Genomic DNA, 576,716 nt, shown 5'->3' on the forward strand with positions numbered 1-576,716 from the left:
GCTGTTGCTATGTACAGCAGCCAAACAACACCAGCTGCCATTTCTTGGGGGCTTGTATGTGGCTCCTGATAAACATTACCTTTTAAAATCCTTCAATCAGCCCTAAGTATTATTGTCCCCATTTTACAGATGAGGAAACGAAGGTTTACACAATGTTAACGGAGGCCCAGGGAGGCTACATCAGAGCTAATAAACGAGAAGGGAAGGATTCAAACCCCGGTCTCCCTGACTCCCTAGGCACGTGCAGATAAGCACAAAATAAGCTTCCCTGGGTGGAGACTTTGTGGTCCCTGGACATCAGGAGACCACGTGTGTGTCAGAGGACAGCATGTGAACACAGGTTTCTGGAATTCCATCAGCAAATGTAACCCCAGCTAAGTTCTGGGCACACCCTGAGCAACACGGTCAAAGATAGAAATTTTTTTTTTTTTTTTTTGCGGTACGCGGGCCTCTCACTGTTGTGGCCTCTCCCGTTGTGGAGCACAGGCTCCGGACGCGCAGGCTCGGCGGCCATGGCTCACGGGCCCAGCCGCTCCGCGGCATGTGGGATCCTCCCGGACCGGGGCACGAACCCACGTCCCCTGCATCGGCAGGCGGACTCGCGACCACCGCGCCACCAGGGAAGCCCCAAAGATAGAAATTTTGAGAGAGGAATTGGAAGGCAGGTCAGGATCCCTTCTTTAATAGCACGTAAAAATTATTGAGATCTTTCTAACTCCTTTACATGTATTCTCATTCCATTCCACATAAAACCATATGTGGTGGGTACTATGATTATCATTATCCCCATTCTGCCGATGCGAAACTGAGCTACGTGTGAATTTCTTAGTGAATAGCTATCTTTGGGCTGACCTGATAGTACACAGTGTGCCAGACACATTTGGTGGGCTGTGTAACACAATTATGTCTTGGAACCAGCCTTGCCATGACTTGCAATTCCATTGAATTGTGCCATATTCATAAGTCCAATTTCTTTCCTTAGACTCTTAGCCCTTTGAGCAGGGGCCCTGTCTTCTGGGGCTCATGCTCGTCCCTTGGCTGGCCCAGGGCTGAACCACAGTCCATCCTAAAATCTTTACTGTGTGTCAAGAGCATAAGAGTGGGTCTAGTTGTGGGTACACAGGCACAGAGCTCTGTGTGTTAAGCATGGAAATCTGGCTCACTTTTGAACCCAGGGCTCCCCTTTTCTCCCTTCCTGGAAGCATGAGAGTGTGATAACAAAATCAGAGTCGCTTTCTTAAGGGAAACGTTAGTAGGTAACTTCAGCCACAGATGAATCTCTTCTGTTTCTCCAAGGACTGGGCCTTGCCAGCCCTGCTGTAGCTGGTTGAAGGGGACCAAACCTCTCAGGAAGACGGACTTGGTTCCGTTTGACCAGCCAGAGCAGGGGGCAGCTTCTGTAGGAGTTGACTGCAGCCTCTAGGGTGAGGATTCTTGGTATGTCCTGAGCACCACTGGTCCAAGCCTGTGACAAAGACAGAGCTGGCATTAGCATGAATCAGATCCCAAGAGCTTGCCTTTCCTATGATATTCTCTCTTAGGGTTTGTGAAAACCATATATAATTTGTATTTTGCATTGCATGACTTTTTTTTTTCTTTGATCCTTATTCTTTTTTCAGATATGAACATTGTGGAGAACTAACATGATATAGAATTGTAGAATATGGAAAATAAAAGTTTCCCACAATTTTCCCTCCTCCCATCTTCCAAAATAAATTTAACATTTTGATGTATATTTTTTGAATATCTTACATTATAATTTTAAAAGTAAATTAAATTTTATAATTTTTAATTCAAATACTGTATATTTATAAAAGAATGAATGTAATACATGTGTAAGTTACGATATATAATGATGAAATTGATACCTACAAACAACTGTTTACCTTAGAAAAAGAATTGGTGAAACCAACACTGTTGAAGCTTTATGAATGCTTTTCCCAAGTTATCTCTTTAATTTCCCCTCAGAGGTAACTATTATTCTGAGCTCTTTTTTTCTTACAATTTAACTGTTCTTCTTTATGGTTTTTGCCATTTATGCATATATTCCTTAATAATATATTGTTTGTTTTTTAACATAATAGTATCATACCATACGTATTCTTCTGTGATGGTATTTTCACATAAAATGATATCTGTAAGATTTATCCAGATTTCATGGCAGCCATCATTTATTAACTTTCATTATTTTTCTCCTGCATGAGTGTACTTCAGTTTTGTTAGTCATTCTCCAGGTGATAGACATTGAGGTTGTTTGCTTTTGACAAATGGCCAGAATTGACTATACGGTTGCCCCAGGGATGTGGGGAAATCTTTGAATCTTGTAGATGTTAAAGGAGGAGTCTGGGTGCAGTGCGTAAGAACCTGTATGTTGACTTTGGAAAGGGAAAGCAACATTTACCAGTCCCAAACATATGGGAGATGTTTGAGATCTGGTAAAAGCTGCTCTTCAGGTGAGTCTGATGCAGCTAAAGTTTGAGGGCCACTGGATGAGCAGATGCACCCACTGGTTCCTCTGTGTTTCTGGGAAAGTGCGGCCAAGGGGGCAGGGAGCTGATTAAGGAGGAGACGTTACCCAGCAAGGTGGCTTGGCTATTGTCACCATACATTTGAACAGGTCGGGGAAGAAAGGATATTCTTAGTGATGCCGGGAATTTGTTCTTGGGAGTGGGCTTTGCCTGCCCTTTTATTTCCTCTCCCTCATCTGGAGAGACTGTAATGGAATGCCAGGAGGGTGGCCTTGGAGTCACACTTACCTGGGTTCAGATCCCACTGATGTTCCCTGGCTCTCTTGCTTTTTGGAAGTTAAACCTCAGTTTCTGCCTCTGTACAGTGGGGGAGTGTACCTACTGCACCTACCTGTTGTAAGGCTTAGTGAAAACAAAGGAAAGGGGCCCAGGGGACACTTTCAGGGGTCGTGGGAAAGTCCTAGGGACAATTCCCACTGCTTCTGAGGCCCAGAGTTTCTCTCTCAACTCCAGCCTCTCCTTCACATTCTTGCCTTCCTTTGGCTGCAAGTATTTTCATTTGGTCTCTGAAATTGTGGAAACCACTGATCGGGAAAAGCAGAACTGGTTTACCCAGCCTAGCAGACCTCTGCCAGGTAGACCCCAGCTTGGGAGCACTGCCTGGAATAAATAAGACACCCCAGAAACCAAAGGGCTCAACAAGGCACCAGAGAAGTGGCAGGTGTGAGGGTGGTGGCGGGGAAGCAGGGGCCCCCGCCTACTGTGGCTGGGTTCTAGAATGGTTTGTGCACAGTGATACTGAAGCATCTTTCTTGCTCTGAGTCCCCTCCTCCTTGGCTGGCATCCTATAACTCTGCAGTCAAGTAGCTCATCTTCACCCTCCACCTCCTACCTGTGACACAGGTGTCTTGTGGCTGCCGCTCAGGGCTCACCAGCTCTTCCTCTGGCTACCCTGGTCCTAGCCCAATCATCCTCCAGCTCCTCCTGGGGAGCGAAGGAGAAGGCAGCTGTGGGGGCAGAGGTCATCCAGGAGGAAAAAGTACTTGTGTCCAGCTCATCATTCAAGCCCCTGGTGTTGCAATGTCTTTAACTCAGGACACTGGTCTTCATCATCTCTCCCCTCTTCTTCACTCATGTCCTGCCCCTCCCACACATCACGCCCCCAGTTCCTGAGCAGGTGACATGAAATCAATCTCAGGGAAGGAAAAGGAAAACTATTATGGAGCAGGCGTGATTCAGAAAAGGGAAGGGCTGTCACTGGAGAGAAGCACAACTTTGAGGCATCTGCCCATTTTACAGGCTCAAAGACAAAGCAACATTTGTAAAAGAAGGGCAGTACTTTTCTTTGGGAGACAATATACCATAATATGCCCGTGTCAGAGACGTTATTCGTTCATAGCACTACTATCTAAAGCAAGGGTTTCTCAACCTCGGCATATTGACACGCGGATAAGTCTCTGTTGTGGGCGCTTTCCTGTGCATTGTAGGGCGTTTGGCAGCATCTCTGATCTGTGCCCACTTGATGCCAATAGAACCCCAGAGTTGTGACAACCAGGAATGTCCCTAGACATTGCCAAATGTGCCCTGAGGGGCCAAATCACCTCCAGTTGAGAACTGCTGATCTAAGGCTGTAGGTTTCTGTAGCTGCCCCATCTTTATAATTCTCCCACATTCTTCTAAGTTTTCCCCAGTTTTCAAGGAGTCCAGTTTGGCTGCCCTTGAAGGGTGTTAGTCAACGGCCTGGTGTCTGGAAGAGGTAGGTGGGTGATGACACCTGTGCTGCTGCAGCCCGGAGAGAGGTCCAGCCTCTTGTGCTCTGGGTGCTGTCCCCCAGTGGGGATGGCATTCTTCATTGCCGGCCACTCAGCCTTCACCTGCTGTCTGCTGTGTAAACATGGCGGACCTTCCCTTCCTTCTTCCCTTTTCTTCTCATCCCAGGTCCTCGTTCTGCTGCTTCTCAGTTCCATTTTACAGCCCCTTCCTGTGCATCTCAGCACATATCCATCAAATCCTGTGCTGTTTCCTCTTGTGGTTCTGCTTGAGAACTCGTAGTATAAATTTAGTGTGGTCCCAGCCATCACGTCACACACACTCACTTAACAAGAAGGAAGCAGAGCTGTGGGATGCAGGAAGCCCTCCTGGGGCTGGGCGTCAGTGAGGGAGGGAGACCCTTCTCAGAGCTGGGGTAGCTGATGGCCTGAGCCTTGGGGGACCGCAGCCTCCCCTCATGCTCGGAGTTTCCCTCCATACGTCCAACTCCTTCCTGGTGTGGACTCAGGCCCTTTATGTCAGGGCTGGGAACACAGGGCTTCAGGGAAGAGGAGAGAAAGGAACTGAGCTAACTGGATGAGTAAATCACTATTTTAGCGCCTCAGACCTTTTCCGCAAACAGGCTCACCCAGCACCGCTTGGCGATGGGGTTGTGACGTGAAGAGGAAAAGACAGCAGAGCAGGGTCAGGGGACTGGCTGCGTGACTAGGCTGCAGTCTTCTGAGCCTCACAGCACCTGCGAAGAGAGCCCTTGGAGATGCACGAACTGCCCTAGACGCCGATGATTATGAAAGAAAGTGACGCAGCCGGGTATGAAGACACTACGGCTCAGTTTGGTTGGTAGAAACATCTCATTTCAGGAGCAAACGGACAGAAGGAAGGAACTTGGAGGGCGAGGGCTGATCCTGTGACAAACCTTCAGGGGACGTGGCCTCTGCCTGCATGAGAAGCTAGGTCTGGGAGGCTGGCCACAGAGGGGTCTCGACGACAGCAATCAGTGTTCCTGACCCTTGGGCAGAGGGTGAAACCTCAGAAGGGAGAGAAGGGGGCGGGGGGCAGGGGGACCCCAGGCGGGATTCGGAGCCCTCGGTGAGGGATGCCCACGGGCGCAAGGCCGGGATAAGGAAGAGGGGGACCAGGTGCTCTGGGTGGGACCATGGGGCCGCGGAGAGGCGCTCGCCGAAACCACACACTTCCTTACATTCCATAGCAAAGTAATCCGTATGGGGATATAAAGAAGCATGTGGCCTCGGGAAGCAGTCTTGGCCCCCGCCTGGCTTCCTCCATCGTCCAGATGCAGCCCCGCATCTCAGATGTGGGCCCCTCGCACTCTCCTCCTCCTCTAGGTGGGAAAGCTCCCGGGACCTCATGCCATCCGTCCCATCATTCCCCGCCAAACCATCCTGTTGTGAGGCATGGCGGTGCTTTGGGGAGCGGGGTGGTCCCGTCCTCCCCCTACTGTTTGTTCAGAAATAAATGGCACCCAAGTTTCTCTGGCTTATTTTGGTGCACTTACAATGCATCCAAACTTTTATTATTATTAATTGCCTTGGCTTTGTATGAAATATGATTTCATATTTCAAAGCTCAATATGATTCTTTTTTAACGTTTGGAATCCCATGAAGGAAAATTAAAAAAAAAAAAAGAAAAAGAAAAAAGGAGAGAGAGAACATTCGACAGAGAATTACTCTGCACGTGCACAGTGAACTACCCTGGCTTAGAGCACGCCAGGCTCTCCTGTGCGTCCTGCTGTATGTCTGTCCTGGGCGCAGTTGATGGGCAGCAGCTGCCACACAGCATTCCAAGCACCATTGTTCATTGTGGGAAGGATCTCTTTGTTCGGCTTCTGCTCCCCCTTCCCCATCACCAGCCCTACGATCTGTGAGGCCCGAGCCTCAGAGAAGTGAGGGATGCTGGCAGTTGGGGAGCCACCCGGGGTCTGGACAGGCCACCCCTGGCTGGAGGGAGATGGGGTTTTCAGCTTCAGAGGATCTGATACTCTGCCAGGAAGCAGGGAGGAAGCCAAGGGAAGAACTGTACCCCAAAGAAGGTGTGGGACTTACAGCACTGACAGGGGCAGTCAATGACATACAATAAAAGTAATAAAAATAAGAACAAAATTTCTTTCAAGCATGACAGGGATGATTTTTGGTGCTTTGACAAATTCCTTGAATCTTCTCTGCTCTATGAAATAGCCATTACTTTTATCTGGTTTTACAGATTAGTGTCGTAGAAATGAATTGGTTTACATATACGTAAATGGTAATTCTTTAAAAAAAAACTAATCAGGTTGGAGGAACAGTCTTGGATCAGCCCATGGAGATAGGCTTGGAAGGTGAGAGTTCAGAGGGAAGCAAGGGAAGAAAATGTCTATGGGTTTTATACTCTGTGAACATTTATTCTTCTGCAGCTCTGCCTCTGAGGTGTTGGTGATAGTCGTGGCTTATGAATCACACTTTTTCTCAGGAAAATAGGAAAATGTCCTAGGCACCCAAGTCAGAATCTTTCTGGCTGACCTCAGGAATCATCCAGTAACTCATTTAATCCAATCCAAGGGCTATGTATCAGCTTCTGCTGTGAAAACACATTTGTCCCCCATAGTCAAGTGCAGGCTTAGTATGAGTGAGAATGTGGGGTCGATCTTCCGCCCCCAAGTTTGGGGGCGGCGGTCCATCAAAAACAGGGGCTGGTGGCGAGGAGAAGCAGAGGGGCCAAGGAGACGATGTAGCTGTGCCTTTGAGAAGATTAAAATGTCTCACCTCTTCCAGTGAACCAGAGAACTTAGAGCTGAGTACAGGTTCATTTTAACCCATTAAATCTGTCACATCGAGATCTCCCAAGTGTGAGTTTCAGGTTTGCACAGATGAGAGAGACTAAGTTTTTTGGTCCCAAGAACTAGAAAGAGCCAGCTTTAAGGGACCCACCATTCATAAGCCAGCTGAGGTCCAGAAGGTGATTAATTCACGTAAGGTTACAAAAGAAATCGATTTCCCAAGAAATTATGTGAGATAACCAAGACCGTGCTAACCCTCCCTTGAGACTGTCCCCAGCATTTGGGTGTGAATTATTTTGTCCTTGTGTCAAGCCCAACCTCATGTGGTCAAAAGATTACATAAAAGTTCATTTCAAATTTTGCATAAAAAAACCAACAGTAAACTTTTAGTAACTAATTACTTGATTGTTTTGAGTCTCATCTTACTTTCCCACGTCATCTAACTTAAGATGCTAGGAAGGAAATTCATGAAACAGATGAGGAAACAAAGTGAAAGGAAGGCTGGAAAAATAAAACGAAACAAACAGCTGCAGTAAAATCAAAACATTTCAGACCAGGCATAAATGAGAGGAAAAAATCTAGGATGGGAATAGAAAGACAACTTTCTCTGAGTTTTGCACAGGGCAAGGGACATTGATACAGCAGTGTCCTGTGACTTTGGCTGGTGGTGTTAGTAGGAAGGATGGGGACGTATGGTGTGTTAAGTGGCCATGGGTGTGCTCTGTGATGTTGGTGAAATCACTACCCTTCTCTCCCTCATTCCTGTAGTGGTTGTGTAACCCCATCTGCCCATCACAGGGTGGGTTAAAGATTAATGAGATAACACATGTGGAGAGTCTTGAGTTTCTTAGGAGAACAGGTTGATGGCCATATAAAATGTCACTCAACATGTTATTGAAAACAAGATTTATTTTTCCCTGCTTCTGTCCTGTAGTCAGACAGTTGATTAGAAGCCTTAAATTTCCCTTGTTCTTGAGAATTAAGTTCCATTTAAAAACACTCAGAACTTAAGTAACGGTTAAGGTAGCATCAAAAGCATAAGCAGAAATTATAGTTCTTTCCTATTTCTTTCACCAAGCAGTATTTGAACATAAATGTCTCAGATACAGTGTGACAGGGAAGTGAGGATGGTGATTTCCCATGAATGGTCCTCAGAAAGACTCCTGGGTTTGGGAAAAATCAAGGACGGGTTAAGACAGCGAGAGGTCTGAATGATAGACAATGTAATCGTCAAGATTATTGGTGGCAGAGGGGTATGGAGAGGAAGAGCATGGCTTGGCCATCTGTGCGTTCTGGCTCTGTGACCCTGAGCAAGCTCCTTAACCTCTCTGAGCCTGTTTCCTCACCTGTAAAGTGACTATAATAATACTTATTCAACAGGAGGCTTCAATGATATAGATTCATGTAAAGTGCCATGAACACAGTATTAAAAGTCTAATAAATGGTCTCTGTCACTCTTGTTACTATTATTTAATATATACTTAATATTAATTATTATTAATTAATATGGCAACTGAAACTACCCACACCATGGAGGTCCTTATATTCGACCTACTTTAAAGAATTTCATTCACGTGACAGTTGTACAAGGGGTGATTCTAAGATATTTGGGAAAGCTTAAATATTTTCAAAAATATTTCACAATTTTGGTTTCCCTTTTTTAAAAAACCCAATTTTTAATAATTTCATATGTTTGAAAAAGATTTGTTAAGGAAAGGAATTCGTCAGTATCATTTCTGACAAGAATTGATAGAGGTTCTGAATATCCAGGGCTCCAGTCTCATTGTCAGGACCTTTAGGAAAAGATATAAATGGTGAGATGCTCAGACTGTCCCCTTATTGACCGCAAGGCCTTGCCCTCTGATGACAGAGCTGACCTTAGTTAGTCAGCCCTTTGCTGGATGAGGACAGGAAAGCAAGACTGAAGGATAATCGCCCCATCTCACTCTCTGAATTTCGAATATAGACATCTTAGTTTTCCCTATCCCTTCTCTGCCCCATAGAAAGGCCTAATAGTTTCTTAAAATGTAACCAAAATTTCATGCTTTTATGGAGATTAGGAGCCTTCTAGTATCTGCAGGAGGAGTGGTCCCCACAGATGCACCCACCCGGGAATATGACTGCTGATGTTCTTGGTGGCTGTCCATGAAACAGAATCTGTTCTGGAGTTCACCGAGGCACAAGCCAAATTATTTGGGGCTTACCATCATCTGGCTGAGGAGGTAGAAAATAAAGCAGTGGCCCCTCCTTTTAAGGCAAGCCTGGGTAACGTGTTGGGATAGAACCTTATTTTTCCAAAGACTCAGCCAGACATCTTGCTATTTTTAGAGGACTGCCCAGTTCTGAATGTTGATTCCAGCACGGGCATGAGTCGCATTTTAACTTCCCAGGGGCAGCTAAGAGCAAGGCCAGCTCCAAAAGCCCATCTTCTCTCCCTGTGGGCACCCTGACACCTTTCTCGGAAGAGGTGAGTTTTGGTGGCATTCTTGCCCTGTTTCTCATCAGAGCTGGAGAGCTGAGCCCTGACTTGGGAGGCTGGGGCAAGGGGATGAGAGAGAGCCAACATTATACTAAGCCATTTACTTATTTATGCTTCCAGCCATTCTGTGAAGTACCTTTCATTACACAGGATGAAACGGACTCCAGCAGATTAGATAATTTGGAGGCGTAGAGCGGTTAAGAAACTCAGCTAAATCACACAGCTGATAAATGTCTAACCTAGGATTTGAAGGACCTCTCCAACCCCAAACACACATTCATTTAACACGCTGTATATCCCAACCTAACCTGATCCTAGTGCCACAGAGGAGCTTATTTAAACCCCTGTTCTCTACATCCCAGAGCCACAGAATTGGAATCTCCATGGGAATGGCCAGATGTCCACATTTTTAACAAACACTCGTAGGTGATTTCTATGCTCAGCAAATTTGGGAAAGAACAGATCTGGGAGAGCTACTTTCAAACTTGAGTGAACGTTAGAATCTCAAGGGAGTTTGTCAAAATGCAGATTCTTCCGACTTGCCCTCAAAGCTGCTGAGAGAAGCCACGTGGGCCGGGACTCAGAAATCTGCATTTTTGCAGCTATTCCCAATTTATCCCATTGCAAGCGGGCAGAAGAATTTGAAAAACATTGACCTAATAATAAGAAAGAGAGATGTGGATACTAAAGTAATGAAGTCATTAATACAGGAAAGGACTCATTTCACAGCAGTCCGAGGAAAATTATTTAGTTTGGATTAAAGGAAGAATTTCTGCAAATATGATGACAAATAGGTGATCCCTTTCCATCACATGAACAGTTAACATATTAGTAACAGAAAGGGGAGCAGGCCCTGTGGTCCACACCTGGCCACTGATGTCTTATCTTTTCCATGTTCCCTATTCTCAGCTTCCACCTGGAATGTTCCTTTCCCTTTGCCCATCTTCACTAGTTAAAAGTTCTCTTTTAAGTCTCAGTTCAAAAGACACTTTCTCTACAAAGTTTTCTCCCAGTTGCCCCTCTTCCTCTCCTTTGTTTCTATTGTTTTTACCTATCCTTGGGCACATGTCACATCTTACCCTGCTGTTGGAATCCTTGGGTACCTGTAATGCACACATTTCCTCAAAAAGAGGGCTGGGACCTGACTGCTTTGTTTTTGATTTCCCACATCACTCGGTGAAGGCCTTTTGCCCAGTAAGGGTACAGCAGATAAAACCACCACCACTGCTATACTTACTGTGCACAGGCATTGTTCTCAGTGCTGTAACAAGCAACTTTTATTAAATATTCCTATTTTGCAGCTGAAGGACACAAGACACTGACCCAGAGGTGGTTGTTTGTGGAAGGGTCTCTTTTAGAAGTGACAGCCCTGTAGGCAACCAGACTCCCACCTGTAAGGAGATCTGAGCTCTGTGTTAAAGGAAACAGCACTTTTAAAAAACCTTAACCTTCGAATTTGGTGTATCAGAGTTCCCTGGAGGGCAGGCTAAAGCACAGAATGCCAGCCCCACCTCTGGAGTGTCTGGTTCCGTAGGTCTGGGGTGGGATCAAGACTTGGCATTTCTAGCAAGGTGATTTTGATGCTGCTGGTCTGGGGACCACACTTGGAGAACCATTGCTGTGGTTCAAGGTTTCTGACGCTGAACTATTCAAGGGCAAGGAATCAGCCCTTACATTCTGAGCTTCCTTAAAATGAGAAGGTGAGGAGAAGAAGTAAGGCCACCCAGAAGCCAGGAAGCTGTGAGCTCTGTTCAGGGGTGCAGTTGTAGGAGCTTTCACCAACAAGGGTGCAGACAGACAGGCAACACTGCAAAGAGAGGAGCCCGGCCTGTGAAGTTACTAAGTTACTAAGAGTTTTCAGCTTGAGGGGTTGTACACAACTGGAGACCATCCCTTTGGCTTCCAGTCTTACCAGTAAACTTCAAATGGGGTTTGAGGAAGAATGGATATCAAATGATGTGAATGTTTTTCTTGAGAAGGTAGCTCAGTAGTGGGTCCACTGACTCACATGACCTCAAATTGTATTTGCAGAGGGATCATAATGATAATATAACAGTACAGAATATTGATAAAACTCTTTAGCTCCAAAATCTTTTACTTTTTTTTTTTAAGTGCACCTATTAGATTGAGTGAGGATTAAGAAATGCTTAAGATCCAGGGAACACATTAGAGAATCTGGTTCTTGTCCTAGTTTTCCAAAGAAATACATTGCGCAGGGACTTCGTTTCTTAGTTTTTAAAAAAGATGTAACATTTCACATTGTCTTAGTGGGGACGTCTGTGGGGGTCATCAGAAGAAACTACTGCCATTCAACAATTATTTGAGATAAATGACGGATTAGAAATAAATTCCTTTGTTTTGCTTTGAAGAAAATTTCAACATACGTTCAAAATATTTAACCAAGGCACTGAAAAGGCAAGCTGAAAGTTCAAGGTCAAGTGCTGCCCAAGTCTCATCCCTCACTCCCCAAACCCTAGCTCTTCTTTAGGTCATGGACCAGCCCCTAGGCGACTGTGAAATCTCTCCCCTCTTCATCGTCCCTCTGTCTTTTACACCCACCCTCCCCCTTCCCCTTTGCTTTTGCTTCAAGCCCCAGCACACAGAATCAAGTTCACTGTCAGGACCAGCCGACAAGTCATTCCCACACACCAGTCATGCGGGCTGGGGTGATTTCTCTCATCCACTTCCCCTTGCCTAGCTCTGCCTGATGGAGCTGGATCCCAGCGACGCTCCCCTGCCCATGTGGGATGCAGACGGGAAGCTTCACCTGCTTCTGTAGACACTGCGGAGCTGGCTTCAGATGACAGAAGCAGGCTGCCCGCAGGGCTTCCCCAAAATGCACAAAGAGAGAAAGACAGATGGGCAAGGCAGGAACGGCCAGAGGACAGTTAGAGGAGAAAGCCCCACGTGGGAGCAGCTCAGTACCTACCTGGGGAAAAGTCGCCGGCGGGTCCCTCCTCTGTGTGCCTTTTTCCCTGGCAGCCTTCAGCCCCGTGGAGGTGTTTAGAGCATGGATTTTTTTTTTCCTCCAGAGCTAGCAGTGTTGGCTTGCATTTCTATGCCTTGCTGTCAGAATTCTCTCAAGGAAACAGCAGCTGGTGAGAAATGTCAGTCAGAATCTTGGCCTAGTTTGGGGCCTTGAAGATTTTACAGAAAGTTAAAAAGGTTTCTGGGCCAGTGTCTCCTCTGGGTTTTCCCTCTCCTGCTTCTCACCTTTTCCATCTTGTTTTTTTTTTTTTTTTTCATTTTTACCTCAGGAGCCAGCTGCTTAAATTGCCTGCCTCCGTCTTTCTGATGGAGACCTTTTGGGTCTGGCTATGGTGCTTCTCCCAGTCAGCCTAACCGCCTGGTGACTTTCTAACCACTTAGCCAGTCCTATGCACTTTATTCCTTATTTTGTCTCCTTACTACTTCTTTTCCGTTCCCTTCCTTTCTTTTCACTCGTATCTTTTTCATCACTATCCGTGTAATCACACACAGAGAAATCCTCTTTGTCTTTCCTTTGGGTGATTTCCCTATCCTGGCCGTCCATCTTTTCTCCCTATTTGTGTCCAGTCCACTCATTTGTCCTTCATCCCTTTAGTTCTGTCCTTTTTTCTAGCTTCACCTCTCATTGTGTCCTGCCTAGAGGGGACCTCCTCTGCTGCCCCCTCTCCTCTTGTTCCCGGGGCAGCCTCGCCCTCTGCCTTCTCTGCCTCTGCTCTCGAAAGGCCAGCCTCCTCCTTTTGTACCCTCCAGCCCTCCGCCCACCCCCAGCACGCTCTCCCACCTGTTTGTGTCTTTTAAGGGCCTTGGTCATGTCCATGCCTTCTGTCCACCTCAATCACTGAAGTGACGGGCCTCTGAAAGCTGTTAAATGACACCTCTTCAGCTGTCCCTTCGCAAGGAGAAATGCCCATTGCTAAATCCTTTCTCAGATAGACCAATCTATAGTCATGCTTCCGTTTATGGAATACACTGAAATGATGCATCTATTATTTTAAAGACTAAGGACAGAAAGTTTTTTCAAGCGAATGAATCCCCATCTCCCGACACTAGGTTTCTTTTAGGTGATGTCAATATTTGCCACCTCAGATACAGTCCTTTTAGCTTGTCTCTAACTGATTTTGGCCACTTTTCAAATGGGTGGGTGTTAGTAGTGGACTTAGGGAAAAGGTGGCTAGCTGGGGACTTGACGAGACGCTCATTCATCTATACTCAGTAGTAGTGCTTGCCGAATATATTCAGCAGAAAGCACTGGTATTACAAACAAGCGTCTATGTTTCCTGACTTGAGAGACCTAAGGTTCTTTTGGGGATAGGACCTGTATCTGGAAAAATATACACACACAGAAAAGAATATGATAACCGCAAACTGACGGTACAGAAAATAAGTGCTATCGGCATTCAGAAACAGGGATTGATGAATGAGGGACCAGGTTGTGAACGCTTCCTGGAGGATGTTGGGTTTCACCTGGGTCCTGAAGGTGGGGAGGGCTGACATACCTGGAGAGGTGAGGGAAGGGCTTTCCCAGAGGGGCAAGCGCTCGAGCAAAGGCATGGAAGCAGGAATGTACAGAGTATGCTCAGAAAGTCCTAATTAACCAGTGGCCAGATCCAGTGCTTTGTAAGTGGTCAGCCTGGGGGCAGCCTTGGACACAGAACAAATATACTCATAGTAGGAGATCTCAATTTTTAAAAAAGTTCCTTTGGCCCACACCTTATAGGTACCTTTATTTAATTTAATTTAATTAATTTATTTATTTATTTTCCTTTGCGGTACGCGGGCCTCTCACTGTTGTGGCCTCTCCCGTTGCGGAGCACAGGCTCTGGACGCGCAGGCTCAGAGGCCATGGCTCACGGGCCCAGCCACTCCGCGGCATGTGGGATCTTCCCAGACCGGGGCACGAACCCGTGTCCCCTGCATTGGCAGGTGGACTCCCAACCACTGCGCCACTAGGGAAGACCTAGGTACCTTAATTTTAAAAGGAGAAAAGAATAATTGCTATAGTGTTATGATTTCTACAACTTAAATATATATGGATTCTTTGAGAATTAACATCTGAAAAACCATGGTCTGAAATCTGTTACTATTGAATATAGAGAGAAATAAACATTTCTCTCCAAACCGTAAATATTAAAATTCTGTTTCTTATTTAATTCTGGCATTTGGTATTGAAGGTCTACTGTTATAAATATAGAAAACTGCTCTCTCACTCATTTCCAGTCTGTCTCCAGTTCTGTCTCCTTCACAAGCCTGCCCCAAACTCTGGTTAACACCAATCTTTCCCCTTGCTGAAGGCTCAGATCCCAATTTGGCTGGACGATGCATTTGTTATAGGCCTATATACAGTTTAATGTGTCATTATACTGTTTTAAAATTTGTTTCACAATTTTTTTTTTTTGGTATGTGTGCAAGTCTTGAATTTACAAGGCTGTAAACTCCTCCAGGTCAAATTTATTCTTATTTTGATTTCTTCTCATCTCCAGCACAATGTAAAGCATACAGTGGGCTCCTAAGAATGCTTGTAAATCAGACTGGATAAAGAGGTTTGCTAAAACTCTACAACAAAATATAAACCCACCAGCCGCCCTACCGATGGGAGCTAAGCATCTTTTTAACATTGCATCAGTCTTTTAGCTCTTCTGAGATTTATCTAGGGTCAAAGGAGGGAAGTGACCTTCATTTCATGACTTATCTGCATAGAGGGTTATACTTCACATTTTCTTTTTTTTTTTTTTTTTTAAAGCTTCAAGTGAGCTTTATTAGGGAGCGCTCCCGGGCGAGGTTCACTGGTCCGAGAGAAAGGGGCCAGAGAAGTCGCGCCCGGGCGAGGGTTCGGCAAGATTTTATAGGGGAAGAAGGGAAAGGGGTGTGGTGAATCTGGGAGGGTGCAGGGTATTCCTTATTTGGTGGTCTTTTCAGGTATCCTGGGGGACCGTTAGTACCGCGCCTCGAAAGGCGGGAAGGCTGGGCCGGGCGCAAAGTCCCCAGGTCAGTTCCTGGAACTGGGTGGTCCGGAAAGTCTCCAGGTCAGTTTCTGGAACTGGGTGGTCCGGAGAGCTTCGTCTGATGCAACCTGTGAATCTGATTGTGTTCCCCTGCCTCGGGCCAGTTGGCCTCAAACTTTTCACTTTACTTGACTCTATTGCCCCTTTGAGCAACTTCTTTTTAAGGCCAAACTTCCTAGTCAACTACAAACGCTGCCATCTCTAGCTCATTGTCAGGTCTTCCTTTTCCTGAACTGTCTGTTTTGCCCCCTCCTATTCATTGGTTTTGTTCTCAGAAATCGTGGGGTATCAGTAAATTCAATGGTCTCTTTCAAGGCACATTTTTCATAACCTCATAGCATCATTAGCTGTCATAGGTAAATGCTGTCTCCTTGACATAATCTTCTTTGGCTTCCAAGACATCTTGCCAGATAACCAGGAGAACTGATAATTAAAGTGTAACAAACTCTTTTAAAACACTTGGACTTCTTAAAAAGAAGACTTTATAAGAGTACTTCAAAATATCATTTTTTTTAAATCTCATTAATTCAGGCAATACCAATGTGGACTTTGCTGTTTCCTGCTAAGCCAAGATTAGCATCTTCAATTCTCCTCCACCCAACACACGAACTCCACTCCCATTATGGAGCCAGGTAGCGGCTCCGCAGCCGGGACGGGTCCTCCAGCCCGAGGGACCTTTTCCTCACGTCCCACAACAGGTGTGGGCAACAGCCACCTCGAGACATGGCTCCGCCGGGCCGGGGGAGGAGAGGAGACCACCGCGTGGGGGAGGGGAAAGGGGGGAGGGGACACGCGGATCAACACCCGAGCCGCACCAGCAGCATCCGCGCGCCGGGCCTCGCGGTAGCAGCGAGTTAGATGGCGGTGGCAGCGGCAGCGCCTTCGCCCCCGAAGCCCGGCCGCACCCGGGCCTGAGCTCGCCTCATACTCTCCTGCTCAAGACTACCCAGAACATCCAGAGATCAGCAACTGTTCCCTCCCTCAGCACCCCCTCCTACAGGAGGAGGTGGAGGAGGCGGAGGCGGCCTCGACTCCTCCTATACTTCACATTTTCAAGTTACATTTTCTTGTGGGCCTCAAAGACTATTTGCAGTAGGTAAGTCAGAGAAGTATAGCTATTTGAACTGGGAGGATGAGCCATCGGAGGTACAGAGCAAAGAGGGGCCTTGCTGAGGGCTACCTGGCTAGTTACTGAAAAAGCTGGCCTGAAATCCAAACCTTTGGACTCCTGATAAATTTATTTATTTATTTATTTGTTTGTTTATATTTATTTATTTATTTAACCTTAGTACATTTTAGGTGAGGAATTCTGATTTCCCTGGTAAAGAGCTACTTTTGTTTTCCCTAAAGTCTCGTTTAAACCAGGTTGGTTTTTAAATTTTATTTATTTATTTTTCTTGGAGTCTAGTTGATATACAGTGTTGTGTTAGTTTCTGGTGTACAGCCAGTGATTCAGTCACATAAACCAGGTTGGTTTTTAACGGGAGTGAGGAGTGGGGAGGCTCTTTTCCTGAGATCTCTGCCGGTGAGGTGCTCTTCCTTGTGGAAATCTCCAGAATCCAGGAAAAGGGTAAAACTAGAGCTGTCTGAGCAAAATTATCCTCAAGATTAATCTTCAAAATAATCTCACTTGGTTACCTCATTTAATATATGAGGAATCCTACAGCACAGGGGACTGTACTCAATATCTTGTGATAACCTATATTGCAAAAGAATCTGAAAAAGAATATATATATGTATGTATATGTGTGTATATATATCCGAATCACTTTGCTGTATACTTGAAAGTAACAAAACATTGTAAATTAACTATACTTCAATTTATAAAAAAGAAAAAAAAAAAAGAAAATATGAGAAATCCAAGGCCCAGGTTGGCAAAGAGACTTGCCCTCATTCACAAAACTGGCATCCCCGGATCAGCTCTGTGCTCTTTGTATCACATTGTAAATTGGCTTCAGTTGGTAAAGAGCCCCTTGAAAGGTCTTTTCCCCACCAAGGTGACCCTGGGACAGAGCGGTGGTGGTGGAGGGACTCCTCGGGCTGACTTCTTCATGGCTGCAGGCCACTTCTTAGAGCCCTCCAAAAGTGAGCAGAAACTGGGGGGAAATCCCTCACTGCTGGGGGGCGTGCAGAGAACAGACTGTTCCACGTTAAACATGGGCTTCACGCTTTGTAGTGGGCTCAGCTATGGCATTTCATAAGGGCGATAATAATAATAATGAAATCATGAGATGATAAGAATAAATCCTTTGAGATGCTGCCAGAACTATGAATCGGAGGCTTTAGACGCCAATGGGCAGCTGCTTGGCTAAATGTGGACCCCAGTTGTCAAGCAGAGACCCACCCTGATACGGGAGAAACAAGTCAACAAGGATGTGCAGGGCACACACAGGGAAGAGCCACTTGGAGGTGAAGGTTTCAATTTAGACACCATTTCTGCCCTTGAGGAATTAGTCACTTGAAAATGTGCTCAAACTGTCAGATTTCACTTAGAGGCGTTTATGGCCCCATGTGCTGGCTTGCATGAACCAGAGATCACATATCACGTGCTCTGGTTTGTTACCATGGTTTCAACCACACGGTTGACAGTTACCAGCGCGGTGGAGCTGGACACACCTTACGGTAGCATGAGCAAAATGTTTCGCTAACTTTCTCATTTCCAAGATGGTTTGGTTTCTTCAGAACTGGAAGGTAGGACTTTGCTACCTTCTGTGTGATTGCCAGAAATCACTGATTCTCACCTCAGCTTCCTCATCTGCAAACTAGTGGTAATAAGTGAACTACCTCCCTTACTGGGAGGATTAAATGAGGTAGCTTATTTGCTGTAAGATAGCCCGAAGGGGATCTGAGTTTGTTTTAGTCGTATTTGAGTGGGTAAACAGTAAGCAGTGCAATGAAAGGAGGGACCAGTTTGAATTTCATTCAGCAGTGGATGGAGTTGACTGGGGGAAGTTTGCTTTGAGGCATCTGCCCATAGATGTTAATTTTGAGGGGAGATCATCTAGTCCAGACTTCTCATTTCGTAGTAAGGAAATGGAGTCCTAAGAGTTTAAATTGGTTTCCGGCCCCTCCCCCTCCCCCGCCAATGTCATTCATGGAATAATTGTCAGAGCTGGGGTCAGAACCCAGGCCCAGATTCCTAACGTTACAGAGTCAGCCAGGCTTGTGCTGAAGGCCAGGGGAGGCCAAATGAGATCGTGATTGTGAGAGTTATCTGTCAACTGAATAATATGACATAAATGTGCAGTGTTATTTTAATGAAATGTGTCCCCAGAATACCGTTATTGCAGAAAATGACACTTCATCCTGGGTGATGGCAGCAGTGTGAGGTCTTGGACACCAGCTGCTCCCTAGAAGTTTTCCCAGCTGCTGCTCAGGCCAGCTCTGTGGAGGGGAGCCCCGCGGCGGGTATTCCAAGAGTGTAGATTCCTTACAGGATCAGGCCAAAGCAGGTCAAAGGCAGAACAGTTGAAGCTATTCAGGAAACAGGTGGGAACAATGAAAAATTCATTTGGTTAAATGTGTGCTTAAATCAACACAGAAGTTTATCCCAGTTGCTTGGTTTGGGAAGACAGTCCATGCAGTGTTTAAAAGCTTTCCTTCCTTTCTTCCTCCCATGTTCCCTCCCTCGTTTCTTTTCTTTTGTTTCCTTTTCTTCTCTCCTCTTATTTTTTTTCGTCCCTTCCCTTCCCCCTCCTTCTCCCTCCGTCCCTCCCTCCATCCCTCCCCGTCCCTCCCCCTCCTCCCCCGTCCCTCCCCCTCCCTCCCCCTCCCTCCCCCCTCCCCTCCCTCCACCTCCCTCCCTCCCTCCCTCCCTCCCTCCCCTCCTCCCTCCCTCCCCCTCCCCCTCCCCCTCCTCCCTCCCTCCATCCCCCTCCCTCCACCTCCCTCCCCCCTCCCCTCCCTCCACCTCCCTCCCTCCCTCCACCTCCCTCCCTCCCTCCCTCCCCCTCCCTCCCTCCCGCCTCCCTCCCTCCCCCTCCCCTCCTCCCTCCCTCCCTCCCCCTCCCTCCCCCTCCTCCCTCCCTCCTCCCTCCCTCCTCCCTCCCTCCTCCCTCCTTCCTCCCTCCCTCCCTCCCTCCCTACCTCCCTCCTTCCCTCCCTCCCTCCTTCTCCTTCTTCTTCTCTTCCTCCTTCTTCTTTCTCTCTTTTTGTTGTGGCCTCTCCCGTTGCGGAGCACAGGCTCCGGACATGCAGGCTCAGCGGCCATGGCTCACGGGCCCAGCCGCTCCATGGCATGTGGGATCTTCCCGGACCGGGGCACGAACCAGGGAAGCCCTTCTTTCTCTCTTTCTCCCTCCGTCCCTCCTTCCTTGTGCTTTGTTCTTTTTTAAATTTACATTTGAGGCTTGGTCAGAATTTAAAAGAAACTAGAAATGTGATTTAACTCTCTTTCTGAAGAAATATTAAATGAAAGTTGATTCCCAGTCATGTGATTTTTTTTTTCCTGTTCTGTAACAAGAGGACTTGATTTCAATGCAGGGAAAAAAAAAGATTAGTTAAATGTAAGGGAAACTAAGTTTTATCAGGCCCCTGGCCTGGGACAGCTCCATGCTTTCACACATGTTTTTTAATTTAATCCTCACAAAACTACCTTTACCCCCCAATAGATGCTAAACTCTTCAATGGCAGGGGTTGTCTTGTCTTTTGTATCCTGTCACGGCTTTCTGCATTCAGATATTATTTTTAAAAAGGTAGCTTATGTCTTTTTTTGTCTGTGCTCCACTTAATTTTGAAAATGGACATATTCTCTAACACATTAAAAATTACATTTAGGGTTTAAAATTATAGTTATTTAAAGACAATTTCTGGTATGTTATGAATATTGACATTTTAAGCTCGAATATTACATCATTCTTTTGTATCCTGTGAAACCTAAACCATAGCGGTTTAACATTTGTCATCTTTCTTTAAAGGAATATGAAAGCAAGCTTTTCTAAACAGTTGGAATTTTGTAATGTTCCTTTTTTTTTTTTCTAGAACTTGTATTACTCTGTTTTAAAATGTTGTCCTAATGAGGGCATTATGTTTGAAAGTACCCTATCAGATTTTACTACAACGAATGAATATACAAAGATTGAAATTAAATTTAAGAACTTTCTAATTAAAAATTAAAATAGTTTTAATTTCCTGTGACTTACACAGCTAAGATTAAGTGTTTTCTTTTGGACTGAATTATCATTACAATTTTTACTAGTACAGAGTTACTCAAAGTACCATAAATATATTGCAAATAATAATTACTAAATGTAAAAATTAATATTTATTGGAAATATATCTCTCATGAAATTGATAGGGCTTTTAAATTTTTTCCTTCGTTTCATACATCCATAGATAGATATTACTAATCGTTAGGGTAGAGGTTTAGCATCAGCTCTTTTTCTTCCATTTATAGATATGGACACTGAGAGCATTTGTTCACATAAATGAGAAGATGGGAATGGAAGGAATTTTATGGTGGCGATTTCTCAAAATTCTTTGATACACATCTGAGTTTTATGCCAGAAACTGTATAGTATCCCATTGTCAAAATTATTATTAATGATCCATCACTCACAGCTTGTTGAGGTTTTCTTTCAATTTTGTTGCAAGCTATGAAATGGGAACTTCATGACTTGCAGGAGAGCTTGTTACTCGGTTATGAGAGTATTTTGTTGGGAGAGGCCATGAGTGTCTCTGCACATTCTTGCCTCGTGTGCCAAGAATGTGAGGCCCTGGCTGCTTTTTATCCAGACCGTTTCTCAGGGTAGTGAGCCACCTTGAGATGAGCTAAGATCTCCACCCAAAGAGCGGGCTTGCTTCTGTTTGCTGTAAAAGTGTCAAATCCCCCAGCTCAGGGTGATACAGACCCACAGTGTACACACATCCAAGACCATCCATCTACTTGCATTGCCCCCACGGGACTTGGAGCACATAGGAAACCAATGCAACCCAACATTATGCTTATGCTTCTTGCTGTGCCTAAAGCAATGAAGGTCACAGCCTCTGACCCATGAATTTCATGTCTTTTGCCAGCATCCATGGGACCTTAACAGACTAGTTCATTAGCTTTTCAGTAGAGTAAAATCCCAGACCCTGACATATTATGTTTTTAATCTCTGGGAAGAATACCAAGAAGGCATTACCATGGCTCATTGAATTGTTAATTGTAGCAGTCACTCTTTCACATGAAGGCACCCCGTTTACTATAATCCAAAGTGTTAGAAAAATCTAAATATTTTTAACTTCGATGCACCCTTGTCAATATATTTTTGAAAAACTCTTTGAAAAATCTTACTATGCACTTTAAATATATAGTCATCAAAAATGTGGAGCCATAGATTTAGCTTATTCAGTTTGCAGGGGTGTCTTCCATTATAACTTGATTGGCAAAACCAGTCTTTATAGTCAAACCAATCAGCCAAAGTAGACTCATTTGGTGTCATTAATCTGTCTGTTTTTGTGTCTAAGGGCACAGAAGCATGCAAACAGACATCTAGAGGGAGAGTCCAGGTGACTGCCTTTTACACTTTTCAATCACAGTGGAAACTCTTACTTTGTTCAAAACATCAGATTGGATTTCACTGTTTTGAATTAGACTTTTTCTTTAAGTAATGGAGTGAGCGTTTCACATATCCATCATTCCATCTGGGAGACATCACATGGGTACAAATAAGCTACATTTCTATCTATGTCCGTTAGTATTTTATTAATAATTAATGTGTGTAAGATGGATAAAAATTAAATTTGGAGAATGGTGCAGTCAGAGGGCACGTTTAATTATACTCTATACAAAGCAGAATGGCATCCATATTCTGGTCTCTAGTACCCAAGGAAATGTCAGCAGTACTAGCAGAGGCCTTAGGTAGGTTGTGCACTCATTTGTAATAAATGAAACCCTCCCTGAGGAGTCTCAGAAATTTTGTTGTAATTGGGGAGAGTTGTAGGAAGTTAAAGTTCTGCTGAGCACGTGGGTAAGGGCAAGTTCCACAACATGTGGATTAATGACATCCCATTTGTCACCACATTCCAATGTATGAGGGGGTCCAGTGGAAACTTAGGTTACATGTAAAAACCTTAGTTCTTTTGAGCAGCAACTGGTGAAACCCCTTCCTTCTTCCCTGTGAGCTGCCTCTTGAATTACCTCCCCCAGAGCCCTCCTTCGTTCCATAAAAGGCTAGGGCTGGAAAGTATCATTTTTGCAATGATTCAGGGTGAAGCAAGCCTTTTTCTTTTTGTTTTTTTCCAAAGCAAACACTGGAATGTTCCCTTTAAGCCCTTTGATGGACTAATTGAGGCAGATCTCCAGGCCTCCTGGAATGTGAAGGAGGAATGAGATGGTCCTCACAATGGCAATGGGAAAATGATGGTTTCTCTCCATGGACAGAAAACAGCAATCCCACCTGTTCCTCAGCTTGGTCCTGTCTTCAGAGCCCAAGGCTGGCAGGTTGCTTAGTTAATGTTTAAAACAAAAACCTGTTGAACAGAAAGAAATTCCTCCAAAGTACAGAGGGCTTCACACTGACACCCCCCTCCTAAACCTCTCCTGGGCAGGGAACACTAGACACATTATCTCCAGTAATGCTTGGTGAGAAGGCATTCAGTTTCTCAGGGAAGGGTATTATTGGCATTTAGGTCAGGAAAGATAAAGTTCTGAGGGAGAGCCTAGAATTTTAGGGCAAGGGAGGGGGCACTGAGAAGATTAATGGGCCCCAAACACTGGTGTGTCCAAAGAGGGTCTTTGGTCCTTTGAACACAAACCAGCTATAAGGATGGCCATGAGTTGGGTCCATAGAACAGCTGGTGTCAGAGTGGCTTCTGAGAAAGGCCGTCCTATCAGCCCTTTGGTGATGAGACAATCATTAACCCACCCTAACGACACTGGAAGAATGTTTTGGAATTCTGGGTAAAAGTGGTTAATGTGGGCAATGAGAGAGAAGAACTGGGTAAATATTTGACATTTAGCCTGTGAGCTGGAAAAGTGGAGGGAATGGAGGATTCTTCTGAAATAAAGGGTATTTTATTTAGAATTGTTTGATAATAATGAAAGAACACGTAATGAGAGTGTCTGTACCCTTCATCCTCAGCGTGGGGCGCACTAGCAGACCCCTCAGGGGCCACCCTCCCTTCCCTACTCGGCTAAGAGGTAGAGGTAGCCCCTTTAGGGATTATAAATGTCTGGGGCATAACAAGGGTTGACCTCATGGGTGGACAAATAAATAGTTATTGAAGGAATTTTACCTGTAGGGTCATGTTCCCACAGAGGCAGTATCTGGAGAGTGGATGGGTGAGGTTTCTGTGCACAGAAAGGATGATGGCTAAAATATAAATTCAGCGTTTTGTTCATGGATGTATCCTAAATGATCAGACCAGTGTTTGTTGCATGAATGCCTCTGCTCACATGATGGAATGGACAGCCTGCTAAGGCCAGCACAGCCTCTGGACACATGGGTGCTTCTCGCAGTCTTGGCTCTCCCGGTGCCCTGCTCCTGCATCCTCCGGGCCGTGTCTCTCTTTCCCCTCTTCTTAGCCTTCTCACCCTAAAAATCATCTGAAAGTTGATTCTATCCCTTTTTCCAACTGATAGCATTTCTGCTTCCTGTCTTAGGGTAGCTGCCCTAATCCCCCTCCAAAGGGGAGCTACCTTTATAGTTTTCAGGTGAATAAAAGGAGACAAAAAGCACAATTTTATAGTCTATCGGGATATTTGCTACAGGGCAAATAACTGATCTGCATGTGAAGTCGGACTATTTCCTCTGTGTGCTCCCAACCGGCATTGCATTTCTAAATTCTTAGGGAATATAGCTGTTATTTACAGGATATTTTATGGGATAGAAGAAGAGATAAAGCTTCATTCCATAAGAGGAAAATACTTGGCCCAGCAACAGCCAGGTTGATGTGTCATGATATCCCATGATGGCACAGAATTGAGGAATAGGAAAGCAGAGAGGAAATACAATTCTTTCTCCTTTGTCATTCATTCATTTATTCCACACATATTTATTGCGCACTGACTCCCTGCTAGGCACTGTTGCCAGAAGCCAAGATGCAGTGGTGAAACAGAGATAAGAGCCCTGTCTTTCTGGAGCTTAAAGTCTTTCTGGGAAGTTAGGTCCTTCCTTCCTAGGCCAGTGGACAACTAGAGAGAGGAGTAATAGACAGCTAGGAGGCCTATGGAAATCTACGAATTCTTCCAGAGGAATCTAAAATTGAAGGCTGGGAGCACTTTGATGCTAAATTAGCCTGACGTAATCAAGGCTATATTAACTCTAGGAGAGCTCTAACTGGACCCCAGGAAAAGCATTAAGAACGATATATAAAGAAATTTTCTAAGAAAATCTGGGAGTACGTCCAGGGTACGTTTTTAGCTCAGTTTTTAATGTTGCAACTATTAATATACGACTCCTTCCTAGCTTATTCCTGACCATGCCTGCAGAAAGCCAGAGGTGATACTCCGTGCTGTTTGGACGGCAAGAGTGGAGAGGGAGAAACCCACTCATCTCACCCCTCCCCACACGCAGAATGTCTGCTGCCCTTATAACGGGGGGTGGGGTGACAGGTGGGATGGCTGCGAGCACACCTCCTGAGCACCCACGGATACAGGAGGGCTGCATGGGGCTGAGCTGGTGGCTGAAACCAAAGAAGCCCCAAACCTGTCGTCAGAGCAGCTGCATGAGCCATGACGTGTTTGTAGAAGCAGCCCCGGTGGCTGTCTAAGGGGAGGGGACGATGGGAGCAGCTACAGTCAGGATCAACTTCCCTTTGGTTTCTCCATCCAGCTCGGAGCTTGGGATTCCAGGTTCTTTTCTGGAGGCAGAAATACATCAGCTGTATTTTCCTTCGGATTCCCTTAGGGTAGGGCAGGCAAGCTCAACCACCCTGTGTGTGGTTCTACTATTGGGCTGATTCCCATTCCCAAGAGAGCATTGAAGGCCTTCCCCCTTGTGAGGCTGAGAGAAAGGCATCCCTTCTCTAGGTCTTCTAGGGCTTCTTCTCATGTTGGTCTTTATGGCATCATATGTGTCTTTTTACAGAAGAGAGAAAGCAATTCTGAGTTTGTCTCCACTCTATGTTCTTCCCTTGAAGATTACAGATAAAGACTTTGGGAATCAAGTGAGGTCCCGTGCCTGTCTCCAAGAGAGGGCCATACACCACACAGAAGTTGTGTGTTTTTATGTGTGTGCGAGGAGTGGCTTATGATTAAATTTGAATTTTAACAAGCATGTTAGTTTACTTCCTGTTACTGAAGAGTTTTTTTTTTAATCTTTTTTTTTTTTTTTTTTTTAGAGGAGCTGCGCTGCATGGCTCGTGGGATCTTAGCTCCCCGACCAGGGATTGAACCCTCACCCTCAGCAGTGACAGTGCAGAGTCCTAACCACTGGACCGCCAGGGCATTCCCCTACTGAAGAGTTTTAAAGAAAGGAGATAGAGTTTGCGATTAGCAGGTGCAAACTCTAATATACAGGATGGATAAACAACAAGGTCCTACTGTATAGCACAGGGAACTATATTCAATATCCTGTGATAAACCATAATGGAAAAGAATATGAAAAAGAATATATATATATATATATGTATAACTGAATCACTTTGCTGTACAGCAGAAATTAACACAAAATTGTAAATCAACTGTACTTCAATAAAATTTTTTAAAAAAGAAAGGAAGTATAGAAAAACTACTCACACTGGGCATTAGAACTACTATAAGGGCAGTGATTTTACATCGTATATAACTCCCTGCCCTTCCTTCTCTTCCTCCCTCCTTCCTTCCTTCCTTCCTCCATCCAGCAAACCTTTATTGAGTACCTCCTATGTGCCCATTATTATACTAGGTGCTGTGGATATTAAAATGAATTAGAGGCACCCCTGACACTGAGGAATCATCTACACTTGCTGTGTATCGAGAGCATTCCCCAAATCCAGAAGCAGGTTCGTTCTGTGTGCCAGTCAGCAATTACCAGGTGCGCATTACTTTGGTGTTACTGCTGATCTAACCTCTTGATGGCCTGTACTTGGAGTTCTTTCTGTCATAGCAAAACTTCTTGAAAAAGTCATCTATTGGGCTTCCCTGGTGGCACAGTGGTTAAGAATCAGCCTGCCAATGCAGGGGACACGGGTTCGAGCCCTGGTCTGGGAAGATCCCACATGGCGCGGAGCAACTAAGCCCGTGGGTCACAACTACTGAGCCTGCGCTCTACAGCCCGTGAGCCACAACTACTGAAGCCCGCGCACCTAGAGCCTGTGCTCCGCAACAAGAGAAGCCACTGCAATGTGAAGCCCGCGCACCGCAAAGAAGAGTAGCCCCCGCTCGCTGCAACTAGAGAAAGCCCGCGCGCAGCAACGAAGACCCAACACAGCCAAAAATAATAAATAAATAAAAAAAATAAATTTATTATAAAAAAGTCATCTATTGTCTCTGACTCCACGTTTTCACCTTTTATTCTCTCCTCTCCTTCACAGTTGGACCTCTGTTCTTCTCTGCAGTGAAAGTATCAATACTCTTGCAAGGTCACCAATCGCTTTCACATCATCAAGTTCATCTATGATTTTTCTAGTCCCCTTTTGGCATCTCAGCAGCATTCAACTCACTTGCTGCATCTTCCCAGTTACTTTCTTTGGCGCTTTCTCTTTTGCTTGGCCTGTAGATACAGTCAGAGGACCTGGTTTCGAAAAATAGGATGTTCAAGTAGAATCTGCAAACATTTAGTGATTGTTTCTGGTATTGCATTTTTCATCATGAGTGGGCTGATGGCCATTCATGGAAGCTGCTGGGAGTCTAAGGACATCACCATCACCCAACTAGAAGATTATCAAGTGTATAAGTAACCAGGATCCGATGGAGGCTTTAGCAATGGAGGAACCAATAGAAGCATAACACTTCTCTAATTATAATCTCTCCCAAGGTGATCCTACACAGTCCCATGGCTTCACATAGTATCCTTATGCACATGACTCCAGATTTACTTCTCCCCAACCTTTACCTTCATACACCCAACCTCCCACTTGACTCCTCCATTTGGAAGTCCAAGCACCCGGCCAAATTGTGACTTTTACCTCTCACCTCTACTTTACATTCTTCCCTTCATTCTTCTCCATCTCAGAAGAGACAGTTGGGGCTCAGACCCCAAATCCAGGTTGGCATCCTCTTTTCCTTCACTCTCCTTATCTCTCTTTCAGCAAGTTCTTCCAAACAGGTTTCATATCTGTCTCCTCCAGTCCCTCACCACCTTATTCCAAGCCAACATTTCTCATCTGGGCCATGACCAGTCTTGATTTCATTCGGTCAGTTTGTACCTAGTTAGTGCTAAGATTCTTAAAAACACAAATCAGATTATTTTATTTTATGGCTTAAAACCCTCTAAGAGAGTTCCATTTTATTTCAAATAAAGTCTAAAATATAGACTTCCTCTGTGAATTATATGAACCCTGTCAGCTTCTCTTGTGTCAGTCCTTCCATCCATACCCTAAGCTCTGGCCACGCTGACCTCCTTCCCATTCCTTTGACACTCCAGCTCATGCCCACTTTAGGTCCTCTGCCCTTGTCCCTTTGCGTGGAATCTTCTGCTCCACACATTCATGTGGCCGTCTCCTTCTGGGCATTTTGGTCTCAGCTGATACATCATTGGCTGAGAATGGTTTTCCCTGAACATCTAGAGACACTACCTTCTCCCTCCCACCACTTCATCTTCTCTTACTTTTTATTATTGATGTTTCTCACTATCTGAAATTGTCTTGTTCATTTATTCTTTACTTGTATGTTGCCTGTCTTCTCCAATAGAATGGAATCTTTATGGGATCAGAGACTTTGTCTGATTTGATCTCAATCCCCAGTGCCTACAAAGGTGCTTGTCACATAGCGGGTGCTCACCAGTCCCCTCTCTCCTCACAACCCTTTACTTCTTCCCATCTTAGAGGTGGTTAAGGTCTTGTACTTTGATGACCTACAAGGTCCTCCAAAATCTGCAAAACTTCCTTGCCTCTCAAGCACCAACTCTGTAAGCTCACCTTCTTTCTTACTCCACTGTGGTCAGACTAGCCTGCTCACTAAATGTCGGATGTGCCAAGCAGATGCCTTTCTGAAGGTCTTTGCCCTTGCTGTTCCCCTGCCTGGAACTCTCTCACCTGACACATCCATGGGCTTGTTCCTTCATTGTTTCATGTCTTTATCTGATGTCTTCCCTCACTCCTGATCACAGCTTTTCGTCCCACCGTGACATTTCCTCTCTTCCTTCCTTGATTTTCCTCCTTGGCACTTAACACCATCTAACCTGTTCTATAGTTTACTTGCTTTTCTTATTTATTTTCCCTCTCTCCCACTAGACTGTAGTTCTCTGAGGGTAGGGGTTTTTGTTTGTTTCGTTCACTGTCATATTTCAGTGCTTGAGCAGTGCCCGGCACAGAGTAGTTCTCATCTCAGTAAACATTTATTGAGTGAACGAAAAATTAGGGAGAACCTCGTATTCCTCGTCATAAGTTCTGGACTTATTGGAAGCCACTGAATGATGTGAAACAGAAAAGTGTCAGTTTTCCATTGAAAAAAGATTGCTTTGGACACTTGGGACAAATAGATTGGGAGAGTAAGTGTGTATATGGAATGACAAATTAGGAGGATTAGCAGGAGTTTGGAGGAGAGAGTGTGGTAGCCTGGACTAGGGCTGGGGGAGTGGGGATGGAAAAAGTGGGTGTGTTTGAGACTGTTAAGAGTCTGAATCTGGGACTTCCCTGGTGGCACAGTGGTTAGGAATCTGCCTGCCAATGCAGGGGATGTGGGTTTGAGCCCTGGTCTGGGAAGATCCCGCATGCTGTGAAGCAAAGAAGCCTGTGCTCCACAACTACTGAGCCTGCACTGTAGAGCCCATGAGCCACAACTACTGAAGCCTGCATGCCTAGAGCCCACGCTCTGCAACAACAGAAACCATTGCAATGAGAAGCCCGCGCACCACAACAAAGAGTAGCCCCTGCTTGCTGCAACTAGAGAAAGCCTGCACGCAGCAACGAAGACCCAACGCCCCCATAAATAAATACATTTATTTAAAAAAAAAACAGTTAAAAAAATAGAGTCTGAATCTGTAAGACCTGGGGATCGATTAGAAATGGGAAGCTATGGTTGGAGACAAGATGGCGGAGTAGAAGGACTTGAGCTCACTTCCTCTCATGAAAACATCAAAATCACAACTAATTGCTGAACAACCATGGACAAAAAAAGAAATGGGAAGCTGCATCAAGAATGAATCTAAGGTTTTCCCGTGTGAATGGTTGGTTCTATTCCTGGAGACAGAAAACACTGGAGGAGGAAGAGATTTCAGGCAGAAGATCAAGGGCTTAAAGTCTCTGGACTTGCTGAGCTTCGAGCATCTGAGAGGTAGCGGAGTGGAAATACTGTGTTGGCAGTTGGATATTCAGGTTAGGAGCTCAGAAGATTCGAGTCATCAGCACATAGATAGTACACGAAGCCATGGAAATAGACGATAAACAAAAACCGGCATTGGGTTGCATCTGTGAGGTCAAAATTCATCAGACAGTTTAATGGTTCTAGCATGGCTTTATCAACTGAAAAAAATGCGCAGCCTAAAAGCTGAGAATTGTATTTTATTCAGCGAACTTTCTGAGGGCTCCAGCTCGGGAGGCAGCCTCTCAGATAGCTCTGAGGGACTGCTCCAAAGTGGGAAGGGAGGAGCCCGAATATACAGGGGTTTTTGCAACAAAAACCAGGTAGTCAGAACATCAAAAGATTATTGTTAATTAAAGAATTTTAATGAATTTAGCACTTTTCTGTGTCTGGGAAGATGCAAGAGTCCACGCTCATTGAAACCACTCCTTTATGCACCTTAGCTGTCTAGGGCTAGTATCCTGCTTTCCTCCATCCTGAATCCCCTCAGGGTGCACCGCTGGGGAGCAGCTGCAGTGGCGGCGGGCTTCGTGGCCGCAACATCCTTTGTTTACTGAAATGGCAGGTGACATTTTTTCTCCCACAGCTGTTTCTCTCTGGGAAGGCTTGTTTGCTTGGTCACTCCTCTACAGTGTCAGAGTACTCAGAGTCTCCAACTGGAGCCAGAGCTTTCTGTTGGTCTGGCCTGCGACCCTCGCACCAGGGTTACTCTGGACAAGACTGGACCTCTCTCTTTAGACCTAGTTCTGTTTTGAAGTTTCCCTTCTGCATCAGGTCTGAGCCTTCCTCAACAACCGAGCTGGCAAGGGGATGGTGACAGTCACCTAACCCAGATGTGCCCGGGGACAATATTTTCCTGAAGCTTTTGGACCTGTGTTCAGACCACCATCATTCAGTGTTATACGCGGGCAGCGGGACAGACAGCTCAAGAAAAGAGGAGCTCAGGACAAACAGAAGGGCTTTACATTGAACGAAGATCTTGGTGTAGTTTTGAGAGCATTTTGATATCTTTGTATCTGAAATGGTACTTGTAGGAATCCATGCATTTATTTTAGGCTTGTTTTTTTTTTTCTCTTTCTTATTTAAAATATTTAAAAATTAAAAAAATATTTTAAAAAATTGTGGGCCATACCCAGCAGCTTGCAGGATCTTCCCTGACCAGGGATTAAACCTGGGCCACCGCAGTGAAAGCCTGGCAATACTAACCACTGGGCCACCAAGGAAGTCCTAAAACACTTCTTTTTTTTTTAACATCTTTACTGGAGTATAATTGCTTTACAATATTGTGTTAGTTCCTGCTGTATAACAAAATGAATCAGCTATATGTATACATATATACCCATATCCCCCTCCCTCTTGAGTCTCCCTCCCACCCTCCCTGTCCCACCCCTCTAGGAGGTCACAAAGCACTGAGCTGATCTCCCTGTGCAATGCAGCTGCTTCCCACTAGCTATCTATTTTACATTTGGTAGTGTATATATGTCAAGGCTACTCTCTCATTTCGTCCCAGCTTACCCTTCCCCCTTCCTTTGTCCTCAAGTCCATTCTCTACGTCTGCATCTTTATTCCTGCCCTGCCCCTAGGTTCATCAGAACCATTTTTTTTTTTAAGATTCCATATATATGTGTTAGCATACGGTATTTGTTTTTCTCTTTCTGACTTACTTCACTCTGTATGACAGACTCTAGGTCCATCCACCTCACTACAAATAACTCAATTTCATTTCTATTTATGGCTGAGTAATATTCCATTGTATATATGTGCCACATCTTCTTTATCCATTCATCTGTTGATGGACACTTAGGTTGCTTCCATGTCCTGGCTATTGTAAATAGGGCTGCAATGAACACTAAAATATTTTTAAACATCACATATTTATGGTAAAAAGTTCAGTGTAGAAGAGTATAAGTGAAAAATACAAGTTCTTTTTCCTCCTCTCCACTTAAAAAGAAAGAAACCAGTTCCATTGCTTATCCTGTTACATTTTGTTTTAAATTCAAATTTGATTGGGTTCAGCAACAGCGTGATTCACTCTCCGGTTTCTTTGTGGCAGCTGTTTGCCATGAATGAATATCTTGCTTGGGCTGGGGTCTTCTATGTGGCTTCTCCAGGCAGCCTGTGACTGCAAGGCACCTGGGAGAACAGTCAGATCTTTTTATTCTTGGGCAGGAGATGGCGTGCTCTGAGGACAGGCAGCTGCCTCCCTGCGGGAGCAGAAGGAGCAGGTGGGGCAAGAGGGCCGCATGCCACCAAATCCCTTGCAAAGTTCCATCCTTCCTAAGCAGAGGCTGCCAAACAGGCTGAATACCACAGGGAGATTTTTTCCACTGTGAACAACTGTCCCAGGATAGCAAGCTGGGATCACATTTCAGGAATCTCGTGTTGCCCTTGAGAAGCCATGTGGATGGCTGTCAAATATGTATAGGGGATAAGAAAGCTCCAAAGAGAGGTGATGAGTCACGAGGCACTGGGGTGAAAGGGGTGCCTTCTGGCGGGGTGGGAGTGGAGGGTGGCCAGATACCTCCAGCGTTCCCTTCAGCTTTTCATGGAAGTGAATCATCAAACGAATAACTCACACTTTAAGGATTTATCAATACTTTTTTGTTTTATTTAATCTTTTCCTTTCCTTTGAATTTTTTTCATTTTAATTCAGTTTCCAATCCAATTTGAAATATAGTACTGTGAGATTGATTTCTCTTCAATAATTTATTAAAGTTCACTGAACACATAATCATGTTGTTGCACTTATTTTCTTTCCTAATGTCATTTGACTCTGAAACATATCATTAGTACCTTCATTCCCAGCACCAACCACCTGGGATTTTTAAAAAAATCACACAAGTTATGTATGAATACATCTTACTAAAATGTTCAAATAACACCCATCCTTCACATTTGAAGGGACTTTACAGTTTACAAAGTGTATTCACAGTTATTCTCTCATCTGATCTTCACTAGCAGGTGTTCTCAGCTAATGGTCCATATCTGCGTATCTTTTGAAAGACTCTGGGAGAACAGCCCTGGCCAGTAGACTTTTCTAGAGCAAGTGTGGGCAAGAGAGATGGAGGAAGAGGGAGAAGGTAGCTGCCTGGAGGTGGGAGGTCAGAAAGCAAATCTGGTCTAGTTCCTAATTTAGTTCAATGACCTTAAATCACTGCCCAGGAGGCTCTGAGTGGCTCCTGACCTTGGTCCCACCCTTTGTTACACTCACCCCCTCAAATCAGGTGACTTCTAGATCCCATACTTGTGGAAGGAGGGTACCCCGATTTGGTGACCAAGGGTATGGACAGGGGTTCAAGGAGGCAGCCACCTAGAGTTAAATAACGAAATACAAACCACAGACCCTGGGGATTGGTGTGAATATCCCATGCCCACAGGTCTCCCTCCCTCCCTCCCCTCTCCCCAACCTTCCCCCTCCCTCCATGCAGCCCATCATAATTAGGGCTAAATAACCAGGTGAGATGCTCCTCTCCATTTCCCCCTATCCCGTCGAGTGCTATTTTATGTGCCTTTGAGTTACTGAAGTCAGTACTTGGAACTCATTTTATCCATATTTCATCTGCATAAATGTGTTGACGTGCCCTTAAACTTGTGGGGTCTCCCCGGCTCAGAGTTCCACGAGAAGAGTCCTATTTGCAGGAAACAATGATGTCATTTCCTGCTTCCCAGAATGTCTCTAAGCTTCTTCCACTGGTCCTACATGCCAGAACTTTTAAGATGAAATCTCTCTGCTCCTAGCCCATCTCATAAATTCTTTGGCAAATAGAGGAGACATTAGCAGTCAAACAGGTAAACAGGATGGACCAGGTAGCTAGTACTTCTGGAAATGGTTGAACTCTACCAAATTACAGAAAAATCAATTTCTGAAATCCCATCTGGCATTTGTGGAATATGTTGTTTCTCTCGGGTAATATATTGGGGGCTTTTTGCATCCAACGGTCTAAATCAGGTGTGACCAGAAAACACTCTCCTGGGTGTCACCTCTACTCTCAACACTTCACTACAACACCACTTCACTTTTTTAAAATTAAAAAAAAATTATTAGGAATTCCCTGGTGGCTCAGTGGTAAAGAATCTGCCTGTCAATGTAGGGAACATAGGTTTGAGCCCTGGTCTGGGAAGATCCCACATGCCGTGGAGCAACTAAGCCCCTGCGCCACAACTACTGAGCCTGCACTCTAGAGCCCACGTGCCACAACTACTGAGCTTGCACGACTAGAGCCCGTGCTCCATAACAAGAGAAGCCACTGCAATGAGAACTCGTGCACTGCAAGAAAGAGTAGCCCCTGCTCACCGCAGCTAGAGAAAGCCCGCACACAGCAATGAAGACCTAACACAACCATAAATAAATAAATAAATTATTTATTTTTGTTGAAGTACAGTTAACTTACAATGTTGTGTTAGTTTCAGCAAAGTGATTCAGTTATACATACATATATATCTCTATTCTTTTTCATATTCTTTTCCATTATAGGTTATTACAAAATATTGAATATAGTTTCTTGTGCTACAGTCCTTGTTGTTTGTCTATTTTATACATACTAGTTGTATTCCTTAATCCCAAACTCCTAATTTATCCCTCCCTACCTTTCCCCTTTGGTAACCATAGGTTTGTCTTCTATGTCTGTGAGTCTATTTCTGTTTTGTAAATAAGTGCATTTGTGTCATTTTTTTTAGATTCCACGTATAAGTGATATCATATGATATTTGTACACTTTTGACATCAGATGTATGGGTTTTCCACACATTAAGCAATTCTTGCTGAGTGCCCTACTATTTTACTCAATTCTGATGCTTATCTACCTAGAGGCAGTGTCAGATCCCTCAGGTTTAGGGCTCAGTCCCAGAAGACTGTCCCCACATCAGATGCCAATGGCAAGGACAGGTTACCTGTGTTTCTGAACCAACTGCCTATAAATTGGAGGTTGCCATGAACTTCTCCTCAGGATTGGTTAATTTCTGTGAGCTAGAGCAGCTCACAGAATTCAGGAAAGCATTTTACTTGCTAGATGACTGGTTTATTATAAAAGGATAAAACTCAGGAACAGCCAGATGGAAGAGATACATAAAGCAAGATAGTATGTGGGAAGAGGCACGGGGCTTCCACGCCCTCTCTGGGCACGTCACTCTCCCCACATCTCCATGTGTCCACCAACGTGGAAGCTCTCTGAACCCAGTTCTTTGGGGTTTTATAGAGACTTCATCACATTACCTGAGCACGATTGATTAGATCATTGGCCATTGGTGATTGAACTCAATCTCTAGCCCCTCTCCTCTCCCTAAAGGTTCCAAGGCTGGGGCTGAAAGTTCCAACCCCCTAATCGCAGGTTAGTCCCCTGGTAACCATCCTCCATCCTTACTTTTCAGAAGTCATCTTATTAACATAAACACAAGGTAGTTGAAAGAGGTTTGTGATGAATATCAAAAGTCACCTTTACTCCCCTTATCACTTAGGAAATTCCAAGGGTCTTAGGAGCTCTGTGCCAGGTCTACATTTCTTATTACAAATATATATTTCTTATTACAAATCACATAATCACAGCAGAATTTTCCAAAGAATGTTCAGAAACCCTAGTTCCAATGAAAATGATGGATCTGTGATGAAGTAAGTATTTGGGAAATACTTCAATGAACCTAAATAAGATTCATTTCGGCAGGACATCTCAGAGGCTTTAATAAGCCAATAAATATCCTTTGTGAGTCTTTAAAGAAGTTTATAGCTCATAGCCTTTTCCACCCTATTTGACCACAGAACTTGTTTTCTCATGACTTGTCTTTCTAAATTATTGAGTTGCACAGAATATACTTTTTAAGGGTCCTTCAAATGAAAGAAGTTGCTCTAATGTCACACTGTGAAGTTGATTGACGGGAAGATATTCTGGGCCAGATTGGGTGCTAAGGTGCCTGAAATTTTACATTTTGGATGGCTGTCTTTTCCGAATTTTTTTTTTCGGCTTAAATAACAGAAATTTATTTCTCACAGTCCGAATTAATATTTATTTGCTCACAGCAGTCTGCTTCTGTGTTCGTCTTCAAGGGTTCAATATTGCCCCCTAGTGGGTCCAGTCAGATCCTAAAATTTTCTGTGCAATTGTCCTAAACTTGGGAAATGACCTTGGTAGTTTCTACCAAAAAAAAAAAAATCTTTTAAAGTCACAGAAAAGATACTACTTTTATCATACCTGATATCACTTGAAAAAATTTATGACACAATAATATGTGTTTGTTTTAGAAGGAGAAAATAAAGGTAAGCAAAATGAGGAAAACAAAAATAACCCATAATCTTACCTCAGTGGTTAACCATTACCATTCTAACGTGTATATCCTTTCAGTCTTTTTTATCTACATGCACATAAAAATTCAGACTTTCCCTGCTCCTAAACTAAAAAAAATATTTTTTTCCAGCCTTTCTCTTGCATGCCCATTTTATTTGAACTTCAATTATTAAGAACCTGCTCCTTGAGTATTTTTGGTCCTTTTGAAGGAGCCAGGAGGAGAGAGAGTGAAACATTAAAGGGGTAATTCAGGGGCTAAGTAACCCACTATGTTTCATGGGTAATTGCACCAGTGTCTTCCAAGAGGGACATATACACTTTAGTGGCACCAAATGACAACCCTTCCTGGCTGTGTTAGTTTCCTATGGCTGCTGTGACAAGGTACCGCAAACCTAGTGGCTTAAACAATGTGGGTTTGTTATCTCACAGTCTGAGGGTCAGAAGTCAAAATCAGTCTCAAAAGGCTAAGGTCAAAATGTTGACAGGGCTGGTTCCTTCTGGAGGTTCTGTGGGAAAAATCTGTTTCCTTGCTTTTTTTTTTTCAGCTTCTAAAGGCCCCCTACATTCCTTGGCTTATGGCCCCTTTCTCCTATCACATCAAACTCTGGCTTCTATCATCACATCTCCTACTACTGACTCTGATCCTCCTGCTTTCGTCCTCTAAGGACCTTTGTGATTATGTTGGGGCCACATGGATAATCCAGGATAATCTCCCCATCTCAGGACCTGTCACTTAATCACACCTGCAAAGTCCCTTTTACCATGTAAGGTCACGTATTCACAGGTTCTGGGGATTCGGATGTGAATAACTTTGGGAGGGCCGCTATTCAGTCCCCCATACATACTGGCTTCTCCCCCTCCTTCTCCTTTTTCTTCTTTTTTTGTTTCGTTTTAAGGATTTAAGGTGAGAGTTAGGTGTTCATTTTCTGGAAATCATGGTCTCTAAAGGCCATGGATTAATCTGATAAATGTGAGAGTTGGTCAGATCTTACCAGAAAGGCAAAGAAAGCCCACTTGGATCACCTGCCTTGGCCGAAAGCTGCACTTCTGGGATTGACATAAATGGCTTTGGCCATTTACTGCATGGGGGGGTACAATCAGGCATTTCTGGCAGGGCTCAGAGCTGGCTCCCAGAAGCTGTTGTGTCCCATCCTTTCCTCTGAGTGTTCCCTCCACCTCTCTGGCTTGGCTGTGTGCCCCCTTTGAAGTTCTGCAGCAGTTGTTGTCTATAAATAAGGCATGCCCAGCACCATCAAAGTTCTGAGATGAAGGGCACGGCTCACTTACAAGATTGTTGAAAGTGCAGGACAGTGTTAGGTAGAGATCCTGCTTTCATACTTCTTCCCCCACCTCTCCTCAATTCTCCCACTTCCGACTTCATGTAAAAAATACATGAAGGCCCCAGAGAGAATAATCAAAGCTCCGTCACACTTGGCAGACTCTCTCTTGCTTCCTTTTGACAAGAAGAAGAAGGAAATGAGCATTTGGATAAGAGCCCAGGAGCCCATATCAGTTCAGACTTTCCCCCAGCAGCAGAGCCTCCTGGAGTCTTCTGGTGGTAACACAAAGGGTGACTGCATTATTTGACTCTAAGATGCTAGGTTATCTCACCTCATCCTCACGACTTCCCCCCCGGAGTGGGAGTATAAGAATTTCCATCTCACAGAAGGGGAGCTTTCCCCGATTTTTCACTTCTAGGCACACATAGAAAACGGTGATATTTGAACTCGTGGGGGCAGAAGGAGAGGCTTCTTCCTAAGTGCCTCTCCCGTCTCTCTGCCAGAGTCCTGAGCATCCCTTATGGCATCGGTGCCTATTCAGTCCATACGGCAGAAGGCGTATACTAGTTACAGCCGAGAAAGCACGTTTGGGTCTGTGATCCAGGCATTTGGTTTCTAGGCCCGACTCCACATGAGTTAGCTGTGACTTTAGAAGAGCTGCTCGATACTTCCAAGTATCATGAAACATGGGTGCAATAGCCCCTATGATTGTAAGCCTTACCGGAGCCTTCCTCCTGGCACGGTGGCCCCAGGTAGTCGGAATTCTCAGGGATTGGCTCAGAGTCCCAAGAGTTAATGTTCCAACCCACATGGCAAAATTGCATTGTTTTTTCTGACTTAGCCTCGGGAGTCAGGCGGCATCATCTCGGATGATTTCTGTTGGTTTTAAGTGAGTCACAAGTCCTCCAGGGTTCAAGAGGGGGCAGACATATGCCTCCTTCCAATGAGATAATTGACAAATTGTTACCTTTTGTAAAAAACACTGCCACACTATCTATCTTCACAAATAAGCATCTGAATGGTTTTCCTTAGATAGAGTAATAGCTTTAAGTCTTACTGAGCAATTTGATCCACTACTGGTTGTTTTCATTGTTTAACTCTGAAGGCAATCTTACTTCTAGACTTTTGGAGTTCCCCTCATTTTCACCACCCATGTTGTCCCTCATATCAGGTATTGGACTCTCTGCTATTTCATCAGCTGGGCAACATTTGCCAGAGAAGGGGAAAACATTTCTTCCATTTTAAAAACAATTTTTTCTTTTTCTCTAAGATATAGAATTTGACAGTATCATAACATTCTGCTGCTAAAGCAAGCATTCTACTGGGCTGCAGAAATGTATGACTTCCACGTCCCTCATCATTTTAAAACAAGGAGTGAGGTACGCTTGGGCATCTCAGTTGGGCTCCTGACTCAGAGAGCAGCATGGTATCAAACTAGAAAAAAATTAATTGCTTTTGTGTTGTTGCTCCCTGCTGACATGATTTATTTTAAATTCTGCTGAACCCAGGAGAAGACGCTGTACTGTATGTAATTCAGAAACTGACATATGCTGTTTTGCCCACATTTCTCACAAATGCTCCAAATTCAAAGAGAAAGAAGTTTCTGTGGTCTGGAAAACATTGGATATTCCAACACCTATTTTATCTGACATGGCAGGAATTGAGTTACTCGACATATAAGTGAATTTTATAAGGAACTGAATGAAATCTATCCTCTTTGAGTGCCAAAGCATTTTAGAAAATGTTGACTATGTCTGGGCTAGGAGCTGTCTAAAGTGTAGGGTGATGAGCCATCCTGTTTTTCCCGGGACTTTCCCTGTTTTACACTGAAAGACCCATGACCTCGGAAACCTCCTAGTTATAGGCAAACTGAGACAGTTGGTCATCCTATAAGTTAGATATGAACTCGATTTCACCGCTTTCCGATTACCCTACGTCATTGGTATGAACCTAGCTATGTTGAGCGTTGTGAGACAGTGATGCCCTCGGGATGATTGAGCATGTGGCCCCATAGGCTCCCAGACTATATGATGCTGGAGTAGCCAGTAAGCTCTGCTCATCCAAATGAGGAACCTACCCGCAGTTCAATGTTACTCCCAAGTTCATGGACTTCATTAAGTTATTTTCACCTGTGTCACCCAGGGCACCATTGATGGTTTTCAGGACCCTCATCAGGATGATGCAGGGCACCACAGTTTGGATTCCAGATAAGTGGGGGTCATTGTTATCAAAATAAGTTAATAAGCAAAACTGACTCCGGTCAGAGGCAATAATGATAGATTACTTTTAAGTAATTTTACTCTAGTGGGAAAGAAAATTTGTCTAAAGAAACTATGAAGCAAATATTTTATCCATAGCTTTGACCCTCTAGTGGAACAGATTCATTTCTTCTACAAATCTGAGTGCATATACTCATTATCCTTTGGATCCAAAGTTAATCAGGGGTATGATATTGAACCAGAGAGAACATAATTCCTTTAGCTTTGTTTCTTTATGAAAAAGGGAGGCTAGGAATACTTGAGGAAAAGGAAGGAGGAGGAATTGGGTCAATCCTAGACAGGTGAAAGGGGAATTCACCTGTCTCACCTCACCGAGGAGGACTCTGACCACACAGAAAATGTGAGGGCTGTGACTGAGGCATAGCTCCAGGGCTAGTCACACAAATGGTGTATCAGGAGAGTAAGAACACAGCTTACTCCAGAGCCCCACTTACCCAGTGAAGTTCTTACTTAGATGGAAGGACCATGTTACTGTCCTGTTCCAGGTTCACTTCCTATCAGAAATATGCCTGTACAACATGGATAAGTGCGTGTCACCCTCAGGAATGTATCCACAGTGGCCTTCCCTGCTTGTGGGCGGTGTATCCTGACAACAGGTATGTGCGTACTTAAGGGTCTGCAACGTAAAGCCTTAAAGAGAAACACACACACAAGAGAAAACTGGCAAACGCTGAATGTTGTTATTTATATTTTTTAAAATGAAAAAGAGGGGCTTCCCTGGTGGCACAGTGGTTGGGAATCCGCCTGCCAATGCAGGGGACACGGGTTCGAGCCCTGGTCTGGGAGGATCCTACATGCCGCGGAGCAACTGAGCCCGTGCGCCATGACTACTGGAGCTTGTGCGCCTAGAGCCCGTGCTCCGCAACGGGAGAGGCCACCGCAATGAGAAGCCCACGCACTGCAATGAGGCGTAGCCCCAGCTCACTGCAACTAGAGAAAGCCCGTGCACAGCAAGGAAGACCCAAGGCAGCCAAAAACAAAAAAACAAAACAAAACAAAACAAAACCAATAAATCAATAAATTAAAAATAAATAAAATAAAATACAGATTCTGATAAAAAAATGAAAAAGATCATTGTTTGTGTGCTAACCAATTACTTGATTCTGTTTTGTGGTGGACGTAGACAGTTACGTTTGAGCTTTGTATTTTGTGAGAACCGTAATGAAACAATGAATTCCAAAGACAAAAAAAAAAAAAGAAATATGCCTGTAAGTTGAAGAGGGTATGATAAAACAATTTTGATAAAGAGAAAGCAAAAAAAGAAAAAAATGCATTGAGCATTTTTGGTTTCCATTTAAAACCTGCTTTTGACTTTGGTGGCCCTCATCCATTCCAGAATGTTTTTCCTCAAATGGATTCCCAGGCATTCCTTTCCATTTGGGTACCTACTCTATGTAAGGCACTGTGCAAAATGTTTTGAGGGTACAGAGGGAACATATCATTTTTTTCTTTAAGAAAGGCAGCATCTAGTGTGGGAATGACACGTATAACCTAAAAGTTGCCAGGCATCACCACATTCATGAGGTCACATTTACAGTGGCACCCACATTTTGATGACTTGTAACTCTGTATTTGCCCATGTGGGAACTTAGTTATCTCTCAGGGCCTGTATATCAGTTAGAGTCTGAAGAAGTGTGGCCTTAGTGCAAATGTGGAGATGAATCTGAAAGGACAGCAGCTAGGCCTTTGGTCATTATGCTTCCTATAGTTGGAGATCGGTGAGATGCATTTTCCTACCACCCCTCCCCAATTCCCAAAGCTGTTAGTCCCCAGGAATTCAGAGTGGTGTTGAAATCCAAGGGAAAGGGGTCAGAAAATGACCTGCTCCCTTGACCTCTTTGAGTTTGCTTTATAGGCACTTTTTTTGTGTGTTGAGAATTTCACAAGGTCTTGTAAAAATAGCTTCCTATGGAAGAGTGTCAATGTCTAGGGGTGAGCATGGCTGCCTGCCTTGGGGTGGTAGGGGAACCATGCTCTGGTTGCCTTCAGAGACCCAAGCTCAAGATTTTCTTTAGAATTTCTGTACGACAGGGACTTTGGAGTGTGATTAGATGGAAGAGTTGGTGGAGGGGACTTGTCTGGAGGTTGTGTTTGCATGACAAAACTTAGGTATGTGTGTATATTTGAGGGTCTTGAGGTGGATGGAGCTCACAGAGAGGAGTATTTAAGGCTCCCCCAACTTCCATGTGGCAAAGCCACTGCCTGTGGAGTTCTGCAGCTTCTCCTTTTAGGCCTTGGAGCATGAAATGGCTCATTCTACTTCATTTCTTTAACCGTAGAGCCTGATTGCCCACCAGGAAGTTCCTAGAGCACAGAAACCAAAGTCCTGCGTATCATTAGGTTTCTTTTAGTCAAGAGTAAAGAGACACATCTACCCATAAGAAAATTAGGGTGTTTTAGTCTTGATAGCGAGGCTGCCAAAAAGAATTATAAATATCCATTATAGGCTCTTTACTCAAGGATAGATGGGGTTAATCTCTGGAATCTCTTGTTAAAGTAGCAAGAAATAAAACACGAGTTAAGTCTTAATCATGATACTTGACTACAATATAGTAAATGAATCGGATCATGATGTCTCCCCTGTCAGACAGCAAGCACTTTGAGGGCAGAAACTGTGTTATATTCTTTAAAAAAAATAATTTTGGATCATCTAAGTGGTTCATGAATATAATTTTCTTTACAAAAATAAAAATTACCAATAATTTTGAAATCTCCTTTATCTCCCTGGAACCTGGTCTGTCACCTCTTCCTTATTTCCCACATGCCAAGCACACAAGTGTGGCTCAGATGATGCCTGTGGACCTGAACTGGAAGATCTAGAATGGAACCTGAGATTCAGTAGGCAGGAGGGTGGCCCGATGACTGACACCCTAGCTGGCTAACCTGGCCAGGCATCCTCTCTCTACACTACTGGCAGCAGTGCTAGGAAAATCATTCTGCTTGTCGCTCGTTGCCAAGTTGAGATGAACATCAGATTTGGTATAAACTCCCATACTTTCTAGAGGATAGTTCCAGCACTCTTATGAGAGTTGTGCTCTATTTCCATGGATTAAATCTGGTCTTGCTGGGGATGCTTCCCAGGTCCTTTGAGGCAGAGACTCAGGGCTATCAAATTATGCTGGAAAGGCTTCTGTCTCAAAGGAAAGAAAATGAGAGTTTCTTCTGGTCAGGAAACACTGGGCATGGACTGACTCAATCAGGAAGCTGGTGATGTGAGTTGGAGTGTATGGTGGGACAGAGACCAGGAAGTCAGATGTGGACCAGGTAAGGAGGTGGTGCTGACTTCCTAGGTCAGCTGCTTGTCTCATCAAGAGAGTCAAGCCAGTGACTGAGACCCATGGTCTGGGTCCTCATAGAAGGTGATGGGTACAAGTCAAGGACTTCCTCTTGGCCAAGAAAGCAAGGTCAGGAGGGAGGGAGGAAAGTAAAAAACAGGGAGGGCTAGTTGGCCCTTTCTCAGCAAGACTTTGAGTCGATCATCCTCTCTCTGCTTCTTTAGACTGCCCCCTGATAGTGAGAATGCCAGCCCGTGGCAGGCACTTAGAAGCCATTTCTCTTGATGAAAAGTCAGAGACTGCCCATGAATGGGGACCAGCCCTCTGGTGGCCCTTTCTCCTGGGCCTTTCGGTCACTGACTTACTGGCAAATTCTTTCAATCATTGAATGTCTGTTTGTGTCACTGGGTGGACTTTCACTTAAAATTCTTGTCTAGGGCACATGCAGTAAGTGGAGAAAAATGTAGGACACACTTTTTTTGGTCATTAAAAAAAGACCCTGGGGAAAAAGCCTAAATAGCTTGTGTTAATCATTAAACTTGCCCCATGGTCAGCCTGAACTTTCACTTTGGCATAGGTTTGGTCGGGACACAAACGAGTTAGGTGAGTTACAGTCCAACATGAGTGAGTTACCTGCGTGGTAGCTGCAGGCTGGGCTCTAACCAGGTAACAGGGCCATCGGTTCTTGACAGAGAGAAACAAGGTCATTTGGAAAGGAAAGATAATTTCTCGCTTGAGTCACAACGAGAGAGAAACAGAAAAAGGTACTGTTGGGTTCAGAAATGTCTCTGCTCTGTGTTTTCTAGGTGTTGCCTTTCTTGCCAATGTCGTGGTGAACAAAGGAAATGGGGGATCTGTAGTAGCAACCTTGCAGCTCTGTCTGTCAAAGTCCCAAAGTGGGGGGAGGCTGGGAGGGGAGGGAGGAAAGGAGAAAGAGGAAGAATGAGGGCAGAGGAGAGAGAGAGACAAGGGGAGAGAGAAGACTTGACCCAATGCACACAGCTCTCCTCTGGTTGAAAATATTCTGGTTAAAAGAATTAAATGGAGGCTGAGTTTGTTCTTAGGAAGAATTAGTGGAAAATCATATAAAGAAAAATACATGTATTATTGATCTGATTGTTTTGTTTTAAAGGAAAGATGTAGCTCTGAACATAGGGCTTGAAGAAAACCAATGTGTGACTATTTACTTCCATTGTTTTAAGCTTGAAAAAAAATGTTAAAATCACAGTCAGATTGGAAATAGACTCTCCTGTGCTGAGTGTACTCTGTTGGACGTAACAAGCAAATCAGATCCTGTGCTTTTGGACTAAGTAGAAAATAGTCCTGGGTACCTTTCTCTAGGCAGTAGATGTATTTCTGAAAATTGAATGTTTTAAAAACGAATTCTATTCCAAATAGGTGTAAAAATGTAGGGAATTTTGCAATTTAAAGGAACACCTGCTGAATCTACTTGAAAACTTTAGAACTCCTCTTGTAAATGCAAGTAGCCTCCACTCTTACCCCATCCACTGGGGACTTGTTGGCAGGTACAGAGATTATTTGCCTCTGTTTTCCCAGCTCCTAGCACAGTGCCCAGCATATATTAGGTGTATGATAAGTGTTTGTGGAGTTGAATTAACTAGAGATGATTTTATCCATCGCACCAACTTAATCAGGACATACCCATAAGATATGCTTCTTAAAAAAAAATAAATTTATTTATTTTATTTTATTTTTGGCTGCATTGGGTCTTCTTCGCTGCACGTGGGCTTTTCTCTGGTTGCAGTGAGCGGGGGCTACTCTGCACGGGCTTCTCATTGCAGTGGCTTCTTTTGTTGTGGAGCACGGGCTCTAGGTGCGCGGGCTTCAGTAGTTGTGGCATGTGGGCTCAGTAGTTGTGGCTCATGGGCTCTAGAGCGCAGGCTCAGTAGTTGTGGCGGCATGTGGGTTCTTCCCGGACCAGGGATCGAACCTGTGTCCCCTGCATTGGCAGGCGGATTCTTAACCACTGTGCCACCAGGGAAGCTCATACACATAAGATACGTTTATTCTAAGTTTTTTGTAGATATTCCTTTTCTGGGCATTTATCTTGGCTTTTACTTTTTTGAAATGGTATAATTATTTTTTCTGGTCTCAGTGTTTTCTTAATCCCCCTGTATCAGTGAAAGGGATCCATTACATCGATGATAGAAAGTTAACACGTGAAGCCTTGCCTCTGCTGCAGGACACTCTGCAGACTTTGCTGGAACATCTGCAAGGAAGAGGATGGGCAGTGAATCCACAGAACAGTCAAGGCCCAGGCATCACTGTAAAGTTGTTGGGAGTTGTGTAGTTGGCTAAGACTCAAGTTGTTCCAGAAGCTATAACTAGGATGTAAGCCTATCCAAGCCCTAAGAGTATGAAATAGATGCAAGTCTTTGTAGGCATTTTGGGGATTTGGAGGACTTTTATTGCCCACCTGGCACAATGCCTCTGTCCCTTATACAACCTGGCAAAAAAAGGGCACATGTGGAACTGCGAGTCAAAACTACAAGCTACCTCTGAGCAGGCAAGAATACTAGTGAAGCAGGTTAAAGCCCTGGGCGTCTCACAAGCAGGGCTACCATGAGTTATATGTGTCTGTGACTCCAGAAAGTGTCAGTTAGGCCCTGTGGCAGAGACACACAGAAGGAAAGAGTGTCCCTAGGGTTTTGGTCCCAGCTCTAGAAGGTGGCAAAACTCTGATATGCCCCCAGAGAGCAACAGCTCTAGCAGTGTACACAGCATATCATGGTAAGAACTTCCCTTCCTTTCAAGGGGTGGATTGAGAATATGTTCCATCAACCCACATTTGCCATGACTCAAAGGCCCAGTTTGACTAAGTGGCATGCCTCTGTGTAGCAGGGGAACACCCTGTCCACCAGGCCCCTGCCTCTAGAAATGTGAGTGCTACTAGGTCCTGCAGAATATGTAGATCCTTCAAATGCCCCCTCTGGCAATCAGGAAGCTGATTGAAGCAACTGACCCTTCAGTAGCCACAGCAGATTGGGTACATAGGAAGAGCAGCCACTGTAACACCTGGGTAAGATGGCATATTGCCAAGGATGCTGGATTGCCCTTGAAATGCAGTGACTTGGTTCATGTAAGTAATGGCATGTCCTATATGTTCTAAACAACACCCAAAGCAACTTCCAAAGTGGTCTGGTACCATCTACTGGAGTTTCCAACTGGTGAAGGATTGGTAAATTGATTATATTGGACCCCTCCCTCTGAGGGAGGGTTCGAAATATGCCTTGGGTTCTATGAACACTGCATCTGGCCTAACCCAAGCTTTCCTCTGTCTCTGCACAAACCAGGCTGCCACCATTAGGGGATTAGAGAACCGAGCACTATGTTTGGGTACCCTCATCCAAAAAACAGTGATTGATGGGTCACATTTCAAAGGTCATGATATGCAAGACTGGGCAAAAGAACATGACATGAATGGAGGTTCCATCTCCTCTACAACCTGTAAGGAGTAGGGTTAGTAACAAGGAAAAGTGCAGTATTAAAGCGGCAGATTAAATTAATAACAGGTAAAGCCACCTTGGCTGCGTGCACTAAAGTCCTATCCTAGGCTTTAATATAGTTGATCAACCAGTAAAACCTGTTGCCCCGTGTATGAGACTGAGTACCCTTACCAGGACACCCAACATTGTAAAGGTACAAAAGTCATGGGAGAAGGCCATTGCCCTGACTCTCACCATGCTTCAACGCGCTATGCTGCTGATAACAGCAAGCCCTATCACACCTTCCCAGGTATCCTAAGACTTTATCTACTGGAATTTACTATGGGACATCCCACCAGGACAGGTCAATTACTTCAGTCTCCACAGGATCCCATTGTCCTGTTGCCAGCCAGACCTATGGAAATGTACTACATCTGGAATGGAGCCGGCACCATGGGAAAGAGGGGAGAAGGTGCGGTCCTGGTATGGCATATCCCCCAGTCCATTTCCTCATGCCTGACAGTGCTGCCTTCCCTGGCCTTGTATGGTATACACAGCCAGGTCAAGTTTCCAAACTTTCCAACCTCCCCTTCCTCAAGACCAGATGGGCTGATCTGCTTTCCACTGGTGCCATCGTTTGACTGCTGCCCTTGTTCCCTCCATTGGCCTGGAGCACATAGAAGCTGTTACTAAATTCACCCAACCGTCCTTAAATGATAGCCAACAAAGCCTGTCCTGATGGAACACTGAAATGTCCCTAATGAGAAGAGCTGTCCTCCAGCATAGGATGGCCTCAGATACTATCCCTGCCTTGCAAGGAGGCACCTGAGCCATTATCCAAGCAGAATGTTGCGTGTTTGCACCTGATGAATCTGCTGTTGCATCGTGTTTATTAAATCGCAGGAGGACACAAGTGAACTTCCTGAGTGATCTGACCACCAACCCAGGGAACTTGAAAAATCAGTGGTTCAGATCATGGAGCTCTTGGTGGAAAAAAAATGTTACTTATGTTGGGAATGTTAATCTGTGTTTTCTCTCACATGTGCCTAGACCGTTGCTGTGGCCTCTATCTCCTATGCAGCCAGATAGCTGCCAAAGGAGCCCTCTCCAGGCTGGTGAAACCCTTTGCTGACCTCTCAGGGCACATCTCGGAAGAGGGGGCAAGTGACATTGTTAGAGCTAGTCATGAGGGGCAGACTGCTGGAGGAGGTCATGCACAGGGCGTGACCACCAGTTGACCGCAAGCAGACCCCGGGCAATTGGAGGCTCCTCACTCCCTCCCTGTCATTGAAATGTACATTCTGCCCACAGGTCCCACAGCCGGAGCTGTTTTCAAGGATGCAGGTTTCAGAGTCAGGTGGTGTTGAGACCACTGGGATTGAATACAGTGACTGAATTCCACTGAAGACTCTGTAAACTTTTAAGATTGTGGCGGGTATGGAGATCTACTCATCTCGCTGACGCCCACGACAAGCCTCCTCGTTTGTAAGTTTTCTTGAAACCTGACACCTGCCAATCTGGAGTGTTTCCCTCTTTCTAAGGTCTCTCCTTGCCCTCTGTGTTTGGGGGCCAGTTAATTTATGAACCAACACAGGGACAGATTACGTGGAGAGGTGGCTCCCAAGCTGGGCCCTGATGCAGGCCAGGAGTTCACTGGGGCACAAGAAAGTTTGGGGAATCCAGAAAGCATCCAGCAGGATCCAAGGTAGAGGCTGCCGTGTGGGAAGCTTGGCCGGGAGACGGTGGGGAGAACAGCTTCGCCGCGGTGCAGGGGTCACCTTGGAGAGCAATGCGAGGGGAAGTTGGAAAGGTGGGGGGCAGATCATGGTGGGACTGCAAAGTCAGAGAGAGGGATTTCCTTTGGAAGCAGAGAACCCTCAAAAAGAAAACTAACGTTCATGGGCATCTCCTTTGTGCCAGGCCCTGTGTTAATTTCTTTATGTATCTATCGTCTCAGTTAATCGTGATAAAAATCCTACCAAGTGTTCTTATCATTTTTGAAGTGATAGAGGTTTTGCTTTGAATTGAAAGCTTTAAGCAGGAGAAGGGCACAGTGAAGGCAGAGTTTAAAGAGGTTGATCTGGGCATTGTGGATTGAGGTAGAGGGACCTGGGGTCATAGGGTCCAGTTTGGAGGGTCCAGCTTTTTCTTCCTGTTTCTTTCCTTCCTGTTTCCTCTGCTGTGAGGATAAGATAATTTCCCCCAAATTTCCATTAACACCATTTTTTTTTCAACTTGTTACCATGTTTAACATTTGCTTTAACTCTTTACTCTTTTTGTGTTGATTGGTTCCTAGAGGACTGAGACTTCCAGAAAACAGAACAAAACAACCCGCACCCCCTCTCCGTAATTGCCATTAACTAGTATTTTGAATCTGGAATTCATTTATTTTAAAAATTTAAGTGTTTATTTAATAATGAATTAAGGAAAGAGGTTATTATTACTTACCCAGCTTAAACATGCATAAAATAAGTCAGTGGGACAAGGGGGTAGAATAATGATAATTTTATGTAAGATTCTTAGATTATCCTTTTCTTCCAAGCTTGGGAAGATGGTGGGTCCCTCTGAAGACTCTAGGGTCATATTGGTATAATTTCCTTAATTTCCCAAGTTTTAATGAAGCAAAGCAGTTGTATGTAAGCAAAAGTGATAGTAATTTTTCATTTTGTTTTTATAAATCTCTGCTGCTCCAATCATAATTGAAAATGTGTTTAATGTCTGAACAGTTTTGAAAGGATTGATTTAAGTGAACAAGATGACTGGCTGGCTGGTCTCTCTGACAAGTATCAAAATACTACTTTTAGCAGGTGAGTTGGATGTGTTTTGAAGGGATTTTGGATAGAATGCAGCAGGTTACCTTGAGAACTAATTTACTGATACTTAAATATTACTTTGGGAGGAAGTGTTACAGTATCTCCCCTAGGTTTAAATTTTCTCTGCTTAATAATTTTTTTCTGTTTAGTAGTTGAGGTTATATATTAAATAGTTATATACTTTAATTTTTAACAGCCAGTGGAAGTTGCTGTTAAGTCTAGAGCTTTTAATAATAACTTATAACCTTCCTTTTATAATTTCTTTTTGAGCCATACAGTGCAATTCTTTTTAGATTTTATTACTTTATCTTCCCAAGGGGAGTAGCTTATCTTGTCTTAGTGATTAATGACCAATAAAAATTTCCTTTTCTCGAACCGGGTCTCTCGTTTTCTCAGTGACCTTGGTTATCCTCTGTATCTTTTTATGACATTTGTTTTTGATCTTCGTGAGGTAGAAGTATCTAATACACCTTTGAGGGGTAAGCATGAGCCCATCTGGCCGGGGCTGACACGAATGGTTGTGTCGATGTGAATGATTCTTACCACTCTTGGTTGTGCAGAGCGCCACCTGCATAAATGTACATGGAAGCCCTGGGCTAGCCAGAGTTAGCGTGGCTTGGGTGATCCTTTAACTTTTCTGATATAGAAACCGAAAAGTGTTCTGTAGACCTCACTGAGGAGCTAACTGATTTTTGCTGGCTTTACCTCGGACGAGGCATGTCCATCCAGGATCATCTTCAAAAATAAGGCATTGATAAGGTCACGCTCAGCCCATAGTCTCTATGCGAGAAGCCAGTCTAGCCTAGTGTGTAAGTCTATAGTGGGCTTTTAAAAAATTCCAGCACTGATTCATGCTTCAGCCCCTCTCTGAGCAGGCAAAGCAAAACTCTAGAGAATGCTGTGTCTCTCTGGGGAGTCATTCTGATCATGTATTCAAAAGGGAGAAACTAGAGGATGGTGTTATAAGCAGGAGGACTGAAGTAGGGATAACTTCCAGAACTTTCTCCTCTTCTCTGGGAAGTGGAAATATAAGAAATAAGTGGTAACAGTTAAATATGACCCCCTAATTAAAGAGTGGGAAAGAGAGAAGACATTTTATGGATTCAGTTAGGAACCAAATGTATCCTGGAGCCTTTTCCAAAGGAAGTGGAAATTCAGGATTGTCCTCGTGAACACATGGTTTTTGGATGTCTAAGATAAGAAGATCAGTCAAAACTTTCCTTAAAATGGGAGGAAGGTGTGGTCCCCAGACCAGTAACACCAGCAGCACCTGGTTAGAACTGTAAATTCTTGGGATCCACCACAGACCTACTGGATGGGAAGCTCTGGGGGTGGGTGCCGCGATCTGTGCTGTATGAAGCCCTTGTGGTGATTCTGAGGAATGCTCAAAGGAAGCCGGTGGATTGAATTTGCACACTGAAGCCAGGGTTTCTCCTACTCACTTATAGTGCCTTGTCTGAGTGTCCACATTGAACCTGAAGAAGGCAGCCTCGCAGGAGGAACGTGGATCACTGTCATTTTTGACGGTAGGTTTGGGCCTTACCGAATGCACGTTTCTTATTTGTTGATCTAAAGAATCCTAAAGAATGAGTCCTGTTTAAGGACAGATGTAAAAGAGATCTGGAAGGGAGATGGACCAACTGACCAACTTCTGTGTTACCAGATGCCCACATGCTAATGTTACATCACACCATTATATGTCTTTGTCCACTTCCTTATCCCAAGCTGTGGGGTGGAACTCTAGGAACCCTAATGAGATGATACCCATGTAGCACAGAACTTGGCAATGTGACCCTCAGAACCTTGGTTATCTTCCTTGTCGAGAATCCTACATATGGGAGCTTCTAAGCCATGGCTCAGTGTATCCATCTATACCACTGGAAAAGAGTAACTTTGAGGGTTGGAAAATGCTTTCCTGGATTTCAGTGGATGGACCTGAAGAGAGAATTAAGAAAAAAAAAAAAGTCATAAAGAAGCACACTCATTCATACAGGCTTTGGAAATGAGAAATATTACTTTTAACCCTTCGGTAAACTCAGGGCCTGCCATTGCCCACGTGTGGCAGGTTTTTGTGTTACCCTGTGTGGATTACTGCTCTGTTCAGCCTGAGACTCCACTCTCCCTTGCGTTTAGGTTTGGAGCCAGGTGTCCTTTATCCTGCCAACGGCTCTCAGCTGGAGATCCACCTGGTGAATGTGGCTGTACCCATGCTGCCCATCATACCCTGTGACATCTCTCCTGTCCTCCTGGATTTGCCGGTAGTGATGTGTAGGACCAGGTACACCTGCCCCGGGAATGAGAAGGCCAGACAGGATGAGTGCTTTGCTCATCTCAGTAGCTTTCAGTGGCAAATTAGAGCAACTCCTGCCATGATTGCAATTACCAGTAGAGTTCCCTATCAGAGCTCTAGGGCTTAAGGGAGGATGAGAATATGGGAAAGATTTTTGAGAATTCCGAGACATTTATAAGGAGGGGTTGGGGGCTGGATGATGTTTCCAGTTTTGTGTGTGTGTGTGTGTGTGTGTGTGTGTGTGTGAAGGTCTCTATTGCTATTCAGATTTCAATAAATGGGGCCATTTTGCCAACTATTTTTTTGGAATAGGCATAATTGTAATGATTGTACATAAACTAAAAATCAGTTAGAAAGGAAATTCACCTTAGTCCTCAATTTGTTTGCTGAGTCTGATATGATTTTTACAGGATTCCAGATTATCTGTTGTCCTACTTAAGTTTTTGTTGACCTCTAAAGCTTACACTAGTTTGTTCTTTCTTTAATATCTAAGAGATGTTGCCTGAAAGTGGATCATTGGTTAAGAGAAAAAGAGATTGTCATTTCCTTTTGTTTTCTGTTCCCTCTTTCAGGAAAGTTCCCTCTCTTCCATCTCTGCCTATTGAACCAACCATATTGCAAATGCTACCTCTTCCCTGAACAGCCAACTGAGTGTCATCTTTCCCTTCTTTGATAGGGGACAAGTAGGAACTGAAATCCAGCTTTTGAGGAAGGAGCACATTTTAGTCATTCATCCATGGGGCATGGATGGATTGTGTATTCAACACATGAGACATGTGTTTGTGTATTCACACACACAAACACACTTTTTGGGCAATTCATCTTCCTGAAGGGAGGACCTTTCTGTAATTTACACAAAGGCATAGGATGCACAGCCTTAGTGGCCCTGTTTCTTCAGCCCTATGTTTCTCATGACACTTTGTCAATTGCCCACTTTTCAGATTCATCCTCACAGAATTAAGTGCTTTGGGGACAGAGGATGTGATTCACCCACCTTGTAGTCCTCATGATGCTGAGCACAATATCTTGCTAGTAGAAGATGCTCAAAAGATGTCTGTTGAACTAAAGTTCCTTATAGCACTGCTGTTGGTAGAGATGATTTCCATAGGTTTTATGGTATATTGGGGCATAGAGTTCCTGCAAGAACTTGCTATGAAATAAGTCAAAGCTCTAACGATTTGTATGTTCTATCTCCTCAATCCCCAAATGCTAATGACTTTAAGATGGGGCTTCCCTGGTGGTGCGGTGGTTAAGAATCCGCTTGCCAAGGCAGGACACACGGGTTCGAGCCCTGGTCCAGGAAGATCCCACATGCCGCGGAGCAGCTAAGCCCGTGTGCCACAACTGCTGAGCTTGCGCTCTAGAGCCCGCGAGCCACAACTACTGAAGCCCGTGCGCCTACAGCCCATGCTCTGCAACAAGAGAAGCCACAGCAATAAGCCCGCGCACCGCAACAAAGAGTAGCCCCTGCTCACCGCAACTAGAGAAAAAGCCCGTGTGCAGCAACGAAGACCCAGTGCAGCCAAAAAACAAAACAAAACAAAAAAAAACCATGCACCAGTGACTTTATAACATCATTTTAGAAAAAAAGAAATAGCACCCTCTTAAATGTACTCATTGATTGGAAGATGAATATCAAATTAAATTAACACTCAAATGTGGGAAAATGTGCATGTTATCATCAATGAAATACTGTCATACTCATTATTATAAAAAGACAAGTCTGCGTTCGCAAAAACAGGCACTGTTGCATCTAAATCAGCAGTGCCCAACCAAAATATAATTCGAGCCACAAATATAACTTAAAATTTTTTAGTAGTCACATTAAAAAGTCAAAAGAAAGAGGTGAAATTAATTTTAATAATACATTTTATTTAACTCAACATATCCAAAATATTGCCACTTCACATGTAATATAGATTATTAACGAGATACTTTATATCTTTCTTTGAATACAAAGTCTTCAAAATCCAGTGTGTATTTTATACTAATAGCATATCTTAATTGGGACTAGCCACATTTCAAGTGCTCAATAACCACATATGGCTAATGGTTAAACACATTGGACAGTGAAGATGTAAAGATTTAAGGAGAAGTTTTGGAGGGGAGGCACATCTAAAATCTAACTCCTTATTCATCATATTCCCCTTCTCAGAATTCAGATTGAATGGCAGCCTCGAAGAGGCAAAGAAATCACTGTGATCCTCTTGAAAAGAGGAGAGAAGGTCTAGGGCTCTCTTTATGGATATGTGAGGTGTTTATGGGCTGCTGGGGTAATTATTAAGTCAAGAATTTTTGGCAACATATAAAATCAGTGCCTTTTATTAGGAAGAGCCTAGGATTCAGATCCTCCTTTGCCCTTAAACTGTGGTGTTTGCATACCCAGGTCTCTTAATCTATATGGAACTTGTTATTTTTTAAATGGAAACTGGTATAGATTATCTATCAGTGTCTCCTCCAACTCGTAAAGTCCTGAGAAACTATGAGGCTGAGAAACAGGACAAAATTTAAAAAAATTTTTTGGTACTTTCAATGAAAACTTCATAACTTCTTTTGCTGAAGGATCTGATGTTTAAGGTCTATTGGATGAGTGGACAGAGGAGGTGAAAGGTGAAATACAGGACTCCTGGGTTAGCTCTGTTTCACAGGTGCAGGGGGGAAATTTGAAGTGGTCAAGTGGGGCTGCCGGCTTTGGCAATTTGATTGATTCACAAGGATTGACACGTTCTGCCCTCAGATCTCTGCTGTCCGAAGCACATGAAGGTCTCTATTACCTGGAAGTGCAGGCTGGGGGACAGGTCGTAGGCAGCCCAAGTTCAGGACCACGAGACAGCTGCACTTTCAAGGTGGGTACCAAGCACGGAGGAATGTGTGTTTGCCTGGTCTGAGAGTGTGCTTGCGCTATCGACAAGAAAGTTATAAATCAGCTGGGGAGTCTTTCTTTTTTGCCAGGATGAGAGAACAGGTGGATGATAGTTAGGGAGTTTCTGAGACTATCTTAAGAAGGTAAGTATTGAGCACGTGTATGTCAGGCTCTCACTAAGTGCTTTATGCACATTCATTTAATGCTTACAGCAATTTTATGGGGTAGCTTTTTTTTTTTTTTTTTTTTTTGCGTTACGTGGGCCTCTCACTGTCGTGGCCTCTCCCGTTGCGGAGCACAGGCTCCAGACGCGAAAGCTCAGCGGCCATGGCTCACGGGCCCAGCCGCTCCGCGGCATGTGGGATCTTCCCGGACCAGGGCACGAACCCATGTCCCCTGCATCGGCAGGCGGACTCTCAACCACTGCGCCATCAGGGAAGCCCTATGGGGTAGCTTTTTATTATCCTGCTTTTACGGATGAGCAACTTGGGGCTCAGGGAGATTAAATAATTTGTCCATGTCATCTAGTTTGTAAATTGCAGAACCAGGATTGGAACCTGCATCTAAATCCTCACTTATACTGAAGCCCATAGAGGAGATAGATTACCATTGTGCATCAGTGTTTCATTATACAGCTGAGATCATCTGGAGTGTAAGAATGGTGAAGGGACTCAGGGACACAAGTTCCGCCTTCCTCTCTGCTTAACGGTTGATTTCTGCTGCTTCTTTCAACCCTAGACCGAAAGGGCATGTGCTGTTGGAATTCTCCTTCAAGCTCAGAGAGAGCAAAAAGCAAGCAGAGAGAGTTTATGAGTCGATGCCTGATTATTTTAGAGCTTCTAGATGCATTAATTTTATGTTGGGGCTTTGTTTTATCTTGTTGAGTCTACTGTCCATTTCAGATTGGTTTTACACTAAAATCTCTCTGAAAGCATAGGTTCTAGACTTTCCATAAAATGCAGCAGTTTGGCAGGGTTGTACTTGCCCCAGGGAGCCTCTGTTTAAGAGCAGTTCCTAATAACACAATTTAGTTATTAATCAATGCTCCTTTACAACAAGACTTCATCTTCTAAATTCATCTCTCATACGATCCACATTTTACATAGGCAATTCATCTTTAGAATTTGGAATTTGCCATCAATTCACATTTAACAACTTGTTTCTTACTCCAAGAGAATCTTGTTTTCCAGAATTTTGCTTTTGCACGTATGCGGCAGAAAGAAAAAAAAAATTCTTTTTTGTTAAGACCCACACCAGCACCCCTACATTGTATCAGTGAATAAAACAGAAGAGAGACGGCTGAGCATGGTCCTTAATCACTGTGCTGTTTTTGGTTTTGATGTCCTTTCACCCCAGATAATAGTTTTCCTACTTATTAAAAGACCGGTAAGGAGAGAGAGGGGAAAGAAGAGAAACACTTCCTAAAATTGCACATAAAAGAAAGCAAGTCCTCCGGTGGTTCCACTAGCTTGGTGAATTGATGAAAAATCACCAGGGGATGCAGTTAATGAGAGGCATTCTGAGCTGAAGGAAACCCAGTGTCTCTCTTTGTTTGGGGACTGGGGCTGGGGGAACCACATGTATTAAAAATTAATTCCACCTCTCCAGTCCACTCCAAAGAGCCTGCTGCAGGCACTGACAAGTTTGAACAACTCACAGAAGGTTTATCAAGCAGCTGGTAGCTGCGGCTTTATCATTCTCATCCTCTGCTTTTCTGCTCCCCCCACCTTGCTGCTGCCGACCCCATTCGGGCTCAGGGATCAGCATGCAGGAAGCTGGATTTGGAAGCTCGTTAATTTTTCACTTTGTCATGTCTCTAGCTTCGTGGGTGACCAGAGACCTGTTTCTCTTAGAAAAGTGCCATTTTATATTGTGTCAGCTCAGAGAGATTCACAAGTGAAGCCTTTTTTGAGGTTTCACTCTGAGCCTGCCCTGCCACTCTCTGAGGACCTGGGAGGGAGTGATGCAGGAGTCGCCTTATTTCCCCTGCACTTCTGGTGGAAGGCTCTCAGCCTGAAGGATAGACCTGGAATTTTTTTTTTTTAACATCTTTATTGGAGTATAATTACTTTATAATGGTGGGTTAGTTTCTGCTGTATAACAGAGTGAATCAGCTATACATGTACATATATCCCCATATCTCCTCCCTCTTGCATCTCCCTCCCACCCTCCCTATCCCACCCCTCTAGGTGGTCACAAAACACCGAGCTGATCTCCCTGTGCTACGTGGCTGCTTCCCACTAGCTATCTATTTTACGTTTGGTAGTGTATAAATGTCCATTCCACTCTCTCACTTCGTCCCAGCTTACCCTTCCCCCTCCCCGTGTCCTCAAGTCCATTCTCTACATCTGCGTCTTTATTCCTGTCCTGCCCCTAGGTTCTTCAAATCCATTTTTTTTTAGATTCCAAATGTACATGTGTTAGCATATGGTATTTTAGACCTTGTATTTTAAATTGGAAATCGAGAGGTGTGTTTCCTTATGTGGTTTGGATTCAGTTGTTCTGTCTGCCTCAGTTTCTAACATCTGGAAGGTGGGCAGTAACCACTGCTCTGTATCATGAAGCTCCTATGATAAAGTTCCAGTGGGAATGACAATGGTATGAAGGGCGTCCCAGTGGGAGTTGAAGGTCTGGGTGCAGGAGGAGGCTGGGAGGGGTGTAGTGTACGTTTGGCAGGTGTGTGTGGAGTTGCATTAATCTTTATCCTTCAGTGAGATCAGAGCCAGCTCCCAAACTGTGAGGTCACAGCATTCTTATTTTGACCTCCTAACTGTACATATTTTCTGTGAACTCTTTTCTAACCCTTTCTGTTAGGAAGGGAGGAAACAAGCCTTGATGACAGACTGTACAGCCATGTGAATCGATACATAAAACCTGCACTTGCCCAGCCAGCATCAGCTTTGTGAAAATGTCTGTTGATTGTCCATGTCTGATGAAGGTTGTTGATTAACACCAGAGTTATTCTTTATTGCTTTTCTCCCTGGGAAGGTGGACTCCTGGGGTGCTGGAAGCAGACCAAGCAAAACAATTTGCTGTCTTTGTTTTGCAAATGGGAGGTACAGTAGGTTAGGGGAGTGAAGGTGGTCTAGGCGTCTAGAGTAGGATGGGGGTGAAGGTAGCAGGAAGGGGAGACCAGGTCTCTTCCTGGGTGAGTCATTAGGCCATGGCTCAAACCTTGGCCAGGTCAGTCCATCCTTACGATTCTCTTTTTTCATGCCGGCCCTGACTGTGAAATGCTCTAATCTGGAACTAACCCAGAGGCCTATAGGTGAGATGGAGTTCCCGGAATTGTCTCCTTCTCTCCTCTGCTTCCAGGCAGTGTATCAGTCATCTCAGATGGGGCCACTCCATTCATTCACAAAAATGTGAATGTCTTTTACATACCAGGCTGTGCCCAGGGATACAACCGATGACTCAGCCAGGCGTTGCCCCTGCCTTTCTGGAGCTTATAGTTAGCAGTTGATGTGCTTCAGGGGGTGAGGGCATCATAGGATGACTTGAGTGCCAGGACCAGGCTTCTCCAGGCTCCTGCCTCTCCAATCAATGCTGGTTTTCTCCTTGGAGAGTCATGTTGCCTCTCATTCCTTGCATCCTTTGAATCATTTTCCTCCCAACAGGCACCTTCCATTTTCCCAAACAAACTTCCCTTGTGTATCTCTCCAACTTCCAATTTTTTGTAGCTTGCTAATCCCTACCAAGGTGCTGGCTGATAATAATTTAATTTGCAATCCTTTTTATCTAAATAAGCAAACTATTGTCTAGAAAAATTAAAAAAAAACCTTCAAGACCCCAAGATATCAAGTTGCAATAATGGAATTAAAAGGTTGGTATTTTAAAGCATGGCCTGCCTACCGTTCCTTTGGTAAAACATGTTCCTGGTATGGCAGGTGAGCAAGTAGAAACAGACTTGCCCAGGTGTGAGGGATATGGTGCAGGGAAGACATATGACCTTGATCAGATTCCCTTGACCTCATCTATGGAAGAACTATAACAATGTCTGTTATCTCTGCTTCACAGAAATATCTTGAAGATGAAAGGAGATAGATGTAAGGTGATTTGAGGAGGTGCAGACACTTGCTGCCTTAGATGAACGCTCTGTGCGGAATGACTTAGGCTTCCTGTGTATGTGGCTGTGATGTTCTAATGAAATGCTCACTGTGATAACATTTTCTAAACAGTTTTCCAGGGCACAGACACCCATCGTTTACCAAGTTAATCCACCAAGTGGAGTGCCAGGTAAGGAATCTCCTATTAAGATAGCAATAAATAGAAATCCCTTTGCAGAAGCTTATTGCAAACTCTTCTACCCAGGTGGATGGTTTCTATAAATAGGAAATTTTAACCGCTTCTCTGATGCTGTTTTGAGAATAAGTGTCAACCTCTGGTTTATTTTTCACCTGGTTTGGTTTCACCTCTGGGCACTTTTGCTCTATTACTTCACTGATAACCAAAGGAATCTTAACATGAAAAGAAAAAGAGGCCAGCAAAATCAAACCAGATGTTGCTGGAGAATATAGACACCATCATCACTCCTAACTTTATAATCATCCACATAATAAAAAACCTTTATTGACCCTTCCTGGGAGTCAGGTTCTGTTCTAAGCTTTATTATTATATTATCTCATTAGATTTTCACAACACCTGATGATATAGGAACTATTATTATTTCCATTTTGGAGGTGAGGAAATGAGGTACCGAAAGGTTAAGTTATTTGCCTAAAGTCGTAATGAGTGGTACAGCTGAGATTTGAACACAGACAGTCAGAATCCAGAGTGGGCCCATATACCTTACATTTTATTTTGTGTTGAGCCAAGTTGGGTACCACTTGGAAGGCCATTAACCCTGGTCCTGATCCTGGGGGTTTATGAGTTAGAGAGCACACTTACATGCAGAGACTAGGAGGCTAGAAAAGAAGAGAGAGAACGCTGGGAGGGTGGTTGTAAAAAAAGGAGTTGCAACTAAGAAACAGGTTCAGGACCTGCCAAGCCCGCCTTAAAACTAAGTAGTAAACAGAGCTGGGATCACATATAATTTGCTGTCTGATTCTTGACAAATTCCTACATCACTTTCAGGTTTTATTTGTTCAGGGTTTCCAGATGGTATAAGTATGGGAATACAAGTTGCTCAATTTTTCCATGTGGTTGCATCTCAATGCATAAACTGATCTAGTTGTTTCGAACGGTTCAAGAATGTCAAAATGAATCTCTGAGTCACTGAAAAGTGTCTGTACTTTTGGTGTGTGTGTGTGTATAGACACAGATGATGTATGTGTGTATTTAAATTACATCCTGAAGAATATGAATTCGGCCTTGTCTTATTAAGGCCTGTTATTCCCAGATCTGTTCCTTTCCATTCATCTGAATAATCAAGACGTGATCATGTTTTATTAAAAAGAGCTGTGGTCTGTGAAAGTCACACGCCGTCATTTTGTCCCCGCCACTGCTCTGGTGTTGTTAGAAAACTCCCGTTCGGATGGCAGAAACCTTGTGAGGGTGAGGGTTGAGGAGGAAAGCCCGCCGTGAGAGGTGTGACGTGGGGCATCAGCTGGCGCCCAGATCTGTCAAGCCCCTTTCTCCCGCCCAGTTTGAGTTCTGCACACTGTCTCCTCCACCTTCGGGGAGAACGATTGGTGGCTGCGCTGGTTGGAGTGAGCCCTCGGGCAGGATCCAAACGGCTGCATCTTTGAAATCTCTTGCCAGACGATTAGTCTCACCTCCTTTGGGAAGCCTGCCCAGAGTAGCAGGCAGGGAAATGGGGGAGGTGGCAGAGACAGGAGAGCTGTTTTGTGAGCCGCTGAATTCCCATATGCGGTTAACAGGCCTCCACTGTGACGCGGGGTCCCCCCTCCCCGACCAGCACACGGTCTGGCTTAGCCATTTGTCAGCTGCTGTTTGTTGGGCTTCTTTGTTGAGAAACAAAACAAAAACTCCCAGGAATTCGTAGTTTCTATAACCCGTTATTTGTTTGTAAAATTGTGCCCATCAGTTGTAGAAATCATGCCTGCCAAAGCCAGGAAGTCCATCGGTTAGCCCTAGTAAAATGAAGAATTACTTTGCTGGCTGGCAACAGTAGCCGAGACCTTCAGACTCTGGGCTTCTGCCAGTTCCACAACCTTTGTCTAAGTCACTGAATTTCCTCTCTTTCTACCCGCTCTCTGGTCAAGGGTCCGCCATACTTCCTGGAAGGTTTCCACTGTCTTAGGGCCAGTCATCCAATGACTGCAGATCAAAGTCACTTCCTATTAATAAAACACATGCACAGTATGTAGGGAAGCATTACTTCTTGCTCATGTTCTTTCGTGGCCTGAAGTGTAGCCGTGAAGAGACCCAAAGTCCTCTGAATTCAGGGACCTCATGAGCCCCAAAGATGCCCTCTTCTCTTCTGTTTGTGAGGTTTTGCCTCATTAACCAACACCTCTCTTACCTCTCAGTGTTGTGATGCTGGAAGAGTACAGCCTTGATGGTTAAATTCCATCATTATCTGGAAGGCACCCACTTCCACGTTGTGGGGTTGAGTGGTGAACTTTAACTTGCTCTGGTGTGTTTGCTTAAAACCTTGCTTTGTGCATTTCCGTGGAACTGAATTTAGGTGTTTTTCCACTCTGGAGGAAAGCAACTCATGTAGCATCAGGTATGGGCCCCAAACTCTTTCTGAGAAGGGGCTACTCTAGATTTCTTTCCCAGATCCTCTGAGCAGAGAAGGTGGGGGTAATGCTGAGAGTTCCCCTTGACGAAAGGGCGTTGTTGATGCCTGCACCCCCATTTTTATGAACTCAAAAGAGGTGAGTATCAAGGAAAAACTTGCTACCCAATGGGAATCCCTACATATTGCATAGAGGAGACCCAGCAGTGGAAGTCATCCATTTATCAGTGGACAAGGCAGACGCCAACCGTCTTTGGATCCCCATTTTGCCTGATCTTTGAACACGAGCATATTTGTTGAATTAATTGCACGTGCAGTAGCCCATCCTTTAAGCCATAACTCTGCTGCTCTCTCGTGCCCTTCTTTCTGACTTCCTGTCCGTTTGATTCATCCATGACATTCATCTTTTGTACTCTGAGATACAGAAAGAAGTTTAGTATCTTTGAATATCTATCCAGATTGTGTGATACGAGCTTCCTCTTATCGTATGTGTCCAGAGGAAAGTCTCATGAAGCATGGAGCACCCCCAAAGAAGATTATTTTTAAATCCCATGTGGGTGGATGGTCTACACACGGCCAAGAGAGTGGAACAAGGCAGTGTGTTTAAATGGGCCCCTCCCTGCCTCCCTTCCTGGGACTGTGAAGAAGCCCTGATATTCCTTCAGTGCTCCATACATACATGAATAAGTCCACAGTGGCAACGATTCATTATTTTTGCCTCTTTGATATTTAATATCGATGAATGGATTATACTTGGTGATCCTTTCCTGTTGTACAGTTTATAAAAATGTATTAATATTCTGAGTCATGACTGGCTTGGCCATTTTGAGTAGAGGTAACAAAAGAGAAATACAGTTTACGGTATATATTTAGAGTGTGAGCTAAGTAGATTAATTGAAAAAAATCTTTTTCAAACAGGAAACCTTATACACGTGTATGGCTGGATTATCACCGGAAGGTCGGAAACCTTTGATTTTGATGCCGAGTACATTCATAGGTAAGTGTGTGCTTGTTTCTGTGTTCAACTAGTTACAGATATGCTGGATTGAGTCCTGAGACCAGCTTCCCCGATAACGATAAATTGTAAGCAGCTGGCATGGAATTCCTCTTTTCCTCTTTGCAGTTTACAGTCCCTCGTGAGCTGGGCTTCAACAAACTTGGTTAATGTAATTGCGACTGGTCGATTAAGTTGGTCCATTTATTTACTGAAAACTAGTCACTCTGGGCGCAGTGTGAGTTGTACTGTAATTGCATCTGTGGATTTTCTTTCTTGATTCTTCCCCTTCTCCCTCTTGTTTCTCAGGCTGAAATAAATTCTTTATAACAATGTGTGAACTCAAAAGACCACTATAACATCCTTGTTTGTTATACATTTGTGTATATAGAATTTCTGTTGGTGTGATCAGAGGAAAATGTGGAAGAGGTACTGAAAGCCATTGAGTTATTTTTAAGATTTATTTTATTGAAGTATAGTTGATTTACAATATTGTGTTAATTTCTGCTGTTCAGCAAAGTGATTCTGCTAATCCCAAACTCCCAATCCTTCCCTCTCCTACCTCTCCTCCCCTTTGGCAACCACAAGTCTGTTCTTTATGTCTGTGAGTCTGTTTCTGTTTCGTAGATAAGTTCACTTGTGTCATATTTTAGATTCCACATATGAGTGACATCATATGTTATTTGTGAAAGCCATTGAGTTTTTAATGTTTTCTGGGAATGATTAGGATGCCAACATGACTTTTTTCATTGGAGACTTTTAAAGTGCAAAGTGGTACTAGTAAATCATCCTTGCCAGGGAAAGTGGGGGACAGGATGGAAAGTGTTGAAGCTGAGGTGTTTGTGGGAAGGAATTGTGGTTACTCAATGTATGAAGCAATTATAATGAGGATTTATAGGGTAGAAGGACCACAACTTCATTAGATGCTCTGTTGAGAGATGCTATATTCTGTGTCTAATATTTCCTCCACCCCTTGGACAGAATGGGGGGATCCTCATGTTCTGCTCCAAACCTTTGATTCTGTTCTGGTTGAAAAGAACGTGATTTGGCAAACTTTCAGGATATACATTTCTGGCATAAAATAATGGCCAGGGTATTCCCCGGTGGTCCAGTTGTTAGGACTTAGCACTTTCACTGCGGTGGCCCCGGTTGGATCCCTGGATGGGGAACTAAGATCCTGTAAGCCACATGGTGAAGTCAAAAATAAAAAAAAAAATACAGTAAATCCCCTACATATGAACCTTCAAGTTGTGAACTTTCAAAGATGTGAACGTGCATCTGGTTCTAGCAAGGAACCAGAACCTGTGCCATCAGCGTCAGGCATGAGTGAAATTGCAGCTTGCCCTCCATCTCCTGTTGCTGATGACCCTTCAGCTCTACCATCTCCCACCTCCTCTCCCTCCTCCAGTCCATAACTCTTCTTGCCTGTTCACTCGATGCCAGCCCCTGTATGCCAGCTGTTGTACTAGACTACTGTACTTTTCAAGGTACTGTATTGTAAGATTAAAAACATTTTCTTTATTTTTTGTGTTTGTTTTTATGTATTATTTGTGTGAAAAGTATTATAAACCTATTATAGTACAGTACTATACAGCTGATTGTGTTAGTTGGGTACCTAGGCTAACTTTGTTGGATTTAAGAACAAATTGGACTTACGGATGCGCCCTTGGAAAGGAACTCATTCGTATGTAAGGGACTTACTGTAATGGTCAACTTGTCTTGAACGGAAATTACTCTTCCTGTGGAGGACTGAAGCCCTCCCGGGACTTGGTCCCGTCACAGCCTTGGTCTGGGATACAGCCTTTGCAAGGGGGAACAAAGACACAAACTCCTCCGTGGCTCTGTGTGAACCCAGTATAGCCAAGGAGATGATGAAGATTTTTCAGGAAAGGGGAAGTGCTCCCTCTGTGGTGTGAAAGTGTGGGCCACAGACCAATGCTATGCACCCTGCTCTTGGGCTGAGGGTCTGATTTAGCATCTCCTTGGGAGACAGTCCCCAGTCACCTGCATTAATGCCTCATAAGTTCAGAGATGAATGTCCATAACAGTGTTTCCTCTGGGTTTTTCCAAGAATGTTTGTTGAGAGCATTCACTCTTGACTTGTGTCTGTTGTTTCTATTTTGTATCCAGCCCATTGATGTTGGAAGCTCAGGGAGACAAATGGGTCACTCCTTGTTCTCTTGTAAACAGACAGACAGGATGCCGGTGAGTGCCTTTCTTGCCAGCATGTATGCTTTTAGGTTCTCCCACATGGGCATAGCGCGCGCGCGCGCACACACACACACACACACACACACACACATCTATTTTTAATATAAATCACCCATAACTGTTGACTGCCTCATCTTTAGACTCCCTAGAAAAGACACAGTAATTGATTCACAATGCAACTTGAAGTGGGTTCTGAAAGCTTTCTTGAAAACAAATAGCTGATACTTACTAAGTGCTTACTGCACCAACGGTTTCACATTTAAGGCAGATAATAACCTTGTGAGTACATACGGTTATTAGTCTCACTTTACGGATGAGGAAACCAAGGCACAGAGAGGTTAAGTAACTTGTCCAATGTCTCACAAGGAGCAAGTGGCAGAGCTCGGGTTTCAACCTGGGCCCACTAACTAGCCTCCAAAGTTCATCCTCTTAACCACTATACTGTAACGACTAGCCAGAGAGAAAACAACTAACTTTTCAATATTCAGTTATTTATTTATTACAAGGAAAATTTAGAAAATGAGTGTCTATGTGCTTGTAGTTCAGATAACCAACATTTTGCTGGATTTTCACTTCCCTCCGGACTGAGTGGATTAACCTTCTATACCCTATGGCTTAGCTTTCAGGACTAGCGTTTAGTAGAGCCAAATTCTATAATGTGGTTTCTTAACATTTGCTCAGAATTGTCCTGTTTCAGTTCACATTTGCTAATATACTTTTGGGGGGGGATAAGGATCTTGCTGTCCTTGTATAAAATAGATTTTGGAAAGAAAGGACCCAGTGGAGATTAGGAGTAGACAAGATTTTGTGTGTTTGACTGGTATTGATGATAACTCTAGTTACAGTTGTGTTTTATTTTACTTTATTTTGTTTTATTTTATTTTACATTTTATTTTATTTATTTATTTTCTTTCCTGGCTAAAGAGCCAGAGCTTCTGAACTGAATTGTCTGGTGATTCTTACCTCTTACCTTTTTTGGTTCTTTCCCTAGCTATCCTATTCAGGAAGACCATGGTCTTGGGACTCTGCAGTGCCGTGTGGAAGGCAACTACATTGGTCTGTGTGAGAAGTAACAGAATTTTAAAGTTTTTCTCTGTGTTGGAAAAAAACGATTTCAAGAATTGGTTCTCCTAAAAGGGAACCCTTCTGCACTGTTGGTGGGAATGTAAATTGATACAGCCACTATGTAGAACAGTATGGAGGTTCCTTAAAAAACTAAAAATAGAACTACCATATGACCCAGCAATCCCACTACTGGGCATATACCCTGAGAAAACCGTAATTCAAGAAGAGTCATGTACCACAATGTTCATTGCAGCTCTGTTTACAATAGCCAGGACATGGAAGCAACCTAAATGCCCATCAACAGACGAATGGATAAAGAAGATGTGGCACATATATACAACGGAATATTACTCAGCCATAAAAATGAATGAAATTGAGTTATTTGTAGTGAGGTGAATGGACCTAGAGTCTATCATACAGAGTGAAGTAAGTTAAGAAAGAGAAAAACAAATGCCGTATGCTAACGCATGTATATGTAATCTAAAAAAGACGGTACTGGTGAACCTAGTGGCAGGGCAGGAATAAAGACACAGATGTAGAGAACGGACTTGAGGACACAGGGGTGAAGCGGAAGCTGGGACAAAGTGAGAGAGTAGCATGGACATATATACACTACCAAATGTAAAATAAATAGCTAGTGGGAAGCTGCTGCATAGCACAGGGAGATCAGCTTGATGCTTTGTGATGACCTAGAGGTGTGGGATACGGAGGGTGGGAGGGAGGCTCAAGTGGGAGGGGATATGGGGATATATGTATACATATAGCTGATTCACCTTGTTATACAGCAGAAGCTAACACAACATTGTAAAGCAATTATACTCCAATAAAGATGAAAAAAAAAAGAATTGGTTCTCCTGAGGATGATAATGATAACTGCCATTTGCTGAGAACTCCCTGAGAGACACTATATGAAGCAACTTAAATATAAACTAAAGTAATCCTCATGTATAAGCCTGGAGGCTGGTGGAATTGTTTTTGCTTTACAGGTGAGAAAGTTGAACCTAGTAACCGGTGGGGCAGGATTTGTCATGCTTGGTGTAACTCCAAGCCTGCTCTTCCCTGCTCTGTGCTTCTACATTTATCCTTTTGTGGTTAGAAGTCACCATCGCTGATGGTGTGAGTCTCGAACGTGTTTATTTTGGGCACTGTTAAAGAGATTAAGGTGTGGGTGGTACCTTGGTGATCGCCAGAGTCCTTGGGTTTATGGTAGCAGTGACCTGGTCCAGGCAGTTCGTGCAGATTCCTGTATTAATGTCTGTTTCTTTTCGTTACAGGCTCCCAGAATGTTAGTTTCTCAGTATTTAACAAAGGAAAGTAAGTAATTGGGAGGAAGCAGATTTATCTTTATCTTACACTATCTACTCTTTTGTCTTGCTTAGCTTCTTTAACCTTTTATAATGGAAAATTTTAAACGTACCCAAATAGAGTAGTGTCATAAAACCCCACGTACCCACTTGATTTTTTGTTTTTACCTGGGTGAATATAATTGTGTCCTATGCACTCGTCCTGAAGCAATGTAAATGTTTCAGTGTGATAATGGTACAGAATTTGGGGAATTACTTCTTAAATAATTTCATAATACTGGAAATTTAAAAGAGTACAGTTCCATAAAATGCTTTGTATCATTCCAGGAAATGCCTTCTTCAAGATGGGAAGTGTCCAAATTTCATAGCGCTTTGGAGAGATCTATTAGGATTCTGGATTTCTGCTTGCCTCACGTTCTGACACTATGTACTTTGTCAGTGTTTTCCTGAAAAGGGCATTGTCTAGCAGATATTAATTTCATTGTGAAGATAGTGACACAGCCCAAAGTAGAGAGATTTGCTCTTTGTCTCTCTCTGTCGCTGTCTCTCTTTTAGGAAGGACTAAAACAGTATCTATTGAGTATCTTCCACAGGCCAGCTCCATACCAGGTCCTTTCACGTTCATTTTTCCATTTAATGCTAGTCACACTCTGTAAAGTAAGTATTATTATTCCCATATAATTTTCTAGATCAGAAAACAAACTTTGCCCCATTGATATTCTCTAGTCATCAAAGGGAGCTGGTATCAGAACAGCTTTAAAGATCACTAAAGTTAGTGATTTTCCTTTCAGGCAATCAATTTAAAAAATGTAATCCCCCCCCGCCAAAAAAAAATGTAATCCCAGATGCAGTTTTCATCCAAAACACAATTTTGTCTTTTTGAAGGTCAATGGTACACAAGGATGCATGGCTGATCAGTGCTAAGCAGGACCTTTTCTTGTACCAGACGTATTCAGGTACCATTTCCCTTCATCGTGTATTTCTCACCCCTCCCCTCACTCGGCCCTGCACCTTGGACCCTCCGTCCCTTCTTTCTGGCCATTTCTCTATGACCATTAACACCTGAAGCCGTCCCTGAAGTCATGGATGGCCCTTTGGTTTTGTATGAGAATAGGTTGCTTGTGTGAGTGTCCACTTTAGTTGCTATATTAAAAGAGGCTTGATCATAGATTTTTATACAAAGTCTAGGGATATAGACAATAAAAGAAAGGGGAGTCATCCTTGTTTTTTGTTCTAAACAAGTAACAGAAAAGAGATGGCACTGAAAAATCTAAAGCACATCTTTGCAGTTATTTTAAACATCTCATCTCTGAGCATTCATTCAACAATTTATGACTTGCTGATACAGATGCTAAGTTTGCGTATTCCTATCTGATGAGTAAATCTTCATACCAAAAGAATCTGAAAACTGGAAACTTGCATGAAATCGTGAACTCAGTCCAGTAGTAGAAAGCTGGCTACTAAATGTGAGTGCTAGATTCTCAGCTTGAATACAGTCCCCAAACCACTTAAAAAATGTCTGCAAGGTTAGTGCAGATGCCAGAGGCAGCAGAGTCTGCCTTTGCCAAAAGTGCAAGAAATTTCCTAAGTCATGGGGCCAATGCCATTCACTCTCTAGGTAGCCTACCTCTGTCAAAGCTGAATTTTGACCCTTGGTTTTATTTTGAAGCGGTAACCATGCATAATTAGCCTCTTTGTACCTTCAGTTTATCAGAGAACACGACTACTTATTCCCCTTGCGGAGATGAAACTTAGAACTCTCAGAGTTTGATCATAGGAGGGGGAAGGATCAGAAAAAGTTAAATTCTTGGGGATTTGTGGCATATGACAGTGTAACTCATTCTTTTGCTTAGAGCGAATTGCAGACTCATATGGGTAAATTGAGACCTTGCCTGGTGCATCCAGAGTTGATTCTTCCATAAAGCGTAACCGACTGTTCTGTGATGCGTAAACAGAGTCCTTGAGGTCAGGAGACAGAGTTCCTAGGAAAGCATCAGGGTATGCAGGGACTTTTGCTGATAGCATGAGTGTCTGCATTTCCCATTCCTTTCACATATTGATCCTGTATAATATATATTATTATTCATATTGTTATATGTGAATCCTTTTCTTATAATATGCACTTTTAAATGACTATTACTAGAAAAAAATTACAACTGTTGCTGGTCTTAGAAAGTTAAAGTAAGAAATAAATTATGGATCACTTCTATGATTATATTATTATCTGGCTCACATCCTGGTTTATATTTGGAAGCTTACTTTTTTTTCCCCTCTTGCAGAAATACTATCTGTGTTTCCAGAAACTGGGAGTCTTGGGGGAAGAACAGACATCACAATTACAGGGGACTTCTTTGACAATCCTGCCCAGGTTACCGTTGCAGGTAACTAAGTTGAAATGGCTGAAAAGAGTTCATAGATTTAAATGCCATAGGAGATGATGTATCTCTTAAGGCCTGGAAAGAATGGGGGGAAGCAATATTTGCCTCTTCCGACTCATCATGGGATCCTGTTCTGAGGTCTTTGACCTGTGTTTGAGGCTGCAGGGGTTGGGGGGTGTTTTGGTCCTGCAGCTTGGCAAACATGTAACAGAAATAGGGTGTCCTGCTGCAGACACACTCACAACTCAGGGGCAAGTCCCTCAGGTGTCCCCATCTTGGGAGGGAAGAGAAGGAAAAGCACAGCTGCGTCTTCACAAAGGTCTACTTCTAAAAGGCGACCCCTCTCCCTCCCCTTAGCTCTGTCTGAATAAGTAAGAGTGGGCAGGCTTTTGCTATGCAGATTCTTCTGGAATGCCCCCTTAGCAAACCCTTTTGTGGAGAACATGTCTAGAACCTTTTGTTCTGCCTAGTGGGATGCTCCTCTAGTTGGTGACACCAAGGATGCAGGAAAACGTCCTCACACTCTCCTGTCAATTCCTCTCCCCAGCTCAGTTCATCTCCAGTGAACGACATGGCAAGGCACTTTCTTCCTGATTATTCTGAGCAGCCCTGTGTTCCACTGCTCTGCCACTCTCCCTTTCTTGCCTCCTTCCATTGAGGTGACAACTTTCTCTCTACTCTCCACTTCTGGCCCTTTGCCTGTCTACCTCAGTGTGGTCCTCTGTCCCGCCACATCTGTATCTCCACTGATATTAACATCTGCATCTAATTTAAATGTTCCCCTCAGGCATTCTGTGTGATATTAGACACGTGTCTCCCAGGAGGATTGAGTGCACCACCAGAGCTCCAGGTAAAGGTGCAAGACTCTCCGCTCCTCAGGCAGGTAAGGAAGTCTCCACGGCTGGTCTATGATATGTGGTCGGTCTCAGCTGTCTGACTGGCTGCTCAGTGAGCCCTGGGTCCTGAGTCAGAGCTTTCATTTCAGAGAGGCTCTTAGCTTTACTCAGATGCTTGGCAACGCCCTGCACTCCTAGCCCCAGCCAGCTGAATGACCAATGCGGTTCAGTGGAAACCATGATCCAGGAAGCCTAACTGCCATCGAGACGTTGCTATAGTGACCGGTGGAAACCCCTGAGCGGCCTCCTCCGTCCTCTGGGTCACTTGCCCTCTTGCCTACTATTTAAGAAGACAGAGCTTCAGACCATGTCTTCTATGTTCATAGGACAGCTTTAGACGAAGCGGAGGGTGGGGTGCAATGGGGTGCATATTTAAATGTTGTTTCTTCTCCCCTGTGGGCACTGTCTGCTACTCTGAAAAGTAGAGATGTATCGTGATGGGGCCACCAGGTTACCCCTGAAGTGGGCAGAAATGGAGGGGGCGAGGGGACAGGTTCCATCTGTCCTTCTGTGTTTGTTTAAACCTTCTACTCCACGGCTGCAGATTGCAAGTGCACCGCGGGAGCACTTTTCTGGAAAGCGTTAGAACAGGAGCTCAGGCTTAGTTAGGGACGAAGGGCAGTTGGCGTGCTGGGCAGCCTGAATCACAGGCCACCAGTTGGGAGCCCTATGTGCCCCGCAAGGGCTGTCTTCACCGTTAATCCACAGGCAGGGAGCTCGTCTCCTGAATCTCATCAGGGGAAAACTTTCTAAAGAAAGGCCATTCGGGTGTGAAAACACATGCAAAGCTTTAGCCGGGAATTCTCCAGGTCCCCGATCTGCGGTTTTGACTCAGGGAAGGCTCCCATGCAAGGAAACAAAACTACCGGGTGAAGCAAGTGATGGAGAGAATGCGTTTCCAGAGGCAGGAAGGAGGGCACCTGCTCTAGCTACTGGTGTTGCGGTAGAGGAATTTCCTGAACACAGCTTTTCTTGATAGTTGATAACGTCCTTTCTGAAGCGCTTTTGAAATTTCTTCCATGGAAGTGTGATGGGGCGGGGCGGGCGCGCAGCTGTTAGCAGGAGACCATTATCGCGAGACCCTTAGTGCGAGACCTTGAGTGCGTGCGAGGCAGTGGGAGGCCTAGCCCCGCCAGCGGCGGAACTCGTGGTGGTCCGTGGGGCAGAGTGCGGTGAGAGGCGGATCTCGGCCTTCTCTCTGGGGCCCGTGGGTGAGCTGGGGGGGCCCCGGGACAGGCTTAGGGCTGTGTCCTGCAGGGCTCCAGAGCCCTCGCCTCGGCCGCGCGCTGGCCGAGCCCAGGCCTTGAGGCGGTGACGAACCTCTCCCCTCTCCCCACCTCTGTGACCTACTGACAGTGGCAGTCTCCAGGGGTCCCAGTCTGAGGGACCTCAGCCCCCGTTTGGGAAGCCTTAGGAGCCTGAGGGCCGGCCGGGTCCTGGGCGTCTGGCTCCCTCAGTGGTGATGGCTGGGTGGGGTCTGGGGATCTGGCCCTGAGGGTGCCACCAGCTGAGACCTGCCTCGTCAGCCGGGCTGCGGCACTGGTGGGAGGACCCACACTGGGTGCTGGACGAACCCTTCCGGGCAGGGTAACCAGCCCGCCAAGGGACCCCCTCCTCCTAGCCTGGGCTTGGACCTCGGAGGGAGAAGGTTGAGCCTTGGGACCTTGCCCTTTCTTGTCAGAACAGAGAATAACATTTGTTTGGTAGAGATGTACGGGAACATCGTTACTTGACCATGACCTGACTTCAAGAACAAAGGATCTGACACCAAGTAGTGTGCAACAGATAACCGCGCCCCTCCCTCACCTCTCCTATAAAAGGGCTTTGCTGAAGGCTTTCGGGGAGTTTGGGTTTTTTTTTTTTTAAGGCATGAGCCACCCCTCTCCTTGCATGGCCCTGCAATAAACCTTCCTCTGCTCCAGACTCCGAGGTTTTGGTATTGTTTGGCCTCACTGTGTTGGGCACACGGACTTGCGTTCCGTAACAGAAGGACAAAGGATCCTGTACTGCAGTGGTTCTCAATGGCCTGCAGGGGGCACTTGGCAATGTTTGGTCCTTACACCTGGGATGGTGGTGCTACTGCCCTCTAGTGGGTAGAGGGTGGAAGTGCTGCTAAACATCCTTGAATGCACCGGACGGCCCTTACAACGGAGTTATCCAGCCCCAAATATCAATACTGCTGAGGTTAAGAAACCTCAAATAGTATGTTAAAATATGCTTTTATTTTTATGCTTATTCCTTATCTGTTTTCCCTTCTTAGGATTTAACAAGGAATAACAATAGTAGTTTAAAATAATAATTACTCTAGCTATCCTTTATTGAGTACTTACTATATTTCAGGCTCTTTGTGTATATATATTAAACTCCCTTAGTCTTTTTCCTCTCAGAATTGTCAAACTGACTTTATTTCTCTCCCCAGATTTACTGTGATATAATTGACATATAACTCAGCTCCCTTAGTCTTTAGTGCAGTATCTCTGTTTACTATTGGCCCCATTTTGATGAAGGAGAAAACGAAGGCATGAAGCAATTTGCTCAAAGCTACACATCGACTAAGTGGCAGAGCTGGACTCTGAACTCACCCATGTGTGATTCCAGAGCTCTTACCCTCACCCCAATTAGTAGCCAATATTGATCGCACATATGCCTTCGCTCTGAGGGTTTGTTTAATATAAAACACACATGAATAAGTACGACATTATGTAGAATGTTATGTAATAGCAGCCTGTCACGTGATTTGCTCCATGGCTACAAATTGAGGCCGTGACCTGTGAAAAATTTAAGGATTGCCAAATTTCTGGGACTCAGGGTTTTAGGGAATAGAATTCCCAAGCTGAACTGAATATTGAAAGAGACTGAAGTCCAGTCCTGGCTTCACGAGGCTTCATTTGCTCTTTTACATTTTCTCATATCCAGACACTCGCATTAAAAAGAGCTCCTTCGTCTTTTCTGAGAATATTTCCCCTTACCGCTCCTTGTCAAGTCTCTCTTTCCAAGAACTTAAATCCTACATCAAGCAGTAGTTTCCACTTTCTAGAACATTTGTATTATCTGTAGAAAATCTCACATGGCTACTCCATCTGTGTCTCAGTTAACTCACCTTCTAGATAGTTCCTGGATCATCTTCACTCTGTAATCTGTAGTAAAGCAGTTCCCCTGCTTGGGGGAGAAGTGCCCTCTGATGTTCATGAGGCTTACGTGTCTTAACAGGCAATCGAGGGCTTCTCTTTGAAGTTGGAGACACGGCTGAGGGCTTGGACCTGACAGAAGCCACCCCTGGGTACAGATGGCAGATTGTCCCTAATGCCAGCTCTCCGTTTGGATTTTGGTCAAAGGAAGGGCAACCTTTCAGGTATGTTGTTGGCAAAGTGCGGGTCCATATCACAGGTGTCTCTACTGGCCTAGGTGAGGCTAGGAGACAGGTAAGTAAGCAATGAGATTTCCATGGGGAAGTTTAAAATATCTACTAATTCAACAGCAACGAAGTTTGACCGCTGTTCTCAGCTGGTGTTGGTTATGCTCGTGGACCACAGGCCCTTTATGGGTACACAGTAAATTTTGATCAATAGGTAAAATTTGTATTTTCTACAGCTTAGTTTGAAATCTGTTTTGGGGAGGACTATTCCTGAGAACATTGAGCCGGATAGTCTAGGAAGCTTGGTAGAGAGCGGGGCAAAACTTGCCGCAGGAACGTGGTTAAGAGGTGAAACTAGTATCTGGATGATACTAAAGAAAGACTTGAGAATTTGCCCTTTGGGCACATGAGGGAGCAGAGGCTGGGCAGCCAACAGTTCTGTGGGAACAATTATCCAGTGCCAAATGTCAACCAGATGGCTGGTATAATAGCAGGGGAAACTCCAGTGGGCTCTGGAGACATTGTTTTCTATAGTGGTGACTGCAGTGTGATAAAGTTTTTCCTGCTTAGTTTAGTTTTGTCTTTTTAATCCCTTCAAGGATGTGGCCAAAATTTCTCATATTTTAATGTGGGCTTAAAAATATAGAAAGTTAGAGAATTGTGGAGACACAGCGTACTCTAAAGATGTGGATTCAGGTGACTGACTCCTTCAGGTGTGATGGATCTCTCCTCCTTTTGAAACTCTTCTCAAAGAGGTTGGTCATGACTCCTGAGTGAGAATTCCAGCCAACCTGTGACCTCTTTCAAGGATTTGGCCATTTTATTGAACTTTATTCTTTTTGGCCATGTGACACGGCATGAGGGATCTTAGTTCCCCAGTCAGGGACTGAACCCATGCCCCCCTGCAGTGGGAGCACGGAGTCTTAACCACTGGACTGCCAGAGAAGTCCCTTGGCTATTTAAAACTTCAATTCAGTTGTGAAATGGAAGGTTTTGTTCTCTGTTCAGGGAATTTCAGACATTGAAAAGCCAAGTAGGGAAGGAAATCTGAACAGAGTAGAGTTTCTATTGTCTTGGAAGCCATACTAATTAGATATCTAACCACCAGTATACATGGTTTTAAAGTGGCTATATATATATATATATATATATATATATATATATATATAATTTGTGGCACCTAGTACTGTGTCTTTGTCATAGTTTTTGAGGCTCATCAGTAGTGTTCAAAGGAAAACCTTTCAGCTATATTCAGTGTGTGCAGGAGTGTCAAGGAGAGTCAGGCCACCTCAAAAGACAAAAGAACATTTGGACTGTCTGGTATGACCTGTAGGGTATGTCTGTCTAATTGCCATTTTGAGGAGGCACAAACCAGACAGTAGCTCTTTCCATTCTTTCTGCCATTCGTTTCTATAAAATTCAAAATTTTTAAATGAAGAAGCTGAAATATTTATTGATTGAAAAATTATGATAATGATGGACCTTTACATAGTTACTTTCAAAACTATTATCAGAAAAGATTCTTGGTATTCTTGGTATCTAGACCAAATCAGCACAAACTCTGATTGGTGATCTCTCTTTATTTGTAATAATGAGAATAATATTTAGTATTGATTGAGTTCCTACCGTGCACCAGGCTCTGCACTGGCTGTGTTAGGTGGGTGATCTCAGCTAAGCCTCCAGGCAAACCTACGCTGCGACTACGACTTTCCCAAAGACGACAGGATTGCTCAGGGAGTTGTGCCAGTGCAAAGAGATGGGCTGAGATACTGAGCCAGGCAAGCACCGCAGGAAAAGCTGCATCCAGAGGGCTTTGGCCAAATACATGGCACAAGAGTCAGGTGTTTCCTCCTTATTGCCATAAAGACAAACAAGGTCCAAGGGCACCATTTTTTGGGTCAGTGATTCCGGACTTGGTTGCCCTCACTTCTTTGTCTGTGTTCCTCTGCTTTCCAGAGCGCGGCTCAGTGGGTTCTTTGTGGCCCCAGAGACAAATAATTACACTTTCTGGATCCAGGCTGACAACCAGGCTTCCCTGTATTTCAGTCAGTCGGAGGACCCGAGGACCAAGGTATACACCTCCCTCTCGTTTTCCTTCTTCTGGTCCCCAGTCCTTAATTCCTGAAAAAAAAAAACAAAAACTTACAATGAAAGCTCTCATATTCTACTGACAGTTGTAACATGCCATTAAGCAACCAGAGATTTTTTTTAAAAAAAATTGAGATATAATTGACATGATTTTAATTGTTGAAAAAGAGCTTGGCTGAATGTGTTGGCATGTTTATTGAGGTCTTACTGTAAGCTGGGCATTATGCTACAGCTGTTATACACCTTGTTTCTAACCTTCACAGCATCTTGTGAGCTATGTCCCTTTATCTCTGTTTTCCAGATAAGGGCAATGAGGCTTAGAAGGATTGTATGGCCAATCCGGGGCCACTGGGATAATAAGAGGCATATTAAGAATTCAAACCAAGATTTGTCTGACTCCAAAACTTGCATCTTTACCACTAATTCTGGGTAGGGATGTAGTTAGTTTTATGCAGGAAATTTCTGATCAGCTTTGAAGGATAAGAAAAAGTGTTTTAACAAACAGCCAAAATTAACTAGTGCCATTGACAAAGAAACACAGTATTTCCTCTCAAATGATGAATATAATTCTATGAAATTGCTTTGGTAGTTGGCTAGAGAAACATCATAGATTATGATGCAGTCAAGTAACATTTAGGTTTCTCAGAGGACTTCATACAACTTTACCCACAGCATCATGTAAAGCTAGGGTTTCAGGTTGTCTGTTTCAGCTCTGAACATGGACCATCCAGCCTCATCTGAATACTATGTAATTGAGAAAGAGAGAGAGAAGAACGGCTGGAGAAACATACACAGGCACAGGTCCTAACTTGTTGGAAAAGGCCACCAGCCCTCAAATTCCTGTTAAGTAGCTGTCTAGACACTTGCTGTTTGAAAAAGAGACCCAGAAGCTTCATAGTGCTGGTCCTGATGTGTTGATTGGGGTGCAGGTGAAAGTGGCCTCCATCGCAGTGGGCACTGCTGACTGGTTTGACTCCTGGGAGCAGAATGGGAGTGAAGAGACCTGGCAACAGAAGGCCCCCAAGCTGGAGCTGCTCGGGGGAGCCAGGTACTACCTGGAAGCAGAGCATCGAGGGAGAGCCCCCAGCCGCGGGGTGAGGATTGGTGTCCAGATCCATAACACCTGGCTGAATCCCGAGGTGGTCAGCACGTACCTCCGGGAGAAGCATCAGATCCAAGCCCGGGCCCAGAGACTTCCGGAAATCCAGGTCTCCGTGTCTTCCTTGTCCCATGGGGTTAGGTTCAGGGGGTGAACTCTGCGAGGAATATAGTCCCGCCTAGTGGAAGGATCGCTGGCTGGGAGCCAGGAGACTTGAGCCGTGATGGTAACTCTGCTGCCAAAGAGATAGGGTATCCATCCAATAGGGTTGAGAGGACTTTTAAAAAAAATGCAAAGTCTTATTGTTGATATGCCCTGATTTATGGATTTAGTTCCAGGAATTTAAGTTCCTGGTAAATCTTCCTTTGGAAACATATTCCCCAGAGAGGAGATAAGGTCATCTTAACACCCACACCCATGTATGCATGCCTGTGAGCGTACACATACGAGATTTCATAGCTTTTTGACCCATTCAGGTCCTATTTCCCCGTATATTACGTTTTCTAAGTCTGCTTTGTAAGGGTCAGGGTCTTTGGGTCTCTTGGTTGCGCCCCATATTTTGGTTGAACAAGTTTGGTGTGCTTTCTTTTTTTAAATTGAAATATAGTTGATTTACAATGTTGTGTTTGTTGTACTTTTTGTTGTCCGCTTTTCGGTGTACAAGGTTGACTCAGTATGGACTGTGCCTCTTAAAGCTTACGGTATAATAGTAAAACATGCAGATAAAGAACCACAGAGCAAAGGAGAAAACAAGTAATATAAGATGTTAGGTCTCACCCCATTACAAAAGTGGGATGTGCCCAGCAGGGAATGCAGTAGAAGCAAAGCAGAGGCTGAATCAGCCTCTGAGAGGGTGTGACACGCATGGGGCTGCTTCTCCCTCCCAGGCCACCCCTGGGAGGGAGCTCGGTGAGAAGAGCTGAGAGTGAGCCCTTCAGTGGTGACATTTAGGTGTCACATTCTAAAGAGAAGGAGGGAGGCAGGCATTAATGGGGAGATAGACATGTATATTCTTCCAAGAAAAGTTTTCATTACGTGATGACACTTGTGTTCTCCAGATAGTTCTAGAGGATAGTGAGTTTAAAAATTGAAATTGTAATACAAAGGAAATAACAAACCAGGGAGGTATGTCCTGTGTTTCTAGGTTGTCTCCCTGGTTCAATGAGCACATGTTCTTTAACCCCGTCACTCTTGACTTTTCAGATGCTGATGATGTCTGGCACAGGGAACTTCTCCCTTACCTGGGACAATGTCTCTAGCCAGCCAATCCCTGCAAATGCCACGGCCCATCAGGTGGGAACCTTCTTCACTTAAGCAGAGGTGGGGGAAGTAAAGGTGGTCTTTCTGCCCATGGTAGGAACTCCTGGTTGTTTTTCTTTCTTTCTTCTTTTGGCCACACTGTGTCGCTTGTGGGATCTTAGTTCCCCCATCAGGGATCGAACCTGGGCCCTCGGCTGTGAGAGTGCCGGGTCCTAACCACTAGACATCCAGGGAATTCCCTGTTTTTCTTTTTAACAGATTCAAACAGCCCTTGAGGAGTTACTTGCAGTTAAATGTAAACTGGAACCCCTTTCAGCGAACATCCTACTCCGGCTGGGATTCGAGCAAGGTATGATCTCTGGTTTGACAAATTCCTACCCTCTTTTTCCTCCTTGTCTTCTTTCTTTCTTTCTCTTCTTTTTTTTTTTTTGTCAAAGGGGAACAATCTTCATTTCCTCTCCCAGGTGACTCTGTTAAGAGTCAAATGAAAATATGGAAACTGGATTCGGACCCTGAGTGCTTGGGAGGGAGCTGTTTGGTGTGGGAATCAGAGAAAGAAAAGGCATCCCTCCCGAGCTGTCAGGTGGAGCAGAGTTAGAAACCTGGATGCCGGGGAGCTGGAATAAGGAACTGTGTCTCATGCCGTACAGTGGGAAACGGGCAACAGACATAGCAGGGAAACAGCAAAACAGTGCAAATCTTGCTTAATTCAAATTGCATCTCAAGTAAAGGAATTACATATAAAACAGTAATCTAACAAATTCTAAAAATGTGAGGGTATGTTTTAAAAATACTAAGGTGGACTAAGTTACAGTCAACACTCTTTACCTCCTTGCTTCTCAGTAGTTTTTCTGTGTCATGGTATACATAGAAAAAGGTAATAGATTTTCGATGCTGTAGGGCAGACACGATGGGTTTCTCATGTCTAGAGCCTTCAGGCTGGGGGGTGGGCCGACCACTTCGATCCCTGCCCAGCTCACTCAAGGGCTGAGGGGTCAATGTCATGGCGAACCCATAACCCATTCCCTGCAGACATGTTGGGAAAGCCTATATAACATTTACACCCATCGTCCTATTTTGTTCGAAATGCATCCAGACCTAGAAGGTTCCAGCTCTGATGGGCACCTCACCAGTGGGACAGAGCCCTTCTGTGGGAGATTCAGCTTCCATCAGCCTCGACACCTTGTCCTGATACCCGCGGCTGCCCAGAAGGGCAACCGGCTAGATCAGTACACACATGTAAGTAGCAGCCTTCGTGCTTGCAGGCGAGGTGGGTAGGGAGGGATTGGAATTATTCTCTGGGGTTGAGCCTGGGGAAGCACAGGAGAGTGATTGCTGTGCCTTGTAGGGCTTTTCGGGCTGAGATGCTAGGTTTCAGGGGTGAACAGACACCTCTGGTCCTCCCATTAGCTAGTTGCTGCATGGAAATGCCTTTCTATTAGCTGAGACCTACAGAAGTTTTTCTACACTGTAGTATTTTCTTTGCTCTCCAGGTATGAGCGCCGATTCTACAGTCAGACTCTGGTTTTGAATTCTGACTCTATACCCTGCATGCCCTCCATGTCTTACTTTAGTTTACTCATCTGTGAAATGGGTAATAATGAGGTTTGGCTTTCAGGATTTAGGTGAAGAGTATATGAGATAATCCAGTAAAGTGCTTGGGCAGTGATTAGGACTCATTTAAGGATAGTTTGTATTATTTATCATAGTATTGTTATTGATGGATAGACTGACACATTCCTTCAATACCCCTTATATCTTTGTGTCACTAGCTCTGCTGTCCTTCATAAAAAATTGCAGCTTACTTGCCCTTTGGGAACCAGAGTGAACCTTCTTGGGGTGGCTAAACTCATGGTAGTGGTTTTAAGTCCTTTCCTAGTTGAATGGCAGTGGGAGCCAGGACTATACGGTTCAGGACAGGGCACTGCCCGACTTCCAGCCTTTCCTCTACAGCACAGGCTCCCAACGCTGGGTAGTGGGGATTTTGCCCCATGGGGAGAATTGGCAGTGCATGGAGACATTTTTGGTCACCAAAACTGGGGAAGTGTTTGTAGAATCCAGCGGGTAGGTTCTAGGAATGTTGCTAAACGTCCTACAATGCACTGGGCAGTCCCCCTCACAGAAAAGCATTATCTAGTCCCAAATGTCAATAGCACTGCAGTTGAAAAATCCTGCCATATAATTTTACTTAACTCAGAGTTAGAAGCCAAGGATGCTGGTGAATTAGGGTTAAGGAGTGAGGTTCAGAGAGGTACAGTGACTTGCTCAAGGTGGAACAGGTATCTGGGTCACAACAGGGGGTTTCTATTGATAATTGAGATGCTCTAAAATCCTCGTGGCCACGCACAGTGTTAGGCATTGAATAACTCTCTGTTGGATGAATAACAATTTGCTCTAAACTATTTGTCTCTCCAGCTAGACCGGTAAGCTCCAGGAGGGCAGGAGCAGGCTGGCTGTCTCTCTGAGCACAAGGCAGGTTCTAGGGAGTGGATTGTCCTTGATAAACATTGCTTGAATTGCTGCTTCTTAGTGACAGAGCTGAAGGACTTCTTGTTTGGTGTCTCTAGCTGTGCCTTGCATACAAAGGCCACATGAATACGATCCTGACAGTGACAGTGTCCTTCACAATTGGCTTTCAAAACACCGTTATGAAGAACGTCACCTGTGACTGGAGTCTCGTGGGGGCCAGCCCTAACAGGTAGCTCATCTGTGGACAGGTGTGTGGGAATTCTGCCAGCTGGGATGATTAGCTTTCCTGGGGACAGTGGCCTATGGGAGGTACTAACTGTCTCTGATATTGGGGACTTGGATACTAACTTCAGCTCTGAACACATTTTATTTGGCAAAGAAATTTGATTTAAGAGCAGTTAGTTGTTACGAATCTAATACTCCCCAGAAGGAGTCTGACATTTCTCATAGGGATAGAATCATAGACCACCATATTTGGAAGAGATTTTAGGGAACATTCCTTGACGTTACAGATGAGAAAAATTGGGGCCCTGAGAATTTGTGATTCACCAAAATTCATTCAGCGAGTGAACAAAGATGCTGGAATATAATTCAGCATCCTGATCTCTTGATTCAGCTCTCTTTCCACATCTCTTAAGGGTTTTGTAAGTGTTTTTAAACTTAAATTAGTCTGGAAATGTCCAGAGTATTAATCTTCCCTGATAGTAGAGCCCAACAGGTGATCTGCTTAAGACACATAATCATATTGTAATTTGAAAGTACTGCTGACATTGTTATGAATGGATGGTGGCCTTAAACGTGATTCACTCGTGTTGCATCCCAGCCAAGCTGAGCCCATCTTGGATGGATGCTTGTACTGTGGCAGCCATGATGGATTGGGTCTCCTGACTGCATGGTCCTCAGGCCCAGGTTAGAGAACTGGGGCTCTCAGGAGAGAGAACTGCGGTGCTCACAGGAGGCCTGTTTCTGCTCTGCGCTTGTTTTCAGCTGGCAGTTCGCCTGCACCGACCTCTGGAAGACGTGTGTGCATCGCTCCGCGCAGCTCCAGCCACCTCCCGCAAACTCCCCAGTGCTGGTTCATCAGATTGACCTCCTCCCTTTGTCTCCGGAGATGGACGTGTTCTATGTGGATGAGATTATTATTGCAGACACAAACCTAACAGGTGATTATCAAATCCACTCTCCTCCACGGACCTGTCCATCAAATGCTGTCTTTGAACTTTTCTGGAGGGGCTGCTTTTCTGTTAATGGTGAGAGAACATATGATTCTCCATCTTTCTTGCCTCGATCCTGGAGAGAAGATGGAGTTGGAATTCTGTGTCCTTGGCCCCCATATCTCTCTAACTAGTTCCTTTTCCCCCTCCTATTTATTCCAATGCTTGTTCTTGCTTTGGGTGTCTGTGATCTTACCCCAATTTTACCACTTTCTTGCTGAGGGCCCTTGGTTTTCTCATGCATAAAATGGGCTTAATGAGGGCCCTACCCCATTGGATTACTATGAAGAATAACCGAAGTATAGTGTAAAGCGCTCATCATGGGTCCTGACTAGTAAGTGTTCAATAAGTGTAATCAGTTATTAGTACTATTATCATTACTGTTGTTAGGCCAGCAGGATTTCTCCATCTCTCCATCTGTTAATATCTGTCATACAAAGTGCTATAAGGAACACAGCAATATCTGGCCCTGTAAATGGGCCACAAGTCTGATTTACAATCCTTAGGACAGACTCGGTGGGAGTTGGAGGGTCACCGCATCCGCATGAGAACAGCCTCGTCTTTCCTTCTCCCTATCTGGTTCCTCTCACACATCACTCAGAGCTGAGGCCTGGCCCCTCTCTGCACAAAGTCCCTTGACCTCTCTTGGGTGCAGTGCTCTCACCTGGCTTTGCTTGTCTTAAGGGCAAGGTGCTCATCAGGGGTTCTCCTGAGGCCACGTGTGACGCACACCCTGGGGACAGACGCACACCCTGGGAACAGAAGCCCAGACAGATGGTGTGGTTTGCTCGCAGGGCCTCCAGGCTTCCAACTTTGTTCCCTCTCTCTTTTCTGTCAAATCCCTTGTGACTCTGGGGCTCGGCTTTCCTGCTTCTCATAGCTTCTCTGTTTTTCTCTCTCCAAGGAGAAAAGTATGGAACAGGCATTTGCATTCTGATTTTCAAGTGTGCAGCTTTTTAATCTTTTGTCTGGAAGTTGTAGAGCTGGGGGCAGGGGAGCGTGGAGCGTGGAGGTGGGGGGTGGGGTAGGAGAACTCTCTTTCAGCCCTGAAAATACATCATCTTTGATACTCTTCAGAATTCCTTCTCTTATCTGTTTCAGTGATGTGAGTGTTTTGGGGGTATCTGGGTCAGAATGTATCATTGCTTGTTTCAAACTCTGTGTTCTGACACACAGAAAATAATATTCAAATGGTGTGCTGGGGTAACCATCTGAGTTTCTTGGTGCCCAAGACAACTGGCTGGGGCCTTTGGTGACCCCAAGTGCTACCCAGATTCCCAGAGCACTGAGGGGATCATTACAGCGTGCACTCGAACCCACTGACTGGACTGGGAAACTCAGGACTGGATAATAGGTGTCATTTCCCTTTATCCTTCCCAAACCCTCAAGGCCCAGGATCCAGAATCCTTTCTCACTGCCATCACCGCTTTGCCACCAAATGCTCCAGTATCTGGAGCCATGTAAGGGTGAGGTGGGAGGGGAGCAGGGAGGCAGAGACAAGAAAGATGGGAGATGGCTTGGGTAAAACCGTCTGATTCCCACTGTCCAGTCGTCCTGATGGCCACAAGTTTCCTGTGAGTATTATTTAATGGTAACATAAACTCTACACAGTAGGGCTCCATAGTCATGGTTAATTGTCTGACATTTATCTGATCAGCTTAACACTTGGTTATATTCTCCCACCGAATGTCCTCTATGAAAGTTCTTTTCATCTAGTGGTAGCTCCCAAATATTTCTCACTTAATTCTCAGAACCCCATGAGATGGTCCTGTGATCCCCACTCTATAGATGAGGAAACCAAAGCTGACAGGATACTAAGTGTCTTGCCTCAAATCAGCTGGTATGTGGGGGATATTGGAACCCAGAGATGGTTGACACCAGAGCCAAACCTTCAATGACTCCATACTCAGCTGAGCAAATAAACATTTATTGAGCCCTTACTCTGTGCCTGGCATTGTGCTCAGCATTGGGCCTGCAAAGACTGCCTCGATAGTACAGACTTAGAAAAGAAGCTGCCTTTACATGGTGCCTGGTAGGAGGAAAAGAGAATATTAAACTATATTTGCTGGTCATTTAAACCTGCCATCTCACTAAACTCTCCCTGCCATGCAGACTGATACCTGTCATGAGTCCCACTTTATCAATGAGAAAACAGAGTCGTACAGAGGTTATAGTGATTAGCCAAATAGTAACCCAATAAAAGCGGAAAATAAGGATTTGAACACTGGTCCATCTTAAAGCTTGCACTCTCTCTGCACACATGTTGACGCCATGCTGTGGATAAAACTCAAGTACCTCTAGTATGTGCTTTGTGTGTTCAGTGTTCCCAAGGGGGATCAGCTTGTATTCCTGGAGCTACCAGGCTTTGGGAAGAAAAGGAGGAAAGGGAGCAGTCCACACTGCCGTAGATGAGCTGTGTGTATGTGTGGCGGTGTCGTGGTGGGAACCGCCAATGATACAGGCAGTGATGCTTGGCTGACTTGGGGCTTATTGAACTCTGCTGTGCAATTAGGCATCGTCTCCGTATACCATGACCTTGCAGTTTCCTTTTGCAACTAAATTCCTACTTCCTCTTCCTTTTCTCTTCCTGGCAGCAGGTAGGTAGGAATCTCTGCTTTAAGTGTATGCTGGGATGTGAGTAACTCAGCCTCTCGAACGGGGACCTTCCACACAGCAGGTCTTCCATCTTGATTTACTTGATAATGATTGGATCATTGGTCTCTAGTTTCTCAGGCTGACTCTGGAACAGCTCGCCCTGGCGGGAATCTGCTGGAATTGCTCTCTGTGGTGGGATCCCCTCCTGTCTACAATGTGACCTCCTGGTTGGCAGGGTGTGGCTTGGAGCTCCCGCTCATCACTGCAAGGTAGGGAACCATCTTTGCTCACCTATCCTTGCTTAAAATTGTTAACTGCCCTTAGAAGACACAGAGGTGAGACTTTTTATCAGGAAAAGCTACCTGCCGTGTTGCTCAAAGCAATAGTTCTGAGTCTTAAGAATGCCGTATCAGACTTACCTGGAGGTTGTGTTAAAACACAAATTGCTGGCCCCTAACCACACCATCATAGTTCAGTACGTTTGAGGCAGGACCTGATAGTTTGCATTTCTAATGAGTTCCCAGGCAATGCTGATTCTGTTGATCTGGGGACTACATTTTGAGAACTAGTTCCTAGTGAATTTGTTTACAGGTAGTTGTGTTTTTATGCTTTTCAGAGGTTCACATTACCACTGTTTGAGAGGAAAACCTTGTTCCTCTCCTTCCATTCCCCATATATTAATCTTACTGGAATCATTTGAGGCCAAAGGAAATAGCCAAAGGAACAAAACCAGCCAGTTCTAAGAGCTCACCACCAGATGGCACTAGAGCGCCATAAGCATTGGTTCTTCAATAATCAAACCTCTCTGGCCACAGTTTACAAAGCAGTAACTAAGAATCAAGTCTCCTCCAAGCTCTTGGAACACATGTATGCTGTAATTTGTTCTTTTAAATTTTCACTAAAATCCAAGTAGGATGGGAAGAATTGAGATGTCCTGTCTTTAAAATTTCTTTTTTCCTCCCATCTCTTTCTAACATGTTTCGAAATGAGTTCTCCTACTTATACTATGCTTTGGACAGTGTGTGAAAAGTAGGCAAAGAAACCTTGAATCTGTGCTCCATTTTCCTTGACTTAGTGTTTCATGGGCCTCTGGGCAGGACAGACATGGAAATCATCAATAGAATGAAGGAGGGAAAGAGCTTCAATGGTGGAGAGGGAGCTGTCAGATTACCCAGCCCGTGGTCCTGTGCTCCAAACCTACTGAATTATGTAGTTATTAACTCTGAAATGATGGAGTGTAATTTAGGTCCACACTTAGAGGGGTCCTCACAACCTCCTTTTTTTTTTGGCCGCGTGGCATTTGGGATCTTAGTTCCCTGACCAGGGATCAAACCCGTGCCCCCTACTGTGGAAGCGCAGAGTCCTAACCACTGGACCGCCAGGGAATTCCCACAACCTCCCTTTCTGAGTTTTCCTCAAGTCCCTTAGTTCCTTCTGGAAGCCTCCAGCTTGAGCAAGTCAGGACAACCTTCAGAGTGGCCCCCAAAACAGATAGTATCTTCTGTATGGTTTAAGTATGCACATCAATATGTAGCACTTAGGTGATATTATTGATTGAAATCACACGTTTGTTGTTGAAAATTAGGAAAATACAGAAAAACACTTAGAAAAAGTTACAAAGCACTCAGAATCCCTCTGCTCAGAGATAGCTTCTGTTAATGCATTGGATCCATATTCTAACAGCTTTTTTCCCCAGGCAGTTTTTATATGCATATATACATGTATATGTTTACTTTTTAAATCTCAGATTGGGACCACACATAAGACACTATATTTGTAACATGCCCTTTTCACCTACTGGTATAAATGGAATATTTCCCCATTTCATTAAGCCTGCTTCTAGATATGGTTTTTAATGGCTGAATAGTATTCCATCTCATGGTGTGTCATGATTTATTTGACTTATTTATTGTATTAAAAGCAGGATTAGTCAGGCAGTGTGTTTGCATACAGGTGCTGGATAAGGACTCCACTAGATGGAATGGCCTGTTTCTGCTGGGGATACTGAGTGCAGAGGATCTGTGGACTAGGGCCCAAGTTTTCATCTGACTGTGCAAATGGGTTCTCCTTCCACTCTGCATCAGGACCAGAGCTGTGAGGACCAGAGTCATCACTCTTTGCTCTGCATCCCTGTGCTTCCAGGATCAATAGAGGGGAACTGTGGAATGCCCTAAAGAACCCTCATATTTACCTTACATTTCCTCTGCTGTGATGGGAGAGGGGTGCCCAGTACTTGGGAGCTTGAGCTCATGGTCTGGAAACATGGGAGACCGCTGGTCTTTGAGATGGAGCTATGTTCTGTCTGGAGCAGCTGCTGGAGGGTCCCCATGGCTAATGCTTTGCTTCTGGTATGTCACAGCTCTGTGCCCACTGAAGGAGCAGAAGAAGGATCCGGGTTGGTCCAGGTGACAACACAGAGACTACAGAGGGCAAGTCCACCTTTAGGAGGACACTTTCGCATCCAGCTTTCTCACACAGTGATTCCTGGTAAAGGGGCCATTGGGAGTGCAGTGTTTCTCATTTGACAACACCCTGCCAGGCAGGGTGACAGTCTTAAAGTTATTTTGTTTTCCAGTGTCTGAGAATGACCTTCTTAAAGTTAAAGATCTGGACAATAACAACAGCATATCATTGTTAATATGATCCCAGTCTTTCAGTTTTATAGATGTGGAAACTGAGTGGATTAGCTTCCTGGGGCTGTCATAGCAAATTATACAACCTTGGTGGCTTAAAACGACAGAAATTTATTCTCTTCCAGTTCTGGAGGTCAGAGTCCACAGTCAAGTTGTTGTCAGGGCCACTCTCCCTCCTCAAGCTCTAGGGGAGGATCTGTTCCCTGCCTCTCGCAGCATCTGGTGGCTGCCAGCATCCCTTGGCTGCGGGCGCATCACTCCAACCCCTGCCTCCCTGGTCACACTGTCTCTTCCTCGTCTGTGTATGAGTGCGTTTAGGGCCCATCAGGATAATCCAGGATGAACTCCTCTTCTCAAGATCCTTAATCACATCTTTTGCTTTATAAAGTAATGTTCATAGTTTCCTGGGATCAGGGCAGTGACATATCTTTTTGAGGGCCACCATTCAGCCCACTATACTCAGGCTTGCCCAAAGCTCATAAAAATAGTTGATGGCAGGGTCCAGGTATGAACTTGAGTCTTTGCTTCTCAGTTCGGTCCTCTTCTCTCTGGAGTTTCCTAGGCCAAAATCCATGGTAGCCACGGCCCTTCCAAATTAAACTCCACAGTGACACCACATGATATTGAGGATTTTAGGAATCATAACACATGTAGAAAGAGCTTTCAGCTGCGATGAGGGTAGAACAGTTTCTAAATCTTCAAGTACATACACATCTCACAAAGGACAGGATTAGACGTGATTATAATATGTTATTTATTTGGTAAAAACATAGGGGAGTCAGAAAGGAGGCTCAGGAGAACTCAAGAATGGCTGTATAAAAATTGGCACATGGGCTTCCCTGGTGGCGCAGTGGTTGAGAGTCCGCCTGCCAATGCAGGGGACACGGGTTCATGCCCCGGTCCGGGAAGATCCCACATGCCGCAGAGCGGCTGGGCCCATGAGCCATGGCCGCTGAGCCTGCGCGTCTGGAGCCTGTGCTCCGCAACGGGAGAGGCCACAGCAGTGAGAGGCCCGTGTACCGCAAAAAAAAAAAAAAAAAAATGGGCAAATGGTCCAGGAGTCTTCTGTCCTCAAGCAGAAAGATGGTGGACTTGCAAAGAATCTTCTTGGCTGGAGGAATGGAGTGGAGTTTTTACTCTAGTGGGGCAAATTAGGAAAAGTTGATGGCCCCTGGACTATTGGAGTCTGATAAGTGGGTGAATAAGTTCATCAGAGCCCTGCCTCTATGAAGCCCACTACTGTGCTGTTTCCCTTCTCACTAATGAGAAAGCTGCAGCCTGTCTGTAGAGAGACTTTTCCTGCTGTCATATCCTGTTGCTGATATTCCTTACATCACTGCCTGTAGAACAACTGGTGGGAAAGCCAGCCTTCACCTGGCCATTTGAAATGGCCCTCAAATGACATATAAAATCTTTTCAAAAAAGATGAGAATTTTGTTTGCATTTTGGAAATACAGTGGTATTTCACCAACACTTCAGGGCAGTGTGGGATTCAAAAGGAAAGCTCTTGAGTAGGTAGAAGGCAACCTGGGTTTTAATCTAAACCCCTCTCACTTGGTTGACAAGCTTCTGAATCACACTGGGTTTCATTTTCTTCATCTCCCAAGGAGGTATTAGGATATTTAGATGACCTGCCTCACAGAGATGTTGGGATACCTAAGGAAATGGAAACTTTTGGTAAAGCATGAAACAGCGTTCAAACACAGCAAGGCTTAAGCCCAAAGTGCTGTTATTTCTCTGCGGGGATGTGAGATGGGGAAGCAGGTGGTTGGGCTTAAAGGAAATTGTAATGGAGAAACCGAAGTTCAATGCCAACATTCCTCAGCTTGGTTGGCTAAGTTTTTATGGGTGTCAGCTGCTTTGTGCCTTCCCTACTCCTTGTGAAAGGTGGCCGGCCAACTTTTCCCTGTTCACAGGGCCAGCTAAATTTTTCCGGGGAAAACCCAACATTTAATTAGACTTTCAGGGATTACCAGGGTGTCTGGAATTTACATTTTGAGTTGACATTTGAGATAAGTTTGTCTGATGCGATTGTGTTCTCTGCTTGAGAGATGTGATGCTGATTAAAGGGACCATGATATAAAAAGTGAGCACCTACTTATATTTGCCCTAAAAATGGCTTAACTGGACTGAGGATTTTCTTGAACTTGATGGTCTCTGCATGTGTTAGTAGGCATTCTGATGTGTATTCTCTGCTGTCTTGATGATGAGATGCTGCAAGGTGGACTAATTAGTGTCCTGTACGTTTTATATCATGACCTTCTCCCACAGTTGTCCCTGTGCACATCTCAGCTAGTCACCTCCAAAAGCTCTTACAAACCAACGCTGATGACTTCACATCTAGGTACCTTAATGTCAGTGACTTCACTGTGACGGAGGATCTAAAGTCTTGCTATGAACATGTGTGGACTCTCTCCTGGTCCAACCAGTTTGGGGACTTGCCCAGCTTTATAAGGGTATGTATGGTATCCCTTTTGGTTTTGTGGATTTAGTGCTCTGGAGCAATTTTGTGAAAAAAAATCAGAATTATATGAATGAAAACTGTCACGATTTGTGAATTTTGTTGGAATATTCAAGTAAAGGGGTTCAATGATCTTTCTGAAAGTTTTCAAGACGTATTTTATATCTCATATTCCTGATAAAGCAGTTTAAACCCAACATCACCTTTTCTAACTTGATGTAGGTAGAGAAGTTGTTGGTCAGTGTCCAGCATACAATAATTCCACATCTGTTATTGCATAATTTAAGCAGATGTGATTGACTTAGATTATCATGGAGGCAGATGGCACAGCAGAAGGAAGTTTAGGAAAGGATTTGCTGTCTTTGGATAATGACAAAACCAGATGCTCTTGCATATTTAGGGTTTTAAAAAATAATCTAATGATCATCTAGCGTTTGGTTTTATGAAGTGAAACCCGAGATGAAATTTTATTCTTGTTATTTGGTATTGCAGGTCATCTGGTTTTCAAACAAAATCCTTGGGTAGAGATGGAGGAAGGATAGGAGTCATCTCATGGCACTTGTTTCCAGACATTTTATTTTAATATTTTGGATTGAAAACTTGTAAAATAGAAAAGCACATGGAAACAAAATATCTCAAGACTTAGAAGATCAGTATAGTGTGCATTTTTTTGGGTAACTCTACTTGCATATAAATATTCTTCTAGTCTACTGGGGCTTTCATTAGCCATTACTTACTATTAGGTTACTAGATTTCAAGCCCCTGTCTCTCCATTTTCACTTTGTAGCTATCTGATTATCTTAAACAGAATGTGAAAACACCCTTTGTTATTTGTTTTAAGCAAGATTAGACTTGATTCCATGGCAGAATTCACCAGAACTGTAACCATCTTAGGTATCTGATGAAAACCTAACGGGAGTTAACCCTGCTGTAACCACTCGTGTGGTATATGATGGTGGAGTCTTCCTTGGACCCATATTTGGAGACATGTTGGTCACTGCCAACCAGTACACTCAGGTGAGAGCGGATGGGCCACCCAAAGTGAAATACTAGTTTCAGGTCTACTGCAGCCCCTCCTGATTTGTAATGTGGACCAATCCTAAAGGTCAGCTTTCTAATTCACAAAACAGAGAGAGCTGTGGCTGTGCTTTTCTACCTCCACAGGGTATGGAGAGTACACTGAAAATATAAGTGCTTTGTAAATACAGCATCCTGTTATTATAATTATTGATGCTACTATGGTACCAAAAATAGAGAACCTCTCTAGCTACATATGACTTATACCTCCACACAGTGGCCTTGGAAAGTAAATGAGCTAAGTCAACCCCTTTTCTCTTTAAAATGTCCTTTGCTATTTCCCATCTGCCCATACTCTTGTTATAAGTCATCTGCTTTTAATTAGAGACAATTTTGAAACGCAAAACTATAAAGAATAATATAACCAACACCTGGGTACCCAAACGAGGATTAACAATTGCCAACATTTGATGTATTTATTTTATTTTATTTTTGGTCTTTATGAATAACGTGAAACACTACAGATGAAGAATTTCTTATCACCTGTGCCTTCATGCCATCCCAGTACCCCTTCCCTTATAAGCAAACACTATCATAAATATAGTGTGTGTGCTTTTAATCCTTATTTTATATGTAGAGATTCAGAGTTCAATCTTTTTCGCCTTTCTTATCTCCAAGTATTGTAGAGTTCTATTAGATTAACCTTAGTCCCAGTGAGAGGAAAAGACATATAATTTATTCTTGGGGACTTCCCATTTTAGGATAAAAAAGACCCCAAGCCAAATGTCCAAATACACTCTGATCTTCAGTTACACATCCATGTAGCAATGGTAGAACAGAGGTGCCTACTTCACTGGCATTTACCAGCAAAGACAGGGCTTTTCACAGGAAGTATGTACTCAGTTGAAAATATAAAGTGATAAAAAGTTCTCACTCAGTTTGAATTTACTTCTATGTGACAGAGAGGGAATTTACTCCAGATTGAACATATTTAATTGCAAAAATGTTAGGTTTCCGCTTATTTACCATCGTTTTAAAAAAGCCTAACATGTTTGGAGTCATACTTTACACTTTAGGGTCTATTACTGGAAAATAGAAGGAAAAAAAGAGAATAAGTGAATCATTAACACATTTTAATTTGGGCAAACTTCACAAGTACTTTATTAATACGCTGGAGCATATGAAACATGTACGTTTGCTTTTAATGCTTTTGTCTTTTCCAGGTGGTTGTGCGAGTGAACGACATACCAGCTTATTGTTCAGGTTCCTGTTCCTTCCAATACCTTGAAGGGTCAACTCCCCGGGTCCACTCTGTGTGGTATGCCCTCGGTATGATGTGCACTTGGCATTGAGATGGGCGTGAACTTTATTTTTTATTTTTTTTTGAAGTATAATTGATTTACCATGTCATGTTAGTTTCAGTACAGGGATTCAGTTATATATATGTATATATATACATACATATATATATACATGTATATATATATGCTTTTTCAGATTTTTTTCCCTTATAGGTTATTACAAATATTGAGTATAGCTCCCTGTGCTATACGTTAGGTCCTGATCTGTTTTATATATAGTAGTGTGTGTATGTTAATCCCAACCTCCTAATTTATCCCTCCCCCACCTCTTTCCCCTCTGATAACCATAAGTTTGTCTTCTATGTCTGTGGGTCTATTTCTGTGCATGAACTTTAGACTGAGAGTGACTTGTTGGAGGCCGTGTACCTGGTGATGTGTGGGTAGAAGGTGTGTCCGTTCATGGGGTGGATGTTGAGTGATGCAGCAGAAGGTGAATTTTTTAGCCAATCTAAATGAAATGGTTATGATTTGAAATTGTGGATTTTTTTTTTTTTTTTAATTTCTTGGCTGCGTCGTGTGGCATGTGGGATCTTAGTTCCCTGACCAGGGTTCGAACCCGTGCCTCCTGCAGTGGAAGTGCAGAATCTTAACCACTGGACTGCCAGGGAAGTCCCGAAATGGTGGATTTTTTATGACTTAAAATGTTGGGCTTCCCTGGTGGCGCAGTGGTTGAGAGTCTGCCTGCCGATGCAGGGGACACGGGTTCGTGCCCCGGTCCGGGAAGATCCCACATGCCATGGAGCGGCTGGGCCTGTGAGCCATGGCCGCTGAGCCTGCGTGTCCGGAGCCTGTGCTCCGCAACGGGAGAGGCCACAACAGTGAGAGGCCCGCGTACCACACACACACAAAAAAATGTTGTATTCTCTTTGTCCCTTGTTTTGAAATTTTCTTTATTTTTATTTTTTTCCCCATTTTTTGTTGACTAGTGATTTCTCATCACTAGTTTGAGAAAGTTTAAGATGAGGGCTCTACGCTATTAAAATCAATATAGATTCCAATGCATGAGTCAGCATTTAATTCCTTGAATTTTGGGAGAGGAAGGTGAGAGGGAATGAATATTTGATAGAGTTCTTGTAAATGGAGTGATATCACTGAGAAATGATTTCTTTCTTTTAAATTCTTTCTTCTTTTAAGATGACATTGACCTACTGGTCTATATTACTGGAAATGGTTTCTCTGGTGACTCCGAGGCCTTGCAGGTTACAGTGAACAAAACAAGTTGCAAAGTTATTTTCTCAAACCAAACGAATGTGGTGTGTCAGACAGGCCTGCTGCCCGTTGGAGTGCATCAGATTTCAATGTTGGTGAGACCCTCTGGTCTTGCCGTCAGTGCCAGTGGAGGAGGCCTCTTCCTAAACGTGGAGCCCAGACTGGATGCTGTGGAGCCTTCCAGAGCTGCAGACATTGGTAATCCGGGGGCACCTGCCTTGCATCTGACCCTCTGAAGCTAGCATTCTTGCCCATCTGCAGGAATCTAGTCCTGCTGTGGAATAAATTCTGTAGCCACTGTGATTCACAGCTTTCTGTTTTCTGCCATCAGCATTTCTTCCAATGAGTAATAGACATTTGAGCCCTTAAATGAACTCACTTGCCACCTAAAGGACCATAGTTTGGCTGATGGCGTCAGGCATCACTGGGTCAATCATTGAGTCATTGGGACAATCTGATCAAATGGAAATGACACTAGGAGGGGGAGTTAGGACATGTGCCTGGGTTTTCAGCCTGCCAAAATCAGAAGTGTGACCTTAGAAGTTTCAGATACTTCTGTGGGACTTAGTTTCCTAACAGTGATGAGGATGGGCACAGGATCGTTTACTGAGTACCTGTTCTAGGTAGTCGCACACCCTAAATGCTTACAGCCGCTGGAAAGGTGGAATTATTATCCACATTTTTTCAGATGAGATAATAGTATTTCTAAGAGAAGAGTGACTTCCCCAAGGCTTCCTGATGGAAAGAGGTGGAGCTAGGATGCAAACCAGGATTGTGGGACGCCAAGGCTCCTGCTGCTTCTACCTCACCATGCTGTCTTACCCATGCAATGGGCTGAACAATGCTTAGACCTCTTAGTTTTGAGTGAGATTAAAGTGAGCCAACAGGTGGGAAAGTCCCTTGAAAATTAAAAGCATTTGCAAATGTGAAGTACAGGCCTGGCCCACTAGGAACTTAATGGGTGTTTCACAAATGTTTGTAAAATGACGTACACTCGGATACTTGGCTAGCAGTCAAAGCCAACTACCATTTGAGTAGTGGGGTATGGAGAGGTCAGCAGGGCTTGCCAGCATCAGCCCCGTGCACTGGGTCTTAGTGCCATGGCAACCAAGGCTCTCCCCAGGCTTTCTGAGGGACACAACCTGTTTAAAACAACCCAGCCAGACTGCAAGAATCTCAGGAACACTCATGCCTTTATATGTTAATATATGATTTTTAGAGCATAAAAATTTTTCCTTAATGCCTTGGATTTTTGTCATTGTTTATTCTGTTGGCCAAAGATTCGTGGCTTAGAACACTTATTAAAGTAGTGTTTCCTGGCTACAAATTCATTGTTCAAAGGAACAGTTGATTTCTGAATTTACTTGGCCTTATAGAGTAAATCAAGAGGCCTGCTTTTTTCTTCTCTGCACATAAAACCGAACAAGCTTGCCCTTATTTCTCAGTGATTTAAGGAGGGAGCCAGATGGTCTGTGGTGCTCAGAGTGAAAGATCACACTCTATATTAACCCAATAATTATTGGTTTGAGTCTTCCCACCAGATGTATAAGTGGCTTTGATCTTCCCATAAAGTTATCTTTGCAGTTCAGGCCACACCTTCCTTCCCCACTCGACTCCCCCACTGGACTGCAGGTACCTCCAGGGCAGACAGGTGACTCAATCAGCTTTGTCCTCTACACAGAGTGACTCACACAGGCAGACTGGCCAACTGTCCCAGTTTCCTGGGACTGAGGGGTTTCCCAGGATGCAAGACTTTCAGTGTTAAAATTGGGACATGGAACTCTTAAGTGCTAAAACTTGGAAAATCCCAGACAAACTGAGTTGAGTTGGTTACCCTGTCAGGGTATGCTATACCAACAATACATGGTGAAGGGTTTGTCTAGGAGGACTGTACACCACCCCTCTGTATTTTAGTGAAAGATGGAAAACTCAGAGAAGGGATAATGTTGGGTGGGTCCAAATTAACCTCTGGTATGACTGAGGGGAAATGGAAGGAGAGAGAGATTCTAGCTGCTACTTTATTACTGGATTTAAACTTTCCCTCTGAACCCTTCCTCCACCCTGCCACCTACCTAGTACCAACCAGTATCAGTCAGTCCATCCATCCATCCATCCATCCATCCATCCATCCATCCATCAATCCATCACTCAACACTGACTAAGCCACCCTGCGGAAAGCCCTGTGCCAGGTGCTGAAGACCTTGGTTCTCAAAGTGTGGTTCTGGACCAGCAGTATCTCCATCATCTGGGAGCTTGTTAGAAATGCAGTATCAGGCCCCATCTCTCACCTCCTAATCAATCTGCATGTTCACAGGATCCTCAGGCAATTTCTATGAATAGGGCAGTTTGAGCAACACCGCTATTGGGGATTTAAAGAGAACCAGGCTGAGTCCTACCGACAAGGAATTTACAGAACAGTTGAGTATGTAATGAATACGTGTAATAATGTGATCAGTAATATTCCAAATCACCACTTGCCCATATGCCAAGTGCCCTTAAAAGGATTAAAAAAAAATATTGGTTCATTTCTGTGTGTTAGGTCCTAAGGTGTGGACGCTTGTGAGGCACTTCAGCTTTCAAATGGGAATGGCATTGTCACTGCCTCTCCAACTTTTATTATCAACAATAATAATGACAACAATTTATTTAGCTCTTACTATGTGCCAGTCACTATGAATGTTGAGCATACAATAAATTGAAACAAAGTCCCTGCTCTCCTGGAGGTAAGTGTGTAAGAGAAAAATAAAGCAGGGGAGTAGCGACAGAGGGAGTGGTGGTTGTGATAGGATGGTCACTGGCACTGGAGAAATGACAAGGATGTCACTGGAGGGTGGAGACAGGGAGGAAGTGAAGGAATGAGTCCTGGGGAAATCTTGGAGGAGATTCTAGGCAGAGGGAACACCAAATGATAAAATCTTAAGTCAGAATGAGCTCAGCTTGTTCCAACCAAGGAGGTTTCTGTGGCTGGAATAAATTGAGTGAGGGGGGTGGTAGGAGATGACTGGGAGCAGATCATATGGCTTTAGAGGCTATGAAAGGATATTGGGTTTTTGTTGTTGTTGTTGTTTTTTGGCCATGCTGTGTGGCATGTGGGATCTTAGCTCCCTGACTAGGGATTCAACCTGCACCCCCTGCAGTGGAAGCTCAGAGCCCTAACCACTGGACTGCCAGGGAAGTCTGAAAGGATGTTGGCTTTAATTCTGAGTGAGACAGGTGCCATTGGAAAAGTTTAAGTGCAAAAGCAACATGATCTGACTTAGGCTGCTGTGTGAGGAGATACTGTAGGGAGGCAAGGATGGAGGCTACTGAAGCCATCCAGGGGAGAGAGAATGTTGGGTTGGACTAGGGCAATATCTCTTAGAAATATATATTTATCATTTTATTGTTGTTGCTTGTTCCTTGGTGTCCTATCTAAGAAACGATTGCCTAATCCAATGTCACAAGATTTATGCCTATATTTTCTTATAAGAGTTTTATAGCTTTAGCTCTTGCATTTAGATGTATAATTCATTTTTAGTTAATTTTCGTACATAGTGTGGGTTAGGGGTCTGTATTAGTTTCTAGGGCTGCTTAACGAGGTACTGCAAACTAGATGGCTTAAATAACAGAAGTTTATTGTCTCACAGTTCTGGAGGCTATAAGTCTGGTATCAAGATGTCAGTGGAGGTGATTCCTTCTGCAACAACCTGTGAGAAAGAATTTGTTTCATGCCTCTCCCCAAGATTCTGGTAGTCTGCTGGCAATCTTTGGCATTCCTTGGGTTGTAAAAGCATCACCCTGATCTCTGCCATTGTCTTCACATGGTGTTCTCCCTGTGTCTTTTATGTGCCCAAATTTTCCCTTATTATAAGAACACTAGTCATATTGAATTAAGGACCCACCCTACTCCAATATGACCTTGTCTTAGCTAAGTACATCTGTAATGACCCTATTCCCAAATAAGGTCACATTCTGAGGTACAAGTGGCCAGGACTACAACATATGAATTTTGAGGGGGACACAATTCAGGACTCATCTTCCTGGTGTTGAGCCCTAGGGTTGGGGTGCCCAATATGTGGCTCAAACCCCTCACTCCCCAGGGAGGGTCCCCTGCTGATATCCCCCTTTTCTTCTGTGTCCCCTGCTAGGGGTGTGGGTCCTGAGCTGATTGCTTCTCCTCCCTTCCCACCCAACTCTGTGAGGATTTCCTTACAGCCTTGGTTGTAGAAGAACCTTTATGCCAGCATCGAGGTTGTTTGCAGTGAGAGTTGCTCCACATGTAGATGTATTTTGATATGTTTGTTGGGGGAGGTGAGCTCTGCATCATCCTACTCTGCCACCTGATCTCCCCAATTATAACTGATTTGTAAGGTATTTTAATGTCTGGCAGAAGACCCCTTCACTCTTATTTTTGAAATTTTGTTTTCCGGCTATTGTTTTTCATTGAATTTTAAAATCAGCATGTCTAATTTAAATTAAAAATTTTTTTGTATTTTTATCATGATTGTATTGATGCTTTAGTTTAACTTAGAAAGGTATGCCACAGGCATCTTAGGTAGCCTCATCCACAAGAGGGCAGACAGCAGAAGCAAGAAGAACTACAATTCTGCAGCCTGTGGAAGGAAAAACCACATTCACAGAAAGATAGACAAAATGAAAAGGCAGAGGACTTTGTACCAGATGAAGGAACAAGATAAAACCCTGGAAAAATAACTAAATGAAGTGGAGATAGGCAACCTTCCAGAAAAAGAATTCAGAATAATGATAGTGAAGATGATCCAGGACTTCGGAAAAAGAATGGAGGCAAAGATAGAGAAGATGCAAGAAATGTTTAACAAGACCTAGAAGAATTAAAGAACAAACACCTAGAAGAATTAAAGAACAAACAAACAGAGATGAAAATACAATAACTGAAATGAAAAATACACTAGAAGGAATCAGTAGCAGAGTAACTGAGGCAGAAGAACGGATAAGTTACCTGGAAGACAGAATGGTGGAATTCACTGCCATGGAACAGAATAAAGAAAAAAGCATGAAAAGAAATGAAGACAGCCTAAGAGACCTCTGGGACAGCATTAAACACAACAACATTCGCATTATAGGGGTCTCGGAAGGAGAAGAGAGAGACAAAGGACCCGAGAAAATATTTGAAGAGATTATAGTCGAAAACTTCCCTAACATGGGAAGGGAAATAGCCACCTAAGTCCAGGAAGCACAGAGAATCCCAGGCAGGATAAACCCAAGGAGAAACATGCCGAGACACATAGTAATCAAATTGGCAAAAATAAAAGACAAAGAAAAATTACTGAAAGCAGCAAGGGAAAAATGACAAATAAAATACAAGGGAACTCCCATAAGGTTAACAGGTGATTTCTCAGCAGAAACTCTACAAGTCAGAAGGGAGTGGCACGATATATGTAAACTGATGAAAGGGAAGAAACTACAACCAAGATTACTCTACGTGGCAAGGATCTCATTCAGATTTGACAGAGAAATCAAAAGCTTTACAGACAAGCAACAGCTAAGAGAATTCAGCACCACCAAACCAGCTCTACAACAAATGCTAAAGGAACTTCTCTAAGTGGGAAACACAAGAGAAGAAAAGGACCTATAAAAACAAACCCATAACAATTAAGAAAATGGTAATAGGAACATACATATCGATAATTACCTTAAATATGAATGCATTAAAGGCTTCAAGCAAAAGACACAGGCTTGCTGAATGGATACAAAAACAAGACCCATATATATGCTGTCTACAAGAGAACCCACTTCAGACCTAGAGACACAGACAGACTGAAAGTAAGGGGATAGAAAAAATATTCCGTGCAAATGGAAATCAGAAGAAAGCTGGAGCAGCAATACTCATATCAGATAAAATAGACTTAAAGAATGTTACAAGAGACAAGGAAGGACACTATGTAATGATCAAGGGATCAATCCAAGAAGAAGATATAACAAATATATATGCACCCAACATAGGAGTATCTCAATACATAAGGCAACTGCTAACAGCTGTAGAAGAGGAAATCGACAGTAACACAATAATAGTGGGGGACTTTAACACCTCACTTCCACCAGTGGACAGATCATCCAGACAGAAAATTAATAAGGAAACACAAGCTTTGAATGACACAACAGACCAGATAGATTTAATTGATATTTATAGGACATTCCATCCAAAAACAGCAGATTACACTTTCTTCTCAAGTGCACACAGAACATTCTCCAGGATAGATCACATCTTGGGTCACAAATCAAGCCTCGGTAAATTTAAGAAGATTGAAATCATAAGCATCTTTTCCGACCACAACGCTATGGGATTAGAAGTGAATTACAGGGAAAAAAACGTAAAAAACACGAACAGATGGAGGCTAAACAATACGTTACTAAATAACCAAGAGATCACTGAAGAAATCAAAGAGGAAATCAAAAAATACCTAGAGACAGATGACAACGAAAACACGACGATCCAAAAACCTATGGGAGGCAGCAAAAGCAGTTCTAAGAGGGAAGTTTATAGCAATGCAAGCCTACCTCAAGAAACAAGAAAAATCTCAAATAAACAATCTAACCTGACACCCAAAGGAACTAGAGAAAAAAGAACAAACAAAACCCAAAGTTAGTAGAAGGAAAGAAATCATAAAGATCAGAGCAGAAATAAGTAGAATAGAAACAAAGAAAACAATAGCAAAGATCAATAAAACCAAAAGCTGGTTCTTTGAGAAGATAAACAAAATTGACAAACCTTTAGCCAGACTTATCAAGAAAAAGAAGGAGAGGACTCAAATCAATAAAATTAGAAATGAAAAAGAAGTTACAGCAGACATCGCAGAAATACAAAGTTTTGTAAGAGACTACTATGAGCAACTCTATGCCAATAAAATAGACAACCTGGAAGAAATGGACAAATTCTTAGAAAGGTATAACCTTCCAAGACTGAACCAGGAAGGAATAGAAAATATGAACAGACCAATCACAAGTAATGAAATTGAAATTGTGATTAAAAACCTTCCAACAAACAGAAGTCCAGGACCAGATGGCTTCACAGGTGAATTCTATCAAATATTTAGAGAAGAGCTAACACCCATCCTTCTCAAACCCTTCCAAAAAATCGCAGAGGAAGGAACACTCCCAAACTCATTCTAACTCATCATCCTGATACCAAAACTAGACAAAGATTCTACAAAAAAAGAAAATTACGGACCAATATCACTGATGAGTATAGATGCAAAAATTCTCAACAAAATACTAGCAAACAGAATCCAACAACATATGAAAAGGATCGTACACCATGATCAAGTGGGATTTATCCCAGGGATGCAAGGATTCTTCAATATACGCAAATCAATTAATGTGATACACCATATTAACAAACTGAAGAATAAAAACCATATGATCATCACAATAGATGCAGAAAAAGCTTTTGACAAAATTCAACACCAATTTATGATAAAACTCTCCAGAAAGTGGGCATAGCAGGAACCTACCTCAACATAATAAAGGCCATATATGACAAACCCACAGCAAACATCATTCTCAATGGTGAAAAACTGAAAGCATTTCCTCTAAGATCAGGAACAAGACAAGGTTGTCCACTCTTAAGACTACCATTCAACATAGTTTGGGAAGCCCTAGCCATGGCAATCAGAGAAGAAAAAGAAGTAAAAGGAATACAAATTGGAAAAGAAGAAGTAAAACTGTCACTGTTTGCAGATGACATGATACTATACATAGAGAATCCTAAAGATGCCACCAGAAAACTACTAGAGCTAATCAATGAATTTGGTAAAGTTGCAGGATACAAAATTAATGCACAGAAATCTCTTGCATTCCGATACACTAACAACAAAAGATCAGAAAGAGAAATTAAGGAAGCAACCCCATTTACCATTACAACAAAAAGAATAAAATACCTAGGAATAAACCTACCTAAGGAGACAAAAGACCTGTATGCAGAAAACTATAAGACACTGATGAAAGAAATCAAAGATGACACAAACAGATGGAGAGATATACCATGTTCTTGGATTGGAAGAATCAATATTGTGAAAATGACAGTACTACCCAAAGGATTCTACAGATTCAGTGCAATCCTTATCAAATTACCAGTGGCATTTTTTACAGAACTAGAACAAAATAATCTTAAAATTTGTGTGGAGACACAAAAGACCCCAAATAGCCAAAGCAGTCTTGAGGGAAAAAAACGGAGCTGGAGGAATCAGACTCCCTGACTTCAGACTATACTACAAAGCTACAGTAATCAAGACAGTATGGTACTGGCACAAAAACAGAAATATAGATCAATGGAACAGGATAGAAAGCCCAGAGATAAACCCACGCACCTATGGTCAACTAATCTATGGCAGAGGAGGCAAGGATATACAGTGCAGAAAAGGCAGCCTCTTCAATAAGTTGTGCTGGGAAAACTGGATAGCTACATGTAAAAGAATGAAATTAGAACACTTCCTAACACCATACACAAAAATAAACTCAAAATGGATTAGAGACCTAAATGCAAGACTGGACACTATAAAACTCTTAGAGGAAAACATAGGAAGAACACTCTTTGACATAAATCACAGCAAGATCTTTTTTTGATCTACTTCCTAGAGTAATGGAAATAAAAACAAAAATAAAAAGACAACCCTCAGAATGGGAGAAAATATTTGCAAACAAATCAACGGACAAAGGATTAATCTCCAAAATATGTAAACAGCTTATGCAGCTCAATAGTAAAAAAACAAACAACCTAATCAAAAAATGAGCAGAAGACCTAAGTAGACATTTCTGCAAAGAAGACATACAGTGGCCAAGAAGCACACGACAGGTTGCTCAACATCACTAATTATTAGAGAAATGCAAATCAAAAGTACAATGAAGTATCACCTCACACCAGTTAGAAAGGGCATCGTCAGAAAATCTACAAACAAGAAATGCTGGAGAGGGTGTGGAGAAAAGGGAACCCTGTTGCACTGTTGGTGGGAATGTAAATTGATAAGCCACTATGGAGAACAGCATGGAGGTTCCTTAAAAAACTAAAAATAGAACTACCATATGACCCAGGAACCCCACTACTGGGCATATACCCAGAGAAAGCGGTAATTCAGAAAGACACATGCACCCCAGTGTTAATTGCAACACTATTTACAATAGCCAGGTCATGGAAGCAACCTAAATGCCCATTGACAGATGAATGGATAAAGAAGTTGTGGTACATATATACAATGGAATATTACTCAGTCATAAAACGGAACGAAATTGGGTCATTTATAGAGACGTGGATGGATCTAGAGAGTGTCATACAGAGTGAAGTAAGTCAGAAAGAGGAAAACAAACATAGTATATTAACGCATATATGTGGAATCTAAAAAAATGGTACAGATGAACCGGTTTGCAGGGCAGAAATAGAGACACAGATGTAGAGAACAAACGTATGGACACCAAGAGGGAAAGTGGCAGGTGGGGGGGTGGTGGTGGTGGTGGTATGAATTGGGCGATTGGGATTGACATGTATACACTAATATGTATAAAATAGATAACTAATAACCTGCTGTATAAAAAATAAAATAAAATTCAAAAAGAAAAAAAAGAAAGATATGCCACCTTACAATGTTCACTCTTTCCGTACATTTACTTCAGTTTTCTTATTTAAGTTTTAACTCATCTGTTACGTTTGTCAGCAGCATTTCAAAGCTTTCTTCACATTTCTTCATACTCTTGAATTGTTCTTGTCAAGATTGCTTCCAGATATTGTATCTTTTATGTTGCTAATGTATGTTGGCTCTTCCTCAGTGTTATTCTTTAACTTAGAAGTTTATTGTAGTCTTGTCCTGAATCTTAAGGGCATGTTTATATATTTAACTTCAGGGTAATATTCCACTTAGTCACATGCTCCTGCAAGAGTTTCATCAGGTTGTATAAATTTCTCACCCTGACACATTGGGGAATGACAACCTTGCTTCTGTGGCCTCTCCCCACTGGCATGGGATATGTGTCTCTATTTGGTGGCTTCACTGCCTCTTTTATATTCCTTTCTGGAAAGATGGCAGACCAGAATCGTTGCTGATCAACAATAAGTGGGCTTCCTGTCCATCAGCTGGATCAAGGGCTGGTCCTCCAAATGGTATTGTGTGCTGTGATATCAGTGCGATTGGTGCCATTCCTTCTCTTACTGACGTTTGTGGTGAGGAGATGGGGGTTTCTGTGGTTGCTCCTCCTCAGTGGTCAGTACAGAAATCCTGGCGGCACTTGGTGACAATGACAGTCCCTTCTATATCATTATGGAGACCAGAACATAGTCTGTGTGGTATCGAATCACAAAGCTGGAAGGGTTAAGGCTGTCATTTAAAGATGAGGGAGTGGGAATTCCCTGGTGGTCCGGTGGTTAGGACTCTGAGCTTTCACTGCTGAGGGCCGGGTTCAATCCCTGGTCGGGGAGCTAAGATCCTGCAAGCCGAGTGGCATGGCCAAAAAAAAAAAAAAAGTTGAGGGAGATGAGGACCAGTGAACTCAGGGACAATAATGCAAATGACCTGCTCTAAGTGGTAGAGCAGTCTATAGCCCTGACTCTGGGCCCCCTGCTCTATCTACTGTCTTATACTTGCTCTCTTATACTGGTTTCTTGGGAAGAGAGTATGTTTTATAGAATTGGCAGGGATGATGTTCAGAAATCTGGAGCAGAAGCAGTTTCCAGAGACCATCTATTGATACTCTACTTCTCTGTTCCATGTCTGTGTTTTATCTCTATGTTTTATTCTTAAATATCTCCTTCTCTCTGCCCTTCAGTCACTGTATCTTCCATCTCATTTAGTAGTTGATATTTTTAACTTTAGTCTTTTTCTTCAGTTTGAACATGCCTTGTGTTTTGACTAAGGAGTTTCATATTTTGATTTCATTTATTTCTCTTGTGGATAATTAATTGTTGTCTGTCTGTACGGCTGTGTGTCCTATCTGAAAATGCTGCTTTTGTACAGGAGGGCTCTGGGCCACCATCCGAGGCTCTAGTTTGGAAGATGTTAGCCTGGTTTTATTTGGATCCCAGTTTTGTGCCATTAATGTCACCACAAGCAATTCACGAAGAATTCAATGCAAAGTTCCACCCAAGGTAAGTGGAATCTTTTGGCATTTCCTCTCTGAGTGAGTGACCATTGTTAACATGTAGTGTAAGGTTGTCAGTGAATCGTTCCTTAGAACTAAGTTAACTGACATGACGTTTTCATCATGAGAGCATGCTTATGTTGCTTACATGGAAGCACTTCTGTTATGAACTGGGAAGCTGACCCCGCCAATGGGGCTTGTAATTAGCATCAGTTAATTTCTTTTAAAAGAAGACAACCAGGCAGTCCCAGTCCATACTCTTAATGAGTATTAGTGCCACAGAATAAATATATTTACCTAGTGCACATTCTGAGTGTTGGTTTGCAAGACATATATCTTAGAATCACGCTTCTTTCTCAAGTAAACAAATAACTTAGTTTTCATTAGCAATTTTGTTTTCTGGCATGGATGTGACTGGTGGAACTTGGAATCCTCTAGAATGTCTGGTTACTATGAAATAGCTTCCTAGTTAGTCCCTACTGCTTCCCTTGTTTCTTAAAAACAAGTCCCTTAGCTTTCCCATCCCTCTTCAGCTGGTGCTATCCCATAGATGGCATAAGAGTTTTTGGTCCAGACCCTTCCCTGGTGCTGTGGGTGAGAGTCATGCTCACAGCTGAAATTGAACTTCCTATTCAGAGTTCACTTCAGTGCCATCAAGATTCCTAGCACATCCATGACCCCCAAAGAAGGCTGTCTGCTGAACAATAAAGATCTCTGGAAGAAGAGAGGGTTCAGAGTAATCTTTGATTTCTGGTCCCATATTTTTATCTCATCCAGTTATTCAAATATTATTAAATGTTAGCTTTTATATATAAACTGCATGCAATTCTAATATGTTTGTGTTATAATTTGTATATTTCCCATTATTGGACATTTAGATAATTTCCAAAATTTCCTGTGTACTTACTGTGTGCCAACAACAACAGCACAGAGGTATAAAGCTTTTGACATGGATATCCAGTTGTCTGAAACTCTTTTTAAATAATACTCTCACCATCGCTGTGTGGGTGTCTGATTTCTGGTGCCTTGGCCAACATTGAGTATCAGCACTTTAGCTATATTTACTATTTTAATGGGTAAAATTTGTACTGTTTGAATTTCTTTTACTAGAGAGAATAAAAATTAGGAAAGCCAACTTTTAATTGAACAAAGCGATACAAGCAAAGTTCAAAAGAAAATAGTAAGACAATCATACTCTCTCGTACCCACTTCCCCATTCTTCAGTCCCCCTTTCTGAAACAACCACTTTAAATTCCTTTGAATATAGTTACAGTGTCATTTGTTGGTTAAATCAATAAACCATATTTACATTATTAAACTATTTGAATGATACTGACAGAATCAGGCAATATATATTTTTTATAGTTTGTCTTTTTCTTAGAGTTTTTTACTTTATAAATTTATTTATTTGTTTTTTTGGGGGCTGTGTTGGGTCTTCGTTGCTGTGCGTGGGCTTTCTTTAGTTGCGGTGAGTGGGGGCTATTCTTCGTTGTGGTGTATGGGCTTCTCATTGTGGTGGCTTCTCTTGTTGCGGAGCACGGGCTCTAGGCGTGTGGGCCTTAGTAGTTGTGGCACGCGGGCTCAGTAGCTGTGGCGTATGGGCTTAGTTGTTCCGCGGCATGTGGGATTTTCCTGGACCAGGGCTCAAACCTGTGTCCCCTGCATTGGCAGGCGGATTCTTAACCACTGTGCCACCAGGGAAGTCCCTAGAGTTTTTTTTTTTACATGTCTTCCTTATTATAAAAATCCTCTCTCTTAAAAAATATTTCATTATATCAGTTGCTTTTTTTTGTTGAAGCTCCCTCTTCTTCTGCTTCAATCTAACTTGGTGTTTTCTAGATTTATTCTATAGGTTTCATCCTAGTATTTCCCTTGACTGCTCTCCTGAGTAGCTTCACTGTTTCTTGGAGTTTTTTTTCTCTTTTTTTGGTTATTGCTTATTTTGTAAGATAATAGCCTTAAGAAATATCCCAAGAAAGAAAATGTGGGAGGGAAGTTTTCTTAGTACTTAAATATCTCAAAGTACTCTCACACTTGATGGGTAGTTTAGCTAGATATAGATGTTTATTTGAAATTGCGTTTTTTTTGCAGAACCAATTGGTGTGTTAATTGCAAATCATTCTTCTTTACTCTTTAATCTGTTGGATGCTGCACTTGCCTATTCTAAGCACTTGTCACTGTGAGTGTGTGTGCATGTGAGAGAGACAGAGACAGAGAGACACAGAGAGACACAGAGAGAGACTTCAAAGTAGCAAATATAGTCTTTAAAAACAATTTTCTTGAAATTAACCCTTTAAACTAATTCTGTATGGACTTTGCTCAACTCAGTCTTATTTACAGAGTTTTTATTTTATTTTTTAAAAACTATTTATTTATTTTCCTTAATTTTTTGGCTGTGTCGGGTCTTAGTTGTGGCACACGGGATCTTCGTTGAGGCATGTGGGACCTTTTGTTATGGTGTGTGGTCTCTTCGTTGCGGCACCCGGGCTTCTCTCTAGTTGTGGCATGTGGGTTTTCTCTCTTTAGTTGTGGCGCAAGGGCTCCAGGGTGAGTGGGCTCTGTAGTTTGCAGCACATGGGCTCTCTCGTTGAGATGCAAGAGCTCAATAGTTGTGGCGCGTGGGCTTAGTTGTGCCGCGGCATGTGGGATCTTAGTTCTCCGACCAGGGATTGAACCCGCGTCCCCTGCATTGGAAGGTGGATTCTTTACCACTGGACCACCAGGGGAGTCCCCAGAGTTTTGATTTTAAAAATTAATTTTTCAGGGGGAAGATGGACCTACAGTGAATGTGACTGTGATCAGAGGGGACCATTCTGTGGTTCTTCCCAAGGCATTTACTTACGTCTCCTCTTTAAATCCAGTAATTGTGTCTCTCAGCAGAAACAGAAGCAGCATAGCAGGTAAACTACCTGATCCTGCAGGATCTTTTCAGCTTAGAGCACTGATTGTATAAAAAGGCAAAACAATGGCCTATTAATTTTATTGAAGATAGTATTATATTTTGGATGGAAGTTATTTTTCTGAAAACCTGGAGACTGATTTTGTCCTCTTAGCCATCATTGAATAAATTTCCTTATATCTATTTTTCTCTCTGTAAAATTGGGACCATTTCTATCCTGAAAATGACATGGGAATTCGAAGTTAAAAATTCAGTAAATATGTATTGTGTACCTACTATGTGCCAATAGTAATAGCACAGACATATAGTAGACATTAATCTTTGTCATTAATTTATAGAGTTATTAGCCTCAGTTTACAGATTAGGAAACTAAAGAACAGAGAGAATAAGTTACTTGTTTAAGATGTTACTTGGTAGTAACAACCTGGTAGTAAGTACCAGAGTGGGGATTTGAACTCAGGCAGTCTGGTTGCAGATTCCAGGCACGCAGCCACTTACAGTTTATTGTAAAATAGCATTTGGGGCAGCAGGTTGTTTTATAGCGGTTATTTGATATGATTAGAAAATAGTATACTCTGATTAACTTGTTCCTTGAGAGACATATATATAAAGAGTGTATTATTTAGCATCCAACTACATGAAATGATTTAATCTTTTTTTGATGATTCAGATGATATGACTGGATGGAATTATGACAATTTATTATCATGTCATAACATATAGATTTGGAAAAGTAGCAGGTAGCACTGTGTTCTGGTTAATTGGGTGCCAGTTGACAGAGTTTATGGCAGACATGTCTAAGGGTTTATTATACAAGACCATCAAATTTCCTAAAGAAACAGCCTGGACTCAATTTTTCTGGTACTATTTTCATTTTCCATTGCTCAAGAGTACATAAAGGGAGGTGTCCTTTAGCTTCTCAATATTATTCAGCTCAGATAGTGCAGAAGAAGAATTTGCTGCCTGAGGCGACCAAAGTGTGTAAAATTCCTTAGTGGTATAGATTCTTCCCAACGAAGTAGAAAAGGGAGGAGGGAGCTCCGTGTTCTATTCAGATTTCAGTGATTTTGGCTCTTAATAAAATTTCCCACCTATAATGAAAAGAATAAATACATTGCATCAGTGCCTTAAAGGCATCTCAGATTAGCTTGACAATTGACCAAGAGCCCAAGGAGATCATGTTATTGATACATACAACATGATGCATTATTTGCAGGATTTACACTTGCAATGAGATCTTTCTACAGGCAGAATAAAGAAGAACTTGTTATAAAACCCACAGTGAGTGGTGCCCTGTTGGGAAAGTTTCTTTTGAAAGTTGGAGGGCTACGTATCTCCATCCAGGAGATGCTGATGCTGATGATGACAGTAGAGCCAAGATGAAATCAAAGAGAAAAGAAGAGGGGCAGGGAAGGAGGAGGAAGGATTTGATGTGAGAGACCATTAGTGTGATTTTTGCTGTCAGCGCCCGATCTGAATGAATTCCAGCTCAACCACTCCTTGGGCACAATACTTAACTTCCTTTATCTTTAGCTTCTCCAACTGTTAGGTAGGAGTAAGTCTTTCAACGTTATTGGGAAAAATGGAGATAAAGTATCAATAGGTAAAAGTACCTAGCCCAGGAACTAACACAGAGTAGCACTCAATAAATGCTTTATTGAAGTGAGCACCATTATTCTGCCAGATACTGGGTGTTGTATAAATGGGCCAAAGATGGGCTCTCTACATTGGCCCCATGTGGTTTCCTTCTTCACAGCAGGCTGGGATCTATTAGCTGAAAAGTCCGCCAGTGCCAAATTCAAATTCTTACACACCTAATTGTTTTAAATATAGCCCCAATAGGCAGATTTTCTATAACCTTTTAGAGCCTATCTGCTTTACATACCCTGCGAAACTTCATTTAACATCTGATAGCCATATCTGTTCCTCTTGATACTCAATACATATATGAGATAAAATGAAGTGTCCGTAGTATACATGGCATTTTAGTAGAGTTGCTAATAAACTAAAAAGGCATTGAGATACAAGACTGGACTCAGGCCCTCACATTTCCATTAATCAGCTCTGAGACCTGGGCTACTGAGCCTTAGTTTCCTCAAAAGCAAAATGCCAATCCTGCTAACTGCCCTGCATATGTTATCAGGACAGTGTGAGGGTCAAATGGGATAATGTGGGTGAAAGGGCTCTGTAACTGCGAATGACTGCGCTCATATATAGCATTGCTACAGGGCTCGGCGCATAATCAAGACAGAGCTCTAGACTTTTATCTTCAGAAAAGTAGAGGCTACAAAAAGGATATGGGGTGTTATTTTCTGGTTATGAAGACCATCATAGCTACTTGATTTGCCTTTGTATGGATATGAATTAATGCCTCTTGTGTACAATTGTCCTGACAATTTTTCTTTCTATGCCCTTGAAGTTATAGGCTGTAGCTCTATTAAATGAGTTGTAAGTTTCATGATAAAAATTAGGTTGACATTAAAAGCTTTTTCAAATTATTTTTATTTTATTTGTTTTGGCCACGCTGCACAGCTTGCAGGATCTTAGTTCCCTGACCAACGATCAAACCTGGTTCCAGCAGTGAAAGCGCCAAGTCCTAACCACTGGACCGCCAGGGAATTCCCGGCATTAAAACTCTTAATCAGAGTATTATGCACAGGGCTAACCACGTGTTTAATCTCAAAAGCTAATCTTAGAATTGAATAAACGGTTGAGAACACAAATCCACTTCACAGGGGCTAATGGATTCTTTTCAACACAGGAGGTGAGACCCTTTCCATTGGAATGGTGCTGCCAATGAACCACACGGATTTGGATGCCCAAGTCCACATTGGGGACACCAGAGCTCGGGTCCGAGCGCAGGAAGCTCAGGGCCTGGAGGTGGTGCTGCCCCCGCTGCCTGCTGGGCTCCACGGAATCTCAGTCTCCATCAATGGGGCCCACATTCACGCACAAGGGTGAGGTGGACCCTTGCCGTTCATTTTAAGTCTGTTGATGGTCTAGCGATTCAGTTGAGGAATTATAGTTTTGAGTTAGGTCTTTATTTTTTCTTCTTCTTCTGAAGTTAAGGGATAAACATATGAGAACCCTAAAATTTGAACAAATATTGGAGACCCTACAGGACAGTTCACTCTCAAGACAAGTTTTTGGCTTACTAGTTGGGGAAAGGAGAACTTTCTGGAACTAAGATGTCATGTCTCTCAGTTGGGTTGGGGTGAGATGGGATGGGCATCTCTATGTGAGGAGGAAGAGTCTGCGCTTAATAAGAGACTGTGATTTCACTAAGACCTTTAATAATAACAGTGTCTTGGGCTTTGAATAAATGGCTTCAATTACTGCACAAGCCGTGCTCAGTCCTCTTTACCCTGAAGTCCCCCTGCCCAGTATTTCTCCAGAAGTTCCCTTGCTTCATTCCAGAAAGTAGCTAAACTCTATGAGGCTGATGTGCCCACTTGATACTGAAGCAGGAAAATATCCCACTTAGCTTCTCTTCTTCACGTTTCCTTCCTTCTCTGGTGGACTGTGCCCCTCACCTGTGCTCTCCATCACAGCCCCCTTTCTTTCTTCTTCTCCCCCCAATACATACATCTCGGCTGTCTCGTGCCTTCTTTTCTCTTTTTTTTCTGACTCTCAGTTATTTCATGACCATCTCCCCATTTTCTATAGTGTGGATCTTCACATCCAGTACATCACAGAAGTCTTCAGCGTCCAGCCTTGCTGTGGGTCCGTTCTGGGTGAGTGGCTTTGACCTGACTGGTATTATTTGTTCAGCAAGTCTACTCCCTGGATATTCAGAGTTTGTTCCTGGTGAGACCAGAGAAGGGGCTGCAGGGAGAGGTGCTTTCCCCTGCACTGGGAACTGAGTGATGTACTTTGGAAGGTGTGAAAACTCAGGATCCCTTAGCCCAGTGAGTTCAGGAAATTAAAGAATTTTTAATTCTTTAAAGGAGATGTGCCTGGTTTTCTTTTTTCCTAATAGAAGGAGGCTGAAACATCTAAAAAGTGGCGCATCTCGAGTACATATCACCGAATCACTTTGCTGTACATCAGAAATGAACACAATATTGTAGATAAACTATATTTCGATTAAAAAAACAACAGTAGTAAATGAGAGAAGAGCTTCCTGAGTTAGCCATAGTTTTGATACTGCATGTGCAAGGGCAAGAGGCATGAGTCTTTGATGTCTTCGCTTGCTCTAGGGATGTAGATGAAGGACGAGACAGAGTCAGAAACACAAATGTCAACATGGGAGATGTCAGGACAGGACAAATAGAGAAATCTAGAAAACTACTCATTTTCAGAAAAAACTGAAAGCTATGTATGTATTTGCCTGTGATAATCATTGTGATAGTGGATGAAATAACACATTATCCTTAAAAAAATTTTTTTTGATTGGGGTATAGTTGATTTACAATGTTGTGTTAGTTTCAGGTATATATCAAAGTGAATTAGTTATACACATACATATATCCACTCTTTTTAAGATTCTTTTCCCATATAGGCCATTGCAGAGTATTGAGTAGTTCCCTGTGCTATACAGTAGGTACATTCTCCTTCTTGAACATAGTATAATCCTTTTTAAAGCTGCTTGGCTATACCACTGATTTGGTAATGATAAGGGGTACATTGCCCCCATCCCTGTCCTGAAGATGGGATTTGATTGTGCCTCAACTAGAAAGTGAGACGATGTCTATGAATACAGCAGCAAAATTACAAGCATGCTTCAGTGTTTCAGTTCTTCTTGATATGTCATATACACACACACACGACTACATAATACATGGAATACTGGAATATTACATAGAATAATATAGAAGATAAGTAGAAGACTTCAACAAATTAGATTTTTCATTAGTAAGTTTAATATATATAGAACAATATACATATATACTACATAATAACATAGAGAATAATACGGAATATTAGGGCAGATAATACAACAGATGACAAGAAGACTAAAGAATTTGATTTTTCATTATGTATATGTTGTATACATGTGTATATGAAATATACATATCCTCTTTCTACATAATAATTTGTAGAATCATATAGACTGACATGTTAAGATAATATAGCAGATGACAAGAGCCCTTCAAGAAATTTGATTTTTCATTAGTGTCCAAGTTGATAGAGGTTTCTAAGGATCTATAAACATACTTGGAAATTTTGTCTTAAATAGTATAAACATTCCTCTTATAGGACAATTTATATTGTTTTACTATCATGTGAAATTTAGCGCATCTGACTCCTGCCAAAATGATCATACATCAACATTGATGGGTGAGGTGAGATACTTTCACTAACACTTACCCCATCTTTTACTTGGTCCTGCTGGGGCTCACATAGGGGCTGTGAGTTCCTAGTTCTGAAATATCAGCTTTTCAGTTTTATTCTCAATATTTGTGCTTTAGGTGGAACCATCCTCAGCATCTCAGGAAGAGGGTTCAGCAGGGACCCAGGTTTGGTTTGGGTGCTCGTGGGCAATCGGTCCTGTGACATTGTGAACTCAACGGAGACGAACGTCTGGTGTGAGACCCCGCCAGCCCCCCTGCCGCCTGGTGCCCCAGCCCCTGTGGAGGTCTGGGCTGGCAGCCAGCCCTTCCCCCACCAACCTTTGCCAAGCCTGGTGGGGAAGGGCTTCATCTTCACATATGAAATGGCAGCAACCCCGGTGGTCACAGCCACGCGAGGAGAAATCACAAATCACAGCCTGAGGCTCTACGTGGAAGGGCAGAATCTCTCCAACTCAGAGGTCCTTCTGGGGAACTTGAGCTGTGATGTTGAGACCCAGTCTCCCAGTAGGAACACAAGCCTGTCTGGGTGCGCTTTTCCTCTTCACAGTTTGGAGGCGGGCATCTATCCTCTCCAAGTACGTCAGAGGCAGATGGGGTTTGCTGACATGTCTGCAGTGCCTCAGCAATTTGTGGTGTTGCCTCAGATAACAGCCATTTCCCCAACACTTGGGTCCACTTGTGGAGGGACAGTACTCACGGTGAGGGGCTTGGCTCTCAATTCCAGCAGGAGGTCAGTTCAGGTTGACATTTCAGGTCCTTTCACTTGTGTGATTTTGAGTTTGGGGGACCAGGCGGTCCTCTGTCGGATTACCCCGGCGGGTAACCCCTTGCCTGGCGCTTCCTTCACCCTGAATGTTACTGTCCTGGTTAATGGGCTGCCCAGCGCCTGTCAGGGGAATTGCACTCTTTTCTTGTGTGAAGAGACAACTCCTGTCATGGACGCCTGGACCACAAGCATCAGTGGGTCTCTGACCACAGTGCTGATTAGGGGTCAGAGGTTAGGTACCGCGGCTGATGAGCCAATGGTGTTTGTGGATGATCGCCTTCCTTGCACTGTGACTTCCTTTAATACAACCCACGTGGCGTGTTGTATCAGTGGCTTGGCCCCAGGACCCCACTACCTGTCGGTTCTTCATACGAGATATGGGTATGCTTGCTCTGGTCACGTTTACAGACACTTCCACATTTTGCCTCAAGTGTTTCATTATTTCCCCAAGAATTTCAGCCTCCATGGTGGAAGCCTCTTGACCTTGGAGGGTACAGCCCTGAGGGGACGGAACTCCACTTTAGTCTACATTGGCCAGCAGGCCTGCCTGACTGTGAACCTCAGCGCTGAGCTCATCCAGTGCGCTGTTCCTGCAGGGAATGGCTCCGTTGCCCTGGTCATAGAGGTAGATGGACTTTCTTACCAGGTGGGCGTCATTGGTTACAGCGACGCCTTCACCCCCGAATTGCTCTCAGTTTCTCAGACTGATGACGTCTTAACGTTTTCAGTGGTCGGGATCTCAGGAGCTGCGAAAGTTGACATTTTTATTGGGATGTTCCCCTGTGTGGGTGTCTCTGGCAACCGTACCCTTCTCCAGTGTGTGGTCCCATCCCTTCCTGTCGGGGAGTACCAAGTCAGAGGTTATGACCACCTGAGAGGGTGGGCCTCATCTATCCTGGTGTTCACATCCAGAGTGACCATTACAGCAGTGACCGAGAACTTTGGTAAGTCAGGCAGATGAGGCAGAAGATCTTTCTGTATATAAGTGGATCAGTAGCTCCTGTCCCTACTCTGTGAGGTAGGAAATCAACGTCAGTCTGAATGACAGAAGGAGAGAGAAGCCGGTTTTCCTCTTAACAGCCCCAGCTTCCTCCTAAAACTTTGTCATGCTCCATTTATGAGGCTTTGTTTTTTATCGAGGAGATTGTGCATATTCTCTAAGTGTTTGATTGTATTTTAATTTGATACATTAACCCGCTTTAATTTGTGCTTTAAGTAATACCATTTGTAAGAGCTCATAATTTGATCATTTAAGTAGAACATAAATGCCTTCATTTACTTTTAAACCTATCTGCCAATTTGAATTGTTTTAAACTTATTAAATATGATTAATTTTTATCATTTTGTACTATTTCACAGATGAATTCATACTCCACCAATAATAAGCCAATTGCACAGTATGATTTCATTGGTTGAACTTTTTCTTCTTTTAGATGTATTGATATTTGCCTTGCCTTTTCTTCCAGTGATGGTTTGGGTTTCTGTCCCCTTAATGTCTTACTACACTTCAGATAGCTCAAATGTGATTGTGATGCAGAAAGGTTAGAAGTAATTATGGGAGCAGGATCCTAGACTGATGAAGTACGAACCAAGCCATTTCTTGGAACAAATATGTCTGGCCTCAGCTGGGCGGGATGCTACGGGGATTGGGGTTTGGTCCTGAGTCTGTCACTATTTTAGCTGGGTAACTTTTTTAAGCCTCAGATTTCTTATTTGATAAAGGGTTTGGGGCTGGATGCTCCCTTGTTCCCCTTTCAACTCTCTAGGAATCCATGACTTTTATGGTGAGAGAGGAGGGGTAAGAATGCACCCAAGCAAAAAGTTTGTCAGGTAGCTGTGTAAATACCACCTAGATTTGACATTGAAGGCAGGAGAAACTAGACCTCTATCTCAATGTAGACTAGAGGTCTCTGCACATCTGACATTTTCAGGTGTCAGCTGACATTTTCCTTTATTGATTTTCAGACTGAAGCAAAACATGTTGTCTGTTAAGAACTGACATGATTTTACCCATCAGACAGGCACTCTTCTTACACAGCAGGTAGGAGTATAAACTGGGGCAACATTATTTTGGAGAGAAATTTGGCAGTATTCGTCAAAATTAAAAATTTACTTTTCCTTTGACCTAGCAATTCCACTTCTAAGAAGTTGCACCAGTTTTACTCATATAAGTGTATATAGTTCATTGCACCATCCTTAATTGCAGAAAAAGAGGAGAAATTATGGAACTATCAATCAATAGGAAGATTGCTCAATAAATTATGGAATAATCATATGATGGAATTCTAAGTGGCTATTAAAATGATGAGCTAGGGGGCTTCCCTGGTGGCACAGTGGTTGAGAGTCCGCCTGTCGATGCAGGGGACACGGGTTTGTGCCCCGGTCCGGGAAGATCCCACATGCCGCGGAGGGGCTGGGCCCGTGAGCCATGGCCGCTGAGCCTGTGCGTCCGGAGCCTGTGCTCCGCAGCGGGAGAGGCCACAACAGTAAGAGGCCCGCATACTGCAAAAAAAATAAATAAAAAATAAAAATGATGAGCTAGATCTGTATATATAGACTTGGAAAAATGTTTATGCTACACTTCTAATTTTTAAAAAAAGTTGTAGAATATTATGTATAGAATGACCCCTTTGTATAAAAAAACCTATATGCTTAGAAAATTCAAGAAGAATTCACAAGAAATTCTATACATGGCTACTTCTGGGGAGTGAGATAAGTAGTTAGGGGAAGTTTTTCTTTCACTTTATACTCTTCTGTATAAAAAGTTTAAGAACGATAAATAAGCATTATTTTTCTACATAGGAATTTTTACACGTTTTATAGGTTGTTGAATTATTGGGGTTTGACAGAATAAGGGCTCCAGGCTTTGGAGGCCAGAGCTTAGTGAGAAGAAACTGAGAAAACAGGGAATCTAAGGCCAGTGTGTGGACTCAGGAGGGCATAGAAAGAATGAAGGGGAGCAGGAAAGCATAGGTTTGAATTCTGAGTAAAGAAAGATTTGCCTCTATGATGGTGAACTCATCATTTTGTCTTTAAAGGCTGCCTGGGTGGAAGGCTCGTGCATGTGTTTGGAGCAGGATTTTCTCCTGAGAACATCTCAGCTGCCGTGTGTGGTGCTCCCTGCCAAGTCTTGGCTAACGCGACAGTGTCTGCCTTCAGCTGCCTGGTTCTGCCCCTGGATGGTCAGGAAAAATGCCATATTCGTTTTTTAAAGAGTGTATATGGAAATGACATACTTTGGTTAACTCCATTTTTTTGATAATTAATGCTGTATTGACTTTAAATTTTTCTATGTGTTCCTGGGGGGGAAAAATACACTGATCCCATCTAAAATGGTAGTTAGAATTGGGGACCACCTGTTAAGATGAGTCATAACAGCTTTTGTCATGTTAATGACAACAAAACATTTATCACCTATGTTCTTTTTTTCTAAACATCTTTATTGGAGTATAATGGCTTTACAGTGGTGTGTTAGTTTCTGCTTTATAACAAAGTGAATCAGTTATACATAAACATATGTTCCCATATCTCTTCCCTCTTGCGTCTCCCTCCCTCCCACCCTCCCTATCCCACCCCCTAGGTGGTCACAGAGCACCGAGCTGATCTCCCTGTGCTATGCGGCTGCTTCCCACTAGCTATCTACCTTATGTTTGGTAGTGTATATATGACCATGCCACTCTCTCACTTTGTCACTTTGTTACCCTTCCCCCTCCCCATATCCTCAAGTCCATTCTCTAGTAGGTCTGTGTTCTTGACGGCAGTCATATGAAGATGGAGAAAGTAGTTCTGAGTGGTGAATACTAGTTTCAGTGACAGCCTAGGCATCGTGGAGAAAACAATTTTGTCTTGTTCTGAGGTGGGGCTGCTGAAAATGTCTGCCTTCTGGAGGTCCTAGTGAAGGGATTAGATCATTCTGCTGGAGAGCTCTTGCATATTAGTGTGCTCAGGTCTTGAATCTTATTATAGGAAAAAAAGGCCAACATTAACATTATCCTTCTATTCTGTAAAGTCCAGATAATTACCTGAGCCCTTACTCAGTAAAACACCACGATCTCTCACTGTTGTAAGCTTTGTAGCCATCATATAAATTGTGGCACGGGAAGCCATGTCTTTGTGGGGTGGAGGGTTTAGAATGGAATGTGCAAAGCTTTGATATTTCTATGATGGGGCTCACAACACATGCTTATAACCTACTGAGCTTCAGAAAAAAAAGTCTCAGGGATGAAATTACTATTATCACTACAGGGTCAGCTAAGCCAGGTGGTTATTTGGTTTGCATAATCATAGATCTTATACCTGTGCACTTAAAAATAATTTGTACTCATGTTTTCTGTAAAATGCTTTAAGTTATATTCCTAATTTCTGTGTCTGCAACTTGAATGTTGGTGAAAGATTTACAGTGATAAAAGCATCACTTCTGAGCTTGGACAAAAATTCCATGATGGCTAATACTGTTGTGATGGCAGTTACATTGGATGGTCTTAGACCAGAAGGAGGAGTGGTGGTGGTGGCCGTGGGGATTGGGAGGAAGGAGAGGAGGAGGAAAGGAGGGAAGAGGAGAAAGAATCCTTGCTTACGATAGTGGAAATCGAGTGTCCTATGACCTCATGTATATGAGCAGAACATCACAGATGAGAGATCTGTTCTACTTAAGATTCCACAATAGGAAATTTAGGATATGGTAGAAAGTTGAAGTTAATATGTCTGTTTCTTCCTCTGTTCTAACTCCTGTGCCTAGAACTGTCCTGGCTTAGGGGACGTGCAAAATTAATGTTCGATGAAAGAATAAATACGGGAATTGGGAAATGGTGGAAACGTAAAACCGACTCCCCATTTCTAGGTCCTAATATTTAACAAATACTGCTACAGTTTTTTTGGAGGGGGCGGGGGGCTTTCACGTATACACTATTTAAATTAATCAACTCTTTGCTATTATTTCAAGACATCTAGTTTCAACCAGAAGTACAAACTAAAAACCAATGAAGTTTCAGGGTCAGGTAAATTGTGTTATTGGGAGTTTTATAACTCATAGGAGAGGAATAAAATAAATTATTATATTTTAAAAGATTTGATTAAATTTAGAAAAAGAATTCTCAAAATTCCTTGATTTTTAGAAGAGGAAAACATGAGTGAGGCGCTGTAACTTTTACCATTGTCACTAGGTGTCAGCAAACACTCATTGATTGTACAAGGGCCGCTCATTTACTCTGGGGAAATGGATAATTTATTTTCCTCTTTCATTAAAAAAGAATTGGGAGATTGGGATTGACATAAATACACTAATATGTATAAAATAGTTAATCAGAGCCTTCTGTATAAAAAAATAAATGAAATAAAATTCAAAATAAAAAAAGTCTTTTAAAAGACTTTTAAGTAGTGTCTATAAAGATGGAGAGGAACTGGCGGAATCCAACTCCACTGGTTTCTTTTTTTTTTAACATCTTTATTGGAGTATAATTGCTTTACAACGTTGTGTTAGCTTCTGCTGCACAACAAAGTGAATCAGCCATATGTATACACATACCCCATATCCCCTCCCTCTTGCATCTCCCTCCCACCCTCCCTATCCTACCCCTCTAGGTGGTCACAAAGCACGGAGCTGATCTCCCTGTGCTATGGGGCTGCTTCCCACTAGCTATCTGTTTTACATTTGGTAGTGTATATATGTCCATGTCACTCTCTCACTTTGTCCCAGCTTATACTTCCCCCTCCCCGTGTCCACAAGTCCATTCTCTATGTCTGCATCTTTATTCCTGTCCTGCCTCTAGGTTTGTCAGAACCGTTTTTTTTTTTTAAGATTCCATATATATGTGTTAGCATACGGTATTTGTTTTTCTCTTTCTGACTTACTTCACTCTGTATGACAGACTCTAGATCCATCCACCTCACTACAAATAACTCAATTTTGTTTCTTTTTATGGCTGAGTAATATTCCATTGTATACATGTGCCACATCTTCTTTATCCATTCATCTATCAGTGGGCATTTAGGTTGTGTCCATGTCCTAGCTATTGTAAATAGTGCTGCAATGAACATTGTGGTACATGACTCTTTTTGAATTATGGTTTTTTCAGGGTATATGTCCAGTAGTGGGATTGCTGGGTCATTTGGTAGTTCTATTTGTAGTTTTTTAAGGAACCTCCATGCTGTTCTCCATAGTGGATGTATCAATTACATTCCCACCAGCAGTGCAAGAGCGTTCCCTTTTCTCCACACCCTCTCCAGCATTTACTGTTTCTAGACTTTTTGATGATGACCATTCTGACTGGTGTGAGGTGATACCTCATTTGTAGTTTTGATTTGCATTTCTCTAATGATTAGTGATGTTGAGCATTCTTTCATGTGTTTGTTGGCAGTCTGTATATCTTCTTTGGAGAAATGTCTGTCTAGGTCTTCTGCCCATTTTTGGATTGGGTTGTTTGTTTTTTTTGATATTGAGCTGCATGAGCTGCTTGTGTATTTTGGTGATTAATCCTTTGTCACTCTACTGGTTTCTTACTTAAGATCCAGGATGGGAGTTGGGGATTCTGTGTATCCCTGAAATTGGATAAGACATTTTGAGAATATGATTGTGTATTTTTTTTTGTAGGAAGTAGGTCTACAGTGTACATCAAATTGTCAAAGGAGTGTGTCTCATAAATTATTAAAAACTACTAAATAATTCCCCTACTTTCAGATAGGATTGCACAGAACCAATTTAGTTAAGAATCTGTTATATTTTAAAAGACTTTTTAGTGGGCACTTTCACAGCAGCGACCCATACAAGTGTTTCACAGTTGTCTTTCTCAGGGAAATCTATCCTTTTACCTACTAATGTTCCCCACTCTACTTTTTTCAACCTTAATCAGCTGACAGCCCTTGGGAAAGCTGAATAATTTCAGTCCTTCTAACACAGTGCTTCTCAATGATATTATTATTGAGAATTACTGAAAAAATATTATTACCGGAGCAGCAACAGTAGCAGCACCTGGGATTTTGTTAACAGTGCGAATCCTTGGGACCTACTGTATCAGAAACTTTATAGCAAGTAAACATTTTAGTATTTCTCTTCTGAGCTTCTTGAGTATAATCTGTAAAAATATGCAGTCACTATGCTGTACACCTGAAACTAACATAATATTGTAAATCAACTATACTTCAATAAAAGTTAAGAAATGTAGAGCTCTAAAAATGTCCTGTTAAAAAAAAAATGTCCTGTTGCTGCTTTTGGGGTCATCATCTTTACTTTTCCCCCAAATTGTATTTCTAACAAAAGAAGAATTTTCTTTCTTCATATGATAGGTTGCTAAAGCATCTTGTCAGTCTAATACTCTGTATTTGTTTAAAATCAGCAAGATCTTTGATCTTTTGGGTTCTTGCATTTATATCTTGAGTTATACCACATGACTTCTTCATGGAAACTTTGACTTTTCCATGAGGCATGAAAAGCTAAAGTGATTAAGGTCGCACAGCTATTTTGTGGCAGAACCTTGAGTAAAATCCATGGATTCTGATCCCCAACGCTGGGCACTTTTCATAATTCACCTTGTCAATTTGCATCCACCTAATCACCCATAATGAGTTCATTATTTTATAGGTGTTAAGCCTGTTTTTATTTGCCCCAGGGCTTACTAACTGGAAAGTTCTCATGTTTCCTCTATCCATACAAGACTCTTACTTTCCAGACATTTTAATTGCTGTAATTCTTTGGGAACACAGTCACAGAACCTACTATGTGTTAGGTGCTTTGGAATATACCAGCAATAATAATACTATTTGTGTGTGATTGAATAACGGCAAACCCTCTCATGTACTTGTCTTATCCCTTGCTGCATGCAGCCCTGTGATGTAGGCAGGCCTCTTAGCTTCAAGCTCATAGCCCTTGATAACATGTGTTACGTACCTGCATGAACAAGCTAGCTGCAGAGGTAGAAGGCTAGAGGAAATTTTTCTTTTCTATTTTATTAAGGTTTTCAGGCAGAGATGCTCCCAAACCATCTCATGTAGAGATTTGTTCATCCTCCTGTTAAAGGTTTTTGCCAGTCTGGCTTGGTGATGCTTTTTACATCGTGTCTCATGACCTGGAAAGAAATGGGCTCAGGGTCAGAGGGCTTCAAATCATTGCTATTCTTCTTTATGAAATGTTAATAGTCATAACTCTATGAGAATCAAGAACTTCTGTTAATCAAGAGATCCCATAAAGAGAATGAAAAGTCTAGCCACAAATCTGGAGAAGGTATTAGTAAGCATATAACCTCTGTAGGATTAGTACCCAGAATATAAAACTCACAAATCAATAAGGAAAAGACAAGCATTCCAATAGAAAAAAAGGCAAATGACAGAAATGGGAATTTCATAGAAGGGAAAATACGTTGTTACTAAACATATAAAAACTTGCTCAACCTAAAAATTAATGATGAAAATTCAAAATAAGGCCACAATGAGATGCTGTTGTATACTCACTGGACTGGGCAAAATTAAGAGTCTGATAATCCCAAGTGCTGACAATTATGTGGGTTACTGGGAAGTCATAAATATAGGTGGTAGGAACGTGAAATGACACAACCACTTTGGAAACAACATGGCACTGTCTTGTAAGGTTGAACTTGCACCTACCCTGTGAGTAGACAATTTTCTTAGAGGTATATACCCTAGAGAAAATTCCATACATGTTTGTAGTAGCAAAACCTGGGAATTACCCAAAAGTCCATTGGTGACAGAATAGGTAAATATATTGTAGTACTTTCACAGAATGCAGTGTTGAACAGCAGTGAAAATGTTTGAACAACAGTTACATGCAATAATAGGGCTAAATCTTGGAAACATAATATCGAGTGCAGAAAGCAGGTCTAAGGATATTATGCCATGTAGTCTATTTTCTAAAGTTCAAAAAGAAGTAAAATTCAACAATCTCCTGTTTAGGATACAAACCCATGTGAGAAAGCTATTTAAAAAATGCAAGTGTTTGTTTCTGAGAATGAGGAGGAAGTGGGTAGACCTGGCCAGGAGCACGGTATTGGCTTATGTTGGCTGAATTTATGGTACATTCACCTGAGTTTTCTGACTAGGTGATTCATATTTTACAAAAACATGATTTGTATCTTCTGTATGAATTATGTACACATAGTACACTTTTAAGAAGAGTAAATGAATAAGTTTATTTTCCTATTGGTCAAGGAAAAACACTTGGGCTTGGTTGATGTAAGAAATTAAGGCCTTTAGTTTTTTCTGTGGTTATTACCTAACCCAACGTTGACCGTTTCATGCAGTGTCCTTGGCTTTCCTGTGTGGCCTGAGGCCTGAGGAGGAGAACTGTGAGACCTCTGGCTGCAGCTACGTGCAGTGTGATTTGACTGTCGCTGTGGGGACAGAGCGCCTGCCCGAATCATGGCCTTATTTCTACACCTGTGAAGAGAGTTCCCGATGCATCTGTGCACAAGATCGTTGGACAGCGTCCGTCTTTCCATCTTTCTCAGGCCTCTTCATCAGGTAACCCAGTCCTCTCCCTCCCTGACCTTCCCCACGAATGCACAGCCAGTGGATTAATGGAATTCTCAGGAACGGCAGGCTGCGTGGACACAGCCCTAGGGCCAACCCTCTTGTTGGAGGGACTGTTCCATTGTGGATTCCAGCCAGTCTGCATATCAAAGAGTCTCCTGTCTTTTCAAGTGTTCAAGAGAACATCTGAAAAATCTGCCCAGTAAACAGCCTGCTTTGTTCTTGCTTAGATTTTAATATTTATCTTCCGATCCAGAGCAACATCTGGTGAATGCCAATGGGGGAAAAAGATTAGACATTATGAAAAACAGAAGGCTCTTTTCCCGTTTCCCTTTTCTTTTCTTTCCAAACAGATTCACAAGTATGAGAAAAAGTCATAGAGAAATCCAGCAGATTGTGCAATGTTTATTCAGAAGAAAGGGGGATGCATGGGCCGAAGGACTGTAGATCTAGGATTTAAAAGCCATAGGCTTATAAGTTTTTGAACTTAAAAAGTAAACAAATAAATACCACAACTTTCCAGGTAAAAATCCCCTTTTCTAAACACATTTAAAAAAAAGTGTGGTCCTGTCGGTTGCTCTAGATGACCTTCATTTCTGCAAGCAGCTTCCTTACTGTGAAGTGTGATATTTCAGTGCTGAATGTGGCCCTGTGTCCTTCTTTATTTCTTATCTAGATAGAGTGGTTACATCCTATTATTTAATGAAGGCCTCTTTCCCCATTAAAAAATAAAACTAAACAAGACCAACTACCCAGAGGAAAAGTGAGAACCAGCCCTTTCCATGGCAGTCAGAATTTCTGATGTCCTAAGACAGCCCGTGTTTTACTTTTTAACATCTTTATTGGAGCATAATTGCTTTACAGTGGTATGTTAGTTTCTGCTTTATAACAAAGTGAATCAGCTATACATATACATATATCCCCATATCTCCTCCCTCTTGCATCTCCTCCCACCCTCCCTATCCCACCCCTCTAGGTGGTCACAAAGCACCGAGCTGATCTCCCTGTGCTATGCAGCTGCTTCCCACTAGCTATCTATTTTACGTTTGGTAGTGTATATATGTCCATGCCACTCTCTCACTTCGTCTCAGCTTACCCTCCCCCCTCCCTGTGTCCTCAAGTCCATTCTCCACATCTGCGTCTTTATTCCTGTCCTGCCACTAGGTTCTTCGGAATCTTTTTTTTTTTTTTTTTTTTTTTAGATTCCATATATATGTGTAAGCATATGGTATTTGGTTTCTCTTTCTGACTTACTTTGCTCTGTATGACAGACGCTAGGTCCATCCACCTCACTACAAATAACTCAATTTTGTTTCTTTCTATGGCTGAGTAATATTCCATTGTATATATGTGCCACATCTTCTTTATCCATTCATCTGTCACTGGACACTTAGGTTGCTTCCATGTCCTAGCTATTGTAAATAGTGCTGCAATGAACATTGTGGTACATGACTCTTTTTGAATTATGGTTTTCTCAGGATGTGTGCCCAGTAATGGGATTGCTGGGTCATTTGGTAGTTCTGTTTTTAGTTTTTTAAGGATCCTCCATACTGTTCTCCATAGTGGCTGTATCAATTTACATTCCCACCGACAGTGCAAGAAGATTCTTTTCTCCACACCCTCTCCAGCATTTCTTGTTTGTGGATTTTTTGATGATGGCCATTCTGACTGGTGTGAGATGATATCTCATTGTAGTTTTGATTTGCATTTCTCTAATGATTAGTGATGTTGAGCATCCTTTCATGTGTTTGTTGTCAATCTTTTCATCTTCTTTGGAGAAATGTCTATTTAGGTCTCCTGCCCATTTTTTGTTGCGGTTGTGTGTTTTTTTGATATTGAGCTGCATGAGCTGCTTGTAAATTTTGGAGATTAATCCTTTGTCAGTTGCTTCATTTGCGAATATTTTCTCCCATTCTGAGGGTTGTCTTTTCGTCTTGTTTGTGGTTTTCTTTGCTGTGCAAAAGCTTTTAAATTTCATTAGGTCCTATTTGTTTATTTTGTTTTTATTTCCATTTCTCTAGGAGGTGGGTTGAAAAGGATCTTGCTGTGATTTATGTCATAGAGTGTTCTGCCTATGTTTTCCTCTAAGAGTTTGATAGTGTCTGGCCTTAACATTTAGGTCTTTAATCCATTTTGAGTTTATTTTAGTGTAGAGTGTTAGGGAGTATTCTAATTTCATTCTTTTACATGTAGCTGTCCAGTTTTCCCAGCACCACTTACTGAAGGGGCTGTCTTTTCTGTGTTGTATATTCTTGCCCCCTTTATCAAAGGTAAGATGACCATAGGTGCATGGGTTTATCTCTGGGCTTTCTATCCTGTTCCATTGATATTTATGTTTTTGTGCCAGTACCTTACTGTCTTGATTACTGTAGCTTTGTAGTATGGTCTGAAGTCAGGGAGCCTGATTCCTCCAGCTCTGTTTTTCTTTCTCAAGATTGCTTTGGCTATTCCATACAAATTGTGAAAGTTTTTGTTCTAGTTCTGTGAAAAATGCCGTTGGTAGTTTGATAGGGATTACATTGAATCTCTAGATTGCTTTGCGAAGTATTGTCATTTTCACAATGTTGATTCTTCCAATCCAACAACATGGTATATCTCTCCATCTGTTTTATCATCTTTAATTTCTTTCATCAGTGTCTTATAGTTTTCTGCATACAGGTCTTTTGTCTCCTTAAGTAGGTTTATTCCTAGGTATTTTATTCTTTTTGTTGCAATGGTAAATGGGAGTGTTTCCTTAATTTCTCTTTCAGATTTTTCATCATTATTATATAGGAATGCAAGAGATTTTTGTGCATTAATTTTGTGTCCTGCTACTTTACCAAAATCATTGATTAGCTCTAGCAGTTTTCTGGTGGGATCTTTAGGATTCTTTATGTATAGCATCATGTCATCTGCAAACAGTGACAGTTTTATTTCTTCTTTTCTGATTTGGATTCCTTCTATTTCCTTTTCGTCTCTGATTGCTGTGGCTAAAACTTGCAAAACTAAGTTGAATAATAGTGGTGAGAGTGGACAACCTTGTCTTGTTCCTGATCTTAGTAGAAATGGTTTCAGTTTTTCACCATTGAGATTGATGTTGGCTGTGTGTTTGGCATATATGGTCTTTATTATGTTGAGGTAAGTTCCCTCTATGCCTACTTTCTAGAGGGTTTTTATCATAAATGGGTGTTGAATTTTGTCGAAAGTTTTTCTGCGTCTATTGAGATGGTTATATAGTTTTTCTCCTTCAATTTGTTAACATGGTTTATCACGTTGATTGATTTGCATATATTGAAGAATCCTTGCATCCCTGGGATACACGCCACTTGATCATGGTGTATGATCCTTTTAATGTGCTGTTGGATTCTGTTTGCTAGTATTTTGTTGAGGATTTTTGCATCTATGTTCATCAGTGATACTGGCCTGTAGTTTTCTTTCTTTGTGACATCTTTGTCTGGTTTTGGTATCAGGGTGATGGTGGCCTTGTAGAATGAGTTTGGGAGTTTTCCTCCCTCTGCTATATTTGGAAGATTTTGAGAAGGATTGGTGTTAGCTCTTCTCTAAATGTTTGATAGAATTCACCTGTGAAGCCATCTGGTCCTGGGCTTTTGTTTGTTGGAAGATTTTTAATCAGAGTCTCAATTTCAGTGCTTGTGATTGCTCTGTTTTTATTTTCTGTTTCTTCCTGGTTCAGTCTCTGAAGGTTGTGCCTTTCTAAGAATTTGTCCATTTCTTCCAGGTTGTCCATTTTATTGGCATAGAGTTGCTTGTAGTAATCTCTCATGATCCTTTGTATTTCTGCAGTGTTGTTACTTCTCCATTTTCATTTCTAATTCTATTGATTTGAGTCTTCTTTTTTTTCTTGATGAGTCTGGCTAATGGTTTATCAATTTTGTTTATCTTCTCAAAGAACCAGCTTTTAGTTTTATTGATCTTCGCTATTGTTTTCTTCATTTCTTTTTCATTTATTAATTCTTCATACTTTGATCCAGCGATTTTACTTCCAGGATTTTAAGAAAGCAGTTGGAAATATGTAACATTTATGAAGAACTATAGTCTTCAATGCTTTAGGTATATTAACAAAAACAGTTGAAATGAAGTAAGCGTTTAGTAATAAAGAATGAATCCAAGTGATAATATACTAAGAACCTTGAAAAACCATGGTGTAGAACATTTAACCAAAGAACGAAATGCTTACAGTATACTGAGGAGTGAAAGGTACAGGTCACAAAATAGTGCCTCAATGAAGTCCTGATGGTGTTTATAGTACATGTACATGTGTCACACAACAGGTGATTGGGAAAAAGACCGGAAGGATGTATTCTAAAATGCTGATAGTGCCTATCCCTAGGGGGCTGGAGGACTGATCATATTTGTTTTCTTCATTGTGTTTTTATGTAATTTTTTCAGTGAACATGTACTAATTTAATAACCAGAAAACACAATATAAATTTTACATGGGGTGCTAGGAATATCATGTGCTAAATAGCTTACCTTGGTTCCTCTTAAGATTGTGCTTGTGAACGCAGAGAACTACTTTCCAGGGTCTTTGCAAAGAACCCATTTCCATTAAATGGTTTAACCCCCTGCCAGCCACTACCACTATGGATTTGATGTCATTTGGCAAAGACAGACATTTGTATCTGTGGCACATATGTGCCCAGTTTGTCCATCCATCCAGTAGTTATCAAGTGTTTATTATGTTCCAGGTACTGTGCCAGGAGCTGGTGACTCAGTGGTGAATGAGATGCAAAGTCCCTGTCCTTAAGAGTAGTGGAGGAGGCCAAACAATAAACAAGATGATCACATGTTCTGATAAGGGCTATAAAGTGATAAAAAACAATGGAGGCTGCTTTTAAAAATTTTTTTATTTCATTTTTTGTTATTATTGTTTTTTAAATTGCAGTATAGTTGATTTACAATGTATCAGTTTCAGGTGTACAGCAAAGTGATTCAGTTATACAAATATATTATATTTATATATATATATATATATATGTTCTTTTTCAGATTCTTTTCCCTTTTAGATTATTACAAGATACTGAATATAGTTCCCTGCACTACACAGTAGGTAGTGATATCAAACGATATTTGTCTTTCTCTGTCGGGCTTACTTCACTTAGTATGATAATCTCTAGGTCCATCTATGTTGCTACAAATGGCATTATTTCATTCTTTTTTATGGCTGAGTAATATTCCACTGTATGTGTCTGTGTGTGTGTGTGTGTGTGTGTGTGTGTGTGTGTGTGTGTATCTCACATCTTCTTTATTCATTCATCTGTCAGTGGACATTTAGGTTACTTCCATATCTTGGCTATTGTAAATAGTGCTGCAGTGAACATTGGAGTGCATGTATCTTTTTTTTTCCCCAAGGGAAAGATACTCATTTATTTTTATATTTTTTTACATTTTTTTAAAATTTTATTTTATTTATTTATTTATACAGCAGGTTCTTATTAGTTATCCATTTTATACATATTAGTGTATATATGTCAATCCCAATCTACCAATTCAACCCACCCCCACCCCCACCCCTCCCCTGGAGTGCATGTATCTTTTTGAATTATAGTTTTCTCTAGATATATGCCCAGGTGTGGGATCACTGGATCAGCTCAGAGGAGGTTTCTCTGAAGAAGTGCCTTTTAAGCTGAGCTAAGGACAAGTGTCATTATGGAGAGTCAGGCAGTGGGGGCAGCAAGTGCAAAGGACCCATTAAGTTTCATGAACTGTCAGAGGTCAGAAGGGCAGGAGTAGGGTTAGAAGGAGGAAAAGTGGCTCGAGAAGAGCTCGGGGATGTATTATGGCCTCAAAGGCCATAGTAAGGAGTTTGGATTCTATTCTAAGAACAGACTAAGTATCTTTCTAAAGTCACAGTCAAGCCCCGGCAGTATCAGGACTGGAACCCAAGGCTTCTGACTCACAGTGTACTCAGCATGATGCTGTATTGTTGGCATCAGTAACAGAGCCTTGGCTGGGCTGTGCGGGTCCAGGAGATTTGAGACATGGGAAGCAATTTCAGGCTAAGTGAGGGAGGCAGAATGATGGCATGTGTTTTTACTGCCTACCATAGAGAGTGCATCCAAGGAGAATATCTGCTTACTTTTGGATCTGGTTGGACCGACTGAAAGAGCAATAGATTGGGACTCAGGAAACTTAGGTTCTAGAACTCTCTCTCCCACCGTTTGGGCCAAATATTCTTACCACATTCCCTCAAAATAAATATTTGTGTGCATGCGTGTGTGCATGCACATCCATATCATCTATATCTATGTATTTCTCTGTGTACACATATGTCTATAGTTAAAACTGGCCAACTGTGCTCCTTAATTTGTAGGATGGTTGTGGAAGAAAACATGACATAGTAATATTAAGAAACTTTGAAATTTTGCAAATGTTAGTCCATTTTTGACATCTTGGTGTCTCTGCTCATCTTGATGATGGCTTTTTAATGAAAAAAATTTCTAGTCATATAATCAGGGCCAAAAAAGAAAAGAAATATGAGCTAAAGGTTGTGAAAAAGTCTAAGCCAGCAGAAAAGCGTTTTAACTCTTTCAGAGCAAAAAGAACATGATTTGTTTTCACTTTCTTCTTGTATCGGGAAGCAGGGCACACAGGGTGGGAAGCAGCCTGGAAACACAGGACAATGCAAGGCTGAGTCAGGGATGCCGTGGTGCCCAGGCCTATGCCTGACATCACAGAGGTGGGAAGGACCTTCTGTACCATGGTCACTAGTCTTTCCTGGGAAGATCAGTGGCCCCACTGTGACATCTGCTTCTTCTGTCTTGTGCCTACGACTGCGGGGAACAGACTGTCTCCTCCGGGAACGGCCTGGAAAGCCACAGCGACCCTTGTTACAGCATCGACAGATATCAGCAGAGTCTTCTACTGGGGGACCAGCTGTTAGAGCACTTGCTGAAGAAACAGGCTTTGTTTAATTTGTTCAGGACTTGGTCAGCTGGAGTGACCTTCCAATGGCAGGTGATATATATTGTTTCTGGAGTCACTAGCAAAATGGAACAATCCACTGTGAGCTGGTGGGCATTGCTACAGGCAGATGAAAAGAGGGCAGGGTGACTTACCTCATTTTACTCTAACCTTTGCTGACGAAGAACCTAGAAGGGGCAGAAGAAGTCTTGTTAGGAGGTGGAAGGCCATGATCAAGAAAGGTTGTAAAGGTCACTCCTTCCCTTGAGTTCAAGTCAGTATCCCAGATCATCATATAGTGAGTATAAAAAACCTGCTCATATGAGTGAAGATCCACAGTTGGAAATGAACATGAGAGGGGAGCACAGAACAGAGAGGTGACAGGCAAATATTCTTTCCCTTGCCTAAGAAGCAAAAAAAGGGAATTCTGGAAAGGTAGACAACTAAGTTTACATTATCCCTGACAAAATTCCAGAATGAATTATTAATCAGATGGCTTGTGAGCCTTCAGAAATGGGAGTAGCAATCTGGGAACCGATTCACAAGGAACGAGATGGTGTGGAAAACCAACTTCATTTCCTTTCTGATGGCTTTATAAGAGATTTATGATGGCAATGGTGATGGAGAGCTTCTTAAACTATTCTAGCAACCCTCCTACCCCCCGCCCCCCAGTAGCAAAAGAAAGGTTCTAGCTGCAAAGCCCAAGGTACCCTGTCACAGAATCAAGTTGCTTTGAAGTCAGGTGTTTTATTTGAAAAGTCCATGTGAATTTTGCATTCTACTTCATCATATTTCCATAGGTATCTAAATATTACATTTTAATTTGAAAGTTAAATTACTTTGCTTTGCTTTTCTGAATCTTTGCATGCAAGTGACACTCCAGGAGCAAATGCTGTGTTTATCCTGTGGCTTTGTCTACCCCTGGATGATGGCTCAGCTAAATGGATGTGTAGCTACATTACAGGCTCAGATTCAAAATGTATTTGAGCAATGGGTCCACATCAGTGAGACGACCCGTAACAACAATGAATGTAAATTCCCACATTGACATTTCAACAATAATACCACCTATGTCAGTACCCCCTAAAACTATAACAAGAACTGACTTTATCGGACACTTCCTTACTCCAGATTCTGGGCAGGTCCTTTTGTAGGCTTCATTTTGCTCCATCCCCCAAACACCTCTTTAAAAGAGTATCTTTATGATTAGTAACTTCATTTTATAAACGTGGAAAAAAAAGCTTAGAGAGTCATGTCTTCAGCAATGTCAGATGGATGGTAAATATCTGCTCGGGGATTCAAATCTAGCTGGCTGGCTTTCAAGCCTCACTTTTGCATTATAATGCTTCTCAGAAAATCGGCTGAACACATGCAGCACGGTGAAATCCTCAGGTAATTGTGGCTCTGAGACTTTGAGTTCACCACCATCTTAATTTAAGCTTAGGGGCTACAAAATGAACACAGTATTAGGTGCCATGGTGGGGAGGGCTTCGATAAAGGGAGACCACAGCCTCAATGGTCAGCCAAACTGGGCTGCACAATATTAACATATTGCCAATCTACAGTAGGTGTAGAAGACAGTGAGTATGGAAGTCATGTCCTGGGTGGATATGGAGCTGGGAATGTTTTAGCATGAAGACGAGGAGATGACGTAGATGTGATAGTTATCCTGCTCATTATTTCTAGCAAAGTGTGGGAGAAACCATTTCGACATTGATTTGAAAAAAGATGTTCTAGTTGGACGTGAGTTACAGTTTCTCAAGCAGTGATCTTTTGCCCTTTTCATCACCAGTCCTGGTCTTCCCGTGGGATATGCCAACTTCGTGGTGAAGTCCCATCAGCATCTCAAAACTTGGGAGTATTGCTCTAGGAGACGGGACCCCTTGGATTCTCGTCTCGGAGCTGCCTTATTTTTGTGTTTGACTTTATGCAAATCACCAATCTCTTTGAGTTACATTTTTTATGCCTCTACCTAATTTACCGGCTGAAATGAGATCATATGTATGAAACTGTTAAAAAGTGTAAAGCGTCATGCATTATTATAACTAATAATCTTGGAGCTAGGTGCAACAATGCCTAAAGCCAGGATTATTCTTGAGTAAATATCACACCTGTTCGGGGCCATGCCCTGCAAACTCCATGCTCTCCTCTCCTCTGGACCACATATTTGTAGACTTTCTGTAATGCTACACTGCAGTTTTTCATTTTAAATCCAGTCTGGTTTCTCTCCTTAAAGCAAGAGGACTTTTAAAGCAAGTGGCTGGTAGTGTAACTGGCACATATATCGAATCTCCTTAGTCTGGGCGGTTAAGTAAGTTTAATTAATTTACTAAGTTAATGTTCCACTGCTAGCAACAGAGCCTCATTGCCATCAGCTGGGGAGAGGGAATTGAAAGCCTAAATGAGCTCATTTTTTCACAGTTGGAATTAGGGACCAGTTAGCCAGTTGTGTGGGTTTTCCAATTTCTCCATCTGCCCTGGGGGGATTCAGGCAATTCACTCCCCCATCACTGAATGTAAGAACAGGAAGAGGGAAGGGGAAAAGAAAAAAAAATTTTTTTCCTAACATTTGCTTCCATTTTTGGAACTGGAAGTATTATCTGTGCATTGCTTCTTTGGTTGGGTTTGGAGAAGCTTTTGCTAATGTTCCTGATAGAGCTGGAAAAGAGAAAGGCCTCAGTGAAAGATATTTACCATGTGCATTTTCATTGCAGGGTGTGCAGATAAAGGGAAAACAAATAAACAATAAAAGAATGGAAACAAAATTACAGAAATTTGCAAAATTTGACAAATGGTGGCCTGTGGTTGCCACAAGCTAATGGCTTGCAATGATTAATAAGAGTAAAAATAATTGCATTTCATTAAGATTGATGACACCCCATTTAACCTCCCCTCTCGTTTCAGCCCTAAAGTGGAAAGAGATGAAGTTCTCATCTATAATAGCTCCTGTACCATTACCATGGAAACTGAGGCAAAGATGGAGTGTGAGACGCCTAATCAGCCAATTACCGCCAAGATTACTGAGATACAGAAAAGCTGGGGCCAGAACACTCAGGTATAATCAAATCTTTTTTACAGACTGATTCAAACAGCTCAAATTAAATTTGTAATATTGTGTACATTAAAAAAACAATTTAGCCCAAATGGCAGCGATATATAATATTAAATGCTCTCAAACTTTGAGGAGCTGGTCTAATGCACAGCATCTGAATTCATAGTTAACTATGGTTAATCATATATTTTCTCAAAAATAAATGAGTGCTGCCTGGGCTCTTTTAAAGCACATTCTGAACAGATAATCTCAGCATTTTGTCCTGCTTTCCGCGAGCATGTTTGAAGGAAGCTCTCAGTGGTTTATTTCTCCATGAAATAAATGGCCTACAATTTAACCAGGCCCTTCTGGAAGGTTTCCAAATCACTCAGCCATCCTCAGTTGGTGGGATGGCAGTGTCTCCTGGTCCATCCCGAAAAGTCTGCGGGGTCATCTGGACCAGCCTCCCTACCTCACCCATCCATTTTTAAAGCATCTTAGCCACCCCTCCAAGTGGGTTTTATAAGAATGTGTCCTTAAAAGTCCCTTGTGGGAGATTCCACAGCCTCCCAGGAAATTTTCGAAAATTGAAATCAGAGACAAAGGGCTGTTTGGAAATGTATCAGATAATCTTTTACAACTCTCCAGGCTTCTCATGGTACACAGCTAAAAAATAATATTTATTGAGCACCTACTCCCTTAGGTGTCTTTCTCTTTATGAAAGCGATCCTCAGATCTCCTTCTTTTGTCTCTTTTATTGGAACAAACATTTATTGAGCGCCTATTAAGTAACACACGCTATCGGAGATCCTCTCATGAATGCTGCTCCGATGAAACCTTTGCAATCCCAAACTGTACCTCCTGGGTTCGTGAGGCCTGTTTTTTTATAACTTTTGGGCTGGTGCTGAAAAAACGTGCAGTTACAAATAATGTGATTTTTCTGTCCTTTCTAAGCTGTTCCCTGTCTGCCTTTCCACCCCCCGTCCCCCGGGGTCTCCCTGTCCATCCTGTTACCTCCTAGGCTTTTCACACCCCTTTCCCAAACCTTCAGGTTGTTGCACAGGGCTGTTGCTTCTTCCTTCATTGTGTCCCCCCCTGCCAAATTCACCTCTTCCTTTCAGTGTATTGATAGCTTTAATTCTTTATCTGCAGCACTATGGTCCCCTAATCACAGCCTCCTCTTCATGCCCGTGCCCCTTCTCAGCAGTTGGCTGGCAGTGATGTTTACTGTAGTGAGTGAGGCTGCTGAATCAGCATTGAATTGTAGAAAGAGAGCTGTGGGCTGAAGGCCAGCTGCGGGACACTGAGCATTCTTTAAGGCTTTCCAGGCTTCAGTTTCCACCTGGGGAATAATAAGCTGGGTTGTTAGGGTGCACCTCTGAGCAAATGCCGGTGACAGGAAGGAAGAGGCAGGTAGCAGAGGGGTTAGGGGCTTTGAGCTGGACTGCTGGGAATGGAATACATCAGTTGCCCCCTGGGGGACTTCAGGCAACTTAGCCCCTCTGTGCATCAGTTTTCTCATCTGTAAAGTGGGGAGAAAAATGGTACCCCACCCCCGCAAATAGGGTTGGTATGAGGATTCTAGCATGTGAGCCGCTGTGAACTGCACGTCACACACAGTAAATGTCCAGTGTTCGTTGTTCTTGTCCATGCTCATTTGCTAGTCTCAGTGCTAGAAAATGATACAGGATCCTTTCTCCATAGTGCTTGCTGCTTTGACCAGATCATTTCACTTCTTAGATTTCATTGAATTTCCCATCATCTCAAAGACTAATTTTGAGTTTTTTGAGGGCCTTAAAAGTCTGTCATCTTTAAATGTTTATACAGCATGTATTTATTGAGTTCCAATCATGTTCAAGGTCCTCTACTATGAAAGAGAAAAAAAAATGTGGAAAGAGACCCCTCTTTAGGGGGCAATAGGGAAGACAGGTCATGTATGGAGGTAGGTGAGGTTCAAAGAAGGACATGAAGAGTCAGTTCATCACAGTTGGATGTAATGTTGGACACCATCCAATCAGTGACTCAGCAAGGGATGAGTTAACTGAGGTCCATAAAGAGAGGTGATCTGATAAATCACACAGCTGTAATTTGGCATCATAACCCATGCAGCCATAAGTCATTGTGGAGGAAATAAGCCAATTAATCTTTAGGAACCAGAGGGGCATGTGTCTAAACCTACTAGACTAATGTCAGTGCCTAGGAAACTCCAGTCCTGGGATATATGGTTGTCCCATAGATGTTGGGAAGTCTGGGGACCTTAGGTACACAATTGCCTTTTCTGGGCCTGGGAAGAACCAACACTGCCAGATGCTTTATCAGGGCTAGAGTTCTGGTCTCTAGGTCCAAGTACTATGTGAGAACCTTGGAACACTAGTTCCATGGAATGTTAAGTATTCTGGGATAAAAGGGTTCCAAACTCAAATACATTTATGAAAGTTGGATTAAATATATATATATTTATATATAAAACATATATATATATATATATATATGTTTATTGAGAGCATTCAGTATGTGAATATATAATGTAAAATTCTAGGAGAGGGCTGTAGTGTGGAGTATTACCTGAACCTGTTTGTCCACAGAGCCCTTTATTCCCAGAATTTCTTTGGGGGCTGGTATCTGTCCTGCTGCCCTCACTTTGGGAACTGTTGCCCATGCCATGCTCTTCCCCTTACCCTAGAGTGGAGGGTCAGAGTGGGGAAGGTTACCTTCAGATGGGGCAGTCAACTGAAGGTAAGTAGGCAGCATTTGTATTATGCCAGGAATGATGGGCAGGGTTCAGGCAGACGGGGATGCAGAGGAAAGGTATTTTCGGTGGCGAAACGAGGATACACAAGGCACTGAGGCAAGAACCCACAGGAATAGTGTGAAGAGCATGGTGTATATGAAGGGGACTAGTGAGTCGTAGGTTTGTAAAGATGGGCTAGGATGAGATTGTGATGGCAGGTTCAGCGTTTTGTCCTTTAATTCATCAGGTGACAAGTAGTCCTCAAGGAGTTACTGCAAGATCCCAGGCGTGCTTTAGTCACATTGGTCTGGTAGCTGGGTGTGGGACGCCCTGGGAAACGGAGGGGAGATGGGTGAGAGGTAATCGAAGGAGGGAAGTGGCAGAGGGAGTGGAGGGGAGGGGACACATGCAATAGTCAGCACTCGATAACTTGTGTTCGGCAAAGTGTTCAGAGAGATTGAAAATTCAATGTGGGAGGTGGGAAAATTATCGGTCAATTTTCCCAATGGTCTTTTCAGATGTTTGAAGTATATCTATATATCTATATCTATATATCCATGCCCTTGATTCCAGAATTGTAATCTCCAGCCCAGAACTCTTTCCTGAACTTTCGATTCCCAAACTTCATTGCCTCCTGGCATCTTCACTTGGATACCGAAATGGCATCTCAAGTCTAACAGGTTCTGAGTTGAACTCCTGATCTCCACTGCTGCTCTCCCCTAGCGCCTCTTCCCCCCACCATAGTCCTGAACTGAGTTGATGGCAGCTTTTCAGTTGCTCAGGCTGTGGAGGCATCCTTGATCTTCCGAATCCCATGTCAGACCCATCAGGAAATTGTGTTGTCTGTACCTTTCATCCGACTGCTTTGTAGCAAGTCTACGGCTGTCCCCTCTGCCATCATCTACTGATGATTACAGAGCTGGTCTCCCTGCCTCTCCCTCTGCCTCCCCTTTCAGTCTATTCTAATGGAGCCCCAGTGACCCTTTCCAAATATGTCAGGTAATTACACTCCTCTCAAAACCTTTCCGTGGCTCCCAAATTCTCTCTCAATAAAAGCAAGTCCTTACACTTATCTAAAGGGCCATTCTCTGCACCAGCTTCCCACCTCCAACTCCTCTTTGGCTTCACCTCTTGTTTCTGTCACCTGTACCTGGTCTGTCCAGGCCCAGCAGCTCCCTGCTGTTCCTGGAACACGCCAGGCTCACTTCCACACTGAAACTTTTGCATCTGTTCTCCCTCCTGCTTAAAATACTGTCTCCTCCTTAAAATACTGTCTTCTGCTTAAAATACTGTCTCTTTTTCTGTTTTGAATTGAAGTAGAGTTGATTTACAATATTGTGTTAGTTTCAGGTGTACAGCAAAATGATTTGATTATACACACACACACACACACACACACAGACACACACACACACACATATATATGTATATATATATTCTTTTTCAGATTCTTTTCCATTATAGGTTATTACAAGATAATATAGTTCCCTGTAAATCCTTGTTATTTATCTATTTTATACATAGTAGTGTGTATCTGTGAATCCCAAGCTCCTAATTTATCCTTCTCTCTCCCCCCTTCCCCTTTGGTAACCGTAAGTTTGTTTTCTATGTCTGTGAGTCTGTTTCTGTTTTGTAAACAAGTTCATTTGTGTTAGGTTTTAGATTCCACATATAAGTGGTATTTGTCGATGGACATTTAGGTTGCTTCCATGTTTTGGCTATTGTGAATAGTGCTGCTGTGAACATTGAGGTGCATGTGTCTTTTCAAATTCGAGTTTCATCTTTTCCAGATATATGCCTAGGAGTGGGGTCACTGGATCATATGACAACTCTACTATTTTTAGTTCTTAAGGAGCCTCCATACTGTTCTCCATAGTGGCTGCACCAATTTTCATTCCCACCAACAGTGTAGAAGTGTTCCTCCATTCTCCATACCCTCTTCAGCATGTATTATTTGTAGACTTTTTGATGATGGCCATTCTGACTGGTGTGAGGTGGTACCTCATTGTAGTTTTGATTTGTGTTTCTCTAATAATTAGCAATGTTGAGCATCTTTCTCCATCCCTTTTCAAGTACAGCCCTCTGTTTTAGCTTTTTGCTGAAATGTTACTTCCTCAATGAAGCCTACTTTTACCACAAAGTTACAACCCAGTGCTGCTCACTCCATATATCATACCTACAGTTTTCCTTAGTCTGCTTTATTTTTTCCATAGTCCTTATCACCTGCTAATATATTATGTAAGATACTAATTTATTTATTTATTTATTTATTTGCCGTACGTGGACCTCTCACTGTTGTGGCCTCTCCCGCTGCGGAGCACAGGCTCCAGACGCACAGGCTCAGCGGCCATGGCTCACGGGCCCAGCCGCTCCGCAGCATGTGGGATCCTCCTGGACCGGGGCACGAACCCGTCTCCCCTGTATCGGCAGGCGGACTCCCAACCACTGCACCACCAGGGAAGCCCCAGATACTAATTTATTATTTTTATTGTTTTGCATCTGACTTTTCTTGCTAGAACATGATCTCCAGGAAGGCAGAAATGCTTACCTGCTTTGTTTGATGGTGTATCCCAACTGCCTAGAACAGAGCCTGAATCAGTTGTACAAATGAACAATATAGAAATACAAATAAAGGCAGTTAAAAGAAGCCTTCTCATATGTTGCTTCTCCTATTTCATCCCCTGAAGAGTATATCTGAAAGGAGACACACACACACATTCACACACCCTGGTGTACGTACACTCATTTGCACACAAAGATGTTATTGTGTCATTAATACTGTTCAACTTGTATTTTTAAAAAACCTATTGATACTCTAGGGTATCAGCTCCTTGAAAAGAAGAATTTTGTTTTGTCACTGCTGTTTCCCAAAGCTTAGAACTATGCCTAATGCACAGCAGATCCTGTTAAAAATTATTGAATGGACGAATGGATTTATGAATGAGTGAATGCATCATGGTCATCTTTCCATTTTAGCACAGGTACATTTGTCTGTTCTTCAGAAGACATTGATTATACCTACTGTGTATCGCCATGGTACATGAAACAAGAGAAAACATATTAGAAAAAGCAAAAATCTAAGAGTGCTAGAGAACACAATAAGGTGCCATAAGACAGCCAGAGGTTTTGAGGGATTTCTGAAGGATAAAGAGTGGATTGGGTTGGATGGGTAGAGAAATCACAGCAGAATAAACACAAGGCAAAGCCAGTTTAGAGAAAATGGATAGAAAGAGTCAGCTATACTTTTCAGTGGAGCTCCAGGAGAAATTCCAAACTTGAGAGCCATATAGGGCAGGTATCAGGGTAACTGAAGAAAGGATTGCTTGGGAGAACTACAAGGGCCATTTCCCTTCCTTTTCCCTCTCCCTTTCTTTTTCTCTGTCCCTGTGTACTCAGAGTGGTGGCTCTGTGGCTCTCAAGACAAAGTCTTAAGAGCAGCTCACAAAACAAAAAGGGGATTATTTGCTTGGGGACAGGAGATGGGTATGGTCCTTTGTGAGTATTAGGGTCTTTGTTAAACTTGGCCAAACCCAAGGCAACTCTGAAACTCCAGGACAGACTCAGGGAAAGAAGGAAGAAAAGGGCAGGGAAAACAGCATTCTCCTCATTTCTGCCTCGAAGGAATCCCTTTACTTTCCCTCCACTCATCCAGATGTTTCACCTAGCAATTTCAGTTGTGATAACTTGAAGAGGTTTCTCTGAACATCTGATCTGCCATATCAGTGGAAAAAGAAGTTGGAAACAGTGCTATTAAAGTTATCTGGGAGATGATTTTAAACCTGGAATCCTATACCCCATCAAATACTATCTGGAACAGAAACAAAATAAAGACATGTACGCTATACAAAATTCAGAACGTTTATCACCCCTGTGCACTCTCTGAAAAATCATGTGCTCTGGCAAACCATAAAATGAATCCAAGGGTGAAGATGATATGAGAAACAAGAAACAGTAATGAACAAAGAACCTGAAAATAGTAAAAATGGGTGAAAATATGGCTGTGAAGCTTAACGTAGTTAACAATGAACTCTTAACCAAACTGAGGCAGGAACCTCCTGTTTCAAGTAGATATAATAAAAGGAGGACAAGAAACAGAGGCATAAACCTCCCTTTTTGATAAAATGAGATTTTTGTAGCACATGCACAGCATTATGTGAAGATGGAAAGTATATGGGAGAATGCGGAGGACTTCATGGGGAGGAGGAAAGCCAAAATTAAGTTCCTGCGAAGGGACATTTAGATAAAAAGCAAGACAGTTTGCTCTACTGGGCCCTAGAAGAGCTTTGGATTTAGAGAAATTTAGGTACCAGGAAACGGTCATGAGGCAGGAAGGGGTTGCTTGAAATCCTCGATAAAGAGTGTCTGGAGCCCAGGACCTTGCTACTGGTGGACCCAAGCAGACATCTCTTTCCTACTCCTTCCTCCAGGAAGCAGGGGCATAATTTATGGACAGATTGATTAATTAGGTGCCTGATATCAAGCACGGGGGAGGAGGGGATGGAGAATCTCGAAGATGATTGGAAGATCTGGTTACTCTTTGAAAAGAGGTCAGCCTTCCCCGACCCCGCATGAAATTCTGTCCTTTGCCCCCAGCTCCAGCATCCTGGCAATTCATGTTCTATTCTTTCCAGAAAGGACACTAAAAGATACTTTTCTGGAGCAATTAAACCTGAGTAAAGACCCACAGATTTGGACATTTGGAAGCCTCATGACATCCCGCTTATACAGATCGTCCACTTAGATGTTTACTGCGTTGCTCTTAAATGTGAATGGACAGACTTCTGGTTTTGGCCACGAGAGAGTGATGATTTTAGACTTACCCTCCTGCTGTACACAACTGTGAAACCAGTTGGAATATATTTCAGGCTTTGGATAATAGACGTTACAAGGCTGTGATCCTTGAGAGAAGGGAAACACACAAGGAGAGCAGCTTTCTGTCTGAGAACAGTATTCCAGGGAAAGAGACCTCAGGCAGAGAGAAGCAGTCTCCCTATGGGAGCCATCGGAGGCTGGGGCTCAGGGTTGCTTATGTAGGTAGGTATGGAAATGGAAGAGGAGGTAGGGGGGATAAGAAAATATTTAATGAGATAATGGCCAACATTTTTTCAGATTTGATGAAAAATACAATCCCATAGATCCAAAAAGCTTAATGAATCCAAATCAGAGGAAACATTAAGAGATCCATTATTGGAGTTTTCAATACTGTTGAGATGTCAGTCCTAAGTAATATTTAGAGACAATGCAATTCCAATAAAACAACCCAACTTTATTTTTTGGTAGCAGTTTCCAGGCTGATTAAAAATTTCTATGGAAATGTAATGAATAGCAAAATCTACCTTTAAAAAGAACAAACTTTGATGACTTACTCTGCCCGATTTCAAGTCTACTATAAAGCTATGGTAGTCAGTAGGAGTTCCAAGCAAGATCTCATTTGAAAGGAGGTTTCTGTTGATGAAAGTATCTTTGAAAACTCTTGCTGCAGTGTCGTGGAAGCCAGGGGAGGGGAGAGATTGAAGGAAGGGGTGATGAGGCACATCAAAAGGTAATGTGATCAGGAGGTCCTTAGTGATGCTTGAGGCTGCAGGACAGTATTGTTGGGGAGGAAAACCAGATTTTGAGGGGTTAAGGAATGAGTGAGTGGTGAGTAAATGTAGGCAGCTGATACAGATCACAAGTAGGAAGGGAAAGGAGGGATGCAGGTAAGTATTGTGGTGGGCAGCCAGCCCCTTCCTTGTGCCCATACTCACTACCTTACTATCATTGGCGCTAGGGATGGTTTCTTAATGTTAAAGGTGCTTTGATTCAAGCTGGAGTCTTCAAGAATGTTACTTGATTTGACAAGACCAAGTCTCTGCAGGTCTGTCACTCTATTCATTCTTCTACTGACTACAAACTAGCTTTCACGCCCCTGATATTTGGCTTTTAAAAGAGCAAAACCCTACTGCTTAACTTAATCCCTACTTTCTGTTTAAGGAGCTTCTCCTAGAAAATTGGTGCAATACAGTGATGCAACAAATTTTAACATTTTCTTTATAATGTGTATAGCTAGTTAGAGGCTAATTTGAAACTGCTTTCTATTCCCTAATTGATTTTTTTTCTTGTATTACTGAAATCCCCAAACACTTTTTCTCTTTTGTTTTCTCTCCTTTCCTTTCTTCTCCTTTTGGTTTTTCTTCTTTCCTTTTCTTTTTCTTTCTTTTCTCCCTTCTCCTTCCTTTTCCCTTCCCTTCCCCTCCCCTCCCATCACTTTCTTCCCCTCTCCTCTTTTCCTTTTTCTTCTTTTCTCTCTCTTCTTCCTTTTCTTCCCTTTAAACCACCTCTTTTATTCAGTGTTTGTCTTCAGGGGTGTGTGCCTTTGGAGGGAGATGCTTTTGGAAGCAGAGTTGAGCTGGTCGTTAAGCCTAAGTGCCTAACAATTAAGTGCTAGTCACCTCCCAAGATGAATGGATATTTAACTGATTTTCCAGAACTGTATCTTTTAACTAAGAACGTACAGCAGCTCTGCAGTTAGTTCCCTGTGTGGTAGTCTCCTCCACTATCCAGTTCTCATCTGTTTTGAGCCCTAGGAAGCTTGGCACACTCCCACCCCTTTTTGAAGTGTGATGGGCCATGTCACTTGCTTAGCGTGTGGATAGAGACACTTCATGTCTCGGGCTCGACTCTCCAGCCCTCTCTTTTCCTTTGCCGTGATGACTAAATGGTCCAGAGTGTGGTGTCAACTTATAGAGGACAGCTATTCCATCCTGGAGACTTGCCAACATTTGTAGTGGACTTTGTGTTGTGCCCATGAGGATTTGGGGTTGTTCGTTACTGCACGTCATCTAGCCAGTCCTAGCTATAGACTAATGACCCCATCTAACCTTTAGCCTGGTGGCTGATTCACTGCATTCCACATGATGCCTTTAATTCTTCTCTGTGATTCCACATGGAATGATGTCCTGGTTTATGTTCTTGGTGGCAGGGACGACAGGCTGGACTATGAGATGGGGCCATTAGGCAGAACTTACGGCCTGATGGGAGTTAGCGGGGTAAAGCCAGTCTCCTTACCAGACTCTGAATTCCCACTTTCCTCCCCCTTCTTTGGTGGTGTGCTTCCATTCTCACCCTGATGCCCGGAAGATCCTCTGTGGAATTTTCTAGTGCTGAGAAATTAATCATCTTCTTTTGCAGTGTTGTTGCAAACTGTGGGAGTTTGGGGGATCGATGTGGCTATTTCTGGTATCTCTACCTGTGCTGAATCTCTGTTTATTTCCTCCTAAGAATCACTCTGGAACATTATGTACGAAGAAAGTTTGTTCCAACAGAGCATATATTTATACTGTAATCTCTATCCATATCCATAGCCCTGTAGAATCTATGTATAGATTACACTTATGCTCTTTCGTTTCTTTCCATTACACTTAAGCTCTTTCGTTTCTTTCTTTAAATTTTATTAAAAAAATCTTATTACGAAGATTTCAATCACAGGAAAAAGAACACGACTCAAGTAGACTTAATAAAGTGACTCACAGAATGGCTCATGGGACAGAAAAGCTCAGTCAGGAGTCATAGGCATGGCCTGACTCAATAGTTCCATGCTCACTCATGAGATAGCTCTTCCCATGTCTCTGCCCTGCCTTCTGTGGGGTCAGATTCAACCTAAGGCTGCCTCCTCTGTGGGCAAAAGATGGTTGCCAGTAGCGCCCAGGGCTACATTGCGTGTGAATAAAGGGGTCTTTTATGGGCGTGGTTTCAGAAGGAGGAAGTTTCTTTTCCAAAAACCCTCAACAAATGTCTCTTCATGACTCATTGGTCCAAACTGAGTCATTGTACATGACCATACTGCCTTGTGCTCAGGGTGATAGGATCTGCTGGCTGCTTTTGGCCAATTATTGCGGACCTTGGAACAGAGTCAATCCCAGCCCCCAGCGCCTGGGTGAGAATATGACAGCAGTGATGCCTGGAAGGAAAATCTTAGGGCTACTGATGAAGGGGAATAGACATTGGAAGGTCAGCCAACACTTGACCATAATGGCTTCACTTTTGTCTTTATGGCTCTAAACTAAGGCCTCTTCCTCTGATTCTCCTCACTGGTCCTTTGTGATAATCTAAGGCATTGCTGTTGCATGGAATTTTGATGGGGGTGAGAACAAGGCACCAATAAGGGATCTGGCCAAGTGAAAAGGAAACAAAGAGTTTGGTAAACCTCCCTTAGAATTCCGTAGAGTGTTTGCTTTAAGAAACAAACAAACAAGCAAATGAGAAAGCATAACGACTACATAAAACACACATACCTTCAGTAGCCTGCAGGACCTCAAAACCAGTTATGTGTTTCTTTTGTGATGTGCATCTTCCTGATTCAAAATGACAGTAGTCGTTTTTATGATGTACCAGCTCCCAAAGGGGATGGCTCATCATTCAGTTCTAACCTTCTTCTAACAACAAAGAAAAGAGCAATCTAGGGAAAGAAATGGTCTGTTATAGTGTTTGTTTCTCATAATGGGTCTTCCTAAATGCTGGCAAATATTAATTAATCCTCCCAGTGTCCCTTTGTAATGAATACCTATATATACACGGGGTGGAGTAGACAGAGTCAACTGACCAAGGCCCCTCCATGAATTAATGTCAAAAGCAAGGGCCTGGACTGTTGGGCTCATGGCTCCAGTACCAGTCGCTTGAAGGCACTGCCATTTAATTTCTTTACTTCCCAGAGGGGAAAAGTATGCATGGCCAAGCAGAAGCAAATATATTTTGTTCTGTTTCTGCTTGACACCAATGAGTATGCATTGGACACCACATGATGACTTTACTAAGACAGCGAGCAAATACAGCAATATGGCCAGCAGAGAGGGCAAGGTACTCTTACACTGGGAAAATAAGATTATTGTCCTCAACCCTTCTCAAATATCATTTACAGATCACTCTCAGGGTGCCAGCATTTTTTTTTTTTTTGGCCATGCCGCGCAGCGTGCGGGATCTTAGTTCCCTTTTCAAAGAAGACTTTGCAACTATGAAGGGCTTGGATAAAGTAATTCGGTAAACTTTGAAAGGGTTGGGTTAATTCTACAGATGAATAACCCCTACTGTGTGGAATGTTCTCTTCAGTAGGGGAGATATAAAAACCCCAATAACTGTAGTATAAACAAAATGTAATAAATGGGATAATAAAGGTATTCATATTTTACTGTGGAAATCAGTGAAGGCCAAGAAATCTTCTGGATGGAAAAATCATTACCTACAAATTCCCTGGAAGGTGTGTCATTTTATCTGGGCCTAAATTTATGAGGATTTGAAGGATAAGGGGAGATAAGGAGAAAATGTATACTAGTGAAGAGACGAGTGTTACAGAATCCCAGAAGTGGGAAAACATGGTTTTTATATAAGTAATTGTATTTGGCTGGAGTGTAAAGTTTGAAAGGAATTAATGGGGAAGGGAGTCACTGGAAACAAAGGTTGGGAAACATAAACTGTCTTGAGTGTGAAACTAAGGAGTGTGGATTTAATCCAGGAGAAAATGTAGGGCTGTTTGAGGCTTTGTAAATTTCCTAGCTGCCACTTTGTCTCATGAGATATCCCTTAGGGCTGGTATCAGAGTCAGAACCGCTGGCTGAAGTGTGGCCCGACGCCAGGTTAGTACTGACAGCTCAGATGCAAGTGGATGCAGGGCAGTGCTGAGGCAGGAGCCCAGGAAAGGAGGCATCAGAAAGCTGCAGCTGAGAGAGGGTTGAGGATGGGTGTGCTGAAGGTAATATGGAGAGACACGCCATGTCTCGTTGAAGGACAGGAAAGCACAGGTGATTCTGTGCTGTGAGTGACAGAGAGGCAGTGTGGGACAGTGGTCGGTCTGAGAGTGGGTGACCTGGGTCCTACCTCCCAGCTTGGGTATCACCTACCTGTGTGATTCTGGGCAAGTCCTTGGGAGAACCTCAGTTTCTTCATCTGTAATGAGCAATGGGACCAATGCAGCATCTTCCAAGGTGGGTTCTGTGGACAATTAGTAACAAAGAATGGCCCGTTAGAAAAAACGGTCTGGGGTTAAATAAGTTTGGGAAACGCTGCAGACTCACTCACGAAGTCCACATTAAGGGGAAGGTAGTTTCATTCTGTTGAACTCAGCTTTTCCCAGACCTCTGTGCTCACAAGAATCTTACTTATTTCCTGCTTCCATGCAATACCCATTGGCTGCCTGGGGAACATTTTGGGAAATTTTGGACTAGATCATTTTCAGGAAAGGTCCCATCCTCACATTCTCTGATCCTGTGTCACCTCTGAAGGTTTCTTCTCAGTATAGGATTTTACAAATCCAAAGGAAGTTTTCTCCTCCAGTCTGATTGAGGGAATTTTCCTACCTATAATATAGGATTGACTATCATCCCCCCAGTCAACTTTCTCTCAGAGTTGAGGCAAGGAGTTCTTTAAAAGTGTTTTTGAAAGTGCTTTGAGATCCTTAAGGAAGGAGATCCCTGGTGGATTCATCATATGACTTCATTAGAAACGTTGTATGCTAAGGAGCCTTCGACTTCACCTTCTAGTTTGGAATCATCATATTTCTAACGTACTCTATTAACCAGGAAAGAGTTGAGGGATTATTTTTTCTTCTCTTTTTTGCATCTGTATATAATGTAATTTAACCTAGCAAAAAAGACACTGATTGTCCCACAGGACTTAATTAACTCCCAGCTTCATGGTGAGCTGCAGAAATAATAAGAAAAGGAAAAGTTCGGGTGTTCCATACCTGTCCACTTCCACCTCTGGTGCATAATGAGATGTCAGGAGTGGTGACACTGATGAGATGTGTAAAACATGCTGATTGCAGGAGGCGGCGAGCTGCCGGCTTGGCTCCTGGGAACGCTGGCCGGGCTGGAGGAGCCGCAGACCCAGGGAGCAGTAGTTTTCTTCAGATGACAATTTCCAGCGTCCTCCCCACCCTGCCACCTGAATGGTGGTTTTGCTAACCTTTAGCTCTGTCTTCTGCACCCTGGTCGGAGGTTATGACAATTGTCACAGGACAGATGCCATGTTTATTAAGCTGCCTGTAGCAAATCTGGACAGGTAGTGCAGGATTCTACCAGCCAGCCCTCGGGGGAGCCCATTAAGAAATTGCAGGGCTAATAAAAATCATGCTGGATAAAATTGCAGTCCTCTAGTGCCACTCTATAATGGGTTGAATCTGGTTTTAAATTTTAATGGGGGCAGAGACTGAAGGTTTGAATTGGGACCCTTGTCCCAGCAGCCCTGAAAGTTGTACCTTCTTAATCCAGAGCTAGAAGAGTGCAGGGAGAGGACAGGCTTGCTTCTCTCTTTGTGCGAGGCTTCTGCACATTTGAGATAGGAATTCATTAATGTTTCTTACACGTTAACAATGGAAAAGACTCCTGGAAGAAAGCCTCACTCTGCTATGTGGCATGAAATCTGGGCTACAGCTCACATCCTCTAGCCTCACATTGATTGAAGCCTTCAGCACCCAGGCCTTGAGGGGGCCTAGAAAACGCATGGGGAACAATTCCCAGTTCCTCGGCTTGGTAAAATTGTTATAAAACTGTCCTGTACTGGTAGCTTCTTGAAAAGGAGATTGTGTGGTTCTCTTGCAGAGCCATTCCAGCATTTAAATTCATCTTCACATTGTTCCCCCTCCAATCCAGGGGCCACAGCCTCAGAAGGTGATTCTTCATTCCTTTGCTGAATCCCTTCTGCTCACAGAATTCATCACTTCATCTGAATAAATCTATGGTTTTCAAACATTAAAATGGAACAACCAAGTGTATACTTGCTGTTTGGGGAAGACTGAGGAAAATGGAAGGAAAAACATAATAGGGTATTTCAGTAGTAGATATGATACCATCTAGGGAAGTATATTCTGTATTTTCCCGGAAAGAAACACTGCTATTACTAAGGGAAGGACGTAACGTTGGCTGAATAGTGACTTCTTCTTCTTGGGTACTGAGTGAAGCCCTTTACTTGAACTTTGCATTCAACCCTCAGAATAGAGCTCTGTCGTGATTACTATTATCATTTCCTTTTTTTTTGGCTGCGCCGTGCAGCATGCGACATCTTAGTTCCCCAACCAGGGATCGAACCCATTCCCCTTGCATTGAGAGTGCAGAGTCTTAACCATTGGACCACCAGGGAAGTCCCTATCATCTCCAATTTACGGATCCATAAAGGCTCAGAGAGGTTCAGTAGCTTGTTTCAGGACCCACAGCAGGTAAGTGGCAGAGCAGGGACTCAAAGACAGAAGAATTCCAGAGCCTGTATTGTTATTAAAATAGTAATTTTAATAACAATAGAATAGTCATTTAGCAATATTACTAAATTAATAATGTTCTTTGGAAAAAAGCTTTCAAAGAAGAAGAAAGGAAACCTGTTCTCTTTTATGAACAATTCCAAAATAAGTATGTGAAGTTACAATATAAATTTGTGGAAGTGGATCTCTGGGTAGTGGAGAAAGTTCAAGTATATGAAAATGTACTTCCCGAGCTTCAACCTCTGCTAGCGGCATGGGTCTAGCTGTGCTCCCTTACCCACCACAGCCCCTTCAGCCCCTGCCTTCTTGTGGGCACTGTCCTACCACTTGTGTTCTAGGTCCTTCCAGCGAGATTTTCTGCTTCTTCTACCCTTCTGCTCTGCCAGTGATTTCAGTGGACGTGCCCGTGTGTGGATGTGTGCTCGTTTATGCCGGTGGGATAGCAATTTGCAGTCTGAGGCTTGATATTCATAACTGTAGGAACTCTAGGAACTCTATAGGAATAAAGTTTTGTTGGATGAATACATGAGTGAACATCATTAAAGCTGATGGTCACCAGATGGAAATCACGTCTGAAAACTTTCATTGTGAAGCTTTTAGAAACTGTTATTGAGACTGGAGACATTGGGAAAGACAGAAGTGTCATACTCTTACCAAAGAAATAAGTTGTACAAAGGGTGATTTACTCAGAAAGGCCTTCCATTTACAGAGGAAGGCATCTGGCCTCCACAAACATAATAGTTTGGCCATTTGCCAGCTGGGTTTTTCTGAGGGTTGCAGAACTAGAGATCTGCTTGACAGGTGATTTTCACAATATCTTTCTGAACTGTTTCATTAAGTCTTGATAATGTGAGCAATATTTTGTAGAAATTACTAATCTTTGCAGTACAGAGAGAACCTCGTAAGTTCCTTTGCTGTATTATATTAGTGAAGTAATTGGAGACTAGGTCCGTAGTTCCAGAATATTCAGCTTAATTTTCCTTTTTAAAATTTTCTGGGAAATGAGGCAATGTGTCTTGTAAGGTTAGGGATGGGGGTGCTGTTGTAGGAGACACACAAGTGTCATAATTTTTAGGCACCTGCCAGTATCATATTGCCCGTTAATTCCAGCTTCTCTCTTCCTACTGTTTTGAACTCTCCATTTAAGTGCTTTAGTATACAAAACAAAACAAGACAAAACACCTTTTTATCTTCTGCAAAAACGATACCTGCTTTTATCTCTTATAAAAGAGATAATAAAAAGAGACCAAAAAAGATTCTCTACAATTTCAGCATCCAGTTGCTTTGATCCTGGCCAAGGGAATATTGGCCAGGGATGTCATGAGCCGTTAATGCTTCCCCGGCTCCTCTACCTCATAACCTTCAAGCTGGAGAGTTTAGAGACGGCCACTCCTGAGTTCAGTGTCTACAGGCACTGAGTGTAGACGTATGGTAGTTTGGTGAAGTAATTAAAAAACATGTTCTGTATGTTGGATGAATAAACTTGGAAGGGTCATAGGTTCAATGTCGGCAATGCGTGAGGGTGATATATTCACGTCTATGACTATACACCTATCCATAAATTTTATGACTTTTTAAAGACAATTTTTAAGACTTCTTTGTTCCATCCTAAGAAACCATTCCTTTCAGTATCAGCACCGCGGAAAACTGACCGTATTATTTACTGTGTATCACACACTTCAATCGTACAATTGGGAAGAGCAGTGCAGTTGGCCTATATAAGGTAATATATTTATTGGGGCCCATTTTTTTCTTTAACTTTTTATTTATTTAAAAAATTTATTTAATTTATTTAAAAAATTTTTGGCTGCGTTGGGTCTTCGTTACTGCACGCGGGCTTTTCTCTGGTTGCAGCTAGCGGGGGCTACTCTTCGTTGTGGTGCATAGGCTTCTCATTGCGGTGGCTTCTTTTGTTGTGGAGCATGGGCTCTAGGTGCGCGGCTTCAGTAGTTGTGGCGCATGGGCTTAGTTGCTCCGTGGCATGTGGGATCTTCCCGGACCAGGGCTTGAACCTGTGTCTCCTGCATCGGCAGGCGGACTCTCAACCACTGTGCCACCAGGGAAGCCCCCTCTTTAACTTTTTAAATAGACAGTTTCAAATAAACTAAAGTGGAGAGAATAACGTAATAAACTCCATGTACCCGTCTCCCACCTTCAACAGCTATCAACTTACTTTTGTTTTTTAAGTTTGAATGGAAGACTATTTTATATGGGTTAATTTTGAAAGGGGAATCTGCTAGTGGGAATTTTGAGGATGAAGGTAAGTTTTAACCTGGGAATCTCTCATAGTTTAGTATTTCTCACAGAGTACAAAATGCTGTGAAAAGGATGACTACGTTTCACATTTATTCAATTTTATAGGAACATAAGGGTGTTTAGATTAAAAATTATATCTATATATAAAGTTTCCCTTTGAGCGTCTCTTCTTTTTTCTTTTTTAAAAAAATTTCTGACTTCCATTCTTAATAAACTTCAACTCCTATTTAAGGTTTAAGTTCATAAAATCCAAAACTCTCCAGGTATGTTTGCATTTTATAACAATTCTTAGAGACTCAAATAAATGGTTATAATCATAGAAAAATAGGTGGTGATGATGATTTTCGTGTATGGGCTGAGCCATGCTTGGTACCCACCAAATTCCATTGCCTGAGCAGCTAAGTGACTATTTATTAACTTTAAGGAAATAAATAGTAGCTCATGTATATTGAGCTTTTATATGTGACGGGCACAAGGCATATGACTATTTTGTGTACATTATTTTCACAGCACTATGAGTAGATATTATTAGCTCCATTTTATAGATCAGGAAGTGGATGCTTCTGAAGGTTGAGAGACTTGTCCAAGGCCCCATGGCTAAAATGTTGGAGCTGGGATTTAGAAGTGCAGTCTGCCTCATGTGAAACTTCTTTTCACTATGATGCTGCCTGCTGAATAAGTTACCAAAATGATAGCAAATGGTATGGGTCCGGGGCGGTGAGGAGAAGACAAGATGAGAAAAGGATGGAGTAGCATGGAAAATAAATTTGAGTTGAAAGAAATCTTTTACTAAAATTTCATGTCTAGTGGAATTAGAGCAACACTCTGTGAGTTTAGTTTAACTTCAAGGGCATGGCTGAATTTCCTAAGGAACAAAAGTGTTTCAGTTTTATTTTGAAAAATTTGGCCCGGAAAGCCAGATTCTTTTCCCAGCCCATAACTGTTTCCCTGGCTCTGGAATTTGAAAAGGCTCTGAAAAAAGGGAGGGGCTTCACTCATTCCTACCTAGATTTTGTATGAAAAGATGTCCAGTGGAATAAAACAAAGAAACAGGCCAAACAAGGGAAGTAAACGACTCAGAAGCAGATGTTATCAGGCTGGGGAGGTGACATCTGCAAGTCAAGATGGCTGCCCGGTAACCACAGGCTACGCGCAGAGATAAATGGTTGACCCCGACGCGTGTCAGCCCACGATTGATGCCACTAACAGCCCTAGTGCCTGCCCAATGAGTTTTAAAAAAATCTTTGATAGAGTATGTTATCTAGTTACTGGCACGAGGGCAATAACCCTGAGGGGTGAAGGAAAAGGAAAGAATAAAAGGTCAATCCAGGAGGACAGTCTCTGTCGGAGTAAATGAGAAAAAAGGATCTGGCTCCAAAGGGGAAGAAATAAATAAATAACAATAAAAGCGGCTGTGAGATGCGTGGATGGATAAGTGAGATGGCTTGTTCCCTTTGCTTTTCCTTCCTTTTCTCTCCTTTCTTTCCCTCTCTCCCTCCTTCCCTCCCTCCCTCCCTCTCTCTTTCTTTCCTTTCTTCCTCCCTCTTTTTCTTGCTCTCTTTCTCTTTATTTTCTTTCTTCTGCACTCTCTCTCTCTCCCTTCCTTCTCCCATTTTTTTTTAAATTAACACAGGCCTTGAGCTATTCGGGAGAATTTAACGGATGTAGCCATAGATCCTTCGTTTTTCTCTTGAACTTTTCTAATGGTCTGATTAGGATTGTTAAGCCTTTTAAAAAAATGTCTTGGAGAGGTGAAATTAAAGGCCTTAATTAGCCCCCCACTTTGTGAAATAATAATTCAAGTGTAAAAGGTACAAAACAAATAAAATGAAATTCCTCTAGATAATGGAAAATATGTCATTATAATATGGTATTATTAATTGATTTGTTGTAGATATGTGAATTCAATTCTGTAATAACTCTCTTGCCTTCCTACACACACACACACACACACACACACCTGTAGGCGTAGGTTTTATACATTTTTGGAAAGGCAGGAATATAATTGCTTTTGCTCAGTATTGCTGCATCCACAGAATTCTACTTCATGATAATAGAATTTTTAATTGGCTCTTTTAGTCTTGAAATACATTTTGCAGGGAGAAAAGAAAAGAAGGGAGAACTGAGTTTTTTGGTCTAAAAGACCATGGCTTTAATTATGAATTTTTTCTTTTTATTTGACCTGGCAAAATTTAGTTTTTTTCTTCCCTCATAGAGTGTTTGTAGAAGGTAAGATGGTTCCAGGGCAAAAGGCCTGAAGGCTGGGCTGGATCCGTGGCATTAATGCTCTCCTTTGAGAAGAATCATGTTGGTTATAAAAATATTGGTCCCCAAAAGCAACTCTGGAAAGAGTGGAGAAATAGGCTTTAGGCAGAATCCATCCTTTTCTAAGGCCAGAGGAGTTTAAGGATGTGACTTCCTGGCTTTACGATATTGGTTCTCAGTAGCCAGTACTGGGAGGGGTCATCTTTAGTTGGCACAGGTTGGAAGACTTGTTTTGCCATCCTTTCCTCAGAGTAATGGAAAGAGATGAGTCTTGACGCTGGAAGATGTAGGTTCTAGTCTCTGCCAAGACCACCTTACTAAGAGGTCCCGGATTCATGGCTCGATTTCTCAGAGCCATCACTGTCCTTGTGTACATGATGGCACTAGTGCTTCACAGCATCTTCCTGCAAAGATTTTGAAATTTAGATGAGTCTACAGATGTGAAAACCCTCTGAAAGTACTAAAGCGCTACTCACCTCTTACAGGTCCTGTATCAGTGTGGATTCCGTTGGTGTATGGAGGTGGTGGTTGGAAATAACGTGGCGCTTGCAGAATAGAGCAATGAATTGGTAGTTCCTGTAAATTTCCACAAGATTGATTAAAGTAGGGGCAAGGCGGAGGAATAAAATTTTAGGGCTAGCTGAAAAATATGTAGTGTGTATTTTTTTGGCTTTTAACAGGTTCTAGCTTGGCACCATAGAATGTATGCTGTATAATTTGGCTTGCTCATAGAATTAATATACTTGAAATACTAAATTTAAAATTAAAGTTTATTTGTCAAGAGTTTGTCTTTTATTGACAAATAAATTACATAGAACAAAAATGCACAGGTCTTAAGTGTATGGTTCATTGACATATGTATATACTATGAATCCCACACTCAAAATCAAGGTATAGAACATTTTCATCATCCAAGAAAGTTGATTCTACTTTTTTTTTTTGCCATAAATGGTGATGCAACAACTGAACTTAAGAAATATATATCTTCTCTTTGTTTTTGTTTAAGGAAAAGTGTGAGAAAAGCAAGAAGTAAGCACCTGTTATGTGTCAGGCACTGAGTTGGTCTTCATGTATGTTTGTTAACAATATATTATTATATATAACTATAATGGCCCTTGAAGAATCTCCATTTTATGGTTGAGGGACTGAACTTCAAGGAAATTATATGACTGCCAAGGTAACTCAGTGAGTAAGTGGTGAAGTTGGAATTTGAATACGTGTTGCTACCTCAAAACCCTTTTTTTTTTCTTCAACTGATAAGATAAAACGATCGCTGAGGTTTGGGGACCCGAGGGTGTTCTGCAGAGTCAGAAATACTGAAAGTCCACACGTTCAGGAAAAAAGGGCTAAAGAAAAAGAACTTCTCCTCCATGAGGGGAGAAAAGTGATTGGTTACAACTTTTGATTGGTGGAACTCTTTCTGTTCCCGGGGTTATATTTTTCCCATAATTTCAGATTTCTGAAAACTTTACTATTATTGAGACAGTTTTTATATTGCCCTAGATTGTTCTTTAGGGCACAGGTGTCTGTGTCTGGAAACAGAGCAGTGAGCCCTGGCCCAGTCACTTCCCAGTGTTTTGTCCTTGGGCATCCTTCTTAGCCTCTGCAAGTGTCAGTTTTCCCATCTGTAAATGGGACTGATAAGATAGATGCCTCAGATGGTGGTTGTGAGGTTCAAATAGGGTTATGACAGCGCAGGTCTTAGTGCAGTGCCCCGTGTCTGATGAATGTTCAATCAGTGTTTACCATCATCGTTGTTGTAATTGTCATTCCACCAAACCTCATGCCTTCAGCCCTGAAGTTTTAGTTGGTTTGGTTTTTATTTTGATATTTTCCAAATTCAGGTCAATTGAAAGTCCTCCCCAAATGGGGGGGGGATCTGAGTGAGTGAGGAAGCCACTGAGTCTGGGACTGTGCTGTGCACATGCATTGCCCCATCCCTGGAGGGCTTTCTGGTCCTGTGGCTGGTGCTTTCTTGTGGTGCCCTGACATCCCCTGTACCCACTGCTGTACCTGATACCTGCTGTGATACCCATCTTCTGTTAGATGACATGTCCTGGGGAGCAGGCAGTTCAAGCACCCAGCACTGTGCCTGGCATTAGTAGGTGCTGCCCCACTATTTGTTGAATAAATGACACTGCCAGATTTCATCCTGGACCAGAATCCTCTTTTTAGAGGAATGAGGGATAATGTAGGAGTCAATTTTCCAGGCAACCAAATCATTGCCCTTAAAATACCGAGCCTTGTTTATTTTGGATGTTATCTTCTGGAACAGAGCAAAGGCTTTCCTGCCTTTCTGACTGACTCTAGGCAGCAGAATCAAATGTTCTCTGGATGCTTCTGGATCATTAGCATAAAGCTCAGTGATTTTGCTTTTTGGAAATAACACTTCCGCCAGAGGTAGTATTGAAGTAGCAGGAAGGTGTGTGCTCCTCGCCAAATGGCCACGACCGTACTGACCCATCCTGCCCTTCCTTTGCTGTTCAGACTGCAGGTGTCTGTCAGGCGGGCTGCTGTCAGCAGCCTCCACTTCCTTCTAATCTGTCCTTCTGCTCTCTTCTTCACCGACTGACAGGATAACACAATTTTGGTAGATAGATGTGCAAAATCAAAGTAAAACAATTCTGAGTGCAGCTTTGAAAGATACTTCTTGAAGAAGTGCATGAGGTTCAGTGTGTGAATCTTGTGAAATTACTCCTGCCCTCCCACCCCCCTGAGCTGTGTCTCATTAGTCTTCATGACTGAGATTGTGAGAGGTCTGGGATGTACCTTCCACCATGAAGACCTAATCTCATGATCCTAGAGGACCAGGTGCTCTATGTCACTTACACTTCTGCTGCTGCTTCTTTTTTTTTTTAATACTTAAGACACAAAGTAATTAGTTATACAGATTCCCCCCAAACAGAATTATTCCTGTTTATCATTAAGTTTTTACTTCACCCTCTCACGTTTATAACTGGAAATATGCTAAGATGAACAATGAATTGGTAATGCAACCATGTGCCATTTGTTAAGTAATAACTGTCAAAAGTACATTCTGATGCATTAATAATTGATATATATTATTAAAAAATTCTGCCTATTGTATAACTTTTAGAAATAATTTAGAAGTCACGTATAATGTATGAGAATAAGGGAACATATAAAGATTCTATAATTGGTATTTTAAAAGAAATTAAAGTCTGATAATATTTGGTTTTTCTATGAAAATAAAATCTAGTAATGAGAAAATATCTTTGGACAAAGAGCCCACCTTTCCCACTTCCTCCTCCGCCTCTGGTTATAACCTCTGAATTACCTTAAAGATTTGGTGTCATCCTCAAGCCTTTCCCTTTTTGGTGTTGTAGGTGTGGCCCAGCTTGGTTTGGTAAATGAAACCTTACACTGTATGTGATTTCTAGGTCACAGATTCTGAACTTCCTTTTCTTTGTAGCTGAGATTCTGTCTGCGTTCCTCAGAGGCATTCCAGATTGGGTTAGAAATTTTGCTTTCACTTTGCTGGGTCAGGGAATGCCTCAAGGAAAGGATACCCCTAAATTCTCCAGCATAACAGTGGCTTCAGGGAAAGGGTGGAGGTTCTGAACTTCATACTGATATTGACATCCTGGTATGCTTGAGGTCAAGAATATGTACAGGATCACTGAACACGGGACAGTGCTCTTAGGACTTTGGCAGGAGATCCAGAAGGATGCTTCCATTTTGTTTGAATACAGCATGAAGGTGGAGACTGAATGCACAGACTCTGTGCAGGATCGGGGTGTGTGTGAGCATCTTTGAGGTCAAGTTCATTCCCTCTTTGTCCCTATCCTCCCTTCTTCAACAAGTCAGTGCGCCCAAAGCCTTCTCTGGTGAGGAGTAAAGGGAATAGCTTCCTTCTAGGCCTTTCTCTTGGGGAAATGACTGACTGGTTAATGATGGATTCACTTCCATTCAATGAACCAAGATTTTAGCTAAGAAGAACACAGGCCATCTTTCCAGCCTCATTGGTCTACTCACTGTGCTGTCTTTGGAAAAGGATCATTTTAATGGCATTGCCAATAACACAAGTATTGTCATCTTGCCTTTCCAAAGGGCTGACTTCTTTTTCTTTGTGGCCTGCTCCTTTGTCATAACTCCTTGTTCTCAGATCCGTCCTTATTATCCAGGTTGCTGTAGAGCAAAGAGCTTCGTTAATGTTTTCCTGCTAGACTTGAAAACAATTAGAGCTGTGAGGAGGATGAGTTCAAGAGGGACCCCCAAACCCTGAAACCAAACAGACATCACAGGGCAGGGATAGCAGGTAAAGTGGCTGCTATAAACACTTTCTCTTGGAAGCTGTGTCTTTTCAATAAACACACCGTTAGGCCCTGGCAAAATATTTCCAGTTGGCTTCATGGGTGGTGCAGTGCTGGAAGCTGTTAGCTCATGCTCAGTTGAATTTCAAATGTCAAAGCTCATTAATAGTGATTGTAGCCAAAGACAGCTTGTAAGGAGCTGTGCACGCTTAACTTCCTCAAATAAAAGGAGAAGAAAGATGACCATTGAACATTGCTTTTCCTCCCCCTGCTTTTTTCACCTCTGCTTCGAGTTTGTTTTTGGGTTTTATTGACAGTAGGTTTCAAGTTTATATTTTGCATTTCCCTTAATTTGCCTTGTCCTTTTATCCCCCCCTTGGGAAATAGGCCTATTACAAAGGTGTCGCGATGTTTCTTTGAGTTTTAGGAGTGTTTTGTCTGTTTGAAGCGGGCCTGGAGGAGTCTGTGAAAGTGTTAAGGCAGGCGGTTCAGCTTTTGAGTGAGAGAAACACACTGGGATATGATTATCCCAGTTCAGATGCTGTTTCTAGCCTTGTCTGAATACAAATGTCAAAGGAGATTCCGTTTATGCAATAACGATGTTTCGAATTAAAATATGAATACGAGCTACACCCCCATTATTTGTGGTCTGGCCAGTTCTCACCACTGTGGTGAACTGGAAAACTAAATGAAAAACAAAAAAGACTTTTTAACCTGGTCTCAGTTTACTTGTGCAGCTGTAATTGTGGGCTGGCCTGCTGTGTTAAAGTCTGTGAAAAACGAATTCATCATAGAGTTGCCGATTACAAATTTGACATCAACTTGGCCTCCCTTTTGATTCTGGGTTTTGTTAGCAGCAGGCTTTACTGTGTTCCCTTCCTGAATCTTGCAGAGGCTTCCTGGGCACCATGTAAGCAACGCCTGAATTTCAGCTTTGGTGCAGGAGGCCTAAGGACCCAGGGCAAATGCCTCAGAGATGGTCTAGGTGTGGATATCTCGAAGGTTCCCTTATTGGACTCAGTGACCACAATTGTCTTGAGGAATTTGAGCTTGGGTTGCACTGAGGTTTTTGTGTGACTCCGATTAGAGCAGATGTGGAGTGTAGGTGGACGAGTGGACGAGTATGTAGGGGGAGTGTGTGTCTGGGGATGGTGTTGAATCAGGGGTTTCTTCTGAAGATTTGTGGCAGTTGCCTCTTGGGGGCAAGCATGGGTCCCAATCAGAGGTTTATGAGCCCTGTGGCCTTCTCCCATTTTCCAAAAGATAAGGGAATTTTTTCCCCCATAATTTTATTTAGGTTTTTAAAGCAGCTGACTGATTTGGACAAATGTTGCTATGCTGAACAAAGGTTATTAATAGTGAACAGTCCACCCTCTTGAAATGAAAAAAAAGTAGTTACAGTCTCTAAAATGATGTGTGTCCAGTTATTGTTTATAGATTTTGATAATATTTGACTCCCAGGTAAAGGCTTTAATAACATGAGATCACGTTGAGTAGGTTTTCTTGTTCAGAGTATCAAAAGTTTGCATGATTTCTTTTTAAAAGCCAAGTAATTATATTTTCTGCAAGCAGGATCATAATCTGAGAAATATTTTTAAGTATACTTTTTTAGCTTTTATCTTTTCTATCTTCTCTTGTAAACATCCAGATTTTGCCCTTGTGAGAAAAGAAACAAGCATGTGTGATATTATAAGGATTGGCTTTTATGTTGGTTTCTTCTAGACTGTGAGCTTCCTGAGAGCAGGGAATTATGTTATGTATCATTTTATCCTCGGGACCTACCGCAGTACCTGGCTCAATAGATGTTTATTGGTTGAATATAGTAAAACTTCATTAATTGATACCCTAACAAGATTGTAGGTGGAATATTCAACTTAAGAGAAAAATCAATTTTATGGACTCCAGCGCATTAATTATTTGCATGCAAATGGGGGCTGCAAATTACAAATAAGTGCTATCAATTTATCGAAGCAGGTCTGGAGGCACTCTTCTGGCAGACACAGCACCAGTAGTTTGGATTACGCCTTGATGAATGTATTCTGCAATCTTTTAAAAAACATTAAATTATTTTAACAGAGGACAAAGAAATTGTAAAATTTCAGGCAAGAGAAGGGTTTTCGGTGGCGCTGTAATCTGCTGTTTGCTGCTGCCTGTTTCACATAGCCAGTCTAATTCACGAATTTGATCTAATTGACTCGGTAGCTGCCCACTGTGTGCCAGGTACCGTGCTGGTGACTTGTGATATGCAGATGATTACAATGCAGCCCCTGCCCTGTGGAACTCACATTCTAGCAACGTAAATGTCAAGGTAAATTGGACCGCAGAAGTAGTAGGAGCAGGATGCAGGGCAGGCACCGAGGAAAGAATAGTTTCTCAAAGAGGAACTGAGAAAGTCATCGAGGGAAATTTGAAGTGGAGCCAGACCTTGAGAGATGATGGTATTGCCCAGGAGAGAAGGGACTTACGCATCAGCACGATCATGACGTGTTTAGGAGGTGGTGTGGCTCTTGGTATAGCCTGAGGATGGTGCACATCCCAGGGGAGGAGTCGGAAGGAGTGGGAGATGAGGCTGCGGAGACCAATTCTTGGGTGGAGGATTATATACTTATTTGAATTTGTACTTTATTTTCTAGGCACTGGGAATCAGTTTCACACCTCTGTATTCTAAGGGGGTGTGTGGCCAGGTGTGTGACTGTGAGTGTGTGTGTGTGTGTGTGTGAGCGAGGGAGAGAGAGAGGGAGAGAATATGAATTAATGAGGTTAGCTTTTCTAGCAAAAGAATATCGAATATGGGCAGTGCCTGTGGGCGGGGGGGGAGGGCTGCGAGCAGAGTGGAAGCAGAGAGGCCAGCTCCGCCATCGCCATGGTGGTCCTTCACGCAGCCTGCCTTCATTCGATGAACAAGGATTCATTACAAACCTGCTGTGGACCAAGTACTGTGCTAAACTCTAGGCGCACACACAGACCTGCTCTCTGCCCTCACGGAGCCTTTATTCCAGAAGATCCAGGCAAGCGACGAGCACCTCCTGTTGCCCTACACACGGCAAAGAAAAGCCTGAACTAAGAGGCATTTCTGGGGTGAATGGACACCGTTTGGTGACTTGTTGGCCATGGGACATAAAGGTTAGGAGGAATTGCAGGTGACTATATTTCTGGAGTTGGGGGACACTGTCACCTTGGTGGATACTGCATCACTAAGTGTTGATGGCAGAGTGAGTGAGTTTGTAGGAAGGGGAGGCTAAGAAATGCAGTTTTACCCTTGTTACGGCTGATGTTCCATGTAACATACATGTGGAGCTGTCCGGCTATTCAGAGCTTAGGAGAGAGTTCAGGGTCTGAGATACAAATTTGAAAGCTGTCATAAGGTAGGTTATAACAGAGGCTAAGGGAGGTGGTGACAGTATCCAGGAAGCATGTGCAGATGAGAAAGAAGGGGATGGATGCTTGGGGACTGCCAGTGCTTGTGGGATGAGCAGAGAAGGGGCTGATCCCCGCCTAAGTGTTGTATGTAAATCACCCCGTCTCCCATCTCGGCACCATTCGAGGTCATCATTGATCCCCTTTCTTTTCTCTTGTTCCATTAGCTCAATTTCCTCAGTATAGAAACTGTTTAATCTTAACCAGAGAACTTCAACCTTTCCCTAATCTTCCTTCGAAGCTATGGCTCCTTTTACAAAGGGGTTGAGTTCTCTCCTTCCCTTGATAACTGTGTTGTTTTAAAGGATAATACCATTGGCTGTTTCTAATTTCCCACACTCTCAGGTGCATCCTTACTCTCAAGCTTCTTGGCTTTGAAACGCCCAGACCAGGGTCCCCTGTAACCTCATCCTTATCTTATGACCTGCTTTTGAATGCAGTAGTCTTGATAGGCTCTAATAATCATCTAACTCCAATTCAGTTCAATGTAATTTCAAAGCCGCAAATTTTATCAGTTTAAAAATTGACTTCCCCATCCCCAGATGGCTTGAAGCTTGTGGTGGGGGAGTGGTTATTTCTCTCTTCCCTCCATCCCCTTCCCCACTTCTTGTAGGAGTTGGCCTGGGGGAGGGAGGATTGGGGTAAAATTATACATCAGATGTGGCAGGTACAGCAACAGGGTAACAAATGCACTGCTGGTGGCAGAGGTACCATCTTTAGCTTCCTCGTGGGCTTTTTTGTGGGTTCACCAGAAATCCTCCAGCTAAGGTCCTTGGCCTACAATTCTTTCTGACCCATTCTGGCCCATTTCTGGCCCATTGAGTGTTTTAGGGGTGGGGAACTTCGCTCTCCCCAATAGTTCAGGCTGCCTCTTGGGAAAAATCCTTTTTATCACCCCCAATCCGTTCCCTTTAATGGGATCCACAGTCACCTTTGTTCCTCCTGTAGTGGCAGGCAGCTTGCTCCCAGACCAGCTCCATCTTTTCCCTCTGCTGCTGGGCCGGGGCAGCTCCAGCCACAGTCTCTTGTTTAGACTTTCCAGGTCTGAAGCAAATGCTGGTGCCTTTTCCGTTAAGCTCTCCCATTGGTTCCCTTGAATCTGTCTCATTTGACTTAGATGAGGTGGGCGTGGAGATAGAAAATACCACAAGATACCAAACACTATGAAGATAAATACTATAGCAATAAGTCCAAAGCCCAGTGCAAGCAGAAAAAAGAGACAGCTCTGTTTCAGGGTGAGGGGACACTAGCTAAAGCTTCACAGAGAAAGGGAGATGATCTGGCTTTTGAAGACTGAGCAAGGGTTTCCCTAGTGGAATAGGGTAGAAAGGTCTTCTGGGCACAGGTAATAGAGGTCACCTCTGGGACTGGAGGCTGGAGATGGGAAATACCAGAGTGTGTCTGGGGAGCTGCAGGTGATTTCTGTATGCTATCGAGTGGAGTGGAGAGGTGACCAGGGACTAGAGCACAGAGGACTTCTGGACACACTCATGCACATGCACTCACAAAAACAAGGGGACAAACCCACTCTCCACAGAGCAGCAAGGCAAGCTTATATGCCGAGCCTTGTCTTCATTTTTGGTTTTGCATTCCTTCGTCAGGTTTTAGAACCTTGAAAAAGTCATTTAACCTCTCTGAGATCCAGCATCCTCATCTGAAAAAGAGAAGACAGGAGGCTCTAAAATTCCTTATTAGAAGTGAAGAAATATCTTTTTCTCCCCAGTTTTTAAATTGTGGTAAAATATGCATAATGTAAAATTCACCATTTTAAGTATATTTAATTGTGCAGTTCAGTGGCATTGTTGTGTAGCCATCACCGCTGTCTATCTCTGGAACATTTTCATCTTCCCAAACTGAAACTCCATAACCATTAAGCACTAACTCCCCATTCTCCCTGCCCCTAGACCCTGGCAACCACTATTCCACTTTCTGTCTCTGTGAATTTGGCAACATAGGTACTTCATCTAAGTGGAAGCATACAATATTTATCCTTTTGTAGCTGGCTTATTTCTCTTAGCATAATGTCTTCAGGGTTCATCCATGGTGTAATGTGTCAGAATTTCCTTCCTTTTTAAGGTTGAATAATCTTCCATTGCATGGATATACCATGCTTTGTCCATTCATCTGTGATAAACGCTTGGGCTACTTCCAACTTTTGGCCTGTAAATAATGCTGCTATGAACATGGATATACAAATATCTGTTCGAGTCCCTGCTTTCAGTTCTTTTGGGTATAAACCCAATATTGGAATGGTCAGAATTATATGGTACGCCAATGTTTAATGTTGTGAGGAACTGCCATACCATTTCCAAAGTGGCTGCACCATTTGACATTCCTACCAGCAATGCACAAGGGTTCTAATTCTCCACATTCTCATCAATACTTGTTATTTTGTTTGTGTTTTTTTTTTAAACTAATAGCCATCCTAATGGCTGTCAAGTGACAGCTCATGGTTTTGATTTGCATTTTCCTAATGATTAGTGATGTTGAACATCTTTTCCTATGTTTATTAGCTGTTTATATAGATCTTTGGAGAAATGTTTGTTCAGGTCCATTGACCATTTTTAATAGAGTTTTTTTTGTTGTTGTTGCAATTCAGAATTTCTTTATATGGTCTGGATATTAATCCTTTATCAGATATATGATTTGAAAATACTTTCTTCTATTACACAGGTTGCGTTTTCACTCCGTTGATAGCATCCTTTGATACACAAAGGTTTTAAATTTGATCAAGTCCAATTTATCTATTTTTTTGTTGTTGTTGTGCTTTTGATATCATAGTGAAGAAATCATTGCCAAACCCAAATGTCATGAAGATTTCCCCTACATAAAAACAAAGAAGTATTTTTTATATAAATCATGTTGGCTTAAGTTCTATCTTTAAAAATCCAAATCTCTAGCTCAGTCTGCAGAAAGTAATTAAACTTCATTTATTTTCTGCTTTTGCCTCCTATTCTCAAAATATCCTTTGGGTACCTTCTTATCTTCTCAGTTTCTTGGGGATTTAGGCAAGGTGTCAATTATCTATGTCCATTACATTGTCTATGAGTGTTCGCAATATGTTCAGAAGGTTTAAAAAATGTTTTAAACTAACAATGGTTTAGGTTTGCTTTGGGCTGCCCCATATGAAAAACGTAAAGACTTGCAGATTAAAAGCTACCTTTCCCACCCCACTTAGTTGAGTATAATGGGAAAGAGGAGGGAGTAACAAGGAAAGGTTATTTCTTTCTGCTTCATGTGATTGATTAGGAGGTGAAGTGATTTTTTTTCTCAACTTTCTAAAACAACAAAAACACCTTTGGGTAGATCCTGGGCAAAGGAGACTTCATCTGGAGGAGCTGTCCAGAAGTAGGAAATGGGGACTAATGGGAAGCTGTGCCATATGCTTACCAGCTTTTCCATGGGATCCATTCATGTGGCTCATAGCTGCCAGAATGCATGTTGACGGGTCCATCAAGAAAATTTTAGAAGAGCTCCTTACACTATGTTAACTTAAAAATAAAGGCCATGTCTTTTGGTGGAAAGAACAAATCACTTCATCTGGCTTTTGTCCTGACTCTACCCCTGCTCAGTTCATTGAGTAAGTAGTCTTGTAGCAGTCCCTTAATTTCACCTTTTTGAAATGAGATGTTAGAATAAATATCTAAGCTTTCATTAACCCTAAGTAATAGAGGGGCTTATTGGGAGCTATATTTCTTCCCATTGGGAAAATGGGGAAAGAAGAAGCTCCTATTTCCTTAAGGCAAAACAGAGCTATGTGAATAATTAACCCTCAGCAAGTTGAGATCCTGATTTTCAGCAAGAGGGTAATTTCCCAAAGTTGGGAGAATTCCATGGAAAGGCATTTTGCATGTGTTATGTCAGATGTTGTGGCCTCTGATCGCTCTCCCATGTTGCTTATTGAATTAGTCTAGCCTTGGATCCCTAGAGAGTGAGTACTGCTGCTTTAAGGCTCATTTCATGGGGGTCTTTGTGGCTTTTAAACTTCCAAGCTTCTTGGGTGATAACTATGCCTGTGGATTGTTTAGTATTCATTAAGGGTTCTGAGTTTTCTGCCTTTAAAGACACAATAAGGAAAGTTTTTCAAGTGTTTGTATAAACATGGGTATATGTTATACCCATGTTTATACATGATGTGCATTGTACACAGTGAATGCCAGGTGGCTGTAAAGCAAATGATTAAAGTACATTTTGCTATCTGGAAAGTATAGTGAGCTTTATGAATTTTTGGAAAGGCTTTGGAAAATTTTTGCTTTATGGGGTTTTCTCTGAAGAAGAGTTTGTTGGAAGAAATGCATATATTTCATTAATTTTATTTATCAGCAGTCAAAGCAATAACTTACACACATATATTTAAAAAACGGTTTAAAGCACACTACTTTGAGATACTAAATAGATGGCAGTTCAGTTGATTTTTAGATGTTTTATTTTCAGTCATGGGGACATTGAAATTATGTCACTGCCTGCTTGCCACACCTACCCATACTGATAACTGGCATATGAAAATTTGGAAAAATAAAACAGAGATTTTTTTTCCATCATGTTAAAATAGCATGTGGTTTTGATCCTGAGAGTGGAGGTTTTCCATCAGACTGCCCTATCTGAGATCTCCGGGTCTATTTCCTCCTTTGCCTGGACTGCTGTTACTGGTAGTTGGTATTATTCAATTATCTCTACATTTTAACCTTGGTGTTTACCTCTAATGTCGCTCAAGTCAGTAGATGATTCATTGCATCTGGAGCCAATAAACAGGGTTTGGCCGAAAAGGGACAGTGTGTGGCAGATGCGTTTAGAGGAAAGGGAACAATGCACTTGAAACTGGGCTCTAAGAGCTTACAAATTCAGCTATGCATTTGTGGGTCCTGGGCAGGGTCCTGTAACACCTGGCCCGTAGAGAATGTCCAGTGAAGGTTCACAGAGGGGATGGTGATGATTTAATAAACACAACCTGTGTATACAAGAAAGGCATCTGCACTGCAGTGGACAGGCAATTTCCCCAAATTCTAGATTCTTGGGATTGCGTCCCAGCTCCGAAACCCATCATTTAACCTTTCTGGGCTTCCTCATTCCCAAGTAGGACTGATAATTTTGTGGTATTAGCCTTAAAACAAATCATCTTTTGCATCATCAGACAATACCACGTAATACATGCATGAATGTTTAATGATAAAACATGACACTACTTTGATATCAGGGGATCTAAAAACCTAAATTAACATTTCCTTTGTTCCTAAAAAGTACCTTAATCTCTCCCCTTAAAGAATGAGAGAAAATTTATTTAGTCAAGGCCAATGAAGATACCAGATACAGGTACAGGCTGGATTTCTCTGGTTTCTGAGGTTGGTTTTCCCCTGCAGAGCATAGCTTTTTTTTTTTTTTCTTTTTTTTAAGTGAGAGAATAAAAAAGTCAGATTCATGTCTCTCCTTGGAAGAAATGCAAGCGAAAGAGTAGTGCTATTAATACCAATTATATTCAAATACTATTCTCAGAAGTCAAGCTGGAATCTGGGCTTTCAAAAATTCTTAGTATCTCCCAAAGGACACACATCATGGTTGTGTTCAGGGTCAGGAAGGTTTTGCATTTCTTCAGCCTAAACAGAGAAAGGTTGTGAAGACATAGCAGTTGTATGGTATTTGCTGTTTTTCTTTAGCAGTCTTAACTCTTCCTGAGCAAATGAGTTCTCTACCAGGTCTTAATTTAAACTTCTTGGCATCATAAATGAAAAAAATTCTGTATTGCCTCTCCTGTGTGCTGGGAGTCACTTATGCAGTGGGAGAACCATCTGGCCTTCTGTCCGGCACCACCATCCTAGCAACTTAGGACAGTGCCCATTTATTATCTCCAAGGTTCTGCAGGAGACGTCTGGGCACAGAGTAGCTGGGGTCTCTGTTCAACATCTCAGAAGGCTGAAGTTAAAGTGTCAGCCTCGCTACATCCTCATCGGAGCTCAGGGTCTTCCTCCAGTCTCATTCAAGTTGTTGGCCGAAGTCAATTTCTGTCAGCTGTAGGATGAAGACCTCATTTTCTTGTTGGCTGTTGGCCAGGGACCATTTTGGGTCCTAGAGGCTGCTCTTGGGTCCTCTCCATAACATGGCAGTTTGCTCCTTCAAGGTCAGTGGAGGAATCTCTCTTTTAAGAGCTCACCTAAACAAGAGATGTCTATCCCCCTTTTGATTAACCCAAAGTCAACTGATTTCTGAACTTAATTATAGCTGAAAAATTCCTTCACCATAGCCATGTGATGTAACCTAATTATGGGAGTGAGATCCCATCATATTCAGTAGCTCTGTTTGTACTACAGGGGAGGGGAGTATCCAGGGCATGTACACCAGGGGGCAGGAATCCTGGGGGGCATCTCAGAATTCTTAATACAGGTAGTATGCTTGAATTTGGGGATTTGAGAAGATCCCTAGACAGTCTTTGTGAAAGTCAGCGTTCTGCTGGCATTGCAGTCATCTGTTCCATGTTTTTCTGAACTCCACATATTTTGCTGAGTCCTGAGTTCTCCTGGAGTGCCAAGGAAGGGACCCATTCTGGATCATTTCCATTCCTGAAGGCTTTAATGAGGCTGTTTTAGTTCTAGCTTCCAATGAGGGGTTCAGGTCTGTGGTGGGCTCTGAGGAACTTACCCCAGAAGAGAGGATTTGTACTCTTGGTAGAATACCTATCTCTATATTCAGTGTTTCTTGAAACTGGACATGTCTAATGCCAGCACAAAGATGGGGAGAAGACTTGGCTTTGGTTCTGATCCAAATGTAAGGAATTGGTGTGGTGTAGCCTCAGACCTAGAAATGTGGCTGGGCATCTCCTTGACCTCTGTGAGCTGTGGGCATGATTCCTCCAAAGAGGTGGGAAAAGGAGGAAGGGGGATGGAACCATGAAGAAGACCCAATTTGTTTGTGTTCATTGGAGACCTATCCACTTTCCTAATTGATTGTTCACTACAAAGTAGCTTGATGCTTCTTTAGCCTGGGAGCTAAATGCAATCAACTTTTGTTTGTTTCTGTAAAAAAAATTTTTTTTTTTTGCCCTTGAGGAGATCATTATTTCTACTGTATGAAGATGGTAGCCCAAACATTAAAAGTAATTAGAGCAGATGGCAGTGAATACGGCTTTTGTAAAGTACACTGATGCTTACAAACCAGTTTTCATTCTCTAGGCTTCCTCTTTTTCTCTCTGCCACCACATATTCATTTTGCTTCCCTTCAGGTATAAAGGGGAGGGAAAAAGAAAAGGAGGAAAAAAAAAAGGTTCCCCTGGTACATGAAACTGAGAAGCTGTCAAAGGTTCATAGCAGGGAAAGTGAGCTCCCGTGTATTCAATCACTGAAATTAAGTGTTTTCTAAGGCGGTGCAGTCACGGGTCCATTGCATGGGGAAATAACACGCTGTAGTCCATCACTTAAAATGTTAACCTTGTCTCTTACTAGTGACTGGGAACAGAAAAACGTGCTCTGTGCTTGCTGGTTAAACGGCAGTGTGTCAGCTCTGCAGAAAAGGCTAGCGTGTATATGTCAGTTTTCCGATTTGACTGTATATGTGTATGTGTGCACGCCTGGGTCACACACACACACACACACACACACACACGCACCATCACTTCCACCTGCCTTTGTGTAGCCTTCAGAGACCTGGCTTATTGCTCACTGGAAAATGAGGAGAATTGAACCAGTTTTCAGTATTTCAATATATAACCTTTTGCTTGCCAGTCTGCAGACTCTTAGGTAGTTGTATTATAATTATTTATTTTTAATCGTAGGAAGTTCTATTTTGAATATATTTCAGTATTGATGGAATGTAGATGTAGTGTACTAAGCATATTATAGGTACTTGGACAATATCAATTCTTACTCTTATACTGATTGTATAAATTATAATATACCAGGAGTAAGCAAATTTTTTCTGTAAAGAGCCAGGTAGGATATTTTAGCTTTGGTGGGCCATAGAGTCCCTGTCACAAATGGAAAGCAGCCTTCAGCAATATGTAAGTGAATGGTTGAACCGATGTTCCAATAAAACTTTATTTATCAATACAATGGGTGGGTCAGATTTCGGCTGTAGTTTGCTGACCCTGTTATAGACTACTGAATGTTTTACTTGATCCTTTTCTCTATGACATGTGGAGAACTTGAAGTCTTCAGGCAGTGAGAAACGTCAATGAATGTCCTGCTGCTTCAGCAGGAAGACTGAAGAGCTGTGCAGCCTTCCTGCCTCTGGGCCCGGCTGCCCTCTCTGGGCTCCTTGCTGAGCCTGCAGCATTTCACACATCTCATTTCTCAGAGTACCTCTGGCTCACACTCCATCCACCTCTGCTCCGATCCTTTATCGGAGGGGCTGGTCCCTGATCACTCCATATGAAATAGCTCCTCCCACTCTGACACTTCTGCTGCACTTCCCCCTGCTTTTTCTTTTCAGAGCACATTATTTGTTTTATTTATTTAACTTTATCTCCCTAAGATATAAGCTCCCTGAGATCAGGGATTTGTTTTATTTTGTGCTCAATAAATATTTGTTGAATCCAGAGATCCATCTGCTCCATAGTTCCAGGCAAGGAGGCTGAAAAGTGCCTGTGATGACTAAGAAAATACCTGTTTTTTGAAAATTTTATTGAAGTATAGTTGATTTACAATGTGGTGTTAATTTATGCTGTACAGCAAAGTGATTCAGTTATGCATATACAGATAATGTATATATGTATGTACATATGTATTACATAAGTACAATGTATATATGTATTATACTGTTAAGTGCACTCAAAAATGTTAGTCATTATGAGTAAATTTTAAAATTTCACATTAAAAAAATTTCAAGTAGAGAGGGTAATGCATAAGTTTTTCACTTGTGAGGATTAGTGATACCAGAAGTCAAATGTCTAGCACTGTGCCTGGGACATTGGAGGCGCTGGGTCGTGGAATGATCTTCAGGCTTATAATTCAGAAGAGACATTATCCGAGGAGATTTGAAGCTTTGAATGGAAGAGAAGATGAGGAAAGTTTCTGTAAATTTGTTCTGTTTGCAGACTGTACTAGTTCCTGAAGCTCAGGAGTGCTAAAATAACTTACATGGATAAAGCACTGAGCTAACATCAATATTCTTAGAGAAATCATGGCGTATAGGATGTGCACAGAAGGGAGAGAGAAGCTAGTGAACTGCCAGGTTTTCTAACAGGGACAAAGCATAAATGTGAATTGGGCCCATGTGGCTGGCAGCAGGCGTTACTGACATTTCCTTGAGTAGTCAATGTGCCGGGCAACAGAGGGGGACTTTCTCATGTTATCTCATCATCGTGAAGGGTTTATAGTCACCGAGAAAAGAAAGTGATCACTTAGAGCCAGCATGAGCCCGGTAAGAACAAATTATGCCAAACTAATTTAATTTCCTTTTTGTTCCCTAAGGAGTTATTGGATTAGAGGTCAGGGGCTCTATTCGTAATCCTGGATTTGTAGATGGTTGACTTTTCCTACAATGAGCATTTTTGGGTTTTATAATCAGCTGCAGTAATCTCAGCCTGTGTTGATTCATGTGTAGTGTCCAGATTGAAAAAAAGAAAAGTAATTAATGCACAGGCTTTCATCTGTAAGGTGGTCTCTACCAGAGTTAGCCATCTAATTTTCTGAACTCACATAGTACCTTGCTTATGCCTTCAATTATTGAATTAATCACACTTTATATTAATTACCTGGCTATTTGTCTTTTTTTCAGGGATAACATGAGCACCTTAAGAACAAGGATGAAGTTACATGTATCTAAAAGAAATACCTTTGCACTAGCTCATACAGGAAGGGTTTAGGATTTTAACTGGCCAACATGCTAAATATCACCCAACATTATAATACAATTATGAAAATAGCCAAGACTCTATTGTTTAATAAATGGTATGAAGACATTTCATTATATTTGGGGTGGGGGGAACAAAGCAAAGATAAAAAATAAGGAAAAATGGAAAACTTCCCACCAACGTAAACTCTAAATTAGTTGAGCATTAACATGCGAATATAAAACCCTACAAATCAAGAAGAACATATAAGTGCTATTTGTGTCAGAATGAAAGAAGGGAGTCTTATGTGTAAAAGAATGGAGAATGTTACAAAAAAAAGATCAATACATTTGGTTTCATAAGAATTAAAAACATTTCTATGTAAAAGAGCACTGAAAAAAGTAAAAAAAATTGCAGTGTCATATCAAATTCTTTTAGTTATTAAAACAACACTTTGAATTATGGCATAGTGATTATGAGCCCACAAGTGTTGACTATTCATTCAAACACATTTTTGGGGGTACCGACCATGTGGCCAGGCATTGTTGTAGGTACTGGGATACAGCAGAAAACCAAGAAACTCTCATGAAGCTTACATTCCACTGGGACTTGACTGACTATAAACAATACACAATGTTTCGGTGATGATAAGTTCTTTGGAGAAAACAGAGCAGTGTAAAGGGTGGAGAGAGCGTTGGTGACAGGGACCCGGCTTTTCCTATTTCCAGGGCTTGTTTGCTGAAGCAGGCATTCTGGGGAGGTGTCAAAATAGTTCCTCCTTATCTTTGTCATCTAGGAGGCACTGTGACTAGAAAGACCCCCACACTCTACCTTCTCCACAGCCCTGACTTAACACAGATGCTTGCAAATAGGTCTTTGCTTTGCCTGGTGTTCCACCTTGCTGATCAGTGCTTTCTTTCAAGATAACTCTGGTGGTACTGCAAGTACATTTAAGGTGACATGTAAGATTTGCAGACACTGCACATTCCTGAAGTTCAGAGAAGTGCTGACAAGCTGTAAGAAGAAAACAAATTGCATAAGCTTCTCGCTGAGCCAGAAAAGTTTTTGCTTGTGTTTTGTTTTGTTTTTTGGTTTCTCTTTTGGTTTATTTGGGGCTGTATGTTCTAAGGTAAAAATGAGGGTGTGTTCTGGATAGTTCCCAAGTCTATTTTTACTCCACCCCCATATGCCCATAGGGAGATGATTTTCTTCATCTGCAGAATGGGAATGAGTGATTTGTTTATCTGGAAGAAGAAAACTAGAGCTAAAAGCTGAACACCTTGGGGACTGTGGTGGAAAGACCTGTTATTTGGTGAAAGTGAAACTTGCGTTGACCTGGGAGCTGAGTTGGTGATGCAGAGCATGGCTTGCACCAAAACATTACATTGGTATCAATTGAGAGGCTTTTGAATATATGGACAAGAAGTCTTTTTAGTGATGCTGTCAGCATTCTTGTTTGCTTGATTGGATCAAATTGAAGGAACTGAAGGATAAAGATGTTGGAAAGTGGGCCACCTCCTCTGTCTCATGGGGTTATTGCTCTGGGAGGCCTGTGGAATAGAATTATACTACCATTGTGTCAACTATGAAAATGTAGAGCTACAATTCTTATGGCGGCACACGTGTAACCATGAATTCCCTGATAACTTGAAATCATGGAGATATTTGACTCTTCTACTTCCCTAGGTGCTGTTGGACAGTTGAGGATGCATTAATTTTTTAGGAAAAAATTTTGCTAAAAGTTTAGGAATTTTTTACTTTTAGCATTTAGTCACTGTTTTGTAATAGGCATGAATCATTGATACATTTAATATAATTTCAGGATACCTTTATTATGATAAGGAAAAGCTTTGGGCAGAGGGAAGCTTAGATCTTTTGAAATTTAATGCTTACCATTGATAACCATTTGAAAAGTACCACATTCAATAAAGAGACTTAAGGTGAAAGAAAAAATCAGTGGAAGATTTCATAGGGAGATTGAATCTGAGTCTCTGGTTTTAATTTTGATACATTTACCCTTGTTTGGTTTTAAGTTTACATAGAGTTTGAAAACACAGAAAGGAGTGGGAAAGGATGTGGGCCAAACTCAATGGATCAAGAGACCTAGGGAACATAACATTTTTAAGTAATTTTAGACCTTATCACTTATTTGCTCACCTATGTATAAAGAAGGCACGTATGCTTATGTGTATGTGCGATATCTATAAATGCGTGTGGAATTTGCAGGTGGATGATTCACTTAAATCATTTCATCAATTTTTATTTTCCACTTAACTATGTGTCGGACACTTTTTAGGGGGTTGGGGATATAGCAATGACCAAAACAAAGTCCCTGTTTTTCATTTGAGTAATAAGCTCAATGGATGATAAATACACAAGGAATGATATGGTCTAATACAAGGATGAAGCAGTATTAGGGTGAAGGAGTGATGGGACATAGCATTTTAATAAGGAGACAGAGAAGGAAGTGTTGTTTGAGCAGAGACCTGAATGAAGTAAGGGAGTGTGCCTTGCAGATATTTTGGCTGAGAGCGTCCCAAGAGAGGCCATGTGAGCGGGAAGACCCGAGGTAGGAACTTGCTTGGCTGGGCCCAGGCTGTCTTCACCTCCACGGCCTTTAGCACAACCTTTAAACTCTTTGAGCCTTTGTTTCCTCAGCTGTAAAGAGGACACTGTTTCCTCAGCTGTAAAGAGGATATAACAATATTTGACCTTCCCACCTGCTGGGTTGGGGCTAAGTATAGTTCTTTTTTTTACATCTTTATTGGAGTATAACTGCTTTACATTGGTGTGTTAGTTGATGCTGTATAACAAAGTGAATCAGCTTTATGTATACATATATCCCCCATTACCCTCCCTCTTGCGTCTCCCTCCCACCCTCCCTGTCCCACCACTCTAGATGGTCAAAAAGCAATGAGCTGATCTCCCTGTGCTATGCTGCTGCTTCCCACTAGCTATCTATTTTACATTTGGTAGTGTATATATATCCATGCTACTCTCTCACTTCGTCTAAGCTTACCCTTCCCCCTCCCCATGTCCTCAAGTCCATTCTCTATGTCTGCGTCTTTATTCCTGTCCTGCCACTAGGTTCATCAGAACCATTTTTTTTTTTTAGATTCCATATATATGTGTTAGCATATGGTATTTGTTTTTCTCTTTCTGACTTACTTCACTCTGTATGACAGACTCTCGGTCCATCCACCTGACTACAGATAACTCCAATTTCATTCCTGAGTAATATTCCATTGTATATATGTGCCACATCTTCTTTATCCATTCATCTGTCAGTGGACACTTAAGTTGCTTCCATGTCCTGGCTATTGTAAATAGTGCTTCAATGAACATTGCGGTACATGACTCTTTTTGAATTATGTTTTTTTCAGTGTATATGCCCAGTAGTGGGATTGCTGGGTCATATGGTAGTTCTATTTGTAGTTTTTTAAGGAACCTCCATACTGTTCTCCGTAGTGGCTGTATCAATTTACATTCCCACCAACTGCTGCACCAACAGTGCAAGAGGGTTCCCTTTTCTGCACACCCTCTCCAGCGTTTCTTGTTTGTAGATTTTTTGATGATGGCCATTCTGACTGGTGTGAGGTGATACCTCATTGTAGTTTTGATTTGCATTTCCCTAATGACTAGTGATGTTGAGCATCCTTTCATGTGTTCGTTGGCAATCTGTTTATCTTCTTTGGAGAAATGTCTATTTAGGTCTTCTGCCCATTTTTGGATTGGGTTGTTTGTTTTTTTGGTATTGAGCTGCATGAGCTGCTTGTATAGTTTGGAGATTAATCCTTTGTCAGTTGCTTCGTTTGCAAATATTTTCTCCCATTCTGAGGGTTGTCTTTTGGTCTTGTTTATGGTTTCCTTTGCTGTGCAAAAGCTTTGAAGTTTCATTAGGTCCCATTTGTTTATTTTTGTTTTTATTTCCATTTCTCTAGGAGGTGGGTGAAAAAGGATCTTGCTGTGATTTATGTCGTAGAGTGTTCTGCCTATGTTTTCCTCTAAGAGTTTGATACTGTCTGGCCTTACATTTAGGTGTTTAATCCATTTTGAGTTTATTTTTGTGTATGGTGTTAGGGAGTGTTTTAATTTCTTTCTTTTACATGTTGCTGTCCAGTTTTCCCAGCACCATTTATTGAAGAGGCTGTCTTTTCTCCCTTGTATATTCTTGCCTCCTTTATCAAAGATAAGGTGACCATATGTGTGTGGGTTTATCTCTGGGCTTTCTATCCTGTTCCATTGATCTATATTTCTGTTTTTGTGCCAGTACCATACTATCTTGATTACTGTAGCTTTGTAGTATGGTCTGAAGTCAGGGAGCCTGATTCCTCCAGCTCCATTTTTCTTTCTCACGATTGCTTTGACTATTTGGGGTCCTTTGTGTTTCCATATAAATTGTGAAATTTTTTGTTCTAGTTCTGTGAAAAATGACATTGGTAGTTTGATAGGGATTGCAATGGATCTGTAGATTGCTTTGGGTAGTATAGTCATTTTCACAATGTTGATTCTTCCGATCCAAGAACATGGTATATCTCTTCATCTGTTTGTATCATTTTAATTTCTTTCATCAGTGTCTTATAGTTTTCTGCATACAGGTCTTTTGTCTCCTTAGGTAGGTTTATTCCTAGGTATTTTATTCTTTTTGTTGCCGTGGTTAATGGGAGGGTTTTCTTAATTTCTCTTTCAGATTTTTCATCATAAGTATATGGGAATGCAAGAGATTTCTGTGCATTTATGTTGTATCCTGCTACTTTACAAAGTTCATTGATTAGCTCTAGCAGTTTTCTGGTGGGATCTTTAGGATTCTTTATGTATAGTATCATGTCATCTGCAAACAGTGACAGCTTTACTTCTTCTTTTCAGATTTGGATTCCTTCTATTTCTTTTTCTTCTCTGATTGCTGTGGTTAAAACTTCCAAAACTATGTTGAATAATAGTGATGAGAGTTGGGAAACCTTGTTTTGTTCTGATTTTAGTGGAAATGGTTTCAGTTTTTCCCCATTGAGAATGATGTTAGCGTGTTTTTGTCATACATGGCCTTTATTATGTTGAGGTCAGTTCCCTCTATGCCTACTTTCTGGAGAGTTTTTTTTTTTTTAAAGAAGATGTTGGGGGTAGGAGTTTATTATTTATTTATTTATTTATGTTTGCTGTGTTGCGTCTTCGTTTCTGTGCAAGGGCTATCTCTAGTTGTGGCTTGCAGGGGCCACTCTTCATCACGGTGCGCGGGCCTCTTACTATCGCGGCCTCTCTTGTGGAGCACAGGCTCCAGGCACGCAGGCTCAGTAGTTGTGGCTCATGGGCCCAGTTGCTCCGTGGCATGTGGGATCCTCCCAGACCAGGGCTCGAACCCGTGTCCCCTGCATTAGCAGGCAGATTCTCAACCACTGCGCCACCAGGGAAGCCCGGAGAGTTTTTTTTAACACAATTGGGTGTTGAATTTTGTTGAAAGCTTTTTCTGCATCTATTGAGATTATCATATGATATTTCTCCTTCAATTTGTTAAAATGGTGTATCACATTGATTGATTTGCATGTATTGAAGAATCCTTGCATTCCTGGGATAAACCCCACTTGATCATGGTGTATGATCCTTTGAATGTTCTGCTGGATTTTGTTTGTTAGTATTTTGTTGAGGATTTTTACATCTATGTTCATCAGTGATACTGGCCTGTCGTTTTCTCTTTTGTGTGTGACATCTTTGTCTGGTTTTGGTATCAGGGTGATGGTGGCCTTGTAGAATGAGTTTGGGAGTGTTCCTTCCTGTGCTACATTTTGGAAGGTTTTGAGAAGGATGGGTGTTAGCTCTTCTCTAAATGTTTGATAGAATTCACCTGTGAAGCCATCTGGTCCTGGGCTTTTGTTTGTTGGAAGATTTTTAATCACAGTTTCAATTTTAGTGCTTGTGATTGGTCTGCTTATATTTTCTATTTCTTCCTGGTTCAGTCTCAGAAGGTTGTGCTTTTCTAAGAATTTGTCCATTTCTTCCAGGTTGTCCATTTTATTGGCATAGAGTTGCTTGTAGTAATCTCTCATGGTCCTTTGTATTTCTGCAGTGTCAGTTGTTACTTCTCCTTTTTCATTTCTGATTCTACTGATTTGAATCTTCTCTCTTTTTTTTTTGATGAGTCTGGCTAATGGTTTATGAATTTTGTTTATGTTCTCAAAGAAGCAACTTTTAGTTTTATTGATCTTTGCTATCGTTTCCTTCATTTCTTTTTCATTTATTTCTGATCTGATCCTTATGATTTCTTTCCTTCTGCTAACTTTGGGTATTTTTTGTTCTTCTTTCTCTAATTGCTTTAGGTGTAAGGTTAGGTTGCTTGGGATTTTTCTTGTTTCTTGAGGTAACATTATATTGCTATAAACTTCCCTCTTAGAACTTCTTTTGCTGCATCCCATAGGTTTTGGGCCATCTTGTTTTCATTGTCATTTATTTCTAGGTACTTTTTGATTTCCCTTTGATTTCCTCAGTGATCTCTTAGTTATTTAGTAGAGTATTGTTTAGCCTCCATGGGTTTGTATTTTTTACAGTTTTTTTCCTGTAATTGATATCTAGTCTCATAGCACTGTAGTCAGAAAAGATACTTGATACGATTTCAATTTTCTTAAATTACCAAGGCTTGATTTGTGACCCAAGGTATGATCTATCCTGGAGAATGTTCCATGAGCACTTGAGAAGGAAGTGTATCTGTTGTTTTTGGATGGACTGTCCTATAAATATCAATTAAGTCCATCTTGTTTAATGTATCATTTAAAGCTTGTGTTTCCTTATTTATTTTCATTTTGGTGGTCCATTGGTGAAAGTGGGGTGTTAAAGTCCCCTACTATGAATGTGTTACTGTTGATATCCCCCTTTATGGCTGTTAGTATTTGCCTTATGTATTGAGGTGCTCCTATTTGGGTGCATAAATATTTATAATTGTTATATCTTCTTCTTGGATCGATCCCTTGATCATTATGTAGTGTCCTTCTTTGTCTCTTATAATAGTCTTCATTTTAAAGTCTGTTTTGTCTGATATGAGAATTGCTCCTCCAGGTTTCTCATGATTTCCATTTGCATGGAATCTCTTTTTCCATCCCCTCACTTTCAGTCTATATGTGTCGCTAGGACTGAACTGGGTCTTGTAGACAGCATTTATACGGGTCTTGTTTTTGTATCCATTCAACCAGTCTGTGTCTTTTGGTTGGAGCATTTAATCCATTTACATTTAAGGTAATTATTGAGATGTATCTTCCTCTTCCCATTTTCTTAATTGTTTTGGGTTTGTTATTGTGGGTGTTTTCCTTCTCTTGTTTTCTCTGCCTAGAGAAGTTCCTTTAGCAGTTGTTGTAAAGCTGGTTTGGTGGTGCTGAATTCTCTTAGCTTTTGCTTGTCTGTAAAGGTTTTAATTTCTCCGTTGAATGTGAACGAGATCCTTGCTGGGTAGAGTAATCTTGGTTGTAGGTTTTTCCCTTCATCACTGTAAATATGTCCTGCCACTCTCTTCTGGCTTTCAGTTTCTGCTGAAAAATCAGCTGTTAACCTTATGGGGATTCCCTTGTATGTTATTTGTTGTTTCTCCCTTGCTGCTTTTAATATTTTTTCTTTGTATTTAATTTTTGATAGTTTGATTAGTATGTGTTTTGGCATATTTCTCCCTGGATTTATCCTGTATGGGACTCTCTGCACTTCCTGGACTTGATTGAATATTTCCTTTCCCATATTAGGGAAGTTTTCAACTATAATCTCTTCAAATATTTTCTCAGTCCCTTTCTTTTTCTCTTCTTCTTCTGGGACCCCTATAATTCGAATGTTGGTGCAATTAATGTTGTCCCAGAGGTCTCTGAGACTGTCCTCGATTCTTTTCATTCCTTTTCTTTATTCTGCTTTGTGGTAGTTATTTCCACTATTTTGTCTTCCAGGTCACTTATCTGTTCTTCTGCCTCAGTTATTCTGCTATTGATTCCTTCTAGAGAATTTTTAATTTCATTTATTGTGTTGTTCATCATTGTTTGTTTGCTCTTTAGTTCTTCTCGGTCCCTGTTAAATGTTTCTTGTATTTTCTCCATTCTCTTTCCAAGATTTTGGATCATCTTTACTATCATTGCTCTGAATTCTTTTTCAGGTAGACTGCCTGTTTCCTCTTCATCTGTTAGGTCTGGTGGGTTTCTACCTTGCTCCTTCATCTGCTGCATATTTCTCTGTCTTCTCATTTTGCTTAACTTACTGTGTTTGGGGTCTCCTTTTCGCAGGCTGCAGGTTCATAGTTCCCATTGTTTTTGGTGTCTGCCCCCAGTGGCTAAGGTTGGTTCAGTGGATTATGTAGGTGTCCTGGTAGAGGGGACTGATCCCTGTGTTCTGGTGGATGAGCCTGAATCTTGTCTTTCTGGTGGGAAGGACTGCTTCTGGTGGTGTGTTTTGGGGTGTCTGTGAACTTAGTATGATTTTAGGCAGCCTCTGTGCTAATGGGTAGCATTGTGTTGTTGTCTTGCTAGTTGTTTGGCATGGGATGTCCAGCACTGGAGCTTGCTGGTTGTTGAGTTGAGCAGGGCCTTAGTGTTGAGTTGGAGATCTCTGGGAGAGCTCTCGCTGACTGATATTACGTGGGGCCGGGAGGTCTCTGGTGGACCAATGTCCTGAACTCAGCTCTCCCTCCTCAGAGTCCCAGGCCTGACACCTGACTAGAGCACCAAGACCCTGTTAGCCACACAGCTCAGAAGAAAAGGGAGACAAAAAAGAAAGAAAGAAAAATAAAATAAAAGAAATAAAGTTATTAAAATAAAAAATTAAAAAATATATGTTAAAATAAAAAAGTAATAAAAAATAAAAATAAAAAAAGAGAGCAACCAAACCAATAAACAAATCCACCAATGATAACAAGCACTAAAAACTAAACTAAGATAAACATATAAATCAGAATCTAGTCAGTTGCATACAGCAAACCCCACATCTACAGTTGCTCTCCAAGTCCACTGCCTCAAGTTTGGGATGATTCGTTGTCTATTCATGTATTCCACAGATGCAGGGTACATCAAGTTGATTGTGGAGCTTTAATCCGCTGCTCCTGAGGCTGCTGGGAGAGATTTCCCTTTCTCTTCTTTGTTCTCACAGCTCCCGGGGCTCAGCTTTGGATTTGGCTGCGCCTCTGTGTGTAGATCACCCTCTGGCATCTGTTCTTCACCCAGACAGGAGGGGGTTAAAGGAGCGGGTGATTAGGGGGCTCTGCCTCACTCAGGCCGGGGGCAGGGAGGGGTACGGAATACGGGGTGAGCCTGTGGTGGCAGAGGCCAGCATGATGTTGCAACAGCCTGAGGCGCACCGTGTGTTCTCCCGGGGAAGTTGTCCCTGGATCATGGGACCCTGGCAGTGGCGGGCTGCATAGGCTCCCGGGAGGGGAGGTGTGGATAGTGACCTGTGCTCGCACACAGGCTTCTTGGTGGCGGCAGCAGCAGCATTAGTGTCTCATGCCCGTCTCTGGTGTCCACGCTGATAGCCATGGCTCCTGCCCATCTCTGGAGCCCATTTAGCTGGTGCTCTGAATCTCCTCTCCTCACGCACCCAGAAACAATGGTCTCTTGCCTCTTAGGCAGTTCCAGTCTTTTTCCTGGAATCCTTCTCATTTAGCCCCCTTCAGGCTGTGTTCATGCAGCCAACCCCAGTCCTCTCCCTAGGATCTGACCTCTGAAGCTTGAGCCTCAGCTCCCAGCCCCCACCTGCCCCCGAGGGTGAGCAGACAAGCCTCTGCTCTCTGCACCCCTGTTGCTGCGCTCTCCTCCTTGGCTCCGAAGCTCCCCACCTCCACCCCGTTTCCACCAGTGAAGGGGCTCCCTAGTATGTGGAAACCTTTCCTCCTTCACAGCTCCCTCCCAGAGGTGCAGGTCCCATCCTTTTTTTTTTTTTTTGCGGTACGCGGGCCTCTCACTGTTGTGGCCTCTCCCGCTATGGTGCACGGGCTCCGGACATGCAGGCTGAGTGGCCATGGCTCACGGGCCTAGCCGCTCTGCAGCATGTGGGATCTTCCCGGACCGGTGCACAAACCCGTTTCCCCTGCATCGGCAGGAGGACTCCCAACCACTGCGCCACCAGGGAAGCCCCCCATCCATACTCCTTTGTGTCTGTTTTTTCTTTTGCCCTACCCAGGTGCATGGGGAGTTTCTTGCCTTTTGGGAAGTCTGAGGTCTTCTGCCAGCATTCTATAGGTGTTCTGTAGGAGTTGTTCCACACGTAGATGTATTTTTGATGTATTTGTGGGAAGGAAGGTGATCTGCATGTCTTACTCCTCCGCCATCTTGAAGGTCCTGAGTATAGCAATTTTCAAAGGCCTTTTGGCCAGGCCAAGATGATAGAACACAGGGAAGGAAGCCAATGATACACACAGCTGCTTCTGAGCCAGAGAGAAAGTCTTTAAAGTTCCCTCAGAGCTAAGATGACAGGTATCAGTGCTAACCTTGAGGTTTGAAAGGTTCTCAAGTTAATTACAGGAAGACATCATCGAATAGTCCTCCTCTGACTTCCTTTTACCTGATCGTCTAGTTGTTCCACATCTTCCCATTGTGAGGGTCATGAACCCAGGTTTTTTGTGTAGTTCTGTAGCTGGGCTTGGATCTGAACACGAGGCTCACGTCTCAGAAAAAGTCAAGCTGCTGAAGCTGCTGAATTCTTCACTCCTCCTCATGGCTCATCCACACACCCTTGCTGGCCTTCCCTGAGCTTCAGGGCCTGGTGTGAAGGGAGCCTCCCAGTTCCTTTTTTGGATCTATCTCCCTCTTCTCTAGCCCTTGCCTTGAATTGGTCCTCAAAATTTGATGCAGAAGTGCCACTGAGGAGATGATTAAAATGACAGATCCCTGGTCCCACCTACTGAGAGTTTTTTTAAAAAAATTGAAGTATAGTTGATTTACTATGTTGTATTAGTTTCAAGTGTACAGCAAAGTAATTTGGGTATATATATATATATTCTTTTTCAGATTCTTTTCCATTACAGGTTTTTACAAGATACTGAATATAGTTCCCTGTGCTATATAGTAGGTCCTTGTTGTTTATTTGTTTTATATATAGTAGTGTGTATTTGTTAATTCCAGTCTCCTAACTGATCCCTCCTCCTGAGCTTTTGGTTCCATCCTGGTGGCATTGAGAGAATCTGCACCTTAGACAGCTCTAGGCTGAGAAACCCTGTCTGAAACATCATCTTTAAAATAAAGGGATAGGAGTTCTTTCCATCTCTGACCTTCTAGAAATCCAGGCTTTTTCACATGTCTTAGTGACTCAGGGCTGACTTACAGATAATCTGGTTCACCTTCTCTGGAGTTGTTTTCACCATCTTTTGGTCTTTTCCATCTTCTCACCACTTTATTCCACTCCAGTTTCCTCCTATTGGCCCCCCTTTTTCTTTGTGGATTCTGCGGGAGTGAATTAAAGGATTATAGGAAGGTAGAATGTCTAGTCGTATGAGGAGCCCCTTCTGTAATTTTACCTCCCCATGCCTAGCTTCAGTGTGAAATAGGTGGAGAGGTAAACTTCTCTCCCACTTTTTGAGTGTTTGGATGGTCATCCTGTGGTCACGGTTCATACAGCTCACAATGATGCTTGGTTACCACACGTTCTTTTTTTCCTGTGGTGCTGGAACTGCTTATCACTGTGCCTGATGCCTTTCCATCTCTTAAACTGGGATGAGTCACTGAGTTATTTCTCCTTTGTAGATGCAGAAAATGAAAAGATCCTGCTTTTCCTTATCCCCAAGTCTTGTTGGTGATCGGGTTCAGTATATAACTCAGGACTAGTGAGCTGGGGGTCAGTACACCTGGAAAATCTACTGACTTCTGGCAACACATTTGTCCATTTTCTCTCTCAGAAATACTCCAGGGCATTGTTCTCTGTGGAGGTGCAGTTATTGGTATTATAAACATGCCTCCCCTTCTTCACGATCTTCTCCCATCTGCCTCAGATATCTCACAAGAGGACTTTCTAGGCAGTTGTTTTATAGGAACTGGGGCTTCGCATTAGGTTGGAATCTGTGTGGGAAGAAGAACTGTTGGGAGAGAGGCATACCCATGTCATCTGTATGACCTTGAGCTAATCACCTTGTCCAAGAGGATTTCATTACATTTATCAGAATTACAGTTCCATAGCTGCACAGGACATTTAAACCTGTTCTCTGCCTCTTGCATGAGCCAGATACTGCTTTCTGTGATTTTCACATCCTTGGTTTGAAAACCACGTGAGTTCAGTGTGACTGTAAATTAACAGGAAGCCAAAAGCTCTGAGAGGGAGACTGCGGGAAGTCAAGGGTGCTTCCTCCTCTAGGCGCCTCACAGTCCCACTCCCGGCACCTCCCTCAGAGGTTCTGGGTTGTCATCGGAAGTCAGCTGGCATTTTTCCTGTGCACAAACTTTGCCAGCATGGATGCACCAAACACAGAGGGAAAGGCATCAGTAATATCAAAAGAGGCAGGGTGGGAGGATGGATCTGAACACGTGGAGAGAGGAATGTTCCTGTAAGACAGGGACACTTGGCAGTAGGGCCAGTGACAAGTGGTACCAGTTATGTAAAGCAAAATGCCACCCATCAAGCAGAATGTGTTAATTCTCTCTATTCCTGGCTATTTATGACTTTTTGTCCAAGACTCAATACACGTCTGTAAAAATAAAAAATGGAATCGACCCCATCTGTTAGGTAGAAGGTGGCCTGTTCTTGGGCAAAAAGGTAAGAAAGTGTTACCAGCATATCGCTGGAGAATTCCAGAGGCTGAACACAGAAGAACTTTGAGTACGACTTTGCCCCTTCCGTATTTTCCCTTTTTTGAGTTAGTTGTACGAGGGTGACTAATTTTATGGAGATGTTTAAAATTATATTTAAATTAATTTGAGTTTAAGGAGTTTCTGTTCTGATGGATCACCCAGACTATCCTGCTTGAAAACAAAACAAAACAAAATAACAAAACCTGTTTTCCAGGGCAACTTTCCCTTTCAGTTGTGCCGGAGGTGGTCCAGGGCTCACAGCTGGTTTCCCGGGCAACTGCCACAAGAGGGCGACAACGTCACGGTAGAGAAAGGCCAGCTGCTCCTGTTGGACACCAACACCAGCATCCTCAACTTCCTGCACGTGAAAGGTTTGCGGAGTTTGGAGATGGGGGTGGCATTATTATATATGATTTTATCATTTTAGAGGCAGAAGGAAGGGGAAATTTTTGGATAAGTTCCAGCCCTTGGTTGACAATTTATTCTCGGACCAAATTGAGATTTCCCTATGAAAGGAAGAAGTGGTCAGAAGGTTCAAAATGAAAGCCCTTTCTTTTGACTCTTAAAAGCACAGAGCTTGATTATTTTAATTTTTCAAATGCAAGAGGGTGATCAGTGTTCTCCAAGAGTATGGTTCTTTATTCAAGTCCTTTGTATTCATGCTTGTCCCTGGCAGCACTCACGATATAGCAGAAGGCTCTGAAATCAGTTAATGCTGCTGCCTTTGAAATTCTCTGCCAAGAAAGCAATGCCTTCCTGCTTTTACCCTGTTGTGGTTTTGACTTCCTTGTCCCGTGGAAAGTCATATAAATAGGCTTCCTTATTGCAAAACCGGCCACATAGCTCTAGGGTCTGGGAATTCGGGAGAGACTGAGAATTCAAAGTTTAACTCCTCCCCCTCATTACCAAGTGACTAAGTCAGTTGCTTCTACCTCCTCATGAGTTTGTTTCCTTATCTGTTAAATGAGAATAAAAATCATTGCCTCCTTCAGTGGCAGATAATAACAAAGGGACTCTTGTTCACTGGCAAGTGTGATTAGTTACGGAGATCTATAAAACTGCACTAAAACACAATTCTGTACTATAAATATATTTAACATTTACAGGAGCATTTGTTCTTGTTAAAGTAAGCTTGTGGCTATATGAGGGAGAATAAAATATTTTGCAGAGGATAAACTGATGGAGTGTTACTACCTGTCTCTTACAGGTGGACTTATTAGGAATTTTACATTCTTTATTCTGCAAGCTTATTTTTTTCCCCTCTGGTAGCAAGGAGAAGATTTCAGGCAAATCAATTAATTACTACCCTTTAGGAAAAAGGCCTGTGAGCTTGAGCTCCTGACCTGTCTTTTTGGTGGTGGTTGTGTGTGTGTGTAGCCAGTGGCTATGGGGAGTACTGACTTATTGACAGCTAGCAGCTACCTAAGGACTGGCAATGACAAAAGAAAATTACAGACTTCAAGTCTCAGCTCAGAGAAAAGATGCTCTTTACAGGCCTTTAACCAGGATTCTCGCCACAGGAGTCAAATCCTGTTGGAGGATGGGATGCCCTTCAGGAGCTCAAGGGTCTTTGCCTGATATTGATACAATTTGGGAGAAGTTTTGCAGCTAAAAGTCCTCAAACTCAGCCCATCTGAGTCTCTGGATATCCTAGTAGTTCCAGGTAAATGTTCCAGCAAGGAATGGTGTTTGTTGATAGGGCCAGAGACTGAAGATGGAGAAGAGGCATCAGAGGAGAAGAGAGGGCAAGGGAAAGGCAGAGGTATGTGGATACCTGTCTTCCACTCTTGGAGATTTCAAGATCCTAGTAACCCAGATACTTGCCCCAAGCTGTCACCTTTCAGTGGTGGTTATTCCTAAATGTTCCTGTTCAGGCAATACTTCACTCTCATTATTTAGAATAAGTGACTAGGTTTAGAAGGGCTAACCCTCATCCCATGGAGAGGGAAAGTCTGTTATGTGAAGCATCCCCCCCATTGGTAGGATCGTGAGGATAAGTGGTGGACACCCGTTTCTGTACAAACAGGAGTTGTTGGTAGGGAGCAGGGTTGCCTAGAGTGAAAGTAAGATTTTAATCACAGAGATATGGGTCATAGGTTCTAGAAAGCATGAGAACTGGGAAAGGACACAGATGAGATTTGGTTCAACAGATGACTTGTGAATGCTTATTAAGTGGCCCAGGAGCTCTGTGTGAGACACAAGAAGTGAGGAATAATGCTTAACATGAATAATGTGCATTACTACTAAAGAAAAAGTAATTAGGGAGCAAATATAAAAGAGTAAAATGTCTAGTTCTAAAACACGTGATGTAGGAGGTAAGGCAGAATGTAGACAGAAGTAATCCGAGTGTCCAGGATGTAAGATTAGAGTTGGATAGTGGAGAGGAGGTGAAGAGCATGTACTTTGTACCTGAGACAAGTTTTGATCGTGTAGACATCAATATACACACAGATTCAACGTGGGAGGAATTTCCCCGTCTCACTTAATAGCCAGTGGCTCAGGCCAAAAATCTTGGTGGCACCCTAGATATCTTTCTTCTTCTTATATTCCATGACCAATCCATCAGTGAATCTTCCTGGCTGAATCTTCAACATGTGTCCCATTAGTACCAACCTAGTCCTATTCAACCTAACTTTTGGCTGGGACCATTTCAAACAACTTCTTAACTGGTTCCCATGTTTCTGATTTTTTTGTCTTCTTTAGTAGCAGAACCCCAGTTTTGTTTTGTTTTGTTTTGTTTTTTGTGGTACGTGAGCCTCTCACTGTTGTGGCCTCTCCCGTTGTGGAGCACAGGCTCTGGACGCACAGGCTCAGTGGCCATGGCTCACGGGCCTAGCCGCTCTGCGGCATGTGGGATCTTCCCGGACTGGGGCACGAACCCGTGTCCCCTGCATCGGCAGGCGGACTCTCAACCACTGTGCCACCAGGGAAGCCCAAGAACCCCAGTTTTTATTTGGGGCAGCAGTGTATCCAGCTAAAATGCTATATTTCCTCATCTCCTTTGTAGGTAGACATAGCCTGTGGCTAAGAGCTGGCCAGTGATATGTAAGGGGAAGAGTGGTGCAGGACATCTAAGACATTTCTTAAAGTAGAGCTGGCTTAGTAGGAGCCATGCCCTATTTGTCCCTCTTTCTTTCTCCTCCCTGCTTCCTGGAATGTAAATGTGATAGCTGCATTTTCAACTGCCATCTTGGACCATGAGTTGACTTGCTAAGAATGGGAAAATAGGGAATTCCCTGGAGGTGCAGTGGTTAAGAATCTATGATTCCACTGCAAGGGCACGGGAACTAAGAGCCCACATGCCCCTTGGTGTGGCCAAAAAACAGAATGAGGAAACAGAAGAATGGAAGAAACCCGGGACTCTCCGAGTTGTCATACTAGCATGGCACCTGGGGCTGCCCACCTCTGAAGTACTTTTTGTGATAGAAAAATATGCCTTCATGTGTTTAAGTCATTGGTATTTGACTTTTGTGCTATATGCTAAAATAAGCCCCAATAGTTTATTGTCCACGCCCTTTAAAATATGTCAGATCTTATTACTTCTTTCCTCAACCACCCCTACCCCAATGGCTTCTCATCTCACTAGGAATAAGGTTCACACCATTATTAAACTTCTGATCCCTTCATTGACCTTGCCTTCCTCATTCACTCTGCTCCAGCTCTTCTGTGAATATACCAGTGACACACTTGCCTCACGGCCTTTGCACATAATGCCCTTTGCCTGGAATATTCTTCCTCCAGATATTCATGTGTCTAGCTCACTTATTTCATTCTCTTTTTGAGAAAATGTCAACTTATTAGAGAGGACTTGCCATCTTTTCTAAAATTATAGCAATCCTATGACTCCATTTATTTTGCTTTACTTTTCTTCATATCGTTTATCACTACATGAGATACTATAATTTACTTGTTTATTTACAGTTCATTTCCTCTGCTAGGATAAGCTCAAAAAGGCAAAGAACTTCCATCAATTATTTACTGCTGTCTCTTCAGTGTCTAGGACCGTGCCTGACTCATGATGTGGGCTCAAAGTACATGTGTTGATTTTTGAATGGGTGGACAAGTAAAATGGTGCAGAATTCAGATCCCAGATGAAATTTAAGAAGTATAATTTTGAAGTTCTTCCTCTCTTAAATATCACTTTTCTCAACTAATTTGCTTTTACTGTCCTTAGTTGTGCTCACTGATATCTATCTATATACGTATGTACACACATAAATACATAAATTTACATATATTCACATACATACACATGTATACACATCTACACATCTACATAAAAAAGTATATCTTTATGAGTTAGAAATATAAAATCCATTGCTAAGTTATTTTTTGTTTGTTTGTTTCTAAAAGACATATGAAGAAGGCTTTCACTGGGGAAGAACCCCAGCTCTCAACTATCTGGTTGATATGGTGTAGCTCTCAACCCCTAATGTCTTCTCTTGGTGTATAATAGGTGTGAAGATACTTGAAGGACAATAAAAATCTATTCAAGTATAAGATTGAATTGTTATCATCATCATCAATAACAGCAATTCACTCTCTGAGTATCTGTTACTGTCTGTCTTTTTCATACCCATTCATGGTATCAGAAAAATAGCTGTGTGAAATTTTCTTTATTTTTTGATACCATCTATGGGATGAAACAAGTCATGAAAAATTTCAAGCCAAAAAATAATTTATTCAAAAGATTTTAACGGGGCTTCCCTGGTGGCGCAGTAGTTGAGAGTCCGCCTCGCCTGCGGGGGACGCAGGTTCGTGCCCCGGTCCGGGAGGATCCTGCATGCCGTGGAGCGGCTGGGCCTGTGAGCCATGGCCACCGGGCCTACGCGTCCGGAGCCTGTGCTCCGCAACGGGAGAGGGCACAGTGGCGAGAGGCCTGTGTACCGCAAAAAAAAAAAAAAAGATAAAAAGATTTTAACGAACAAGATATAAAGTATTATAGTGGAAGTACTTTCTCAGCCATTTCCACAGTATTATGAAGAAAACATTCCACATGAAGTATGTACACACTTTGAAAGGATTAGTGCTAAATAGAAGTGAAACTAGATCACCTAGGAACTACATTTGGAACTACTTTATGAAGATATTGCATCCTCCATAGTTTTTCCATTCATGGAAACCAGAATCCCAATATATACAGGGACCAGGCTCCTCCATCAGGAAAACCAACAGTTCTACATATGGCCCTTGAGAGTTCTGAACTCTCTGGGCCTTCCTTATGTTTATAAAATAGAACACACTTTTTTTTCTTACAAGTAAAACTTATAGTAGAAAGGAGGATTATAAATTTCTTTGAGGCAATTGAGAAATGGCACCCAAAGACTAAGTTTTCACCGTTATTTATGCTGCTGTATGTACTGATTCCTGAACTTTCTGGAAAAAATGGCACATTATTTTGTGACGCTGATAAGAGCTTCAGCTATATCTCTTATGATTTCATCTTAATTAGCAAAAGGCCTAGAACTCTTGTCTACTTACCATTTCGATTTCTTCCCTCCATTCCTTCTTCTCTCCTTTTTTTTTTTTTAATTATTTTTTAGGAGGTACTGTTAAACACAAAAGAGAATTAACCCCATCAATTAATACTAATGAGCTGGCATGGAAATAGGCATATTGACTTGATTTAGTTAATTATATTTTTCATTCTTTTATGTTAAGATGCCCAACGGCCATAGGCATCGCTGAATTTATTATTTTATTCCAGGTAATTATGATGAGCCATAATAACAGAGACGGAACGTTACCCTCTTGTGTACACTATTATGGATTCTGGGCAAGGATCTTGGGCTTGTGGTCTGTAGCTGGGGAAGCATCCATATTTTCTGAATGAAGCAGTGACTCTCTGTCCTGGTGGTCAAGCAGCTTGACGTGAAGTGGTCTAGGGCTGATGACTAATAAAGGGTCAATTAGGGGAGGATGAACTCTAGAAAACCCTCTTCCCTTGGCATTGGGCTTTCAAGAGGAAGACATTTTGTAGTTTCTTATTACTCACAGTGCCTTCATTTTACAAGGCTGGAGCAGAAACTTGTGCTGTTTAATCGTGCACTGGCTTCCTTTCATGTGATTTTCTATTTCTTGGTCTACTGGTGTATACCAAAGCAGTTAAATGCTTGGCAGGCTTTTGAGCCAGAAAGAACTGAGTCTGAATCTGGGCTCTGCTACTTACCGGCTTGTGACCTTGGGCAAGTTGCACAGCCTTTGTAAGCCTCAAGTTTCTCCTCTTTAGAGTAAGGCCTGTTTTAGTAATAGCAGCAGGGACAGCAATTGCTAACGTTTACTGTTTGCTATTGTGTAGCCATACTGCAATGTATCACCCAACGCTTATGGATGTTCTGGGTACTAAATGAAAGAATGTTTCTAAAGCCCTTAGTACAGGGTCTGGCCCAGCACAAGCACTCAGTTCATGTTAGTTGTTGTTTCTTTTGGATTGAAGGGAATAACAGAAGAGATGGCTGCATGTCAGGCCTAAGTTGCAATTTTATTTACAGCTAGTGGCTGTTTCTATATACAAAGCAAACTGGATTACTCTAAGAATTAGCTGGGCAATAAAGACCTCAGATGGCTTCTGCCTCTGTTATCTTCAGAATGCATATTGAAGTGTTTTTCTACAGCAAGAGAGGGAAGGATACAGAGGTAGAAGTAGCAGAGTTATCCATGAGGTTGCCTTCATTCTCCTTGGTATTTTGACTCTGTGGAAGTGTGTTTTTCTGCAGCAGTTGGGAATGTGGTCTCGTTTTCTTCAAACTCTTTCTTTTATTTCACAGTTCTGAGGACACTCAGATCTTTTTAGTCTATTATACTGGTGATTTCTATAGTCTAGCAATGCATATTCTTGGTTTATTGAGATGAGCCATCTTTTCTTGACCAACTACTGGGTTCATTGTAGAGTTTCTTTTTTAAAAATTAAAAAAAAATTTATTGTGGTATAAATGGCATATTATATAAATTTCAGGTGTACAACATACTGTTTTGGAATTTGTATATATTGCAAAATAATCACCACAATAGTCACCATAGATAGGTACAAAATTTTTTTTCTTTGTGTTGGGAACTTGCAAGATCCACTCTCTTAGCTACTTTCAAATATACAATACAGTATTATTAACTGTAGTCACCATGCTGTACATCACATCTCCAGGACATGTTCATTTTATAACTAGAAGTATGTACCTTTTGACCCCCTTCACCCATTTCGCCTACCCCTCATCCACCCATGTCAGTCAACCACCAATCTGGTCTCAATATCTGTGAGCTAGATTTGTTTGTTTTTTATTTGTTTCTTTGTTTTGTTCTTTTCTTTATCTTCCACATATAAATGAGATCAAATGGCATTTATCTTTTTCTGACTTATTTCACTTAGCCTTATGCCCTCAAGTTTCATCCCTGTTGTTGCAATGGAAAGATTTCATTCTATTTTATCACCAAACAATATTCCAGTGTGTGTGTGTGTGTGTGTGTGTGTGTGTGTATACACATACACACGTATGTATACACCACATTTTAATTATCCATTCATTAGGTTGTTTCCATGCCTTGGCTATTGTAAGTAATACTACAATAAACATAGGGGTGCATATATCTTTTTGAAGTAGTGTTTTTGTTTTCTTCAGATAAATACCCAGAAATGGAATTGCTGGATCATATGGTAGTTCTATTTTTAGTTTTTTGAGGAACTTCTATACTCTTTTCCACAGTGGCTGCACCAACTTAGATTCCCACCAACAGTGTAGGAGAGTTCCCGTTTTTCCCACATCCTCGCCAGCTCTTGTTATTTGTTGTCTTTTTGATTATAGCCTCTCTAACAGGTGTGATGTGATATCTCATTGTGGTTTTGATTCACATTTCCCTGATTATTAGTGATGCTGAATATTTTTTCATGTGCCTGTTGGCCATCTGTGTGTCTCCTACGGTTTCTTCATCTTAGTCAAGGGTTTGAGGATTTCGGAGTGAGGTATTAAGTGCTGTATCCAGCACAGCCTTTTTATCCCAGGGTTTGTACACTTGGTTCCTTCTAATTAGAACCAAACTGACCTCAGTTTCAGTAGGTGCATGCTTCAGATAATGCTTTACAATGCAGTGATCTGGGAATGCTGTGAAACAGGGCTTCCTGGGACATCCTGTGTGGTCTCTCTGTGCATCAGGACCCTGGGAGTTACGGGGCAGGTTACCCCGTGTCTGCAGTTTTAAGACTTCACTGAGAGCAGCTTGGATTTAAAGGAAATCCATCTGAAGGCATTGGATACAAATGCAATACTCTGTTAATATTTTTTTTTCTTCCTCTCCTAACTATAGAATGTCTTGGTCAACATGGGAGGGTTTTGTGAACTGACAAAACTTGTTTCAAATGGGTAAGTTTAAAACAACTTATGTGCAAGTTGGCTGCAAAAGGAGATTGAGTGAATTGACTCTTCTTCCAGCTAAAAGCTACCCTTCAAGGCAGGAAATGGGATGATTATGTACAGACAAGGTGACAAGGTTGTCTGATTGGGGCTGGGTCAGCAAACAGGGGGCCTGAGTTCAAATATGAGGCACCCATGGACTTTCCTGTGGCTTTGGGTAAGGATCTGGGCCTCAAATCAGTGCACAAAATGGAAATGGTGGTGACTTCCTCCCTTTACAGGAGGAGAGTGGCTTGTGTAAATGTCTACTGGCTGTTAATGTTGTTCATCTGTAGCCCTGAGAGGGAAGTGTGGTAAAGGAATTGGTAAACTTCCTTCCCATAGTTTCAAGCATGGTGCTGAGAAGGGCCTGGGCTGTGCAGTGATCTTAAGTGGAAGCCAGATGGAGAAGTCAGCACCAGAAAACATTTACCTGAGTTTTGTGAAATCTACCCTTAACTCCCTTAATTTTGTGCATCTCTAGGTGTCAGTCTTTTCTTGGTGACAAATTGGTGTTACTTATTTTATGAGTGGGGACCTTGCTTATATCCAAAGCTAAGTAGATCATTGATAGAATTTTTCATAGGCTAAGAACTTTAATATCATTCATATACAAATCATATAACTTTTATATGAATTGCTTTTATGTTAATTCTTTACAAATTTAATATTAGGGTGTGTTTTTTCTGCCCTTTACCTTTTAGCAATGTGCAATCTAGGCAAGTAAGCTGAAGAAAGCAGGAGCCAGGTCTGTTTTTGCTCACCTTTGTATTGCCAGGATCATTATATTTCCAGGCACATAGTAGGTACTCAAATAATTGTTGAATGACTGAATTTCTGACCGGAAGAGGCAGATTAATGTTGGTTGTGAATTTCTCTTTAATCAGAGTCCTTCCTGGTATCCTCAAATGTTAGTGGATTAGTCCAGACAGTGACCAATTTCATTTACTATTTGTGTATCAGGAGATCAGAGACAAAGGCTTTTTAATGTGGGGGACACTTGGCTCTGAAACCCCTTATTTTTCCCAGTCAGACAATGACTTACAATATTTACCTCCAGAGAACAGTCCCAGACATACTTGATTAGCCTTAAATGAAAGATAAGCCACTGCTATGAGAAAGGACTTGCTTTCAGTAGATGGGCAGACAGACAGATAGATAGATATTAAACAATTTACAGTTTATGTCTTGACAACTTGGATGTTGTAACATGAAAAATGCTATTGAAAGGGACCAGTCCTTCCCTACCACAGAAGCTACAATATTTTCAGTAACAAAAGATAAATATTTCAAACATCCTTCCTTAAAACCCTTCTGGGACTTTCTGTTAGCCTTTAACATCAAGTCTAAACACCATGATATGGCTTACAATGTCCTTCAGGACTTGGTCTCTCCTTACCTCTCTACCTCATTTGTTGATTAATGATTCTCACATCCTGTTTATCCAGACTGGGAGTGAAGTTAGAAATCTGGGATGCTTATGTATCTGGGCTTCTTGTGCAGACTGAAATATACTGAAGACAGCTTTTCATTATTATCATTTCCCATGTACTGTAATATTCCTGGGGGTCAAGTAAAGGTAGGATGTACGCTCATTTTTTAAATAAGTACTATGAACGACTATTATTGTTCATTTCTAAAATTATTATGTTGTAGCTGAATCATGGTTACAATACTCAGAGAATAATTATATTTGGAACCTTTTAAATAACAGATTGCTCAGAGAAACGTATCAGGTTGCAGGGCTGGTAAAAAAGTGTGATTGGATCAATGCTAACTGACCTTTGATACAGAGAAAGAAGGAGATTATTTGAATCAGTGGGTAACTTGGTAGTTACGGAGATTTTTACCTGCCTGCAGAAGACAGTTTCTTCCCCCCTGTTTTCTCCTTTCTTTCTGAGGCCTTAAGTGACTTTCTAAGAATCCATGGAACAGCTGAGGGGCTTCAGAACTTAAATATCACAAACTTTGTTGGTAAAAGGAAGTTTTGATTTTCTCGAGGTAGAAAGGAAATCAAGGTTTAATTAAGTAGTAACTGACAACAGTAGCTATAATAAAAGGCATTTATTTACATCTCAGTGTTTTGAATTCCTTTAAGTGTTTCTCTTCCACAAATATGTTTATACTTTGTAATTAGCATAGAGTTAATTCATTGATAAGGTTAACTTCATGAGTTTTATGTTTTATAGAAAAAGTAAAAGGCTGAGTCATCACCATTATCTTCTTTCTTGGTTATCTGTAAAGTTGGCCAGTTCACTAAAACCAGGGTATTTCTATTCACCTGGAGCAACTAAACTTCACTGTGACCTTCTGAAAGTGTATTTTTAACATTTTTATTATGGTACCTAGCAGAAGGGCTTGGAAATAACAGCAAATGTTAGTTGAATGACAAAGTGAATTAATCTGCAATTCCAGCTTTGTATTTTTCAACCTGTTTTAGACTATGGACTATGGACATCTAGAACAAGCTTCATTTACCTAGAGCAGTGGTTCTTAAAGTGTGCTCCCTGATCAGTAGCAAGAGCATCGTCTGGGAGCTTGCTAGAAATGCACATTTTTGGGCCCCATAGCAAATGTACTATGAGGGGGCAAGGTCCACCAATCTGTGTTTTAAGACCTCTGGGTGATTCTGATGGACTCAAGTTTGAGAACTACTGGCCTAAAACAATAGAGGGAACCATATAGGATTGTCAGGACTGGAAACCAATTAAGCTGGCCCAGCTACTCTCTTTTTTTTTTTTTTTAAACATCTTTATTGGAGTATAATGGCTTTACAATGGTGTGTTAGTTTCTGCCTTATAACAAAGTGAATCAGTTATACATATACATATGTTCCCATATCTCTTCCCTCTTGCGTCTCCCTCCCTCCCACTCTCCCTATCGCACCCCTCTAGGTGGTCACAAAGCACTGAGCTGATCTCCCTGTGCTATGCGGCTGCTTCCCACTAGCTATCTGTTTTACGTTTGGTAATGTATATATGTCCATGCCACTCTCTCACTTTGTCACAACTTACCCTTCCCCCTCCCCATATCCTCAAGTCCATTCTCTAGTAGGTCTGTGTCTTTGTTCCCAACTTACCCCTAGGTTCTTCATGACCCTTTTTTTTTTTTTCTTAAATTCCATATATTTGTGTTAGCATACAGTATTTGTTTTTCTCTTTCTGACTTACTTCACTGTGCATGACAGACTCTAGGTCCATCCACCTCACTACAAATAACTCAATTTCGTTTCTTTTTATGGCTGAGTAATATTCCATTGTATATATGTGCCACATCTTCTTTATCCATTCATCTGTTGATGGACACTTAGGTTGCTTCCATGTCCTGGCTATTGTAAATAGTGCTTCAATGAACATTGCGGTACATGACTCTTTTTGAATTATGTTTTTTTCAGTGTATATGCCCAGTAGTGGGATTGCTGGGTCATATGGTAGTTCTATTTGTAGTTTTTTAAGGAACCTCCATACTGTTCTCTGTAGTGGCTGTATCAATTTACATTCCCACCAACTGCTGCACCAACAGTGCAAGAGGGTTCCCTTTTCTGCACACCCTCTCCAGCATTTCTTGTTTGTAGATTTTTTGATGATGGCCATTCTGACTGGTGTGAGGTGATACCTCATTGTAGTTTTGATTTGCATTTCTCTAATGATTAGTGATGTTGAGCATCCTTTCATGTGTTCGTTGGCAATCTGTTTATCTTCTTTGGAGAAATGTCTATTTAGGTCTTCTGCCCATTTTTGGATTGGGTTGTTTGTTTTTTTGGTATTGAGCTGCATGAGCTGCTTGTATATTTTGGAGATTAATCCTTTGTCAGTTGCTTCGTTTGCAAATATTTTCTCCCATTCTGAGGGTTGTCTTTTCGTCTTGTTTATGGTTTCCTTTGCTGTGCAAAAACTTTGAAGTTTCATTAGGTCCCATTTGTTTATTTTTGTTTTTATTTCCATTTCTCTAGGAGGTGGGTGAAAAAGGATCTTGCTGTGATTTATGTCGTAGAGTGTTTTGCCTATGTTTTCCTCTAAGAGTTTGATACTGTCTGGCCTTACATTTAGGTGTTTAATCCATTTTGAGTTTATTTTTGTGTATGGTGTTAGGGAGTGTTTTAATTTCTTTCTTTTACATGTTGCTGTCCAGTTTTCCCAGCACCATTTATTGAAGAGGCTGTCTTTTCTCCCTTGTATATTCTTGCCTCCTTTATCAAAGATAAGGTGACCATATATGTGTGGGTTTATCTCTGGGCTTTCTATCCTGTTCCATTGATCTATATTTCTGTTTTTCTGCCAGTACCATACTATCTTGATTACTGTAGCTTTGTAGTATGGTCTGAAGTCAGGGAGCCTGATTCCTCCAGCTCCATTTTTCATTCTCAAGATTGCTTTGGCTATTTGGGGTTTTTTGTGTTTCCATACAAATTGTGAAATTTTTTGTTCTAGTTCTGTGAAAAATGCCATTGGTAGTTTGATAGGGATTGCATTGAATCTGTAGATTGCTTTGGGTAGTAGAGTCATTTTCACAGTGTTGATTCTTCCAATTCAAGAACATGGTATATCTCTCCATCTATTTGTGTCATCTTTAATTTCTTTCAACAGTGTCTTATAATTTTCTGCATACAGGTCTTTTGTCTCCTTAGGTAGGTTTATTCCTAGATATTTTATTCTTTTTGTTGCAGTGGTAAATGGGAGTGTTTTCTTAATTTCACTTTCAGATTTTTCATCATTAGTGTATAAGAATGCCAGAGATTTCTGTGCATTAATTTTGTATCCGGCTACTTTACCAAATTCTTTGATTAGCTCTAGTAGTTTTCTGGTAGCATCTTTAGGATTCTCTATGTATAGTATCATGTCATCTGCAAACAGTGACAGCTTTACTTCCTCTTTTCCAATTTGGATTCCTTTTATTTCTATTTCTTCTCTGATTGCTGTGGTTAAAACTTCCAAAACTATGTTGAATAAGAGTGGTGAGAGTGGGCAACCTTGTCTTGTTCCTGATCTTAGTGGAAATGGTTTCAGTTTTTCACCATTGAGGACAATGTTGGCTGTGGGTTTGTCATATATGGCCTTTATTATGTTGAGGAAAGTTCCCTCTATGTCTAATTTCTGCAGGGTTTTTATCATAAATGGGTGTTGAATTTTGTCGCAAGCTTTCTCTGCATCTATTGAGATGATCATATGGTTTTTCTCCTTCATTTTCATAATATGGCGTATCACATTGATTGATTTGCGTATATTGAAGAATCCTTGCATTCCTGGAATAAGCCCCACTTGATCATGGTGTATGATCCGTTTAATGTGCTGTTGGATTCTGTTTGCTAGTATTTTGTTGAGGGTTTTTGCATCTAGGTTCATCAGTGATATTGGCCTATAGTTTTCTTTCTTTGTGACATCTTTGTCTGATTTTGGTATCAGGGTGATGGTGGCCTTGTAGAATGAATTTGGGAGTGTTCCTCCCTCTGCTATATTTTGGAAGAGTTTGAGAAGGATAGGTGTTAGCTCTTCTCTAAATGTTTGTTAGAATTCGCCTGTGAAGCCATCTGCTCCTGGGATTTTGTTTGTTGGAAGATTTTTAATCACAGTTTCAATTTCAGTGCTTGTGACTGGTCTGTTCATATTTTCTATTTCTTCCTGGTTCAGTCTCGGCAGGTTGTGCATTTCTAAGAATTTGTCCATTTCTTCCAGGTCGTCCATTTTATTGGCATAGAGTTGCTTGTAGTAATCTCTCATGATCCTTTGTATTTTTGCAGTGTCAGTTGTTACTTCTCCTTTTTCATTTCTGATTCTGCTGATTTGAGTCTTCTCCCTTTTTTTCTTGATGAGTCTGGCTAATGGTTTATCAATTTTGTTTATCTTCTCAAAGAACCAGCTTTTAGTTTTATTGATCTTTGCTATCGTTTCCTTCATTTCTTTTTCATTTATTTCTGATCTGATCTTTATGATTTCTTTCCTTCTACTAACTTTGGGGTTTTTTTGTTCTGCTTTCTCTAATTGCTTTAGGTGCAAGGTGAGGTTGTTTATTTGAGATGTTTCCTGTTTGTTAAGGTAGGATTGTATTGCTATAAACTTCCCTCTTAGAACTGCTTTTGCTGCATGCTATAGATTTTGGGTCATCGTGTCTCCATTGTCATTTGTTTCTAGGTATTTTTTGATTTCCTCTTTGATTTCTTCAGTGATCACTTCATTATTAAGTAGTGTAGTGTTTAACTTCCATGTGTTTGTGTTTTTTACAGATGTTTTCCTGTAATTGGTAGCTAGTTTCATAGCGTTGTGGTCGGAAAAGATACTTGATACGATTTCAATTTTCTTAAATTTACCAAGGCTAGATTTATGACCCAAGATATGATCTATCCTGGAGAATGTTCCATGAGCACTTGAGAAAGATGTGTATTCTGTTGTTTTTGGATGGAATGTCCTATAAATATCAATTAAGTCCATCTTGTTTAATGTATCATTTAAAGCTTGTGTTTCCTTATTTATTTTCATTTTGGATGATCTGTCCATTGGTGAAAGTGGGGTGTTAAAGTCCCCTATTGTGATTTTGTTACCGTTGATTTCCTCTTTTATGGCTGTTAGTATTTGCCTTAATGTAGTGAGGTGCTCCTATGTTGGGTGCATAAATATTTACAATTGTTATATCTTCTTCTTCGATTGATCCCTTGATCATTATGTAGTGTCCTTCTTTGTCTCTTGTAGTAGTCTTTATTTTAAAGTCTATTTTGTCTGATATGAGAATTGCTACTCCAGCTTTCTTCTGATTTACATTTGCATGGAATCTCTTTTTCCTTCCTCTCACTTTCAGTCTGTATGTGTCCCTAGGTCTGAAGTGGGTCTCTTGTAGACAGCATATATGTGCGTCTTGTTTTTGTATACATTCAGCCAGTCTGTGTCTTTTGCTGGGAGCATTTAATCCATTTACATTTAAGGTAATTATCGATATATATGTTCCTATTCCCATTTTCTTAATTGTTTTGGGTTCGTTATTGTAGGTCTTTTCCTTCTCTTGTGTTTCTTGCCTAGAGAAGTTCCTTTAGTATTTGTTGTAAAGCTGGTTTGGTGGTGCTGAACTCTCTCAGCTTTTGCTTGTCTGTAAAGGTTTTAATTTCTCCATCAAATCTGAATGAGATCCTTGCTGGGTAGAGTAATCTTGGTTGTGGGTTTTTCTCCTTCATCACTTTAAATATGTCCTGCCACTCTGTTCTGGCTTGTAGAGTTTCTGCTGAAAGATCAGCTGTTAACTTTATGGGGATTCCCTTGTGTGTTATTTTTCCCTTGCTGCTTTTAATATGTTTTCTTTGTATTTAATTTTTGATAGTTTGATTAGTATGTGTCTTTGGCCCAGCTACTCTTTTCCCAAAGAACAGTGGAAAAAAATCTGTCTGGCCACATTGACTGGGCCTGTCCTGAGTATGGTATTTTTAGTTAGATGCAGTTGTCTCTCCTACAAGGGAAATACGAGCTGATGAAAACGATTCCTCCCTATTGTTCATGGCTCTGAGTCAATGATTTTATTTCCGATATGTTTTCTCCTCCACGTTGCCCACTTGACTAGCAGTGCCAGGCTAATTAAGGAATTAGTATGTGGCATCCATTCGGGGCGGTGTGTGATTCTTTTCTTGCATCCTGAGAACAGTTTTGCAAACACTTTGTGCTTCATATTTTCTTTTTTTAATCAGGCAGAGACCTTACAATTAAAATACCATTAAAGTGATTCTGGCAAGTATTGCAATAAGCATGTTTTTTAATTAAAGGAAGAACAGGGGGATGCATAAGCAGCATCGGCTAAAGGGGAGAATTGCATTTGGTATCTGTTTTAATTGCAATGAAAATAGAGTTGAGTAAAGCGGCAGTAGCCTGTGCGTGTGCGGCTCACTCCTAGGTTGCTAGGCTGAGGTGTTCTGTGCTGGATTAATTAGTAGCCAGCCAGAAAGTCCATTGCCTCTGCCCCAATCCTTAAAGCCTGATTTATGCCTCACCTCCCCCATGAATATGTGAGGGCCCAGGCATTTATTTCCGGAGCTGCTAGTGGATAAGATTATGGAGTGTGCACTGAGCTCTTGGGGGATCTCATTTGCCAGCCAAATTGATTTTCCGCCTCTCTGGCCGGGGACAAGCCCACCTCAAAGCTTCCAGGCTCTGCTCCAGTGGATCAGGCAAAAGCCTAATCCGGATCTGACCAACAAAGGAAGCTCTGTGCATCGCCATCAGAACGCAGGCTCCGGGCTGTGGCTGCCTTCCCTGAATGCTAGCCTTCTCTTCCTCACCTTCTCCTGACACCCACCTCCACAGCAACATGGTGCTGTAGGTACAGTAGGGTGTAGCACAGCGCCCCAACTCCGTGTAGTCACTGAGTCTGCCCTTCTCAATCCAGGCAGAGCAGGACCCGTGCGTCCTGAATGGACGATCATCTCTAATTCTCCAGGGAAAGGGAATTCCACAGGCTCCCCCTGGGGAATTGCTGGAAAGGTAACAAAATACAGGATGCTAAACTTTTTAAGGAATTATTCAGAGTTGACACAAAAAGCTGAATGGAGGCTCAGCCGCATAGATAAGTAAATTGGATAACTTACATCTGAGAATTTAGGTTCAAGCTTTGAATAAAGGAAGGATGTAGTTTGGTGATGCAGATTGATCTAATGAATTGGGGGTCATCAGATCTCTCCCTGCATCTTGCCTTCGTTCATCTCTGGCTTTCCGTCTGCTTAAAATGGAAGTCACTACCCCCGAGTTCATTTCATCACCTGGCATGTACGTCCTAACCAAGTACACTCTTGCTCTGCACCCTTTTCCCCCAGATCCTCCTCAAAATGACACTAAGTATTTGCCATCATCATCTACCAGTTTCCCCAGTTCTTAAAGCTCTTCCAGGAACCCACCCCAACCTTCTGATTCTTCTCCTAATTCACCTGTTTCTTTGACTCACATGCAAAAATCTTTCTACTTCCTCTCCTGAGTCTAGTCTTTAAATACTATTTGACAGTCTTGTCTCTCTTGTGTTCTCACTCTACGTGTCCGTCTAGGGAGACCTCATTCACTTCTGTAACTTCAACTTCTATTTATTCCACACGTATTTAATGACCACTTTCCCAGCTCCCTGTATGCCTGGCACTGTTCTAAGCACAGGGGCTGCAGCTGTGAATGAAATAGACCACAGTTCTTGCTCTTATGGAGTTTATTTCCATAAGGAAAACAATCAAGTCAGCAAGTTGTATTTTTTGTTAGATTTTCTGAGCAGCATGGAGAAAAATGCAGCAGGGAAGGTGGACAGGGAGCTGGGTTGTGGTTTGGTGGTGGTTGGGGGGACTTGCACACAGTGAGGGCAAAGACTGTGAGTCAGGGGACTAAGAGGGTCACGGAGGCAGAGGATTGTGAGCCGGGGAGAGCAGAGGGAGAGGGGGCCATGAAGGGCCAGCGCTGCAGGGTTTGGTGGGCTTTGACTCTGTGTGTGTTGGGAACCGGTGGAGAATTTCCGGCAGAGAGGTGATGTGATAAAGTTTACATTAAACAAATCACAGTGACTGTTGTTTTAAGAGTAGACCCTGGGGTGGGGACAGGGGCAGAAGAAAAGAGCTGAGTTAAGAGGCTTTTAGAGTTACCTGGGGATGAGATGAGGGTGACTTAGACCCCAGTGATAGGAGTGGAGGTGGTGAGAAGGGGTTGGATCACAGGGATATTTTGAAGGAAGAATGCACAAAATTCCCTGGAGCTTTGGTTGTGGTGTGAGAGAGAGTGAACGCTGACTCTTTCAAACAAAGCAAAGGACTTTCAAACTTTCAAACTGAGCAAAGAGGGGATGGAGTCGCCATTTATGGAAAAGGGAAGGACTGTGGGGCAAGACGAGGAGCTCACTTTTTGGACGTGCTAAGCTGGGAAACCTTTGAGACGTCCAGGTGGAGATGTCAAGTAGCAGTTGGGGCGATGAGCCTTGAGCTGAGGGCGGAGGTGGGCCTTAGGGATTTAAATCTGGGAGTTATCAGCGATGAGCATATGATGGGGTTTAAAACTTTAAGACAAGGTGAGAAAAAAAGTGATCAAGGGACTGAGTCTTGTGACATTCCAAGTGTCAGTGGTTGGGACAAGCAGGAGGAATCAGGCAGAGGAGGTCAGGAGGGAAGGCTCAGGAGGTGGGAGGCCATCCAGGAGGGCACAGTGCTCGGTGGGCGAGGGGAAGGAGTATCAAGAAAGGAGTGAACAAGTATGTTAGATGCTGCTGGCTGCTCCGGAAAGGTGAGCACTGAGCATCCCGCCTTGGATTCAGCAATGTGGTTGTCATTTGTGACCTCAACAGGACCAGTTTTGGTGGAGTGGCCAGGAAAAGGCACAGCTGGGGAGGGTTCCAAAGAGACTAGAGGGAAAAAACTGGGATAGAAGGTATACCCAGTTCTTTTGAGGAGTATTCTTGTAAGGTAAAATACTTATACTCTAAATGTTTTCTGTAAGGGGGAAAATAGCTAGAACCGTGTATTTGTTTTTCTTTAAAACACACACACACATACAACAGAATCATTTTGCGGTTATTACAGAGGATGGCTGATTGTACGGTTGGCCCAAAGCAGGTTTTGATGTACTTTGCAAACATTAGCTAGCTGCTAAAAGTCTCTTTTACTTCCCTTTAAAAGAAATAAAAGAGATGTTTAATGGGAAGAAGTGATTACATGTAAAAAGTTGTGTTCATTTATTTATTTTGAAGGGGAAGTAACAATAATGATGGTTGATTGATTTTTATAAAATTACCCAAGGTCACTCGTGGGACATACTCAGCTTTCATGAACAATCATAACAAGCAATGTAAGGGTCACAGCCAAAGGCTGATTTCAGCCCTGCTCTTTATTTCAGCTTTCAGAAATGGGGTTGAGCTCTATAAAGTGCAGAAATAAAGTCCTCCCACTGCCCTCCCATACTCAAATAACTATCCTTTAAAGCAGCCTGCTGTATATAAACTTTCTGTTCTTCCACACCAAGGAACTTTCGCCTTGGTTATCACGTATCAACCAAAATTAGCTGAATTCCGCATCAAACTCTCTTCCTTTCCCTAGATTTCTTACACGTACCTGCCACTGATAAAGTAAGGAGGAAAGGCTTTTTAGCAGGGAAGAGCGATTACTGCATTAACTAATTAGTCCTATTTATAGTACTCTTGACAACACAGGTCATTCATGTTTTGGGGCTGAGCTTTTCTCCCTTCATTAGCGTCATAATTAGTTCCTGTCAGTAAATGACATTTTCAGATTTCTACCAGTTTGCTTCAGTGTATTTAATATTTTGCTTGATGGTATAAGGGACAAAACCCAGGTTATAAATGTACCCACTAATCCTTGTAGTCTGCCTCAAATCCTTTTCGGAATGAGGCGAGGTATATCTACATTAACAAAATTAAAATAAACCACATATAAACAAGCCATAGGCAAAGCTACTTAAGTTAACACGTGTTTTTCCTTAAAAGTAACTATGATAAATAATGAAATTAATGAAATACTTAATGGAAATTAATTTCCTAATTAATGAAAAAGCTACTTGGGAGGGTTTGCAAAGTGGAGAGAGCGTGAGTGCCTCTGTCAGGTGGTCTGGTTCTAATGCTCGCTCTGCCTCCCCCAGCTCACTGTCTGCTCTGAAATATGGAGCGTGACATCGACCTCCTGGGCTTGTTTGGAAGGTCATTTCAAACAACATAGCTAAAGGTACTGGCATATGGTAGGTGCTTAATACATGTCAGCTCCCTTGCTTTCCCATAATCTCGTTTGAATTCCTGACTGTGCAGGTAATCCCTTCCTCAAGTGGTATTCAAAGTTCCCTGCAGGGTAGGTGGTGATATTCAAAGTTCTCTGCAGGGTAGGTGGTGGCGAGAGAACGTGAGGTCCCTGTCTCCATCAGTGTCAAATGCACACTTGACTGCATCTTTGCAGATGCAGATGCCAAATGTTCTAGAGCTGGAAGGAGCCTCAGCGAACGAACGAACAATTCTGTTCTGCACATCGCCAAGGGGCAAACAGACCATCCCTCAGCAGTGAGTGGGACAGATTTGGAAACTGAGTAGTCCGAGGCCCAGCAATTTTGTGAGACTTACTGAGGGTCATTCAGAGGTCAGTAGCAGAGGGGATAGGAACCTGATCCAATATCCTGTCTCCATCACTGGTTCATCTCGGTTCAGATTCAGATTTCCTGACTGTTCATAATGGTGGGATCCATTGCCCAGCCCATGGTCCACCAGTTGAAGATAATTAGTTGAGACATTAATGACACATGGCTGTGAGTGAAAAAGTTCTAGTGAACTCAAGAAGGTGGCCTGTACCACAGGTCACATTTCTTCCCTCTTGTTCACAGCAGGATGCGTGATATGATTGCATTTCTAATGATTATTCTTGTCATCGTGATGACAATGGAAGGGAAAATTAAGGTCAGAATTGCCAGCAGGCCCTTTGGAAGTCTGGTGAGCAGACAGGTGCCACTCAAGCATCAAGCCTCTAGGTCACTAAAGGAGAGTTGCTTCTTGGGTTGATTACCTTAGACGGTGATCTCTACGCCATATTTGAAAAGGGACGTCAGGACAATGGAGAGTGAGGTGTTGGAAGGAGGTGGTCTAGTAGGGCTCTTACACCACTGCATTCAGTGTCTACTAGGTCAGACCCAGGACCAGGGATCTATAAGCATCATTTCAAGAAATCTCACCACAAATCTCTGAGGGAAGAGTTCTAGCCATGGACAATTTGTAGATGGTGAAACTGGATACCCACGGGGACGTGTTATTCTAAAATGTGGCTGAAAGGAAAGAGCACTTCAAGAGGTTGAATCTAAGTAAACACTCTGTGACTATTATTGATGGTGTGTGGCTCGGGCTTTAGGATCAAAGATAAAGGAGCCAAGGAAAGCTGAAGAGAATGTTAGAACAGAAGGTCAGGGGAGGAGTGGCCTCCATCTGTATTGGTCACTATCTCTGTACTAAGATGGAGATAACAGAAACGACTCGTCTTGGCCTTTTTCTTCGCTCCCTCTCATTCCTCCAGCACGTGTTTAAGTACAAAACAACAATCCAACTCAAGGATTTGGTACCTTGGATTCAGGACTCCATTTAGCAGATGGAGTCTCTGCTCTTCACTGGCCCTCACCATGACCCTCCTTTTTCCTGTGGAATCTACCTTTTGAGCCACTTCTGCCACTTGCCTCCCCCGCATTCCGGGCTTACCTTTAGCTCATTGAGACAATGTGTGGACTTACTGATTCAATGTCATAACAGTATCCTTTCTGAGAAAATGGGAGTGAGTATGTGTGTGTTTGTGTGTGTGTGTGTGTGTGTGTGTGTGTGTGTGTGTGTGTGTGTCTATAAGGAAATTCAGGTACTTAAAACAGATACTCTAAAAGGATATAACCATTTATTCATTTACTCAGCAATTATATATTGAGTGCCAACCTTCTGCCAGTCACTGTTCTAGACACTGGGAATGTAGAAGTGGACAAGGCAGATAAGTGCCCTCATGAAGCATGCATTCCTGGGGGGCGGACAGTAAACATGTAAATATATGGTATGTCTGATGCTAAGCGTTATGAAGGAAAATATACGTGGGTAAGGGGCCAAGGCATGCTATTTTCTCCAGCCTGGGGAGGGAGATTTGCTTGCTCCAGGTTTCCTTTTGAAGCCTGGGTACATGACTCAGTTGATGGTAGGATAAGACACCATGTTTGACAGTCCCACTCAACTCTATTCAATGGAGCAGAACAGTTCCTTGTGGAAATCAGTGTCTGTTGTCCAAAGAAAAGGATAATAGATGTTGGTCAGCTAAAGTGCTAAAAATTTCATAGTGCCTCCTAATTACACTTCCTTTTACTGTAATTCTTATAATTTTGGCATATTTTCTTCTATTCCTATTTCCTATTTACTGTTTCCCAGTTTTTTTAACCTTAATTTTCTAAGCTGCTGTTACATGGTAAAAACGGTGACCTTCTCGTTTCTTATTTAACCAGTCCTAAATTTCTAGGCATTTAGGTTATTGTCTTTAAAAATATTACAAATAAATCTGCTGTGAATTGTGATAGCTATCCTAAGCTAGATTAGTAATATAGTGCTTCTGCTTCTGGGTGTCTGATCCACTCAACTGTGCTTCTAGAAGAGAAGGCAAGATAAAATGAGTCTAAATTTCAGCAGAAGCACATAAACGAAGGGGATTTCATCAGACATTGGAACTGTCAAAAGGAAGTGAGCCTCATTCTCCCAGAGACTGACTGTCTTCTCTTTGGCTATTAGGAGGAAAGCTGATTTTCCTGGACCCAGGACCCATCGAGCTCAGAGCACACTCCATCCTTGTTTCTGATGGTGGAGAGCTCAGGATTGGATCCGAGGACAAGCCCTTCCAAGGCAAAGCTCAGATCAAACTCTACGGGAGTTCCCACTCTACCCCCTTCTTTCCGTATGGAGTCAAGTTCCTGGCTGTGAGGAATGGAACTCTTTCCCTGCATGGTGAGTGAGGCAGTTGACCAGAGGAACTGAGGTAGAGCTGTGTGTGTCTAGCCAAGGTGCAGACAATGGGGAAAATGATAAAACTACTTCTGTCTCTTTGGCTGTTAGTCGCAGAGGCAACAAAGTCAATTACGGCATGAGCACTGTTTCCTTAAATAAGGCATATTGACTGTGATGATGCTCACGGCAGAGTGTACTGTGGTTCTCAGTTATTTGCCCCCCTTTCTGTCACCTCTGCCCACTGTCAGGTGACTTTCAGTGCCTCCCCGTGGGTGGACCATACTTCCCTGTCCCGCTGAGAGTGGGCTTAGCCTTGGACTTGCTTTGGTCAATGGAATGTGAGCAGAAATTGATGTACTGCATGGCCAAGCAGAAGTTTTGAGAGCCATTGTGATACTTTGGTCATTTTTCTCTTTTCCTTCTGCTTGAGAATAGCCCATCCCCCATAGGGATAGGGGCAGCTCCTTAAGCTTGGGCAGAGCTGCATACTGCTCCTATGTATGTGTGTGAGGAATAAACCTTTGTTGTCATGAACCACTGAGACTTGTGTTTGCAGCTGCAGTTTAACCTAGTGAAAACCAACCAATATGGTTACTTACTGTTACTTAGCCTACACCCATGGCTGTGTACACTGGTGGCAGCCCAAAGCAGAGACAACTTCACTTTGTTGTTGTTGCTGTTTTCACCCCCCTGGGAACAGGGTTCAGTTAGAGTTCTACCTAGAATTTTGTTACAGGTGGGTTGGTGTTTATGGATTCCTGGGAAAAAATAGGAATTAGACTATAATGTGTTTCTGCTACAATTTCGTTTGCCTTTTTATAACTTCATCCCACTTTGCAAAATGGACATTTTTATTTTCCTTGAGATTCAGGAAATTACTAAACGTGCGAGAATAATCCTTAGTATCAACTAGAAAATGTAAGTATAACATGATGAGCTTGGAGTGTCTCTCAGTGGATGCTTATATACATTTGATTACATAGCACGAGCCAAAGTCAGATCAAAAATGTGGGCACCAGATAGTAGCCCGATCTCCAGAAAATGTGACATTCTCTACATTGGAATTTCTGTGCTGACGTAGCAAAATAAGACCCTGCCGCCTATCACAGAGTAGTTATTCTAGGCATGGCATGTGGCTATGCTGAGGAATCACCCTTCTTGCTCCATTAAGGCTCTGTCCATCACAAATTGTGGCCCTCAATCATTGTCTACTAAAAGCCCTCTTTTGCCTTTTTTGGCTTACTATGAGAGGAAGTGAGATCTTATCATCAAGCATTTATTTATTTTTTTTATTTTTGCGGTACGCGGGCCTCTCACTGTCGCGGCCTCTCCCGTTGCGGAGCACAGGCTCCGGACACGCAGGCTCAGCGGCCATGGCTCACGGGCCCAGCCGCTCCGCGGCATGTGGGATCTTCCCGGACCGGGTCATGAACCCATGTCCCCTGCCTCAGCAGGCGGACTCTCAACCACTGCGCCACCAGGGAAGCCCCATCAAGCATTTATTAAGTGTTGACCATGGACCAGCCAGAGTGATACACACTGGGGATAAATTTTGTAAGGATTAAAAAACCCACAATTATCTAGACTGAAATTCAAAATACCTAAAATATTGATTCTTGTATTCTACTTCTAAGGAGGACCTTTTTCTTCCTGTATCCCTCATCAAGCACTTACATCGATCTTGTAACCCAGGATCCATGAGGGGCTTCTGTCTATTCACAGGTCAGCGATGGTCTTCAAGTGTTTGCTATAGTCTAACAGCCAGTTAGGTCACCAACCCAATGTGCTGCTGTTTACCATTGAGAAAACACAGCTGGAGAACAAGAGGGCACAGATCAGTGTTTCAACCAGCCCATAGGCCGTCTGAAGAATCCTGCAGCTCAACAGGGATCCTCTGGTTTGAGAGCCACTGTCCTCTAAGATGCAGATGGCACAGCTCTTGCTCGAAATGGAAATTCACCTGAAGAAGAATGAAACTCTCCTCATTCTTTTACTCGGCTTCTTTCATTCCAGCCCCTTTTTCTCCTCACATTCTATTATGAAGGATTAGCAAAAGAGTTTACAAATATACCTTTATGTGCTTGTATTGTAAATGTACCCTGTGCTCCTAACCTTTGTGTTTTAACAGATGTCACGTTAAGAAAATCCCTGGGACCACTGCTTATAATTAAGATGGGGCAATTAAAGCAAAGTAGATAACTTCTAATGTGTTCTGAGAATTCTGGAAGTTACAAGTGTTGCTACTTTATCCTGGTGATGTTACTGGATACTGAGAGCGCAGATACCTCCTCTCCCCTGCTTCCCTCGTTTCTGTCTTCTCCCCTCCACCTCCTCTCCCAACACTCTTCCTCTCCCTCCACCTCTCCTTTCCTGTATTCCCAGGACTAGGGTGTCATCAATGGCTGTTTTACCCATTTCCCCACAGCCCTGTCAATATAGGCCTGAGTAGAATCTCTCATGAACCACAGAGCTTGCACATTGAACACAGGCGAAATCAAGCTGTTTTCCTCATTGAGGTGATGCTGCCGCATCTCATCCATTTGAAAGCAATAGTATGTAGGAAAGAGCTTAGCCATTGGGTGAGAGGGATTCTCTTCTGCCTTCTCTAGCAGGGAACCCCAGTCACAGCCTGAGGTCCATCAATCCTCTCCCTTCTCTCTCCCTCACCACCTGAGGTCTCAAACAGTCTTCCCCTCTGGCGGCGTGGTGGTATATCACGGTTGAAATTGTTACATAATTTCACTGGCCTTTTCCCAGGGCCAGAGGTGGGTCTAGTGACACTGGGGCTTTAGGGAAAAACTAATTTTCTCTTGCTGTCAAGTATGCAAAACAGTGAGCAACTTGATTCACTGCTTTGCCCCCAGAAGGTCCCTAAAGACCCAACATTCACTCAGCTTCCCAGGATGCTGTAGGGAGGAGATTCACCGACTTTAGTGCATGGAAGCCTCTTCTCAGGAAGATTTTAAAAATAGAGTTTTCTGGACCTCACTTCCAGAGTCTGACTCGGTGGGTTTGGCGTGGGCCCAGGAATGTGCATTTCAGTGGAACCCTCAGGTGATTTGATTCAGGGGGCCCACTGACTACACGTGGAGAAACGCTATTTTTAGTGGTTTATATAAGTTTTGGAGTCAGAAATCAGTCTAGTTCTGCTATTCATCAACTAAGACCTTGGGCAAATCAATCTCTATAAAACCAGGAAAACATAGTTCCTACCTCATAGATTTACCGCTTGTGAACTGCTCCAAAGCATCTGGCACACGGTTAACACTCCAGCACTATTAGTTATGGCTATTCTCGTGATATTTTCCCCCAAAGCAGTGAGTCCCCTGTGCCTATGATCTCATAGTTTCTTTCAGGGGTGAGGGATGGAGGGACTTCTGTTTGGCACGGGTCCATCTCTGTCTGGAGATTTTTCTCCTTATTCATGTTCTTGTCTACCTCTTCATCACAGCAAGAGAGAGGTTTTAGCTTTGGAGGTCGTGAAGGAATGACATTCCTCTTTTTCTGGGTTTGGGAGTGGATGGGGCAGGCTGGGTTCTGAATCTGTGGTGGAGATTAGATGGCTTAGTAAGTTGTCAGCTGCACACTTTGCTATGTTAATATGACTAAAGGGTCGCAGATTCTTCATCAGTGTGGGGTTTGGGGGGCTGTTTTCAATGAGGAAATTTCACTCTTGCTTTTTGCTCCCTACCCTCTGTCTGCCAATACAGGTTCACCACCCCAGACCGAGTGCCAATCACATGTCACTTTCGAGGGGGTCGCTGTCAGCTTGGGCAAGTTGAATTTTTGACAATCTAATTACGGCCCTTGCTTCCACAGTGGGAGTCTGAACAGGATGGTGGGGCTTTTATTGATTGTTCAGAAGGGAAATTTATCAATGTCTCTCACTTCATTTCCAGTTCCTCCCTGAGAAATTTGGCTGACAGTTTCTTAGGAGAAAAAGCCGTCTTCTGGCCTTGAATGGACTTCTGTCTTTGTCCTTTTCAAGAAATTACAAGATCAGGCATTAAATATAAATGGAAGTTTCTGGGAAAAGCGAGAATGTGGGAACGTGGTTGAGGAAAACACTAGTATAATGTTATGAACAGGAGACTTTTGTAGGAATAAATAGGAAAAAAGGAGTTAAAATAAGCAGGTTTAAATACAGTTTGCTTCTCTTCTCAAAGTACCAAATATCTGTATGTAAACTCCATGCTTTTTATGAGTACTGTCTATGGACACTCATATTCTGTTGCTAAAGGGTATCAGGCTGTCTGGAAGCACAATATTGTGTGCATGGAGTTGATACGTGTGTCCTGGGCAGTGGTTTTCCTACCGGGCTCCACAAAATCTGAATGTTTCCTGGGGGAACTTCAGGGGTTCTGCCAACAATGAAGTATTTGAGGATCAAGCTATAAAGGTTTAAATTGCTCAAGTAATTGCTTCATTGCTTTTATCTCTAGCTTAAATTTGTGTTAAAGTAATATTTCATTGGAAGAAAGAGTTCTTTTGCTAAAATAGTGACTAAAAATTACTCAAGTAGCTCATCTTTTTCCTTTTTTTAATTGAAATATAGTTGATTTACAATGCTGTGTTAATTTCTGCTGTACAGTGATTCACCATATATATGTGTGTGTGTATGTGTGTGTGTATATATGTATATATATGTATATGCACACACATTCTTTTTGTATATTCTTTTCTTATGGTTTATGGTTTATCATAGGATATTGAATATAGTTCCCTGTGCTATACAGTAGGACCTTGTTGTTTATCCATCCTATATATAATAGCTTACATCCCTCCTACACTGCTGGTGGGAATGTAAGTTGGTGCAGCCACTATGGAGGTTCCTCAGAAAACTAAAAATAGAATTACCATATGATCCATCCTTCTTATTTTGTGGTCTCTTGGTGCTGGTGCTGGGGCAGGTAGAAGAGGTGAGGCGTGTGCTCGGCAAGTGGAAGATGTGAGACGGGTGATGGGCAGGTAGAAAGATGAGGCAAGAAGGTTGGCCAGCCTTTTACTGAACCATGCAGTTGGATCCTCTGCTGGGCATTGCTGCCTCTCTGGATAATACTGGCTGACTGCTGATTCTCTCTCCTCGACCACTGGAGTCCTGTAGGAAATCTTCCCACTGTTTTCCAGTGTGGAAGCCCCACCTGGGTTTGCAGTCCCCTTAGCTTCCACCAGAAATTTGGCTCAAGTCAAGCTACCTTCCCCAGAATCCACTTGATCCAGAGGAAACTTATAAATCTTTAGACACCAGAGATGTTCCTCTCAGCACCCTTTCCTCTGTTCTCTCTCTGAGTCTCCTCTCCCCTGCTCAGATAAGCATGGGTAGCCCACACATTTGCTGCATATGCAGACATCCAACCTGGGAAAAAGAAGCCAGTCTCCTTTTCTTGCGGGCAACTGTATGACTGGTACATTTGAAGCCCTTTTTCTTTGCTTAAATGGAGAGAAGTAGCCTCAGATCTCCCTGTATGGGAAGGAGAGGAAAAGGCCATGGCTGTTCACTGAGGCTAATGACTCACCCCCATCTCTGAGAACTTCTTTGAATTTCCTCTCTTGGTTGATCATGTAGCTGGGGGCTGGGGTCTGTCCAGGCATGGCTCAGATGGCGGAGTTAGTTAGCCTCCTTTACATAAGCCCCAAGGGGGCTTCCCTGGTGGTGCAGTGGTTGAGAGTCCGCCTGCCGGTGCAGGGGACATGGGTTCGTGCCCCAGTCTGGGAAGATCCCACATGCCGCGGAGCGGCTGGGCCCGTGAGCCATGGCCGCTGAGCCTGCGTGTCCGGAGCCTGTGCTCCGCAACGGGAGAGGCCACAGCAGTGAGAGGCCCGTGTACCGAAAAAAAAAAAAAAAAAAAAGCCCCAAGGAAATGTCTACCCCCTGTCTGTTTATGGCTCACATACAATGTGGGTGCTTATCATCTTTTGTCCCTGGCCTGGGTCCTCTTGGTGGGTTTGGGGGACTAGAAGTCTATGCTCAACAGTTTGCTACATATGTGAAAGGGTGCTGCAAAAGGATGTTAGGTTGAAAGGGAAAGCAGCTATTGTGTGTGTGTGTGTGGTTTTATTTGATTTAGGGGTGGGAAGAAAGTAAGATCAAAGTGAAAGGAGAAATAGAAGAAGAAGGATAAGAAAAATTAAAAACCTATTCGTTGCTTTCTGTAATCTTAAATTCAAACACACTTCAGTCCAGCACGGCGGTTCTGGTCAGCTGGTATGTTGGGGCAGATGGTAATTACTCAGTCAAGTTAATGCTGGTGAGCGTGGTTCTGGTGGACTTGGAACCCTCAGCATGTAGGATGGCCAGTGACTAATGACTGGTTCTCTATTCAGAGCACCTGAGGATTGGTCCTTAACTATGTGTCTCTGAAAATATAACCAACACCACCAACAAAAGTGAGGCAGAAATTTTCTCTGTTGCCTAACAAGGCTTCAAAAAAAAAATCCAAAATACTATTCTATATGTGCAATAGAAGAAACATATCTGGTAAAATCTCATTGATTCTTAACTGAGATAACTTAGAATTTGTAATTGCTTGATCTGGACAAGAGTGACCTTGGAACAATGGATTAGAAAGGGTTCCTTCCATTCAGAGTATAAAGCACACCTTAAGGAGCTCATTTAAACGCTTTAAAGTGAACATGCTGTTTTTAAGGTCCTTAGCATTTTAGGTGTTTACATGTAAATGTATAATGCTAATTAGAAATGAGTTCTAGCTATCCGATAATACAAGTACAGCAGGAATCCCACTTAGAAACACATTATAAGATACTTTAAGTTTCTATATATACCTGAACATCTTGGCATTCGTCAGGTCTTTTTTGGTGGCAAGTGACAGAAAACCCAATTCGAACAAAAAATAAGGGCACTTATTGCCTCATAAAACTAAAACAACTGGAGGCACAGCTGAGTCCAGGTGCTTCGATGAAGTCATTAGGCCTTTGTTTCTCTGCAGCTCTAGGTTCTGCTTTCTCCTGAACTGGCTTCCTTTACCAATCTGACTCCTAGAGGTAGAAATAGGCCCCTGTGGCTACAGATGAAATAAGGGCTCTTTTCCAATGACTATTTCTGAGCAAATTCCAACATTTCCCCTCATCAAAATTTCACACCCCCTTTGTTTTTCTCGTTTGGCTTTTAACACTGTTTAACATATTATATACAGTTTATTTGTGATATTTATTGTACTTATTCTAGTGTTTTCCTTAGTAGAATGTATGTACCATGAGGGCAGGGATTTTCATGTTTTGTTTTGTTTTTTTTTTAATTGACAATATCCTAATCCCTACAACAGTGGCTGGACTCACAGTAGGCTTTCAAGAAGTATATGTTGTGTGAATAACTGAATGAAAAGCTTAAGCAGAAGACTCAGGATTAACTTTGACCCTGTTTGGGTCATAAGCCCATCACTAAAGCTGCTACCGTGGCTGGGGAAGTGGTGCTCTTACTGGCTGGGATGGAGCAAGTGTATGATAGACCCCCCCAGAACTACATGGTCTGAGACTGAGAGAGGATGATTCCTTAAAATTAGAGGTGTGTTATCTAACCAGAATAAGAGAATGAGCAAGTAAAAACAATAGCTTGTCTACTTTTAAAATATTTGACAACCTGACTTTTACTAATTTGGAGAAAATTAATAAAATTTTACTGGATATTTCAAACCTGTTTAGTTTGGCTAGGAAAATAAGAAAAATTCCAATCAATTACTTCACTAAGCAAAACCAAATTCACTATTGATAGAAACACAATTAATAGAAAATTTAGAATTAAAAAATGTCTTAACAATATTGTGATATTTTCTAGATTCAATTATATTTAGAAAGTGTTATTGAAAGTATGAGGTTGCTTTGTAAGATAGTTTTTAGTTAGGGGATTCAGGACCACATGGATCTTGATCTGGACTGGCCACTCTTGTGTAAATATGTATCAGTACATCCCAGGGAATGGCCAGCTAAGGCATCACTATTGCATATTATGGTTTGGCCCAAGCCAAAGAGAACCTCTCGTGAGCAATGCTGTATCATGTGACTAATTCTTGACTAAGCTATGAAGGGGATGGACAACAGCTTGCATTCCTTCCTTATCCCTAAGGCCACACAAGACACTGGGGACTTTGCCCTTGATGGAAGACAAGTCCAGCATAGCCAGTCAGTCCAAGAAGAGAGGAGAACACACTTGCCCCAGTGCTCAGGGGAGAGCTGGTCTTGCCCACCTATTCCAGGCCTTTCTTGAATAGGAGGCAGAAACCAGGGAGCTGCCTCCTGGACCCTTTTCCCTATCCTTGTAATGGGAGGAGAGTAAAAATAGAGACCTCCCCTTTGTTTGGCCTAGTGAATTTTCCATCTCCTGGGACTTAAAAGCAGAGTCATTGGCATGTTATAAATATTGGTAGTATAGTAGAGTCTTTAGACCATATGAAAGATAAATTAGGAAGGTATTTCTCAAATTAGAAAGATGGATTTGTTTTAAAACCGTGAACTACTTCCTTCTAAAATTCTAACCGTTGATAGAATGAAGTAATGAAAATAGTACATAAGGGCTTAAATTTCCTACTTAAGCCCTTATGGTTCCAAAGGTTTTTCTGTACTTCCTTTTGGCGGTGTTAGTCATGAGTGAACAAGTCTCTGTATTAGTCAGGGTTCTCCAAATAAATAGACCCAATGTGATATCATATATATACGTACAGATAGATAGGTATATAGATAGATGTAGATACAGATATATAGATATCACATTGGTTCTGTTTATCCAGAGCACCCTGCCTACAGTGACTAGTGACTTATTCATTCACTAATTCACCTATTTATATATACATTCATATAGATATATATACATATGAAGAAACTTCTTATAAGGAAATGGCTCATGTGATTATAGAGGCTGAGACCTAGGAGAGCTGATGTGTATGTAGCTGTAGTCTGAGTCCAAAGGCCTGAGAACCAGTGGAGTCCATGGTGTTAGTTGCATTTCAAAAGCCAGCAGGCTTGAAACCAAAGAGCCAGAGTTTCAGTCCAAATCTGAAGCCTGGAAGAGACCAGTGTCTCAACTCAGCAATTAGGCAGGAGTTCCAGCTCACTCAGGCTTTTTGTACTATTCAGGTCTTGAATGGATTACTGGATGAAGCCCACCCACCTCAGAGAGGACAGTCTGCTTTACTGAAGTCTATGGATTCACATGTTAATCTCATCCAGACACACCTTCCAGACATGCTAGAATAATGTTTGGCTAATTCTCTGGGTACCCCAAAGCCCAGTCAAGTTGACGCATCACCTTTACTAAAGTGGATCCCATTTTCTATAACTGACCCTGTATCACATCTTAGACACATAATCCAGGAAGGTAGCAAGCCTCTTGTCTTGACACAAAGCTTTCCAAGGGAGATCCATGTCTTCCTTTGAAGGTTTCTGTAGTTTACTTTCTCCTTCTAGGTCATGAGGATCTTGGCTGACATTCTGCATCTTCTCCAGATGAACTTGGCCTTGCTCAGTCACAGAGCACTCACTCATCTTCCTCTGGATGAGCGTTAGGTGCGAGGACTCTGGAAGTAGGCTGCTTGGCTCCAAACGCCATCTCTACCACTAACTGTCGGGTGGTCTTTGAAAAAGTCAACTCTTCAGTGTTTCAGTTTCCATATACAAGTTGGAGAGATGATTCTAAAACATTTCTCATGGTGCTGTTAGGTGGTTTAAATGAAACAAAACATGTAAAGCACTTAGCACAAGGACAGGCATTGAGTAGTTACTCAGTGAGTATTATTATTATTATTATTAATTATATGCCTACAGTTTTGATTTGATGAAGCTGCCTCGCTATTCTAAGAAGGCTGGGATGGTGTTTATTGCTTTTCAGTAATCTGTCATCTGGAAACATGGTTGTCATTCTTGATACCCCCATCTCTATCATTCCCCGTATTGTGTCCATCACTAGGTCTTGATTTTAATTCTTGGGTAACATTTACTTCTCTCCACTTTCATGACTATTACCTTAGTTCATGATGCCATGAACTTGTGCCTGGACTATTGTTTAAGCTCTGTAGTTTATCTTTTAGTTGCTATTTTCTTCCCTCTCCAATTCATTGTTTACCCTGGAGCCAGGGTGATCTTTTCACAGATCTGTTCACATCACGCTTCTGCTCAAAACCTTTAGTGGCTTCCTGTTGTCCCTGGGAAAGTCCAAAATTTCTAACATGGTTATAGCACCCTCTCTAATGTAGGTTTCTGCCTGCATCGCCTGCTGTGTTCTCCAACCCTCACTCCTCCCTCACTGCGGTGCTTTTCAGTCTTAGTAACCTTCTTTTTTTTTTTTTTTTTTTTTTTTGTGGTATGCGGGCCTCTCACGGTTGTGGCCTCTCTTGTTGCTGAGCACAGGCTCCGGACGCGCAGGCTCAGCGGCCATGGCTCACAGGCCCAGCCGCTCCGCGGCACGTGGGATCTTCCCAGACCGGGGCACGAACCCGTGTCCCCTGCATCGGCAGGCGGACTCTTAACCACTGCGCCACCAGGGAAGCCCTTAGTAACCTTCTTTTAGCTTATTAAATGGTTAATGTAGTCTAGATTTTACAATTTTTACATTTTTGAGTACCAAAAGAAATTCAGCTTTGTTAAGTAAATGGAATGCTCCAAAGGCAGGAGCATGTGATTTTTCCTTCAAAGAGAATTCTTCCACATGTATCATCAAAGCAATATTATTAATGGTATTGCTTTCAGCCTGGTCCTGAAGAAGGAGTATCACTGGATTGGGCATTATATTCAGTATTTGTGAAAATTGGAGTTTTACCAAGATCCTGGCACTTTATAATTTTCAAAGCTGCTTCCCATTCTTTCCTCTCATTTAACTTTCACAACTCTGTGAAGTAGGAACGACTGGGATTGTTACTTTCATCTCAGAGATGATGAAACTGGAGCCTGGAAGGGGAGTTAACTAGTATTCACTCCATCCTCTTCATAGGCTTATGATGCACATGGGCTTTCTGTTATTTTGCATACACATAGCTGGTGTTTACCTGTGGCAGAAAGATAAACAGAAGATACTCCTTCCAGGTTTCTGGAGCATTCTTCCTAATTTTAATTCTTTCAGGTTATTTTGGGATTCTAAGTAGGGCTTTGTTCCTTTTGGCTCCCTTTGTAGTATTCTTGATAGGGGTACAAAGAACCTGCTTCTTCCCCAGTTTGTTCCTTATGTTCAGTATTTTTTATGGCATTTTCTGATTTCTATAATGGCACATCTACAAATATCTTCTTTTATGGTTTCTTCCTTTGATTTCATGTTTAGAAAATTCTCACCTGTACAAAGACTATATAAAAATTTATCTATTGTTTCCTGGTACTGTTATTGTTTTGTTTTGTTTTTTCACATTAGTGTCTTTAATATAGGGTCAGCAAACGATGGCCCATGGGACAAATCTGGCCCATTGCCTATTTTTGCAAACAAAATTTTACTGAAGCACAGCCATGCCCATGTGTTTAGGTATCATCTATGGCTGCTTCATGCTGCCATGGCAGAGCTGAGTTGCAACAGAGACAACCTGGCCTGCAGACCAAAATCTGTTCATTGTTTGGCCCTTTATAGAAAATGTTTGCCAACCCCTTCTTTAGTCCATCTAGAATTTATTTTGATATAGTGTATAAGTTAGTTATTTAATTTTTTTTCCCAAATGGTTGGTCAATTTTCTCAACACTATTGATGCAACAGTGCAATTATGGTATGCTGAAAAATGGCCTCCAAATGTGTTCACACCCCAATTCCTGGAACCCATGAAGGTTTGGCAAAAGACACTTTGCAGGTGTGATTAAATTAAAGATTTCAGATGGGCCCGATGTAATCACATTGGTCCTCATCAGAGGGACACAGGAGGAGTCAGGGGAGAAGGAGATGCAATGGTGGAAGCAGAGAGAGGAGTGATGTGTTTGAAGATGAAGGAGGGGCCACAAGCCACAAGCTTCAAGCCAAGGGATACAGGTGGCCACTAGAAGCTGAAAAAGACGAGGAAACATTTTCTTCTCAGAGCCTCCAGAAGGATGCAGCCCTGTCGACACCTTGATTTTAGCTCAGTGAATCCAATGTTAGAATTCTAACATCTGGAACCATGAGACAGTACATTTGCATTGTTTTTTTGAGACACTAATTTTGTGGTAATTTGTTATAGCGGCAATAGGAAGCTAATACATTTCCCTGGGAATTTTAAATGTTACCTTTATCAGACACTAAATTCTTATTTGATACAGGTACAGATTAATGTCTTTTATAAATAAAGAGCTTTTTAGAACAAATTTAAAATCTGGCGATGGGTGTGAATAGACATATCAGTATAATTAATGCAAATGACCAACATGACTGCATGTAGAGAGGGCTTGGGTTATCCTGTGCTCACAAGGAGGGAGAGATTCTTTTTTAGTCTAATGAGTTTTCTCCTATCTTCGCGTCATTAGTAATTACAGAAATGCAAATTAAAACAAAAGTGATTTTTTTTCCCTTAACCATCAACTTCACCAATATTAAAAAGAGTAGTAGAAAGTCTGAGGAATGGGTGTTCACATATACTGCTAATGTGTATAGAGTATGTGCAGTCTTTCTGTAAGGCAATTTGGTAATAATATCAACAGGTTAAACCTAGGCATATGCCTTGATATGGCAGTGTCACTTTTAGGAATTTATACTAGTGAGATGATCATGAGTATGCATAAAAATTACGCTCAAGAATGTTTACATCTTCACTGTTTATGAAAGAAAAATATTGAGAAAAAGCTGAATATGAAGAAATAATGGATTAGTATATAAAATACAGATTTTTAAAGTGGGATACTATGATGTTATAATGATATTAAATAGTATATAATACAATTGAAAAATGTTCCTTCTCCATTAAGTAAAGAAAATTTCACAAAATGGTATGTACAGAATTATAGCATTTTTGTTTATATGTATATGAAATCTTGTCAACATATGAATACAGGAAAAGGAGGACAGAAAAGACATATATTAACCTGTTGTAATAAGATCATGGATGCCTTTATTGTCTTCTTTTGCTTGTCTCTATTTTTATTTTAAACATTATACATTTATTGCCTTTCTAAAAGAAATTATGTTATTAAAAAATAGCTCTTTCTTCACTGTCACCTCCACTCCACAGCATAATCCATAGCAATGATTCTCAGAACAGTTGTCTGTCTGGTCAGAAATATGTCTGAGTTTTTATATATTTTTTTGACAATGAATAGAAGTGGATGTTAAAGATACTCTACAGAAGTCTTTATCTCTGACCAAGTCAGAAGTCTTTATCTTGCCCCTCTAACTAACGAAGTTTCCGCACAGTTCTATAGGGCCTAAGAATGGCATTTGTTGAACTGGCCTGAAATTCACACAGGAGCTAGGAACAGCATTCCAGATGTTTCCACTTATCTCACAATGTACGATTTCCTTGGTATTTTGAACTTTATCCTTTGATTCTTCTCAGTCACTTGTAAATCATAGTAGCAACAGTAAAGCTCAGACTGGTCAAAATAAAAAGTTAGCCTTTCTTTCATACCTCTAGAAAAGGCCTTCAGTTATAGTAGGGCTCACGGCACCATCCAAATAACCTTGGTTAGCCTTGGTCTAACCCTCTGTGCACTGGGGGCAGATGCGGTGCCCAGGTCTTTCACTGCAGGGCATAGATGTTTGCTGAGCCGCTGTGTGTGGAGCCAGCTGATCGGCACATTTAGAGACCGGCTCCATCAGGACCGCTGGAGATTGGCCAGTAAGGATGCGGGAGGCTCGCAGTGCACACACACAGCCAATCTCATACGGGATTCCCCCGCCAGCGTTTGTCTTCATCCAAGGGAGAAATCACAGCGAGTGATTCTCAAGGGCAGAGGGAAATGGTGCACGCAAAATGCCTCCATTCCATCTCTTTGGTTTGCCAGATAGTCTTGTGTTAACGCTAATGTCACAGTCTTCTCTTCTGAAGTAAAGTAAATTGGATCACCTCCGATTCACAAATGGTTTGGGTGCAAAGAATTCCCTTCTAAGTTGGTTGTTTGTAACTTGGAATACATTTGTTTAAAGATGGTTGGGATTAACATATACACACTACTATATATAAAATAGGTAAACAACAAGGACCTACTGTATAGCATAGGGAACTATACTCAATATTTTGTAATAACCTATAAGGGTAAAGAATCTGAAATAGAAATATATGTATAACTGAATCACTGTGCTGCACACCTGAAACTAAAACAATATTGTAAATCAACTATACTTCAGTTAAAAAAAAGAAATGCTGATAAACCTATGGTTAAGGGCCTATGTGAGCCCTCAAGAGTGTGTTTTACTTTTCTGTCTAATGTTAAGGGGAGTGTAGCAGCTGACCTCTGTGTATATGAATAATTGTGTGGGGAAGCAGGTCCATTTTCAACATGAGATGTCAGGGGCACATCTCTCTGGGCTGTCATCCCATTTGGACTCTACTATATCAGTCTTTTCCTGTTGAGTACTAGTGACAGAGGGTGCTAAGTCCCTCTGCCCTGAGAGTGGCTTCTATGGCCCAGAGGTGACACGATGGCCTGGCACAGTGTGGGTTCTGGGAGCAGAGAGAGCCGGCTTAGATGCAAGGTGGAGTAATCAGCAGAAGTCAGCCCTTTCCTAATTCCTCTGGTTACTTATAACCTTTTGCTGTTGTTAGGGGTAGTATATGATCAGAGAATCTGGGCCAGCTGCTGGCAGGGGGAGGGGAACTGAGAAACAGTAGAAAGCCAGGGTTTTCTCTCCACCCCTTTCCTCTCAAAGCTCATATCCTGCTACTCTACCTTCTATTGGCAGATGGATGAAATGAACAGTGGGAAACAGGGCTCAAGTACAAGAAATGCTGGGCAGATGCCCAGAGCTTAAAAATTACGAAAAAGAGCAAGGAGATGGGGGAGGAATGGGTCCTCAAGCAGGTGTATGGAGAGCTAAAACTTTCCTTCCACTGCATTATTTTCTGTAATTATGGGTAAATGCATACCTTCAATTTTTTGGTTTTCTTCCTTCTTCTGATCCCCTTACATTCCTCTTCAGCTGCCCAATCTTTGAATGATGATGTTCCTGTGGGCTTGGTCTTGAATATTCTTCATTTATAATATGTACTTTCTCTCAAGAAACCCCACTTATTCCCAGCGTTAACCTTTATGCACATATTTCTTTATATATAGAGTCTCAGACCTCTCTTCTGAGCTTCAGACTCAACTTTTTACTTGGATATTCTCTTTAGTATCTAACATGTAACCTGTCTAAAATGGTCATCTAAAACCGAGTATGTCTAAAACTGAATACTACTAGAATATAAAGTACATGAGGGCAGGGATTTTTGACTGTTTTTCTCACTACTGTATTCCCAATACCTAGAACAGCACATGGCACATAGCACACAGTAGGTGCTCAATAAATATTTATTGAATGGATTTGTTATCTTTTTCCCAAGATGTCCCTGTTGTCTACCGACTTGCATCAGCTCTGGATCTGTGAGGCATTATTAACCTCTTTCCCCTTACCTTTAGAGCCAATCACCCAGTCCTCTTGATTCCCCAAAAGGTACCTCAAATTTTCATACTCCTCTCCAGATCCCCTGCCTTACTCTTATTCAGACCTCCAAAACTTCTTGTCTGATCTACTACATTAGCCTTCTACAAACTGCAGAAGGCTTCTACATACACCTCTTAACTTTTATGCACTTTCTTGCAATCTACTCTTCATGCCACATCCAGTGTGACGCTTAAAACCGTAAATTTGATCAAGTAACTATTCTGAGTAAGGTTCAGTTCCTTTAAAGCAGGCCAAGAGGGTCCGGCATGATTTGTCCCAGCCACACCATGGCTTCTTACTCATCTGCTCCAGAAACCCCCATCTCCATTCAGTCCCTGGAGCACATCAAGCTCCCTCCTTCCCCCCTGGCTGGCTCCTACCCAGCTCAGGACATGACTCAGACTTTTCTCGTTCTCCCCAGTGTGCAGGATATACAGTTTCTCTCTAAGGATTCTCTCCCCTCAGTTTGATATGTGAGCTTACGAACTTAAAATACGGCTGGTCTCACAACAGTATGATTCCTTAGTTGTCATGTGAAATATTTCTTTGGTGGTTTCCAAACCACTTTTGGAGTAAACTCTAAGCTCTTTGGGAGGGCCTGCGGGGTCCTTCCAGGGCAGGGCCTTCTCACCTTTCCAGGTGCATTCCCACTGACCCTCCTCAGGTCCCCATCCCTGCCATACACCTGCATTCTGGCCGTGCCACCTCTATGGCAGTTATTTGAGTGTGTCATGTTGGCCAACACCATTGTACACAGTGTTGCCTTTGCCTGGAGGGCTCTGCCCATTTTGTCCTCTGCTCCACCGTGGCTTATCCTTCAAGACCCAGCTCAGTTGTCACGTCTTCTGGGAAGCATTCCCAGAAACAACCCCTGCCTCTGTGTGAGGTGTTCCATGTCTCTTCACTGGCAGACCTTGGGTGTCCCTCTGCCTTAACACTTAACAGAGTGCATTTGTGATTTTTTTGTTTATTTCCTGTACTGTTCATGGACCCTGGAGGACAGTGACTCTGTTCCCTTTACGTCTGTCTTGCCAGTGCTTGACAGATGTTCATCTACACGAAAGGAAAGATAGCATTCATTGTTTTGCTATGGATAATGGTGATGCTGCATACAGAAATAAGGGGAAATGATTTACATGTATTTGAGAAAAATAGTTCAAGTTCTTTTGTGAATTTCTTTATATTTCTGTTCTGATGTGAACATGATTTTGATGAAATAATTCTTTCCTCCCTCTTTCCCTCCCTCCCCTCTCTGCCTTCCTTCCTCTCCCTCTCTCCCTCTCCCCCACCCCCCTTTTCCCCTCCCCCTGCCCTTTACTGATTTGGAAATGTCTTGGCAGTTATTCACTTGGAATAAATTGAACGATTGAAGTCCTACAAAACAAACAGAGGATAATTAGTGATTTTAAAGTGTGTTAACCCACAAAGATGATTTTCTTTCTCTCCATGACCATTTGGCAAGATGATTCTCTGGGCCTGTGTAATTATGGATGAATGGCACTGAAATGCTTGAACAATAATTTGTAGGAAGTGCAATTATGAGTAGAAATCATTAGTGGGAGTAAATGAGTAGTTTGTTGGTTGGCAGGTCAAAGTTGAAAGCCCAAAGAGGTTAAACATTGTATTAAATTACGAGTCAAGAGCATAATCTTTTTTTCTTGTAAGCATATGCGTAAATTACTGAGCTTTTTAAACTGTCTTTTTTTTTTTTTTTTTTGATTTGTGGTACAGAAAGGAAGGGAGACACCTGAGCTGGGTTTCTGAAGAGTTCTGTGAAGTGAAATGACTCACATTTGAAATGTGTACGATGCTGTTTTCATCAGAGAAGTCAGTCGATCTACCTTGTATGGCTTTTAAATAGTATTTATAAAGTAAAGGCTATAATGTTTTGAGTATCAAAGCTAATTGGGCACAGTTAATATACAGTTGCTTCCAGAGGCTAGAATTCCATTAGGTGTCCAGTTCTGTGGTTCTGGATTCAGAAGAGCCAGTTTCAGAACTTGGCGCTGACATCTCCTACTGTGTGATTTTGCCCTGGAAGCGTTATTTTAGCCTATTTTAGCGTCCTAATCTATACAATCTGTCAAAAGGAAAACAAAACAAAGCAAAACCCAGAAAACCAACAGTCCTTACTTCAGAGTAACACTACTTAGCATAGGTTGGATTTATTCTAAATTCTCAATAATGTTTGTGTTGTTTTTCAGCTTTTTACATGCTGTATATCATATGCTCATTTAGGTATATATCTGATGAGGGTTTGTAAGTGATTGTCCGTATGGCAATAGTCAGAATAATTTAAATCCCTATGAGTTGAATGCTAATCATGAACCCAGTTGAATGCTGTGTTAGAAATTGTGACATTTGTAAAGGAGACGTGAGGCAGTGGCCCTGCATTCAAGGTGGGGCAAGAGACATAGGTACTGTAATAATTACAGAATAACTTAGTATGAAATATATGGTGCTGACTATAGGTTACATCACTCTAGTCTCCTCAGGCCTCCCTGAACACTCTCAGCCTGTGGATATGTCAATAGTGATAACAAAAGTATTCCTGCTCACCTCCCCCAACTCTCACAGATCCTCCAGCCCTTACCAACATCCCTGCCTGCTTGTTATAGGTGTTCTCATGACAATTTCATCAGTTAGTCTATTTTCCTCTTATTTTGGTTTTCTTGGTCATTGTGCTCCCTTCAGGAAGGCAGCTGGGGGCTGCCCTGCTGCCCTTGTTTTGGGTACCTGCCATGAAAATACTGAACACAGTGTGCCAAGGGTGCAGACTTTCCTTGCTGCCCAGGTGGTCCAACCCTCAGGTGTGGGAGGGTTGTGCTCCATGATGGAACCAAAGGCAACCACTGTTGCCACTTGGGGTCCACCTGACCATCTGGGTGCCAAAACTTTGGGGTGCTTGCTTCTCCATGTTTCCGTCATGATTTTCCTTCGTCAGTACATATTTATTGAACACTTATTATATGCAAGACACTGTGGTATGCATTGGTACTATGATGGTGGGCAAGTATAGGTATAACTTCTGCCATGTTTAATAGGGGAGATGGAGAATGACAGTAATAGAGGTCAAACCACATGTGTTAAGTGCTAGAAAGGAGAGGGACACAGTGATATGACAGATTATAAGTCAGGGTTTGACGTAGTTTGGAGGTCTCCGAGGTTTCTCTGAAGGACCCGGTTGAACATCATTCTGAAGAATGAGGCAGAGTGAGTTGATGAAGGAATCCCAGGCAGAGGAGCAGCAGGTACAAAATCCATCTGGAGAGTTCCTGCAGGTTCTTTCCTCAGGTTCAGTCACGGGTCCGTGAGAGAGAGCCCATGTCTGAGGCAGACCCCGTACCATCTCTGTCATCCTTTCCTATCTGTTCCTTTGTGGAACTTCTTCTCCCATGCAAAGCAACTCAGTTAAATGGCCCACAATCCAGCCAGACATGTGGCGTGCCTAGTCCCAGATGCACACTGACCTTTTACTCAATAAGAACCCCCCCCCATCACTGTGGCATCTATAGGAGGCAGTGGACATCAGCATGGGCTGAAGTGCTCCCTGACACCCAACAGAAGAGGTGAGGCTTGAGCTGTTTTTAGGAGAGCAGATGAGGGGAAGAAAACTGGGCACCCAGTGGAAGGCATAGAACAGGCAAAGGAGTAGAGGTAGGAATGATCCTGTTAAATGAGAAGAAGTACAGTAAAGAGGCTTCCTGGAATGGAGAGTTTATTCAGGAGTCAGAGACCATACAGTGGAGTCTGATTAAGGAGACTCTTGAAAGTCAAGAAGGGAATTTGTGCCTTTGTTACTGAGTACTGTAGGCAGATACTGCAGGTTAATGAACAAAGAAGGGATGTAATTAAAAAAGAACAATGCATAATGGTCAGAAGAATAAAAGCTGTTTGCAGAGGGTCTAGCTCAGGTGATTATTAAATTTATTTTGACCTTCTCCAGTTTGAGATGATGGTAACTCATCCAAATATCCATATCTGCTATGTAGCTGCAAATATGAGGCTGGCACGCGTCAGACACTCAGGTTGATGTTTTAGTCAGACATGTAGAGGTGTGTTGTTTTTGCAATGAGAGCGAATAAATTATGAGATAATTTTACTGCTTTCTAGAGGCTCTGTCAACATTTGAAAGGTCTTAAGTTTATGTTAATAGTTAAAAATTCACTTCAAAGATCCTCTGTGATTTTTTCCATTCATTCTGACTTGACTATTATTTATAAGAATGATTAGCTAAAAAATACCTTTGTTGTGCCTATTCTTGGTTCTGTCACATGTAGCTGCTTGTTGATAGGTGCACAGCAGGTGTTTGTTGAGTATTGACTGAGTATGATGAACCATTGATCACAGCGTTTAATAGAATTTTGTCCTTGACAAACATTTTCTATGCATATTAGAGATTTTTCTGTGCAGACATTCAAGAACAGATCATAGAAATTCACATATATATGCATATACATCAAAATAGACTTTATTTCATTTATTGTTCCCAAAGGTTAAAACATACAAACCAGGAAAAAAAATAAAATTATTTTCTTTTTGGGATGATTTATGTCTTAATTTTCACCTGCTCTATAATTAGACATTTTGAACTCTGGGAATTTTTTTTGAGATAAAATTATTGCCCAAGTAAACTTCGGAAATTACATCATTAACCCAGAGACCTTCCTAAGCCTAGAACAACATTACTGGTACAATGCCCCCGCCACCCAACATAGACAAATAAATAAAGAGGGAAGTTTAAAATAATTTGAAAATGATTTATTGTTGCCCACCTCTGTAGTTAGAGATTCAAGTATTATTACTTTAGTGCAACAAGGGAGGACAGGAAGTTGCTGTGGGCTAGAGGTAAATTATGATCTATTGCGAAGGAGGAAGGAAATGTGCTGAGGAAAGGAGGAGTTGGGAGTAAGCCTTGTGTTTTCTGAGGTATTGCTTCAGGTAATGGCTGGAAAAAAATCTTTGCCTTGACCCTTGCTGGAAAAGGCCAGAGTAAACTACGAGACTGGTTAAGGAGCAGCGTACTGGTTTGGGGAGGATCAGACGGCTGCACCGGAGCCTAAAACAAACCAAGGTATCTAGAGTCACACATTCCCCCTTGTTCAGCTTTGCTGAGCCATCCTGTCCTGGATACACCTTGTCTTACAGTATAAGGGGATCACTTAATACCCTAAGACTTAGGACAACCATTCTGAGGGTAATTTTGACACTTAACTCTACTATTACTATTTGTACAGTGAGTTGAAGTCTTCAGTTTAGAAATACATGGTGAACTTCTATCCTGGAGAGTCTACTTGGAAGAAAGAGGTGACAAATTTCATCCTCAAAACAGTGTGATGCAAGGAGGGAAGAGAGCAGACTAAAATATATTGAGGGTCTGTTATGTGGCAAGGTCCACGCTAGTTGTTTCACAGATATTTTCTCATTGAATCGTCCTAAACCCCCAGGAGGGAAGGCTTTGCTGCTTCTGCTTTGTAACTGAGGAAACTGAGACCCACCTTTAAGTATATCACCCAAAGAAACATAGTTAGACTATGGCAAGAGTGTGATTCAGCTGTAAAGTTAGTCTGACTCCAATTCCTGTGCTTTTCACCCCGTATCATTCTCTATCCTGGATTACTTTTATTGTCCCCGTGTGACAGACAAAAAAACCCAATATCCAAAAAAGTGAAGGCATGGTGCCTATTGAGCCTGAACTTGCTTTCCCAGATTCTTCTTTCACAGGATTTTTTTGGCTGAATAACATCACGTTCATAATAAGTTTTAAAAATGTCTAAAGGCAGGTTTCCCTCGGATTTGCTTTAGGTTCACTCCCAGAAGTAGTGGTCACCCATCTTCGAGCAGCTGCCTATGCCGGTGACACGGTGTTGGCTCTGGAAGATGCTGTGGGCTGGCACGCGGGGGATGAAGTCATTGTCATCAGTGGGATGGGTGCAGAAGGTGCCAAGCCCTTGGAAGAGACTGTCATTGTGGAGACTGTGCAGAATACAGACCTCCATCTGAGGTCACCCTTGAGGTACTGCATGTCACCTTGGCTCCTTTTAGATGGAAGAAGATGAGGTCTTCACTGTGTTGGTGTCTGACATTTTTTTGTCTTTCAATAATGCATTTTTACATTAAATAATAGTAGACATTTTGACAAGATTGCAAAGCATGAAACATTTGGAAGATTAAGACTTCTTAAATAAGTTTCTCTGGTAAGACTCTAGAACTTTCGTCTTGCAGTAGATGGTCAGTGCAATAGTCGGCATAGTTCCTAATTTTCACATACTTGTGATGATAGTTCACTCTTCTTTATCTGAGTTTTCTAAAGAAATAGAGCCCCAGATGGAGAATTAGGCTAATTTAGTGGTTTACTATTCCTAATAAGATTTGGAATGATACCGGTCAGAATGGCCATCATCAAAAACTCTACAAACAATAAATGCTGGAGAGGGTGTGGAGAAAAGGGAATCCTCTTGCACTGTTGGTGGGAATGTAAATTGATACAGCCACTACAGAGAACAGTATGGAGGTTCCTTAAAAAACTAAAAATAGAACTACCATATGACCCAGCAATCCCACTACTGGGCATATACCCAGAGAAAACCATAATTCAAAAAGAGTCATGTACCACAATGTTCACTGCAGCACTATTTACAATAGCCAGGACATGGAAGCAACCTAAGTGTCCATCAACAGATGAATGGATAAAGAAGATGTGGCACATATATACAATGGAATATTACTCAGCCATAAAAAGAAACGAAATTGAGTTATTTTTAGTGAGGTGGATGGACCTAGAGTCTGTCATGCAGAACGAAGTAAGTCAGAAAGAGAAAAACAAATACTGTATGCTAACACATATATATGGAATCTAAAAAAAAAAGGTTCTGATGAACCTAGGGGTAGGACAGGAGCAAAGACACAGACGTAGAGAATGGACTTGAGGACACAGGGAAGGTGAAGGGGAAGCTGGGACGAAGTGAGGGAGTAGCATTGACATATATACACTACCAAATGTAAAATAGATAGCTAGTGGGAAGCAGCCGCATAGCACAGGGAGATCAGCTCGGTGCTTTGTGACCACCTAGAGGGGTGGGATAGGGAGGGTGGAAGGGAGACGCAAAAGGGAGGGGACATGGGGATATATGTATACATATAGCTGATTCACTTTGTTATACAGCAGGAACTAACACACCATTGTAAAGCAATTATAATCCTATAAAGATGTTTAAAAAAATAATGCAACAACAGCAACAACAAAGATTTTGGGTGATACCTTCAGATGTGTCATTTTCTTTTTCTTTGTTTCAGATATTCTCACAACTCCACAGAGAACTGGGTGGCTGGAGAGCTCCATGTTTTAAAGGTCATGGTGGTTCTCCTCAGCAGGAGTGTTACCATACAGGGAAATCTCACTGATGAGAGGGTGCAGCTCCTTGCTTCATGCCAGAGGGCCAACGCTTCACAAGGTAGAGAAGCATTTTGTTGGGAAGTCCAGTGGGTGAAAAAGAACGTTCTTACTGTCCGATGATAAGTGGTGTGGTTGACTTCTTTCAAGTGCATGTTCCTAATATTCTGTAGTTTTCACAGTGCTCTTGATAAGTCATCATTTCCCCTCCTGCCTTCAACCCTCTTGTGAGAGAGGCAGACAAAAGCATCTGCTTGAGAAAGTAATTCTTTTTCTGGGGAAAAATATTCCTGTTAAATAATGAAATCTGGAGAGTTGATTTAAATTTCCAGGTTAGAGGTTATAATGAAGTCTTGACACTGATTCCAGGCCTCTTCTAAAATTCTCAGGAAGACTGATTAATGACAGGGTCAGGGATACAGGCAGCACATTCTTATGGGTTAGACCTGTAAGGCTCTTCCCTCCCTCCACCACCCCCACTTTTAGAGTTTGTTTTCTGAAATTACCACATACTTTAAGTAAGTGGTTGAAAAAGTCAATTTATCTTCTAGAAGAATAACAGGCACTGAATCACACTGATGTACCTATTAAACATCTATTTCAGGGATGGTTAGTTTAGTAGGTTATGTTTTGGTTTCCCAGGCTGTGGATTATGAGGCTTTCACATGTCGTGAAGACATCATTTGTCAACTTTGGTCCAGGATGGCGTGGGTGTCAAGGATGACTCCCAGGCATGAGCTCTGGATGGATGAGGGGGCTATTTATTGAGATGGGAAGAGGAACAGGTTTTGGGGGTGGGAGGGTGGAGATCATGAGTTTAATTTTGTACATGTCGGGGCTGAGATGCCAGGCCAGCCTGTGAGTAGAGATGACTGGTAGTGTCTGGAGCCTGGAAGAAATGTCAAGGCTGGAGTTAAAGATTCGAGTCATGCCTATGTATAGACGCCTGTGGGTGTAATGTTGGGATGTGGTTGGGTAAGAGGGACCTGGATCCCACTCTCCACCCCTCTAGTCATCTAGCTCATACATGTGTCATTCTGAAAAAAATGTTTGCATCCAGTGGGTTAGAATCCAGTGACTGCCAACTTTAACAATTCTGCTGAATTGGGACCTGCAGTCCATTCAAACTCTCTCGGTAATTCTCATACAGGTATTCTCAGATCATATCGTACAAATCATGGCATTTGATCATGCTGCAAGAGAGACCATGCTTCTAGGTTTACACCAGTATAAATCTGTTGTCTCCTAATGGAAAAAAACCCTAGTTACACCACAACTTTTAAACATTACTAAGCAATTCTAAAAATAAAACAAAATTCATAGACCCTTATTAAAAAAATAATATGTCACTCACCTCTTCTTTGTGTGGGGCTCAAGTATGGGAACAAGGTAGCCAGATACAATAACAAGAGGCCTGGACACTGGAAAACATTATGGATCAATGTCATATATAATCAAAATTGTGGCAAAGTGTACAAATATAAAACACCTCTTTATTCACCTCATATATTCATCCTTTGGGTGGTGGCAAATGACTGTTGAATGGTCCATCATTTTGTATTAGTGACATTTCTTCTTTGGTTTATTAACCTGGATAATAAAGAGTTAATTCAGGAGATGATTTCTTCTCCATCCTGAGGTCAGTCCACACCACCAAATGCCATGTGTCAACACAAAGCGTCTGGACCCTGAGGTCACAACACTTTGGTAGTTGCGTGTGGTGCTATGTTCATGCTGTTTGCTGTTCTCACTAGGGGCTCTGCTGGGAAGGAGGCCCTGGTGTGGGGGGCTGCTCAGTCACTCCTCTGGAGCCCTCTGCCATTTCTTCAGTGGCGTGATTACTGTGCCTCCAAACCATAAAGCGGCAAAATATCGGGAAAGCCCCACTGGACATCTCAAGACTAAAAAGAGCCGTGGTTATGTTCAGCGCTCACATCTCTTCCCTACAGTTATCCACCACAAGAGGGTCATTTGATTGCACACTCCCTCCGGGGGATCCTTTGGATTGAAATAAGCATCTATTTAGGTTGGGTTTGTGGGTTCTAGTCATCCTCTTTGTGACAGTAATTAAGGAGAATGATTTGGGGCCTTCTGGAAATAATAGAGTGAAGGCAACATCATGTCCTAGTTATTGGATGTTTTAATTAATAATCCAAAGGGGAGAATCAAAGTAAAAGGGAAGTAAGATTATTAAACGAAATAAACAATCATGGTTTGCCCTTTGTGCCAACAGTGCCTTTCTTTTCGTACTGGGAGATTTGTCCCGAAGCATATTGTACATACTTCTGCTCCCCTTGACTTCGTTCTGTATTTCAGGTGATTTGCAGAACTGTTTGTATTTCAAGAGTGAGAAGATGCTGGGATCCAGGGATCTGGGGGCCAGAGTCATCATTCAGTCTTTTCCAAAGGAGCCCAGCTGGGTCCAGTTGAAGGGAGTGCAGTTCCGGGACTTGGGGCAAGCCTTCTGTAAGCATGTGAGCTCGCTGACTCTGGTGGGAGCTCTGAGAGGTAAGGAGGCCCAGGCATAACGTCTCATTTTTCCTTCCTCTTCCATATTCTAGGCTCTCCATGCAGGGGGTCCTGGTAGGTGGTATGTGGGGACATGGTGGGGATCAGAGATGGATAACTATACCCTAGATCTGTGATTCTCAAACTTTAACATGCCTAAAAAGTCACTTGGGGAGCTTATTAAAATTCTCACTTAGAGACCCTGCTGAGACAAATTCTGATATAAAGTGGGCCTAGAGATCTGAATTTTTTTTTTCTTTTTTGCGGTACGCGGGCGTCTCACCGCTGTGGCCTCTCCCGTTGCGGAGCACAGGCTCCAGATGCGCAGGCTCAGCGGCCATGGCTCACGGGCCCAGCCACTCCGCGGCATGCGGGATCTTCCCAGACCGGGGCGGCAGGAGGACTCTCAACCACTGCGCCACCAGGGAAGCCCCCGAGATCTGAATTTTTAACAAACCTTCTGATGCTGGAACAAGTAGTCCAAGGAGTACCCTTTGAGAAATGTCACTATAGGTACAACAGATGTGGAGGGAACCACACAACTCCGTGTTCTGAATCCTGCCACTACGATTTACTGGCTTTGTGACTGCAGTCAGATTGACATTGAAAAGTGTAAATCATCATTCAAGGCTAGCGGAAAGCACTTCGTGAGGATGTCCTAACGCAGAGGAATCTCCTGCTGGGAAAATGGGAGAGAATGGCTGAGAACCAGGCACTCTTCCAGGGGATATAGAGCGGGCAGAGTGTGCAGATCTTGGCCAGACCTGAAGAGATAGGAAGGAATTAGGAGACATCCAAGGCAGGTGGGAACAAGTAGGTAAAAAAGATCAGAATCAGAAAAGAAGAATATGACCAGATGTACTGATAAAGGCTCTGAGATCAAAGTTGGAGGGATGTGGGAGCATCCAGGGCAAAATGCCAATGCCAGAATCTGAGATACAGAGATGAGAAACTTGGGCACAGATGCTGAGTGATGAGGACAGCAACGCCGTTTCACAGTTATGTTCCCCAGACCTCAGCACCTCAACACCCACATATGCACGCTTTGCCTTCCTTGGTAGGGTGGTGCTCTGGGGGTTGACGCCTGGCAAAGCACATCAGGGCATATTGGAGGTTCAGGTGGGCCTTGAGAGGTGCTAGGATTTCAACAGGTAATGACAAAGTAATCCTTGAGGTCATTGAAAGCAAGATCCTGGCTAGACAGTTGTAGCATTTTTTTTTTCTTATTTCAAATCATCTGCATGCCAAGAATGTCTATTTATCCTAATTTTCCAGATCTCTTCCACCTTATTTATTTCTTTTTATGCCCCTATAGGAGGATGGTTCCTCACATGGCTCTTTCCCTAGTTCATTAGTACTGTCAGTATCTTTGTGTCCTTCTCTCTGTTTCTTTGGTCTCATGGTGCTTATGATGCTGAGGAATATTTGATGTGGGCCAGTTCCAGCAGAAGTGAGGGGAGTAGTCACATATGAGTTATCAATGAACATAATCAACCCCCCCCATCAAAAATTCCCTTAATCTGCCTCCTCAACCTCTGCTTCAGAGTACCTGCACTTTTATTTATTTATATACATTAAGTTTTATTTGAAAAAGGGGTCGGTGCTTAACAAAAGTTTGAAATCCACTGAATTAATACAGTATCTCCTGTAGGTCTCTGTTAAAATGCAAATGTGTTTCCTGGGAGGGGGAAACCCATTAACGCAGAGGTTAGAGACTTCTGGCATGCTTGCCAAAGAATCCTTTATTGGTTCATGCCCTACAGACTCCCATGACCTGTATGGCCAGCTGTCCCCTGTTACTGGAGTTGGAGAGTGTTGGAATCTTTGCATGCAAGCTGCTTTTAAAAGTTTACCGAGCCCTGACCTCCACCCACAATAGATAGCTCTGTAAACACATTAGTACTTCCTGGTTGTTCAGATGGGCAGGCGTATTCTGATGGAGTGACGTTATGGTGGAGGTCGGGAGTCGGGAAAAGTCTGCAACAGGCAGTGTTTCCTACGTGAGTGGGTATGAATGGGTTAACTCATTGGTGACTGATGTAAGGGCATCTGGTACTGGGGGAGCTGAGGTCGAGAGGAATCTACAGTCTCTGTGTCTAGGAGACATCATAGTTGAGAATTTTCTTGAGAGTTCCAATTTAAAAGTCAAATTATTACATAATCCAAAGTCATTTTTCCAATTCTTCAGACATTTGGTATTGATACAATCTCTCTCACTACCTGGAAATAATACAAAACTTTTTGAGGATTTATAATTTTACTATCCAAATAATACATTTTTATTATTTTAATGTGAGTTTCCTCCATCAGACTCAAGATACACAAGTTCAGAATTTACTTAGTTTTATTCATCTTTATGTCTCTGGCACAGGCACAATTCCTGAAATATATAGTTGATACTCAGTAAATATTTATTCATTGATTGATTCAGTCCACATACATGATGTATGATTTGGGGATCATAAAATATGCCATGGAGCCAGTGTAATGGTTTTCCTAAAATGTCAGTGTCTCTTAATATGGTAGAGGGTATTTCCCCTTCAGTTTCACAAACCACCGTATTCAACGGTGGTTATATTCAATAACTTTGCCATATACCTGCAACATTGTAAATCAACTATACTTGAATTAAAAAATTACTTCATAGCTCAGGAAATAATGACTACCTCTCCTCATGCCAGAGGCAGTTTTCAGAGATCAGTGTTGGTCCATAAGCAGTGCTCTTCACATCGTCCTTAACATCTTTTGAGCTGCTGTCCACCATATTGTGATTAGAGTAGATACCAAAGATGATGGCCAGTTGGAAATCTTGATGGCCACGTATTCCTCTGTGGTTTGGCCATACTGTCTCTTTGTCAGGTGATTTTCTTTACTACACGTGGTCCTTGGATTCCACCCTGCTTATCTTTGGTATCTTTGAGGTACCTTGGTCTGTGCTGCCAGGTACCTTGATTTGATTTATGCTGCCAACTCCTTATTTCTTGAGTTTTATATATTGTGTGGGAGAATGTTCTTACTTATATTCTAGCTTGCTTTGGAGATGATTAACAGAATGTGAGAAGCCTTCGAGATTCCCATCTAATTTTTACCTTCCTCTTTGCTGTTCAGGTTCCTACATGCAGGGCTGTACTGTGTGGCGATCTTTCAGCAGAGGCCTCAGCATGTCCAGGACCTTGGGCCTGAAGGTGGACAGTAACGTGTTCTATGATATTTTAGGCCACACACTACTGGTGGGTAAGTGAAACAAGCTTGTTTAATTTTGGCATTCTGGTGGAGGACACATCATTTTATAAAAGGAATCATCCCCGAATTTAAATTTCCAATTTGTAAAATCTTTAGCCTCTGGTCATTAGAAATAGGCCGTAGTTAAAAATTCTAATTTTAAATTTAGTAATTACTTATTGGCTAACTAAGCTTTACCAATAGGAAACTGATTTTTATTTTTTATTTATTTTTATTTTTTTAAATTTTATTAAGGTATAGTTGATTTACAACATTGTGTTAATTTCTTCTGTACAGCAATGACTCAGTTATATATATATGTATATATATATATATATATATATTCATATTCTTTTCCATTATGGTTTCGCACAGGATATTGAATATAATTCCCTGTGCTATACAGTAGGACCTTGTTGTTTATCCATCCTATATAATAGTTTGCATCTGCTAATCCCAAACTCCCAATCCTTCCTTCCTCCACCCCTTCCTTGGCAACCACAAGTCTGTTCTCTGTCTCTGAGTCTGTTTCTGAGGAAACTGATTTTTAAAGATGGCATTTCAGTTCAGGTTAATAAATATATAATGGGAGATTTTAAAATTTATTGTCAGTAATTTTAACAATAATTCAAAGTCCCATAAATAGGTTTTTGTGCAGTCTCATGGAGTGTCAAACCTGGATGTTGAACAAGGAGTTAAAAATGTTGAATTCTATTCTTTGCTGCTCTTGTGGCTTGCTGAAGAAGCCCGTGTTTCAAGAATCTTCTAAATGGTCACTTGTATCCACTTTTGTTTCCTAAAGTTCATTCCCCTTGCGATGCCTAGAATTATCCTTAACAATCTCAGATTGCATCATGTCACTCCTCTCCTTAAAGCCCTTTAAAAACTTCTTATTTCTCTTAGAATACAATCCAAAATCCTTACTGTGGCTTAAAAGACTCCCTTAGTGATTTTGCCTTTATTAACCTTGGTACACTTATCCTGCTATTGTCCTCTCCTTGTGTACTCTAACTGCACAGACCTATTTTATTTTAATTCTTTGCAAAGACCACACTTTCTCCTGCATCAGGGCCTTTGCACGGCTCTTTCCTTCTGCTCATGCGACTCATTCTCCTCCTGTAAGAGTGTCTCCCCCACACTCCCAAGGCAAGTCCATCTGTCTGAACTCTTTTACCAACAATCATTACTTATTGATTTAAAAATTATATATCATGTTTCTGATCATGTGTTTTACCGCCAGATTTCATGTGAACATTGTCCCCTTCACACTTAGCACCTTAACTAGTGCATTTGGAGTTATATTTGTTGAAAGAAGTGAATGTATTAATGAACAACGGGTCTTTGGTTATATCGGAATAAAAAAGCAAATCAGAGATTTTCACAGAAAGTAAGACTCTAACTGTACTTGTTAGATAGTGTTTTCTATTTAAATAAATTCTGTGATATCATCAGTGAGAAAATGTGTATGTTTCATTTAGGAATGATCTGTTAAGATAAACGCTAGAAAGGTTCTAACACCGAGAGGGAAACTGTAAGGTGGGAAATTATGGATCATGTAAACTAACTCAAGCTCGAAAAGGCAAAGGGCTAAGGACAATAGAAGTCATCAGGTGAAGGAAAATCTTTTGATTGGAAAAGGACAGCTACAGGGCAGTCAGACTAACATGTGGAGGATTGACTTTGCTTATTCTTACTTTTGTTGCTGTAAGGGAAAAGTTTTTTGAAACCTGGAGCAGAAATTCAGGGAGGTACCCTAACAATATTATTTTAGGAGGAAACAATTATATGGAATTAACTAGGCAAGGAAGAAAACCTGCAGGAGGAATTTGGCCTTGAGTACTTGGATATCATGAATTGGAGGCTCTTGACTGCATTACAGGTGATGGAATTAGAATATCTGTCAGTGCATTTTAGATAATGTACATCCATGCAAGATGAGTTTGCAAACCCAGACTCATGAAGTGACATGGGAAGCCCAGACACCTAAAGACCTAGAAGAAAGGGGGTCTGTGGGGTTGCTCTGTGTGGATACCACATAAGTGGCTGATCTCTGTGTAGCATGGCCCGTGCTCTTTTATTCTCTTCTATTTCAAAACTCTGGTTTGACTGTGAGGGTCTCAGGTCTTGTCCAGCCTGTTCCTCCAGGACATTTCTGCTCTTCCGGGGGAAGAGAAGGGCATGCAGATGGCTGGTGGCCAATTCAAATAGCTAAGGATGGGGCTGGACCTGACACAGGGGTGTGTGACATTTAACTACGAAGACAGTCAGACTCTTCCTAAGAAGTAAAACGGTAAATCTATCTCTTTGTTACTATTTTTTTAATTTAAAATGAGCTTCTGATTCATGATAGTCTAGAACTAAAAAGTTCACATAATCTGAATCTGTTTGTCTGGTTCATAGATAAAAACACAACACAAAATCAAAACAAGCCACACCAAGAAAAAGAAATAGTATTTCAGCATCTCTCATTTTCCTGGGTGGCATGAAACGTGCTGAGCTAACATGATCTTTTGTTCTCAGGTACACTCCCCGAGATAAGGTATATCCCTTGGGAGGTTATTCCTGGAAGAGAAAATGGTAAATATGTAAATTGGTTTTAAAACTGTTACCATCCATTTAAGTCGTCATACATTTTATAGACAAGCCTGCTGGCAGTATGTTAGATATCTTAAATTTGTTGAACACACTAGATGTTTATATATATACATATACGTATATGCATGAAGAGAACTATAACGTGTATTAGTAGAAATAAGAACGTTGAGTTGAGTACATTTTAATTATGTTGGTGAATCCCCTTTTCTTAAATTAGACTGGTCAGAACAGGGGAATATAATAAGAAACAATGTGATCATCAGTGTTTCTGGCGCCGAGGGACTCTCCAGTACTGAAATGATGACACCGTCTGGTATCTACATCCGCGATCCCACCAATGTTGTAGAGGTAAGATCTTCAGCTTCCAGGATGGTCAGAAATTCACTCCGGAAGTTATCCAGAGTGGCAGCATCAGTGGGGTGGAATGCAGCATCTACTAGCTGCACAGTGGTAACAGGAAACTACCTTATGATTTTGGGTTAAACAGTGCTTTAGGATAAATGCTATCACTTCCCTCAGAATTCCTGTGAACACACTTTGAAGCAATATTTATAAAAAGCAAAACAAAGTAGATATTGATTATTTTCTGGTCATTTAGATTAATGCAAACTAAAATATCTTCCTGAGCCATCTGCTGTGGTTGCTGAATTTGGTCTCGATTCCAATAATAATGACTTAATAAATCTTCACTATGTTACTATACTAATGTGGTCATATTGTTGCCCTTTAAGGGTGTTCAAAACTGAGGGTCAGCAGAGTCACGAGGTGTGTGAGATCACATTACATTCCAGGATGAATGAATTACATTTGACCCTTGAACAACACGGGTTTGAACTGCATGGGTCCACTTACACTTGGATTTCTTTCAATAGTAAATATTACACTACCACACTATCCACAGTTAGCTGAATCCTTGAACATGGAACCATGGACACCGAGGGATCATGTATATGGAAGGTGGACTATAAATTATATGCGGATGTTTGACTGTGTAGAGGGTTGGCACTCCCAACCCCTGCATTGTTCAAGGGTCAGCTATACACTCTGATGGCCTTGGTTTTTCATTCCATTATTTAATACAACTTAACATTACTTCTTCTTGGTAAATTTCTCTCTAAACACTTTAAGAAATTAATTTTTCTGGTAGTTTAACCATAGATCCGTGAATGAGGAATTGCATCAGAGTAGTGGGAAGGCCATTTAGTTTCCCCTTTTCCAATAATTTTGTCCCATGGACCATCTATGGAAGGGTTAAGGGTCTCACTCTTCAGGACTTGGCTCTGAGTACCTACTGTGTCATGACAGTTCTGCCAAGTTTCTGAGGACCGGAGAGAAGGAACTTCTCCCTCTCTGATCATCTGTTTTTAATTACCTCCAGCTGAATAACCCCTAATAAAAGTCATGGCTATCTCCTCAACCCTCCGCCAGACTCTGAATTACCTTTATTCCAAGCACAGTGCTTACACACTATTTTCGGTGCCTAACGGGGGCAGCTAATGTGCCAGTGAGGACAGGAGGCAGCAGTGCATGGATTGAAGGAAACCAGCCTGTAGACGCAGAACAATGAGAGTGACGTTTAACTTGTTGGTGACCACAGGGCTTGCTGCACAATTATGCCAGCAAGCTTTGGGGACTAAAGAGTTATGTTTTTGCCTAGTTTCTTGGGTAACATAATCTTGACTACTCTGAAGTAGGAGACCCTCAGGGTTGCCCAGGTCATTTTCCTTCGGGAGGCTGGAATGCATCTAAATCCCACGTTGAGTGTCAGAGGTGCTGCCTGGCTTTGCTTCACTGGGTAGCTCATTGCCTCCTGGGTGGGTGTTCTGGCCACTACTTGACTAGTAAGACATGAGCTGACGAGCAGTTACCACAGAGAACAGTATGTAGGCTCCTTAAAAAACTAAAAATAGAGTTACCATGTGACCCAGCAATCCCACTCCTGGGCATATAATCTAGTTTGAAAAGATACGTACACCCCAGTGTTCATAGCAGCACTATTTGCAATGCTTCCAAGACATGGAAGTGACCTAAGTGTCTATCAACAGATGAATGGATAAACAAGATGTGGTATATATATATATATTACATATATATATATGTAATATATATAATGGAATATTACTCAGCCATAAAAAGAATGAAACAGTACCATTTGCAGCAACAAGGATGGACCTAGAGATTATCATACTAAGGTGAAGTAAGTCAAAGAAAGAGACAAATACCATATGATATCACTTATATGTGGAATCTAAAAAAAATGATACAGAAGAGCTTACTTACAAAACAGAAACAGACTCCCAAACAGAAAACAAGCTTATGGTTACCAAGGGGGAAATGGGGGAGCGGGATAAATTAGGAGTTTGGGATTAACAGATACCAGCTACTATATATAAAGTGAATAAACAGCAAGGACCTATTGTATAGCACAGAGAACTATATTCAGTATCTTGCAATAACATATAATGGAAAAGAATCTGAAAAAGAACATATATATATGTATATATATATACACATACATATATATATATAATGTATATATAACGGAATCACTTTGCTGTATACCTGAAACTAACACAAAACAAACAAGCAAAACAAAACAAAAGAAATGAGCTGGCTATATAGGTGCAGAGAACCAGAGAGCCACCTACAAACTTACAGGTCACTTGAGTCTTTGCAGACTGACCTGCAGAACAGTGCCTAGAAAGCAATGAAAAATTTGAGCCCAAAACAAATTGTTTGTTCTCTGTTAGATGCCTTCCCTTTCCATCCATTTACTTTCTTCCTCTTATATCCACTTTACAAAATTGAAAAATAATACAATGCATGTGTTTGGAGAATGAGACTTTAGTTTAAGCTGGTAATGTAAATTCATTAAGTATATTCATTAGGTAAATTCCTGATATTTTCATCTTCGTTGATCTTAAAATTCTGTAGTTCTCTTTTCATTCGCTTATTAACTTTTAGACCTTAGCACAGCATCTGAAACGTAATAGTTGCTTAGTAAGAATTAATGAAATATAATGAATGAATGGCTGTAGGTATAATTCCATAATCAAAGAATAGGGGGAAGAAAAAGGAAAATAAAGAATAGATTCCAAGATCCCGCAATCATTTTGATGACTGACAAGTAAGATGTTTCATCTGTGTCAGCATTTAGATCCTGTGGAATTCACCTCTCAGTGTTAAATTTTGCACAGTCCTCTCCAATTTTGCAGCTGCGCCACTGGGGTTCCACTGTGCTGTCTCTTTCAGTCTATTGTCTGGAGTGTGCCACAACCAAGGACATAGGTGTGACTGGTAGTATGTGTCAGAACCTAAAAATTAGGAACTTCTCTTAGTGCCAACGAAGGTCATTTCAGTCAGTGGGCAAAAAGTAAGCTAGTGTTTATTAGGTGTGTCCTATGTGGATGATACACAGAGTGCTTTGAAAAATATATTTTAGAAATGTATTTTAATTCCAGAGTGATAATAAGGAGGCTACAACAACAATGATAAGGGTGGCAGTGGTAGTGAGGGGTGTGTGTGTGTGTGTGTGTGTGTGTGTGTGTGAGAAACCTATCCTCTTCCAGTGGTGTTCTGATGCTCAAGAGAGAGATATCCCTTATATTGTGAGGAACTGTCTCACGGGGCATGGCGTTTATGTTCTGCTCTCTGAGTGGTTCAAAGCTGATTGCCCCTTAAGAGGATCGAGCCAAGCCTTGCATGTGCTCAGTTTTTGTGACCCCTTTACCCACCTTGCTTTTCAGTTTCCTTTCAGTTTGGCAAAACATTTTTTTAAAGCCACTGTATTACTGTGATTCATTAGGCTATTTCTCTTTTAAACTTTTAATTTTGAAATAATTTTAGGCTCAGAAGTTGCAAAAATAGAACAGAGAGTTCCTGTGTGTCCTCCCGCCAGCTTCCCCCAGTGGTAACATAACCATAACCATCGCCATAGAGCAATGGCAAAACCTGGAAATGGACATTGGGACAAAACTGTTATGTAAATGAAAGCCCTTATTTAGACTTGAAGGTGACCTAATCCTAGTGGCTGGGCAACCAATCCAGATAGCCTAAACCCTCTCTCCTACATACAGAAGTTGACCTTAAAATCTCTGGCCTGGCAGGTAGGCAGGAAGAAACGGAGCTGATCCTTAATTAAGTCTCTGTAGTTATTTGTGGTTGTACATTGTTCCTGGAATGCTCAGACATAGAGCCTAGGACCAAATGCTCTGCCCAGTGCATGGAATTCACCTGGGCTCCCAGGAAGCCATCTTTACAGTTCACTCACCCTCAACCCTGCTTGGTATGAGGGGATTTCAAGTGCGATATTCCTTTTTAGTTTTCATAGCCACAAGTGGTCTGCCTGCCTCCCTGCCCAGGCTGCTGCTGAGCCAGGTCCAGGGCAATTTTTCTGAGAAGCAAAACCTGAGCTTTGTGCCTTCTTGCTAGTGAGGACTCAACATGATATTCCCATCTGAATGTACAAGGAACTTGGAAAATCCTTTGTATACTCCTTAGATAGGCTTTGCATGCATCACCTTGCAGTGTCCGGAGCACTTCATTTCCAGGCTGTCTCCCCACTGCACTCCAGCATCTGAGTCTCTGACTCCTTTATGGGTGTTTCTTATCTGTCCAGAGGCTTCGTCTTTCCAGGAGACATAACCTATGTTGACCTCAGGCTGGAAGGTCTTTGCTCTCCATCAGCGAGAGACTGTTCACTCCCAGAGCTCCAGAATATCCCGTGTGTCTGTGGGCATTGGACATTTCCCATGACCAGACCCCTGTTTAGAACAGCCAACAGAAACCCCCTGAGGACCAGCCCTTTGAAAACATCCATTTAATTTGAGGGGAATTTGTTCTGGTTTGTGAATCAATTTTGTAAGGAATTCTGTGTTTAAAGGCCGATTTCAGCTCTCTAGCTCTCTCCACTCAATAGCTAATGTATATTTAAGAGCTGCCTGAAGGGTTAACTCACTTTTTTTTTAGTGACTACAGATGCACACCACAAGGAACTGGCTTACTTGGGCAGTTAATTTCTCTCTGGAATTTCTCTTGCTTGAATGTCCATAATACATTGACTTCCGCAAAGAATTGATTTCCACACAAAATTCCCTGCTTGCCTTAAACCCTTCCCCACAAGCCGCCGGCTGCCTGCATACATATGTGGTTTCTGCTCACAAATTGTTTGTAGCATACCCAACTGGAATGCAGAGTAAAAAGGACTGGAAAGTAATGTCATCTGACTGTTCAAGTGCTTCTTTTAAAAGAAAAGTGAGCCTTATTGGCTAACAGAAGACCGAAGTTGCAATATCCTGCCCAACTATAAATGCACTTGGAAAGCATTTATACATGACCACCCAGATGCTCCAAAAATACTGTTGACACCACGGAAGATGATTCAACAAATCTGTTCATTCAGTCAAAATACATGCTCTCTGAGCACCTGTATGGCCAAGGTGATGAGTAAGGATGAAGTCCTTGAAATATATTCTGCATATGTTTGAATCTTTCCCTTCCTCGTGGAGTCATGGTAATGAATTAGCATCTTGTTGGTAATGAAATAGAGATGTATGTCCAAGTGAGATGATCATTTCTAGCCTCTAGTGCACCTTTCTTTTTTTTTTTGGCTGTGCTGCGAGGCATGTGGGATCTTAGTGCCCTGACCAGGGATTGAACCCAAACCCCCTGCAGTAGAAGTGCAGAGACCTAACCACAGGACCGCCGGGGAAGTCCCAGTGCACCTTTCTTATTGTTTGTATACTTGCAGAAAAGGTGGGTGTTTCAGAAGCCCCCATTCCCTAACCCTCAATTCTTATATACTCATGGCCTTTCTCGTGGCTCATGGGGGTGGTAGAGACACAGCCGCTCAACGCCGGCTCTGTTTAAGGTGGAGGTCCGTAAACACAGCCATATTACTTGCTTGTGCTTCTGTGAGGGCACTTGTATTTGGTGCTTCTGTTGGATGCTTGTATTTGCCAGCCCAATGGCAGTGATTATTCCAAAACTGAGGATCATAAGTGCACGTCTTGTTTTCTAGCACGAGGGAAGAATGAGATGACTGATGCAATGCCAGTAAGTGTTCTTTGGGGGAGTGTGTAGTGGCAGATTTGGTTGTTTAAAAAGATATAAATGCCCTCCCAGTAAAAACTGTCAAAGTATTCTTATTGTAATTAACCATGTTTTTATATTTAGGTTGGCCTTTCCATCAAAATGTGGAGATGGGTTACTGGAAAGTGGGTATGGGTTATTTCAAGAACAAGTGAAGACTTTAGACTTTTTTTTTTTTTATTTTTTAACCGTGCTTATATTAACATTTGGGGCCTCTCACATTTGTGAGAGGCTGTCCTCTATATAAAGCATCCCTGGTCTCTATCCACTTAATACTAGTAAAACCCCTGTCCCTCCGAGGGTGACAATGAAAACGGTCTCCAGAGATTTCCAGATGCTCTCTGGGGAACAGTATCATCCCTGGCTGACAACCACAGCTCCAGACTCTGCCACCCCAAGATAACTGGGGTCCCAGAGGTGTGTCCCAGGTGTCCTGAAGTCATGTTAACATCTTGAATAGTGATTCAGCTTCATATTCAATGATGTCCAAAAGTTACTTTTAGTATGTGGTAAGACATGTGATTGGCATTTTATGTGGCCTCAGAAAATTGGAGAAATGCTTAGAATCCGAAAGAATGAAGTGCAGTAACGAATGGGCCACTAGTGCACGAAGAAAGAAGGCGTTCTGTAATGGAGTGAAAGAGGAGGCATGGCTGGTGGATTACAGATACCCAGGGTGAGAGGGCCTTCAGTGCCCACAGTGAACTACCGGCTGATGTTCAGGAAACAGTACCTGTGGTTGTGTCAGCACGAGCTGGCTCCCCTGGCCAGGTCCCAGCTGCTGCCTGCTGGCCAGGTCTCCCGTCTGAGTGTCAACTCTGGCCCTCATTCATACTTCTCCAGAGGCTGACAGCCTCCAGGTGCTGGGGTACCTTCTCTCACATAAGCCAGGAGTTGAGTACTGTTTGTTTTAAAACATCCTACTTCAGTTTTTCTTCCATACCGACTTTGCTTGCTTCTGTGTGCTTGTGCGTATGTGTGTGTGTTTGTGTGTGTGTGTGTGTGCGCCCATGCATGTGGAACATGTGGCACTCCCAGAGAGGAACAGACTTTTTAAAATCCCCTTCTGTAGGGAGTACTGCTATATAATGACTGCCAGTGGGTCACCCAGGTTCAGAGGGCTGCCTTTAATAATACCTAAAGTCCTTTCATTTAAAAATTAAAGCCAATAAAATATTAGTCTAGAATGGCTGAAGCTATGGGATGAAATGAGTTTGCTAACCTAAGGATAAACAGAGAACAGCTATGATTCAAAGGGTGTGATTGCGGTCTTTGGTCTTAATCCTTACTCACAGTGTAGTATACTAAACTCCTCGAGCTCTCTGAAAGGCTGGGAGGAAGAGCTCTGTCCTTGAGTGGGTCAGAACTTCCTCTTTCAGTTCTAACCCTTTTCTGTGTCTCATCCCAACGTGCGTATCCCTTACCATCTACACTGATATTAAATGACCATTGCAGATAATCTCAGTTTTTTCTTCTGTTCAAAGGATCAGAGAGAACACTCTGTGGAGACTTGGCTTTAGGGACGACTTTGCTCCCGAGTATTTTTTACACACTAAAGAGGAGAGCTTGTATGAAGTGACACAAGTAAGCTTCTCACTGTGGAAATGTACAAGGACGTTTTAACATGAGATGCCAGCTATTGAGGTGGACAAAGTACAGTCAAATTGAACTGCCTGGAGGAAGAGGAATGAGCATATATATATATTTTTAGATTTACAATGTTGTGTTTAATTTCTGCTGTACATCACAGTGACTCAGTTACACATACGTATATTCTTTTTCATATTCTTTTCCATTATGGTTTATCACAGGATATTGAATATAGTTTTCTGTGCTATACAGTAGGACCTTGTTGTTTATCCATTTTATGTATAATAGTTTGCATCAGCTAATCCTAGATTCCTAATCCTTCCTGCTCCCCCACCCCTTGGCAACCACAAGTGTGTTCTCTATGTCCGTGAGTCTGTTTCTGTTTCATAGATATGTTCATTTGTGTTGTATTTTAGATTCCACATATAAGTGATATCACATGGTGTTTGTCTTTCTCTGTCTGACTTACTTCACTTGGTATGATAATCTCTAGGTCCACCCATCCATGCTGCTGCAAATGGCATTATTCCATTCTTTTCAATGGCTGAGTAATATTCCATTGTGTGTGTGTGTGTGTGTGTGTGTGTATCTCTATATACACACACCACATCTTCTTTATTGGAATGAGCGTATTTTTGACCCAAGGTATATCAACATACCTTGGCAGCAAGTAAGTGAAAAGGCAGAATGAGCACATAGAAGAGTGTTTCTTTCCAGCAGCCTTATTGTAATGGACTGACTATGATTTAACCATCCTTAATTTCTATAGGGAAACAGGGTGTGTGCTGCTGGCTATGGCTACTTTTTTCACCTTGTGACCAACCAAACATCCCAAGCTCCACTTCTTTCCTTTACCCGGAACAGTGCACATGCTTGTACGAGGTAACTTGGGGGAAGTTCATCTACATTTTGGGTGTAAGCATTATGGTTTAACATTTTTTTTGCACAACACTCACAGAGAGGGTTGTGTAATGCTTGGCATCCGTGTGAGATTTGATGATGTGTCTGAGTGAGCATCTTGGATCATAAATTTGGTGGTGAAGGGAAGGGAAAGAGAGAGAGGTCACTTGAAGGGGCATAGGACAGAGGGCACCTTTTGTGGCCAGAGGAGAATTCAATAGAGAGATGAATTAAACTCCCAACAGACTGGGGGAACCTGGGAAGCCAGAGTGCCTGAGCTCAGGAGCTGAGTGGGGAGATGAAGTTTGGGGAAGAGGCTCTTTGCCTGTGACTTGCACACTGTGAGATGAGAGGGGCTCGTTCAAAGTCTTTGCTATTTAGAGGATAAGGTCATCTGCTAAGAGCAAGGACTGGGAAACATGGTGGGAACATGGGAAAAATGTGAACTTCAGAATCAGTCAGGCCCCGATTCAAATCTGGACTTTGTCTGAGTAAACTGCCTTTTTTTTTTTTTTTTAAAGAGTTAGATCCCTTATTTGTGAAATAGGGACAGATCTCTAGTGAAAGTTTGATGTGAAAATTAGAGATGACTTCTATAACGCACCTAAGAGAACATCTCGAATATGGTAGGAACTCAATAATTGATATAAATAATTCTACTAAACAGTTTATTTATTATTATTATTTTTTTGGCCATGCAGTGCAGCATGTGAGATCTTAGTTCCCCGACCAAGGATTGAACCCACACCCTCAACAGTGAAAGTATGGAGTCCTAACCACTGGACTGCCGGGGAATTCCTCGATATAAATAATTCTGATAGTAGTTATGTTAATAATAGTGAAATAATACTGCAATGATGGGAAATGATAAGGAGAGTGGAATAAGGATTAAGCACCATTGCTCTGCTATGTTGAAGCTGAGGCTAGAATTAGTACATGTGTCATGAAATTATTATTAAGATTATGAAGTTTTTTATCTAGCAGCTCTCAGCAGCCCTGGGATGTGAGGGGAGAAGATATCCAAAATACCACAATGCTAAGGCATTTCAGGGAGAAGCACAAAAGTTGCAGGGATTACAGGGGCTGGTATCTGCTGTTTCAGCAAAGGGATGGATCTAGAAGGGACTGATGGAAGAGTGAGGCTCGTGTTCTGAAGGGCTAGGCAGGGGTATGCATGCTCCTTGGAAGGGGATGAATCTAGAAGGGCTGAGAGAATGGAATGGGACCATGGCAATCTGTGTCTTGTTGAGGTCCAGGAGCAGGTCACAGAGGGTGACAGAAAGGAAAGGCTGAGGGATAGGCAATGACAGTCAGAGAGAAGGCTTGCAGGTCTCCTCTTCACACTCCCTTATTCAGTACCTTTAGTTTTATATTTTCCAATGAGAAAAAGTGAGACATTTGGAATGCAGAAATTGGCTGAATTTCACTCTTTATCTTTCTTCCTAGGTGTGGCCTCTTTGTATACCCTAAGTTTCAGCCAACTTGGGATAACGGCACTGGTCCCACCCTGTTCCAAAATTTCACGGTTTGGGGAAGTGCAGGTGGTGCCCAGGTACGTTTCTTTAGTTTTTTGTTCTTGTGGTGATTTATTGTGCATCTCTACTTAAAGGGGGATGATTTGCTGTTGGGGGAGCATTGCGATATTCTCACAGCTTTAAGGAGCCAACAGCATCATAGATGTGTGTGAAATAGTTGTTGCATGAACAGATTCCTAGTCAGCAAGCCAAGGTTAGTTCATTGCCTGTATGGCGATTTTCCAGCAGCTCTAGTAGGGAACAACAGAATCATAGAGATTTGCAACCAAGAAAGATCATAGGGGTCATCTGTTCTTCCCCTCACATGCCTATTTAGAGAGAAAAAATTAAGGTTCAGAAAGTAAAGGGATTTGCCAAAGGTCACACAGTTTGTTAGCAGCAAAACCAGGTGCAGAATCCAGACTCCAGATGTTGTGCATTTGATACCCTAATATCCTGAATAGGACATGTTTCAGTTGTAAGGAAAAGTTCTGTTCATCACTGAAACGCAAAAATTCCAGCTCAAGGTGGCATTCTTACCTTCATCAATGAGCCAAATTTTCTCCCATTTTCCTTGAAAGGAAACAATGTTCATGTTATCCATTTAATTTTCATTATTTCAGTGATGTCTTATAAGAAAGCTTTGTATGCTCACTATTACCAGCACCATATAAAAATTATCCAGGGTCACTGTTTGGTGCTACACAGAGAAAATTACATACATTTGGTCTCTGCCACGTAGAAATAGGGAGCCTAAGATACACAGATGAAGAAATATATCTATAGGGCATTCAGTAAATAGAATAAAAACATATAATTAAGTCACAGTAAGAAAGTTAGGCATTTATTTCACCTATCCAACATAAAGGAGAACTATTTGGGAAAGTCCCAAAATACAAAATTGGGTTAGCTAACAGGAAGAGTCCCTATTGTATTAAGTATTTTCTTCTCATTAAATTCGATAAAGTACTTTGTTTCCCACAAGCATTATAAATATAGAGGTGACAAATCCCTCTTTTGCAGGGAAGCAATTCGTGCCTTGCAGAAGGGCTGATGCCTGTAATTAGGTAACAACTGTTGTCAAGTTATCAGTTCAGATCGTACCCATTTTGTTTACATAAACGTGTCTTCAAAGATCCATCATTTTATAAAAGCTGTCAGCACATACATAGTGGGAAATGCAAGCTATTCAGTTCTTGAAAATTCAAGCACAAAGACTGATTGACAAGTAGAAGCACCATACTGTGATAAATCAAGGCTTCCTTGGCCTTAAGTAATAGGAAACTCCCACTTTAAGGTACGAACGTAAGCATGACCCTATTTAGTAAACAAAGAGGCCACTGTGTAAAGGTTAACTGGTAGTCCTAACAGCACCCTGATTTTCAGGGTGGTTGAAGTGAGGCCTAGGAAAAGTTAAATGTCTTGCCCAAGATCACATAATTAGTTAATATGAGTGCTAGGTAAAAACCAAGGGCTCTGTCCCCCAGGCTAGTGTGATTCAACTCTGACAAGCTCATTTGGTTAATACTTGATCCTTGTTTAGGGCCACTAGCCCAAGCTGTCATCATTGTATATGCATATAACATATTTTGAGTCTGTAGTCATGCTGAATTACTTATTTCATATTTACAATTTTCTGACAATATTAGTAAACATATACAACACCGAGGAAAATGTTAAGTACTGGAGTTCTCGGATGCTCTGTTTTTCTCCATTCATTTTGTGTTACTTGACAGTTGCAAGTTTACTAAAGTAAAGAATTCACATTGACCTTTTTTTTTTTTTGCGGTACGCGGGCCTCTCACTGTTGTGGTCTCTGCCGTTGCGGAGCACAGGCTCCGGACGCACAGGCTCAGCAGCCATGGCTCATGGGCCCAGCCGCTCCGCGGCATGTGGGATCTTCCCGGACCGGGGCACGAACCCGCGTCCCCTGCATCGGCAGGCGGACTCTCAACCACTGCGCCACCAGGGAAGCCCCACATTGACCTTTTAATGCATCAATTGTTAGGAGGAGAAATGAAAAGTATAGAGGGGATGTTACCAAAGGGGACTAGTTAGTGCTGACCTCACGGCAACTCTGGGACGCCCGCACAGATATTGATGGACAAAAGCTGCTTAAATATGGTATAGCATGCTTGTTTATACTTCATCAATAATTAAAGAAGCTACAGGAAGTCTGCAAGAAAACCCAAGCCTCAGACCTTTGACATAATATATGCTGTTGTTTTATAGATTTTTAGAAGTAGCAATCTTCACCTGAAAAACTTCCAGGTTTATGCATGCAGAGATTTTGGAATTGACATCTTGGAAAGTGATGCAAATACTTCAGTTACTGACAGCTTATTACTTGCTCATTTTGCCCCCAAGGTAAGTGCCTTCGTGTGATTCTTTTATGTTGTCCATCAAAACAGAATCGCATGTGTTGGGTCCCCTGCTAATCCAGGATATGTAATTTAAATAGCATTCTTTAGTAAATCTTGTATTTAATTGGTCAAATTTGGAGGAGCTTTTGATTTGTAACAGTGGTGATGTTTATCATAAAATTCAAATACACACAAGATTTCCATGTTATGTGTCCATGTACATCACAAAAGCCCTGAGTGGTTCGCAGAACTCTTTTATTTGTTTGCGATTTAGCATTATTGTCCATACAATTCAATAATAAGCCTAATAATTTTAGGGTCATTTACTCTAACTTCCCAAGGATTATGAGGTGATTCCAAATTGTCTTTGTGCATCTGTGGTTTGCCAAGTTTCGACATCAACATTTTGTTCATAGAGTTCTTACTCTATTTAGGGTCCCTGCCCCAGAGAAAAAGGTGATATAATTTACATTGTTTGCTTAATATACTACGGTTTCTTATGTGATTCCCTAATACTTGCCTCAGTGTGGGTTTCTACATGCTAAACATCAACCTATAGATGACTTCCCTGCCACTGCATGGCCAGGGGCCCAGAATGTAGGTGAGCCTTAGAGGACTTCCTGGATAAGAAGTACTAGTTCTCAAGGGAAGTCCATGGCTGCCATTGGCTTCAGACCTATAACGGGTCCCCCAAGTTCTTTTTCTTGAAGGAGTTACATGAATATTCGTGTCACATTGTCAGAATAATCATAGATGGAAGGGACCTAGAGTACTTCTGGGGACCAAGGAAAGAGCATTCTCTTTAGTTTGTTTCTGAATGCTTTGATCAACTGATATTTAAATGATAATTATTGACTTTAGTACTTCCCTTGACTATTTCATAGCTATAGATACAAACATTAAGAGTAAAAAATCATTTTCTTACTAAGCTACATTTTCCTATATTTAATTCTCCAACTTCCTTCATTACTTCTCTTCTGAACCATTCTTTTCAGGAGGGAAAATACCTGCCAGTTTTTCCTTTTCTCTGAAAGGATTACCACCTTGAGAGATTATTCTTCTTTTCAGGTTGCATAGTTTTCGAGAGAACATGGGACCCAGATTTAGATTCTGTGATACTGGTTGACCCAGGCCCTTAAATGTCTCCGAAATAACCATAGAGAAGATGCTGAAAATAAAATGCCCATCAAGCTGAGTAAATAACTGTCCTGGCAAATCAATGTCACAACATCCTAACTGATGCTAAATAGACATCATAATTCATGGGAGAGTGACATAAGTTAAGAGATAGATTATGACAAAAGGGTGCTTATGAGGTAACAAAAAATAATCTCACCCCTGGAGTGTGATTCACCAGCAAGGTAATGCAACTGAGGGCTTCTGAGTCTCCTAACAAGTGAGTGCAGAACCAAAGTCCCTGGATGGAAAATGTTAAACAGCTTGTTCTAGGAAAGGTCTAGATCTTGATTAGGCATCCAAATCATAAAACCATGCAACTTTAGAGGTAAATATTACCTAAGAGTTGGTCTAGTTAGAACTCCTGAATTTACAGGTAAAGAAATGGAGGCTTTGGGGAGTCAAATGATAGCCCAAAATCATGCCCAGTATTGTGGAGCTAGGACCACCTGGATATCTTCCCATGCCTGGTCTAATACTCGTTTAATTACATATGGAAGATGGCTTTGGCAATAAGCATTTATTAGTGCCTACTCCAGTATTTTCTGAAGTGTTTTTCATTGAAGGCTGGTCCCAAGGGAGACTCTGAGAAAAGAAAGATTCTTAGGTTAATTACACACAGGATATGCTGTTTACCATCCCTCCCATCCCCTGAAACTCACATTGCATATTAACACTTTAAAATCTTCACAAAGTTCTAGAGTTAAAAACAAACAAGAAAAATATCTATGAATCTTTAGTTAACACAACATTGCTCAGATTTATTTGGGAACCACTTTATTGCTGTATAAAACTGTGTTAATTGTTTTTTTTTTTTTAAAGAAGGATGCCAAACCTCTCTGTGGTTGTGGAAATCTGATTTTAGCCTCTTTCTTTCAAACCTGCCATTTCTTTAGGAATTAAAATTTTCAGAGAATTTGGCTTAACTATTCTTAGACCTTCCACCCATGTATAATTGGTGACACACAATTATCAGTGAGTCTTTTTAAATTTATTTTTATTAAAAAAATTTTTTTAACATCTTTATTAGAGTATAATTGCTTTACAATATTGTGTTAGTTTCTATCAGTGAGTCTTATTCTAAAACAAACACTAGTTTCTGGAAGAAAACTAAGTTTTCTCTGGAAGAAAAAAGGATTTTTTTTCCTTTAGGCATATTTGTGTATGCCTCATACCCAGCATTACCTTGTTACTGAGATGGGTAGAATAATTTTCAATGAGGATGGCTTTATTATGCAAGAGAAGGAGGTGCGCTAACCATCACTATACATGCTAGATTGGCTGTGTGGTTTTGTTTGTTGTGCGGGCCTAGCCTTCCATCTAATTAGCACCCCTTTTCACACTCTTCAGGATGTCCTGATTTGGGTGTAAATTATGGTCATCCTACTTTTGGAAGTAACTGTAGGATGGTTGCCTTTTTGTTGTTATTGTAATTAATTCAAGCAGATGATACTACTTTAAAAAAAAGTCTTTTTCGGACAGATGCTGTTGGGGATGCTTCATTCTTTCTCCTATTTGTCTCAGGGTTACTCCTCATCTTCACTTGTGGATTTCTCTTCCCCAGTTTAGACTTTTCATCTTTTTGTTTGTCTAAATTCTATCGTAGGACCCCTTCTTCTCTCCATATACTTGCTCTCCCTGGGAGAAATCTCATTTTCTCTAGTGGTTTCAGTTATTACCATCCGCATGCTGATGTCTCCCACATATTTGCATTTATTTCCACCATCTTATTTCGTGCTTTCAGTTTGCAACCCGTTTTCTCTGTTTCTTTTTTTCTGCTTTCGGAACTTGATTTGTCCTGCATTGAATAATATCTTTTTTATATTTACTCATTCGAATGTTATTCATTCTGTTGTGATTGTTCACGTTGGACTTAAACTTGTGACACACCTGCTCGTCTTCACAAAGTCTTAATTACATCGGCACTTAATTACATGAGCCATGCAAGGACCTTAAACTTCTCTAACTTCTTTCTTCACCCTCCCATCTTATACATTATTTTTCTCTAGTATTGTCCCACCTTTTCAAACAAATTGTTTCATGGAAATATAACGTTTATGGGGAAAAGTGCACAAATCACAAGTGAAGAGCTCAATGAATTTTTATAAAGCAAAAACCACGTGCATACCACCCAGATCTAGAAATAGCACATCACCAACTCCTCTGAAACCCCTTCATGCCTGCTCCCAGTTAACCCAACGCCCAGCCCCCAAGCCAAAGGAGAACCATTATTTAGACTTCTCAGACATAGGTTAATTTCAAATCTGTTTTTGAACTTTATATAAATGGAATCATAAATCGTGTAACTCTTCTGTGCCTGGCTCCTTTGGCATAACATTATGTCTGTGAGATTCATCCATGTTTTTATATGTTGCAATCATTTATTCTTCCCGTTGTTACGTAGTATTCCACTTTATGGACTCTATCACAATTTTTTAAAGCTATGTTGCTCTTGATAACACATTTGCTTGTTTCCAGTTTTACGTTATTACAGAGAAAGATGTTATGAACAATCTTGTATATGTCTCTTGGTGTTCACAAGCATGCATTTCTGTTGAACATGTGCCAGATTGTAAAACTGCTGACTCAGAGTATATCCCTTCAGCCTTAGTGGCCGATGCCAAACGACAAACAACAATTACAAGTATTTAAACTTGTACCAGCAGTGTGAGAAAAGGGTTTCATAGCTAGGTCTTGGAATTTCTCTTGACCAACATTCTGGAGATTTTCTCCATGTCTCTGTAGTATTGGAACTCTTGTTCCTGATTCCCCTGTCTCCCTCCTTTCTGATTTAATTCTCATTTTATTAGCCTGCAGTAACTTTCTTAACTAACTGGGGGTCTATGGAAGTTAAAGATTTTGACCTACAAATGGAGACCCCCTTCTTGGAAGGTTGTGGCTATAGACTACTAGGTTGGAGTTCATTTTGCCTTGACGTTTTGAAGGCAATTCTTCATTGTCTCCTAGCTTCTAGTCTTGAGGTTAAAGAGTTTTTAGATACTCTGTGCAAACCATTATATATATATAGTATGGATAAACAGCAAGGTCTTACTGTATAGCACAGAGAACTATATTCAATATCCTGTGATAAACCATAATGGAAAATAATTTTAAAAACCATATATATATGCTGAATCACTTTGCAAAAAGAAATGAGTTTTTAGATACTCTGATTCTAGGTCTTTTATATGTAACCTATTAGTTTTTCCTCTTTGGAAATTTTTAGGGTCTCGCCCTTGTCCCTGGTATTTTGCAATTTCAATATGGTGTACCTTGCTGTGTGGCTTTTTCTTCTAACCACTGTATTAGGCTCTGGGCCAGACTTTTCACTGTGGAAAATCATATCCTTTCCTTCTGGGAAGGTTCCTTCACTTATTTCTTTGATACTTATCTCCTATATATTTTCCTTTTTCTTGAAATTATTATTATTTGGATATTGGCTCTCTAAATTACTTATCTAATCTTCTTAATTTTCTCTCTGATTTCCCACTGCCCCACTGCCTTTTTATCCTACTTTCTAAGTTATTTCATTTTTTCTATTGAATTTATTATTACTGCTCTCCTGTTTTTGTTCTCTTTTTCTTTTCCGAAATATTCCTTTTTAGGCTTCTTCTTGTTTCATGCACATGATATTCTTATTTCTCTGATGTTATTAATGATAGTTTTTAAGCTTTCTTCTGATTTCTATACTGGCTTTGTCTCCACTGGGTTTCTTTTCTTCTTTTTGTTTCTTTTTATCACAGTCTTCCATGCTGGAGACCCTTGACAATTTCTGGTGATCCTCAGACAGACAATTATCTTTAGCAACAGAACAGTGAAGCACTAACAGCTTGATTAGATGGAGTCTGTTGAAGAGATTTTGTGGAAAATCCTGGAAGCAGTTTTTGTTTCTTTTTAGACTTTTTACTATTTATTTTTATATTAACATACAGTAAAATGGACTTTTTTGATATACAATTCTATAAATTTTAACGTATGTGTAGATTTCTGTAACTACCAACACCACAATCAAGATACAGAACAGTTGCATCAGCCTGAAAAAACCTCCCTCTGACTCCGTTTCTGTAGCCACATCCTCTTCTCATGTCTAACCCCTCGGAGGTCACTAATGTATTCTCTGTCACTATAGTTTTTTCTTTTCAACAATCATATAAATGGAATAAGATAGTATGTAACCTTTTGAGACTGGCTTCTTTCGTACCCGAATCCTTTAGTATTTATCTAACTTGTATTTTATTCCTTGTTATTGTGGGGCAGTATTCCACTATAGGGATCTACCACAGGTTTACCTACTCATTTGTTGAAGGACATTTGAGTTGTTTCCAGATTTGGTGATTGACTACAAAGAAAACTGTTTTAACCATTTGTGTAAGGGTTTTGTATGAACATAAGTTTTCATTTCTCTAAGGTAAACACTTAGGAGTTGAGTTGTTAGGTCAATGTTAAGAGTATGTTTAATTTTGTAAGAAAGTGCCAAACTATTTTCCAAAGTGGTTGTACCATTTTGCATTTCCACCAGCAATGTATGAGAGGTTCATTTATTTCTTTTCCTCATCAGCACTTGGTACGGTCACTATGTTTTCATTTAGCCATCTAACAGGTGTGTAGCATATTTCATTGTGATCCTTTGTCATATATTTGATTTGCAAACATTTTTCCCAGTCTGTAGTTTGTCTTTTTACTCACTTAATTGTTTTTATTCATGTATTAAAATTGTATTTCATGTGGCCAGTCCCCTTATTTTTCTTCCCTTTTGTCCCCCTTCTAAATCACAGGGAAGCCTGTGTATGTCAGCTGGGATCAAAACTCCCAAAAGGTGGGAACTGACAGTGTCTAACACAACCTTTGTGAATTTTGATCTCACTGACTGTGTGGCCATCAGGACCTGTTCAGGCTGTTCCCGAGGACAGGGTAAGTTGAGCAGATAAGATAGATAGTGAATAAGGCGAGTACTCACATAAATGTGATAAATAGTGACAAAAGCCATTGTGACTCATTGTTTCTTTTAGTTATAAGATTGCATTAGTTGAAACTGCTGCTCAAATCTCCTAAGAGAAATTCTAGAGGAGGCCAGGTGCTCCCAATGTGGCTCCTGCAGCTCCCCAGTCTTTCCCTATATGGTGCCTATCACACTCTATGACTATGGTGCCATGTCTCTGCTGGACTCTGAGCTTCATAAAGGCAGGGATCACATCTTTCTCTCTCTCTCTTATTGAAGTAGAGTTGATTTACAGTTAGTTTCAGGTGTACAACATAGTGATTCAATATTTTTATGGATTATACTCCATTTAAAGTTATTATGAAATATTGGCTCTATTCCCTGGGCTCTACGATATATCTTTGTAGCTTATTTATTTTATACATACTAGTTTGTCCCTCTTGAGCCCCTCCCCCATCTTGCCCCAACCTAGCCACCAGTTTGTTCTCTATATCTGATCACATCTCTTTTGCTCAGAGTTTTATCATTAGTTAACTAGTAGCCTGATGCCCAGTAGGTTCATTGATTAAATCAATGAATGGAACTGGACGGATAGACATATGGATATAAACTAACACACATGCAAGCTTTCCTGAAAGAGCCAGAGTTCAGGTACTTTATGTTTGCAACAGCCCAAGACTTGTTGTATGCACCATAGGAATTCTTGTCCACTTGTTAACCACATCTCAGAGGCAGTGAGAAATAACCTTGGAGAACTCATGGGCCAAGGTGAAAAGAAGCAGAGAGCAATCTAGTTGATTTGATCATTGTAAACAGACAAACCAAGTGATTCAAGTAAACATGCTCTTGTGGTTTGAATCACCAATTTAGATAATTGTTTGTTTTTTTAATTAAATGAATAATCAGCAAGTTTCCACTGTGCTTTTTTCCACCCCCCCCCCGCCCCCCCGCCATAGGCAGAGCCAAATATTGTTTTTACTTGGGTGGCATCTGAGTTTAAGATTGTAGAAATAATAATGGGAATGAAAAATGCCTTATGGCAATCACTTCAAATCATAATTCCTCAGTCATTTAATAGCTTCACTGTTTCATATCATTCATAAGACACTGAAAAAAAAGCACCCTGCTCCTTATGAGCGCTAATCTCTTCCCACTGGATGGTCTTGGCGGAGCCATCTCCTTCATTTGTTTAAAAATTGTCTAGTCCAGGTTCGGTTTAAGGAACTGGGCAGTGCAGAGATGAAAAACACATAGTTCTTGTCTTCCAGCGTCTCTCCATCTAGGCACAAAAATAAATGTCTAAGCCAGCGATTGTAATAGTGTGATAAGTCCAGTACTAGAGGATTGAGCAAGGTCTGTGAGGGGAGCAAGGTAAGGGGTCAGGTAAGATTTCATCATAGAGTGCCTGGAGCAGGATTTAGAAAGGTGAAGAGAAGTTTGCAAGGAGGAATAGGCAGAGAAAAGTTTCTAAGTATTAGAAACAGCATATGCAAAAAAAATTCCAAAGAGCAAGTTATGATTGGGGAATTGCAAAGAAATCCAGTATAACTGAATTGTAGAGCTGCTTGTGGTATTAGATGAACTACAGAAGTTGCCAGAGGTGGAATCGTGGCATCTTGAATGTGTGACAATTCAGTCCATGGACTCTACTGGGATGAGAATGAAAGCATTAGGGCCTCTCTTTGTATCAATATTTTATTTTAAAATTTTCCTTTTTTGGTGTATTTTATAAGGTATATAATATAGTAATATGGTAGCATATATACTAAGAGATGTGTACTGAATTTTTAAATTTTAATGACAGGAAGGTGAGTATTAGACCACTGCCATCGTTTCTTCCTGGGCAACTGGACTGGCAACAGAATCACAGTGAATCACATGGAGGTGGCATGAGGGAAACCCTGCTAAGAAGTGTAGCCCTAGAGCTAGTATTTGAAAAATGTTACTATTACTATCTACCCACGTGATTGATTGAATATTGCTTTTGAGGGTAAATGATTAAAGTATAAATCTCATAAAAAGTGGGGTTCGGTTTGCCGTAGAGGAACTAGAGCAGAAAGATGGAGAGACTAACCCACAGCAATTTTAGCGTTTAATAATTAGTCAATTAATGTTATGTGTCATCATTTCCCACTAGACCACAATTTCTCACCCTTGGCACTATGGCATTTGGGGTTGCATAACTTTTTTTTTGGCTGCACAGAGCAGCATGGGGGATCTTAGTTCCCGGACCAGGGATGGAACCTGCACCCGCTGCAGTGGAAGCACGGAGTCTTAACCACTGGACCACCAGGGAAGTCCCTGGATAACTTTTTGTTGTGGGAACTGTCCTGTGCATTATAGAACGTTTAGCCTCATCCTTGCCTCTACCCACCAGATGCTCGTAGCCCTGCCATCCACCCAGTTGTGACAGCCAAAAATGATTGCAGGTGGTGCCAAATGTCCCCTGGAGGGCAAACCACTCCCGGTTGAGAATCCTTGCCCTAGAATACAGGCTGCATGAGGGCAATGCCGCTACTGTTCCTGTTTCCCTCTCTCTCCAGTACATAGCACAGAGCCTGGCATATAGTCAACACCTAGGATTTTTTTTTTCTTGAATAAATTGAGTGGATTGTAAAACTGTATAAATATGCAATTTAGAATACTGAAAATATTCCCGTGAGTTCAGTTGCCATTTGTGATCATATTCTTTGGTGTCACTGCATCACAGTCTTTCTTCCAATTTATAGGTGGATTTACTGTCAAGACCAACCAGTTGAAGTTTACAAACTCTCCAAACTTGGTAGCATTTCCATTTCCTCATGCAGCAATTTTGGAAGACTTGGATGGGTCTCTGTCCGGGAAAAATAGAAGTCACGTTCTTGCTTCTATGGAAACCCTTCCAGCTTCTTGTTTGGTCAAGGCCAGCTTCAGTCAGCTTGTCCATGGAAGTGTCTGTGAGGAAAATGTTCTCTTCCATCGTATGTCTGTTGGTTTGTAAGTTGAATTAACTCTACATTTTGGCTTGTCAATGCACATGCATATATCATCCATGCTGTTGATATTTATAAAAGCGAAATTGTTTTCCGGAATCTTCTGGAAGTATTTAGTTCTACAAAAGTGATGTGGGGATAATTTTGACAGCTGTCAAATCATAAGTTTACGGTAGTTTTGGACTGATTGAAATGGCAGCTAACTTTCAATAACAATGGACCAGGTCTCATAGCCCTTGACCTCTTATTGGCATTTTGAGCTAATAGCTTCCTCTTGAAAAGACTTGCAACCAACAGAGAATCTGAAATATATTTAAATTAAGAGGATTATTAAAAATTCCAGTAATGTCCATTCTCATTTATGTACACCTACTCCCCCTGAGCTCTTTTTAAGTGTTCAGTATGCTCCAGGAAAGCAATTGCTGATGCCTCCCTATTACTTGCAAAGTTGCTTCACCCCAGTACATTTTCCTTGTTAATTTCATGAACTATTGGATTTGTACAATACATTTCCTATTAATATTGGAGCAAGGACTCCTTGGTTATGCTACCCAAACTACCATTAAGTCAGCACCTGGGCTGTTTATAATGCATAATAGGATTGCTTCTGCCCTCTTTAATTTCCAGGTAAAGATTGCTGAGTGTCCAGGGTTCTATCTTTTACCTATTTCAAATGCATTATATACATTTAGCCACACTTCTTTCCTTTTGTTTTGTGTCCTAACTGCATGAATATTAAGTCAAGTGCTTCAGCCAGATCATGCTGGCATCTTATTTAAACAGGTAAGCTCCAGAGAGTGAGCCTATATGGTCAGGATTGCACTAAGTCTGCATTCTGAACGCATATGGCATCAGTATCTTGACATTCTGTTTTAGACACCTTAGTAATATAATACCCTGCTAGCATTGAATCATCTGAAAATGCTCCACTTTTGCTTTCCAAACTGTTTATTATTCTATCTAATGTTAGTGGACCCAATTCCAGCGAGTAAAATAACAATGTGGAGGGATGTATTTTCATTTCTAACCATTTGGATTATACAGAGCATGCCTTTTCTTTTCATCCTTAGGAATGCATCCTGATTTTTATCATTTTAGTGATTTTAACAAAGATGTTTTTAATGAGCATTTTGAGCTTTATTGAAGTTAGCGATTTATTTCTTACATGCGTTTTTTCCAAATGAGGAAAATTAAAATAGATTTATGTAGTTAAAAAGAACATTCTGTGCTTGCATGATATTGATTTCTCTGTGTTGTTGATATTCCTTTTTTATGCCTTACTTGGAGACCTACTGGGAGACTGTGTCTTACAGAGGCGTTTAGTGGCATTAGAAGGCTCTGCAGGTGGAATCCTCTGAACATCTGCTCTTGGAGAATCTTCGGACAGGATAATTAGGTGCTTACCTAGGCAGCAGGTCATGATCCCAGCACTCAGGGACTGACAAGGTCAAAAAGATAATAATCCTGATACTGTATTCTAAGTAGATTCAAAAGACTCCTACTAGGGTGAAAAACTTGCCTTGGTTTGTTTGTAATTTTCTTGGTTTTAAAATAGAAAACCTCGTGTCCCAGAAACCCCTTCAGTCTTGAGAAAACCAGGATGGTTGGTCACCCTACTCCCTAGGCTTCTATTTAAACATTTTCAGGTTGATTCACAGGTCTGCGGACAAGTGCTCAATGACCCCAAATTCGCCCCAGGGGAGTCTTAGCACACTCCCAATTATGAGCCTCTTAGCCTTCATGTCCTCATCTCTAGGGTAAGGTGGTTGGGTTAGATGATCTCGAAGGCCTTGCTAGTCAGAGTGCATCAGTGTGGCCTGGGATTAGACTTGGGAATCTCAGACTCACCGCAGACGTTCTGAGTCAGGACCCACAGGGGACTTATACTCAAGGTTTAGAAGCACTGCCCTAAGGTCTTTCTAACTTGAGCTTTCCAGGATTCTATCCTCAGCTATTTGTGTTCAGTGACTTGATCTCTGTCCCAGAGCATTATAACCTCATTAGGAACATGTCAGAGCTAATGAGCAATTTGAATTCTGCGTAGATACAAACCTTGCTGCATTTCATGGAGAAAGGATTAATTTGTTGTGCTATTTGCCCTGGAGCACGCACCCTAAGAGTTGATTTACAAAACTCTCAGGGTTCCCATCTTTTGGGGTTGCATGTTGATGGAGATCTGATGTGGCACAAGGACCCTGCCCTCTTCCCTTTCAACTCTTAGCCTCCTCCTGCCTCCCTCAGCCCAGGTCCCCAGAGGGCAAGGCGTGAGGGCTGCACAGCTGTTTAATGGGGCACCTCTGCCCCCTAACCAGCAACCGAGTGCTTGGAGTGTGATCTCCTCCTTGGAGGCCCCTTCTGGTTCATGTTCACTATAAGTTCCTTGTTTGACATTGGTGACCTCCCCTCACTACCTTTTCCAAGAGTGATGGGTGCTTACATTGTGGCATTTCCAGTTTTGTACCTTCCTCTGACTTGACCTTGCAGTTGGGTTGACTGAGGCTTAAAAATGTTTGAAGTTGGTAATAATGTTTAATATTTAGGTGAAGGAAAGATTCCCACCCTCTACAAGGCAGAGTCTATTTTCTGTTTTGCTAAAATGATGACACGCTTGGTTTGGGTGAGTTCTCTCTCACTTGCCAGCTCTAAAAACGTGCTTTCTTTAGGGGCCACAGGTACTCAGCATAGCGTTCCTTTCCTGGCTTCCAATCTCATTCTCCCAGTCCCATCCTTCCTGATAAGACTGGAAAGCATTAGCCCTATCAGTGTAAGTCAGGACCTCATTTCAAAAAAATGTCAGGCACGTTTCCCATAGAGGCCTCATAATGGCAACGTGCCTCACATAGTTCCTGGATTTACTGATCCCACATTTCTTATGTCTAGAGATAAATTACCTGCAACGAGGATCATCTCACCAGTGGATTTCTGTGAGCTCCTTCTAGACCTCCTTTGTAAGTTCGTCTCCCTGCCCCTTAAATGCTAGTGTTCCTTAGGGTTCTGTGAGAAGCTTTCCTTGCACGTCATGCTCTTCCCAAGTGATCTGGATTATTCCACAGCCTCAGTTAACAGTCACTGTTGATTCTAGATTTTGTTCCTCCAGTCTGCATTGCTTTATTGAATTCCAGATCCATTTATCCAATCTGCCCTGCGCAGTATTGAAGTCACTCGCCACAGGTGGCTACTGAACACGTGAAATGTGGCTCGCCCAGATGGAGATGTGCCATAAGTTTCAACTATACACCTTATTTCTAAGACTTTGTATGAAAAAAAAGAATGTAAGAGAGCGCAACGATTTGTTTATATTGCTTACATTGAAATGATAAGTTTTGAATATATTGGGTTAAATATATTACTAAAATTAATTTCACCTGTTTCTTTTAAATTTTTCATTGTGGCTACAGTAAAATTTAAGATTCTATCTGCGGCCTGCACTTATGGCTTGTATTATATTTCCGTTGAGCAGCTACGCTTTCAGTATTTCCACTAGAGTATTCAACAGCCATCTCAAACTCAACTTGTCAAAACTGAACGTATGGTCTTTATTCCTTGGACCTATTCCTCCCTCGGTGTTCAGAATCTCTGGGTGTTCAGACAGCTGATTCAGTTATATCTAAACCAGAGATGGGAGTCATCCTTGACTCATCTTCTTACTTATTCCTCACAGAAATCACCTACCAAGTCCAGCCCATTTTATCTCCTAAAAAATCTCTCCTGAGTTTTTCTACTTCTCTCCTTCCCAGCTACTCTAGTCCAGGTTGACACTGCCTCCCACCTGTATAACCACAACAGCCTCTTAGCTTGCCACCTTGCTGCGATGCCATTCTTAAACTTTTTGAGGCTTTGTAGATCGGATCTGGTCTTGCCATCCATGCATTTCTTTGTAGAAGCTTTGTCAAGGTTTCCCAGTGTCTCCCGATGAAAGCCTGCCATTTGTAATGTCTTGTGGGCACTTCGTGACCTGCTCCTGTTTGTACTTCTAGCATCATTTCTCAATGCTCTGCCCTCCCTTCCCTGCATTTTATGCCTCAGCCATACTCAACTTCTTTGTGCTTTTCAGCCCATAAGGCTCAGCTTCCATGAACTCAACATGAAGGTTGTTTTCTCTGGTAAGCTTCCCCGAGCTTTCTGTACAGCTTTTGTATCCCTGCTGTGTGCTGGCTCTCTATACTTGCTCTAACCAATACTCGTAGCTCCTACATAGCTTTATAAATTGCCCCTCCCTCCTCATACATGGTAAGTGGGGCAAGGATAGGGTTTTCTGTTTGTTTGTATTATGGTGCCCAGTACCATGTTGAACATATAGTGACTCAATAAAATGAATATCATTTAAGAAATTGTGGACTCTCCCAAATCGTCCTGTAGTGTCCTTATTGTCCATTTCTCTCTTAGGACATATTTATGAGGAGTCCACAGCCCTTAACTTTTCTTTAGAAGATCCAGGATTAAAATACTATCCTCAGTCTTTGTTTCTAAAATTCCTAGCAACATCAAATACTTAAGAATATCCTTTCATAATGTCTTCTGGGCTTTTGCTTGCCCGGGGCTGTCAGTTGATCAGATGATTTATTTTAACAGCTGATTTCTTCTCCACTCTGCCCCTACCCCACCCACCGAATCAGCAGTTTGCGTACATTTGCAATCCTTTTCTTTTCCTGGTGGTATAGATGCATAGAATTGTGATGGGGGGAATGAGAATGAACTTTCACAATTACCATCTGGGAATTATTTGTTTTTTGGTTTAGAGCACTCTACAGCTCCTTCAGTTGACATAGATTTATTCAAATGTTAGTAAATCAAGCCTTGATCTGTCTTCCAATTATGTACTGAATTGAATGTGGGGGAAATTAAAAGAGTTTACAAGATGTTGTAGGTTGGCCAACCAGTCCTTCTGAGTTTTAATAGGAAGTACATAAAAGAAAGTCAAGATATATGCATATGTTTGAAATTATTTTTCAAAGGCTGAAGAATAGAGAGGTAATTAAGAATCATTTGTGGGCATAAATCATAGCCCACCCTCCCTCCGCCACTTCCTAGGTATGTTCCTGGACAAGTTACTTCACCTCTTTCTGCTTCAGTTCTCCTATCAGTAAAATGAGCCAAATGGTACTTAACTCACAGAGTTGTTGTCTGGCATGTAGTAAGTGCTCAGTAAATGTTGTCTTTCAAAAGTCTCTACATTTATGAATGGTCTGATGAACCTAGGGGCAGGACAGGAATAAAGACGCAGACGTAGATAATGGACTTGAGGACACGGGAAGGGGGAAGGGTAAGCTGAGGCGAAGTGAGAGAGTAGCATTGACATATATACACTACCAAACGTAAAATAGATAGCTAGTGGGAAGCAGCTGCATAGCACAGGGAGATCAGCTCGGTGCTTTGTAACCACCCAGAGGGGTGGGATAGGGAGGGTGGGAGGGAGGGAGACGCAAGAGGGAGGGGATATGGGGATATATGTATACATATAGCTGATTCACTTTGCTATACAGCAGGAACTAACACAACACTGTAAAGCAACTATACTCCAATAAAGAAGTTAAAAAAAAAAAGTCTCTACATTTATGATTGACAAAACAACATATGAACTTACTACTAATAGAATAAAATATTATAGATGATTACGTTTCTGAGAAGCAAATGCCTGGCAAGGGAATTAAGTTTGCTCAAATGAAACTTAATCCGATTCTTGAAAAATAGGGAACACTTTCCAATAGCCACATGACATTGCACTTATCCAACGAAATATCCCAGAAAGTCGTGGAATCTGGAGTCTTTCAGGACACAGTTTATGATTCATTGTGCCCCAAAGCTTCTGTTTCTCTCTTCCTATTTCTCCTAGAAAAGAAAAGGCTAATGTTGCTGTTGATCACCTTGATTCTTAGATCCTGCTGAATATCCTTCCCTGTAGTGCTTGCGCTCAGGGTCTACCTATGGAACTGCTCTTAATGTGTCAGTGTTCAGAGTACAAGGCACCCCCTGCCTCTATGAATGCAAAAGTAAAGAAGAGTTGAAATGGAAATTGTGGCCAAGCTTTTCCTTTAATAATCACCTAACGCTCCTTCCTAGGGATAAAGAGGCATAGCATCACTAATGGTATCTTTTCAGTTCTCAAAAAAACCACATGTGAGACAGGAAAATTCCAAGAAGTTTTATCCGCTCTCGGCAGCAGAGGTTACAGCATTAAAATAGAAAAAGATCTAAACATCAAAATGGAGCCCAAACTGAGGAATATCATCAACAATACTCCATGGTTATTAAATTTCATGAATAATAAAGGGGTCCAGGGGTGTGCTGGTACCTGTTTTACAACTAGCTTTCTAGAATAAAGACCCTGATTTGTAGCATTTGCTTAATTCCGTGGTGAAAATACTCTCACACGATCTGTCCTGATGTCACTGAATACGGAGTTGGGAAGAGGGGCTGATGGTGAGCTCATGAGGGGGAGTCTGTCAGCCCCACCAGCACCAGGTGTGCATATATATAAAAGAGAAGGTAGGCTTTATAGTCTAACTCCCTGCTAGATGCATACAATTGTTTTTCAATATTCCTGACAAGTAGTTGTCTACCTTGGAGTTGTGTAGCTCCAAGGGTGGTGTTTTCATGTTCTGAGATAGCCATTCCAGCTGTATTCCACAGATCAAGAAAGAGATGCAAGAGTATGTGAAGGATAGACAGATGGACAATAGACATCTATTGCTCCTCTTCAAGGATTAAGGTATAGTAAGCAAGAATTACTATCCCAAGTGTGTCGCAAAAACTTTAGACAATACCTTTGGGGAGGTGCTAGGTTGATTTGGGGACTTTTCTACAATCAATTATTATTGCTTTAGCTAACTCTGAAAAAAGATAAACAGAAATATATATCTGCAAAGTCATGGAGGAGTGATGTGGGGTGTACCTGCCAGAAATGCAAGGATTCATACGGCTTGCCTCTCTGCCTATCATTTCTATTTTTTTACATGAATTTAAGAATTGTTAAAAGTTTGGAAGAAAGACTGAGGGTTAAGATTTCTTTTCTCTTAGGTTTCTTACTCAGAAGGAGAAATATTTGTTTCTCAATCAATAAGGGTAGTATATACAGGAAACCCCTTACTGGTACATGTCAGTTATCACTGGGTGATGGCAGATCAGCAGAGAGAATAGTGGTTCTTGGACAGGACTTTTTTTTTCATTAAAAAAAATTCTGTTTATTATTATTGCTCACCAATGGGGAGGTGCGGTTTATTTACACCAGTAGCCATAGGGGCAAGGGGAATACACAGTTAGCAATCTGTATAGGATGGGCTACTTATGCAAAAATAAGACTCTCCAAAACGAAGGACAGTGGTGAGCTTCTGACAAAGACTTCTTATGAGCCCAGTGTATTTTTAAAGGATGCTCAAGAAAAGTCGTGCCACAAAAATTTGTCGGCTGTGCTCAACATTTTGATTTTGTCCTCTTTGTGCAGTAAAAGGTGAGAGTGACAGCGGCAAGCATGAATACCCAGGCAATGCTGGCAGTACCATTCGGGGCTCGTTTTTATGATGTGTCTGGCTTAGGAGATGTGTAATTATAAAGGGTTTATTTCACAATTGCTCCGAATTTAGAGCATTTAGAGCTCAGTGCAGTGTTTGTCTTAATACACAGAGATGTGGACCCTCAGGAAAAGTAAGCTAATGGTAAACACAAACCAGGGAGTTAATGTTTGTTCTCACTGGTATTGTTGATTGCCTGAGAAATCCTCTGTGGGCAGGATACACTCAACAGTTCTGCAGAGTATCTGGGCACTAAATTACATAACTGTTGATGCAACTAGTATTGTAAATTGGTACTTAGGTTGGGAAGTTTTATCAAGTGATACTGCTATATTTCTAAAGGAAAATGTCCCTTAATTAAAAACAGGCTTGGTGATTAAAAAAAAAATTAAGCTACCTCATAGAAAAGGAAAGTCTTGAAGTCCTCTTGTCTTTTTGATTATATACAGGAGCCGTTGCTGACTCGGAGGTAAGGGTTAACATTTCAGATGGACTGGTTGCCTCCTGATTTCTTGCACATAAAACCATGAGAAGTTCAGGGAGAGACTTCTTCCCCTGGTAATGAAGCTTTCTGCTGCTAATGGCCCATGCAGGCTCCCTTGGCTTCTCCAAATTAGAAATACTTGTGTGCTTCTTTGCTTCATTAACAGTAAAGAGGGGAGATTGGTGGCTATTTAGGGCAAGCGAAAATTGTAGTAATTATGGTTGGTAAATTCTCTTCACGGTATTCTTCTACTCTTGATGTTCTTTGGGTGCTTTTCAGAAGAGCTCACCACTGTCACTGCTGGCATTTGGCCTAGAAGGATGGGAGCTGATTTGACCTAGAATTTTTGGCCCTTGGGGTGATGGTCAACAAAAGGCATCTTGCCTACTGGGAGATGGGTCTTTCACATTTTGATTTGCTTTTCAGAACGCACACTACGATCCTTTCCACTACCGACTGTGATAAAGGAATATTTGATAACCTACTTCTCTACCTGTATTTCCCTAAAGAAAGCTCATGCTGCCCTCGAGTGCCTGTGAAATTGCATCCCACGTGAGCCTTGGTCAGGATGGATGGGGCGGCTTGGTAGGGTCGGGCAGCAAATGAGGAAAAGGTAGAGGAAAGGATGGTTTAGGATCACAGTGCACTATGGTTGGGTCTCTGGTTGACCAAGTTAGCATTAGATTACTGGATACTGTTGGAAGAAGGGCATCAAAAAGAAGGTGCAGGACTTCCCTGGTGGCGCAGTGGTTGAGAGTCCGCCTGCCGATGCAGGGGATGCGGGTTCGTGCCCCGGTCCGGGAAGATCCCACGTGCCGCGGAGTAGCTGGGCCCGTGAGCCATGGCCGTTGAGCCTGCACGTCCGGAGCCTGTGCTCTGCAACAGGAGAGGCCACAGCAGTGAGAGGCCCACATACCGCAAAAAAAAAAAAAAAGAAGGTGGAAAAGTCCCGAAGATTAATAGAACTGAATTAATGTTAGCATTTAGTGGTTTTACAATATTTGAAAACAGGGTCATGTTTATAGGGGCCTTCTGAAACTGGGGAGTATGGCCTGAAAAATGGCTCCTTCAGTAAGTGAAATTACAATCTATAGAAACAGAATCAGGAGAAATTAGATCTTAAAACTGACTTATAAATGTGATGCTGATAGAAATCTGAGAAATAATTTAAGTCTAGTCCAAGTGACCAGGGAGAATTCTTGGGGCCACATTGCTGGAATGAAGAAGAATTTCTGGAAATATGCATTATCTCTTAAGAAAAGAGTGATAAAATATAGGATGGTCAGGCAAAGTAAGTGACAAAATACAGGTTGGAGTGATTAGTTGTGAACAGATGGATGCATTTCAACAAATAGAATTCTTTTGGCCTCTAGTTAAAAAAAACAAAACCCTAATGTAAAAGTGGTTTAATTGAGAGCACTCAACTAGGATAGAAGAAATCTAAGTTCATAAGGAAATCTTAGCATTTTCCTAAACCAGGGCCCACTGTTAGTGCAGATTGCTTGTATATGTCCAGGAGAGGTTTTCTGACCACTAAACTTAAGTGTATAAGTCCTTTGGGTGAATATCTTACTGATAATGGGGTTGACTGTATCAGGATCTGATAACTTAGGATCAAATGCTTATCTCCTTCGATGAGTAAGTTTACAAGAAATCTCCTGACACTCATGTGGTTTTCTGGGTAGACTTCCCTGGGACCAAACATCACTAAATAGCCAGTTAGGGTGTTCTAGTCCGTTCAACACTCATTTATTCATTCAACAAACATTTGTTGAATACCCACTATGTGAAAGGCAGTTTTATTTCTCACTGCAAATTACTAAATGGAAATTCTGATTTATCAGTGAGTCTTTCTTGGAATTCAGTCTTGTGATTCATTTTCCAGAGCCCATATGTCTCTGTGAAAGCTGAAGGGCTGCTCTTTCAGAACCTGAAATTTTCGGAATCATTTTCTGGACTGTGGGGAATCCCACCTGATGTATTGACCTCGGTACTTGCTGCGGCTAACTCATTTGCCTCTTTGGTATTTCAACTTATCTCTTCTTATCACATTTGTTTTACATTTATTTCCCAGTAACCTATCTTCACTTAGTGAATATATTAGTTGGGCCAAATTGTGCTGGCTGATCTCCTGGGACCCTGGGACTTATGGTTTCCGTCAGGGTAAGAGAAAGCCATAGCGATTGAGGAGAAAGGGCTAGAAAATACAAGGGAGAAAATTAAGCTTTCTCAAGCTTGTCTAAAATTAAAATTTACAAATAACTTTCATAAATGGAGGAGGAATTTGAGGGTGTGAACTCCCCAAAGCTGGAAGAAGGAACAAGATAAAATATGGAGGGAATTTCCACAGTAGATTGGATGTTAGAACAGATGACCTTCATATCCACTCTGATTCTAAGAATGTGAGTCCAGGATTTACTTAAGTTCCGATTTAAATCTTGATATACATGCAAAAAAAGCCCTCCACATCCCAGGCCCAAAGAGAGGAAGAAGTCCCCCTACCCCAAGATTTCTAAAGGTTTGGTGAATGCTACGTAGGGACATCTGGGAAAGAGTAGTTCTTTTATTCCAAATGCCCTGAGCATTCTTTATCCCTTTCATTTTACTTATTAATGGATGAAACAAACACATTTAATCTTACAAGAAATATGTATCACGTGCTACATTGCCAGGGCTAAAGCTCTGCACCATGAAAGGTTTTGAGTGTGTTTTTAAATGACCAAATATCCTGGATAAACTCTAGACAGTAAAATAAGTAGACAGCGTGGCAAACCAGGCACATCTGAGGTTCTTTCTTAGATGAGCTATAGGTAGACTTATTGGGCTTAGTGATGGTTACTGAATACTTCACGTAGATTATCACTGTAAGTTTCACAGTTGCTATAGGAGATACATACTGTTGTTGTCTCCATTAAAAAAAAAAAGGAAATTAAAGCTTAAAGAGGGTCAGTGAGTCCCCCAAATTCATACACCTAGTGCACATGCAGTTATAGACTTCCAGTTTACACCCATTTGACAATGGTGCCCAAGCATTTAACACTAAAACCAGTCTCCTCTCTATAATATGCCACTAGATTGTAAATTGGCTTTCGATGTGCTCACATCACCCCTCACTTTGAAAACCCAATATCCTCCTTTGTCTCATTTCCCTTTACTTTGAGAATTTAATTATCTGCCTGTAGCAACATGCCACAGTTAAAGATTCTCATCAAAACCAAACCAGAGGGGGAAGGAAGGTCGTAATGGGTGTTGATTTTTTTTTTAGCTTTTGCTTTATTTTTTTTCTGTCCACTTTTTCTTTTAGGGTCTAAGCAGGTGGCAAAATCTATTTATCTTCTAGTGAAGTCTTAAAAATCACTTTCTGGAATGAGCTGCATAGAATACTTTGTAGAAATTTAAAACTTTCTAGCTCTACCTGTGATGTTCACATACTACTTTTACCATACTCTGTCTCAGTTTCCTCACTTGGTAAAATGCTGTTCTTCTAGAAACCCTTTCTATACATTGAGAAGTTGGCATCGCTTTTGGGAAGAGCTCCTCCATGCAGGCTTCGTTTGTGTAACAAACATGGTTTGAGTGCCCATAATGTGCAGGGCCCAGTGCCAAGGGGCAGGACACCAGAAAAGACAAAATGTCTCTAGCTTCAGGATGTCGCATTCCTTGTTAACAAGCAAGAACGCAAACCCACTGGCACTGAGTGAGCCCTGGGCATCGTGTAAGCCCACAGGAGAGGACCCAGGGCCCTCTGTGTTCTGGGGAAGCTTACTGAGGCTGTTCCTGCTGGGCCGTTGGAGGTAGGCTCTGAGGTTCTGGGCTTCAGCCACTGCTCCCCAGAGGGATAACTAGTGACTGTGTAATACGCATTCTGCTGCTGATAAACCCGGGCTATGGCAATATTCTGACCTTGGACATTTCTTTAAAATAATAGTATATAGTCCTGGCCTATATGAACTCATTAAGATGGCATTGATTAGTGGCCTAGGATCTGAGTGTTACAGGTCAGTGTGATGCGCAAATGGTCCAGTGACACCTTCCCACTGGGCTTTTTGACACACACCACGACCGCTAAAACCTCTATAGACACTGGGACGAGAGACGTACATGGAGAAAATAGATAAATTATAGCTGATGGGAGAGGAGTGCCTTAGATCCAGGATGGACAAAAAACTTACCACCTGCTTTTTTTCTTTTTAAATCACTCTAGAGCCAATGCCCCAAAAGTTTCTTATGATTTAACCATAACGGACAGCAGAAATAAGACAACCACTGTCAGTTATGTGCATGACACACTGTCCAACCCTTATGGCTGGATGGCGCTGCTCTTGGATCAAGAGACCTACTCACTGCGATTTGAGAGCCCTTGGACCAACAGCTCTCTGCAGGTAAGCCCCGGCATCCACTTGATGGTAGATTCCATTCCCCAGGGGTTCCCGTCTTTCCTTCTGTGACGCAGTAGTTTGCAGGTATTAGCATCTTCTGGTGCTGATCAAGAAAACTGCAGCAGCATTTTGACCAGATGAATGTAACCTGAATTTGAGGTATGATTGTCTTTTATCTTAAACTTGAAAATTTTAGAATCCCTTTAAACCTCACCTGAACACAGAATGGTTCTGCCTGAAATTTTAACTTTATTAATACAATTAAAAACAGCTTCTAAGCATCCTATAGAATGTAGTCTTATATATTATGGGTTAAGAACCAACTTACCCCAGGGAAGTGTTTGTAGCCGAGAGAAAATAGCTTCACAAGGCATTTTTTTACATTGCACACTGCCACCTTGTGGTCAAATATTAACTTGCACCCGAAAACGAAAGGCACTAGCCTTTCGTTTGGATTGGGTTGAAGGAGTCAGATGGTTAGGGGGAGGGAAGGTAGGAAAAACCATAAGGAAAATAGGTGCATTTTCTGCAGAAAAATCAATCCAGTGGCTTTCCTCAAGTTTCTTTTATTCCTTTTAACACATTTCTTTCTTCCCGTCTCATCACATGCATTCTCCCTAAAGGTCATAAGAGCAGGTCTTAGGGAGCTGGAAGCAGGTGTGGCATAGATCTGAAGAATTCAAAGCAGAATCCATTTGATCCCCTCACCACGGCTCTCAGGAAGAGTGTACACCTCTCTCCCCTTCCCCTGAGGTTCCCATGAGAACATTCTGGGAAGGTGAAGGCAGTAGAATGGTGACTCTGGAGGTGGACACCTGGGTCTCTGTCCCAGATCAGCACTGTCCTGCTTTGTGATGTAGGGAGAGTTACCGAACCTCCACCTGCCTCAGTGTCTTCGTCTATAAAATGGAGGCAATACTAGTCACAGTCCCCAGTGTCTTTCAAGGGTTGGATGCCTTGATATGAATGATACCTGAGCCAATGCTCAACCGTGTTAGCTGTTACTCTTATAAATGGATGGCACTCCTATCATTGCCTGCCTGTTTGAGTCTTGGGGAAAACTGGACAGGAATTCTACATGTGTCTCTGTCTCTTCTTGCTGTTTGACCTGGGACGAGTTACTTCACTTGTCTGAACTTTGGTTTTCTCCTCTGTTAATTGAGATTGTTAAACAAGAAGAACCTTACAGTTTTCAGTCCTCACACTGTATGCTTTTGTAGCTTTAGTTATGAATTTATGATGGAGTAGATCTAAGTAAGCCCATTTCCCACAAGAAAAGTAGCCGGTGTGAACAGTCCTGTTTCTAAACCACTCCATCTGAGTTCTTTGTAACTCTTCTTCTGGGAAGAGTCTTCCTCACTCAATGAGCACTTTTGTACTTTTCTCTCGCTTCAAGTACTCAGCGACATTTGAGAACTTTGCTCCTGGGAATTACCTGCTGCTGGTGCACACAGACCTGTGGCCTTACCCTGACATCCTCATAAGGTGCGGGAGTCACGTGGGGCGGTCCCTTCCCTCTCTTCCATCACCTGGTCGGGACCAAGGCTGTGACTGGTTCTTCCACAGCCAGTTGAGACAACTCACCTATCTGGGTAAGTATAATTGGATGAGCATGTTGAGCACATAGTCAGAAACCACCGTTCCCTTTGGAATACCAAACATTGGTGCTGTGAAGTGATGAGGAGCTGAAAGAGACCGCTGCGTGTTATGGTTAAGTGGCTGGGCTCTGAATCAGACTGCCTGCATTTGAATCCCAGCTCTAGCACCTACTAGCTATGGGACATTGTGCAGGTATCCTTTCTAAGCCTCAGCCTCCTTATCTGTAAAATGGGATAATAAAAGGACCTATCTAAAGGATAGGAAATTAAATTAAGGATAACATGTAAAATTCTTTAGCAGAGGGTCTAACCCAGAGCAAGTGCTTAATAAACTTTGACTGCTATTCATATTTTTCATTCATGTTAAGACCATGTTGCATTTTTAGAAAAGTCAACTGCACATGTAAAGACAGGATGGCTGGTTGTGATCACAGATACAAGGAACAGCAAAGGTACAGAGAGGCAGGAGGAAGAGTGTAGTCAATGTGGAAGGTGAGAAGCCTTGGAAGGAAATCTGAGGTCAGAAAAATGAGATGCATGGAAGGCTATCTGAGGACTGGGGGATGGGCTGTCTTGTCTTGTGTCAGAGGCAGCATCAGGGTGAAGGGTCCAGGAGCCTCATTTTATAGAACCAGAAACCCTACAGTGATTGCAGAGTAACAGGGGCCAAAAGGATTTCCTTACCTTCTTATTGTGCATGTTTCACGGGAGCCCAATGTGTGGGTCAGGGCCATACATTTCTTTTGACTTCCTGGACTTCCTGAGATCTCATATTTGACTTCCTGAAATCTCATATTTCTTTTCCATATTATTTCAGCATTGGTCACCCTGAGTACATGGTGTCCACTTCTACCAACCTTAGCTCAGTGTGGTCTCTAAGAAGGAGAATCTGACAGAATGAGTCTCTAAAAGGACAATTTTGTTATGAATTGGTCTTAATAGATCCTGGTTGAAATCAGGGCCATGTCAAGCATGGCAAGTCCCAGTCTCTGCCACAAGCCAGACTTGGCCTTAAGGGTTTGGGGAGCTGGTAGGCGCCCTGAGTTCTTTGTCCCTCTCACTTGTGCCTATAGCCATTTGTCAACTGGGTCTGATTACACTTGAGCCCTGGGGCGATTACATTTTAATAGCACCAGAGAGGAGAGGATGGTGCTTCCCGGGTTTTTAAAAAGTCTTGGCCAAATGGATTACTCTATATTTGCACTGAATTGTACCATTCAGATTTTATTCCTGATTTGATTCATCCATAAATATAACCTAAAACTATAAAAAATCAGGATGGACAGAGATCCCTGAGACTGTTTTACCACTAGAGTCACATACAGCCATTAAGTAAGAGCAGATAGTTGCCATTAACTTTAACTATGGCTATTCATTTGCTGTATATTCTGAAACAAAATTTTACTTTCAAATTGCTCTTGTTTTATTAGTTAGCGTGCTTCCGAGGAGCCTGTCTTGTCCATTGATCAGATTTGTTCATGAACTGTAAACTAATTTGAACAGTCGCATAAACCAAGCACGATAAAGGAACATTTGTGGCATAAAGAAAACAAAATCAGGTCATGCAGCTAAAGATTTCCTTCCCCCCCATTATTTATTGAATTAACAGCAAGTAATAGTATTATACTATATTTACACATATGGTATAAATGCATGTCTGTATAAGTATATATATATTTTATGTAAATGTGCCTCTGTATTATATATGTACATATATAGGACTTAGGTGAATATTTCAGTATAAGCCATTTTTATTAGGCAGATGGCTTTTACTAATTAAAGAGTCTTTGTATCAGAATACCTTGGTATCTCCACTTTTGAATAATATGAGTTGGACAAGGAACAGGAAGTCACAGAGGATTGCAAGTCGGATACCCGGACTCCTTGGAGAGGATTCCTGGTCCTCCAAATAGCGGCTTTCATGGCCATCTGTGCTTCCGCCATCCTCTGTCTGAATGGAGTAGGTAGGTGGCGAGAGCCAGGCCTGTTCCCATTCCTGGGCTGGCACAGTGAGGACTTGAGGTTTCAGGAGGAACCGAGGCTCACACTGGTCTTCCGTGGTGGTGTCCCATGCAGCTACATTGGGTTGTGTGGATCGGGTGTGACTTTGGATGTCTTCTGTGTAGAGTCTGCACCACCACTAGGAAGTTGATGAGGAGGCTACCATGGTGTCCGTAGACCAACAGCCCAACAGCAGTGAGGTAGCCGTGGCTGACCCCTGAAAAAGCCTCCAAGCAGTAGAGTTCAGTTACGTACTGATTAGTTTGTTACTTTCACTTAGTTGTTTTCTTTGGACCATGGGGCTTTATAGGTCTCTGTGATTGGGATAATTTACATAAAATACATTTAATCCAAGAAGAGAAGCCCTCACAGTCTATGTGGACATATTCCTGGAATGAAAAACAAAACAAAACAAAACAAAAAACCCAGGGGGAGGTTGTGTATACAGAAGGTTCGTTTTATTATAGGGAAACTGCTTGACCCTCCTCCAGGTGCACCGAGTTTCCTGTCAGGCTTTGGGGGGTGGGCATGGCTGGGGGGACACTGCCCCTTTCCCTGCTGGCCTTCCATCTGGAGTCTTGCTGCACTGACAGTTGGCTGGCTTTCACTCATTCCTTGACCACTTCTAAGCAGACCGTCTTTTGTATTGTTTGTGTGCAGCCCTACCACATCCCCCCAGAGAGGAAGTTTTAAAAAAATCACAATTATCTTCATTTCCTCCATTTAGCTCCTTGCTGTGTGATTTAAGATGCCTGACTCGTCTTTGACCCAGCCGAGAACGGTAGAGAGCAGAACCCAGGCATTCTGGCTCCTGGCTGTGACTCTCTCCACTAGAGTGTGCTGCCCACTCAATAATCATGGGCCACTGACCCACAAGGGTGGGGGGTGCCAGGCAGTGGTGCAGGAGAAAACTTCTCACTGGTCCCCATGACAAAGAAAAAGTCCCGCACATATAATATTTTTTGACTCTTGCCTTTCTCTTCTTTACCAAGGCAAGTTTTGTCTTTGTTCAGCAATGTCTTTACAGAATGCAGCTTCTTTGGAAAGCTCATGGCCAGGGTTTAGGGCTTCGGGTTTTAATCAGTGGCTGGCTGGCTGTTTTACCTGGGGCATGGAATTATAAATTCTCCATGCCTCCGTGGCTGCATCTATACAGCGAGGTTAAGAATACTTACTTATCTCTTGGAATTGTGGTACAAAACACCCAAACATCTTCAAGTGTGATTAGCATGCCGTGTTATTTTATTACACATTTTCTCAGTAGATTATTTCTCTAGAATGTTTCTTTTTTCCTGGAAGGTGGTCAATCTCAGGAGCCTTGAATTCCATATACCTGTCATAACTTGTCTGAAAGAGTCTCATTCTACTTTCCTTGACTAGCTTTTGTAAGATAACAGATTCATGATAACATGGCGTATATGATATATGGGCCCCCTGATTGAAACTTAATATCACTTAAGCAATTGTTACCCACAGAATAAGATAACCTTGCTCATTTAAGAATCTTTCTTAAGGAGATTGGTTCTATGTGGTAGGATCCCGGAGGGGCAATGTTTGGTGTGATGAGGTATCATGAACGGCAGTGGTGAACTGCAACTTCTACACCATGCTTGCGAACGGGTCTGACTGTAAAACAAGTGTTCCTTCATATTGTCAAACTTGGAGTCAAATCCAGAGAGCCCATTTTTCAGTCTCTGTGATTGGATTCACTAGCACTCCTGTCTCTGACTTATACAGCCAGTTTCCCACTGCCTCTGTCCCTGTTTTTTTTTTCCCAGGGATGTTTTAGTTTGTGGTGAACTATTTTTATTTTTTAGTTACATTCACGCTATGAAATAATTAGTCAGCTAATTAATCTGGTTTACAAGCTTTGTAGAATTCTTCAGCTGTCAGTCAGGCCCAGGCCTGAGGCCTACATCTAGTCTCAGCTCTCTTGCCCATGTGATTCCCGTTGCCATGGCTACCGGCTACATCTGCTGACACCCCACTCTCTATTTATTGCTTAATTAAGAATTTCACGCTCTGCCCTTATCTGCCTCTAAGAACAAGCGCATACTGTTAAGAAATTCCGAATTTACGCCCGGGCACAAGGAAAGCCTTTCTTGCGGGCTTGGCTGGATGGAGCCTCTCTAACGATCTTCTCGGCGTCCCAGCCGCCACCCTTCAATCAAAAATCATTAAATGGGGCAGAGATAATGAGCATGCAGCGTATCAAAAGCAAGATGTTTGCTTGGTCCAAAGGAGGAAAAGCTGCTAGGCCCCATGCTCTGCTCCACTTCAAAGGGAGATGAGACCCCCTCATCACTGGGGCCTGATAAAGCCTCATTTGTTCTGGGCTTGACTTATGCAAAAGGTCTGGTATGTCAGAGTCCCATCTCACAGCAGTGGGCTCCCCCCACCTCTTGCCTCCACCTCCACCGGCCCCCTCCCCGGCCTTCCGCACACTCGTGTGTCAGCACTTAGGCAGCTGGGTCCCCCAAAGCATCAGGCGGAGCGTGTAATCACTGACTCCACGCTGACAATGGCCACTTGTAGGGGGTGGCCAGGAGGAGGTCTTCATCACAATAGGGACACAATTATTGCAGCTGCTAGGGAGGGCTATGCTTCTTCCTGTAGAAACGCAATAGGACTTGCCCAAAACAGGAGGACAAGGCTGGGGGAGGTGGTGGGGGTGAGGAGGGGTGGAGAAAACACCCTTGAGTTGATTATTCATATTCTGACTCTTGGAAGCCTGATGCGGAACCGGTGGGGTCCCAGCAGCTGTTCCTGCACAGTTCTCTTCTAATAATTGTACATTCTGTCCGGGGTCAACTTACTTTTGACCCTGTCCTTTTATATTGGGAAGAGGCTCTTTAGGGAAAACTGTTGGGTTGTGGCAGTGTGCATTAAACACTCACAGCCCCCTTCCCCTTGCTTTATCCCCTGCCCAACCAGCAGCCGGTGGGTGATAAATTCCTATCAGATGCTGAGCCATTCACACTTGCCCCCCCGCCCAAGTTCACACAGCAGAGATGCAGCCAAGCTGGGATATTGTGTGAGGCGGCAGCTGAGAAAGTCCGCCTGCTAGGCTTGGAGGCTCTCGTGTACCACCTTCTTCTGATCAGACTGAAAAAAAAAAGACACGTCTAGCCAGGCTGGTCAGTGCTTGTTTCCAAATGTCCCCCTCACCAGGATAAAGGCAGGCTGTTTGGCAAGAAGCCGGGGCTGTTGTCTATGAGGGCAAGTGGGCTGTGGATAGAAAGACAGATGGACTTCATTGTCTCAAAAAACAACTCAAGTCACATCACCCAGAAGGCTCAGAAAAGATGCTGTTAACTTGGGAGATCCTGAAAATAAGACACGTTTTCCTAAGCTGGCAGTGAGGCGAGCAGGGATCCGGCCCAGGTTTCTCTTTTCTCAAAGCGCTAAGGCACTGGGACGGAGCAGGCTGCTGCCTAGACCCTTCTGTTCTTCAGCTGGTCTAGGAGACCCCATGCAACTCCTTGAGAAGGAATCTTGTTAGGTTCTAATGAGAGAGGACTCAGCTGGCTCCCCAGAGCTCTTTGGGAGGATTTTATGAGCAGAGCAGAATCATAATCCTTTGAAAATCTGCAGCCATTCCCATGCCGAGGCCCTCTAAGGCAATCTATAGCATTCTAGTTAATAAATTAATTTACATTCTTATAGAAAACTCATTCCCCAAAGATCCCCAAGGATTGGTACCGGTAATATAGAGAGCTGACTTCAGGGAAATGCACGACAAACCTTTATGGCAAAAATATAGAGAACGGAACAGGAGCTGCGGATGTGAAAAGGGATTTTGCCTCTCAATTACAAGCAACTTCTCCAAGAGGAGAAGGAAGGAAGAAATGGAGAAAAGGAAAGAAAGAAGGAAGGAAGGAAGAAATGGAGAAAAGGAAAGAAAGAAGGAAGGAAGGAAAACTCAGGAATCAGAATCAGATACTTTTTCAAGGAATCACTCAAGATTAAGGAGCTAATTCTCAGCGATGCTGGTGGCTGGCCTCCGTTCACACAGGTCATGGATGGTATAACCAGTATCCTGACTTGGCTTTTCTGACTCTATTTCAGTGTTTTTTCTAGTATACTAGTGTTTTGTTTTGTCTTGTTTTAATCTAAGCTTATGTACCTACCCACCCTTGTAAACCAGTTCTTCTTTCTCCTGTTTGTAGGAAAAAGCTGTACTTGTTAACTCCTCTGTGCTTCTTGAACTTTACATATTTGAGTACCGCCTTCACACTTTGTCACATCCTTATGCCTCCTGTGCTATTACTTGATTTTTTTCTTAAATCAACTCCCACACTGCCTTATTTTTAAAACCTGTCTTTTTTTTAAGCAATATTATCCATAAAATCATGGGTTTAATGACCTACTTGCTTTCTCTAAAACACATTAACATTCATAACTATTAAAATAAAACTTTTATACTACTAAAATTATCACATTACATTTTATATTTTGGGAGTATACTTTGGTTTTCAAATTTTTGGTATAATTGATGAAAAGTAAGAATTGTGAATATAAGTATCTCTCTCTCTCTCTCTCTCTCTTTTTTAACCTGGGTTCCTTTCCTCACTTGCTAAGAATACCTGCCACTTGCTAAGAGAAACTTTTACTCACAGGTTTTTACCTGTGAGTAAAAACCACATTTTTAAGAGTAGAGTATGGAAAACTTTGTAAAATTCCTTCAAGAAGTGCTTTCTAAGTGTGCCTCATGGGCAAACAGCTGGAATGCTTGCTCCCAGGTCCCCCGCCCCCGGAAGTTCTGGTTCTGTAGATCTGTGCAGGGCCCAGGAATCACATACGCCCTGTGCAAGCATGGCAAACCTTGCTCTGAGTCAGAATAACAGTTGTTATTGTTCTCTGAGTTAATTAAGAAGGTTTAATTGAGCTAACTCTCAGGACTGTTTAATGCAGATGTATCTCTCAGCATCTTGATCAAGTTCTTTTAAAAAAATTACACCTTTTTATGAATGAATGTTATTGGGAATAATAGAAGACTCACAAGTGTTGGAAGGATTTTCATATCATATTTCTGTGAAGGTCTTGAAAAGATCCTGGGTGAGGTCAAGGTCACTCAGTGGCTCTCTCCAAGAGGCTGGAATCAGACGAGAGTGGTCCTGCAAATCAAGCTTTAGCTGCCCAGGGACCAGTTGACAAGAAAGCCTTCTCTGTGGCTGAGTGAATGAGGCTCATTTCTGGGGAGCAAGAACTGAACAGGGAGGGAGAAACAGAGCAGGAGGGTGCAGGAGTGTGAGAAGAGGTGGAGGTCGGGGACAGGGCAGGTGAAGATGAAAATGCAGAGAGGACCAACCCAAGAGCTGGCCCATGAAGATGGCACTGGAACTGGGTCCAGGGCCGAAAGAGAGGGAGAGCAGGCACGAGTCAGGTGAGACTGGAAGGAACTCACAGACACAGAAGCAGTTGCTGTTTCCCGTTCTCTCCACGTGTAGTTAGTAGCTGACTCATGCTAGATAAATGTGAGCTGAGCAAGAGGTCCTAATACATGTACAGTCCTCAATGGCAAAGTGCGCCTGGGGATAGAGTGAAGAAGAAAACAGGCAAGGGATCTATTGCTAGGATACCAGCTGGTTTTTCTTTTTAGGTAAGCAGGTCCTCTCTCCCTCCAAAATTCCAAGAGAAAATGGGACCTGCCCTGGGAGAGAATCAATTAATTTTTCTCTTCCCTGGGGCCCTCGTGAGGACAAAATTTGCCAACACATCACTCTGGCAGGCATGAGAATCAGATCTACATGAGTAACTCTCTTTTCTCTCACCGGGAGCCATTTTCTTACACGTTTCTCTCTTTCTCCTAGATGTCTGTGTTTATGGCAAGCTTAGATCATGTAGCACTCATCAGAATAATTTGGCTATAATTGACCCAAAGGCTTCTTTTCTTTTTGAGGACCAACCAGATATTCTTACAATCTTGGAAGGATCAACGGCAGTGAGGCTCCATTGATAAACAAAGGAGATTAACCATTCTCATATGACAAATACAAAATCAGAAATCGTAAGCACTGAGAAAGCATATGTACAATGTCACAGCTTGTGTTAGGCTCTTAAACTCTTCCTGAGTCAATACGTTTATTCTCAAATGATTTTTATCCCTCTTGGTATTTCTCCAAATTGGAAGTGACACTGCATTTACGCTTTTATAGAGTCAAAGCACTTAGCAAACTTCAGCGGATCTGGTTAAGTTGCTTACAACTCTGAATACTAGGGCTTATTGTGATTAGGTGCAGCTGTCAAAAGAGTGAAGGCATATTTTTTGGGTTTTGTTAACTGGCTCCTAGAATAACGAGCCTGTCGTACTAACGGTATTGATGATGACTCACACGTATTGTTCATTTGAGCCAAATGCTATGCTAAGCACGTTACCTGGATTTTCCATCTTTTCTTCCCAGTCACCCTATGATGTAAGACAGTACAATGATTCCCATTTTCAGAGGAAGTGAGTGAGGTTCAGAACTTGTCCGGTACCCACATCTAGGACCTGGAAGACCCAAGATTCAAATCCAGGCTGTTGGATTTCACCCACGCACTTCCCGCTCCGTCTTTGCGGTCTCTCTCCGCCTAGAAGCGGTGTTTGGGAAGAAAGAGCCCTCTGCTCCCACGCTCAGAACCAGCCTGCAGGGGGCCTGTGGTATAGGAAATCAGGCTTTTCTAATCTTTCCTGCTTTTGGTGATCTTGCTCCATTTCCTGTGATACTGAAACTGCTTCTCTTCTCAGATTGAATGATATTCACACACCTGCTTTAATAAAGTGAACAATAGCTTTTCAAAGCATGTTTTAGTTTCAGTGTCTGCTTTGGGGAAGAGGTTGTTCTGGAGGTGGGAGCCATTTGTGTACATGTAGAGGCTGAACAAAGTCAGAGTCCACCCAGATCAGAAGCCACCGGTGCCGAGGTGCTCGCTGCTCCAGGGAGCCTTGGTTTACCAGGAACAGGGCCTGGGTAAGGGCTTTAATGGATGAAGAAAAGTGAGACAGCCTGTACTGGGGGTCAGGTATGTCCAGGGCTCGCCTTTTCAGTTTTCCGGGTAATCATCACTGCTGCCTATGAAGACTATGTAATCATCATAACTACAGTTCCTGATACCGTACTGGCTGGCGGTATCCTTTTCACCCAGGGGATTCTGGATACATTGATTATTTTCCCTCTACTTCAAATTCCCTCCTCTATATAGTGGGAAAAACGATGTTTCAGTCTAGTTGATTTACAACGTTTTGTTATTCTTTTTCATATTCTTTTCTATTATGGTTTATTACAAGACATTGAATATAGTTCCCTGTGCTGTACAGTAGGTCCTTGTTGTTTATCTATTTTATATATAGTAGTGTGTATCTGCTAATCCCAAACTCCTAGTTTATCCCTCCTCCCCACCTTCGGTAACCATAAGTTTGTTTTCTATATCAGTGAGTACAAGGATGATTTTTATAACATCTTTAAATGAACTGACTTCCCTTTCCAAATGATTCTTGGAATTTTAAAAAATTTTACCTTTCCTAGAGTTTGATTCCATTACAATATTTTATTCCTTTCTCTTGTACAAGGGTATTCTATTGTTACAGACTTTTACATGTTTTTAGATGTCATTTTGCCATATTCCCTTTCTCTTTTCTTTCTGATGAACCTTTTTTACCATTTTGTCTTTTGCCTCCTTTAAAAGGGTTAATTCCTGCCTCCATTTGTTTAATTTGTCAAAATTGCCAGTTAAGTTCTGGCATACAGAGTAGAGCAGTATAAATTTAGGGTTTCTGATTGGTCCATGAAAATTAAGTATCTACATGTCCAACAATGTCTAGTGTCTTAAGGTACAGGAGAAAAGTCCCTCCCTCAAAGATTTAAAGACAGAGCTAAGGACTGAGACAATCCTAAATTCACCACAGTTGATGCACGGTGGTATTTGCTCAATTGAAAGAGAGCTTGGGATAAGTATCACTGTGTGGTTTTAGAAATGCTTTTAAACTTTAGAAAATGCATAGTTCAGTGTGAGCAGAAGTGGATGAGTTAGACATTATAGAAAAAAAGAGATGTTAAGCTGGTGGCTTTATTATTAATTACTTTTATTATTTAAGTTAGAAAAGTGGGTGAAATTTGCAATAGTATAAAGAAACAATATAGGTAAAGCTTTGGAAGTGATGATAAAGTAGAGCACATAAAGAACATGTTGGCCATTCTACCTGGTCAAAAAGTGTGTACAGTGGAAGGAGAAAGCCACAGACTCAGGCATTTTATAATGGGAATAAATTTTAAATTGAAATATAGTTGATTTACAATATTATGTTAGTTTCGGGTATACAGCATAGTGATTCTGTATTTCTGCAGATGATACTCCATTATAGGTTATTACAGAAAATTTTTAAGTGAGAATAATGAACAAGATAAGAATAGAATCAGAGAGGTCTCATCATGGGTGTTTTGGGGGATTATTTTCTTTGTAATATTCTGACGCTTATGCTTTGTGATTAGAAAGAAGTGATCCTTGGTCTACTCCATTCTGTGATAGAGGAAAGGGTTTAGGGCTCCGGGGAGAGGCAAAAGGAGAGCATGGGTGGGACCAAGGCCCCAAGGCGGCAACCTTCAGCATCATTGGGTCCTTCAGTGGTGGGAAGTGCTGGCCTCCATGGCATCGAATAAGGCAGAAAGGTAATTAACCACTAAGAGACAAGGTGTTACTGAAGAGTGGAGTTCGCGCACCTGATTACTAATTAATCAGGCGTGAGAGCACCTTGTAGATGAATTCACTATTTAATTACAGCAGCCTCTCTTGGCAAAGGAGCATATGTTCCCAGCTTAATCTACTGGTTTATACTGACATCAAATTGTCATTATCAGAAAGAATCAGGCCTTTTGATTATTTCCACTAATTTATTGAACGCTTAAAATTAATGAACCCCAGGCCTTTTAAATGTGCTCAGTTGGTTTGGAAGATGGGAGGAGAAAGCGGGGTGGGGAAAAGGCTTCATTAAAAGGACAATTTGTTTGGATAAAGGTAAAGCAAATACATTTCATGGGTGATCTGAACTCTACTGGTGAAAAATACATGAATTCTAAAAGCGGAGCCTTCAAACTGATGGAGGGGAAATAGGATATGAGGGGTGTCCTGCTCACCAACACTGGCCTCCAAAGAACATATGGTGAAACAATTTTTTCCCTAATTATTTATGTGCCAATTCTTTTGGAAAGCTCACTGCAATTAAATTTAATCAAATAAAAACAATCAAAATCAAGTATTGGAAATCAATTGTTAGACTAATTAACAAGGACTTCATTTTTTTATTTTGAAAATTTAGTTAGGTTGGGGAGAATTTAGCACAAAGCCATCGTTCTCAAACGTGAATGTCTTTCGTATTAAGATAATCTTTGTATCACATCCAAGTTACGGTTTTTTGTGTTCAGTTTCAGGTGAAGGCCAAGTTCAAGTAATTCTCCAGGTGAGGGAAGGTGTGGCGCCAACTATTTCAGGTGAGTATTAACTCATCAAATAGAATTGCCTGGTACAGCAGAATGTCCTCCAGTCGTTTTATAAATTCTTCCCATCATACTGTTTGTAGGGCAGGTATGAGCCCTAATGCTTTTATGTCTGACAACTCCTTATTGTGTCACCCCTACAGCTAAAATATACGTCTGCATGTCAAAGAAAGATATAAGAATTGGTGCATTTCAAAACATAGGAAAGTAAGAATTACAACATGTAAATAAGCACATTTCATGAATTATGGACCATATGTGCACACAGGAGTCCACATCTGCAGATGAGCCATTAGGCCCCCACCAAATGGAAAGAAAAATTCAGGGTATCTTAAAACTGTAATTGTTCCCAGTAATTTCAGGAAATCAGGGTAAACAAATCCTCCCCATAAGTCAGATGGTTCTGTGAAATCTTTCTAACTCATAAAAGCTAAACTCTCAGAGACTAAATGACTCATAAGCGCCTTCTAATGTATTTCATTGTTTGTTTTTGTTTACCCGGAGTCTGTTTAACTATACATTTGCAGCCGGGATAAATCTTTTCAAAGGCTGAGTTTTCCTTTGATTTCCAGTGGCATTTTTGTGTTATGTCAGAGAAGAGCCCCGGCTAATCAGAAAATGATCTAATTTCTCCATTTAAATTAATAAATAAATGAGGTTACGGTATGGGACTAAAACTGTATGTAAACTAGAAGTACCGACGATGACCTTTTCATGCTTATTGGACCGAGAAGAAAGGGATTCTTTGTTTTTATATCTGTTTCTGAGCTGCCATAGCCTTTGCTCTTTCTGTCCCTAGTTCTTTATCACTTTTTTCCTTTAGGTGACTCAAAATGCTTTGTTGAATGCCTCTCATGTGAGATGTGGGAGGTGACAACAGTGAACAAGATAGAATGGTCTTTGACTTCATGGGGTCTTATGGTCACCGGGGAATGTCCATCAAATGACTAAATAATCAAGGAATATGTTTCCTTTAAAATAACTGTTACCGAAGAATAGTGTCTTACAACTCTCTCCTCTCTGGATGTCCTGTGTTCAAATTCCCCCGAGAAGAGATACGTTCAGTTGGGTCAGCCCCTATTTTGTAGAGAACCTACCTGTTGGGGGAGCTCTCATGTCAGGCCCCCTCAGAGGATACTGGACCATCTGTGGGTGGCCATTCCTGGGTTGGGCAGCTTTCGTCAGCATGACGTGCCTCTCAGCACTTAGTGCGAAGATTTCCGTATTAAGGACTCTTTGGAAGTACACTGTGGGTGGCTGGAATCCAGGGCTTTTCAGCAGGGGTCAGTTTTAACTGGGAGGTGCTTCACTTGGCCTGTCAATTACAACATGCTGAATAAATAGAAAGCTGAGGCTTCATAGAGTTGTAGAATTTTAATAAGGGAAGGAACCTCACAAGCTGTCCTATCCAATTGCCTCATTTTACAAATGAGGGCATGGAAGCCTAATCATTAAATAGTTTACTTAGTCACATCAGTAATCAGTGGTTGAGCCTGGATGAGAACTCAGGTTTCCAACTCAGTCCAGTGTTCTTTCTGTTATACCATGTAAACCCTAAGGTATTCAAATTACCTTTTTGGCATATATTAACTTATGAGTTAGATTAAAATTAATTATATATATATAGCCAATTTTCCTATCTTATACAGGTTGGGACAGAAAACTCCTAAGACCCAGGGAGTTACAGAACTAGTACATTACCATTCATTATATTCAAATATTTATTATTAATATGGTTCTATATTATATTTATATAATATTTATATATATTTATTATTAATATGATTTCTATCGTGTGGGGTATAAGTGATAATGTCAAAATTTAAATATGGCATGTCTTTTGTTTAATGGAGAGCTCTATGAAAAATAGTACAATTTTTGCAATATCAAAAATTCTTTGACAAAACAAGAATGGAATAAATAATGGAGTTCCATCTATATGTTGACCGATTCAGAGATACAATGAATATGTAATGCAGAAAAAACATTTTGGGTTGAGGTGTTCTGCTATAGGGCCTTTTAGCTCACTCAGTTAGTTGAGGGTTTATTCTGTGTACAGGATTATGCTGGTCATTATGGGGACCTGGTAGACAGGATACTCCAGAGGCAGCAGAAATTAGGGTATACGTGGGCCAATGCTGGGAAGAAGCAGAGGAGGTGGTGCTGATGAAAGTTGTTGTATGGGTGCTTAGTGGGTTTGGGGTAAGGATGTATGCTAATTTGGGTGAAGGTGGTACCCAGGTTTCTGAAGACCCCAATGCAGGTTTTTCATGCTCCTCCAACACTGTGGCTCCATTGATTTCCTCTTGGTGTCCATGATGCATTATAAAAGATGGGAGAGAGCAGGAGGGTGAAGCAACCCACACTGGGGGAACACAAAAAATATTTCTGAAGAGCCTTTACCTCAACCATGTTGTCTTTTCAGTGGGGGCTAGTTGCAAATATTGTTGACAGTCATATAAAAATATTCAGATGATCAGATACTGTCTTTGTAAATTTGCCATCCCTTTCCCCACAGATCAAGTTTCTTTCCTTTTCTCTGGTCTCTGGATCTGTCAGCCTTTCTCCTGTTTAAACTCATCCCATCCCTTCTAACATCTTCTGAACTTTGTTTATCAGCAAATGACTCTATGTCACCTCTCAATTAAAAAAATCAAATCAAAACAAAATTCGTGGACCCTAAATCCTCCTGTAGTTTATATCACTCCTGCAAACTTCTCAGAGTACTAGCCTCCTCTTGATGTGGAGCCATAGAATGCTGGGGTAGATGAAGGATTGAGGTGGAGAAGGAATACTTGGCTCACGTACCAAGTTGGAGACCATCTCAAATGGTGGCTGTTGTTGACTGACAAATTTGAGAGGAAAGCAAGGTGAGGGCTCATCACAAAGGTTGGTCCTGATCAAAATTCATGGACTCCAGTTTCAAGATAAGTCTAGCGTATTTAACGATTGGGAAGACAGATCAAAGGCTGAGGGTCTCAAATCTTAAGGCTCTTCATTCCTTAATGAGCTTTTTGCAGGATCAGACCCAGTGTCTTCCCTTCCTTACTTCCAGTGCATTCCTCAATCTACTGTAATCCAAGTGGTTCCCACCTCCATCACTCCACTGGGACCCTCTTCATCTTGATCACTATGCTCTAGTTGTCACATTCAATAGCCACTTCTTATTCCCTCTCTTATTGGAAATTTGCTATTAACAAGATCACTTCTACTCTCTGTACATTCTCTATTTCTTAGTTTTCCAAGACATTCCTCTCTTCTGGTCCTCCATGGATGCCTCCAATAGCTTTAACTCTTTAGGCTTCTTTTCCTCCCCTCTTCTTTCTATATTAAAAATAGTCATCTAGAAGCTTGATTTTAACTGTATAGACATCTCATAATTCTGCAGGAGACTAAACATGTCCTTGTCCATTAAGGGTTCTTATTTTAAGGCAGGATGGTATAGAATGATCAAATTCATTCATCATAACATTGCTTAGAATAGCTACCTTAAGATTTAGTTTGTTCAATTAAAGACAGTTTAAACATTCCCATAAATGAGAGTGAAGATGACAGACTTGAAGGATGTTTGTTTCCAACATCTGTGATACAAAATTGAAGCAATTAAGGGTTTTTGGAGCTTGGAGTAGGGTTTTAAAGAAACTGGTCATTGCCTGTTTGAAATATCACTGGAAGTAAGAACATCTTTTTCTGGACTTTATGGTGTTAGTGGCCACCTCAACAAATACTCCCACCCTATCCCCACCTGGGTGTTTAGGGTATAGTATTGAAAAGGAGACAAAACTGGGAGGAAACTTAGAAAGGCATTATTGGTTTTTATAAAATATTTATTTATTTATTTTTGCGGTACGCGGGCCTCTCACTGTTGTGGCCTCTCCCGTTGCGGAGCACAGGCTCCAGACGTGCAGGCTCAGCAGCCATGGCTCACGGGCCCAGCTGCTTCACGGCATGTGGGATCTTCCCGGACCGGGGCTCAAACCCGTGTCCCCTGCATCGGCAGGCGGACTCTCAACCACTGCGCCACCAGGGAAGCCCAAAATATTTATATTTTTTATTTTATTTTAATTGAATTATAGTTTATTTACCGTGTTGTGTTAGTTTCTGGTGTACAGCAAAGTGATTCAGTTATACATACATACATATATATATATATATACTTTTTATATTCATATATATATTCTTTTTCACATTCTTTCACACTATGGTTTATTACAGGATATTGAGTAAGTATAAAATATTTCTAAAGCCTCTTTCTGAGTAGAGTTTGTTGCAAAACATTGCCTGGCTTCCATGGTGTGGGGTATATTTTGTGTTAATTAAATTGTCTAGGATTTCATTTTTTTTTAACATCTTTATTGGAGTATAATTGCTTTACAATGGTGTGTTAGTTTCTGCTTTATAACAAAGTGAATCAGTTATACATATACATATGTTCCCATATCTCTTCCCTCTTGTGTCTCCCTCCCTCTCACCCTCCCTGTCCCTAGGATTTCTACTTGACCACAATCCATGTACTTCTAAGTTATCCCAGGGCCCTAATTAGACCACGACCACTGGAGAGTTGGGTTCAGGTAGGCATAACAGTCAGGTGTTCCCCGTGGTTCTGACCTTAGGCATTTTGTCTTTCCACACTGGAGTCCCCTGGAGCTCTCACAACCATCCTCAGATTTTCAAATATGGCCTCTGGGGTGATAATGCCAAAATCTATCTCTCGGACTTAGAGCTCTTTCCCATCCTCAGATTCACAGCCATCCCCTGCTTGCTGTGTATCTCCACCTGGAGGCTTCAAAGACACCCCAAACTCTAAATGGCCCAAACTGAATTCGTCGATGTCTGTCTTAATGGGCATCTCCATCTGACACCACACCTGCTGGAAACCCAGGGCTTACCCTTGGCTCCTCCATCTTTGTCACCCTTCCCACTCTGACCTCTGGTTATTCCTCTAGCCCTACCACTTGCCTCTTTCCAGCTCTGTGACTCAGCAACACCAAACTGCTTATAGTTCTTCCGTGTGATCTCTCATTTCTTGCCACCGCGCGTGCTCACCCCTCTGGAGTGCAGACTCTCACCACACACCCTCACCCACTTCACCTGGGTAGGTCCCAAGCCTTTACAGTGCAGCTCAGATCTCAGATGCTTCTCTCCAGGAAGCCTCCCCCGGAAAGGTCTCCCTCCCTCCCTTGGTCAGGTACTCCCTTTAGTGTTCTATCCCTCCAGTATTTACTTACATACTTACACAATGCCAGTTGCTCCTTGGGAGCAAGCATGACATTTTATTTCTTTTTGCATCACTGTTTTTTAGGACTGTTCTGATGGAGAGGGCACTCATTATTTATGCTTGTGAAATTAGCAAGTAATAGATGAGATTCCCTCCCTCATCATGTGAGTTCTTGAATCTCCTAGGAAATCTCCCTAGGTGGAAAAGAAAATATTTTTCATAGAACAAATATATTTCCCCTAAAAGAACCTAATGTCATTTATGGTTTAACTTGAACTTCTTAAGTGAATGCTGAATAAAAGAAGATCTGTACTGGAAGAAGAGAGTTTGGTCATCTGTGAATCTTTTCATCCTCGTCTTTTGAGACAATCTCTCTGCCCTTCTGACTCTGTACCAGGGATCATGTTCCAGAAAAGAATGTGTGGGTACATTTCACATTGGCGTGGTATGGTCCCCACTGGAAATTATTAGATTTCTGCTACAGTTTCTTGAAGAGGCCAGTGGGATGGTTGAAAATAAAATGCCACTTGATCATCAGTGGCAGAATCAATAAAAACCAGTTGTAACTTATGAACTATATGTAAATTATTGCAGTGAGAGGTGTTCAGATGATTGCCCTGCCTTTAATACACATTAAGGGTTGTGAGAAAATCATACCCTTTGACTTAGTTATTCCATTGCTAAGATTCTATTTTAAGAAGAAATCATGATTACTGGCAGATTTTCACAGAGATATTTAACACTGCATTCTCTATAATTTGAAAAGAGAGTGGACAAAGCCTAAATGCCAAACATTAGGGATTAAATAAATTGTGGGCTTTTCATGTGATAGAATATTATGTAACCATTAAAATCATGTTTACAAGGAGTTTTAATGACATTACAAAATGCATGTGAAAAACTGCCAAGTAAAATAAGAACTGAATGTAAAATTGCATGTTATAGGATCTAAATTATGTAAAAATGCTGAGAAATTCTGGAAGGAAATACAAATAAAAGGTTAATGGCGGTTATCTCTAGGTGGTGAGATAGTAGACAATTATTATTTTTCTTTTTCTTTCTATATTTGCATTTTCCAAATGTTTTGTGATAAACATATGTTGTAGTATTTATAGTAAAGGCAAAACACAAAAGTTTAATAACAAAAGTAGAATATATTTTCCCTAGAAGGGGAGGTAATCTTCTAAGGATTGAATAATTACCTGCTTTATGCCTGATAAATGTTTTTATGGAACATTATAAAATATCTAAAGGCAGCTTCTTTGGGAAGTGAAAATGTCACCAGGATCCTAATATAAAGGATAGAATTTGTAAGTTACCATAGTGAATCAGATTTTCATAGTTACCCTTGCTATCTTCCTTTTGTTTTCTAGCTTCTTCCTCTGCACCTGAGTCAGTTTTAAAATGGTCCCTCCCCGAAGCATGGGAAGGCATGGAGAAGGGCTGGGGAGGACACAGCGGTACCATTCCAGGCCCTGGGGATGACGTCCTGATTTTACCCAGTGAGTGAAACAATCTATGGGGTAAATAATCACAGACAGACTGAACTGGGCCAATCTAATTGGGGGTTATCTGTCATTTAAATATATTGAACAACACAATTCTTAGGAGAGAATTCTTGAAACTACTAGAAAATTTCCCTAGCCCGAGAAGAAAATGTTTTTCATACAACAGATATATTTCTTAGGACCTATTTCCATTTATGGTTTAATTTGAACTTCTTAAAGTAATACTGAATAAAAGAAGATCAGTACTGGAAAAAGAATATTTGGTCATCTGTGAAATAATAATAATGCTAATATCAAACATTTGTTGACAACTAACAATATTTGGGAATCATTCTCCATATATTAACTAGTTTAATCCTCACAATAGCTCTGCAATACAGGTAATATTATCATTCCCATTTTTACTGACAGAGAAACAGAGGTCCAAGCCTGTTAAGTTACTTGCCAAGGGCCACACAGTTTGCAATTCAGCACAACCAGGATTTTGAACCAGACGATCTGACTCCAAGTCCTTATTCTTAACCAGTCAAGTACATTTCCTTTCTAAAAGTACTAACGTAAATGAAAAGAGTGGTGGTGTTGTTTGCTTTATTTACGATGGGAAATGAAGGCAGAAAGGTTAAAACGTACTGACCACCTTCTGGGCATTGGTGGGGTGCACATGGAACTGCACAGAGAGGTGAGGACAGAGGGAGCGGGCTGACCGGTACAAACTTAAACTATTATTATCATCCCACCCCGCTATCATCCACCTCTCTCCATGGAGGATGGAACTTTTTGAATAAACAAGCTCATGAGTCATTCCTATACGGAAGGGAAAAATCTGTTCTGCCTCAGCCTTCTTTCTGATGAATGTAGCCAGTGGATTGGCCCTGGGCTATGGTTTTTCCCACTGAGCAAACTGTTTCCCCCACTGCATGCGGGAAGCAAGAGAAGCTTTTGAAGGTTGCCAAGCTTTTTGTATCCTTGGGACCTTTATGCTGAGCGAGGAGCAATCTTAGCTATCTTGCTTGGCACTGCATTGACTGTATCTACTGTGTGTCCTGGTTGCTGGGGCCCCTGGCATTCTCCATCATCCTTCATTCCTTTGTTCATGGTCAGCTTGTAAGATGGACCCGAGTTCTCCGTGAAGCTGCTCTTAAAGAGCACAGATCAGTGCTCTGGAAAAAGGCGGCAGGGGGATGGGCGGGCACAGATACTGGATGTCTGAAGTATCTCCCACTTGGTCCTTCAGTATTATTGTAAAGATCAGAGAAGTTAAGATTTTTTAAATCTGCAATTATTGTTCATTATTTAGTTTTCAGTTGGAAAAATAAGGGAATGAAAACAGATTTGTAATATATAATAAATGAAGCCCTTACTTCTTGCTGCCTCTCTCCTCAAAGAAGCCCTAATTCCAGAAAATTATCTTATAGTTGCCAATGTTTTAATCTGTTCTGTTTAGTTTGGGGTCTTTCTTTTTTTTTTTTTTGTGCGGTACGCGGGCCTCTCACTGTTGTGACCTCTCCCATTGCGGAGCACAGGCTCCGGACGCGCAGGCTCGGTGGCCATGGCTCACAGGCCCAGCCGCTCCGTGGCATGTGGGATCTTCCCGGACTGGGGCACGAACCCGTGTTCCCTGCATCGGCAGGCGGACTCTCAACCACCGCGCCACCAGGGAAGCCCTAGTTTGGGGGTCTTTTGTAGGCGCTGTACTGGCTTTACTCTTCTGTTTTGATTTTTTTGGCAAACCCTGATATTTTGACCTCTGATGGACCTTGGGATTGAATTCATCTCGTCTTTCTACTTGTGGTTTTACCTTCTTGACCTTTCTGGCTGTTCTGGTTTCTTTTACTTCCTGCCTCCTCTGAAACAAGTCAGTTTGTTCACCCAAGTCTGGCACAAAAGAGACACCGAGTACTGCTCGAATGAAGCGCATGTTCTCCATGCTGCATCCATCATTTCACACCAGAACTGAATCTTTGGATTTCACAGGATCGACCCAGTACAGCTCTCAGATTTTACAGGTCTGTGGAAAGTAATGCCTTTTCCTTTGAACAGAGTCCTAAGAATTAAGATGTTCCTGATGATGACGATGATGGTAACAGCAACTATAATTTGCGTGCTGGGTGTCTGCCATGCACTGTGCTAAGTGTTCCACATGGATCTTCTCGATCATTCCTCACAACTACTTTGATTTGGATCCTGTTGTTATCTTCCTTTCTATAGCTGAGGAATTTGGGACATAGAGAGGTTAAGTAACTTGCCAAAGTTTCTCCCAGCTAGAGAGGTTAAGTAATTTGCCCAAGTTTCTCCCAGCTAATAAGTAAAAAGGCTGGCCCAGGAAAGCAGACAGTTTGATTCCAGAGCCCTAACTCTTTACCACATATATATTTTTAAAAACTCACCATTCCTACTTGCTCTGATTCACTCAAATCAGACTCCATATTATACTGAATTTATACGTCTCTACTTCCTGTTCCCATTGTTCCCTTCACTTGGAATTTAAAAAAAATTTATTGAATACCTAGCATATGTCAGATACTCTACATGAGGAATTCAATCTTGCTACATTCTCATTAGGTACATACATGTGGAGAAACTGGAGAAACTTCCCAAAGAGGTATCTGATGCCATGAACCGTTGGTAGAAGTATCTGCTTTGCATCTGGTAGCGAATATAGTTTTAATTCAAGTTAACATTCCTTTCCAATTCAATTTAACCAACAATAACTGAACAGTCACCACACCAGGTGCTCTGATCTGGTGCTTCAGAGGCAAATGGGATACAGCCGTGATCTCAAACAGCTAGTAACTTAGCTGGGTTGATAAAACACATACTAATACTTAATAATACAACAAATAGCTGTAATAAACACCAGAAGTGTTTAGAATCAAACACTTGTCCCAGGCAAGATGAAGAGAGATGACTTCAGGGAGGAAGAGGCATTTGAAGGGGACCTTGATAGATGGGATAAGAAACTGAAGGTCAGTTACGAGACACAAGGGTGTACTGGGGAGGGAGCAATGTTTTAGGAGATACAGGATGGGCTGTTGACGAGGGCAAAGCTGTGTTCACATTTGGATTCTGACATTTACCAACTGTGTGGCGTTAGACACGTTTTAAACGTTTCCGAACTTCATCTATAACGTGAGGGTTAAAATGAATATATCATCATGTTGAGGGGATTAAATGAGATAACATCAGCACACATGACTGCTGCGTGGAGTGTTGGCAATAATGGAATTATAGATGAACGCTGTGATTTTTAATGTGTCAGGTGCTCTTTTCCTTCGTTTTCCCATCTGCCTGCCCCTCTTGGCCTCTGGTATTAGCAGCACTTTGTATTTGCTTTCCAATGGCTTATTATTTAATTTTCACACCAACCTTGGGAGCTAAATAGGTAATAACTATTATTACAGTAAAAACCCATTTTTACATAATACGATTTTAATGGAACTGCTGATGTTACAAAATGAAAGTGACTGGTAAAGAAGATTTAAGTGATACTTTTGAACCTCTAATATAATTTTATGATGTTTTGTGTATTTTAATTCATTAATAAAGGAAATGTGTAGGACATTCCCATCATTATTCAAACAGACAAGCATAATTTTTCAATAAAATTCTTAGGGTAAATTGCCTATTTCCATTTTCTGGGAAATCAATTTTATGGAATGACCTCAGACCCATCCTATTCCATAAAAATAGGACTTTACTGTACTAATAAAAGATATCACTATTTTAAGTATGGTACCATTTTCCTTTGAGGCATTCTGTCTTTATAGACATTGGATTTTGAAAGCTGCAAATTCTTCTTGGTGGTATTATATGGAGTGAGCTGAAGTCATCATGGAGAATTTGCTTTTGTAGTTTAGTTTATGATAACTTTGCTTCACACAAACAAGTATATCTGATTGTCTTTGCCTCCTAAGTACTGGGAGAATTGGTCTAAATGCATTCAAGACATCTTACAGAGTGGGAACAAGTTCTATCTAATAAATCATGCAAATCGCAAACCCTCACAAATGATCCTGCTAACTTGTGCTCCAGGTTTTGTCCTGAACTGACCTGCGAGGATTTGATGCTTCCAGTTCTTTCTCTGAAGGAGTTTCAGCCATGACAGGATGACACCCTTTTCACGCAGAGCAGCTTTAATGAAAGGAAAATATGTTATAATTCCAAGTGGCAGGATTCTGTTTTGAAGGGTACAGATATGATATCATATAGCCTCCAGCATGGTTTTATTTTTGCATGTATGTGTGGTAGAATTCACTGTGTTCCATTTTCCCATATTACTTTGAACTGTCCTTATTTGAAGAGATGAATGGATAAGTACTGGGGTTTTTTTCATAATAGTTCTTCTGTTTGTTCTGATTTTCAGTACTCGGGTACTTTAAATGGCAGTGAGGCTCATCAAAGTCCTGGGATGTTCAAAGTCAACAATGTTTAACGTATTTCCTTGTTAAATTGCAAGACGTTGAGGTTGGAGATATGAGTTAAGATGACCATAAATCAGGAAATAATTTTTCTGGGGGAGGAATTTCTACAAAATGTTGAGAGTAGAGCATTACAAGCTTAATATACTTTTTTCTTACCCGAGATTATAACTGATATAGGATAAGATACAGGTAACACAGAGATTTGGGTCTGCAAAATCAGTTAGAAACCAAATACCATAAATATCAGTGTTGTCTCTTGAATAGTTTCAAAATTCTGGTCTTGTCCCATTTGGATGGGACAGAAAGTCACACAAGCCATCACCCCCATTTATTCTGGATTACTAGCAAGTGGGAAGGGGAAGTTAATTTAAACTTGAGTTACTGGGGTCCTTTGTAGGATGCATGGCATTAGTATGGTGACTGCGGGAATGTGTGTATTCTGGAAATCTATCAATATTTAACAAACCACCTAGAAACTTCATAGCTTAAAACATACGTTTTATTTTGTTCACAGTTTTGTGAGGAAGGGCTAGGCTGGGGTATTCTTGCTGGGGTCTTTCATGCATTGCCGTCGATGGTGGCTGGGCTCATCTAAAGGCCCAGCGTGGTTGGGTGGTCCAAGAGACTTCACTCATGCAGCTGATGGTTGACACTGGTTATTGGCTGGGAGTTCAGTCAGGGCAGTCAGCTAAGAGGCCTCGGTTCCTCTCCACATGGGTTTCTCTCTGGGGCTTCTTGGGCTTTCTAACAGTGTGGCAGCTGGAATCCAAGAAGGAACATGCTAAAGCAGAGTTCCCCAAGAGGGAGCAGTCCAAGAGACCTGGGTGAAAGTTGCATACCTTCCAAGCCAGCCTTAGCAGACTCAGAATATCATGACCATCACATTCTCTTGGTCAAGCAGGGCACTAAAGCCAACCCGGATACAAAGGAGGAGAATTAGGCTCTACTTTCATTGGGAGGAAGAGCAAAGAACTTGCAGCTGTCTTTAATCTACCACTGTGTATGCGTTTATTGTGTAGTGTGTGTGCATGTATGTAATTAAGAGCAGATGTACCTGACTTAATTCAAAAGGTTTGAGAGTTTTAGGGTCTGGTCAATTTGTGCTGTCTTCCCTCTCTGGGCAGACATTATTTAGATTCTGTTGGCTTACGTGAGTCAGAAATTGAAGCACACCAGGAGACAGACTGGTCAAAGGATTTTAGTTTCTTTATTCTCTACTACCTACCATGCCAGGTGTTATGGTATTGCCTCTTCACTGCCTGAAAGTGGGATTCTTCAACCCTTGAACAAAATTGGGGCCCTGATCTGGGATTTCTCACCCTGAGATGGGCAACGGATGACAGTGTTTGGGCCGCAGCCTGTGTCCAAATCTCTATGTGGGTGACCAGAAGCTTCTTCTTGGGGGAGAGAGGAGTGCTTTGGGGTGAGGGGAGAAGTGGAGCACGAATACGTTGAGCATTTTGTTTCCTTCAGGGCAGAAATGAAAAGTTTGCAAGGATAACAGTCAACAATTCTTTTACCTTATTTAGAACATGAATGGGAAAGCTATTCTTTTTTTTTTTTTTCCGGTACGCGGGCCTCTCACTGTTGTGGCCTCTCCCGTTGCGGAGCAGAGGCTCCGGACGCGCAGGCACAGTGGCCATGGCTCACGGGCCCAGCCGCTCCGCGGCATGTGGGATCTTCCCGGGCCGGGGCACGAACCTGAGTCCCCTGCATCGGCAGGCGGACTCTCAACCACCGCGCCACCGGGGAAGCCCGGGAAAGCTATTCTTTACGATTATATAAGGGAAGAACAAACAAATATGATTTCAAGAGGTACTCGACACAGAAATTTTAACCAGCATTGTTAGCAAATAAAAATCAACAAATAAAAAGAAAATCTGAAAACAGAGATCAAAGAACCTTTAGATACTGTATAAATCTCCTTCTTCTAGGCAGTTTCTTAGAGGTGAGCACAGACCTCCGGAAACCTTGCTTCATGGTAAAGGGTGTTGAGGCCATGTCCTTCCCACGGGAAGGAAACATCAGGATCCCAAGCTCCCTGGAGCAAGTATTTCCACAGGCCTCCCCAAACAGTTCTGAAATGTTTAACTTAAACTGACTTTTTATATATCCAATATTTAAGAATGTACCATAGAAGCTTACTATTTAAGGCTATCTAAGTGCAAAATCCTTTGCAATATGGACTCCTTTGATGAAATGAATGATTGTCGAACAATTTATTTGTTGTGTTTGTGGTGTTTTTCCATGAATTTAATTGTATTAAGTAAACATCTATATATATGTAAAATATGGATACATAGAATTGTTGAGCTGGTAGGGAACTTAGTGACACTCAACTCAAATGAGCTAAGATAATGCAAGTGTTTTCTAAATTGTAGAATCCTATGAAACACATTATTATCATTGCCCAAACATATATGACATTTTGTATCAAAGATAAGAGTGGGATTTCAGTCTCCTTGTTTTCAACCCAAGTGTTGCAAATTGCCTTCTAAAATTTATAAGAAGAAACACTCTTGCTTTATTTGTTATATTTTAGATGATTTGTGTCCCTAAAATAGGTTTACATTTGAGAGACACACTGGAGGCTAGGGAGTTCCTTTTAGTTGCAATGACTGTGATTCAAACGGGTTTTTACAAATGAATAGCAGTAATGCCATAACTACCAAGCAAGACCTGTGATAGGATGTCCTTGCCAGGGGTAGACAACCAGCAGTTGAATTTTTTTTTAAAGTATTTTTACAACTGTGTATGTTTTCCCCATAAAAAGTAAATTTCAATTAAAATCACAGCAGAGATTTTCATTTCCTGCAAGTGACAAAAGGAACACAATAAAAAAGTATTAAAATAAGTTGATATCCTTTCTCTAATCTCAGTTTGTCAATCTCTGCTTGACTCAGTCATGGCGCTTGTTTCTGGGCTAATTAGAACTTACTTAGCATCTTCTCTTGGGGCCCAAGACATGTAGACCCTGACACTCTTTATGGCTTGCTAACTTGCTGGAACTAATTGGAGTTTTAGTCTAATTGAGCGGATTTTCAAACTCTTTTCTGTCCTTACTCACCTGGGAAACACACTCATTGTCATAGTCCATTAGTATTAGGATCATAGCAATTTTTTAGGAGGGCACATACTTCCCCAGGGCTTGCGGATCATAATTTGGGTGGGGGGATATTGGAGTGTGAAGTGTGTAGGAGACCTAGGATTTATTTTTGGCACTTACTGCACCTAGAGAACCACTACTTTTATAACTTTACAAACTCCTAACTCCAGTCTCCCAGAAGTGTGACCCTTCTGGGAACTTTGGGTTCTAGCCTGAGAGGAACCTAACAGGTATACCTGTAAAACACCTCTGGTGCGTTTCTTCCATTGACTTAGGTGTGATTCCTTTGCTACTATAACAACTTCTTTCTCCATGTGCAGTTTAAAACTAATTTTTAAAGGAGTTATGTGTTATTTTCCTTAGGACCATCACAGTACAAACTATAAGATTCCTAGTAGCAATAAATGCATTGGTGGTTGCTATGGAAAAATACAAGTATGTGTCATAAACTTGATAAGAAAGGAGAATTGGCAGGACCTGGCATTTTATTAACTGTGAAGGGTAAAGGAGAATGAGGCTGAAAAGATGACTCAGGAGTTTGGGAAGGAAGCCAGTTGGGAATCTGGATTTAGATTTGGTAATCCTCGAAGAGTTGACTAAGGAAGCCTTGGAGATTGAACTAGGGTTAGAGCCAGCATGGGAGCCAATAGAGAGATGCAAGGAGGGGGTAGGCGACAACATCTTGGAGGAAATTCTAATTTAAATGACAGGAAGAGAACCCAGAGAAGGAGCAATCATGAAACCAGGAGGAGAAGTCAGACAACAGAAGGCAAGAAAAGAGTGATACCGAGGTGGTGGAGGTGGTTCATAGTAAACATTCCATGGAGGACCAGGAGGGTGGTAGTTTAGAAACTGCCTGAGAGAAAACTGTATACTCTCTGCAGGCTCCTACAAATCAAATGCAGAATCTAATGCTTGTCTTGGCTTATTGTTTAACACATCTGTATTGGATCTCTATAAAAACCCTGGTAGAGATCAATGCCTTAAGGATCTCCATATTATTTTAAGGTTATATTCCATTTATAGTTATTATAAAATATTTGGCTATGTTCCCTGTGTTATAAAATATATCCTTGTAGCTTTTTTTGTACATAATAGTTTGAATCTTTTACTCCCCTACCCCTACATTACCCCTCCCCTCTTCCCTCTCCCCACTGGTAACCATTAGTTTGTTCTCTATACCTATGAGTCTGCTTCTTTTTTTTTAAATTGTATTCACTAGTTTGTTGTATTTTTTAGATTCCACATATAAGTGATATCATGTAGTATTTATCTTCCTTTGACTTATTTCACTTAGCATAATGTTCTCCAGGTCCATCTATGTTGCCGCAAATGGCAAAATTTCATTCTTTTTTATGGCTGAATAGTATTCCGTTGTGTGTGTGTGTGTATGTGTGTGTGTGTGTGTATGCCACATCTTTATCCATTCATCTGCTGATGGACACTTAGGTTGCTCCATATCTTGGTAATTGTAAATAATGCTGCTATGAACATTGGGGTGCATGTATCTTTTCAAATTAGTGGTTTTGTTTTTTGTTTTTGGATATATATCCAGGAGTGGAATCGCTGGGTCATATGGTAGTTCCATTTTTAGTTTTTTGAGAAACCTCCATACTATTTTTCACAGCGGCTTCACCAATTTACTTTCCCACCAACTGTGTATGAGGGTTCCCTTTCCTCCACAAGGGAGAAAGTTAAAAGAAAGAAAATTTAAAAAAATTTAAAACAATTACTCCCTGGTGAGACCGCAGCACTTCTAGGGTGGTGGCCCGGTTGTCCCTAGCCACTCTCTTTCTAGAGTACTGCCAAATGTTCTAAATAAATAGGTCATATAATAGGCTTAGTCCAACAGAACTGGTCAATTTGTATAGCTCAGTCAGTTTGGGAGAATAGAATAGACTTAGGCTATCTTCTCTAAGATATCATTGTCATTTCCTAAAGGGGTACAATATTACAAAAATATAAATCAACACAATAAATACATTTTTTATAAAAATGTAGAAGATTGTATATAATTGTTACAATGAGTTCAATTCTGGAGGTCAGAAGGTCATATTGAAGGTCTTTTTTTTTTTTTTCTTTGCGGTACATGGGCCTCTCACTGTTGTGGCGTCTCCTGTTGCAGAGCACAGGCTCTGGACGCGCAGGCTCAGCGGCCATGGCTCACGGGCCCAGCCGCTCTGCGGCATGTGGGATCTTCCCGGACTGGGGCACAAACCCGTGTCCCCTGCATTGGCAGGCGGACTCTCAACCACTGCGCCACCAGGGAAGCCTTGAAGGTCATATTTTAAACAGCCAGTAGTAGTCCATCAGAGTACATTGGTGAAGTCCTTTCAAATTCAGAATACTGAAAGCAGCATCCAGAGATTTTGATATTTATTTTGGGATGTTGACCTTAGGAGCTAATCTCTTTAAAGTCATTAGTAAATAGAGTGACCAACTACTCTGATTTATACAGAACTGAGGAGTTTCCTGGGACACATGACTTTTAGTGATAAAACCTGGAAAGTTCAAGGCACACCAGCACGAGTTGGTCACCCTACTAAGAAATCACCTTTCAAGCTCTTACCGACCTCATAGTCTGTGATCTGCACTGCAACAGATTTGCTGAGAATTAATGAAACTTTTCCTTGACGTTAATGCAGAAACCTATATTTTACCTCATGTTGTTCCCCTAAGAAATTTGTCTCATGGAATTAATATTCTTTGAGGAGACACAGGCATTTCTTACAAGAGAAGGGGACCTGAGTGACTGCATATGTATTTTACCCTCCTGGTTGGGGCCAGGGAAGTTTGAGCCAAGTAAGGAACAGCTGCCCATGGGGCCCTTAATCTAGAGCAGGGCTTTTTTCACTTGCTCTAATTGAATTACTTCTTTTTCACTTTACTTTATGGTTTGTTTTCCATGCAGATATTCTCAGAATGTTGAATTAAATAATTCATGATTTCCCAATTATTGGTTTAGGTACAGTTGGCATTTCTTGAATTGATTATACTTTCTTGAGGGAGCTTTTGGAGTCTCTTCATATGTAGAGCTTTAAAGATAAGAAGTTTGCCCATGAGAGGTACAGCCCGGCCAGCAGGGGCGGGGCTAACACAGTGGTTCACTGTTGATCCTTGGGGGTCACCACCCTTTCACACAACCCAGGGGCTCTGAACTTCTCGTGTGCCCTAGGTCCCTTTGGCAGTCTAGTGAAGCCTAGATCCATTCTCAGAATAATATTTTTAATGCATAAAATAAAATAGGATGATAAAAGAAGCCAGTTGTATTGATCTAGCTATCAAAATACTAAAAACCAAATTTGTGGTATACTAATATATATGCTTCTTTATTAGCACATTAAATAACGGTATCTAGTTCTGGTTCTAATTACTATCGTAACGTCCATGTTGTTGTTGTTGTAGATATTCTTTGAAAAATGCTGCCATAAATTCCTTCTCTCCCTGTAAGTGTGTGCTATTCCTCCCCTGGAGAAGTGGGGGCTCACTCCCTTTCTTTTGAATGTGAGTCTGCCTTCCTGACTTGCTTGACCAATAGAATATAGTAGAAGTGATGTTCTGGGACTTTCAGGCTTAGGTCACAAGAACACTTGCATAAGAAGACCATTTTGCCTGGATGTCTTTCTTGCTCTTGGGATGCTCCCTTTTGGGATGCAGCCCTCAGGCTATGGGAACCCCAAATCCTATGGAGGCCCTGTGTTTTTCACACTGCTTGGCAGCCCAGATGAACTCTAGCTAGTAGCCAACATCAGTTTCCAGCCATGTAAGTTATCTGTCTTGGACATCCAGACCAGTTGAGCCCAGTAATGGGGTCTTGCTGGTAACTCTGTCTTTTTCCCCCTTACTTGAAAACGCATTAAAAATCTCTTATTTTACCCTTATGTCAGTGTTTCTCAGAATTTCTTATGTGTATTCAGGAATGCTCCCTTAGAAGGCGGATTCCTACATTCAGTTCATTAGGATCTACATGGGCCCTGAGGAGTCCTTGGCCTTCACACTATCCAGGGAGTGAAAGTGGTTAAAACTCCTCTTCAAAGTGAGCATTATAAACTAATAAAATTAAGAATTGCTGTAGAGAGACTTCCCTGGTGGTGCAGTGGTTAAGAATCCACCTGCCAATGCAGGGGACACGGGTTCCAGCCCTGGTCTGGGAAGATCCCACATGCTGTGGAGCAACTAAGCCCATGAGCCACAACTACTGAAACCCTCATGCCTGGAGCCCATGCTGTCAACAAGAGAAGCTACTGCAATGAGAAGTCTGTGCACTGTAATGAAGAGTAGCCCCTGCTCACCACAACTAGAGAAAGACCGCGCGCAGCAATGAAGACCCAATGCAGCCAAAAATAAATAAATAAATGAAAAGAATTGCTGTAGAAAACATACAGAGAGTTATGAAAGCATATACCTGAGGACCTGGACTGTAATGACATGAATCTAATTAGGTAAACCATACTGTAAGGCTAAAACAGTCATGTAGATGTTACCTATTACTAACGGTAAGTTTACCCAGAATTTCTCAAATTGTTTCCTATGAAATTAGCTCTTTATAAGCATCCCATGTAAGAAAGATAACGACGTCAAATGAGTTTGGGAAATTTGGGACTAAACAGAAAAATAATTTCTTTGCTTCTGTTCTTTTCAAAGCCCTTTATATGATAATATGGATTGTGTAATTTCCAGGGGGATATAGTATGTGCTGTTTCTCCAGGATGTTTAACCAGGTAACCCTTTTATTCACAGAGCAGCTCATGACGCCAAGATTTTAGGGAAACACTCTGAGTACAACGTACTCTCACACTTAACATTTGCTACCACTCCATGAGGTTAGGCATCAGTTGTATTAGGTAAGATTAGGTCTTCTGTGAGTAACAAAGACCTGAAAAAGAGAAATTTCTATCTCTCTTATGTCTGTTCTGTGGTGTCAGGAACTTGGACTCTATTTGCTCCATTATGTGCTGTTTCCATTCCCAAAGTTACTCTGTGGTCCAAGATGTCGGCTGGAGCTCTAGCCATTGCAACCACATTCTAGGCAGCAGGAATTAGGAAGGATTCCACCTCTAAGTCACACTTGACACCACTTCTTACATCTTATTGGCCAAAACTTGCCCGAATGGCCATAACTAATGGGAAAGGAGACTGGGAAATGTAATCTTTTGACTAGGTGACAATGTATTCAGCTAAAACTTGGAGTTCTTGTGACTAAGGGAAAAGAAAAAAGATACTGGGAGACAACTAGTGGTCTCTGCCACAATTATATCTCATTTTATAACTGAGGAAAATGGGACCCAAAAGGGGTATCCAAGAAAGAGTTTAGAGATCATGGAGACAGCACAGATTCAAATCTAGGCCTCCAGATTCCTTGAGTGTGTTTAGTTCATTACACTATCCCTATTTAATCATGTGGGAGGGATCAGAATAGAGCCCTTCAAAGGCTGTGATCTAAAGGGTCATGGTGATATAAACAGATACACCACCATAAAGCATATTTTAAGAGAAAGTTAGGAATATCTGTTTCTTAGAGGTATATTCCCATATTTGAAAATTAATAGCATTTAATAAACAAAAACCTGTAGGTGAGATATGACTGCTTTTTGCTACAGATGTGTTGTTAAGACCAGGATCCTGTTTGTCAGGCTGCTGTGTACTCCTAGGGCCTGCTCTGTGTTGAATGGCTTGTCCTCACTTTCTTGCATTTGTCACATCAGTGATGCCTTGTGAGCCCTGGATCCTGTCTGAAGCCATCTGTTTGCCTCACCTTATTTACATGATAACATTGCCTGATGGCAAGTTAGTGTCTGGATAAAAAAACATTGCTCTTACCTGGATTGAGCTGGGTTTTTGTCTGGTTTAAGGACAGTCGGATAGCCCCTCTGACTGCATTTCTCAGGCGGCAGTAGTGTGTGGAGGGTTTGCACAGAGGTGGTGAGCTTGCTGCACTGTGCCAGGATCGGCTGGGCTGTGCTCACAGGTGCAAAAGGCGGGCGTCACCCTGCTGTCTTCCAGCACGTGATGAGTACCAACAGGAGCTTCGCATCTTTGTGTTCCTATGGTCCATGATAGCTCTGGAACAGAGGAGGTGCTCTCTGTGTTTTTGTTAAATGAATGAATGAACAGTGAACTGGATGGAATGCTGATGAATCCCGGACACTCTCTTCCACTCATATTGATGGCATCCTTGCTGGACTTGCAGTGGGTCAGCAGGAATGATTGTTGTTGGCATAGTGAGGCTGGATGCCTTGGGGTGGTTGCTGTAATACCATATTAGTGTTTACTAACTATAGTAAGAGTCCTGTTTATTTGGACTGTGCTGTGTATGGTACATATCATTCTATATGTATATCACTTCAGATGTTTTAAAAATTAAGTGACAACATATAAAATTAGAAATTTGACTTCAGAACCTATTTTGTTTTGAGAATAGGTTAACCTTTTTGGAAACCTGAAAAACCTAAGTGTCAAAAGCAGCAAGTTTCAATTTTCCGAAGGCCTTGGTCTTGGGTATAGAATATTGTAGAATATCCCAGGGGCTCCCCAAGGCCTTTAGGGTAAATCTCCACGTCATTGATTTGGACCACAGAGTCCTTTGTGATCTGGCCTCGTTGCCCAGCTCTTCCCTGTGCGCCCTGCCGACCAGTCGCACGCGTCTACTTACTGTTTTCGGACGGAGGCGGTGCTTTCTCCTCTCCGCTCATTTATACTTGCCATTCTCTCTGCCTGGAACTTGCCCCACCATCCTTCCCACTTCTCCCACCCTAACCCTCTGACAGTTCCTACTTTCTGTCTTTGAACACTCAACTTAGTGTCACCTCTTCCAGAAAGTGTCCCTGAATCCCGTTTGATGTAGTTCTCTTTCTTCTGTGTTCCTACAACACCTTGGGCCTATTTCCATCCTATTTCCTTATTCTGTAATTATTATTTACGTTTATGTTGCCTTGAGGACAGAGGCCCTATCTTATTCAACTTATCCCAGTGGAAAACACAAGATTTGGCGTGGAGCCGAGACTCCATAAATGCTAGAGTGAGTAAAGGAGAGTGAGAGGCAGGTACTGCCTAGTCGGTTCCTGCGTAAGTGTTTCTAGGGGTTCTGGAAGCTGAAGGGAGAGCTGTTACTGTCACTCTGAGAATCTTTGCACACTAGGGATGGGTGGAGGGTGGTGAGACCCTAAGAACCTTAGCAACTGACTAGCAGGTGCTGACCTTGTTGGGGAGCCCTGGTGGCCCGCCGCAGAACCTGGCCTGGGAATCGTTCAATGCCAGCATTTATTCAGGTTCCTTGGGCCAGAAACTTACTCTCTGTGAGTTGTGCTTCCCACAGCTAAGAGGATGCTCTGTGCAAGAGAGCGCAGGCTCCTTCTTTTTTTTTTTTTTTGCGGTTCGTGGGCCTCTCACTGCTGTGGCCTCTCCCGTTGCGGAGCACAGGCTCCGGACGCGCAGGCTCGGCGGCCATGGCTCACGGGCCCAGCTGCTCCGCGGCATGTGGGATCTTCCCAGACTGGGGCACGAACCCGTGTCCCCTGCATCGGCAGGCGGACTCTCAACCACTGCGCCACTAGGGAAGCCCCAGGCTCATTCCTTTTGCCAATGGAGTTCTCCGAACTCTTGTGTTCCCAGTGGCTTTCCCTTCTCCCCTGCTGAGCTGGTGGCCTTCGCTCAAGCTCCTCCCCGCACCTTGCACCGGAGCCTGATGTTCCTCCCGTGGGTCAGCACCTGAGGATCTGCTGGGCCTGGTGTGGCTTGCTGAGCAGGAGCTCTGAGCTCTCTGGGGACTTAACTGCCTCCCCAGCCCGCAGGCCCGCCCTGGCTTAGCACCTGGGTGGATGACACACCTCCTGTGGTGTTAGCTAGAGCAGCTTGGGGATCTTCTGCTTGCTGGGAAATTGTTTCAGAGGTTACCTTTTCTCATTTGCATAGCGTGGACGCACCTGGTTTTGTTTGTTTTCTTTTTTTGGTGAAACTATAAAAGGAAGAGGGTAAACGAGAAAACATCAGCGCCTGCTTAGAGCTATGACACTGGCTACTGCAAAGGGACCCAAGTGCTGCTGTTTGACTAGTTCAGGTCTGAATCGTAGCACTAGTGAGGAAATCATTGTAACTGAGGGAATCTTTGGAGTGGTGCAGTATGTCTTTTTGGCTCCGGGTGTGTGTACCTGGTGTGTATTTAACGATATCTTAAGAGTCTGAATGAATTAAAAAGGCTTCTCACACTTCTTAAATTATCTCATTCATCAGAGAAGGCTTCCGGCAGAGCAGCCCAGTAGTTCAAGTGGAAAGGGAAGGAAACAGTTAAAGGGTTTTAAACTGCTAAAGAGGACTTTTCTGTTTTTCTGGGAAGGCAGCAGTTTGCATGGAAATCACAGCTTTTATACATTAAGTATGGTTATGAGTCTCTTCTCTTAAGCTGTGTGAGAAATGTGGACTTTTTTCCCCAAGGGAAAAGGAGAACTAGGACCAAAGGGGCATGTAGCTTCGTGCCAAGGTCTTTCAGGTAACAAAGAAAAGGGAGAGACTTGTTGGTACTTGGAAAATAGAGTATTTTATTGGTAAATAGTTTTTGCCATAGCATGCTTAATTCAAGCCCCACTCAGAGAGGAAAACTTTAGCCACAATTTTTGGCAACTCTACGATTTTAGTATCTTTTCTTCTCCCATCCAAATTCCACCATATTCCATCACAGGCAAACCCAAATCACACTGCGTAATAAGGACCATTCCAGCACTTCAGTGCCAAGTGCTGGCCTTGCCACAAGGTCCCACATTACTTGAATGTTAGTAGTCAGAGAGGCTGGGTTAAAATCAGAAGGCCGTAAAATATTATCAGCAAGAAATGATGCAAGAAATAGCAGAAGTATTCAAATTTAATTTTCTGAGCCAAAAAAAGGAATACATTATGTAAATATAAGGCTACAGAAACATATGACAGATCAAAGAGATTTAGATCCTTCATTTAGTAATAGTAACAGTAATTACAGTATAGTGTTAATAGTAATGCCACTGGTAATAATATACTCATTTGTTTAATAAGATGATAAAATGAGTTCAGTTCTTTTATGTGCCGGGCATTGTGTTAATATCATTTTATCTCACTGAAGCTTATAAAGATGCTGTGATGTTGGCACCACAGTCTGTGCACAAGGAAACCAAGATTGAGAGCAGAAGTTCTTAAACTTTAGTGCGCATGAGATCAACTGAGAAGGTTGTAAACTACTAATGATTTGCATTTTGAATCAATTCAGCATGAAAATATGTCCTAAGTATTCATATGGACTTTAAAAAAATTAACAATATATCTTGGAGATAACATATCAGTAAAAAGAAATCTACTACGTCCTACTAAATGACTGCATACTATTCCAGAGAAAAAATGTAACATGATTTATTGAACTACTATTTTACTGATGAACTTAACTTTTTTCCCCAATTTTTATAAGCATTATTACAGCAAAAATATATATATATTTTTTATACCTTATTGTACGAGTGGGAGAATTTCTCTGGGCCAATTGATTTCCAAAGTGGAATCCATAGCCCACCTATGTCTGAAATCACTCAGGATGCTTCTTAAAAACTTCGAAACATACCTTCAAGGAACATGTAATCACCAAAATATCAACACTTTTTGAGCCCTGAAGAAGACACAAAGCTTCTGAATTCATTCTCAAAGCTATAAAATTGATTCTAAAATTAGACAAAGAGAGCACAAAGAAAGAATATTAGGTGCTAATCTAATTGACATTGATGAGAAGTTTTAGAAAATCAAATGTACCTGTACTTTAGAAGAATCATATATAATGATTAAATAGAGTTTAATCCTAGGAATGCAAGTATGTTTCTACTTCAGGAAAAATTTATTAATGTAATTAATTAAGGCAACATTAGAACACTTTTCTCTCCCCAAGACTGTACCTTGAATCTCTTTATAATAATAAGGCACACTTTTCAATATATGAAGAGCCAGAGAACGGCCAAAAAAGTTTAACTTTCTCCCCTTATCAAATACAGTGCCAGTTTTCACCTACATTACTCTGTCTCTCTACCTAAGAATGGGCTCTTGAAGACCTAAAACGTCCAAGGCTGCAGAGCCCATGTAGTCATGGGGGTGAGTGATGGAAGTGTTATTTATTTGGGGGAACTAACTTTGAGTATGAAGAAAAAAAACATACTAGGACAGTGGGGCAGAGAGGATGGGTTAAGAAGTGCTGAGGAAGGAGTAAATCATTGAAACAAATTATAGGTTTATAATGGTGTCCAGTCACAAGTTTCTCAGCATATTTGGGACACTGAAGGGAAAATTTCTCCAAGTTATTTCATAGAAGCATCTAAATAAAATAAAAATAAAATCTAAGCAAATATTTCAAGCAAGATTTTTTGACAGTATTCCATTTTCTGCTTTTTTTTCTTGGTGTGAAAAATATGCAGTCTTCCTCTTGAATGGGGCACAGAGCTATCTTTATGCATTACTTAGGGGCAAAAGTTACAGCTAATGATCACAGTGTGTCAAACTTATCTTCTCCCCACCCAAAGGAAAAATGTTTACCTGGTAATAACAAGAGGATTCTGTAGGAGTAACAAGAAGATTTCCCACAAAGGCTTACCAACTTATGAAAGAGAAAGCATTTGATCGATTTCATTACCTACTCAACCAACCCCAAAATTATTAGGCTAGAAATAGAAGAAATTTTTCTTAACCTGATATAAAGTATTTATTAGAAATCCACAGGAAAGTTCAAAGATAACCATGAAAGATTAATTACTTTCTGTTAGAGTCAGGAGCAAAACAGCTCCTATGACTGTAGATGACAGACAATGCAATAGGACAAGAAAAAATATAATAAAGGGCATAACCATGAGAAAGAAGGAGGAAAACAATTACTGGTAAACATATTATTTTTCACTAGAAAAATACAAGAAATTCAAATGAAATATTGTTAAACAAAAGAGGTCAGTAAAACAGCTGAAACCACACCAATATATAATGAGCAATAGCATTCTTATATCATAATAATCATCAATTAGAAAAGGTAATAGACAAAAGATTCTAATTTTTATGGAAAAAAACCCTAGATGTAAACTTAACAAGCATATGAAAAAAAGAAAAACCCTTAAAACTTAGGTGAATAAATTATGACATACCAGTACAAGAAGACACAACATTGCAAACATTTTTCCCCCATATGAATCTATAAATTCAATTACTTTTAAAAGAACCCCATTCAGATGTTGTAGAGGGAATATAATTTCTTAGGGAGAAACTAAGCCAAATGCCCAGATATATAGATTCATTCCATACTAAAAGTTTTGTAATAGAGATCATCCCTGATTGGTTATTGTCAGGTGGATTTTAATGTTTACATTATGTGATTTAAAGGTGAGCTGAAAGGGTGTCCCAAGTTTGCAATCTTTGCAGGGTGTTTTAATTTGTACAATTTGTACAAATATTCAGTTTCCTCTTGAAAGGAGATGAGTGCACACAGATTGCATGTGCCCCTACCTTCTTCTCTTCTGTTTTAACAGAGAAAGTGTTTTACCTTCTCTCAAAGGTCAGTCTCACCTGGCGTTCCCTGCATCACATGCCGGTCTTCCCCTCCAGGTTGTTTCCTTTCCCTGTCTACAACCTTTCCCTGTTACAGGATGCTTCCCAACAGCATTTATGCATCTTTTTGCATGTCCCTATGATTAAAAAATTCCCTTGAGCCCTCATCGACTTCTTGATGCTAGTTCTTCTCTCCTCGTTCTGTCTCTGCTTCCCCAGTATTTCTGAGAATGTAAATTTGATAGCCATCAACCTATAGACAGTATTTAAAGCCAGGAAAATATTTTTTCTTTTTCCTAGTATCAGACCCATATGTCCAACTGTCAAATTGAAACCTCTACTAAGATGACTTACAGGTATCTCAAACTAAACCCCTGGAGAGCATCCTCTATTCCTCTCCTCCCTGCATGAGTCTGCCATTCCCAGCTGCCACCTTGCTCCTCCCCAGCTTTTTGGATTGAGCCCATGATGTCGTCTCCCATTACCGACTGCACAGTTCTTCTTGACACTTCAACCAATCTTGTATATTCTGTTCCTAAGTATTTCTCCCATCTGCCTGCTTTTCATCATCTCTCCTTTCACCACCTCTCAGGTGAACCACTAGGATGCCCCTTAGGTATTCTCCTCTGGCTTGTCTTTCCCTTATCAACTCCATTCTTCTCCACTGCAGCCGGAGTGATCTTTTAAAAATACAAAGTGGTTATGTAATTTCCCTGCTTAGAACTCTTTGTTGGCTTTATGTCACTCTTAGGAGAATGTTTCCAATTTGTCACGTAGCCTTCAAAGTCCTGCCTGACCCGCTCACCTGCCTGCCTTTCCACCTCCGCCTCTCACCACTGTCCTCCAGCTTCTTCAGTCTAGGTGCCCTTGCTATTTGTCAGTCTTCTGGGTGTATGGAGCTTTCCCCCACTTTGTGCTATTCATATATACTACTTTTTCTGTCTAGGGTGCTCTATCCCCATGATATTTTGCATTTTTCCTTCTTACCACTTAGCACAGTTTGTGCCTATGTAGTTATCTGTGTGATTATATTTAGATGTCTGTTTCCTCCACAAAAACTTAAGTTTCATGAGAGCCAGGCCTATGTCTCTTTGGCTCACCAAATAATGAAGTGACAGGCATAGAGCGAACATTCAAAAATATATGTTGGGTGTAAAAAACAGATGATAGCTAATACTTTTATGCCTGGTAGGGGCAGGCACTGTAATACTTTTTTTTTTTTTTTTTTTTTTTTTGTGGTGTGTGAGCCTCTCACTGTTGTGGCCTCTCCGTTGCGGAGCACAGGCTCTGGAGCGCAGGCTCAACGGCCATGGCTCACGGGCCCAGCCGCTCCACGGCACGTGGGATCCTCGCGGACTGGGGCACGAACCCGCGTCCACTGCATCAGCAGGCGGACTCTCAACCACTGCGCCACCAGGGAAGCCCCACTGTAATACTTTTATATGTGATGTTTCACCTAATCCTTACTATCATCTCCATGAAGTATTAGTTCTCTTATTTTGCACGTGGAGAACAGAAAATCAGGGAAGCTAAGCAATTTTCCCAAGGAATGGCTTATTTGGGATTCAAATTTAGGTCTCTGAATTCTAATCAGGTGAGCATTCTGCTGCACTTGGGCAAATAGTAGTAGATGGATTAGCCTACATGTTTTTCTTACACGAATTCTTTATTAGTCAGGTGTCAGTGACTGTAGCCTGGAGAGAATGGGGATATAGTTGAGATGTGAATGGGACTGTAGAACTGCTTAGACCCTGGATATGTGTGGAGGGTAGGTAGGTGGGGCATCATGGGGATTCCAGCCATTGGGGGTTATGAGCAAATGAAGGCATTGGGTTCTCGGGGATGGATGGGCACTAGAAAGAAGGGAGAAACAGACACAATGTTCCTTACTTTGAAATAGTGCCTGGGTCTTGCCATGATTATTTTGGTGCATATCAGAAGCAAATACTAAAAAGGATTCAGATCTACTTCTTCCTTCCACCAAAAACTCATCCGATCAATCTCATAAAAGTATTTACTTCTCTCTGTGGAATGGGAAGCCTTATTTTATTTATATTCATTTCTTTTACATATGCCAGTATCCAACAAAGCACTTGATAATATTTGCTAAGTGAATGAATGGGTGAATGAATAAACTTATTGGTCAGTGATAATGCTTTGCTTTATATATCATTCTTCTCTTGGGAATTTCTAGACACCCTGGATTAAAAAGAACGATTAAACCTAAGGATGGGGATTTCAGTATCTTTGCCAAGCAGTATGAAGATATTTTAGAGTATTGGGACTTATGGCAGGGGTTGTAAAGTCTGGATATTATTGTTGAAATACATGTGAATTGTGAATAAAAGTTTTAGGAACGTTCATGGTCTCTGGGATGTATTTGAACTCAAGGGGAAAGGAAGTTATTTTGGAAACCCCAAGCATTAAATAAATGTAATTTATTGGAATTTACAAAGAAATTCTTAAAGACTTTGGGAATTTTTAAAATATATAACAATGGAAATGTTGAGGACAGTGAACACCTCTACAGAAGTAATTCTTATATTTATATAGAACATAAGCACTTCATGATCTTAGGAATGGAAAATACAGACTAGTTTGCTCCGAAGTTGTGAACTTGAATACAATGTGTTAAAATGTAGAACAGAGGTTATTTACTCAATATTTATTAGTCAGGTACTATATTCTAAGTTCTCTTTTAAGCATCAATTATGCATTTATGAAATAATGCATATAATTTTTAAAACAAATAGAATACAAGCATTTTATTTTTAAGGAATTTAATAGTGTTTTGGAGAGGTTTTTCCCTCCAGCTGGAAGAAATAATTGAAAGCTTGAGAAAACAATAACCAATAACATTAAAGAAGAGTTAAGAATCTCATAGTTTTCTGGACACATTGCCCTCTCTAGTGTCAAGCAGAGAAAAAGAGGATTTGTTTTCAAAAAAGAGCTGAAGGGGAAATAAACTCATTGAATATAATGTTTGCTACATGGAGCTATATCACTTATTTCATAGATCTTCATGTTTTTTCTTCAGGATTAAATTGGGAAAATATATTTATTTACTACAAGCTGATTTCATTATTTTTCTTAAGGAAACAAATCAAAACAAAAACCCACATAAAATAAATTTGGTGCCTCATTTGGCTTTAACACTAACTGCCACATGTAAAAATTTAATAATTGGATCACCTGAGACTTATCAGTTTATGCCTTTCCAAATATGAATGTGTCATGTACGGCAAGGGATGGAGAGGAATTTAATCATGAAACTTCAGGTTAGTACAGATTCATTAATGATACATTGAGATAACAGAATTATGTGGATAAAGCCTCTGCCCTCATTATGTGGATAAAACATCTGACCTCAAATTTATCAGAATGCCTGCTCTTCACTTTTATGTCTCCTGGGGATTGCAAGGTCTAGGTTTTTGCTGTTGTTATCCTGTTGCTTGTTTTTTTGAGTCTCGAGTCACCTGAGCAATCAGAGCACCATGGACCTTGTTTCAAGTGGCAAAACCAATGACCATGGGCATGCAGATATCTCTGAGGTCCTGTTTTCACTTCCTTTGGGTAAATACCCAGATGTGGAATTTCTGGATCATATGGTGGTTCTATTTTTAACTTTTTGAGGAACCTCCATACTGTTTTCCATTGTGGCTGTACCAGTTTATATTCCCACCAACAGTGCACTAAGGTCCCATTTTCTCCAGTTTCTTGCCAACACTTGTTATCTGTGTTTTCTTTTTTCTTTTTGATAAAAGCCATACTAAGGGTTGTGAGGTGATATCTTGTAGTTCTAATTTGCATTTCCCTGATGATTAGTGATGTTGAGCACATTTTCATATACCTGTGGTACATTTGTTATGTTTTCTTTGGGGAAATGTCTATTCAGTTCCTTTGCCCATTTTTTAAATTGAGTGGTTGCCGAGACAGGGAAGATGGGGAAACGAAGAGGTACTAGTCAAAGGGTGCAATGTTCAGTTATGCATGATGAATAAATCATAGAGAGATATTGTACAGCAAAGTGCCTATAGCAAACAATACGATATTCTGTACTTAAAATTTGCTAAGAGGGTAGATATTATGTTAAGTGTTCTTATCCAAAAGTAATAACAAATAAGTAAATAGGTTGATTAATTAAAAGGGTGGGAAGAAATTTTTGGAAAGAATAGATAGGTTTATGGCCTAGATTGTAGTGATGTTACATGGGTGTATACTTATTTCTAAACTCATTAAGTTGTATACATGAAATATGTACAGCTTTTTGCATGTCAATTATATATCAATTTTTTAAATATTAAAGTTGTATTAAAAAAAGGCAATACCAAGTTGGCCACGCTGAATTCTTTGAAGCCTAATGGAGAGAACTGCAGCATAACAGCATCTCAAGACTAAAAACAAAACAAAACCAAGAAAGCTGGAATAAAAGAAGGCACAAATTCTTTTCTATTTCTATAAAAATGGCAGCACCTTCTGGTATGTTCCTTTCAGAATTTGGGCTTTAGAGGATTGATCTGATACAGTTGGTAATTTTACTTAAAGACCTTCCTATTAAATAGATTCAAAATATTTTTGAAGAACAGATGGTATAGATTAGAGGAAAAGATAAACACTGTATGTTAAACATTTTATTGATCAATTAAAATATCATAATTTAACATGTTGATTCTACTGTGGGAATTATGCACGTTTGTCTGTGATGGAGAAAGAAACAGAGAGAGTGTGTGTGGGGAGGGGATGGGAATTTGTTGTCCGAAGTTTAAATTGGACTCTTCTCGTGAGGTGAGAGTGAAGAGAGCAGCCTCCCCCTACCCCCACCCCAAAGACACACACACCAGGCAGGCAGATGGCTTTTCTTCAAGGTGTAAGGAAGCTGGCTTTCAGGCCTGAATCATGTGCCTCTGGGTACTTTGAAAACTGCCTCTTCTGCCTATATTTAAGACCAGTTTGAAAAAAATGATAGAGTAGAATAAAGAAACCACCTGTGTGGATTTGATGAAAAAGGCAGGCTGTAAAGTTAGCAGCTCTTTGAAAAGAATATAGTTATAGAAAGACTGCATCATCTTCTAGCACTTCTTTGTTCTGATTTTTCTATAAGACAATGAATTCTTTATAAATGAATACCAACATCTCTGTAAATTAGTCTACTTGACTTTCATTTTCAATCATGTTAACCTTTCATTCCTGTGAACTCTTTATGTATGACAATTTCCATTCTATTATAAAAGTAATATTTTTGGATGAACCATCCTCATATATCGTGATAGATGGAATATTTGGATAAATCGTTAGAGTCACCAAAAGCTAAATGACTACAAAGGAGAGAAAATACTACCAATGACTGTGTACATATGTATATCTAAATATTTAAAATAGTTACTTTAGAGCTAAAAATAGTCTTCTCTTTTTAAAAAGGAAGATTGGGTCACTTAATAGTGATTGAAATGGCATTAAAACTTATTTTTCCACTGGTTCACATATTTATGGGAAAGTATTGGAGCTAAGACTGAATGTAGAAACAAGCTTATTAATTATGGAAGATACAGGAAAATAATAAGCCTACAAATAGTCCTTGTATGTCCTGCTCTGCCCTTGCATGCCATCATTCTCCCCTAGAAGTCAGAGACATGTCCAAAGTTGGTGTAGGCTGTGTTCCTGACAATAGCAGGGTTGTCGTGGAAACTGTCTTCACCACCTAAGTTATGGGCCTGATACAGTGAATATAACACAAGCAGTGGGTCTGCCTGCCCTAAATTGTGCTTATTCGCGAGACCCCATCATTATTCCCAGGATCTGTGCCCTTTGCCCTTGATCTCTTTTCTACAGGATTTAAATGAATGTCAGACCCTTGGAATGCTACACAATAGTGACCTTGATCCCCTGACTTTGCTGGGGGAATAAAATGAGTTTAAATCTAGTTTTGAAATTATATGGCATGCTTTGTAGCTATAGTAGATCATTCCTGATACAAAGAAGCCCTCGCCTTCTGTCAGAGACATCTGCCTTTTGATGTGGCTCAGGATTTCTGGTCTTAAGTGTAGCTATGCATTTATAGAAGACTAATGCCTCTTTGTTTTTATTTTTGTAGTTGCATTTGATACGTGGGGAAAGTCAGGTGATTTTTCCTGAGTGTTAACTTTCCAGATATTATTTATAAAGCTTTATCCTTCTCATTGTCAAAATACAACCATTTCAGGGGAGAAGAAAACCCCCAAACACCGCATGGGAAAAAACACTAAAATAAAGATGGTGGGATGTTTAGTGTTTGATGGATGAACAAGTAGAAAGAGGGTGTAATTCTGGACCAAGAGTCACCACCCCATGGCTGGTCCTGAGCTCCTTTGAGGGGGAAAGAAGTCTTTAATTACATCTGGTACTCATTAATTCTTTTTGGAGTCTCTTTACGGATATGTTCCCCCATCAGCCTCCCATCGAGCAACAGAAATTCCAGATAGTTCCTCCCATATGCCAGTGCTCATTCTCTTCAGTAGGATAGATTGGTCACTGACATAGTAGGATGCAGGAGCCTTGGCCAAGTCAAGACAAGGTGAAAAGCACTGGGCCACAGTTAAATTAGATGTGTTCTATCATTCAAGTTTCTAAGTGGGTTGTGTGCATAACTGCTTCTGAATGATTTTTCTGAAACGTCTTGAGTAACTTCATGGAAATCATGCTACTCCTAGACAACGTGACATATTGGTCCTAACTTTCCACACCTGGAACAGAGAGAAATCCTCTAGAAGCTGTCATTATAGCTGAGGGTTGGTCCATTTGGACCTGATCTGCTCTAGATACTAAGTCAGGGGGAAGTGTTTTGCCTGCATCACTTGCAATGCTAGCTGTCATCTCTGTTACCGTAATACAAGGAGAATTCTTTTACAAAATTCTTTAGTGGTAATAGGTTTATTTCATTTTCACAGAATTTTTTTATAATAGGCACTTGGACAGAACTTCTGTTTTGAAGTCGATGAAAATGAAGATGAGGTCAATCTCCATGTAATGAAAAAGTATATTATCATTTCAAGGGTATTGCATTGTATTTATTTGTCTGTCTTCACCTGATGATGGGAGACATGTCTAACTCATCTTTTTTTTTTTAACATCTTAATTGGAGTATAATTGCTTTACAGTGTTGTGTTACTTTCTGCTATATAACAAAGTGAATCAGCTATATGCATACGTATATCCCCATATCCCCTCCCTCTCGCGTTTCCCTCCCACCCTCCCTATCCCACCCCTCTAGGTGGTCACAAAGTACCGAGCTGATCTCCCTGTGCTATGCGGCTGCTTCCCACTAGCTATCTATTTTCCATTTGGTATTGTATATATGTCAATGCTACTGTCTCACTTCGTCCCAGCTTACCCTTCCCGCTCACCGTGTCCTCATGTCCATTCTATATGTCTGTGTCTTTATTCCTGTCCTGCCCTTAGGTTGATCAGAATCTTTTTTTTTTTTTTAGATTTCATATATATATATATGTTAGCATACAGTATTTGTTTTTCTCTTTCTGGCTTACTTCACTCTGTATGACAGACCCTAGGTCCATCCACTTTACTACAACTATTTCAATTTCGTTTCTTTTTATGGCTGAGTAATATTCCATTGTATATATGTGCCACATCTTCTTTATCCATTCATCTGTTGATGGACACTTAGGTTGCTTCCATGTCCTGGCTATTGTAAATAGTGTTGCAATGAATGTTGTGGTACATGACTCTTTTTGAATTATGGTTTTCTCACGGTATATGCCCAGTCGTGGGATTTCTGGGTCATATGGTAGTTCTATTTTTAGTTTTACAAGGAGCCCCTGTACTGTTCTCCATAGTGGCTGTATCAATTTACGTTCCTACCAACAGTGCAAGAGGGTTCCCTTTTCTTCACAACTCTCCAGCATTTCTTGTTTGTAGATTTTTTGATGATGGCCATTCTGACTGGTGTGAGGTGATACCTCATTGTCGTTTTGATTTGCATTTCTCTAATGATTAGTGATGTTGAGCATCTTTTCATCAGTTTGTTGGCAATCTGTATATCTTCTTTGGAGAAATGTCTATATAGGTGTTCTGCCCATTTTTGGATAGGGTTGTTTGTTTTTTTGATTTTGAGCTGCATGAGCTGCTTGTATATTTTGAAGATTAATCCTTTGTCAGTTGCTTTGTTTGTGAATATTTTTTCCCATTCTGAAGATTGTCTTTTCCTCTTGTTTATGGTTTCCATTGCTGTGCAAAAAGCTTTTAAGTTTCGTTTGGTCCCATTTTTTAATTTTTGTTTTTATTTCCATTTCTCTAGGAGATGGGTCAAAAGGATGTTGCTGTGATTTATGTCATAGAATGTTCTGCCTATGTTTTCCTCTAAGAGTTTTAGAGTTTCTGGCCTTACATGTAGGTCTTTAATCCATTTTGAGTTTATGTTTGTGTATGGTTTTAGGAAGTGTTCTAATTTAATTCTTTTACATGCAGCTGCTCAGTTTTCCCAGAAAAACTTATTGAAGAGGCTGTCTTTTCTCCATTGTATACTCTTGCCTGCTTTATCAAAGATAAGGTGACCATATGTGCATGGGTTTATCTCTGGGCTTTCTATCCTGTATCATACTGTCTTGATTACTGTAGCTTTGTAGTATAGTCTGAAGTCAGGGAGCCTGATTCCTCCAGCTCCGTTTTTCTTTCTCATGATGCTTTGGCTATTCGGGGTCTTTGGTCTTTCCATACAAATTGTGAAATTTTTTGTTCTAGTTCTGTGAAAAATGCCATTGGTAGGGATTGCATTGAATCTGTGGATTACTTTGGGTAGTAGAGTCATTTTCACAATGTTGATTCTTCCAATCCAAGAACATGGTATATCTCTCCATCTTTAATTTCATATCATCTTTAATTTCTTTCATCAGTGTCTTACAGTTTTCTGCATACAGGTCTTTTGTCTCCTTAGATAGGTTTATTCCTAGGTATTTTATTCTTTTTGTTGCAATGGTAAAAGGGAGTGTTTCCCTAATTTCTCTTTAAGATTTTTCATCCTTAGTTTATAGGAATGCAAGAGATTTCTGTGCATTAATTTTGTATCCTGCTACTTTACCAAATTCATTGATTAGCTCTAGTAGTTTTCTGGTACCATCTTTAGGATTCTCTATGTATAGTATCATGTCATTTGCAAACAGTGACAGCTTTACTTCTCTTCTGATTTGGATTCCTTCTATTTCTTTTTCGTCTCTGATTGCTGTGGCTAAAACTTCCAAAACTACCTTGAATAATAGTGGTTAGAGTGGGCAACCTTGTCTTCCTGATCTTAGTGGAAATAGTTTCAGTTTTTCACCATTGAGGACAATGTTGGCTGTGGGTTTGTCATATATGGCCTTTATTATGTTGAGGTCAGTTCCCTCTATGCCTACTTTCTGGAAAGTTTTTTTTTTAGCACAAATGGGTGTTGAATTTTGTCGAAAGATTTTTCTGCATCTATTGAAATGATCATATGGTTTTTCTTCTTCAGTTTGTTAATATGGTGTATCACATTGATTGATTTGAATATACTGAAGAATCCTTGCATTCCTGGAATAAACCCCACTTGATCATGGTGTATGATCCTTTTAATGTGCTAGTATTTTGTTGAGGATTTTTGCATCTATGTTCGTCAGTGCTTTTGACCTGTACTTTTCTTTTTTTGTGACATCTTTGTCTGGTTTTGGTATCAGGGTGTTGGTGGCCTCGTAGAATGAGTTTGGGAGTGTTCCTCCCTCTGCTATATTTTGGAAGGTTTTGAGAAGGATAGGTGTTAGATCTTCTCTAAATGTTTGATAGAATTCGCTTGTGAAGCCATCTGGTCCTGGGCTTTTGTTTGTTGGAAGATTTTTAATCAGAGTCTCAATTTCAGTGCTTGTGATTGCTCTGTTTTTATTTTCTGTTTCTTCCTGGTTCAGTCTTGGAAGGTTGTGCATTTCTAAGAATTTGTCCATTTCTTCCAGGTTGTCCATTTTATTGGCATAGAGTTGCTTGTGGTAATCTCTCATGATCCTTTGTATTTCTGCAGTGTCAGTTGTTACTTCTCCTTTTTCATTTCTGATTCTGTTGATTTGAGTCTTCTCCCTTTTTTTCTTGATGAGTCTGGCTAATGGTTTATCACTTTTGTCTATCTTCTCAGAGAACCAGCTTTTAGTTTTATTGATCTTTGCTATCATTTCCTTCATTTCTTTTTCATTTATTTCTGATCTGATCTTTATGATTTCTTTCCTTCTGCTAACTTTGGGGTTTTTTTTGTTCTTCTTTCTCTAATTGCTTTAAGTGTAAGGTTATGTTGTTTATTTGAGATGTTTCTTGTTTCCTGAGGTAGGACTGTATTGCTATAAACTTCTCTGTTATAACTGCTTTTGCTGCATCCCATAGGTTTTGGGCCATCATGTTTTCATTGTTTATTTTTTCTAGGTATTTTTTGACTTCCTGTTTGATTTCTTCAGTGATCTCTTGGTTATTTAGTAGAGTATTGTTTAACCTCCATGGGTTTGTATGATTTACAGTTTTTTTTCCTGTAATTGATATTTAGTCTCATAGCATTGTGGTTGGAAAAGATACTTGGTATGATTTCAATTTTCTTAAATTACCAAGGCTTGACTTGTGACCCAAGATATGATCTATCCTGGAGAATGTTCCATGAGCACTTGAGAAAAATGTGTATTCTGTTGTTTTTGGATGGAGTGTCCTATGTATATTAAGTCCATCTTGTTTAATGTATCATTTAAAGCTTGTGTTTCCTTATTTATTTTCATTTTGGATGATCTGTCCATTGGTGAAAGTGGGGTGTTAAAAGTCCCCTACTATGAATGTGTTACTGTCGATTTCCCCTTTTATGGCTGTTAGCATTTGCCTTATGTATTGAGGTGCTCTTATTTTGGGTGCATAAATATTTACAATTGTTCTATCTTCTTCTTGGATTGATCCCTTGATCATTATGTAGTGTCCTTCTTTGTCTCTTGTAATAGTCTTTGTTTTAAAGTCTGTTTTGTCTGATATGAGAATTGCTACTCCAGCTTTCTTTTGGTTTCCATTTGCATGGAATATCTTTTTCCTTCCTCTCACTTTCAGTCTGTATGTGTCCCTAGGTCTGAAGTGGGTCTCTTGTAGACAGCATATATATGGGTCTTATTTTTGTATACATTCAGCCAGTCTATGTCTTTTGGTGGGAGCATTTAATCCATTTACATGTAAGGTAATTATTGAAATGTATGTTCTTATTACCATTTTCTTAATTGTTTTGGGTTTTTTTTTGTAGGTCTTTTCCTTCTCTTGTGTTTCCTGCCTAGAGAAGTTTCTTTAGCGTTTGTTGTAAAGCTGGGTTGGTGGTGCTGAATTCTGTTAACTTTTGCTTATCTGTAAAGGTTTTAATTTCTCCATTGAATCTGAATGAGATCCTTGCTGGGTAGAGAAATCTTGGTTGTAGGTTTTTCCCTTCCATCACTTCAAGTATGTCCTGCCAATCCCTTCTGGCTTGCAGAGTTTCTGCTGAAAGATCAGGTGTTAACCTTATGGGGATTCACTTATATATTATTTGTTGCTTTTCCCTTGTTGCTTTTAATATTTTTTCTTCATATTTAAATTTTGATAGTTTGATAAATATGTGTCTTGGCGTGTTTCTCTTTGGGTTTATCCTGTATGGGACTCTCTGTGCTTCCTGGACTTGATCGACTATTTCCTTTCCCATGTTAGGGAAGCTTTTCAACTATAATCTCTTCAAATATTTTCTCAGACCCTTTTTTTTCTCTCCTCTGCGACCCCTATAATTCGAATGTTGGTGTGTTTAATGTTGTCCCAGGGGTCTCTGAGACTGTCCTCAATTCTTTTCATTCTTTTTTCTTTATTCTGCTCCCTGGCAGTTATTCCACCATTTTATCTTCCAGCTCACTTATCCATCCTTCTGCCTCAGTTATTCTGTTATGGCTTCCTTCTAGAGTATTTTTAATTTCAGTAACTGTGTTGTTCATCACTGTTTGTTTGCTCTTTGGTTCTTCTAGATCCTTGTTAAACGTTTCTTGTATTTTCCCCATTCTGTTTCCGAGATTTTGGATCATCTATACTATCATTACCCTGCATTGTTTTTCTGGTAGGTTGCCTATTTTGTCTTCATTTATTTGGTCGTGTAGGTTTTTACCTTGCTCCTTCGTATGTAACATATTTTTTTGTTGTTTCTTTTTTTTTTTTTTTTTTTTTTTGATGGGTGGTGCTGTATTCCTGTTTTACTGGTTGTTTGGCTTGAGACATCCAGCACTGGAGTTTGCAGGCAGTTGTATAGAGCTGGGTCTTGGTGCTGAGATGAAGACCTCTGGGAGGCCTCACTCTGATTGATATTCCCTGGGGTCTGAGGTTCTCTGTTAGTCCAGCGGTTTGGACTCAGAGCTCCTTCCACAGGAGCTTGGGCCTGACCTCCTGCCTGGGAACCAAGATCCCGCAAGCTTCATGGCGCAGTAGAAAAAATAAATGAAAGAAAGAAAAACATCTACGAAGGGGGAATGTGCTAAAGACCAAAGGGAAAACTTTAAATTCCATGTAATAGACATATTTTAACTGAGAAGTATATTCAAAAGAGACCTAATATCATGCTTTTGTGTGTGTGTTGTGTGTAAGTATTTTGTGAATGAGAGAAAACCTTTATTGAAGAAATTCAGTTATTTTGTATAATCAGGTTCAACAGCCAAACACTGGTAGAATGGACCATAGGTTGGCAGAGATAAAGGCTATTTGTATAGAACTCTTGTATTGAAAAGTGTTTGCTTGAAATAATTTCTATCTTGCTTTTGAAGTCATGTTAAAGCCATGAATCTATAAAATATATGTTAAACCTAGAACATTCTCTAGATATTTCACTCTTGTTTGAATGTGTGGAAAGGAGCAAACATGAAATTGAAAGTGAAATGCAAATTTATTTTCATCTGGTTAGCCTGATAATTGATTTTGTATCAGTCACTAATAAACTTGAATTTTAAGGGGTGTCGGGAACTAAACTCAACAGATCCGGGCAATGTTTATTTAACGGCTTTATCTTTGATGTCACAGTAAGCACTAGGGATTTTGAAAAAGGGATGTTCTCTTCTCCTAAGGAAGTAACAGTTGGAGAGAAAGACATAATGACACTGAGGACCAGCCCAGTGACAGTTCCCTCCTTACAAGCAATAATCATGTATGTAATTACAATAATGTGTTTTAGTGCTATGTTGTAAGAAGAGAGATTTTCACAGGGGAGTGGTGGATCCAGTGTGAGACCATGAATGGCTTACCAGCAGAGCTAAAACTTGGGTTGCTTCTGATGAATGAGTGGGTGATGCAGATGCTGTTTGGCCCATGCCCACACCATGAGAACCTGTGTTCTACTATTTAACTGAGACACAAGGGGAGGGAGGGAATACGTGCAGGAGAATTTAGGGACCAGGTCCGGAGGTGTCACACTTCGATTCTGCCTACATTTTATTGACTACACCTCAGTCACATGGCTCATTTAATTGTAGAGGAGGCTAGAAAAGGTAGTCTAACTATGAACCAGGAGGAAGAGGGAAATGATTGGTTCACAACCCTCTACTCTCTGCCATAGGAAGGTGTGGTGGTCTTATCCTTTGAGCAGTAGGCAGGAACCAGAAAAGACAACTCCTGAGAAGTTAATTTGGGTGAGCAGGTCCTTAAGAACAACAGGTGCATTGTTTTCTGGAATGAGAAGTGAGATTATGTTAAAAAATTCCTTAAATATGAAACAGAAACAGACTCACAGCCATAGAGAATAGACTTGTGGTTGCCAAGGGAGAGGGGGTGGGAGAAGGAAGGACTGAGAGTATGGGATTAGCAAACTATTATATATAGAGTGGATAACCAACAAGGACCTACTGTATAGCACAGGGAACTATATTCATTATCTTCTAATAACCTATAATGGAAAAGAATATGAAAAAGAATATATATATATGTATAACTGAATTACTTTACTGTACACCAGAAACTAACACAACATTGTAAATCAACTATACTTCAACAAAATAAATTTTTTTTAAAATTCCTTAAAAATCTTTGCATGTGTCAGTGATTATGATACTTAAGATGTAAGCAGAAATGTTTATTTGATATCTTTAATTTGGGTTGAATTACTACCAAGCCTCAGAAAGTAACACTTAATACTTTGGCACACATGAAATATTTACTGTTTTAAAGGTGAATTTTTACTCACGTATTACTCTATTGTTACTTTCAAACAAAAATCAATGTTTCTTTCTCCTGAAGTTGTATGGAAACTGCTTTTATGGAAGGGGAAATGAAGAATAAGTTTTAAGTTGTCCCGTGAGCTCTGTAAGCTTGCCAAGCTAATGGACAACAGTACTAATAATGAAAATTTCCAGTGTTTATTGAGCATGTACCAGACACTGGGCTTTTCGCGGTGGGATTGGGGAATTGAGAATGGTTCAGCCCTTTAGGTCTATTGATTCATTTAATCCTCACAAAAACCTTATGAAGGAAGCAGGTATTTTTATTATCATCCTCACTTCACAGATTAGAAAACTGAGGCACAGAGGGGTAAAATTGTTGGTCCACGCAGTCAGACAGTAGCAGAGCTGGAATTCACATCCAGATAGTCTGACTTCAGAGGCCAAGGTCGTCTGTATGGTTGTCTACCTCTCAGACATGAGAGCCAAACTGGAGGGATGGGGACAAAGGGTGTGCAGCTCATCTGGACATTTGCACTAAAGTAGGCTTGGGGCAGGGTTTGGGGCATCAGCAATGCCTTTGGCCATGATCCTCAGTTTGTAAAACGATGGCAGAATGTATGCATCATGCCTCTTGTTTCCCCTGCCTCTTTATGAAAGCCTAGCCTTTGGAAAACCATTTGTTATTCCACTTCCTGCCCCTGTCCTGGCCCAGGCAGCAAGGGAAGCAGCTCCTGAACTGCCTCGAGCACCGCAGTGCAGGTCGCTGGAGGAGAGGAGGTAATTCTCGTTGTGTTTATGGGTCTGAGCAATTTCTTTTCCTTCTGCAGACAGGACTGTCCTTGTGGATACAGATCTTCCGTCCCTCAGAGGCCTCTATGTGATGGGGACTCTAGAATTCCCTGTGGACAGAAGCAACATTCTGAGCCTGGCGTGCATGCTCATTGCAGGCGGGGAACTGAAAGTCGGTGAGTCAAAGGCAAGGGCACCGGGATTGGGAGGAGGGAGAGGCCTTGGGAGAGGATGGTGTCCTCCAGCAGGGTTGCTTGAGGGAGTTTGGGGAGGGCTGAGCCAAGGAGGAAGTTTGCTAGTAAAGCTTCTCCCTGGCAAGCTTTGGACACAGACAGAGGTGATGTTTGTTGGTCACCCCCTCCTGTCCACCCGCTGTCTGCTGCCATCTGGTCCCAGGGTCCTCATACTCATTGCAGGGCTCTTTTTGCCTCCTTCAGGCCACACATCAATTCTCCCTTTAGTTCTTTGTGTGAGAATTTACCCGTGTCTCACTCTTTCAGAAGATCTTGTAGGGTGGATTGGTTATCCTTTGATCAACCAACTCACAGGAAAATTTCAGTTGCTATCTTAGTGCACGTCCTTCAGAGAACAGACCTGAAAGCTAAGCTGTGCGCTCGTGCTATACTGGGGCAGAAATCGCTGTGCAGTGAGAGTGAGTCTCTCGAGGAACCAGGGCTGTTTGCACAGTGTGGGAGATGCAATGGTGCTAGGAGATGAGGGTCCTCCCACTGGGAAGTGAGGGATGTTGCAGGATGGAGTGGATCTGGGGTGGTCTTTAACCAGGTCTGGTACACTGGCTTACTTAAATAAAAACCCGAGTTGCTCTAGGTAGGCTCTGTACTTGAAACTGTTGTACACAATGATGGGAAGACATGTCCCTTGCCCTCAAAGGAACTACTTTTGAACTCAGAAAGGCATTCTACTTTGCCCCCACAGAGGAGATTAAAAGAGAATTTTCAGAAACAAAAATACCTTATCCCAAAGAAACAATCTCTGATGGTGAGGAAATGTTTAGGTATTGTTGTTCAGTAGCATGCAAATTTTAGACTCTCTGGAAGGAGAGACTTCTAGGCCTAACTACCTGTCCAAAGTTTAAATCACTGCAAGAAGCTTCCTGAAAAATTTTGGTCAAACCTCTTCTTGAATGCTTCCACTGACAGAAAAATCAAAACCTTTTGAGACAACGTGTTCCCACTTTTAAAAAGTCTGTTAGAATTCTTTCCCTTCTTATAGACAAAGTCTATCTATCTTCCTCTAATTTCTGTTGGTTCAGGTTCTTCTGTTTGATCTATTTAGGACGAGTGTCAAACTCTTTCTTTTGATAGCCCTTCATCTACATTTTATTGAATCTTCTCTTTTTCAGGTTATGCAGTTCCTATTATTTTAGCCATATATAAATCGCAGTTATTTTAATTACAGTTATTATTATGATTATATAATTATAGTTATATCATTTTAATCACAGTTATTGATGTTTTAAAATAATTTTTATTTTTGCTTCTATTGTGCCACCTGGAAAATACAGAAAAGCAAGTAGAAAGTTATACCGAAGAAATAAAGTAATCACTTATACTCCCAAATGTAAAGATAGATGCAGTTAATGTTTTGTAGCCCTAAAATCATTTTTTTCCTTACACGTGCATGTGTACGTGCACACACGTGCTCTAAAACATAGAGTATACAGTCTGATAATCTTCTGAATCCTAGACTAACAATATGAGAATTTCCTTAATTCATTCTATTTCCAAGACACAATTTTGATAGCTTTAATATTCCACATCCATGTGAGTCTATACATATACATACCTGCATAATAATTTAGTTAACTGTTTTTCTATTGTTGAACTTCAAGATTATTTCAGGTTTTGATTTTTTTTGTTTTCTTTGTCCTTGTAACTTACTCTGCAATAAACATCTTAGTACTTAAGTCATTATTTACATCTCTGATTATTTTCTTAGGATAGACTTTTATAAGTGGAATTAATGGGCCTAAGGGTAAGTGCATGTGCTTTAAGGTCCTGGATGCATATTGTCAAATTGCTTTTCGGAAAGATTTTACAAATTTGCACTGCCTCCACATTTCTGAGTTATGAGATCCCCTCATGCTTCCTGAAATTGTCACTAAACACACTTGTTTGTTTAATTCCTCTGAAAGTATGAAGCCAGGGGGAAAGAACTATTCTCCAGATTAAGAGTATAAGCATAAGTCATGACTTATTCTGAACAGAGTGAAATGAATATAGCAGAATTGGGCTATGTTCATGGGCTCTAAGTCAGACAGCCTGGGGTCACATCCAACCTGGTTACCTACTTGATGTTTGGCCTTAAATAAATCAGCCTCTGGATGCCTCCATCACTTCATCTGTAACATATGATAGAACCTACCTCAGAGGGATGCTGAAACCATAAGTATAACAGCTCCTACTAAGTGCTTGGCATATAATAGGTGTTTAATAAATGCTAGTTTATCTGTAAGGGTGCCTGCGGGAAGTACATGTCATACTAACTTGGGCAATTGGAGGAGATTTTAATGAAGGAACCATTTACAAAAATCCAAAAGGCCTGGGGCAAACCCCAGGGCTAGAAACAGGAGAGTATCCTTAGCATCCCTTTCCCTAAAGGAGTAAGAGAAGGAGATTGTTAACTGGAATCAGAGATGGAGGTGAATGCCTGAAGATGGTTGTCAGGCAGCACCATGAACTTTTGTGTGACTGGGACACACTCAGTACCCAGAAGGACCTCTGGGAGTCAATACCCACATCTTACTCTCTGTCCTCCCTCATCTCCTGCTCATGCTACCATTTAGCCAAACCCAACCAGAACTCTGAGTAAAGGAAGATTCACTGATGTCCTGTGTCCAGGACAGCTGTGTCCTGGGGCAGTGAGCAAAGGAGGGCAGAGTTTGGAAATGAAGTGTCAGTGGGCGCTCTCCACCACAGATACGGTTTTTCTTTTAAAACAGCCAAAGATTCAACTTCATCCAGCTGATTATGCCAACTACTTCATCAACTCTAATTCCTTCTCTTTTTGCATATGCTGCCTTAAATACATATCTCTACATTGTACACTTGTATAAGAATTATTTTGTTTTCACTTGGGTTTTAGGGAGACCTAAGTGCAATATTCTTTACTTATGTCTTTTTTTAATTATTTCAATCCATCTTTCCACAGTGAGGAAATCCTTTTGGCTTCTGCTTTTTTCCTCCCAGATTAATATCACTTGCTCATTTGTTTAATATTCTATAAAATTCTCATCCAGTTAACTGATAAAAATATTCAATAAAATTGAGCCTTGTTCTTGTTACTACAAAACTTATTTCAGGTTGGCATCTTCTATTGCTAAGAGTGATCTTTTTTTGTAAGTTTTTTAGGTTTCTGAGGTCACTTATTACTATAATTCAGATTTGTTGCTTGTGAAAATCTGTACCTTTGAAGGGAAGTGACACAATGCCACTTTCCAGTTTTGATTTATACACTTCAAATCTTATTTTTAATTGTGTCCATTACCAACTATATTTTTATCTATTACTAGACATGGTATGTTCTTTTTCTCTCTGCTTGTCCATGTGTTCCAGGCTTTAAGGCTGATTATCTGAAAGGAACCCATCTGCCCAATCCTATCTGTGTGATGCCTGAAGGAAGACTTTCAACCCATCTGTCCCATTCTACCACACCCTAAAGAAATCCCAACATGAAATAGATAATAAGACTAGTTAGCAAATAAATCTAATAGATGTGGACATTGGCACAGAGCACTGCCAGAGTCTGTCTGCTATCTGATGCCATTTGATCCAAGTCCCAACATTGTGGAATTATATTTCTTGGTGGTCCTGCTTTTAAGGCAGCTGGTGCTGGCAAAAGGTATCCATTGACTTTTAGTAGAGTGGAATCATAATGCTAGCGTTAGAAAGGAAGTTTAAGATCAAAGCTTTGCTTAGAGGGCTGCAGCTGCATCACAAATGCCAAATTCAGTTTCATTCTTTGTTCAGTGGTTGTTTCATTAGTCTGATAAAACACTTAAGATAAGCTTAAGGTATTTCACTTGTTTGTCCATACTTTCATTCGTCATGTTTTTTGCTCATTGCCTACCACGTGCCAAGTACCACAGGAGAGGTTGAGGTACAGAAATAGAAGTCATGAACCTAGCTTTCAAGATGTCTCAATAAAGCCGTGGAGACAAACAAATGAAAACGTAATTGGAAGTGTCACCTCCTCCAATGCGGAGGGGGATTAAAGATAAAAGAAGAGATCGGAAGAGGCACATATTTGTGGATGAGCATTATACCTTCAGGGAATTGTAGGGAATGGGTAGGCCTGGACTGTAGGATTTATAGAGTGGTGGTAGCTGATGAAGCTTCTTGGCCTTATGCATTATGTTACGGAGTTTGGGTTTTATCATGAAGGCAGTGCACAGTCACTGGGTGGTTTTAAGCAGGGACGTGACATGATTAGATCTGGTCTTAGAGTGATCACTCTTGGCAGTGTGGGGCATGTGTTGGAAGGGGCACAGTGAAAAGCGAGAAGGCTACGAGGTGTTTCAGAAAAGAAATTGTAAAAGATTGAACTAAGGCACTGGAGTTAAAGGGGAAGAATGAATTAGGGAAGTACTGAGGAGGTAAAAAATCACTAGAACTGCGTGGCAATTTTGATGTGAGGAGGGGAGTTGGTTAGGATACATCTTAGGGTTCAGGTTGGGAGATCTTGGGTCCACAGCGGTGCCAGGACAGAACCTCCTTCCCACCACATTTTAGTTGAGTGACTCTGGTAAATTAATGAGCTTTCTCTTTCTAAAATGGGAGCAATAATAATCATGCTTATTTTATAGAGTTTTATAAAAATTAAGTGAATTAATATTTATTAAAGTGCTTGAATAGTATCAGCCACTTAGTGAGCCTGTACAGTGGTTTGTTGATTACACAGATTCACATTTGTCAAGTTGAGGTTTCAGTGGGATGTGTAAGTGGTAACATGTAGAGGGCAAATAGATTTATGAGAAAGCACAGGAGAGAGGACTGTGCTAACTATGTATGGGTCATCAGCCAAAATGTGCAATCAAAGCTGTGAGATAGAGAGAAAAAATGACCAGTGCTGAAATTTTGGCAAAAACCAACCTTTTAAGGTAATGGAAGAAGCTGAGTTCAGGAAGGAGAACGGAAAAGAAACAGCTATGAAGGTAGATGGAAAATGAGAAGAAAATAATGTCTTGAGACCCCAGCGGTTCCGGCGCCGGGCGAGTGGAGCCGTTTCTGGCGCTCTTTGCCGTCCCGGGGCAGGGATGGGGGCGGACGCGGTCGGTCGCCGCTTTGGGGATGTAGTCGGTGCCTCCGCCTGGCAGGACCGAGCGGCAGCCCGGTTTCCCGCTCTTGAGAGCGAATGGTCACTCCCCTGCGGGGAGGGCAATCCGGACAGCTTTTCCGTGGGTCGTGGGCCCCCACGGGCTCGGGGCTCACCTGTCGCACCCGCCCTCAGCCCGCTTAGACTCCTCGGCATCACCAACGCGGACCTCGCTCTGGGCCATGACCAGAGTTATGGGAGAAACATTTTTGATGTAACAACCCCCAGTGATAAGGACAGCCAGCAGCAAGAAATGGTATAGCAGAAGATACAGCACCTGGTAAAATGTTATATTCTAGATATGATTGGTGATTACAAGGTCCCTGTATAAATTAATTCTTCTCAACTCCTTGGGATTTGAAGAGAAAACGCCCGGTGTCGTACCTAGTGAAAGTAATGGGCTTTCAAGAGGTGGTCCATCAAAAAAAAAAACAGACTTTCCTTGAAGTTTTTTCAGAAAAAGGAAACCAAGAGAGCCTTGGATTTCACAGATTCTCAAGAAAATGAAGAAAAAACTTCTGAATATAGAGGGTCTGAAACTTATCAAGTTGTTCCTGCAGCACAGTCCTCACCTATCAACTGTGAGAAGAGAGAAAACTTGTTACCGTTTGTGGGACTGAATAATCTCGGCAATACTTGTTATCTTAATAGTGTACTTCAGGTAGTATATTTTTGTCCTGGTTTTAGATCTGGAGTGAAGCACTTATTTAATATTATTTCAAGGAAGAAAGAAGCCCTAAAAGATGAAGCCAGTCAAAAAGATAAGGGAAGTTGCAAAGATGATTCTTCAGCAAGTTATGAACTAATATGCAGCTTACAGTCCTTGATCATTTCAGTCCAACAGCTTCAGGCTAGTTTTCTCTTAAATCCAGAGAAATATACTGGTGAACTGGCTACTCAGCCAGGGCGACTACTTAACACACTCAGGGAACTCAAGCCTGTGTATGAAGGATATCTACAGCGTGATGCACAGGAAGTATTACAGTGGATTTTGGGAAACATTCAAGAAACATGCCAACTCCTAAAGAAAGACGTAAAAAATGTGGCAGAGTTATCTACTAAGGTAGAAGAAACACATCAGAAAGAGGAAATGAGTGATAATAACAGCATGGAGATGGACAGTATGAGGCATTCGGAAGACTATAAAGAAAAATTGCCAGAAGTAAATGGGAAAAGAAAAAAGTGACACTGAATTTGGTAACATGAAGGAAAAAGTTAAAGTCTCTAAGGAACACCAGTCTTTGGAAGAAAACCAGAGACAAACCAGATCAAAAAGAAAAGCTACAGTTGATTCATTAGATATTCCTGCTAAAATAATCCCCAAGTGCATTTCTGAAAATGAGAGTGCAAGACCCTCACAAAAGAAATCAAGAGTTAAAATAAACTGGTTAAAGTCTGCAGCTAAGCAGCCCAGCATTATTTCTAAATTCTGTAGTCTGGGTAAAATAACAACAAACCAAGAATCCAAAGGACAATCTAAAGAAAATGAATATGATCTTGAAGAGGACTTGGGGAAGTATGAGAATGATAATACAGCTAATGGTTGTGTACTTGAATCTCCAGGGAATAATGTTATGCCTGTTAATGAAGTTAAGCCCATAAACAAAGGTGCAGAGCAAATTGGTTTTGAGCTAGTGGAGAAATTATTTCAAGGTCAGCTGGTATTAAGGACTCATTGCTTAGAATGTGAAAGTTTAACAGAAAGAAGAGAAGATTTTCAAGACATCAGTGTACCAGTGCAAGAAGATGAGCTTTCCAAAGTAGAGGAGAGTTCTGAAATTTCTCCAGAGCCAAAAACAGAAATGAAGACCCTGAGATGGGCAATTTCAGAGTTTGCCTCAGTGGAGAGGATTGTAGGAGAAGATAAATATTTCTGTGAAAATTGCCATCATTATACTGAAGCTGAACGAAGTCTTTTGTTTGACAAAATGCCTGAAGTTATAACTATTCATTTGAAGTGCTTTGCTGCTAGTAGCTTGGAGAAAATAAAGAAAATTAAGGGGGGAGGTGCCATATATCCTTCACAGAAGCACCTGAATATTAGTACTTACTTCAGTATTCTTTGTGTTTGATTGTTATGGTGGTGGACTTTCCAAGATCAACACTCCTTTACTGACACCTCTTAAACTGTCACTAGAAGAACGGAGCACAAAACCAACCAATGACAGCTATGAATTATTTGCAGTTGTGATGCATAGTGGCATTACAATTAGTAGTGGGCATTATACTGCTTCTGTTAAAGTCACTGACCTTAACAGTTTAGAACTAGATAAGGAAAATTTTGTGAACGACCAATGTGTGAAATAGGTAAGCCAGAACCATTGAATGAGGAGGAAGCCAGGGGTGTGGTTGAAAATTATGACAATGAAGAAGTGTCGATTAGAGTCAGTGGAAATACCCAGCCAAGCAAAGTTTTGAACAAAAAAAACGTAGACGCTATCGGAGTTCTTGGAGGACAAAAGAGTAAAGCAGATTATGAGTTATACAACAAAGCATCTAATCCTGATAAAGTTGCCAGTACAGCATTTGCTGAAAATAGAAATTCTGAGACTAACAGTACTAATGAGACCCATGAATCTGATAGAAACAAGGAATCCAGTGACCAAACAGGCATTAACATGAGTGGTTTTGAAAACAAAATTTCGTATGTAGTGCAAAGCTTAAAGGAGTATGAGGGGAAGTGGTTGCTTTTTGATGACTCTGAAGTGGAAGTTACTGAGGAGAAGGACATTTTGAATTCTCTTTCCCCTTCTACATCTCCTGCATCTACTCCTTACTTGCTATTTTATAAGAAATTATAGAGTGAGTGTATTTTCCTTGCATATATATTAAACAGACCTGGACAAACATCGGTAAATTGATTACATCAAAAAAGTCTTTAGCTTATCTTTTTTTTTTTTTTTTTGCGGTACGCGGGCCTCTCACTGTTGTGGCCTCTCCCGTTGCAGAGCACAGGCTCTGGACGCGCAGGCTCAGCGGCCATGGCTCACGGGCCCAGCCACTCCACGGCATGTGGGATCTTCCCGGACTGGGACATGAACCCGTGTCCCCTGCATCGGCAGGTGGACTCTCAACCACTGCGCCACCAGGGAAGCCCTTTAGCTTATCTTTTGAAGCTATTGGGTATTATTGGTCTCTCTAGGTTTTTATATAAATAGTGAAATTTGAATTATTGAAAACCATGTTAATTTTTAGAATTCATTTTCCTTAGTGGAGACTAGTGATTGATGCATTAGCTTCTGGGAACAAACCTGTTTAGGTTCTTAACTGAATTATTCAAAATGGAAGCATTTAAATACTTTGAATTTACACCTATCTTTTGTGTTTGCTTTTTCAAATGAAGTGCTTGTATTTGTATCTCCATATTTTGGAGTAATTATCTACATGATGTTTATAGCTTCTGTGGTTTTTCAGCTAAGAAGCAGAATCTCATTTCAGTACATTTAGTTTTGTAAGTCATGAAGCCAAACATTTGATGGGCTGTATTAGAGGCACATGTATGTATTCACAGTAGTGCACATTTTGTGCCTTGAATCACTTTGAAAAGTGTCTCAGAAAACCTGAAGAGTCAGTCCTTTTCTATCTTCACAAGACTTTTATATGTATTTATGAAAATGATTCTGTACCCTGGTAAGTCTTTTTCAGCATGGACTAATTTGTATCTCTTCATAGTCATACTCTGCACGATCTGTATATAGTGCATTGAACTTAGAGGTGTGACCTTAAATTTAACTTTTTTTAAAAAAACCAAGAGGTCGGGCTTCCCTGGTGGCACAGTGGTTGAGAGTCCGCCTGCCGATGCAGGGGACACGGGTTCGTGCCCCGGTCCGGGAAGATCCCACATGCTGCGGAGCGTTTAGGCCCGTGAGCCATGGCCGCTGAGCCTGCACATCCGGAGCCTGTGCTCTACAACGGGAGAGGCCACAACAGTGAGAGGCCTGCATACCGCCAAAAAAAAAAAAAAAAGAAAAGAAAAGGAAGATAATGTCTTGAAACAAAGGAAGAAATTTGCAAGAAAGAGGGAGTGGTTAGTAGTATGAGATACAGCGGAGAGAATAAAGAAAGCAGGAAAGGAAATTGTCCATCTTACTCTTTTTTTTTTAATATAATGGCTGTCAAATATAGTTTTGATAGAAAATGTTACTTTGCATGTTTTTTTAAAATTAATTCTTTTTTTTTTAAACATCTTTATTGGAGTATAATTGCTTTACATTGTTGTGTTAGTTGCTGCTGTATAACAAAGTGAATCAGCTATACATATACATATATCCCCATATCCCCACCCTCTTGCATCTCCCTCCCACCCTCCCTATCCCACCCCTCTAGGTGGTCACAAAGCATGAGCTGATCTCCCTGTGCTATGTGGCTGCTTCCCACTAGCTATCTATTTTACATAAAATTAATTCTTATCGGAGTATAGTTGCTTTACAATGTTGTGTTAATTTCTGCTGCACAGCAAAGTGAATCAGTCATACGTATAAATATATCCACTCTTTTTTAGATTTCCTTCCCATTTAGGTCACCACCGATCATCGAGTAGAGTTCCCTGTGCTACACAGTAGGTTCTTGAACAAAGAAAAAAATTCGACACAATACATGAAAAACAGTAACTTCTAATAAGCTTAATGCCATTTACCTATACTTTAACAACTTCATTTTTTGGCTTAAAATATAACCTTAAGTACAATTGAACAGATTCAATCTCATGTTTGAAAATAAACCGTTGTCATATATTAAGAGTGATGTCATCAAACCTTTCTATGCTTTCATGAGTAACAAACTTTCTTTTCGATGATAAAATGGAGCAAAACAGTAGATATTAAGGAGAAAATAGATTTGCCCCTGTCTCCATCCCCTTCCTCCCCACTTCTCTCACTTTCTCTTTCATTGAATGCCAACTCAGTGCCAAGCATTCTTCCTGGGACTTGAGTATTCAGCAGTGAGCAAGACAGGTAAGACTCCTGCATGCACTCTTTTGTTGGGGAAATAGACAATGAAATAGTAAAGTAAATGGGGAAGATAATTTTAGATGGTAGTACATGCTCTGAAGAAAACTAAATGGAGGAGTGAGCTGAAGAGAGGTGTTGGCACCATAGATTAGGTAGTCAGTAAACACCTTTCTGAAGAATCAGTGTGACTACAGACCATAGAGCCAAGAAAGAGCTAGACTCACAAAGATTTGAACAAGAGGGTTTCAGACAGAAGGAAGAGCTGGTGCAGAAGTCCTGAGGCAGAGCCAGGCATGTGCTTTACATAATTATGAGGCAGAAAGGCTGCCTTGGTAGCTGGAGACTAGTGACAAGTAGGCATGAGTTTCACAGTGTAGGATGGATTTTAAGCTATGCAGGGTTGTTTTCTAAAGTGATAAAGAACGCGAGTGAGTCCAAATTGTGCTGAAAATTGCTACTTTTTGATAATCTCATGCATATGACTTTAAGAAGACAGAAATTAGTTTAGGACCTTCATGAATATGGGAACTCTAGAAATCTGGATTATAAATCTAGTTTAGCGACTCATTATACAACTTCTGGAAAATTCCTCAAGAGTGGATTTATAACTGTGATATCTCAGACCTCAGAGATTATGTGAATCATCTGTATCATTGTATGGATAATGGAACTGAGATCCAAAGAGATTATTGATTGGTTCCAAGGTCTCATAGCTTGTAAAGAGCAGGACCAGGATTAGAGGTTATTTTAGTCACTTCAAATATTTGTCCTTCAAGCCTTTGCCCAAGGACTACCTTTACTATGGGTATTTTCCATTCAATAGGTTTCAGTGTATCTTTTCTCCTGGTCCATTCTTTCATTCGTATTGTCATTACTGCATTCATTTTACTATTATGAAATGGTATGTTTTCATGAATGTCTTCTCTGTATTAGATGATAGGCTTCTTTACAGAATTTTGTAACCCTAATACCTTGTGCATAGTAGGCTTCTGATAATGTGCTGTGTGACTGATTAGTTTATTGATAAATGAATGGACACATCTAAGTGTGTCTTTCAGCTCAATGCCTTTTTCTTGTAATACATCCAGTCTACTGACACCTAAATGTCAACATCTGTGAGGAAGGGCTTACAGTGTTAATGTATAAATGACCACAATGTTTCCCCCCTCTCCCTATATGAAAGCAATAAACAGGGGCTAAAAACACATTGAAAAAATTGATGATCTTGTACAAATCTAAATTTTATCCTGTCTAGGAGAGGAAAGCTAATAAAAATGCCTGACTCAAAGCCTGTTCAATAAGCATTGGTTTGTTGAGTGTTTTAAATGTTTGTATTTCTTTGTACAGGAATAGCTGTCTGAACTCATCCTTTTCACCAGTGTCCTTTTTTAGTTGAGACATCATTTCCATGCTTTAATATGCATCCTTTGTTATGTTAGATATCAGTGATATTAACATGTTATTGATCCAAATGTGCAACTCAATGAAAGTGTTTTAATATTATGCATACTTTTAAAATTGCAAATGAAAAATTCTCTTGTGATAGTTTGTAGGAGGATTTCAGAGAGGGATAATCAGTAATAATATATGTGTGTCTTTAAAACTTAACAGAAGTCTCCTTGATCCCTAAGTAAACAACACATGCCCCACATTTCAGAGTCCCTTCAGACTCAGCAGTGCATTTTTCCTTCAGCCTGTCAGAGCCAAGTCACGTGATGCGCTGCCTGGTCACTCAGTAATTATGCTAGGAACTGGGTTTTTATCCTAAAACTTGTCACATATTGTTTTGCAGAGCCAGTGATGTGTATTTGTCAGCCCTGTCTCACATTTGTAGCCAGGAGCCTAAGGTCATCATTAGCCCATGACTTTGATTGTCAGGAAATGAAGTACTAGGTGTATGGAAGTTTCTTTCATTGCTTGCATGATTGGGACTTTCTCAATCCTAAAGAAGAAGAAAAATCCATACACAGTTTATTGCCTTCCAAACTGACAGTTCTGTAAGGCTCATTGGATGATTAAGTAATAAGAAGGAGACAAACCAGAGAAAAGTGTAGATTAAAACATATCCTCCAGCTTAAAGACACAATACCCAGTAGTCAGACTCATTGAGTAGCCAGAGAGAATCTTGTGGTGATGTTTGTTTAAAAATAATATATTAAGAGAAAAAAACAAACCAAACAAAAATATATTCTTTCAAGTTTATGATTAAAAAATAATACAAATTAACCACAAATTTAATGTGTAAATATAAGTGTACATAGATATCTGTAAAGTAGATGGTTTATAAGTTAGCTAATATAGATCATCAGTCAACAAATCAGTTTCTGTTTATACTGACCGTTCTCTAATCAAACTACTAGTTAATAAAAAGGTGAAATCAAAGGGATGTGATTTTTAAATATCATACTTACTTAACTGTAAGGGCAAAAGCATAAAACCTTTGTTCTTTACAGGTTCAGGAAGCACTAAACTCCACTTCTGTGAGTTCCTCAGAAGATTGGTAGCCAACAGTTAAATAACACATATTTCAAAGTTAGATCAGGCATAGAAATATCTGTTTGTTTTCAGATGGATATTAGTTCTCTGACAAATACCACATTCTTCTTTTTTTTGGTGTGAAACATTTTTAAATTTTTTCCATTAAATTAACTCCGTATAGAGACAGCATCAGATGGGTGCCAGGGTCCCTTTTTGCTCTCATCTCATCTCGTCTTCCCTTTTTTTCCCTCTGCCCTATCCCCAGGATCCTCTCCATCCAGTCAGTGCTCTCTGTGGTCAAGTGCATGGAAATTCCTGGCTCTAGTACCGTTCTAGGAGGGCAGTTGCGAGACCTCTCAAGCCTTCATGTAGATTGACTAAGGCCTTTTAGGATCTAGAGTGTAGCACCTACAAAATAAACACACAGACACATTTTGAAAACAAGAATTTTTTCCTGCAAATATTGCTCTCCTCTTATAGTACAACGTGGGTATATTATTTTACTAAAGACCTTCTGCTCACCCTGTGTGAGAAAGCGAAAGATTTGGGGGAGAGGGCAGGGAAGATGAAGAAAGAATGGAGTGGTAGATGGAGATGCAAGTCATGTCCAGAGAGCATTTCAGGCAATGGAAATAGCATGTTGAAGTCCCCAAAACTGGGAAGCTGGAACATTTGTGGAACTAAAATAAGGCCAGTGTAACTGAAGCTTTGTTAGCAAGAGAGAGAACGGTTTGTGAGATAGAGCTGCGAATCAGAGAAAGCAGAGCATCGTGGGTCACATTAAGGAGCCTGACCTTTATCCTAAGTAAAGAAAGGGTGGATGGTTTGGGGGAAACCAGAGAGAAGGCAAGTGAAGTAAATGTTGTAAAAGTTTGGTTAAGAAAGATTGGAAGCTGGCCCATGTATCACATTATTCTTAAATGTATATGTATTTTTAAGCAAAACACGGGTACAAGAAATAATCCTTCTATCTTGCTGGGTTTGTCTCTACTAAACACAATTGTAGTAATCATTTTACTTTAATATTTTAATACTTTCTAAATCAGCATTTCCCCAAATATATTTTGGATGCTTGAACTTCTATCACAATAACATAAAATTCCTTAGAAATTTATTAATTATTTTAAAATGTTTAAATAGTTAATTATATGATAAATAAAAAAATTGTTAAATATTAATTAATTATTTTTTCATGGAAAAGCTAGATAATTTTAAGCAAACAAGTGAATGAATGAATGAATACTTTATTTTCTTGGTTAGAAAACTCTTATGACAGTATTTGAGTTTAAGAGGAATTTAATTGTGTTTTCTGCAGTTCCTTGGTCTGGACATTCAAGTAAGTGATCACCTAATATGTTTACCTTTGAAATGTCTAGTTTCTAGTACCTTAGGGATAGGACATTACTTGCTAGGAAGAGCTTGCCTTCTTTCTCTTAATTTCCAGATTTAAACATTGATTTTAAAATGTTTCACTTCTCTATTGTTACTACCACTACTGTCTACACTATTACTACTAAGAGCCAACATTTTTAAGAGCATGTATTATATGCAGACCCTGCCATGTATCTTTAATATGTACTAAATTATTTAAGCCTAATTAAAAGTGGATGCTTTTACTGTGCCTATTTTATATGAAGTTACAGAAACTGAGGCTTACAGAAGTAAATTAGCTCAGTCTTATTTATGAAATTATAAGGGTTTTTATACATGTTGCAAATATGTGAATGAATATGTTATATATTAACTTTTATTTTAATTTCTATCAACTGTTAACAAATTGAGAGCCCTCCTCATCAATGATGGAAATTTGTCAGCTTGAATAAAATCACTCTCTGAGGGGCTGGAGATTATCATTTGATAATGTCTACTGGTTATTCTTAGAACCATGTCTTATTTCATTGGGCTGAAAGCCCTTCCACCCTCCTTTTTTTTTTTTTTTCACATGGGATTGATTTTGTTGAGGAGGGGTGTTTTAGGGCTAAGTGGGTCAAGTATACACTGGGAATTAAAGGCTAATTCAGAATAAAACAGGCTTCACAATTTAATTGATTTATCACTATTTGTCCAGAATGTTCTGGAGGCTCTACTCTGAAGAAAATAGCTACAGCAAGACATGAGAAAAATAGTCATGCTTCAGTTGGAAGCTCAGCTTCCAAAGTCATCAATGTATAACTTAGTTCTGAGGGCAGGAGAAAATGTGTAAAATTGATATTGGGGGGTAATTTCTTAACCTATCTTTTATGGGCAATCATGATATTTATGGAATTTCAAGGTTAACTTGGAGGGAAATACAGATTATTTAGAAACACAATTTGTTGTTTTGGATTCAGTGAACAGGACTCGACAAAAAGTTTATTAGGGAGATGAGTCTAAAATTTTGGTCAATATTTATTAAATATATGCAGTTTTTTTAATACATCAGTTATACCTCATTAAAGCTGTAAAAGAATTTAATGCATTAGAGAAGCAGAAAAACAAATATAATTTTGATGAGTTCCCATTCTATTGATGAACAAGTACGTATTGATGAGTGCCCTTGAAACATAATAGTTTATTATGAAGTATGACACACACGTTCAGAAAAGTTTGCAAAGTAAAAAGTACAAGTTCAGCTAAATAAGAATCCATTCTAGTGGGTATGTAGTGGGATCTCATGGTTGTTTTAATTTGCATATCTCTAATATTTAATGTGATTTGAGCACTTTTAAAATTTTTATTTTCTATTTGGTATCTTGTTTTGTGAAGTAGCTGTTCTCTTGCCATTTTTTTTTTAAAAAATAGATCTTTATTGGAGTATAATTGCTTCACAATACTGTGTTAGTTTCTGTTGTACACCAAAGTGAATCAGCCATATGTATACATATGTCCCCACATACCCTCCCTCTTGAGCCTCCCTCCCATCCTCCCTATCCCACCCCTCTAGGTCATCGCAAAGCACCGAGCTGATCTCCCTGTGCTACGCTGCTGCTTCCCACTAGCTAACTATTTTACATTCGGTAGTGTATATAAGTCTTTGCTACTCTCACTTCGCCCCAGCTTCCCCCTCCCATCCTGTGTCCTCAAGTCTACTCTCTATGTCTACATCTTTATTCCTGCCCTGCCCTTTTAAAATGATGAATTATCTTTTTTATATTGATTTGTTGAAGTCTTTTTTTTCAGATCAAGCAACATTTATTAATAATTACTATTATTATTACAAAAAGCAAATATTGGTTTTCTTTTTAACATCTTTATTGGAGGATAATTGCTTTACAATGGTGTGTTAGTTTCTGCTTTATATCAAAGTGAATCAGTTATACATATACATATGTTCCCATATCTCTTCCCTCTTGCGTCTCCCTCCCTCTCACCCTCCCTATCCCACCCCTCTAGGTGGTCACAAAGCACCGAGCTGATCTCCCTGTGCTATGCAGCTGCTTCCTACTAGCTATCTATTTTACGTTTGGTAGTGTATATATGTCCATGCCACTCTCTCACTTTGTCACAGCTTACCCTTCCCCCTCCCCATATCCTCAAGTCCATTCTCTACTAGGTCTGTGTCTTTATTCCCATCTTACCACTAGGTTCTTCATGACATTTTTTTTTCTTAGATTCCATATATGTGTGTTAGCATACGGTATTTGTCTTTCTCTTTCTGACTTACTTCACTCTGTATGACAGACTCTAGGTCTATCCACCTCATTACAAATAGCTCAATTTTGTTTCTTTTTATGGCTGAGTAATATTCCATTGTATATATGTGCCACAACTTCTTTATCCATTCATCCGATGATGGACACTTAGGTTGCTTCCATGTCCTGGCTATTGTAAATATAGCTGCAATGAACTTTTTTTTTTTTAACATCTTTATTGGGGTATAATTGCTTTACAATGGTGTGTTAGTTTCTGCTTTATATCAAAGTGAATCAGTTATACATATACATATGTTCCCATATCTCTTCCCTCTTGCGTCTCCCTCCCTCTCACCCTCTCTATCCCACCCCTCCAGGCGGTCACAAAGCACCGAGTCAATATCCCTGTGCCATGCGGCTGCTTCCCACTAGCTATCTACCTTACATTTGTTAGTATATATGTGTCCATGCCTCTCTCTCGCCCTGTCACAGCTCACCCTTCCCCCTCCCCATATCCTCAAGTCCGTTCTCCAGTAGGTCTGTGTCTTTATTCCTGTCTTACCCCTAGGTTCTTCATGACATTTTTTCTTCCTTAAATTCCATATATATGTGTTAGTATACGGTATTTGTCTCTCTCTTTCTGACTTACTTCACTCTGTATGACAGACTCTAGGTCTATCCACCTCATTACAAATAGCTCAATTTCGTTTCTTTTTATGGCTGAGTAATATTCCATTGTATATATGTGCCACATCTTCTTTATCCATTCATCCGATGATGGGCACCTAGGTTGTTTCCATCTCTGGGCTATTGTAAATAGAGCTGCAATGAACATTTTGGTACATGACTCTTTTTGAATTATGGTTTTCTCAGGGTATATGCCCAGTAGTGGGATTGCTGGGTCATATGGTAGTTCTATTTGTAGTTTTTTAAGGAACCTCCATACTGTTCTCCATAGTGGCTGAACCAATTCACATTCCCACCAACAGTGCAAGAGGGTTCCCTTTTCTCCACACCCTCTCCAGCATTTATTGTTTCTAGAGTTTTTGATGATGGGCATTCTGACTGGTGTGAGATGATATCTCATTGTAGTTTTGATTTGCATTTCTCTAATGATTAATGATGTTGAGCATTCTTTCATGTGTTTGTTGGCAGTCTGTATATCTTCTTTGGAGGAATGTCTATTTAGGTCTTCTGCCCATTTTTGGATTGGGTTGTTTGTTTTTTTGTTATTGAGCTGCATGAGCTGCTTATAAATTTTGGAGATTAATCCTTTGTCAGTTGCTTCATTTGCCAATATTTTCTCCCATTCTGAGGGTTGTCTTTTGGTCTTGTTTCTGGTTTCCTTTGCTGTGCAAAAGCTTTGAAGTTTCATTAGGTCCCATTTGTTTTTTTTTTGTTTTTATTTCCATTTCTCTAGGAGGTGGGTCAAAAAGGATCTTGCTGTGATTTATGTCATAGAGTGTTCTGCCTATGTTTTCCTCTAAGAGTTTGATAGTTTCTGGCCTTACATTTAGGTCTTTAGTCCATTTTGAGCTTATTTTTGTCTATGGTGTTAGGGAATGATCTAATCTCATACTTTTACATGTAGCTGTCCAGTTTTCCCAGCACCACTTATTGAAGAGACTGTCCTTTCTCCACTGTACATTTCTGCCACCTTTATCAAAGATAAGGTGTCCATATGTGCATGGGTTTATCTCTGGGCTTTCTATCCTGTTCCATTGATCTATCTTTCTGTTTCTGTGCCAGTACCATACTGTCTTGATTACTGTAGCTTTGTAGTATAGTCTGAAGTCAGGGAGCCTGATTCCTCCAGCTCCGTTTTTCGTTCTCAAGATTGCTTTGGCTATTCGGGGTCTTTTGTGTTTCCATACAAATTGTGAAATTTTTTGTTCTAGTTCTGTGAAAAATGCCATTGGAGTTTGATAGGGATTGCATTGAATCTATAGATTGCAATGAACATTTTGAGCAGGTGTCTCACTGTTGTGGCCTCTCCCGTTGCGGAGCACAGGCTCCGGACACTCAGGCTCAGCAACCATGGCTCACGGGCCCAGCCGCTCCGCGGCATGTGGGATCTTCCCGGACTGGGGCACGAACCCGTGTCCCCTGCATCGGCAGCCGGACTCTCAACCACTGCACCACCAGGGAAGCCCCGTAACTCGTTTTGAATTATGATATTTTTCAGGGTATATGCCCAGTAGTGGAGTTGCTGGGTCATGTTGGAATGTACCTTTTGTTGGTTATATGTGTTACAAATACCTTTGCCCACTCTGTGGCTTCCTTTTTCACTTTCTTAATGTTATCTCTAGATAATTGGAAAACCTTTATTTAATACAATTCAGTTTATAGACCTTTCCCAAGATGAATTGTACATTTTGATTGAACTGTGATAGACGAGTATATGCAATATGTTTTTTTTTAACATCTTTATAGAGTATAATTGCTTTACAATGGTGTGTTAGTTTCTGCTTTACAACAAAATGAATCAGTTATATATATACATATGTTCCCATATCTCTTCCCTCTTGCATCTCCCTCCCTCCCTCCCACCCTCCCTATCCCACCCCTCCAGGCAGTCACAAAGCACCGTGCTGATCTCCCTGTGCTATGCGGCTGCTTCCCACTAGCAATCTACCTCACGTTTGGTAGTGTATATATGTCCATGACTCTCTCTCGCTTTGTCACAGCTTACCCTTCCCCCTCCCCATATCCTCAAGTCCATTCTGTAGTAGGTCTGTGTCTTTATTCCTGTCTTACCCCTAGGTTCTTCATGACATTTTTTTTCTTAAATTCCATATATATGTGTTAGCATACGGTATTTGTCTCTCTCTTTCTGACTTACTTCACTCTGTATGACAGACTCTAGGTCTATCCACCTCATTACAAATAGCTCAATTTTGTTTCTTTTTATGGCTGAGTAATATTCCACTGTATATATGTGCCACATCTTCTTTATCCATTCATCCGATGATGGACATGTAGGTTGTTTCCATCTCCGGGCTATTGTAAATAGAACTGCAATGAACATTTTGGTACATGACTCTTTTTGAATTGTGGTTTTCTCAGGGTATATACCCAGTAGTGGGATTGCTGGGTCATATGGTAGTTCTATTTGTAGTTTTTTAAGGAACCTCCATACTGTTCTCCACAGTGGCTGTATCAATTTACATTCCCACCAACAGTGCAAGAGGGTTCCCTTTTCTCCACACCCTCTCCAGCATTTATTGTTTCTAGATTTTTTGATGATGGCCATTCTGACTGGTGTGAGATGATATCTCATTGTAGTTTTGATTTGCATTTCTCTAATGATTAGTGATGTTGAGCATTCTTTCATGTGTTTGTTGGTCGTCTGTATATCTTCTTTGGAGAAATGTCTGTTTAGGTCTTCTGCCCATTTTTGGATTGGGTTGTTTGTTTTTTTGTTATTAAGCTGCATGAGCTGCTTATAATTTTGGAGATTAATCCTTTGTCTGTTGCTTCATTTGCAAATATTTTCTCCCATTCTGAGGGTTGTCTTTTGGTCTTGTTTATGGTTTCCTTTGCTGTGCAAAAGCTTTGAAGTTGCTTTAGGGTCGTCATATGACCAATATTTGTGAATGTTTTATGCAAGCTTGAAAAGAATATGTATTCTTTGTGAGTCTAGTTTTGCATCTACACATATTATGTTGTTTGCTAATTATATTAGTCAAAACTGTTGCATCCTTACTATTTTCTTGTTTATTTAATTTGCCACTGTTATTTTTGGTATATCTGCTCATTTTTGCTTTATTCTGAAGCTATGATGCTAGGCACATACATACTTACTATTCTTATAACATCGGTGTCTTTTTTACTGTGGAGTATCCCTCTTTATTTTTAATTGTTTTCTGCAAGAGGATTGGTTAAAATTACTTAGTTCACCATTTTGGGGACAAAATAGATGTGAACTTTGCTGGAAAGACACAGCTCCTTCTCTCAGGGAGTGTACTGTAAAGAGGAGGCAGTCTGATAAAAGACACTTACAGTACAGTCTTGAAGCACTGAGGTAAAGCATGGCCTGTGGGGTAGCCCACAGCGGGCTACTTAAAACAGACGAAGTTGACAAGGAAGGCTCCCAGAGGAGGTCGCCTCTGAGCTGGGTTTGCTCTTGTTTGGGGACTCGGTTTAGGTGGCTCAGCTCTCAAGCGTGGCAAGGAAACCGGGGCGCAGGTGGCGGGGAAGGAAGGGGTTCTAAATGCACAAAGCTGTTCCCAATCATTTGCTATTTCAAGGAGTTTTCCGATGTCCGCTATTGTAAATAGGTAGCACTGCAGTGGAGAACTTTGAGCATGAACCCTTGCCCGTGTTCTATACTATTTCTTTAGGGCAAGTTCCTCGAAGAAGACTTACTGCAGCAAGAGGTGCGGACATTTTTATGCACAAAAGGGGGCATCTAGCTCTAGGTCATAGGAGGCTTTTAGAAATAAATTATAGTGGAGCCAAGTTTTGAGGGATGATTAGGAGTTAGACAGGGTGAAAGTAGGCATATAAAAGCCTGGGAAATCTCACGGGCACAGAGGAGGGTGGAGGTAAATAATTCAGGGTGGGCTGGCTTAGTCACAAGCTGTGGGGAGTCGTGCTAAAAGAGTGGACTTAAATGTAAACTAGATTTATATTTGATTCCATCAAAGAAGTTCAGTTAATAAAATCGTATAAAGTCCTTTAACCTTTTTCTTACCTTTGAAGTTCATGGAATCCATTTGTACCATATTCCTCAAATCATTATAACCGTTATCTTTTATATACCAGAACTTATTTTCCTTCCATCTCCCCAGGTGATTTTAGCATATGGAATGTATTCTGTTTCCCCTCCGTTGCCCACCATCATCCTAAGTTGTGACAACTTCCGTTTACTTCTTTCCTATTCCGCTACGTCCACGTGTCCTCGGATGGGACTTACAAGTCTAAGCCCAGCTTCCCCACTTTTTAGCTGTGTAATTTCTGACAGGTTTTTTAACCTCTCTCTGTCTCCGTTTCCTTGTGAGAGCCTCAACAATATCCTTCACAGGGTTGTGATAATTAAATGAAATCACATATGCAAAAACACCTGGCTTGTCTCGGCAGCATGACGACAAGGATTTCCCCTCCATTGTGAGTATCTGCATTCATCCAGGTTGAAAATGCCTTTTGTTACAGTTTAGAGCAGCTTGAAGCAGCTTTAAAAAGGGAAATCAGAGAAGAACTGCATGATCCCATGAGCCTTCTCTTAGCGGTGGCTCCTCTCATTTAGGGGCAAAGCCCAAGCTGGTGAGAGCACCTCACCTTTCTTCGAGCGCTAGATTTGAGCATAAAATGAGGAGTCCGGACTTTAAGGCTTTCCTTTTACCAGCTTTCACACATTTGAGAAGCACTGCGTTTTCATGTTAAAATAGTATCTGTTTCCTTCTCTTAGGTCACTCTTGCCTTCTTTCTGCTCCGTCCCTATTCTCCATCTTTCCCTTCCCCCACATCACAAAAAAGAATACAAACTTTGGTCATTTCAGATACCAAAAGATCACGGCAGGCTGACTAATTTTGCACAGACTTTCTGTGAAAGCTCCACATGTGCTGCCGTTTTGGGTTGCATAATTGATTTAATCTCTGATTTTAGAGGAACACTGAACTCTTTTCGTGGGACTCTGCGTACATTTCTCTAGGGCAAAAACTGTCCTACTTTTTTTCTCTCTGGTATCTGTTTAGTGCTAGACCATTTTCCCCCAAGAATCTAAACTACCCTCCGTGAAATAAATGAAATCACAGTTGGAAAACGGCTTACTGGCCAGATAAGAGCTATACCACGCACATTTTCTTCACATTCTCCTCCTTCCCCCATCCCTTCTTTCTGCTCTCGCACATCTTTGTTTTGGCTAAGAGGATGTGTTAGTCACTCAGCTGAGGATTGACGTTCCCTACGTGGAGCCTCTGTGTACCTTAGCGTTTTATTGGGAAAGCACACGCTGTGGGGTCCAATCCTTGCATGCCCGTTGGCCTACTGTGTGACTCCAGGGAAATTTACTTACCCCTCTGAGTCTTACTTTCAACAGTCCCTGTAGACCAATGGTTGTGCAGGCTGAACTCTAGAGCTAGGTATGTAGCAAGCTGGAAACTCACACCGAGCCTTTGGCTAACCAGGTATATATATGGGGTGCCAACTGGGGAAAATGATTTTATGCCCCTGAAAGACCACTTAGCCAAAAGCACAACCAGGCAATTTTAAGTTTCCATTTACTTCATTTTACCGTATTTGGCAACCTCATTTTACCGTATTTGGCAACCTCATTTTACCGTATTTGGCAACCTCATTTTACCATATTTGGCAACCTCATTTTGGGTTATGTTTTCAGGAATTTCTAAGTGGAAAGGCATGTTTGATAGCAGAGTGTTTTGTCAACTTCTCCAATCCAGTATATAGTTTGGAAACAATCTTCTCACTAGTTGCTTCTTAAAAAATCTAATGCTTTGTAATATTTTATGTACTCTAAGATATATTTTCTGAAGAAAATAATCTTTGCCAGGTCCGTACTCAGAAACACAATTTTAGTAATTTCCCCAAATTATTCTCATACTGTGAAAGTGACCAAAGTCTGCTGTTTACATCAGCAGATTAAGGTCAAAAGTAATTCCCAACTGCTATTTGAGTATCACAGCTTGAAGGTTGTGTCCTTTTACTGCTAAAAGAATTTAGGCTTAGATAATAACCTATTACTTGTTTAATAGAACACAGCATAAACAGACCATTGTTCAAATTCAGACTGATACTTACTAGTTGGATAAATTTGGACGAGTCCCTTAACCCCTTAGCCTCATTCTATATGAATATTTAACACTGAGATAAGAATCATATTTACTTCTCAAGTGTGTTGTGAAGATTTTTTTTTTTTAAATGCCAGGGGAATGGGTGCAGTAGATTTATGGTAATCAGTATTTTTTTTTTTTTTTTTTGGTATGCGGGCCTCTCACTGTTGTGGCCTCTCCTGTTGTGGAGCACAGGCTCGGGACACGCAGGCTCAGCGGCCATGGCTCACGGGCCCAGCCGCTCCGTGGCATGTGGGATCCTCCCGGACTGGGGCACGAACCCGTGTCCCCTGCATTGGCAGGCGGACTCTCAACCACTGCGCCACCAGGGAAGCCCCAGTATTTTTTTTTTAATTTATTTATGGCTGTGTTGGGTCTTCATTTCTGTGCGAGGGCTTTCTGTAGTTGTGGCAAGCGGGGGCCACTCTTCATTGCGGTGCACGGGCCTCTCACTATCGCAGCCTCTTTTGTTGCGGAGCACAGGCTCCAGATGCACAGGCTCAGTAATTGTGGCTCACGGGCCCCGTTGCTCCGCGGCATGTGGGATCTTCCCAGACCAGGGCTCGAACCTGTGTCCCCTGCATTGGCAGGCAGACGCTCAACCACTGCGCCACCCGGGAAGCCCCTGTTGTGAAGATTTAATGCTAAAATACATGTAGAGCAATGTGGGGATCCAGCGGTAGACAGTGTATCAATCAGGTTTTGCTGTAATAATGTTGTGTAACAAAGAATCACCAAGTCTCAGTGGCTCACAACAACAAATATTGGTGCCAGACTTGATTTGACTTGGTTCCAGCTCAGGGGTTCTATTCAGGTCTGCTGTGTACGTCTCTTCATCCAGGCCCTAGAGGTTATTTAAGAAATTCTCCTTTCATGGCAGGGAACATTATTGCAAGTGATCTGGTGAAACTTGCCAAGCATTTTAAAGCATCAACTCAGAATTGGCATTACTGTCACTTCTACCTGAATTTCATTGGGCAAAACAAGTCATGTGTCCAGGCTCAGTATTAATAGGTCAGGAAAGTATACTCTGCCCTAAGAAGAGTGAATATTTGCTGAACAATAATCCAATCTCCCTCAGAGAAGTTTACTGCATCTCATTTTTCCACCTTTTCTTTTTTCATGTATGAACACTGGCTTTTCTCCATCTAGTCTACTTTATATTATCTACTTTGCAGTCTCAAAATTACATCACAATTTCCCTCTCCCTCCTTAAATTTCAGATTAATTTACATGATATACTTTTCTTGTAAACAGGTACTTTAGAAAATCCCTTAGAAAAAGAAAAAAAGCTCCTGATTCTCCTTAGAGCTTCAGAGGGAGTCTTTTGTGACCGTTTCATCGGAATCCGTATTGATCCAGGAACAATTGGTAAGAGTAAAGTGCAGCTTTATTAAAAATGAAATGTGTGTGTATTTCTGATAGGGAAGTACCATTCATAGAACACCTACTAAATTCCAGGCACTCTTCTAGAGAATTTATTATTTCACTTACCAGCTCTCCTGTAAAGAGTATACATTTTACAGATGTCAAAACTAAGCCTCAGAGATGGTGAACAATATGCAGAAAGCCACACAGTTTTATACTGTCAGAACTTAGATTCATATCCAGATTGGTCACACACCAAAGGCTGGATGAAGAGTCTGTGTTATCAACTTTAAATACTATGTGGTTATTGATATATTTTTTAAACTGATAGCTCTATAGATTACTAAGAAACATTTACTGTTGGCAGTTTCTTCCTTTGATACTGCCACAATACCAAATCCTGTTTTATTTTATTATTTTTTTAATGTTTATTTATTTATTCATTTATTTATTTATTTATTATTAGTCATCCATTTTATACACATCAGTGTATACAGGTTAATCCCAATCTCCCAATTCAAATCCTGTTTTAAAGCACAGAAGAGCACAGAAACTAGGACTGGACTTGTATAACTATGATGTAAGGGCCACTCAATAACTTACTTTTAAGGGAAAGGTATAAGAGGCTTTTTATAGATTTCTAGCATTTTAAAATTCTCTTTGTATGGTAATCCTAGTTTTATAAGATTTCAGTGACTCAGTAAAAACAATCATGTTAGGATAGTTTGAAGTTTGGTAACCTGGTTTCATAAAGTATAGCCATTGCCGTATAATACTTTGATAGTGCTTTATTGTTTTCAAATGATTTTTCATATATGCTATTTATTTTATCTTTTTAAGAATATGAGGTTAAGGAATATTTTACTTTTTTCAAATTGACAAGCTAGATGGATCACAACAGGAGCATGGACTCTTTTTGCCTGTGGTGTCCACTCTGTTCCAGGGAGTGCCACGTTGAACTGGACTTTGTGTTAGGAGCATATGAGGGTACCTGTCTTGATCCCCATGCCAGCTGTATTGCCAAACAAGTGTTTCTAAAAATTTCTCTGATACTAAATTGAAAAAGGAATGAAATGTTGTCACTGCATGCTTAAAATTTGGTGATATCATAAGTAAATAACATATTTTAATCTCTTCAAGTATTATAATCTCCTTGAAACAACTAGGAAATGGTGTCATTTTACAGTTAACCTTTGGTGATTGGGAATGATCAGGAAATCTACTTTCTGGTAAATGGAAGGAAATAAACTGGTTTTTGTTAAAATCTTTGTAGGTGGAAATTTCTCTAAATTATTCCATGTTACTTTCCTGTCTAGCTTACTTAGCTAATAGTGATTAATTTTTTGATGATGATGATGATATTATTATTATGAAAGATTGATTCCAGGTCCTGTCCTAAAAGTGGGAGTATTTTTTCCATTTCCACTAATCCTTATTTTAGTTTTATTATCTTCTGAATTTTTGCTGAATTAGAGTATGGTAAAATCATGGATGTTGACTTAAACACTTGGTTAGGTTCTAATTAACTGAGCTTTTTTAGTTCACATTGGATGAAAACCCAAGGCATATTATTTGTACCTTACTGGTTTTTACTTCCCTTACACATTTTCTGCTAAAATTTGTGAAATCTTTAGATTTCAAGATTAGTGATTTGCAATAAAATGGGGGTGCACTAATCCAGGAGTATGAAGACAATCAATCCATTTGGGTGCAGGAAGAAAATATTAGAACTTTTATTCAAACATGTATGAATATATTCATTTGTATGTATGGTTATTTATCTACAAACAAATAGACATGTGTTAGGTGTGCACGATCATAATTTTGTTACTGCTTGGGTTCATGCTCAAAACATGTTTAGACCACTAGAATATGAGGAATTTTGCTTCATGTGATTTTAAATGGCAATAAAATGTGTAAGAGGAAATACCTGAAGGAATAAAACTGGACTGCATCAAGCATGTCCCTGGTAAGACTTTAATTTATGAGTCTGAAATAAATTATATTTTGAACAAATGAGCTAGAGATTTATCCTTCGATATCTGTAATACAAAAATATCTGAGATCCAGCTATGGAAAACAAAGCTAATAGCAGCAAATCTCTTTCCTCAGGAAACAAAATTACCTTGCCTTTGGAAAGTCTACTGTATAACACAAAATATCAAAACCAGTTAACTTCCAACAGAATTGCAAATGGTTTGGAGTGACTTAGTGGTAGAAATCTAACTAGTTAGCTGGGAATAGACCATTAGAGTGGTCTGTTTCCCAGCTCTTGGATTACTAGATGTGGTGTAGCATTCATTTCTCTATAGCTTTTGAGAGAATAAAAATGTTTCATAGCCAAGTGAGATGTTAAGTGTTGTTTTTCTGATAAGGTGGACATCTTCATATATAGTTTCTATATCATGTATCTTGCACAATAAACTCTCTAATGAGTTTTGCTTATGTGGCCTTAATTTCTTGGAAGGATTTTCCTATCCAACTGTTGCTCCTTTTATTTTCAGGGGTGTTTGGGAAACTTCAGCTTCATAGTGCTTATCCTAAGAAATCCTGGACACATCTTGGGGCTGACATTGCCTCAGGCAATGAGAGGTAAGGAATGAGAGTAACTTACAGATGTAGTTTTTGGTTTGGTTTGCTTCTGCTGGAGGTTTTGTTACAATATGAAATTAAATTTTAGATTAAGGATCATAATTTAAGGATGAATAAATAGAAAAATAAAAGGCTAGAAGGAATTTAAAATATTCTCTGTAACATAATGGAGGAAGAACAAAACAAGCTAAAGGCAGGGGGGATATAATTTACTTAAGGAGTAAATTTTAGATCATACATGTTTTCTGCTGCCAATAAATCTTAAAAAATATGAATTCTATGAGCTAATAGATGAAATATAAGGAGGGACCGCAATGTCTGAATTGAAATGATAGGTGGTGAAGAGATAGATAGAAATGAAATAAGAGTGAGATGAAGCACATAAAGAATCTTACGGAATTTAAATTGCAGTAATAGAATTTAATAATGCATTGGAGGCAGTAAAGAATGAAATCACTACTGTGTCAAAGCGAGCAGGCAACATGAAGAAATTGATGGAGTCTACATGAATGAAGAAGACAAAATCAAGAGATAAAAATAATAAAAGAGAAGGTATTAGAAATAGAGAACAGAAAATAAAAGCGCATTTTGATAACTGCTCTTTTTAATGAGTCCAGAATAATGACAACACAAAGAATAACTAAAACTTAACTAAAATACACATAACAGACCTGGGATTATTTCTATTTAATTTGAATAACATCGAGAATAATGATAGATACATATCCTCACAGTACAAGGAAAAAAAGTGAAAAAGTAAAAGAAAAACAAAAAGGGACATACAGCTTGATAACATTAGAATTTTCTGCAATATCAAATGTAGGAAGATAGTGGTGCAAAATCTAGAAATGTTCAGGGGAAAAAAGATTATAAGCAAAGGCCTGGCTTGTAAACATAGACCCTGCTAAAATGCTGTTCACATGTGAATGTAAACAAAAGATTTCTTTTGCTTTGCAAGAACTGAAAAAAATTCAAAAATGTGTTATAATAAAGAGATTAAACTGAGTCTAAAATTTAAGAATACAAATAGAATTCAGGAATTGTATAAAGGTAGATAAAGTATAGATATCAAAGGCAAGCATTGGAATAAGTTAAATATAATACTGTAACTATGGTTATTAAAATAAGACAAATTCTAATTGCTCTTATAAAAGAAACTATATAAAATCTGAAAGTTAATGTATTAGTCAGGGTTCTGTTTCTATAAAATATATATAATAGTAGATTATATGTGTATGTATGTGTATGTGTATATATATATTATATACAGTATATGTTATATATAAAGAGATATGTTTCAAGGAATTAGCTCATATGCTTAGGAGAGCTATAAGTTCAAAATTTTGTAGGGCAGGCTGGCAGGGTGCAAAGACTTGAGCAGGATCTGATACTGTAATCTTGAAGTAGAATTTCTTCTTTTTCAGGGAAACTTCAATTTTGCTTTAAGGTCTTCCAACTGATTGATGAGGCCCACCCACATTATTGAGGGCCATTTCCTTCACTTAAAGTCACCTGACTGTAGATGTTAACCACATTTGCAAAATACCTTCACAACAACAGTAAGCTTCCTGTTTGATCGAATACCTGGCTACTATAGCCTAGCCAAGGTGACACATAAACTAACCATCACAGGTTATAATTCTCAAATAAAAATCTAGGTTTGAAATTGGGGACTATAGCCGCAGGAAACTGGAGATGGAACATAAGAGAGCCATAGGAAGTAAATATGAGTTAATTCTAACAGAATTAAAAATAGGACTTATAGGTCTTCCCTGGTGGCGCAGTGGTTGGGAGTCTGCCTGCCAATGCAGGGGACACGGGTTTGTGCCCCGGTCCAGGAGGATCCCACATGCCGTGGAGTGGCTGGGCCCGTGAGCCATGGCCACTGAGCCTGTGTGTCCGGGGCCTGTGCTCCGCGACGGGAGAGGCCACAGCAGTGAGAAGCCCACGTACCGCAAAATAAATAAATAAATAAAATAAGACATATACCTTCCAAATCACCAGAGAGAAAAAAGAATGAAAGAAACTATAAAATAAAGGGTGAAATACAGAGAAGACCATGAAATAGTGATAACTAAAATGACAAAAAAGGTACAAAATGACAATAAAAGTAAGAAAGTAAGAATAAATCTGCCAATTATAAAAAGAAAATATGCTTGTTAAAAATGACCCTATATAGAAAAAAAAATTAGTAATGAATAAAAATGTAATCATAACTTTTTTTATCAGAGGAAAACAAGTTCAGAAAAATGTTTAGTTAAATATTGGACAAAATGAATCCTTAAAATAAAAATAAAATGGAAGCAAGGACTTCAAAATTATTCACAAGAAAAGTAAAAAATCAAAATAAATACATTTTATATTAATAAAGACTTCAGTCTTCAGTGAGACCCCAGTAGTAAGGAAAGTTTTATACCAGATAACATAATATAGAAATACATAAAGTAAATCGGTAAAAAATATGAGAAGAAATTAACAGAAACAAAAGTAATGAAAGTAATAAAATTTACTTACCTCTTTCAGTTTTTAACCTTTAGATTAAAATTATAAAGAAAATATTAAGAAATATAACCAATATAATAAAGGCAATTTAATTTGTATATATGTATAATATATCTTTACTCCAATATATATAATTAAAAACCTTAATGAATTTTAATAAACAGAAATTATATATTGATACAATATAATCACAATAAAATAAACATGGAGATTAAAATAAAAGTTTAGCGAACAACCTTAATCTCTTGCAAGATGGAAGAAAAAAAAGATAAACGCTCTCCTACATAACTTTTGTATCTAAGAGGAGATCAAACGTTTATCAATAGACTACTTGGAAAATAACAGTAATGAGAGTATTACATGAGAGATGGCCATACGTGTCATCACATTAAATGCTTTCATTGTTGAATAAGAAAGTACAAAATAAACTAAGTTGTCAATGTAAGAAATCAGAAAGAAAATAACCAACAAATCTAATGAAATCAATCCGTACCTGATAAAGGCAAAAATTGATGAATTACAAAGTAGGAAATTAATAGACTTGATTTTTTTTTAGAGGTACTGGTTTAATCTCTAATAACTAACCATACAAAGAGAACAAAATGTAATTCAGAAACGGGGATTCAACTATAATAGATATCAAAGAGACTAAAATTGTAATCTAAAAATGTATATATCTATATAGTGTCATTCTGAAATTAAAAAATTATATATAGAAATATAAATGATTGGGACTTCCCTGGTGGTGCAGTGGTTAAGAATCCACCTGCTAATGCAGGGGACACAGGTTCAAGCCCTGGTCTGGAAAGATCCCACGTGCCACGGAGCAACTAAGCCCATGCACCACAACTACTGAGCCTGTGCTCTAGAGCCTGTGAGCCACAGCTACTGAGCCCACGTACCACAACTAGTGAATCCGGTATGCCTAGAACCCATACTTCACAACAAGAGAAGCCACCACAGTGAGAAGCCCGTGCACCACAACGAAGAGGAGCCCCTGTTCGCCGCAACTAGAGAAAGCCCACGCACAACAACAAAGACCCAACACAGCCAAAAATAAATAAATAAATGAATAAATTTAAAAAAAAGAAATATAAATGATCATAATCAGCTAAAGAAGAATAAAACTGAAAGAACCAATAGCAGCAAGACATAAAGTTATCACAAATTTATTCCCAAGAATACATTTGGCTCAAGTAAACTTATGTCATGTTTTTCTAGCCATTCACTTAGTCATCAGACACTTACTGTGTTGTACAATCTATTCCATAGCATAGGAAGATATGTGAAGCTTTCCAATTTGTTTTAGCAAGCAAGCATAAAGTAATTTATAAAACAGCTGCTAAAGGTAACTCAAAAAAAGAAAACTAAGGCAACATCCAAGCCATATCCTAAATAAAACAGCAACAAATGAAATCCAGTAATTTATTTTTTAAAAAAAGAGTATGATTTATTCAAGTGAAGGATGGTTCAAAATGAAATAATTAATTAATATAATTTACCTAAACAAAAAATATAAAGACTAAGAATGTTCAGTTTGATACAAAACAGAAATGCATTTAGTAAAATTCAGCTTGCATTCTTGGAATAAACAGTAAATTAAGACTATAAGGATACTTTTTCTTCTAAAAGTAGAGCTACCATATGACCCAGCAATCCCACTACTAGGCATATACCCTGAGAAAACCATAATTCAAAAAGAGTCATGTACCAAAATGTTCACTGCAGCTCTATTTACAATAGCCAGGACATGGAAGCAACCTAAGTGTCCATCAACAGATGAATGGATAAAGAAGATGTGGCACATATATACAATGGAATATTACTCAGACATTAAAAAAAAGAAATTGAGTTATTTGTAGTGAGGTGGATGGACCTAGAGTCTATCATACAGAGTGAAGTAAGTCAGAAAGAGAAAAATAAATACTGTCTGCTAACACATATATATGGAATCTAAAAAAAAAAAAAAAAGGTCATGAAGAACCTAGGGGCAAAACGGGAATAAAGACACAGACCTACTAGAGAATGGACTTGAGGATACGGGGAGGGGGAAGGGTAAGCTGGGACAAAGTGAGAGAGTGACATGGACATATACACTATCAAACATAAAATAGATAGCTCGTGGGAAGCAGCCGCATAGCACAGGGAGATCAGCTCGGTGCTTTGTGACCACGTGGAGGGGTGGGATAGGGAGGGTGAGAGGGAGGGAGACACAAGAGGGAAGAGATATGGGGACATATGTATATGTATAACTGATTCACTTTGTTATAAAGCAGAAACTAACACACCATTGTAAAGCGATTATACTCCAGTAAAGATGTTAAAAAGAAAAGAAAAAGGAAATAAATAGGGTGATATGATCCAAGATAGCTGGGGGTGGGAGTATCAGGTGTACTCTTTTATATTGAATGGACAAGGAGGATCCTTCTGGAGAAGGGAAATTTAAGCTGAGATATGAATGGTAAGAGGGATCCTCCTGTTTGGTGAGAATGGACAAGAGTTCTCAGTGAAGGACGGACATCTAGCTGTGTCTCTGAGGTGGCCTTTGGGGCTCGGGGAACAGAAAGGTGGTCACTCTAGCTGGACCAGAGTGAGCAGTAGGTAGAGTTGCATGACACGACAGATGCCAAGTCACATGGTACCTTGTTTAGTTGTGAGAGGTCAAAGGCAAACTACTGAAAGGTTTTATGCAGGGGAATTGGTGGAGTCTGATTTAGGTTTCGAAAATCACTCTGGCTGCTATGTAGATGATGGATCATGGAGACAAGAGCAGAAGCTGGGGTATCAGGAGGTCAGTCGAGGTCAAAAATCATAATGGCTAGGACTAGAGGGAGTGGAGATCGAGAGAAGAAATGATGCTGTCTGGACTTGCTCATGAATTGAATGTTGAGGTGAGGGAAGTCCTTCAGGTTTTTGATTGACCAACCTGGTGGGTGGTGGAAACACGCACTGAGATGGGGAGACTGGAAGAGGAACAAGCTTGTCAGGGTGGACGATAGTAGGGATGTGCTGAGTTGGAGACACCAAGTAGAGATGTGAAGAAGGTAATTTAACACATAACTTAGGGCTCACGGAGACAGTGACAGGGAGTCATCCTGGAAGTGGATGATGTTATTGATAAGAAGACTATCAATGGGTAGAGGAGAAAACTGGAGCCTGGAAATGAGATTGGGGCCAGTCTTATTTTTTAGAAGTTGATAGAGGAGGACCCAGCACAGGTGATTGAGAAACAGAGACCCAAGAGGTGATTCTGTGCTGGGAGAAAGAATGGAGAACACGAGGGACTTGAAAGAACGCCAGGATGGCTGACAAAGAGAACAGCCCAAGCCATGATGATAGGATTCCAAGGGGTAGTTACGGGTCAGGGCCATATTCATTGGTGATGTCAAGAATTTTTGTGTTTGGCCTCCTGAACATTGTGCAGCTGTTTTAGGTTTCTAAGGGGATAGTATGGGTGGGAGGTAGCACCTATAATCACATTTTTATATCTTAAAAAAATATTTCTAGCTATAATGCAGACTATAAGAGGAGTCAAAAATGGATCTAGGGATATCACTTAGGAGGTGCAAGCAAGAGATAGTGTAACTTGTGGTTAGGAGCTGAAGTGGCAATGGAGAGAAGTGGGCAGATGTATAGACAGGACAGAATCTCTTGGATGAATCGGGCGTGAGGTGCTTTCTTGGTTCTGGTTTACGTAGATGGATGGTGGCACCATTCACTAGAGGAGGACTAAACTTTTGGGGAAATGATTATGAGCTCAGATTTGGTCATGTTGAGTTTGAAGTGCTTTTCTGATCCCCTAAAGGATTTGTGAGGGAGGCATTTCCAACAGGGATCAATAAGAATCTTTCATCATTATCAGGTTAGCAAGTTGGAATTTGGCAGGAGCCATATGAATGGATTTTTCTTATAAGAATGTGTTAAAAACCTCATTCAGAATGTGAGCTACAGGCTATTTTGAAAGAAACTCAATTTTATTAATTAAAATTAGCGATAGTAATTAACTAGCTGCCACTTACTGAGTTCTTATCATGTGGGCTCACTCTGTGTCAGGCATCTACCAAGCATTTTATATACATGATCTCACTTAAATCTCTGAGTGCTATAAGTTAGGTATTATTATCTTCATTTTACAGATATAAAAACTGAGGCTGGAGAAGGTAAGTAAAATTTCCAAGGTCATAAAGCTAGAATTCCTGAGGCTGAATTTTTACCACAGTTGGTCTGATTCCATTGTTTGTGTTCTACATACTGCAAATATTAAAAACAAAATCATATTAAAAACAAAATTATTTAGTATCAGTCCTGATGAGGAGTACTTTAATGAGTTTATATGAATGATATGTAATTATCACAGTGTATTCATTTTATGGATGATTTCTTTTTTTAACCTTTTAAAAATTTGTAACATAATTTAAGACTCACAAGAAGTTGCAAAAATAGTACAGAGTTCCCATGTACCCTTGACTTGGCACTCCCTGGTGGTATCTTACATAACCATAGACTTTATCAAATCCAGCAAGTTGATATTAGTACAGTATTAACCGAACTACAGACCTTATTCAAACTGTTTCTTTAAACATTGATCTACAATCTTTCTTCCATCAAAAGCCAGTTTAGTAAGTCTTTCTAATATACTGTTATGGGGACAGATTTTACTTGGACCCCTTTATGAACTTTCACCAAGAATTCTTTCTACCAGAATTGTAGATCTGAATTTATTTGTATATAATGTATTTATTTTATGAAGGATGTTACAGTGAAATCCTCAGAGGAAAATTTTCATTCTATAAACTTAGACTTTATAAACTTTAACTTTATAAACTTAGGCTCATTTCTTACACTACCAACCAAAGTAAGCTTAGCCAGATATTTGAAAAAAAAACTAAGTTTCTTTTGTTACATATTATTATATCAATTTCTCTCTAAATTAAATTACTCCTTGCTGTTGCTTGCTTCAGTTGACTTTTGGGGAGACTGATGAATAAAAATGTTGGATTTTTGGATTACAGATAAGTCCAAGGAGGTTATACCTAGATTAAAAGAAATTCATTTTTTTATCCATTACAAGTATGTATGTATCCATTAAGTATATTTTACTGTGGGTCTCTTTGGGGAGACCATGTGCTCTTTGAAGTTAAGTGGTTACTTGATGAATCCTATGATAAAGTTTTCAGATTTTATCCTGGTCTGGGAAGATTTTAAACAAGACATGGTCCAATTTATGTTTGAATCTGATTTATGCTGTGTGGACAATTGACTGTTGGGAGGACAAAGGTGGAAGCAGAGAGATTAACTGTTAAAACATTGCAATATGTGTCTTTTTGAATTGTGGTGTTCTCTGGGTATATGCCCAGTAGTGGGATTGCTGGGTCATATGGTAGTTCTATTTTTAGTTTTTTAAGGAACCTCCATACTGTTCTCCATAGTGGCTATATCAATTTACATTCCCACCAACAGTGCAAGAGGGTTCCCTTTACTCCACACCCTCTCCAGCAGTTGTTGTTTTTAGATTTTCTGATCATGCCCATTCTAACCCGTGTGAGCTGATACCTCATTGTAGTTTTGATTTGGATTTCTCTAATAATTAGTGATATTGAGCAGCTTTTCATGTGCTTCTTGGCCATCTGTATGTCTTCTTTGGAGAAATGTCTATTTAGGTCTTCTGCCCATTTTTGGATTGGATTGTTTGTTTTTTTAATATTGAGCTGCATGAGCTGTTTATATATTTTGGAGATTAATCCTTTGTCCATTGATTCATTTGCAAATATTTTCTCCCAATCTGAGGGTTGTCTTTTCATCTTGTTTATAGTTTCCTTTGCTGTGCAAAAGCTTTGAAGTTTCATTAGGTCCCATTTGTTTATTTTTGTTTTTATTTCCATTGCTCTAGGAGGTGGGTCAAAAAAGATCTTGCTGTGATTTATGTCAGAGTGCTCTTCCTATGTTTTCCTTTAAGAGTTTTATAGTGTCTGGTCTTACATTTATGTCTTTAATCCATTTTGAGTTTATTTTTGTGTATGGTGTTAGGTAGTATTCTAATTTCATTCTTCTACATGTAGCTGTCAGTTTTCCCAGTACCACTTATTGAAGAGACTGTCTTTTCTCCATTGTATATCCTTGCCTCCTTTGTCATAGATTAGTTGACCATAGGTGCATGGGTTTAGCTCTGGGCTTTCTGTCCTGTTGCATTGATCTATATTTCTGTTTTTGTGCCAGTACCATATCGTCTTGATTACTGAAGCTTTGCCAATGTTCATTGCAGCACTATTTACAATAGCCAGGTCATGGAAGCAACCTAAATGCCTATCAACAGACAAATGGATAAAGAAGATGTAGTACATATATACAGTAGAATATTACTCAGCCATTAAAAGGAACAAAATTGGGTCATTTGTAGAGATATGGATGGACTTAGAGACTGTCATACAGAGCGAAGTAAGTCAGAAGGAGAAAAACAAATATAGTAGATTAACGCATATATGTGGAATCTAGAAAAATGGTACAGATGGAACCAGTTTGCAAGGCAGAAACAGAGACACAGATGGAGAGAACAAATGTATGGACACCAAGGGTGGAAAGCAAGAGGGGATGAATTGGGAGATTGGGATTGACATATATACACTAATATCTATAAAACAGATAACTAATAGGAACCTGCTATATAAAAAATAAATTAAATTTAAAAAAAACATTGCAATAACATTGCAGTATTTCAGGTAGACACATGCTGATGGCTTAGATTGGGGTAGGATGATGGAAGAGGAAAGAAGTGGTTAAATAGATGTTGAAGAAGAGCCAACATGATTTGCTGGTGGGCTGGGCAAAAGGGAAGAGTTCAAAGGTCACTGACTTGAACAACTGGGTGAAGAGTGATATAATTTAGTGAGATATAATTTAGTGAGAAGAGGACAACAGGGAAAAGAGTAGGCTTATAGGGAACCTTTCTCAAAGGCTCTCACTTTTTTCTTATCTCTTTTACTTTTTTTTTTTGCGGTATGCGGGCCTCTCACTGTTGTGACCTCTCCCGTTGCGGAGCACAGGCTCCGGACGCGCAGGCTCAGCGGCCATGGCTCACGGGCCCAGCCGCTCCACGGCATGTGGGATCTTCCTGGACTGGGGCACGAACCCGTGTCCCCTGCATCGGCTGGTGGACTCTCAACCACTGCGCCACCAGGGAAGCCCTCTCATTTACTTTTTAAAGAAAGTGCGTAAAGCCTTGGCCGGCCTCTTTGTCCTGGTATTTTTCTGTTTCTTAAGTGGTTTATTAACTTATTCTGTTATTTATAAGAAAATAACTCTGACCTGAAGAACAGATCATTTCTTGTCTCAACTTTTTCCAGGTCCTAGGCTTTTAATTCTAAGGTTATCATTGATGATATCTATTTTATTATCTACCATATCCAATCAATGGTGGTATTCTACAGATATACTTTGGGTTTTTTCCTGTTCTTTTTCATTATAGTTTATTACAAGATATTGAATGTAGTTCCCTGTGCTATACAGTAAATCCTTGTTGTTTATTTTATATATGGTAGTATGCATCTGTTAATCCCATGTTGCCAATTTATCCCACCCCCCTTCCCCTTTGGTAACCATAAGTTTGTTTTATATGTCTGTTTCTCTTTTGTAAATAAGTTCATTTGTATTATCTTTTAGATTTCACATATAAGTGATATCATATAATATTTGTCTTTCTCTAACTTCACTTAGTATGATAATCTCTAGGCCCATCCATGTTGCTGCAAATGGCATTATTTCATTATTTTTTTATGGCTGAGTAATAGTCCATTGTGTATACATACCACACCTTCTTTATCCATTCATCTGTCAGTGAACACTTGGGTTGTTTCCGTGTCTTGGCTATTGTGAACAGTGCTGCTATGAACATTGGGGTGCATGTATCTTTTCAAATTAGAACTTTGGTCTTTTCTGGATATACGCCTGGGAGTGGGATTGCTGGATCATATGGTAACTCTATTTTTAGTTTTTAAGGAACCTCCGTACTATTTTCCACAGTGGCTGCTCTATGGATACATTTGTTTGGAATATTTCTTGTTTGTCTGCTTTCTGCTACATTCTCACTTTGGCGCTTCCACGTGGTTTTCTGTAACAGCTTCTGTACTGGCTTACTAAATATTTGATGTATGCAATTAGAGGGTCAAAAGTACCCTTGCATCTCCTCTTTACCTTTATACTTCCTACTGATCCTTAAAGATTCCATCACATCTCGTACAAGGCATTCAATCTCCCCTCCAGCACACAATGATTTTCCCACTGTCTGAATCACTATTCCATGTGATTTTCTGATTTATAATTTTAATTTAAATACGCTTCTTAGTGATTGATACTGAACTGCTTCAGGTATGTATTTCCTGTTCTTCCAAGCAGCTTCTATAGGAGAGGAAAATATTGGTGTTTTTTATTGATTTGGTGTGTTACTTAGCATCTAGTACACAACAGAACATAAAGAAGAGTTCCAATAAATGCCTGCTACGCTGGATTGATGTATCTTTTCTGGAAATCAGAGCTTGTTGAGCCTGTTGACTCAATGGCATCTTGTCTAATAAATTAGAACCTTGCATTTAATTTCAAAAACTACTCTCATTTTTTGGCTCATTATTCAAACCTCATTATTATACTATAAAAATTTAGTTCAAATGTTAGCACGTAGAGCTGGTGGCCTTATTCATTTATTAGCAGGAATTTAGGATCACTTTTGTAGTCTCCAAAAGAAGATGATTCCTTCTGGTCCAAGGAACTAGTGGGTGCTAATCTCAGATTGCCCATTGTCTCCATGCTAGGAAAAGACATGTGAGTTAGGAAGGGAGGAGAGCAATAGATTTCTACAATGAAAATGAGCTTGGACTTTTAGGGCAGGCAGGTTAAAATACTTCTAATTATGCAATTAACTAAATGTGTAATTTTGGGTAAAGTATTCTCTCTGAGTCTCAGTTTCTTTTTCTATAATATGAGAATAATAATGCCTGGTTAATAGAGTAGTTATAAGGATTAAGTAAATTAATGTGGATAAAGAACTTAGCCTGGTTTCTGGCTCCAAGTCAGCCTCACGACGTGGTAGTTATCATAGTTATTGTATTGTATTGTAAGAATCCTGATTCTTTCAGTCAAAAGTAAAAGTAAAAGCCACCCTTCTTCATCACTTGGGAGATTGCATCAGGCCCTCCCTCCACCTCTCCTGTTTCTATATTTCAACCTCATTTAGTTCTGCTGAAGAGGTTTCCACGTTCTATAGGGTGCACGTGAACCCAGAGCTGTCGGCTCTTCCCAGCTTTACCACCAGGGAGGACATTTCTCTTTCCCCTTAGTTTCAATTCAAAAGTCCAGGTGACTGCAGTTGATAACACTGTACTGTGTAATTTGCTAAGAGAGTAGAACTTAAGTGTTCTCACCCAACAAAAGAAAGGGGTGAATATGTGAGGTGACAGATGTATTAATTCGTTCAATGGGGGAAATCCTTTCACAATGGGTACGTATATCAAATCATCATATTCTACACTTTAAATATCTTACAATTTTAGTTTTCGATTATACCTCATAAAGCTGGAAAAGGGGAAGGATTTTGATCAACAAAGACAGGTTGGATCCCTTGCTCACCCTTTGGTAAAAGGCTTGTGAGACTGCAATTCTCAGATCTCACTAGGACCACTTAGTGTGGTGGGTGAGGAGAGCGGTTCTCAGAAGAGATGTGGTGGATTTCCTGGAACAAAGGAGAAAGGAGGTCAGGTAGACAAACAGTTGACACCTACGACAGCTATTCTTGTTGTCACCGTCAGCATCATTACAGGATTCGATTTCTTAAACACCTCACATAGTCCAGTGTGGTCTGAGAGTGTCAGGAGATTTCAACGGCAGTTGCCAAAAGAAAGTTTAAACTGGAGTTTAAAAAAAAAAAAAGCCTCAGTATTACTAGAGTTCAGAAGTCTATGGCCACTCTTATTCCTTGGAGGAAAACATTTTGGCATCTGGACATTCTGAGACTGTGGTCAAGTGCAGCTATTATCATTAAGACCTCCCCAAAGTTTAGTTAAATTCATTTAAGTTATAGGTATTTCTATATGAATGGTTTATACACAGTGGTAAAAACTTTTAAATCAAATTTGGAAGTATATTTCTTTTCATTCTTTGTAATTATGTTCTTTTGACCAAAAGTATTATATTTTTCCTATATTAGGTAAAATTTAATGCCAGAATAATGGAAACTGCTGATATTTTCTTTATACTTTTCAAAAGTTATCTTTCAGGAGACTTCTTCAGTGATTATTGTTTCCTCTCTCTTCTCATATGGTTTCTATTTAGGTCCAGTTATGTTGCAAACAACTCTTAATTTTTTTGTTTATTTATTAGTTTTGGTGTGTTTTGCTGAGAACAACGAGCAGGTGTCTCCTCTTCCCTGTAGCTATAGGATTCTTATTAGTATTAATCAGATACATGAAATAGAGCTGGGATTCAAATCCTTAAGCTGGGATTCAAATCCTTAAGCTAGGATTTTTTTTTTTTTTTTTTTTTTTTTGCGGTACACAGGCCTCTCACTGTTGTGGCGTCTCCCGTTGCGGAGCACAGGCTCCGGACGCGCAGGCTCAGCGGCCATGGCTCACAGGCCCAGCTGCTCCGTGGCATGTGGGATCTCCCCGGACCGGGGCACGAACCCGTGTCCCCTGCATCGGCAGGCGGACTCCCAACCACTGCGCCACCAGGGAAGCCCAAGCTAGGATTTCTTGAAACGGTTGAAGGGCAACCATAAGAGTCAAAGACTGCAAATAGGAAGAGTGGATATTGGAATTTAAGGAATACTGAATACTGATACTTGAGTAGCAAAACTTTTTAGTCTATTGATATGAGGATCAAAATTTTCTCAAGTTACCACTGTTGCTGTGTGGACATAGGGTCATGCTCCCTTGCCATCTGTGTATGTCCTTATGAGATATAGAATCTCAAGGCTTCAGGAGTATAGAGGAGAGAGAAATGTTTATGAATCTGTAAAGTTTGGGAAGTCTTCATGAAAAAGGTTGACTTAAGTTCATTTATGTTTTTAATATAAAGTTTGGGATAATAATTTCAATAATTCCTTTTTCTCTTTTCTAGGATATAATAGCAAATCAGCAAATCCTGTCTTACAAAGACTCTAAATTCTTTAATTAAAATTGCAACCATCCACAATTGTCTTTTTTTCTCTCTTTTTTACTCTCTCTTATTCTCTGTCTAACCTCAGACACACAGATTTAAATTAATTACAATCTTTGGTTCATAACAGATTCATATCATTGGCCCAAGAATGACCCCCTTTAATTTCTTTCTTTCTTTTTTGGTGTTAATATTATGTACAAAACATCTGTGAATTCCCCACTCACACAATAGACTCTTTAAGGGTGCCTGCTAGTCAAAATCTAAGTTGTCATTTTTTAACAGAAAGGCCATATGTTTTATTTACCATTATGTCTCTAGCACCTACGATAGTGTCTGGTGCATACTGTTGCTTAGAGTGGACAATATATATTGCTCGGTTGAATGGCCTTCAGGTGGACCTGCTGCCTGGATGAACCTTTACTGGTAGAGGAGACTCTATTGTCAACACTTGCTAAAGTGTGGACATTAGCAAAAGAGGCAGGCCATTAATATAAACTTACGCTATTGAAGTTGGTAATGACTGTAAATGGAGAATAAAGCAAATATATTCACTGGAAAAGCGAGGCAGCAGGGAACGATTGAACAAAAACTTTATTAAATGTGAGTTAAAAAAACAAAAGTGAACAAAACCCTTATTACATATTGTGATGAAAGCACAATGCTTGGAACTTAGCACCCTCAGGGAATGCATACCTTTGTCCCTGCAATAACAGAGAGATGGGGAAGGGAAGCTCAAAATATCGTCACTTTTCAAATGAAGATATGAAACTCAAAAGAGTTATGTGACCTCTCAAGGTCACACAGCTACTAAGTGGAACCTCTAGGATTCACACTGTTTCTGCTTGACCACGAAGGTATGAGCCTTAATGCATGATGATTAATTGTCTGAAAATGGTATTAGAGGTCTTCAGAAAATTTGAGAAAAGATCCCTTCTGAAATGCCTTTATTATTCAAACTGTTTCCCAATTGAGGAAGACGATTTCCATTTTAGGAAACCATATGTAGACGGCATATACTAAACTCTGGAACTTTTACTCTTTCTTGTTGCTTTGTCTGGTACTTCATGGCCACAGAATACCTTTGTTAACCCTGTATTGTGTACATATCAGCCAGAAGATGAACTCCATTGGCATTAATTTTTTTGCAAAGACCTTTTTTCTCTGTCTTGACTTGCTATTTCTACGTTACTCTCCCTGGTGGGAATGGTTGTCTGCAGTGGATTTCCTCTTCTCCCTGGAGTTTAGTAGGTCATCTGTGTTGTACTGCCAGCGTACCTGATTCCATCTTTATGCTGTTACAGAATTATAGTAGAGAACACAGTGGATTGGCGACCCCAAGACAAGATTGTCCTTAGTTCCTCTTCATATGAACCTCACGAAGCAGAGGTCCTCACTGTGAAAGAAGTCAGGGGCCACCATGTTAGCATCCATGAACGGCTCAGACACCGGCACGTCGGTAAGGCTTTGGTTTGTTAGTTAAGGGAAGTGAATGAGCCAAGAAAAACGTGTTCAGCAACCTGCCTTGGGACCTTGGATCTGATCGGCGTTCAGAGGGGATGGATAATATTTTACTGCTGCCCTAGGCTCATCCTTAGAAGGCTTTATCTCCATCCCTTCATTAATTTTATTGCCTAATTAAAAAAAATCTTTGATGTGAGGGAATTTTTAAACTTTTTATTTATAATGGCAAGCCTAGAAGCAAGCAGAAGGGTTAAGAACCTTGTTCAAGGTCACCGGGCATTTTCATGGCTGAGCCAGAATAAATCTCATGGGAGATGAGTTTCCAGTTCACTTCCTGGCATACTGAATCACACAGCCACTTAGAATGTGGTAGTCATTGTAAATAATGACTCCTTTTTCCATACTTAGAATGTGTCCTTCCTGACATGAAGTTCATTGTATCAATTGACTACTACTACTGCCCCAAAATATAAATAAATAAATAAAAACCAAATACCTTTTTCTTGAAAAAAAAAAGTACTGAATATTTTAATACAGTATACACACTTAAAATATATTGCATTATAAATAATAAATAACCATATTTCCCGCTTCAGCCTAATAAATAAACTTAACCCAGGAAATATAGCTAATAAATAAAAAACACGGACATAAAGGGATTAGGGGATATCTTTCTTGTCTCTGATATGTGAGAGGGAAATACATTCTTTCAGCAGGACTGTATCTAAAGCTATTTCTAAATCATGGTTTTAAGGATGATTTTGTTTCTAAAGAGTGGCGGGGAAAAGAGACATCGTTAGCAATCCTTGCCTATAATACACAACGTACAATGCAAAGTGGGGTGGGCAGTGGAACAAACCAGCAAGACTGGGGAGGCTCTTTCTGGGAGTGACGAGTTCCAGACCCGCCAGGAGAGGGCGTTGCCGCTGCTGCTTCAGTCCTATCACTGCCTCAGTGGATCTGCGATTCCTCACTCTCTCAAAGAGGTTCAGGAACAATGCACAACCAAAGGCGGGAATCTCACATTGAAGAATTGAAGGAAGGAGGCCGGGGACCCCACTAATTGGACCGGTCTTCCCTGACATCCCTGTCCCGGTACCCGTAGTGATTGAGGACAAATGGATTCTTGCTCAAACACGCTCACTCTGATCCCAATGAGAGACCAGTGAACGGGCTTTTCATTTCTCAGCCGACGTTTGGGGAGGACGCCCGAGGAAAAGCAGACCTTAATGTTGGGAGGACTTCCGCGGGGAAAGGAGTGTTTTCATTTGTCAGGTTCGCTGGGTCCCCAGCTGGCAATCTCCGAAATGGGTTTTAAAAATTTTTTCCTTTCCCAACTCCCGTTGCCCCAGGAAGTGTCCACGTCATGGAGGATGGCCGACACATTCGTTTGGCTTCAGAGGTTGGACTTCTGACCCGAAACATACAAATCCAGGGTGATACATCATGCGGGGGGAGACTACTTGTGGGGTCCTTCAGGAAGTCCAGCGTGGAAGAATTTTCAGGTAACTGAAATTTTAAGTTACTAAGCACTACCAATTGGAGGCTATGCATCTGGGACACTCAGAAATTCCAACGGTGGGAATTTTCATTTATAAAACAAAATATTTGAAATAGATGCTTCTCTGTGCTCTGAGAAGCTATGAATTTTCAGTACTAATCTGTGCTTAATTATCAGTGTGATGTTAAAATAATATACTAGCTATCAGCACACAGGCACATTTTTACCTCAAAAAAAAAAAAAAACTTCAGCAGATGTGAAATTTCCTCTGCTTTGAAATTATAGATGATTTAATGACCAATTGAATTTTATCTCTTTCCTGAATTTCTATTACTCTTTCTCAGTAGCATGCTCTATTTGATGGCAGGCCTCATCTCATGCTATAAATTAATAGTGTAAATTTAAATAAGAATGATTTCCATATTCTAGACTGCTTTAGGGATCAGTTAAATTTCTTTCATTTCTTTCAAGCTTTAGCTCTTCTGGAATGCTGCAAAGTTATTTGATTAGTACCTTTTTCTTAAACTTAGATTCCTTAAAATTGATTCCCAAGTTGTTTCCTAGTCAAATAAAGCCCCATCTCAGAAAGTCACTGCGTACATGAATGTAATAAAGGCTCTGAGAAAGCCTGGAGCAAAGGATCTAACGGTTTCCCAAGTATATTGAGCACGGAACACTTTTTGTGGGTATATCTGCTTTACCAGTATAGTAAAGAGCAATGTTTGAACCTTAAAACAAAAGTTCGAGGGCTTCCCTGGTGGCGCAGTGGTTGAGGGTCCGCCTGCCGATGCAGGGGACGTGGGTTCGTGCCCCGGTCCGGGGAGATCCCACATGCCGCGGAGCGGCTGGGCCCGTGGGCCGTGGCCGCTGAGCCTGCACGTCCGAAGTTCGCGATTTCTGGTTCCTAGAACAAGCTCTCTCTCCATAAGCTCCAGCTCCGTCAGTTCTCAACAGAAGTGATTTTGCTCTTCCCTCCTGGCCAAAGGACATTTGACAATATCTGGAGCCATTTTTGCTTGTCACAGCTTTGGTGGAGCTTCTGGCATATAGCGGGTAGTTGCTCGACATTCTATAAGGCACAGGACAGCCTCCCACAAGAAAGGATTATCTGGTCCAAGATGTCAGTCACGTTGAGGTGGAGGAACCCTGCTCTGGAAGGCTAGACAAAGGCTGAATCCCAGTTGTGGTTGTGTAAAACCAAAACTACCCTGCAGTTTATGAAGACAGAGAATTAGGGAGGGAGCGCAAGACAGGGCCCCTTTCCACGGTAACTGCAGTCCAGGCTGGAACCTCATCACCAGAGCAGGACAGAAGGCCGATTCTTACAGCTGAGCACCAAAGCCAGAGCCCAACCACCAGCAATGCTGGCTCAGTCCTGAGTCTCTGGGTTGCTGGTCAGGGCTCTTAAATCATCCCTGGGGAAGGGAAAGAGAATCTGTATTCGATGCTTCTTATGGACTAGGAACCACGATGGTTTCCATGCCTACTTTGTTTCATTTAATCCTAATATCTATGTGAGAAAGACATTTTATCCTCGCGGTACGCGGGCCTCTCACTGTTGTGGCCTCTCCCGTTGCAGAGCACAGGCTCCGGACGCGCAGGTTCCAGACGCGCAGGCTCAGCAGCCATGGCTCACGGGCCCAGCCGCTCCGCGGCATATGGGATCTTCCCAGACCGGGGCACGAACCCGTGTCCCCTGCATCGGCAGGCGGACTCTCAACCACTGCGTCACCAGGGAAGCCCCATCCTTCTGCCTTTTGTAGGGAAGAAGCAAGTACCTGATGACATGCATTTTGCTTGCAGGTATCCTTCAACTTTTCAATGTGGAAATTCAGAACTTTGGCTCACCACTGTATTCCTCCATCGAGCTCACTGATACGTCGGCAGGATCCTGGATAATATCTTGTACTCTGCACCAAAGCTGTGGTGGGGGCATTCGTGCAGCTGCCAGTCAGGGGATCGTTTTAAATGACAATGTAGTGTTTAGCACAGCTGGCCATGGCATTGATTTGGAGGGTCAGGACTATTCTCTCTCTAATAACCTTGTGGTTCTGATGACACAGTCAGCCTGGTCTCCCATTTGGGTGGCAGGAATCAAAGTGAATCAGGCAAAGGACATCCATCTCCATGGCAACGTTGTGGCAGGATCCGAGAGACTTGGCTTTCACATCCGAGGCTACAGGTGCTCCTCTCCTGAAGCCCTTTGGTCTGACAACGTGGCCCACTCAAGTCTTCACGGCCTTCATCTCTATAAGGAGACTGGACTTGACAACTGTACCAATATCTCTGGCTTCTTGGCTTTCAAGAACTTTGACTACGGTGCCATGCTCCATGTGGAGCATGGCATGGAAATAGAGAACCTCACTCTGGTCGACAATACTATTGGCCTTTTGGCAGTAGTTTATGTGTCTTCTGCCCCACAGTGTTATAGTGAAAATCTACAGATTGTGGTTAGGAATTCAGTCATCGTGGCCACTAGCTCATCTTTTGACTGCATTCAGGATAGAGTTAAGCCTCGTTCTGCCAACGTGACATCACCTGATCGAGCTCCTTCCAATCCCAGAGGGGGTCGAGTTGGTATTTTGTGGCCTGTATTCACCTCGGAACCAAATCGGTGGCCTCAGGAGCCATGGCACAAAGTGAGGAGTGGCCATTTAATTTCAGGCATCATGAAACTTCAAGGTGGGATGTTTGGGTTTCCAAGCAATGTAGTGTCATACATCTGTGCATAGAAGCTTTAACAGCATTTTGAAATTATATCAACAAAAGCGTACAGTGTCGTCTGGTGCTTGCTGTCCAATTGACCATCTACTGGGCATTGATAACCACAATGGTAGTTTATAATGACAGTGAGTGATTTCTTTAAAAAGTCACCTCTCTATACTTGTTGAAGAGCTTTCCCAGGGAAATATTTCATTTGATTATATGCCTAACCTCTTAGGTACGTGTTACTTTTCCTGTCACACAGAGGAGGAAATTGACACGTGGAAATTGTGCCTCAGTGAAGTTGTCAAGTAGTTGGTGGGGCAGCCAGGATTTAATCCAATTATACTACAACCTACGCAGAGAATCTTCTGTCAGCTCTCTTTTGTACTATTGTACTCACTCCTCACTGGATTTTGATCAAACCTTTGATGGAAAGTATTGCTCTTAAGATGTCAATGTGTTGGGATGCTCTTCTACTTTGTATACAATGTCCATGTCTTCAAGAATTAAAGCTATTTTAAGTCAAGATTTATGTAAACTCCTGAAACTACCCTGGACAGTAGCTTAAACTTACTCCTGGACATACATTAGTATAAGAATATTTAGTTGCGTAGTCTGTATTTGTGGTTGGTAGTTTACATGATATAATGTTGTAATACCTTAAACATTTTTTTTCAGATGTGACCTTTTCTGGTTTTGTGAAGAGTTGCTATAGCGATGATCTAGATGTCTGCATTCTGTCCAATGCAGAGAACACTGGGATCGTGCCTCTAATAACGGCAGAGAGGACCAGGATGCTAAAGATCAAAGATAAAAACAAGTTCTACTTTCCTCCTCTACAAACCAGGTACCGGTTTTGGTATTTATAGTAAGCCATATTTATGAAGGGTTTGGTAATTCTCCAAATACCTCAACATGTTTTTTAAACAAGGATAAAATCATCAATGGGAATAGAAATAAGTCCTTCTAGAAAAATATGGTAGATTGATTGGTCCCAATTCTTTACCCTCCTATATTTGTGCCCTTTGAGATACAATTTTTGCAATCTCTCTCACTGAAGAGAAAGAGACTGTTTCTCTCTTCCTTGAATCTGGAATCCACCACGTGATGTCCTCTGGCAGACAAAAGTGGCAGAAGTGATGGATTGCAAGTTTTATTGATATTGTTTAATTGTTTTATCTTTATTAGAGGTACTTCTTTGGGATGTTTTCTAAATCAATGGAAAAATTTGACCCTGATTCTTGAACCTTCTATGGAGTATGGTGTCACTAGTTTTCAGAAGGAGGCTTGGGTGTCCTTGTGCAGGCACTGGTGGGGAAGGAGACCATGTCTGCTGTTAGGAATCCCTAGAATGAACCATATGGCTTAGACAGATATTTGCTCTCAGACCAGGTGTAACTACTGTTCTTGAACATATGATCTGAGAGTTTTATTCAAGAATCTGAAAACTAGACAAGGAATTTTTTTTTTTGTTTTTTTTTTTTGCTGTAAGAGAGAGTGGGAAAGTCAGAGCAGGGAAAATAGGTTATTTTTACTTTCCTATAACATTGGGAAAACTTCTTTAGTTGGAACAAAAGAATCAGGAAAAGCACCCTAATTAGAAAGTTTATATGTTTGGCCCAACACCAATCTCTTTTTGATGCCCATCCCTGAACCGTTTTTGGAACCTAAACATTATTAGGTATACAATTTGTGTTATTCTGTCATTTTTTTCTACTGTCCAATCTTCTTTATGTTCAACTCTTACCTATGGGATGAAATAGTTACAAAGCTAAATGATATTAGCATTTGATTATTTGTACTATTAATACCTGACACATGGTTGGCATGCAATAAATATTTAATATTATTACTAATGGTACCTAAAAATGTTAGATGAGAGGAAATAAATTCTCTATAATTCAGTGTTATAATTGAATAATAATAACTTATTTATTTATAACCAATAACTTCTTTATATACCCTGCTTGACTCTAAATTCTGATGCCTATGTTTATCATCATTGTATTCCCCAACGTACAAGTAGTAGGTTTTCAATAGATATTTATTGCATGAGAACATCTTTTTTTACATTGTTTTTATATAGTACAAGTATAATCGATATTTATAATGATAATCTTAAAATACTGCAAGGCCCCAAAGTTCCATTGCATTGGAACATTGCATTGATCACATCATGTTTAATAAATATTATTAGTTAGGGGCATTTTATTGTATCTTAGAAAATTAGTGATTTATGTAAAGATTATATAACTCGATATCCAGAATATTTGGTTAATAAGAATTGTCTTTTTCTCTTGACCATATAACTGGGAAATAACATTTTCTATAGAGTGTTATTTCATATCTAGGTAACACGTTAGTAATAATAAAATTTTATTGAATTTATTTTTCATAATGTCAGCACTACCAATATATGTTTCCTTTTGGTGGCTTATCATGGAAATGACAGAGTTGCTTTCTATCTATCTTCCCAGGAAAGATTTAGGAATACTGGTCTGCTCTGAATTTGACTGTGAAAGTCCTAGAAAATATCTCTTTAAGGATCTGGATGGGAGAGCTCTGGGTCTGCCTCCACCAGTTTCTGTATTTCCTAAAATTGAAGCAGAATGGACTGGATCCTTCTTCAACACAGGTCAGTTCTATCTGAACTCGATGTCTCCAGTAGAGGGAACAAGCATGGGACGGAGCTGGTTTGGCTGTGTGGTCCAGTGGGAACAAAATATCCTGGAGAGGAACTGAGCAATAGAGTTGGAGTCTGTGCCAGTAAGCTGCTCAACTCACCTCTATCTCAGGAATGTTGGGTGCTTAAGGGATGTCACAATACCACTGTTTTGCCCTCCATGAGATTGCCTGTGGTCCATGTCAAAGGTACAGACTCCCAACACCCACCTGTGCACAGGTGAAGAGAATGGTCCTCTCACTAGGTTGGTCTCTTGGGCCTGAAGCAGCACTCTCTGTGCTCAGCGTTTCGCAGTGTCTGCCTTGGAAGCAGTTCCTCTGGATTCTGAATCCTTCTCTTCCACCAGAGCTAAATGCCCTCACTCTGGAAAGGGTGGTAGACTAGATGGCATGCCTTCTTTTTGCCTTCCGTTTCTCCATCTTCTAATTGTCCCTGGGGGCTATGATCAAAATCCCTTCTTATTCTTCTTGCCTTTACAAGCCCATCGGGCTATCAGTTTTTATAGCTGGACCCCTGGAGAGATCATCGTCTTTCTGCTTCTACAAACAACGTAACTCTGAGTTTACATTTTTGTTCAGGTGGAAACTGCTGCAAGTACATCCCAACTTTCTTCCTACTTCATTGGATGACTCTTTTCAAGCCTCCCTTTCTCTTTTGAAGTTTTGAATGTTCCAGGACTATCTTCTCTTCCTATCTTGCTCCTAAGTCCAAAGTTGAAATACATTTACTGCTGATGAATTTATATCTCCAGCCCAGACTCCACCCTGAACTGTAGTCTGTTATAACCAAATGACTCCACTGGGAGGTATAATTCGCATCTCAGACTCAATATGCCCCAAGTGGGGACTCCTGGAGACGTGACCCACAGTTGTCCCAGCTAAGCCATGCAGAAGCTAAAATATTGACACTTCAAAACCTTACTCTTCATTGGCCGAGGGATGCTCCTGGGTACACTAACTCTCCAGCCCTTTGGCTTTCCCTGAACAGGCCAATCATGCTCTTTCCCAAGGCCAGGAAAAACGTTTCCTGGAAGGTTTCCTTCTGAGGAAGGAAAAACCTTCCTCAGAAAGGAGTGGTAGGTTTTTGTAGCAGCCATCTTTGGTATGTGAAGGTGAATGCCAGGAAGATACAGGGTGACATTGAAAATGTCTCTTGCAAACAGGAACTCTAAAATGTCCATCAAATACTCCAGGTGTGAATAATAATATTCTTTCAATGAATTCTTAGGTGGTGCTTACCATGTGGTATAAATATACTGTTTAGGCATAAGCATATTTGCTGCTGGTTGAAAAGCTGTATATTTTATTTTTTCACCACTCTTTGTCTTGGTTATGAAACATGATTCAATGGTAAAACTCTGATAGGTATTACAATATTACATGCTACTTACTCTCAGCATATGGACAGTTGTGAGCATACGTGTGGGAGGCTGAAGGTATATTGGGAGGTGTGTAGGCTGGACTGCCTTAAACTCCTGATGTTTTAAAGCTTTATAACATTTTAAATGAGGTTGCTGTAGGTCCCAACTGTAAGGATTCCCACAGTAGAATCCATTGTTTATTGCACTACAAATACAGTCTGTGTCTTCTTGCCCTGAAGGAGACAGTACATAGTAAATGGTGCCTTCCGGGTACTAACAGGATTGGAGTGTTTTCCTCTGACTTCCAAAATGGGAATAGATCCCTCCTTCCCTAGTTCAAGTCCCTTCTCATTTTTTAAACCATAGTTTTATGCTACTTTCCAGTTTCTGTCCACAATATGGTAGAGGAGAAAAGCACAAATTTAATCTTAAGAGAATAAATGTCTATTTTGTATTTTTCCTCTTCAAGACAAGAATCTATGGTCATCTATAAAACAGTGGAAGCAGCCAGCAAAGATGAAAATGGAGGCCTCTGGAACCAGCTCTTATATTTATTCCAAATGGCATTGAGTTTAACACACCCTTTTGGCCTTTCTCCATTTTATTAACAAACAGTTTGGAGTCCATTGCCTTTGAGGTTTATTTTTAATTTGAAAAATACAAATTTTATTTGCACATATAAGTTCACATGCAAAATTCAGACAGATATCCACAGGTCCCAATGTATTGTCATATGCTTTGGTGTTGGGAGCAAAAATTATCCACGTGGATCAGCTATGGGGAACACTGTGCCAGTGGGTTTTGCTATCTGTGTAATGCAGGGTGTGTAGCCAGGGGAAAAGTGAGCTGTTAATTTTGTTTTGTACTTATCTGTAAGTTCGCATTTGCAGCCAACTTTGAAACATGCATGGCAACAGGGTGCAAGGCAGCTAGTCCCAGGCAGGAGAACCTCTAAGAGCCATTTGCATTTTATTCTGGAGAGAATTTCTTTTGATGATGGAGGCATCTGATCATCTGAAAATCCAAAATTATAAAAACAAAGTCTTGAAATTAATATCCCATTTAGGTAGCACTAGATCAGTACTAGAGCTTTCCACCCTGGCTTCTGACTCATTTCCTGTCTGTCCCAGTCTACAAATGCATGGAATCACCTCTCAGCCCACTTTGTACATATGGCTACTGATGTTATTGGGAGAAGACTGAAGGAAATCAGAGCTTTGGTTTCAATGGCATTTTACAATTTCTTAGCCATGATATAGAAAGTAGAAAGGGGGTGTAATGGAAGCTAGCATCCCTTGAGCACCTTTTGCACGTGATGTGCTGAAGTTGACATTTTCACTCATTCAGCAAATGCATTTGACCATCTGTAGTCTACCAGTGCCTTTCTAAGGATGGGAACTATAGTTGTGAATAACATTCCTGCCTTCATCAAACTTATGTTCCAGTGGAGATTATATCTATATATCTATATCTATAAACAAATAAATAAAAATATTTCAATAGTGATGAGAGGTATGAAGAAAATAAAACAGAGTTTTGGGCTAGAGAGGTAGCTTCAGGTGTGTGTGGGTGTAGGTAGTGTGTGATGTGGTGTGTGCGTGTAAGGGAGCTGCTATCAGAAACAGAGTTACAATTTCAATGAGGCCTGAACGAGGAGCGAGGAATCACTCCTCTGAGCAGATGGAGGAGCTTTCCGGGGAGAGGGACCAGCCAGAGCAGGGGCTCTGATACCAGAATGGCCTCAATGTGTCTGAGGGGTGGGTGGACAAGAGACCCATAGGAGTGATGTATAGTTAATGAGAGGGGGCGTAGTTGCAGGTAGTCAGGGCTTAGCCCCTTTATAGGCCAGAGTGATTTAGTAAGATGGGGTTGGAAGATGGTGCTAGGATTTTATTCACTTTCTGAAAAGATCGTACAAGCTGCTGTGGAGTGAATGGATCATGGTGAGAGCGAGGCTGGGAGTAGGCAGTGTAGTTAGAAAGCTGGGGTTGAGGGGGCCCAACAGACGCAGGACTCCATGAGTGGTCCACCGCCCTGTGCTGCCCACAGACTGCGCCGGTCCACAGTGAGGTGATGACAGAAATGTCACCTGTAGAACCAGAGCTACTTGACAGTAATTGTACATCTGTTGGATCTAATGAACAAAATTTAGGGCTTTCATTTTGTATGTCTAATTTGTCTGATAATTTGCATTATATTTTAAATGTGTTGGTTCTCAATAGACTGGAAATTTTGAAACAAACAAACAAAGCATAAAACCCCCTCGTTCTCCTGCCCTTTTTCTGCTTCTTCAATTTAGGAGGTAAATTTGATGTGCTTAGGACAGTGGCTTCCAAAGCTGGCTTATTATCAGAATCACCTAGGACATTAAACATTCGTTTGCATGAGTCGATAGGTGTGTGAAGCCCAAGCCTTTGTGTTTAAGACACACACAAACACACATACACACACACACATACACACAAATACACACACATACACACATACATATACACCCCCACACACGCATACGTACACATCCACACACACACACACACAGACGTCCTCCTCAAGTGATTCTGCTGTGCTAAGGTTTGAGAATCACTGTTATAGAGTTATACGCCCCCTTTGAAGTAAACAGACAGGATGTTAAGAAGACAATTAATGTTTTTAATTTAAAAAGCGGGCAGTTTCAGTTTCTCATGAAGAATCAAGAATAAGCTCTCTGTGCCAAATACCAGCAGACATAAACATACTTGCTTATATACACACTGGATATATTTCTGAAAGGGAAAAGAACATTAACTAAAAAGACATAGGAGTATTTACAATCTAAATTAAGTCTTTAATAATAAGAATATATTAAACCTTTTTAAAAAATTCAGATTATTTTTCCTAGTGTTGAAGTGAGTTAAATGACCTCAACATATCACTTTCACAATATATCACTGGATAAAAATGGGTTCAATGTTAAGTTTATTTTTTAAACTATATATTGAATCATTGTACTAAAAGTATAAACTCGTGATAAGCTTTTCCCACACTTTCTTCAACATCATGCCCAGCAAAGTACTGTGGTCTGACTGGGACTTCTGACCAAATCCACCTTCAGGGCAGGTGAGAGTTTCCCATTCTTTCCCAGGAAAGAGTAAGAAACATTTTTCAAACCGTGTTACTTCTTGGACACTTCTTGAGAAGGAAAGTTGTAAACCATTATGGAGATCTTAAAAGTGACTAGCCTCAAATCAAAAATAAAAGATGAGGTTGGTGAAAAAGAAAATAAAGCTGGCATTTGACTGTGAGCACATAGAGTGATGAAGTGGTTTGTAACTGAATAATGGGGAAACTCAAGTTTCAGTGTGGAGACGTGTGCTCAGCTGCCTAACAGAGAGCAGCCAGCATGTTTTCAACTGTTTGTTGCTAGGTCTTGAAATGTGTCTTTTCTTTAAGTTTTCCAGGCTTCTCTTTTTTCCCATTTGCCCTGGGAATGACAGCAACATGGTATTATAAAATGGGAGAAGGAGAGGGAGGGAGAAAATGAGAGGACAGAATGGAGAGAGGAAACGGTTGTTAGAAAATTTGTCTGCCAATATATGTGCTTGTAGAGGTCTTTTCTTCTAGCTAGAGGGGGAAATACCATTCTCTTTTCCCAAGCAATTATAGGCCCCAAAGATTGAAACTTGGTATATAGCTCTTTAATCTCAGCAGATACTTATGGTTAAACATTAGACTTTTAGGATTCCAGATGTCAGGGTATTAAAATATAAAGGCACAGTGGAGTCTCAGAAAATATTAGAACCTTTGGGATATGTGACTGCAGGGATTTTTATCCTGAGCAGAGGAGGATAAAGCTTCCGGGGATGCTTTGTAAGACCCAAAGAGCACCTTTCTTCCACCTTAGTCTCTCCCTCTTCCACGACTTGTCTGGTCTCCAGGCAGTGAAGGGCATAACAATATTTGATTGCATTTTTAAATAATCCGTACTGTGAATTGGAATGATTTTCCTGTGTGACTTGTAAAGGGTGATGTAAAGAGGCATTGTGATCTACAGGAGCAATTTCCCTTTCCTTTCTTCAATCTAGACATCCTGTTTCTGTGATTCTCTTGCTCTTCAGCCCTTCCATTAACAGCTAATACTTGTTGAGTATGTTTCTGACTCTGTGCTAAGACCTTCAGATGAATGATCTCATTTAATGCCATGGACAGGATCTATCCTAGGAGATAAATATTCTTGTCCCCTCTATTTTATCGATGTGGAAGCTGATGAGACACATAGGCAACTTGCCCAAGTCATACAACTAATTAATAGAAGATTCAGGACTGAACTCGTGTTTTTAACACTGTGCTGTACTGTACACAGGTACCCTCCTTCGACTTTTTCTTGCTGCTTTCACTACATTGTCCAAGGTAAGCTCTCTTAGATCTATCAGCTTTTCTCACACACAAAGCTCTATCTACGAAGAACAAAGCAAACTGAAACTGTGCAATTATTCCAGCAATTATCCACCCCAACTAGCAATAATAATAGTTACCATTTATCTGGCATATTCCATGTGCCACGCATTATGCTAAGTGGCTTATAAACATTCCCATTTATCCCTACAACAACCTTAACATGTAGGAATTATTATCCCTTTCAGCATTTGAGGGAATAAGGGTTTAGAAAAGTTAACTAATTTTTCATGGTCCCGCAGCTAGAATGTGCAGAACCAAGATTTAAATCTGTATTTGTCTGACTCCAAAGTCTGGGCTTGTAACCACTTCTAGGTAATTATCATCGTGTGGTCTGAATCATCTGGTGGGGTGCTGTACAGAGATATATTTAACCGAGTAATTCACATATTTCCACTTTACATGGTAGGAAATAGATGTTTAGGTTTAAAAAAAATAACTGTCGATTACTATGACATTCTTAAGAAACAATGTAATAACAATCACACAAAAACCTCATTTAGTTCCTCTTCTTCTAGTATATATGTGTATATATATTAGTTTTCATGGACAAACTAAATGGACTCTGTCACATCCAAGAAAAGCATTTTGCCAGCATTAACCGCTGAAGGTTGTGTGATGGCAATAGAGTTGTATGGAGAAGAAGCTTTGGTCATGAGATCAAAAGTGTATTGTGGTAATTTTTCTGTAGCTTCTCCTTTTCCCCCAGTGACTTAATGTAGGGTTTTGTTTTTTTTTCCAACCTAGGCAAATAGTTATCGAGTACCTAGTGAGAGCAAAGCACTGTGTACTGTTGGAGTAACCTAGAAAGAACATCAAGGTAGATAAGAAAAGAAGGCATATATGAAAGAGGCAAGTAAAGAATTGTGTTTAGAAGGAGCAGATGCAGGGCTTCCTGTGCGTTGCAATGTAATAGCTCTCCTATGGAATGCCCCTGGCTCCCACATGCAGTTGGGACTCTGTCTCTTTATGTCCTTGTTTCATCTATCACTCAGTTCCATTATAGCTCATCTCATGCTCTACAGCCATCACTTTACAAGCCTGCCTTCTCACCAGACTGAGTACCTTGAAGGCAAACATCTTTGAATTTTTAGTACAATCTTTGGAACATAATATGTGCCCAGTATATGTTTACTGAGTGAGGGAATAAATGAATAAATGGGTGACTAAATGAGTGAAAAAGTCAAGAATTGAAGTTTGCCATCAGCTGTTTCACAAAATGTTTTGTAGATTTACTCAATGTACAATTTGTTTTAGCATTTTTAAAGAGTGTTTCCCATTCACTTATCTTAGGAGATTGTGAAAAATGTGATGCATGGCCAGATGTATGTTGAAAACTCTGACCATTCCCGTTTTGGAGATTCATCACATGAATTAAAACGTTAAAGGTTCTGATAAGTCCTGCAATTAAAAACAAAAACAAAAACTGTTCAACTTTGTGTTATCCAGTATTTCTCCAACTTTTTGACTACAGAATACATTTTCACACTACGCATGAGTACTCCTTGGAATTAGTGTAGTTCAGAATGCATTTTGGGGGATATTGTCTCATATTAATCCATTAGCCTGCAGAAATACATACCAGTTGGAAACGAAATGATAAGATTACAGTATTTTTGATTTTGATGGTTTCTTGAAGGTCAATCAGTTGCACTTCCCATTCAATGTGAGGATGGCCTCTATTGTTAACTTTCCCAGGAAGTGGGAATTCATTCTCTTACAAGACTGCCTAATATATTTTGAATAATTTTAATTGTTAGGATCTTCCTGTATGATTTCTGTCTACTAACCTAGTCTGCTTTCTGGTGACAGAGTATAAATAATTCTTTCCATATTGCATCTTTTTACATATTCAAAAGCGGTTACCTTTTTCTAGCATAGAAATTCTAAACTTTTTTCTGTTAGGAAATATATGACAGATTTTTTCAGGTTTTCACTTTCTAAACTGGCTTGTTTTGATGTTCTTCAATTGTTGATGATTTTTCCAAAATGTAGAAACCAGAACTGAGCATTGCCTATCCAGAACAGCATTGTCCAATAGAAATAATAATGCAAACCACAAGTGTAATTTAAATATTCTAGTGTCCAGGTTAAAAAAGGGAAAAAAGAAACAGATGAAATTTAATTAATAATATATTTTATTTAATCCAATATATTCAAAGTTATTTGAAGATGTAATCAGTACAAAATTACTGAGATATTTGTATTTTTTCATACTGTCTTTAAAATTTCACATGAATTTTACAGTTTCAGCATATCTCAATTCAGAAACTACATTTTCATAAGAAATATTTGATCTGTATCTAGATTTCATAAACTTTACAATTGAAAAGTAGATGCACGTACAATTTGTTCCAAATATACCTAAACATTTTTTGTAACTAAATTATCAGTTTTACACTTTAAATTATATATTTATAATTATAAATTACATAATTATATAAATTATACAGTTTAAAATTTAGTTCTTCAGTTGCACTAGTCATTTTTCAAGGCCTAAATAGCTACACGCAGATGAGTATTTCCTCCTTTGTTCTGGAGGGATAAATATTAAAGAGAACTGATTTTTTAAAACCTATGTGCTAGACTGTATTTGTCTCTGATAAATTTCACTTTTATAAGTCCTTTTTATAGGTCATCATATGCATCTTGGGTTTCTAGAATTAGAAACTAACCACAGAATTAGAAGCCATTCTGGAGACCACCTAATTGGTTCTGGGCATATAACTCGGTCAGTAAAAGAGAGAAGCTTGCCTAGCTGGGATTATCTGCCATTAGCAGAAACTACTGTTTAAATATCCAGTCCTCCAAATAAAGCATCAAGGTTTTCTGAGCCTGGGAATTTTACTATTCAGGGTATAATCCTTTATTGAGAAATCTATTCACATATCTATGGTTTGTTTTATGAGAAGCAGTAACATCAGTGTTCCACAAGAGGGGCTGTTTTTGAATGTCAGTCACCAAGTGAAATTACTTAACTTTTGGCCATGATGATATACTGGCTCTCTCCTTTCTCTTTTTCATTTTCTTGTCTTTCTTTCACCTTTCCTCCCCCAGCCTCTGCCCCTGGATTATTTCCAGGACTTCATTGAATAGTAAACTGTGGTCTTATTCGTAAAATTTTAATAATGGAGGAATCCTTCAATGCTGCTTTCATTCTTTTGGTACAAGAATTATTGAAAGATTTAGAAGGCAGAAGCTCAAACTTTAGCTTGTTTTATGCCTAAGACGGATGGTTTCTATGTGTTTCATTATTGTGTGTGTGTGTGTGTGTGTGTGTGTGTGTGTATGCGTGCACACGCATTTTAATGGAAGGAAACATTTGGGCAGTCCCACCGACAAATAAAGCACTTGTGCCTTACCAGTAGGTGCTAAGCAAGTTCATGACTGAGACCTTTTCATTTCAATATTATGGATCTGAAAGATTCTTTGATTTAGTTTAAAGTTTTTTTCTCCATATATTTGCACACTCACTAGGTGTAAAATTAATGCTATTTTGTGACATTCTGAATGCAATCATTAAAATCTCCTAGAAATAAATATGTGGATGGAACAAAAATTTTTTTAAAGGTCAGAAATAGAAACCAAATACATTAAAGAACTTAGTTTATAACAAAGATGACATTTTAAATCATGGGAAAATAGAAACTATTCATTAATGATACTGAGGCACTTGACTAATCACTCAGGGAAAAAAATTAGGAATTCATATCTTTCTCTTTATAAAAATAAATTTCATACAGATTCAAGATGAAAAAAAAATATAGAATTACCAGGAAATTTTGGTGAGGTTATATATCCTTAGAGTTATGGAGATTTTTCTTAGCATGAATCAAAATCTAGGACATATATGTAAATATTTGATAAATTTGACTCTTTTCAAATTAAAAAGTTCTGCAAAGAATATTAAAAACTAAACTAAAAAACTAGGGAAACAATACAACTCATATAGAAAAGGGCTAATTTCCTTAATATACCAAAAAAATTCTTACTAATATTTAAGAACAAATAAAGAACAAACCAATTCAAAAAATATTCAGAGGATTCTAAAGTGCATTTCACAGAGAAATAAATACAAATGCCAAAAAGCATACAAAAAGCCATACAAAGCAGACAAAGAGAGAAAGATGGTTTCTCTCATAATCAGAGCGTTGGTTAAGAGTTTTTCTACTGAGTTGAGCTGTCTGCATTGTGTCCACTTACTAGATGGGCAACTCCAAGAAAACTTCTTATTCTCTCTGAGCCTCCGTTTCCTCATTTAGGAAGTGGAGATATTAATAGTATATACTCATACGTTTATTGAAAGGATTAAAAGAGAGCAACTCAACAAAAGTATCCACCACTACTACCAAGACAGTGATGACCATTGCCACTATTATTTACTATTAATACGATTATTTTAGCAGTAGTGTTGGCAACTATCTAAAGGCCTATACCTCTGACTCCACAACTCCACTTTTAGGAAGTTATCCTAAAAATTTTTGTTGAACGAATAAACAAGACAGTAAAACATATATAATGAAAAGAAAAAAATTCCCTGTCTTTACCCTCTGCTATCCTGATCTTCAGTGCTGCAGCTTAGAGGGAAGTTTCCATTTTTAAACATCATATATATGTATTACTTATTATTTTAATAAGAATAATGATAGTAAAACTCATTTATATAACAAATGGGAATCCTGAAATATGAGTTGGTTATTATGTAAAGCATGTCAGGAAAAGGGACGCAGAAGAAAAGAAATTTTCCTAGCCCTAGAAGCCAATCTGTCTACTACGGAATTACGGACTCCCTGTAGGACCCAATTCCAATTTGCTTAACTCCCTCACAGGAAAAATGTTAATAAAAATTGAATATAAGTTCCTGAAAGTAATTGCCATGGAGAAAGGGATTTGAAGCTGATTTTTTTCTGTGCCTGTGGATAATAATCTCTTCCCTTTTGGGTGATGTTGGTGAGACACAACTTTCCTTAAGCATGGCCTGTGTGGAAACCAGCCCATCCCTACATCTAGACCATATTCTCTCTCCTTTGAGCACTTTAGAGGCAAAGGAGCAGATCCTAGAGCTATAAAACTCACAATGCCTGTAAACTCTTCAGCCCCTCACCTGGCTTGGGATAGGCACTAAGTAAGTACTAGTGCCCACTGTTTTGTTGCCTCCATTTATCCTGCCTCTGACTGGGGTGATGACTTGAACATTTGAGCATCCGTCTTAACTGGTTATTTTACCAGTTTTCTGCTGCTGCCATAGCAAATTACTATAAATTTAGTGACTTAAAAGAACACCCATGTATTGTCTCACAGTTCTGCAAGTCAGAAGTCTGGGATACTTGGCTGGTTTCTCTGCTTAGAGCCTCTCAAGGCTGAAAGTTAGATATTAGCAGGACTGCATTTCTTTCTGGAGTTTTTATGGATGAATCTACTTCTAATCTCGCTCAGGTTCTTGGCCTGATTCAGTTCTGTGTGACTGTAGGACTGAGGTTCCCATTCCCTTGCTGGTTGTAGACTGGAGGAATCATGCTCAACTTCTAGGGCTGCCCACACTCCCTGACTGTGACCTGCTTCACCTGCAAAGCCAGCAAGGGTGGCTTGTGTCCTTCACATGCTTTGAATTTCTCCTGCCTTCTCTTCTGCTGCATCTCTCTGATTCTAGCCAGAGAAAGTTCTTTGCTTTTAAGAATTTATAGGATTAGATTGAGCTCACCCAGATAAACTCCCCACTTTAAGATCCGTAAACTTAATTACACCAACAAAGTCCATATTCACATGGTCAAGATTAGGGCATGGACATCTTTGGGAGGTTATTACTCAGCCTACTGTAGTTCTTTGTAAGGCCTTAGTTTTAGTTTGGAAGGGGGAAGAACAAGAAATAGTAAGTTGGAATACTGATGCTATCTCTGAAAGATTTCTTTTCTCTCAGGAAAGAAGGAAGACCTGGTTTATCTGATTTTAGAGGTATTGTAGAAATATGGAGGTCTCCGTATTCGCTCTCCAGGGTGAACATCAGGTTTTGATGGAAAAACTATCAGTAGAACTGGATTTATTTGATATGATTATGTAACATTATGATTCTTAGCCTGATTTTTGTCTCATCTTTGTTATAATTTGAAGCAAAAAATACTTTATAGGCATACCTCATAGATATCGCGGTTTTGGTTCCAGACTGCCTAATAAAGTGAGTATCGCAAAAAAGCAAGTCATAAATTTTTTGGTTTCCCAGTACATATAAAAGTTATGTGTACATTATGCTCTAGTCTGTTAAGTGTGCAATAGCATTTATCTAAAAAACAATGCACATCCCTTCATTAAAAATTACTTATTGCTAAAAACTGCTGAATATAATCTGAACCTTCAGTGAGTTGTCATCTTTTATGCTGGTGGAAGGATTGAAATATTGTGAGAATTACCCAAATACGACAGTGACACGAGGTGAGCCAATGCTGTTGGGAAAATAGTGCTGACAGACATGCTCAACGCAGGGTTGCCACAAACCTTCAATTTGTAAAAAATCTCAGTATTTGCAGAGTGTAATAAAATGAGGTATGCTTGTGTACTGATATGCATTTAAATATGTATTTTATTACATGTGTTTTAACTATGACTTTATTATAAACTGTCTTTGATATATTTATTTACAATGCTATCACTTCAAAATACAGCCTCAGTCACCAAATTTCCCCTGAATTAAGGGAACCAGAATCTAGGCATTAGGAACTCCTGAATATCCAGTGCCTGATGATGCTTGGTGACACAAATGTGAACTTCTGTAATAAGGGAAAGCGGCTCATTTTCCCTGGCTCTCTCAGACACATCAATGGCCCACCCAAATAGCTGAGTATGAACTTGCAAAAGCTTAGATGAGGGAGCACCGCATTTTGCAGCAATTAATTTTGCAGAGGAAGCAGTCTGTTTAAAGATGCCTGCAGGACTCACTAAAATGGGGGCTGTTTTTCAAGGCCACCAGAGCTGCAGTGGGCTCTGGCTGGTTCATCAACAAAACAGTGCTAAAATATGGCCTCCTGGGTTTTGCAAAAGGAGGGACTGGAGGGGCAATGAATTATGCTCACCTGCTAGAGCTGGGTGAAGTCTGTAATTGTTTAGCCCCCTAGCACTCCCCTGCAAGGGTTAAAATGACAGAGATATTAGTTGGCGATGGCTAAAATTGTTGGTTTGAAGCTCTCGGCAATACGCAGACTGTTATTTACCGGACTTGGTCGATTTACTTCTTAATGCAATAATGACCTGTGAAATGAAACGTGAGCTAGACAATTGTTCCTCATTGTTTCCAGTAAAACAGCCCTTCATACCCCATTAAACCACCATTAATTCCATACGAAAGAGAGTCGCGCACAAGCGCAGGATGGTCTCTCTCTTTCTTTCTCAGACTTTCCTGCTCTCGTGCTCCTGTTTCATTTTTCTTCTGTTACTTTGTATTTCCCCTTTTCTTCCTCTTTCCCTCCATTTCTCCAAATGGAATATGTGGGTCATGGAATCCATGGTGGGACATTTTTCCAAAGGACACTTGGAGTTACATCTCCTACAAAACAGAGGCAAGGTTTCAGTTGCCAAGCCTCCACTGGCTCTCTGTTTGCCTTGAACGTGAAAACAGCTACAGAAACAGAAGAGTTTTGAAAAAGAAGGAGCAATTGTTTAGTCTTGTTTAAAAAAGATCCAAATGCCTGTTCCTGATGGGTACGTGCTAGTTTTCCCACACTGGTTGCCTAGTAACTGCCTCCAGGTAAGCCAACCGTGTGAATGGGTGATGTACCTTCTCTGGCCTAGGGCGGGGTCCTTCCCACAGCAGGAATGCACACAGGTCACAGGAAGTGCCTCTGTGTTCCAGGAACCTGACTAGTTTCGAGCTGCTTTCCCTTCTCCCAAGACCTACTCTAACTCCCCCATAACAAAGGCCCCAACCAGGAAGCACTGAACCTCAGGGCATGAAAGCTGCTTCTGGAGCATTTCTTCTCGCTGACCCTTTTCTCCCTACAACCTCATAGCTGGCACCTGTCTTATAATTTTTTTCATTGCGTGACTGGAATGTTTTGCTTCATTTTGCATCTTGTTGAAACTTAGCAGGGCCCCTCTGGGTCCCCAATTTCTTGCTTGTAGGAAAAAGGCTTTAGTCTCCTAGACCTTCCTGGAGTTTCAAAGAGCAGACTCCAGCAGTTACTAATTAGGGAAGTGAGGGAATACAGAAACAAAGGAAAAGCAGTCAAGAAACAATATTTCAGTGATAAAACAGAGTCCTAACTCCTCCTCAAGAGATATACATAACAATCTGATACACATCTTTGAGTTGTTCTGCTGAAACTAAGACCCCACCCACCCACCCATGTGGAGGAGGGTGAATACATGCTGAGCATAGACACCAGACTGTTTGGAATCAGAGGGTGATGATGAAGATTTCTGAAACACCACCCTGTTACCTCACCACCAGCCAATCAGAAGAAAGTCATGCCCCCTGCAGTCCTCACCCCAAATGTTGCCTTTAAAAACCCTTTCCTGGAAGCCATCAAGGAATTTGGGTCTTTTGATCATGAGCTGCCTATTCTCTTTGCTTGATGCCCTGCAATAAATGCTGTACTTTCCTTCTCCACAACCTGTGTCAGTAGATTGACTCAGCTGTGCATCGGGCAAGGGGGCCCAAGTTCAGTTCAGTAACATTGCTGTTTGCAGGTCCCTGCATGACTCTTTCTGCCTCTGTAGTCACTTTGTCTTCTCTTCTTCCTTCAAACGTTTTCAGCATCACTCTTCTGAGGACACTTGTGATTATATTAGAACTGTTGGGGCCCAGGGTAGACGACCCCAAAATATGCCTTAATGGCATATGATTATTTTGAATTAAAGTTACTTAAGAAACGTTCGATGCAAGAGGGACACTCTGACCCTCTTCTCTGTCTCCCTGAAAGGAGGAAATAAATCTCCCATGTGAAAGGTGCCCTTCATGCATGTGGAGGTAGAAGGGACACCCTTATCGCTAGGCACAGGGAATTCAGGGCCAAGAAGCTTGTATAAATAAACCTTGTTACTTCTTTCCTAATTTATTACCCAAGCCCAAACTTTGCTTACATTTCTTACTAATTGGGCACCCAAACCTAAATTCTTTTGTCCTGCCAATTCCTCTCAAATTTATTGTTTCTATGTCTAAAAAAATATAAAAGCTGTTGGCTTTGGCCACTTCTTAGGTCCCATTTCTATGAGACCTCTGTGCACATGAATTAAAATTTGTTCCTCTTTCTGCTGTTAATCTGTCTTGTGTCAATTTTATTATTAGTCTGGCCAAAAGAACTCAAGAGAAGTAGAGGGGGAAATTTCTCCCTCCCCAGCAGAGCCCACCTGGATAATACGGAATACATATATTTTAATCTAGAAAGTCCAGATTTGACAATTAGGGTATTTTCTTTCCCTTTCTCTTCTTGACAGGAATGAAAAAGAAAGGGGAAAGAAAATATTCTGAATCACCTAAATCACTCTTGATCACACACTCAAAACAAATTTAAAATAACACCTCATCATCAATTTTTTATATCATTTTAAATTTTCACTTCTGGTTTTGGAGGTAGGTTTATCATCACCATTTGAAATACTCAACAGTTGACTTTCCCACCTCTCTCAAAATGGTTCCACTCACACATGAATTGTTCTTGAATAGTCAGTCATTTTATAGCTATCAACTCTGGCACTGGTTTGTGTGATAGTACCTAGTAATTAGAAAGGCTTGTAAATTTCCTATATATATTCCCCTTCCACACAGGGTCATGTGTGCTGGGGAATGAATATTGCAGGAGGCTGGGTGCTAACAAAGATTGTCTCCCTACGGGACAAGGAGAAAGGCTGTTTATCTTTTTAAATTCTTATTTATTTTTATTTATTTTTAAATTATTTATTTATTGGCCATGTCGTACGCACGTGAGCGGCTTGTGGTAACTTTGTTCCCTGACCAGGGATTGAACCCCGGTCCTCGGCAGTGAGAGCGCGGAGTCTTAACCACTGGACCACCAGGGAATTCCCAAGGCCATTTAGATCTTCCATATGAACTCACTCTTTTTCTAAAAAAATTGAAGTATAATTGATTTATAATATTGTGTTAGTTTCAGGTGTACAGCAAAGGGATTCAGTTTTATATATATATATACATATATATATTTTATATATATACACATATATATATTATATATATACATATATATATTATATATATATACATATATATATTATATATGTTTCATACATACATGAAATATATATATTTTAGATTTTTTCCATTATAGGTTACTACAGTATGTTGTTGAATATAGTTTCCTGTGCTATACAGTAGGTTCTTGTTTTTTAATCTATTTTATGTATAGTAGTGCGTATCTGTTAACTCCAAACTCCTAATTTATCCCTCCTCCTGCTTTCCCCTTTGGTAACCATAAGTTTGTTTTCTGTGTCTGTGAGTCTGTTTTTGTTTTGTAAATAAGTTCATCTGTAGCATTTTCTTTTTTTGGTTCCACATATAAGTGATACCATGTGATATTTGTCTTTCTCTGGCTGACTTTCTTCACTTAGTATGATAATCTCTAGGTCCATCCATGTTGTGAACTCATTCTTGAATCTGTTGTAAAATGCGTTTCATCACCTGATTCTTTCCTCAAAAACATATCTGGCATTTTACTGTTTGCAGCTGATATCACAAAGGTCCCAGGAACAAAGTGACTCCTTTACAATCGTATAGCCTATCAGACCAAACTTTTAGTTCCTTTTCCAGCCAGTATTTTTCCCCCTGTATTAAACTCCCTTTTAAGAAAAAGTTAATTACAAAAGAAATCAGTAATTAGTGAAATAAACACTAATGAAGTGACTAAGGTCTCGTTTAAAACAAGCTTCAATATTTTTTTTAAAGAAAAAGTAATAGAGGGTAACCTTTACTGTTCAGAGTAGGCCTATTCCTGTGGCTATTCCATCTTTCACGAGTTTACTGAGGATCTACACGTCCTTCAAGGGGATGCCCTCTCCACTCCAGGAGGAAGTGAAGTCTTCCTCCTCAGACTGCCTTGGCTCTTACTGGAATGTCATCATTCATGTTACATTTTGCTCAGCATGATTAATTATAGTAGAATGAGGTGGTGCCTTCTTTACCCAATTTGATTATGACCTTCTGGAAGGCAGAATAGATTTACTATGCTAGTTTTAGCTTAGTTTAACCAATACATATCGATTCTCTATTACAATTTAATGATAGTTACTTCTATTGCAGTAGTTTCCATTTACTGGGTGCTTCTTACATGCCAGACATCGTGTTAGGTGCTTTATATATCATACCTTTACAGTAACTTGGGAAGTAAGTCTCATTTTTATCATTCTAAATATGATGAAACTGAGGCTCACAGAGTTTAGGGGCTTTGTTTAAGACGTACGTCAAGTGATAAAGTGAAGATTTATGCCCAAATCTGTCTGAACCCATGCTTTTTTTTCTTAATGACCATGACCTTTCTTGGATATAGGCTGTCTGGGGAATTATGCATAAGTGAGATTCATCTTTGACCCTCAAGGAGATAATTTAGTGTAATAATTTAGTATGATAATTCGAGTACTCGACCTTAGTTCGAAACAATGTAAGATAAGCACCTGCAAATACATACATAGTACTCTGAGCAAAATGGATGGGTGGGACTTTGACAGAAGGAGAAAAAACTTCCCTTATCAAGGCATGAATAAAGGACACTGACATCACAACGTGTGGGGTATTTTCATTTGGTTGTAGAATGGGAGACATGTTGAGAAAAAGGGAGAACAGAGCTGTAGTTTTGGAGAGCCTTGAAAGCCAGACTGAAGTACTTTTCTTTATTTACTTCATGAGCTGTTGAGGGGGCTTTGAAGAGTCCAGGATAGAGGAGGAGCCTATGGGAAGCTGTACTTTAGTCAGGCTGCAGGAAGCAGGGTGAAGATTGGGTTGGAGCATGGGCCAAATGGAAAGACCTGATAGGACACTGTTTTAGTTGTTTAGCTTTAGAGGAAATGCATTGAGGAGCTGGAGGAGATTGATGGCCATCAGAAGGGAGAGGATGGTACAGATCAAAGACATACAAAAGAGAGGGAGAAGAAAGGGCTTGCCCACTCCTGACTGTTGGGAACTGATGAGAGGAAATCAAGAGTTACTGTATTGTCCACAGTCAGCATATCCTGAGGAACAAAGGTTCCAACAGTAGATATGGGGAAATAAGAAGGAAGAGGTTGTTGGCCTAAGCTTTGTCTTTAGTGAGTTTGGGATGCCCACTATAGGGGAGAGGAACTATTCAAATATCCATCTGGCAGCGGGAATCTCTGGGATTAGAAACTGAAAGGTAAAGCACAGCTAGAGAGAAAACTGAAAATTGTCTGGAATTAGCTGATAGGTGAAACAATAGAGCAAATGATTGCTGAAGAAGGAAGAAAGAAAAGAAACTGAAGCCCCTACTTTGGGGAATGCATGGCATTGAGGAGAGCCTTCACTGGGAAGTGTGCAAGCAGATAAGCGAGGCTTAACATTTTACTGTTTGTTGCAGAGACAAGGGGCACAGAGGTAGGACTACCCACCAGAGGCGGGAAAGCTCTCACTCTTTGCTTCCTTGCTGGGTTCTGAGGTGTTTTAAGGAAAACAACGAGCTGTGACAAAGATGGGGTGGGTTGTCCTCTAGTGAGAGGAAAAGTTGGGCCAGTCTTGTGTGTCGATGGAGGAAACTGGTGCAGGTACAAGGTGATTTAAGGGACTGGTCCACCCAGGGCCTTGCTGACCCCCAAACACTTTCCCTACCCATGCTGTGTCCTTCCTTCTAGGCTGAAAGTGCTACCTTTGCTGCTAGAGCTATTCCTTCAGAAAGTCAGTGTTGGGTGTGGAGAAAAGGGAACCCTCTTGCACATTGGTGGGAATGTAAATTGATACAGCCACTATGGAGAACAGTATGGAGGTTCCTTAAAAAACTAAAAATAGAATTACCATATGACCCAGCAATTCCACTACGGGGCATATACCCAGAGAAAACCATAATTCAAAAAGACACATGCACCCCAATGTTCACTGCAGCACTATTTACAATAGCCAGGTCATGGAAACAACCTAAATACCCATCTACAGATGAATAGATAAAGAAGATGTGGTACATATATATGACAGAATATTACTCAGCCATAAAAAGGAATGAAGTTGGATCATTTTTAGAGACATGGATGGACTTAGAGACTGTTATACAGAATGAAGTAAGTCAGGAAGAGAAAAGCAAATATCGTATATTAATGCATATATGTGGAATCTAGAAAAATGGTACAGGTGAACCAGTTTGCAAAGCAGAAATAGAGACACAGATGTAGAGAACAAACCTATGGACACCAAGGGGGGAAAACAAGGGCGGAGGGTAGTGGGATGAATTGGGAGATTGGGATTGACATATATACACTAATATGTATAAAATAGATAACTAATAAGAACCTGCTCTATAAAATATAAATTAAATTAAAGAAAAAGAAAAGAAAGTCAGTGTTAAGATGTGCACATTCATTTATTCATCCGTTCACTTACCCAGCTGATATTTAGTGGGCAGCTACTGCATTCCAGGTATCAGGAGAAAAGCTGGTGTACAAAATGACATAATTCCTATCCTCATATCATATTAGGAAAGGTAAGCAATAAGAAATCTATACATAAAATAGACAACTAAATATATGATTACATATAAACGCTATAAAGAAGAGAACAGGCATGCCATAAGTGCGTCACAGTGGTCGTGGTGGTGGTGGTAAGTCAGTGAAGGCTGCTCTGGGAGGTAATATTAAAACTGAGACCCAAACTGAATAAAAGTTGGCCAGGTAATATGTGGAGGGGAAAGCCTTCGAGGCAGAGAAAGCAGTTTGTGTGTAAATCCCGAGGCTGGAGGAGCAGAGCCTCGGAGGAAGGAAGGCCACAGGGACTGAATAATAGTGGGCTTGCATGCAGATGAGTAGCCTGTGATGAGGTTGCACAGGTGAACAAGAGGCAGATCCTGAGGAGCTTATGGGACATTTTAAGAACATGAGATTTTATTCGACTTGCAATGGAAACTGATGCAATTTACTTTGCATTTTTTAAACTTTGGAAGAGTAACTGGAGGTTTGCAGGAATGAATAAGAGAAAGATGAGTTAGCCATTCTATTGCAGTGATCCAGGTGAGAAGAAATAGTGATATGGGTTACTTTTTTTCCTTTTGTTAATTTTATTTTATTTTTAGTAGACATTGTTTTAGACTTGAGGCTTAAACATAAGAACCCCAATTAATTTTTTTCTGCTTTATCTAAGATTTTAGCATCATGAAAAATGGTCTTGTATTCATTTGCTTTAACACACTCTTAGTCCAGAACCCAGATGTCAAAATCGATCTACTTAATGATTATCTAAAAAACTGGTAAATATGAATCTTCTCTTGTACTATGACCTTAAGAGAAGCTCCAAGCCCTGAGAACAAAACAGTAGTTGACAAAACCTTCACCTTCTAAAGTGAGGCTCCAGAGTTCCAGCTCTGTCTGTGGAACTTTCTGCAGTGATGAAAATTTTCTACATCTGTGCTATTCAGTATGGTAGCCACTAGCCACGTGTGGGTATTGAGTGTTTGAAAGTGACTGGGAAGATTGAGGAACTGAATTTTATTTTGTTTTACTGTGATTCATTAAAATTTAAACTTACATAGCCACATGTGGTGAGTGGCTACTGTGTTGGACAGTGCAGACTAAGATAATCTATGTTGATCTTGTAAACGAAGTGGCTAGAACCTAGTGTAGCCTCTGACTCTCTAGCCCTTCATGTACCTCCGGGTATACGGGAAGAGGAGAATTCACTGGGAGGTGGAAGGGAACTGTTCTAGGACCGTATTGTAGATAATTCTCAGTGTGCAATGAACTCCTCATCTCTGCTCACAGGAAGGCAGAGCTTAGTACTTGCCGTCATGTTCCTCTCCAGAGGAGCTGGGTTTTAAAGCACCACTAGAAGTTGACAGAGACTGTTGTCTGACACACTGAAGAAGAGTCTCCTGGTGAGAGACTGGCCGAAGTGCCTTGTGCTGAAGAAGTTTCCATTTCCTAGCTTGCTGAGCAAAGATGCCAGGCCCACAGTATTCCAGGTGTGGGTGGACTTGTTAGGGGAGCGTATCATGTACCATTTTAACAGAGACCCACCCAAGAGGTGTGGGGTGACCTCAAGTGGGGGTGGACACTGGGCATCAGGGGCTTTCAGATAAGTCATAAGTAGCCACCAGGAACAGGCATCTCCCATGCCAGACAGGCAACCGCAGATCCTTAGTGCAAGTCTCTGTGGAACCCACAGGAGGACTCAAAAAAGAGTCAGTTTTAGACATCTGCAATACTCAGAGGGTATCAAACCCTCTGAGCCTACAAAGCCTCTGGAAAACCAGAGGCTTTGTAGTGAGTGGAGGAAGAGGAATCAAGGGGGAGAAGTAATGCAAAGCCAACAATATTTTCCCCATCACAGATTTCCCAGATTTTGAAGCTGAAGGAAGGAAGAAGGTTTCAAAAGGATTTGAGATTACATTGGATTGGACTGGAATGTTTCATATGTGAAAGTAATCAGAAAAGCTGTGTCATCTGCCTGGGGTTTCATCCAGGATCTGAGAAAAGTAATTTGACAGCATGAGTTTAAATGGGAATGGGTTAGGAAGACTAAATTTCCTCTTTTGCACCTGCTGAGTCCAGGTCACTCAGTAAACAGATTATAATAATAAGGATAATTGTACATTATTAATGATACATAGATAATGATGGTGATGAATAGCTAACATTTATCAAGTGTTTACAACCTGCTAGGCACTCTTCTAAGCATTTTATCTGTTTTAACCCCTCAGCTGGAGATGCATATGGAACTGATTCCTCTCTATCTGAGGAAGCTCTGATAACTGGACTGGAAGACTTTCTGAGTCTCACTGGAAGATAAAATCTCATATACTGAAAAATCATGATCATCTAATAGTTATTAACCACACTTAACAGGCATTTCATGTGCATTATTTCATTTACTACTTTAACTGTACTATGAAATAATCACTTATTTTATCCATTGAGGTTCAGAGGAGTGAGGACAGTTTACCTACTGGCAAGTCTAGGCTGGGAATCTAGTGCCACCAGGCCTTAGTGTCTTGCTTTTCACCAAGACCCTACATCTGAGGCCAGGACTAAGGCTCCCCTATTTTCTCTTCTTGAAAACAAGTACATTCATGATGAGGAACAAGAAATTGTCTCGTTCAAGCACAATTAAAAGTTGGTCGATTTGAACATTGCAGAACACTTTGGGTACTAATTAGTAATAAAATTAGTTCCTTCTCTTGCCCCAAAGTCTTAAGTTTAGTATGGAGAAACAAGAATACAGAAAATGGCTCACATGGACCATCAACATGCATTCCGGCAAATATAGGAAAAACAAAAACCAGGGCCAGCTCTTCATTTCTGACCCCCTAGAGTCCTCCTGACCCTCTCAAATCTTCTTCCTCTCCACTTTATTTCATTGTTGTTCTTAAAATGAATTCCAAAACCCAAGAGAGGGATAAGGCTCTTACCAAGAAGGAAAAGAAAAAGCTATGCTGTTACGGTTCAGTGTATTCTGAACTCTTGAAATTTGGGGCCTATTTATACTTCAAGACAAACAGAGATCATTTTAACAATAGCAGATGTTGCAAGGGAAGGATAGAGTTTATTACAGGCAGACCTATGTGGGGTCAGAAGCAATAGGCTCTTCCTGGGGAGGAAGTCGGATGGGCAGCTGCAACTTGGCTAGAAAGAGCTCGTTATCATATTACAGTCCAGGCTGAGAGCACGGTGTGGTGCCCAGCTCTGTGGGCTGGATACACGTGCAGCTTCGCTACCCCTTGCATGATTTTCTCGTTGGTCCCAGGTGTTACTTCCAAAACTGCGGAGGTGGCTCAGATGCAAGGAAAACACCTAACCATTTTGAAGGGGCTAGGAGACGACCCATATTTGCAAATGTGATTGGAAGCCTTTATCTTTCCTTCCCCCCCTACATCTTCTAAATATTACCATTTAATAAAATACACATTTCTTTCATTTATTTTGAACTCCCTCCAAAGCCAGCAAATACCAGAACCTCAAATATTATGATAGGATAGGTTCTTTATTGGTTTGTTTTCTTTTCATTCTTTCTGTTTTTACTGTGTGATTCTTTTTCATTATAAATCCTTATGTTTCCAGCTCAAAGAGCCTGACTAATCAGAAGGGTTTCCAGCAGAGGTAGACAAATATTCTCAATGTGGTCCTGAGACCCTACAGATGCAGATAGCTCTGCTATTCACAGGAAATGAAGAAGTCAGGTCCATCAGAGACAGAGGATTTCCTCTTCAGATAAAGTATGTTAGCTGTTGCATATTCGTGATAGAAAGCTCAGGAGGAGAGAAACAAGATGGTCTGATGGTGGGGAAGAAGGCCTCCTCTCATCCTGGATGCTGTTGAAAGCAGAGCCTGAGACAAAATTTGCATAGAGTTTATTTATTTGGGAGATGATCTCAGGGAGCAGGAATGGGGGACAGAAGTAGTGAAACAAAGGAGGGAAAGCAGCTCAAGATGTCTACAGGAGATGCTTGATCCTGTGAGGACCCTTTTGAAGTGTATCTCAATTCTGCCCATGGGCAAAAAGAGAAGACACTGGTTCATGTCTCCAACTGGTCAAAGCTCCAAACCCAACACTTCCTGGTTGCAGAGGTATGAATGCTAAATGGTTCATCTCATGTGGCAGCATGAGAGAGGCCCAAGGGCAGAAGGCAAGGCACTGTCAGCTTTCTTTTGCATGGAAATGGGAGCCACACATCAGTGGTTGGAATAAGAGATGGGATGGAGAGGACTTGACATGGTACACGCAGGTATCCAACACAGCATCCGGAGGAATTTGTTATTATAGGCTGGTAGTTCATAGAGATATGAGTTGAGGCCCCATCTGGATGACTTACCAGCTCTGTATCCTGGGCAAGTTATTTGCTCCTAGGCCCACCTTTCTCCCTTTTAATTTAATAACACTTACCTCATCTGGTTGTCGTGACAAGAAAGTGAATCACATAAGCTTAGTGCCTAGTGCCTTGTACAAATTCAGTAAATACTATCATTATAATCAATAGTATGAATAATCGACATAGGTTTGATGAGTTTGGCCTACAGCTCAGACCGATGGTGGCAAAACACTCTGTAGAGAAGAAGTGAAAAGGGAATTTAAGAAAGATGTAGGACTCATGCCTTTCTTTAGACAGGTGAGATTCATGTACACATAAAGTACAATATAGACTTCTGTTCTTGAAGATGAATCTCAGGCATGAAGATACCAAAGTGATGTCACAATCATTAAAGAAATAGATACAGCATAAATTTGATTATTAATGATGTTTAATTTAATTTAAATTTATCGGAAAATTTTAAACAGGCCTGATTCCAAGGGAGCCTTACACAGAGCAGGAACATTTGCTTCCTGTGTTCTCCAAATTCATATCTGTAAAGTCAGCCTGTTAAATCAGATGATTTCTGAAGTTTACTTCAATTCTTAAGTTTTGTATCCCCAAATAACTTATTTTATTATTCCTGAATATTAATTAGCTAGAATATCTGATTTCCCACTTGTACTGAAAGACAAAAAGATTGAGTCACCTGTGTATGTCAAAAAAAGAGCTTGTCATAAAAGTATTTATTCACAGTAATTATACTGGCCATTCCAAACTCAAGGTGGATTGAGTTCTGAAAGTTGGTTATTTACAATGAAGGATGTGTTTTCACACAATGACTATGTTAAAAATAATAGGCAGACTTCCAGGTCAGTAAAGCAAAAGTCTATTTTAATCATGATGTTCCATAAACACAGTATTTTTCTACTATTAGTCTGGTTTCTGAATACTACGTGTTACAATGATTTGAACTCTTCCATGGAAAGAGTTCCACCCTTTGATTACAAAAGCCACTGTGGTTTCTGCTCCAGTGATCTTGGGAAATTTCTCTCTTCACAGGCAGTTGGACCTATGAACTTTTTCCAAGTCTCCTAACTCCTCCAAAGAGGGACACTTCTGAGAGTAGAGGGGGAGCTATTAATATTTTTTCTGGGAGAACGAGCATAAATCATCATTGTCCTGAGAGCACTGGGGGGATGGTTGTCCTAGTCATACTCGTTTAGAAGTACTTCCATGGCCTGTCTGTGGACCCAGCAATATGAAGCTCTCACTTATTTTCGTTTTCGTTGCAGTTCATTCAACAATGTTTACTAAGTTTCTGCCATGTACTACATACTGGAGATATAGTGTGGTAAAGATGAACATGGTACCCAACTTTGCTGAGCTTAGAGTCCAGTGCAAAAAAGAGACATTAAACAACTAATTGTAATAAAGCCTAAGTGATGACTGAGGAAGTCCAGGCACCAGGGGAGCACATAGTAGGGGACCTTAGGTCGATGCTCTAAGGCAGGGGCCTTTTCTGTAAAGGGCCAGATAGGAGATATTCTAGGTTGTTACTCTTTTAGCCTTTAATGATCATAGATGGTTTCTGTTTTTCCTCCTCCTCCTCATCTGTCTCTTCCTCCTTTTCTTTTTCTTCTTTCGAAATTCTTTAAAAAATTTAAAACCCGTTCTTAGCTTGAGGGCTGTACCAAAACAGCCACAGGCAAATTTGTCAACGGTAGTTTGTCAACCCTTGTTCTAGGAGAAACCTTTTTGGAGCAAGGGCTATGTAAGCAGAGATTTAGAAGGTGAGTGAGTCTGCCAGGGGAAGAGTTGTAGAAAAAGGATATGGAAAGATAATATGTGCAAAGGCACAGGGACCGGAGAATGAAAAGAAATCCATCCTGGCTGGGAGTGGCCAAGATGATGTCGAGATGTATGAGATCTGTTCCCAGAATGTTTTATAACCCTGCTAAGGATTTTGGACTTGATCCTAAGGGTTAAGAGGCATTCATAAAGGACTTAAAAGGAAGGAGGGTCATGATCAGATTTGCATGTTTAAAAGATTCTTCTGACTGCCCTGTAGAGAACAGATTGGATGGGACAAGAGAGGAAGCAGGGCGTCCAGTGCAGTGGCAAAGGTCCAAAGGATAGACAATGAGGCAGCACAGATCAGGATGATGACATGAGAAACACAGGGACTCAAGTGAGATTTGTGAGGTGTACATGGCTGGACTTGTTGATTGATTGGACGAGGAAGAGAAAGGAGTCAAGAATGACTTCTGAGTTCTTCCTAAAATAACTGGGTGGCTGGTGATACCATTTACTGAGGGAGAACCCTGGAGAAGGAGCAACTTTGGAAAAGAAGAAGAATTCCATTTTAGACAGACTGAATTTGAGGTGTATGCTAGACTTCCGAGAGGGGGTGCCCAATAGGGGGTTAGATGCACAGCTCTGTAGTTCACAGGAAAGGTCAAAGTTGTAAGATTCATCGTGTAGATGGGAACCAAGGCCAAGAAACTGAATGGAATTATGTGTATAGGGTGAGAAGAGTCTCCTAATATTGAAGGAAGGGCTGGGCAAGTAGATGGAGAACAGTTTCTGGTGTTTAATGAGTCACCTTCCACCTAGTCCACCTGCTCCTCCTCGTCTTCGTTCTTCTCGTTCTTTTACTAGTTAGGCTACACATTTTCTACCAATATAGACCAAACCTGGGGTGAGGTGATAATTAGAGATGACGTATGAAGCTGTCCTTGATAGGGATGGGAAAGAACATTCAACTGGAATTAGAAAGGAAGGTCCTTCTTGGGGCTGCGGTACCTCTGATACAGGTTAAAAGTGTTTTTTCAGTTGCTTCTGTGCACATAGGGATGTGAATAGGTTGGGCATGCATAAATTGTGAATGACCTGCCTTCAGTATATGAGAGAACGTGATCCAAAAAACAAGACTTGGCATGGGGAGAGCAGCAGACACAACAGACATAAATATCAGTGAGTTGTTCCAGCTGTTGAAGAAATATCAAGAGAGGAATGTGTAGGGGAGGAAAAAAATTCTACCCATTGGACTTCATTGGCTGGAGTCCTACAACTTAGACTAACAAAAGACAGATTAACAAGTGAAAAGCAAACAGAAGTTCATTAATGTGTACATTGTGCATGGACATGGAAGTACTCAGTGATGAGTAACTCAAAAGGGTGGTTCAAACTTGAGCTTAGACCTTGAGCATCTTAGCAAAGAACAATAATTGCAAAGAAAAGTGACAAGGCAAAAGAAAGGGACTTTGAGCTTCCAGAGGTGGCAAATTGTGGGAAGGTAAATGTACGGAGACACTAATGGTAGATAAGAGTTATATGGTTTCCCTGGTACTATCTCTGGGCTAATAAGGGTCTAGCATCTCAGATGACTAACTTCAGTCCTTCCTGGTAGAGAGGGGAGGGGAGACACCTTTGCAAATTTATATTCTGCTTTTAGGGGGACTGCAGAGGGCTTTTCTTGTATCTGCTTACTTCTAAATTATCTTCAGCTCAAAATAATCCGCCTGCCAAACTGGTGTTTTCTGGGGGGAGGCATATTCTGCTACCTAGGCACCTAGTAACCACTGTCAGATTTCCCCACATCCTCATTTCACTTCTGTGATTGTAGTTAGGGGAAATTACAATGAATTCCTATGTTTGACCCTGGGCATTTAACACTTCTAAGTGCCGTGTATATCACCTAATAGATTTAATTTTTCTCCAAATTAGTATTAAGTTTATTAAGTTGAATTTTTATTCTTGGAAATTGACAATCTATGTATGATGCTTCTCTGTATGTAGGGCATAAAGGATAATTTCAGCTAAACAGCACCAGTGATTACTCAGTGTTCTCTGCCCATCTTCTGTTATTACTGCTGATTGAATTCAGGGCCAACTCAAGCAAAGCTGTGAGGCAGGCACTGGTTTTCTTTGGTGTTTGCCTTCTCACTTCCCTTCTGTACTTCAAGCATCTATCCTGGCCTCATTTCCAGTTGTTACTTGGGTATTTGCACTTTAATAGAAAATTGCCGCCGGTAAAAAGCCTTTAAGGTCCAACTAAATGAATCTTTCATAGTGGACTTTTAGGTGGAAATGGGGCCCTATGGGAGAGATGTTTTCTGGAGAAGGGCAGCCATCAATCTGTGCGATGGGCATTGCAAGTCTTTCACAGTGGGTTGTGAGGAACAACTCTGAGACAGGGTCTCTACTTGTGTCTTCAAACTATTCTTGAGGCCCTTTGACCCTGTATCCCACTGTGGCTCCTGCCATATCCTCTTCATCTCTTCATAGTCAAACTTATTTAAGGAAAAGTGCCCTGACTGACTCTTCCTTATGTCTCATTCAGTCTCTCCCGCTGCATTGTGGCTGACCAGCATCAGCAACTGCAAATTACTGGACGTTTTCTCCTTATTTGTATGGTCTCTGCAGAATTTGACTCTGAGTCTGCTCCCTGATTCTTTAAATTGCATCCTGCTTTGGTTTCCAAGACAACGTGCTCCCCTGGTTCTCCAGCCTCTCAGTAGTAGGGTAACTGAAAGTGGGGGCTGGGGTGGAAATGTAATGTCCAGCAGCATCCCCACTCTTGGGTACACACGACTGAATTTCCTTATTCTTGTAATGAATATTCAAACCCCCTTCTGACCTGATTGCTGGTCTGAGTCCTTTCAAAATAGAAAGTTTGGAATCTCCACTGCCCCAGCCGTTGCCTCCTAATATGCTCCATCTGAGTCCTTTTCCCCCTATCCCTCCAGATGTTAGTGATCTTTAAAGTTTTGTCATTAACAATCTTCTCCTTTTCCTCTTATCCCCCTCCTGATCTTATCTATGACCTGGCCTTCGACTCTTAGGTCACAAATCTCTACTTCTCTTCCAGACTCACCCTTCTTTCCAGATCTGAATATTCAACTATCTGTGTGATATCTCCATTCTATCTATGTTAGAATGCTTTATCTTCAGCCCTCCTACTCTTAAATCTCCCAAATTAGTAGTCACCTTTGGCTGCTTTGCCCTCTCAACCTCTTCCTTCATGCAGTCACAAAGGCTTGCCAAATCCATTAAGGTTGTTAAATTCATCCTCTCTCCCATTTCTCCCTACTGCCTTAGAGTAAGCCTTTATCTGAGCTGTAGCAGTGAATACTGTTCTCCCTTTCCCTACTCTAAACCTCTATAATTCTACAATTTACACAAGGAAGAAGTGCTCTTTCTAAAATGCAAATCTGATCATGTAAGCGTCAGCATAAAACTGTTAACTGGCTTCCCTTTATTTTGCAGAGTAAAATCTCAGTTCATTAGCATAACGTCTGATGGACTTTGTGATGGAACCTCCATCACAAGACCCCACCCTCCTCTTCAGGCACCACTTCCCTCCACAGTACAATTAAACATTTCATGTTGCTTGAGGCCTCTGTACCTTTGGACAGTATGTGCTTCTGGATCATTCTCTCAATTTCACGAGTGTCTATCTGTCTAGAATATAGACTCCACACTAGAAGGGATTGTGGGGTAAAATCCCTTTCTACAGGTATTGCTCGATTGACGTGAATGTCAGGGGAACAACAAAGAAGGGTAGAGGATGTATCATTTCTCATCTGGTTACCACCGCCTCTCATCTGTATTAGCAGGACTGGCAGGACTCTAAGGTAGAAATAACTTTTTGGAAATGTGCTAGGAACCCTCCAAACTAGGATCATTAGAGCAGAGATGTGAAGAGCCTGCATCCCTCAGAAACAGCAGAGCATCTTCTAAACCCTTGTATTTATGTTTATTACCAGAAAAGCCTTCCAGGAATGAAAACTAAAGGTTATGTGGTACATATATGCAATGAAATATTACTCAGCCATAAAAAGGAAAGAAATTGGGTCATTTGTAGAGACGTGGATGGACCTAGAGAGTGTCATACAGAGTGAAGTAAATCAGAAAGAGAAAAACATCATATATTAATGCATGTATGTGGAATCTGAAAAAATTGGTATAGACAATCTTATTTACAAAGCAGAAATAGAGACACAGATGTAGAGAATAGACGTATGGATACCAAGGGGGAAAAGGGGAGGTGGGATGAACTGGGAGGTTGGGATTTACATATATACACTATTGATACTATGTATAAATAGGTAACTAATGAGAACCTACTGTATAGCACAGGGAATTCTACTCAATGCTCTATGGTGACCTAAATGGGAAGGCAATCCAAAAAAGAGGGGATATATGTATATGTATAGCTGATTCACTTCGCTGTACTGTAGAAACTAATACAGCGTTGTAAAGCAACTATACTCCAATAAAAATTAAAAACAAAAAAAGGTGGAGCTTTTGGTATAATACAGGGAGATGCTGAAGTCATCATCTGACTGATATCTGAAGAGGAAAAGGTTATGAGCCTTTTAAGCCTTCATCAATCAGCCACGTTGCCACATTTTAGGTCATAGTTCACCACCAGCCTCCTCCGGAGAGAGGAGACATAAGACTTTGGTTTCCTTCTGAATTTATAAAATATGTGTGTGGTTTTGGTATTTATTGCCTATTATATATTACACTAGTTTGAAAGATAAAAAAATAATATTAAAGTTTTCTCTCTTCTTTATTCTAGCTTGGATTTATATTGAATAATCTGGGGTTTTTTTGTTTGTTGTTGTAATTTCTCATTTTAATTCTTGAGATGGCTAGGGAACAATTCTCCATTAACTGGAGCTTTCAAATAAAAAGAATCTTAATTGTCAGAATAAAAGGAAATTTATTGTGATAGATGTAGTGAAAAGATATAAATAAAATACTCTTGACTGTGTCCTCCTCGTCCCTTTCAATTCAGTCAGATTATCTGGAATGCCTGTCTGTAAAGCTATACAGTGAAAATAGACCAGAATTGTTATTCAGAAGCGATACAGGGATTCTTCATTAAATATTCTGAAGATCCAATGTCCTTATTGCTAAGATTACAAGAGGAGAAATATACATTTTTATGATGAGAAACTTTCAACAGCATATTCCTAAGTCCTCCCTCTGTGTTTATGTAGCACTTTAAACAAATGTTTATGTAACACTATGTATACATACTTTTATTGCAGCCACGTTACATACATTACTGTACTTTGTCCATTTGTCTTTCTGCTCTTGAATTTTAGTGCTTTGAGGGCAGGAGGCCATTTCTCTTTGTGGCCTCATCACCTAGCACAAATTCCAGGAGAATTATAGTAATAATATTTAATGGATGACAACTCCAAGCAAAAAATGAATTTCTGATCATTCTGAGTCCCAGAGAAAGTTTGGTCCATTCCATGTTATTCATTGAGGTCTTAGAAGATAAAATATGTGGCAATTACTTCTGCCTAACTACATTGTCTGAGATAAGGTAAATCTGATACAAGTTTTGGATTTCATCTATAAAAGTTTGTGGAAATTTGTTTTCTCTCATTATATAGGTAGGTATGTAATATCCTCAACTTGGCCTCTTTGCCTGTGAAGTCTAAAATACTTACTATCAGATCTCTTACAGGAAATGTTTGCTGACCACTGGTCTGTAAAATACTTTATCTAAGTTTAAGAAGCAATTGATTTGTAAAAATTTCTCTAATGTAACATTTTAACACTGGCCTGGACATTAAAACGGTGAGTTCTGCTTCTCACCTATAGCTACGTCTGACCTCCTTTTGTACTTTACTTGACAGGGCATAGGGCTGAATGCAGAATGGATACTTAGTAATGGTTAATTGATTTTTTTCTCAAGCTGCTCAGTTTTACGAAAAGATTTTGCCTGATCCCATTAGAATTTTAATGAATGGCCTCTTCTTAAAAATGCAATGGAAACCCAAATATTTATTTATTTATTGGCCGTGCCCTAAGGCTTGCGGGATCTTAGTTCCCGGAGCAGGAATTGAACCCGGGCTCTCGGCAGTGAAAGTGCAGAGTCCTAACCACTGGACCTCCAGGGAATCCCTGAAACCCAGATAGTTATAATGAGGATTATTTTAAATGACTGGCCTGGACTATGAGGCGTACACTCAGAAATAAATGCCAGAATCTTCAGGCAGACTTAACTCTCTGCCACATGTTACCAGTTGGCAAAATCTGTGAAGGACTGGGGGTGATCACTCACCCAGGTTAAGAAATGGCTCTGAATGAATATGTCAGGCTAAATAGATTGATTGTTACTTAATTCTAATTTTATATTTTCAGATGCAGCATTACCAGTGACACCAACCATAAAAATATTTTAAAAGATCTCAAAATTAGGTAACTACATAGCAAAGGAATTACATCGAGTGAAAAAAAAAAACCCAGAGTTAATGTCCTGGTTAGTTAAGTTGAGTGTTTTAGTGGAATTTCTTTTTCCCTTTTGGTTCCTAGGAAGTCCTTCCTAAATTCACTTGTTAAAAGTATATTTCCGGCTGCTTGGATAAGGCGGGTTGTATTGTAAATCCTGCCTAAATGTACTTGGAATAAACCAGTCAAGAATTTAACCTCTCTTTGACAAACTAATTGGTTGGGGTTTAAAACCATCAGTTTTGTAATAAAACTGTGTGCAATCAATAAGGGTAAACTGATTATGTTCCCTTGGCTTCATGTCTGAGGAATCTTGTTAGCAGTTGAACTCTCTGAATGACTTGCCTAACTCTTAGAAAACGACTCAGCCTTTTGTATAAGCATGAGGTTTTCAATTCCCTGCAAATTTCACACGGCTTTCAGGTAATGGCTGCATGTTACCGAAGGGAGTAATGTTAAGTGCATGTGAAAGAACGGTTCGGGATATTAGCCTTTCCTTAGTGAATCACAAATGAGCTTTTCATGTCTGATTCCCTCTCTGGATGAGCCAGCCGAGGGGCTGGGGTGTAGCGAGTTAGGAGTCTGAGATTGGGACAAATCCAGTCCTTCGTGGTCTATTGTCTGCCACTGCGAAGCTCCAGATATGATCCAGATTCAGCAATCCAGAGGACTTAGAGAATAAGAACCCTGCTATGATCCTTATTAATGAGATGAGAGCTGGGAATCTGGACAAGAGAGCATTCAGAGAAAGAAGAGGGGAAGGCTGTGGGGACTGGTGACATTCCTCAGCCAAAGAGGAGCATTGACTTTTAGCTATCGATAACACTCATATGTTCCCTCCATTTATCGAAAGAGGTTTGATATTGTAAAGCACCGTTCATGGTTTTCTGTTTGCATTATAGTTCTGCTTCTTCCAATGTTGGAGGTTTTTGTTCAGTTATCACAATTTGTATTATAGTTTAGGTTTTAATTTGTACTAATGTCTCAGGAACACTTGGGAATTTCATTATTTGCTACAAAGTCAGGATTAAAGCACATTTGACATTTTCTATTTATGTTTCCTAAGAGTGAGTACCAGGCATTGTTCAAACTAAGGCCAAGTTCTAAAACATCCCCAGCTAATATACCCTGTGCATATCTTTAGACTGAATAATACTGTGATTGAATAATCACAATAATTGAATTATTGTATGTGTGTGTGTGTATATATATATATATATATATGTGTATATATATATATATATATATATATGCCTCACGAGTACAGAGGCCAAATCTGTTCTCTTCACAATTATTCCCAGGATAATAACTCTCACTGAACATTTGTTTGCTGAACTGATGAGTGTGGTTCTGGTCCTTGCAGCAGCCCCAAAAGCATACAGCACATTTTTATAGTTGTCATAAATACAAAAAGAAGTAAATAAGTAGTTCAGAGCAATTACAGCTCCCCTGACCAATTTTATAATACAATTTTAGAGGATATTACAGTATTGAATAAAACATTTTATTATGGTTTCAAATATTTGATATCAAAGTACTTTCTACAAAACACTTTATTGGAAAATAATGCTATTTCCCAATTGGAGTGCTAAAACATATTATAACAGTTGATAAAGATTTTTTTTTTTTTGGCTGCCCCACGTGGTGTACAGGATCTTAGCTCCCCGACCAGGGCCAGGGATTGAACTTGGGCCCCGTGAGTGAAAGTGCCCAGTCCTAACCACTGGACCACCAGGGAAGTCAATATTCCATAACAACCTAATTGGGAAAAGAATTTGAAAAAGGATAGATACATGTATATGTATAACTGAATCACTTTGTTGTACACCTGAAACTAACACAACATTGTTAATCAACTGTACTCCAATATAAAATAAAAAAATTTTTTAAAAAGCTAAAAAAAAATTTTTAAATAAAGTCATTCTAGAATTCTTATTAAAACTGTCAACCTGTAATAACAAGTGTTGGAAACAACTGGAACTCTCATACATTGCTGGTGGGAGTGCAAAATTGTACAGATACTCTGAAAAACAGTTTGACAGTTTCTTACAAAGTTATACATATACTTAACATATGCCCCAGCAATCCTTTTTCTGGTTATTTACCCTAGAGAAATGAAAACTTATGTTCCCACTAAAACATGCAGACGTATTGTTACCACCGAATGCAAGTGCAAGTTTGTGCGCCCAACACACAGTGAGGCCAAACAAACTGAAACGTTGGAGTTTGGAGCAGAGAAAGATTTATTGCAGGGCCATGCAGGGAGAAAGGGTGGCTCATTCCCAAAAAGCCCTGAACTCCTGGAAGGGTTTCAGCAAAGCACTTTTAAAGGCAAGGTGAGGGAGAGGTGTGGTTAGTTGTTGCAAACTTCTTGGTGTCCGATCCTTTGTTCTAGCAGCTGTCCACTTAGGTCAGGTCAGGATGATCCTATAAACCTCCAATAAAACAAATGTTATTCTCTGTTCTGCAACTTTTTATCTCTATATGAAAGGACTCATAAAGGTCAGAGACCTGAGTATAGGCTATCTTTTATATTTCAGGCTATAGGCAACATTCTTTTACAAAATGTGCAGAGCCAACATTTCTAAGCACAGGCAATAGACCAGGTCTAACATGGAATCAGATTTGTTCTTTCCTATTACATTAAAATGTTCAGAGCAGCTTTATTGGAGATAGAAGCTGTAAACAACCCAATGTCCTTCACGAGGGGTCTGGATAAGCAAGCTGTCATATACCCATGCAGTAGAATACTACTCAGAGACAGAAAGGCACAAACTATTGATACATTTTGATACTGATACAGGCAAGATGGATGATTCCCAAAGACAGGTGGGAGTGAGAGAAGTCAGTATGAAAAGGCTACATACTATATGATTTCAACTATGTGATATTCTGGAAATGGGAAAACTGTAAAGACAGTGAAAGGTCAATGATTGCCAGAGGTCTGGGTGTGGTGAGAATAGTATTATAATGGGGTAGCACAGGGGGTTTTAGATGCATCAGCAAGTTGTTTTGTATCCTAATTGTGGTAGTTACACAAATCCATACATTGTTGAAATCCATAGACCCTTACAGCAAATAAATTACCATATGGTAATTTAAAAAAATAACATAAAAAAATCTCTCAGTTAGTAAGATATAAGTAATTCTATAACCAATGGCTGCTTACTTACAGTCAAGTGGTATCTTCCCAGGCGCATCACAACTGGAGACCGTGGGTTTTAAAAGCCATGATCTAGTTATCTGAGAGGTGGAAAGTTAGAAAAGTAAGCTATAGTATACTTTTTACAAAAGAAATAAAGTAGTACTATCAAAAAGGAAACTCTCCTATACCTTTATTCAACAAACAGGATTGCGAGATCTTGTTTGAAGCCATCACTTTATTGTCCAGTTATGTAGATTTTCCCCTCTGGTGCTTATTCTGGCATTAATTAATATAACAGAATCTGAAAGAAAGATTAGAAATGCGTTATGTTAGAAATAGCCTTGCTTTAAGGGACGTGCACATTGATATGCCAGGAAAACTTGGACAGTTTTCTCACTGCTGAGATTTTTTTTTCACCCAGTCTGGAGTCCAATGGAAACCACATATTTATTAAATGATTGATGTTTGTACTCCTCAGGAACCATGGGAATTACCATCTTAGATCAGATCATTAGTCTGCCTAGTCTAACATCTTGCTTCTGGCTTAGGTAATTATCTGATGCTTTTGAGGGACATTTAAATCTTTCTTGTAAAGCATCTGACCAAAGCATCTGACCATTGTTTCACATAGTGTTGATTCTCATTGTTGAGATGTGGATGAGAAACTTGGGCTGAAATTTCTTTTAGTGCAATTAATTCATTTGTATTTTCAAAATCTAATTGTATTTTGGCCGTTTTGACCATACTGGTTAGATCCCAAATGATAAGAAATGCTGTGACACACTTGATTTAATGCTCAAAGATTTGATTTTTCTACTTCCCTATGAGGCTACAAGAATGACTAGATAAAAATCCCATATAATGTAACGTGTTTTATACTTCTAGAAGTCCTATATTTTATAAGGCGAAAAGCAAATGATCCTTTCCATGTTTGTAAGATGACTGTTCGGAGCTTTATGTGCTATGGTCTCAGAACTAATTATTCCCAAATAATTGACAACTAGTAACTCTTTAGACAGTTACTTTTTACCATTTTCTTTCTAATATATTGCTTTGATTCCTTAAAAATGGAACAGTTTAATTGACTGGTACAATGTGATCCTTTTCTGCCTTCCTGTCTCCTAGGTAGATATTAAATGCATAGACATTATTTTAGGGTCAACAGCAACTTATTTAGCGTTTACATCTTCTTAAAAAAGACTTTTTAAAAATGAAAGCCAGGTGAGAGACATATCCTTTTACAAACATGCAGGAATTGGAATTTAGGCTTCCTGCTCAATGAGAATATTTACTGTTGCTGTTGTTTATAAGCAGAGTTCTAGCTGAGGTGTTTGGTAAGGAGGCAACTACACCACATGAGAAGTAAATAACCTAAGGATAGGGTATATAGAGAATTTTCTACAGCAGTGTTTTCTCAACCGGGATGCTTAACCCCCAGTGGCCGTTTGGCAATATCTGGAGACACTTTTGGTTGTCACAACTGGGGGCTTGGAGGTGTAATTACCGACATTTAGTGGGTAGAGGCCAGGGATGCTGCTAAACATCCTACAATGTCCAGGATACTCCCGACAGCAAAGAACTGTCCAGTCCAGCATGTCAATTGTGCCAAGATTGAGAACCCCTGCTCTATAAAGTCCAGAAGGTGTGCTTTGAGCGTCAGACACAATGCCTTGAATATGATAGGTGCAGAGAATATATTGAGGGGATTTTCACAAGGGACTGCTCAAGTCAGACTCAGGGCAGAAAGGGAGGGTGTTTATTACTGGAATCAGGCAAGTTGCAAAGCAATGCGTGTTGACCACAGATTTCATGATACGTATTACACTTCTTTCATAGCATGTTTGACTAGGCACACATGCAAAGCAGCTTATTAAGAGGACTATTACTAGTATTATTTTTTAACCTATGAGACTAAGCATTGTTTTCCTCTCTTCTCTGTTATCGTTTTCAAGGATCGGTCATCAGATTTTCCTCATCTCCCACCATCAACGGCTCTCAGTGTTTGGAGCACGTGTCCCACCAGCTGGGGTTCTCTTGCTGCCTCTGACAGTTCTCCAGGGCTACAGTTTTATGTTTCACCTCTAACTTCTGTTTTGCTAATCCTCTCTTTAGCTGTTTGATCTTAAACTTGAGGGGGTTTAGAGCAGAAAAATCCTGTTGATTTGTCTCTCTCTGGCTTCTGGATCTTGAAAATAAACTTTTTATAATGAGATAGTAAATAGGAGGGTATCTGGACCAGGAGATGACTATATACAGTGGGTTGTGCAGGGGAAAGTGCACGGGGACAGGATGGGTATCTCAGTCCTTGGATTGGGTGATTTTTATCCAAAAAAGTTTGGACAGAGTTTTGCCTTGCTGGGTGGTGCTCATGATGGCTTTCGTGAATCTGGCTGTGCTGCTCCTGAGAAGAACTCACCTTCTAAAAACCTTCAGTCCCATTTGTCCCTTTCCTGGGGATCAATAATGGGTCTATGGGCTATAGAGCAGCAAGCACCCTTGGTTAATTTAGTGTCTGTCTATCACTGCCAAATCCTTAAAGCAGAACTGGATTCAGATCCACCTTCAGAGTGCTATGGGTTTGCAGACTGGGGAAGACCCTTTTCTAAAAATCACAGCACTGCTTGAAAGCTTGTTGCATTCCTTTACATGAAGGTAAACTTTCAAATCCACTAGAGAGTTTAAAAGTTAAACTTATAAATGCAAACTGGGGGTGCCAACTTGTTAGAACAAATTTTCATGACAATTCAGATAAGAATGGCAGATTCTTTCTTCTTCTGTAGGAACAGAGAACAGTTTTGGGAGCCCAAAAGCAGGAGAGGTTTTCTTCTTCCTGGCCAGGAAGGCCATCAAAGGCAAATGTTTCTTACTTCAAAATTTCACTTTGGGCTTGTGCCATTTTTCTTCTACTTTTCTTATCCAGATGTACAACAGATACAAGATAGTAGAGCAGGGAAGAGAAGGGATTAAGATTTCTTTTCTAGAATTCACTGTTACCTAATAGAATTTCAGGCTCGTTAAAGTCTCTACAAAACCTAGAAATTTATAATTAATATACTTCTCAGAGATATTCACATATATCCATATTGTTATTTTAAACCAGTGATATTAAATAGCCATCAGTTATTTTCACTATCTATGAAAAAATGTTCTCGAGTATCAATTTCTGAGACAGGTAAATGCAACATTGTTTTAATCTGAAGAACTATAGCAATGAACCCTGAAAATAGGTTGAATAGGTCAAAGTTATTTCTTGATCATTACCAATTTAATAAATTACGAAGTCAGGATTTCATTTCATATATTATTCATCTTCTTTTTCTTCTTCTATTTTTTTTTTTTTTGGCAACGTGGCTGTTCTTTATGTTTCAGAAATAGCAGTATTAAATACTATGGAGAAAGGTTAGAGGGTTGACACTGAGGTTGCATTATAAAGACAAGTTAAAAGCTTTAATTTATACTTGAGAATAACAAGATATGAAAGGATTTTGTGAAAATCCTTTGTTCATTAGATAATGTTTATTTAACAAGAAATGAGTGTTTTCAATAAGATTTAACTGAGGATTTTGTTGGAAAGACTTTAAGAAGTAAGGTCTCTGTTCTTTAAACCCTGCTGATTTAAAGAAATATTACTAAATACTTTTAAGTCCATTTTTATTCAGTTCTGTCTACTTGCCATTGGTTATAATAGACTTAGAACCTTAAGGCTTATTCTTTTATTCTTCATTTTTTGTTTTAAAATTTTGGCAAGATTGTTTTCTTTGTGCTTGTTGTTATTCGAAGGCCCCAGCAGAATTCTGATTCTTCTGTAGCCAGTGCTCTTGGAAGAAGACATGATATCATTGCCAGTGGGGAAGCTGTTAGCTAGGAAATCTCTTTTAGTCACAGTGTGGTTGTGTAGCTAAATTGTCCTCTGTGTGTCAGAAGTGATTTGACCGTACCTCTTGGTTTGCCCAGGACAACCTAAGTTCATACCTGCTGTTCCAGTGTAATTGTAAGACATCCACTCTCAAAAGTGTCTTGGTTTGAACAATAAGTTACACGATCACCATCAACTTAGGAGGCTATATGGAGAGAATGGTAATTGGATCAAGTGTTTACTTTTTGGCTTTTCTTGTTTATTGTTTTATGGTATTGGGAGTGTGTGGCTTGTGAAAAAGAATCAATAAAATTAGATGATCCAGAATGAAACTGAATATGGAAGGGTTTTGTGGGAACTGAGAAAGAAAACATTTGCAGACATTGCTATAAATTAACAAGCCAAAACAGGGAGAGGGAGAAAAGATACAAGTAAGCATTGTGACCACAGGGCTATAATTATTAGGATAAAGTCAGGTGTTTTGGTGATGGTGCGAGTGGAGGAAGGGATGTATAGGAACCAGCACTCAGTATTATTTTAAGAAACACAGTAAAATGCTTAAAGAGCTGGAGAGTGTAGGATAGAGGTCAAGGACATGGGCTTTGGAACAGACTGCCTTGTGTTCACTTTCCTCAAGCTACTGAAAAATGGAAAAGATGCTTAAACCATATATGCCTCATTTCCCTCATCTGTAAAAGGAGAGTAATAGTAGTACCTATGCCACAGAGTCATTGTGAAGATTCAATGAGTTGACGCTTATAAAGCACTTAAAGCTGTATGAATCACATTAAAATCACTCGATACAGGTAGCCTGCTATTATTATTATTATTGCGATGGTTTTCAATGGGCAAAGGGGGGAACGGCTGTACCACGGTCATCAGGTGCCTTACATGAAGCTGCATATACTTCTGGACGCAGCATCACACACTGAGCAGCTCTGCCTCCAGGCGGGCTGGTTGGGAGTCCTGTCTTTATCACATATTTGTTCAGCAAGTTTCTCTTTACTCTGTCTCCACATCTTTAGACGGAGATGAAAATTGTATAGACATTTTAGGTTTATTGTTATGGTTAGACTTACCACAATGCTTGTAAAACCACTCCCCACAGTCTCGGGCATACGGTCAGGGTTTCAGTGTTAGAAGTTATTCTATAGGAACCTCTCCCTATAAACTTACATATGTGATAAGGGATGTTACCTTCTGGGTTTCTTAGCTCTAATCATTCTTACGTAGAAGATAACGAGCATGTAGTTCATATTGAGGCATAGAAGGACTGCAGGACAGTGGGTGTGTTTGAGGTGTGTGTAATGCCTTGAAAGAGAGGGTAGTTGACACTCAGTTCTGTCATTCAGGAGAGATGATGAGTTTGGGGTCCATTAGCACATGAATCAATCAATCTCTCTCTCTCTCTCTCTCTCTCGTTCTGTTTATATGTGAGGGGCATACAAACAGGGGGCATATGTGTTGTGAGATGAGGACAGAGAACTGAACCCTGAAGAATACGATCCCTTAAAGGGTTGGATGAAGGAGGCCCCCCAAACAACAACAGCAGTTGAGGAGAAACAGGGGTAAGAGGAATAGCAGATAAAGATTTCCTAGGAATTAGGACAAAAGAGTATTTCAAGAAGAACAACAAGTGCTATAATGAAGCCAACTGTGATTAAATCAGAAAAAAGCAACTGGATCTTAGAACTGGAACTGAAGCTTCTAGTAACATCCCTGAGAATAGTATCAATAGAGTGAGTTGGGCAAAATGTAGATTTCAGTGGATTGAGACCCATCTAGAAGATGAGAAAAATTAATAAATAGAACAAAATAAAAAGAAAACCTGTCTTTTCAAGGAATGTGAGAGTAAACGGAAAGAAAGGAAGGTGGGAAACTTATACATGCTTCCAGGTAATGGGGAAGAGGTTTGAAGACCCAAGAAACGAGCAGCAGTTGATGAGGCTAATTTGTGACTTTCAAGGAGAAGGAGACAGGGCTGAGGTCGCCCATATAGAAGTTAGCTTGGGAAAGAGGAAAGATACCCATTTCTTTGAGTCAGATGAGAAGAAGAAAAAGAAGAGTGAATATTTGAAAATGTTAGGAGTAAATGTAGGAAAATTAGTTCCTCGTGTCCCCAGATTTATTTGTGAAGTCGGTGACTTGGTCATTAATATGAGAGCGTAGGGGCAACTAAATCCTTGAACAGAAGAGAACTTTAACTAGCGGTGAATGGAAGAGGGCTTGGTTAATACTGAAGGCTCAATTGAGGTTGCAGATAAAATATTTGTGATAGCACCAAATGATACAGTTCTCAGTTATGTGAGCTTTTATTCTTGTTTTATGCTTGTAATTTTTATTTGTATTTTTTCCTCCAGTTTTATTGAGATAGAATCTACCTATAGCACTGTATAACTTTAAGATGTACAGCATAATGATTTGACTTACATACATCAAAAACTGTTATCACAATAAGTTTAATGAACATCTGTAACCTCAAATAGATACAAAATTCAAGAAATAGAAAAAAATTTTATCTTGTGATGAGAACTGTTAGTATTTACTCTCTTAGAAACTTTCATATATAACATACAGCAGTGTTAATTATATTTATCATGTTGTATGTTACATCCCTAGTACTTATTTATCTTGTAACTGGAAGTTTGTGCCTTTTGACCACTTTCATCCAATTCCCCTCCTTCCAACCTGGCCTCTGGGAACCACAAACCTAACCTCTTTTTCTATGAGTGTTTATTTTTGAAGCATAATTGACCTGCAACACTCTATTAGTTCCTGTTTTACAACATAGTGATTTTTTTCCCTGTACATTTCAAAAATCATCACCACAAGTCTAGTTACAATATGTCACCACAAAGATATTACTTAGTTATTTATATTCCCTACATTGTACATTTCATAACTCATTTATTTTGCAACTGGAAGTTTCCTTTTAATTATGTGATTTTCTACAGAATTCTTAAACTTCCCAGGAGCAAAAGTGATGGAAATAGATGCATAGCTTTGTCAAGGATGGGGATTTTATATGTAGACATGGGAGAAGAATGAGGGAGGAGATGTTGGGATTACTGGAAGGAGTAGGAAGAAGTACCATTAGGTAAGAAATGGAAGGAAGTGAGGAGAGGGTGAAGAACCAAGACTAAAATTTCAAGGAGGTAAAGGAATAGGTACAGCAGGAGTATAAACACAAGGAGTTTGCCTGCTTGTTCATTTGTTTTTGTAAGGCAGGAGGTTTGGTTGGAGAGATGAGTTTCCTTTCTAAGATGTCAGAGAAATGAAAGGGCCAGAGTACGGCCATTTGAGGGGCTAGTAGCATGATGTGTAAGTGATAAAATCCTTTTTGATGTGAACATTGAAAGGGATCTCAACAATAACTTATTTAGCCTAATCTCATTTTTAAGATGGTAAATTTGAAGCTCTGAGAGCTAAGGCAACTTGTTTAAGAATGGTGGATTTTGGCAAAACAAAGGAACCCAAATCCCCTTGTTCCCAATATGGGACTATGTTTAATAAAACATACCATTATATACTTGAAACACTGAAGTATTGATTTGCTCAGTAAAGGTGGAAACACTCATAAAATGATTCTAGATCATGCTTAGAAATTAACAAACCAATCTCTTCTGCACACTTCATCAGATAAATCCACGGTGTCAAATCCTGACCAATGGCTTGTATATCAGAAAGAAAATGTAATCCAGGTGACACGTGACATAAAAAAGTCACATTGCCTCGCACCAGCCCTTGCTTAAGTCTAGCTAATTAGTGGCATTTTTGATTAATTCAAGTGGATGGCCCTCGAGGCTGTAATTGTAGAATTCAGTCTGAGAATTTAGCTCCTCTTCTATGTTCTCATTAAAAATGTTTTGGGTATTAATCCACATGGTTTGAAAATATGAAAATACAGTAATTTCAGGGTCACTTTGACGATTACAGAGTCAAGCCTTGGTTGATTTATTCACTCATAAGTCTACCCACTACTCATTTTACAGGAAACACAAAGAGCATCATGTTATGGCAAGATCTTTGGACTAAGATGTCAGTTAGTTGGGGTACATAAGTGTAAGATGAGACAAAGATCTTTGCCCTCATGAAGCTTACTTTCCAGAGGCAAGAGACAGTAAGTGATCTCCGTAAAAGATAAGTGAAGTATCTACTAGGTTAGAAAGCGAAAAATGCCATGGACAAAATGTTAAAATGCAAGGCATCATAAGAGACAACAAGAGCATGTGTGAGGATAGGCTGATCAAGGTGGGCTTTATGGAGGGGGAAACATGTGAGAAAAGTGAAAAAAGGTGTAGAAATGGGCCACATGACTAAGCTGGGAGAAGAGTGGAGAGATTGCCTTGTCCAAGGCCCCAAGGAGGGTGAATGGTCTGAGCAGAGTGTTGGAAAGGAAAATTATCAAAAGATGAGGTCAGACGTAAGGCACCCTGTTTTTTTGCAAAGAAATCCAGCTTTTGGTGTGGTTTTAAGGATTATCAAGTCTAACTCCCTTCACATATAAAGTCCATCTTTATGAAGGAGCATGAATCAGTTGTTCAAAAGGCTTTTCATCCTGCATCTTTACTGCCTTTCTGAATTCAGGAAAGTAAGATTTAGTTGGTGTCAGCCAAAGCTGCCATCCATCTGGGACAACACTTTCAATTTTAGTCAATTTATAATGATTCTTATCAGCCAGTGATTATAATTTTCAACTTTAGAGTAAATGATGGAATACATTTTGCCAGCCAGTGATTAGCACGGAAAGAATATTAGGAAAATATTTTTAGCTGCTTAAAAGGATGTGCATTGGTAGAACAGAATTTGGATAGAATTCCGGATAGTGGGTGGACTAGGGTTGAGATTCTGGTTCCATGAAATTCTGGTTCACATAAGTTCTATTGAGCAAGATGTTTGCATAGCAGATGTAGTGGTATTTGTATTGAGAGTAAATTTTGTTGAAGACCCACCGTAGGTACACCCCTCATCCCAGCAGACTACTCATCTATCGCAACACTTTTTCTAATGACTCTTTGCATGGTCTCATTGCCTTTCCTAAGACTGTATTTTAGCAACTACTGCTACAGATGGGCACCAGCCTTTGGAGTGAAACCTTTTTGGCCATTTTGGCAAAGAAGTTGCTTTGGAAAATAGTGAGGTGAAGTTTGCACAGAGTACAGTGGAGCAACTGGCAAAGAAGCTTGGATTATAAGGTTAACCATGGACCTACAGGGTGAAGTCAACGCAGAGTAGGACCTCTGGATAGTGAGATGACAAAAGTGAAAAGTTTTAGAATCACTGGGAGACAAGAGTAAACATTTTCACATTTCAAAGGAGTAGTGGAAATTCTTCTTCTTTTATTTTTTTCTTTACCCCATTTCACAATATGAGAACAAGTATGCTCTCAATGAAATGAACAGTGGGAAAATTTAAAACAAATAAGAGGAAATACTTCTACACTTAGTGCATAATAAGTCCATAGACTTTTCAGCTGAGGAAGGTCAGGGAGTCAAATGTTGAAGAGGAACAGAAAAGAGAAGAAAATCTGGTTAATTTTATGACCAATAATAACATTGTAATTATGCCGTAAGATAAGAATAATGAGGTTGAAGCTTTGGGGCATAAAATGATTGTCTCAGAGGACAGGAAGGAATTCTCCCACTCTTACCCCTAACAATGTGAATGACACGAAAGGATTGACCAGGTGCATTATGGGGTGTAATATTTTCCCAGGAGACAGCTCTTATTAACCTGGAAAACCATTCTTGAAAGACCAGTGGCTAGTTTTATCTGGAAAATCCTGTATTTTAGGGGAAATCAGCCTTGAATCCAAACAAAGAGAATTTTGTAGTTGGTGGAAGGATAAACTCCCCAATGACAGATACGGTCTAATTTTGCTTTTGACCCAGTGTGTGAATGTGTCTAAACATAATATTCATGTAACTAACTTAGAGTATCGTAATGGTTGGAAATTGGCCTTTGACACAGAGCAGGTCCAACGGAAAGCACATGAGCTATCCCTTAGGAATTAAAAATATGTTCTTGCCCTTTTGCCAAACTTTTTTGAAAGTTCAAACTAGCTGCCTGTAGCTTTTGACTTTCTTTCTTGGCGTGTAGGATGCTGCTGGAACTCTTGTATTCCAGACCTTAGTGAGGCTCTGAATCCTTAGCTGGCTTTAAGGGCTCCTGCATAAATTTTGAGCTGGCCACTGAGTGGAGATCACCTAGGAGGGCAGAACTCTTTTGTAGTCAATTCTCAGTGAACTTCTAAACAGGAAAGCCACTACTCTTATGAAACGGAGCCTCTTTAAAATGGTAGATATAGTCTAGGTCAGAGAGGCAGGGCCTTTGGCCTTTCCTCTTACTAATCCTTCTAAACCAACTGGGACCTTAACCTTGTTTGTTCTTTGCCTCTGTGTACCGATTCACTTTTAAAATTGACTTCATTTACTTAGGTATAAGATGAACATTGTGTAGGGCAGAGCAATTAACTCCAGTTAACAGATAACCCCCAAATCTCAACTGTTTAACGAAATGGAAAGTTTGTCTCTACTCACATGCCAGCCTGATGAAGGGTGGGTGGGTGGGACCCCTGGCAGCTGTGCATCTGGTAGTGACACCGGGATTGAGGCTGGCTAAGGTCTGGCTTTGCCATTTTAGAGTCCTTCAAGCCCAACTTCAGGTTTGTTTCCTTGTTTGGAAAATGGAAGCCATAAAAACATACCTCTGTGTTTGTCGTGCCGATTAAATAAAATGTGACATGTTGAATGACTCTCACAGGGCCTGGCGCATAGTACATGGTCAGGAAGTTTTGATGTTTCTTCCCTCTGTGTGTGTATCAGGCACAGATGTGAGTGTATGGGAAGGAGGGAGACACACCAAGAGGAAGTGGGGCTGATACCTGTACTCAAACTGCTCACGAGCTCACTGTCTCTAAAAGAGGAGGCACATTTGTTACTAGAAACGTGACTAAGTCAGTCCCATGGAGGCAAACACTGTGTCTCTCCTTTTATTGTCCACTATCATGTTCCCAAGGTCTAGATCCTATCAGGATAATGATAAAAGCTTAATAGCGTTAAATCAGTGCAATGAAGGAACTAGAAAATGAGATTCTTTTCCTGTTTTCTCTTTCCGTCACCCACCTGCCCCCAGAATTTACAAAAATCCAAGATGATAAGGTAATGCTCAGGATGGCTATCGATTTCCTGATTCTATACCAGCCTTCATCCAAATTGAAGAGATTATCTCGAAGGATCCCTATATGCAAACCACAGTATGCAACTGCTTATAAAAGCTAACACATATATATGGAATCTAAAAAAAAAATGGTTCTCATGAACCTAGGGTCAGGACAGGAATAAAGACACAGACGTAGAGAATGGACTTGAGGATATGGGGAGGGGGAAGGGTAAGCTGGGACAAAGTGAGAGAGTGGCATGGACATATATACACTACCAAACGTAAAATAGATAGCTAGTGGGAAGCAGCCGCATAGCACAGGGAGATCAGCTCGGTGCTTTGCGACCAACTAGAAGGTTGGGATAGGGAGGGTGGGAGGGAGATATGGGGATATATGTACATGTATAGCTGATTCACTTTGTTATACAGCAGAAACTAACACACCATTGTAAAGCAATTATACTCCAATAAAGATGTTAAAAAAATCTTATATATGGTTTTGTATAACTAAAGTTTTGCTTAATCTGTTATCCTTTTCATGTTAAGCTTGTATATAGTGTTTGTTAGCATTTGTAGATCTTTTTTGAAGTACCTGTTTTCATAGCTCCAGCCACTACTTTGTCTCCCATTTTGTGTAAAGCCTTTGCTATAAATAAGCCATTCTGTCTGAATTTTTTTTTTTTCCAAGATAGGGTAAACAAGTGGAAGGGTAGAATTTAAAGGGAGATGAAAATTTCTGTTTTTTTTTTATTGAAGTAAAGTTGATTTACAATATTGTGTTAATTTCAGGTATGTGGTAAGGTGATTCGGTTATAGACCTATATATGTGTGTATATCTATATTCTATTTTCTTCTGATTCTTTTCCATCAGAGGTTATTATAAGGTATTGAATATAGTTCCCTGTGCTATACAGTAAATCCTTGTTGTTTATCTATTGTATATATAGTAGTTTGCATGTGTTAATCCCAAACTCCTAATTTATCCCTCCCTTCCCTTCACCCCCACCACCCTTTGGTAACCATGAGTTTGTTTTCTGTGTCTGTGAGTCTGTTTCTGTTTTGTAAATAAGTTCACTTGCACTATTTTTCTGTCTGACTATTTGGTGCCACTTGTGCATCTCAGTAATCTAGCTATGTTTTGTTACTCAAAGTTGAATTCCAAAATGTCCTTAAAACACTTTCACCTTGCTGAATTGTGTTGCACCCGTTTTCAAAAGGAAACATTGAATTTAAGAGATGACTTGGAAGTTGCTTACCTGCAAGGCCCTGGTCTGTTGCCTTATTTGTAAGAATCCTAACAACTTATTTGTTCAAGTGACTGAACAGTGTCTGGTCAACCTGATCATGTTTCCCATCCACTCTCCCTCCTGGCTCCTATTTATTGCCCTCAGTGAGCAGATTGCTTGGGTGGCTGCCTCCTCTCTCAACCCGTTTTCCCCTGCCACGTTTCCTAGACATTAGCGCAGTTAACGTTTATGCCATCTCACTGTAGGTGAATATCCATGTATATTGTTTTGCATGCATGATAAGGAAACTGAGGTGCATAGTGATCCGTCTGTTGTCAAAGGTTACCAGGAATAGGAAGAAAATAACTTGGAATCGACATTTCACACCAGTGTCTCTCTCCATCTGATCACAGCACTTCTCTTGGCAAGATACCCCTTGGCTCCCCTTTCAGTGTCTGACACCAGGAACACAATGCTCTCAAGGTGTCTCCATCACTTCCTGCTTCCAAAGAGCAGCAGGCTGTCCACTCTACTTGTCCTTCTGTGAAGTTGAAAAGGACCATGTTTTCTGCCCCCCAAATGGACCTTTTCTTATTCTTCCAAAGGAGAAGATCTAGATATAGCAAAATGAGCAAGCTGGGCCATCTGTATGCATTTTTTCACCCATATTAAAACTCCTAAAGCCCAAATGCAAGAACTCATTCTGAAAGACACGAGCATTTCAGTTCTGGGCTTACGGAAATCTTTCCCCCCATTGACGTTAATAACCTTCTCTGTGCAGTATATTGAGGAAATTTTATGGCAAAGAAAGTAAATTTGCAGAGATCCAGGGGACTAGTTTTTCAAGGAGCTTTAACAGAGAAGATTGATTCTCAGGTATTGGAAGCAAATATCAGGATCAATTATGTAAAGAATATTTATGTTTAGAAAGTTCTAGGCCAAACGTTAACTGAGAATTCAAACATTTCATGTCCTCATCTTGTCTCCTGAGGAACAACAACAAAAGTCCTTTTATGCTCTTTGTTCGCTTCCCTAAAGCTGGATATATTATGTATGTTCAGAGAAAAGGATACATCTGAGAAGAGCAAAGATGCTGTATCCATCAGGGTAGCCTAGATTAGGATGCCATAGCACACACTCTGCAAATCTCAGTACATCAAAAAAACCCACCAAGGTTTATTTCTTGCTTACACTTCTTATTTGTCTCTGGTCGGCAGGGACCCAGTCTGAGAAATCAACCTTCATCTTGTACTTTGCTGGTCACTGTCTTAGTGACAAACTTGGAACTCTTTAGAGCAGGAGTTGGCAAATATATTCTATAAAGGGCCAGATAGTAAATATTTTCAACTTCACAGGCCATAGAGTTTCCGTTACAATGACTCAAGTCTGCTACTGCAGTGCAAAATCAGAGGTTACTGTAGTTGACAGTGCATAAACAAATGAGTATGGGCTGTGTTCCAATAAAACTTTATTTACAACAATAGCCAGTGGGCTGGATTTGGCCTATGGCCTGTGGTTTGCCAGCTGTTTCACTTAAGTTGCATAGCCCCAAAGGGACACTTGGTACCTCTGCTCAATGACTAACGGCTAACTAATGATTCTTCTCAACCACGAGAGGATGGGGAAGTACAAGCCTGTCACTTCCCGAGGTAAGCCCGGCCTTACATGTGTTCACACACATACCTGGAAAATGAAGAAGAATAGCTGAGCAGTTATTTTCACAGCTCCACAATGCTTGATTAAACCTACAGGTCTTTTAAGTTTCTCTGTCCCCTCAATTTTCTCCTTAACTCAGAAAATCAGACTACAAGGTGCAGTGTTCATTTGCTCCGTAACAGGAGGTGGAAGTGGCTGGGTAGTCAAAGAGGACGCTGCCCAGCTCTGTTTACGCAGCCCTGGGGGCCATGTACCTTCACCTTTGGGGATCCTAAAGTGAGTCAGGATATGCACCCTGGAAGCAGACCTTGGAAAGGGATTTGGAAGGAGCAAGAGAGGCATTGTATCAGATGACATTCCTCAACAGTGAAATTGCCTAGGGGACAAGTCATTTTCTCGCAGGCCAGTTTTTGAGAAGTTTCCTGATGTCGCAGTGCAGCCTGGTCACAGGGAGCAGTGACAGATGGGGTTTTCGGTTCATTTTACTATAGATGGAGTCTCACTTAAACCCATTGTACCACAGGATGATGTCACTTTGTGTATCTGGTTTTCTAGCAAAACCTACCTCCCTCCCCAAATCAAACCAACCCCACCTCGCCCCCTCCTGGTTCACCATTGTTTTATAAAGTCAGATGGTTCTGTGCCTTCCGTTGACTCACCTCTTTTAAGTTTTATTGGTACTTACTGCTCTAAGAGCAAAACTTAATGAGTGCCTTTATTTTTACACACTTCAACTCATTAATATATCTGACTTTTCTCCATAGGAAGAGTTTGACTAGATATAGAGAAATGTATATTCAAGTGGATCTGTCAGTTAAAACAGAGACACTAGGAATCTATTATACAGGTAGCAGGCTCTCTATACATGGAAATATCTGCTCATATTGATTATAATCCATACCTTCTAGAATTTTAGGGCATTTTTTGCATATTATCAGATAGCAAAACACTTCAGTAAGCCATTTTAATAATTACATTTCAAAAAGATAAAAAACAGAGAACAAAACATATACCTGAACTAGGATCCCTTAGTTGGTGATAGCCCTTAACCTTCATCCTCCTAATCAGTGATATTTCAGTTGAATATGAGAAGATTCTAAAGGCAAAGGTTTCTTGACCATGATAAAGAGGACCGCTTAAAAAGAGTGAGAATAACCTACATGTAAAAAAGTACTTTCAAGGTCCAGATGATATTTTTATTTAAAGTACTGTTGTACTATACCTTGAAATTAATTGTAATTTACTTGAAGGTGCTATGTTTTCAAATTTCATTTCTCAGATTAACTGCCAATATCAAGCTATTACAGAGAAAAGCTCTAGTGTTTCTAAAGAGACTATTGTCTAAGTTTCTTTGTTTGGAATAATAATAATGATAATAATACCACTGATTATGTCCCAGGCATTGTTCTGAACCTTTTAAAATACATTTAATCGTCACAGCTGCCTTATGAGCTTGTTACCATTCCATTTTTCTTTCCACTTTGCAAAGGAGGAAACTGAGGGCACAGTGAAGTTGTTACTTGCCTAATATTACACAGAGAGTAAGTAGCAGAACCAAGATTTGAACCACCGCAGTTTGCACCAGAATCCATAAATAACCAGCAACTGTAGGAATAACCACTGTGCTCTGACATCTTTCACAGCTGGGACAATTGGATTAGAATTGAGATGCCAGTGAAGAAGCAGCAAAATTTAAGGACTTAAAAACAATCAACCCATGTCATGTAGGAAAATCTGTGCTGTTTTGGTGTTTATCTAAATTGACCACAGATTCACTGAATAGAGGCAACTGCATTTTCCTGGGACTGTGGAGATACAGGGAAAATGCTAACCCCCTTTCTTTCAGCAACTGTCTGGTGTAGACATTTCTCTTTCTGGAATGAAGGGAATGTGAAAGAAAAGGAAGCACTCAGAGGCTTCAGTTTGCTGTCAACAGGTCATCAATGAGCTGGGTCATTATTGTCACTCTTCTCCCTCCCACCTGAAGTGTCCTTGGTTTGTCTGCCACAAGCCTCCTTGAAAACCCCCTGCTGTACTTGAGTTCCCATACATGACAGTCTTGCCTTGCAAAGCAGATTAATACAAAATATCCGCCAAAGGTTTGGTATTCCCAGCCCAGATCTTTATCGCAGAATAAAGGGCGGGAATTTATCTCTCATGAGTCATGGGCATTGAGAAGCTGGGAACATTTCACCGGCAGGAGGAGTTGGCAAAAATAGTCCCAGTGGATTTCAAGTTTATTTGACTAATTCTTTCACCACTTGTCAAATGAAACTACTTTTGTTTAGGTGACAAAACAAGCTGTTTCCTCTGCCATTTCTCCACTGAGCAGTATAGGCACTTGTGGCGAACACACGTTACTGCTAACTGTTATGATGTTTGCTGTCAAATTCATTTATTTATACAACTGCTGGAAAGAGCCTGCGGCCCATAAGCAGCCATGAAAGATTTCAGAGTCGTGGTGTGGGGTCATGAGAGGGGAAAAAAAAGTCTCCACTGGTTATGAGAAAGGAACTGACACAGGAAACGGTCACATATGGTGCGGATTTATTGTGTCCGGGGTTTCCCATTCAAATCTCATTACAGCCACAGCTCAGAGCTGGGCATGGCATGGCTACATCCATTTCAGTTTTGGCATCCGACAGAATTACTGCTGTAGCTTCACGCCGAGGACTGGAGTGGGGATAAGTTTATCATTCTGGGGAGAGAGTGTGCCCGAATTGTATTTGTAAAGAAGGCTGTTGGCTGTCCCTTCCTTTAATATAGCCCATGGACATCACTTTGTTCAAAGCTGGCAGGCAAAGTTTGCTAGTAAAAATGAAATAGGAGGGTGGCGAGAAAAGGTGGAATGGGGTGGAGAGTATATGAAATCATATAAAGTAGTCCTCTACTTATATGAGTATTTAAGGGAAAAGTAAAGATTAGATGAAAGGGAAATCACCTTGGATTTTGCAGGTTTTAATTTATTTTTTGATTAGTGGAAAAAAAATAGGTGTCCTGCTTAGAGACACGTGTGTGCCCACATACCTATGTATGTGTGTATACATGTATTCCTTTCTGACCTGTATTTTCTAAAATCACAGAATTTTATGCCCACATTTTAGTGTTTTCTTCACCTGTAACTTGTCTCTTTCAAAATCCTTTATTGTGAATGCTTGCAACACTTATAGGTGCTGTTTTAGACTCCTACGAGGCAAATGTCATTAGTTGGAGATAAGGATAGTGCCAGAAAAAGCAAGAGGAGAGTGCAAAAAGTATTTTAAAAAATACTCCTTTTTAAATTATGGCGAATGTAACAGCTTGTATATATTAGCAAGTGTTTGTTCCTGACTCTGCACGTGCATCATCACATTTAATGCTGTTCATCAGCCTGTGGATTGGGAACTGCTCTCAACCACTTTTACAGATGAGTTACCTGAGTCAGAGAGAGGATACTTATGTAACCTGCCTGTGGTTTTGCAGCTGGAAGGTGGCAGAGCCAGGACGCAATGTAGGTTTCTCTAACAGGAAAACCTGATCTCTTGCCCCCAAAACTGGGCTTCCTGAACTTGGATTTACATTGGCTGTTTTCAGAGCAGTATTCACTGAATAAAAATCATAATTGAGACCATACCCGTAGATGTTTGCAGGTGAAATCATGATACAACAAAATAACAAAAATTGGGCTTCCCTGGTGGCTCAGTGGATAGGAGTCTGCCTGCCAATGCAGGGGACATGGGTTCGATCTCTGGTCCAGGAAGATCCCCCATGCCACAGAGCAGCTAGGCCCATGTGCCACAACTACTGAGCCTGTGCTCTAGAGCCCGAGTGCCACAACTACTGAAGCTCGCGTGCCTAGAGCCCGTGCTCCGCAACAAGAGAAGCCCCTGCTCGCCACAACTAGAGAAAGACTGCGTGCAGCAGTGAAGACCCAACACAGCCAAAAATAAAATAACAAAACTGCAAAAATATTTTCTATGAGACTTATTTCAAGCAAAATATAGACAATGACATTTCAACATAGTGAAATCATATAAAGTAGTCCTCTAGAATTAATTTGAATGGACTTTCATCACCAAAATTAAGATTTTTTTTTTTAGTTTGAAAAAGGAGAAAGGAAAGATGGTTGATTCAGAAGAAAGGTCTATTTGATACATATCTGACCTTCTCCCTCATCTTCATTACCACTGCATTCAAAGTAGTTTCATCTCCTGATCAAAGTAACACTTTTTATAAAAGGGAACAAATATTTCAAAATATTCACCAAGAGAACTTAGTAAGGACAGAAGGACCTTTCACAGAAGGCCTTACAGGCATCCTTGCTTCATATAATGGTTGGTCTTATGTGGTTTTCCATTTTTCTCACATTAGTTTGAATATGTATTCCCACGGAAAATAGACTCAAGTTCAAGAACTTTGGTGAGATTGCTCAAAAATGGGCACAGATCCTAGAATCTGTAGCTCCTGAAGTCTGTTAGCCCATTACCCCTCTAGATGTGCATTCGTCATTAAGAGCCTTTCGCACCTCTGCAGTATCTTGTCATTTAGAGCTGTCTTCATGCTCAGACATCTCTCTTTTTATTAATTTTAATTTTTTTTAAATTGAAGTATAGTTGATTTACAATGTTGTGCTAATTTCTGCTGTACAGCAAAGTTATACACATATGTACATTCCTTTTTTATACTCTTTTCAATTATGGCTTATTTCTGTCCTCTCTTGACTCCTGAACGTGGGGAGTCACTTCGCCACGCCAACCACCAGCTGTTACAGTGTCTTCCTCACTGAGAATGATGCAAGGAGACTCAGCCCCTGAGTGCCACTGCCTAGCAATTTGTGAAAACCAACCTGGAAATGCCTTTATTTTGAAGCTCCACGACCCGAACTTGGAATACATTAAATTTTCCAATTCATTGAAATTTAAGTCTCTCAAATTACATTTTCTTATAATACTATCTGAGTGTATGGGTATATGTGCAAACATATATACCTCATCTCTTCTACAAGGACGAGAACTACCATATTATGGTCACTCGATATATTTTAAGACCAACAATTCTAGACTCCAAATTAGCAAGGTTGTGTTTTTTGTCATCTGTATGGAATCTGTTATGCACAAGAACATCACCCTCAATTTACCTTCACTTTACAAATATAACACATGCCCATTAGTTTTAAGGTTTTAAAAAATAGTTTTTAGCTTGAATTCCCCATTCGAAAAGGTAGATAGTTTTTCTCTATTATTGCTAATATGACAAAATACATATTTTCTTTAATATTTCTTTGCAAGATTTCAGTTACTCCATTTGTACATTTAGGAACACAGATTTTGGAGTTTCATTCCTCATAGCCTGAAGGTCTATGACAACCTATATAAATGGGAATAAATTCAGCTTGTCTTCACTTTATTTGATCTGTGGCCATTTATAGTTGTTAAATTAGAAACAATGAGGTGTAAATGTTGTTTGACAGAAAAGAATTATAAATGATTTCATTTCTTGAAAATAAGAGAATGATTATATATTTTGTTTTTGTTAAAATCTGCTATACTTTTGTCAAAATCTGCTATCTGCTATTTTCAAACATATACATTTTTCTCTTTTGTTGAAATGGGGAAGATGGAAGGAATCCATGTGCCTTTGAGTCAAAACATTTATTTTTAAAATACTTCTTTCTTTCCTTCTGATCCATTTTTCTAAATAAAGGATAGAAATTTTTTCTTTTTCCTTTTCTTTTAATTTTTTTTCCTAGCAAAGACGACCCCTTTGGCATATTTTCTTTTCAAATGTGAAATGAAGTGGAAAATCCTCATTTCAAGACAGGAAGGACAAATATTGACACAAAGTTAATAATTGTTAGAACCCTGGAAGCAACCTGAGTGCACACACACTCACACACATTCACATACATACCCACCCACCTTTTCCTCTGCTTCCTCCTTTACCAGGAGTACCTAACGCTCCTCCTTTCTGGTTTCTAGGTCCATGGTTTCCAATCTAGGGAAAGGCAGACAGAGCATATTGTATGTCTAGGATATTTTAGGATGTTAAAGTACACATAGAAACAAGTGCACGTATGCACACATGCACACACACATACAACCTGCTTCATCTAATTTCCCCCACTTAGAGAGGAGCTTCTGGACTTTATCACTGGTCTTGTCCATCTTGAATGAAAGAGCATAGGCCAAGCCAATACTCACCGGTCACTCAGCATTTATTAAGTCCTGTCCACTCTTGCCTTCTGGAGAGGAATGCCCTGGGGCGACTGGGTGGCTGCCCCTGACAGGCTGGGTCACTTTATCTATTCACATTGATTATGAAAGTCAGCTGTGGCCAGACCTTGGTGGGTTTTTTTTTTTTTTTCACCCTTCTTCTCTCAGCCCCTCTTAACAAGCACCCCTGCCTGGATTTTCATGAGGAAATAATCAGATTAGGCCTTTCACGGTGAGTTCATATGGAGTTCTCTTTCTCCAGTGTGCTACTAACTGAATAAACGTGTTTAGTGGTAAATTGTAAATGACATTATGATTACCAAAGCCAGCATGGGTTTCATTTAAAAGTGATCAGAATTGCAGACCACAAAAATTGTGACTGGCAGATAAGGCCATTTGGAGAAATCAGAAAAGAAAAGACAAAAAAAAAGTGAGAAAGAGAATCATTACTGAAAACTACATCCTTCTCCAATGGAGAGAGGCAGGAGGAAGAGAAACCCAGGGAGGGAAGAGTTGGATCGCTATTTAGAAGGGAAGCCAGACTGTCCATGTGGGTGCTGCCAGCTGTGTCTGGGAGAGGGGACGTGACATGTGTTTGGGTGTGCGTAGCCCTCTCCTAAGGAGTTAATGTCAATTCTCTCCCACAATGAAGAACTGCACCCATGTAGCAGCTTTGGAATCCCAGGCATTGCTTTCCTGTGCTTGATTTTTGCCTCACATCAAAATTAAAATACTGGAATTGATTAACTCTGAAGGTGAAATAGGAAAATTGATGGTAAGATACCAATAAACCACTGTCTCTTAGTCATTGGTAAGTTTTGGAGAAATAAAAGTAAAGTTTCTTATTTATGAACACCAGGATTCCACATTTGGCTACAAAACTACATAATGTGACTTGCTGATAATCTTTAGTCTATTGCCTTTGTTAAATTAGTGGCTATACGGTTATACTTCAGGGAAAGTATGCTAAAATATTTAAAAGGCCAAATGGTAATAGAAAAGAAGCAAATGGACTCTTGCCAAATATGTGACTTGACAAATAACCAAAAACCTTTCCGTGAGTTCCTGTCAATAGACTGTGTTGAGAGAACTCCTGACTATACAGCACCCTTCCCACAGGGTTAATCATCACAGCTGACCCCACATCTAAATACAATCCCCAAATGAAGTTATTTGGATTCCATTTTATTTTGCCAAGAGCACAGGTAGAAGTTAAAAAATATGTTTTTCTCTTCCTCCTCTTCCTCATGGCTGTTACTAAGTAATTGTGTGAATCATAATTGCTGTGAGTCAATTTTTCTATCTATAAACTATGGATAATTAAACTTGCTATTAGAAAGTTTTAGGTAAAGGAAGTTAGGGAAGGAGGAAGGAAGAGAGGGAGGGAGGAAAGAAAAAGGGAAGGAAGGAAGGATTACCAACCTTATAGCTTGAGGGTATCTTTGTAGTGAGGTCAAGTCTTCCTCTTGGCATTCTAATCCCTCTTTTATCGCATACCCCTTCCAGGTACCATTCCCATGAGTCTATGGACTTCCTGTCAGATATTTCTCTATCTGAAGCTCTCCCAAGCAACCATTATATATTATTTGCAACAACATGGGATGACCACCCTCTGGCCATCTAAGACCTGTTGAAGCAATAAGTCAGAGTCTCCCATTAACAAAACTGTGTGAAAGTTTTGTCTTATCAGGAGGACCCCTCTGATAGTTTCCATGCCACTGTTACAGAATATAAGGATACGGTGTGTTTTCCTTAGTATCCCTGCTGCCTCAGTCATTACAGCAAATCCACCAGCACATTCTATTTACTGTCTGCAGAAGACACATTGTTCTCCTGATTCATTCATAGGCTTATCCAACCTTTCACTCCCTTCCTCCATTTGTTTAATGAATGAATGAATCAGCCAAGAAAAAAATGCTTTGTCATAACAGAATGTTTTTGTGTGTGGACAGATCAATTATGTGATTCAAGAGCAGAAGATTCATATAAATATAATCAGCCATAATTTCAGTCTTATGGTTTCATGTGAAATAGTTGGATCTCTCACAGAACACTATCAAATATTAACATTAATTCAAGGGGCAATTCTCACAATGCCCTTCTGTAGTATACTCTGTTCTTGTGATGAGTTGGTTTAAATTGTATTCAAGCTATAGAATAATAATCTTATAACTAGACACCTGGAAATAATAGATAAAAGTTATTTGAAGAATAGGGGTTTTGAAAAGGACATTACATGTCAATCAACTAATACATATTAAGGAATTTCTACTGTGTTTGAGGTAGGATGTTGAACCCTATGGTAATTTAAATATGAGATATAGCCTTAGGCCTTGAGAAATAACACCTTAAGGACATTGGTTCCTAGTGTTTTTGTAATTTATCAAGTACATATAGTTAGTTAGTAGCAGAGAAGGATTGAGTATCATATCAACTAAGAGAATAAGTATTTTATTTAGGTACAGTTCCAAGAATTTAGCAATCTACAGAGGTCACTATGAAAGACCTTATAACTCCTGAATGAGAAGCAAGAAGAATAAAGTCAGAGATCTATAAAACTGGATGGAATGTGAACGATTCATCAATGGCATCAGCATGGCTGAAAAAAATGTGTAAAAAGGAGAGTGAGCAGTAGGTTTAGAAAAGAGGAACTAGTGTGATTTGAGGATAACCCACGAGGAAAGGCTACCTTACTATCTCCTTTGAAAATGATATACCTGTAGTAGCGAGTGATGTATCAGGGTCTCAAAGCAAAGTGTCCACGGCTGTTAAGATCGTGCAGTTAATTAATTCCCTTCATACTGGTTCCATGCTTTGGAAGATAATTCTTGATTTCACATTAACATTTCCATATTATATTACCACCGGGAAAAAACACACTGTGTATAGGTGACCATTTAAAAATATTTTATAATTAAATCTCTACTTAGATTAACAACTTCATATTTAATTTAATGAATTCAAGTGATTTAAGAGACATAGAGCAATTAGAATTTTCTGTTTTGTGTCAGTTTTCAAGGAATCTGCCTATTTCATCGAAGTTGTTGAACTTGTTGGCATAAAGTTTGTTTGTAAGAGTCTCTTAATCTTTGCCTGTAGGATCTGAAGTCGTAATCCTTCTTTCATCCCTGAAATTGGTGATGTGTCTTCTTCCTTTATATCTTGATCAGTCTAGCGAGGGGTTAATCAATTGGTTGACATTTTCCAAGAACCAAATTTTAGCTTTGTTCACTTTCTCTGTTTTTTCTTGTTTGTTTGTTTGTTGTCTGTTTCATTGACGTTTGCTGTTACATTTATCATTTCCTTTTTTTCTACTTACTCTTGGTTTACTTTGCTCTTTTTCTGAATTTGTAAGGGAGTACCTAAGACATCACTTTTAGACAATTCTTCTTTTGTAATATAAGCATTTAACATAAGTTTCCTTCAAAGCAGTGTTTTTGCCACATCCCACAGTTTTGATATGCTAAAATTTCATTATCATTCCATTTGAAATATTTTACAGTTTTCCTTATAATTTTGACCCTTTTGTTGCTGTTATTTTTGAGGTTCAGGTGTCCTACTCCTGAAGTAGCATTTTGGTAATTAAGTTTATTGACACCATAGGCAGCTTTGGCACAGATCTTTTTTTCTTCTTTCAGCTTTCCTCAGTGCCCTATGACACTCTTTTTTTAAATTGAAGTATGGTTGATTTATAATGTTGTGTTAGTTTCTGATGTACAGCAAAGTGTTTGAGTTATACATATAGATTTTTTTTCATTATAGGTTATTACAAGATATTGAATATAGTTCCCTGTGCTGTACAGTAGGACCTTGTTTTTTTAATCTATTTTATATATAGTAGTTTGTATCTGTGAATCCCAAACTCCTAATTTATCCTTCTCCCTCCCCTCTTCCCCTTTGGTCACCATAAGTTTGTTTTCTATGTCTGTTGAGTCTGCTTCTGTTTCGTAAATAAATTTATTTGTATCATATTTTAGATTCCACATATAAGTGATATGATATTTGACTTTCTCTGACTTACTTCACTTAGTATGATAATCTCTAGGTCCATCCATGTTGCTGCAAATGGCATTATTTCATTCTTTTTTATGGCTAAGTAGTATTCCATTGTATATATATATATACCACATGTTTATCCATTCATCTGTCGATGGACATTTGGGTTGCTTCCGTGTCTTGGCTATTGTGAATAGTGCTGCTATGAACATTGGGTGTATGTATCTTTTCAAATTATAGTTTTCTCTGGATATATGGCCAGGAGTGGGATTGCTGGATCATATGGTAAATCTATTTTTAGTTTTTTAAGGAACCTCCATACTGTTTCCATAGTGGCTGCACTAATTTACATTCCCACCAACAACATAGGAGGGTTCCCTTTTCTCCACACCCTCTCCAGCATTTATTGTTTGTGGACTTTTTAATGATGGCCATTCTGACCGGTGTGAGGTGATACCTCACTGTACTTTTGCTTGGCACAGATTTCTTATCATATTACATGGAAGGAAGGATGCAGAAGGAGGCTAGATCATGCTCAAATGTAGTACATCCTACGTAGTAATAATTTGATTTTTTTTTGGTTCCAGTCCTTAGGCTACTTAGATGAACATGCACTAAGGAAAATTAAAATATGTAGAAAACAATACAAGACAATTTTGTGACTACTAATTTAAAGTCAAAGGAACTTTTTTTGGTTGGAAGGTAACATATACCTTTGAATTCAGAACAGGAAGTACTCTAGGTTCATAGACAGGAAGATTAGGAATAGTGGGAATAGTGAATAATGCTGTTTCTTTAAATGTTTTCATTAGCTGCAGTCATCCTCAACTTGGGCCTCTATTTAATGTCAACACTCCCCAAATTACTACTTTCCTCTTCTCCTCCTGTTGTATTTCTTTATTCTTCATGTTTAGAGAAAAAGTGTGAGGAAATTATATAGTCTGACATCCAAACTATTTCACAATCTGGTCACAATATACCTTTTCAATTTTAACATACCTCCATAAAATCTCTGTTCCCGCCCCCTCAATCTACCTCTTTCCCATTGACTCAAATATCATTACCCTCTTCTCGCCTATCCTTTTTCCATTATGTAGACCTTAGTGATTATTCCTTTTTCTTAATTACTTCGTTTATTCAGCTCTTTTACCACTTAGCTATTATGCCCATTATTAACTTTAAATAGCATATTATGTAACATATAAATTTAAATTATATTAAAGAGCTGTATCTTTCCATATTTTGCCCAAGAATTTTTTGCATTCTCACACTTGAATATTCAATAAATGTTTCCTGAGGTTACTGATGATGGTGAGAGTGATGGATTGTAAATCATCTTTGAGAGATTGTGGTTCTTACGTCACTTGTTTATTTTCCTTTATTTTATAGGCACATTTAGAGAAGAGCAGAAATGCACATACCGATCGCTGATGCAAGGCTACATCTGCAAACAGACTGACCAAGTGATCTTAATTCTTGACAGTGCTGATGCCACTTGGGCAATGCAAAAGTTATATCCAGTTGTATCTGTGACTAGTGGTTTTGTTGACACCTTCAGTAGCGTAAATGCCAATACTCCCTGCTCCACTTCAGGGTCTGTATCTGCTTTCTATTCCATTTTACCCACCAAGGAAATCACCAAGGTCTGCTTTGTGGATCAGACTCCTCAAGTTTTGCGTTTTTTTCTATTGGGGAACAAAAGTACCTCCAAGCTCCTCTTGGCTGTATTCTACCATGAACTCCAGAGCCCGAATGTTTTCTTAGGGGAAAGATTCATTAAACCTACTCAAGTTCAATCAACTTCCTCACTGCTGAATGGGTCTATTGGCGCCAACTATTTCAGCATCATGGATAACCTCTTGTATGTTGTCCTACAAGGAGAGGAGCCCATTGAAATTCGCTCAGGTGTTTCCATTCATTTGGCCCTCACTGTGATGTTTTCAGTTCTAGAAAAAGGCTGGGAAATGATGACCCTTGAAAGACTAACTGACTTCTTGCAGGTTAGCCAAGACCAAATCAGATTTATTCATGAGATGCCTGGTAATGAAGCAACCTTAAAGGCCATGGCTGACCGTAGAGCAAAGAGAAAGCGCAATTGCCCAACTGTGACTTGTGCCAGTCATGATAGAGTTGGTCAGCGTAGACTTCTCATGATGGAAATGAGCTCATATAGAGTCCTACCGCCCACCACTATGGAAACTATCTCAAAAGTGATGGTCGTTGAAATTGGTGATCTGCCAGCAGTAAGGAACACTGGAGTAATTCCATCCTTATCAAGTAACAAATTGCAGACTTTGGCTCACCAGGTTATCACTGCTCAGCAGACTGGAGTACTAGAGAATGTTCTGAATATGACTATTGGGGCCTTACTAGTGACTCAGTCAAAGGGAGTCATCGGCTATGGGTAAGTACTAATTATAATAACTTCTAAATGAGAGCTGATTTCTTGGAAGCGTATTGCAAATGTCAGCCTACTTACACTGAGTCACATAACCTGTCTGCTTTTTAAGATAAGGATAAAAATATCAAGAGCCACTTATAGACTTAAATTCTCAATTTTAAAATTCTTTATTAAATCTGTAGTCTTCATGGTTATTCTATTTCCTGGGTAGATGTAGATGTTTTATTTTGGTACTTTAAAATGAAAAACATGGAGGAAGAGATTTTTCTAAGGCAACTTGTTTTCAATGTGCTTGTTCATTCATTTATCATGTAACGCATATTTAAGCAGTGGGCTAGATTCTCGGTTTGCTAAGGTGAAACAGATATGATCTTTGCCTTATGGGACAAAAACACTATCTATCACAATTCCATAGAGCTATGAGCTAAGACTTGAGTACTCAGGGTGTTGTTAATAATACTGCCTGTAGGGACTGGGGAAGAGACTTATATTTAGGAACATCTTGGAGGGATGCCCAGGAGTTCACTAAGCTAAAGCTGTGACCCTGATTGGGTTTTATTTAACCTAGGATTATAAAGCCCTGAAAGGATGTCAAATTGCATGAGGCAGAACATGATTGCTGCCAACTATGTTTATGGCACAGACCTGTGTAGGATCCATAATACCCTTTGTGCTATGCTCTTCGGACTCTACAAGCTTGTATTTTGAAGTTCTTTACCAGATCAATGTTTACTACACACTTCAGAAGTAAATTTAGCTGAATATTTCCCCGAGCTTAGTACATGAAGAAGTACATGAGGTACACAATAAGAGGAGGCAAGTGTAAATGACTCTCAATTTTTTTGTACATTGTATTACCCAAGAAATGAATTGTCCAGCCCAAGTTCATCTAAGACATCTGTCACAAGGTCAAGACTGTTAGAGTCCCAAGCTCTAATTTTTAGCAGATACGAAAGAACCAGAAATGATACTCCAAACTGAGAGACAATATGAAATTGCCATAATGCTTAGAAAACGTGTATAAACTAACCGTTTCACACATGCATGCTGCTTGGTTATAGAGGACTCAGGAGATTCAAACATGGATATTCCCTGCAAGCTTGTCATCACCACTGGAAAAATAAGCTCAAACCTATGCACGTTTTGAGTTGATATAGTTGATGTTGGGTCCCTGAAATAGGTAAAAATTATTTAGATTCTGAGCTATGTTACTCAGTGAAAGTTTAGAATGCTCATATTGTTTTAGATTATTCTCTTGCTGCTCTTTCACTGTATTTGTCGTAGTGCTAATAAATAAGCAACTAATATTTAATGGGTATTAATTACTTCTATACAACCATCTCCAGTGGATGTGGTATTCACTATAAAGTAAAAAGCAAAACAAAAAGACACACCTTCACATTTTAAGGAATATTCAACTAATACATTGATTGCCTTTTTATACGTAGAGAAACATATCCAAATGAAAGCTTTGCTAATGTTTATGTAGCATACTTTACCTGTCTTTGGTGTTCCTCTTCCTTACAGGACACTAGTATGTACGGAAGATATGGAAAGAAACCTCAAGCAATTTTTTTTCTGGATTCTGGTTGATGTGAAGGGCTTTGAGGATTGTTAGTTTAGAATTTAAAAATACTCCTAGTTGCATGAGCGCTCAGAATCTATTATATCTTAGATATTTTTACTAACCACTAAACCTTCACCATGTTATTAATGTAATTATGATATTATGCATGATAATATAAAAATCAGGAATCTGAGAAAAGATGGTGCTAATGTATCTTAGCTTACATTTAAATATATTTTCTTTCCTTTAGTCCAGTTTCATTTAGATTCCACCGAGTTCTCATGAGCATATTCTATGTATGGGTGACTAGAGAGAAATAGAGCCAGTTCATTGCTCAATTTTATTTAGATTTTACAGTACTGAGCTTTCTTAATAGGTCATCCTTCTAAAATGACTGATTTTTATATTATATAAAAAAAGACTCGATTGGGATTGACATGTATACACTGAAGTGTATAAAATGGATGACTAATAAGAAAAAAAATAAATTAAAAAAAAAACCCCAAACAACAACAACAACAAAAAAGACTCAGTGAGTATTTAGCTTTTAACTAGAAGGAGAGCAAAGTCAAAGAGTAGAAGCAATGGAGATAAAGCAGAGGAAACCCAGGAAAGAGAGTGGACCCAGCACAAGTGTAAGTATGCACACATATGTGTGTGGGATATCATCCTATCGTGAGCTTCAGAGAAAAGAGCACCTTTATTGCCCACCATCTGTCATAGCCATCATGTTTTCATTTTTAACTTATGTATTTCTGACTTGATAAGAAACTGCTGAACATGTATCAACAGTTTCACATTAGTAGCTTTTTAAGTTTCCTCACTCTGTATAAGGAGCACCTTATCAAGCTGACTTGGAATAGAGAAGAAAACTCAGACAGACAATTGGTGACAGGTAGCATCAGTTTTCTGTTGGGATGTGTTATAGTCCCCATCTCTCTCAGTTTCTTTAGTATTTTAAGAGAGGTTTCCTAGATATGCAAAAAAAAAAATCTTCTGAAGCTAACGAAAGGCTGCTTCTTAAGTATATCTGAATAACTCTCTGCAGAATGAGAAATGCCGTGTCCTAAGGGACTTAATGAGAACCAGCAAGCTTTCCCATGGTCCTAAGAATTGTACAGTATGGTAAACAACCCTGAAGCCTGGGGCAGATCCCAGGGCCAGCCCTGTTTCTTTCAACTTCGATCAGTGTCAACTCAGACTTCCATTGAACTCACTGGAGAGCCATTGACAAGCTAATGAATTGACCTTTAGACAGCAGAAATTAGTCTGAGGACATAGGCCTTTCAGTGGAAACATCTACAATGTTCTTTAAAGGTTCACTCTTGTTAATTTAATGGCGTTACATGCATTTCAGCAAATTGAGGCCATATCAGACATTTACTTATCAAGGGGGGTACTACCTGCTTTCAAAAAGCTACCAACTTTCTGCTTTGTGGGGAGAACTGGAATGCTATTGTTTTAACCAAGTAATATACAACACATTGGCCTCTCCCAGTCTTTATCCTCCTCTAGAGGCATCTAGATTTAAGTGTCTTCTGCATGGCTAAGTCTGTTCCATGAACCTGTCTTCCGTCTTCCAAAGCTTTGTTAACCTCTGTTGTTGGTTGCTCTCTCCTCTCCTGCCTTCTTTATCCATGTTGATTTACACCATTTTTATTCATTTTTCTCCTTTTAAGTAATTTCGGTGGAGTAGAGGGAACAGAGATAAACATATGTTCAACCTCTGCTTTTTAAACTTGGGGTTCCCCACGAGGGTCTTATTTTATATTCTGCCTTTTATCTGGAATCCTGGCAGTAGAAATTTGATTTTTGCTCTTTTGAATTTCTTTCCCTCCTGTCTTTTCTTCTCCCTCTCTTTCTTCTGCTTCATAAAAACAACCCACCTCTAAATAATATTCTTTGTCATTTGGTAAGCATAAATATATCTGTATCTTTCATGGAAGTTTAGCTATTGAAATGCTAAAGCTATTTGTGGTTGAGAATTTCTAAAATGACCACCCAAAAGTGTGCTGCCCTAATCCTGGGAACCTATGAATAGGATCAGATAGAATTTTTATGAAGACACTGTGTTATGTGGCACAGTAGACCTTAAGTTGGAGAGAATACCCAGGATTATCAAGGTGGCACAATTACACACAACAGCCCTTAAAAGAGGAGAGCTTTATCCTGCTGTGGCAGAAGAGGAAGGCAGAGAGATTCCAAGTGTGAGAAGGAATTGAAGTGTCACTGCTTTTAGGATGAAAGGCACCACATGAGAAAAAAATCAGATGCACTTTGTAAGTACAGAGTGGACCTTGGCTGACAGCCCACAGGGAAACAGGGACCTCCATTCCACAGCCACAAGGAAATGAATTCCACCAACAATTGGAATGAGTTTGGAAGTGGATTCTCCTGAGAGCCTCCACTTAAGCAGTGAACTCCCAGCCAAGCCTGTCTAAACTCTTGACCCACAACCTGAAGATCATAGATTTGTGATATTTTAAGCCACAGAGTGTGTGGAGTTTTGTTTCACAGCCATAGAAAACTAATACGCTATCTCACATAAAACTCTTTGTTTCTGACGTTGCCATGAACCTTGGACCCTAAAAACAGTTATAGGGAATGTGAGCATGGCTCTGTGGCGGTATACACCTGTGTGTTTTGCACCCTTCACATTAGTAGCTTTTTAAGTTTCCTCACTGTGTATAAGACACACCTTATCAAGCTGACTTGGAATAGAGAAGAAAACTAGGAGAGACAATTGGTGACATGAGTCATTTGGTGACATTCAGGCTCATTTAACATCTTCTCTTGTGCAATCTCTCCCTGCCCCTTGGGCACCTGCATTCTAGGAAACAGCTATTTGGAGTATGCAAGGACAGGGTCTTTCTGTCAACACTGAAGGATGCTCTTCTCAAGACTGGCAGAATATTCATCCGGGAAGGGATTCCCGTACTGCTAGCCTGTCTCTTTCCTCCCTCCTGGCAAAACCACAGCTTTGCCATTAAAGAGTGTTTTTGCACCATTTCTTTTTTTCACTACAATACAAATTCACTGCTTTGTTGAGTTAGGTGGATGGCAAAATTATCAGAATGGTATTTTATATATGTGGCTTTGCGGGAAAATGAGATGCTCTGCATAAGTAAACTTTCCATTTAATTAAAAATTGTTTATTTTATCACTACATTTTAAAAAAGACTTCATCTCTTAAACTAAAAAGAAATAGATATTATCCAGCCTTATTAAATGGAAAATAATGTAGACCTTTCACATTTTTATTGATGATTCATGTCATCATTAAAACTATCATTTATTTCACAGCTCTGTTACTGCAGTGATGCCCTTAGGGACCCTTGTTCTTATACTAAATGGCCCCAGACCACTAAATCTTTGATTCTACTTCTACAGTTTACATTTTCCCTTCTCTCTTCCTTATAAACAGGAGGAAAATTCTAATCCATTATTGCTGTTGACTTATCTGCATCCAGTAGTTTTCCACCCACATGCACATGTAGTTCTAATTCCGAAATTGAACCGGAACCGTACTACCTTACAATCAATTTAAGATTTGTGTGTACGGGTGGTGAAGTTGTAGCTAAATATAATAAAGACTCATGAAAACTTACATTTGAATGTTTTTTATTTCCCAAACATTAATTGAACAGTTATTATGTCCAAAAAATTGTATGGCTCATATGAAAATCTAGAGATTTAAAAATTAATAGATAGGGAAAACAAACATTTACACAACTGTCTAATAAGAATATGGTATATTAAATCTCATTATTCTATATCTATTACAAGGAAATCATTAATTCAATATGAACCTGCTTAACCATTAATCTAGTTTTTCATAAAATTAGTATATTTTTATCTTTATAATATTCATTCGTTGGTCAAGGCTTCAATTTACTATTATACTCCCAAGAGTACCTAAGCAGTGTCATGCACTATAAGTGATCGTTAAATACATGTTGCAAATAGTGAAATGTAACCAGTTTGACTTCTCTGCTATTCTAATACTCCTGTGCAACCAATATCCTGTAACAAATCTCTTCCATCAGAAAGATCTTGAGTGATTTCTCTTTTCCTGGTTAGACTATGACTGCTAGGGGACTCCATCACAGACAGGAAATTTTGAATATTTGTGTATGATCTTAAAAAATGTATTCAGAATTTACATTATCCCAGATAAGATATTCATGCTAGATTTATTATAAAATATTATTTTGAACAATTTTCTGACTAAAATACCTAGGTTTTGACCTCTGAGTTGACCTTGTTGGAGGTTGTGCCATGTTTATTTTGTGTCTTTATATTCTCATGGCACAGTGCAACCTATGCCTGTGGTTCCTCAAATCTCAGTTTGAAATGAAAATTTCCAAAGAACCATAAGAGTTTAATAACAAGTATTAGAGCACAGCAGTAAGTGCACCAGTTCAAGAGTGTATCAGAACTTGAAGTTGGCCAGTCCAAGATAGGTGGTGGCTTTCTAGAGGCATTTTAATGACCTAAGAACAGAGGAAGTGCATGGTGGGTACTGATTGGTCATAGTGTTCCTATAGTAACATGTATTGGATGCTTGTAATGTGTGAAGTTTGGAATCACTATGCCATGGTGCCAGAAAGAAACCATGAGATCATAAGACATTTTTTTCTCTCTTAGGAGTTGATGGCAGCTAAGGGCATTTGGCTAGGTTTAACAGGGAGCATTAAGACTATGAAATATAAATAAAATGGTATGTGTCAGCTCTGAAAGATAGCCAGGAAAGTCATTCTTGCCTTACGGACTCTGTGGAAGAACATTCCTGAGGGACCGAGGTTATGGTGTTGTATTTATCTTTGCCTATCTCATAGTGCCTAAAACAATATTTGTACATGGTGGAAGGGTTAACATTTGTTTGTTAAACTGAACTGAGTGGAGAATTTGCTTTCTTCTTCCAGGGTACAGAATCTTGCAAACTCCTCTGAAATTTAAGTTCCCTCACGGCATACCCTAAAAAATTTAATCAAAACATGGAGCTCTTTTATAGGAACCTGACTTAGTAACTTTGAGGAGGCCAAGGCTGAAGAGGAAGTGAGGAAGTATCTCCAAACGCCCCACCCTCACCTCACTGCCCAGAGCTAGCCTTCATCAGATGATTTATTTATTTGTTTGCTCAGTTTGCTATGCAGATAGAAACAATCCCCTCCTCTGTAGGGGAAGCATTGCAGATCTGGCAGATTAAAAAGCAAGAGCTGGAGTGAATAGTAGTGATCTCTGAACTCAGACATTTCTGTATTTTCTTGGTCTTTCTCTTTTGCTAGCACTTAAGCACTGAAGGAAAAAAAAAATTCTTCCACATACCTGGCTGGCTATTGGAAGCTGTGAAATAGTGGTTAAACTGGGAGGATTGGAGGGAACTTTCCTCCCCCATTTTTTAAAGTTTGGCTGTAGGTCCTTCTGCCTGCAGGCTACAGTCACATTAGCGGTTGGAAATTGGATAACGACAGCACAATGACAAATCCAGGTTGCTTGCAATAAGTTGCTAATCCCTTTGCTTTAATATCGGAGCAGCGGATAATGATGTTTGGACATCAGTCCGGTTTACTGACGACCCCACTGGGGCCAGCAATAGAACCTTACAACTGTCTAACAAGGCGTCAGGTGATTCCCGTCGTCACAGCAACGGACACTGGAATCTAATCTTCCCTCCATCCCTTCTAGCACCCAATAACGCCTAGGTTATATAAGTGGCCCATCATTGCTTGGTAACTTGAATCAATTAACGTTAATTCGCACAATGCTATGATGTATTGTGATCACTTTCATTTCAGGGAAGGGGGAGAAATTGCTATAAGTCACCTAAAATGAGGTTGTCTGTGGTGCTGAGGTATTAATTGGGTGTCCATATTAAATGCAAAAGGAGCCCCATCGTGAAAGGAAAGTGGATGAGTGACTCTCTTGGCTGCTATTGACCTATCAGAAGAAGACAGTGCCCTTTTCCTTTGCTTTTATCTATTGCAGTTTTCCCTATTGCGTGTCAAGTTGATGTATTATAAAAAATTCATTTGGTGACCTTTCACCCCCTTAGCAGATTAAACAATTTCACTTCGATGGCATCATTAACAAGACCCTGCATTTAATGATGATTTCTCTAAAAGGCCACGGAGATTCGATTTTAAGCTAACAGATTTATTGCACTATTATAACATATCGTAAAAAACTGTACCACCTACGGTCAGGTTTTAGGTTAGAAACTGCCTACGAGTTTATGTGGAGCTTAAAGTGGTATTACCTTGGGATATGCTGTAGCAGCAAGTCTCTGACCTCCAGTGGGATGCTGTTTACATTTAATCAGATGTTTGCTCACAATAAACTTTAAAGTGTGTCAGGGACGGGCCTTTTAGCAAGTGTTCAGGTAGTTGGTTCCCATCCCTTCGTCTCTAGACATCAAGGTACTTATGTCAGGACCTTGGATGGAGTCTTTTGGTTTCTTTAACCTACACGGCCAGCCTGCATCCTGTCCTGCATCAGAAAGCTTTTAAGAAATAGGCCACTTCCCTGGTGGCGCAGTGATTGGGAGTCCGCCTGCCAATGCAGGGGACACGGGTTCGTGCCCCGGTCTGGGAAGATCCCACATGCCGCGGAGCGGCTGGGCCCGCGAGCCATGGCCACTGAGCCTGCGCATCCGGAGCCTGTGCTCCGCAACGGGAGAGGCCACAGCAGTGAGAGGCCCGCATACCGCAAAAAAAAAAAAAAAAAATAGGCCAGTGGAGAAATAGTATGTGATAACAATGTTAGAATTTTCCAGTAACCTAGGAGCCATAGAGGATGCAATGAATAACATGGGGTTTTAAAATATGATTTCAATTTTTTCTTTAAATAAAAAGGAGCCTTACTCATTCAGGCTAAGCAAACTAATAAATGATGATCAGACTAGTGTGTGTGGAATTCCCAGGGAGTGATTCTAGCAGAGGTCAGGGCCTTAGCTGGCAAATGACCAAAAGGGATTCGTAGGACCACACATGCCCCATCCCCCATTTTCCAGGATTCTCAGGGGAGAGGGAAATTGCTCCCTACAGAAACTTCATAGTTTGTGATCCTCTGTATTTGTTCTTGCACTGTTTCCTCTTCTTAGGACTAATTGTCACCTTTACCTCACATACACTCTCTGTTAAAATAAATATCCTTTTCTCCTCACATAAGAAAAAAAAAAAAGATTAGGGGACCAAGTAGTTGACTCACAAGCATTTAATTGAGGGCTGGGTAGGATACTATTTAAAAAAAACCTCAAAGCCTTGTTAGACCTGACCTAGGGTGTTTTGACGGTAATCTATTACCCTATATTAGGGTAATATGTGTGATATATGGTGTCTATATATATCCATTTAATTGCTAAAACTCTATTGCATGCCTCTGATGTGTAATACACAATAGGCTTAATGGGACAATAGGTGTATAACCCAGAATATTCGTTTAATAGCGCTGCCTTGGGTCTTCCAAAATACCAAAGCTCCGGTAAAAAGATGTTTTGAGGTATCATGAATTATGTAACTATTTTATTTTATAATTATTCCATTTTATTGCTAAGTCACATCAGCAATTAATGTGCTCAAAAGAGATGAAAAACAGTATAGCTCTGGACCTTGGTCATACACTTACTCTTGGTAAGACCTTTGGAAAAATACTGAAGCCTTTTTGGACCTCGGTTTCTTCATGTGCAAATAAGAGTACCTATGTCATAGTGTCACTTTAAAGATGCAATGAGTTTATAGGCGGAAAGCATAGAATAGTACTTGGTACAGGGTGTAAGTGCTCAGCATATATTAATTATAAATAAGTATTATTCTCCCTAAGGACTTCATTCAACTGAAATCAATTAATCAATGAATTCCACAGTTGTCGATTCTATTTAGTGCAAACATCCTGTGGAGACAATGAACATGAAAGGGTGGTTGTGAGATTAAATGAGCTATTCCATGTGAAACAGTGGTGTGGGAGGTTGCTCCCAGGCATCTCTTTCCAGTTCTTTTCGGTGACGTCATCTTGGTACCACAGAATTAGCCATGGTGAATGTATTTATACTGTGGAAATTGGAAAACACTAACACCTCTTGGGGGAGAGCTGGTTTACTAGCATACTTAGAACACATCCCCACCTTCTAAATATTTTAGTCTGATAAGTTGCCTCACTAAGGCTTTTTTGGAGCTGATATTAACAAATTGTGATAAAAATCTAAGTTCATAGTATGTTCTCCTCCCACCTCCCCCACCCCCCCGCCCCAACCAGTGCATTCTTTCCTATGGCAAAGCAAACATATAAAGTAAATATATAATTATTCTTTAGTTATAAGGTCATGTTTGCTATACAGTGTATTATTCAGTTTCTAGAAACAAAGGCAAATGCAAATCTTCTCACTGGTAATAAAGTGTTATGGAAAAAAGCTACTGCAGTGATATGATATCTGTAATCTTAGGCATGTATTCTTTTCTTTTTTAACATGTGCCAGAAATACAAGCAATTTCGAAACTGGGAACTTGATATATATTCGGCCCTATGGTCTTTCAGTCCTAGTCCAGCCTTCAGATGGAGAAGTGGGAAAAGAACTTACAGTACAACCACAGCTCGTTTTTCTGGATAAGCAGGTACCTTGTGCACAGGTAACAATCTTTATTCAGAGCCGGGTACCATGTTGTATCTGGCACATGTTTCACATTGCATCATCTTCAAGATACACATGTACAGAGTGCCCACCCTGTGACATTTGGTGCATTTAGAACATCTAACTACTTTCATTATTTTCCTTCCATTTCACAGCCTGCTTTCCTTCCACTTTCTATAAGTGTCCAGAATTTGATCAAGGGTAAAAATAGAATTCTGATACTTTTTCTCCTCAAGCAAATTCTTTTTTTTTTTTCGGTACGCGGGCCTCTCACTGTTGTGGCCTCTTCCATTGCGGAGCACAGGCTCCGGACACGCAGTTTCAGCGGCCATGGCTCACGGGCCCAGCCGCTTCACGGCATGTGGGATCTTCCCGGATCGGGGCACGAACCCGTGTCCCCTGCATCGGTAGGCAGACTCTCAACCACTGCACCACGAGGGAAGCCCTCCTCAAGCACATTCTTACAGCAGGTCTCATGTATCTTTTCAGAAATCTCGCCTTCTCCAAGTGTTGGATCTATATCTGAAGAAGTCATTTCATATGCTAATGAAGGAATTTATGCCATCACATCTGCATTATAGTTCTATGTTATTTTAAATGATTTCTCCTGTATGTGGTTAAGTACAGCATCAACAAGAGGCTTCTGTGCTTAATTCTAATTTCAGTGTCCATGCCCTCTGATTCTATTTTGTCTTATCTATATTTACTAATATCAAGGGGGGAAAAGTGAAATATGATACTCAAATCAGCTTTCCACCCTTGACTTTAGAAATGCCTCCCCTGACGTGCTTACAGAGGGCTGAAGGCCATGGGCCTGAGGTCCACACTTCTGCTCTAGCCTGGCACTCACCCAACTCTCTCCTGCTTTGTCGTCTTAATCTTTCCTTCCTTATTAACCCTCAGCACACCGTGGCACTCTCCTTTTCTGTAAACTTAACTTTCCTTTCTCCTCTTCACTGCCCTGCCCCAACTTTTCTTGCAATAATCTCCCTTCTCTCTGCTCAGTAAGCTAATTTGATATATTCTTCTTAACCTGAGAAAGAAAATATTTATTTATTATTTTTTTCCTTTGTTTATTGTGTGCTTTATAAAAGATTCTGTGTGAATCCTCTTCTTTTTCAGATAACTTCACAAAATTCTCTTCTGAGTCCAACTTTTCCCCTTTTTTCCTGTTTCCAGAATCGGAGAGTAGAGTCGTTGGGGCCCCCATCAGAGCCTTGGGTCATTTCTGTTTCTCTGGAAGGGACATCAGATTCCATGCTGAGAGGTAGGTACCTGTGACATTCGGAGACGTGCTATAATTGCATCTGCACAGAAATGTTTGCTACCGTTGGGAATCTATAACAAAAGCCGCTAATACTCAATATCTTTGTTAGTTTGGAAGAAATCCCCTTCACCACCAGTCTACAACGCCAGTGTCTGCAAAAGGGAACATTAGGTTGGCAGGAAATGTTTAACAAGCCATCTGCCCACCTACCCCCACCCCTGCCAACATGGTGAGGAGTATTATTGTCATACCTGTATCTTCAGTATGGTGTAAGGAAAAGGTCATGGCCCCCTAATCATGTACAGATGATTCTCTGGTACAGTATCAAGTCATAGGTACAATGTGGTTTCTATGGGGAAACAAACACTGGCTCTCAATGTTATAAAGAATAAATGTGATGGCAAATGCAAAGCGCCTGGCCCAGAACAGGCCCTGAGAGCTCATTTTCTCCTCTCCAGCTTTCTTGGTCCTCCGTTACCTTCCTGTTCAGTCCCAGTACCACTGCTAGCTTCATTTACTTTTCTGGAGTTGTGCATATGAAAATCAAAAACCACCATTCTGTTCTTTGCTTCTATAAGTTTTACTATTTTAGATACTTTATATACATGAAATCATACAGTGTTAGTCCTTCTGTGACTGGTTGATTTCACCTAGCATAATGTCCTCAAGATTCATCTATGCTGCAACGTATTTCAGAACTTTTTTTTTAGTTTTATTTATTTATTTTTTTATACAGAAAATTCTTATTAGCTATCTATTTTATACATATTAGTGTATATATGTCAATCCCAACCTCCCAATTCATCCCACCACCACCCCTTCCCACGATTCCCCCTTGGTGTTCATACATTTGTTCTCTCCATCTGTGTCTCTATTTCTGCCTTGCAAACCGGTTCATCTGTACCATTTTTCTAGATTCCACATATATGCGTTAATATACGATATTTGTTTTTCTCTTTCTGACTTGCTTCACTCTGTATGGCAGTCTCTAGGTCCATCCACATCTCTACAAATGACCCAATTTCATTCCTTTTTATGGCTGAGTAATATTCCATTGTATATATGTACCACATCTTTATCCATACTTCTGTTGATGGGCATTTAGGTTGCTTCCTGGCTATTGTAAATAGTGCTGCAATGAACATTGGGGTGCATGTGTCTTTTTGAATTATGGTTTTCTTCAGGGTATATGCCCAGTAGTGGGATTGCTGGGTCATATGGTAATTCTATTTTTAGTTTTTAAAGAAATCTCCATGCTGTTCTCCATAGTGGCTGAATCAATTTACATTCCTACCAACAGTGCAAGACGGTTCCATTTTCTCCACACCCTTTCCAGCATTTCTTGTTTGTAGATTTTCTGATGTAGCCCATTCTAACCAGTGTGAGGTGATACCTCACTGTAGTTTTGATTTGCATTTCTAATAATTAGTGATGTTGAGCAGGTTTTCACATGCCTCTTGGCCATCTGTATGTCTTCTTTGGAGAAATATCTATTTAGGTCTTCTGCCCATTTTTCTATTGGGTTGTTTGTTTTTTTGATACTGAGCTGCATGAGCTGCTTGTAAATTCTGGAGATTAATACTTTATCAGTTGCTTTGTTTGCAAATAATTTCTCCCATTGTGAGGGTTGTCTTTTTGTCTTGTTTATGGTTTCTGTTGCTGTGCAAAAGCTTTTAAGTTTCATTAGGTCCCATTTGTTTATTTTTGTTTTTATTTCCATTAACCTAGGCAGTGGGTCAAAAAAGATCTTGCTGTGATATATGTCAAAGAGTGTTCTTCCTATGTTTTCCTCTAAGGGTTTTGTAGTGTCCAGTCTTACATTTAGGTGTTTAATCCATTTTGAGTTTATTTTTGTGTATGGTGTTAGGGAGTGTTCTAATTTCATTCTTTCATGTGTAGATGTCCAGTTTTCCCAGCATCACTTATTGAAGATGCTGTCTTTTCTCCATTGTATATCCTTGCCTCCTTTGTCGTGGATTAGTTGACCATAAGTGCATGGGTTTATCTCTGGGCTTTCTATCCTATTCCATTGATGTATATTTCTGTTTTTGTGCTAGTACCATGTTGTCTTGATTACTCTAGCTTTGTAGTATAGTCTGAAGTCAGGGAATCTGATTCCTCCAGCTCTATTTTTTTCCTTCAAGATTGCTTTGGCTATTCAGGGTCTTTTGTGTTTCCATACAAATTTTAAGATTTTTTGTTCTAGTTCTGTAAAAAATGCCATTGATAATTTGATAGGGATTGCATTGAATCTATAGATTGCTTTGGGTAGTCTAGTCATTTTCACAATGTTGATTCTTCCAATCAAAGAACATGGTATATCTCTGCATCTGTTTGTGTTATCTTTGATTTCTTTCATCAGTGTCTTATAGTTTTCTGCATACAGGTCTTTTGTCTCCTTAGGTAGGTTTATTCCTAGATATTTTTTTCCTTTTGTTGCAGTAGTGAATGGGATTGTTTCCTTAATTTCGCTTTCTGATTTTTGTTGTTAATGTATAGGAATGCAAGAGATTTCTGTGCATTAACTTTGTATCCTGAAACTTTACCAAATTCATTGATTAGCTCTAGTAGTTTTCCGACGGCATTTTTAGGATTCTCTATGTATGGTATCATGTCGTCTGCAAACAGTGACAGTTTTACTTCTTCTTTTCCAATTTGGATTCCTTTTATTTCTTTTTCTTGTCTGATTGCTGTGGCTAAAACTTCCAAAACTATGTTGAATAATAGTGGCGAGGGTGGACGTCCTTGTCTTGTTCCTGATCTTAGAGGAAATGCTTTCAGTTTTTCACCATTGAGAATGATGTTTGCTGTGGGTTTGTCGTATATGGCCTTTATTATGTTGAGGTAGGTTCCCGCTATGCCCACTTTCTGGAGAGTTTTTATCATAAATGGGTGTTGAATTTTGTCACAAGCTTTTTCTGCATCTTATTGAGATGATCATATGGTTTTTATTCTTCAGTTTGTTAATATGGTTTATCACATTGATTGATTTGTGTACATTGAAGAATCCTTGCATCCCTGGGATAAATCCCACTTGATCATGGTGTATGATCCTTTTAATGTGTTGTTGGATTCTGCTTGCTAGTATTTTGTTGAGCATTTCTGCATCTATATTCATCAGTGATATTGGTCTGTAATTTTCTTTCTTTGTAGTATCTTTGTCTGGTTTTGGTATCAGGGTGATGGTGCCCTCATAGAATGAGTTTGAGAGTGTTCCTCCCTCTGCAATTTTTTGGAAGAGTTTGAGAAGGATGGGTGTTAGCTCTTCTCTAAATGTTTGATAGAATTCGCCTGTGAAGCCATCTGGTCTTGGGCTTTTGTTTGTTGGAAGATTTTTAATATCAGTTTCAATTTCATTACTTGTGATTGGTCTGCTCGTATTTTCTATTTTTTCCTGGTTCAGACTTGGAAGGTTATACCTTTCTAAGAATTTGTCTGTTTCTTTCAGGTTGTCCATTTTATTGGCCTAGAGTTGCTTGTAGTAGTGTCTTAGGATGCTTTGTATTTCTGCAGTGTCTGTTGTAACTTCTCCTTTTCCATTTCTAATTTTATTGATTTGAGTCCTCTCCCTCTTTTTCTTGATGAGTCTGGGTAATGGTTTATCAATTTTGTTTATCTTCTCAAAGAATCAGCTCTCAGTTTTATTGATCTTTGCTATTATTTTGTTTGTTTCTATTTCATTTATTTCTGCTCTGATCTTTATGATTTCTTTCCTTCTACTATCTTTGGGTTTTGTTTGTTCTTCTTTTCTAGTCCATTTTAGGTGTAAGGTTAGATTGTTTATTTGAGATGTTTCTTGTTTCTTGAGGTAGGCTTGTATTGCTATAAACTCCCCTCTTAGAACTGCTTTTGCTGCATCCCATAGGTTTTGGATCATTGTGTTTCCATTGTCATCTGTCTCTAGGTATTTTCTATTTCCTCTTTGATTTCTTCAGTGATGTCTTGGTTTTTTAGTAACATATTGTTTAGCCTCCATGTGTTTGTGTTTTAACATTTTTTTCCCTGTAATTTATTTCTAATCTCATAGTGCTGTGGTCAGAAAAGATGCTTGATATGATTTCAATTTTCTTATATTTACCGAGGCTTGACTTGTGACTCAAGATGTGATCTATCCTGGAGAAGGTTCCGTGTGCACTTGAGAAGAAAGTGTAATCTGCCGATTTTGGATGTAATGTCCCATAAGTATCAATTAAATCTATCTGGTCTACTGTGTCATTTAAAGCTTGTGTTTCCTTATAATTTTCTGTTTGGATGATCTGTCCATTCGTGCAAGTGAGGTGTTAAAGTCTCCCACTTTTATTGTGTTACTGTCAATTTCTTCTTTTATAGCTGTTAGCAGTTGCCTTATGTATTAAGGTGCTCCTATGTTGGGTATATATATATATATACAATTGTTATATCTTATTCTTGGATTGATCCCTTGATCATTATGTAGTCTCCTTCCTTGTCTCTTGCAACATTCTTTATTTTAAAGTCTATTTTATCTGATATGAGTATTGCTACTCCAGCTTTCTTTTGATTTCCATTTGCATAGAATATCTTTTTCCATCCCCTCACTTTCAGTCTGTATGTGTCTCTAGGTCTGAAGTGGGTCTCTTGTAGACAGCATATATATGGGTCTTGTTTTTGTCTCCATTCAGCGAGCCTGTGTCTTTTGGTTGGAGCATTTAATCCATTCACGTTTAAGGTAATTATCAATATGTGTGTTCCTATTACCATTTTCTTAATTGTTTTGGATTTGTTATTGTAGGTCCTTTCCTTCTCTTGTGTTTTCCACTTAGAGAAGTTCCTTTAGCCTTTGTTGTAGAGCTGGTTTGGTGGTGCTGAGTTCTCTTAGCTTTTACTTTTCTGTAAAGCTTTTGATTTCTCCATCAAATCTGAATGTGATCCTTGCTGCGTAGAGTAATCTTGGTTGTAGGTTCGTCCCTTTCATCACTTTAAGTATATCATGCCGCTCCCTTCTGGCTTGTAGAGTTTCTGCTGAGAAATCAGCTGTTAACCTTATGGGAGTTCCCTTGTATATTATTTGTCATTTTTCCCTTGCTGCTTTCAATAATTTTTCTTTGTCTTTAATTTTTGCCAATTTGATTATTATATGTCTCTGCGTGTTTCTCCTTGGGTTTTTCCTGTATGGGACTCTTTGCACTTCCTGGACTTGGGTGGCTATTTCCTTTCCCATGTTAGGGAAGTTTTCGACTATAATCTCTTCAATTATTTTCTTGGGTCCTTTTTCTCTCTCTTCTCCTTCTAGGACCCCTGTAATGTGAATGTTGTGTTTAATGTTGTCCCAGAGGTCTTTAGGCTGTCTTCATTTCTTTTAATTCTTTTTTCTTTATTCTGTTCAGCAGCAGTGAATTCCACTATTCTGTCTTCCAGGTCACTTATCTGTTCTTCTGCCTCAGTTATTCTGCTATTGATTCCTTCTAGTGTATTTTTCATTTCAGTTATTGTATTGTTCATCTCTGTTTGTTTGTTCTTTAATTCTTCTAGGTCTTTGTTAAACATCTCTTGCATCTTCTTGATCTTTGCCTCCATTCTTTTTCTGAGGTCCTGGATCATCTTCACTATCATTATTCTGAATCCTTTTTCTGGAAGGTTGCCTATCTCCACTTCATTTAGTTGTTTTTCTGGGGTTTTATCTTGTTCCTTCATCTGGTACATAGCCCTCTGCCTTTTCGTCTTGTCTACCTTTCTGTGAATGTGGTTTTTGTTCCACAGGCTGCAGGATTGTAGTTCTTCTTGCTTCTGCTGTCTGCCCTCTTCCAGTTACTTCTTGCTCTACCCTGGCTTTGAGTCTAAGCTCATTCACATGCCTCCTATAAAATATGTACCTTGCCATACTGCATACATTACCCATACCCAGTTCCTTACTCACACTCCATACCTTATCATATCCCATACCTACTCCTCTACTATACCTTACTCAGCCTCCATACTTTACTGTGCCCCACTCCTGACACATACTCCCCCCATTCGTCATTGGTTTCCTCTCAGTTATCCCAAGGATATCATCACTGTCTAGCTTAGAATCATATTGGATCATGCAAGATGAAAGAGGCGTGAAACCGTTTGTTATTTTCCTCCATTAACACCAACTCATGCTCTAGCCAACTGACTCCCCTGGATCAGTATATTCACCGTTGTTCTCTTTGGGAGATTCAATGAGAGCGTATGAAGAACGGGCTGAGGTCATCTTATATGCACACGTTTTTGTGCGTGTGTGTGAGTGTCATGAAATAGGAAAAAAATCTGGTGTCATTTTCTTTGTAGAATGCCCACATCACCAAACACCCTATTTCAATGATTGAAAGTATCTCTTGAAGCCATCATGAAATATTTCTCCTTAACTTCAGAAAGAATGGAAGCAAAACCATTTGGCATGGATTGCCTAACTTATTCTAAGTATTTCCTGCAGAAAAATAAATTAACAACAACAAAACCCGGTCTATATGTCTAGCCTAAATCTTTTGTTCTGCAGTTTAACTTCATGTTCTTATGTCTCAGTAAATCCTCTTCAGTTCAAAAAAAAAAGAGGTTATAACAAAAAATGGGTTTATATATGCAAAGACAATTATTTTAGGGTCCTTCAGATCCTTTGATATTTAGCTATAGATCCTAGTTGTAGAAAAAATGTGTTCTTAATACTAAAAAAATAAACTCTCAACATTAATGATGTAACACTTTGCTAGTGTGGATAGCTAAGGGTAAGAGGGATCGTTTTGGGGGTGAAAAGTATTTTAGAAACCCTATGCCCTACAGAATCACATTCAAGTAGCATTCCCTGATAAAGCATGTCATCAACTTCAATCTTATGTGAAGCCCAACACCCCATCTCCTCCCAGCTTCCCTCAGCCAGGACCAGCTTGATCAGGGAGCCTGTCAATGACATTTGTCTATTTTACAATTACCATTCCAGAGATATGATGAACCCCGGAGTCATGTACTGTACTTGGCAGCAAACTGCCTCAGCTTTGGGGCACATATGCTTCAAAGCTGAGAATATCGTAGATATATATGGGAATCTTTGTAGAGATCTCTGAGGCAAGCTTGTATTTAACACAAAAGCAAACCGATTTGGAGCTAAAGTACTTTCCATTAGGCAGTTTGGCGGCTGTTCTATGAGGCAGACTCACTGTGCTCGCCGGACACATTTGAATTAAATGCTGCTTTGTATTCCTCCAAAGATGGGAACAATAAGAACGTTTGTCAAAGGGAAAACTGTAGCAAATGATTTCATGTTGAACATCTGTACTCTGCAGTTCACTGTTTGCAAGAGTTTATTGACCATAATTTTGATGCATATAGGTTTTAAAGAGTATAAATGGCATTTGTCTTGGTGCCTATCATTTATTTCAGTCTTGGCTTATTTATTTCCATTTTTTCTGGGCATTTTATTTATTTCGGGACTCTGAAGAGATGAAGGAAAAGATGTTTCTGAAAATGGAAATTTTAGTTAGCTCTGAAAAATTGATGAAGAAAGACAATGTTTTCCCAAAAAGGATTGAGCAATTGAATTGAGAAACAGAACACTATGCATATTCTATCTTTATGATACCTTTCAGCCTTAAAGATCTCAAACCAATTTTTAAACTTTAGGACCACTCTCCTATCTCATTGTCCATCATACCAATCATAGTGACATTTCCAGAGTGAAATGGAGCAGCTGTTAATTAGCAAAGTAATTTGAGGATAGTGGAGTCAGAAGACTAATTAAAGGCATTGTGAATGGGATCCAGAGCTAAGTTTCCTTCTTTTACTTTATAAATGGATGGCCTATTGTTAGAAGATGTCAGCTTTCCTTTTTGCATTTTATTCAGGGAAACCATAGCCCAGACGATCCAAGTTGCTGAACAGGGTAGCTTTTATCACTCCTGATTTGATGCATTGCTGTGGTCCTGATCTATTGGCCTAACTCTGTCACCGCATAAACCACAGATCCCTTGAATAGAAGAGAGGCAGAGCCTAGAAACTGACCACCTAGAAAGAGAATAGACTTTCTTTCTTGAGAGACATTTAAATATTCAGTATATAATAAGGGCTAAGAATACAAACTTTGAAAACAGGCAGAAGTGAGCTATAACCCTCTCACCACGTAATTTAACCTTTCCTGAGTCTATTTCTTAATCTCTAGAATATTGGTAATAGTATATTTTATAGGGTTGTGTAGTTTATGTACAATGATGAATATAAAGCACAACGTCTGGCATAGTAAGCTTTCAATATATGTTGGCTTTTGTTGTTATTATTCTATCTTGGATTATTTAGTTCCAAGATTTGTCTAAGAGAAGCCTGATGGATTTAGTAACCTCTTCAATTAAATTTTTTTTCCCATACTGTCCATTTGCCTCTCTACAGGGAAGACTTGAAGAAATCGCTCTTGTGTAGGTAACTAACATTCACTTTTTGGTTTTGTGTTTATTTGCAGGATGTACTCAGGCAGAAACTCAAGATGGTTATGTGAGGTTCTCCAACTTGGCAGTTTTGATCTCTGGGTCAAATTGGCACTTTATTTTTACTGTCACTTTCCCTCCAGGTAATTCCAGCACAGTGTGTTTTTATTATCTGTTCCTTTTTAAAAATATATATATAACTCCTTCTCCTTTATAATGGGACTAGCTTCTATCATGAATAAGAAGTCATTGTAGTTTAGAGAAAAAAATCCCCTTGGTTGTATCATTAAGGTGTGAGAAGCAAGAACACATGTAGGAATCAAGCCTCATGAGAATCATGGTAAGCAAGAATCCAAAAGTACATTTTCCTCTAGTTATTAAAATTTACTTTGAATGTTCTATTTTTTTTCTATGACATCTGATGGAACTTGGTTGGGTATTAATTTAAGAATTTTAATTTATAAGAAGGAGAGTCCTGGGGTATCAAGTATTATGAAATCTTATCTTTCAGTCCTGCCCTCCTCATCCACTGCCCCACCCCCACCTTTAAAATGGTGACTATACCCACTCAAAATCTTGGTACTTTAGAAGGGTAGGTATAAGGTGTGTGTAAATTGCTTATATGATCCAGTTCTTCTTGACAAAACATTAAAGAGAAACCTTCTCCCTTCGGAAGTATTCTTGACAAATTTTGCTTTATTAGAGTGTAATACTATTCAATAACTTTGTAGTAAATAATATGTTACTTAAACTTCAAAGCCAGATGAGCTTATGAAAAATACTACTCTCCCATTTCCATGATGGGTAGAGTCCAGGCTGCACCCTACAGAGGAGTAGCGAGAGTCCAGTTTTGGACATCCTTTTTATAAAGGATTGAACTCTGATAGAGACACAGAATTACCACCTGAAAAAAGTTATCTAAATATTGTAATTTACCAGAAAAAAACCCTCCTCCCCTAAGAGAGCATCTGAAAGAGTTCTAAAAATACTAACATCACGTTTGAACTGAAAGGTAGATAATTATAATCAGTTATTAATTTGAGTCAGGGAAATTAGTCTGGTACTTAAGACATGCAGTTGTGGAAAGTAGTTAATGCACAGCTGTGATAATGCAAAGTTTTAAAAAATACACTAGAACAATCATGAGTGGATTTAAACTGCTTAGATATTGGAAATGGCAAAGGAAATTAAATGTTTTGATGTGAGGTGTCTGAAGCCCAACAACAAATATTTAATTAAGGCCAGGTGTTAGTTCTCCTTCATGAAACTTAAATTCAAACCACCAGTATACTTTTCAAAAAGTTAAAAATATGGCTCTCATGAAAATATATAATGAGTACTTGTCAACAAGTTACTTTACTCTTTAATGAGGGAACCAGGAGAATGGCAAGGTTTATAGCCTGGAAAGGACTGCTTTGAAATCAGTTTGCTAAATTGGATACAGGGCAATCAAACTCTAATCTTTGAGTTGCATGTCTACAAATATCACTTCCATTCTTACTGGATGAAAATCACTTGCAGCTTACCAATCTTCTACAAATTCACAAGACTGGACCCCTAAATATTGACTATTAAGTCAAACAAAAGTGTGTTCCAGAGAATTTGATAAACCTTGGATGGGCTTGTTTGAAAATGCTCCAGTATGATATTGTTAAGATCTGTAATCATTATTTTTCTCTCAGTTCCAAGTTTTGGACAATTTTTCTTCACAAAGGGAATACCATCTGGGGTCAGGTAGTAGTATTAATTGTGTAGGGCACCTATTCTTATAGTACCTAAGACGTTGTCCTGATGTAAGCACAGATTCATGGAGAATGTTCAGCGCCTTGACCATGAGATTCCCAAGGATATATTTTGAAGGGTAACACATGCAGAGCTGGATCTTTTGGTCCTGATTTGCTGCATATTTAAAAGACCATTGCCCTCCAGTTTCCTCAGTGGCTAACTAAGACTAAATACTTCATCCAGTTTACTTTAAGGCATAAGTTATACAACCGGATGTAAACTATAGTGTAGACAGCAGCTTCTCAGTGACAGTGTGATTGTGAGCTGGCCCTGGTGTTCACAGTTACTGGACTACTGCTTCCTTTAATTTCCACCTTCAGCTTGTAACGTCCCCTAAATGAGGAATCGTCTTGAGAACTTTTCCTTTAGAATTTTCCTTAAATTATTCTTCGTAATTTTCAAGACTGACTCTGTGAGGTGAGGCTCTGTTTAAGTGAGAAGAGAAAAGATGGAGGAGAAATAGAAAACATCAGAAGGCCTGCACTTCTGTGACCCCATAGCCACCTGTTCATTACCAGTGCAGATCCTGAGAGGGACTCCTCGTTTCCAGGTGTATCAGTGTCTAAGGCTGGAATTATTTGGGAAAGCAGCTCTCATCCTCACGTTGATAGGCCACTCAATGACATTTCTCCTTTTTAGTAAGCTCCAAAAGAATAGCTGTGACAAGCATTGATTCATGGGACTGTAATTGTTGCTTCATCCCTGAATCAAGCAGAAGACTTGCAATCATTTTCATTATTTTCCCTCTTCTCCCTTAGAGAGAGGAACACATCATTATTCCTATTTTAGTATTTTTTTGTCTCATTATTTATTTATTTTTCTTAAAACTGAAGAAAAAGGACAGAATTCAACATCTGCTTAATGCCCAGAGATGGCAGATAATGGCAGATGTGATTCCTGATTATATTTAGATCATGGAAGTTGGCAATCTGTCTTTCTAAAGTTTCCAACATTGTCCATGTCTTTATGTTTTTAAGTGGAAATAGATGTCACTTTAATCGATGTTTCATTGATCACTGCATACAAAGACATACATTTCTTCAGCTCCGTAGATACACCAAAGACTTATAATTAAGGACTTAGTTCATTAAAGATATATGTATATGTATATATATACATACATATACATATGTATAATTTATTTTCTACTGAGATACAATTGACATAACACTGTATAAGTTTAAGGTGTACAGCATGGTGGTTTGATATATTTATATATTGCCATATGATTATCCCTGTAGTGTTAGCTAACACCTATATCGCATCGCATAATTATCACATCACATAATTATCATTCTTTTTTGTGGTGAGAACAATTAAGACCTAGTCTCTTAGCAACTTTGAAGTTTATTATACAGTATCATTGACTATAATCGCTATGCTATTTTGGAAATACAGAAGTTGAGGAACTGAGAAGTTACATAAGTCTAGCCAAGTATGTATGGAATCCTCATAAGTCTTTATAACATGTGGGCTAATCCAGCTCATTTATCTGTTTCTGAACTTCCTGAGACACTGTCAAGAGGGCAGAGTGTCTGTTAAGTTTGTTCTACCGACTTCCCACCCAACCTTTCCACATGCATTGTCATTACCATGGTCTAGGCTCTGGTTTCTCTAACCATTTCCTGGAGCCATGGGACTCTTAGGGGGTTCTCCAGGGCCGCTGGGTTGAGACAGGATGCACCCTGCCACCCAACCCAGAAAAACTCAACTGCAGTGGCCGTTTCCGAGTCTGGAATATTCCTCCTCCCTAACTTCTCATGGCTCGCTCACCAGCTCACCCAGGTTTCTTTTCAAATGTAACCTCCTCAGAGAGCCCTTTTCTGCCTCACTCTGTCCACACCACAGTCTCAACCCTGCTCCCCTCTCCAGCCATCCTCTGACTTCTGCATGGCACTCATCACTCTCTAGCGTCAGAGTATCTGTGTATTTGCTTGTTTGTCTATTGCCTGCCTGCTCTGTCCCCCATTAGAACCTAAGGCCCAGGACGGACAGGAATTCTGCTTAGTTCAGCATTACATCCTCAGGGTGTTAAAAAAAAAACAAAAACAAATAAATATTTGTTTATGAATAAGTGGGTATACTGAGATTCTGCCTAAGATTACATTTAAATAATGTTCTGCTGCTAAAAATATTTAAAAACTGGTGGTCTTCACCCTTAGACTCAGGTTACTGCTCCAGGCTTATAAACCTCAGGCCTGACTTCAGCCTCTCTGTCATTATTTGTGTTCTAAACACTTTCATGGCTTGATCTTCTATATCACAGGGGGCTCATGCCACTTCTCAGGTCAGAGTTTTTCCATCTGTGACACCTCATCACCTTCAGAATGTTGTCAAGGGCCTTTTGGCTTTTGCCATTTAATGCCCGCCAAAGTTTGCCTCACATGCTTTCCTGCACTGATTCCTAGTATCTCCTGGCAGTACTTTTTTCAACATCGATTGCTTTTTTCCTCTTTTCTGTCTTTATTTGCTCAACCTGCAGATCCCCATCTAGGTACTCTCTCCTCTGGGAAGCTTTCCCCAATCATATTCCTAGAAAATAACCTTCCAAGGCAATTGATTTGCATTATTCTGGTGGCATGGGTCACATTCTGATTTGTATGGAAAATATTTGTATGTGTATTTTATTTCATTTATTGGCTTGTAAATATCTTAAGAATGAGAACAGTAACTTATCCATGTGGTGAAGTAAACAATCACTGAGCAGTTATTGGAAAATGGATAAAAGAATAAAGAATTTTGTTCTTAATTCTGTAAATCCCTAGTAAAATCCATACCCCTGTCTCTGGGCTAGAGTTAGCTTATTCAGTTGCCCATAAAAAGCAACTAATTGATAACAAACAAGCCAAATATGGCTCAAGGATAAGATGTACCCACAGGAGAAGCATTTCTAGATAATTTTGTTATAGTAGCTTTGGGACCGAGTCAGCCAGGAGTCAAGAGACTGGAGCTCTAACTGTGACTTCGAATCAAATTGTCAGGTTCAGCCCAAGGAAAGCACAGCAAAGAAAACACGGTGTTTCCTTGAGTAGAGAAAATACAAGCTCTGCTTTTGCCTGAATTATTCAGATGAAAGCAGAGATTTGGGGTTTGTTTGTTTTGAACGACCTACTCAAAAATACTGGTTATAGCTAACTTAGGATCACAGGCAAGTGTTTTTTTTTTTTGACTTTAAATTTTTGTCTTGAGATATAATTGACATATGATAAGCTATACATATTTAAAGCATACAGTTAGATAAACTTTGATGAATCTATACTTCCATGAAACCATCCCCACAGTTAAGATGATGAACATATCTATCATTCCCAAAATTATAGGCAAAGTTTTTAAATTTTTATTTTTTGAAATAACATACAGTAAAAATGATGATTTTTTAGGGGGTCATTTTATGAATTCAAAGATATATATAGATTCATGCAATCACCCCCACAGTCAGGATGCAGAACATTTCCCAGAAGTCTCCCTTATGCTGTTCCTCTGTCCTCACATCCTCCCACTAATCCCTGCAACCACTGATCTCTTCTCCATCTGTATAATTTTGTCTTTTCTAAAACGTCATATGAATGGAATCATATTATGTATACCCCTTAGAGATGGGCTTTCCTCACTCAGCATAATGCTTTGGATGTTCATCTCAGTAGTTACAGGTTATTAATAGTTTCCTCCCTCCCTCCCTCCCTCCATCCTCCTTCCCTCTCTTCCTCATCCTCTTCCCCACTCCTTTTTCTTTTTCTCTTTCTCTCTTTGGCTGAGTCATACTCCATTGCCTGAAAAAAACACAGTTGGTTTATTCATTCATCTGTTGAAGAACATTTGGATTGTTTCCAGGTTTGGGTGGTTATTGAGGTGCTACAAACACGTGTGTACAGGTTTTTGTGTGTATAGACAGGGTTTGTTTGTTTGTTTGCTTTGTTTTCTTGCTTTTTTAGATTCTTTTCTACCTTGCTTCAAAAACACTAATGGAGTGAGAACCAAATTTTTCAGTCTACAAAACAGGGAGGAGTTTGAGACGAGTTCTTAGAAAGATGTCCTCCCTGAAGGGAACGGCCATTCTGCCCCTTCGTCCATAGCCACGGTGACTCTATCCATCTATCCCTGCTCTACCCCTAGTTTTCCAGATAACAGAATTCTTATGGACCTTAGAAATTCTCTTGGTTCCATAGTAGGAGTCCCTGTGCCCTTGTTTTGATGTGTTACAGGTTGTATTTGAAATGAGATACATATGTCATAGCAAGTAGTTTCACGCAATCTGGAGTCCAGAGTGCTTCTGTTCTAATTAGTGGAACATGAGAGTGAAGCTACAGCTTTGCACTGGTGGAGAAAAAAGGTCGAAAATAGGACAGCATTGGAAGAATTCCCCATCATAATGGACAGAAGTGGAAAGAACAATCATATATCATTGTTGGAATCTTGAAATTCTTTAGAAATATGAGTCTTGGATTTATTATTGACTCATGTATTGAATCATCTAATTCCATAAATATTTATTGAATCAACTATGTGCCAGGTACTATTGTAACCATATCTTTTCCACAGTATTTTATATTAGCATCTTATTAATATGCTATTGTTACTATTTTGTTATTTTTGGTTTTTTTTTTTAACAGGGGTCAATTTTACAGCTCGCTCCAGGCTGTTTGCTGTCTTACCTGCAACTCCATCCGAGAGGCCCACGATCATACTGGCTGCTTCCCTGTGCTCAGGGGTCTCGTGGCTGGCTCTGTGCTGCCTCGTATGCTGTTGGTTTAAGAAAAGCAAAAGCAGAAGTATGTAATTTTTTTTTTAGTAAAAATATCTGAAGGAAATGCCATCATGTACAATATATTAACTATTCTTTTTCTTCCCCCAAAGAGACATTTTTATGAGCCTCTGTAACATATCAAACTACATGGAGCCAAATTACTCAACTCATACAGTAGAAACAAGGATTGTCTAATTCTAAATAAATAATAGCGATAATAATATCAGCTCTTATTTTTTGAATACTCACTATGGATAGGCTTCTAAGTACTTTAGAGATGTGAATTCATTCAGTTCTCACAACAACTCTGTGAAGTAGGTACTAAGTACTACATCTGTGTTTCAGGGGTGGAGCATGAAGCCCAGAAAGGCTAAGTGACTTGCCCAAGGTTTCACCACCAGGATCAAAGTTTGGTTCTCTCCATATCTGACTCTTTGAAACACTGTGCCCTACAGCCCATGTGACCCTCCAAAAGGAGAGTTCAATAAAGGGGGAATGTCCTCTGCTTTTTCAGAAGAAGGAAGAGAGTGCTTGGTGTGGTTTTTTTTGTTGTTGTTGTTTTCACTAGGAGCATAGAAATTGTGTTTTTAGGCATTTTCCCAGAAGCTGATCTTTTTCTTTCTTTCTTTTTTTTGGGGGGGAGGGCAGTGGGTGGAGACATGGATGAAACACTTTGATATTAGGAGATACTAGGAAACCAAAGTGATAAGGAAGAGTGAGAATAAAAGAGGTGAAATGAGGAGAGGCAAAGAGAGAAAGTGAAAAATTAAGAAAGGAAAGAGGAGGTAGCCTGGTGCCACCACTAGACAGCTCGCTATGCTTGGATTTCTGAGAGATGCTGAGGGATGGAAGCTCCACTAGATGCTCTTTAGTTTGAACCAAGCTTCAGCCTGGTCTCTCCCTCCCTCCCTGGCATCATCAGGCTTCACAGACTTAAAGAAAACTGAAGGATCCCTTGTCTTTCTCAGGAAGAATGGGATCTCATCCTGGTTTGTTGCCTGTGATTTGTTGCATCACGGGTTTTGGTCTTTGTTTTAAAATCTAAAAATCTGTGTGTGCGCGTGTGTGTGTGTGTACGTGTGTATATGTGAATAGTGCTTTCTGGTTTGAAAGTAAAGACCTTTCATAATTTTTAATCTCATGGTTTGTGAAGTAGGTGATTTAATTCTCATCCTCCATTTTATAGCTAAACCTCCCAGCCATGGAGGGACTGTCCTCTAAGCTTGCTCACCCCATCTCTTCTCTTTTGTTCACCCAACTCTAGAGGACGCTTCTTCCTGCAGTTACTAAAATTATCAGTTATCTCAGTGTCCTCTTTTTGCTTTTTCAACCTTTCAATATCTTTGGACACATTTCCCTGTATTTAATTTCCATATTTTCTTGACTGGACACAGACTTCTAACTTTCTTTTAAAAAATATAAAGAGATTAGGAGGAACTTCATGAAAAAATACATAGTAATCAGTTCTGTATGAGTAATTTCTATTTCCCTCTTTATATCTTTCTGTATTTTTCATATTGCTGTAATTAGCATTTATTACTTTAGAATCAGAGAGGATACTGTTCCCCATCTTCCTCCTAGAAAGTGATTCTCTGATCCAGTTGTACAGACTAGAGCAGCACTTTACAAAATTTTGATCTCGGGACCTCATCACACTTTCAGTAATTATCAAAATCCCCAAAGAGCTTTTGTCACTGTGTGTTCTATCTATCAGTATTTCCAAATTAGAAGTTAAGAGAGAACATGTAAAGCTTATTTATTAATTTATTTTAAAATACAAATAAGACATGCATTATATGTTAATATAACATATTTTTAATTTAAAAACTATGTTTTAAAAATATATAGTGAAAAGAATGACATTTTTTATAAACCTCTTTAATGTCTGCCTGAAAAAAGTCAGCTGGACTCTCTTAGCAGCTTCTGCATTCAGTCTGTTGCAATGTATTGTTTTGGCTGAAGTATATGAAGAAAATCTAGCCTCACTCAGCTACATAGTAGAAAAAGGAAGAATATTAATAACCTTTACAGATATTGTAGACATTCTTCTTTGATACTGCACCCAAACTGGACAAAAGGAAGTTACTTAAAGGTACATCTCAATGTACTTTTTGTGTTCTGTTACATGAAAATGCACCAGTCTACCTTATACTTTGAATAGAGATTTTGTGCATGCAAAAACAAACATTATGCTTTGGCCATTTAGGAAATGTTGTTTCACTGAGTTATGCAGGTCTACAAAATGCTGATATATTTCCTTCTATAATTTTTTTTAAAAATCACGTTAATAGCAACAGAATTAGAAATCTGTGAAGCTTACAGTAGTTGATAAAATTTTTCTAAAGTTCTAAAATTTCCCATGTGAGCTTGACGTTTCTTTGAAGTTACAGGCTCACTTCATTTACTTAAAAAAAAAATCTCCCCAGTACCAAAGTATGAATAACCATAATTTGTCTTTCAATCATTCTTTCAAGTTCTTTCAACGTAAAATGGTGTCCTGTGAAAAAAATCAACTAGTTCAGCTCAAAACTCAATCACAAAAGTGCCTTTCCTTGAGAAAATCATCATATGTCTTGGCATGGCATTATCTGACATCATATTACAATTTATTTTTTTTTCTTCTGCCATCCAAACTAGAATAAAAGCTCTATAAGGGCAGACCTGGTCTTTCATACTTATCATTGGCTTTCCAGTGCCTAGAACAATGCCTGGCATGAAGAATGTAAAGGTATTTTTATTAATATAGTTAATGAATAAATGAATAGGAGAGAAGGCATCACTCTAGTCAAGAGCAGACTGAAGATATAAAGTCTTCAATCAAAAGCACACAGCTGTGTGAGCTCTGTGGATTGCACCAATGCCAATTTCCTAGTTTTGATGTCATATTGCAGTTATACAAGTTGTTGGAAGTAGAGAGAAGGCTGGGTGAAGGTGCATGGGTCATCCCTGTACATTTCGTTTGACACTTTCTGTGAATCTATAATTATTTCAAAATAAAATGTTTTTAAAAAGTATTAGTAACATTGCAGCTCTGGTCAACAGAAAGATAACACGAACCACCAAAGTGAGACACATAGTGTCATTTTCTAGCAGCCATTTAACTTTAAATATCAAGATAATACTTCAACATGTAATGGATATAAAAATATTAGATATCTTACATTTTTGAAAAATCAGGTGTGTATTTTACACTTACAGGACATCTCTTTTTGAACTAGTCACTTTTCACATGTTCAGTAACCACATGTGGTGGCAACTATATTGGATGGTAGTTTTATACCTCAATGTTGTGATCAGTATATGGGATTTTATTTCATTATTCCTTAAGCTCTGAGACTATTAAATGCATTCTACTGCATGTATATCACAATAATTTTGGGGGAGCGGAGAAGGGAAATATCCTAACACTTAGGGCCCATGTATAATAAAAATGTCACTTTATTCTAAAAAAAGCCAATGTATTTTTTCATTAATACAGAAATAAAAATTGAAGAGATTTCTGAATCCCAGACTAATGATCAAAAGAATCATAGCCACGTCTCACCCAAACGCCAAGAATCACAAGTAGAGACTGAAAAGGAAGGCACCATGATGGCAGAAGGTAAGCTTGGACAATGGGATGATTCCCACAAGAGAAACAAACCCATTGTGTGTGAACTGTAGCCTCCCGCTGGCTGCCAGTTTCTGAATCAGTTTAGTTTATAGCCCCTTCTTTAGCCTTTGTTACTTCTTCTCAAGGAAATTACACCCCAGCATAAGAACACACAAGTCCAGCTGATTCACTCAGCTACTAACCAGTTATCCAAGTTGATATTTATATATATTTTTTCTTACTAGAAGGTTATGGATTTAACATTTGAATTCGTTATATAGAGGAAAGAAAAACCAGAGTATAGGCATATAATCTTTCCCTTAGCTAGTGCAAAGCTGCCAGTTTGGCAACATAATTGAATCTGGGAAAGAAGAGAATGGAGTTTCCAAATACTAACTATGCAAAATAGATTGAATGCAGAACCCTCAAGAAACAAGTCAGCTTTGTTAAGCTCTGCTTTGTCGTTTCGTTGTACTTTTTGCAAAAGGTATTATTTGCCTCCGTTGTGCATGATACCAGATGATTTTGCTTGTTATATTGTTAAATTGTCATTAGAGTTGCTGCCAAGCAGAGAAAAGATAAGCATTTATTGCAGACCAATGTTTTGTCCTTCTGAGGACACAGAAATTACAAAAACGATGGGCAGAATACAAGATGCATTTGCCAAGTACAAGTATGGTGTATGAAAAACATGAAACTTCCATGGATCTGAAATATTTTGAAACATATGCTCTAAACAGGAGAATATTCCTTTTTTTCCCCTAAATGATAGCCAATTATCATGATATTTTCTGCTCGAAAAGGAATCCAAATCTTACCAGTTCTGAGTGGATGTTTCACCAAACCATAGCAGTCCGAAGTTGTTCTGCCCCTAATGAGTTTAAAGAACTCTGGTGACTGTGTGTATCTGTGTATCAGTTTGTTTGCCTGTTTGGATTTTTTCCCACAGAGTAAATGAGGGTTTTTTTGTTTTTTTTTTTTAAGTTTCCCATCAAATTAGCCATCCATACTCCATTCACCTCCTGGACCTGCATCAAAAAGTAGTAGGGAATGTGAGTGGGTGGGGGTGTGAAGGATGAAGATAGAGAGAAGGGGGCAGGAAATCTTTCTAGATTCCATCTAAGACCACTTTGACTTTGGTTTCCAGAAGCTTCTTGTCCATATTATGGCATGCACATTCAGGACAGGTGTTTGAAAATGGTCCTCAGAACCCAGCTCTGTGAAGAAGGGCATATTCAACTGCATTTTTCAGCAAACAGCAGGAGTGATGCTAATCTTTCCCCTAATCTAATATGGCCATTTACATGAATCTCAGTTTCCCGGCTTAAATTAACTACATTACACAGTCCACAATGCCTGGATGTTTTATTAAGGGACATTTTTTATGTGGGAGCTTATTAATAAATTATCAGGAATGAAACAAGGGACAGGGCTCCTGTGAAAGAGTTTAGATTGAAGAGATGGAAGAATGAAAGAGGCCATTTTATTAGGACATCCAAGTTAGAAATAGAAAGATGTGTGATCCAAATCCTCCCCTGGGGATCAGAGCGGATTTGTTTTCTTATCTTCTAAGCTTTGTCCGAATCTTAAGAACATTGTTTCCAAGGGAAGTAATGAGGCATCTCTTGCTTTTCTTTGGAGATTATTACCAGCTACAAAACATCTAATTATCGTTAGCTTTAAATAAATTAGGTTTTATTTTATTATTACCATGGCACTCTAGTTTCCTTTTCCTTCTGTGTTTTTAAACTTGTGGCATTTGCTGATCAAGCAATTGGCCGTCTCTCTCATAAGCACTCTGCAAACACACAGCATCACCATCACATATTTAGCTGGTGGAATCAAGCATTTTGACCGTCCAGTAGATTCAGACTGTAAATTCATCACGTTACGGCTTTTAGCAAAAATTGTATGTATGCAACAGGGAAGGGAGTAAAGCATGTATCCCTTGTGTTTTACGTTTACCGGGGTTTTTGACATAGGGAGCATCTGAGCTAGCTTTTAAAATTCACATCTGCTTTTGTCACTTTGCTACTCAGAAGATTTAATGAATTACCAGCCTCAGTTAGAGAGGCAGGAGAATGTGACAGTTAAGAGCGTGAAACTCGGGTGTCAGCAAGACTGGGTTTAATCCTGATTCCCTTGTTGACTTACTTCGTGGCCTCCAGCAGGTCCACAGTCCTCTCTGTGCCTTTCGGTTTCCTCATCAGGAAGATTGTCCTAAGAATTCTGCCCACACTCAGATGTTGTGATGCTGATTGAGTTAATGTCACTCTAGAGTGCGGAAAGATTCCTGGCGTATTGTATGTGCTGTGTATGTGTTACTTATTGTTGGTCTTTCTCGTTACTTAGGACTCAACGCCCTCCAAGACCTGACTCCACCGTGTCTTCCTCCTCCTACTCTGGGTTTCATCTTCTTGCCCCGTCCTCACACTCACCTGTTAAAACCTCCTCAAGCTTTTCAACACCAGCTGCTATGCCCTTTTTTTTCATAAAATCTTCTCTAATCCTCCCCACCTCAATGAAAATGAATATTTTCCTCTTTGGGGTTCCAAAAATACTGAAATCATACCTCCATAGTAGCACTTAATGTTTTTTGGAATTTGTCACATAAAGATAGCTCTCTGTTCCCACAGGCCAATGGTTCTTAACTAGGGGCAATTTTGTCTCCCAAGTAGGGTGACCAAGTCATCCTGGCTTTCCTAGAACTTTCATAGTTTTAAAAATGAAAGCCTTGTGTCTCAGTAGCTCCCTCAGTCTCAGACAAATTGGGACATTTGGTCATCATACCTCCAGCGGATCCTTACATTGTCTGGAGACATTTTTGTTGTCACAGCTTGGGGGTGGGGGATGCTCCTAGCATCTAGTGAGAAGAGATCACCCCCACCACAAAAATGATCTGGCTCAAGATGTCAGTAATTCCAAGGTTGAGAAATCCTGGCAGAAGCGATTACTCGTCTTTGTAACATTTAGGTGAGAGATTGCTGGAATCACAATGAATGAACTTAAATTTTATCTTCCAATACATATTAAAGAAGTATTTATTTCCTGAATTTTTTTGTACCTTATAAGATCCTCTCTGTATAGTTACAAAGAGATGATATTTGGCTACCTATCTTTATGAATTTCTAATATGATTGGGACACAAGAATAATAATATTGGGGGGAAAATGAAAGAACAATTCCAGGCAATAAACAATTAAGTGTAAAGCAGTCACAACAAACAATATGTATTTGAAGAATCTGAAGAGGGGAGAGAATGCCAAAGCAGAGAAAGAATGCCATTATCCTAAGCTACATGTTTAGTGCTTCCAGCTCCCAAATCATATCACACGGTTTCAAATCCCATTTGCTAAGGGCTTAATTGTGTACTTTGCACAAACTCAGGTTCACAGAAGAGCAGGGAAGCAGCCCTGCTTTGCTCTGCTGAAGCTCAGTTTTGTACCATTCCTTCTCACCTGTTCCCTTATTCCCCTTATTTGGTTAATATCCCCCAAATCTCCCAGGCTAGACACCTCAGAGTTACCTTTAACTGCTAGTCTCCCGCTACCACCCTGCCCCTTTGCTTGCTAGGTTTTATCAATTCCACCTCTGTTGTGTCTTGGTTTTCATCTCCCACCCACTCCATTTCCCAGATATATCTTCAGTTCAGCCTCAGTTAACACACTCCTTATAGATGTTCTTCCTTCACTCCTTCTCTTTTCCCACCAGGACAGTATTCCCTGTACACAGAGAATAAGACTCTCGGTTTCAAGATACCCTTCTATAATGTACCCACAGATCTCAAGTTTCCATTCTTTCCAATCCCAGATCAAATACTTTTTCTCTTTTTTTCAAAATCTTTTATCTAGAAGGAATAGTCGCCTTCTGTCCACTTTTGTGACACCTCCCTTTTATTCATTTAACACCTTTTATATGTAATTATTTGTTTTTATCTTGTCCAGATTCTTCTGTTTAAGTTCTGTACCTCTTCTAATCCCAGCAGCACATTTACCAGAGGGTGTTAGGACATGAGACCATTGATCACCATTGCTGAGTAAATGGTGAAGGTAGAGGTGAAATGAGCCTTTCTCCTTTCCCTCTCCCCTTTCCAGAGACCCCTAGATTCCAGCAGTTCCTACAACTGCTGACAAAAAAAGAACGGCTACTCATCTCATCTGAAAGAGATGGAGAAATTTTATCCTGGTTCATAAGATTAACAACAGGACAATGGCCACACATCTTTTGGGTCCTAACAATGGGCAAAAAGCAACAACTTCCTTCCAGGCGATGCTGTCTGCTGGCCACCTGAGTTTCCTCTCCCAGTTTCCTGGGGACTGCCTTTGTCTTTGCAGGACAGCTACTGCTGGAGATCTCAGTGCTACCTTCTCCAAATCGTACCCTGATCTGTGTCTGGCTACTGGTCACTATTGTGTGTGTGTATGTGAAATACATGCCCCGAATATTGGGAATGAAAGACTGACGTGTGAAAAGGGGCTCCATACCATGCAAGCGTGACCATAAACTTTAACTTAGTGGATTTCTTATCTCTACCACGTTTGAATTCTACTGACTGTATATGCTGTGTGTTGTGAATGTAAAATAAAAAAGACTGTCAATTTACCTTTTTGTAAGTACAAATCTATAGGAATGACAGGGAGAGGAGAGGAGAGGGCTTGCCTCAAGATGTCTGGAAACAGTGAAGAGCAAAACAGTTTAGAACAAGAAATTGTCCCAAGTTCCCAAGGAAGTAAAACTATATTTGGAAGTTATTAATAAATAGCATGTCCATTCCATATAATAAAAAGGTATGAACATCTCCTAATTTAAAGACATAAATAAAATCTATCACTTACTCCTTAAGGAAACTTTAAAATGAAATAACCAGGAATAAATAAGATGCCTGGTAAACAAGATGGAGAGTTCCAATGCTACTTGCAACCGAGATCCAATATCACCTTTAACAACGGAATATTAGAAGAATTCCTGCTTAAATGAGGATAAAACACAGAGCTCATTCTTACCATAATTTTATAACATATATTTTGGAATAGGAAGAAACAAAGTCAGATATAAAACAAAATTTAGAGGACAATTTTGGAGAAGATATATGATGATTTACAGATGATTATTTAATGGTAACTTAAAGATTCAACCACTAACTGCTATAATTTATAAATAACTTGAGTAACTTACTCAAATATAATGTCAGTCTATGCAAAAATCATATTGTATAAGCCAATGGTATACAGTTAGGAAAGACAAAGAAATACACGTTAGTGACAAAGAATATGCTGCCTTGGAGAAAAAAATCTAAACAAGAGATATATGGGACTTATATAAAAAATAAACTATATTTTATTGAATAGTTTAAAGAGAAGACTTGAATACATAGGGAATTACAACATGTTTCTAATTAGGTTGACTAATATTGCAAAGACCTCAGTTATTTCTATATTAGCTTTGGTTTAACACAGTTCCAATTATTTTATACAGGAGTAGAACAGCATAAGATGATTCTAAAATTCTTCAGAAACTATAGATCAATACTAGAAAACTAATTTTTTACAGGAAATTGTTTTTTTTGGCAGTGGGAAAAGGTAGCTCAACCAGAGAGATAATATTTATGTCACTCTTCTTCAGACAATGTGATACTGACACAAGAATATATAAGCACATTATGAGAAATAATCTCAATTAGGTATAAATATAGATATTAGATATAGAAATGTAACATGTGATGGAGATAATAAAAATAAAGGAAAACACAAGCATTAGTCTATAAATGGGGCTATAAATTTGACTATTTAGAACATTTATTAATCTAGATTCACACTTCAAAAAATACACCAAAGTGAACTGTGGATAGATTAATGAGTTAAATTAGGTTTACTAAAACATAGCCATTGCTAGAGTATTACAAACATAATAAAGTGGAGATTACTTATGATATGTGGGATCAAAGGCATTTTTTTCTTTACCTTCTAAAAATTTTCATACTTCCTGATTCGCCATGCATTGCTTATTAAAAATAAATAATAATTTTTCATTTAAAGGAACTAATAATCTAGAAAGGACACTAGTGATAGTATTTATAATATTTATCCATTAATATTAATTAATACTTACCAATTAATAATGAATAATTTAATGTTTTTTATTAATTATGTATATGTCTTCTTCAGTATGTGGGCAGGACTGTGCCCTTATTGACAAATGAGAAACCGAAGTGGAGCCCATTCTTTGTGCGGGCTGATCAGCCATCCATCTTGCTGCTTTAGATCCTATTTAGGCTTCAAAACAGAGGTCATTATACTGGGTCTTTTGTACTGAATCCAGGTCATCCAACACTAAACGCAGCACATGGAGACTATGCTATGAAAATATAAAGGGTGGGCGTGGGGTGGGGAGAGGAGAGATTCATTGTTAATTATCCCATTGCAAAAGAAACCAATAAGTGAAATAAGTCAGAGAAAGGCAAATACTGTCTTTGATATCACCAATACTGTGATATCACTTATATGTGGAATCTAAAAGATGCAACAAACTAGTGAATGAAACAAAAAGGAAGCAGGAAAAAAAATAAAAAGAAGCCAATGACTACTACCCACACAAATTTTAAAAATCGTAGCTCAGCATATTTCTTGCCCAAGGAAGTTCTGGAAGCCAAAAGAGATCAAGGTTACCTGGAAAAGTTTCGCTGACTGTGGATGAACCTGGATGGACCCAAAACCATGGAGTCTTCCTGTTCATAGAGAAAGGATCTGTGTTCCCATATTTTACCCCATTCTTCCTGAAACTTGATCAAACCCACAAACGGGACTCTGAGCTAACGTGGAGGAGCAATGTGAAATGCTATCTTTCCATTTTAATGGGGACTCACCAATGAGGTGGAGGTGGAAAGGAGGCATGCCGTTTCATATGATTTGATACTCACTATTCTTCCTTCCCTAAAACCCAGATATTCAGCTGAATGCCTTAGGACACATATCTGCTATAAATTCATTTTATTTTATCTCATTTGTCTGAGATCTAAGCTTCCTGTGGAGGTCCAAGATCAAAGGATCGGATTCCTTCTGATGTCGGTGCTGACATATAATGTGTGCTGACTTAGTTCTGTCTATAACCTCACAGTGGGAAGTGGCCAGCCCCCCTCTGCACCTTTACTCAGTGCACTCTCATTTCAGCGGGGGAGTCTGTCAGCTATGTTGCTGATTGGAGCTGCCATGTAAATAATTCATGGGAGATTTTTAAATGGTTTTGGGCCTGCAGAGGAAAGCTACACTTGCGTTAGTCTTTTATGAATAGACGCAGACCTGAAGAACAAGGGAGAATAGATTTCCAAAGACGGTCTCTCAAAACCAGGATAACAATACCTTCAATGGATTGAAAATAGGTGACTTGCAGTGTTTGATTCCCCTTACATGAGATGGTATTGGTTGTACCAAGGGATAAAAATTCAAAGCCCTTTTTCCTTCTTAAACTTTGCTTCTATATGACAATTGATTATTCTTGTTATTTGGTTATTTGCTGATCTTGATAAACTATATCCTTGTCTTCTGGTGGGAGCAGTAATTAGAGATGACACCAAGCTCAATACTTGGCATAGGATTGGGCTTAACAGAGGGACAAGGTTAACGGCAAAAAAAGTTCCTTCCCTGAAGGAACTCAAAGTCCTAAGAGGAAGATGAGACTATCATACAAGGAAAGGTGTCCAGTAACAGAAAGAGTTGCCCAAGTCAAATGAGAAACTCCAGCCAACAAGTATTGAGGCACAAATCAATGTAGTTTGAGCTGTCAAGGAACAGTTCTGGAAGGATTTGAAGATCCCATCAGTGAGACTAGGATAACCTGAAAGCTCTAAGCAAGAGAATTATCCCATAGTTAGAGGACCATGGCAGATACATGCTGGGCAAAAGGACTGTGGAAGAAGAGAGAGAAGATATGGATAATGTGGGCTTCGTAGAATACTAATTGACACATCATCAAAACTATATAAACAACGTGATTACGTTATCTTGTTTTACTGCTCCAAATTAACAGTGTGTTATATATATTTTATAGAGAGAGAGAGTACTCAGATTTATATTATGTTGCTATTACCTTCTTTCTTCCTCACCTCAGCTCCCATTCATTGTTAGATTAAATTGAGGTGGGAAATTGTTACCCTTTGCCTCAATACTGTCTCTTATACCACGTTATAGACATGATGACTGTCTCCGAACACAAGCCAAGATGGGTCTCAGTAAACTAAGAGAGGAGCATAATACACAGGTTCATAAATTACCATCTACCTTGTATTTAAAACTATACGCGTACAGAAAGTTCACTGTCAGTCGCTGTTAGACTGAGGAACAGGTCCTGAGAGCAGGGGAGGGGATTGAGGAGAGACGGGGTCAGGAGGGTGGTGCACAAGCGCACACACACTTCATTTCTCGTCAAACTTGTTTTTATATATTGCAGTAGACAGTACGTGTTTTTATTAAAATGACCAAACCGAATCATCAGATAGTATTTCCTTAATGTTGAAATTATAGTACAAAACATTCTGAGAACCAGGATATAAACATGCGTGAGAGCAGACTGTGACTACCAAAGCATTCCGAGTACAAACTATTGTTAGAGAAATCGCAAGCAACCTCACGGGCTAAGACTCACATCTTCTCTAATAACTCGGGTCCCATCAAGAATTAAGCAGGACTTTGCCATGCTTTAAGCTGCAAGGACTGTGTCAGCTTGCAGCTGGTTCCCGACAGTTCGCATTGTGCCTTTGGTGGTGAGATATGAGATAAGCAGGGATGGGAAATGTCATGCCCTACTCTCATGCATGTATCCAGCCAGACTTTCTTCTTAACTCCCCACTGCCATCTTAACTTTACACAGTATATTGTGTGGTTCTCACAGTACAGACTCGGGAGCCACAAATCTTGACCTCTGTAATGTAAGTAAGATCTGCCATTCCTTTATATGTTGTCTTGAGAAGTTACTTAATCTCTCTGTATCTCAATGGCCTCCCTTCTAAGAGGGAGATAATAATAGCACTTACTTCACAGAGTGCTGGTAAGGATTAAATTATGTGTATATATATATATATATATATATATATATATATATACATAAATTGGTGGCCAGCATGTGATAATTGCTATATAAGTGTTACTTTAAATGATTATCTTTTCTCTCTTTAAAGAACAAGAACACATACTGGAATGTAAAAGGATGAGTATCATTAACATAGGATAATTTTGAATTTCCTTTAATTTGTTTAAAAACAATAATTTGGGCTTCCCTGGTGGCGCAGTGGTTGAGAGTCCGCCTGCCGATGCAGGGGACACGGGTTCGTGCCCCGGTCCGGGAAGATCCCACATGCCGTGGAGCAATTAGGCCCGTGAGCCACAACTACTGAGCCTGCGCATCTGGAGCCTGTGCTCCGCAACAAGAGAGGCCGCGATAGTGAGAGGCCCACGCGCCGCGATGAAGAGTGGCCCCCGCTTGCCACAACTAGAGAAAGCCCTCACACAGAAATGAAGACCCAACACAGCCAAAAATAAATAAAATAAAAATAAATAAATAAGAAGACCCCAAGATCACTATTAAAAAAAATTATATATACACACTCATATGGATATGTGTTTTTTATATATTTATCTCTGCATATGTTTATATTTTTGTAAAATCAAAAATATTTAAATGATGAATTTGGCTTAAAAGCCAAAAGTATTAATAAGACTTGTTTTTAGAGCTCACATTTCTAAATACAAGTGTGAGTTAACCCACTTGGTAAGGTCTGACTCTGGCCTAATTTTCATATTTAAGCTGCCATGCTTACAATGAAAAATCCTGATTGACTTATTAACATCATAAAAGTTATGATGTTATTATCAACTTTGTGTTAGACAGTTAATATTAATTATCAGTTGGGCTTAGGATATCGTGTTTTTCTTTTTTTTTCGAAAAAGTATTTATTCCCAAAGATATTTGGAAATCGATAAGGTGATATAACTCAATCTTTAATTAGCTGGAGATATCTTTTCAGGAACGCTAAATGTGCAAAATGTGCGATCAGCTGATTGAGGACCAGGTCTATTTCTCCTCCTCCTTTTCTCTCACAGATTTGAGGATGAAGGTCATGCTGGGCAAGCTGAACCAGCTCCCCCATCAGTCACGGAATGGTGTGTCCAGGAGGAAGGTGAGCCGCCGTGCAGTCCAAGAGGAAGGTGGCAGCCGAGAAGAGGCCGAGGCCGCTGTGCCTGCTCCCGGTACTACCAGTGTCGCATCACACGGGAACACGTGTGCTTTGGGCTCTCCTGCTCAGCAGCTGTACCTGCAGGAGACTGGGAGCTGGAAGGAGGCCCAGGAGCAGGTGCTCCGATACCAGCTGTCGGGCCAAGATCAGCTGCTGCTGCCCTGCCCAGACCTCAGACGAGAGACGCAGCGATTGCAGGGCCGGAGTCGCCTGGGCAAGGAGCATGGTAGCCTGGGGCTGCCCCAGGAGAAGCCAGCCTCCTGCAGTGCCGCCGAGGCATCCTGCCTCCATTCAGTGCGTCCAGAGGCCGTTCAGGGGCAGCTGTGATCAAGGAGTAGTGAGGGCATTTGAAAGTCATAATGTTCAAAATATATCTGGATCATGATGAGTAGGGGAGATGAGGCCTGAGGAGTCTGGACACTAAGAAGGGAGAATATGGACTCTGAATTCTCTGTCTTCAACTTTAAAACGGAAGACAGTCATATAAATGAATGTACATTGAAATGGTATCTGATACATCTTTTGTATTTATCACGAATCCTAGTCCAATGTCAGGCAAATAATAGGTTCCCAAATACTAGATAATTTTTTACTTGTTTTTAGCTTAAGCTGCTTATCTTTCTGATTTCCCAATTTTAATAACGGTGTAATGCTGATTTATACCAGTAGGGGGTGGTATTAAGCTTCCTCTAGGATGATCACCCACAGAGCTTTGGGCTTCTCTTATAGAAGGGATCATGAGAAGAAAGTTTGGTCTGCTACAGCTATTTCTGCAGTGTTAAAGCAAAACATTTCTTTTTCCTATGGGAATATTTGAAGGACAGGAGAAGACCCCGCTCCCTGGTCTGTCAGCCTTACCTTCCAACCACCAGGCAACCACCTGGTTTTTCACAAGATGATTTTATTTCATGGCTTGAATTCAATCATTATTAGGAGCCCACAGTTGAGCAAACATACCAAGCTTGCACCTCATGAGTACTGACACATGGAAATTGAGATTCTCTTGGGCTTTGCTGAGATTTTAGTTAAGGACAAAATATAAAAATAGCAAGTTTGGGTATGGAAATTGTCCATGGACCACAGTTATATTTTTCAATAGTTCTTTCTGTTAATAACTGAGTCACATTTACCAGTGGAAAAAAACTGTATTGGGAGACTAGAGGTGACCAAGTGGCCAAGTGGATTATCAGCTAACTTAATTTTAGAGAACTAACTGCTTTTTGGAGAAGATAGTGCATGGGAGAGATTACATCATATGCAGCCTCTCTAGGCTGTGTGCTAGGGCTTCAGGTGGAGACCAGAGCAGAGGGTTCGCTATGCTGATAAGTTGAGTAAGGCTATGAAAGGCAGTTTCACCCAATTCACACATTTGCAGAGGGCCCATCTGTGTCCAAACTAATTGATACTTTAAGCAGCCTGTGCCCTTGCCTGTGGATCCAGAAGGTCTTATGCACCAAGGGAGTAAAGCCAAGACTGCAAAGGGGAAGAAAATATCTAGAAAGAACTTGCTCTGAGCTTTTCCCTAAATCGAAACCAGGATTTTCCAATCTCTGAAAGATGAAGGGGCTGTCCTCTGTTTGAATTGGAGCAGAGGAAGGAAACACACTCTTCCATGGCAGAATTTAAACAACGATGTCCTGGAATTAGCCCCGGAGGAGGTATTAATGGCAGAAAGTCATCATCTGAGGGCGTCAGCGGGAAGGTATGTCTCACTCTACCATGAGCTGGCAGGGAAGTTCTCAGCCCCTGTGGCCATTCTTTAGGTTTCTCGCAGACATCTCAGATCTTAAAGCTGCCCCTGGAAGGAGGTAAGCGGTCTTCTCTGTGACACTCTGTTGGATTCTCTGGGTCCTCAGAGAGCTGTGATCTTTCACTACAAAAACATTTCAGAAGTTAAGGCTTTTGAGGAGTAGAAAACTGCCCACTAAGGGTTTGTCTGTACATTCTCCCTTTCACCACCTCCAATTCCAGCCCAGGTGTCTTTCCTGAGCTCTATATTGTTTATCTAGCTGCCTACTGAGAACTTCCACTAGGTTATCCCACAGCCACTACAATGTTAACAGGGCCTAAAACCTGCTTCTCCTTAGGCTTGCCCTCATACAGTGCATGGCATGACCACATTCAGACTAGAAATCTAGAAGTCACCCACAACTTCTTCTTCTATCTAACCCTTCCCCAAAAGTCAGCTACCAGCTCTTATTTCTACATCTTCTTTACCCTTCTCCCAGTCTCTACTATCTTCTTATCCATCCTCCATGTGCTAAACACTGATCTTTTTTGAAGGCAAGTTTGATCCTATGCCTCTGGCTGGGAGCAACCATAATCGACCTATTAATTTTACCCTAGCAAAACCTAGGATCCCTGGGCCCAGAATGGACTCTTTGGGCCTGAACGGCAGCCAGAAATACCCAGAGTAACTTGCAGGGCTCTTTCATGTGTCATGGGATTTCAGAGTCTAGCCAGAATCCCCAGCCCATAGTTAAGGCAGTTCTTTTTTTCATTCTCCAAAAATGGGAGAATTGGGTAAATTCTGTAAGCAAAGAGAAGAGTTCTTGGTTCCTTTTTGTCTGGAGATGAGCTGATTAAATAAAGCCCCACTGTAGGTCAACCCTAAAGTTAGACCATTAACATAGGGAACCCAGTAAGTGTTTCCCAGCAGTAACAAGCCTTACCCTTTATTCAAATAAGTAATTTTAAAATGTCTTGTTGCTGTGTAATTTCAAAGGACCTCTTCTTGCCTCCCATTTCTGATTTTCTGTGTGTGATGGACTCCTTTCCTCCAAGATACTGAACAAACTAAAATTCTAGACAGTTCAAAATTATTTGTAAATATTTATGGATGTTAAAGCTGAGAGGGATGATGGGAGCTAGGGTAGTTTCCACCATCTCTTGAGTTTTGGGGAGTGTGTTCAGGGAAGGTACCAGACTCTGACAGAGCTTCGTGTGTCTCTCAGAGTGAGAGCCTGGGCCAATCTGACCAAGGTTGTGTCCTGAAGCAAACTTGCCCATCTCATTGCCCAAAGAGGCTGCTGAGTACTGAGAGGCTTGAGTACCTCAGGGATGTCCCCTTTCAAGGATTATTCAGTTGAATGGCTCCCTTCCATCTAACAGTCTAACTCCAAAAGTATAAAATTACTATACATTGAAATGTATGCAAACTATATGCAAAAATGAGCATGGGGAAATTGAATGTAAATTACATGCAAATATTAATCAACCAAGCTTCTATAAAATGTCATGTACATGTCAATAACAGTAAAGGATTTTAATTAATTCTGTCATTTAAAATTCATGCATGTGTTCCATATTTTGTTTCCAGAACTTACAATGTATTGTGTCAATTTTGAAAGAGCTATAAGCAGAAGGAATTACTCTGATGAGTGTAGAACTGTTGATTTCAGCTTATACTATATTACTGTGACAAATTACAGTTATATTTGAGAGGCAAATCACATTTCCAGAACTTAATATTTTAAAAAGGGATAAAACATTTTTTTATAAAGTTAAATGAGGTTTAAATGGTTGAATACATAGATTTGGGTGTTTACAAGTATTCTTCTAGCCATTTTTATCTTTAGGCCTCAAAAGACTGAGAATTTCTTTGCTTGGAACAATTCAAAAAAAGAATAGATTCTGCCCATAAATCTGGTCTGTTCTGAGATGGAAGGTCTGTTTAACACATTTGTAGGACTTCCTAGAATTTACTGGGATTTGAATTGATTGCTCTATATCATCCCTCATTTCAGTCTCAAAATGACGACTCATTTATTATTATCACTAGATCTTTTAACACTTAACATAGGATCGACCCTCTCAGAAGACTGTATCAATAAGTACATATGCAATTGTACTATGCCATTTTATGTAAGGGACTTGAGCATCTGCGAATTTGGGTATCTGCAGGGGCTCCTGAAACAAATCCCCTATGGATACCGAGGGACCACTGAGGGTAATACGGTATTGTTAGCAGTTGGCACTATGCTGGATGGTAGACCTTCAGAACTTATCTTGCATGACTGAAACTTTGTGCCCCTTGACCATCACCTCCCCATCGCCCACAGCCTCTGGCAATCACTATTCTACTTTCTGCTTCTGAGTATGACTATTTTAGATCCACATATAAGCAAGACCATATATTATTCATCTATCTGTGTTGGCTTATTTCACTTAGATAATATACTTTAGGACCATCGGTGTTGTTGCAGACAGCAGGATTTCCCTCTTCTTTAAGACTGAGTGGTATTCCATGGTGGGTAGTGTTTTAAGTCACTCAGTTGCGGTAATTTGTTACGCAGCTATAGGGACACTACGGTTTCCCTGAACTAAAGGGGAGCCGAGTCCTCTGTCTTGTCCTTGCTCCAGTCTCTTGGACATCTCCTCATCTCTTTTTCAGTGGACATGAATCAATTCCAGTCCACCAGAAGCTTAAACCCCTCACTCGACCCGTAGATTACCCTGTGGGCATCTGGATGGCGTCAGTCTTGGTGCCTCTCTGGGTGTCCCACTGGCGCTCGCTCCTTCCAGGGTGGAGGATGCCGGCTCTCAGGTCCTCCAGACACCATGGATTTGTTCCCATCCTGGAACCACAAGATGGAAACAAGCCAGATTGTACTTGTCTCCCTCTCTCCCTTCTGTCTTCTCATTTCCCAGTCTGTCCCCCCAACTAGATTCTGAAAAAAGTTATTTGCAGCATCCCCATCAGTTCCATGTGTGACAGGAGACTGATGTCAAGTGAGAAAATGAAATGTAAATTTTATTAAACACCCCCTCTCCTCCCTGCGTATCAATTCAGATTCCAGCCGAACATAGCAAATCAAATCCTGCCTATGCCCGGCCTCAGGGCACATGGAAAATCATTCTCCTTAATACCATTCCCTTCTAGTAAAATATTTTTCTGTTTGGTAAATGAAAATTGTAAATGCAAACCCTGTATTAATCCTAGTGAAAAGTATATCTTCAAAATGAACAGTTGAAGGAGGGAGCAGAGAAGAGACGAGGGGAGATTTCGGGGGCAAAGGGGAAGAGGTAGGGGATTGGGAAAACAGAATTGTATTTAGCTGTGTCATGCACAGTCCTGGATGGTGGCTGTGCAGGGATGCATATCAACAGAATAAATGCCGACATTCTTTGAAAGCTTGGACCATCCGGACATTTATCTACATGCTGTCCTGTCTCATAGATAATAAAGATCTTAAACCCGATACACTGGCTTGAAATTGCATTAGAAATATACATGCTTCGTTCTGGGTGTATGTGCACAATTACGGGCTTGTCTGGGATTTTGACAGGTGATGTCTGACTGTGTGTAGAGAAAAACCTTGATTTGGGGTCTTAAGTGTGATTAACTTAGTGGAAAAAAAGCAAATTTTGACTGCATGTTTATTGAAATAAAAATAACAAAAAATTTTTAACATCTTTATTGGAGTATAATTGCTTTACAATGGTGTGTTAGTTTCAGCTTCACAACAAAGTGAATCAGTTATATATATACATATGTTCCCATATCTCTTCCCTCTTGCGTCTCCCTCCCTCCCACCCTCCCTATCCCACCCCTCCAGGCGGTCACAAATCACCGAGCTGATCTCCCTATGCTATGCGGCTGCTTCCCACTAGCTATCTACCTTACGTTTGGTAGTGCATATATGTCCATGCCTCTCTCTCACTTTGTCACACCTTACCCTCCCCCCTCCCCATATCCTCAAGTCCATTCTTTATCAGGTCTGTGTCTTTATTCCTGTCTTATCCCTAGGTTCTTCATGACATTTTTTCCCCTTAAATTCCATATATATGTGTTAGCATATGGTATTTGTCTCTCTCTTTCTGACTGACTTCACTCTGTATGACAGTCTCTAGGTCTATCCACCTCATTACAAATAGCTCAATTTCGTTTCTTTTTATGGCTGAGTAATATTCCATTGTATATATGTGCCAGATCTTCTTTATCCATTCATCCGATGATGGACACTTAGGTTGTTTCCATCTCCGGGCTATTGTAAATAGAGCTGCAATGAACATTTTGGTACATGACTATTTTTGAATTATGGTTTTCTCAGGGTATATGCCCAGTAGTGGGATGCTGGGTCATATGGTAGTTCTATTTGTAGTTTTGTAAGGAATCTCCATACTGTTCTCCACAGTGGCTGTATCAATTTACATTCCCACCAACAGTGCAAGCGGGTTTCCTTTTCTCCACACCCTCTCCAGCATTTATTGTTTCTAGATTTTTTGATGATGGCCATTCTGACTGGTGTGAGATGATATCTCATTGTAGTTTTGATTTGCATTTCTCTAATGATTAGTGATGTTGAGCATTCTTTCATGTGTTTGTTGGCAGTCTGTATATCTTCTTTGGAGAAATGTCTATTTAGGTCTTCTGCCCATTTTTGGATTGGGTTGTTTGTTTTTTTGTTATTGATCTGCATGAGCTGCTTATAAATTTTGGAGATTAATCCTTTGTCAGTTGCTTCATTTGCAAATATTTTCTCCCATTGTGAGGGTTGTCTTTTGGTCTTGTTTATGGTTTCCTTTGCTGTGCAAACGCTTTGAAGTTTCTTTAGGTCCCATTTGTTTATTTTTGTTTTTATTTCCATTTCCCTAGGAGGTCGGTCAGAAAGGATCTTGCTGTGATTTATGTCATAGAGTGTCCTGCCTATGTTTTCCTCCAGGAGTATGATAGTTTCTGGCTTTACATTTAGGTATTTAATCCATTTTGAGCTTTTTTTTTTTTTTTTTTTTTTTTTTTTTTTTGCGGTACGCAGGCCTCTCACTGTTGTGGCCTCTCCCGTTGCAGAGCACAGGCTCCGGACGCACAGGCTCAGCGGCCATGGCTCATGGGCCCAGCCACTCTGCGGCATGTGGGATCTTCCCGGACCGGGGCACGAACCCGTGTCCCCTGCATCGGCAGGCGGACTCTCAACCACTGCGCCACCAGGGAAGCCCATTTTATGAGCTTATTTTTGCGTATGGTGTTAGGGAGTGATCTAATCTCATACTTTTACATGTAGCTGTCCAGTTTTCCCAGCACCACTTATTGAAGAGGCTGTCCTTTCTCCACTGTACATTCCTGCCACCTTTATCAAAGATAAGGTGACCATATGTGCATGGGTTTATCTCTGGGCTTTCTATCCTGTTCCATTGATCTATCTTTCTGTTTTTGTGCCAGTACCATACTGTCTTGATTACTGTAGCTTTCTAGTATAGTCTGAAGTCAGGGAGCCTGATTCCTCCAGCTCCGTTTTTCATTCTCAAGATTGCTTTGGCTATTCAGGGTCTTTTGTGTTTCCATACAAATTGTGAACTTTTTTGTTCTAGTTCTGTGAAAAATGCCCGTGGTAGTTTGATAGGGATTGCATTGAATCTGTAGATTGCTTTGGGTAGTAGAGTCATTTTCACAATGTTGATTCTTCCAATCCAAGAACATGGTATATCTCTCCATCTATTTGTATCATCTTTAATTTCTTTCATCAGTGTCTTAGAATTTTCTGCATACAGGTCTTTTGTCTCCTTAGGTAGGTTTATTCCTAGATATTTTATTCTTTTTGTTGCAATGGTAAATGGGAGTGTTTTCTTGATTTCACTTTCAGATTTTTCATCATTAGTGTGTAGGAATGCAACAGATTTCTGTGCATTAATTTTGTATCCTGCTACTTTGCTAAATTCATTGATTAGCTCTAGTAGTTTTCTGGTAGCATCTTTGGGATTCTCTATGTATAGTATCATGTCATCTACAAACAGTGACAGCTTTAATTCTTCTTTTCCGATTTGGATGCCTTTTATTTCCTTTTCTTCTCTGATTGCTGTGGCTAAAACTTCCAAAACTATGTTGAATAAGAGTGGTGAGAGTGGGCAACCTTGTCTTGTTCCTGATCTTAGTGGAAATGCTTTCAGTTTTTCACCTTTGAGGATGATGTTGGCTGTGGGTTTGTCATATATGGCCTTTATTATGTTGAGGAAAGTTCCCTCTATGCCTATTTTCTGCAGGGTTTTTATCATAAATCGGTGTTGAATTTTATCGAAAGGTATCTCTGCATCTATTGAGATGATCATATGGTTTTTCTCCTTCAATTTGTTAATATGGTGTATCACGTTGATTGATTTGCGTACATTGAAGAATCCTTGCATTCCTGGAATAAGCCCCACTTGATCATGGTGTATTATCCGTTTAATGTGCTGTTGGATTCTGTTTGCTAGTACTTTGTTGAGAATTTTTGCATCTAGGTTCATCAGTGATATTGGCCTCTAGTATTTTTTTTGGTGACATCTTTGTCTGGTTTTGGTATCAGGGTGTTGGTGGCCTCGTAGAATGATTTTGGGAGTGTTCCGCCCTCTGCTATATTTTGGAAGAGTTTGAGAAGGATAGGTGTTAGCTCTCCTCTAAAAGTTTGATAGAATTTGCTTGTGTAGCCATCTGGTCCTGGGCTTTTGTTTGTTGGAAGATTTTTAATCACAGTTTCAATTTCAGTGCTTGTGATTGGTCAGTTCATATTTTCTATTTCTTCCTGGTTCAGTCTCGGAAGGTTGTGCATTTCTAAGAATTTGTCCATTTCTTCCAGGTTGTCCATTTTATTGGCATAGAGTTGCTTGTAGTAATCTCTCAGGATCTTTTGTATTTCTGCAGTGTCAGTTGTTACTTCTCCTTTTTCATTTCTAATTCTATTGATTTGAGTCTTCTCCCTTTTTTTCTTGATGAGTCTGGCTAATGGTTTATCAATTTTGTTTATCTTCTCAAAGAAGCAGTTTTTGGTTTTATTGATCTTGGCTATCGTTTCCTTTATTTCTTTTTCATTTATTTCTGATCTGATTTTTATAATTTCTTTCCTTCTGCTAACTTTGGGGTTTTTTTGTTCTTCTTTCTCTAAGTGCTTTAGGTACAAGGTGAGGTTGTTTATTTGAGATGTTTCCTGTTTCTTAAGGTAGGATTGTGTTGCTATAAACTTCCCTCTTAGAAGTGCTTTTGCTGCATCCCATAGATTTTGGGTCGTCGTGTCTCCACTGTCATTTGTTTCTAGGTATTTTTTAATTTCCTATTTGATTTCTTCAGTGATCACTTCGTTATTAAGTAGTGTATTGTTTAGCCGCCAAGTGTTTGTATTTTTTACAGATCTTTTCCTGTAATTGATATCTAGTCTCATAGCATTGTGGTCGGAAAAGATACTTGATACAATTTCAATTTTCTTAAATTTACCAAGGCTTGATTTGTGACCCAAGATATGATCTATCCTGGAGAATGTTCCATGAGCACTTGAGAAGAAAGTGTATTGTGTTGTTTTTGGATGGAATGTCCTATAAATATCAATTAAGTCCATCTTGTTTAATGAATCATTTAAAGCTTGTGTTTCCTTATTTATTTTCATTTTGGATGATCTGTCCATGGGTGAAAGTGGGGTGTTAAAGTCCCCTACTATGAATGTGTTACTGTCGATTTCCCCTTTTATGGCTGTTAGTATTTGCCTTATGTATTGAGGTGCTCCTATGTTGGGTGCATAAATATTTACAATTGTTATATCTTCTTCTTGGATCGATCCCTTGATCATTATGTAGTGTCCTTCTTTGTCTCTTCTAATAGTCTTTATTTTAAAGTCTATTTTGTCTGATGTGAGAATTGCTACTCCAGCTTTCTTTTGGTTTCCATTTGCATGAAATATCTTTTTCCGTCCCCTTACTTTCAGTCTGTAAGTGTCTCTAGGTCTGAAGTGGGTCTCTTGTAGACAGCAAATACATGGGTCTTGTTTTTGTATCCATTCAGCCATTCTGTGTCTTTTGGTGGGAGCATTGAGTCCATTTACATTTAAGGTAATTATCGATATGTATGTTCCTATTCCCATTTTCTTAATTGTTTTGGGTTCGTTATTGTAGGTCTTTTCCTTCTCTTGTGTTTCTTGCCTAGAGAAGTTCCTTTAGCAGTTGTTGTAGAGCTGGTTTGGTGGTGCTGAACTCTCTCAGCTTTTGCTTGTCTATAAAGGTTTTAATTTCTCCATCAAATCTGAATGAGATCCTTACTGGGTAGAGTAGTCTTGGCTGCAGGTTTTTCTCCTTCATCACTTTAAATATGTCCTGCCAGTCCCTTCTGGCTTGCAGAGTTTCTGCTGAAAGATCAGCTGTTAACTTTATGGGGATTCCGTTGTGTGTTATTTGTTGTTTTTCCCTTGCTGCTTTTAATATGTTTTCTTTGTATTTAATTTTTGACAGTTTGATTCATATGTGTCTTAGCATATTTCTCCTTGGATTTACCCTGTATGGGACTCTCTGTGCTTCCTGGACTTGATTAACTATTTTCTTTCCCATATTAGGGAAGTTTTCAACTATAATCTCTTCAAATATTTTCTCAGCCCCTTTCTTTTTCTCTTCTTCTTTTGGAACCCCTATAATTCGAATGTTTGTGTGTTTAATGTTGTCCCAGAGGTCTCTGAGACTGTCCTCAGTTCTTTTCATTCTTTTTTATTTATTCTACTCTGCAGTAGTTATTTCCACTATTTTATCATCCAGGTCACTTATCCATTCTTCTGCCTCAGTTATTCTGCTATTGATCCCATCTAGAGTATTTTTCATTTCATTTATTGTGTTGTTCATCATTGTTTGTTTCATCTTTAGTTCTTCTAGGTCCTTGTTAAATGTTTCTTGCATTTTGTCCATTCTATTTCCAAGATTTTGGATCATCTTTACTATCATTATTCTGAATTCTTTTTCAGGTAGACTGCCTATTTCCTCTTCATTTGTTAGGTCTGGTGGGTTTTTATCTTGCTCCTTCATCTGCTGTGTGTTTTTCTGTCTTCTCATTTTGCTTATCTTACTGTGTTTGGGGTCTCCTTTTTGCAGGCTTCAGGTTCATAGTTCCCGTTGTTTTTGGTGTCTGTTCCCAGTGGCTAAGGTTGGTTCAGTGGGTTGTGTAGGGTTCCTGGTGGAGGGGACTAGTGCCTGTATTCTGGTGGATGAGGCTGGATCTTGTCTTTCTGGTGGGCAGGTCCACGTCTGGTGGTGTGTTTTGGGGTGTCTGTGGACTTATTATGATTTTAGGCAGCCTCTCTGCTAATGGGTGGGGTTGTGTTCCTGTCTTGCTAGTTGTTTGACATAGGATGTCCAGCACTGTAGCTTGCTGGTCGTTGAGTGAAGCTGGGTGCTGGTGTTGAGATGGAGATCTCTGGGAGATTTTCGCCGTTTGATATTATGTGGAGCTGGGAGGTCTCTTGTGGACCAGTGTCCTGAAGTTGGCTCTCCCACCTCAGAGGCAGAGCACTGACTCCTGACTGCAGCACCAAGAGCATTTCATCCATATGGCTCAGAATAAAAGGGAGAAAAAGTAGAAAGAAAGAATTAGTAGAAGAGGAAAGAAAGAAAGAAAGAAAGGAGGGAGGGAGGGAAGGAGGGAGGAAGGAAGGGAGGGAAGGAAGGAAAAAAGAAAATAAAATAAAATAAAGTAAAATAAAATATAATAAAGTTATTAAAATAAAATAATTATTAAGAAAAAAACGGACCACTAAAAAAAAAAAAAAAACGGACCACTACTAGGCATATACCCTGAGAAAACCATAATTCGAAAATAGTCATGTACCAAAATGTTCATTGCAGCTCTATTTACAATAGCCTGGAGATGGAAGCAACCTAAGTGTCCATCATCGGATGAATGGATAAAGAAGATGTGGCACATATATACAATGGAATATTACTCAGCCATAAAAAGAAACGAAATTGAGCTATTTGTAGTGAGGTGGATAGACCTAGAGTCTGTCATACAGAGTGAAGTAAGTCAGAAAGAGAGAGACAAATACCGTATGCTAACACATATATATGGAATTTAAGAAAAAAAAATGTCATGAAGAACCTAGGGGTGAAACAGGAATAAAGACACAGACTTACTAGAGAATGGACTTGAGGATATGGGGAGGGGGGAGGGTAAGGTGTGACAAAGCGAGAGAGAGGCATGGACATATATACACTACCAAACGTAAGGTAGATAGCTAGTGGGAAGCAGCCGCATAGCACAGGGAGATCAGCTCGGTGATTTGTGACCGCCTGGAGGGGTGGGATAGGGAGGGTGGGAGGGAGGGAGACGCAAGAGGGAAGAGATATGGGAACATATGTATGTATATAACTGATTCATTTTGTTGTGAAGCTGAAACTAACATACCATTGTAAAGCAATTATACTCCAATAAAGATGTTAAAATGAAAAAAAAAAAGGACAGATAGAACCCTAGGACAAATGGTGGAAGCAAAGCTATATAGACATAATCTCACACAGAAGCATACACATACACACTCACAAAAAGAGGAAAAGGGGAAAAAATCATAAACCTTGCTCCCAAAGTCCACCTCCTTAATTTGGGATGATTCGTTGTCGCTTCAGGTATTCCACAGATGCAGGGTATATCAAGTTGATTGTGGAGCTTTAATCCGCTGCTTCTGCGGCAGCTGGGAGAGATTTCCCTTTCTCTTCTTTGTTCTCACAGCTCCCGGGGCTCAGCTTTGGATTTGGCCCCGCCTCTGCGTGTAGGTCGCTGGCTCAGGCCCGGGGGGGAGGGAGGGGTACGGAGTGCGGGGCGGGCCTGCGGCGGCAGACGCCGGCGTGACGTTGCACGAGCCTGAGGCGCTCCGGGCGTCCTCCCGGGGAAGTTGTCCCTGGATCCCGAGACCTTGGCAGTGGCGGGCTGCACAGGCTCCCCGGAAGCGGGGTGTGGATAGTAACCTGTGCTCACACACAGGCTTCTTGTTGGCGGCAGCAGCAGCCTTAGCGTCTCATGCCTGTCTCTGGGTCTGCGCTTTTAGCCGCGGCTCGCGCCCATCTCTGGAGCTCCTTTAAGCAGCGCTCTGAATCCCCTCTCCTCGCGCACCAGGAAGGAGGTAAGAAAAAGTCTCTTGCCTCTTCGGCAGGTCCAGACTTTTCCCCGGACTCCCTCCCGGCTAGCCGTGGCGCACTAACCCCCTGCAGGCTGTGTTCACGCCGCGAACCCCAGTCCTCTCCCTGCGCTCCGACCGAAGCCTGAGCCGCAGCTCCCAGCCCCGCCCGCCGCGGCGGGGGAGCAGACAAGCCTCTCGGGCTGGTGAGTGCCGGTCGGCCCTGATCCTCTGTGCGGGAATCTCCCCGCTTTGCCCCCCGCACCCCTGTTGCTGTGCTCTCCGCCGCAGCACCAAAGCTTTCCCCCTCCGCAGCCGCAGTCTCCGCCCACGAAGGGGCTTCCTAGTGTGTGGAAACTTTTCCTCCTTCACAGTTGCCTCCCACTGGTGCAGGTCCCGTCCCTATCCTTTTGTCTCTGTTTTTTCTTTTGCCCTACCCAAGTACGTGGGGGGGGGGGGTTCTTGCCTTTTGGGAGGTCTGAGGTCTTCTGCCAGCGTTCAGTAGGTGTTCTGTAGGAGTTGTTCCACGTGTAGATGTATTTCTGGTGTATCTGTGGGGAGGCAGGTGATCTCCGCGTCTTACTCTTCCGCCATCTTCCCAGAAGCCTCTCAAAATAACATAAAATTTGAACCAAAAGTGAACATTGAAAATACCACGACTACTTAAAATACACACTCTATTTATCCAAATTCCACTTGACAAATTTAAATGAAAACTGTAAGTACTGTTGTACGTTTTTTAAAAAATATTGAATCTATTTTCTTTTAACTTGCTCATTTAAGTGGGTAAACTATTTTTGAAATGACATTTTGTCAAGAACATATCGGTATTTGGACCACCTGTTCTGATTTGCCTGAGACTGGAGGGTTTCCAGCATATAAGATTTTCAGCGCGAAAACCAGAAAACCCCAGGAAGTTCCAGGCATACCAGGATGAGTTGGTCACCCTAATACATTACTATTATAAATAATATAAAGTAGTAATCCCTTATACGCTAATAAATTATTAGTATTGTAGACTTTATTTTTGAGAAATGATTTTGAGCTAAATAAACTTATAGCTGTATCTGGAAGTGATTTCCTTGTCTTGGTCAAACTTGGCAGATAGAGTTCAGGCTTCCAAAATAGGTGAGGACACAACGCAAGCATTACACTTGATAGCTGAGAAAATGGCATTCTTATCCTTTTCTTTCTTTGTGGTTAAGCTTTAAGAACATTCTTCCTAATACAGCTGTAAGTAATCAATATAAAGGCATCCGAGTTTTGCTTTTCAGAGGCTTAGGGATGTGCTAGAACACAGCTGATATTGCATAAACAAATGCCTCTAGTTAAAAGGTAAAACCCAGTTTAGATACAGTATTGCATTTAAGATCGGAAAATGTAAGTTAAGTATTGGGCTAAACAGTGCATTCGTTTCCCACCTGGCAGAGGTCTGACCCCTGAGATCGATGGTGCTATGTTTAGAATTTTAAAATAATGCCACACTATTTTCTGCACAAGAAGAGAGTTTATATGGTAATGTAGAAATTTTACCTTGAATTATTGTATTGGAAGCCACAATCCTTGACTGCTTAACGAAATATATTTGGTTTCCTAACTACTCCTCCTTTTTGGTATTTTTGTGTACTAATTAATTAAAATAGGGTACTTTGTTTTAAAAATGGACACAGATTATATGTGTAAAGAGCATAAAAGCAGCACTAACTCAAGGCAAAATGGTGGAATCATTAACGTGTGTATTTTGGGTTTGCCCTGACCTTTGTCTTATTTTATTTCTTCCAATCTTAGTCTCCACACCTTTGGTACTCAAACCAGCTCATACCATATGTATTTCAAGCTCCGGACCTATCATTTCTATATCCTTCCATCACACTTACCTATCCAGTGACCCATTTTGTCTGGAATTTCTAGATAGTTTAATAGAATAATTCACACTAGTGTTTTAATGTTAGTTATATCACACCTCCTATGGTATTTTCACTTTAACAGATTTCTCAAGGCATGGCTTAAAGGAATAGATCTAAAGATTGAATTCCAGTAAGTGGAGAAGGCTATACTAGGAGAGGTCCCTCCAATAACGTATTGATATTAGTGTCCTATTGTTGCTGTTACCACAAACTTCCTGCCTTAAAAACACCACAAATTTATTCTCTTAAAGTTTTCAATGTCAGAAGTCTGAAATCAGTTTCAATGAGCTGAAATAAAAATGCTCTCAAGGTTGATTCCTACTTGGGATTCTAGGGGAGAATCTGTTTCCTTGCCTTTTTCATCTCCTCATGGCTGCCTGTATTCCTTGTCCTGTGGACCTTCTTCCATCTTCAAAATGCATCTCCAGTGTCCTTCACTTCGGATTCTTGATTCACATCTAATGTTTTTCTGATCTCCTGCCTCTCTGAGGACCCCTGCAATTACATTTAGGGCCCATCTGGATAATCCTAGCTAACCTCCTCATTACCCGATCTTTAATTAATCACATCTGGAAGTCCCTTTTGCTATGTAAGGTACATTCACAGTCCCAGGGATTAGGGTGAGGATAGCTTTTGAGAGGTCATTATTCAGCCTCCTACAAATAATATTCTCTCTGGTTATTTATGTCTATGGTGAGGTTGGCTCTGTAGGAAAGAAAAGCTATAATGATGACAAACCTTATCCCTCCATACAGCTGAGCATATAATTTGGGAACTGGGGATGGAGTACTGCATGGTGGTAACCACCAGCATCACATACCTTTATGGTCCCTGTTGTAGTGAGAATGGAGAGGTCATAGAATGAAGCTCTCCTGTCCACTTCCGTCCAGTCCTTTCTAAGGCCCCCTCTCAGTGCTGCTGGGATGGGGTTATAGGAGCTTCAGGAAAGGGGCCACAGACACAGAGATCAAAGTAATGGGGCCTATTGGATCTTGAGGCAAAAGTGGTATGTTTTAATGCTCAAGAAAGCCAAGAGAGAATATTTATCTTTTTCTTTAAACGTGCGATTTTCCTTTCCTTTCCTTCCACAGTTCACATCCTATACATTCTTTGGGGCCCAGACAAGGTCTGCCTCTGGTCTCTCATGCCCCAGTGAGCTTTCCCTTGCCTGGGAATTGTCTACACTGCCTTCCTTACAATACGAGGCCATACCCAGGTGAGGAGTGGCTGTTGACATTTTAGAGAATATGTCTGTTTCCCCAACCAGGTTATAAACATAGTGACAGCAGGGACCGTGTCTCCTGTATCTGTGAGTTCTCCACCACACTCCTACTACAGTGACTTAGTAACAGAGTGGATGTGGATGTTGAAAGAATGAGTATGGGAAAACTGTTTTCCTAAATCAGACTTGAGTCAAGATCTGTGCTTTCAGCACATTTGTAAATAAATATTTCTAAATATTTATGATGCTCTTAGGCAAAGAGGAGGAGAATAGTTGCTCAATAAATATGTGTTGATTGATCAATCAACAAATAGTTCCTTAAGTACTACAGAAGGAAAGTTATTCTGGGTTCATTTTCATGGCATTGGCTAGCTTTCTAGCCCTTTTCCCCCCAAATCTATGCCAAAATGGTTGAAGTTTTAAGTGTAAAACAAGTTTAGGAGGAGCTTACAATAATATTTTTCCCATTTATCTGCTCCTGGATAATGTGAGTTAAAAACAAGTACTTTATGCATATACCGCATGTAGTACTGTTTTAAAACCTAAGGTTTATATAATCACATGATGTTTCATAAACCTTTGGTAGAGATACTATACCTTAAAGTCAGTAATGTGTCTATTTCACTATCACACCACTTTTAGATCTTTATTTTAATGCTACCTCAAAGCTCTGGTCACTGGATAAAAATATTTATAACAAAGAAAAGGAAGATTAATATACTTAATAAATAAAAGCTTCTTAAAATTATTTAGGAAAAGATGACTGTGGCCAAACCCCACCCATAACTAAACTGGTAAACATACTGTTTACAAAAGAAAAAATACAAACAAAAATAAACATACAAAAAGGCTCATTTCAATGTGATCAAATGATGCAAATTCAAACAACAGGGTGACTCCACATTTCATTTATCCAGTTGGCAAATACTTAAAGAATATGTAATATCCAGTAGATGGGAATACTCTTGGTATTGGCAAAAATACTGCCTAATAAGTGTTCCCATGTGGGGTGGCTCTCAGTTGGTATAAACTTTATAGAGGGCAATTTGATCATTATCAAAGGACTATAAAATGTATACATTTGTCTAAGTGATTCAAAAAAGTTTTACCTAAATAATTCATTGGAATATACACTGCACTTATATGCCAAAACAATAACAACCAATTCCCCAAACTACTGACAAAAGAGAAATAATTAAATTAAAAACTAAGTAAATGAGATAATTAAATTGATACAACCATATAATTAAAAGACTTTGATTCATTAAAAATTATGTTTTCATGTAATAATTGCATAAGAAATCCTTATTTTTCACTAGTAAGTCAAACATAGGGTACAAATAGAGCATGATCTCACAGACATTTGTACGTCTGTCTTACGCCCACATTTATATATATATGTACACGTGTTAACAAGAGTTATCTCTGAAAGATGGTTTTATTTGTATTTTACATTCCCTTCTTTGTTTTTGTTTTATTCAGAATTTCAACCATTAACAAGTTACCTTGTAATCAGATAAAAATCCAGTAAGTTCTATTTAAAAAGGACTAGAGACCCCAGCCTCTGCACTGATAAACACCCCTCCCCACCGCCGCTAGCCTGGGAGGTGCCCACCTGCGCAAATTCACTTTGTACTGGCTTGCCTCCCCCTTGTTCCCCCGTGGGAGAGTCAGCTGAAGAGGACCCAGCTGCAGCGTGGTGAGGTCCTGGGGAATATGCCAACCACAGAGGGGTCATGCAACCTGAGGTCCCTTGGCAAGCCTCTACTACTTCCTGCTTTTATTCCTCATCACCTTGGTCACCCTCGTCCAAAATTAGGATGAAGGTAGTCTTCTCATTGTGGTACAGCAGAGGGGTTTTCCACCAGACCCAGCTGGGGAAATGTTATTCTCATTGCTCTTCCCTCTGCAGTGTCTTGGCTCAGATGGGATGGAAGAAGTGTGCTTTACTGTGCAGTTGGCAGAGGATGGAGGTGGTAATAACACAAGCGTTGACTAGACTCAATATTAGTGATGGTGCTGGGGAGTCGTCCCAGCTTTGGGCTGCCTGAAGGCAGTGGTGATCCCCTGCTTGTCCTATCTGTCAGTCTATTTGATCTCCAAATGAATTGCTTTTGATAACAGCTATATAAATGCAGAACTGATCCGCTGGGCCTTCTTAAATGAGACTCCTCGCTTTCATCTCCCAGTCATTTCAAAAAGCAGATAGACTTGTTAGAGGTTTTAATGCAGTGATTTATGTTTTATCTTGCCTGGTTTGAGGCAGCATTTATTTAGCACTAAATTCCTCCCAAGCCTCGATGTGAGGGGAGGCTCACATATGTTGTATGTTGAACATACAACATTTGGGGTTTCTTTTTAAAAAAAAATCAATAATATATGTTTTTCTCCTTTATTATGGTCAGGAAAGGCAATAAACTTTATTTTAAGGAAGGAGGGAGGAAACAGAAAAAGTCACCATACAAAACACTTTCATTATCAGACACTTGGCAATGTTATAGGGAACCAGAAAGGAACAGTATTAATTCTCCAATTCTATAGAACAAAGCATTAAGCTTCCCCCACCCAATGACCACCAGAAAAAGAAACCAAAATTAATTTCAATTAAAACAAAGGAAGACAAATTTTCTCATGGTTTTGTCCCATGTCGTTTGCATTTTCTATAAGAAAACAAACTGTGGAAGTCTTATTTCTCTTTCTTGTAATTTTTCTCTCCTTACGCTGCATTTTCTAACCTCTTTCTGCTTTCACCCCTTTCCCATTGTATGAATGAAGAAAATTCTATTAAAGAGAATGGAGCGTCATTTATAATACACAGAACCTTTTGTAAGAAGCTTTGTACATTTACCACTCAAAGGCTATAAGTAAGCTTATTTAAGGGATATATTTAGGGGAAAAGACACAATGTATTGCAACTTGAGAATGAAATAGTGCTTGACCCCTTTTTTAAAAAATTAATTAATTAATTAATTAATTATGTTTGGCTGCATTGGGTCTTCACCGCTATGCACAGGCTTTCTCTAGTTGTGGCAAGCTGGGGCTACTCTTCGTTGCAGTGTGCGGGCTTCTCATTGTGGTGGCTTCTCTTGTTGCAGAGCACGGGCTCTAGGTGCGCGGGCTTCGGTAGTTGTGGCTCGAGGGCTCAGAAGTTGTGGCTCGTGGGCTCTAGAGCGCAGGCTCAGTAGTTGTGGCGCACGGGCTTAGTTATTCCGCTGTGTGTGGCATCTTCCTGGACCAGGGCTCGAACCTGTGTCCCCTGCATTGGCAGGTGGATTCTTAAGCACTGCGTCACCAGGGAAGTCCCTTGATTTCATTTTCATTAGAGGAATATCTCGCTTCATGAAATATTGTTGTAAGAAGCACATTGTAAATTGTATATGTGTATATAATAGAACCATCTAAATGAATTGTGACAACTTGCTATTTGAAATTGTGGTTTTTAAATCAAGTATATTGTGATTTTCAAATAAAGCATCAGCCCAAATCTCAACTTTTCATTGATCATGTTTGGTTGAAAGGAGATTATTCTCCCATGAAACACCATAACAATTTATTCCAATCACTGTGCAGTATGACAAACTGCAATGGCATCTTCTTAAAAGTGATATATAATAGAGCAGAGAAAAAGAGACCACATGGTGTGAAACACTTGACATCTCCACTTATAGGAGATAGAATTCATTTTTGAGAACTAAGGGGACTCATAATTCAAAAGTGTCAAAGCTACCTGGAGATGGATTAAGATTTTTTTCTATGTGGTAGAAAACACATTTGTGTCCTGCATAAGGCTTTCACTCTGTAATTTCCTTTTGGATCACAAGAACAGAGAAAAGAAGCGTTTTAAATGCTTGAACATTTGGTTAAAGTAGCTTAGATTGTAGTCCCTGCATTGCATGCAACAGGTTACAGCTGCTGGTAATAATTAGATTGCTCGTGATTCCTTTTATCTTGTTACTCGTTCTAAATGTTTATATAAATACTGGAAAACTTATTAAGTTTTTTGAAATAGAATATTCAATTTAAAGGAGAATTGACAAGTATATCGATTTCTTGAAAAAAATGCTTTGTATTGATAATTGTAAAAATAATAATTACACTTTGTAGTGATAAACATATTTTCCAATGAAGAAAACACAGTGATGAAATAGTTTGATTTCCATTTTTCAGATGAGGAAGGCAGTAAAGTTAACTAAAGGCCATACATCTTAGAAACAATATTATGATGATTATTCACCTGATATTCATTTTGCTGCCTTTCTAGTAGGATAACAGATAGTTTATAGTTTCTTTTGAATACGGGCATTTTTGTTGCGTATATAGTGCCATATAAATAGCCTTAGGAAACTATATTCTTAAAAAGTACAGTACCATTTTATACCCTATAAAGAGAAATAATCATAATAATGAATTTTAAAAGCTTCGTAAATCACAATATCTACACTGATCCACTGTAAAAAACAATCCTATTTATTAGAGTCTATTATTAATTCCACATTATACAATGTGAAGTATTTTTTTTTAACATCTTTATTGGAGTATAATTGCTTTACAATGGTGTGTTAGTTTCTGCTTTATAACAAAGTGAATCAGTTATACATATACATATATCCCCATATCCCCTCCCTCTTGTGTCTCCCTCCCTCCCACCCTCCCTATCCCCCACTTCTAGCTGGTCACAAAGCACCGAGCTGATCTCCCTGTGTTACGAAACTGCTTCCCACTACCTATTTTATGTTTGGTAGTGTATACATGTCCATGCCACTCTCTCACTTGTCCTAACTTACCCTTCCTCCTCTCCATGTCCTCAAGTCCTTTCTCTAGTAGGTCTGCATCTTTATTCCCGTCTTGCCCCTAGGTTCTTCATGACCTTTTTTTTTTTTGGTTCCATATATATGTGTTAGCATATGGTATTTGTTTTTCTCTTTCTGACTTACTTCACTCTGTGTGACAGACTCTAGGTCTATCCACCTCACTACAAATAACTCAATTTTGTTTCTTTTTATGGCTGAGTAATATTCCATTGTATATATGTGCCATATCTTCTTTATCCATTCATCTGTCGATGGACCCTTAGGTTGCTTCCATGTCCTGGCTATTGTAAATAGTGCTGCAGTGAACATTGTGGTACATGACTCTTTTTGAATTATGCTTTTCTCAGGGTATATGCCCAGTAGTGGGATTGCTGGGTCGTATGGTAGTTCTATTTTTAGTTTTTTAAGGAACCTCCATACTGTTCTCCATAGTGGCTATATCAATTTACATTCCCACCAACAGTGTATGAGGGTTCCCTTTGCTCCACACCCTCTCCAGCATTTATTGTTTGTAAATGTTTTGATGATGACCGTTCTGACTGGTGTGAGATGATATCACATTGTAGTTTTGATTTGCATTTCTCTAATGATTAATGATGTTGACCATTCTTTCATGTGTTTGTTGGCAATCTGTATATATTCCTTATAGAAATGTCTATTTAGATCTTCTGCCCATTTTTGGATTGGGTTGTTTGTTTTTTTGATATTTAGCTGCATGAGCTGCTTATAAATTTTGGGGATTAATCCTTTGTCAGTTGCTTCATTTGCCAATATTTTCTCCCATTCTGAGGGTTGTCTTTTGGTCTTCTTTATGGTTTCCTTTGCTGTGCAAAAGCTTTGAAGTTTCATTAGGTCCCATTTGTTTATTTTTGTTTTTATTGCCATTTCTCTAGGAGGTGGGTCATAAAGGATCTTGCTGTGATTTATGTCATAGAGTGTTCTGCCTATGTTTTCCTCTAAGAGTTTGATAGTGTCTGGCCTTACGTTTAGGTCTTTAATCTATTTTGAGTTTATTTTTGTGTGGTGTTAGGGAGTGTTCTAATTTCATCCTTTACATGTAACTGTCCTGTTTTCCCAGCACCATTTATTGAAGAGACTGTCTTTTCTCCATTGTGTATTCTTGCCTCCTTTATCAAAGATAAGGTGACCATATGTGATGGGTTTATCTCTGGGCTTACTATCCTGTTCCATATATCTATATTTCTGTTTTTGTGCCAGTACCATACTGTCTTGCTTACTGTACCTTTGTAGTACATTTTGAAGTCCAGGAGCCTGATTCCTCCAGCTCTGTTTTTCTTTCTCAAGATTGCTTTGGCTATTCGGGGTCTTTTGTGTTTCCATAAAAATTGTGAACATTTTTGTTCTAGTTCTGTGAAAAATGCCTGTGGTAGTTTGACAGGAAGTGCACCGAATCTGTGGATTGCTTTGCGAAGTATAGTCATTTTCACAATGTTGATTCTTCCAATTCAAGAACATGGTATATCTCTCCATCTATTTGTAACATCTTTAATTTCTTTCATCAGTGTCTTATAATTTTCTGCATACAGGTCTTTTGTTCCTTAGGTAGGTTTATTCCTAGATATTTTATTCTTTTTGTTGCAATGGTAAATGGGATTGTTTTCTTAATTTCACTTTCAGATTTTTCCTCATTAATGTATAGGAATACAAGAGATTTCTGTGCATTAATTTTGTATCCTGCTACTTTACCAAATTCATTGATTAGCTCTAGTAGTTTTCTGGTAGCATCTTTAGGATTCTCTATGTATGGTGTCATGTCATCTGCAAACAGTGACAGCTTTACTTCTTCTTTTCCGATTAGGATTCCATTAATTTCTTTTTCTTCTCTGATTGCTGTGGCTAAAACTTCCAAAACTATGTTGAATAAGAGTGGTGAGAGTGGGCAACCTTGTCTTGTTCCTGAGTTTAGTGGAAAGGGTTTCACTTTTTCACCATCGAGGATGATGTTTGCTGTGGACTTGTCATATATGGCCTTTATTATGTTGAGGAAAGTTCCCTCTATGCCTACTTTCTGGAGGGTTTTTATCATAAATCGGTGTTGAATTTTGTCGAAAGCTTTCTCTGCATCTATTGAGATGATCATATGGTTTTTCTCCTTCAATTTATTAATATGGTATATCACATTGATTGATTTGCATATGTTGAAGAATCCTTGCATCCTGGGATAAACCCCACTTGATCATGGTGTATGATCCTTTTAATGTGCTGTTGGATTCTGTTTGCTCGTATTTTGTTGAGGATTTTTGCGTCTAGGTTCATCAGTGATATTGGTCTGCAGTTTTCTTTTTTTGTGACATCTTTGTCTGGTTTTGGTATCAGGGTGATGGTGGCCTCGTAGAATGAGTTTGGGAGTGTTCTGCCCTCTGCTATATTTTGGAAGAGTTTGAGAAGGATAGGTGTTAACTCTTCTCTAAATGTTTGATAGAATTCGCCTGTGAAGCCATCTGGTCCTGCCTGGGCTTTTGTTTGTTGGAAGATTTTTAATCACAGTTTCAATTTCAGGGCTTGTGATTGGTCTGTTCACATTTTCTATTTCTTCCTGGTTCAGTCTCAGAAGGTTGTGCATTTCTAAGAATTTGTCCATTTCTTCCAGGTTGTCCATTTTATTGGCATAGAGTTGCTTGTAGTAATCTCTCAGGATCGTTTGTATTTCTGCAGTGTCAGTTGTTACTTCTCCTTTTTCATTTCTAATTCTATTGATTTGAGTCTTCTCCCTTTCTTTCTTGATGAGTCTGGCTAATGGTTTACCAATTCTGTTTATCTTCTCAAAGAACCAGCTTTTAGTTTTATTGATCTTTGCTATCGTTTCCTCCATTTCTTTTTCATTTATTTCTGATCTGATCTTTATGATTTCTTTCCTTCTGCTAACTTTGGGGGGTTTTTTGTTCTTCTTTCTCTAATTGCTTTAGGTGTAAGGTTAGGTTGTTTATTTGAGATGTTTCTTGTTTCTTAAGGTAGGATTGTATTGCTATAAACTTCCCTCTTAGAAGTGCTTTTGCTGCATCCCATAGGTTTTGGGTGATCATGTTTTCCTTGTCATTTGTTTCTAGGTATTTTTTAATTTCCTCTTTGATTTTTTCAGTTATCTCTTGGTTCTTATGTAGTGTATTGTTTAGCCTCCATGCGTTTGTATTTTTTACAGATCTTTTCCTGTAATTGATAGCTAGTCTCATAGCGTTGTGGTCAGAAAAGATACTTGATACGATTTCAATTTTCTTAAATTTACCAAGGCTTGATTTGTGACCCAAGATATGATCTATCCTGGAGAATGTTCCATGAGCACTTGAGAAGAAAGTGTATTCTGTTGTTTTTGGATGGAATGTCGTATAAATATCAATTAAGTCCATCTTGTTTAATGAATCATTTAAAGCTTGTGTTTCCTTATTTATTTTCATTTTGGATGATCTGTCCATTGGTGAAAGTGGGGTGTTAAAGTCCCCTACTATGAATGTGTTACTGTTGATTTCCCCTTTTATGGCTGTTAGTGTTTGCCTTCTGTATTGAGGTGCTTCTATATTGGGTGCAAAAATATTTACAATTGTTCTATCTTCTTCTTGGATTGATCCCTTGATCATTATGTAGTGTCCTTCTTTGTCTCTTGTAATAGTCTTTGTTGTAAAGTTTATTTTGTCTGATATGAGAATTGCTACTACAGCTTTCTTTTGATTTCCATTTGCATGGAACATCTTTTTCCATCCCCTCACTTTCAGTCTGTTTGTGTCCCTAGGTCTGAAGTGGGTCTCTTGTATACAGCATATATATGGGTCTTGTTTTTGTATCCATTCAGCCAGTCTATGTCTTTTGGTTGGAGCAGTTAATCCATTTACACTTAAGATAATTATCGATATGTATGTTCCTATTACCATTTTCTTAATTGTTTTGGGTTTGTTATTGTAGGTCTTTTCCTTCTTTTGTGTTTCCTGCCTAGAGAAGTTCGTTTAGCATTTGTTGTAAAGCTGGTTTGGTTGTGCTGAATTCTCTTAGCTTTTGCTTGTCTGTGAAGGTTTTAGTTTCTCCATCGAATCTGAATGAGATCCATGTTCAGTAGAGTAATCTTGGTTGTAAGTTTTTCCCTTTCATCACTTTAAATATGTCCTGCTGCTGCCTTCTGTCTTGCAGGGTTTTTGCTGAAAGATCAGCTGTTAACCTTATGGGCATTCCCTTGTATGTTATTTGTTGTTTTTCCCTTGTTGCCTTTAATGTTTATCTTTGTATTTAATTTTTAATAGTTTGATTAATATGTGTCTTGAGGTGTTCCTCCTTGGATTTATCCTGTATGGGACTCTCTGTGCTTCCTGTACTTGATTAACTATTTTCTTTCCCATATTAGGGAAGTTTTCAATTATAATCTCTTCAAATATTTTCTCAGTCCCTTTCTTTTTCTCTTCTTCTTCTGGAACCCCTATAATTCGAATGTTGGTGCGTTTAATATTGTCCCAGAGGTCCTTGAGACTGTCCTCAGTTCTCTTCATTCTTTTTTCTTTATTCTGCTCTGCAGTAGTTATTTCCACTATTTTATCTTCCAGGTCACTTATCCGTTCTTCTGCCTCAGTTATTCTGCTCTTGATCCCTTCTAGAGAATTTTTAATTTGACTTATTGTGGTGTTCATGATTGTTTGTTTGCTCTTTAGTTCTTTTAGGTCCTTGTTAAACGTTTCTTGTATTTTCTCTATTCTATTTCCAAGATTTTGGATCATCTTTAGTATCATTATTCTGAATTCTTTTTCAGGTAGACTGCCTATTTCCTCTTCATTTGTTAGGTCTGGTGGGTTTTTACCTTGCTCCTTCATCTGCTGTGTTTCTTTTCCTTCTCATTTTGCTTGACCTACTGTGTTTGGGGTCTCCTTTTCACATGCTGCAGGTTCGTAGTTCCCGTTGTTTTTCGTGTCTGCCCCCAGTGGCTAAGGTTGTTTCAGTGGGTTCTGTAGTCTTCCTGGTGGAGGGGAGTAGCGTCTGTGTTCTGGTGGATGAGGCTGGATCTTGTCTTTCTGGTGGGCAGGTCCATGTCTTGTGTTGTGTTTTGTGGTGTCTGTGGCCTTATTATGATTTTAGGCAGCCTCTCTGCTAGTGGGTGGGGTTGTGTTCCTGTCTTGCTAGTTGTTTGGCATAGGGTGTCCAGCACTGTAGCTTGCTGGTTATTGAGTGGAGCTGGGTCTTGGCATTGAGATGGAGATCTCTGGGAGAGCTTCTTCTGTTTGATATTACATGGAGCCAGGAGGTCTCTGGTGGACCAATGTCCTGAATTCAGCTCTCCCACCTCAGAGGCACAGGGCTGACACCCGGCTGGAGCACCAAGGCCCTGTCAGCCACACGGCTCAGAAGAAAAGGGAGAAAAAAAAGGAAAGAAAGAAATAAATAATAAAATAAAGTTATTAAAACAATTATTAAAGATTTAAAAGTCATTAAAAAAATAATGAAAGTAGAGAGCAACCAAGCCAATAAACAAATCCATCAATCATAACAAGCGCTAAAAGCTATACTAATAAAAAAACCAAAAAACAGACAGAACCGTAGGACAAATGGTAAAAGCAAATATCTACAGACAGAATCACACAAAGAAGCACACACATACACACTCACAATAGGAGTAAGAGGAAAAAATATATATACAAAAAAAAAGGAAGAGAGCAACCAAATCAGTAAACAAATCTCCCAATGATAATAAGCTCTAAATACTAAACTAAGATAAACATAAAGCCAGAAGCAAATTAGATGCAGAAAGCAAACCCCAATCTACAGTTGCTCCTGAAGTCCACCACCTCAATTTTGGGATGATTCGTTGTCTATTCAGGTATTCCACAGATGCAGGGTACATCAAGTTGATTATAGAGATTTAATCCGCTGCTCCTGAGGCTGGTGGGAGAGATTTCCCTTTCTCTTCTTTGTTCCCACAGCTCCCGGGGCTCAGTTTTGGATTTGGCCCCGCCTCTGTGTGTAGGTCGCCTGAGGGCGTCTGTTCCCACTCGGACAAGACAGGGATAAAGGAGCAGCTGATTAGGGGGCTCTGGCTCACTCAGGCGGGAGGGAGGGGGGTACAGAATGCGGGGTGAGCCTGCGGCGGCAGAGGTCAGCATGACGTTGTACCAGCCTGAGGCACGCCGTGTGTTCTCTTGAGGAAGTTGTCCCTGGATTCACGGGACCCTGGCAGTAGCAGGCTGCACAGGCTCCTGGGAGGGGAGGTGTGGATAGTGACCTGGGCTTGCACACAGGCTTCTTGGTGGCCGCAGCAGCAGCCTTAGCGTCTCACGCCCGTCTCTGGTGTCCGCAATGATAGCCGCAGCTCGCGCCCGTCTCTGGAGCTTGTTTAGGCGGTGCTCTGAATCCCCTCTCCTCGCGCACCCCGCAACAATGGTCTCTTGCCTCTTAGGCAGGTCCAGACTTTTTCCTGGACTCCCTCCCGGCTAGCTGTGGCTCACTAGTCTCTTCAGACTGTGTTCACGCCGCCAACCCCAGTCCTCTCCCTGTGCTCCGACCGAAGTCCGAGCCTCAGCTCCCAGCCCCCCCCCGCCCCAGCGGTTGAGCAGACAAGCCTCTCGGGTTGGTGAGTGCCGATCGGCACTGATCCTCTGTGCGGGAATCTCCCCGCTTTGCCCTCCGCACCCCTGTTGCTGTGTTCTCCGCGGCTCCGAAGCTTCCCCCTGTGCCACCTGCAGTCTCCGCCCGCGAAGGGGCTCCTAGTGTGTGGAAACTTTTCCTCCTTCACAGCTCTCTCCCGCTGGTGCAGGACCCGTCCCTATCCTTTTGTCTCTGTTTATTCTCTTTTCTTTTGCCCTACCCAGGTACGTGGGGGGTTTCTTGCCTTTTGGGAGGTCTGAGGTCTTCTGCCAGCGTTCAGTAGGTGTTCTGTAGGAGTTGTTCCACGTGTAGATGTATTTCTGGTGTATTTGTCGGGAGGAAGGTGATCTCCACGTCTTACTCCTCTGCCATCTTGAACGTCTCTCACAAGATCATATCTTGACTAAAGTACATTTTATTCTTTCTTGAAACTGCGCCAACTTCCTCATTGTACAAAATAATCTATATATACCATCTCTTTATGTAGCTGCACACTTTCTCTATTTCTGTCATATTTATCTAAGTACATTTCTGTCCCTTGGCCTATAAAGTTTTGAGGTCATAGGGGTCTTGATTTGCCTGCATAGGTTGGACTTAAAGAATCGTAAGGAACTTAAGAATTCTCCCCCATTTAATACTCTTGTATTAAAGAATAAAATCTAAATAGATTAAATCATTAAACTCCACAGAGAAGCAAAAGGATAATTTAAAAATCCATGATAAGTAGGCCTTCTGCTTATCCACTCACAAAGGTTTAGTGGTGGCTTTCAAACATCATTAGTGTATTTCTAAAATTATATACGGATTTCAACCAGAAAGCAGCATCTCTCCCTCCCCATCTTCTTCACCTTTCGTTTTTTTTTTTTTTTTTAACACATATGCTTAGCTTCACACAGGCAGGTGCCATAAGTCAGGTTAGAAAGGGAGGCTCTGGAGTCAGATTTTGGGGTTTGAATCTTCACAACTTATGAGCTCTGCAACCTTGGGCAAGTTGCTTAACTTCCCTATACCTTACTTTTTCCTTCTGTTAAATGGGCATAATAGTGGCCACCACCATGCGGGTTGTTTATAAATTAGTTAATCTATGCAAAAGAAAAAGAACGTGCCAGTAGGGTGAAAACATTCAATAAAGGGTAGTCATCATTATTATTGTAACCAATAAACGGAACAACATGGCAAGTGGTAATAATCAAAATGTAACACATATTTCTCTTTCACCACCTTTTTGTACTTTATAGGCTGGAGAAAACCTTTCTCCTGCCACTAGATGAAAACTCAGCAGACCACATGAGTTTCCTGTCCTTCCACTTATACTAGATAGTTCTGTGTACTTTATAATACAAAAATGTAGTTTTATTAAAAAGAAAAGGTGTTCCATTCAACATAGCAGTAAACACTTCAGCTTCATGGGAAAGTAAGAGTCTCCCCACCTCCTGCTGACTTGTACGTGTGGACAGTTTGCCTTGTGTGCTTGGCTTCTGCTTTCTTATTCTGCTCATCGCTTCCTGCTCTAGCTGCTGGGTTGCACTTTGAAAAAAAAGACAAGAAAATACGTATTGGCCAAGTGGCAGGTATTATTGGAAGTTGACGTTTACCCTCCCTGGGCCACTCTCTCTGAGCCGATTTTCAAAGCTGATTTTTTTGTGATGTTGGAAGACAGTTGTTGGTGGGTCTCTTCTGTTTCTGGACACCTCATGAGTAGAGGCACTGATTGCCTTTGTTCTAGACTATCTTTTTCAGGGTGTTTATACAGTGTATAGCCTCAGAAGATAGGAATAGGGTCTCCCTCCAGAGAAAAAAATAGTCATGTGTACTTTCCAGTATAAAAGATTTAGATTCCTTGCGCTCAGGGCTTCTCTTCTGTAATGCAACCCATTGCTCAGGTAGGTGTCGTTTGACCCTTTCTGCAATTCCCTGTAGAACCTGGGGCTTAGGGAACTGGTGCAAGAAAATGCTGATTTTTCTGGATATTGCTAGTGATGTGAGTAATAAAGCCCTTGGTTTCTGATGCAGGAGTCTTGTATCCTCTGCCAGCATCCATGAAACTGTGGGAAGTGAACTCCCCAGCTTGCAAAAAAACAAAATCTCAGACCTTTCAGAGTTCTTAACAGAGGGATGTTTCTTGGGTCCTCAGAGTCCTCTGCTTTGGGAAACCTCCTCTTAATTACATTTCTCTTCTCATGGGTAATGTATTCCCTGGGACTCCCAACTCCCTCTTCAGTGCCTACTTTTCCATAAATTCACACTACACAGACTCTCTGTTAAAATGTATTCACTCTTGGAAGAATAGAACTAAAAAGCTCCAAGCTGGCTCTCTCTTCCATGTGACCAACCTCTGGACCATAGGAAGTACTGATGCATACTTTGCCAAACTTTGCAAATGCAAGCCAATTCTGATGTTGACATATGCCACTGTAGCTCTCCGTGGCATGAATCAGGCACCAGTCCTCAATGTTACCCAGGAGGTCATGTATTTCAAGTTCTCCAAGTGATCCCATAAAAGTCACTTTCATAGTTAGCAGCCTGGTCCCTCCCTAAATATTGTATTGTAAAAATGCAATAACCAAGATAAAACTCACTCAAAGTGCTCCACAGGAGAATGGAGATGACAAAGGAGTTAGTGAACTTGAAGATACATACATCAGTAGAAATTATCTAATCTGAACAACAGAAAAATATTGGAAAAAACATACCCAAGATAAAAAAGATAACCTGCCTGTCCTATAATAATTGATAAAATTGAATTTATTGTTTGAAATCTCCTTAAGAAGACTCCTCCACACCCAGCTGGTTTCAACAAATTATATTGGCATAATTGGTCATCCAAAGGTGGAAAAAAGTAAACTGACTTTATACAAAATGTAACTCAAAATGGATTATGGACCGAAAAGTGAAATGTAAACCTATGATATTTGTGGAAGAAAACTTAAGAGAAAGTCTTAATGACTTAGATTAGAGGAATATTTCTTAGACATGACATAAAATCACAATTCATCAAAGAAAATATTGATAAATTGGACTTCATCAAAAATTTTAAAAATTGCTCTATAAAAAACTCTAGTAACATAATTAAAGGACAACTACGGGTTGACAAAAATATTTGCATGTCACGTATCCAAAAAAGGACTTGTATTCAGAATACACTAAGGAACTCTCAAACTCTGCAATAGTAAAACAAACAACCTAATTTAAAATTGAACAAAGGGCTTAGACACTTCAGACAAAGGACAAAAATGGTAAATAAACCCATGAGAAGATGTTCAGTATCATTCGCCATTAGTGAAATGCTAATTAAACCCAGCATACATCCATTTAGGTAGCTAAAATTTAAAAAATACTAGCACAGTATCAAGTGCTGGTGAAGATGTGGAGGAAATAAAAATCTCATACATTCTGGAGCAAATAAAAAGTAGTTCATCCACTATGGAAATGGCTTGCAGTTTCTTATAAAAATAAACATACATTTACCATACAATCCTCCAATGCCCTTCTGGATAATTACCCTAAAGAAATGAAAAGTGTTCACACAAAAATCTGTACATGAATGTGTGTAGCAACTCTGTTAATAAATGCCCCAAACTGGGGACTTCCCTGGTGGCACCGTGGTTAAGAATCCGCCTGTCAATGCAGGGGACACGAGTTCGAGCCCTGGCCCAGGAAGATCCCACATGCTACGGAGCAGCTAAGCCTGTGTATCGCAACTACTGAGCCTGCACTCTAGAGCCTTCCAGCCACAACTACTGATCCTGCACGCCTAGAGCCCGTGCTCCGCAACAGGAGAAGCCACTGCAATGAGAAGCCCGTGCACCACAATGAAGAGTAGCCCCCGCTTGCGCGCAGCAGCGAAGACCCAATGCAGCCAAAAATAAATAAATGTATCTAAAAAAAAAAGCTTTAAATGCCCCAAATTGGGAAAAAAAAAAAGTCCTTCAGTGAATGAACAAACTACGTTGTACATTCATACAAAGGAATACTGCTCAGGAAAAAAAAAGGTCTCAAGTCCATTATGCTGAATGAAGGAAGCCAGTGTCGGAAGGCACGTGGTTTCTGGAAGAATTCTGTCATACTACTAATGTAGATTTAGACACTCCTCATTTTATTTTTTGTTGCAGGGCAGCTGTTTTAGTTGTTTATAACCAGTGAGTGATAACGGTGGAGGCGGGTGGAGTGGGGAAGTAGCCAAGAATGAACAGTTAACAACCTATTGGAAACAAGAAGTTGCCAGAAATGAAGGATCCCCTGAGTCTGCGATTCTTCGATGAGACAAAGAGACCTTGGTCACCACTTTTGCTGCATCAGAACGCTCCTGTTACCCTGTGTTAACCGGAGAACCAATATCCCTTCATCAGGAAACTACACTGGTTACCTTTGTTTCCATTTTGTTGAGTTTTTTAAAGGCTGTTAGTTTTTATGGGTGAAGAGAACAGACAAGTCAATTAGTCTTTGTGAATCTTTTGTTTACACATCCCTAGCCACACTTCAATAGCAAATAATACAGTTTTCAGTACTGTTGCTTGATTTTAGAAAAGAGAAAGTCGACATCGACCTTACTGCTGGTTCTGCTTGATTCTCCTCCTCTCTTCTTGCTGTTAGGTTCAAGCAACTTTCTGTTTCCAGTGTTAGGGAGGTTGCTTTAAAATAAAGAGGGTAGAGGAAGAGGCGTAGTGCTTTTGTATTTCCCCCTATGTATCACTTATTAAACTCCTGTTGCCCTGACCATTGTCGCTTCTCACTGAAGTCTGGTTTATTTACTTGAAAATCTGATTTGTTTCATTTTATTACTGTGTTTGTGAAGTAACTGATATCAGATTCGGAGGGGAAGAACTGCCATTTACCAGCAGGCTGTGATGGCTCTGCCTCAGTCTGCAGGCCTGATTTTGAGGCCTCGTCTGCCCCGGGGCTCCCACAGAAATAAGATTACTGGCAATAACTGCTTCAACTGCTTTGAATAACAGACACAACTCAGAGAGCATAAAATTAGCATAAACACAGCACTGGTGTGTTCTCTCAGCGGATGTGAGACAGGCAGGCTATGGAAAATTGACTGAAATGGGGTCAGACCACGTAGAAATCTGAAACATAGGAAATACCGCCTAAGAGACAGGAGGTAATACTACCTTTCTTGTTTTCTTTCATCTCTCTCTATATATATATTCATGCAGTTTTAATGATAAAATGTTAGAACTGATGAAAATTAAAGATGCTAAATCACTACCCCCCTAAAATGCCTGTGTTATCTTTCTAGACAAATTATTATTAATCATTTCTCAGCTTTTTTAATCCTGAGGGTAGAAAAATAAACACATTTCCACAGTCAGATAAAATTGATTTTCCTTTTTGGAGGGGGGATATTCGTTTGAGGGTAGAGTTTGCTTCAGAAAGGAGGCGAGCAGCTGAAGCAGTACAGGATTGTAGCTTGAAACAATTCGTTCTGTATCTATGTATCAAATATTAAAATAGAATATGCTGTCGACAAATGCAATAAAGTCTAACATTACAGGGAAAAGAGTGATGCCGTGCACCTCAACAGGCAGTTGGAAGCTATGATTTTGCTCTTTTAATAATATGTTGTCACGTATGGAATACAATTTTCGATACAGCTGCATATAGATGGGTCCCGTTGCTTATTTATTTGTTTTTGGTGTGATACTGGCAAAGGCCCAAGCTCCCGTTCCAAAAAGTGGAAGTGCTCTTGGAATTGAGCATTTTCGGATCTTATCCTTCCAGAGATAGTTTCAAAGGTTGATAATCTAACACTTTAAATTTGGATTATGGGGAAAGGGTGTAAATGTTTGGTACTGTTCTCCTCCCATGAGTTAACTTTAGGTCACTCCATCATAGTCTGTGTATGTTTTCTCTCGTAGCATTTTTTACATTTGGAACTATTTAACATCAGTCTTCCTCAGTACTCTGTAAATTCCGTAAAGCGAGGGACACTTATCTGTCTTCTTCCCTTCTGTACTCCTAGTGCCTAGTACTGCATGTGGTATTGATAAAGCACACAACAAATATGGACTGAATGTGTGAATTAAATATGACTGAGGGATGGGGAATATAATATTCTGAAGGATGTTGCAAGTCTTAGGTGATGATTCTCACAGAATCTCTATCAAAATTTTTACTACAGTCTTGGGATTATTGTCCTTGGATTATAGAAGAAGGTGTCTTTAAAATATATTAAAATGAGCTGTCGAGTAGCCAGTACTATAATGTTTCTGTAAACACCAGTGATAGAAAGTATATCTCACAGAATAAGTCCAGGAGACCCTGAGGTTGTGAAGCGCATCTGACATGTGACATCACTTCCTTTAACAGATTTGTAGGCCGTAAGGAAGTTTAGGCTGTCAGGTCTATGCCCAGGTACTATAGTGGTGTCAAATAGTTGCAGACTACTGGATTCCATTCCACTCTGTGTTACAGAAGATTTTGGCAAGTCACTCCTTTATACATCTGTGTTTAGATGTGTCTTCTCAGACACTAACTCTGCGGTTGAATGGAGAACCATCACATATAGTTTTCTTTTGTCTAATTATAATACCTGCTTCACCTTGGGATCGAACTTGATCTGTCATTTTCAAACAAATTTTAATGACAACCATCTTCTTTCTTTTCTCTGATCTCTTATAACAACTGTGATCTAAATCATATTTTGGGGGCAGAGAAACTGGAACTTTATTTACCTTATTAATTAGTTTTATGTGTATACCCTGCCTCCGTAGGTAAATTATAAGTATGAAATGACAGACACCATGTCTCCTATTGCTAGTATATTCCAGTCCTTGCATATAGGTGGTACACATGGTATACACAGTGTCCTGACTGAATTTGGCTCCCACTTATGTATAAATGAACCCCCCCCCCACACACACACAGAAATTCTGAAAAATGGATGCCAGATCAAGGACCCTCTTATACACATCTCTGATCTCAACTCAACTTCCAGGAAAGTTATTTCCACCCAGAAATGCTCCCTGCTAAGGAGAACTTAAATCATCAGGCACAATTGTATCTGCGCACGCGTAACAGAAGTGATCAGAGAGTCAGCTGCTGTGGTTGAGTTCACTGAATCTAAATAAAGTGATAGCAATTCACACAGTTAGACTATCTTCTTCCTTTATGTTGAACCCTTTTCTCTGAAATCCTTCGGTGTTAGGGCCCGGGCAGCCATATTTATAGATGTTATCCTGCCCCTACACATAGTTATTTGGACCAGCCAGGCTCATCAGATTCTTTCTCTAATGAAGCTCACCTGCAATCTGAGAGATTCTAGTTCAGTCTGGACCATTCTCACCAACTGAGATAATATAAACTGCAAATACGTGGGCAGCCATCTTTCTCCAGGGACCAGAGCAACGGAGAATGTGTATCTGCCCAGAAAGAAAGAGCTAGTAGATGTTTTATCAATTAGAGATTTGTTGAAAGAATGAAACAGAAACCCAACTACTTCGGCTTACTTTAAAAAATTTTTTCCACATAATGAGAGGTACAGAGATAGGCAGTCCTGGGCTGGTAAAATACCCATAATTCTTCTAGTTTTCTGCTCCACGACCATTAGCATGTGGCTGTCACCCTCTCGGCCACAAGATACGTACTCCATCTCCTTGCATGGTGGTTCATTCTAGGCAGAATGGAAAAAGGTCCACACCATCAGAGTTTTTTTCATTCACAGCTTTCTGAGATCATCACCCTGTGATATCTGCTTCTGCTTACATCTCATTAGCTTGGACAATGTCCAGGATGCAAAGGTATCTGGGAAAGCTAGGCACATTGCTTCTCTGAGCACACTGGAGTTCTGTTAGTAATGGGGAAGAGACAACTATACAGAGAATAGACACTGAGCAAGCAACCACCAGTGTGGGTTACAGATGCTAGTTTGTTTGTTTTTTTTTTTTTAGAAAAGCATAGACTAGGGATTGGTCTAAGAGGAAGGAAAAAAGAGAATGCCTGCCTGCATTCCAAATAGTTTTCTTGTTTTCTGCCCAGCCCCTTATCAAGCCTAGCTAACATCCTGCCCATGAACCATAAGTGTCCCTATAGCAAATTACTTTTTTTTGCTTACTTTCTTTCTATAAATTTTAATAGATGTTATATTTTAGAGTGGTTTTAGCTTTAGAAAAAATTGAGCTGAAAGTACAGTGCATTCCCATATAGTCCCCACCCCCAGACATTCATAGCCTTCCCTCCTGCCACCATCCTGCATCAGAGTGCAACATTTGTTACAATTGATGAACCCACATCGACACATCATTACTACTCGAAGTCTACAGTTTGTATTAGAATTCATTCTTGGTGTTGTACACTGTATGAACTTTAAAAAATTTATGATAACAAGTATCCACTATTACAGTGCCATGCAAAATAGTTTCACTGCCCTAAAGATCCTCTGTGTTCCGCCTGTTCATCCCTTCTGCTACTCTAAGTCCTGGCAACCACTGATCTTTTTACTATCTCCATAGTGTTGCCTTTTCTGAGAATGTCATGTAGTTGGATTTCATACAGTATGTAGCCTTTTCATATTGGCTCTTTCACTTGGTAATATTCATTTAAGTTTCCTTCCTGTCTTTTCATATCTTGAAAGCTCATTTCTTTTTGGCATTGAATAATATTTCATAGTTTGGATGTTTATTTATCCATTCACCTACTGAAGGACATCCTGGTTGTTTTTAACTTCGGGCGACGATGAATAAAGCTGCTATAAACATCGTTGTGCAGGTGTTTGTGTGGACGTAAGTTTTCGACTCATTTGGGTAAACACCAAGCAGCGTGATGGCTGGATCAGAGTCTTATTTGTACATACGGAATTTTGAACAGAAGTTTTGCAAGGACCAGGATTCTATGTATGTGTGTGCACATTTTCCATATTACAGCCTATGGGCAGGGTATGAACTATCGCACACATTTGCCACAAATAAAACAATCTGATTGGATTTTATCAGCCCCCGGACTAATATCTGATTTAAGTTACATGTTGCATTTTCTTTTCTGCACATTCACTGAACTAAATTCAATTCATTTCAGCAGAAATCTATAAATGCTTGTGTTAAACTGGGATAACCCAATGGAATAATGACTGGGAAAAGTAATTTTCCTTCCAAAAGAAGTGTAAGGGCAGTATGTGCATCTACTTCAAAATAAATGAAAAACTTTTTTAAAAGTTTTAGAATTATGGAAATATGAGGAGAATAGAGTGTCAAATCATATCCACACCTTTTCCCCATGCTTCTGTATCTGGACACCTTCCTTGTGCTTCCTTTCCAAACTTGGTTATTTATGCATGAATTGTCTAATCAAGTAAAGACTCAAGATCTACCCAATGCTTTTTTTAAAAACGGATTCTGCACATTTCCTAGTTTTTGTGTTGACGTGCCAGGTACAAAATCAATGAAAGTCTTAATTAATAAGCCACCGAATATTTATGATATTCCTGGGTTCGAATATGTGCTTAATGAATATTGTTGAGTTGACTCATTCGTTCAACAAGTATTTATTGAGTACCTCTTTCTCTGCCAGTAAACTCCTAAGTACTTGGAATGCAGAGTTCAAGGAGGTAGACAAGGTCCCTATTCCCTTAGAATCCACAAAAAGCAGATGGGAAGGTGGACAGTCCATTAGAAAGATTTCCCCTCACCTCCATCAATAAGGCCGCCCCTGGCAGGCAGTCTGTTTTCAGTTTGCATCCACATACCGACCCAACTCATCCATGAACCAAGCTTGGCTTTTTCTCTCCTCTGTCAGCTGGTCATAAGGAACACACCCCATGTGGCCACAGGTCTAATCTGAGGGAGAGGTGCAATGTCACAGTGACAGGTGTAAGAGAGTCTGGGCTGCCTGCTTGTGCAGCTCGGTTGCACCCTTTGGTCTTGTTTGCTGCTGGTCACAAGAAGGTCGCAGCTAGTCATGAGGAGCAGATGTCTCTGTTAATAATTTTAGTGCTTTTCTAGATACGAGAAGATGCAAGAAATTGGGCTTATAAAATCTTCTCCTGAAAATATCTAATTATGTGAAGGCCTGTTCTGCCATTTTTCTCAGAGCACAGAGTGCCCCATTCCTGATCTCCACCGGGAACTCTTTTCAGGGTGTGTCGAAGGTCGGTGATTGCAGTGGCTAGTGGCTTCATCCTTGTAGAAACGGATGGCAAGTGACAATTTTTAGTTGGCACCTGGTACTCCAAAGGCACCTAGGAAGGGAGGAGTGGATGCCTGGGTCTAAAGTGAGATGGGGAAAGGGTGCAGAGAGAAGTGTTAACAGGGCAAAGGAGATCAATTTTCCTGCTATTTCTCTGTAGAGGTAGATGGCAAGGGACAATTTTTAGTTAACAATAAATATCTGACTTACCAAACTTTCCTTGTATTGAAGACACATATTGTCCCAAGCTTATGGCCAAGGAAATTGACACCCTTGAGAGTCTCTGAGGACTCTGTGGGTTCCGTCTCTGATTGGCTTTGTGTTTCCCAAGATCTGGGAGAAAAATTCCTTGTGCGTCCTTTATTTCTTTCAGTAATCCCCATCTTGTGTTTACTGACAAACAAACAACTTCAGAGTGAGAACTCCTTTTGCTCGCCAGGCATTTTCTGTGAGCTAAATGTTTCACATATAGTTACTGTATTTCAAATATATGTAGATGTTAGGAAAAATAAAATGTAAATGTACTTAAAACATGACTTCATTCATAGAACTAGAGTTTTCAAAAGTATGTTTTCCAAATCAATAGATGCATCTCAAATAAAGTTACTATCAATTAAGAATCCATGATAATTTTCGACATTATGACTAGGTTTTCAATCTTTAGAAGATGGAGAGAGTGGGGAACTTATCTCATTTTCTTCGAATGTTGATGTTTTAAAGGGGGAAGACATACATTCATGTTGGTGATAATAAGGTTATGTAACAAACTACCAATTTGTCAAGTGGATAATACAGTTACACACTTATAAATAAGATAGGTACATTGGTTTGAGTTTATGCTGGGAATAAAGGTAATTATTATTATTTTTAAAACCTCAGATAAGAGGCTTAGTTTATCTTTCTGACTCCTGCAGAAAACTCTGTATGTGTGTGCATACCCAGGTGGGTGTGTACACTGATAAATTAGAAATATAGATAAAGCATACTGAAGATATGTTTTCGTAGGAAGAGAAGTCACTGCATGAAAGTATTGTCAGTTTGATATCATTCTCAGCTGTAAACTTCTTTTGGTGGGATGAAAATTGGTCTGTTGTGGAGACTAGATAAAAGAGTAATACTTCCTCTGTTTTTAATGACAAAACTGAAGTCTTAACTAAGCACAGTGGAGGTGGAGATCATGAACAGATTTTAAAGCCTCTTTTCCTCTAGGCTTTAAAACACGTGCATGCTATTGTAAGTTCCCAAGAAGGCAGGTTTTCCTCCAGAACAAAACCAGCCAATTCACTCTGCTATTTTTCCTACCCATAGACTGAACACTGTTTCCTAAGCAGCATTGAATTAATCTTGAAATATCTTCATCACATTTCTACCTATATCTAGTATAGCCCCTGGTATTAAATAGGGGCTAACATATTTTTAAATAAATAAAAGACTATATTCTCAGCTTCCAGATACGTTCTCCTGATTCCCCCCCTTTCATGGAGCATCATGTAAATAAATTTTCCAGTTTGCAGGTTAACAAATTATGACACCTTGAATCAATTAATGGGTGACACAGATATAGATAGGAGAATCCTCCAGATTGGTATGAAAAAGATTACTGCTCTAATAAACCAAATAATCAAGAAACAATAAAGTTACTGATTGATTAAATATATGCATCAGCCACCACTTTTACTTCCTTAGTGTTGCCCTCGTATTGTCTGGAGTAATTTCAACAACTGCTTTGGATTCATTTGATCTAAAATTTTTGAGATGGAAATCAAGAAAGAAAAAGGACTCTCTCTCTTTCTACCTCAGCATCTAAAAATGTTGTGATTTGGTATTTCTTTTCATAGCTGCAATGTACATATATCTCACCATATGTGTCTCTACGCATATTTACTTAGACTTTCAATATTGATAAGCACGTGCTACAAGTAATTTTGGTGTGAACTCTGGAGGCTCAGAGCTTCATAAGACGAACTACTTTTAGAAACCCACTATTACAAGAATGTATACATACACGTACACACGTTTAAAATCATGGTCTCCTTTGAAATATGGTGTAGGCCAGTGATTGCCAACTGGGGGGTGAGGGGCGAGGGGTAAGGGGGTCTCTGCTGTCCAAGGGACATTTGGTAATGTCTGGAGACATTTTTGGGTGTCACAAGCTAGAGGTGGGGGGACAAGGTGCCACTGGTGTCTAGTGGGTCGAGACCAGAGAGGCAGCTTAACATCCTACAGTGCATGGGACAGACCTCACAACAAAGAAATATCCAGCACAAAATGTCAATAGTGCAGAAGTTGAGAAATTCTAGGGTAAGGGAGAAGGTACTGGGTACCTGGATTAGAACTCAGATCTGTTGACTAAGATTTGACCATAGGACAAATTACATCGTTGAGTCCATCTCCTTGTGGAATGCAAGACAAGCCCGTTTTGCCCCAATGGAGAAAATTCTACCTACCTTAAAGAGTTCTTACAAGCATTAAATGAGATACCTGTGGATATCCTAACACTTTTTGGTAACTCCTCTCTCTAACAAGGGCTCCAGCCCTCTGCAAAATTAAGGACTGATCCTTAATTTATTATTATCCTTATTTTCTAATTTTTCCCAGTAATAAAGGCAACATACCTGGCCCCTTTTCTTTAGGATTGCATTACTTCCCAAGGATCTCCTCAGTGCTCCTTATAAATTAGTTTACCTGAAATCTCTAAACTTATCTTAGCCCCAGCAAAGAATGAGTCTTAGACTCAATGTGAAATTCCACTACATATGAACAATTTTAAAGGGTAAAATATATTATATATAAATCATCATTAACTTTTATGTTCAGCTTAAGAAATAATAATAACATAAACACTATATCGCTACCACTTAGCTTAAGAAACGAAACATTACCAGCTTGCTGTATGTTCCAATACAGCCATCTCCTCCACACTAACCACTCATGAACCTTCACCCTCTCCAGGGAATGACAGTCCTGATCTGGTGTTAATCATTTACATGTTTTTAATTTTTTTTTCACTAAATTTGTGTGTATTTTTTGATAATATATTGTTTAGTTCTGCTAGTTTTGACTTTTATACAAACAACTTTATATGGCCTACATTTTTCTGTGACTTTTTTTTTTTTTACAACATCATATTTTTGTGATTTCTCCGTGTTGAAAGTTGTAGTTGGCTTTAAGACCACCAGCGGAAGATGAGAACTTTGAATGCATTAATCCTTACTAATGCATTGCTATGCTTTTCCTTTGTTTTCCAATTTAAAGGATATAAAATACTAGTGCATTTGGCTTTACTTTGTACTTGATAGAACTAATGAGATTGATTTCTTTTTATGTATTTATTGTTTGATTGCATTTCCTTATAAGTGAAGTGCCTGCTTCTAGTGATCAGCCGTTTTTTTCTTACTGATTCATAGGCCTCCTTTCTGTATTCTCTATACTAGTCCTTTTGTTATATGTATTCCAAGTATATTGTTGCCTTCATGGTATTGTTTGTTAAATAGTAAATCGTAAATTTAATGAGACTAAATGTCTTTACGTGGAATTGATTTTTGTAAGTGTGAGCTAGAAATTTAATTTTTTTCCCAATAAATAATTTTCCCCCATACCTTGTTTTAAATAGCCAGCCCTTTACCCGGCAATGTGAGCTTTGTCTCATGTCAAGATGGCATGTATGCCTCGGCCTGTTCTGTGGCTCAGCTTCTGTTTCCTTGGTCATTGTATTAGCTACCTCTGGGCCAAAACTACAATAGTTTCTCATTGTTAGTGTGTGTCATACACCCCTCGTGCCATACATTAGTCTTCTTTGTTCTTCTTCAGGAATGTTCGGTGCTTTTTTTTTTTTTTTTTCTAATGCTTTGCTCTTCCATTCAAATTCAAGAAGCATCTGGTCAATTCTCTCTTTTTATTTTAAAAAAAACCCCAAAACAAAAAAAACCCCAAAACTCTAGCATTTTGACTAAAATGTCATTGAAATTGTACATAATTTGAGAAAATTTGACCTCATGATAGTGAGATTTTGTATTCATGAACATAGCATATACCTCCGTTTATTTAGATTTTTGAAATGTTTTTCAATAAAGTTTATAATATTCCCCAGAAAAGTCTTATATTTATTTTTATAGATTTATTCCTAGACATGTCATTTTTGGAATACCATTACAAAAGATATCACTTTCATTAATTTTTCCAACTGTAACTGATCTAGAGAAATTACTATGTGACATTTTGTATTTTGTGTGTGACAAAAATCAGCTGATGGTGTATAATCTTTTGATTATACAGAAGGTAATCAGCTTTCACCTTGTTATAATGTTATGTATTTAGTATCTACCTTAAAATAATGTAGAGTATTAGATTCTCTTCCATTCCATGGGTGATATGCATTAGACTGATGATCCCACTAATACTAGGTATCGGAATTTTGGATTTATCCCGCGTTTCACCAGTGTCACCTTCCACGAAGTATTCTCTTTCCATCTTGTGGGGACAACACCCCTACTGAAAACCAAAACTTTATATGTAGTGACATGTAGGACCTACTAATGATGTATTTAAATAGCTATGGTGAATTCACTGGGTCATGTTTATACTTTTATTATAACCTCCATAACAATTTGTTTAAGTCTCATATAATTACATTTATCATAGCCTCTGCTTAAGAAGGAGTATACTTGAATTTCACAAGAGAGTGTGATTTTTCTGGTTCGACACTTTTATTGTAGGAAATTAGTCCAGACCTAGAGACACATGATCATTTCGGTAAAATGTTAGAACTCTTCCTTAACCTAAAAATTAACTTTTCCTCACATTTTTAAAGACAGGATCTTTAAAAAGTCCAACTAGTAAATTTTCTAAAGAATGTCAGGTGCCCTGTCTTAATTTACCACTTCCACTTTACTTCTTGTCCTTTCAGACATACACTAGCAAAAGGAAATAGATAGCCTAGAACCTTTGTGTTGTCTCAACAAAAACAGTTTGAGAAATAATATTTGGGGAAAATATTGATGTGAAAAATCAAAAGATATGCCCAGACTAATCTCCTAATTCTTATGGTCAGGAAGCAAACAAACAACAACAACAAAAAATCAAATAACCTGTAACCTATTCTCATCCCAGAGCTGCAGGCATTTGACTTGCATTTGGGTCGAGAAGCCTCTCTTTAGCTAATTCTGTTTTTATTGGCCAGTTCTTCTTTCATTATTTTTATATAAACTGATCAATGTAAGCCCTAGTCTAGACAGCAAAATCAGCAAGAGTCCCTTCTGTGTACCTCTGTCTGACATCCAAGGGGCTGCTACCATGCATCTCTAAAAGATACGTGTTAAAACTTCCTACCACATTTAATAGAAATAGGAGTAAGGATTAATGAAATATTATATAGTTCCTGCTTTTTCATGCCATATTTATTTGCATCTACTATTATTCCTACTTTTTAATTTCTTATTTCATTTTGTGTAGTCTTTATAGTATACTTGTAAACTAGGGGGCTAATGATAGTCACCTAATGACATGTAACACTCTCTAACCCATCAGAGGAAAACAAGTCCATCTGATAATCCTTTTCTCTACCACTTACGTCTTTGTTAATAGTCTTCATGATCTCAGGTAGAGAAGCTCTGATATGTTTCCCTGTTTGCCACCATTCTGTGTTTTATACCCCATTTCATCAGGTGGAGCAGAAGAGAGGGGAAGTGTTATTTATGCTATTTCTCCCAGGCTGGAGGAAATAAACCTGGCAGGAGCAGATGTTAAATTGAAGACTATGAAAAGTTAACACTATCTTCCGTAATTGAAACCTTAGGGAGGAAGGCTTGAGACAATTGTCAATGGACAGAGAATACCAAAGCAAGAGTATATTCCCTGGGTCATTTCTTGCATAAGAAATAAGAAATCTTCTCATACATGAAAGCAAAGTAACCAATTGATGGGCAGTGGGCATGGACAGGAAGTGATTGGCCCTAATGAATAAAAGACTTCAAAAACAACCCTCCTCAGTTTCAGTTCCACGGAACTCCCACGGCCAGCCTTTCACAATGGATCTTTCCTAGGCATTTCAGGCAGGAGAGCCCACTAACTTTCATATCCTTTATAAAGTGGACTCCCTTCCAGTTTTCCAATTCAAAGAATTTTTGGAATGAATCCTTCCTTCCAATGTTTGCCTACAGGATGAGCACCTAGAGGATACAACCAGACCAGAGCTGCTGAAAATACCGTGGTCTTTCACTTTTTTGGTAATTCTTTTTAGTCTCATTGTCATGCCTTTAGCACCCAGTCCCTCCAGATTATTTTTTATTAAGTCCCTCATGATCATATATGTTGGGTTTGTTTTCTATAACCCTTTCATTTGAACACACAGAGTGTTCATTTTGCATAAATCAAAGTTTTATGTATTTGTTGCCTCTGAGTTTGGGGTATGTAGGTACATATATTCCACTTATCATTTTTTAAGTTAAAAAAACACACCATTTGAAGTTATTAAGACTTAAGGACTGTGAACTTAGCAGTTAGAATTACTGCTTCATCTCTTCTTCATTGTTTTTGTTGTATGATTCAGTTTTCACATCTGTAAAATGAGGATAATTATTATATCTATGTCCCAGTTCTGTTTTGATAATTAAATGTTTTAATGCATGAAAAGCACCTAAACAGTTCCTGGCTCACAGTAAAATCAAAAAACAATTAGCTATTATTTTAATAATCATTTTACTTGACTTGCATACTGTAGACAAAATATAATAATGATTCTAGTATTTTAATATTCAGGATAGAATGACTATCTGCAAGTCTCTTATCTACACCATATCACACAGAAAATGGGAGCAAGCTCAAAAAAAATTTTTTTTAAACCACGAAGATGTAGTCTTGAAGTGAAAAGAAAGATGCAAGTTCACTTAAAATATGTAGGTGAACAAAACAGCAGAAAGAAGTGCAGAACAAAATCCACAGACAGGATTATTCTCAGCATGCCTCATTTGTGGGTAACATGTTTCAATAAAAAGTATGATGATGCCCAACCACTAAAAAGAGATGATAATTATGTAACCTGATGGAGGTGCTAATTATTGCTACAATGGCATTCACATTACACTATACATACGTATCAAATTAACATGCTGCACATCTTAAATTTACACAATATATCAAATATATGTCAAAATATTTTTTAAGTAGGATGAAGAACACTCTTCAACACAAGTATGTCTGCAAAACCACTGTACAACATTTTCCTGGGAGAGTAATTGTTCCCACCGTCCTTGGTACTGAGGATGAGAATTACATTCAGAAATCTTAAGTCTCAAGTCTTAAGAGAATATGGGAGAGGAAAGGGCAGCAGAAGATGAAACTGTATGTACAGTGAGAGTTGCAGACGAAGACATTGCTATGGAGAGCCCAAGAAGCTGTTTCTTTACCTGTGTTCCTTGCATTTCCCTCAGGTGTGTTTCCCCAGTTACTAAGAAATCTCCTGACCCACCTCCTTCCCACCTACCCTTGTTCTTACTAAGTCCATCTGTTTTGGTAAACCTCAGTTCTTGCCTGTAGTAAAGAACTCTACTTCATTTCTATCTTTCTTTAAACTTCCATTGTTGGCTTCTAGTTTTGTACCATGTCCCTTAGAGGGACATGAGTCCCAGTGTTCTCATGCTTCATGTTGATAAGAGGAAAAAGTTGTGCAGAAATATTCTTAAAGATTTAAGCCCGACCCCCCCATATATATTTCTTCCAGTGGTATCAAAAAATCCTACTGGGACTTACTGCACAAGATCTATTTTTAATTTTAGTCCTATTAATGCAGGACTCAGAGCATTCTCCAGGTTTCAACATCACATTCTCTTTTGTTCTTTCAGTGTCTTGCAGTTCCATTTTTTCTCTCTTCCTCCTTCATTTACCTAGATCTTGCTTTGTTCCTTCCTGAGGAGAAAGCCTTCAACAGAATTAGCGAGGCATCCCCAGCCAGGGGCCACATCTTTCAAAGAGCTTGTTGTAATTTTACCCGGGTTTGTCAGCACCATCCCTCTGCTGGACACCTAATTGTGAATTGCATTCCCTAACTCTCCTGCTGCCACCAGCCGGAAAGGGGCCGTGGCTCAGGCCAAGGTCCACCTTGGCAGGTGAATGCAGTAGTAGGAATCCACCTATTAACACATATGCAGAGTAGGAAGTGAATTCACTCTGCCAATTTTCCAAGAATTAACTTTTCAGCTTGTTTCTCGTTCTCATCAACTGGTGGATAGGAGTTTTAGCTTTCAGGATCAGAATAGATTTTTCCACGGTGCTCCCTTTTTTTCACTTGTAAAAGAAAGAAAATGCATTTGAGCAAGAAGGACTTGCACCATATATCAGTGCCCCTGAATTGTAAATAGAAAACAGAGAATCAGTTGGTCACTGTGGCAGTTACAGGAGCAGGAGAAATTATTTTTGTAGTTCTCACAAAGCTCCTGATTTCTCTGGGGCTGGTTCTTAGAAAAGGTGGTTTTGAGGGATTTTTCATTTTATTTTTTGTTCTCAAGATGGCGCATGCTCTGTGAAGGCCATCTCTACCCACACAACTCAGAAATGTCTGTAATCTTATGTTAGTAGTGTAGTTGCATTATTTATAATTAATAGTTACCTCACTATTTTTTTAAAAACTGGAAAAGGTTAGGGATCTTGGCTAGGCATTCAAAAGCTCTTTAAATTATCCTTCCAGATTTTTCTCCAAACACTCCTCACCTTTAGCAGAACCAGTTGGCTATTTTTCCCCCATCAGCATTTTTTAATGTTACATCCCTATCTTTTGTATTATCTTCCCACCACTGCCAAAATACTGCTCATTATTCAAAACCAAGTTCAAATCTCACATACTCAGCCACCTTTCCTGATCATCTGGATATAATCTCCCCCTTCTACCGCTGGCTGAGAGAACTTCTAGTTCTTAATATTTTCTGGTAGTTCCATATACTACAAAAAAAAAAAAAAAGGTGCAAACTTTGGAGTGCCTGTAACATGTAGCTTCTTAGGCCCTATTCCCATGAATTTCTGACTCAGTAAATCTGTGATGGGACCTAGGCACATCTGTTTTAACAGCATACTAAATGCATCTGATACAGATCACCTGTAGACCATATTTTTAGAAGTATCAGCATAATGTTTTATATATTTGTTACTTTTTTTTTTTTTTTGCGGTACGCGGGCCTCTCACTGTTGTGGCCTCTCCCGTTGCGGAGCACAGGCTCCGGACGCTCAGCCTCAGCGGCCACGGCTCACGGGCCCAGCCGCTCCGCGTCATGTGGGATCTTCCCGGACCGGGGCACCAACCCGTATCCCCTGCATCGGCAGGCGGACTCTCAACCACTGCGCCACCAGGGAAGCCCTATTTGTTACTTTTATAAGCATATATGTTTTATTTCCCTGTTCAGTTACATGCTATTAAAGGGCAGGGATTATATTTTATACTGCTATTTATTTTACACAATGTCTTAAATATTATTTAATATTAATAGCACTAATTTATGTAGCTCTCCATAGACATGTCAAAAGTCCATTTTCTTAGTACTAAGTATAATATTAGGAAAAGGGTTGATCTGTAAAGTTACTCAAAAGGGAAGAATAAAGAAAACAGCAATATTGGGGTTTTTATAATAAGAAGAGGGCAAGAAGAAGGTTCAGACCAATGGTTATAATTAAATATTGATTTACTTGGGGTCAGATACTCTCCTAATCGTTTGGTACACTTCCTTTTAGGGGACATCTAGGATTCTTTATTTTCTGAATGTCATCCCTTGTGGTAAAAGTTAGTACTGAAAACTGAAACCTAAAAATTATAAGGATGCCGTAGGACATCTTGCTGAACGGAAACTAATTTTTCCCGGTGAGAAACTTGGTTTCATTTTTTATTTTATAAATGTTGGCTTAATACCGGTTATGTGTCATGGAAGAGCCCCACCACATTCACTACATCAAATGCTGTGAAAATTATCCAGCTCATATTATACCTCTAAGCACTTCACTAAAATGTAATAATTTCCTGAAACATAAAAGAAACCTTTCACCATCTTTATTTTTTGTCAAGCTAGCGGACGATGTTTGTACTTTAGTGCTCACATTCAAAACCAGAGGCACTGAATTCACTTGATTTCCTCTCAGTGGCTGTGAAGTTGGGAGGCTGGTGACACACCTGCCCCTGGGACCACTGGTTCCAGCTTCCTGGGTATAAACGGAGGCAAACCATCTCTGTGATTCTCAGACAAGGTGAGAATCCAAATCCCTGACTTAAAGAATGAGAACATCCAATTTTTGGAAGGTTCAATAACTATGTTTCCCTGGTCTGGAAAGAGTTGTATAGATACTCTATAAAAATAACTGTAAACTCCCTTCCAGAGAAGATGGCTCCATGGCATCCCTGAAGGCAGTAGAGAAGGTTTGTACTTCTCTTGCTGGATCTGGGCTCTTTCTCCCAGTGACTGCCACACGTGAAGTGCTTTCCTGTTTAAACTCATCACAATGCACTCCAGAGATGTGAGCTAGGGGAAGGATTTAGAGATGGGTCCTCGTCCTCTCCACAAATAGCAAATAAACTGCCAACAAGAGGCATTTTACGAACATCATGTCTACTGCCTGGTTCTCTGATGTCCTATTTCTGGAGGTTAGCAGCTCTGACTCGATATTCGTTGAGTTGTGGGTTTTGTTTTTTTTTTAAGTTTGACTCTGGAGTGAAGATGCTTTTTGATGAGAGGTCTGGTTGACTGCTACATCTTCCCAGTTCCTTGTCTCTCACCATGGCTTAGTTCACACACTACATCTTAAAACAGTGGAGGTCTACCTACTACACTTTGGGTCAGATTAGACCTTGCATGCCTTCCTTGGAGAGGGTCTCACTTTGGTTTTGTCATGCTTTTTAGGCTTCACAAGAAAGTTCTAAGCCTCTCAGCCATCTTCCTAGCAGATTGCCTGAGGCCTTACACTTCTGATACCATCTTCAGGTTGAAAGTATGATGATGGAAGTCTTTGTTTTACATAGAAGAGGTTAGATGCCAGGGTTTCTTCTAAGATTGAGGCTCCGTAGAAGCGATTTTCTCTTTCTTTATTCTTATTCCTTCCTTCCTTCATCTCATTTTCTTTTATCTCTTCTTTCCTTTCTCTGTCTCCTTCCTTCTTTCTTACTTTGTTTTCTGAAGTTTAGGACAAAGACTTTTTAATATCTCACTTAAGAAACCAGAGTTATTCCCATAATTCTTCAATTTTCTAAATGCATGTAATTTCCCTTTACCTTCTTATATACCATGACCCTCTTCCCCTACCCCATACATGTCTAGTGCCTATTTTTTTCTCTAAGAATATCTTTTGGTGGTCCTCATTCCTTTATTCTCTTAGCATTGCCCAGTAACCATTCCCCAAAATGATTGTTCTAAGTCAATCATGGTTATAGTATTTTTCTTGCAATGATTGGCTTAGAAATGGACATGTGACCTAATACTGGCTTATGATATTTGAGACGTCCAATGGGGGCTTCTGGAAAAAGACAATTTTGCAGAATTTTTTTTCAGTTAGCTGTCTTATCAAATAATTTCACATTGTTAAAATCTTCATAATTTTTATTCACAAAAATTTTATTTGTACAGGAAGACTAGCTAATTCATTTAATTATTTAAATGATGAACAATAAACTGTACCACTTAACTATTTCTAATTTTTTTAAAAAAATACATACTTTTAGAGATATAGTCACTTCCTTTTTAAAAAATATTATTTAAATTGTATGCTCAGAAGTGGAATTACTAGGTCCAAATTAGAAACTTTTATGTCTCTCGGTTTCCAAGAAGTTTATACTAACTTCACCTGCCATTGCCAGTTTAGAAATTTTCAGTCTCTCCATACCTTGAAAGCACAAGGCATTATCCATTTTTGCTAACTTGTTTGAATTCGCTTTTCTCTGATTCTTGGCAAGTTTGAACACTTTTGCCTTCACGCATTTATTAGTTGTATTTCTTTGTGGACACTTCTCATCTATTTCCTTTCTGTCAGTTGTCTATGGGGTCTTATTTTACTTAAAAATAAACATCTGGGAGCTTTTAAATAACATAGTTATTGGCCCTTGTCTTATTTGCTGAAAATATTATTTGCTTTCTTATTTGGGTTACCTTACTTTGACTGCAGAAGTTTGTAACTTTAATGTCATCAAATTTGTTTATTCTTCCTTCATGATTTCTTTTACTGTTTTTCTGTGTTGTGTCCTCTCTCAAATCCTCCAAATCCAGTGAATATTAAATTCCTCATCTGGTTTTCCTAACATTTTGATTTTCATATTTATATTTAATTATTTTATCCATCTGGAATTACTTTTGACCAATATTCAGAGTTACAAGTCTCGATTTATTTTTCTTTCCAAAATGCTAAGCAACCATTCAACTACCATTTACCGAATAATCCTTCTCTTCCCTGCTGCTCTGATAAAATAAATCTTATATATAATAAAGTCAGTTTCAGAGGACCCTCTTCTGCTTCATTTAACTTTGCTTTGTAGTTCACAAGACACTTTAACCTACATTATCTCATTTCATCCTTCTTCCTCCAGTCTGATTGCCTGGGTCCCTCCCCACCGCTCCTCCTGCAATGCTAACATCAAGCAATCTGATTTGTCCCATGTCTGTCTTATAGATGGAAAACAAAACCCTGAAACATGAAGCCACTTATTACCTAGACTTCCCAGCCATTTACTATTAGGCAGAAATGGAAAATTGCAGTTTCCACTCACCCTATGCCCCGGACATCTCATCCCCACACTGGGAAGACATTTGCTACCACCTTGGCTAGTGTTTGTTTTGGCTTCAGGGTCATCCATGAGCCTCCTTTTGGGTTCCCCCAGACGAGGACCTACTTCCTACACACACATTTATTTCTCAGGATTCTTTGGTAACTTCTGCTTCCATAGCAGTGGGGAAACAAGCAGTGGGTGCAGACAGCCGTCTGCCTCTGAGCTTCCCAGCCTGTGTGTACTTGGCACTGACTGAGGACTCTGCTTTCCGTCAGTGCATTTGCGAGGTGACACATATTCTCCGGTGATTAGATTAGCGCTGGCAAAGCCAATATGAAAAACCCACACAGATTACCACTGTCACCCGCAGTAATTACATTTATTCATTTCCATTTAGCCAAGTTTTTACAAGCCGAGCAAAGGGCCAAATAAGCAATAAACACAGAGGCAAGAAATTAAAATGCTGATCTGTTTGCTGTGAAAACAATCAAACTATCATCTTTCTTTAGGCACCTCATTCATCATCAGACGGGGCCACACTGGTGAAGTGGAGGCAGGGAGCCTAATGTTATTACATGTAAATTCACTAACATGAAATTACTGCCCCTGATGTGATTTTACTAATAAATTAGTTCATTTCTACCTTTTCGCTAGAGACTTTAGGGGCCATGGAGAATTGTACATGTGTCTTGTAATCGCGCCTGCTTTATTTCAGGCTGGCTAGCTGTTAAATTTCTATTTCTTTGCACTCCCTCCCAGCTGATTCTTTACTTTTCTTGCTATGCCTTATTGGATCAACATGCCATACAATTTGTTGTCTTCACATGTAGTTTGAAAATAAGCAGCTTAAGGACAGATTCTCTCTTGCGGGTGATGGGCACAGCATCGGGAGCATTATGAATATAATGGCCCTAGCAGCTAGTTGGCAGTTATTATTAATTCATTGTTGGGTGTGGTGGGTTTTTTTTTCATTTCTGTATCCATTTTCAATTGGAAAAGAGAATGGAGCCAAACTTTGCCATGTCAAGGAGCTATTGAAGCAAGGAAATCAATCTGCAAGCGGTTCCCTTGACCTGCTAACCCCTCTGCTGTGTCTTCAGAGGAGCAAAGAGCTCACAGTGGAAGGGCAGCCAATGGTTCACAGAAGACAGATGTAGGGTCTCCCTGGACCCGCTCCCTCCTTGGGACTTGCATGGTGCTTCCTTGCTTATTGTTAATGGCCCATGTCTGGATCTAGAATATTTTATTTATGCTTAAAGATTTCATCTGCTCTGCTGTTTAGCCCAACCCCAAATCACAATCCATTTTTGAAAGAGTACAAATGGTTTCTATGAAAATGACTTTGATGCTGCCAATGACAGAGTGGAGATGCTAAGAGAACAGGAGAGGGAGGGAGAGACAAGAGAGACAAGTCTTTGGTGGAGACGCCCCTCCCTTTTCCAATACTTCTCCTTCTGACCCTAAATGGAGATTCTGTATGATATGACTCAATTTTAAGCCTTAGAGAAATACAAAATATGCACAATAGTATATTCCTGCTTTGTACAGTAAAAATGTGTTAAAAAGAGTTTCTTTGAGGCAGTGGTTCAGTGAAAATCTAAGGCATAGTAATGGTAGACATGACTCATGACGCCCACTTCACACTTGAGCATTGAATAGAGTTCCCTCACCCCTTCCATAGAAATAGCATTAATTAAATTTATGTGTTAAGGAAATGTACAGGAAATAACTCCTCCTTGATTTGAATTTAACTTTGCACCATGCAAAGTTATATATGAGGGGAATTGTGTATCTAATTTTTTTCTCTTTTTTTTTTTGGAAAAAAGAAATGAGACTAAGTACCTGTTTCTGGATTTATTAAGTAAGATTGTACTCTGGCTAACTGACTATTCTCATTAATGAGTGAAATATTTGGATTATCAATTTTAAAATAACTCCATTCAATAAATACCTATTGATCAATTACTGTAGACAGAACGCCAAGTTAAATGCTGTCCCCAAAGACAAAAATAAATGTCTAGCTTTTCAGGATTTAAGGTAATTCAGACTCTTCCAGTTTCTGGGGTTGCCACAGAGACCCACGTCTATGGGTACTCCCCTAGAACCTTGTACTTAGCTTTCATAGTTCTTACCACGGAGTTTGCTATTTTCTTTCATTTGTTTGTAATTTTCTTAATATCTAGATTCTTAATTAGATGATTATTCTCCATTACAGCAAGGACTGTTTCAGGTTTTCTCACCATAGTATCCCCATTGAGATACATACCAAGTATTAAATAAATATCAAATAAACAAATGAAAAATTGAATTATACAGTCCTGTAGAAACAGAGATAGTGTAGAATATTGCTTTAAATCAGCATTGTTGCAAGACAAATCACTGCACAAATATGGTTAAGAATTACATCCTGAGCATCTATTATGTGTTAGCATCTATTATGTCGACCTGCTGAGGATACTGCAGTGAACAAGATGGATAAAAACCTGTACCCTTGCAGAGCTTACATTTTTTTAGTGCGTGAATAGAATAAGGAAGATGTTTCAAATAATGAGCAATATTGTTTGTTATAGTTTTAAATATAAACCTCTCTATTAGATGTTGATCTTATATTTTGGAGCCAATAATTATTTACCATTTCAGCTTTCTTAGTGCAACACTAAGAAATCATGTATAATTAATAATATAGCAACTTAATTATAATAATTTCTTAAAATTAAGTATAAGAAATTACAGCAGTGAAAATACTCTTTATGACACTATAATGGTGGATACGTGTCATCATACAGTGGTCAAAATCCATCGAATATACAACACCAAGAGTAAACAGTGATGTCAATATGGACTTTGGTTCATTAAAAAAAAAAAGATAGGGCTTCCCTGCTGGCGCAGTGGTTGAGAGTCTGCCTGCTGATGCAGGGGACATGGGTTCGTGCCCCGGTCTGGGAAGATCCCACATGCTGCGGAGCGGCTGGGCCCGTGAGCCGTGGCCACTGTGCTTGCGCGTTCGGAGCCTGTGCTCCGCAACGGGAGAGGCCACAACAGTGAGAGGCCCGCCTACCGCAAAAAAAAAAACTTGGATGGAATAGGTGAATGGACGCAGATATAATCACCTGTAGTTTAAGCCTTCTCCAGACAAAATTTCTTTCCGTAAATTGTCTGTCTACATTAAATTTCTAATCATTGAATGTTAATATATCAAAACTATTATATAAATGTAGAAGGCAAACAGTGCTTTAGAACATGTTACTTCCGTGTTATGGTAAAATGAATATAAGATAAAATTTACTATTTTAACCATTTTTAAGTGTATAGTTCAGTGGCATTAAGTACATTAATATTGCTATGCAACCATCACCACTATCTTCAGAACTTTTTCATCATCTCACTCTGAAACTATATAAATTAAACAGTAGCTGCTCATTCCCCTCTCTGCTCTAGAAAGTATTACTTTTTTTTTTTTTTTATTGAGTTTATTTTTATATATGGTGTTATGGAGTGTTCTGATTTCATTCTTTTACATGTAGCTGTCCAGTTTTCCCAGCACCACTTATTGAAGAGACTGTCTTCTCCATTGTATATCTTTGCCTCCTTTGCATAGATTAGTTGACCATAGGTTTGTGGGTTTATCTCTGGGCTTTCTATCTTGTTCCATTGATCTATGTTTCTGTTTTTGTGCCAGTACCATATTGTCTTGATTACTGTAGCTTTGTAGTGTAGTCTGAAGTCAGGGAGTCTGATTCCTCCAGCTCCATTTTTTTCCCCTCAATGCTGCTTTGGCTATTCAGGGTCTTTTGTGTCTCCATACAAATTTTAAGATGATTTGTTCTGATTCCGTAAAAAATGCCATTTGATAGGGATTACAAAAATGTAATTTGATAGGGATTGCACTGAATCTGTAGATTGCTTTGGGTAGTATAGTCATTTTCACAATATTGATTCTTCCAATCCAAGAACATGGTATATCTCTCCATCTGTTGGTATCATCTTTAATTTCTTTCATCAGTGTCTTATAGTTTTCTGCATACAGGTCTTTTGTCTCCTTAGGTAGGTTTATTCCTAGGTATTTTATTCTTTTTGTTGCAGTGGTAAATGGGAGTGTTTCCATAATTTCTCTTTCAGATTTTTCATCATTAGTGTATAGGAATGCAAGAGATTTCTGTGCATTAATTTTGTATCCTGAAACTTTACCAAATTCATTGATTAGCTCTAGTAGTTCTCTGGTGGCATTTTTAGGATTCTCTATTTATAGTATCATGTCATCTGCAAACAGTGACAGTTTTACTTCTTCTTTTCCAATGTGTATTCCTTTTATTTCTTTTTCTTCTCTGATTGCCATGGCTAGGACTTCCAAAACTATGTTGAATAATAGTGGTGAGAGTGGACATCCTTGTCTGGTTCCTGATCTTAGAGGAAATGCTTTCAGTTTTTCACCTTTCAGAATGATGTTTGCTGTGGGTTTGTCATATATGGCCTTTATTATGGTGAGGTAGTTCCCTCTATGCCCACTTTCTGGAGAGTTTTTATCATAAATGGGTGTTGAATTTGTCAGAAGCTTTTTCTGCATCTATTGAGATGATCATATGATTTTTATTCTTAAATTTGTTAATATGGTGTATCCCATTGATTGATTTGCGTATATTGAAGAATCCTTGCATCCCTGGGATAAGTCCCACTTGATCATGGTGTATGATCCTTTTAATGTGTTGTTGGATTCTGTTTGCTAGTATTTTGTTGAGGATTTTTGCATCTATATTCATCAGTGGTATTGGTCGGTAGTTTTCTTTTTTTGTAGTATCTTTGTCTGGTTTTGGTATCAGGGTGATTGTGGCCTCATAGAATAAGTTTGGGAATGTTCCTTCCTCTGCAATTTTTTGGAAGAGTTTGAGAAGGATGGGTGTTAGCTCTTCTCTAAATGTTTGGTAGAATTCACCTGTGAAGCCATCTGTCCTGGACTTTTGTTTGTCGGAAGATTTTTAATCACAGTTTCAATTTCAGTGCTTGTGATTGGTCTGTTCATATTTTCTATTTCTTCCTAGTTCAGACTTGGAAGGTTATACCTTTCTAAGAATTTGTCCATTTGTTCCAGGTTGTCCATTTTATTGGCATAGTTGCTTGTAGTAGTCTCTTAGGATGCTCAGTATTTCTGCGGTGTCTGTTGTAAATTCTTTTTCATTTCTAATTTTATTGATTTGAGTCCTCTCCCTCATTTTCTTGATGAGTCTGGCTAATGGTTTATCAATTTTGTTTCTCTTCCCAATGAACCAGCTTTTAGTTTTATTGATATTTCCTATTGTTTTCTTTATTTTTATTTCATTAATTTCTGCTCTGATCTTTATGATTGCTTTCCTTCTGCTAACTTTGGGTTTTGTTTGTTCTTTTTTCTAGTTCCTTTAGGTGTAAAGTTAGATTGTTTACTTGAGGTGTTTCTTGTTTCTTGAGGTAGGCTTGTATAACTATAAACTTCCCTCTTAGAACTACTTTTGCTGCATCCCATAGCTTTTGGATCGTTGTGCTTTCATTGCCATTTGTCTCTACGTTTTTGTTGTTGTTGTTTTTTTTTTTTTTGCAGTACACGGGCCTCTCACTGCTGTGGTCTCTCTCGTTGCGGAGCACAGGCTCTGGACACACAGACTCAGCGGCCATGGCTCACGGGCCCAGCCGCTCCGTGGCATGTGGGATCGTCCCAGACCGGGGCACGAACCCATATCCCCTGCATCGGCAGGCGGACTCTCAACCACTGCACCACCAGGGAAGCCCATGTCCCTAGGTATCTTTGATTTCCTCTTTGATTTCTTCAGTGATCTCTTGGTTGTTTAGTAATGTATTGTTTAGCCTCCATGTGTTTGTGTTTTTTATGTTTTTTCCCCTGTAATTCATTTCTAATCTCATAGCATTGTGGTCAGAAAAGATACTTGATATGATTTCAATTTTCTTAAATTTCCTGAGGCTTGATCTGTGACCCAAGATGTGACGTATCCTGGAGAATGTTCCGTGCACACTTGAGAAGAAAGTGTAATCTGCTGCTTTTGGATGGAATGTCCTATAAATATCAATTAAATCTGTCTGGTCTATTGTGTCATTTAAAGCTTCTGTTTCCTTATTTGTTTTCTTTTTGGATGATCTGTCCATTGGTGTAAGTGAGGTGTTAAAAGTCCCCCAGTATTATTGTGTTACTGTTGATTTCCTCTTTTATAGCTGTTAGCAGTTGCCTTATGTATTGAGGTTTCCTGTGTGTGTGCATAGATATTTATAATTGTTATATCTTCTTCTTGGATTGATCCCTTGATCATTATGTAGTGTCCTTCCTTGTCTCTTGTAACCTTCTTTAAAGTCAATTTCATCTGATATGAGTATAGCTACTCCAGCTTTCTTCTGATTTCCATTTGCATGGAATATCTTTTTCCATCCCCTCACTTTCAGTCTGTATGTGTCCGTAGGTCTGAAGTCGGTCTCTTGTAGACAGCATATATATGGGTCTTGTTTTTGTATCTATTCAGCGAGCCTGTGTCTTTTGATTGGAGCATTTAATCCATTCACGTTAAGGTAATTATTGATATGTATGTTCCTATGACCATTTTCTTAATTGTTTTGGGTTTGTTTTTGTAGGTCCTTTTCTTCTCTTGTGTTTCCCACTTGGAGAAGTTCCTTTAGCATTTGTTGTAGAGCTGGTTTGGTAATGCTGAATTCTCTTAGCTTTTGCTTGTCTGTAAAGCTTTTGATTTCTCCATCGAATCTGAATGAGATCCTTGCTGGCTAGAGTAATCTTGGTTGTAAGTTCTCCCCTTTCATCACTTTAAGTATATCATGCCACTCCCTTCTGGGTTATAGAGTTTCTGCTGAGAAATCAGCTGTTAACCTTATGGGAGTACCCTTGTATGTTTTTTTTCCCTTGCTGCTTTCAATAATTTTTCTTTGTCTTTAATTTTTGCCAATTTGATTACTATGTGTCTCGGCGTGTTTCTCCTTGGGTTTATCCTGTATGGGACTCTTTGCACTTCCTGGACTTGGGTGGCTATTTCCTTTCCCATGTTAGGGAAGTTTTCAACTATAATCTCTTCAAATATTTTCTCTGTTTCTTTCTCTCTCTCTTCTCCTTCTGGGACCCCTATAATGCGAATGTTGTTGTGTTTAATGTTGTCCCAGAGGTCTCTTCGGCTGTCTTCATTTCTTTTCATTCTTTTTTCTTTGTTCTGTTCCACAGAAGTGAATTCCACCATTCTGTCTTCCAGGTCACTTATCCGTTCTTCTGCCTCAGTTATTCTGCTATTGATTCCTTCTAGTGTATTTTTCATTTCAGTTATTGTATTATTCATCTCTGTTTGTTTGTTCTTTAATTCTTCTAGGTCTTTGTTAAACATTTCTTGCATCTTCTCGGTCTTTGCCTCCATTTTTTTTCCGAGGTCCTGGATCATCTTCACTATCATTATTCTGAATCCTTTTTCTGGAAGGTTGCCTATCTCCCCTTCATTTAGTTGTTTTTCTAGGGTTTTATCTTGTTCCTCCATCTGGTACATAGCCCTCTGCCTCTTCATCTTGTCTACCTTTCTTGAAATTAATCTCTTATTAAGAGAGATGTTTTCACCCTTTATCTTATGTGATTATTGCAAATCATTTTGCTGAATGTGTGCTTTAATTTTCTACATTCTGACGATTCGATTTTGAACTGTGTCTTATCCACCTATAGTGCCTTACTAGTTTTTCTAATGTTATCTTGTACAACTAAGACTTCAAAAAAAAAAACAAGAAAACTGGAAAAGTAACACTGTTGTCCCAAAAGATAGACCCTGCTGCTTGACTCAACCGTTGTCTTGGGCTCACCATTCTCATTGCTTTATTAGTTGAGAACAAGGGAAGGGATGACAAACAATTTTGGTTTTCCTCAAAGAAGAACTGATTGAAAATCTATAGACGGGGAAAAGTGGAATGTGTCATTGGAAGAACCAGCATTTATTCCTCTATGAGCAGTTGAGAAAGATGAGTGACCACCAGAAAGAAATTAGACCCAGAGAACAAAGCAAAAAGACTAAGGTTCTATGCCAGTAAGAAGGCTGAAGTCTCAACCATCAAGAAATCAGTAAGGAAGCCCTGGCCACCAGTACAAGTAAGGACGGAGACACAGTGTGATGTCCTGAATCAATTCTGATCCACTAAGAGAGACAGCTATGCTATGCAACTCTGAACACCAACAGTTCCACCAGACTGGCTGGTGGTGCTATTTAGGGAAGAAATTAAATGTGTGTGTGTGTGTGTATATATATATATATATATATACACACACACACACACACACTCTCACACACATACATATACATACATATATATACACATATATATAAATTAAATGTACGCATATATAAAATTGGACATAGCTACATAAAGTACTATAGTGAAGTTTTCCTAAGTAGAAAGTAGAAAATTGCTCCTGGCCAACAAGGCGCTTTTAATAAGTTGGATGACTTTATCTGGAAATTCCAAGGGTTAGTCAGTTCATCATCTGTGTTCATGAATTCAAGTATTGCTTTTGCTAAGTTATGATTTGTGAGAAAGTGTGGTAGGATCAGATTAAAGACATGAAAAGGTGGAGAGCCATGTGCTGTCTGTGCTTGTGTGCTGGTCCCGTAGATTCTCTCCATGGTCAAGGAACATAGCACAATTCCTCTATCTTTTTGAAATGGGCTTTAAGGATAAGTATACCGAGTCCCACAGTTTTCCTCCTGATCCATGACTTTCTGGGTTAATTGTGAGAATCATTAAATGGATTTGCAAACCCTCCATACGTATAGTAAGCAAAGGTGTGGTCTAATGTTTGTTTAATAATACAGTGTTATGTCTCTCAACTACTGTAATTTCCATGTTCTTATTGATTGTAATTTATAACATCATTAGCTTTCTAAACTGCCATTAACTAATGATGGACTCTGTAGGCTAAACAGCTCTTTGAAATCAGTTACTGACAAGTTAGCCCCAGAAGCATTTATCAAAAGGGTAATGGATCCCTATTGGAGTGACAATAAATTAGGTTATGCTCTTATCGAATTAAACAATGGATGAAGGAAAATTAGCTATCAATAAACATCCATAAAACCTTCTCGATTATTCCCAGTCAATTATATCAATTAGAGATCAAACAGGGAACCCCTGCAGTAAGTTAAATAAGACTAACCAGAGCCCAAAGAGGCCAAATTGTGTTACAAAAATGCAACACCAGGGGCAGCTGCAAAAGAGGTAATTATTACTGCCATTGAGAAAAGGGCTGCTTTATTAGAACATGGGGTATTGCCTGGAGGCTGGCTTCTGGCTAAAGGACAAAGACTCCCTAATAAAGGCAAAAGGAAAGAGAGGAGGAGACAGGGTACTCGGGAGAACAGGAGAAAGAAAGGGAGAGTTGTGTGATGCAGAGTGCATTGTTGGGTAAGAAAGAGGACTGCAGAATTATTTGTATATATGCAGCCTATCCTTTTACTGATACAATTTTTTAAAATTTATTTCTTTATTGAAGTACAGTTGATTTACAATGTTGTATTAATTTCTGCTGTACAGCAAATTTAATTAAACCTTTGGCTTGTAAGGATGTTTCCTTAGCTCTCTGCAAAACACCGACTTTTGTGAAGGCCATTATCATCTTGAAAGTCTTAGTTATACATACATATGTATGTATATGTATGTGTGTACATGGACAGACACGTCGGTAGATAGATATCCACATTCAGTTTTGTTGGAGAAGGGTCTTAATAAACCTGTGTTGATTTTCATTAAATTTCTTCCTTAAAAGAACTAGAAAGCTTTAAAAAATGGCTTAAAGTATGCTTTCAAGTGATTTGAGATCACTGATGAGATTCAAGGGGAAATAAAAAACAGGTGAGTTTTCCTAATGGTCAGACCTTAATTTCCAAACACCTCTTACACAGGAGACTCTCAGTAAACACCTGTTGTTCAGATTTGTCATAAGGCCTGAATTTTACTTATGGCTAAGAGGAAATCACAAAGGAGAGGAGTTTTGAGAGGTCATCTGAGGCTGTGTGTCCAAAGCTCTTCTGACACATGTGCCTTTCGGTCTTGCTGGTATTTTTCATAAGGGATGTATATCCTTTTGTTCCATGCCTTTGGATTGTGTGGACAATTTATCATGTGTTTCCGACAGATTCCACTTTATTGTTTTCCATGAGAAATTGCTCACCAGGAGCTGCCTCAGATTCTTGGCCTTTGCATGTGTTTCACCCCTCTTGGAGCCCAACTTGATATCCATCTAAGGACCTTAAATTACCTCTTCCCATTTATGATCTTTATAAAGCTCTTCTGGGATTGGCTGATGGTGCACAGACACTAAATAGACCTTAAAGAGGGAAAGGGAATGTTGGTGGGGAGGCAGTGTGTTGTGCTGTGGGCCTTGGAGCTAGGAATGAAGAGCTCAGATTCAGTATCTGCTGCTTGTCTGCTCTGTTTTCAGTTGGTTTGCTTAGATTCTCTCTCTTCATCAGTAACATGGAGATGATACACCCAGCCTCGCAAAGTTGTCCGCAGGTGACATCTGCATCATGCCTACCGGCCATGTCAGCCTTCCCATGAGTTCACTTAATTTTGAGCCTTCAGTCTCCTCATCTGTGAAGTGAAACAATGATCCTCAGAATCTTGCAAGGCTTTTGTGAGGCTCAGAAGTGAGAAACCGTTAGAAAAATACCATGTCAACTATAAAGCACTCAGCAACTGTTAGCTGCTATAAAAATCATAAAACCACAATTGTGACCTCTCTTTTATTCCAGTGTTGATTCTAATGGGATGCGTCTCAGAAAAAAGGCCATTTTACATGGAACCAAGAAAGAATTCACCCTTTTCCTACCCCGCTGCTGACCACGGTCTCGCAGTCGCTCACACCACCATCGATCCCCATCAGTCTTCTGCTGGTAAGCGTGCATGCTGTAACCTTGACTCTGCATTGACCTCTGAGGCACTGGGGGCTGCTCCCATCCTCTAGGAGTTGTAGGGCTTCTAATTCCTAAGTTCCCATGTTCTCCTGGTGTCCTTCTCAATGCCCCATCCTGACCAGGAAGTCCTCCAACAGCACTGATCTAGCCTTCTTTTCCACTTTGATTTGGGGATGGAAGGATATCAGAATTGCTACAGAGAATCAGAACAGGACTTTATCTGAACGGGGCAAAAAGTCATTCATGAGAGGGCAGTCTTAGCCTTACATAAGAAGATACCTAAAAGGTTCACATCTATAAGGCCGAATATCTTATTCCTTTACTGTTTAAGGAAAGACCAAATTCAGGGGAAATGTCCTTGGCTGCAGAAAATGAACTTGGGAATATCGGCAGCTACCTACGAGTCAGATTCTGCAAAACAAAATACACCTCATTTAGTGTTGATGTCTCAGGAATATATGGGGTTTATTTAGAAAGATCTAAAACATGACTCAATGTGTAACTGCCCTTTGTAGTACGAAGGGAGCTTAAGGGTTTGGGTTTTGTACTGGGGTTAAAAAATCAGGGAACCTAAATCTCAGTGTTGGCGCCACGGCAGAGTCTTTGACAAGTGCTCACTGCTGTGGTCTTTCCCAGGGAAAAGCAAAGGCTTCGTAACTGCAGGTAAGATTTTTATTGTTATTTTGGGGGAGTGACATTTGTCAAGCTTTTACCATGCGGTAAGTACTTTACTTACATATTTTTCTTTTGTAAACCTTCTGCGTCTTTCCTTCTTCCTCTGTATAATCAGTATGTAGTACCCATGTCAAAGTGAGTGAGTGCCAACTTACTAAAGATGACACACAGTTTGTAAGTAGTGGACCTAAAATTTAAACTTAGCTTGTTTCACCAAACACCATACTCTTCCTATCACCCTTTGCTGTCTTCCAGCAAAGTCTGTTGTGAACCCTTTTATTTACTATTATTCTTTCCTTCATGCATTCATTACTTTTACTACAACTTGGTCCAGTCCCTGAAAGGTATTTTATAGATATTCATTCAAAGGAAATGCAAATTATGCTTAAGAAAAGAGGGTAAGGGAATGCAACTCTTCATCCTTCCTGTGTTGTAAAAGTGAGGAAATACACTTCCCTGCAAATAACAGAGCCATTCTTTTCCAACATTTATTCTAAGAATATTTGCTGTCTACAGATGGTATAACACAAGCCCTTCCTACTAGTAAGCATCAAAAGCCTATGTGCAATCTCACAATTGGGGAAATAAATCGTGAAAAGATATGACCCCTCCCTGAAAAAGTAGGTAGTTTAATAGTTGTAGAAGCAGCCTGAAAAATAACCTCCAGTCTGAGGATATGATAACCTCACCGTGATATGAGTATATCTGTTTCTATATAGAGGCCAGGAGCAAGTAGGCACACACACACATATACAGACATCTAAAAATTTTTGTTTTTATAAACAATGATTTATTGAGATTATTTCTACATATGTAGCACTGTTTTCTGCAGCAGATGATTCAAGGCAGGAAGAAAAGATGTGTCTGCGGGGGATTGGTTGGAGGCAAGGGTCATAGATGAAATTCCGGCATGAATTTGAGAAGCAAGGGAGAAAGAATGAACATACATGAAACATGGGTGGGAGTTCTAAAGCATCTTATCAACATACATAGGGTTATAGGACAGTAATGAGGTTTAAATGGGAGCAGATCATTAGAAAAATGACACAAATGAACTTACTTACAAAACAGAAATAGACTCACAGACAGAGAAAACCAACATGGTTACCAACGGGGAGAGGGGGAGGGAGGGATAAATTAGGAGTTTAGGATTAACATATACACACGACCATATATAAAAGAGATAACCAACAAGGGCCTACTGTATAGCACAGGGAGCTCTACTCAATATCTTGTAATAATCTACAAGGGAAAAGAACCTGAAAAAGAATATATACAAAAAACAGAATCACTGTGCTGTACACCTGAAACTAACGCGGCATTGTAAATCAACTAGACTGCAATTTAAAAATTAAAATAAAAGAATAAATAAATGGGAGCAGAGAAAAGGACCTTAATACATAGTGTTCTTCAAGAATGCTTGCAGGGACTTTCCTGGAGGTCCACTGGTGAGGACTCTGCACTTCCATTGCAGGAGGCACAAGTTTGATCCGTAGTTGGGGAGCTAAGATCCTACCTGCTGCGGGATGCGGCCAAAAAAAAAAAAAAAGGCTTGCAGACCAGCTATGATATTGTTTGAAGACCATTTGCCAATGACGCTCCCTTCTTTTTTTTGGCAACACAGCTCCTTTATGCCCTCATCCCATTAGTCTGAGGGGTCACAGGTAGACACCAGCTGCAAGGTTTTCAGCATCCTTCCCCAAAACCACATTTTCTTGCTACTCCAGTAAGAGGAGAGAAGGGAAGAGTTTACTGATTTCCCATCAGGCCTTCAGACCCAGGGTCCCTCCCGACTGGCTCCATGCAGAACTAAGCATGTTTTCACATGCTCTGCCTGGTGGATGTATGGTCTGAAGGACAGCCTCTAAAATGTACAGAAGAAAAGAAACCTAGTTAACACAAACGCTTCTGAAAGCCTAAATATGTATTTAAAACATCTGTGGTTCCACATTACAAAATGCATATTAATGTTAGCAGTACACAAAATGATACACAATAAAATGCAGATTTTCATTCAACACGATGCCTGAAATTAGCGAGTTAAATTAGCTACAGTAGTTAAGGTTTGTAAATGAGCTTCACTGAAGCTACACACGATTTCTGAAGGCAGCGTTAGCAGTTGCACAGGCACTTATCACTCGGAAACAGACACACATTGCCACGTTGCTTTTGAAATCATCTGGGCGGTCTTGAATGAACTTGTGGCCGTTTCATTAAAGTCTCGATGGCATAATTTGGTCTGTGATTTCCACTTGTTCAACTGGCCACTTTAAAGAAAGTTATCTCTCTGCGTGCTTAAACTCACTGCCTGGTGCCTCCACATTTACGCATCAGATTTCTGTGAACAATTTCTGCCTTTGATCCCCAGGACTTTCCGAAGATTCCTTTAACTCACGTCTCTTGAGCACCTGCTCAGTGCCAGATATTGTTCTCGGTCCTGAGGATAGAGCAGTGAACAAAGCAACCATTCCTGATGGTGTACGCTTCTGTCTTACTTGGGGGATACCAATGCTAAACAAGACAAAGAAGTCAAATGTAGACAATATCAGGTTTATAAGAGCGCCAAGAAGAAAACTATGGCAGAGTTGGAGGAGGGGAAGCCTTCGGCGTTTGGGAAGGGAAAGGAACATTGAAAAATTGGTTGAAGGCCAGGGAAGACCCCCCCCCTCGGAATGCGACGCTTAAGTCAAGACCTGAAGGAAGTGAGAGAAGGAGCTATGTAGATATCCGGGGAAACACAAGATTGGAGAAATGGCAAGGGCAAAGGCCCTGAGGCAGGTGCGTTTCTCAAGTGCTTTAGGAACAGCAGGGAAGCCTGAGTGGAGTGAATGACTGGGCGAGTGTAGGAGCTGAGGTCAGAGGGATGACGGGGACAGACCAGCCAGGAACCTGTTAGCTGTGGTAAGGACTTTGGCTTGTTTGTTTGTTTGTTTGCTTTCAGATACTAAAATATTGACTCTAAACTCAAATACCACAGTTATTTTGATACTAAGGTAACAGGCCAGTGTTTAGGATAAAATCAGAGTACCTTGTTTTTCTTATTTAATGTCACGGCTCATGGCGAAACTATTATTCATTGCTTGCATGTTTTTACTCTATTTTTTTTTACTTTTTTTAAAAAAATTGAAGTATAGTTGATTTACAATGTTGTGGGAGTTTCAGGTGTACAGCACAGTGATTCATATATATGTATATATGTATACATATATATATTCTTTTTCAGATTCTTTTCCCTTATAGGCTATTATAAAATATTGAATATAGTTCCCTGTGCTATACAGTAGGTCCTCGTTGATTATCTATTTTATATATAATAGTGTGTACATATTAATCCCAAACTCCTAATTTTCCCACCCCCTTTTCCCCTTTGGTAACTGTAGGATTCTTTTCTATGTCTGTGAATTGGCTCTTATTCTACACGAGATAAGAAGTCACTGGAGAGTTTTGGACAAAGGAGAGATGCTTATGTTAAGAGTGTGTCTTAATCTTTTGAACCAGAGGACAGTCCATACTCATGGTTGGATGACAGAACCAACTGGTTGCTGCTGCGATCAACAAAAGGAAGTGAGGGTCCTAAGTGGGGAGAGAGACAGCCAAACTGAGGGAGAAACTTGCTGAGTTCTGCCTTCAACTCATTCCAAATGTTTTATTGAAATAAAATTTTGTTTCAAAGAATACAGAACTGGAAATGACCCTCCAAGGCTGCGAGTCCTAAAAATAAGTCTTTCTTAGTAAAACCCTTCGTTTTTAGTTCCTACACATGTTCTTTTATATCACTGGCTGCTTTGCACATGGGAACGTATCTCCAGTGCATGACAGTGTTTTAACTATCCAACTTCCTCTTCACCCAGGAGGCATATAGCCTTAAAAAAAAGAGGGGAACACATATTTGTTAATATTCACCTGGTATAAATTGTTTCTGTCTTAGGCAAGTAGCTGCATATCTGTAGGAAAAGACAGTACACTAAAAGCTTGATGCTAAATTCTTCTCTTAAATCATAGACGTATAAATGGTAATACCCACAAGCTGAACCGGGTCCTGAAACTAAAAGAAGCCTAGTGCCATACTGATGGATATTGGATGCCTCCACTCTCAGCACTATTTGATGATGAAGCTGTCTCCAATTTTTGAAGGGAGTGGCTTTCAAAATTGTCTTTTTGTCCCGTAATTGGGAACTTTATTATTTTCCCTGATAAGCAAGATTATTGGTGGTATTTGGGCTTCCTGGTGAGCTTCTGAAGGCTCCTTAACCCAAAGCATATTTGGATGATAGCAAAGAGGTGATGTCTGGGAACAGCAGGCCAAGCTAAGGGCAGAGAGAGGAGAAGAAAGAGGGAGAGAAAGGGGTTTCTTCCCTCATTGAGTCATGGAGACAGAGCCAGGCAACATCTTGAGTGATGGTTTTCTGGGTACCTGTCCCTAGACACCTCTTTCCCTCTAACCAGTAGTTCCCCTCCCAAGTCTCCACAGGTCTTATGTCCAGTAACACTTCAGCCTGCCTCTCACCAAAGTGAACCACAGGTGCAAATGGCTCCAACACCTCAAATCAAAGTCCACTGGATCCAGGACACCTGGTCCCAGCTACATGTTGGGAGGGAAATTGACCAATGATTTCCTTCCAATGGATGAATGACTAATAAACTGGTCATGTATGAAGTCTAAAAAATAGAATATCTTCTAAGCTAATAAATTTAGAATTAGTACAGTTTCTGTCAGTATGGCAATATGAAGTGAAAGAAAAAAAAAACAAGTTACTAGAGAATAGAAGAAGGGGACCCACTAGGACAGGTGCCGAGGCATCAGATCTGCTCGTTGGCCCTGCTTGTCTAAGTATTTCCTTTTCCTCTAACTTTGAGCCTAAGTCTAGGGTTTAATTTTCCTCGAATATGCAAATGAGGTAGCAGTGTTTGTGGTGACAGATGTGGGTTCTTGATGTGCCTGGGATTGTGGGGGGAAGAGTAATAGTGCCCAGGGAGGTCAAGGTCAAGTTGGTAACTTTTAATTTTGGTGTCAACTCCAGAAGATAAGTACCTCTAAGTCCCCAACAGCCATTTGTGCTCGCTTAGGTTCACTTTACTTTGCTGTTACCTTTTTTCAAACCCAATGAGTACAAGAGTTTTGAGCAAAATAAGTTGTTTTAAAGGTAGCTTACTGTTAGCCTCATAAAAACAAAGCATATAATAACTTCTACGAAGAATATAAAGCATTTCGTGAGTCTTCTGTCATGTCTTGGCGTCTGCAAGCTGGTGGTTTGCTTGGCGCTTTGCTTTTCAAGTAGAATATTGCCTTTCAGCTTAGAAATGAACGGTGAGTCTCAGAAGTGTTAGCGCCATGAAAATAAATAAGAATCATGCCTAAAATAAGAACCTAGAATAGCTACCACTTAAAAAAAATAACAGCTGAGCCAAGACCAGGAGGGTTCGAAAGATAGTCAATTTATATAGCTACACTCAGGGACATAGTTTAAATTCCACAGCCTCCAAGAGTATTTTTGCATAGAAACTTGGCTGGAGTTTCTCCTTCTCTCCCCTTCTCTGCACCCCCTTCCAAGTTCCCACCTCCACCATAAACAAAGAAAGTGTCTCCATCGTGAATCCAAGGGCTGTCCTCCCATCACAGCCCCTGAACAACCACCAGGAATGCCCAGGCAGGGGAAAACCCTGAGCAAGAAGCTTTGTAAATGGGGTAGCAAAGAAAAGCTTGGATATTTTATTGATAACTCCCTCCCTCCAGTTTCCTATGTGCCTTTGCCTAAGTTACGAACAACCAAATTAGTTGATGTTCAGGCCCTCGGAACTTGTGAAATAATCATTCCTCACTAAAGAGCACAGTGGGGGTAATTCTTAGTTTTATTTGTTTTCTTTAACATTCACCGTACCTCTTTTTTTTTTCCCATCCTTAATTCATGCTCCTATGGTTTCCCCCTCCGTGCAACAGCTATATATATTGCTTTGAAAAATCAATAAATCCTTTGCACATAATAATGCTTGCCTACTCTACCTCACAGGGGTGCTGTGATGAGTAATTAATTAATGTGTGTAAAGTGCTGGGAGATCATACGACTCAAGACACCCTATAAGTGTGAGGAATTATTATTAATAAGTGTTATTACCCAAATGCCTCTAGATGTCAGCAAAACATCTTTTTAAAAATATAATTGGCAGCGAGTTTCGAATCGCCCAAGTTCATTCTTTCTCCAGTGTCGGGCAGACACGGGGAGCGTGGCAGCCATGCCTGTGGAGCCTTTTCTTTTGGCTGAAGAAGGTTCCTTTAATCTGAGACTCTGAACTTCGTATGGAAGTAAGCGTTGGAACAAAGCAGCGCTTGACTGCCTGGAGGTCTGAATGTGTGGCAGGCTGGGTCAGTCTCTGGACACTCAGTATGTGAGATCAGTCTTTTCTCCAAAAAGAGCACTTCATCTCCTCATTAATGAAGCAATTGGTGTTGGAAACAAGGGGAGAGGAAGAGGATATAGATCCTTTACGTGCATATTGAAATGTATGCATGTTTTCTCTCTCCTTGTTCAAATATATGCACGAGAAGTCTGTAATAGAGAAACAGGCATGGGCAATTCTAACTACACTGAACCCGTCGCTGGCTGCTGTAGGGGTTTTATTCCCTGGGGGAAAGAGGAAAATGAAAATTATGGGAATTTTCCACAAAATGTGGTGGTGGCACCTCAGACTGACGTTTAACAGAGCGTCAAGTAACCTAAGTGACTTGGTGTTTATCTCAGTAACCAGTTGCTCATGCCTCTGCTTTCTTCTCGTGCATCATTTGGTCCAGGGAGACAGAATTGTGCGATGCAGTACAGGAGAGGGAAGCCGTGGCCAGGGGACACAGTGTGTGAGTGCTAGGTGATGGTGAACTGGGACAGCAGACAGTAAAGCTCCTCTGAGAAAGAGACCTCCACTCAACTTACTGTAGTTCCACTCAACGCCCCTTGATTTTGTAGTGGGGTGTTAAGACCATTTAGCTCAGCGAATACTTCTCAGAGTGGTTAAAATTTTATTTAGAAGTCCCCAGGATTAAAAAAAAAAAAACAGTTCCTACACGTTATATTTAAGTATAGTAAATTTCAAATTATTTTTCCCATTATCCAACATCACACAGACTTTATTTCTCAAGGGAGTTTCACAAAGATGAGGTGGAACTGTTTATTCTGTTTTGTTTTCTTCGGTGATTAGGGGAGTCCTTTAAAGAACCTGGCTCCCCAGGGCAGAGCAGGCACCAGCCTGTGCCCCGGGCAATATGCCTGTACAGGCACTCGGTCCTCTTGGGCAAGAGCGGAAATGCCCTTGAAAACTCTAGAATAGCCTTCTCCAGGCCGGAGCTTGAGGCTCTGACCGCTGGGATAGGAATAGGGTCTGGGCTTGGCATTGGCAATGAACGTGAGCATTTGCTACACTTGATTGTGCCGCGGTCAGTCTTGTTGCTGACAGATTTGAGCCCCAGAGAGGTGGCCAAGGAGCGGGGGGAGCAGCAAGAGAGAGAGGAAACAAATATAAACATTGTTTAATCAGCATTTTCTCTAGTAAATTTACAATCGCACCTAGAACATTGGATCGCATAGAACACTTCTTATTTTGGAGTGACAAAGTCAAACTCCACAGGAGCATTTCGGAAGGATTCAGATACGAGGAGAATTTCCTCCAGGTATGAGGCTGGTGGCTGGTCAGTAAGGTTTCGGTGCACATCTGCCATCGGTCCCTCTTCTCTGCTTAACCTGCCAGCCTGTCTCCTCCTGACACGTCTCTTTACCCGCGCGGAGGTGAAGCCAATCTTTCAGTTTCCCAGTTCCCCTCCCGGGATCGTCATAAGGCTTAATTAAATAATGTTCATAAAGCATTCGGCTGTTCAGGTGTCCCTGGATAAAATGCAAAGCACAATATTATTGTGATTATTATTAACTAAGATGATCCTGTCAGAGGCAAGGGATGCTTCCTGTCAGCTTTGGAGAGTTCTACCCTGGCCTTTATCTCTGCAGAGAGGATTTGCCAGTGAGATGGCGGAACTGTAATTCTTGATGTTAGAGGAAACTTAGAAAGGCCAGAAGAATTGATGACCTGGAGTTGTCAGGATGATTTTTGAGAGGAATAAAGAAAGATTTTGCGAACAACCTATGAGGGTCCTTCGTTCTAGTACTTCTCCCCTGAAAATAATCAGGACTTTTTATTAAGGGGGCTGGATTAAGGATCTCTGGAGAATGTAGTAGTGATTGTTAAGAACCAACACGGGGTCACCAAAAACAAGCAGTTTCTTCAGTCTTCAGGTTTTTCCTTTGATAGGATCCTTAGACTAAGAATTAGGGAAATGTGATCAACATAGAAGCGAGACTTTAGTAAAATGTTTGAAAAGCCTCTCAGGAGAGCTTTTCATCGGGCTTTCAGTGGATGAGTTTGAGGACCACTGACTGTTTATGGGTAAATAATCAGCGTGCAAACAGCAGGAGCCATAGGGCAGTGGGTACTGGGTGGGATTAGTGCTGGGTGCTAGGGTTCCCTCCTTGACTGCCCTGTCCAACATTTTAAATTGATGACTTAAAGTGCCGTATCATCTAGAGTGACAGTGAATATATTGAATACTTTTAAATCGATAACTGGGGCTTGATAGACTAAATCTTAGAAGATAAAATTCAGCAGGGACAAATGTAGGCTATACCAATTGCCAAAGCCTCTAATAGCTCTAAAACTTCTAATTCACTAAATCTTTCTAGTAATCACAGAGGGTAGGCACTACTGTTATCTCAAATTTACAGATGAGGCTACTGAGGCACAGAGAGGTTAAGTCACTTACTCAAGGTCACACAGCTAGAACGTGGGGAAGGGGAGTTTAAATTCAGGTGCCTGGCCTTAGGGTCCCTCTTTTAACAGCACACTGTGCTGGCTCTCTATAAAAGCTCCCCAGAACCCACATACACTCATCCGATCAGAGTTCTTATATTACTTTATCTCCAGTCCTTCAAAACAAATATTAGAAATGTAGCATGTATTATGGCTGGTTTTGCTGCTCATTTGTTGGGAACAAGGACTACCCATATCTAAGATATATTATTTTCAGAGACACAACGCAAGTAGCAGCCCCAAACCTTTTCTCTTATCTTGTCCTTTATAAACACAACAGAAAAAAAGGTTTTAAAGATAATTACTTTAGCATGAAGTGCAAAATTCCAAACAAGAGGTTATAATAGTATTTGTAAGGGTTTTAATGCTGTAAAACATAGTTAATTTTTAATCCATGGCTTCATACAAAGGCCCCCAAACCAAATTTAATATATTAAAAAAAATTTGTACACAAATAATGTTTTGTCTTACATAAATAAATAGTAAATTAACCTCCTCACACTGGTCAGAATGGCCATTATTAAAAGGTCTACAAATAACAAATGCTGGAGAGGGTGTGGAGAAAAGGGAACCCCCCTACACTGTTGGTGAAAATGTAAATTGATACAGCCATCGTGGAGAAGAGTATGGAGGTTTTTTAAAAAAACTAAAAATAGAACTACCATACGACCCAGCAATCCCACTACTGGGCATATATCCTGAGAAAACTCTAATTCAAAAAGATACATGCACCCCAATGTTCATAGGAGCACTATTTACAATAGCTGGGTCATGGAAGCAACCTAAACGTCCATCTACAGATGAATGGATAAAGAGGATGTGGTATATATACACAGTGGAATACTACTCAGCCATAAAAGAGAATGAAATAATGCCATTTGCAGCAACATGGATGGACCTGGAGATTATCATACTAAGTGAAGTAAGTCAGGCAGAGAAAGACAAATACCATATGATATCACTTATATGCAGAATCTAAAATAAGGCACAAATGAACTTATTTACAAAACAGAAACAGACTCACAGACATATGAAACAAACTTTTGGTTACCAAAGGGGAGAGAGGGTGGAGGAGGGATAAATTAGGAGTTTGGAATTAGCAGATACACACTACTATATATAAAATAAACAAGGTCCTACCATATAGCACAGGGAACTAGATTCAATACCTTGTAATAAACCATAACGGAAAAGAAAAAAAGAGTAAATGAAACAGTACATACTTATTAAATGGGAATAAGTAAAACTTACTTTTACATGTCATAAATGTTATTAAGTACGATATTGGAATGTACTTTATCAGACGATTTTAAGTTCTATACAGTCCTTAAATGAAATATATTTTATTTGTAAAATTTTCTTACCCTGTGCCAGGCAGCAGTGGTGAAATGATTAATAAATGGCTTAGGCGGTTCTCGAGATTATGTTTCTGTGAAAGGGGTTCACAGGTTTAAAATGTTGCAAAGTCCCATTACGGACTAATCCAGAGACCAGTGACTGAAACCACAGAATGTGGAAGGCCTTTCTCACGGTGGCGTTCTACCGTCTGACAACGCCAGCATTTCACTCTGCTCAGAGGGTGAGTTCAGAATATTCATTGGCACCTGTTGGGTTTATTCAGAAGAGACAACAGCCAGGACTTAAGGTATTTTCTAAAAGATGGAGCCAAGGTAGCTCATAGTTTGTGGTTTCAGGAGGGAGACATATTAAAAGGGCTCCTTCTGTCTATAATACTTCTGTCTATTATACTTATCCAAATCCTACTCATTTCTCATTCCCAGTGATATTATGACCACACTCAGGCCATCTCCAACTACCACAGCCTCCTCGATCTTCTTTAGGGATTAATGCAGGCTCTTTGTCACCTGGTGACTGGCATTGTTATTACAAGAGTCTCCTGCCTTTCTCTTGTAATCTCCTTAAGGACCTTTGCCATCCTCTGTATTATGGTTTAAAATTCAGGTACCTGTCTCCGGGGGCCTTAAAATAAAAAAAAAAAGTTGTGAAATGTCTCCTTTGGGGTATGGTAGTGTACACCTCAGTCGTGCGCGTGAGTAGGTGCTCAAAGTTGTCTTGGTCTTAATTTGCTCTGAAAACGCTAGGTGAGATTCTGTAACCTTACCTTTCCTTACCTTGCTTTTAGTGTCCTTGGCAAAAGACAAACCAACAAAAAACTTAGTGAACATTTGGAGTTTCTTTATTCTGGCTCTCAGCCCTATGGACTAGAAGGGAACAAAAAAGGCAGTTGAGACCCTGAAGGGGACAAGATTGGAAGGTGGTAACCCTTTTCTAATGACCAAGATTCTTTGGGGGTCTCTTCTCAACTTGCAGTGCTAATTTATCACCTGAAGTATCACCAGAGCCATCTGATCTGTTTAATTTTACAAAGTTTTACTTCCTTTCCATCCAGAAATCTCCTCATTCCCAGTTTCATGCCAAGGATGATGCTCTGTGTGTGCATTAAGTAGAAGAGTAATGGAAAGTTAGAAAGTAACTGAGGACCCAAAGCTTTCCTGGGAGAACTTCTAAAAATAGCCCCAAGGATTGAATTTCTGACCTTCATACTCTCACTCTGTTGCAAAAGCCCCGCCCCCGACAAATGTCTTCTTCACTTGAACATATTTCTATTGTGATTTGATTGAAAAATCTTTTCTGAGGATTGAAAAATAGCAGCAGATATCCCCTCCAAGGAGGGGACGTGAGAAGACATGAATAAAGAAACATATAACCAAGCATCTGCAAAAGTGGTCCATAAAGAATGGAGAAGATGCAACTTACTCAGTGTTCTCTCTCCCTCTCTCTCTCTTTCTCTGCCTCTCAACAAAAGCCTAAACGGTTAAAAATGGAGACACCGTATGCCACTTAATAGCATCTCTGTTGATCTGCCTCCAGTAGGTGTATGTCCGGAGAGCAACAGCACCTTTTGTCACCAGCTGTGGCTGGGGAGTGGCTGCCTCAGGGGATCTGAGCCTAAAAAAATCCACCACTGAGAAAAGGCAATAACAGAAGTCTGTTGCTGTCTAACTTGCCATATAAATGAAACAATCAAACAAGACAACAAAGGAAACTCCAGTCACCACCAGAGGCAAAAGCAGTTGGTGTAATATATCCTGGCTTCAGTGACTATTTTTAGTTTCCTCCCATCCCCCCTCCACCAAAAAACAACAACAACAAACAACAACTCTAATTTAGATTAACTGGGGAAAAACATTAAATAATTCAAGAGAGTCAGAGAGAGAGAGGGGAGTAGCAGAAAGACAGAGAAGACACACACCTGAATGAAATGAGAAACACACTGGTGCCTCCAAATGTAGGTGTGAACGTGCTCATAATCAGTGGAGATGGAGATTGTTGAAGAATCAGAGGAGGGATGAATGAACAGTTTCATACTCTGTTATTTTCTTTTAGATCATGAATCCATACTCTGAATACGATCCACTCAGAGAAAGCCCTTTCACAAATGGAGGGAAGAGAAATGATTATTAATCTCCACCATTTTTATCAGCTGACTGTAGCCTTCCTCTGGGCTCACTCCTGCACGCCTTGGACCAGGAGATCCAAGACTATCTCCCAGAACTTCTGTGGGAACAGTGTCTGCAAATGTTACTAAATCACTCCTTAGCAAAGCACATATTTTTTCCAGTTTTATTGAGATAGAATTGACCTATAGCACTGTATAAGTCTCAGGTGTACAGCGTAATGATCTCACTTACGTCCATCATGAAATGATGAGCACAGTAACGAACATCCATCTTCTCATATAGATACAAAATTAAAGACATAGAAAAAAAATTCTTTTCCTCACGATGAGAACTCTTAGATCTACTCTCTTAACTTTCACATATAGCATACAGCAGGGTTAACTATAGTCATCATGTTGTATGTTACATCCTTAGTACTTGTTTATCTTATGATTGAACATTTGTACCTTTTGACTACCTTCATCCAATTTTTCCTCCCCCCACCTCCTGCTTCTGGTAACCACAAATCATATCTTTTTTCTGTGAGTTTTTTGCTGTTGTTTTTAGAGTCCACATGTAAGTAAGATCATACACTATTTCTATTCTTCTGTCTGACTTAATTTCACTTAATATAATGCCCACAAAGTTCATCCATGTTGTGGCAGATTTCAGTATTCCCCCCCCCCCTTTTTTTTTTTTTGTGGTACGCGGGCCTCTCACTGTTGTGGCCTCTCCTGTTGCGGAGCACAGGCTCCGGACGCGCAGCCTCAGCGGCCATGGCGCACGGGCCCAGCCACTCCGTGGCATGTGGGATCTTCCCAGACCGGGACATGAACCCGTGTTCCCTGCATTGGCAGGCGGACTCTCAACCACTGCGCCACCAGGGAAGCCCTCCCCCTTTCTTAATGCTGAACGGTATTCCATTGTATATATTCCATCTCCTTGTAGTTCACATCTTTTTAATCCATTCGTCTATTTCTTTTCTTTTTTTCCTTTAACATCTTTATTGGAGTATAATTGCTTTACAATGTTGTGTTAGTTTCTGCTGTATTGTTTCCATAACTTGGCTATTGTAAATGAACATGGGTGTGCAGATATCTCTTCGACATAATGTTTCCTGTTTCTTTGGATACATTCCCAGAAGCAGAATTGCTGTATCTTAGAGTACGATTTTTAATTTCTCGAGGAAGCTCCATAATGTTTTTCAGAGTGGTTGTACAGTTTATGATCCCACCAACAGGGCACAAGGGTTCCCTTTTCTCCACATTCTCACCAACATTGTGCATCTCTTCTCTTCTTGATAATGGCCATTCTAACACAGGTGAGGTGATATCTCATTGTGGTTTGATTTGCATCCAAGGCACAAGTTTTTAGTAACACTTGATCCAGTACCCTGGTTCCAGTTGGCAAGGCTATTAACTGAATTCTTGGTGGACCTGTGTAGCCCTTTGGACTCAAGAAAGAGTTAAATACTTCAAACACAAATCCACAAAATCTCATATGTAAGATTATTTTAGAGGACTCTGGCAATGATCTTGCTGCTGTAATTAACACCTGGATATAACTGAAGCAGAATGGAGTTTTCTAAGAATCCCCTCATTATGCCTCATTTATTGCAAAATGCAGCCACTTGAGGATTGAGTCCTGACTAGAGCCCACTTACCTTTTCTCCTGGCATAGTGACACTTGTTCCAATAAGAACTTGTAGAATTTTGCTCCATCCAGTCAAATCTTAAACATTTTAAGGTGCTGGGTCCCCTTTCACCAACCTCTCCCAAATGGTTATTAATGGCTTAATTACTGATACTCCTCTGAGAGGTATTTATATTAAGAAATGGATGCATAAGGGTAGAATTCAGACACCAAGGCAGACCAGTCTAAGTAGAATAGAGTACAATGATGGAGTACCATGCTCAACATAGGACAGAAAGAGAACACGGAGGGAAGGGACGGGAGCCTCCAAAGTGAGGAGAAAGGTTGGATTGTAAACAGGGAAGGACAACACTTAAAATTCCCTGGGTGGAGAAGTCTCCTGGGACTAGCCTTGCTCATCATTACTGGCACTTTCCTATCAATCCTGTCCAAAGCTATCTGCAAAAATCATGACCCAGGCAGACATCAAACACTCCCTCCCAGGATACTGGACAGAAGAAGATTCTGGGAAGGAGGATGGTGACTTAAAGCAGATGTAGGGAGCTGGGAGCCATGGCTGGAATGAGAGGTGGCCCTGGAGCCATGGCTGGAATAGGGATTCCTGGCCACAGGAAAAGGGCCACGGCAGGATTTTACAGAATTCCTTGTGGTCTCCTATGCGGTCAGGACGTAAGGTCAAGGGTCTGGCTTAGTACTGAAAGCAAAAACTTCCATACAGAGAGGAGAGTGATAGTATTAGACACAGGCATATGGAGCTCTTTCTGGAGATATTAGGTAAGTACATTTCAATGCATTTCCATAACTTTGTTGTGTTGCGTAAAACCATGTTCTTATCAACGTGGGTTGGTTTATTTAAGGACATGGCACAATGGCTTATTGATGTAATATGTAGAATTAGCCTCCACGCACAGTGTCAATTCTGTCATTGCAGGTGGCCTATCACCTGATGGAAGATTCTACTCTACGTTTGCTCTGATCTGTGGCAAATAATCACTTGCTTGCAGTGATACCCTTCAGATGCTTATTTTTCTAGAAACAAATTTATCTTCTCAGGGCTGCCTTTCACTTAAACCTACCTCTTATTCAAAGTCGTTGTATCTCTGGGTCTCTATTTATCTGTCTGTTTCTCTTTCCTTTTCTTCTGTCCACTCTGAAATGCCTCTGAGTTTCTTCCCTGATCATTCATCGCATGTCTCTGTGTTTCCCTTACAGAGGATGTAGATAAAACCCCCAGATGTCAAGCTACCCACACTTAGCAGTGATCATAGCTGATATTTATGGAGATTACAAACATTTATGGACAAGCGGTAATCTAGCTGACGTTTATAGGACATGTTTAGGCTAGCCATATACATTAATTCTTTCACTCGTTATGACAGCCTGATCAGAGTAGTAGGTAGGTTCTATTACAAACTAGGAAGCTGAGTTAAACGTGGTCAACCCAGCAAGTGGCAACTCTAGGATCTGAACCCCAGCAGTCTGCTCTGAGTCCGCTTAACCTTTAGCGGTTAACTCTTAACCTTTAGACTACAGTGCTGGCCCCTTTGTGAATAGCGTGTGTTCAGAAATCGCCCCTTGGGGAGCAAGACCTTAGGCATAGCTTTAATGCTTTATAGCTCATAATGTTCCTTTACATGTACTATTTCATTTGGCCTCTGCGTCCAGGAAAAGGGGTGTTATTAGAGAAATGAAGAGACTTATTTTCAGGATTCTGCAGAACCAAGGCTTGGATTTGGTTCTTCTGATCTGAACTGAGTGCTTTCCCCGCTTCCACTGCTCTAACTGCAGAATGGGCATTCTCCTGGCAGGATCCAGATGGCCAGGAGGGCAGAATGTATGAGCTGGGTGGGCATAGAGAAGATGTAGAGAAGGGCATAGAGGGAGAGAGTGGCGAAAGGGGGGATGAGGCTGATATGAGAAGAGGTTTGGTGGAGGCCTGGTTCTGAGCCCAAGAAAGAGCTCTGAGTATAGAAATTCTTTTTTTTTTTTTAGTGACCCTTCTCTCATAAAGCATCCTTGTAGTCAAGGATATAGACCAGACCAGGGCTTTTCAAATGTTAAGATGCACAGGAATCACCTGATCATTTTATTAGAATATAGACTCTGACCTAGAGGGCTGGGGTAGAGCCTGAGATTCTGCATTTCTAACCAACTCCCCAGGGCCGCTGTACTCTGAGTGACAGCTTCTCCTGCCCAGGTTCTCAACATTCCATGAACTTTTTTGAATCCCCACTGCTCTAGCATCTCCTTTAGTTCACAGAGCCCACCTGCCCATCTCCCTCTGACAGAAATTTGCTAGGCCGAGGGCCTTGATTCTGAAAGCCCAGTTACGGAAACAAACTACCACTTTTACGAAGGAAGCATTTCCTTCACGTGGCCACTACTCTCAGACACCTCGAGGGAGAACTGAGATCCTTCTGTGAGTTAATGAGGCAAGGGCACTTCCTGACAAGACAACCCCCAGCCCCCCTCAAAGTAAAAAGAAGTTTCCAGAAGTTTTCTTTTTACATGCCTCAGGATACCACCTGCCTGGAGTGACCTACATTTTGGGAGCAAGGTTAGTCAGGAATGGACCCCCACACACCCCCCCAGTGCAAGCCCTTCCTCTCCACTGGGAGCGCCCAGAGCTTCACTCACAGATCATGCAGGCTGAGCGGCTCTCCTAGGGTGCTCTCCCCACTTGGACACAAGTCCTTTGAAATGACATTAGCGCTGGCTAATAGTCTGTAAATGTGTCAGATGATGCCCCCTAGTGCCACGGGTGCCATTTTCCCCTGTGAAGTCACACTGGCTGCACCACAGCAAGCCAGGATATAATTAGTGCTAATGTGGTTCTTCGCTGAATGACTGCTGCACAGCAATCGTGGTCTCCACTCTGTGCTGATTTGGGAGATGTTTGTTTGTTTGTTAACACGTTGAAGAGCTGGAGCAAGAATATTAGGACGGAGGCACTGCACGGTCGCCTCTTTTCTGGCTGATGTCTCGGAGGCGCTGGATCAGTGTATGCGAATGGAATGTGTGCAATTGGCTATTTTTAGTTTGCTTTCATTTTGACTTTTATGGCTCCATATAGGTTTAGAAAGAATCCCAGAAGGACAGGTAGTCTACGTCCTTCATTCTGCCCCCCTGGGCAAGCTAACACCAGAAATTTTCCAGCTAGACCAGTACCCCTTGGCTTTGTAAACTAGTTCAAAAAGCCTTCCAGGCAATTAATATGCTTACCAACAGTAGACTCTAACAGTGCACCTAATAGGATCTTTAGCTTAAAGTACGATTCTAGGGCACTAAGACCCATGTCACATCTTTTTTAAAAAAATAACAGTTATATGGTTCTACTGCCTGGTTTCTTTAAGACTGGACTGGTTTCTTTCAGATTCAGATGTTCTAGCTTCAAAATAATTTTGTGGATATTCTAACTTATATATAAAGAGTTCTTATGTAGCCCAATGAGTTACAACCCCCTCAATAAGGAAGCTGATCTAAAAGTACAACCTGCCTTTTTGCTGAGACCTGGTTAGCCCATTTCTTCTGGTTAAGGTCCCAGGAGAAAGAGAGAACATCCAGGCCCATCTGATTGCTTCTATCTAGTGGTAGGGTTACCTGGTAATGAGCCCTACCTGGGCCTTCCACACGTTAGCATGTGATGGTTTGCTTGTGGAAATTTCCTGGAACTCTATGTCTACATGTTCAAAGACTTACAAAGGGAAATTTTCCAGATACTTTGCTTCATTTGGTGGGGTGCCAGTCTATGGGGATCACTGATGAGGTGTTGGGACAAGGAATAGTGACTTTATTTGGAAAGCCAGCAGACTGAGAAAATGGTGGACTAGTGTCTCAAAGAACCATCCTACCTGAGTTAGAATTCAGGCTTCTTTTATACCAAAAGGGGAAGGGGTGTGGCTGGTAGCTGCAAACTTCTTGGTGCTGGAATCCTTTGTTCTTGCAGCTGTGCACATAGGTCTGGTCACAATGTTCCTATAAACCTCCAACAAGACAACGGTTATTTTCTGTCCTGCAACTTTTTAATGGAAAAGTGTTATACCCTTAAAGGTCAGAGCCTTAAGAATGGGCTATCCTGTACTTCAGGCTATAGGCAACATTCTTTTACGAAAGGTGCAGAGCCAGCATGACTAAGCACAGGCTGCAGAGCACAAGGGTTAGAGCTAAAGGGATAGATCCACTATGGAGTCGGGTTTGTTCTTCTCTGTTACAAGTGTGATAGGTGGTTCCGATACTGGGGAAAGGCTGTATTGCGAAGGTATTGTATTGTGAAGGGCCTTTACAAACTGCATGATGAGTGCATATACAAGCTGGTTGATACTGAGTCATTCCCATCCTCTTGGCCTTCCCCTATGTCCACCCTCTTCCTCTCTTGCTAGGGCTGCCTGGCATCTTCACCAGGATCCTTTCTATTTCTTCCTCAAAGCTCAGCTAAGGAACGCTTCCCTGCAATTCCCCATGACCACCCAGTGTACAGGGTGACCCTCCAAGGCGTTTCCCTATACGTAACCTCTCAAATAAGCACTTAGGGCACAGTCTCCTAACTGTGTGTTTGCCTTTTACCCCACTGGACTTGGAGCGTCTGAGAAATTAGAAGTGTGCCTTTTATCTCCGCATCTCCAGTGTCTAGCCTGGCCTGAAGTTGTTTGATATGTTTGTTGAGTTCAAGTGCTCTCCCTTGAACTGAACTTGCCCTCCCTTGACTCCCCAGGTGGCTCCAGGTCCTTCCTCTGGGCTCACATTATTAAAACATCCTCACTGGGTCTAAGTGCATTGTCTATGGGTCTCCAACCCAGGGCTGTCCAGGAAGGAGAGGGGGTCAGGAGCTGGTGGAGCCTCAAGTATTAGATCTGTTTTATCCATACAAAGCAATCTTTTTTGTTTAATTTTGTTTGGCTTGTTTTTGAGTGATATAGGCTGGATCTTCCACCCAAAGCAATATATCACCAGAGCATCCAGGGAGGCCCTGGGCCAATTAGAACCCTGGAACTTGTTTATCAGTCAGTCAACAACCGTTAGTGGAACCCACTGGGTGGCAGGGCTCTGTGCGCAGCATGCAGCAGCAGTTATATTGGAGTTAGGCTGAATTAGTTTCATTTTCACAAACATATAAAGTCCCTAAGAATCCTCACAAACTGTTAATTCGACTCTTGTTTTACGAGTGGACTCATGGGGCAAACAGATGTAAACTACACCGGACTCTAAAGGAAAGAAATAATAACAAAGTGATTGTGAATTTAGCACAAACCCTTCTGCAGAGGGTGCCTGGGGTGCTCTCATAAACCCACTCTCAGAAGGTGGCCTTCAAACACTGCCACCTGTCAAGCATTAACCAGGCTAGTTTAAAAACAGAGATCTCGGTTACAATTTTAACTAGGGTAATATTGGGGATTCCCAGCTGCCCAGTGCTATAAAAAGAACCTAGAATCCCAGAAGAACAATAGCAAACTTTGGAATAAAATCTTGCCTCCTCTACTGGTCCAGGGTACAACTTGGGGGCTGTTTGTAGGCACCCTATATTATATACACACACATATACAATTGCAGCTTCTCAGCCCCAGTGAGGCAGCTTTTCTGGACGTAGTGGGAAAGCCAGAGAGCCGAGCCCTTGTGTTCAGATGTTGACTTGTATTTTTCCACCTATTTCTAACTAGTCACTCACTATAAAGAAGGAGGAGATAAAATATCATTCTATAGAAGGTGTTGTGTCCACCAGCCTGATAATTCAAAACCTTTCTCCAAAGTTGCTGGCTTTTGGTTTCTTGCTTAGATGATCTTATCTCTTAGAACTTTGACAAAACCTATGTGGAATATAGCCTGTTTCCTCCCCACCTGTATCCACCCCTGACTTGGGGAGTCTTGGGATGAAGAATTTGCGGTATTGTGGACTCATGAACATCCATGCCACACCTCTTCTTTTCCTCCCTCCGATCTGCCATCAGTTCCTCAGGCTGCCATGGGTGGAAAGTTGCAAGAGGACACCCGGAGTTCCAGATGCTGTACCCAATGCTAGTATGAGGCTTTGGAAAATCATTTGCCAAGTGATATAAATGAGATCCCACTCATCGCTGTGAAAATCAACAAAATGATTATTATTGGAAATAAGGTGTACAATGTTGATGCCTGACTGGCGAGACAGGCTTCAGAGAAAGTGTCTGGAAAGTTTAATTCTGTTCAATATGTATTGGACACCTGGGTATACAAAGATGGAGAGGACGCAGGCCCTGCCCCTGGGAGGTTAACGCCTGCTGTAGTATAGACAAACATCACTGGCCTGGCAAACATTGACTTGGAGGGTTCTGATCTCTGTTCTGATACTGGTATTCTTCATGACCCTTAGTTTCTCCCTAAACACATGTCGTTGTTTGTCAAAGACAAACTAAAGAAACTCACTGTTCCATCTTGGGCACAACTAGATACATTTCTTAGAAGTCTCTCAACTCCCGGGGATGGTGGCTTCAGTAAAAATTGCCAGACTCACCCCTCTCTCCCTGGGTAACCACTCATTCTTGCAGCTCTGCCTGGGATGGAGTCTCAGGCGGCAGCCAGGGTTTGGGGTGAGCAAGCGTAGCGGAGGGGAGGCAACCTCAGGGACTTCACAGAGGGTGAGCCCCTTGGAGCCAGTGGAAGCTAAAAGTCCTTGAAGGAGACTTCTGATACTAAGGGTGAGATATCTATATACCTTCCAGAAACAGTGGGCTGGTGGTTTCTCTCTATCAGATCCAGTGGTAACCAGAGAGAGAAAACTACAAAGGCTCCATTTTTATCCTTGGGCTGGCATGTCCTGGAGAATGTGTGTTACATTCAGTGAGAGTCAGTGAGTAAACCTCCAAAGTCCCTTGCAGGTTTAGACACCCAATTCTTTTTCTAAACGTAATGATGACTCTCTCCTCCTTTGCTTCTCACTCCTCTCACACCAGCATCTGTCTATCTATCTATCATCTTCTATCATCTATCTATCTATCTATCTATCATCTATCTATCTGTCATCTTCTATCATCTATCTATCTATCATCTTCTATCATCTATCATCTATCTATCCATCTATCATCTTCTATCTATCATCTATCTATCATCTTCTATCAATCATCTATCTATCTATTATCTATCCATCTATCATCTATCTATCCATATATTATCTATATCTATCTATCTATCTATCTATCTATCTATCTATCTATCTATCTATCTACCTACCTATCTACCTATCTATCTTCCAGACACCCCTTATCTTTTGAGTTCTGACTGGGAAGAGAATTCAGACTTTATGCAATGCTAACTCCTAGTAAATGCCCTCTGTGTAGAGGGACTTAAAACATGACGGCTCATTCTCTTAAAGACTCTCTCTAATGGTCCCAGATTTTGTGGCCTAGGGTTCAAGGTTACTACTTCCTCAGTGGCTCTTCCTAACCAGTATTACAAACAATCTATCCTCGGAATTACTAGAATGGATGGGAGACTCTGGTTTTCGACATGAGCAGGAACTTCTGTAGCCAGCCCTCTCACACTCCCTGAGCTGCGTGACTGGTACCTGCCTTCTTAATTTTTGAGTTTTCACTTCCTTATCTGTAAATAATAGGTAATGATGGAGAAATAATATCAATCTCATAATATGGAAGTGAGGATCAACTCGATGTGAAGGACCTACCGCCATGCCTAAGCCCTGGTAGTTTGCCTATAGCTGTAAGGCTGCTTCCCTCTCCTAAAATGCGAGTTAAAATGTATACTGGAGATTTAGTAACTTCCGCAAAACAACAGCTTATTAGGTTTTCCCTCCCTGACAGTTCCGCAGATCGGAGCTCTCCAGATCTCGAGTCTGCTGTCACAGCTCCATGCACGTGGAGTACTCTCAGGACTTATTCTGTGAATGAGTAGATGAATAAAATATAAAACATGTTGCAATATTAAAAACTGCAAGTTAGAGACAGAGTAAAACCAGCAGATCATAACATGCACTTGCTTTACTCTTAGACTGTTTTTTTTAACTTTTAAGAAGTTCCAAGAACCCCCAAACTCTCCCCCCGAAACTCCACAACCTAAGAGTGAGCTCTCTTGCTGAGGACCTCGTATCTCACCACAATAAACCATGAGATGCTGGGAGGGCAGGGGGCTCTGAGTGTCACTTGGGAGGGGCGAGTGTCGGGGCTTCTGGGATGCTAGGTGAACATTTAGGGCACGGGAATGGTGATGCTCTTGTCGCCCGTATCACCTGAGAAAACCATTCAGCTTCTACAAGGACCTGGCTCACTCACAGAGAAGAGCTTATGAGGCCAGCTAACCTGATTCCCTATGTCTTTATCCTCCCGGGGGAGGGACTGCTTCTTTCTGGGGCCACTTTTCAGATCAGGATACTGAGACCCTGGGTAGTCGTATGGTATCCAGAGTTAGTGATGACATGGCCAACGGGCTCTGCAGAAGGGTATGGGCTCCATAAACATTTCCCAGAGTGTACGGTGATTTCTGTTCAAGCATGTACTATGGGCCACCATGGTGAGTATTTAATGCACAAGCAGCAATGAGGAAATATTAACTAGAGGCCATTAGCATGGTAGTTAAGAATGTGATCATGGAATCAGGCGTTTTGAGTCTGTAGCCAAGCCTGTCATATACTAGCTGTGTAACTTTGCATGATACTAAAACGCCTTATGCCTCTGTTTCTTTGGTTGTAAATCTGTGTGGTGAGAGTACTAACCTCATATAGTTGCTGTGACAACTACATAGGATAAAGCATCAGGAGAAGGTAGCCTGTAAAGATCATCTCTTACCACGTACACGAAAGTGTGTTCTTTTCCATTTGCCACTAGATCCATAGAATAGTCATCTGTGTCACAGAAAAACATTTCGAGACTCAAAACAAATTTGAGAAGCAGTATCTTAAATAAATATCAGTAAACCACAGATGAAATAAATGTTAGTAGTTCTACACCTGCACGTTTCAGGTACAGTTTCTAAACTCTGATAATTGTCAGAACAGATTCCCAAGTAGGTGCTCAGCTGATATCGTTACCATGCTGATAACCACAGAGCTTCGTGAAGAGGCACCCCATTACTGGAATGGGGGAAGTGGCTCTAGGCAATTGCATCATCCTCTTAAAAAGGGACCCCCAAATTGCCTTGTGCCAGATGGAAACCGCTTTTAGTGAACAGCTGGGTCAGAAAGTGGGAGAAAGAGAGGGGGTCATCAAATTCTAGTATCCTCAACTGTCCCTGACTCTTTAGCGCAAGTCAGTGTCCTGACCTCCAAGTATTCCTGTGACTCCCTCTGGGACTCTCCTTGCTAATAAATACCATTTCACTACTAAGTCTGAAACGTATATAGCCCACCATCTCACAGGTGGTGAATATCACCTTTATCAACAGCAGTGACAGTTTTCATTTTCTCTGTACTTTTCCATACAGTATAGGTCTAATGAAGACATTCCTTAATTTTAAAGGCTATCCCTAGAGAGCCGGAACAATCAATTAAAGAACTGCTCAAGTATTCTATAAAAATATTAGATTGGTTGTGAAAATTATTATACTTGAATAATCCCGAAAATTCCATTAGGTGGAAAACTTAAACCTGCAAGTATCTCTTCGTTCAAAAGGAACCTAGTGATTGCTTGTAAGATCATAATATCCATATAATCCTCATATCTTCATGGTTGAATCCAGGCTAATATTAAGTCCTATGACTTTATGAAATAAAATGCAAGGCACCACTGTCACTGATTTGTTGGGTCTCTGTACCCTTACTTTGACAGAACAGCTAAGTCTATGTGATAGTTCCCTTTTGGAGCACATTTTCAAACCTGTCTATCTCATAGTGTTACTCTGAGAATCAAATAAAATAATTGATAGGAAGGAAGACGTTTCCCCCTAAAACGACAGACTCTTCGTTTGTAAAGTCAGTCTCCTACCCCCTGTGATTTTAGGGACATCAGGGAGAACAGTTCCACTCGGCCTCTCTCCCTCAAAATAATCCTCCCAATCCAAAACCTAATTGAGCCCATTGCCTTTATATTTTGAACCTGATATTTAGCATGAGGAGCAGGTGCCTTCTCCTGCATTGGGCGACTGCAGACTTACAGCAGGTCTTAGGATACCTGGACACAGGTCTGGTATTTGGATGGAGTGTGTAGTGATGGTTAGAAATGAGGTTAGAGTGGACGTGTGGAGGGGGCATTGATAGCTGAAGGGACTGTTGAAATAGGAAAGCATTAGTCAGGACTAGTCGGTTTTTATTGATCGATTGATTGATTGATTTAGCACGGGCACTTCAGTAGCTGCAGCATGAGGGCTCAGAAATCGTGGCTCATTAGCTCTAGAGCACAGGCTCAGTAGTTGTGGCACACGGGCTTAGTTGCTCTGCGGCATGTGGGATCTTCCCAGACCAGGGCTCAAACCTGCGTCCGCTGCATTGGTAGGCGGACTGCACCACCAGGGAAATCCACTGCACCACCAGGGAAATCCCAGGACTAGTCGGTTTTTAAGTAAGAAACTCTCACCCTCCTTAAACAAAAAACTCTTGGACTTTATACGCTGGTGGAAGTCTCTTGGTGCTGGGTTCTGTGCTAATACTTCAGTCACTTAAGCTTTCTTTAACTATTTGAATCCAGAATTTATTTCATTTATTGAATTTTATTTTTTTAGTTCAATGACTATACTTTTAACTTGCAAAATTTCCAGTTGGTCCCTTTCATATTTGTTTTCAGTTAATTTGTACCTATTTTTGATAGGTAGGTTTTGATAGGTTTCTTGTGTTTTTAAATGGAAGTTATACTTTCACTTGTCTCTTTGAAAATCCCAAGAATAAGCAAACCCATAGAGACAGAAAATAGGTTAGTGGTTGCAGGGCTGGAAGGAGCGGGGAATGGGAGTGACTGCTGATGATATAGAATTTCTTTTTTTTGGTGACTAAAGTGTTCTGGGTTTAGATAGTGGGGATGATTGTACAACTCTGTGAATATATTAAAATTTACTGATTAGTACACATAAAAAAAAAAGAAAATCCCAAACACATATATATATATATATATATAGAAGGCTTTGTCATCTGTCTGGGTTTAATTTACTGTTTATTAGTACTTAAGTTTTCATCTAAATGATGAAACTTTGGAACTTTGGTTTTCAGGCTTATTTTGAGGGAGTGGGTCTTCTGTTGTTTTCTCACTTTTCCCTCTATATTTATTTCTTCTGCTAGCATTTTTTCCCGGGAACTTCCTCTATATAAATTAGATCTTAAAAATATGTTTAAGAACTCCCATGCTATGCTCTTAGTTTTCTCCCTCATCAATTATTACCTGGATTGTTGCCTCAGTCGGTGTAACATCCCAAAGGTTTCCTCGCCTCCAATTTTATCCTTAATTCACCAGCATCTCTTCCTCCAAGTCTGACTCATTCTGGTGTTCGTCACACTTCTATCAATGTGAAGTTTCTTTAAAGAAAAAGCGAATGTGATCACAACACTCAACCTCTTTAATATCCTTCAGTAGCTCCTCACTGCTTTTTATTTCTAGGATAATATTTTTGTAGGACTTTCAAAGTATTTCATAGTGGGCTTCCTGCCACCTTCACCAGCTTCATCATTCACTGTCTTCCTCCTTAATACCATAACGGCCATACCTAACTTCTTGAAATACCTTGAACGTGCTGTGTTTTCTCACAATCTCTATGTATTTTCTTACTCAAACCCTTGTTCCTGCACCTCCCCTTGCTCCATTCACAGTCCCTGTGCAGTTGACGCCTACTCGAAATACTACTCAGGTATGATCTCTTCCAGGAAACTTTATAAATTTATCCTCCCAGCTATCTCCTGACCCTTAGAATTGCCATTCATAGAAAATTATGCCCATGATCGTGCATATCCCCACCATCATGTTTATTTGCTTGCTGTCTTTGCTGTTATCCTGTGAGTTTCTTGAGGTCAGAAGCTATTTCTTTCTTTTATCTTTTTAACCTCTGTATTCCCAGCACCTAGCATAGCACCTACCCTAGAGCAAATACTCAATATTTGCTGAATTATTACGTGAATGAATAAATTGAAGCCAGAGCCATGTTAGGTAACTGGTATATGTTACATTAAGGATGGAAAGCAAGGGGGAACCGGTTGGCATCTGAGAAAGAATCCTGGAGCTTATTCACAGACAGACCTCTTTAGAGTTCCCAGACACTGACATTATAGACAAGGGGCTTACTTATCAGTAAGGATGACTCAGTTTATCACATGGAGCCCCAGATATCTCCTGACAGATACTATGTGCCAGGTTCCATAGTAAATGTTGGGACACAGACATTGATGAGATAAGACCTCTCCCAGAAGGAACTCACAGGCTAAAGGTAGATATAGATGAGTTAAAATGGTAATGCCAACGGTGGGATGAATTGGGAGATTGGGATTGACATAGATACACTAATATGTATAAAATAGATAACTAATAAGAACCTGCTGTATAAAAAATAAATAAAATTCAAAAATTCAAAAAAAAATGGTAATGCCAATATAACATGGTAACTGCTAAATTCGAGGAATGAATGGAGTGCAGAGAGAATACAGAGGGGAAAATGAATGACTGCTTATGAGAATCAGAAAAGGCTTCATGGAGGAGGTGACATTTCATCAGAGTTTTCAAGGATGAGCAGGAATTTGGGCAGAGAAGTAGATGAAGACCTTGTGGATGAAGAAGGTGTAGAGCACAATGTATAAGAGCTCAATGTGCAAAATTGTATAGTTTAGGCCATAAACGGACGGGAAATTTTTAAGTTATGAAGTACAGGTGATACACCACAAAATCCCAGGTTTAGTTTTTGAAAAAGTGGGTGCAATTCATGGCTTTCTCCTTGACCAAGTGTGTTACCCTGTGATGGTTCTGGTGAGTGTGATGTCAGCTTAGGCAAGTCTCTTTATATTTCTGAGCTCTAGTTTCTTCATCTGCAAAACAAGAACAACTACAAACTACCCTCTGGAGTGATGGGAAGCATCACGTTAGTTAATGGTTATAATAACTTTTTATAAACTATGAAGTTTTTATTTATTTTGATTAGGATAACAAATATTTAAGGTTAACTAAATAGTGAGGTCTTTATCTTTAGCCAGGATGCCCAATGATTAAATATGCTATATACATTTTAATGTGTTGCAACTTAAACCAAAATAGTCAAAAAGCAAAATCTCTTAGACCCGTTCGCTTCTCCCTGAGAGCTGGGCAGTCATCTATCTTTTTATATGTTCCAACCTTCAACAGAATTGGCGGTGCCTTAAGGTCTAAGTCAGGTGCTTCTGAGTACAAAAGTCTCAACAGTTCTAAAACAGGATGAAATTTCCACTTTACAAGTGCCATTGCCACAAGGGGGTAGGGTGCTCTGCGTAAGTTTTTGCCTGTGCTCTTCCTAACCAAATCTTTTGACAAAAAATTAAGATTAAAAAACCATTGAGTTTTAATAGACATCTTCTATACCATATACATTTCTACTATCATTTTTTTCTTGTAATTAACATCTATCCAGAGACATTAGCCAAGATGTCAAAGTCCAACATATTTAAGGTTTGTCTTTCTGTCTCATGTTCAGCAGGACAGTTCTAGAGGGCCAGAGAGGGTGACCCTGGGATTGGAAGATTTGGTTACAAAGGCCACCTTTCATTAATCTGAACAGACAGCCACAGGGCAATGTGTATTCTCCACAACTGGATTTTATCACAGTGAGTTCCTTCGATGTACACACATTAAAAAGAATGCAATGATTAAAAAAAAAACAAACCTAGTTTTCTTCTTCTGTTCATTATGCACTTCTTCAATGAAGAAGAAAACAAAAATAACTAGATGAAAAGAACCAACTAATCCCTTAAAAAAGCATGCATTAAAAAAACTATACACAATGTGTGTGTCTCTTAAGCAGCATTACTTTAAAAAAATAACCAGTTGAAATATGCAGCAGTAAGGCTATGACATCATTTCTGGATAAGGTGTCCTTCCTCCGTGCTGGTGTTGTCCAGGACATAAATCCACAGAGGTACTTCGTGTGGCGCAGAAAAACACAGCTGGGACACCAGGGAATTCCTCCCAGCGTCCACAGAACGAGTCCTGTGATTCACCTCCAGTGTTACGGAGCTAACAGATTCCACCTGCGGCATGCACGCCAGCTACGACGCCCCCTTTTCTTCCAGCTCCGGAAAGGCTGAACCCCTAACTCCCACCTTTTCTTTGTATTTCTTACTCTTTAGCTTGGGATATGAACCCATCCGTACCCCGGGTTCAGATGGTTTCATTTGTTGGTGGACTTCAACGTGATGTCATTAGGAATTCACGTCAATATTTTTTAAGAGAGGAAAAACAAAGCTCTGTGTGCAGGATGGCTTGGCTGGAGATGCAGGCTGTCGTAGTGTTTCCCTATCCCTTGGTGGCGCACAGCCGTTCTGGGCCCACGAGCAATCTGTCTGTAATAAGTGACAGATTCCCCTTCGTATAAAGGAAGGGGCCGGAGGAGAGCAGCGCAGACCTAGTACAATATAGCAAAGCAGGTGCTCCGGTCAGACCCCGCTCTACCAGGAAACGCTTCTGGAATGCATGACCAATTCGGTTTCAGAACAGAATACTCTCTTTAATGGACAGAAAACACTAACCTTTTCTTTTTCCTTTTGCCTTCCCTCCTCCCCCCACCCTCCCAACTCCCCAGTTTCAACAAGCCCCCTTTTCACTTTAACCCTTTCAGAGGAGAAGGGGCCAGGCTCCACTCCGCACACACCCATCCATCTAGATGTTGCTAACAACCCAGGAAGAGGAGAAACATTCATTAGCCAGGACGACAAACACCCTGTGCCCAGAAGCGCTGAGGCACGGTGGGAGAGGGGTGAACTCAGGAACTGGGAAACCCAGACTCCCCAAACTACAAGTTTCACTTTTTCTTTTAGATGCTCATTCAGAAACAACTTCAGGAAACATAGCTTTAGAGAAAGGGCTAGAGTATAAAAATGGGAATAAGAAGGGCTCTGAAAGGAAGAAATAAACTATGAAATCTGAAATAGTCAAAATCGCATTAAAATCACATATTGTTTTAAAGATCATGTAGCATTTGAATGAAATAAAAAAAAAAACTCACTTTAAGGAGTCTCTGAATTGGGCCAATTCTGCATAATACTGATTGCATCAGATAGTAAAATAATACTTTTAGCATCATAAGGTTGAGTTTTGTTCATACACACACACACACACACACACACAGACACACACACACACACACACACACACACGGGTGGTGTCATTGGATTGTATAGAATTAAATATCCCCATTTCCCCACACACAAAGAAAATAGCTAGAATTCAGGGAAGAAATAATTACCCAAGATTTCAGTTAAATTCTACATATGCATACCCTTACTCTATTGACAAAGGAACATGTAAACAGTCTTGTATGGTTCCTTTTCCATGCAACAGTATTTGAAATGCAGTGATAGAGACTAACGTATATTAACAGTAATAAGGGTTTCCCCTCCAGAGAGTTGTTGTAACTTATCTTTGAAGTTAAGCTCATTTATCATGGGGAGAATAGACCCCAAAAATACAGCAGCCACGGCATCCTGCCCGAGGCAGAGTTAGAGATTTCCAATAGCTGCTGCAAAGAAACATTCTGAAAATGCGTTCACTACTGCACCGATAAATCTTAAGACAGAAGAGTTTTAATTACAGAGGATGGCAAAACCCAGATTTTTCAAATGAACCCAAAACTATGACTTGAGACAGAGCTTTCCCCCATGTGACCCAACCTTTGGTAAATTTATGTTTTCTTCATCTGGGAACAAGAATCTGCTTTTTAAGCCAGACTCCTGGAGGATATCTTCATTTGTAACATAGTAGCAGGAGAAACAATGGAAGTGAAATAGAGTAAAGCCAATCTATATGCATTCATGAAGAGCCAAGAATATGCTAGGTGCACTGTGAATTCTTTGGGGGCATACTGCAGATCGCCACACATGTGTATGTACTTTGCACGTATGTATGGACATGTGCTCCTACGTGGCTTAATACTCAGTAGCCTGCTTCTTTAAGGAAAGAAAAAAAAAATTAGTGTCATTCGCATCCCTGTGCCAAAACTGAACTCTTATTCCTTGAAGAAAAGAAGTTAAGGCTAATGAAATTAAGGATTGTTTAAATCAGAGGCCATTAAAATGCACACGTTTCTTTTCGTGGAATCTGCAATTGTATTCAACGTTTGCAGTACAACGCCTGCCTGTAGGATAAATAATTTAATGGGTCTTGTGATTTGGTATGAAAAGCGTAAGAAAATCCTACAGCTGTAGCTTCATTTTTCTCCCCACTCAAACTGTTCCCTTCTTAAATTGCATATTTTGTACAGTTTTTTTTAAGAACACAAAGTAGGTTCTACGTCTTCGAGAACCAATTTCAGACATAATAGGTAATTGCACATAATTACAGGAGTTTCAGAAACTGAAACAAAAACAAAAATCAAAATCTCTTCTCATTCCAACCCTTCTTTCTTTTTAAAGATTGGAATGAAATCACTATCTGATTCTCTTCAACTTCTTTTGCCCTTTATTACAACTAATGATATATGCTGAGAATAACCAAAAGTGAAAAACACTCTGTTTCTTAATCATTCAGTGTTAATTTGGCATTGTGATTATACAGGCATGAAGACAGGTTTTTATAAATTTCCTTCAATTTTACATTTTATCACTTGAGCCATGCTACAAGGGAATGTGGTCAGTTTAAGGCTTTGACATAGTGTGAGGTGCAGTTTGAATTATCTTGCTATTTTCCACATCCACTCTCTTCAAAGTAGTTTCTGATATTCGTGAACACTCACACACTCGGAATGAGACCAAAGACCAAAAGAATATCCGGCCTCCATGCCCCAAGAAAGAGGATATCGAACTTTCAGGAGAGGAAAGTATATTAAATGAGTGAACTCTGTCCTTCTTCATCTTTTTATATTTCCTTGGGGTTATTGTGATAGAAGTGGGGTTGGGACCTCAGGTAGAGGTAAGGTCTTTCTCCAAGGCTTTCTTGGAAGTGAGTTTCCCAGGCAGATATCAGCCCTTCCGGATTTTCTGCTTTGGATGGCAGATTGATGGCGATATTTCCTCTCTGCTCCCTCCCGGTGACACAAGGTTGTGGCTCTGAGGCTGGACGAGTGTTTTTAGAGCTTCCTATCATCTTCCTACCTGTCCAACTAAAAACTAAATGCCTCTCAGTCAATGAGTAAAAGTAGCCAGATTGTCTTTTAGTTTGTGTTGTGGCTGATGAGGGCCCCCAAGCAGCTTACAAACCCGTCACTGATCAGAGTCCAGGAGGAAGAAGTGGAGAGTGGGTTTAGAACCCAGAAAATGGGCTGATAGTTATTTTCAGGGTGCATCTTTTATGCCTGGTTTTAACTTATTCCTTTTTCTCCTATGACACTAAAACATCACTCAATGGCACTAAAAATGAATAAAGTGCAAATCAGAAGTGTGCAGATATGGCTTTTCTTAAACCACAGACTTAAAAGTCAAAGTAAATGTGTGAAGTAAAAGTATAGAAAGGGTAATTTACTAGGGAGTTCAGGTGGCTCTTTCTCCAGCCAATCCAGGGAGCGTTAGAGATATTGGCAATTCAGTGTGTGTCTCTTTATGCAGGGTTAGAGGTGAGGAAGCGGGTCTGTGGGGTTGATCGTGAGGACAACGTTTGGAGATTCTGATCCCCATCAATTAGTAAATAATTTCACAACTAAAAAGACCCAACCAGGGGAGAGGGATAAACTGGGAGATTGGGACTGACATACACACACTACCATACATAATATAGATAACTAATAAGAACCTGCTGTATAGCACAGAGAACTCTATTAAATACTCTGTAATGGCCTATATGAGAAAAGAATCTAAAAAAAAAAGAGTGGATATATGTATAACTGATTCACTTTGCTGTACACCTGAAACTAACATAACATTATAAATCAACTATACTCAAATAAAAATTAAAAAAAAAAAACCAACCAGCAAAACTAAAGATGAATAGCAAAGGAACCAGTATTTCCAGAACAAAAAGCATCGATTTCAGGATGCAGGTAAGAAAAGGTTAAGCATCCTTACTCATAGGTCTGCACTATGATAGTGCAGATGAGAGCCACTCACAGAGCCAGAGTCCAGCTGGAAGATAAGTGTGAGATGGCTGCCTGGGGAAGAGAAAATTGTCTTTCTCTTTAAGAATCTGGAGTAACTTCCTTCAATAGGTGACTTTGCGAAAGTCTCTGAACCTGATCTTCCTCAACTGCAAAATGGGAATAATAAAAATAAGGAGCCTATAGGAAGGCAGGGTCTGGACCACATGATGCCTTTACGATAAGTCATATCCTTTGATCTTGGGCTCACCTCTATTCTGCTACCCAGTGAGGTGTTCATCGTCACCCTAAGCCTTCCAGTGTGCATTGCACACAGACACTCCTCAGTATTTGATAAGTGACTGAATGAATGGGGGATGAACTTGAGGACCCCATCCATTTTTTACATCTATGATCTTATAGCAGTCAAGTTAAGAGAGCATACTTTATAAACTCTTTTGTTTTGCATGTGATCTCACAATTGCTTCTTACCTAATTCTTCCCCCAAGGCATCATACTCCATCCAAAAAATATATATAAAATTATTGAATGTGGTAAAGTTGTCATACATTTTTTTCTTATATTCCACATAATACGTGACACAATTTGGGAACTTATTTAATACATGTTGAAATGAATTGAATAGTGAACCTATAACTTAAGGCAAGATAAGTAAACTAGCCCAAGATGGCCTAGAGCCTATTTTTGTAAAAAAAAAAAAAAAAAAAGTTTGTTGGAATACAGCCACGCCCGTTCATTTATGTATTGTCTATGGCTGTTTCTGACTATAATGGTGGAGGTGAGTAGTTACATCAGAGACCAGATGGCCTGCAAATACTAAAATATTTACTGTCTGGCCCTGTAAAGAAAACATCTGCCAGCTACTGAGTTAGAGGATTTCCTCTTTTCTCCACTCACATTAACTTACTAGGACTATGAATTCTGGTCTTCTATCTCTGGTCAGAGAATTGGGATCAGTTTTATTAATAGTGATGTGATTAACAGGAGTTATTCAGTGTCCCTTTGTAGATCCTAAACTAAACATAGTGTTATCATATGTTCCTTTGGCTTCTTGAGTAATATACAGCCTCTTTTCCCACCCTCATCAAATTGTTTTAAAAATAAAATTATCTCATACTTAATTCTACGGCATAGAAATTTGTGTTTTGAGATGCCAGTGTATAAATTATGTTAGGATCAAATAACAAATATTTGTCTTAGCCTAGATATGGATGACTCTGGGAGATGTGAAGAAAGGTTAGTTTGGGGAACACAAATAAAGGATTTAATGATATGTGCGTAATATTGTATGTTAATAGAATGAAGTTACCTTTCATCATACTGAAATCATCTTTTTTCTCCAAATAATGTTTATTGTTCTCAGAATTTTGTTATATACAGAGTTATACAGAGACTTCAAATTGGAAATTTACACCACCTATGATTGTGTTTATTACTCTACAAAGGCATTTACAGTACAATTTTAGACTTTGTAGATTGTGGGTTTATGGGGTATCACAGGTAAAATACGTATATGTCCTTGGTAGAAACACATAAGCTATATTTGTACTATGTTGATTAGGGTTAAGTATTAGGATTGACATTTTAGCTAGTATTATAGAAAAGCTCGTATATCCATAATATGCTTTTGTGAACCCATAAAATATAGAAAAGAAGTATGTGGCAGTGTTTCAGAATCCTTCTCAAGATTAAACACAGACAGTCAACATCTGGGGCTAAAAAGTACAGATCTGTCTAGATTTACATAAAGTGGATTGATATAGTGGGAAAAAACCCCATATTCGCATGGTTTCTGAATGGAGAGGTTATAAGCATGGGATTAGTATTCATACATTCAGATCCTGACCTTCAATCTTGACTCCATCCCTTAGACCATGTGTGGCTTTTAAAGATTACTCACAATTCTGTTCCTCGGTTTCCTCATCTACAAAATAGGGAAACTAATAATGCCACCTGGTAATACTGTCTTGATGAGTACATGAGTTCCTCCAGATGAAGCTTTCAGAACAGTGCTTGGCTCTATAAATGACAATTGCTACTTCTGTTTCCCAATCCAGCACTAGCTGCTTCTTTTTGAGCCTCATTTATGTTTTTCTAAAATGGAGTTTGTAGGAGAACGGTCTATCTATCTTATAGCTTTCATTTTTTTGTTATCATTTCATGGGGGATATGGGAGAAAGTGTAAAGAATAGGAGGAGGTGATCGGGAAACTGGACTGGTCAAAAGCAGAGGTGACAGAGGTAGTAAGTATAGCCATAGATCTGCACAGGTACCTGAGTGTTAATACACATCTGGATACACACACACACATTTACACATATACATTCGCAAACACACAACACACTCACACATAAACACTCACTCACGCATTCTCACACAGATATTCCATGTTTGACATCAACTTGTATCATCTCTTGAAGAAACCTTAATGTTATGGTTATCAGACATCAACAGGCAAGGCATTGCTTCTCATAATAAATTGAGGTTTGTTTTATTTTCTTACATTTGCTAAAAAAAAAATATTTACAGGAAATATAACAACCGCAGTTTTCCATGCCAGTAGCTTTTAGGAAATGGTGATTTTTAGGAAGACACTTCAGGGCAAAAGGTTTGAAGAAGGAAGCAGATTTCAGCACATCTGAAATTCACAGGGAATTTCAAATCTATTTTTTCTGCATGTATGTAAAATTAGACCATAGAGAAGAATCTTGAGAGTTACCGGAAAAAGAGCTAAGACTTTGGATTGAGTTTTTGAGGTCAAAAAAGATGAAGACTTCTGAGGACCATAAAACTGCGTTATGATAGTTTAAGATGAATTACCTCAATCCTGTTGGGGCACTGGTGTCATGACTGACTACACAATCACATAAAGTCAGGAAAAGAATTTTCTATAAGTGTACATTTTATAACCATCCTACCTACTCCTAGTTATGTCACGTGCAGCACTGTGTTAGGGAGCGAAGTCACATTTTTTGGTTAATAGCTCTACCACCTACTCACTATGTAATCTTGGGCAATCATTTAAGACTTATAAACCTCAGTTTTGTCACCTATAAAGTAGACATAATGATACTTACCACATAGTGTTATTGTGAAGGCTAACCAAAATATACCATGTGTATTAGTTATTATGTCTGTGTAACAAACGACCCCTTCCTCCAAAACTTAGTGGCTTAAAAACAACACTTATTATATCCTGGTTTCTGTGGGTCAGAACTCCAGGCATGGCTTAGCTGTGTTCCCTCACTCAGAATCTTCAACAAGGCTGCAGTCAAGGTGTTGGCTGGGGCAGTGATCATCTCAAGGCTCCGTTGGGGAAGGATTTACTTCTAAACCCACTCATGTGACTGACTGTTGGCAGATTGCGGGAATGATGGCCTAAGTTACTCATTGGATGTTGTCAGAAGCCACTTCCAGTTCCTTGCCATGTGGGTCCCTCCACTGGGCCACTCACAACATGGCATCTCATTCCTCAGAGTGAGCAGGGGAGAGGCAAGAGAGAGGGCAAGCAAGACAGGAGTCCCGACCTTTCCTAACCTAATCTTGGAAATGCTTTTCCACCACTTTCGCCATCTTATATGCACTAGAAGTAGATCACTAGATCCAGCCCACTCTCACAATGGAGGGAATGAAACATGGGTGTTAACACCAGGAGGTGGTGATCATTGGAAACGGTTTTGGAAACTATCATATAATATAAAGTAGTTAGCACAATACTTTGTACAAAGGAAGTATTCAGTATTTTTTTCTGAGTTAGTATATATTTCTAAGAATTTTTCTCTCCTGGCAGGTCCAAACACAAAGAGGTATGGGGTCAGGTTTAAATTGGGCTGAGGGTTTTTTTTAAAGGTGTACAGCTTCTGTGTGACTGAATTTCTCTATTTGTGCCTGAGTTTCTCCCATATATCCATGAAAAATATAAAATAATCATGTGAGCTAAAATGATAGGATATGTCACTCAGAATTTAATGATGAAGAACAATGCAAATATGGGTGCTGTTATTCTTTCCAATTCTTCCAATCCAGTCATCGGGTACATCGGCTGAAACTAGAAAAAGGAGAATTCCATATGTCCAATTTGCTTCCCAAATTTACCCCAATGCCTGCTCCATGAAAAAATAGGAGACTTCCTGGCTTGTTCAGTACAAGAGTGATATCTTTCATCTTTAAATGAATCACGTAGATTTTCATTGCATCACTTCTATTGCCCTGACTTCAATTATTCAAACTCAGAAACCTCACTTCTGCCTGTTTCAGTAGATGCTGCCTGAATGTCTGTGTGTCAGACCTCACTACTTTGCAACTCCACGTATGTGACCTTAAACTCTAAAATAGTTCTCTCTGAATATGTCTGTTCTACTCTCTCACTCTATTAAACTTGTTACTGCTCTTATGAAAGATCCAACCACAGCTCACGTTCACTTAATTTGTCATCTTACTTTTTCTTGCTTTTCTTCCATTTAAAACAATTTAAAACAATTCCACCACTAGATTTCTCAATTTCTGAACTTACGCCATTTCCAGTCCTGCGTAAATCCTTTAGTTACTACCCCTACTCTAGCTTCCAGGATCGTAAGAATTATTGGACCAAGATAAAGAAAAATACTGACTTGATCCTCAGCAGTTTTCACTGGTTAACCCCTGCGTGATCCTCATTGCTACTTAAAGGTCCACACTTTAATAGTCAAATAAACATATTTAAATTCTGGATCTCCATTTTCTGGTTATAGGAACCTAAGCAAGTTATTTAAACTCTTTATGTCTCAGTTTCCTCATCTGTAAAAGGGGGATGGAGTAAATCTCAAAAAAAAATTTCTTGTTTTCCTTCCCTATATTTTTTATATTTATTTATTTATTTATTTATTTTGGCTGCATTGGGTCTTCATTGCTGTGCATGTGCTTTCTCTAGTTGTGGCAAGCAGGGGCTACTCTTCGTTGCGGTGTGCGGGCTTCTCATGGCGGTGGCTTCTCTTGTAGCGGAGCATGGGCTCTAGACACGCAGGCTTCAGTAGTTGTGGCGCACAGGCTCAGTAGTTGTGGCTTGCGGGCTCTAGAGCGCACGCTCAGTAGCTGTGGCGCACGGGCTTAGTTGCCCCATGGCATGTGGGATCTTCCTGGACCAGGGCTCGAGCCCGTGTCCCCTGCATTGGCAGGCAGATTCTTAACCACTGTGCCACCAGGGAAGCCCCTCCTTCCCTTTAAACTCCCTGAAGCATTTAATTCTTTTGGTCCTAGGCTCCTCTATTGACTCTTCTTTTACTTATTGTAAACTATCCCTGTTCTTCTCCTACCTACATATCAAGCCCTTGTAAAGCTTTTGCATAGTTTCTCATAATCTGCCTTATAATAATGGTTGGTATGTTTTACTTGGTCTATGCTTGATCACAAGTGCCCCAAATACACAACTGTATTGAACCAGGTTTGCCTGTATTACACTCAGCACAGGGTCCTGCACATGGTAGTCACTTAATAAATGATGTTCAACAGGGATGGATTTAATATTTAAGATGCTTGCCTGCATGCTCTTGCATTTTGGCTGCATTCACTGTGTGTGTAAACAAGAAGAGCAGTTCTCTTCTTCAGCTTACTGCATGCCATTCCCCAACTGAAAAATCTGAAAACCATGCTTATTTTGTTGTCCATTCCTAGTTGGTAGCCATTGTTCTACACGTAAAGAATGTATCAAAAACCAGAGTGTAACACCAGGAAATGAGCTTAATATCCAGGTACCATGTGTCCCAACTGCTATAGTGTTTGATAACTTTAGGTCACAAGATCATAAAATACAAAAATATGTGAAAAAATAAAAACAATCACAGCATTTTGCCCACCCCCAATGAGATGAAAGCTCTTCTCACTTGAACTTGGGAAATGACACAAAAGTAAAACTAGGGGAAAAATGACTAAAAATTGTACATTATCTAATATCAAGAGATTACCTGCTTGTAAACAGAACACTTCAGCAAGCAAACCAGATATCTCATTTTGATTTCTTACATTGTAGAAATTCCTTGCAGCCAGAGCTTTAAAAACTAATATTTGATCATTTTAATTTTCAAATGCTCTGACACCCTCTGTGCCTTTGGAGTCAGCTGTAAACTAATGAATCTGGAAATGATCAATTCATATTTCTTTCCTCAGTAACTTCTTATCAGAGCTCGCCTGAAGCCATGCATCTTCCTTAGTGCATGTCCAGGATGTCTGAGGCATTTTCTCCTTTGTGACCCAGATTCTCTGATCTGTGTGTCTATATCTAGCTTTCAATTATGTAGAGCATCTCCTTGAACATGCTGTGTAGTCCTTATTAGTAACTGAGAAAAACAAGTAGCTAAAATATGATAAGTTGTATTCTCCAAAGGACACTTGAAGGAAACATTTGATTTATGATACGTTTCTTGCCATTTAATACTTACTCTAAAAATATGAGTAACCAAGATTTCTCTATTTCTCTCAACATTCCAAAGTCCCAATTTTAAAGTAAACTTGGGAGTTTTCACAAGCTAGTGAATATAATGAAAAAGAAATGCACTCACATATATAGAGAACAAACTAGTGGTTACCAGTGGGAAGAGGGGAGAGGCAGCATAGGAGGAGGGGATTAAGAGATACAAACTACTCTAAATAAAGAAGCTACAAGGATATACTGTACAGCACTGGGAATGTAGCCAATATTTTATAATAACTATAAATTGAATATAACCTTTAACAACTGTGAATGACTATGTTGAAACATATAATAGTGTACATCAACTACGCCTCAATTAAAAAAAACTTGGGGGCTTCCCTGGTGGTGCAGTCGTTGAGAGTCCGCCTGACGATGCAGGGGATGTGGGTTCGTGCCCCGGTCTGGGAAGATCCCACGTGCTGCGGAGCGGCTGGGCCCGTGAGCCATGGCCGCTGAGCCTGCGCGTCCGGAGCCTGCGCTCCGCAGCGGGAGAGGCCACAGCAGTGAGAGGCCTGCGTACCGCAAAAAAAAAAAAAAAAAAAAGAAAGAAAGAAAAAAAAACAACTTGGGAGTTTTCAGAGGGTGTTTCACCTGTGCTCTTGAGCATTCATTCAGTTATCACCCACTGCTCCCGCCAGATACCACTGCCACTTCTAGGTACCACCTTGTCCACTGCACACTGCTGTTTTCCTCCGGACACCACAGATTCCTACTTGATACTGATGCCCAAGCACGGGAACTCTAATGGTACCAAAGCCATGTGAGCATGTGAGGGGAGGGGAGGGGAAATGCCTCATATCCCACCTATGGATGTTCTGCTAAAAGGATGCCAGGGCACTGCTGTTTGCATGGAGTTTGAGTTCAACTTTTTTCAGTTGCTGTTATCCTTCCTGGTTCCTCCCATGCCATCTGGTCTCTTTGGATTCAAACATGACTCAGTTGTTATTTTAGCCAAAAGGCAAGGCTGAAGGACAATAGTGTACTCAGATGACTAAAGCTGTGTTCCTTGGTCACGTTTGTCTTGACAAACTCCTTTTTACGGGGTTGTGTTGTTTCCCAGATGTTTTCTCAGCCTTCCATGTAAATAGATGTCTGGTGGGTGGGCCCCACCCATTCGGCAAAGCGTGCTGGGCACCTCAGAACTTCACGCTGGGTTCAGCTGCAGCCCGGCATGGGCTGGAATTAAATGAGATCACCTCACCCATATGAGAAGTCTTAGCCCAGAGCCGGTGCTCAGGCCTAGCCTGGTGCAAATACTTTAATCACAAGGAATAACAAGCTCTTCAAAAAGCAACGGCATTAAACGTGGATTGCTTGTATTCCCATGTACGGAATCTTAGGAGGAGTGAAAATACTTGATTTTGGCGTACGTGTGGATAAAGCACATGTGATTAAATAATTCAGTCATTAAGTTTAGGAGGCATTGGGGTGCGATTTGTTGAATAAACTCAAAGAGAGTACAAAATTGTACCCTCTGGGCCGGTAGGAGTGTGTCACTGAGCCAGGGGGGCCTGTTTTTATGCTGCGATTCCCTGGGGACATTTTATTTACCCCGGAGCTGCAGCTTTCAAAAAGTTGAGTGCGATTTTTAGTAATAAACAGATTTTTAAAGAATGACCCAGTACACACACACACATTCTTACACGCGTGTATATAGGAAACACATTTCATTAAACGATACCCACCCTCTTTACATGAATGTATTCTGATATTTTTTCTGCACTGTATTTATTTCTTCCTCTTCCTCCCCCCACTCCCCTTACCCCTCCCCCCTCCTTACCCCTCCCCCTCTTCATCTTCCTCTTCTTCCTTCTCTTTCTGTCTCTGTCTCTGTCTCTCTCTCTCTTTTTTATTGCTAACCAGGATCCATGGATGGGTTGCCACGGAGGTTTGTTTCAAAAGCACTGCCTGAGAAGAGGTCATGAGATTTCAAAATACCTCAGGGCATATTAAGCCCATTTGGGAATTCTGGGAAACTAGTAGTGACCTCCAAAAGTTT

At 40.6% G+C, this 576,716-nt stretch overlaps 2 protein-coding genes and 1 long non-coding RNA gene across 4 annotated transcripts in view; 2 read left to right on the forward strand and 1 right to left on the reverse strand.

Moving 5' to 3' along the window:
- The window catches only part of LOC137231892 (uncharacterized), a 13,823-nt gene extending 637 nt beyond the window's left edge, over positions 1 to 13,186 (reverse strand). Inside the window, exons 1-3 of one of the 2 annotated variants that reach the window (XR_010946777.1) lie at positions 12,704 to 13,186; positions 12,420 to 12,585; positions 1 to 1,465 (exon numbers count right to left, since the gene is read on the reverse strand). The exon at positions 1 to 1,465 is cut by the window's left edge and continues 637 nt beyond it. This is a non-coding gene — a long non-coding RNA (uncharacterized lncRNA). Of the gene's footprint in view, positions 1,466 to 12,419 lie in introns of both variants that reach the window. The other variant, XR_010946776.1, reaches the window with a different exon arrangement.
- Positions 13,187 to 49,158: 35,972 nt separating this feature from the next.
- Positions 49,159 to 474,981, forward strand: PKHD1 (PKHD1 ciliary IPT domain containing fibrocystin/polyductin). Its single transcript, XM_067755820.1, has 66 exons — positions 49,159 to 49,210; positions 50,665 to 50,742; positions 51,350 to 51,494; positions 54,244 to 54,352; positions 58,548 to 58,605; positions 61,931 to 62,009; positions 64,137 to 64,211; positions 65,209 to 65,273; positions 66,557 to 66,596; positions 67,472 to 67,542; positions 68,866 to 68,967; positions 69,752 to 69,847; positions 73,071 to 73,212; positions 75,172 to 75,286; positions 76,233 to 76,511; positions 77,606 to 77,695; positions 77,921 to 78,011; positions 78,759 to 78,901; positions 80,230 to 80,360; positions 81,119 to 81,294; positions 84,071 to 84,209; positions 86,300 to 86,427; positions 88,845 to 89,029; positions 89,929 to 90,051; positions 91,275 to 91,380; positions 92,547 to 92,819; positions 103,577 to 103,707; positions 106,465 to 106,600; positions 109,361 to 109,556; positions 110,266 to 110,333; positions 112,011 to 113,603; positions 115,698 to 115,841; positions 121,908 to 122,127; positions 131,944 to 132,094; positions 181,930 to 182,086; positions 204,320 to 204,532; positions 225,867 to 226,077; positions 227,358 to 227,515; positions 229,771 to 229,962; positions 233,071 to 233,196; positions 235,705 to 235,761; positions 235,997 to 236,127; positions 244,229 to 244,341; positions 245,806 to 245,911; positions 248,106 to 248,240; positions 254,188 to 254,323; positions 257,081 to 257,327; positions 269,520 to 269,697; positions 271,091 to 271,286; positions 282,695 to 282,760; positions 289,358 to 289,486; positions 323,541 to 323,678; positions 347,924 to 348,037; positions 350,539 to 350,626; positions 365,575 to 365,729; positions 367,087 to 367,239; positions 369,039 to 369,917; positions 370,620 to 370,788; positions 372,419 to 372,576; positions 433,225 to 434,239; positions 444,277 to 444,412; positions 445,609 to 445,696; positions 454,122 to 454,229; positions 460,482 to 460,640; positions 464,094 to 464,216; positions 474,299 to 474,981. The coding sequence occupies exons 1-66, from the start codon at positions 49,159 to 49,161 to the stop codon at positions 474,757 to 474,759; spliced, it is 12,225 nt and encodes a 4,074-aa protein (XP_067611921.1). The 3' UTR covers positions 474,760 to 474,981.
- LOC137231597 (ubiquitin carboxyl-terminal hydrolase 1-like) lies at positions 328,778 to 331,675 on the forward strand. The gene is given in 6 exon segments (XM_067752067.1): positions 328,778 to 329,092; positions 329,202 to 329,258; positions 329,261 to 330,013; positions 330,015 to 330,807; positions 330,893 to 331,126; positions 331,129 to 331,675. Coding segments are annotated over 6 exon segments (2,661 nt in total). The 3' UTR covers positions 331,638 to 331,675.
- Positions 474,982 to 576,716: the final 101,735 nt, after the last annotated feature.

This window comes from Pseudorca crassidens, chromosome 10, assembly GCF_039906515.1.
Source record: "Pseudorca crassidens isolate mPseCra1 chromosome 10, mPseCra1.hap1, whole genome shotgun sequence".
NCBI classification, from domain to species: Eukaryota; Metazoa; Chordata; class Mammalia; order Artiodactyla; family Delphinidae; genus Pseudorca; species Pseudorca crassidens.

Bases quoted from the DNA above. Each gene is read 5' to 3' on its own strand.
- PKHD1 (XM_067755820.1), top strand. From the start codon at position 49,159: ATGACTGGCTGGCTGGTCTCTCTGACAAGTATCAAAATACTACTTTTA. The intron at 64,212-65,208 runs GTGAGTGCCTTT...TTCTTTCCCTAG, and splicing joins AACAGACAGACAGGATGCCG to CTATCCTATTCAGGAAGACC. The intron at 444,413-445,608 runs GTACCTTGTGCA...TCCTGTTTCCAG, and splicing joins TCGTTTTTCTGGATAAGCAG to AATCGGAGAGTAGAGTCGTT.